This window comes from Cotesia glomerata, linkage group LG1 (assembly GCF_020080835.1).
Source record: "Cotesia glomerata isolate CgM1 linkage group LG1, MPM_Cglom_v2.3, whole genome shotgun sequence".
NCBI lineage: Eukaryota > Metazoa > Arthropoda > Insecta > Hymenoptera > Braconidae > Cotesia > Cotesia glomerata.
This window is the reverse complement of record NC_058158.1, coordinates 3,858,294-4,435,009: the sequence shown is the minus strand read 5'-3', so window position 1 is coordinate 4,435,009 and position 576,716 is coordinate 3,858,294. Positions and strand designations below refer to the sequence as shown.

Genomic DNA, 576,716 nt, shown 5'->3' with positions numbered 1-576,716 from the left:
TTAATAAAAATTCAATTTAAAAAAAAAATACATAAGCTAGGCCACTGATATGAAATACGGACCCAGTTCATCGAATTCTTAAACTAATAAAAAAGGTCCGGTCTTGAAATATCAATTTGTTCGGGAGTAATCGTTGGTACATCCAAAATGGGGTGACATCCGGACGTCCACGTAAAATTTTTTTCAAAACGTTTTTTTTTTTTTCAAAATAGCAACATGAAATGATTTTAGAAAGTAAAAGATGGTTTAATTTAAGTGTTTTTCGGTGTACATCTACTTATATTATTGAATAAGTGTAATATGGTTGTGATAGAGGCATTTAAAGATCACAAAATTGCTTGATCTTGACGAGTAAAGTATAAAGCACAACCTCACGCGCTTCGCGCTATGAGGCGTGCAAAAAAAATTAAACTTTAACATATGAATCTTTTAACAAACTCTCGGGATTTTTAACTTCCCGCTAAGAAAATCGGGAAGTTATTGGTTTTACCCCGTTTTTCGAAAATCGAGTTTTCATCAGATCTCGACGTTTTGAGGTCCTAGGAAGCTTCCCTGACTACTCCCGCGAGGTTGTCACTATGTGTGTGTGTGTGTGTGTGTGTGTGTGTGTGTGTGTGTGTGTGTGTGTGTGTGTGTGTGTGTGTGTGTGTGTGTGTGAAAGTATGTGAACCGCTTATAACTTTTGAACGGCTCATCCGATTTTATCGCGGTTGGTGCCATTTGAAAAGGCTTGACCAAACTTAGATTTTGAGTATAATTTGGATCGATTCGGATCAGTAGATTTTGAGAAATCTTAAAAAAACTAAGAAAAAAAATTTTTTTTAATGTGGTTTTTTTTTTTATTACTTTTAAACGGCTCCACCAATCAATCCCAAAAACTAATCAGCTCTAGACAATAAAAGACCACGTCGATCGCCACCAAGCTGGTCGAAATCGGTTGATTTGTTCGAGAGATATCGTGAACGAAAGAAAACCGAAAAAAGTGTTTTTTCGGAATTACTCCGAAATTTTTGATTCGATCAAAACCTGAAAATAACTTATGGGAATGATAAAACTGCGTCGAATGCCGCCAACCGCGTGAAAATCGGTTGATCCATTCAAAAGTTATTGCGGTTTCAAAATTCCAAATATAGTGTTCGATGAAACTTCTATCAGACTTTTGAGCTGGGAGAGCTCAAATGCATAGAAATATTATCTCTTTGAACTCAGTGAGCTCAAATTATCACATAAATTATATTTTGAGCTAGAAAATCTCAAAAATGTCATAAGTACAATTTTAAGCGCCCAGGTATGAAATTAGCGGGAAGTTGCAGGGATGGCCTTTAGGGTGAACCGTTTTTCTAATTTTTTTATTATTGAGATCCATATTTTATAGTAAATTTTTAAGACTTATTCGTCGTGATTCAAACAATGATATATTATTCGAAAATACTTAAATTTTTTTAATTGAAACTCTTATTTTTAATTTCCCTTCAACTATCGCAATACTTTTTATTGATAGTTAAAAAAAATTGTTAAAAGCGTATAATATCTTGAATCTTTCTAAATTCACAATCTTTATAAATTCACAAACTTTATATAAGATTGAAGTTTGAAATAAGTATCTTATAAATTGTGCGAGTTAAGTAAAAGAAGATTGGTTGAGTTGTATCATAAAAATATTATTTATTCCTTTGTGAATTTTATCTCAACTTCGGAAAAATTTATCAGCATAAATTTTATATTTTAAGAGTTATTTAAAAAAATAAAAATATAATAAAAAATTATATTTAATACAATTTGTGTGAAAATAAAGAAATTCTGTCGATCGTTAACGTGAAAATAGATGCAGAATAATTGAGAGAAATATATTGTAATTAAAATTACAATGTCGATTAATCGACTAGATAAATTTGGGCGTTTAATGAACAAAAGTACAGAATAATAAATAAATGAATACCTGGATACAAATGACATGATAAAACGAATTTCTGAATGAATTCGCGGAAATTAAAAGCTCCACTGATGCCTTGTGTATTTGTATTATAATTATTATTGCTGTAGTATTATTTCGCGTGTAGAGTATTCATGTAAAACGTGATATTGTTAACATTGAAGCTCTCTCAACACTGTTTTATTTCTGTGTACTGATCTTTTTATCTTTTCCACATTAACTCGATACAATTTTGTTCTTTCTCCTCAGTCTTTTTCGCTCTGTTCTTTTAATACCGTAATTTAACTAAAAAGATAACCATCGAAAAATAACAATTATAAAGTTCCGTTACAGAAAAAAATTATTGTTGCTGAAAAAAAATATACAACTAAGATATAAATGTAAATCTAAATGAAAACAAATTTAAAAAAAAAATACAGCTAGAGTAATATTCAGCTTAGGTTGAATGGCCTGACACACGACGGTAGCACCTTTATGATCTCGATGTATTGCAATATGATATTATGCACCACTCGTAGTACTATGACAGGGTATTATCCCCACGCAGTCTAACAACATTTCCATATTGCAGCTAACGTAATATTACGTCGAATCGACCGCGTAATTATGAATTTGTGATTAAACATCTCAGTCACGGTGCCCGGGGATTTCAATTCTTATATATATCTTAATTTAATGATTACTATTAGTTTTTTGTGATCAGAAGTTGGTTTGAGTGAAAATCTTTACTCTAATGACTTTGAAATGTGATTAATCAATTATTTGATTAAGCGCATAAAAAATGTTCGAATGTCCTCAATTGTTAGTATTACGAAAATTCTTTTACAGATATATAAACTGGGTTATCGTTGAAAAATTTACTAGCTGTTGTTAATACTATTAAATAATTTTCAAACTATGAAATCGGAAATCAAATTTCGGTAATACGGAGACAAATTAATTAGTATTGATTGATATAAGGAAAATAATAATCAAAATCAATGTACTTGTGTGTATTAAAGACATATTAAACTATGAAGTAATAATATTGTTGAAGAATACTTAAATAAAAAAAAAAATCAGTCAACTAAAACACCACCTAAGCTTTATATCCTTGAAAAATTATTGAACTGTATAATATAATGATCTGCTCAAGTCAAAAATTTGAATTTACACTGAATTTATACGAACTATTTGACCTAAAATTCAAGTGCTACGGATTTACAAACTTTTATTAAGCATAAGTTTGATGTAAGTTCATTATTTTCACTCTGGTTGAATTTTTTTTTATTTGCAGTGTTGTAAAAATGAATATAACCAAAAGAACATTCCTAAATGTCAAATCAAGATATCGAAGAGGTTATTACATTTTGAATTTAACGCATTGACTCACACAAACTTTTTTACACAATAGATGTGTATAGATTAAAATATTAGAGTGGTTGTATACACATGATCCTGACGCGAAGTATTTCCAGGTCCGCCTGAGACTCGACCAATGTTTTATGAACGGTAACGTGAACGTGGAGAAATTACATTTCGTGGAAAAATTTACTGACAAAGCCTTCGTAGGGCACGTTGTTTACGAGATCTCACTGGGACCGTCAAGCTCACGTAAAAAGAAAAAATAAAAATAGCTGCACTGTTCGTGCGCACCAACAGTGATATGAAATAAAGTAAAGGACGAAAATAAACAAGAGGACGTAACAGGAACGGCTCGGAAAAGGGACAAAGAGAAAATAATAGTATCAGCGAGTGTAAGTAGCCATGGGTACGCTTACTCACCCACTAAGAAATAAAATAGCTGGTTTTGTACAGCAGAGACTATTAAATATGAATATGTGTAAAATTATTATGAGAGGTTTTATGAGAGTCAAGCTGATGTTGGTATTTGAGAAAGGATAATTTTGTGGATGTCGAGAAATTCACCGACGATAAGAGGGGTGCTGATGGATATCTGACATGCCACGGGTATATTGCAAAGAAAAAAAAATAAGATCTCGTTGGTGATAAAAACCGCGTGAATTCGAAATACCTACGCTGTGTTTGTCGTATGAATTACGCTGGCCGTCGGCAGTCGTTTGCTTTTTTTATTTAGTTACCAATTGTGGAAACTATACTAGGCATTTATTACACAAACAGTGAGGTTTGTTCGTTTGTATATATTATTGTTATGCTGGGATATTTTGTGCACAATCTAATGCGGTTCGCAATTGCTCAGTAAATATGCTGCGGGTGTTTTTTTCACAGAAAACATTTTTTATTGTTTGAAAATTTCTAGCTGCTTTGTAATCATTTTTTATAGACACAAATAAGAACGCACGTCAAAGGTTTTTATTAGTTTTTTCATGTAGGTTTACGATAAATATACACATTGACTTCGAAATAATTCTCGGTATGTCCGATAAGATTACAAATAAATCAATGATTTTTTAAACGTACAGCTTGTCTTTTTTTACCAAGAAAATAATGTAGTTATGTAATAAATTATTATGAGCGAAAGCTGTGAAAACATTACTGAAGCGTATTTAAGGGATTATCCGATTATACTTAATTTTGTTGACAAGTCAACAAGGAGAAATTTCTTATGTAAGATTTCTAGTTGAAAATTAGTTTTCATAAAGACAAATTATACAAATGAAAAATATAGAATTTATTTTTTCCAGAAAAAAACTATTAATATTTTAATTAAAAAATAAAAACGTAAAATAATTCAGAGATATTCATTTCACTGAAAATAATGTTTTAAGTATATGCTATTCATTGCTTAAAACTTTTTCATAATTAAAAAATAACGAGCACTAAAACTCTGAGTCTATAGAAAAAAAAATGAATTGTTTTATTGATAAACATCTCATTAGATGGGTATTAAAATTAATGAACAAATTTTGCTAATTCCCTTTTGAAAGTACAATCAATGCAATAAATTTCCTTTACAATTTGAAGTAACACAAACGGGCTAAAATATTCATCTGATCCAAGAAAACTATCTCCAAAAATAAAAGCGTAAAAACCAAGAGAATAAATTTAACCCATCGAGCACACGAGTATATTAAAATATTTTCAGCGGTGTAACATTTGATAAGCATCTATTACGGATGTTTTTCAATAGAAAAATATGCCCGATATTAGGGGTGTAAAAAAGTCCCTAGGGTGTGATTTCTAGTGGGAACGAAAATAATAAAACTGGGCGAGGAAAATAAGTAAAATAAAATAATAAAAAAAGTAATGGTAATGAATAACCCGAGAAACGGGCGGTATGATAAGAAACAAAGTCCGGATTTGGGGCTGGGATCCGAGCAACTTATTTACATAATGCTAACCTTCTCGTTATGCGCCTATTTAACTTTAACATAGCCCCTTCATCAATTTTCCCATTCGAGGGATTTACTCGTAGAAGACCACCGCTGAACTGATTTTAACAGAGAACATAACAAGCCTCAATTCTAATTCTCCTCATTAGCTCCTGTTTCATGTTATAACTAACGGATTAGATATAATTTTCAACATTTATTAATTTTTTCAGTTTTTGGCGTTTTGAATTGTTGTTTGTTGTCAATATTTAATAAAATTTGAACTTAAAATTTAGAAAAATTGGTTTTGAATTGATTAATTGATCTTATAAATAGAATACTAACCTAAAATAAAATTGAGATGAAATGTATGTGGCATTAATTTATTCGTGATGTGATTGGTCGAATATATCATAAGCATGAAAATATATGCAAACTCTACATTCAGGTGCATATTAAATTCTCATGCTTGCGCGCGCATATTAAATTCTAGTTTTATAAAAATCGAAAAAAATTAGAGATCTATTTCAAATAAAAGATTAGTGCTGCTCAGATAAATCAGACATTGTGTTAATATTTAATATGGGGAATTTCAAATAGGCGGTGATGTGAATTGAAGTCGACTAGACATAAAAATCTAAATATTTTAAAAATAGTAACTAGCAAAAAAGTGATATTAATGGGTTCAATTAATACACTTAAACTTTCAATTAAATTATGCAATAACTAGTTTTAATTTCAGAAATATTTATTGTTAAAATTTTGTTAAAGTTATATTATTAATTTTAAACACTATTAAAAAATAAATTGACATAAAATAAAAGTTCGATCATAATTTTGGTAATTATTTTAATTGTATAACTTTCAAATTTAATATTATTTCAAAGTCGTACAACATACTGTACAGTTATATTTTAAATTAATTACTTATATTAACAATCCAGAAATTTAATTTATTTCAAAAGTAAATATATTTTGAGAACTAAATAAATTTGATTATTAATTTGTTTAAAAATTTAAATGATAAACTAACCATTATAATTCATAAAATCATAATAATCCAAATTAAGTTAAATGAGCTTGTCCAACTCCAAGAAAGATTAAACAGAGATTTGTTGAGAATAATCCAAATTAATACCTTTAATAATAATGATTATAAAGCTCTAGACTTTTTCCCAACATAACAGCTAGATTAGTTATATATTCTGACACGATAAATAAACAAAGAACAGTAACCGAATTTAACTATAATTATTTAGCTTCTTGAAGTCTCGTCTGCCTGATAGTCATAATATATAACATATAACGCTATAATACACATTAGTAGTGGTGTAACAATCCAGATAAATGTACACTCAGAAGAATGTGAAAGGAAAAGGAGAATGACTAGTGTCTCTTGAGGAATAAAAGTGCACTAGAGGCCAACAAAGATATCCCTTAAAGGTTTTAGTTTAAGAGCGTCTAGTCGTGAGTCCATCGCCGGTGGATACGAGTCAAAAAAAAAATCGCTGACCAATCTGGCACTTCACCCATCTACGTGACACATTTATCCTCCGGCAATCGTCACACCCATTCATATATAGTTCAACTGCTTTTATATAACTACTGCTACACTACTATACCCTAACTTCGCTTTTACTTCTATACTTTTCCTTATTCTCTTTCTTATACTTATACTTTTACTTCTATTTGTACTAATGCTACTATCACACATGATTCTGGATTTTAGTGTTGGTGGGTCAATGCGGAAAGAGTATACTTATATGAGGAGAGGTGAAGCAATACTCACACGCTCATTTTATCCTTGTGTTGTCGGGCAAAGCAAGAATTAACCACGTACATATAGAATATAGACTGAAAGAGAGGAGCTTCCATAGCTGCATGCTTTGAAGCTCCTGCGAGACCAATTAATACAGGGGTATCTCGTAAATGCCAGCTATCCTCTTTCACCGTTTCCGCCTTGAGTTATCTGGAGTCTAAAATTCTTGTGCAGGGAACTTTTCTATCGAATTTGCTGTTATTTGTGACTTTTTAGGACCAGATACTAAATTGTTTTTATCTGTATTGAATAAATTAACCTTTAGTTTATCAAAAGACGATTTTAATTTTCTTTTACTTTTTTCTTTCATATAACTGTTAAACTTGGAATTACATTAAACGACACTAGTTCTTCAAATGAACTCGGAAATTTTTAATTAACCCAGCGTGAAAATTAACAGCAACATGGTATTAATGTAAATTTTACACACATTTTTAGTATGATTAAATTTGTCATCGTTAAACTTTAAATAATTTTGTATAGTTGTAAGAATTAGTGAAGTTAAAAAAATCTCACATAATAAATCCTTTTTTATTTTACAACATTTTTCAACGGAAGATTTTTGTACTTTATATAAATCTCGTCATGCTTCAAAAAGAGGAAGATTTCTAATATTGAATAGACTTACGGAGAAATAAAAATAAATGATTAGATCAATATGAAAAAGCAAAGTACTCGTATGAATTAAAAAAATCCCAAGTCAAAAAGTAGACATAAACAAAAAATTTATCGAGCAAAATTTTTTTATTTGTGATTTTTATTAAAATATTTGCATGAAGATCGTAAACTTTTTATTAAATATTACCCTAGGCACAAAACATTTCAATTGGGTGTATTTTTCATCGTAAACATCTTTATACAATTGTAATAACCTGCGGACTTGACTAAAATTTCCCACTTGGAAGATAAACGGTACCCGAGGGTCTACTTTTTACAAAAAGAGCTAAAAAATAGTGGTAATTTAGATTGTTAGTAATATTAAAATTTATTCAGCAGATAAGTAGACACGAACAATTGGTGCTGGTTTAAAATAAAAAATTAAACTTTATTTTTGAGTTAAATAAAATAAATTGCTATTAAATTATAATTGTTTAACACGAAATTAGAGTGGAGGTTTTATTAAAGCACTTTTAGTCGAGGGGTGTTAGTTTGAGACGCGTTAAAATAGTGTGTATAGGTAATGCTTTGTACACAGCAGAGTGTGCGGTTAAATGAGTCACTAATTAGTGAATAAGTGAGAGCAATGTTTGGGTGAGGTAGAGAAAACAAGAGAGAATGGAAATGCGAATGGGAAGAGAAAAGACGGGATCGGGTGGCTATGGCAACACAACCGCATCTATCTCGGCCACTTACCCGCACGAATAGACACACTACTCGCGCCGACGCTATCTCTATGTACCACAGTTAACATCACTGTCGCTTGCCCGATCTTGTACACCAGAGTGTCACCCAAGGTTCTCCGGCATTCATATATGTATAATTTAACAGACATTGTAGAAATGTCTCGAAAAAATTGGATACTTTAAAAATTAAATTCTTTTTTTTTTTACCGTTTCAAGTCTGGTTTTGAATGATTTGACATTTCTAAGAGAGATTTTATTGTGTTCAAGAAAAATAAGAAAAATGTTTTTTTCTTCATACATATTCTTTCTCTGACAGTATTGTTTCATCAAAAATTTAATTGGATAATTTTAAATATCATGAAAACTTCATCAATAATTAATGAATTTTTGTTGAAAATAGAAATTGTGGCAATTTCTATAAAAGTTAAATATATTTAAATATTAATTACTAATAATTTATTTATAGGGACAAAATGTATATGATATGTAGAGTTTGTGATTAACTAAATACATAAAAAATTTACTTGGTTTGTTTTAAAATTGTCACGAATGTGAATAAGCGATAAATTTTGGGTAGACAAATTAATTTTTCAACGGAAATGTTACTTTATTTTTCTTTATTTTTAGTTATCAAAGAAATCCCAGTGACAAATAATTAATTTATGTTAATAGAATAAGAATTATTAATAAAATAATATAATCGTGAATATTGGTTGGTGTTGAAATCTCAAAACTCTTTCTTACTATTATTTTATTTTTACTTGTACTTTTTTTGCCTTAAACTCTTGTCAGGCACCCTCATTTATACTTTGCCAACTTCACGGTTTTATTCACTTGGTAGGAATAAAAAAACGAAAAGAAAGGAAAAAAAAAATTAAAGACCCAGCAAGGGTGAGATATCGAGCTCCGATAAAAAGGGATACTCGAACTTTAAAATTCCATAAACCACAGAGACGTGGATGACGGTGACGGTGGATTCGACGAGCGTGTTAACGAGTTTCCACAGATAAAAAAAGAATATGAATAAAATAAATTATAAATAATAATAACAATAAAATTAAAAAAAAAAAATAAAATAAAAGGGTGTATTATGTTTTTTTATTTGCTGTTCCGTTGCGAGGAAAATAGAATTTAAATTCGCCAAGCTCGTGAATTTCACGGTTGCGCGGAAACAACGGTCCAGTACAGCAAAATTTAATTGATGAAACAGATGGTTATCGCGAGGAGGATGCTCCGAAGGCGGGACCAAAAGCTTATGACTATATTGCAACATCGTTTAAATTTTTAATTAATACTTTTAAAATTGTTTTCAACTGTTAAAAAAATAAAACTTTTGCTATTTATCTTATTGTGTGATAGTATGAATTTTTCACTTCTTTTCAGTTTCCAATTAAAGTGACGTAAAAATTTACCGTCTATTCATTTTTTTTTGTTTTTTTAATTAATAAACGAAAAATATATTTCAATCAACTATTCTACATACAAGCGCTATTATTATTGTATTAAAACAATTTTCATACGAATAAGTTTTGTAAACATACTGATTTAAAAGTGATTTATCAAATGAAAAAAAGTAATTACAACTTTGTGCGTATAATTTAATTATTTTTTTGTTAAAATTAAGATAGAATCTAAATCTAAAAAATAATTGCAACAAAAATAGTAGACAAAACTTACTCGCATACTCATCGAACCATTCACTGTAATCAGGAAACTCACCTGAAACATAAAAAAAACATCGAATTAATAAATTGTTTTTTAAGTACTATTTAATCGACAGTACACTGGAAAAGGAATTATTTATTTATAATAATAAATTTATAAAGTATTATTTATTTGAACAGAGGGATTTGATTGATGAGGTAGACAGAAATATTAAAATTAAATTACTGGAATAACCACCGAGTAACTAATTCAGAGACTCGATTAAATATTTATTATAATAACCATAATAATAATGGTAATATTTAATGATAATAACAATAAAATTTATTACCATTTAATAGATTCTGTCTCATAATTATCAAACAGCATTTCAGTTAGGGATGTACAAAGCACGATTGTAATTGCGGCTTGTGCAAGAAAGCAAACTACACCAATAACAGCGATTGCACTAGGCGGCAGACTGCTCGGCGGCCGACGATGATAAATTATTAACCCTACTGACTATTCAAACGGATCACATGGGGAGTATATACATATACACCGCTGTACATAAATATAAATCCACCTGTCTTTAGCGAATTTTCCAAGAAATTCTTCATGGAACCCGCTTCATTGTTATTTTTATACTTGAACTCTATTCAAAATCTTTTAGGACAGATAATGAGAAAATTACATAAACATCTATTTTTAAATACTATGAATTGGATGAAGTAATACTTAATTAGATAAGAAGCTGTACCGGCACAGAGTCATTCTAGAAATCTAAATTAAATTTATAATCTGTAAATTAAAGTGTCAAACCACTCATTCTTAGCAGTGACATGAAATCATTGATCTTAAAATATAGCTTTTATTTAATTTTTTAAGTCTTCAAAGACAAATATTTGACATTTTTTATATAAAAATTTTATTTTAAAATCAAACGAAAAAAATCTGTTCCATTTGTTTCATTCTCCTACAGATAAAAATTCATTTTTAAAAGGCCAATTCTCCTTTCCCTTGTTCGCGCCCTATAATTTTCCCCAAAATAATAATTAATGGTGATTTAATTATTATGATTTGTATATAGCAGCCGTAAAAACAATTATAATCTTAAGGAGAATCGAAATGAAGCTAGTTAAGGAGTAAATATATTTTCTGAAAACCGCCAACGGTTGGCAGGTGGTGCCAGTTTCATATTACGTATCGTTCCTCTTGCCAACTCACGTACGTGAACACTAATACACATTTGTGTCTCATAAGAACACATGACTGCACACGTTTAGCTTAACTCTGGAAACACATACACACCTTTATATCTGTATATATACATATATATCGACTATGCCTAACCAGTTGGCACGGCATGCGTTATGTTAAGAAGCGCAGTTAATTACGAAGATAATTTCAAGTCATGTGTTTGCGTGCTGCACATAACGAGCTTCCGACTTTGGGGGCTTATAACCATGCAAACCAATCGTTTTTAACAGCTGGCCCTATGTACTAGTAATGTATATTTTATCATCAAGATTGAAAAATGATGTATTTTATTAGCTTTCTCGATAATTACGTCAATAATTATCATCCTGTGAAAAACAACCCTGTTAAAACATTTTTAATGATGTTAAATTATATTTTCATTTCAACCAACACCTCGGATCTAGAACACAAAAGCTATTTTCTGTTAACTCTAACTGTAATTAATTATTTAGTTTGACATGTGAATGAAAGTTTTAAAATCTAATGACGATCGATTGATAAATAAATGTAAATTTCTAGAGCTTTTAAGCGATGCACTGTTTGATGTATGTTAGCAAAATAGTTTACAAGCACTCCTCTTTACCCCATCAAGTTCTTGAGGGCCAAGTAATATTCTCTTTCTTTTCACTTAACGTTAAACTTTTGAGTTTTCGAGAAATTACAAGCGAGCCAAGTGAAACATGGTCTCGGCTTTACGTACAACCAACTCATTTTTCATACCACCTACTGCATCTCTAGCCTGTCATATTCCATCGCCGTCCCTCAAACTTATTCCCTCTTCCCTCATCTTCGTATTTTTCTTATTCTGCTACTGCTTCATTTTCTTTTTCAAAAAAATTTCTCTACCATCTATAATATCCAGATATAAAACTCCATCTGCCGTGATCGCAATAATTTTAAAATCATATTTTTTTTACATAATTTTTACCATTATTTTTATACCAAGTACGTCTGTTTATAAACATCATCTATATTATTAAGAGAATAAGAAAAATTTTGTGTCTAGGATAGTCATATGATAAAATCGGTTTTTTTAGTGAAATTTAGTGTCATTGCACAAGTCTTGACTTGAATTTATGCCTTTTCAAGGTTTCATGTCATTCTCATCGATAATCAATTTATTATGATAAATATAAAGATATAAGCTTATCCCGATGTTACACTCATCAAGACCTTTCATTTGAGCACCCACATCAATTTTTCATATATTTATATATATATTATATATGAAAAATATATCAAAATGCATGTGGGTACTCAAATGAAAGCTATTGATGAGTATAACATCGGGATGAGCTTATATCTTTAAAAACGTCAATAGTTAAGAAATTACAGTGCAATTTAACAAAAGTCATTATTTAATAAAGCAAAATTTTATTTATTCGTAGTTCACAAGTTACGGCAGTCACATAGTGACTGCAAGGTTGCTAGTTATTGTATTATCAATGTTATCAAAGATACGTCTAAAAAATATCAAACTTAACAGATATGACAATCATAAAATTTTATTTTATTTTAATACAAACTATTTGATATTAAAATATGAAACATTCACAAACTAAAGTAAAAGACAACCACGATTTCAGTTTTCGACCCGAGAGATTCATAAATAACCTCATCTCCACATGAGTCATTACAACATACTTTAAATTGTTAATATGGGTTATTATATACAATTAGCAATTATAATGGACACATCAATTAGGATTTACTTAATTGTGAGAAGACGGTTAACCACACACGTACACAGCGACAAAACCTATTGATTCCACTCACTATTGCTGATAGGTCTCTCTCTTACTCTAGAATGTGTATGGACCTTTATCGATATTGATTACACATGCAGATAACATAGCAGACTAACAGGCAATAATTATCCCGTTCCACTGGGATCACGACCTCCACAAACAATTGAATCAATGAGCAACTGTCTCATCTGTTAAGCCTTGCACGGAATTCTAAAGTTCATTAACGGTTACTACCTAGTAATATTCAAATTTAGATCAATCCGAATCCGATATCCCCGAGAATATTACACTATTTTCAATCACTCAATCAGCTCATAGTAAAACTTTTTATTCAGCAAAGCAACTCGTCACCTGATAACTCTACGAATATTTATGTTTTGCAAACTATCAATAACGTTCTAACAAAATTTTTTAATAATGCGGCGGTGAAAAAAAAACTAATAAAATAACTGATAAGGATAACAAAATAATATGTTCGAAGATGATGAAAAAATATATCAAAGAAAATAAAAAGCAAGAATGAAAAAACATAGTCGATTTATTCAGTATAAAATTTGAGCTAGAGGCGGTCACGATTTTGTTGCCGCTTTATCATATTTTCTAGCGTACGACGTACAATCGATATCGGAGGAGAGAAAATGATCGCGTACCCGGAAATTGAATATATGTATAGCCTTATCCTCGACACCCTAACCGCAAAATCGAGCCCACTAATCGACTGCTCGCTCCTCTATCATTTTAAAGGAAGATAAACTGTAATGTGTCACATACACAGTCGGTGAATAAATCTCATATACACACACTCTAATTTATACGTCTTTATTTCAATTTATTTTGTTATTTTTTACTACCATTTTCTCTCAGGATACTTATAAATCTTTATGTCGAGATAGTTGACACCAAAAATCGATGAAAAATATGTTAAGCAATAAAAAAAATCCAAGAGAGTGAGTACATTAAAGAACTGGATTATAGAATCAGGCAAAAAAGTATGATGGAAATAAGAAAAAATTAAAATTAAATTTTACTACGATCTACTAAATCCATAAAAAATAAACAAATAAATTTGGCTCAATTGACCTTCTTCGTCTCTATTCATAAGCTAATTTTTCACTGAGGATTTAAATAATAAGACAGGTAAATAAAACGAATAATTTTAACATAAGTCCAATTTAAGACTTCACAATTGAAATAATTTCCGTTTTCTCTCACTGTATCATTTTAATTCGAAATTATTCAACGAATAAACAAATGAAAACGGTTCGTAATTTCTACAAGCTCGCCGCTGGCTAAACTCTGACTATTTATTCGCATACTCTGAAGAAGAGTAAGTAAAACCTTTCGAGTGTAGAGTACCTGAAGGGTTTTATATAGAATTTATGTATGGATTTAAAGTATAGTTATATTAAAGATGTACGCGATGGATAAAAGATATAAGTGAGAGCGACAGAAGAGGAATTGAAAAGAGAAAGAATGAATAGAACGAGTAAAACTGATTGACATGATACGGGTGCAATCCATTCTCATGCCTCCGCGTTATCAACTCTCACTTACTATCCGTTAAATTTAATTAATTTTACAGTGTAGATTTACTGCATCTTGTCGGACATTTTATCACTATCCTATCCTACGACTATCGACTTTATAATCTCGGTGGTTACTGCTGAAATTTTATACCCGGCCGCCTCTAAATTTTTTTATTACTTTGAGGTTATATGTTTTTTAAGATTAAACTTTTCTCAGAAGTCATTTTTTTCTGATTTATTTTTCATTACTATTTATTTAGATTTTATTATTAAGGAATTGAGTTGAAATGGCTGCCACGAATAAAATTATGGAGTAAAAAGTATAACGATATTTCCATTGACAGAAAAATTGTATGCCAGACTGAGATTTAAGTGGAGGAATTTAAATTTGTGTAAAACAGATTTTAAAACCGCTGCGTTACAGCTGCTTTCTTATTATAGTCGTTTTGAATCCGAGTGTTATAACTTTGGTTTATTTTTAGCCGCTTACCATAAATTTTTATTTTTTTATTTTTAATGCACAATTCAATTCTCCTCAAACTATTCAGGAATAGTATTTTTAATTCATTTGAGGAATTACTTTATTCTGATAAGATTTTAAGTTGGGGAAAAAATTAAAATTTATTCTTAAAATATACACTCTTAAAATATACTAGAGCATCAATATGTATTATAACTGACGGAAATTAAACTTATAAATTAACTACTAAAGAAAAAAGGTTTAAAAGCAGTTATTTTTACTTGAGATAAATTATATGAAAATTTAACAAACCTATTTGAACTTCGAGCTGATACTGTAAGGTTAAAGGTCTTATGATTGATATTTTTCTATACTAAATTTGTTATAAGAGTACAAAGAATTAATTTAAAGACAGTCTTACAGCACCAACTGGAAATTTTTTATTCGTTCCCGCAAAAATATATAACCATAAAAATTTGATGAAGTTCATAAAATTATCATTTTTTCGGTTCCTCCTTTTGGTGAATTTTTAAAAGTTTTAATAATTTAAGCCATGAATACTTATTTCAAAAAACACTATAAAAAATATTTTATTAAAAAAAAATGATCAACATAATTATTTATTAATGGAAATAAACTAACAAAAATATTTTCATAAAAACTCATAGAAATGGAAAACAATAGAGTGAAACAATGCTGCTGGAAAATAAAATTTTTATTTTTATGAATTTATATTTTATTGTTACGGATAGTAATTAATAATTATCAACTGTACTCTGACATGAATTTTACTTTTTTGAAAATATATATTTTATGGTATAAAAAATAAAAATAAGCTTAGGTAGTAATTAAATAAAATGCTAATTAAAAATGAGAAAGATGAGGAGTAGTACAATGCTATTTTCCATATAAATGAATATCAAAATGGATAATCCGACAATTGGGTATCATATATGATGTAAAAAAGTATGAAAACTGAAAAGAGCATTGTCTTTTTAAATTTATGGTATGTGGATAATAACTCAAGCACCGAATTAAATATCCACTTGTAAGATTATCCCCGCTAGAAAAGAACATTATAAATTCACAATCGTGAAAATAGTATCGTATGAGTTGATGTCGGTTTTAATCAGCGCGTAACTGTATATAATACGATTATATGCACAATATTGTGTAATTATTCAAACAGAATAGAGTCCTACATTACTGATACTTTAATTATTTATGCATAAGCTTCTCTATGCTACATACATATATTTAGTCATTATTGTCTGCGATTTTACTGAATACATAATGGTAAATGTTTAATCAAGTTCCTACACCAGGGCATGTAACGTCTTGGCAGAAATATGCTTGGCACACTCTCAGTTTAAATTATATTTTTCATTTTCATTTTAATAATACAAAGCACATGTCATGAAAACTGAAGTAATTTTTTTTTTAGCATGAATAGTTTCAAAAATTCAATTGTAAATGATGAAAAAATGTATAAAAAATTAGTTAGTTTTAATTTTAGTATGTTGCAGGAAACAATGTGATATATTTTTCAACACTATTTTATCGGGATTATGGTGAATTATTAAAAAGTTTTTTATTTATCACAAGGTGCTGGAAAACAAAAAAAAATATTCTGAGCAGTACAGCGGTGATAAATTTTATAGTTGTGTTAATTTTTTAGTATCAGAAATTCTGGATAGAATATTGATGTTGGTAATATCTAAAAAGGAAATCACAGGTCAGATAATTTAAGTGTTGTGTTTATTAGGAAAATATGACAGAGGCCTGTCTACAAGGAATAGTTCTCCAGGACTCACTTCTCAGTCCCATTTTCCCAATTATTTTACTTACTACTTGAGCCTCTCACCTCACTCAGTCATACTTGTACACTGCGCAAAAATAACTTAAACCTAAATATGATGTAGATTTGTGTTTCTTTAAAAAGAAATAAAAAAAAATCATTGCAAAAAAAATTCACTTATCAAAGTGTTACAGTTACGTTATATAATGTATAAGATAAATATATTTAGTTAGATCAATATGTCAAGCAGTTAATTCACGGTAAATGTTTTTAAATAGATATTACTTCATTTTGATTTAGTTACAACAACTAAAATTGATAGAACGTTTATTGGAAAGTTAAAAATATATGTGTAGGAATTTATTTTTAAATTTGGTGGACAAGAAGACTACAATGTTCTTTGAATTTGAGCAGTTAATAATAGTCACATTAATGACAGTTGAAAATCTGATACCGAAATAATTGCAGGTTAGTAATGAATGTCGATAAAAGGATTATTCATTAAATATATGGTTTAATATCAAAATTCTATTTTTTACATATAAAAAAAATTTATAACATGAATCCATCAATTATAAATAAATTTATAGCGTAAAAGTATTTATAAAGTAGTTACGCGAGTATTGGCACAGGTTTTCGAGTATATATAATAAGATAAAGATTACTTTCGTTTATTTAAGATCGATAAAATATCCATTTATAAAAGTAAAGTAACAAAAAAACAAAAATCCCAAGAGATTTAAGTGGGAGTGAACTAGATCGCGAAAAAGGAAACAGTTGGGGACACTTTATCTCCAGAATCCGAACAAGAGAACCGAACATTGATTTAATTTCCAATAAATTATTCTGAATAATTGTTTTAAATTTAATGATAAAATAAGATTCATCGTTTGGGATCGAGCGTGCTGAATATTTATACCGTCGAGAAACAGTTACTTAGAAATTGAACTTCAGTTTAACAATATATTTTGAAATTTTTTTATCTATCCTTGTTCAAGTAGTCTTTTGTATAATATAAATAAAAATTCCGATAAAATATCACCACCACTAAAAAATTTACCATGTATGAATCAGCTATTTTTTTAATTTGAAAATTTGTTACAAACCTTTATCGTGTTTTTTTTTTTTTTTAAGCGTATATTAGTTTCCATGTTGTTTATACACATAGAGTGTAATGAGGTTATTCGTCAATTTTGCGGCGGCTGCGTTATTATTACGTGAAAAAATATAATAAAATGTAAACCTAACCGCTGGTCGACGAACAAAGTTATTAGTTGTACGAGAAATACTCTACTATCGATTGAATCGACAGCAGAAACCGCACCGAGTACGTGATTCCAGTTGATATATTCGTGTTATAAAGGTATATCTATAAACATATTATATCAATTCAAGATATATATATATTAGATACAGATATTTATCATATCAGATACTTGTAGCAATGACCAAGTTATTTTCAGCACAAATTAAAGGAATAACTATTAATAGTTAATTATACATTCAATTAGAGAATTTTAATTATTTTAGTTTTTTTTTTTTTTTCGTTCCGCTAATTTAGTCAGTGATTAATTTTAACAATAAACTCCGCTGATTAAGCAATTAAATAATTATAAAATAAAGTTTTGATCAGTAAGCAATTTAAATGAAAATAATGAGGATTAATTGAATCGTAAATTCATCAACTGACGTCGAATCCCCGGCAATATGAGACAACAGATATTGGAAATGGTGAAATTGCCGAGTTAACCGCACCAATATCAACTCGTGTTCGCGTGACCATTTAATCACTAACACTCTAATAACATAATCCTTTTTTGATCACTGTAACTATTATCCGTTTTGGGTGTTTTTATCTATCCATATACTATTATTAATCAAACAATTGTAATTGGTTTGATTTTTGGTTTAAAATTTGTAAAAAAATTTATTAATTAAAAATTTTCTTTATAAATTCATAAATTTTAAATGTAAATGAATATTAAACAATACTATAAATTATATATACTTGAAATGAAATACTGTAATTTAATTTAAAATGAGCTTATTGACTTTTAAAAGTTTCATCGCGAGAAATTCAATGAAAGTGTTACTTAAAATTTGTCAAGTGTGACAGTATAATTTTAAACTCAAGCGTCGCACACTCGTAACTAACGAAATTATGTAGTCTCTTTGTTACTCTATTTTCACCGTTTCAGTGAATCACTTCCTTTAAGACGTACAGAAATTTAATTTAATCTCAGTTAAAACAGATAATAAATGAGTATTGGGATTATACATGTATTTATGTATGGTTGTATAAGAGTTCTAAAAGTAGTATACCTGTTCCGTTGAATTTACGAATTAAAAGAAAAACTATTATCTCAATTAAAGCAGCTATACTTAAGTTATATCTAGGATTCGATTTCTTACACTTCGAGTATTAAGATAGTACCTTCAAATGATATCAGTGACACAATGATGGAAGGAAATATCTTTATTCATTTAATCTTCATCCGAATGATTCTTAAATATTTATTTGTAGCCGTCATGATCTGATAGTAAAAATAACCCTCGTCGACATTGATAAATCTAGTTAGTAGTCTTTAGCATTTCAAAAATAAAATCATTGAATATTGAATATTTGATGAATCTTAGAAAAATTCGATGATTGACGAATGTTTTATTTTATCTGAACTATTTAAAAAAATTTACATCTCCCAAGAACATTTTTACAAAAGATAAATGGCATAAAAGAAAATAAAGAAAACTTTTTCAAAGATGATAAGAAAAATATTAATTGTTTTTTTTTTTAAAGTCAGATCATGAGTTGTTAATCGTCGATAATTAAGATTTTGTTCATTAAATGAAAATATTTATTTGTTATAAATTTATAAATTAGGTTATCCGTCAATAAATAAAAAAATAAATAAATTGTATTTTATTAATTGGGAAAAGTTATTAATCGTAGTGTTCATATAATAAATGTATAAAGTATGACAATAAATTTCTAGCTAGCGTAAATAAATATCAATCGTTATACCTGAACGTACTCAATAAATTTCTCGGAATTGTGTAAGGTACGTATATAAGTTAAGTCAGTATGTCAGAGTGAAGTATTAAAGTAAAGATATCTGTACGGTTAAACTAACATAACCAACGAATACAATACAGCTAAACTAATCATTAATTCTGAACTGAAAACGTCATATTACATTCATAACGATAAATTTCATTAGAAAACTATTTACAACTATGCTAATAACAAAATTCGTGGAAATTTATTTCAAGTGGAACAGGTTGCGGCATAATTGGTGTATTAATATTTCAATTGAGATTCATAATCTGCCCTTCCTATTAAACCAATATTATTTTTCCGCTTTAAAAAAACACTTTCCGAGCCCAAGCCTGTCAACGAATTTAAATGATATTGAATTATAAACAGCTGTCGTCATTAAAATAGTTTATTTATTCACATAAAGTTCAGTTATTTACACGTGTATATTTAACTCAGTTAGTTCAATAAAAATTCAAGAATTAATACCGTAAAATTCAGTTTTTTTTTAATTTTTCAAAATACAAGCAATTTAGTTAAAAAAAATTGAAACTTCTAAAAATAAAAACATGATTATTTTATAAAAACGAATTTATTTTATTGCTCTTCAATAAAACTTGAATCAATACAATTAAATCTAATCATCCTCTTACTACCCGCAGAAACACTGACCGCATTTGGAGATAAATGTACTCGACATCGCGTGAACTCACACTGGGTTTTTTACAATCAAACCTTCGAGGTAACACGAAATGCCTAAAAAATGGAGCAAAAAATTCGTCTAATCTCCTATGATGCTAGAGAATATAATTAATTAGAAATAATGAAAAATTGTTGCAGATTCTTCTTTGATAAAAAAAAAAACATATCGTGGGTCATGATAAAAATCAATAAAAATGAACTTTTTTCCCCATGTAGTCAGTCATGCCCTAGTCTTCCTTTGATATAAAAATATACCTACATGAAGTTAATTTTCATTTCACCTAAAATTAGTTAACAGTTTCAATAATGAATCATTCTTTCTATTTTTTTCTAAACGTACATAATTACATCAATAATAAAATAACCAATAACTGATGTGCAAAATGAATATTTGAACGGAAAAAATCGAATTGATAATTAATAATAATATTAGTTATTTTCAGTGTGTAAATTACCTAATTATGGAATATTTCTATTTTCGTGATGTTAACAAGTTAAATAATTAAGTAATTAACTGAACAGGATGTTTATACTAGAGAAAGATGATTAAACAAGCGCGCTGGTAAATATGTAAATGAATATTAGTCAAGATGCAGTATCTCGAAGCGATAGTAAAATCAATTAATGTACAGGAATTTAAATGAAAAGTCTCTCAGGATTGTAGGAGATTTGTGTATATACACAAGAACCATCAAAAGATATACATTTATAAATTTATATTCATCGTCCTGGCGTATACACGAACTCGCGACCGACCGTTGGATTCTGTTTCCATTTCTATTTTCATCGTCAGCCTCTCTTCTCCATGTAGTAATCCAGTATGCAAAGCCTATTGAATAACCTACCAGTGTACAACTTGATGAGCGGAATAGACTACAATAAAATTATATTTCTGGTTGTTTTGTTATTTGCCGAGGGCATAAACTCGCGATGTTTCGTCGCTTCGAATCCTCGAGGCCACTGAAGCAAAAGTTGTTAATATTTGTAAACTAATAATCAGCTTTCCTCTCCGTTCCGTCATCGTATATAGTATATACTCCATATTCTGGGAAAACAGAGTCGATATCGCGCGACTAAAGAGTCGAGTTCAGTATACTATCGCCGATGGCGGATACACAAACTTTTCGATCCGTAAACCGAGGTAGCGTCCGAGTAATAACTCCTTCCAATCTAATGCGAGCTGTTTATTTATTTTACCACCGTCATCAGCTTTCACACTTATGCACCAATAATTTTATATTAAATTATAAAATCGGTCAGTTGTTAGTCAAGTAATTTCGATAAAAATACCTAAATATCCGATTAAATATTCAACATATTGTGTTATACTATGAAATTTATTGGTAATTTTATTATTTACCGATTATTGAAAATTATTTTTCCATCCGGCATTATTTATAATTTATGATTATAACAAATGAAAAAGTGGCTCAATGATTAGCACCACCTCAATTTAAGCCTGTGAATAATCGATGGAACCTTATATACATGAAAGGAAGTAGGAGCATGAGTTTCGAAATTAACCCCTGTATCCGGAGTTAGTAAACCTAGCGTATCTGACGAGCAAAATCACCGAGTGAGTATACATACTCACTCATACTCTCAATGCAACTAACCCCTTCCAATCCTAAGTCTCCCTACACTGGCTCTTCTCGCTTTGTATAACTACGTGTAATGAAGCTTTCAGTATAGAGAGCAGTGTACACGAGCGTCCGCAACTTCCGAAACAAATTTTGGCCCGTTTACTGAACGACACTCGTGTTACCTAATTAAATCTATGAAATTTTTACTTTTCGCGTCTACGCTAGTTACACTTCTATTTATTTTATTCTATGGTTTTTACTCTTTAAACTTTTGAGCGCTCTTGTAATTAGTAATTAACTCGAGGGCAATACTAATAACAAGTTTATTCGCTCGCCGTCTATTCCATGCATTTGTGTATGTCTATATATACCTACAAATAATGGATACATAAAAGGAGAAATAAAAAATATACGAGTGGAAAAAGTCATTCGATGAACGGGTACAAAAAATTTTTTTTTTAATTTCTTTTTGACAAGTACGCCAGAGAGTATACGGCAAATCAATCGAGATTGGATGATATCGAATTGCGATCGACTGTCGGGAAATTGGTAGAGCATACAGAGAAAGAGTAAGATGAGTGCTCGCGCTTTGGTGCATATGTCGATGAGTGACGAGGAAAAAAAACGGGATCAAAGGGAAGAGAATTGAGAAATATATAATAGGAAAGAGTCATTTGTACCATGAGGCGCGAGGTCGCGATTGCGTGCACGCTCGTGCAACCCTGTCGTTCGCACGCTTATATACCTACTCAGCACACCCTTTAAACTACCGGGGTTTAGTAGATAACTTTTATCCAGCAGACTAACGGGCCAATCTGTGATTGAATCCTCGTCGTTTCCGACGGACTGTTGTCCTGAACAACCAATTGTTTGGGCAATTGCAGCTAAAGCTCTGCTGAGAATGAAAGTGGGAAGGAAAATAGTTGATCAAAAAATAGACCGAAAATATAACTAACAAAAAAAAAAAAAGTAAATAAAAGTCACACAATCTTCATTGTTCCAAAGCGAGTTCGATTGACGAGATTTTTATTCAGCCGGAGGGTTTGCTTTTTTGTGCTCGGAAAATTAAGCTCTGCCTTTTTATACTCAATAGAGTTCGAAGCTTATAAAAATATAAAACAGAGTTATTTATTGTAAATGAATCAAAGGAATTTTTTTATTAATTGAATTTTTAAAAAATGTTTGAGATATTTAGTATTGCTCTAAAATTCGGGTATTATAGATATATATTTCTGAAAGTATTATTACGATGGTGAAGAACAAAATAGCTATCAATATCGGATTTGTGGAAAACTTTCTGTGGAGAATTACTTACAGTCGATGTATTTCATCTTATTTGTACAACACTTTTATCTAGTTTTTAATAAAGACAAGAAAAAGTTGAGTGGCTTATTGGCCGTATGAACTGAACAAAATAACTTAAAGGGCTTCAACAAGCCAACTTACAAACACTTGACTGCTTACACAAGACGGCGTTCAATTAACAAACCTAAACATCAGCTCGGTCAGAAAAGTTTGAGAATTATTATAAAAACAAACTTCTGCAAGCTCGGAGTATTAATTTATAAAGTAAGATGTAATAAAATGAAAAAGTAAATTATTAATTTCATTTGTCGGAAACGCGCTGAATAAATTATCTCGTCAGAAAACTTTTTAAATTAATTTTCATAAAAATTAACATTATTATTATTATTATTATGATTACTTTTTATTTTTTTTATAGAAGTTGAAAATTTTATCGTATTAATAAATGTAAAATTGACAATGTCAGCTCATCCACGCGTATAGTTTGAGAGTATAAATGAGAAGTGCATATGTTACATCGTATACAGTTTCTGCAGAGTGTGCAAGCTGACGTTGAAAGTTCATCTTAACCGTGGCGGGTAGAAATAAATTCGTGGGCACGCGAGTTGCTGGGGATTTCCTCTTCAGCTACTGTGTTACACGGTTTACTAATACCCCTTTGCGTCACCGAGTAATTCGACCCCGGAGACTAAGGGATCGGTTTGTCTGTCGTCTATATACTTTCTACCGACATGTTTCAGAGTTCATCCATCTGTATACGGATACGTGTATATGTATTATATCTATAACATACATTATTTTATGGGTGCATGGATATACGGGGCGTATTAAAACAGTTACCGGAGATCGGAAGCGTATATTATATAATTGCACAACGTTGATCATAAATCAGTTCCACCGGAATCAATATTTACCGGCAGCATCCGGCTGGCATTTATGAAAATTAAAACAGTTTGTCACTGTAAAATCAGTGCCGAGCTTGCAGTACATTTATGTGTACTTAGCTCATTACTTCCTGAACATACGTTCCAATCACCCTGTCAGATATTTCGCATGTATTCCCTAAACACCGTGGTTTAACATTATTAATCAATCACGAAATATGATTGATTAATCCGATGTATAATGTGTACATCTCAAGTTGTGATAAATTTATCATAAATCAGTGTTCCAGATAATAGTCACACTGATAGAAGGATTTATTTGTATTAAATAATATTTGTTAATAGTTAACAAATCATTTATTAGAGACCACTTTTTAGTATTAAACAAATATTTCTTAGTATTTAAAATGATTTGTTTGTATTTAATAATAAATCTGATATTCATTTATTAAATATAAATAAATCTTTTTAAATACTAAGAAATATTTGATAAGAGCTAACAAATGGCTTCTAATAGATGATTTGTTAAATATTAATAAATCTTTTTAACTATAAACAAATCCTTCTGTCAGTGCACTTTTAACTAAATAATTTGAGTACCGGATGAACCTGCTTTTTTTTTCTTTATTTTTTCAGATATATTTAAATATTAAGAATATTTAAATAATTTAACATGAAATTTGAAAGTATCCAAGTTAAACAAAAATAGAAACTAATTAAAAATTCAAATGAACTGATACGCTGAGAGAAAAAATATTATTGAATAATTTTTCTTGACTGAAGAACATACCGCATTAGAGATTAATCAATTTAACTAGTTTATTTAAAAAAATCAAAAAATTTTTGAAATAAGAAAGCCTTTCTTTGACAATAGTTTTTCTTTTTCTCAATGTTCATTATAAATAATGAACATTAATTTTACTCATTACAAACTCATTGAAAATAAATATTTTCTTGAATGACAGCGATGAAAACTTCCATTATTTTATGTCTTTATACAATAAATTTTGTTTTTCTTATGTGTAAAAAATGGGTTTCATTAAATTCAAGAAAAGAAATTATTTTATGAATACATTTTTATGCTAAAAAGTTAAATGAAAGATAGTTTAATTTTAATTACTCGGTAAAAATTTTAATAAATAAATCTTTATTTTGACATAATGTCACACATATCTCCTAAATGGGTATTTAAAATGTTATATTAATAAACAAATCTTCATAGAATTTAATGAAATATATACAAATGTCATTCACCGCAAATGTATAAAAAAAAAAAAAAAATCATAAAAATTGATCCCCAGTGTGTCAACTACCAGGTGAAGCTAGAATAATAATTAAAATAGTGTCAGTAACTCAGCTATTTAAATTTAAACTCTTGCTACGTGACGTTTCGACATAATATAAATCAAAAGTGCTTAGAGGTTGACATACTCTGGAGCATGTAACAGGAATTCCGAAATGCTGTTACACCAAAACAGAGCACGATCTCTCAGCGTCGTAGTCGTGAATATGTCTACCGGTTGGAAGAGTAAGACTGCGAGAAGCTGAAGAGTCGAACAGGTGAGCAGTTGGAGAATGCCGAAACGAAATATCCACCTCGCGAAGCACACGTCACGAAACTGTACAAAGCTTGACTTTAACCAGCTGGTGATTAACATACCAGACAATGTAGCCCCAGTCAGTCTCGGGGTCTTTTATTTAATTGAATAATTAACGGAAGCGGCTTTGAGCTCGCGGGCTAGTGCGCGACACCATGCACACCAGCAGTCCTAAGCCACCACTATCACTTCATTTAGTTACCATGACATAGATATTTTTATTTAAATTCACTCCAGTCAGTCTCCATTTATTTTTAGCCTTTTTATTAATTACTTCACTCTAGTTACTTTACACACTTACTCAAAAATTAAGAGTCGGTATATTTTTAACTTCCCGCTAAGAAAATCGAAAATTTTCAAAAATCGGGAAGTTAGTGTTTTCACCCCGTTTTGCAAAAATCGAGTTTTCATCAGATCTCGACGTTTGAAGGTCATAGGAAGCTTACCTGACTACTCCCGTGAGGTTGTCACTGTGTGTGTGTGTGTGTGTGTGTGTGTGTATGTGTGTGTGTGTGTGTGTGTGTGTGTGTGTGTGTGTGTGTGTGTGTGTGTGTGAAAGTATGTGAACCGCTTATAACTTTTGAACGGCTCATCCGATTTTATCGCGGTTGGTGCCATTTGAAAGGGCTTGGCCAAACTTAGATTTTGAGTATAATTTGGATCGATTCGGATCAGTAGATTTTGAGAAATCTTAAAAAAACTAAGAAAAAAAATTTTTTTAAATGTGGTTTTTTTTTTTGATTACTTTTAAACGGCTCCACCAATCAATCCCAAAAACTAATCAGCTCTAGACAATAAAAAACCACGTCGATCGCCACCAAGCTGGTCGAAATCGGTTAATTCGTTCGAGAGATATCGTGAACGAAAGAAAACCGAAAAAAGTGTTTTTTCGAAATTACTCCGAAATTTTTTGTTCTATGAAACTTCTATCAAACTTTTGAGCTCGAAGAGCTCAAATGCATGGAAATACTATCTCTTTGAGCTCAGCGAGCTAAAAATGTCACATAAATTATATTTTGAGCTCAAAAATCTCAAAAACGTCATAAGTACAATTTTAAGCGCCCAGGTATGGAATTAGCGGGAAGTTGCAGGGATGGCCTTTAGGGTGAACCGTTTTGCTAATTTTTTTTATTTTTATTTTATACTTAACTTGTAAATTACATGAAGATGATGATAAAAAAGTGAAAATAGGGGATGAATAAAAAATTGCCGGTAGAAATGTCAGCAACTGGCAGTGACAAAACCATATACGAATTTAAAGTGTATAATACCAGTGGGCGTGGATATCAGAGTGAAGTTGAGTTGAGAGTAATAGTGAGAGAATTTAAACCGTGTGCAATTCACCCTTGGTAGATTTTCGGGCACATATTATGTGATCAAGTGGAATAAGAACAGGCGAACTTGGCAATGACGCATGAATACACGACAGTTGAAGTAACATCGTCTTCGATGCTTTTGCTTGACTGAAATTCAGATACTCAAGAAGAAGAAGAAGAAGAAGGAGAAGGAGAAGAAGAAGAAGAAGAAGAGACTCACGTACTCATTTCTCATCCTTATGACGAATGGTAAATGGAAACAGTGTACCATTCCTCTGACTCGTAAAGATACACCGAGCCTTGTGTGCCTCGTAATATCCGGTCTTTGCTAGTTTGCTGTGATATAACAAAGGGTATGTATATATCTGTATATTATATAGTATAGTATGAAGCGTAAGTACACTACACGGTAACACAGTGGTACTAGAGTGGGTAAAGGACTAAAGAGCACCTAGAAAGTAAGAAGAGACATCGCTTCAGGCTGATGGCACTTTTACAAACTTTCCTTCACATCTCACCAGTCTCCGATTCTCTCAGTTCATATCTTGTTGTGTAATTACATTTCTTGTACTTGAAGACGTCCAATCAATGACAAACTGGTGTGAAAAATAAAAAGTTTAAAAACGAAATGGTATAAAAAAAAATTACATCACATCGATATTTTTCCTCACCACGTAACCTCATTTTCATCAATCACTCTCGATCCAAGTATTTTAACAACTTCAAACTTTTACTAACTCAATATTTATAGCAAAAAATACACGCCACAACTGCTCTGCACAATAATATTACCCATCAAGTTTTATTTTTGAAAAATGTTTTTTCTTTTTAACAGAATTATTTGAATAAACGATTTGAAAAAAAAAAAAAAATAATAATACTCTATTTGGACAGTGTAAATAGTTAGAAAAGCTAAATAAAACAATTTCTATTGTAGAAATACCTGATGATGAGTGAGAGGGTCCCATTGACGTATAAGTTAGTTATGAATGAATCGTTAGTACCACGATTAACATTCGAGAACCTTAATCTCTCATTGAGATGCTCTGTTAACGGGAGTGTGTTGGTGAAAGGGGTGTGACAATACACACGATCGTGTAAACTAGAGAACCGGTGGGTGGCTTTCATCCCCTTCATCGTGTTGATAACACAATACTACTCCGCACGCATTACTGGCGGCAGCAGTTAGTAGTAGCAGTAGTTGCACAGCAGAAGCACGACAAGCTAAAGTGGCTGCCCGGTTGATTTATTCACCTACCTGTGACAATGAGATGTTATCTGGAACGAGTATAGCCCTCGTGGCACACCACAAACACTGCTGTACTCATACCACCACAGAATACATTCCTGCTCTGACACTCTTATGCCTCTACATTATACGCAGACTTATATCCCACTTGTACACTTCTACTTCTGGGCACTAGGTGACGTCAACACCCACCGAGGAAACAATTCCACTACCAGTACTATCAAAACAAGAACAAGAATCTGTTTACACCACCACACATCTTCCGCTTTGGCTTTAAAGCCGTGTCGGCAACCCTTTACTTATCAAAGCGGACGAACAAGAGGACACACTATAATCTATTATAACAAGACAGTCTTAGATTTGCAGTGAGCTTGTTTATAGGGCCTGAGGACGAAACTAGCTTCATACCAACTTTTATTTTTACAAACACGCTTACATTCCTCCACACTGGCATGACACCACAAGCGACTAAGGAATGCATTACAACGAATAACTCTACTGTCTTTACTAATAAAAGCGCTTCAAACGGTACCCATCAGATAGTGGGGGATTGCTTTTGAACCCTTGAATTTATTTCTTACCAGGATTACAACAAAGGCTATATCAGTTAATTTTATGCTAACAATAAATAGAATTTTGCTCTTAGACTCGCCCGAAATATTAAATGTATTATTAAAAAATCATTTGATTATCAGTATTAGGAATATCATTGTTGTTAAGATCAAACGTCAAAGGACTAAGGCATCCTGCTGATATATATTCAGCGGGTGAATTTGAGCTATTTATACAAAAGCATACCATCAAACTTGTGTTGCTTCTGCCATTTGTCACACAATTTAAAAGAAAATATTTCTGCTTTCATATTTTACAAGCTTTTAAATTTATTAATATATATATAATTTTTTTTTTACAGGGATAGAATATACCGTTGAGATTGTAGTAGCTCTAGTATTGCTTCTGGTAGTAGAGGGTACTGGTACTGCTCAACGGCTGTTAGGGGAGCTTATCAGAGTGCACAAGAGGTTATTTCTCTCGTTCAGGTACGGACGCGTGAGATACAAATTCGAAAAGCTTTTTACCAAAACCCAGAAACGTGAAGTTGAGAAAACGATGCTGCTGGCAAGAGACGGAATGAAAGGAGAAATCGAGAAAGAAGGGATAAAAAGAAAAGAGAGTTTGTCGGATTCAAGCTCGGCGAAAAAGAAGGCCTGTTGGACGCAGATGCAGTTGGCTTTTCATATACCAAGTGCAAGTGAGGATTCTTTTGGTTATATACAATTCGCTTGCTGTGCTATATATGTAGATGTATATATGTATACCTGTAGTTTACCCAGGCTCTCTCTATTCTTTATTTTCTAGCTTCACCTTTACTCTGGTACTTGCATTCTACACTATACTACACTATACACAAAACTCACTATCCTGATTCCAGCGTTGAGAAAAATAAGGAAGCTAAAAAAGCACAGACAACTTTCATAAACTTGTCTTATCATGAGGACATGAGCAAAATGAAAATATAATAATAAAAGAAAAACAATTTTACACGTATCTTTAAGAGACATATTTTTTTAGTGATGAGTATTTATAATAATTCGCGTGTACAAAACTATGAAACGTGAACTATACAAAGTAGGGCTAGATTCTGTTAAATGGCAATCGTCCAGTTGGCCCTCATGCGGTCTATTAATTTGTTTATACATAGATATATAATGTAGTCTTAACCATCTACTCGACAAAACTTGTCTTTTCTACACTTGAAACAGTGAGCTTGTCGACCCTGTTAATACTGGACGCGTCCAGGAGTCTTGAACCACTGTCGTTATACAGCTCTTCCGAGCCTTTAATGACCCACCAACTAGCAAGCGATCGTTATTTTTACGAGCTGTTCTAGTTGCCTGTACATGTGTTCATACTATTTGCTGCTCATTTATTATTTGGTGTGTATACTGTATAGTTAGATGATTATGATGATCAAAGTGTAATAAGGGTTTATACACACTTCTTCGTCAAAGATTCACAAAAAATTAGTAATCGCGTAAGTGCCTCCTAAATCCAGGTAAATAATTATATTCCAATTGTATTTATCAGAGATTATTAGTTGTAATAATAGTTAAATAGCAAATTATTCGTGCAATTTTTTATTTTTAATCGATTTCAATCTTCAAATCGATAATAAGGTAAAGTAATTTTTTTCTCCTCTCAAAGCGAAAAAAAATTATTTAGTAGAGCAATATGTTAAAAGAGTTCTTTATAACTTAACTTATAAATAATTTTTTCTATAAAAAATTTTAATTTTAACTAAGTACATAAAACGTTTGCATTTCCTTATTCTTTTTGACAATAATCAGCTCAGCATATAAAAAGATGCTACAAAAAAATTTCAACAAAAATCAGAGACGCACTATCGAGAAATCTTCTACTTACTTCCTCATGAAACAGTAAAATATGATTGAGTGATCAGAACGGAACTCAAATATTAAAATTCACCATTATCAATATTATCGATATAAAGTTGATAATGGAGTCGTAAATATTTAATTAACCACTCATGTAACTAGCTTTAAAGTTTTAGGTTGAATACCAAAATCGATTGTTAAATACCGAAATCGATAGTCAAATGACGTTGAGAAAATTCTAAGGACTCATGAATAGTATGCAACAGAACATCTATAATAAACATGTAAAAAGATTTATGCATTGGTTCTTAGAGGAGTACATAGTTTTATTTCTTCGCAAGTGTATCGAATGAAATTCCATGAAACGTCAATCGATTCCGAGCTGGCATAACGTGTGTCTAATGTAAAAAGGGAACATACTTGACTTTAAACAAAAGGTCGCGACTAAATGTCTGGGATTAATGCCGTGTGTTTGAGATTATCCTGTGTGTAGGAAAGAATAGAATAGATAAGACTGTGACTGTGCAAAGAAAAGTAGGCATGTGTGTTAGTGTCACAGTGGAATTGGAAGCATCTGTGACGACAGGTGTGTGAAAGCACATCGTGACTGAAAATACTGGGATCGGAGCTATACCGTTTCACTTTATTCGGGTTCTTTCCTTTTAAATCGGCAGCCCCAAAGGGGTTGTTGGTGGACAAGACGGGAGTCAGCCAGCCAGTCGCGCTGCCTATGTGACACCGTCATTCTTTGAAAACGACTAGTTTGCAATATGCGCTCGAGAATATTCAACTGTCCGCTGGTCCAAATGTCCGGATATTCATTTTAGTGGTGCATTATATAAGAAGAGACGTTGAAAATCACAGGGAATATAATATAATGGGTTTCCTAGGACATATAATAGACGAATAGAACAGTAAGACATTTTCTTCCGTTCGTCATTTGAATATTCGAGCTGTTTTCGGTTTATTTAATTTTTTTTTTCGCTGCCGCTACTGCGGCTAAACTTTAGCCTGCTTACGTAAGTTAAATTTGTTTTTAATTTATTTAATTTTTTTTTTTTAGTACCTTTTACATTGCATTTCAAAAAGAGGAAGAACGAGAGAAAAAGAGAACGAGCAGTACCAAGATTCCAAGATTCTAAAAGTTTTGGAAATCTCTCTTGGGGAGAGAGGGCTATCTACCCGGCACAAATTATCAAACTACCGTGACGGTTAAGTAGCTGGAACAAGCTACCTTTGCAAATATGAACATCGTTACGCGTAGCATCTCTTGTACGATCAGCCGCCGGCAAACCAACTTTTGGAACTTGAGAATATTCTTCGGTATATAATATTTTTGCCATCTACTTGTATCGTTGCTTTAGCTTTTGCACTTGCATATTCAAGTTTAAGTATAAATAAAAGTATAAATTATATACATAATACTGAAAAGAAAAAAATTATTTTCCTCGGAAATTAATATATTAGTCTTGAATTACGGCTGACTAATCATGTTCGTCATTCACTGAAGAAAGATAAATGAATGAATGGCGATAAAAATATCCAAATAGAGAGTAAAAAGGATTTTACTGAATTGCGTATTGAAGTGAAGTGAATAGATAGAGGATACACAAGTCCTGAAGAACTTCCGGCAACGAGTCTACTGTCTCCGAGGGCATGAATAGTCTGTCTTTAGCCCGCAGGCAGAATCTTCGTGAAACGAGATTTGCACCCAAGCACCCCTGCACTTCCTCTTTTGCGCAAAACTCTACCTCTTTTTCGCTCTTGATCTTTTTTCCTTCAGCTCGTCCAAGCGACGTTTACAAATTTATGTAAATTGCAAGTTTCAGTGTTTACGAAAACGACGAATATACCTGGGAAATGAGGAAAGAGAAATCACTGAGAAAGTTTACCATAAAAAAAGGATAAAAAGCTTAAGAATAAGGAGGTGAATCCCAGTGTCATGATAACAATGTGGCGACAATTAAATAGTAAAATTGCTCTGAATTGAGATTTTTTAATTTTCTGATTATTTTTAGACTTCTTGTAAAAAATTTTATGTTTATCGACAAAAACTTCGAATATTTAACTTCGAATCGAATAATATAATTAACAATACGTATCAATTAAAAGTAATTGTGAATATTATCCTTCATAAAGCCTGAAGTTTATTAAAATATTTATTTATTTTAGTCATTAAATTTTTTCGACTTCCTACTTCACTAAAGACAATACTTTAGAATTAAATGTTGTACTTGGGAGCATTTCTACGAAGGATTACTTATTCTTTGAGTAAATAAGTTGTGTATACATGGACAGGTTAATGTGTATATGTATAAATGTATATATATATATATATATATATATATATATATATATATATATATATATATATATATATATATATATATATATATATATTATATAAGCTGCTAGAAAAGCAATTCTTTTCCTTGAAAGAATTCCATTGTAAAGAATAGCGAGCTGGCAGCCGAGCAATTAACCTGAAAAATAATTCCGCTCCTCATCATCCAACGTACCCAGCGCACTAGTTAGTATTCTTATAATTTTAATTAATTCCTCACAAGACACATTGTTAAATTGTTAAAATACTTTTGCATATGAATTTTTCATTATTTCTACAATATTATACTTAGGGTAACATTTTTAATTTAATTAGTTAAGCCTTTTTAAAATTTCCTTATTTTATTTCTAAATACTATTATCTATTATCGAGTTATTTTGAAGACACTTTTTAAATATTTAGAAAAGGTCACAGTTGATTTTACTTTATATATATATTTTTAGATACAAGTTATAAAATTTTAATTTTCCATATGATAGTTCATAGATAACGTATTTAGATTAAATATAACTGAACCATCACTAATAATTGATATGAATTAAAAATCACCAGATCGTTACACTCATTATAAATTCATACCGAGTAGTAAAAAATATAAAAACCAAGATGTAAATATATATCCAGTTAAATAAAAGATTATTGAGTGGTAAAAAAAATGAGATGATTGTTTTGTAATAACAAAGGGTTTCACTGTTTTCTCTATGTAACATGATAACCTCAGGCTATAAAGCAATGAATGTAAACAATAGAAAATTTCACAATTGGTAATATCATGATTATAAATACGATTTTAAAACAGCCTGAGGATATTTCTGAATTTTCAGACATTTCACGACTCAGTGGCTTAATCCGAGTTTCAAAACACGGTATAATCCCATATTATGTGACTAATCAACACAAAATGAAAGAAAAATACATTGAGCATTGTCGCGGTAAGAGAATAAAATATTTTTAAATTAACAAATAATATTTTAAAATAAAGTTTTCGCATTACATGTTACATATTATTGTTAGTATTACACTGAAATTACCATATTTTCTGATGTCGCGTTATATATGAATAATAATGAGCAAACAAGCATCGTGGGCAAAAGTTATATGACGGAAGAATTTACCGAGTGACGATGAAACCGGCAGTAGATGGTGTCGACAAAAGAGCAAAAAGAGAGTTAGTAAAAGTGTATATGTGTATATGTGTATAACAAGGTATACACAGCGGTATATAGCCCGTCAACGGGTCTGAAGTTATGTAGACATTTCTACTTCTCTGGTCCTGTGTAAACTAAACGTGAAAACACACACCCACCAAAACACTCGGCATTGACATTCAACAAATTGCATTCCAACGAATAGAGAAATTTTCCTGTGGTCAAAAGTCAAATACATTTCTGAATAACCACCAACGCTTATTCAACTCTCATTTTTTTATTTTTCAACAGAGATAATACAAAAGAAAACATATTTCTTTCAAAGCCCAAATAAATTAGTGATTTAATTTACAAATATAATAAACTTTATTAGGGTTCAACTATTTTAGATTTTATACCCGCAATATTCGTGGAATACACTCATATTGAGAACAATATAGTCTGGTTACAATATCACAATATTCCTTGTTATGTTTTTTTTTTTATATTTCCCAATCATTTCACCAACTGTGTGTATAAAAACTCATGTTGAAACGCAAATTGTGTTTTGAGTATCACGTATGCATAACAAATTTTAGTATACACGTCCGTTTTATTTAACCAATCAAATGTGAAATATGTAAGTCAAAGTGTAACAATTTACATGAAAAGTATTTCTAACAGAGATGATACAAAAAATATATATTTCCCAAAATTCTTGAAAATCATAAAAATCTTACAATTTTGAATGACATTTTTATGATTATTATTTTCACCTGAACTTTTAAAAACTGTTTAATTGGATATAAAATTTTTTAATAATATTAAAAATAAATTGAGTTGTAATACGATAAAATTTATCTACCGCCCTTTTATTGCAATCCCTTTATAAAATCCTCCGAGATAATTGACGCATGATTGTTAAACGGTGGACTATAATCGGTGCTTTTAGTGTGCAAATAGTAGTGTAGAACAAAGTGGACATCCCCAATTATTGGAAATGAATAAATAAAATGTTTAAATATTTATCAGTTTGCCGTACTCTCTATTCTGCCAAACAATTGTTTTCAATGTCCAGGTATTTTTATTTTTACTAGCTGTTTCTTGTTTTGTATATTCAAATGTACTCTCATGTGTATTAACAAATTTATTTTTTCCATTTGTTTGTTTAGATTATACTGAATCAAATGAAAAAAAAGTAGTACAACAAAGTAATTGAATTTTTTTGGATTTATAAGAAAAATTTTTGTTATTTTCATTTTTTATTCATATAACAACTCTCGAAATAAGTCTATTGAATAATGTAAAAATAATAATTAAATAATCCATTTTGTCGACAGCGAGTTAAGTATTGTTGCATTAAACAAAAATATCATTTGAAGAGAAATATTCGTAGTTTACAGAGGGTATAAACACTCAGTGTAAATTTCCGATTTTCTGCATTCACATTATTCCGGAAAATAAACGAGATTTGTACACGTACAATCTCATTCATACCTATACACCTTTATTCGCGCCCACATGCAATACAAGTGGAATTATGACAGTCAGACAGACGAACAGGAATACTGCGAATCGTACACGTACGCTTTGCGGAATTTATTTCCCTACACAGCCTTCTCTCATCTATATTGCACCTCATTATTTCGTCTATCATCACCCTCATATTTATTCGATTTTCCATCTACTCTATACACAGCTAAATTACAAAATTTTATTTATATAGAATATAATTCCTACAGCATCTGAACGTTATTCAACATTTAATAAAATAAAAATAAATATCGAATCAAGTAAATATTTTAATAAAATTTTCTCATGACACTTGTCATTGAATTTAAAACATTATTGTCGGATTTCATTTTTTATTTTTACATTAATTAAATTCACTTTTTCAGTTTGTAGAATATATTCGGTCAACGAAATGAAAAATTCAATTCTGTAATCGTGATATACTTTATTAATTAAATTCTTTATCGACGGGAGTTTAATGAAAGTTTATTGCACTGACATCGAGGTAAAAATAAAAATTCAACGGGCTTGAAATAAATAAAAAAAAACAAAAAAGTTTGACCGATCGTTGACACGTATCACCACGAGGGCAAATATACAATTTTTCTGTTTTGTAGAAGATTGACAGGACCTATTCCTCGGCAACTATTTCTAATAGTCACGATTTGGCTTATACATATGGCAGTACTAACTTTGTAAAAAAGTAATCAGGTTCAATAAAAATAAAAAAATTGTCATAAACTTTCTTTCAGAACGAAAAGGTCATCTTTTTTCCTTCGTAGACTATTCAACGTATTTCCGTTTTCAAAAAGTTGCATTTAAAATTTTTCAAAAGATTATAATTTTCATAATACCGACTTTACATAAACAGATAAGATTAATTTAATATTATTCATTTTGTAAAAAAAAAAAATACAATGTGTTAAGTGTTTTACAGCCAAGCAATAGCAAAAAAAATAATTTATAACGATTGGCGTGGGTTGTAAAAGAATATTCAATATTTAGTAGCAAAGTGTATAGTGTATTGAACTATAAACTCGGAATCGTAAATTATAAAAACAATCCATTATAAATTCAAACGAACGTTAAAATGTTGGAATAATATTTCTCGATTGTAAAAAAAAAGTTTTTTTTAATCTCAATCCAGAGATAACCTCAAAAAAGTTGACGGATTAAATTTAAGATTCAGAGTATGTATAAAGCAATAGGTTATTTTTCAAAAACTTCAAACTTATAAAGCACTCACTTCGGATTAGCTGACGTTTGAGTAGTGGCGTTCAAAGTATTATAAATTTACTATGCAGTTGCACATCACACAAGAAGGTAACTTATAAAAAATACATATTAAAGGTTGTAATGTTGAGATCGATTACTAAATTAAAAATAAACTGCTGATGAAATATTTACGAAAAGTTTATTAGCCATAAATTTTCAATGCAAGTGATGTATAAAATGAAACACGATAGCTGTTGCACTTAAATTATTAACGATCAACGCAATTAAAATCAGTCACTACTGCGATTGAAAATTTATTTCATTTTGTTTGCTCATCATACCGAAATTTTACAGAAATTAAATTTAATAAATATATAATGACATTTAATTACTTTATTGGTTACCGTCTCCTATTTATTGTAACTTTTATTGACGCTCGCATAAATATTACTTTATTAAAGTTTTCAAATTTTATGTTAATGAGGTTCCAAACTTTATTAATTTACTTCTATACTAAATTGACGTCAAGAGTGTGATAAATATATCAATTTAATTATTTTGCTATTATATGATAACGTACACAAAATATAACTAAAAATTTATTACAAATAATTGCTTTTTTTTTCTTGATCATTTATATTGTTTGTCAAAAAGCGTACATTTGTGAATAAAGTTTTTCATCACTTCATTGATTACTTTGAAGTAATCAAAGGGTAAACTAAAAAGGTACTCTCGGGAAATCACATCAAATATACGTTCGCACGAAGCGAGAGACTCTCTGAGAATAAAATAAAAAATACAAAAGGTCAAATTGATGAAGAAAAGAAATAATAAAAATAAATAAAACAAAAACGAAAGCAAACGAAACTAGATGGACATAACACGTTATTTTGAATTTGAAATGAATACCCGAGCTGAAAATAGACTCACTATTACACATAGTGTACCCAAGCAGATGAAAGCGGTCCACTAGCAGAATACCTAAACGAAGGGCTAGCGAGGGGAATATACGACGTATCGGAAAATAACTATCTGAGTAGTATCAAATGTTACGAGAATAAGTACAAGAGAATATGAGGAAAAAAAACAAAAGGTATTGGAATCGATGTTCGGTTTGTCCCAGCGGGTCTCATAAAATTGATCCAATCATGGTTAGCCATCCACGATGGGGCCTTCTTGAGGACCACACGATTTACGTCTACAAGTGACCAAAAAAATTTTTTACCAAATCCTGCTTCAGATAGATAAACTTAAACTGTCGAACCGGAATTGAAATTGAACAGGTATACTCACCGATAATTTTATTATCGTCTCTATCTGTTTTATTAGGTCAATTTATTTTATTGTCGGTTCGACTCAAAACTTATTTTTTCTGAGTACGGGCATTTTAATTTTATTTTTTCATAAATTAGTTATTCATTTTTTCTAGCTATACGTCATAAATTACTTTAAAAAAAGAAAATAAATAACTATTTAGGTTACTTTTTATTGCGTTTTAATATTAAAACAGACTATTAACTGTGCAATAAAATTCACATGAACTATCTGAAAGCCAAAAGCTCGTAAAACTAAAATGATAATTTTTAAAAATGTATTTTTTCAATTTATTCGTAATTCACCATAACGATAAAGTTATTTTGAATGTAATTAATTAAAAAAATTCTTTTTTAGTCTACATAATTATGATTACTTAATTTGTTTACATTTTCTAATTGAAAAACTCAATTAGTACATGCAATTATTTTAGCTTCATGTTTTATTTTTTATTTAAACCAAATGTATGTTTATTAATAAGATAAAAATGTTTGTAGCAGTATTCTGTCATTCAATGTGACTTTGGTTAGTTAGAGGAACATTTTCTGTTTCTGAATAAAAATATTTTGGCCTACCGCGAAAGTAATTTGTTATTTAACATTAAGCAAGGAGTTTAAAGTCTAAAAGTAAGTAATTAGTCAGAGAAATAATTTCTTCTTCTTCTAACAATTCAAATTTTTTTCAATTGTTGGTATTCAGTCACTATTTTCTGATAATTATTCCCAAAAAATACCGTAATAAGTTTATCATGATTGACGATATTTAAAAAACTATTGTATTTGATTTTGTTTGTTAAAAAAATTACTCCGTGGTATTAATTTAAATGGAAACTTTTTTAATAACATGTAAACAATAAATTTGAACAATTATGGTATGTGCTTCGTCAAACATGAATATTATTTGACAGTTAAAATATACGTGGCCAAAATAACGAATCATACACGTATTTTGATCTGAATATCCAATACTTGAATTTGAGTTGATAATAAATAATATTTTCCATACTATATGAATATTACGATTATTTGAATGAAAAATATATCTGTAATCGTAATCGACTGCGGTAATTGTTTGAAATTTAATTTTCATAACAAATAGGAAATAATTATTATTTATACCAAATTAGTGAATTGTGAACAATTACTAGTCTGATGTAATACTAGACGAACCAGTATAGTAATCATTATTCTACATATCGTATTTACTGATATCAATCTTTATGATATTAAAAATAATATATTTTGATTTTTATTTTATTATTATATCTAATCATTGAATTTAATTCGATATTTGAGAATGTTATTAAAGATACTTGATGCATAAGTAGGTACTACTAATTGAACGGAATGAAATAAGTAGTCACGAATTAAAATAAAAAAAAGAGAAAAAAATTTCATGAAAACTACAAGTACATAATTTATCGTAAATATCTTTTTTTATTTTGTTGATCAAGTATTCTTGTATTATTATTTTTTCCCAGTCTTTTAGTCATTCAGTCATTTAAAAATGGAAAAATAGTTCAAATAGATAATAACTCGATACGAACAAATTGCATTGTAACACGAAGACAATGAACGAAAATTGCAATTTCTATTCAGAGCGAATGGAAAACGATTAAATGAGAGTAGCAGAAAAGAACGAGTAGGGTAAGAAGAATGAATCTGTATACTCTGTACTGACTATTTTATGTAAAACTAAAATGTTCAGACGAACTACATAGTTTCAAATACATATACAAGTATATACAACGACAAATAAATAAAAGTACCACAAGTTATTCGAAATAAACTAGATAATTTACCCGAACAATTGGATACTTATAAAATAGAGTCTATACACAGTACAGCTAGACAATGCAAACTAGATCAATTACAGCTAATCACGTAACGGATGAGAGAAAATTATTATTCTGATGGGACTTATTAGTGTAACCACAACCCAGACACAATGCTAATGCAAGTAGTATTGATTAACGAGCAAAATGGCAAGGACAAGAGGGTAAAGGGCATCACACCATTCCAGCACCGTTAACATACACCCATACTAAATTCTTTATATATATATATATATATATATATATATATATATATACGTGTAGATTATTAATTCAACAACAGCTCAGAGTGAAATTAACAAAATTATTAACTGCAAGGAATTTTTATGGTCAATAGTTTGTACGTATACCTCCGTCTCGTCTCTTCTCGTTTCGTCACGTAATTTGCATTGCCCGAGCAACTTCTTTTCCGTCCTCTCTCTGACACCCCTACCAACATACCGGTACACTGCCGGCAACACCATCGTAACAACTACGTGGTGCATTTTTTTTTAATTTTTTTATCACAGCATATTTCGAACGGCTGGATGAATTTTTTTCCATTCCTGCTCTCTGGTTTCATGAACGCTTTTATAAAGCTACAGATACTATATAGTAGATATGTATATATATATATATATATATATATATATATATATATATATATATATATATATATATATATATATATATATATATATATATATAAAATTATACAAGTCAATTGCAATATTTTCATAGAAAATTTCTGACGCAATACGAGCTAGTTAAAATAAAATAAATTTATACAAAAAAGTTATTTTAAAATAAGCAATGTTGTATTTATTAACTTTTTCTTTATTTCGATTAAACATTTCTATTTGCCTGACTTGGGTGTACCAATGAACGATGGTAATTATTTCATTTTTACTTTATTTTCAATCCACTTATAGTTCAAACAAACCGAAACATTTTCATCAAATATTAGCGCTGGGTTATGATGAGAAAAATTATATATTTACTGAATAGAGAAGCAGAAAAAAGTATTATAAGCTTGTGGATAAAAATGATAAAAAAATTTTGGCAAAAAAAATTTGCCAGCTGGTACCCGTAACCCGTACCCGTACCAAGTGAAACCCGAGTCTTTAAATGTTCGGTTGATCGGTCACTCTTAATCGTTGATTAAAACAAAAAATAAAAAGTAACAACAGTTGCACGCTCGATTAAGTAACATGTAGAGTTTGTATTACCATATTAACTCGTCCGCGTCGACACACACGTGTTACACATCAATTTCTCCCGCGTTGCGGCATTCGATTCAACACCGTGCCACTGGCCTAGCCCTAGCCCCCTAACTTTTATTCTGTTGTTATAACATACTGCTTGAGAACAGCTCAACCTCGAAAACGGTTAAATGCCATCGCCGTTACCGCTACGTCCCGGAAGATTTGAATATCCTTGTGTCGACGGTAACCAGCAGTGATATCGATTCCTCGCAGCCTAGCGGTATAGAAGTTACTGAGCAAGCAAAGAGAGAGGAGGACAGGCAGGGGAGAAGCAAAAATGTTGGCACGCGATCGAAACGAAGCACCACCAGGTAACACCGTATACGACCTGCTGTCAAACAGTTCTTCTCCTTGTCACCTACACTCGCACTAAAACACATACACATACACACCTGAATATTTTCATGAGATGGAAATATTTTAAAAAAGTATCATCACGTGTATTACAGACAATACAAGTAAAGCCTCAAGCGCAGTGACTGACTAAAACTCCATAAACTACACAGCCAAAGTAGTTTAGTTTAAAATTCCCTCCTACTATTTTTGCTACTTGTATGTGAACATCACACTTTGAACTGAGCACATATTGCCCCAAGGGGTGGCTGAAAAATTATTGGCAACTATTTCAAAGATATTACTCCTCTATATCCCATCTGTCTCTCCATTTTTCCGTTCACTTTACTCTATTATATTTGACAAACAGAAACGTTCATTTGACAATGATCCAACTAGATTGGATAAAGATACTCGTATCCAGGGAATTCCTATAACAGGTGAAACTATTGCTATTGCTATTACTGTTTTAAATGATAAATTTATCTATACTAAATTTTACCAACACTGTTTAAAATTTTAGTGTAAAAGTGCTCGCAATAAATTTTTAATAAATTTATAAATTTTTATTTATTATCGCTGAGAGGAACTAAATACCAATTCTCCAGATCTAGTTTTCATGATTTTTTCGTTGGATTTATATTCTTTTTTTTTATTATTATTTTTATGCAGTAACTTTAAGAAAAACATTAAAAGTAAGCCAGTAACTAGTCTGAAGTTTGAACAGTCCAAATAGAATGACCGATATATGTATATCTGGATAACTGTATAACTATAAAGTTAAAGGTCTTACTGAAAGCCACTTACAGCTCTTGCAAGTACGAATGCAATTACCGTTGGGTACATTGAAGAATATTATGATCGTTTACAATTCACCAACATTGTATATGTAAATATACAGATATAGATATATTTACTCAGAGGAGCATGCTTGACGAGCATTACGTTTGCCGGCGCGATGGTGAACGACATCAAATCGATTGCAAACATTTTAAAAACTCGGAGACATCGGCTCCTCGCGTGGACCATCTGGTTGATAGCTTTATATACTACTACTCGCTGTTAGATTCTCGCGAATTTATTTTTTGTATGTTATTTATCTATGTTTCCTTCCGTTTTAGTTTAAGTTTTTATTTATTTGTGTTTTTATTTTTTTAGCCCGGGTTCTTTCCAAGTTCGCTCGTGTCAGACTAGTTGAGCAAATAATCGTCGTGCTGGGAATTGCCACTTACTGAAACTTTGCCGCTAACGTTTGCGCGAGTCTAGTGTAAGAGCGATCTCAGCACAACCATTGAGACATTTCCCGCTCCTTTTTTTTTATTTCATCACACGTGTTTTACGTGACGTTAGTAAGTGAAATTGAAAGTTTTCAGATTAAATTTTCATACATACACAGTAAATAGAAATACAAAAAAAATTGATTTTTTTCCTTATCTCAATAAATAATAAATAAATCTCAGCAACTTTAAATTGTGATTATAAATTTTTTTCACTAGAAAAATAATTGTATTGCATTGAAGGATTTTATTTTTATTACATTGCACAGATTATCCGCAATTATTGATTAAAGTTTTTATTGATGTTATTCGTAAAATTTATCCGGATTACTGAAAATAAAACAAAAAATAATTTAATTCTGGGAAATTAAAACTTTACAATGCGTGAAATCATTTAAAAATTAGCGCTACATTCCACCCCGCAAATATTTTATCGTTAGCATCTAAAATGATTGATGATAACCGAAACATGTGGGTCATGATAATATTTCGTATGAATTAATTTCTCCTATACACTTACAAACTCTCGCTTACTCACATGAAGATACTCTCACCTAAAATAAACATACACAGATTGGTAAACTCAGCGCCGTCGTTACGTCATCGTTCATTAACGAAGTTTAAGTATAACCCACGTATCAAACACGAGAGTTAGTCGATACTTTATCGAAACAAGTGAGAACCGAGAAAGTTTCTTGAATCCAATTATACACAACGGATTATTCTATCCAAGTTCAGAGAAGGTGCGACACAATGAAATTGACACAAACTTTGCCTAAACTTTAAAAACAAAAATGATTTATCCAATCCTCATAGGATAATATCACGTACTCCAAAGTTCAATCTAGCGTTTCGGCAATCGAATATACGGTTACCTACTAAAAAATGTATCTTAAATTATCCCACCGGTGAATTTTAAAAATACGAAGTTGAATTGGTGAAAAAGTTCATCTTAAAGTATAAAAAGAAAAAAACCAATTGACTAATCGATTGGACTTATTCACAAACTGCAGCAACAAGCATTTCTGAATGCAATTAACGCAGAACTTAAATTTACCCAAGATTTTTTTTTCACTCAACCGACGAAGAATACGAAATAAAAAAAAAATATTAAAAGTGAAGTACTTCCAAACACGTCTATATTAAACTAAATTAAACTAAATTAATCAGCCAGTCGTTGAGGGAACTTTTTAATTGAGATCTTAACTTTTAAAAAGTATGAATAAAAATAATAATAAAAATTTTCTCAACTCACCGACTAGTTGGGAGCTCGAAGTTACGATGAAGGTTGCGAGCACGACGCCTATTACAAGCCGATGGCACGATCTAAAGACACTTCTCGATAACATTGTTATCACGTAGCTCATGGCCCATTTATGTTCTTCTTCATCCACCAGTTCTTGTACAATCAACTCACCTCGATTCAATAAAATCAACTAACCAACCAGCAATATAAATAACAACAATACCAGCAGCAATAACTTGAACAACAGTAATAATTATTACAACAGCAACAACTGAAGAACCAATGATTCAATTACACAGCAATTATCAGCACCCCTATCCCATTTATCGACTATCGCGCGTGTCGTCCGCGTCACGACTGAAGTTCTAACTTGCTGGAATCCAGCATTATATTAAACTCAACCTCTCGACAATTCTCCCCACTTAGTGGGGCACGCGGCAAGGGTTTCTCAGTTAGACAGCGCGCGCCATCCATCCCCCACTTTCATTCTCCATCGTGTAGTTCATCCCCCTGTGCATTTGTTTTGCCGGTATTTTACATATATCTCTAGTATCTATATACAGAAACAATATGCACTGTAAAATTCATATTGAGATTATAAAATACTGTACTGAAAAAAAATTAACTTGATTCTCAAGAAATATTTTGAATCAAGTTAAATTTACTTAAATCAAGAAAAATATGTGTAAATTCATGTGTTCGAATCAATATCACCTACAAATTGTGATGCAAAATGACCATTCATGAAGATAAAGTAAATTTATGGTTTATTTTATTATCTTTTTACTCTATCGATTTCAAGTGTAAAAATTATTAAATTTATTTATTGTAAAAATAATGAATGACTATTGAAAAATGAGTTCAATTCAAAGTATCTGATTGTAGAGGGTAAAAAAAATAGATGCGATACTAATTTGATCGTTAGACTAGAATTAGACCCCCTTTTTACTGGATAAGTCATTACCATCGTCAGTCACATGGTTCTAGGTTAAGTAGAAAAAGCCTGGAGAATAATATAAGCTGAGCGACAGCGTAGGCTCTACATTTACTCTCCTCGATTTTCTACTTTCTTTTTTTTTATTTCCACCCAGTGGATTGCTAAGAGCACGGCTGACTGAACACGACCTGCATCCCTTATATACACAAGAGGTTGTCGGCATGTATAAGTTGTGTGGAAGGCAACCAGCTTCTTCATGTCACTCTTCTGTAAGCGAGCAGGAGGACGAGGCTTCTCATCGGTATCGTCTCAAGTCGTCACTGAGAGGATCGGGTGGGAAAGATTTATCGCACGTGTCGTGCGAAGGCGTATTCACGCCCGATGACCTCGCCATAAATGACGTTATCACGGTATAATCGAGCAAAAAAAAACTAAAGAAAGAATGAGAGTGGATTGATAGGTATTTCTCGCTTAGGCATTTATAATTTTTATATGAGTTACACTCTGACATTTGCTATCCACAAAAATTACCATGAAATCGATAAGGGTAATTCGAATCGTACTGATAAAGTTTGAAGCTGTTGAATAATTATTTCATTTACAAGTCAGTGGTTAATATGATTGATACTGTAATAGGACATAATTAAACAATTACAAAGAAAATTTGAGTTTTAGTGTAATTATTTTGAAATAATTGACTGGATAATTGAAATGTTTCGGTTAGTTGAAAGGATGAATTTTTAAGCATACTATTTATTAAGAGTAAAACATAAATATTGTATGTATAAAGAAGACACGGTGTTTCGTGATCTTCTGTTGCGGTTTTCGAGTCTTGTAATTAGTTACTTAGCAAGCCAGACAAATGGCAGCTGTCCTGGCGCAGAGACAGGGAAATACGACACATGAGTCGTGTAAAGCAAGAATAAATGAAGCCAGTTAAGTACGAGTGTCGATCGTGTAACCTCAAATCTTCTCCAAACAATGTCAATTAAAGAAACTCAATTGATACTTTTTTCTCTTTTGTTTTTCTTTCTCTTGTCATTTAAAATTAATCTGACCATTATTATTGCCCATTACTTTGAAAAAAGAAACATGACTTGATACTTTTCCGTAAATAGAAAAATAGTTCTTATATCTTATTTTATTTTATTGAGGTTTGAGAAACCGTAAAAAGTTGAATTTTTTTAGATAGTAAAACTTGATAACTAATTCAAGACTACCTTTACTAGACTGATTATTTATCAGTAAGATATAATTTATTGATAACAAAATTTAAAAGTAATATACCCAAATGGATCTCCTTAAATTCTGCATAAATAAACAATGATTGAACTACGGACATTTATTAATAATTTCAAAAAAACAAATCAATACGCAAGTTTATTATTGGACACTGAAACCTATGTATTATTTTTATAGAAATTGTAAGAGAACACTTAAATAAAAAATTATTTTAATATTGAGAATGTAAAATTATGATATAATATAATCCCAGAGCAACGATAAAAATTCTAATTCTTCTCGATGTAACCGAATTAAAGTTTATTGATATAATATTAGAAATATGTATGGTTCAAAATATCTACTCGCTAATAAATCAAATGATGATGATCGTCTTCACCTTTGAATTACTAACTGATTGTAAGTTAAGACCCGCCGAATAAGGATCAGTACCGAAATAAATAGTTAAAATATGAATTATTTATTATAAGATACGATAAAAAAAGAGCTATGCCATTTCAGAAGAGAGTTGAAATTAAGAACAAATTTATTTTATATTATAACTCGTATTGCTTAAAAAATAGGTCCAAGTTCATAAAAATTAAAAAAAAAACTTGTTAATGTAGATCTATAATGTTGAATTTAATTAACCTCAATTTGGATAGAATCACTGTGTTTAAAAATTTCCACGTGTACAAAACTAAAAAAATTAACTAAATACTAAAATAATTTATCCTATGAAAAATACTCGAAAATAATTACAATCATAATATTGTTATTATATTATAATCTGTAGAATACGTAATATCGATTGATTATCACAATAATTAAACTGAAGAACTTGGTGCTAGTACATTAGACACTTTGACTTGCTAAACTCCAGTTTAAATTCCAGTATCGTCCAACTCAATTTGCGAAGACTCACTATCTGGTTAATTTTTTTCTTTTACCATCTTCTTTTCTCACTATCACTCTCACTTTTCTTTCAGTCGCTGTCTTGCTCTAACTTTAATTTTTTTTATTTTTATATTTCATCCTCTTTTACTAAGTACCACCAGAAACCCACTGTACTACCCTCATATTTACACTTCTATATATATGTATAGAGCAGACTTGTACTTTTCGAAGAATAAAACCACGACTAGACTAACCAAACGATGGAAAAGAAAACGACCAATTCTCACGTATTTCTTTATATCACCTAATTAGAAATTGAGACATTATTAACAGCTGATGAGATTCAACTTCATTTAGTTAAAACGATTTTCCCACCCATTTTCAAGCCACCAAATCGACTACTACATAAAATGTGCAGGTGTAAATGAGAATTGTGATTAGAAGCGTCGACAAAACCTTTACCAGTCTGTACTCTCAAGTTCATACAACTAATGTGATTGAACTCTAATGAGCAACGTGTTCTTAATTTACACGTAAAACTATGCACGACATGTGGTAAACTGTACAAGTATGAGATTATAGTTAAGAAAACTTTGTTCCCATCATTCTATTAAACAAGTATTAACTTTTCAAGTATTAATATTAACTTTTATTCAATTACTATCATCACTGAGTTTGAAAATCCGGATTCTCTTTTGTTGTCGTAAATAATAAAGTAATTTAAATATTGATAATAAACATGTTCATCAAAAAGTTTTGAGATTTTCGGATAACCAATAACAAATTTATAAGTGTTGACATTTTTACATTTAATTTTTTAATATCAATGTTGACTAATAATTATTTTTATTATAGAGACACTAACAAATTTTTAATTGAAACATCCGTAGTCCACGTAAAGATGAAATTAATATACATAGAGTGCAATAAATATGTGCTTTTACTGTAAATATTAGATATTTTTATGTAAATAGAGTACATGAAGAGAATTTATCACTCGACTGATGTGAATAAATCCAAACTAGAAAAAAGTGATATCTTTTTAAATATTACACGATCACACGATATGTTATGGAGCCGGCTCAAAGTTATTTTTTCATTAGAAATGAAAGAAACCAGAAAAAAAACGATACGATTTTTACTTTATGTATAATAAAAAGACATTTAAATGTGTATCAATCTGTATTAATACCGAAATTTCGCTCGTCAACCCTAATAATGTATGTGAGTAACAAATAATTAATTAGTTGGAAGCACGTTGAAGTCGAAGTATTATTATTATTTTTAACTATTGAAGTGATATTAAATGATATTAAAATAATTAATCTTTGTAAAGTATGAATTTTTAAGAATTTCCGAATGTTACCCATTTTAACTTTAATTATTCATAATGTTTAATAGTTAGCGGCTCATATCACCGTCAAGTCGACGTATAATTTATACGCTGCATTACTTAAAATAAATATAGAAGATATACATGAATTATAAAAGTAAAAGAATTCAATATAATTTTTAAGTATACTATTAATAATATTGAACTCATTCCTTCAATTTATAAAGATTTAATAATATTGGATATTTTTGTTCAAATAAGTTGATTACATTTCAAAAACTTCAGCAGTTTCCAAGTCGATATATTTTTTTAGAGTATTGTTGATCACGTGTAATGTCTACGACAGGGACCATCGTAAAGTTTATAATAATCTGTAAAAATAAAAGAAAAATAAAAACAATAAATAATAAAACATACAAAGATGAACATAAATAGAGAGATATTTATGAAAACGTAGTATACTCGACGTGAAAATAGAAACTGATAAACGATCGTCATTGCTTACTTGTTCTGTACGCCATCACGTCGTACGTTCCATTATTTTCTTTATTTTCTTTACTGTTAAATTCAGTGCAAGCATTGTGACACAACATATGGCAAATACTTGGGAAAGATCGATCCTCATGGTCACGATCTCGAGCGCAAATAGTGAGAATTCCATCGCCATCGAAATCTTCTTTTAGTAGTAATTGATAGTCCATGGTCGTTTCATCTTCATCGTCCATACCGTCGGTTTCATTTCTATCGTTATTATTATCATCACCATTCTCAGCTAAATTATTTTCTTTGGTATCCAGAAGTTTAGTATCATCATCGCAGTGACTGCAGTGACACAAATTGGATTGTGCGAGCTGTATCAAAGCAAAGATGGCTACAAAGTTTCACATGAATTAAAATATTAAAAGAAAACAAAAAGTTAATTAATGAAGTTTCCTTTGAATAATTATTAACTGAAGATATCTTTACTTACTCAATATCAAAGTGAAGACGAGAATTTCACGGCGTAAATTCATTTATAAATGACGATGAAAACACGAGCAGTGATTACTATTGATGCAAAAGTAGTGAATTGCAAATAGATAAAATAAATTACAAGATACGTCCAGTTTGATATTGATTAAACCACTGGAAGTACTGAGTCACTGAAGAAATCCAAAGAGAGACACAGTGCCGTGTTCACTGGAGTGATTAAATGTTATACCATTTCAAAGGCATGACTAAGACGAAAGTTTATGTCACAAGACCCGAAAGTTAAAACCGAGGAGCATTTAGATTGAATTAAACTTACAACTATTTCAAATAATCAACCTTCAATTCTAAGTACTCTAGGCAAAATATAGATACTTTTCCGCAATACTTTACATTAAGCAATTCAATTACTATGTTGTTGTTTAAAGATGCTGATAATGAGGCTATCAGTATTAACATTATGACCTACCATTATTTTTACTCTATTATCATCAGAATTTTATTATCTTAGAAGATTACTGTCAGAGCAACCTCAATATGTTGGAGTGTAATATTCAAGACTGAAGACATAATCCACAGTAATACATATCTCTCAAAGTGTCTATTAATTCTTCCACACGTGTATATATATTAATACGTACTGTCAGTTACTGTCTTGCAAGTCACGAATCACCAGGTGACAATAGTACGCCCTGAGCACATAACAGCCAACTGCCAACTATGTAGTAATATATAGATATACATATGTAGTTGTAGTTCTAAGTCATAAACCTACCACCATCACCTAACCACTACCAACACCACTCGATTTGCATTTTCATTTACCAAAGTCCATTGTTCATTATTATTGTGCGCAAATGTTACCAACACGTCAACTGGCCCTGAGGCTGTACAACGCCAACGGGGAATAACATTTCCACCATGGAAATACCGTTGATTTATTACCATACCGTAGTGGCGGAAGTTAAGTTGAGCAACCGAACGAGAAAACATGAAACTTGCCAATCTTGAGAAGCAAACTAAGTTTTACCACTTTAGCGCTTTAGCTTACGAAATGCTTACGTGACCGTCCAAACAGAAATAAACCCTGACTCGTAAAATTTATACATACGAATCCATAGCTTATCATAGACATACAAATACATACATACATTTTTATGCATTATTACGCAGGGGAAGATAAATTGTTTTCTTAAAAAAATTCGCATCTGAAAATCGCTTTAAAATAATCGGGAATAAATATTGTTATTGTATTTTTAATCAAACAATCAATTTATGCTTTTAAAAATAAACATCGAATGATTGTTATTTTATTATGATTTACGATCTTACGTAAAAATTGTAATATTTCAATAAATAAATATCTTATTATTCATGTTCATTTCTGAATATTTTATTATTTAATTTTCACTTATTTATTTATCATATAATTATAAACACGGAAATTTATGTCGTGGATATGACACTTTATCAACAGTGCAAATGAAAAATGGGATATACAGGAATTCAATTATAAATTTTATTATATAAAAATAAAATAGTATTCGACTAGAATTATGTGAAATTATGTGAAGTTATTAAATCTCAGTCGAATCGTTCAAGAGAACTTAACATAACTTCACATAATTTCACATAATTTCAGTCGATTCGTTCAAGAGATAACTCCACATAACTTCATATAATTTCACATACTTTCAATCGATTCGTTCAAGAGATAACTTCACATAACTTCACATAATTTCACATAATTTCAGCCAATTCGTTTAAGAGATAACTTCACATAATGATTGCAAGCAGAGGACTGAAATTTGGAGGCAATTAAGTATAACTCCCCCACAAGGATCCCCTCCCAACGACGACGCCAAAAACAGGTTTAAACTTGTCGGATGACGTAAAAACATGATGTAATCGAAAGAGGAGGGTTTAAAAAACGTTAAAATTCACGATGACGACGCTAAAAAACAGGTTCAAACTTGTCGGATGACGTAAAAATATGATGTAATCGAGAGAGGAGGGGCTAAAAAACGTTAAAATTCAAAAAACTCTTACCCCTACATCGATAAAACAGAACATCATTCGGTATCAAACCGACTGTTAACAATACCCTGCAGTAGATAACATAGATCACCAGTTGACATCAAACTATCGACAAAAACTTACCTCAAATCGATAAATAAACTTCAATACCTACACCTCCATTTCATCCCACCAGAGCGGCGTAAGTATCGAACTTTATCGCATATACTTATACCACAAGTCATTTGAATATATACAAAATTCATCATCACATTAAATAAGTGCATATCACATCAACACCAAAGCTGATACACGGCAAAGGTATCAGCTCTGCTGTTGGGTGGTAGCATTTTGACCTCAAACAATCGATCAACAAATCGATGATAATCCCCCAACAGTCGGTAAAAATCGATCACCAAATCAATGATAATCCTCAACAGTCGATAAAAATCGATGCACAATCCCCAACAGCCGGTAAAAAGGAACACAAAAAAAACGACCTTCAATGTCGCAGAAACACCAACAACAACCGTCGATAAGGCAGAAACCCAAATGTCCGTACTGCAGAAATCTATTTTATCGGGGGTCAAACCCTCCTTGCTTAGCTACTAAAAAAAATTGATGCCCGCCCCCGACATTTGCGGCACGAGCGAAGCGAGTGCTGCTGGTCGGGGGGGCAGGCATCAAATACACCTGTCAATAAAGATATTAATTTATAATCTATCATATTACTACTTTCTTTTGAGAAAAGATCTTAATTTAATTTAATAAATTTAAAGTTATAAATATATTATAAATTAACTCTGATTTTAAGAATAGAAAAAAACAAAAAAATGAAATAATGGTAAAATGCATAGAAAAAAAAATCAAGAAAAAAATCTGTTTGTGTATTTTTTTAAATAATTATTTGTTCAATAATGAATTTATTTATTTGAAAATATCTATCAGAATAAAAAATATTTTTTGTTTTTTTTTGTAATTTAAATATTTAATAAGTCTCATTTCATTAATAGTATATTACACATCTAGGGCAGTAAAATAAGAAATGTCTCAGATCACATGTAATTGTTGTCCGAGTCGAAGCCAAGGTCAATAAACATGTGATCTGAGGCTTTCTTATTTATTGCCCGTGGTGTGTATACTATTTTTCTCCTTGACGGAGGCGGAAAGCGGCATTTTCGTTTAGCGCAGCGGGACGAAAGTTGACGCTTTCCGCCCGGAGATGAGAAAAATAAATATTTATTTTCTCTAATTAACTTAGTTTCAATCTAAAATCATCGACACATAACAAGACAGATACATTCATAACAATCACAAGTAAGGTTAGGCTTATAAACATAAATAATAGAGTGAGCGCGACTACCGACTTTCGGACTTTCTGCCGCCTCGTGTCTCGTTGTCAGTGCATGAATACATTATTTCGGCTCCCCGTCGTAGGGCGCATGCACGACTTGATCACGGCATAAAACTGAGGCTTTCTGCCGTGAAATCGCAGCGGGAACCCCGTACTTTCGACCGGTGTAGTAAGAAAAACTAATTTGTTGTTAGAAATTTTAAATTAAAAACTATTATAAGAAATTCAAAAGGTTCAGAAAGGAATATTTTTAAATATTTAACGAAATTTGTTACAATAAAATTTCATCACATCAAATATAGCTTTTATATTTTGAAAACGATAGCAATTAACTAATACAAATTATTCATGAATCAAATGCGAAACTCATCAAGGCCGATATCGACGATTGTTTTGAATATTTCATATAGTGAATCTCAATATATCAGAAGTCATTAATAATACCATAAAATGTATTCATGATCCTTTCAGCAAAAGTTACTTTTAATGTTCTAAATCATAAATGACTTTAATAACTGATAACGAAATTCGATAGCTTAAATAAGAATCTTAAGATACTATTTTAACAGTGGTTATTAATAATTTTTACACAATGAAGTACAATTTAGATATTATAATAAATTCTGAGTAGTTGAAATGTATAAACTATTTCACTCTTTAATGTATATTATTGTGATTTTTAATACTAATGAATTTAGAAAAGGGAAAACAAAGCAATGATAATAAAAAAAAATGCGTATATTCTATCCTGCAAACATCCTGCGTATGCTATTGTAGCGGAAAAGTACATTCATAAAAATAAAAAAAGTAAAAGCGAGCGTGTGTAAATGTCGCATTTCAACCCTCCGATAAAATGTCACCGAGACCGACAAAAAAATAAAAAGAAATGACTATATATTTATCTTATTCTACGTCGTTACGAAATGAAATTTTTAATTTCTCTCGGATGAATATAAAAATAACTAACATTAGTAAATAATAAAAATGATCAATTTTAATACTTTTTAACAGAAATATATTAATATAGTTTGTGTATACCGAATAAATAAATAATTCAATATGTACCATTTTATATTTTTACTATTTACATTGAATTATAATAATTCGTTAGAATGAGCACTGTTTAGTTATGTATCTTAGTTTTTTATGTTATGAAAAAATTGTACTATACTATCAAGTTTACTCATGTTTTTTGAAATATTCGACAGACCTTTAACTAAGACGTAATAAAACTTAAAATTCGGAAATTTATGACAGTCAAACTCAAGTAGTTGCCATTATCAAATAATCCCTTTAATGACTAAGACTAACCTTCGACACAAACGGACAAATTTTACAACCCATCTGTTTATCAGATGGCGACCAGACTTTTTCCAATTTAACAATCTTCTCACACTTAGTTTAAACAACCCTTCTTTAAATAAATAATACCCTCTCCAGAATCCTTTAATTTAACAACAATTCCTCAACTCCAGTTATTTTCCACCAACCAAAAACGGAAATACCCTTCCCAGAAGTGCACTCTCTGACTGACGATACTTTGACTAAAAATCGAACAAAACAATTACTGACAAAACCTCTGACCACGGTCGCCGAGCGCCTTTATACCTGACCTTTACCGACTTTTGTACCGATCAAATTAATGTAAAAGTATAGTCAGTTCTCAATAAAAGAAATCAATATAAAATCGAAATATTTGTGATCTTTTTAATTAAACATCACAAAATTCTTGTTGAATTATTACCAAATTAATTTGCAAGAAAACAAGCACGATTTTCTGGCTTAGCTATAACCATATCAAGCTGATACGCTAAAACCATCAAAAGAAAAAATTGAACCGGAAGTATATTGTGTGTGTTATAGGTGTACATACTCAACAAATATGAACATTCAAATACAAATAACGTGTATAGATGTATACTATTTCAACTGTTCAATTCGTATTGCCATATCCAATCTTCTCTTCTTGTCACACAGAGAGTATTCACCTGTGGGTGTATACGTCACTCACCGAATCTATTGGAATATCTAAAACTGGTTTATTTCGATATCCCACGGGTTCAGAGTGTACACCACTCTCTGAATCAGTTTGAATATAATCTTGGATAGAGTAACGTTCAATAAAAAGAGAGAAAAAACAGTTGTATAAACATACTACTGCTGCTAATACTGCAGTGCTGCTGCTGTAAAATATCAGTATATTCAGAAACTTGAATCTAATTTCTGTTTCATCAATAACGAATCAATAATTCCTTAACAATTTCTGTGACTTTCTACAATTTACAAAACAATCAGATAGAAATATTGTAAAGTGGATGTTGCTAAAATGGTTATTGAATAGTTATTGTTTTGGAAATTCGATATTTTTAATAGCTTTACATAGGTAAGAAGAGTAAAAATAAAAAATGTTCCCAAACTCCAACAATTAAATTGCCAAGTGAATTGAAAGGGTATACGTCATGAGAAGGGATTGCCTACGTAAGACAAGATAGCACGTGTCTCTGATCTGTACCAATGCAGTCACAGTATGCACAAAAATTGACACGTAGGCGTGATTATAAGTCTTATGCTACACTGCATCCTTTACCCTATCGAGGATTTCTTTTCTAAATCTGCAAGTAGCTTTACGTCATTGAACACAGAGAATACGTCTGCTAAATCCCCCCCGTAATACTCGAGTCATATTTACCCACGCATATGCACATCGCGACACGTGTTTGCATAATGACTCAAACGATGAATCGAGTTAAATTTTAGAATTTATCTCTTCAAATTACATTTAGTTCAATGAGAATAAATAATCAATGAAGATAACTATTTTGTTGGTTTAAATATTCAAGTTTAATCTTTAATTATTTAACGATCAAATTAAGAGTTCAATTCTTAGAATTTATCGAATAATGAATTAAAAGATTAAATTACAGTGGATGGAACATTAGAATGTTGAGATTACAGGGAGCGCTAATTAACCAGTTTGCTCGGCAAAATTAATAAGTACGGGAAATTGCTTATAATGGTAATAGCTAACGTAATTTTGATTCTACCAATTTTAAGACAGCTGTCTGATATTTAATTGTCAATATGGCGATTAAAAGCAGTATTATTTATGGTGTTCAAGCTGATATGAAAATAGATTGTAAGCCAATAATTATGCATACAGATCTATAAATAAACCGTCTTGCTGATAAACTATAACTAAAGATAATCCATTTCATGTTCTTAATATACAAATGCAATAGTCTGATGACCTACTCTTAATTCGATATCGTAACTATAATTAAAAATGAAAAGCCCAAAAATACATGCCGACGTAATTGAATAAAGTAAATTTGATATTCCTGACGAAATTGGTAACCGCGATTGTACATGATGTGTAGACATTTAAATTCAATATTTACTACTCCGACAGAAATAAATGACAAAAAATATATAAATTTTCAAGAGTTGTTTATATTCACAAGAATCTCATGACATTTATAGTTCAACAAATAATAATTCAAAGAAACTTTAAAAAATATCGTTTCTTACCGCCGTAAAGAAATGAAAACGTAATAAGGAATCAGAGCAAAGCACACGCCGGTCGTCTCAGTGTCCCTAAGGAAGTATTCAAATTCCAATATTCAAAACTAGGGCAGCCATATAAATTTCGTCCAATATAAATAAAAATCGTATGAGAAAAATAATATGAATAAGCTACGAAAAGGAAATTAAAATTTAACAGAGAACATGTAAGATAATAAACTTAAATAAAGTCATACAAATATATGTGTTTATTCATATATATTTGTATGAGAGAACTGATTTGCGTTTACATATATATAGAGTCTTGTGGGAAACGCAGATGTCAGTTCATCGGCCCAACAAGAATGAAGCACCACGTCAATTCTCATTCTGCTTTTGTACGTCTTCGTGGATAAAGAAAATAAGGGTTGCCCAAATGCACGAAAGCCACCATTAGAGTCACGTTCTACGAAAATTTTCTCTTGGTATTTTTCATTTATATATATATATATATATATATATATATATATATATATATATATATATATATATATATATATTTACCCACATGAATAAATATACACATACAAACTCACAGGTGTATGAATATACATATATTATACTTATATTTATACGTATACATAAACATATCCATGAAGCGAAGTAATTTTGAATGAGTCTAAATCACGACCACGCGATTTCAGATCTAACCAGTGAAGAAAAAGTTGATGAAACTAATTTAACTACTATCGCAATGTAAATCTGCTACAAATGTCTTTTGTGGGCGCAAGGTGTTCAATTTGCCAATGTCTCAGTAGTTCCTGTTTTGACATGTTAAATGGCTTGATAAATTACCCACAACTCATATATATTTCAATATCTAAATTGGTATAGTCGTTAAGTCGTTACCTTTAAGTCGTTGAATATTTCAAGGAACGAGCCAAGAAGGTCGAAAAAATAAGGATCGGCCAAAAAAGTTATGACTAAGTGCTCAAATAAATTACAACGCCCGAATGTTATTAAGTCGCAACAATACAAAGAAATAGTTTAATTTTTAAATTAACCAAAGAAGCAACATCATCGTACTTTCCATCAATCGTTTTATCGTGTTAAAAAGTCAATTAATAGATATAGCGGTGCTGGTGGTTAACTTACAATATTACATAGTGGATTCAAATTGCATCAGCAATTTTATCGTCGGATAGGGGAAGGGGAAGGGGTTCATAATGAAAGAATAGTTGGAGCCCCTAGATTTATGTGTAGATATATAAGAAAATACAAAAATGCAACCACCCATTTGCTTTTAAACGCGATAGGGCTACGGTATATACTTGATTCAACAAAGCAAATCAGAATTCGACACGCGAAAGTAGCATGAGCTATCACGCAAAGTCACTTTTCCTTCCATTTCTTCGTCATCATACCTTTGCACTTAACTTTTACCAATTATCGTTCTTTAAACTTTTTTATCTTGTTTTGCAGTTTAAATTTCTTCATGGTAGTTAGACCAAACTGACTTTGTAATAAATTCTATTGTTCTAATGAAATAAAGCTTTCATAAAAATTAAATATTCAACATACAATCAATTATAAATAAACTTAAATTGTGACAAGCGTTTAAATTAATAAAAATTCTTCATTGTATGGATTTTTTATAATTAAATTGAGTTTTTAAGTTGATAAAAAAAATTATAACTAAATGAGTAAATTTAATTTTAAAACTCATAATTATAATTGAGATGAATGAAAAATCAAAAGTTGTTTAATTAGATATTATTTTATACAATATTTGTTAATATACTTCTCGATTTGTCCTACATATGTTACTCTTCAGTAAATTGATGAAGAAAACGCTATTATCAACAGTAGAAATCCTTAGTATGTTTTTTTTTTTAATTCAAGTAATTGAGTCTTCAATATGAAACCAATCAATAACTTGGAAATGACTCGTAATATTTTTTCAAAATTAAAATGTATTTATAACTATATAATTAAATGTAATTAAATTTGTTTAAGAGGGAATATGCCGACAGACAGTACAAACAAAGCAAAATAAATTTACACGTAGTAAAAGTAACGTAACATATTATGAAACATGTATTGATTAACTTACGTCGTCACTCAGTCTACTATGTCTTCCCGCACCTTATGTTAGTATTATTTATTTAGAACCCAAGTTCACGGGCGGAGTTAGTTACTCAAACTACCTACGATTGTCATGGACAGTAGTTCACACAGCTCATTGCGTATTAAAGTGATTGCAAAACACGTAGTATCAGTATCACAAATAAGTTGACAGTGACGAGTGCAATAAAAACAAAAATGAGTGTTGAAAAACGTAAAATAAATGTCGATAAACGTAAGAAGTTTGTAAACCATCTAGCTGTTTTCAAGCCGAGAACAAAGAAAGACGACAATAATGAATTGTCTGAACGGATTATTATCACTGCGAGGAAAACTGGCGAGCTTAATTTATCTTCAAGGGGATTAGCTACAGGTGAATGCTTTTTACAATCATTTTCAGTAATTTTTATCTAACATTTATTCATTATTTACATAAATAAATTTTTTGTAAACAAGTGCCTAAAAGAGTATGGACGTTAAACGACTTAACAAAAGAAGAGATCGAAGAGCTGCATATGAATTTGGATTTCGATGATGACCGAGATCGTTGGTGGGAACAAGAACTGCTAAAAACATTGAACCTTTGTTCAAATAGTATAACAACCATTGATCCAGAAATTCAAAATTTATCTGATCTTATTGATTTAGACGTAAGTAAATATATTGTATCTAAATTTATAATAAATCCTGTGAATTTACGGTTTTTCAATGTCAGACATTAATTTAACGACTTCAAGGTTTTTTATCATATTTATAGTTACAAATATTATCTCTTTTAAACACGATTATTTTAATTACAGTTTCACGATAATTTGATTGAAGAATTACCTGACGCATTAAAAACTTTATCTAAGCTGAGAAAATTAAATTTATCTCACAATAATTTAAACAAAATAAATACTAATTTATTTACATTGGAGAATTTACGTCACCTGAATTTATCTCACAATAATATTCAAGAGTTAGACCCATCAATTGGCGATCTTGTTATGCTGGAGACATTAGTGAGTTCAAATTTAATTCATCAAAAATAAATAATGGTAATTAGGATAACTGATAAATAATTATTATCGTTACTATTTTAATTAGAATCTGTCATATAATAATATCGCGAAACTACCTGTTGGATTGGGATACCTGGTACGGCTATGTAAACTTGATTTAAGTCACAATCTGTTGATAGAATTACCACCGGATATTATGAGCATGAGAGGTGTGTTTTATTGTTCAGAGTTCAAATACTAACAAACAAGTAGTTATTTAATACACTATAAAAAAAAATTGTGGAACAACTTTATCTTAAAAATTATTTCTTTCTCTACTAACAAAAAAATTATTTGATAGTTTTAAAAAAATTTGATGCAAGTTCTAATCACTTGGAAGTAACTCCTCCTTTGGGTGAAATGAGAAAACTCGAGATTCTTAATCTACAGGATAATCATTTATCTGTCTTTCCTGATGTGATTGGGTGTACTGCTTTACGTGAAATCTACCTTTCTAACAACCAAATCACTGTACGTAAATAAGGGTGCATGTTTTTTTTTTTTCAAATGATTTAAAATATATAAATAATTTAAGGGAATATATAATTTTTGCATGTCGCTGATTTGTCTAGGAATTAAAAATGGAATGTTTAGAAGGTATTGGACAATTAAAATCTCTGGTAATGTCTAATAATAAAATAGAAACAATCCCTGATGACATCATTACCCTACTCAATTTAGAACGACTTGACTTATCCTTCAACAAACTAACTTTGTATGTTTGTCTACTTTACTTTTATTATTTCAATCTAATAATATTTACTCATTATATAATTTGTTTATTGTCACAGCGTATCGAATTCACTATGTGTAATGCCAAATTTGAAGCATCTCATCATTGATGGTAATAAAATTAAAAATGTAAGAAGAGATATTATTCAATGCGGAACACCGAGAATTTTAAGACACTTGAGGCAAGGCTTTGACTCCGAGTCTATTGAATTAAATCGATCATCATCACCATGTCCGGCTATGATTCCTGGCCCTGATAAGTTAGTAATATTAGAGCAATAAATATTCAAAATATGAATTCAAAATAAAATTTTTAATTAAAAAATTTTAGGTACATGATGAAGCACACGAAATTACTGAGTTTGGCAGCTCAGAATCTCGACCAAATACCTGATATCGTTTTGGAAGATGCAAGTGAAGCTAAAGTGACGTGTGTTGATTTAAGTCGCAATCGACTTACACAATTGCCGGATAAATTGAATTTAATAAAGTCTATTGAAGATTTGAAATTATTCTGCAATCAGTTGACGTCATTGCCCGAGTGGATCGGTGAGCTGTGCTGTCGTTTAAGATACTTGGATTTGAGTAAAAATCAATTGACAAATCTACCCGAGAGCATTGGAAAGCTTGAACTTTTACGAGAAATAAATATTTCACATAATAAGTAATTAAATAATTTTTAACTTTTAAATTAAAAAAATATTTGGTCAATTATTATTTATTTTCTGAATATCTTACTACTTCACGGAAAAAAGAAAACTCGAAAAATTACAGTTTCAGATTGTAATTATTACAGATTTTATAAGAATTACATTATAGAATGTAATATTTACATTGAAAGCTTTGAAAATTAAATTAAAAAATTGAACTTAGAAAAATGTTATTTCAAACTGTAATTTTTCTAGTTTTGATTACGACGGGACCGATTTTACATTTTATACTGTAATTATTCCTGTTTTCTTTTTTCTGTGTTGAAAATAATAATTCATTTTTAGGTTTACGGTTGTACCTGAATGTATCTATAAAATAAGTCATTTGGAAATACTAATTATTCACGATAACCGCGTAAAAGAAATAGACGCATCGTCGTTTGCTAAATTAAAACGATTAGCAAAATTAGATCTGTCGAATAATGACATTGGACATATACCTCCCGAACTGGGAAACCAAACAAATATAAGGTAAAAATTGACCAAAAAAAATTTTAATTCTCGCTCATTGTGCATGATTATTGTTCAAATGAAAATCAATTGAATTATTTAAAAAACGCTAATTATTAAATGTCTTACGAATTTTAGACTCGTTTACTTTTAAGTGCGGTATTTTAGTTGTTTATTTGTTAATTCTCCTATATAGTTGATATGTAAGCCATCAGTAATATGAATGTTATGATGTTGGATCCCAAGCATTGCATATCATTGCATGTTGTAATTGTTACGCTCAGTGCAAATCACCATCCCGTTGTCACCTCATCGAGTGTGGTAAAGAATTTTATTGTTCCATAATTGCTATCAGATCATAGCTTTGCATATATTTACTGTATTTAAAACTGCTTGTTTAGATTCTTTCAACGCTTCTAATTATTTTAATTATACAGGGCTCTGCTGCTGTCAGGGAATTGCTTCAAACAACCACGCCAAGCTATATTGGTCAAAGGAACCGATGACATTCTTTCGTATTTACGAAATCAAATACCTTTGTAATGATGTTTCGTGATCAATGCCAAAGATATTGTGCCTATATCCTGAATTGAAAATTGATTTAAAAACAAAGTATTCTAAATGCTATTAAAATTGAGATTTTAATAAACAGATATTATTATTGATAAAAATAATATTACTTTTGATTTAATAAGTATCTAACTGATCTATTTTTTGCTAAGTCTTAAATATACATATTTAATTACAAATTCAAATTTATTAGAAAAAAAAATATCAAAACAACTGACATCTGCTACTAAATTAAACAAATCCTTGATCTCCAAAGACGCAATAAATTATCTGACTGAAAAACAAACAATTATCATTATTATTATTTTAAATTTTTGAATATAAATAATTATCAAATGATCTGTTTTACTTACTTCAAAATTTTTAAGATTTAATTACTCTTAAAATAAAATATAGCAAAAAATTGCTGAGTTTAAATTTTACACACGATGTCAGTCATTTTCATATTTATTTTTCAAACTATAATAATTATAAATTCAATTTTTGTTTTTGCAAATACGCGAATGTATACATTAAAGTTTTTGCAGTAACATATTTATATCACAGAACAATACATAGATATAATTTAATAATGACAAAAATATGTGATGACACTGTCAACATGACAGTAGCACATAACCAGAACAACATGTTGATAAATAGAGTAGAAAGAAATCAAAAGTAGACTTACCAGCCGATGGCTCGCTAATTTGGCGGCAGCAGTGATGATTACGGCCGAGCACACAAGATGGCTGACATTGTTGCTCTTTTCATCCAGCGATTTTGATAAAAATTTGAACACTGGATATTATATTTACACTTGGACATATTAATCGATAATAAACAACTACAAAATACTGACTCACTTACTCACTCACTCACTTACTCTTAAATTATCTGACTACTAAAAAAAATATATTTGACTGACTCACAATTTTACATGCAGATATATGCAATAAAAATGAATTCGATAGCTAGCAAAAAATAAATAAAAATAAATTCAACTAATTTATTTAATACGATACTATAACTAATATTAACTAAGCCGGTGATTAATTTCGGTGTGATGACTCTTTTTATCCGAGAATAATTAATGATACTAAAGTTAGCCGACGTTTTTAATTTTTTGATTTTTTTTTTTTAATAATTAAATTAGAACAAAAAAATATTTTTTTAAAATTGAACTTACAGTTTTTCAAATTTTCAACAAATGACAATTCTTTTTTCTTTTTTTTTTTTTTGTGGTCGTTTTTTCAATAAAAAAATTTTTTTTTGATTTTTAAATGTCGACTAACTTAATTTTTATAAATAATTAATTTAACCTCCGGACACTATGTTTACTCCATGGCAACTTGTGAGAAAATGGTATCACAGCGTTGAGACTCTTCGAGAAGCCGCATACATAAAGCTGAAGCTTGATTGGTCAATACTTTTTCTTTCGACCAATAAGAAAACTGCATTACAAATTCAAATTTTGAATCAACGGAGAGTATAATAAACTAGCCAATCAGCATGCGCGCGGGAGAAAACTAGTGCGCATGATTAACTGCAGGTGACGGGTCAGATGCCAACTACCAGACAAGCCGCTACTACTGCTGGATATTTACTTGAATCTTGTTGTTTTTTTAAACACACCAAATTCGGTTTCATTTAATTATCCAATTGTTCAATGTTATTCAATACTTTAATTAATTTTCGATAAATAAGGAGTGGAAGGATAAATAAAAATGTAATGACTCGTGGTATTTTATTTTGGTAATAAGATTACAGAGAATAAATCAGAATTCGACAGAATCAAGGTCAGTGTATTAATAATTATTTTTGTTGAAAATTTTTTATCCATCATATTTATCTCATGATAATAAATTTAGCAGATATTTAATAATTTTTAAAATTTTCCTTAACAAATAAATTATGGCAAATAAAAAATATAAAATAATTGACGTGTAGAAATTTTAAAAAATTAAAAATGCAATTTTTTAAAAATAATTTTTTGGAGCAAATTTTTTTGTTAAAAAAAATTAAAAAATTTTCTAGTCACTGCTAACTTTAATGTCATTATTTATTAAATTAATTTGATTTATTTTAAATCCCGCTGACTTATTTTTACGTGTTCGCTCGCACCTATTTCAATTTCATATCGGTAATAAAGATCACAACTTTGATCTACGGTCGATTGATCCCCACAATCCCCACAAAAAAACAACAACCTGTTTTTTGCCGGGCAACCCTGTGTTCTATACGACAACAATAAACAAACGCAGCTAATTATTGTTTATTATTCAATAAAATACGAAGTAATAAGTGTTTTTGTGACTAAAATGTTTGGAAAAGAAGCATTAAAACTTATTAGTGAATTAGATCTTTCAGAAGATATAAAACCTTTTAATGTAAGTAAATAACCTTTTGTTACACATGTTTTTTTCTCAAATTATTTATTGTTAATTTACTAATGAACTAGTTATTTAATTATTCATTTAGGAAAATTCGGTTCGTAAAGTCATGGATGAAATGCACTCACTTTACAATGCCAATCTAGAGGATGTGTAAGTTATATTCAATTACATTCACCGTTTTATTTATTGACAATTATTTCAATAATTAATTAATTTTTAATTTATAGAAATATGACGGTATCTGAGTCAGATGATTCAACATCACCTTTCATGTCAGTACAGCTCAGACACGTTGCTTTACACCGCAACAAAAGATGTCTCCTAGCGTACGTCTACAACCGAATGCGAAGACTCAGACAAGCACGTTGGGAATTTGGTAGCATTTTACCACGAGAAATAAGTACTAATATGCTAAGCCTAGAAACTGAGTGGTTCAAAGCTTACAATAAATCTCTGGCCACTTACATGAGGTCCATTGGAGATAACCAAGGTCTTAATCTTACGGTTGATATGGTACCACCCAAATCATTGTTTATTGAGGTTCGTATAAACTATTTATTCTTACCATCAACTTAAAAGAATTTATTCTTTAAGAATTAAAATTTTATTATTTGCTCTGTAAAAATAATTCACAAGTTAATGACGAGACAAATAGTCAAACAATTCAAAAAATATTAATGTACGAAATAAGTATGTTGACTTTTTGAGCAATTCATTAATTCTGGGTCAATAATTATAGGTCAGATGTCTAGTTGATTATGGAAGATTCGAGTTGGATGATGGCCAAGTCATAATGCTTAAAGAAAATACTCATCACTTGCTTCCCAGAGCGCAGTGTGAACCTTTGGTAAGACAAGGAATTTTAGAACACGTTAATTCATGACCTGTAATAATTATAATAAATTTTACTAGGTTTGTATTATATTTATTCATTAATAAAAAATTATTATTAAGTAATTTGTTTAATCTTTTAGAAATTTCTTCATTAGTTTGTCTGACAAAAATATTTTTTACGTAATTATTGCAATGAATAGAATAATTCTTGATGATTGAAATTAAAATTTTTTTTATTTAAAAAAAAACTTTATTTATCAATTCTTTAATACATGAGTAGTTGAGCGTATAAATTATCCTTTAAATGACAAGCTCATACAAATGTTAAACACAGATCTAAATAAATTCTTACAATACATATGGAATAATAAATAACGGAATATGATTGAAAGTAGTAATGAAAATAATACATAGAAGAAATATGAACATAAATCACAAACTATTAAAATTCGTACATTTGTAAAACAATCGTTAGCAATTCAGCTACGTTATTACAATAATATAATGATTAATGAACGTTGCTATGATTATTAATTCGACAATGATCAATAAATGATTACCAATAAAATATGATATTAATAATAATAATAATAATTAAAATACACGTAAAACCGAACACTCGTTAGTATCCAGATTAAAACTATAATACTACAATAAATAATAGTTTCTACTTGTGCAGTCTGTCAAAAACTTTAAGTATAAAAAAAGAAATATAATAGAAAAATTTTTTATCAAAAATATTACACAAATATAATTTTGCCAATTTGTTGACTATAAATAGAAAAATTTATAAACTCTTAATTAATCTGCACATTTAAATATTTACCATCTGGCAAGATTTATCATATATTTAAGATTTATCAATCAAATTAAATAAGTATTTTTTTAAATTTTTGATTCTAATCGCAGGAATATAATTAAATTTATCAATAAACTGTAATTAATAATTAACAAGTGAGAATATCAATTAATTTCGTCTAACTGCTGGATCACAGTATAATAAATTTAGCTCCAACAAAAATAAAATATCAAAACAAAATAATAAATTATTCATTTTAGTATAAATAATTTTTCGGATCTTCCGTGGGCTGTCCGCAAATACCGTGATACAATTTAGTCACGAGGCTTCGACTGCGACAGTTCTCGATCTCCAAGAAACATTCGTTGCTGTATGTCATGTTGTCTGTACCACAGACAGGGTCGTAATAGGGTGGGCAGATTTTTTGGCATCCGCGAAATACAAATCCTTGGACACATCGCTTCATGGGAACGACGTACACGTGTTTTCTATATTAAAAAATAAAATAATAAATATTCTTCACGCGTATCTTTTGTCACGGGTCATGACTCATAAGACCATAAGCGAATATTACAATCTTTATAATTCTTACCCGCAATTGTCTCTCTTCATCTCGCACTCGTTGCGATAAAGCTTGTTGTCAGAACCACAGACAAACTGCCTCTCACCGCTGCATATCTGATTGCATAGGGCTGTCGTACGACAGTGCTGAGCTGGCACGGAAACCACCCTCTGGCCGCAAGTATCCCGTCGTAAATGGCACAGAGATCTAATTAAAATTCAAGATACGTTCAAAAAAACAATTTAATTGTCAATTCGTTTCTCAGATTGTTAATTATAATTATTATATTATGATAATTCATTTCAACGAATTGATATCTTATATTATATAACAAAAGATTAAAATAATAAACAAGGAGTAAATTCTTTTTAATTACACTCTAATCAATAAAAGATCTCAATTTAAATGAGTAATAGCTAATTAAACGATGATTTAACTCTGAGTATACTTAGTGAGCTCATGAATAAAATGATTCAAGCTTATTTAATTTCAAATTTATACTTCTAAGACAATAACAGAATTTAATGAACTGTCAAGTGATGATTGTAAAATAAAGGACCTAGAGATAATCCTGGGTTTTTAATAAATCTTGAATAATACCCGGTACTTACCGGTAAACGTTTCCGTCACTACCACAAACAGGTTCTTCAGGCTCATTGCTACAGTCCTCTGGGCATTGCTCAGTCTCTTTCAAGGTCGTACATTCGCCAACGTGTGCAAGTTGAATTCCTTTCCTGAATACAAAATTTCGTTAACTTAATCTATAAATATATAATAGAGGAAAGGATGCATACATCCACATATGTCTGCTGTTAAGCATACAGTTAAACATACATTTACGCAAGTATGTGCTCTACACAGTTATTATAACATTACGATGTTAAGTGGTATAGTTAGTTGTAGCAAATGTCTAAAACCTGACTTACATACAAATCCCGACATTAAGATGACACTGATTGGGATACGTGTAAGCATCAGTACCACAAACAGGATCAATATCGCCGCTACACTTTTGCATTTGTTTTGAGCACTTCATAAGACGTGCTTTACATTTATCAAAGTCTACTACGGTTATTTTTCGCCTTGATTGACTGGAAACAAAATTTTTAATTAATTTTTGGGTATTAAATCTTAAAAATAAAAAAAAATTGATTAATAACTGTGACTGCATAATTTTTTGATTAATCAATCATATAAATTTTATAACACCAACTGTAAAAAAATAATTACCCGCAATTAAGCATCTTCAATTCGCACTCGTTTCTGTAAATGTTACCATCAGAACCGCAAACTTGGACCTCCGGCTCATCTTTGCAGTCTAACGGGCAAGCGTTGCCGACACTTCCGGAAGTTCTTTCTCGAGATACACAAAAGGACATCGGTACTTCGAACACGTGTTTACTGAAATAATAAAAGCAAAAAAATTACTAAAGTACATGCAGGTTAATAAATAATTTTCTTTATAAAAACGATGTACGTTTTAAATAAAATTTACTTTTGATCGCACTCATTTTAATCGCGATCGGCAGCCGAGTTAACGACCGTCGTTAGCGCTCATGAATTATTCAAGTTCGATTAGACAGAGCAGGAACGAGGGACGGAGAGAATGTTTAAAAAATATATTATTTTTAGAGCGTACAATAAAGGTTATAATCTTATAATTAACGTTTATTCTTTATACTCGAGGGTGATGTGAGTTAAAAGCAAAAAAAAAAATAGGGTAGAATATATAAATATTTAAATATGGTTTGTTTTAGTCTTTGTTAATAATTATTACCCGCAATTTTTCGCTCGCATTTTACACGTGTTGGCGTAGAGAATTCCGTCGCTACCGCAAGCTGGCTTGGCACCCCGCCAGCACGTTTCTCGGCAATGTCTCGTTGTCTGACAGTGCTTTTTGTTTGTCCTTACAACTCCTTGTCTAAAAAATAAAAATATCATATCGTATAAATCATAACTTCACTTTTTTTAATAATAAAATTTTAACAATTTTTTCACTTTTTCTCTCAATAAATAATTTAACAATTGTTTACCTTTACAATCATAATTATGTGAGACAAAATAATTATTCTCTTACAGTTAATTAAAAATTTATATTTTTCTAATAGTTTTTTCTTCTCTATATATAACAATTTTAACTAATTGTAAAATTTGCCATAGAAAATACTAATTGACAGAGCAATAACACTCTACACTAATTATAGTAATTTCCAGTATGAAAATTTTTAATTTGTTTAATTTGAAAAAAAAATAGTTTCTAATGAGCAGCTAATAATTAACAAGTATGATTAATTATAAGTACACTTTTAACAAAAAATTTTCCATGAAATGTCTAATTAAAAAATAAAATCAATAAAAAGAAGTAAATTGATATTATCATAAAATTAAATTATATCAAATCAAGACTGACTTAACGAAACATGTTGGTCTGTCAGTTACAGGATAAATAACTAACCCATCTAATTAAAGGATAATTAAAGTCACATAACCAACGGTATAACTATTTTTTTGCGCTTATATTTATCTAAAATGTCAAGATTAATAGTTAAATTAAAAGTGTATTTCAGTGACACAAATAATCTAAACGACTAATGTAATATACGAGAATATCTACCTGCATGTAAGAATTTTCATTTGACATGTAGACTTGTAGACATTTCCATCACTTCCGCAAACCGGTCCGTCGAGTGGCGCTTGATCACAAGAGACTGGACAGTTTTCGCGGTGGGCAGATATATTATTACACGGCCCAAGATGAGACAGTTCTATTCCAACCCTGCAAATTTCCACCCTCAGCATGCACTTATTTAAATAAGTACGTCCATCAGTACCACAAACAGGATCCTGATCAGCTGGACACCGATGTTCGCACTTGCTGCCCGATGATCGCAAACAAGCTGTTTTATCAGTTGCTACAGTAACTCCTACAATTAAATATTATATATTAGATTATATACATTTTTTTCTCACCAACTAGACAAGGTATTAAGTAATAAATAATAACTACTAATTAAGATAATTCTAATAACAATAATTAATACCTAGTTAGAGTTATTTATTTTTATTACTTGTTCAATTCATAACACCACCGCTGTAATGAGTAGTTATCCATAAATTCTATCTCATCGTAACATAACTATACGCTAGAGTGTGATAATAAAAAAAAAAATTTTATTCATCCATAAATTGAATTTAACATCTAGCTACCGGAAGATCTCTAATATTACAGACGTTGGGATTCTCAGAGCAGACAGTTGAGGGCCATGCAATTATTCTAATTACAAGGTGAATGTTTAAGAGTACCAAGTACTTACTTCATTATTATTACTATTACTACATTAAGCTAGCTTATTACATTTTTTTACAATGTAAAATGTAACAAGTGATCGTTTGTGTCTCTTTTATGTATATACCTTTTCCGCACATCTTCTTCCGCATTTCGCACTGAGAAGCGTATATGACCCCGTCGCTACCGCATACGGGTTCTCCACCGATAGGACATATTCGTGGACACGCACCTCCGACTAATTCTGTAAAAAAAAAAAGTTAAAATAAAAAATTTAAAAATGTATTTAAAAACAAAAAATGAGTATTAAATTATGATGATGATTCTTAAATATTTAATTTTTGGATACATATACAGTTAAAATTATATGGTTAAGTACCAACGTATTATCAATATTTTACCGTTCGTATCGTAATAACGTAAATATAAATAAATGAAATTTATTATTGTAATTAGGACGTTATTGGTTTCAGCTCAGCAATCTTGAAATGCTAAAAATTAATAGCATTTATAAATTAAAAACATGAATAATTTTATTAAAAAATCGATTGTAGAATAAATAAATTAAAAAAAAAATAATTAGAGTAGTCATTTTATAGATACGAGGGATTTTAGATTAAGGATTTAAGATACGAGTTAACAATTATAAAATATCAATAGTGCTTTAATAAAAAGGTAATTGAAATAGTTGGGATTAAAATATATAAATAGAATCTAGGAGTTGTATATAATAGATATAAAAATATAAAATAAAAGAGTAAGAATTTATATAGCGATAGGATAAATAAGAAAATAAATAAAATGAAAACTGTTAAATACAAGGTATAGAAACGCGAGTGCCGTTATAATCGGTATACAAAAAAATATTGCCGGTTGTTCTGATTCATTCACGATCATTAGCAATATACCACTGTCGAATTAACAGTAATTGATTTTTTTATTTCTTTTTTTAATAGACCTAGACCTCAATCACGTATACAAATTAATTAATGATTAATATACTAGTGGTTTGCTCAAGTAAAATAATGAGAATTTTTTAATTAAAAAATGCAACCAGCTATTTTCGCTCAAAACAATATGTGATGTTAATTAATATATTTAAAAAAAAATGATGTATTTTTTTTCTAATGATACTGTTGAACAATTTTAATGATTTAATTACTCGGAATTGTTTAATTAAATCACTTAATAGAATTAATTAATTCACAGATTGGTAGCCGGGTGAGACATATTTTTAAATTAATTTAGAATTAGGTTAATTGGGGTTTTTTGAATACTTAATTGCATTCGTACATCTGCAGTAAATAATTCTTTTTATTTATTCGCAAGATGTTAAAAGCATCACGTTTATACCTTAATAACACTTGTATATTTAAAGAATTTATTTATACATTTGTGTGTGATAAAATTTAAATAAAAGTTCTGATAAATACAGTACGATGCTCGTGACTATTTCAACTGAAGAGTACCAGGATATCTTAATTAAATTCTCAACAAGTATTATCATCATCATCACTGAATTTAACCTTGGATTTTCGCGATACACTCTTCTCTTGTATGTTTACAGCATAAAAATACTATGTTATCTTATGTTATGATTTAAGATGAAATTAATGCTATCGTAAAAATAAGATTTAACTGCATCATACAGTATAAAGGTATAAAATGCTTTAATTTTAGTTTAATGAATTATAAAAGGTTTTATTTATACTTTTGGTCATATAAATTATTTTTAAAACCTTTAAACATAAACCGGTACTCAAGTCATTTTTATTATTTTTTAAACTTATCATTAATTTAAATATATTGCACTCATGACAAGTTTATAATATTTACAGTCAACCATCATAAATTATTTTTATTTCAATAACAAAAATATTTTATAAAATCGGGATAGATTCAAATAAAAAAAAAACTAAAGTAATAAAATTAAATGATATCAATAATCGCGTTTTAATCATCCGTATAAAATAACAGTTAACACATTTCGAATTGAAGTGTTTTAAATTAGTCGTGCAGTAAAATATGATAATAAGTAAAATAAAAAATAAGAGCCATTGAAGTTAAGACAAGAAAAGCTTTGATAAAAAGCGTGAATAAAAAATAAAAAGAAATGAATCAATTATCTGTATAAAAGGCATTACTGTTCGGGTGAGTATCATATCGTGATTTCAGTTACTGCCGGTACGGTTGCCGGTTTAGTTACTGTTGATTCTGATATACGATGCACATGCATACAGACGTATATATATAAATAACAAGTTATACGCCTGGATGCATTTAATCTGAAAAGTTCGGGTCGGTGAACCTCCCACCATTTGGTGGCATGTAACAACCACCAAAGTTTACTTTTTTCCACGAAGACTAATTTTTTTTCTCTGGTCTTGTTTGAGTGTATCGTAGTGTATAATGAGGATGTACGGGAACACACAAAGGATGCATTAAAGAAAGATTCAATCGTACGATACGTAGGTCAGCGAACTTAAATGCTTACTTGTGGTGTTGAGATGCACTTTCCGAGTTACGTATACCCGCGAATAAATGAATAATTATATAAGTAACATTATACCCAAAAGAAGGTGGGTCGGATCCATTACGGACGAAGAGTAAAGAGAAGTGTGTTTCTTCAAGTCCAGCCTCTGTCTCAGATGTCTTTTATTTAGTTCCATCAACATCACGGATCAAGAGTTAAGTACTACACACCATACGGCATATTCAGCTTCAATATATATGTGTATATAGAAGGATCTTGTATATTTGCTGAGAGTTTGTTGATGAATTTAAAAGGGGAGTGTCTGAATGTGAAAATAATCATCGTATAGTTTTTTGTTCGAGACATGAAGAGAAGATTGAACATTAACAGAAATACCCTCAAGGCTTCGTTGATGAAAAATTAAACAAGACCAACCTGAACTAAATAATTATCCGCAAAAAATTTAACTACGCGGCAAAATTAATCTACTGAATGAGAAATATCTAGACATACTTCACGTTAATTCCAAGTTTACGACTTAAGTAAATTTACCGTCTAAATTCGAGAAACTTTACTGATTATGATCTTTGTAAGTTTCAAGTTTAAGCCTCAATTATTGAAATATTTAGTGTCACAGATTGTAATTAATAATACGATCTATGAAAATTTAGACATGATATTTTTTATCATCTAATAATGATAATAAAAGTAATAAAAATAACAACAAAATAATTATGTTATTCCGGGGGCGAGAATGACTCGGTAAATCGACAAATTGCTTACGATGATCAGCTTATTTAAAAGAATAACTGTTTGAATTGTTTGTGTACAAGTAACTGTGTGTATAGCATATATATGTGTCGGTAAAATGAATGAATCTATTAAGTTGAGAGTTATTCTAAAGATGTTTTATTATTAAAAAATTTTTTAACAAGCTCTTTTTAGTTCTAATAGTCATCGGCGTCATCTAACTGACGATGTTAGAATTTTATATGCAAATTTTTTTTATAGTTGTTATTTTTATTAATAGTAACACGACTTACATATTTTTTGATAGTTAAATACTGATAAAGTTCTGAGATAATTAATTATCTTTTGTTTAACAAAGATTTTTTCTGAACTTAGAGCAGACATTTGATAAGACCAATAGTTTGAGAATTCAATTGGCCGTCAAGATAGCAATCTTAATAACCAACTTTAAATTATTATAACGTTAAAAGCTTTTAGCGATTCATTTGACCAGTATGTACTTGAACAAAAACAAAAACTAATGCTTATTTTTATCGAATCATCATGACAATTTCAATTAAACATAAGCAACTCGAGCTCACCCATCCGTATATATTTTAAACTGGTCAACGAAGTGTGATTTCCAGTACTGACTTATCGTCAATACCGATCTCATTTCCTCGTGCTGCGATATTGTCCCGCTATATAATATAAATGACGTACCAAGACCGCAAGATCGCACGAGGTATACTTTCAAATCCTAACACAGCAAAGTATTCTCTTAAATTTTTTAACATTCCAGGTCAACTGACTTTGACATCTCAGAAGTAAGTCCAACATTTCAGTGCCGCTTCTGTACAGTACGTTCTATACGCTATTTGATACTCGAGTTTAATAAAATTCACCCCATTCAATAAAGATAGCCCACTGTCAATTGCCTTTTAGTAAATCAATGGTTGCATAATAATTTATAATTTCTGATTTTTTTTTTTTTTTTTTATATAGTATTACAATTTAAAATGAATAAAATGTATTGTTTATATCGTTTCAGAGAATAACGAGCTTATAAATTTGGGTGTAAATGCTGATACTAATTGTAAGTGGTATGTGTGCCAAGCAGGGCGTTTGCTGGAGCGTAATCAAAGAGAGCGAATGGTAAGTCAACTTTACGAGCTAAGTCCTGTCTCATAAATCGTTGCGATCGGTTAAGTGGCAAGTAGTAAGTGGAGTACTGGGGCGAAAAACTACCTCCCAGACCGACTGCTGTACTCTTGGTGGTCATGCTTATATATATATTTTATAGTATGTATTACACTAGCTTACTGTACGTATGGTCTTTTCCAGCCCAGCTTCCTCAATACAATCTTACGCAGTTAGTTTTACGTAGCAATGCATTATATATATATACATTTATATGTTGTTTGCAAGAGAGTTATACAGTAGGCCCGTTAACTCGGAGAAATTTCAATCGAGTTTCGCATACTCACTTATTTTATTATTTTTTATTTTTTACTATTTTACTACTGGCAGAACTTTTGTTTCTATGGTAATTTCAAATTATTACCATACTACCTTACAAACTCTAATAATTAGTTACAACGTTATCTTCGAACCGTAATAATTAGTAAACTTTAACGAAATCTCCGAGTCATTGTTATGCATATTAATTATTCCATTAACTCCTTTTTAGCCTTTCAAGTCGAAAATGGCTCATTAATATTTATGGAGCAAACATTTTTTTAATTAACAATCATAGTTCCTGAATTTTTTTATTTTTTGAGGATTCGCAACAAAAAATTTTCTATTAAATCAGCTCTTATTCGTTTCACTGAACACCCAGTTATACATTACGACTGTTTGAACACGTATATATGGATATATGTATGTACAGTTATTTAAATTGACGAATGAAGTATACCAGAGACCCACACATTCAGTATATATATATATATATATATATATATATATATATATATATATATATATATAACATATATGTATATTTATACAAACCTGATCTTTTATTTATTTACTTATATATATATTTTTTTTATTTTTCACGTATACGTAATTCCGAACATGGTCAGTCGTGCGATGAATTTTAGCATTTCATATAAATCGTTCGTTGAATTTTAAGTAAAGTACCCACTAAAAATCCATCATATCCTAAAATAGAGTAACATAAGTAATTTTAAAATATCGATAAGCAACAATTTAATCCATTTTGCAGCAGAATAGTTAAAAGTTTATAAAGAAAAAATGTAGTCAATCTACCAAATTACACGAATTATTACTTCTACTACGAAAATTTTCTGATGTAATAAAAATATCTTTGATTCGCGTAATAGTAAATAAAATTTTTAATCATTAGCTACCAGTAGTTTCTGCTAATTATGAAATATAAATATAAAATAAATTAACTTATTACAAGATGAAGCAAAAAAAATGTTAGCATGTTAAGTTATAAAATGCTTAGAACGTCATAAGAAAGTATGCACGTACAAGCGATTGATCGAAGCGTGTACATAGGTATCATTAGCGTACGACCGCTCGGAAACGTGCGAATTAAACGGCATCATTACAATAAGAATAGTCCTAAAGTAAAAGCAAGAGAAAGAAAGAGTACAAGTAAACAAAAAAAAGTTAGAGAAAGCTCAATAATTAATGATAGACTAGAGTTAAAGCGATGATATACGAAACGTCCTTCCGAAGAAATGAATGCCAGTAATAATGAGGATAGGTTTAGCAGTACTAGTACGAGTAAAGAGTAAACACTTGGCAATAGCCTTGACCTTACCTCCATACCTACTTATATTAGTTCGCTCATATAATATAAGAAAGAGACTGCAAACATATATTAATAAGGTTGCTATTGCCCTGCGGCTTATGATTAAATTGAACCGTACATCATATCTTAACTCAAACTAATATTATATTACATTTAGATTATTATTTGCACCGAACCCATGAATCTTCATATGGGTTATTAGGTGCACGACACGATTAATCTAAGTTTTCTCTTCCAAGGCCACTTTTCACCTGGGAAAGCCTTTGATGTCCCTCTTTGTGCATTTACCTCTTGCTCATATCACTACCATCATCTCATCATCATCATCATCATCATCATCATCATCATCATCGTCGTCATTATTATCATCTTCTTCACATTATAATTTTTCTTCTGTATCTTGCTACTTTCTCATCGCATTATATTGCTTCGCATCGCAATTACTGACAACTGGTAGTGGATCATATTTAAAGCATTTTATAGAAAATACAGGGTGTGGGGGAAATTGCACACCCACATTTAAATAATATTATACTTAAATTTCTCTAGTGAAAACACTGTCAATGCAAGTACTTTTCGCATCGATTTACTTGTGTTGATAATTGTTGTCATTGAATTGTGATTAATGTAATATTAATGTCGATTGATATGAAACATCACATGAAATGAAAGAAGGAATAAAATACAAAATACAAGGAAGGTAGAAGAAAGTATACATATGTACATTAATAAATATAATAATAATAGCACCAATAATAATACCGATGATAAAATAAATAAATAAGAATTAAAGGAGAACGTTAACTAGGTCAGTCGTGCATTCTCAATCACTGTAATTTAAACTACGGATTTCCAACCCATTAAACTCACGTGCCTAACAAAACAGAAAACTACAAGACAAAGAGTAAAATAAACAACAACAACAACAACTATGAGCAAAGCTACAAAGAGTTTTGAATAATAATAGTGATCGTATACAAATAAAAGTGCTTGTGATTAAATCATTGTTGAGAAGAAAAAGATTATGACTCCACAACAATGAAGATTTAGGATTAAAAACTTGAATGAGTTGGCGTAAAATCAGTTTTGATTATTCGAAAGCGTGAAAGTAAAGATGAAATGATTTTCGAAAAATTAAAAGTTCAGTAAATTGCTAATTCAACTTGTACCAGTATAAAGTATGATGATGATGATGATGATGATGATGATGATCAATTACACGCATGTATGAATAGTAGTAGTAGTAGTAGTACAGTAGGGTAGTATTGAATGTCCTATCACCTTTATTAGTATGCCATAGAAGAAAGTTTAATATAAGATGAGATGAGAGTATATTCCTGACACAGAATACTGAATGCGGTGAGCATTATTTACTAGGAAAGAAAAAAAAAAAAAAATAAGAGAAGAGAGTAAAATGTATAAATCGCTTTAAGGATCAACTATTACTAAGTTGTATTTAAATTATTGTGTTGATGCCTGAGGCCTAATCCTCATAATGTCTCTGGGGATTCATTTTAAATTGTGAGCTTAAAAAACCGTTGATGAGAAAGAATAAAGAGATTTTTTTCCTATTCCTCATTATATTTATTACAACAATAATAATAATACGAAACACTTGGACTTAAATTTTGAAGATGGTATCGATTTAATGTTGCGGTGAATCCTCGAGCAAAAAAAATATTTAATTGCCTAATTAACTCGGTAGGTTGAACAAAAAAGGACAAGAGAATGAGGATGGAAAAAATAATAAAATAAAATCAACTAAGAGCAGAGTGGTTACATGTCAGTCAATTGAAATTCATGAGGGTATTGCTGACTGGGTCTCCAGGTCAGTGAAGTAAGTCAGATGTTGGTGTTGCCGTGTTTTAAACAACATCTAATAAGTTTTGTCGAAAAGACAAGTCCTAGGCTGTTTTCTTTGTAGTCACAGAATATAACGTGACCATTGTCTATTTGGAAATGATAAAAGTTTTAGGAATGGTTTAATTGAATGACTAAAGCCTGAAGAAATTTATTACAACTTCAAACTCATAACTAGTAACTTATTACTTATAATTGTATGTATTTAATGTACATTTACGTGGGTTGTATTTGTTTGAATAGTATTTATAACAATGTAAAACGTCCCACGCTGTCATTGACTCTCGAGTATTCGAGTCTACTCGCAGAATAAGATGATTGACCGCATCAACACTCTACAAACCACAGATGAAAAGATCATTCTGTTATTGATCGTACCTCGTTTAAGTGCACTTGTATATGTGGGTTGGTGAAAGGAAGACCATGAAAATTTAATTTATCTTGACACTGACGTCATTATCATTCAAAAAATAGCAAAGGTACATCTTTAGTACGAGGAAAAAAAAAAAAAAAAAAAAAAAAAAATGAAAAAAATTTTCCAACCATTTTTCATACTGCTGATTATCTGAAACTAGTGACAACTGCCTTATACTCATCGGATTAAAATGATGATAATATTTCCATGTATAAATGTCACTGGATATTACCGGTATTAATCCCAGTCATTCAACCACGACTTTACAAAGCTATTTGAGTGAATCTTTTATAGCATACCCCATCATATAATAATAATTTAATATAATAATAATAATTTATATTACACATGAATTGAAATTCCAGCGTACCGCGGTTATTACAAAAAAATTAAACATCAGCGACGAGCCGATCAGGAGGCACATTACATTTGTAATCACAACACGTGCATACGCAAGTGCTAAAACGTTAAGCGATTAATCTGGTTTGCTGGTTAAGTGAGGGGAATGAGTAATTTACATTCAAGCATGTTTGTACGTTGTCTCTTCGCTTCTTATGTTAGTCTTCTTCCACTTCTTCTTATTCTTATTCTTATCTTCCGTCTCTTAAGTTTTTTATTTTCTCCTGGTCACCGGAATAATGATAATAATAATAGCGACATGCAAATGTAATAGTATACTGGATAATAAGTACTCTGTACTGTATACTGTAAAACGATTACAGTATCCACGGACTTGAATTGAGTACTTAGTTATCGATACAAGTATTTAAACTGAATATCAAATACTGGTATTACTTTTATTGAATAAACTGTTATGTTATACCAAAACTATTTTTATAATTATCTAAAGGTTCATGTTTCAAGCTTCTGGACTTTCGGCATGGTAGAATCTATAGCTGGCTGACTTAAGCTTTTTAAAGTCCAATAATAATTAATTCATTGAATAATAATTGTTCAATAAACAAAAAATTAATAACTTAAGAAATAGCAGCAACATAAACACAAATGTTGGTGTAAGGTGCACAGTAAAAAAAGTTTAAAAATATCACGAAACATTTCGAGTAATAAGCTTGACGATAAAAGGTAAACCGAGAAATTGAAACCTATTGCCGAGACCACATACGCGTGTTATAATGGATAGAATCTTAATGACCAGCATGCACATCCCAGGCATGACGACCAAGGTGATTATTTTTTTATCTAACAGAGTCGACTAATAAAAGCGTCACGTTGATCACTAAATTTCCCGTGTCATCCTTTTTTTAAATAAAACCAAATAACTTTTTATATAATAATAAAGTTATCGCATCGTTTTATCTAGTAAAAAGTTATTATATTAATGGTTGATTCTATAACTCAATTATCATCAATAATAAATCCTATCGGTTTAATACTTCTACAGTTCACATCCTAATTTTTTAAAACTTTTTATTCAGATTAACTGTTTATGATAATTAATGAAAAAAAAAAAAAACGGTTTAATAACTTAATAGTAAATTGTTAAAGTGTTACAGTTAAGGATTAATTATACCGCATAAATATAATTAATTATCTAATAAAACCCATTGAGAATATTCTCATGATGATTTAATTACGATATCGATCGTCACGGTAATAGTAATGATGATATTCATTTGCAGAAATATAAGTTATAAATCATATTACTTAGATTCTCCATTTATTTAACGGATTATTAACTTGTTACAGCTATTTACATTATCTAACCAGTTTACTGATAATAATGACCGATGGATAAATAAATGAATCAATTTTAAATCGATCGATCAATTTGAACGTCTCAATCAATTTAATTTCCTGCTATTCAATAATTCAATAAAATTTAACTATTTGTATCCATTTTAATGGTCTCGATTAAATAATGTTCGAGCGTCAATTAATTTTTTGGGTCATCAAACTCAATTCTGTTTTATAACTCAACAAACGTCACTGCACATAAACAATGCGGGTGGATAAACAGTACTCGTTAATTTACATCGACAAAATAAATATTTATAATTACTGGGAATTATTAAGTGGAAGGCCAAAAAAAAAAAAAAAAACATAACAGACGGATTATTCGGGGACTTTGATGAGGACCCTTTTATCTCAAGTACCAGAGCATAGTCGACTATAAATGCACGCAAGACTGAACTGTTGAGACATAATTCAAGTGCAATCATATGCCTGAATACACCGATTTGAATTTTGCCAAACGATCTGATGTTTGCTTAAATATTTAACGATTCATTGATAATTCCATATGAATAAATATCCTGATTTATTTCTTAGACATTTTTATGGGTTTACACACGATGAATTTTTTAAAAATTTACTATTTATAAAAATATTTCAAAGATATCGATTACATCAGTATTTAAGAATCATTGAACACGTAGAATTTAAATATTAAATAATAAATTACATATAAAATAAACTATATTGCTTATGAATATTAACGCGACTGTTTAATTATTACACCGAGTATCATGTTTAATCGCTAATTCGTAATACCAAACAAAGTTAAAAATATCTAAAGTTATCACTTTTAAAATCATAAAATAATTTTTAATCATTTATTTTTATCAAAAAAATTTTAAATACCTGTCACGAGTTTTGAATAATTAATTTAATTTTGAACAGTCAAATTTAATTTCTGTCATAATTTCATATAAAAGCTCGCAACTATCGATTGTTTAAAATATTTTAATATCAAATAAATAAAACTTCCGACAAGAAAATCCCCCGAGATTATTCTAATAAGAATTATTTTTTCTCAAGTTGAATTGCCAAAGGATTAGCTCAAGTCTCTGTCGGATTAAAACTTTATAAGATGCGATCGTCATGCGGATCTTTAACTCGGAATATGAATCGACTATTATTATTTTTTATTGAATAATTATAAAATATATCAACACAGTTAAAAATAAATAAATAAAAAATTAGACTGACCTTGAAGACAGCAAGCAAAAAAGACAGCGACGAGTATATAATAGCGCATTTTGTATAAATAGTTCAGACTGTTGAAGAAAAATGTCCCAGGTTGATTCACGTGTTGCTGGTGATGTTCCTGGTGGTGCAAGCAAGATTGCGGAAGCAGTAACAACAGATCGGTTGGCACAGCACCTCGGTTGGTTCTCTCGGTAGCAGAGATCCCACACGGCTTAAGTGTTGAGATAAAAGAAGCGGAGATACAGCAGTAGCCGTCGTAGTCGTGCTCGTGCTCGTGGTCTCGGTCTCGGTCGTGGACTTAGTAGTACTCGACGGTGAGCGTACTGTTCAAGAGCAAGGACGTGGAGAAAGGCGAAGAAGGAGAGGAGGAAACGTGCCCTCTTCGACCTCTGTCGTCCTTCGAGGTTCACAAACGACTGAGACAGTCGGAGCACTGTCGGTCTGGCTATAGCCTCCCCTTCCTACTTTCACAAACGTGCTCCCATTTCCCAAGTCAACTCCTATATACATATAATACAACAACACCATACCATACTCTCCTCGTATAATATTATATCTCCTCCAACTCTGTACTTCCATTCGGGGATAGGGACCAGCGCGAATCATCCAACTACTCCTCCTATCCACTCCGCCTCAACGGGACCACTATTTGCTTTTTCGTTTCGTTTTAAAAATTATCTTTTATTTATTTATACTCATCATGTATCATATCAATTGTTGACAACCTAATTTTACACATTATTTACATTTGTATATGTCAGAAAGGATCAACTGCTAATCGAAGACAAGTAACCAGTCAGCTATTATCATTGCATGTGTAATCATAATCATTTTTACTGACAACAACCGTCAATTAACAGCTTAGAAAATTAATTAAGTGATTGAAGTTGAAGTTAACAAATAAAAAGAAGAAGATGAAGAAGTTAAAGAGTAAAAAGTATTAACTCCAATAGCGATGACTCTTAGCACAAGACACCTCGAGCGTCAATATCTCCCCACACTGAAAAAATATATATGCGCATATATGCTGGCAAAAATACATATACGTCGCACATAAAATATATACGCCACATACTTTTTTTTGCCCCCGTATATGCGGCATATATTTTTTTTCAGTACGGGTCACAATCACTATTAAGTGTTATAGAATAACTACCCTGGTTTCTAGGCCACCTTATATCTTAGCATCAACATTAATATTAACTCACACCCAATTTTATTCTTTGTAAAATTTTTATTACTTTATATTGCTATTATTATTGTTTTGTAACTCTTTCCGGTATGGAGATGGAGATTGATTCCATGAAAGAGATAAGAGTTAACATAATCGGTAATTTATTCCCCGATCAGTTATATTATATTATCCAATTTCTTAAGTTTGATTTTTTATTCTCTTTATGCCCTGTACTGGTTATATTATCCATTTGCGCAGAGTTACGGTCTCTCGGCAATTGGGATCGATTGATGCACGAGGTCCAGCCTCTTTGATATGAAATTTTAAAAAATGATTGCACCGTAACTAATTTCGTGGATCAAATTTACAAGGAAATCAAGTGCCGTTGAAAAATATAAATTACAAGACAACCAATAACATACAATTTTTTTATGATTGACCGGGTTTATTTATTTATGTACGTATTTATTTACATGTTTTTTTTTTAAAACCTGTACTGAGATAAGAGACCCTTATGAAATTTTTGATCGAGGTTAATTATGGCACCGGTTTTACATGCTTGTGAATAGTTTAAAATGTTATTTATTTAGCAAAATAATAATTGATAAACAAGTATATTTACTTTATTTTCTATTTGAAAATATTCACTTAGAGCAATGTAAATGAGAGTTTGATAAATAAACAAATAACGAATGTTTAATATATGTAATATTCATTTACCGGTTTAACAAGGATACATTTATACTCGACAAAAAGTAAAATAATAACAATCGAGGACTCGGTTGGATTGACACGAAAAAAAGCAAGGATTTCACCCGCTACTCAATGAGTTCTACATCCGCGGATGATTTACCAGAGCTCAGCCTCTGCTACACCTTGAGTGAAAAATAGTTACGGCACTTGGGATGCTAAAGTAACTATTACTCTAGACTTAACTCTTGTACTTATGTACTGACTTATATTAGCCCAGTCTAACCAACTAAGAATAAGCACTTGTTGTAAGTCTAAGTCTCTGTAAGCCGTAAGCTACAAGTCTTTGAGGCTCAAGTATAAAGCCTCCAGCACAACAACCAATAAGCAAGTATATCCAAGCTTCCAAACACATTCGTCAGACTGCCTTTCACCTGTTTTTCTTTCGACTATTATAAATGCATCGTTTACCCAGGAATCTATCGTTTACAGAAAAAGACAAATCACTGGCTGCTATTTAGTTATTTCATAGCTCTCTGCTCTCTTGACGTATCTTTACTTGCAAAAAGGTACTATCATCAGTGATGAGAAAGTTTAACTTTAACTAGGCTGCTACTTTACGTTTTTTTATTTACACTGTTATTATCATTATCATTATTTAAATTAGTGCAAAATATCTTATTTAATCAAAATAAAGTCAACTTTCATTTAATTTACCGAAAAATTTGAATTTAAAAATTTTATCATTTATTTTTTGTTAAAACATTATTATTATGACTATTGGTTTGATAAAAATGAAAATAAAATGTACCTTTGGATCTATGAATTCAATCTTATAATTTAGATGAAAATGTATCTTGTAAAAAAACTATTCGTAACGTGATTGGTCAAATATATCATAAGCAGGAAAATATATATAATTCCATACTAACATTCATACGCGTGCTTGCGCGCACAACGTATACTAGTAATAAATATAGTTTCGTAAATAATATAAATACATAAATATATTTATGAATAGCAAATAATATATAATACTTATATAAAATATTAATAACGTACTGAATAAACATTTTCCAGTGTCAAAAGACAAGTTGGTGTGCCGAGTTGTGGTACTACTCCATGTTCGTGACCATATTCAGAGGCTCGTAAAGTATGTGTCCAGACAGGGGTAAGTACGTGTGCTGAGTGTACATACACTGCATAACATATTAAATGTGTGCGGATGTGTGCTTATTCTACACTAGTATGCATATGCATAGAAAATAACTATATGTTTATAAATACATACATAGATAGATACTACGAACATCATTTAAATTACGATCTAGACCTCGATCACCTCTGTTTTCATAGTGTATAATCACCAGGAGGGTGGGATATCGCCGTAGATAAGCATGCCATTAAAAAAAGTGCAAGCGAGCTTTTACAATTGTTAGCTACTCTCGCCCACTGCTGAATCAAAACTTTTCTATACAAAACTAACGCGGAAATGCTAACTGAAAAATTTTTTATTTAAATTTAAATTTAAATTAAAAATAATTAACGCCTATTCGTTTAATCGGTTAAATTCAGCTGAGTTTGCTCCCAAGAATTTATTTTTTATCAGATTTAATTAACGGATTAATCGGAGTAATGAATTTAAAGGAAAAAAAAAAAAAGGGAAAGACGATTAATTGATAAGGAAAACATTTGTTTGTGAAATTGTTGAGAAAACTTTGAAAGTGTTATTTTATAGCTGTAAACAGATTCCGTGAGAGTTTAATGATCAAGTTAAATTGTCGAGATGCCGATGTTCAGCATCCAGCAGGAGAGGAGCCAAGTGATACGCCACAGAATACCATCATCATGATAATAATAATGAGTGGTAGCAACAGTAGCAACATAGGTGGTATGGTATCATATACTTAAATTGATTGATGGGAAAGAAAAACCGGATAATCAAGTGACATTTTATGGTATCGGTAAAAGGGGAGGAGAGATGAAATGAGAATTAATCATCGGTAAGAGCGTGTTAGATATAGTTACCAGACTGTGAATACACTGCAGAATGCATCGTATGGTATTGGGCATGTTATGTCTTTTTCTTGTTAACGTTTCTCAACTTGAACTGTCACATATCGTCACACCCGCAGCGTACTACGTCGTGTGTGATACAAACCATTTCAGTCTGATCTTAACACATAACAATCATTGCTACCGCTTCTTCAACGTATCACGCTGTTGTACACATTACGGCCCAGCTGTCGCATTGACATAATTGACGCTTCTTTGATTTAATGATCAATGAGAAAAATACCGCGGCTAACTACACCAATCTCGTGGGTATGTACCATTCTATCGCGTGATTAAGCCATTACTGTCATTTCAGATATCCTAAATATCAGTTTTTCTATACTTTATCACCAAATACTTTGCATAATCATTTGATACTCGGACAAGCAATTTTATCAAGCTAGCAGTGACAGAGCCCATCTTAGACGGTCATTATTATTGATTTCTCGGAATCTAAACAAGCAATAATATTCTAAATAGAGCAACTAATTAGCAACAAATTTAGTACCACAAATAAATTTTGTTACTTGAATAATAAGTTAATGCCTGATGGATGAGTCCATGCTAGCTTGATAGAGCTCAATTTATGTGGCGTGACGTAAATTTAAAGATTGGTTAATTGCGTTCTATGGTATTCTCTTCTGGTTTCCAATTAAGGATTAGGTTACTGGCCTCACGTGGAGGATCCGGACAGTCGCAAGGAGTCAGTACAAGTTTGAACCTTGTGCGGAGGACCCGGGCGGTCGTATAAGGTCAATCTTCAGAGTCACAGAGAAGTGTTGAGAATCCAATGCCAAATCCGTCGAAATTCGCGATTACACACCTTAGTTCTTGTGGACAATATTGTTTTTAAGAAATTCTTAACTTAAATGTTATTTTTTAACGTAAATCGATAGAATTTTAAAACTCCCCCTAATTTTTCTGTCCTGACTCATTTAGGAGTCCTAGCTGGGGGTTCAACTTCAAAGTATCTTCAACTTGAATATTTTCTCATGGGAACAATACCTATATTTATTAGGAAAAATTTCTATGTAAACATAAAAATTTTGCCTTCGTGAAAATGAGAAAAACTCCTTCTTTTTTCGCCGTGTGATTTATAGATTTTAAAATAGGGATGGGCGATATCCATCGATGTTTCGACTATCGATATTCCGATGTCGATTTTTTTTGCTAACATCGCCCATCGTTATTTTAAAACTATGCAGAATGATACTTAGTTTCAGTGCTTAGGTGGTTTGACTTTACACAGTAAAAAATTTTGCATCATTACATCAAAAAATTTTGTGTTAAAAATTTTTATGTTAATTATTTAACACTTTTTTGTGTTGATTTAACATAATAAATGTTAAATTTACACATGAAAGTGTTAAATATTTAACACTAAGTTTTTTGACGCAAAATTTTTTACTGTGTAGAAAAAGTCACTGCATTTTGTGATTTCTCGATAGATTTATTTATTTAGATATTTCCATAATCAATTTATTTATTTATCACGCTAATTGAATTATAAATATATAAAAGATAATAAGTAAAACTATGATGAATATGAATTAGTTTTATTCTTATAGTATTCTCTTAAATGTAACATGGTAATCATTCCAATGTGAGTACAGCCAAAATCTATCATGATAATGATTACCATTTTACATCAGAAATACACTGATAAAAAAAATTAATCTAATTTAAGAAAATAATCTGAACTTAGAACATAATTTTGAAAAGTTTGATCATCTTGAATCCTGCCGAAAAATTATCGAATTCAGAAAGTATGTTGTTTCAAGTAAATTTTACTGCTGATTGAAAATGATCAATCTCTTCAAAATTATATTCTTCGTTCAAAAATTTTTCTCATGTATCAATTATTTTTATTATTCTTTTTTTTTCCGTGTATGCTATCTTCCTGCATTTTAGGTTTGATGTTTGTTTTGTAATTCAAGGTAAAAAGTTTTTTACAAAGTGTATTTAAAAAAATATGTAAGTACAACAAATACGACACTTTCTAATATGTCGCATCTTAAACAGTTGCGAGAGAAGAGTGATAAAAAATGAGTAAATAAATAAAAAAAAAAGGAACTAAGCGTTCAACTGCATTGAGGTCATGCCGTTGAATGAGTCCAATGGCCCGGTCTGGATACCTTTTGCGAGAAGAGTTGCAGACAGGTCGAAGCTCACGCTGCGGCTATCTCTGATGTCAATGAAGTTACTTTTTCATGTGCGATGTGTGATGAACAAACAGAACCTATAAGACTCGAGTACTTGATAAATTCCCCGAGGTGTCGTACTTGTCAAACGATCGTTAAGTGTAGTTTGTACATTTACGCCTAGGTCTCAGATCGGCTTGCTTGAACGAGTCCGGCAGCCAGGAACTCGGTCGCGACTATCTCTATTGACGCACGACGCGGTGACGCGACACAAGACGCCACCACAAGATCACGTCGTTGTTTGTCGAGACAATCCAACTTTAGAACTCTTCAAGTCCAAGCGGTTTTCTAACTTCAACTTCAACGAACTTACTTCGCTTCTATTTAGTTGTTAACATTGTCATTTTATTCAAAACAACAGCAAATTAATAATGACGTATCAAAGCAGTGCAATTTAACATTTAATTCTCAAGATCTACTAATCCTCTCTCTCTCTCTCTCTTTCTCTGACAAATCATATTTTTTTTTAATTCTTCGATGAAAATGTTTATTTTTCATAGTTTTTAATAAGATCAATTTTCACAAACTGATAAAAAATTAACTTGATTCAAGATAAAAATTCTTAGTCCCTCGGCTGAAAAGGGAAGCCCGTATGCACTTTTAGGTCCTTGGGTTCTGATAGCTGGTATTTACGTATTTTTTGCCGAAGATTACGACAACTAGGTTATTTTTCTCGCCGATGGTAAATTTAATTGTTAATAACAATTTAATCGTTCAAACTGCTATAACGCAGGAACGGCTGATTTGACTATAAAGAAATTAAGTAAAAATCGCCAGGTATGGAACAGCCTCTGTGACCATGGAGGAAATCAATCTTCTTTAGGTCTGAAAATCTTCTGTAGAAGGAACTCCCTAATTTCCATAAGTTTTCTTCCTTAACTTCCAGTTGACATCGAAAAATAAATTCTTAAAAGTCAAATTTCGGCTGTTTCTTCGCGTTCATGGCGTCTTTTGATCGATTATGGGTTTTAAAATTTTCGGTAGAGTGTACTCTTTAATTTTCATGAGTTTTTTTTCCTTAATCACCAGTGGACACGGAGAAATAAATTTTCAAATGCCAACATTTGATCAAATTAGATTAAAATTGCCGATTATGGGGCTGTTTCTCCATTTCCATGGGGTCGATTGAACTCTTATTGATTTTTTTACACTCTAGAATGTGTTCATTAAAGTTACTTATTCCGTTTATCTTTCATTTTTTTGCTGGACCCCGAGCTTCTAATTTTTTATCGTCTTTGTATTTTCTTTTTGCTTGTCGTATATCGATAGAATCCGTGGAATGCGTGCGCGCGACAGAGAGGTCAGACCGCTACTTCTCGATTTTCGCGTTATCTCTGAAAATATTCAGCTTATCAAAAAATTGATAAGACCAATTTTTGTTGGTTGTTAATTATAAACATTTTTTTTTATATAAACTTCCCTGTCAAATCAGCCGTTCCTGAGTTATAGTGGTTTAAACAATTTAATTGTTATTATCAATTAAATTGACCATCGGCGACCAAAATAACCTAGTTTTCCATAATAATTAGTAACAAATACGTAAACCCCAGTTATCAGAAATACGTAAACACCAGTTATCAGAACCTGAGAACCTAAAAGTGCATACGGGCTTCCTCTTCAGCCGAGGGACTATTTTTATATAATCTTACAAAGATAAATCGCAAGTTTATAAGTAAAGTTTATCTATCTTTATAGATTATAAAATCTACTTAAACCAACAATAATTTCTTTGTTCAATAACGTTTCAGCTTAATTCAAGACGAACATATTCTTCATAATGATTACCTCAGTTCAAGATTTTTTCTCTTGACTCAAGTTAATTTTTTTATTAGTTTATCATTGATCTTAATATAAAAGCCGTTTTGATAAATTATTTTCTGCTAATTTCTGCAGTTTACTGATGTAATAAAAATTCATTGATATGTTTCATATTTATTTTCATTATGAGTATATATCTTGTTTGACAAAGCACTCATTTTTCGATAAATATCTCAAGTTTTTTTTGTCGTCCATTAGTCATTTTTTTTTCTATTTCAATGAATTATTGATCACTTTTCCTAAGCTTAGAGATCTTGCTTTATTTACTTGAATATTTTGTTATTAAAATTCATATTTAAATCATTAATAAAAATAACTAAATTAAATTGAAAATTAATAAAATAACTGTAAAAACTTAATTTTTACATTGTTTAAAAATTTTTTTATAAATTTATTAATTATTACAATAATCATTGTAAATTTTATAAATAAAATTTTTTTTTTATATTGATCTATTATATCAACATTAAATTTACCACCGACAGATGTAGTTCCATATTTTTCTCCTAGATGGCAGCTCAAGATCAATGAACTACCCTGAAAGCTGTCTGACGTTTATAAAAACAGTGTTCTGTTTTCGGTAGACGAACACACTTCAATATCTAACAATCATTAATAATTATAATTGTCAATAGAATAACCCAACTTTTAAAAATGTATAAATTTTTTAAATGAATAATAATTTACAAAGATAAATAGTTGATCAAACAATTAAAAAAAATAATATCGATGAATGTCAGTGTCAAGTTACCGCTTCGTACTATTTAGTGTTTATTATTGTTTAATAGCAATTAATATCGCCTAAACAAACCATAAAAACTACAGTGATTTACAGTTTATCCGGGAACAAAAAAAATTATTAGATATTATCTCCTAAAAATGTGGTAAGAAACTAGATGTTTTTAAATGAAATTAATAAAACTTTTGCTGTCAAAATCAAATTAAACTATTAACCTCTAAAGAGAGCGAAAGATTAAATTTATTTTCATAAAATAAAATGAATTAATTTAAATAGCGGCGACGAAATATATTGAATTTAAATGAATGCGCTTTTATAGTAATGAAATGTCACGGTGAATAATGAATAAATTATATATTTATTTATTTATTTTATCATTTATGAATATATATTACTGTTAAATAAATATATTTTTGAATTATTTTTACAGATGAAGATTCTGAGCAATGGCACGATGGTCTACGGTATTGTCAGGAATATTTTTGGCATTGTCCATGGTATTGTCACTGGGTAAACTTTTGATGTTAGCAGCTGGAAATACCAATAATGGAGATTTAACGGAAGCTGATCAGTGGTTAGTTGAAAATGGATTGTCGCAATATCGCCAACTTTTTAAACAAAAAGGTATGAATTTTCATTCATATTAATTCTAATTTTATGATAATAGAAACAGCAGACATTTGATAATTATTCAAGCCATAAATTAACGAATTGATTAACAATTGATAAAAGAACTTTTGGAAATTTATGCGAATCTTTAGAAATACCAAATATTTTATAACACTGAAGTTGGCGGACATTAAAAATTTTTTCAGAATTTTATGGCAATTAAATTATTATAAAAAAAATTTAATTAAAAAATTTCACATGTGAAAATTAATAAAAATTACAAGTGAAAATTTTTTTATTATAATATATTTGTTATAAAAATTTTTAAAATTGACAGCTGACAGCTAACTTCAGTATCATATTTTTAATAATAATTTAAAAAAAAAACTCCATATTTTAAATTTTATCTAAAAATATTACTATGAAAAATTATTATTTTTTTTTGCGCTCCAAAATAAATTATCTGTCACTTGTTCTTTATAGTATCATAATTTTTTTTTATTGTTAGAAAATTGAAAAAAGTTTATTCATTGGAGATTGTATTTGATGATTGAACATATACTAGTTTTTTATCCCCCTAATTTAAGAGCTTTTATAAACGACTATACTTAAATTAATATTCGTCAAGATTGAAACGGGAAGATAGGTAGGGAAACGCTCACCAAAAGGGACGCAAACAAATAAACATGACGAAAAAAAAAATAGACGGGAGCTTCCAAGGCTTCTAAAAAGTGTTTTTTTTTTTTTTTGTGGGGAAAAAAGCGTTATTTCAAAAGAAAACTTGAGCTGCTTCTCCGGTTCGGTCGTCAAGTCTTGACCCTGATTTAGTATGAGGTAGTGCTTAGACTGAAAACAAAAAAAGTATAACAAAAACTGATGATAAGAAGGGTGTGATAGAGTTTTTTGTTGTTTCGATAAAGTTTTTGACACTAAATAAACTATTGAACGAATAAAAATGATGTATTTTTCAGATAGTCGTTGAAAACATTCGTAGCTTTCATAATTAAATCGATGAAAAAGAAATAAATTGCAAAATAGACAATATGAATTTAAACATATCTGTAGTTGCAATACAGTTTCTGTGTAATTTCCTGTGCACTCAGTCATTAAACTAAATGATAAATCTTATCGAATCATTTATATACTGTTTTTTATAATTTGTTACTAGCAAAATCAATTTATTTTTTATTAATTTTCTATTTTTATTGGGACGGTATGAAATAATTGAAAATAAATAAGTGGAAACTTCAAGATTGATAAAAAGCACATTAATATCTGAAAAGAACGACAAAAATACAAAGCAAAATAATCGATTTGTAATTTATATTATAATTTTAACGAAAGCTGTTTTTGAAACATTTTAACAAGAGCAAACTTATAATTTACCATCAAAAAGTTTGGATACAAACGTATTTATCTTTTCCTTTTCTATAAACTTACTCATCGATTACTTGATTTATAATTTCGTGTCATGAATTCAATGTTGAAATTACTTTGATAATCCTAAGACTTCAACAACTTTTCAGAGTTAAACTTTTTCAATATTTCATCTTGATACTTGGGTATTTTTTTTTAAGATATTCTTTGGAATTGCGTTCCATAATTTACCATCAACTTTTGATGCAAAAATTTTTTTCAACCACTAGATATTCAGAAAAACTATCATAGAAAGTGTAGAAGAAATTTCATTAAGAAGAATAAAAAATGACAAACTAAAAAAAAAAAAACTCTTACATAAATGAAATTGATAAAATTAATAGCCTCAAGCTATATTTCTGAGCTACGCTGGATCAAGTGGTGCAGATTTCATGATAAAAAGTAGTTCTTATGTATTTTTTTTTTTTTTTATTTATGATTATTCTTATGAATAGTTAATGAAAAAGTTTTGCAAATATTCGCATACACGCTGATGAAAAAAGTCCGACAATTCATCAAGGATTATACTTAATACATCAACGTTCAACTCCCCTACGCCTTATGAAGTAAAATAGTAAATTACGTGACCATTTGCAGGATAAAAATAAAACACCGTAATTTTGACGAAAATAAATCTTGAGTACAAAAAACCATTTTTGTTTGCACTAGGAGAGTGATAATGATAATACTCTAGAAGACTAATTTTGTTACAAAAGAGTAAAAATAATTCTCGAGCAAAAAAGTATTATTAAGACGTGAGTTAAATACTATCTGCTCCAAGTTCGCTATTGAAACTTCAATCCCTGAATTAGCATTAATTTTAGTTAACTATGGTAATTACCCAGTTCTTAACTTGAAACTTCGTCAATGAAGTTACTACTGTATCAAATTATATTATTATCTAGCGACCCTTTGGATACTTTTCTTTTAAAAAAATATTTTTTATAATAAAAATAGAATTAAAATTTGAAAATCGACTGAAACAATGCACAAAAATTGAGAATACATATCGTAAAAAGTAACTTTTTAGTAATACTATTTTATATTCTTTTATCACTACAACTTTCTGAATATTTTTAATCCATTAACTTCTTCATCGAGATAGTGCATTTTAAAAGTATTATATTCATGAACTTCTAGAATAAACAAAAAATAAAACATAAATTTGATAAACAAAATTTAGAATTCAATATTTGACATTTTTAATTTTATTACATGAATAAATAAAAAAACAATTTATTTTTAAACAAAGTAGCCATTCGGTAGCTTCAAAAAAATTTAACAAATTTTTTACGGCTTAAAATTAAGTATTTCAATTAAAATCAAAAGTTTAAAATATATCAAGTAAAAAATAAACATAATTTACAATATTATCCATAAACTACACAGTAAAAAATTTTTCCTCATTGCATAAAGTGTAAAAACGTTTGTGTAGAATTTAACACTTTAGTATGTTGATTCAACACAATAGAGTGTTGATTCAACACAGATTGTGTAAAAAAAGTCATCAACACAAATTTTTGTGTTAAATTTGACGAAAAATTTTTTACTGTGTAATGGTATAAAAATTTTATCACTTTATTTTATACAGTTTGAAATATTTTATTGCTTTAGATATAAGAGCGCACTTTATATCTGTTGAAAATAATATCAGTAGTGAAACTTGGTTATAAAAAATATAAAGCAAAAAAAACAGATATTATCTTTTTAACTAACGATATCAAATATCCAATAATTATAGATATTTGTAAGTTTAATAATTCCATCATCGTTGTACAGAAATTTCTCTGAAGTAAACTAATATTAATAGAATATTAGATTACTCGTCGAATAATTAATTTAATTTTCTCAGGCTTTACATTGCGTATTAAATTATGCTACGAGAAAAATTCATTAATTTATCAACAAAGTCAAAACATAAATTGAAGACGAAAACATTGATTACGTTTCAACAAATGTCCTCTGTTATTATTTATATTTTTAAAAATTTTACACAGACAAAAGAACTCTTGATTAATTAAAAAACGGGCAAAGTAGTATACACGATGGTACTCAGCTGTTACTCATTGTAAATATTATAAGGATTCAAGTAGTAAAACCTTTGATGATTTCTACTCTGCTTAATCACTTTTGTGTTGACTTTAATTTTATCCCTAATCATCGTTATTACAATAATTTAAAGTAAAATAGTGGTAATAAATGCACATTATTTGTTTCATTATGCATACATTATGCATTATAATAGAATATTTTAAGTATATTTGCATTTTAATTCAAAATATAAAGCTTGGTGACATTAGTTTTACTACTTGTGTTTCCTACAACAATTTCCTTGATCAGCTATAATACATCTTCCGGGTTTTGTTATTCATTTCTATTTTTCCCTCGGGATCGCACCATCGAGGAACGATACAGTATAAAACCAGGTAACAGGGGATGAGTGTATAGATGGTGTGTTATGTATGCAAACACGGCACAGTGACATAGCTGCAGTCGACAAAATGAGCTCTTCATCTCGCCAATACAGCTCACTAAATTTACATCAATATTTGCGCAAGCGCTTATTATATTTATATGAATTTATCTACGTTAACATATTTTCATTTCAAAAAATAGTCAGTAGAAATTTTTTCTTATTTCTAAAATCAAATTATGAAAATTCCCTAAGTTTTAGGGTAAAATTTAAGAACTTTTACAGTTTAAAAGATATTTCAATATTGATAAAAAAATTATTGAAATTGAATTCTGTTTCAATGAATTTTTGTACATTTTGTTAATCATATAATGATTATTTAATAATTTATTCCCATAAAAATATATATTTTATGTTGTAAAAAGATTCGAGTAGTTTCAAACTTTACCAATTACTTACTTAGTAATATATACAATGAATAAATATCATAAAATCAAACTTCGAAAACTAACTCACCTCAACTCATGTAACTCACATCGTCTAAATTACCTCGTTCGCAGTTAAGGTTTCAAGGTACAAAAATCTTTAAATAATTGCTGATATATAGTAATGCTAACTGTACTCGGTCGTCTATAACTACATAATTGGACTTGAAGCTAATTGCCGAAGTAAATTAGAGCTCTTTTAATATAAATAAAACTACTTAGCAAAGTATTTAATCGACATTAGGCCAAGCTAACTATTAACTAAGTGTACTGAGTCTGAAACATTAACTTACACACTCACACACAAAGTCCATAATACAATCGACAACAGAGCACACACAGAAGCCGTTAAAACGAAATCACGAGCAAGACGAATAATTAACCTACTGCCCTGTACCTTTATTTGAGGTATATAGTATTTTGAGCAAAGTGACTACCGTGTGACTAATCTGATTTACTTTGCCTGAGTACACTTTACGAATATACACCTATAACATTCACTCTTGGTGTGACTCTCTTGACTTAACATTTATCCAATAAGCTCTGATATGTATGTCTTGTATTACAAATTTAAATGCTATTGTACTTTTATTGCGGGATCATCTCTAATGCCCTTAAAAAATAAAAACAGACATGATTAAACTAATAGATAAAAAAGTTTGGAGCTTTCTTCCTCATCGGAAATAGTGACACAAACTTTAGACAAAAATTCTTGAAAACAACAATTCAATAAAGTATTTGGCTGAATATTTTTCAAAGCAATAGTTACAATGAAAATTAATTGTTTTTTTCAAAAACAAATTATGAATACTCATCACACTTAAGAGTATGTCTCAAATTATATTAATTTAACAATCTAGTTTCTGAATAATTGATCGCCAACTTACTTGACTGTCACCGTTGTTTCGTAACCGCAGTCTCAAAGGTACAAAACTTTCTTTCCCAACTAAATCTGTTCTCTTTTTCTTATCTTTTAATTTTTTATTGCTGAGTATCAATTTTCCCTCCAAAACCCGCACTTAAGTTTCTTCCACACTGAGAAAAAAAAGTACTACTCTTGAGAAAATTTTCTTGTCACAAGAATATATATTCTTCATAATTTTCAAGAATATATTTTCTCGTCCCAAGAATTGATCGAATTAATCGAATTATTTTTTGTTTAATTCAAGTGAACCTATTTGTTTGTTAATCTATCAAAATTAATGCCAATATTTTATTATCATGATAGATATTGATATTCTTTTGTCAAAAAACAAAAATTTATTTTAAATGATTCTTGAGCCAAGAAATTTTTTTCTGGACAAAGATTTTTTTTTCTCAATGCATTAAGCTTTAATTGTCTCGAAAAAATCCAGCGACCAATCACGTCCAGGCATGAGTATACAAGGACAGTCACATAATTGATATATTACAAAATTCTGTAGTTTTTAAAACTTCAACGTCGCCCTACTTTCGCTTGAATTTAATAAAAACTCTGATAGCTATAAAATATTCAAAATATGCAAATTAATCGTGTATGAATGTTATTGCATTCGCGATTAGATTGGTAACATTATCTTTCAACTGGGAATATGATTGATACCTGGAACAACGCGTGAGGGAGCAGAATGTTCGTTCCCCAGGAGGGAAATCGTGTCTACTATTTGACTCGCAGGATCAAGGCGAAGATAAGAGACATGGGTGAGCGTGAACCATGAAAATGAGAGTGATATAGATAAGGAATTCCACCATACCAAATACATATACATTCATACATATATTTTATCGTCAGCACGTAAACTTTCATATGGAGGATCACGCGCTGTTCTGTACAATATCACGACATAGAAAGAGTTGGTGGCGAAAAAAGAGAGGGTGGCAGAGAAAGAGGTTGAAGATGAGGGTGAAGAGATGTATAGCTGAGTATAGTTAATGTAGTAGTGTAGAGTAAGCGCAAAGTGGTGGCAGCGTTAGTTGGTGGGGACAAGGGTTGCTCCAGCCATGTAATCGTATTGTATGCAGTCGACTAGCGTGACTCCACACGTACAGATCGCGGTATTACCCGCGTGTCTACTGTTTCAAAAAATTATTATTATTTATCATTTCAATTTGTTTATTATTAGAATTAGTCGATAGTCAAAAAATCGTTTTCAAAATTACGTTTTTAATGATTAATAAAAAAATTTTTAAACACACACGGCTTAATACATTACGTGGTTGAAAATGTTTTATTGTAATCGCTCGTATGCTATTAGAGTAAATATAAATTTGTTGGGTAGTTATTTTAAATCAAATAAAAACACGGTGATTATTTCACGTCTTTGACATATTTATTTTGAGCGTTTGTATTGTTTTAACTGTAAAGATAAATTAATGAGTTTATTCTAGCTGGTAGATAAAATTTATTAATAATATTCAATATTAATTGAGAGGCCTTGTTAGATTCAGTAGCGTAGGAGAGAAATTTTTTGAGTTATTGTTTATTATTATATAGTAAATGAGGTGATAAAAGTCCTCTTGTGCCTGCAAAAATCTAAATTTATCATAGTTAAGAAAAAAAATTAACCGTTACATCTTATTGGCTTTATGTTTGCACGGAATTTAAGTCGTTGATAAATAGCTTCATAAAATCGCGGTTGTCATCGCAGACATATTAGTAGTGTAATCTAAAGTATCCGGTGTACAATGAAGGTAAATCATTTTCTCAAGTGATTTCTTGAATAAATCTTTTTTTTTATTCAACTTTATTTAAATTTTTGCATAATTATCATTAATTGCAACCGTTATCATTATCATTGAATTAAAAAATTTAGAAATCAATCATTCTCAATTGATAAATTATGAAGTATCAATTATATCAATATTTAATTGGATCACTAATTAAAATGTTAGTAAATATTTCCCCGGAGAAAAAATTTTCAAATAATAAAAAAGTTTGTAAAATGCAATGTGCTGTTCATCAGGATAAATTTATTATCCAATTTAAGTTATTTTGTTTGATAAGTGATCCGTTAAAAAAATATTTACAGGGCCGAAAATAATTAAATACTCGATAACTGAATTCTAGCGAATGAATAGAGACAAAAAAAACATCAAATAACTGTTCTGTATATCAATATCCGTCTATTTTATATAAATTCGAATCTTAACGAGTTTAATCGCGTATCGATAACATAAATATGCATAAATGCATTGATATTTCCCGGCACTAATGTAATCCAAAATATTATCGAGTTAGCAATTAAATGATATCTGCATACCACAGCACATACATGTTTAATTACCGCTTATCATTCTCATTTCTTATCCTTCCTCTGCTTGGTTTTGGCCTTTACCTTTAGTGCTGTAATTAAAACTGCACAACATATGTATATTCATATCTACGCCAAATTAACCTCTGCTACATTGTTAATTCTTAGACATGAGATCAAATTCTTACGTCATAGTTTCGATCTTTCAAAAGTTAACCCACACTATAATATAATTTACATACGTAATATGACTTGAGTTTATAAGTTACATTGTTGCAAGGCGATCAAGATCTAACTTTTCTCAAGTTTTCATTCAAATTTACATTCGTTCCACGGCAAGTCAGTTGTGTACACACTTGCTCTAATTCTTCTGCATTGCAGATATATCGTGTTATTTATACATAAATAAATTTTCAAGTGCTTGTTCTTGACACTGCTTCTTAACTAAAAAAATATCCAACATTAAGCGCATATTTTTATTACAATTTTCATCACACATAATATTACTTCATTTCCTTACTAGATTTAATCACGACTTTAATTTATACTCTCGCGTTTGTTTATTCATCAATTATTAACTAAATAATTTTTTTTATGAATAAAATATACAACATTTTGTAAATCATAATTCTTATGCTCGACCTATATGAAATTTAAAGCATATACATTGCGTGTATACACCGCCGAAATCGATTTTTGCAAAAGTTGGCCGAGAGTCTTACTCTATATCTATACATACATTTATATAATATATACATTATACATATATCCAAATTCACATATCACTTGAATCCAATCTTTTATGCAGAACGAATTTTTACGCTTTTGATAACTTTTAAAAAAGCCTTTTAACTCTTTTAAATTTTTCAACATTTGTCGAAAACTCGTAGATGTTAAGAGCATCAATTTTTTATTTTAACTTAAAGTTTATTTTTCTTAAAACGTTTAACTTCTCTCGAGTTTTTTTCTCTCAATTACCAGCTCAATTCATAGGGGTTAAATCTGTCATATATATACATTAAAATATGATTTTAAACTCTCAAAATTCGAGCTTTTCACCAGTGAATCCTAAAAAAACTCGACAGACTTTTAAAAAGTTTTAAAGCAACATTATAACTTATTATTAAAGTGTCTATTTAACGAATGAATTGTTAAGCTTTAAGAGCAAAAAAAAAACAAAATTTCTACAATAAAAATTACTTAATCCAAGTTACAATGGAATGCGATGAAAATATCGTTAAAATGTCTCTCATCCGCTTTACTTTTTATATTTTTTTTTCTTTTATCTCTTCGTGCCATTCTATGATTCTAAATTGAATAATATCGATTAATTCTCTGTACAGAGGGCATGTATATAAGGATAGCTGTATGTATATATTTATATAAAATATAAAATATACGTATTTAAACAATAGACAGTGAATAATGCTCTAAATAAAATTCATGTTATGCTCAATAATACTCAAACCCAGAGTGATAAATCAAATGAAACTATATTGGATTATTAATGCCACATATATCAGTCTGTATTAAACATTTATACATCACCCAGCACACCTTTAGCTACACAAAACACCCTACAGAGTCACACTGGCCCTCACAGATAAATTTATTCACACATGTACGCTCAAACAGCCTCACAAATATTTACACTTAGTCCTTGTGTCCACTCGAGTCAGCACTCGAGGACGAAAATTCTCTCGAGATTTCCATTATGTCATAAACATGACATTATTCCGTGTTACATCTCCTGTAACACCGCTTCCACTTTACACTCTCTAAGAAACAATTGCCTATAAATACATCAAAAGCAGCGCTATCATAAATTCAGTCCAGGCTTTTTCACACCTCAAAGTGCAAAACCTCGAGTGTTGTTTATTATCTGAATAGATGTTAAGAGTAATCAATACACCACTTAAATCATCTCTATCTGTTATTGGCATTCCTCTGACGTGTCATTCGAAGTACGTACCCTAGAATCAGTTAACCCAACCCTTTTTTTTTAAATTACTAAATGGAAAAATTTTATTGCAGTACTTTATTACCTCGCCTGCAATCATGATATATCACGAAAGATTTGCGAAATCGACCTGATTTTTAACTTCCCGCTAAGAAAATCGAAGATTTTAAAAAATCGGGAAGTTATTGTTTTCACCCCGTTTTGCAAAAATCGAGTTTTCATCAGATCTCGACGTTTGACGGTCATAGGAAGCTTCCCTGACTATTCTCGCAAGGTTGTCACTATGTCTGTATGTATGTATGTATGTATGTATGTGTGTGTGTGTGTGTGTGTGTGTGTGTGTGTGTGTGTGTGTGTGTGTGTGTGTGTGTGTGTGTGTGTGTGTGTGTGTGTGTGTGTGTGTGTGTGTGTGTGTGTGTGTGTGTGTGTGTGTGTGTGTGTGTGTGTGTGTGTGTGTGTGTGTGTAAGTATGTGAATCGCTTATAACTTTTGAACGGCTAAACCGATCGGAACCTACCAAAAAGCGTTCTAAAGAGTTCCCTCAAACTTAGATTCCCTGTGAATTTGAACCGATTCGGATCGATAGATTTTAAGAAATTTTGAAAAATCTCAAAAAAACTAAGAAAAAAAATTTTTTTTTAAGTGGTTTTTTTGGAATAAATTTTAAATGGCTTTATCGATCAACTTCAAAAACTAATCCACTCTTAACATCCAAAAACCACGTCGGTCGCCACCGATCCGGTCAAAATCGGTTCATTTGTTCGTGAGTCATTGTTGACGAAAAAAAACCGAAAAAAGTGTTTTTTCGGAATTACTCCGAGTTTTCTAGTTTTATCAATTCGAACTTGAAGATTCTCCATGAGGCTGAAAAAACTGCGTTGAATGCTGCCAACCACGTGAAAATTGGTCATTTCATTTAAAAGTGATGGCGGTTTAAAAATTTGAAAAATTGTGTTTTATTAAACTTCTATCAGACTTTTGAGCTCGAAGAGCTCAAAAGCATAGAATAGTTATCGTTTTAAGCTTAGAGAACTCAAAATAACACATAAATTGTTCTTTTGAGCTCAGAAAGCTCTAAAACATCATTAGTGCAATTTTAAGCACCTAGGTATGAAATTAGCGGAAAGTTGCACGGATGGCCTTCAGGGTCTACCATTTTTCTGATTTTTTTTTATTCATTACCTCTGAAACCTATATTAAATATCACTTTATTTCTTCTTTCCTGGTGGGTAAAACTGGTGAGTTAGAAAAATTTGTTAATTAACAGTTTCACGAATAAATTAAGTTTTTCATTGTAAAAAGTTCTCCGGTGTAATGTAAAATTGATCGGTAGAAAAATTTGAAATACTTATGGTGCAGAAATTACACTAAACTGTATTAATTTTATATAGGACATAAATGGAACTTAAACTCTGCTTATTATAAAAGCACGATTAAAAAAAAATACCATAAAGGTTATTCTTAAAAATTTTAGGCCCAAGTTTTTTTTAAAAAAATATATTGAAAACACAAAAAATAGTCGAATGATGTTTTTTAGGAATTTAACTCTTGTAATTATGTCATTTTTATCGTACCTCGCGTTCCTTCGACAGAATTCCAATTCAAAGCTGAAATTGTAAGCATTCACTGCTGAGAATCTTTGAAATGAAAGGTACTAGTAAACATTTTATTAAAAATGATGTACTGGAAAAATTGCACATCAAAGTGTAAATTATATAAAAAATTAAATTATATGAAACATCAAACATTTATTTCTTTCTCGATAGCTTTGTGAAAAATAAACCTTGTTATTTCAAATTTTATATCAAAACTAGCCCTCTGAAGTGTGCATTTTGAAGTTGAATGCTTTGGTTCATTCGGTCTATATTCAAATTTAATTTATTCAAACATTAATCTCTGTTTACCGCCTCATCCTGGTAATCCTGCCAATTTATTTTTTCCCACCATTTATTTCAATTAATTATTAGCCGTCACTTTTATCTTCATCGGTTGGAAAGTTCCTACCCGTAAATCACCGGATTAATCGCATGCTTTTAAAATTCGGCTTAAAAATATTGATAAATCCAGTGAGATATTCTCCGCAAAATCTCACTGGAAAAAGTTGGTTTTAAACCTAACTTGGTATTAAGGGATCAAATCCCAAGCTTTGCGGTTTAGTGTTATGGTTATAACTTGAAACTATATGTACCCTTAAATTTAAAGGCTGAAATTTAATATATATTATATCCACCACAGTAAAGTACAGTGTACAAAGAACATATATAAAATCTAAAAAAAAGCACAGCCAAGATTTTTTAAAATCGATCTTTCTCGTGAACTTTCATACCGCTCGCACCAGTTTAGTTCAACACTATACCCTTATCCATAATCATGAGTATGTGCGACAGAGTGACACACATAAGCCCTACTTTACTCTTTTTGTCTCTTATCTCAGTTTTAGTCTCAGATTTATAGTCGTTACTCATTCTACAGCACCTCAAAATATATTTCTTCTCCTGTCCCTTGACATAAACTCTTCTCAACAGAAAATTTTTTCGCTTCTTATCTGGCGTACAGTAATGTGCATCTAAGTCATTCTTACTGAGTACCAGCCTTTCACCCCTCAACTGCACACATTGTCGAGAAGGATCGTTATTATCTGAGTAATGTCGGTAAAGGATATCTATACGTGAAAGGTCAAGAGTCCACGCGAGGTCACGAGGCCTTTTCTCATCGTTACACATGCACTTTGCCATTACACCTTTCTTGTAATTTTATATTTTATAAATAAAATAAAAGCGAAGTAGCATATTTACATGTATAATGATAATAATATATTTATTTATTTATGAAAGAAGTGGAAGTTGAGATCCCTTTAAGAGGTAAAGAAAGTTTATACTTGAACTTTAAACTCATCTTGCAGTACAACGAGGCTGTACCAGCAGTGTTTAGCATTATTATTATAGTATGCACTTATTAATCACTGCCAATAAGTATCGGCAGCTTAACTTACACCAATTAACGCTTAATAAATTTTGTTTTAAACTCTACGCTGACGTTTAATAATTCATCGACATAATTGCTTACGACTTCAGTTATTTTGTAGTATATTATTGTTATTATTATTGTTAAATATATTAAACTTGTACAATTATTTATTGTTACTATTTTTCATTATTTTGTCAAGAACTGAAATATTTACAATTTATCGTCAGCTTCTTTTATTGGAAAACACACGTCTCTATAAGTAAAACTACACCGGAAGATAAAAAACACGTGAAAGAACAAAAAAAAAAAAACAAAGTAAAGCGTAGAGAACGGCGTGAATAAAGTATAATAAAAATAAAAACTCGTCGCGATTAAATCGAGTTATGCCGGACAAAAATCCGGGGAATCGAAATGGGCAACGAAACAAGAAGTTCTTTGCCGATGAAATATCATCGATTGGCATGTCACTACGACCGAGCGGCAGTTCCTCTTCCGGTGAGTTTTGTATTTCAGTTAAAAGTTTTTTCTTTAAGTTGTTTTTATTATAATGCTGTTAAAAAATGATAATTGTAACTGATATAATACAAGCAGCATAATTATAAAATAAAACTTACACTTTTTATGGAACTCCATTCCATAAATTTACATATTTATCGTAGCTTGTTGACTTTTTAATATATTTAATATTCTTCACTGTATATACTTATTAATATACCACCTTCTGTTATTACATTACCCGCGGTTTACATATTTTACTATTAAAAGACTTTTAGTTTCGTAGCTTAGCAATTAAATGGTGGGATGAGTAAGCTCAGTTTATTAATTAAAAATAAATTAAATTTTTACATTCATTTTTTTACTCATATTGAAGTATGAACAATTAGTATATTGTATGACTAGGGATGAAACAAAACGATTTCAGACCAGAGTGAAGTTGCCTGTCCGAGCGAAGCGAGGGCTGGCATCACTCGGTCTGAAATCGTGTTTCATCCCGCGTCACACATTATATTTTTCATATAAGTTGCATTAAAAATGCTAGTTTCAATGTCTGGAGCTAACCAGAACTCGATAGTTTCAGACTAATAGCGAAAATACCATTTTATTATAAAACTTATAATAAAATAGAAAGTAATGATTTATTTTTCAATAAACATTATTCGTAAATTGAATAGTTTTCTTTTGTCATTCTTATTTATGCTTAGTAACAGAATTATAATGTCAGTACGGTTAACGGTTAGAATGATAATTATAAAGATATAAAATGAACAAAAGATACTCCGATAGGATTGAAAATAAAGCTGCAACTTCATCTCGCGGGCAGAAAATTGTCATTTTCTGTCCGCCGGGAAGGAATGATTGATTCCTGCCCGGCAACAGTCGCATTGGTCTGAAATTGTCTAGTTTTGGTTGACTCAACAGGCATTGAAACTCGCATTTTCAATGCAGGTTATATGAAATAGTATATTACACTACAAGGGCAGAAAGTTGAGATTCCTGCACTGCGCGCCATGTGCCCGAGGCGAAGCCTTACATGTGATCTGAGAAATTTCTTACTTTACTTTCCTAGGTGTGTAATATACTATAAAAATATTATGACCTTCAGAATGTCTTCGGTGACTTTCTTACTACGATAGTTATGCCAATTCTGGAGATCTAGAAAACTGTTGGCAAATAAAATACTAGGGCATATATCCTGAGGTATTTTTGAAGCTGCTGAGCCGTTTGAATACATGAAAATTTTAACGCCTTAAACAGCTTCTCGTGGAAATAAAAGTGAATTTATAACAGAAAAATGCTTGTACCTCTGGTGAAAAAAGAATTTAACAGCCTTTAAAAGGTTCAAACATCAGGGAAAAAAATATTCCAACTTTTGCAATCTCAGTTTCGATAAACATCACAAAAAAATTTGTAATCTTTGAACTAATATTTCTACTTTGATCTTAAATAAGATCCACAGAGATGATGGAATCTCTAAAATTGAAGTATCTTTAGCGTGTAAAGTAATATCTGTCGTAATTAACAAACTTGATGAAGCATTATCGTTAAAAAAAAATTTTTAAAATACGAAATCTTTTCCGTCGTAAAGCAAGCATCAAAGTAAAGGCTTCGTTACACTTCGCTGAACTTGGATCGGAAATTTTAGATTACTTGATTTACTTTTTCATTCATTTGATATCTTCCAATTTCTATTTCAAAGAAACTGGAGGAAACATCCACTTGATTAAATTTGTATTTAGATGTCTTAGGTAGTTTCTGAGCGGTACTTGTTCTTAAATACTTCAAGTACACTTCAATCGAGAAATGAATAGTGTTCGTGGCGTGATTAAAAATTTTAAATAGTTGATAAAAGGCAAGCAGTGAATAGTGAAATAGAAGATACCGAAATCTGTTGAATCTTTCATAAGGCACCGAGGCAATATGAACACTTTGATGTTTTTCCTGCAAGCAAAATTCTTTTCAATTCATACTCGCATCAGTAAATATTTCTCTTTAGATCTCAGTGTATATTTTACTACTGTGCTACGCATTTTAAATCTAATCATTTTTATTAAATTCATAAAATTTTTATCTACTACGGATTTCAATAATCTTATTAACTATCTCTATATATTTAGAATATTATAATTTCAATTGAAAATTTATTATCACATCTCCAATGTAATTAACTTCTTCTGTTTATTGTTTCAATCGATTACAAATAAAAATTCAATTCATTATTTATTGGAAAATAATTTAATTGTAGGTGAATTACTGAATAAATTTTCGGATGTATTATTAACACTAATTGAATAGTAAATGGAAGTTAAATTTGTGCTGGCCAATAATTTGTATCATGAGTTAAAAATAAAGTTACAAAATAATAAAAAAAAAATGTAGAGCAATAAAGTAGAAAAATTTTTAATTTCAAAAGATTTAAGTCCTCAGACACATTTTCCAATCTATTTTTATCCACCAATAAAATTTCTTCTCTCGAAAATTGCGACAAAAAAAGAAATAAAAATAAAGATAAAATTGACACGAAAGCTCATCTTGTTCCGTCCCGATCGATAATCAATTTTCACAAAAATTACGGAGTAGTTTCGGGTATCTGAAACGGGAAAAAATTTCACAGCAAGTTTTAATCAAACAGCAGTTGTTTTACTCGGGAAATTTATACAAGAGTTTAAAACAGTTGTACTACATTACGCGGTATAAATATTCCAGAGCATTAAGATAAAAATTAGAATAAGTATGGAATAAATAAAAAACTAAAAGATAAGCAGGAAAAATTAAATGCATGGTATATATATATAATTATCCTCATATACTTCGTAGAGTAAATTTTAGTGCTTCCACTTGTTCATTAAAAATAATGAGTAAAGCGTAGGTGCAAATGGAGGTAGAATAACACACGAGAGTATTTTTTTACCAGTAGTCTGCAGGCTGTAGCTTTCTATTTCAAATGAGGCATAACCACTAGATAATTGAATTTATATATTTTAATTTTAGATTAAAAATTTTATTTAGTACCGCTGTATCGAGCACTTTACGCTCCATTTATTTTAATCATTTATTGGTTTGATTACTCAATTTATAGAAGCTTTGCGAATTTGAATACAGCCCAATTACTCTTATCTGGAATCTTAGCATCAAAGAAACTCAATATCAGCCGGGATTAAACTGAAAATTTATTCAGGTTTTTAATCCCGATAATTTACCTGATACTTTTGTTATAATTTATAATGATACATATTTATCAAGCGATTCTTTATTATTGCTCCTGCAAATTAATGACTATGTCCTAGTTTAGTTTTAAAATTACTCAATCGAGCCAGATAATGAGTTGTTCTCACGATAATTCATTAACTTTAATGACGATATTGATTATTAATAATGATATCCACTGGAATTTATAACTACCATGTGTAGTACGTATTTTTACTGTGATAAAAAAAATTCATTTTGCATAAAAGCCCTTTAACAACATGGCTTATTGATTACAAGAACTATAAATAACATTATTGTGTTATATTATTAATAAAGTTGAAATTCTGCCGTAAATTATTTATGAGGCAATTACAAACACGCTACAAAATATGTATTAAATTTTGTTGGTTAAAAATTTAAAAGCTGTTTTGGTTTGTTGAAATTATTGTTTGTGATAAGCTTATTACCGGAACTTTTTTTCGTTCACCGACTGGAAACGACATTGAGACTTAAAATATTAGGGCAGGTCAGCGCACACAGCATAGTTTCTGCAAAGTTCCGAGAGGTAGGTCCTAGCGGCCTAGTTTTTCAGTAAATGTGTTTTTTCACTTTATAAACCGCGGGCAGTACCTTAACTTGAAGATTATAATTTTTTACAGTTTTTAATTTTTTATTTTTATTCAATATAAGCCACATAAAAACTAGCTCTTCATGTTTTTAAGACTAAAAGTATCTTCTGACGTAAACAATAAATTTGTTAGAAAGGACATTAAATAAAATCAATATCCAAGTGTTACTTTTATGCTTTCTCCACCACTATGGTCAATCATAAATACTTTCATTGATCTGCACATAAACATTGAACATCAGTTCAGAGTCATTTCACCCTATTGCAGTATATAAAAGAAGTGCAAGCACTAAAATCGACAGTAGTTTACGATACAAAACCAATGTCTGAATCGCCCCGATGGTACCAGCAACATCAAATTATACTCGGGTGTACACACAAAGGTAGTTGTGCCTCATGCTGAATAATATCGCGCTGTAATCAACTCAATCGATCCCATCGCAACCTTGGTCCACCGACAAATGTACTAAATAGTTACTCTATATTCAAAGACAATCTCAATGAGTATTAAATCTAACATTTTGAGTTTGGACTTATAAATACCTGCAACCATCTATAAATTTAAACCACGATACGATATGACGTTTATGATAACTTACATCCTATCTCAATCGATACCTAAGCCCTCATAAATCACTCCAGTATCCTTAGCACATAAATTTGAATTACCGACCGTTTATCCGTTATTAGTTATCAGAAAAGAAATTATTCAAATTTTTATCAGAATCATAACGGTGTCTATTAATAAGTACACAGAAAAAAAAATTAACTTGAGTCAAGAGAAAAATTCTTAAACCAAAAAAATAATTTTGGAAAGTTTAATTTTTTTGAATCAAGTAAAATTTACTTAAACCAAGAAAAATTTCTTAGTTTAAGAATTTTTTTACTTAAATCAAGAAGTTGAAGTTCTTTAAAATTATTTACTTGATTCAATTGAATTTTTTTTCTGTGTAGATGAAATAAACGGTTCATTTTTAATTGGAAGTTTTGGCTGTGAAAAACACCAGAGTTAAATTTTTTGAATACACGTGTCATGGGTATCATCTAAAAAAAATATTTACAACAATGTCGTAAGGACTATTTATAGTTTTAAAGTTCAGAGGTTACCAGTTCAGAGTATAAATAAAAAATAACATACAACACAAAGTGGAGTTTATAAGAGCAGTTTAAACGAGCTTGGCAATCCATTAAAAGTTACCAAAACAATAGGTACTATATATTGTACGATAATGATAATCCTTAATAGGATATATATAGCTATAATTGTAAGTTATAATTTAGTATTTATGATTATGAGATAAACAATGGGTAGTCTACATAATGTAGAGACTATATTGATATTTATTTCATTAATATCGACGTTTGAACGGTTCTAATTAATGTAATGTAATAGCATCGTTAATATCGGATTGTAAGGTAGTAAACACAGAGTTTTAGTTAGATTATAAGGTTATACTATTGACATAATAATATATAAGTTATAATTTGTTAGAAAATGAATTTGTCCTATAGGATATTTTCACTTGTATTATAATTATAATTTTACTTCTGAGGATATATTAGTTTTTGATACGTAAATTGATGTCCGTACATTGTAAGTAATTGAAATGAATAGAATTGTTCTTGAAATGTTAACAAGCTTCTGGTTCCTTTGTCACCGGGTTTAATTATCACGACTATTTGAAGTCGTTGAGTTGAAAGTGGAAGATGAAGTCGAATAATGTGTTCGGACTTATCCGAGTTTTCCAGCTTCCGCCTCATTTAACTTTAATAATTTATAGCGACTTACAACAAATGAGAGGAAAAAAATGACACAATCGTGAATGGCACAATGCCAAAAGGATACTGTCTAATGTCTGAGCCAATTTTTTCAGAAAACTCTTCGTCGTTGTCTCTTTGGAATAATTTATTTCGCGATATCTTGCGCCGGTGGTAGTGTCAACTGCGAACAAAAAAAGTTTTCAGTATAAAAGATGATAGTCCGTGAAGCTTTTGTTAAGAAAATCACTGAAAATTCACAAGGGAAATTAAGTATTTTTCTTTTTTATTTTTGTTTTCAACTTTAGTCTCTTGCGGCATTCAAATCTGATTCAAGTGTAAAACAATGCTCTAATTTCAGACAGCTTAAGTTGGTAATAAGTACTTGTTTTTTGTTAGAGTTCATATAATGTAGCGACACAGTTTATTGCAATTTTTTTTTTAACTCTATTTAAAAATTTTTATTACATAATTTAATAACATATATTTTTATTTTTGAATGTTTCATTTACACTAGTATTGATTTTAAAGCAATAAATAAACTTAAAAACTCTCGGAATTCGTACAATAAAAATATTTATTCAAAAATGTTTTAATCTGTCGGTCAAGATAAAATTTACTTTTTAAATTTAATTTACCTAAGTGTATTCCATGCTCAAATAATAAGTGACTGATAAGTAGCTTATTATAAAAAGAGCTACATTAGTAGCTCATCTTACAACCCGGAAATTTTCGAATAGCCGTTTTTAATAGCTAATTTGTCATTTAACGACAAATTCGGAAAAGGGGGAGAAGAAAGGATAAAAAGCAAGGATGGACCACTTAGTGGGAATCTTTCGGTAAGCGAAGAAATAATTTTGACAGCCATGGACCGGGAATCGAAATCTGATCGCTTGGTTACACGCCAAAATCTCTCCTAGTCAAGCTATCCAGAGTTTGTGCGCAACTCATTCCCAGTCACCTAATAATGGATTGCTTTGAATACTTGAGATGTTGAAGCTCTTCGGTGTATTTATATTCATACTTACAAAATATGAAATGTAAGTTGTGTGAATACTCGTGGAAAGAATATTCCTAAAGTATTATACGAGACTTGAATTTAAATAAAAGCAATTTTACTTACTGGCGAACCATTATATTTTCGAAACACTTCCAGCGCTGACTTTCAACACATCACTATTTTTTAAAATTTTAAACAGCAAAAAAACTTTTTTATAAAAAACGTTTTCATCAAGCCGCTCTGCTAGAGGCTAGAGAAAGTAAAAGATTAAAATGTTAGAGATGACACGGTCACGTTGATTTCCGCAAACTATTCAGAACTTTCATCCATAAAATTGAACTCCTGCTTTTATTTTACTTCTTCAGACGACTGAAGAAAACATTTTCGTTAGCAAAAAAACTTTTTAATTAAGTTTTTTTCCTCTCTTTAGTTTTTAATCTCAAGAACACAACACTAACTCTTGTTCCTCGTTGTTTTTTAGAGTGTCATACCAATTTGTTGAGATTAAATATAAGTTAATCACTCTTTTCAAGTCACGATTTTCTGAAACTTCTCAGAGGACAAGCATGAAATATTGATTAAATTTGAAAAACTTTCATCAGAATTTTAAAACGCAGGACCATTTCGATAAATCTGAATAATAAATAAATTTTATTTATAAAAATGTAACGTATTATTTTTAATCTTTGTTCAGTTAATGTGCCAGAATATCTTGCACATATCTACCAGCTGCTGACGTAATTTCGATAAATTTAAGGATGCATAAAAATTCCGAGAATCACATACTCAGCGTCCTGGTAAAATAGAGGCTGATAGCCCAGCCAACCATATTACAAACTGCATATATAGATATATAAACGCTAACCTGTGTCTATATTTATACGAGAGCCAAGATACAGGATTTAATATTGTCAACAGAATAGCCGAGGAAATTAGGTGAAACGTTAAGATAAATTCTATTATTACGGTCAACTGGAGCATCTCTGAATACTTTAGTCTCATCAAAACAAATAATTTTACGCCTCGCTGTTTCATCAACTTTTATTACTATAATAAAAAATTACTAACAACCTTACAATCACTATGTGACTGCTGAGACTTGTGAACTATAAATAAATAAAATTTTGCTTTATTAAATAATAATTTTTGTTAAATTGCACTGTACTTTTTTAACTATTAGCGTTTTTAAAGATATAAGCTCATCCCGATGTTACACTCATCAAGAGCTTTCATTTGAGTATCCACATGCATTTTGATATAATTTTCATATATACATATATAATATATATATATATATAAAGATATGAAAAATTGATGTGGGTACTCAAATGAAAGGTCTTGATGAGTGTAACATCGGGATGAGCTTATATCTTTAAAAATGTCAAGAGTTCACAAGATACAAGGTCATTTCTTAATTACGTTAAATTGTACTTTACTTTCTTAAATATTGACGTTTTTAAAGATATAAGCCCATTTCGATGCTACACTCATCAAGAGCTTTCATTTGAGTACCCACATGCATTTTGATATATTTTTCATATATACATATATATAATATATATAAATATATGAAAAATTGATGTGGGTACTCAAATGAAAGGTTTTGATGAGTGTACCATCGAGATGAGCTTATATCTTTAAAATTGTCAATATTTCACAAGGTAAAAAGTCATTTCTTAATTATGTATCTAGAGATAGAGCATTTTCGAATGCAGCCTAAATAATTATCATCATAAATTGACTATTGGTGAGAATGATATGAAACCTTGAAAAAGGACAATTCCAGGTCGACCTTTCTAATGATATCAAATTTAACCATAAAAACCCATTTTATCATATAAATACACTGGCCACATAATTTTTCTTATTCTCTTAATAATATAGATTTTTTATAAAGGTTGATATAAAATTTTCCGCAGTAATTTTTAATCTTTCAATGCTATATTATGTAGTTATAAACCTGAATCGTAAATTGAAAAATATATTTCAAAGTTTTCTTCATTTACTGCCGGAGTAAACGATAAAGACTTGAAGTTTTCCATTATATTATCGTCTTTTAATTATTACTTCACTCTTTGTTCTAATTATAAAGTTATGTAATAAACCTGACAATTACAATCGTAAATTTAAAAAAAATAATAAATTATTTTAAGTAATAATTAACTTATCAAGAAAATTGTTGGAGCAAATGAAAATGTTATTTATCTTTTGAACAGGAATATCAAGTCTGGCAAGTTGCGGCGAAGTTGGAGCATTACCGGAGTTGCCAGCCCAAGATGAGGAGCGCTTGCAAAGAGCAGCACGGCTGTTACAACAACGACTAGTATTACGGCAATGGCTCAGTGATCACGGACTCAGTTCTTATTACCAAAAGTAAGTTTTATTTATGTTGCATCACCAGCTCACTATAAATAATTAATTAATAATTATAATATTAAATATTCCAGCGATCGTTATCCTTTCAGTTTTCCGTCACATATATTCAAAGCACGTTAAGTTAACTTAAACTTAATTAATTGTGAATGATTTAGCGACGGGATGATAAAGACGACAAAAACTTGTGTTATTAATTTATTAATGCTCTAACTTGGTTACAGGCTAATGCAGATGGATGTGTTATCCTTGGAAGACGTGTACTGGGTTGAGGATAATGAAGCGCGTAGTACTCTTGGGAAAGATCTCCCAAGGTGGATTCAAGCTCGTCAAACTTTGCCGACATCCAAAGACGATCTTGAGTCACTGAAAGCCGATTTATGGAGCTCAGTTGTTAAAAACAGCCAACATCAAGATGCCTGGACATGGGGTAAATTTTATTTACCATTTTTTTACTAACAATTGATCAAAACTTTTTAGAGTAAAACTGGGATTTACCGCAAACACTTTACAAAAAATAAATTGGTTTCTGTGTAGAGTTTTTTGTTCTGTCAACTTTTAATAAAAACAACAGAAAACAATAAAAATCCCGAAAATAAAGTTTCACAATGACATACTCGATTCTTACTACAACAGAGAATCAATTTTATCTAATATATACATATACTGTACAAATAATAATAGAAAAGCGTGAAATGTTATGGAAAATGTCAGGAAATCATACTATCGACATATTGGAACCAGCCGTGATATTTACGCATCAATACACAAATCATACATGCATGCATTTAAGGGGGGAAATACGTGTAGAAGGCCGTTTTCATTCATTTTTTTAAGGTATAAAAAATTAATATTATTTATTGAAACTATCCGGTTATTTTATACATATATTTATAAGTATTTTTTTGTATTAAACAACAATATAAGTTAACAAATAGCGGAGATATCAGCTGATACACATCGTAAGTTGTCATCCGACTTAGCAGTCTGTGTGCAGTATGGAAGCCACAATTTTTATTTGAAATCAATTGCACAGAAAAATTACTTCATTTATATGTGAAACTTCCATATTAACCTAAATTCTAAAAAAAAAAAAAGTAAAAATTTGCATTTTTTAGAGGGCTATGAAATTAAGTCGTGATTTTTTACCACTTTTTCATACATTGTTTATTAAAAAAAAAATAGTTTAAATAAAAATATCACTTCCGATTGAGGTTCATATTCAAGGTAATTGTATAAAGAAAATTATAAGCCATATCACAAGATGATTGGTTTAAAACTCTTTGAGCTAGACTGCACACAGTTTTGAAAAAACTCGTTTCGAGAAAAACGCGTTTGAAAAAAAAAAGTGACAGAAAAAGTTAATGTAAAATAGTATTGAAGTAATTACTAAATCGATTATAACTTTTTAACGAATAGGAATTTTGACTTGAAATTTTATATCTATATTTTTGAATAGTTTTACAAGCGATTTATAAAAAAAAAAAAATTGAATTTTTTAAGCCTGTACACGTATTTCCCCCCTTAAACTCTTCGATTTCAATTTCGGCTTAAACTTTTTTAGACATCATACCTTTAGCTTACTCAAGTAAAATGGTGTAAAAATACTCCACGGAAAAAAGTAAACTGTAAAATTCACTCGGATTTCGATTAATTTTTATAGTTTAAACAGTACAGCGGATATCGGGGTGGCACAAATGTAAATATTACAGAACTTAAGGGGTTAGGGGTAGTCAGAGACATGAAAAAATGAGAATTTTCAATAATTTTTTTTTTGCCCGTAAATCATTTTACTTTATAAAAGTAATAATATGGCATCATTATATAATGTTTTGACTTGACTTCACGAAAATTTGAAGAAAAAAATTTATAATTTCAAAAGTTATGGGTGTTTGTGTTGATCCAGTCCTAAAAAAAGGTCCTTGCGGTGATCATCCTAAATTTTTGGAGATTCATCGAAAATCAATCGGACAAGAAAAATTAGTTTTGTTAATAGATAATCTTGTGCCTGATCGAAGCTTTTTTGTTTTTTTTTTAAATTAACAAAATGGCGGCCTCAGGAAATTTTTCTCTCAATTTTCGACAAAAAACCAACAGTTAATTGTTTATAAAAAATCAAAATTTTTGAAAAAAAAAAATCCTTCGATCAGGCACGAGTTTTTCATGTATTCTAAAAGCTGTATAAATTTCATTAAATTCTACTGAGCGGTTTTCGAGTTACAGTGATCACCAGTTCAAAAGACATAGTTTTGAGAAAAACGCATTTAAAGTTTTACACTCTCGAGAGCTAGCTGCTCTTTAGCGTTCTGGAGTGCCTGAGCGCCCTTTGTTATTTGTCAAATAACTCGAAAAGTATTTGTCGGATTCACTTCAAATTTTCAGAGAATATTTTTAAAATATTAAACTTAAAGAAAATGTAAAAAAAATCGATTTTTTGAAAATTCTGACTACCCCTAACCCCTTAATGTAAAAAGTGTATAAGCCACAATTTATAATTTAATATCGAAAATGTCATTAGTAGCTGTCACTATAGTAAATAACGACTCTCTCATCTTAAAAAATTACAGTTTCAAACAGTAAAAATTGCCGTTTCAATATATAATCTATACTATGAGAAGAAGGAAAAGATCTCACTCTTGGAGAATTTACCATTTGAAACAGTAAAAATTCTACTCTTAAAATATATATTTTACCAGTCCAAGCAATTAATAATTATAGTTTGATTTTTAGCGTTGCGTTTAAAATTTACCATTTGTACTTTGTAAATATTCACGTTGCTTACACAGAAAATTTAGTAACTGTAGTTTATATTTTTTAAATATCATGCGATCATTTTTTAGGCATGAAATGATAAATATCAAAGTCAAAATTCTTAATTATTATACTTCAACATTTTCGACTTTTACATAGCGAATATTATTGTTTGAAATAGTATTTTCTTCCATGTAAATAATAAATTGTAGCATTTGAATGATAAATATTATAAAGTGATTATTAAAATGACAATTTTACTGTTTGAAATAGTAATTTTTTCCAATTAATCATTACTTATTATAAATCGACTATTATTTATTACAGTCTACTTTTTTCCGTGCAATTTTTCTTCAATAATTTAATTGTATTAGTGAATTCAAAATATATTAATAAAGTATAAAGTAACTTTAAAACATATAATTTATATTTAAATATGTGTACATGTTCTACAAAACTTTGATATTTGCACAAATTAACATACATAATGTACTGATAACGTTTAGTCAATGATAACAATGTTCCGTCGACCGTTCTCGTTTGGAAACAATTGAAAAGTTCATAATTGAATATTTATAGAGTTGATTGACAGAATGATTAATTAAAAAATCTAAAAACGATATTTTAAATAAATTTATTCAATTACAGGAGGGATGCTGGTGGTTTCAGTATCAGTGGCGGGGCTGGTTACCCTTGCGGCGATGACCCAGCCAGCATTGGCACCAGAAGCGAAGCATTCACTCCTTCAGTATGTAACTGGAAAATATTTGCTGCCAAGCAATTGCCGTGTTCATTTCGAGTGGGAGGAACCGCAGTTAGTTGGAGAAACTATGACATTTACTGTTAAAGTACGCTTTTTTTTTTTTTTACTCAATCTCGGAAATTTTTTCACTTTCCTCTTACTAAAATTTATATAAACATTGAATAATAATAAAATATATTTTTTACCTCTTAGTTTTATCAACGTAATGGACAACCCTACCCAATCTGCGACAAAGACAATCTAATAATAGATGTTTCTGAAGGTACCAGACGTGTAGCAACCCTAATAGATTTAGGCGGAACAGATCCGTTAGCGGCTAATACTGCTGTTGTTAAATTTACCGTACGACATGCTGGACAGTATCGTATAGCTGTGTTAATTGGTTCTTGTCATGTACATGGCAGTCCTTTTCTTAAAAATTTTCTTCCTGGTACGTGTAATTTTCTTCTTCTAAATATTAATTTCAACAAAAAAAACATTCGGCAACCGAAATGGAAGTAGATTTCATTTTATTACTTATCAATCAAAATTCCAATTGAATTTTAACCTATGATTTTTATTGTAATTATTACAATAAAAGTTTTTTAATTAAAAAAATAAAATAAAAATTTTATAAAACCTATGCAATAGCAAATTTCATAATTGGCAAAGCGAAATAGAACATAATTTTGGGACTACACATATGATATGGTACTCAAATTGAAGCTTATTTAAAGAGCTTTCAGATGCAATTTACAAAGATTCAATAAGTTATCCCATTCAAAAGTTATTCAAGTAAGAAAGTGAAGAAATATGAATTTTTATGATTTTGAAAATTTTGAAATCCTGACATTTCTAAATTACTTGACCAATTAAGCTCATCTTCGAAATTGACTTCGGTATCTATCTGTAGAATAATTTTGTTGAGTTTGGTAAAGATTCGTTGTAAATTGGAGGACCAATGCAATAGTGAGATTTCTATGAAATCTACTAAAAAATTAAAGCCAAATCGAAAATGTATTATTTGATATCAAAAAAAATTTCTATCATTTTTTAAATAACAGTATCATTTTATAATAGATGATATTTATTAAATTATTAATCGTATTATGAATTATAAACTCATTAATTACAATTATGATTAATAATAAATACTTTTCTATAGACATCAAATTGTTGAAGGTAAATAAATACTGAGTCGTGGTTGTCATATGAAATTGTGGTTTCCTTTGTGCGATTTGATGGCTTAATATTTATTATATATCTATATTATTTATTGTAGTAATTATTATTTTGGTCCTGTAACAGGGCCACCGGATCCCAATAAAACAGTATTTGTACGGCAGAGCTCAACTGTAGTATGCACAGCTGGAATCGCGCATTCCATGACAATAGAACCCAGAGATGAATACGACAATCTGTGTGTATTTAGCTCTACAGATCATCCCACTGACGGCTATAACGTCAATATTACTCAGGCAAGTTGATTGCTTCCATTAAAATATTTTGTTTTTTTTTTTTTTTTTTGTGCTTTTTTTTCTACGGCGGATTATTGGGAATATATTGATTTTGGATACCAGATTGGGTGTACAGAGGAAGGTCAAGCCGTGGTCTGTAATATACAGTTGGAATACGACCAACCGAATCAGAGAATCCGATTAAAAGTTGGATTTCCAAAGGGTGGCTGTTATCACGCAACAGTAAGTCTCGCAGGACTGCAGCTGCACAATGGGGATTTTGATATCATCGTACTTGATAGTATGTTTTTATTTTTATAAATTCTACTTCACTAACTTTATTTATTACGACTTATTAATTATATTAATTTACTTATTAATTTTACTTACTATTTGATTTTAGGTTCTGTAGCAAGAATGGTACATAATAACGTTGCTTCTAAAGACCCAGATATCTGTTATGCTGCTAAATTATTAGGGATGCAAGGTGAAAGATTTTCAAAACCTAAAAAAGTTTTTTGTTTTATATCACCAAAACAATTAACAATAAAAGAATACCTTCTGAAATTTATACCTAAGCGTCTTGTTACATTCAGACTTTGTCCGTCAACTAAGGTAATATTTTTTTTAATATTTTTATTTAATAAATTAATTAAAACTAACAACCTTGCAGTCACTATGTGACTGCCGTGACTTGTAAACTATAAATAAATAAAATTTTGCTTTATTAAATAATGATTTTTGTTAAATTGCACTGTACTTTTGTAACTATTGACCTTTTTTAAGATATAAGCTCATCCCGATGTTACACTCATCAAGAGCTTTCATTTGAGTACCCACATGCATTTTGATATATTTTTCATATATACATATATATAATATATAATTTAAAGATATAAGCTTATTCCGATGTTAAACTCATCAAGAGCTTTCATTTGAGTACCCACATGCATTTTATATATATATATATATATATATATATATATATATATATATATATATATATATATATATATATATATATATATATATATATATATATCAAAATACATGCGTAGTCTTGATTCATTTTTTTTTCTTTCTCTTTCTCATTAGTAATTAAACTACTCTGTTAATTATAATTATAATTATAATAATTGATTAGATATAGAAACTTTAGTTTATATAAAGTCACACTATTATTCAAATTTTCATTCTGTCAAAATCTATATCATTGTAAAATTAAGTAGCCCTGTTATTGGCCCTTTGGGCTGTTGGGCTTATGTAAAGGTAAATAAATAAATAAATAAATATATATAAATATATGAAAAATTGATGTAGGTACTCAAATGAAAAGCTCTTGACGAGTGTAATGTCAGGGTGAGCTTATATTTTTAAAAATGTCAATAGTTCACGAGATACAAGGTTATTTCTTAATTATGTATCTAGAGATACAGCATTTTCGAATACAGTCTAAATAATTATCATCATAAATTGACCATTGGTGAGAATGATATGCAATCATGAAAAGGCACAACTTCAGGTTAAGACTTTTCCAACGATACCAAATTGAACCATAAAAAGCCATTTTATCATATAAATACACTGGCCACAAAATTTTGCTTAATAATATGAATAATTTTCTTATTACAGTTTCATTTTGATAATTCAAATAATGAATATGAAGGCTATGATTCATTTTCAATAGACGACGGTTGCCAGCCACCGGTAGAATTAATATCCCACTATCGTGATGTTATTGCCGCAACATTTACCCTATTCTTACTAAAAAATATCGGCGGTAGTGAAACATTTGTAGATAAACAAGATTTTTTTTACCATGAAGTTAGAAAACATCATCAAAAGCATTATCATGAAAAACTTACTATAAAAGTTCAAAGAGATAAATTATTAGAATCAGTAAGTTTATTCACTAAGTAAATTTTATCAGTTAAAAAATCAAAAAATAAATTAAAAAATTATTTCAGTCAATGAAAGCGACAAAAAGCTTTTCAATAAGCGATTGGTGTCGGAATTTCGAAATCACGTTCCAAGGAGAACAAGGTATTTATTATTAAGCGATAAAATTGTCCATTGAAGTAAAATAATTTATTTTTAAAGGTGTTGACTGGGGTGGAGTAAGGCGTGAATGGTTTGAATTGATATGCGCAGCACTATTTGATCCAGGAAATGGGTTATTTGCATCATTCGGTGAATCACAACAAGCCTTAGTACATCCTAATAACAAAAGACCTCAAAATCTCAAGTGGAAGCATTACGAATTTGCAGGACGTATTGTTGGTAAATGTTTGTACGAATCAGCTCTTGGTGGGTCTTATCGTCAGTTAGTTAGAGCTAGATTCACGCGTTCATTTCTTGCACAAATAATAGGCCTTAGAGTTCATTATAAGGTAAGTAGTGCTTTTTATCACTTATTACAGTAATTATAATATCGTGACCCAAATGCCAAAAGGGCGCATATTAATTTATACGCCCTTTTGGCTTTGCAGTGCCAAAAGGGCGCAAATTTTTTTTTTTTACTAATCGCTTTATTAACACTTTCTTAGCCTAAAAATAAAAAAATAAATTTTTAAAGCCAAAAGGGCGTTAAGTTTTATTTTAGAGTTAAATTTCATATTTCAGAGAAAAATTGAAAGTTTTTTTATACGCCCTTTTGGCTTTAGGCTAAATTTTTCTAAAGCCAAAAGGGCGTATGTTTTAAGATATGCCTTTTTGGCATTAGTACATTGAAAAATTTTTTCTTCAAAAAAAATTTTTATACGCCTTTTTGGCATAAAACTCTATCTAGCTGCTGTAATACGCCCTTTTGGCATTTTGGTCGCGATATAATGATGATAATAATAATAAATAATAACGAATAAAAAATCGAATTTCATTGCAGTATTTTGAGCAAGATGATCCCGATTTATACCTAAGTAAAGTTAAGTATATTTTGGAGAACGATGTTGAAGAAATGGAGTTATTTTTCGTTGAAGAAGAGTACGACAGAGATGGACAGTTGACGAAAGTCGCTGAATTAATACCTGGTGGTAGTAAAGTACGTGTTACAAATGACACTAAATTACGTTATTTAGACGCTCTTGCTCAGCATCGACTTGCAAGTTCTATCAGAAATGAAGTTGACTCATTTTTACGTGGTTTAAATGAACTTATTCCTGATAATTTACTCGGTATATTTGATGAAAATGAATTGGAGGTAATAATTAATATCTACAGAATAAAATTAAGAGATTCAAAGCTTAATTAAATAAAATCATTTATTTATTCTATTTAATTATTACAGCTTTTACTTTGTGGTACTGGCGAGTACAGCGTAGCAGATCTTCGTGCGCATCACGTAGTAAACGGCAGCTCTCCGGAATTTTTACGCGTACTAGACTGGTTTTGGACGGCAATTAGTAATTTTACGCAAGAAGAGATGGCCCGATTGCTCCAATTTACAACTGGCTGTTCCCAATTACCACCCGGAGGCTTCCAACAATTAAGCCCACGATTTCAAATCACCGCTGCTCCAACTTTTGCCAATTTACCCACTGCTCACACTTGGTAGTGTATTCTTATTCTAATTGTTTGATTTTAATGTCCGTATTTTAATTGTTGTTACTTTCATTTTCAGCTTTAACCAACTCTGCCTGCCTGATTATGAATGCTATGATCACTTCGAACGCGCTCTACTGCTGGCCATCAGCGAGGGAACTGAAGGTTTTGGCATGATTTAAACATTTTTTTATTTTAATATCATTCTTACTTGTGTGAGACTTACGCCCGGAACATCTGATGTCTGGCTGTTGTTTTTTTATGAATAATTTTTCTCCTAATCACTGCAGAGCATCCAGTTTTTACTAAACTACATTTTAGCAACGTCAAACTCAGTCGAAAGTTTGAATAATTTTTAATGAAGACATTTAAATTTAAATTATTAATTTCTTTCTTCATTAATCTATTTTAAAAATACCTCTTTTTAGTATTCATACTTTTAAGTATAAAACAACTAAGTATTCTAAGCTACATTCTTTCTTGACTAAATTGATTTTAGTTTTAACAATTAATTAACTAAACGATCAAAAATATACAATCTAGTCGCATTGGCCAATGAATAATACTAGTCACTGAAAAAAATACTCACTTCATATTTTACTATGAATTGTTTAACAATAATTTATTCTAAAAATAATTCTTCCAAAATTTTTTTTTTATTTGAAAATGATCATATTATAATAAAAAAGTATTTTTTTCTTTCGATCTATAAAAAAAAAAAAAATTAGCTTCTTTAATAAGCAAATGTTTACCAGCGATTAAATTTTTTTCTCAGTGTGTAAAAAAAACGGTTGAATGGATTTATATTAATTTTATATTTTAATATTAAAAAGAACAAGTGTTATTAAAATTATGTCTCGTTACAGTATTATTGATTTTTGGTATACTTGTGCTTTTGTGACTGCGTAGTGATAAATGAAAAAAAAAAAATTAAATTTTGTCAATGTGACCGATGATTACTCTGATATTTTTTTACGTTTATCTTCAACGAGCCTTTTGCTCTATTATTATTTAAAAATAATAATAAACAATAGCACTGAATAGTGTATTCGTAGCCTAAAAATTAAATAGCAATCTATAAAATAATTTTGTTAATTAGTATGTACGAGTAGTCTTGAGAAAGTAATTTAATAAATAATAATTAACTAAATACTCATTGAAATGTTGGAAAAATAATTGATACTCATTAAAATTATAAAATAGACGTGACTTTTTACTAAACAATTTCTAATGCTCATTGAATTTAAATCTAATAAAATAATAATCATGATAATATAGATAATATAGATTTCCATGCGCCGTAAATAAAAATAAAATAAAAAATTTATTGGTTAAAAATATTGCAAAATTATAATCATTATTTTAAATAAAATTGTCACAAACTTTTCTAATAGCTTTTTGAGGCTGTATAAATACAATCTGTAAGTAATGTACTGATAGATTAACTTGTACTTAATTAATGATGAATTAGTTAATTGATTGAACAGTAGCTTTATAATCAAATGAAATAGGCTGATTAGGGTGTTTGATAAAATAAAGTAAAATTATATTATTAATATTAATATTAATAATAATAATAATAATAATAATAATAATAATAATAACAGTAATATAATATAATATTAATAATAATTATTATTAATAAAAAATAATGATAATGTATCGTCAAATAATGGCTGTTCAGTACTTGGTACTAATTACCACTATTGGTACTAATCCAATATAGGTAACAGAATAATGAATCAATAAAAACTAAATAATCAATAGTTTATTATTCATAATCATGTTAATTGATAATATTTTTTGAAATAGAATGTTTATAAATTTGTTTAGCTCCACAAATTAATATACAATGTGAAACATAATTGAACAATCGAAAATACTGTAAGCTTATTATGCTTTTTAATGTTCTAATAGATTGGGTTTTTTTTTTTTCAATGACGTACAAAATTACTCTAAATACTATCAATAATTAAAGTAATTAGTGGTAGTAAGTTTATTTATCTTATTTTATTGTCTGTAATTAATACTCTCCATTCGAAATTTTTTAAGATTTCATAGTATTGCGAATAATTAATTTATTATGTTTTTAAAAATAAAATTATATGATTTATTAACTAAAAAAATGTAAATAATTTAATGCAGAGAGTAGTTGTTGGAATTAATAAATGAAATAATTATTTTATATTAAAATAATTATTTTATAGATGAAAAAAAAATAATGAATTGTTATTCTTATTTATATAAATTATGTATATTTCATATTTTTAATTATCTTGTTACATATACACATATATAATGCTAGTATAAAAAAATTAATAATAATTGATGCATTAGTAATTTAACTAGCTTTGATTTCTTTATAAAGCCCAAAAATTTTTTTTTCATGACAAAAAAAAACGTTTCTATTTTAACTCTGACATTGATATATGTGCGAAGATTCTATAGTTTAAATCGATGGTGACTATTTTAAAATCTTGCATTTTGATAATGTTTAATATCAATTCTAATTTGTTGTTTGTCATTAAATAATTTGATTTTTTTTTATTTATATTAAAGTTATATAAAAAAAATTTTTATGGACGCGAAGGAATTCCGCCGAATGCTAAGAATGAAAGAGTACGTAAAATAACTTGCGGTGCTCTTACAACACTTCCTGCTATTTGCAAAACTCTACTACTCCATCCACATACTTGGCTTTGTTTCAGTAATTTTTCTCTTAAGTCATGAATTTCAGTCCTGCGTATTATTTATAAAAATTAATATTATAATTATAAATTTATTAACTATAATTTTTAATTATCACTAATAACAATAATTTATAATAATAATTATTATTATTATTATTGTAAAGTAATAAATATTTATTTAAAGTTTACTCACAGCTGAGATCTATAAACAGATTCAATCTTACGTAACGCAGTTTCGCGATCACTCAACTGTATTTCGAGATTACTTATCCGCAAGCTCAATACTTTTTCGCGATCCTCGCTGACTAATAAAATTTTTTCCGCTTCTATTTTCTTCTTTTCAATACCCTCTAAATTCCTAAAATTGCAATTTATAATCGTTACATCATAAATCATATCTTAAAACTTTGTCATCAATTATTCAAAAAACAAACTTGACAAGTTGTTGCTTTTCTTCTTTCAAACTTTCAACAATAGCTATGTGAATATTTAACTTGTTTGTCAACTCTTCCACATTGTTCTCAGCTCTCTCCATCCGCTCCTCGCGTTCAGTTGAAATTTTTTCATACATCGCAAGCTTTATAAATCAAAAACAAAAACTGATAATTAAATTTTCTTTTCACTAAACTGAGGAAAAAGTTTAATTTATTTATCTCAACTCAACAAGTTAAACTTGTTGATAAAAAAAAGTCCGTCCTCCATAAGAAAGTTTTATATAAAAGGAAAAGACATATCGATTTCTAGTTTGCTTCAGTTATAGCGAAATTGGCATTACGCGAGTTTGAGTCATCAGGCGAATTATTACCGCATGAATCATCCCTTTGCTATGTACTCACGCGTACATTGAACTTAAAGATACATCGCCCTTTTAAGTACACTTTATTTTAATCGCAAAATTAATTACTGTTCTTTATAATTATTAAAAAAATTAATTAAAATATTTTCGTGAAGAATTTTTTGGTAATATATTAAAAAGATATAAAAAAATTTGCTACTAATTATTTAAAAGTAATCAAAAGTTTATAGTTTAAACGATAAATATTTGTGGAAACAATCCTAGATCCTAGAATCGCGAGTGAATCATCAGTTCGTAGAACTCAGAAGCACAAAGTTACCCTACCACCCTTCCACCCACAACCTAGTCACTAAGCCTAGAGTACAATGCGCCCTGGTATCTACCTACCGCCAATATGACTCACCACATTAACACACTTACACAATCTTGGCTATCAATTTCATCGTTAAAAAAATAGGTCGACTTAATGCAACATCAATTCATTCTCAATAGTATTCAATAAAGTACCCAGCACTTGAATACTTATATTATAAAAATGAGACTTCGAATTGTTGTAATACAAAATCCGTATATTTATTATGAGTAATATGCGCATGTTATAATTATTCAGTGATACAGTAATTGATTTCTGTACATTCTTTCAATTATAAATCAAAACAATTATATTTTTGTTAACTTAAAAGTTGACATGTCGAGAATAGCCGATAGATGCTATTTTTTTCACAAAAAAAATTGTACCACCCAATGAAATAGTCTTTTTTAAATAATAAAAAATTTTGAAAATTTGCTTTGCCATTCATAAAAAATGTAATTGAAAAAATTAAATACAAATATTTCTCATTTTTAAATGAACATATTAAATATTCACAATATTATTCAATATTGTTATGAATCTTTGGATATTTCAATAAAACGTTGAAAATTTTTGGTTTGCCTATTGCCACATATTTTATTAGCTCAACTACTACTTCTTTCATAGTATATCTTAAAAACGTTGTCAAAATATAAATATTCAATTATCTGCGTTATCTTGCGCTTCAGTCAATTTAAAATTGTTTATATTTTTATGAAAATCACTAATTTTAACTAATAATTACATCTTTATGCATAAAATAGAGTCACATACGTTTTACTTTGAAACCTGTTCAACTACTCGGTACTTTATCTTACAACTTTTACTAAGTTTGATTCTGACTAAGCTAACTTAATTTTTAATTAAATGAATAATTTTCTTTAAAAATCTGTACCTTGTCCAATAAAATTTGCTTATCATCCCTCAATTTTAATAATTTTTCTCTGTCTTTCATAATCTGCGTATCAACAGCCTTTACCTGATTTTTGGTACTTAATAATTCATTTTTATAGTTTTCAATTGTAATTTTTTGTTCTTCAGTTACTTGATTTAATGAATTCAAATCACTTTTTAATTTTTTATTTTCCTGTAACCAAATTATTTACTTAAATTAAAGATTCCTTAAAAAAATTTAAAACCTTTTTTTTCCAAATTTATTAAAGAAAATTTTATTCTAAAAAAATCAAATATTTTTTAATATTTTACGTAAAAATGTGCAACAAAAGTAAATTTTCTTTGTCAGTAAAATCGAAAGTATTTTATGTTTAATAACAAAATACAACAAAGATTAATGTTGTTTATATAAACACATAAAATTGAATAAAATTTTCTTATTAAAGACCAATATATTCTTTAATATGAAGGTGTCGGTCTTAAACAAAAAATGAAGTTATAAAAACATAAACATAATTTACATTAGTAAGAGTTTCCTTTTCTTTAGTAATACTGTCAAGCTGTATTTTAGCGCGATGAACTTGGGCGCCAAGTTTACCGACCCGGCTATTCTCGGTGTCCAGTAATCGTCTCAATACAACAATCTGCAACTGCAAGTGATCTATTTGCTGACGTAGCTGTTCAATAATCCCATTAAGATCGATTACTTCCTCACGCCTGCGTCTCCATGCATTTATTATCAGCGTATGGCAAACAATGCTCGCGGCTTTCTTCTTCATTATTACTTCCAAATCTTTGCTATTGCTCTCATTGTTATAATTATTGATACTATTAATATTAATATTACCATTACTGGCATCTAGCCAAGTTTTTTTGGACACATCATCTAGGCTACAAATTTTGTCTCTGTCCATGTCAAATACGCTTTTTTCTTCTGGCCTGATACAATAAAATTATCATGAAAATTAATTTAGCAGATATTTGATAATTTTATAAATTTTTTTAACAAATAAATCATGGCAAAAAAAATTAGAAAATTAGAAAAAAATATTGACATGTAGAAATTTTAATAAATTAAAAATGCAGTTTTGTTAAAATAATTTTTCAAAAAAATGTATTTGTTATAAAAAAATTGAAAAATGGTCAAGACTGCTAACTTTAATATCATAAAATTAGCAATAATCAATATTTATTTATTTTAGTCAATAATTCCAAATAAAAAATAAAAAATATTAAATGGTTGTAAAAATGTCAACGATTTTTATTTTTTTACTTTATTAACACCCTCAAGCGATGATATAAAGGAAAGAAAATAAACTTTCACAGTTCACAGCTTGTATTTTCATCTAATCGTTGAGTTTGGTAGTTGAAAGGCAGCCTAAGAAGAATCTTTGAAGTGGTTAAAATAAAACAAAACTAATAAAATACAAGCCTATAGTATATACACATATAATAATTATACAGTACAGCTATACCAGTAAGAAGCATCAAGAGAATACGAGGACACTCTTGTCTCATTTACTGAAACGTATTTAATATTGCTATTTATAAAGCAGTATAAAAGACTAAATAAAATTATACTGCGTTTGCTTTACTTTCTGGTTTAACTGTTGCTGCCTTAACTTTTACTTTTAATTTATTTTAACTTCTCGAGCTTTATTTAGCTTTTATTTTTCTCTTTTTCGCTTGCCGCTACCACGCTCTATGTTAATGTCAATTTTTTTTGTTCCAGAGAGAGATAAAAGTATGAAAAATCGTTGACGTGTGCTAATCATTTACACATGTCACATCTACCACACATTTTTATTTACTCATTTACTTAAGTAAAAAATATTTAAATATTTATAGCTAAATTCATCACCTATCAATTAATCTGGTGTTCATTTTAGCAGGCGACAATTCAATTAACGAAACGCTTTTTCTCGATTCATAGCAAGTGGGTCCACTAACGCACGGCAGTTGAGAATTTTTGACATCTTTTTTTATCGGTCTTGGGACTTTGTTTCCTAAAATCCTAACAGAGGACTTTGAAGGTAATCTTTTAGGACACTTGACAGGTAATTGAGTTCTGCGATTGACACTCTTAACCAATTTTTTTTTAGAATTTATTTTGGTATCATTTTTAATTTTATTTAACTCTGACTGTTGTGGGATGTCGGTATTTTTGGAGTCACTAACTGCTGTCGCTTCTTGTTGCATCCTAGTCACTTTATTTACTTTTTTATTATGTAAAATTGTCGAATGAGCTTTAAAAGTTATTTATTTTTTGTCTTTATATTAGTGTATACATATACTCATATTTTGTCATGACGACAGATTTAATCAACAGTTGAATACTATAACTTTTTTTTTTATTTTAATTCAAATACTTTAAATTTATTTAAATTATTACTATTCTTACAATTTAAATGGATGTTTAGTGATAAGCTTTATCAAATTTTTTTTTTCAAATTAACTTATAAAGAATATAATTAAATAAATTGAAAGATGGGTTTTTTTAATTTGATTTGGATAATTAAAATTTTTGAAATAAAAATAAATTTACAGGGAATTTATTTTTTAATATCAATATAATTGTGTGAATCGTGTTTCTTAAATTACGACATTAAAAAATGACTATATCAATCAACGTGTGAAAACTCTTCTTTAAATTTTTTAAAAATTTAACCCTAGACTGGTCAACAAACGCGACCTAACGACTTTGGTCGAGTGATGAGGGATTTGCCGCAATGCTTTTAGAGCGTACAGTGTTGCCAGTTCATATACGTTTGACAGACAGAGACTAGAGGTGTTTTCGGCAACGCCGCGGACAAAAAACTACTTACGACTCTGGTCAAGCGATGAGGAAAGCCCCGCAAATTTTTTTAAGAAATTTTTTTTCAGCAATTTAAGGTTTTCGAAAACACCATAGCACTCAAACTGCTTTATTATCATTAACTGATGATGTACGTAAAGCCATTGATAATGATGATCTAACCTACCTTATCCTCTTTGATTTTACTAAGGCTTTTGATTACGTAAATCCCAAAGTCTTGTACATTACAATGTATAAAATGGGTTTCTCAATTGAGGTGGTTCATTGGTTTCAATCTTATCTCACTGGTAGGTCGAAATCAACGCTTAACCTGGACAACTCTCCATCCAATTTCATCAATACCAGCTCTGGTGTTCCTCAAGGATCTATCCTAGGACCGATCCTCTTTCTAATTGTTATAAATGGAGTGACTAAACGGCTACAATACTCGAAGCATGGACTCTTTGCTAACGACAAATATGCTTATCTTCATTTTAAGCATTCTCAATTGAATGATGCAGCAAACAAACTTATGTCTGATGGTAATGCGGTAGTTGACTGGGCAAATGAAGTCGGTCTTGAAGTAAATTTTCATAAAACTAAAGTTATGATACTAGGGAGTAATAAAAAACTAAGAAATCTGAACAACTGGGATTTGCCTTAAATTATCATTGACGGTAATATTATACCTTATGTAAATTCAACCAAACATTTGGGCATACACCTAACTAATAATCTCTCTTGGGATATCCATGTGGCTCACATTACTCGTAAGGTCTATGGTACATTAAATTATCTAAAACACAGAAGAAACATACTCTCTACTTCAACACGTAAACTACTAGTCATGACTACCATAATTACCAATTGTTGAATACTGTTCCATAGTTTTGATTGACATATCCAAAAGGCTAGACTACAAACTTCAACGTCTTACAAACAACACCATCAGATTCATCTTTAATTTGAGACGAGATGAGCATATCACTCCCTACAGGCATTCATTAAACTGGCTCAACTACTACTTTTGAACATTCCTTCGTAGTTTCTGCAATCCGAATTTGGAGGGAATTACCATTTGAAGTCACAAATTCACTTAGCTTAAATTCTTTTAAAACTAGTACTTTCGAATTCTTCATGAAACGTGAACGAGATAATGAATCTTAATTTCAAATTTTTAAAGGAGGCAATAAATCCTAATTTTCAAACCTTTGATATTCATTTACACATTTATGTTACATGAGTTTATCGTCTTCTATAATTTGTATAATTTGTACCACTGAGTTTAACTCTTAAATTTTTAATGCTCAATTTTTATACTCAAATTTATTTTTTTTTTTCTTGTATTTGTCATAATTGTATTCCAAAGTAAAGTAAAGAAAAACGATCAATTCTTAATATCTAGTATTTTTGAAATTTTATATTTTCATTAGTCATACGTGTACTTTTATTGTAACTCTTTTTGTATACTTTTGCCATCTGGCTATACTGCCTTGGCATTGAAATTAAATAATAAATAAATAAATAATTAATATAAGTCAAAATAATATATAAAATTCTTTTTTAATACTTATTAAATCGTATTAATTATTTTAATCTTGAAAAAAGGCTTTTATTTTGCAAATCATTCAGAATTAATTGATATATGTTATGAAAATATATGTAATATAAAAGTTTGGAAAATCCAAAAGTGCACGACTCATAATGCTCATTTAATTATGAAATATAAAAAAAAAAAAAAAAACTTAAGTCGTTCAAAATTAATTGCCGAAAAAATAGCTGTAGTAGGAAGGTACTGCACAAGCGCCCCTGGTGGAATAAAATGTACATAATATCTATAGATATAGATATATCACCATCCATGTTAATTTTACATGGATATATATAGATATACAGTCTTGTAGTTTTCGTTTTTTATTAATTGCAATTAAACGACACTGAATTAATTAATCATTCGCATTCAGTGACCTACAATCGTCGATTAGAATTTAAAAAAAAAAAATTTAACTCAAATAATGGATTTTTTCACAAGTTACAGTGTTTCCGGGTTTCACACATGACGGACAGGAACATTTTTTGACCTATTTTGGTGTTTTTTTCCAATTCTATTGCAGTAAATCAATTTTTAAAAAGTATGAAATTAATCTCCATTAAATTATCTCGACAACAGTATGCAAAATATCTTGATTCCGTGAACTAACAAGGCTATAATAATAAAAATAGCCGCCAAAATGAGGCGAAAAAAATTTTTCGATCGTAAAGCACTCTCTGATGCTTCGCATCATGAGTCGTGCAATATTTTACATACTAAAATTATCAGATCTATAAAGTATAATTCTAATAAAAATTATATTTTCTCATAAATAATACCCAAGGCTTTTAATATTATTCTTTTTATTCTTTCTAACAAGCAAATGATAATTATGATTACAATGTGACAAAAATTGTAACAATGGGTAAATCCACGCCATAAATTATGATATAAATATATTTATACTAAAATATATTCGGTAAAAACTGTATTTAAGTTGATAAGTAAATAATTTTTATAATTCAAATACCCCACGTGATTTAAATCCACCTATTAACTAATTTTTACTTATGCAATTTAACATTACAATTCAGAGTTTTTATATTTAATTATATCATAAACTTAAATAATTTATTAAAAAATTTTATTTATCAATAAAAATTATTTATTTACATATAAATTAATAATCGACATAATAAATTAATTGATTACCCATTTTACTCATTTTAATACCAATATGAGACTTATCATTAGTGAATATTAGGGAATTGTGGGAAAAAACGTCAATTGAAACACAATGAAATTTTTGTATCGTCAATATTTTATAATTTTATCGGTTTAATAAATGATTTAAAAATTTACAACATTTATCAATCATAAAAATACACAATAAAGTGTTTTTTAATAAATAAAATCATTTCTTCGAAGGATAAAGAAATGATGGATGTAAAATTCATCATAAATAAGTATTTTATTACTTTGATTTTATTTTCAAAGTCACAAGACAAGAAATAAAAAATTTTCGATAAAAAGTAAGTTATTAAATTCCTTTTAAATAATTAACTTCCGTATCTAATCTTTTAAAATTAATTGACAATAAATCGGTAATTTGTCAACAGATTAGAAAATACAAGTTCAGTTAACTTGTAATATCACTCCAAAAATCGTACTTATTTCTTGGCTGATCCATAAAATAAATCTTGAAAAAATTTACAAGCGCGGGTATAAACAATGACCATCGCAGAGTGAAGAAATTTCTTGTCGAGTGACATTTAAAACTACATAAAATTATAAATTCATTACGCATTTCAGGACCTTTTAATTATTACATTGACGTCAATCTGATGATTGTGAATTTATTTTCTCCCGCCACGGCTTTCTTTTATCTACAACAGAAAAAAAAATTAAAATTCTTAAGTCTAATTTTTGAAATTAATTCAATTTAATTAAATAGAAATATGCAATCAGTTGCCGTGGTAAAACTATTTGTTTATTTTTAATTTTAAAATACCTGTAAGTAATAGCTTTAATTAAGTGTTTTTTATTTTCTCAATTAGTAATTTATCTGCAAAAAAAACCCAAAAATTATACGATAATTGGTGTCGTAAATAAAAAATAAATTTCGTGATAAAACTGAGGCATTAATGTAAAATTTTTTTAATGAATTTACAATAAAGTTTTCCCGCTTAATACTCAACAAAATAAATCTGACCTTGAAACAAATTACGTGTTGTTCCGGCCGACCAATTAGAAACCAAAAAAATATTATTTATCTATTATGCGTATAAATTTGAAAGTATGTAGAATAAAATATTAACTTGAGTTTATTTTATTAAAAAATCGCATTCATTCAAAATTTGACAGATTGAATAATTAAAATAATTTTTTAAAATTGCGTTAAAAAAATCAAGGTTTAATTTAAACTGTACTTACAATTACAATAAAAAAATTTATCAATCATCAGATACATACATATATAAATATATAAATATATTAGTAGTATAAGCCAGCGCTAGAAATAAAGTACAAATGGCGCATGCGTGTGTTTTTTAAACGTGTGCGTCTGTGTAGTTAACATTAGTCAGTAATCAGAAACTACTACATACAATGTAGATCGTTATGTATACAAGTGTGTATTAATGTTTTTTGTATATGTATACAGATACCGTAGTATATTTTATTTCTCGTGGCTCGTGTATCGTGTAATATGGTGCAGTGTTCATTCTCATTCTGGTTCCTACTTGATATTCACCATCTTCACCATCAAGTTTAAATAAATCTATTTTTTAAAAAACAATACACAGTTTTGTGTAAAAATATCTGTTGTAATAAATGAATTATTAAATTATTTAATAGATCAATCAAGATTTCTCATAAGAGTTATTAACTTGGATTGTCAAGTTCAGCATTTGTGTTGGTGTCTAAGTCTAGTGATAATTAACTATTATAAATAACAATAATAAATTTAACGGATATTAAATTATATAAAAAAATGTATTTTAATTATTAGACTCTAAAATTATTTATAAATACGTGGATAATTTTATTGACGGCTGGGAAAGTTACCATTTAATTTAAGAAGTGAAGGGAATGGGACAGTGACTTTGGAGTCACCGATCATCTGTTATTTGTTTGTCTACGTCGTTATTATTAAACAAACCATAATATTTTATAAAATTGACAACTATTGGGAGTAATAACCAACGACAATAAAAGAACTTGATGAATTCGCTATGAGTTTTAAGGCAAGTGCTACGTTTTTTGCATTGTTGTCCTAAGATAGTTTAATAATAGCCATCACCAGGAGTGAGTTTTAAGTTAAGATGAGTAACTCAACATTAACGTTGAGCTGAGAGTTTAACTGAAGAAAAGAGCTGCTAGGTTTAGTTCAGCTCAGCCCAAAATAATTATTCGATCACCAGCTTAAACTCTACTCCATTTCTCTCTTCTTTTTTTAATTTCCCCCTCGTGTTTGTGTTTTTTATTTTTATTTATTTTCTTTATCTCACAAGTACTTAAGATTTACTTGCCCTAATATTTTTTTTTTTTTTTTTCATTTCCTACTTTAATAGTTTATTTATCTGATTGCTCTTTTTTTTCTGTTTACCACAAAACAATGAATTTAAAATTATTTAAATATAAATAAATTAAATCCCAATAAAATTAAAATAAATAAATAATAATTAATAATTTTTTTTTTATGCAGATATTTAAAAAATATATAGTCATCTAACAAGAGGCATGGATCAGTATCATGATATGAATGATAATATTAATATAAGTGATGTCAGTAAGTACTCTTAATAATTTATATCTACAAATTGTTGCATTCTTGAGTATTTTTAAATCAATAATCATAAAAATGAGAATTTTTAAGTGGATACTAAAATATTTTACTACCGATTACTTGGTAGTTAATAAGTAAATTAATTACTTTATTTTTTTATTTATTAATGTTGTTAACTTGGTACTTTAATTGTTTAATAAATAAATTTCAGTTGAAGTGATTCAAACAACGGATCCAGAATTTGTCGAGGAGGCTAGATGTCGAAATCAACATCAACAGCAACATCAACAAAAAACTTTGAATATGTTATCTGGTGGTGGAGTAGAGACGGTAAAACCAGTTCTTGCTGGTAACACATCAAACAGGGTTGGATCATATGTTGAAATAGTAGAACAACCCGCAAGTAAGGCCCTTCGATTTCGATATGAATGTGAAGGTCGATCTGCTGGAAGTATACCAGGTGTTAACAGTATACCTGAAAATAAAACATTTCCTAGTATAAAAGTAAGTAAAAGCTTCTTTTATTTTTAATAATTATTTATCAATTTAATTTTTTTATATCAATTGAATGAGAATGTCTAAACATTTTTTCAAATTTTCTAAAACTTTGCAGTTGATTTTTTGTTAATCTAAGTGTTTAAAAATTTTTATTTCAAATGAATACGTTTATTAGTTTTATAGTTACATTATCGACATACAATTTAATATAATAATAATTAGTTTCATAAATTTATGAGGTTAAAAACAAACCAATTAATCGCTCCAAGAATTTTTTTTATCAAAAAATGTGGTTCCTTTAAAAAAAAAAATTGCGTTAAAATTATTTAAAAAAATATAAAAATTTCTTGATCTATTATATAATAAAATTATTTTATAATAATTGAATAATTATCATTACAGATAGTGGGATATAAAGGACGAGCAGTTGTCGTAGTATCATGTGTAACGAAAGATCCACCGTACAGGCCTCATCCACACAATTTAGTTGGTAAAGAAGCATGCCGACGTGGTGTTTGTACCCTGGAGATATCTTCGGAAAATATGACTGTGACTTTTGCAAACTTGGGGATTCAATGTGTCAAGAAGAAAGACATTGAAGAAGCATTGAGAATCCGGGAAGAAATTCGTGTTGATCCTTTTAGAAGTACGTATTGCTTGTTTTATTAATTTACTAGCTGTTATTCGCCCGCTCCGCTGGGCGCTTTATAGAATTGCATTTTCAGATCTAGACTTGAAATTTAATTAGAGTATTGTTTTGACTTGCACAGATTCCCAATTCTATCGAATTGGCATGCACTTTTTATCCATGTTATTATTCCTAGCTAATATTAATTGTAACTTTCAATGTGCAATCATTATAACATTCCCGTGTCTTTCTTACAAAAATGAATAAGCATTGAAAGTTTCAGTTAAAGAAATTGCAGATCTCATAAGTGAAGAAATCTGCCTAGTATATAAACATAACCAATAGAGTTAATAAATTTATTTTAAACAAATGACAATCGAATAGAATAAATTTAGTACAATAAAAATTCATTATTTCTAAGTCAAAAAAATATTGTTTCGGATAAGTAATCACCAACATATTATATACTAAAACCTTCTCCGAAACATGCTGCATCTTATAGTATAAGTATTATTCCGATTGGTTCAGTAGTTTTCGCAGTATAACCGGACAAAAAAACCGACTCGCCATTTATTAGTACACAGAAAAAAAAATTTACTTGAATCAAGTAAATAATTTTGAAGAACTTCATCTTCTTGATTTGAATAGAAAAATTCTTAAACTAAGAAATTTTTTTTTGGTTTAAGTAAATTTTACTTGATTTAAGAATTTTTTATCTTGATTTAAGACAATGAAACTCTCCAAAATTATTTTCTTGGTTCAAAAATTTTTCTCTTAATTCAAGTTAATTTTTTTTTCCAGTGTATAGATAGAAGATTAACAATTAAATTATTTGTTCCAGCTGGTTTCAGTCATAAAAGACAACCCGCAAGTATTGATTTAAATGCAGTTAGATTATGCTTTCAAGTATTTCTTGAAGGAACTGAGCCAGGAAAGTTCACCGTGCCACTGACTCCGGTCGTATCAGATCCTATTTATGATAAAAGTGAGCTTTTATTTTGTTTAATTCATAAAATTTAAACGATACTATATTTATTTTATTTCTATCATTATAGAGGCAATGTCTGATTTAGTAATATGCAAACTAAGTCACTACAGTGCGCCAGTAGCGGGTGGTATGGAGATGCTATTGTTGTGTGAAAAGGTCGCTAAAGAAGATATTCAAATACGGTTCACTGAAGAACGTGATGGTCAGATTGTTTGGGAAGGATTTGGTGATTTTCAACCATCACATGTTCACAAGCAGGTTAATTTTTTTTTTAATAGTTATCCTTTTGATTAGAAAAATAATTTATTGAAGATTGATTATTGTTCTGCAGGTAGCGATATCATTCAGAACACCGACATATCGCATCCAACAAGTAGAACATCCAGTACAAGTTTACATCCAGCTAAGAAGGCCCTCAGACAGCGCAACTAGTGAAGCATTACCGTTTCAATTTTTACCACTTGGTGCAGGTAGGCCCGCGTTTTGGTCTCTAAGAAAAATTTTAGATAAAAAAAAAGCCGATCCCGAGGTATTTAATAAAATAATTGCCACCGATACGTCCATATTTGGTGGCGTTAATCAACGATTACCAAGAAATTTAGACGAATTTAATAATAACTCAAACAATAATAATAGTAACTTTGATTTAGCAATATCACACGGTAAAATATCAGCACTGCGTGCTCTAAATGAGCTTTACAATAAAAATACCATTGATCGAAATTCAAATAAAAATAATATTGATAAAAAATTAAATAATAATTTTCAACAATCGTCAATTAATTCTCCGTCTATAAATAGTGATATAGGTATTGAAAATATACAAATAATTAACAATTCTCAAGATAAATATTTAAATGACGATAAAATTCCATTTGTGAATGAATCAATGGATACCAAGAAAAAAAGCTATATTCAAAATGAAAATACAAATAATCCGGGCATTGAATTGTTGCCAAAAAATAAAACTGATTGGTTTGACTACTCGGAAGTTGGCAAGTGGGTCCAGCGAAGTAAAGAGGAATCTTTGAATACCGAACCTACAATCAATCTTAATAATAATAACAATAATTTGAATAGCTCAGCTAATGACGATGAAGCAAAATCATTAAATGAATTAATAACACAGGTCGCGGAGCTCGACGAGATCTACGCTGACACGCATACTAAAATAATCCAAAATAGTTTACTAGCTCAGTCAAATACAATCAACGATGATAAATATCAGCAAACATTAATGGATATCGATAATTGCGATAACCAGACGTACACCAGCCTGCAGTTGGCTATGAAAAACCCAATAGATATCCAATCATTTGATGGGATCGATGGAGATAAAGAAGACGATCGCAAGTATGAAGACGTTGCTATACCAAGTCGCGAAGCAAGTCTGCCTCCAGGTCAGCCACCGCCCTTACCGCCTTCCTCGTCATTATTGATCACCAAGAGGGATGTTGGGCACACTTACGACGGAAAAATACCACCTTTGCCGCCGAAACGCTTGCGAAAAATGACAACTTCGATGCCGACGTTACCGCGTTCATCTTCGCAGTGCGCGCAGATGTCGATGATTGACAGCGCGCCTAACAAAAATTTACCGTCACTACCTAACACTCTTACCAAGTCCAAGCAAAGTTTATTCGCAAAATTGTTCAATAAAAAACACACCAGCAGCAATAATAAAAAGGATATTACGCACAATACCAAAGACTTGGAGTTGGTGCGTAATAATTTGATCAGTAATGACGATCAAAGTTGCTTTTGTGAGCAAGATGACAGTATTTCAATGTCAATAAGAGACAGTATTCAAGATATTGCGGGAAAAACGTCAGATTTACCGCGACCTAGTGTCGCCAGTGTAACAGCTGTTAAATCATTTGATATTGATGGCGATGAATCTCCGCCTTATGGAATCGAATTGACTGAAGCTGAGCACTATGCTCTTTACACCGCTATGGCACCACATGCTACCGCTTCCGAGTTTGATGAATTGTCATTTTATTACAGCCCTGTTGAGGGTGGAAAAATTTTAACTGATACCAAAGAAACGTAATACTGTTTTTTTATAATCATAATCAGTTTGTTTTTTAAAAGTTGAGTTATTTTTGGAGCTCAAACTTTATATGCTCAATAATTGAAAAAAAAAATTACAGCTATTTTTATGCTTACTTAATAATTAGGACTGGTGGGGTAAAACGTCGTATTAAATACTTATTTATTTAGATTTTTTTATTATGCACTAAGATATAAATATAGATATAAAATATAACTGAGTTATATATAACTCAATCAATTAATTATTTAATTAAAATTAATCATTTACTTAAAGTGCTTCCATAATTTTTTTTTATTGAACTATTTAATACGACGCTTTAAAAATTTAATTATTTTATTAATTTAATTGTATATTTATTGAATGTTTATCTAGTCGTTAAAAGTACTGGATAAAATTTTTCTAGCATTTGTGATTTGCAAGTTTGTTTTTTCTAGTCAGCAAAGTGCCATAGTTTGTTAAGTTTTATTAATAATAAATATAAATATTATTATTGACCGAACAATATAAATAATAGGTATGAAATATCTCAACAGATTTATGAGTACAAATATAAATTCTTAAATTGTTACTTGTTAGGATCGATAATCAAAGTTTGTTGCTTTTGATTCTGTACAATTGCTCTAGTTTTTCACAGCTTTTATTAGATACTTACACATATTAAGTTGGCGATGGGTTAAACACTAAGTGAATTTTTTATTAAGCAAAATTTATAAATTAAAAAAAAAAATTCATAGATGATCCAGACTATTTTAAACGAAAGAGGAAAAAACTTAATAACAGTCCTAGCTTACTTGTACAACAAGTACAAGCTGAAGTTAATCAACGTGAGTATTTTATTTTGATAGAAATAATTTTTTATGTTAAAAAATCTTAATTCGAATAAATTACTAATTGTTTATAAATATCTTCTGCTTGCCTTTAAATGGGATATATAAGGGATCTATATTTTATACAAGCACTCATTGCATAAAATATGTTTATATTAAAATATATTTTTATTCACATTAGATTTGAAAATCGTGATTTTGTTAGGGTTGATTGTTTTAAAGAAAAATTTTATTTAAAAAAATGATAAATTAAATTTTTAATTATAAATTCACTGTTACGATTTTCAAATCATTCAAATTGTATACTAACAAATAAAAATACACAAAAAGCAATTGCTTTTTATTGTTATATAAATACAATATTTTTTAAGAAATGTTACAGGTTGCAAAAAATTCCCACTTTTTTAATTCTCGGTTTAAGGGTAAAGTTAAAACTAACAAGAAAAAATATGATTATTTTGTAAAAATATTTTTAGCAAACCTGTAACATTAATATATTTTACATGAATTTCATCCTTAAAATTTGAGTACTCAAGTAATAATAAATGTAAATGTATTTTTTATTAAATAAAACTTTTTACATTTATTTTTCCTCCAGACTATCAAAATAAATAATAATTATTGATGGTTGGAAATATTTTACTGAATACAGACTAGTTACCAATAAATGCTTTAATACCTTATAATTACTTGTAAATAAAATCTCGAAACATATTGTTGATTGTTACAACAGTCGGCATTATTTTTCAGCTTGGAAAATATTTAAAACTTCGACTATTGATTACAATTTTGTAAAGATAATATTTACGATGAAAGTACTTGGATACTTTTTTTTTTGTATTTTGTACACTTTTTTAATGAAATGCATTTTATAAAGAAAATACTTGTCAATTTTTGTAATTTGATGGAGACAAATATTTTTACAAAAAAAAAGTGGCCTTTTCATGATATAAATTTATATATTTATATCTATACATAAATCAAGTTGAAACACTTTGAAATTTTATAGAGCGTTGCTCAATTTTTTGAGAAAAAACAAATATTTCATAAAAAAAAAACTTGTATTGTTGCTCGTACTTTTAATACATATTGTGCAATACAAATTTGTCTTTTAAAAACATAAAATTTTTTGCGATACAATTTTAATAGAGCTTTCAAATATATATTGTTATAATTGTATTGATTTGTATTTTAAAAAATATATTAATATTTACAACTTATAAAAAAGTATTTTTAATTATTCAAAAAATTACGCCAGTTTTCAGAATATTTATTTGAATAAATAAAATAAAACAGGTACGGATTTTTTAGTAAATTGTTTTTAGTGTGGCGTGTGAATTAGATTTTTTTAAATTATAAATTACAAGTAGTTAATACATTTAGAGTAGATAAAAATATTTAGCTCTCAATATTTCAACAATGCATCTAATTAATATTCATAATATTCATCACTAATTGCTTCACTGCTTGAACTAATATTCTCTAATTGCATGATGGCTCTTTAATTACTTTGTTATAAATCTTTAGCAGTAAAAAGCTTTGTAGAATTTTTATTTAATCCTCTTATTTCTTAATATATTTATTAATTAAAAAAATTTATAGATGGAGTGGGAATTCATAATCATCAAATGCAATACAACTTTAATCTTATAAAACCAGAACCAATGGACAGTTTGTACCCTTCAATGGCAGGAGGTTCATCTTCACCAATGTATCCAGTTGGTAGTCCAATTTCACCATCTAATTTACATACTTTAAGGTAAAATTAAATTTTCCTTGTAAGTTTAAAATTTTTTTAAATTAAAATGTAAAGTTAAAAAAAAAATAAAAAAAAAATTGTTCTCAAAAAAACAATTATCTTGAAATTTATAATTAAAAAATTATATTTATTAATTTATTATAGTTGATTTGTTTTTTTTTAATTAAAATAAAATTGCAAGTGTCAATAACTAGGCCAGTGTTAATAACTGGGTCTTTTACCTTACAGACAAAAATTTTTGATTTTTTTTTTTATTGCATTAATTTAAATTTCGATATTTATTGTTATTATTATTATTATTATAGAGTTATTTATTTATTTATCTATTTATCAGACAAATAAGATCTCCAAGACGCACACCATCGCCTATGGGCCCTTCCTACTCAATGCAACAGCCACAGACTTTAACTCCGCAGTACCATTCACCATCGGGCCATGCTAGCCCTAATTTACCAGCTCAGTTGATGTATAATCAATCGATATCATTAAGTAGAGTTACACCTGAACCCTCTCAAGATGTTCCAGGAATAAACCATCAAGGATTCCACAATCCCTTGGTTAATGCTGGTAGATAAACTTTTATTTTCAATATTCGGTAGTCGGCTGCATGTTTTTTTTTTTTAGTTCTTCGCCAAATTTCTTAAAACTGAATTTTTTTTAACTTGGCATCTACTTTCATTCTTTTATTAATAAAATGTCTTGATGAATAATAAATTTTATTTTAAACCTAGTGCATGTTTAATTTTTTTTTTTTTTTTTTTTTAATAAACATAAATAAAATTGGCGACGTCCTCAGAAAAAAACTTCCTATTTCCACTTTTAATCTTAAGAGAGTACAAAGCGGTACCAATTAAATAGTATATTATATAAAAAGAAATTATATTTTACAATAACTGATAAGAAAATAGAATTATAAAAAAATAGTAAAAAGTGTAGAGTTGGAAAGATTTATAATGAAGACGTCAAATTATAAATTTTTGAGCGTTAAAATAAACTGACAATTTTGTAAAAAATTAAATGGTCAATAAAAAATTTTTATGAAGTAAAAATCCATACAGTGAAAAAATAATGAAAATATTTTTATTTAATTTATACAAATTTAATTATTTAACAATAATATTTTTTTTATTTAATTATAGAAAATGTTAACAATGTACTTGACCTTGGAATTAATCAATGTAGTTTTGACATAAACCAATTGAGCGGCAGTTTGAACCCCCTCGACTCTGATGACTTGGCAGTGCTGGGAAATGCATTTGCTGAAAGTTTTTCTAGCGGTTTATCATTATCAGATTCCCAAAATAAGGTAATCAAATAAGCCCAATTAAATAGATATTAAAACCCAAGCATGTAAAGAAAAAACGAAAGTTTTATGATGATGATGAAATAAAAAGCCCCGAGATAAAAATAATAACCAATTAATTCTTTTTTAGGCCCAAAAAGTCGAACCAAATGCTGCAGAGGAAGGCTTAAATATGACCGACAGTTTCACCAAATTAACCAATAGCACCATACAAGAACTCTGTACTCTAAATAATCTATACAAACCCATGCAAGAATAATAATACTATTCATAGATATATTATATACGTATAATATAGCAAAAATTTTAATAATTTGATATTACATCAAAATAAAAACAAAATGTACTCATCTTTTATTTTAAAATCTCATTGTGTCAATCTTTAAATAACGAGATTTATAACGATAATTGATATTTTTCATGAGATTAATAATAATAATAATAATAATAATACTAGAGTGTTAAATTAGTTACTAATTTTAACACAAAAAATTAGTCTTCTGTTAAGCTCATGCTCATGACAATTTTATTTATTACTTTGATTTTAAATCAATCAATTATTACCAAAGTAATAATAATTGAGATATATAGAAGTAAAATCTGTCCAAAATTGCATTACAGGGCAGGACCCTTTCAAAATTATCTTATAAAGAAAATAAAAAAAAAAAATTATTCTCGTGAAACAATGCAAGTACAACTAAAAATAATTTTTTAAGCACTAAAATTAAATAAAATAACTACAAACATACATATCAATGTTGTAGTTACTAAAAATAAATAAAAATATACACTGTAATTTTAGTTTTAAATTTATAAATAAAAATTGTACATACTTTATTTTTAATTTCTATCTGCTGTAAAAAAATTTTTATAATTTAGTAATTTTAGTTAAAATTAAATGCTCATTTCATTATAAGTGTAAAAGAATATATATTATTAAATTTTTAATAAATAGTTAAAAAATTAACTTGAGAAGTATTAGCATTGTAAAACTCATTAAAAAAAATATTTATTTTAAAAATCAATTATAACGAATGGAGTAATATTGTAAGAGGATTGGGAACTAAAATTAATAAATTTCCAAGAAACTAAAACCGTAATTTTAAGCGAACAATAGATAGCAAATACTTTAAGTAAGAAAGACATTAAGCAAGGTGCACTCAAATTTCTATAGATGTAACGTATACAATTGTAAATTTAAGGGGAGAGCAATTACAGGAATACTTTGTTTTCATTACCTGACCTCGAGGGCTTCGAGATTTGTCAAGAAAAGTTTGTAGTAAAAATTTAAACCTCATTACTCGTTGGTACAAATTCTATGTAAAGAAAAATCTTATACTTATCTGCGATCTTGAGGCGCTTACTCTGTCCTTACTACTTACCAATTTCTCCAAGTGTTAGTGTTGTATTGGTTTGAATTTTTCTTACAATATACTCAATTTTAAATGCAGTTGAGGGCTAACTTACACTTGTACTTAGCTTCTTCAGTGCTTGCCTAGGAATACTGTCGTAAAGATCACTAAATCGCGCGTTACTCCAAACTGAACTGTAAAAAAAATTTATAGGGTAGTTAAGATTATTTTATTGGACTATAAATTTATAATTTTTTACAGTCGTTAAACTGTGTGTTAAAATAATAATTGTGTTATTTATCAATAGCTATTAAATAAGTGCTATGGTGAATTTTTGTGTTTGAGTTTACTGTGATAAGTGTAATTGTCGGTATAATGAGTACGAAAAAAAATGATGACTGTTATATAGAAATACTTGAACAACCTTGTAGTAAAAGCCGATTTCGGTATCCATGTGAGGCACGTAATAATGGAAGTATCATGGGTGCCACCAATAATTCTGAGCGTAAAACCTGGCCTAAAATTAAGGTAATTGTCTTGTGAATTTTTTATCAATAAATTCTCATAATATTATAGACGATTGTATATTTAGCCTACAGCTAACGTAAATCACTTGGGTTTTTTTCTTTATTTCAGCATGATAATACTAGACGTGATAGTTGATAAAAAAAATTTGAAGAATTTTTTATCTCTGTCTTTTGAATTTTTGGAAAATTTTTCTTTTTGTGTAAAAAATATAATTTATTTTATTCTTTATTAGTAGATTTCATAAAAATTAAGCTAATGCATTTGTTCTAATAACAAAAATTTTGTTATTATCTGACTTAGCTCGTCAAGATAACTTTTGTCAGATCTCCATAAAACGTAGCATCCCAAGCGGCACAAAAATTTTTTTGGTAATATTTTGTTGAATTTAAGTTGCCAATTATTAATTTTTGACTTCTCGCTAAATAAAATTTTCCAAAAAGTCAACAGTTTTTTATGTGACGCTTAGGATGCTCGTTTTTTGGACAATTTCCAAGTTTAAGTTTAAAAATGAGCTAAATCCGTCGGTTAGTTTAAAAATTATAACAATTGAAAATTTTCAAATATTGCGAAAAATTTTAATTTTCACTGTCTCTCCATGCAATATAACTATTGAATGCGATAAATAATTAAATTTCTGTAAAGTCTATCAAAAAGCTCATTAACTAAGATTTAATTTACATAGAAATATATTTTCCTAGATCTATAAATTAAAAAATGACAGCAATTTAAAAATTAAAAAATTTATGAAAATTTTGACATTTTAAAAAAAAAAAAAAAAATTTTATATCATTTTCCTGTTCATATAATGAAATTTTACTCTCCCAAGAGTCACAAATAAAATGTTGACTTTTTGATAGATTTTACTCAGCAAGAAGTTAAAAAATTAATAATCGTCAACTTAAATTCAACAAAACATTAACAAAAAAAAATTTGTGCCGCTTGGGTTTTTAATAGATTTCACTCAACAAGAAGTTAAAAAATTAATAATAGTCAACTTAAATTCAACAAAACATTAACAAAAAAAATTTGTGCCGCTTGCACTATTTTTTAAATTTTATTATACAAATTTATTCATGTATTTTCTCAATTGGTGACTTTAATAATATACTTCTTCCAGATCCATGGTTTTAAAGAAAAAGCAGTAGTAATAGTGTCCTGTGTCACCAAGGATGAACCTCACCGCCCTCACCCTCATGAAATAATCGGGAAAGAAAAATGCAATTTAGGATATTATCATTATAAAACCTACGACGCAGTGGTATCTTTTCAAAATTTGGGAATACAATGTGTCAAAAAAAAAAATATTCTAGAGGCGTTGGAAAAACGCAAAAAAAATAAAATTGATCCGTTCAACAGTAATTATTATTTTTTTCTTTAATATATTGATTCTTTAAGTAAAAAATTAAATATAAAGTACTAATTGACAATTGATGTTTATTTTTCAGCTGGTTTCCAGCATATGGAAGTTCCTGATACGATCGATTTATCCGCTATAAGATTATGTTTCCAAGTATTTCTTAAAGATGATGAAGAGAAGTGTACAATACCTCTAAAACCGGTTGTCTCTGAGCCAATTTATGACAAAAGTAATTTTTATTTTTATTTTTCAAGTTTTAAAAATAATTAAAATTAATTATTAGTAATTAAATGATATATCATTATTTATATTTTCAGAAATCTTAAATGATTTGGTGATTATTAAATTGAGTCATTACAGTGCGCCGGTAACTGGTGGATTACCGATGATTCTTTTATGTGATAAAGTTTCTAAAGACAATATTAATATTGTTTTTTTTGAACAAAAAAATGGGAAAAATGTTTGGGAAGCACCGGCTAAATTTAATCCAAGCGACGTTTTTCGACAGGTAAATTTATAATTTTTTCGATTAGCTAATAAATATGTATTATTTATAAGTATGATGAATACTCATAACAAAAATTAGACGGTTTAATTAATGATTTTTTAAAATTTAGGTATCAATATCCTTTGAAAGTCCAGCTTATAAAGATTTATCTATTAAAGAACCGGTGCAAGTATTTATCCAATTGCGAAAAATGACAGGCAGGATAGACAAAAGTGAACCGTTACCGTTTACTCTTACTCCAGTTGGAGGAGGTAAGAAAACTTTAATTTTTTTATTTTTTAATTTATTGAGTTAAAAATCAAAGAAACTTTATTTAAATAGCAAACATTAGCTGATTAAATAATTATAAAAGAATGACTAATAATAAAATATTATTTACAGATTCTGAAATCACTCTGAAGCGAAAAAGACAAAAATATAATACATCGGGAATAATTGATGTAGATTCCGAAGAATCTAGACCTATAGTGCACTGTCCAAAATGCAATTGTTTCAAAAAACTTCCATTAACTGAAACACGAAAAATTACAGAGAAATTAATGATGATTAGAAAACAAACTATTCAAGAATCATGTAAATATTATTATTATTTCTTTTTTTCTTATATTGATTTATTTATTAATTTTTTTCTATTTTAGCTTTGAATGTGAACCAACCATTAATTGACAAGACTGTGAAAAATGATGCACCTCTTGATTTACATTGCAAAAAAGATTTGGCAAATGGTGGTAATAAAAATAATAATAAATCGAATGTAAAAAAAAAGAAAAATTACCAGCAGCAACAACAAGAACAACTACAATCGAACCATCAACAGTTCCGACAGCACCAAAATCAACAACAACAATTAAATCAAGTACAACAACAACAACAACAATTAAATCAAGTACAACAACAACAACAACAACAACAACAACAACAACAACAACAACAACAACAACAACAACAACAACAACAACAACAACAACAACAACAACAACAACAACAACAACAACAACATTTACATGATCAACTCCAGCAACAAAATCAAAATGGCAATCAACAACAAAATCAATTGGCGGCTCAGCAACATCATCAACAACAACAAATGCTATTGCAACATCTACCACTTCTACAGCAACCACTACCACTTCTACAGCAGCAAGTATGCTCGAAAAGATTACATCCATCACTAGAGCTGCTTCTTCAGCAACATCAACTACCGCAACAACAACTACAACTACAACTACAGCAGCAGCAACAACAACAACAACAGCAGCAACAAGAACAGCAACAACAACAACAATGTCAACAAATATTACCGATACCAACACTCCAGCAATTTCAAGCTTACACATTGTTTCAACAACAGCAACAGCAAAGAAAACAATCACAGCAATTTTCTGTAAATAATCATCAGTTACAACAACAACAACAACAACAACAACAACATCATCAACAACAACATCATCATCAACAACAGCAACAACAACAACAACAACAACAACAACAACAACAACAACAACAACAACAACAACAACAACAACAACAACAACAACAACAGCAGCAACAGCAACAGCAGCAACAAAATGATTATGAATTAGAACAATTTGAACAGCAATTCAGAACACAATTGCCTTTAGCTTTCCAGTTAGAGCAATTATTAGAATTGCAAAATATTCCATCGCAGCAGGAGCAATCACGGCCGTTAATGGATCATTATCAACTACCTCAACAAATGGGTCAACAACAGCAAGAACAACAGCAATATCAAATGGTCGCAAGTGAAAGGTAATTAATAGCTTGTAAATAATAAATTATTAACATAGAAATTTCTTACAATTTTGTATTTTGATTATTAAATATTTTTTGTGAATTTTATTATTACTATTATAGGCCAGTTTATGAACTCAATGATGCGCACTCACAAATGCTGTTGAATGGTTGTCAAAATAAAAAAATTTTTGACTACAATAATCAGCCGCGACAGCAATTATTGCTGATGAATCAGGCTTCTCAGCCACAGCACGCATATCGATCTCAAATTGATGATGATTATAACAGCGGCGAGGATGAGGAAGATGATAACAATAATGGCAATGATGTTTTTGAAGAAGAATTCAGTAGTGATAGTAGCACGTACCACAATAATAATGTTCCCCAGATTATTCCAAATAGGCCAGCGGATTTATTTAGTATTCGTAAAACTCTTAAACCGCAGCAGCAAAATTATATAGGTAATTTTTTAATTAATTTTTTTTTTAATTTTTAAAAGATATTTATAAGTGAATATTTTTTTATTTTAATTATTTGTATTCTAAATTTTAGCAGCATTTGCCAACGGCAATAGCAATATGTATGAAAGAGTTAATATGAGACCGATGAATCAAGATAATGATGAGCTTGATAAAGCAATAAATCAAAAATTGTCAGAAACTTTCAACAATGAAATGTCGCTCATAGACACGGAGGTAATTTAAAATTTACATTGTCTTTTATAATTAGTTTAATTCTTTATAATTAAGTATTACTAGTAATATTATTAGCTAATACAGTATTTTTATTTTTTTTTAGTTTGACATCCAACCATTTGACGAAAGCAATGATAATTCACCGATGGGCAATGGACTTTTCAATTATAATTAATTGTAAATAATTATTTTGTTAGTTAAAAATTATTTTATTTTTTCAAGAAAATGCTGCTTCGGCTATAATTATTTATATGTATATATTATTTCTGTAAAAAAATTGAAAAATATATTACTATTTTTAAAATTAAAAATTTTTATAATTAATTAAAATAAAAATCCAATGATATTTATATTTTTTAAATATATTTCCTTAACAATACAAGTCTTTAAACCTTCTACTTAACAATTACTTGCTAGTAAACATTTTAGTTTTATGTAAGACAGAAATGTACATGAATTTTATCAATAAATAAATAATATAACTAAGTAAGTCCTACAAAATGAAAAACTTAATTTTCGAATCAACTAAATTTTTTTCAATTGTCTTAAAAATTTATTAGTAAATTATGATATAAAAAAGTAGAGTATTTTATAATTTTAAAATAAATAGTAGGGTCAATCATCTCTTGTCTTTTTCAATTTAAAAATTTTTTTAAATTATCATTACTTAAAACAGTATAATGTATAACAGTATTAGTCAATTGACCTTAAGTTGGAAATTATACTTATCTAACGATTTATGTATGCGTTCACACGTCCAAAGATAAGATTTGCTAACATAAAAAAAAAACTATATTGATTTTACAGTCTATTACAAATAAAACTGATATAATTTCATTGATTTTTATTTTATTTTTATAATATTAGATTATCATCATGGATAACTATAAGTTTGTCAAAATTTTCATCTAAAAAAAAAAAAATTTCCCGTATATTCAATAATTAATCTATTCTTATATTAAATTTTTTAATTTGACGAAATATTTTTTAGCTACATCTTGAAAATATTTGTACATTTAAAATGTGTCCAACACCTTACCAAATCGGCGAGTCAACTTATTTTTTAATTAATAATAAATTTAATAATTACCACAGCGAATATACAATAAACATCAGCCTGATATCCTCTTATTTAAACAACAAAACTATCATTAAACTATTTTATAAACTTTAAAATAAGAAGATATCAATACTCATGCAGTGTTACTAATTATTTAAATCATAATGCATGTACATAATACATATTTTAATGAATTAATTCTAAGATAGTCCTAGTGAGGCATTACATTAATTTTTTTCGTTACAACAAGTGGCTTTTATTAAATTTATTTGTACAAATTAAAATGGTGCAAGATAATCTCATGAAAATTAATCATTTATTTTTATAAATAATTAAATATTGTCAACCAGTTAACAATTTAGTAACTAATAAATATTCTAGTAAAAATTAAGGAATTAAATTTAAAAAAAAAAAAACCTAAAAAGATAGTTTGTAAATTTTTTTAGTATTTTATATTTTTTTTTGTTCTTTAATTAATTATTTTTTTATACAATTTAAGTCGTCCATCATTGCAATTATTATACATATAAATGGAAAGAAATAAATGAAAGGTACACAATTATTACAATATAAATGACAGTAGTTTAAATAAAATAAAAACAAATAATAATGAAAAAAAAAAAAAAAACTTGAGTATCCAGGCCTAAATGATAAAATAATTAAGTTATTTAATTTTTAGTTATTGTTTTCATACGTTACATAATATTGTTTTACTAATAAAATGTTTCTTAGTTGATAAACTTTATACATACTATGTATAATTATTATGCAATGAGAATTACACACATTACCCATTCATACTCTTTAGCGCGAGTCATTGCAGTTAATCGTAATGGGTGTTATAAATAATAATTAAATTAAATTAATTTAAAAAAGAAGGATGATGGTGGTGATTTACAATAAGCGCAATCAATTTTTTTTTTTAAATATTAATTAATATAAATAAATGAAGCAAAAGGTATTAGTGATTTACAAAAACAAACAAATATTTAATGATTAAATGATTTTTAAAAGAGTTATAAATATATTTATGTATACAACATATGTAATTGGTTACGATATCATTCAAAACATTTATTCGCATCTAATAATTATGTATTAATTTATTCCATCAATTTTATTAAATGATTAGTTTTTTAATTTAAATATTTAAATCAATCCAGAAAAAAATATTATAAAAAAACGATGATAATTCACACCCTTACGACACTATTATACTATTTTAATTATAAATCAGTTTAAAAAAAAATTTGTAAAAAAAAAATTGTTTTATTTTTAAGTCATTTATTAAAACTCAGTCACGCGCACAGTAATAATATAATAGAGACATTCGTCGACCTACAAACATAATTTGATTTTAAATGTAAAAAAAAAAAATCATCATCATAATCATCATCATCATCCACAAATGTTCATTTTACACTATTTAAATACAATAGAACTTTTCTTGTATATTTTATTTTACTTTACTATTAAATAAGTTTTGTTTTATTTTTTTTTGTTGTTATTTTTATTAATTGTTTTTTTATAAAACTGTCCCGCGAAGAAAGGTGGCGATTATTACAATACCAAGTTATTAATTTAGATACGATAAACAAAATGTTTATTTTTCAAATAAATTTGGATTGAGTGATTCTAATTTATTTATAAGTTGTTGATTAATTCGTTTATCTTTACTATCTTAACTAATAAATAAAGAGTACTGAAATAATAATTACCACACAAAATTGAATACAAATTTACAGAGAAATGAACACTTTGACGTATCGATTGGAATTTTAAAATCGGTTTTAGAGGCTAAAAAATAACAAAATTGCAATAAGCCAAGATCAGTAAATGTATTATTACTACATTTACACAAATATTAGCAAATTACAATTCTGGTAGTTACCTCGACTTATTAATCTTATTCATAATTATTATTATAATTATTCCCTGTTAGTTGTTGACCAGGAGGATTCGACAGAATGATTTGAATTTTTTTCTTTTAAGGCAGAATAGACGTTAACATTTAAATCAATAGTTAAATGGAAATAAAAGTAGTCAAGTGTTAGTAATTTTACAAAAATCATTGATGTTAATATTATTATTTTATATTTTATTGATGATTAACGATTGCGCTATCTGCCTGTGCCTCCTTTACTTACTTAACAGTAACTTATTAATTTTTTTTTTTTTTTTTTTTTTTTTTTTATACTTTTATTATTTAGTAATGTATGTTTTATGCATTATGCATCACCATCATTAGCTACGTCTTCAAGATTCTCGTCTGTAAAATAAAAACCCATCAAGTTAATAATATGGAATTAACAATCTTAATCTTTAGAAAAAAAAAAAAAAAACTGTTAAACTGACCATCATCTTCTGCATCATCATCATCATCATCATCACCATCATCATCTGGAACGTCATCTTCATCAGCTTCATCTTCGTCCTCATCTTCATCTTCATTTTCTTCATTGTCTTCGGTATCTACTTCATTGTCATCGCCATTCTCTTGTCTCTTTGGTTTTTTCGTATCTTCATTTTTCTCCTATTAAACAATGATAAAATTTATTAGTAATCAATCAATTAAAGTCTTAATTATAATTTTATCAGAGATTTAATGTCGATATTCTTTATAATTCACGACTTTATGACAAGAATAGACGATCATATACTAATTATCGATTTTAATCATATAATAAAATTAGCTAATGTCTTTATGTCAAAGAAGAACAGTGGCGTCATTTTTTTACAAGTGGCAAATACTTGAACAACATATTTGATTACGTATCAAACTACTAATCACAAGGTCTATTAAGATAACCTAATGTTTTTTAATCTTATAAACTCTTATGTATATAAATTTATATTGTAAAAATCTATACATTAGTATTAATATTAATATATACATAAGAAAAGTAAATAAGGAATAAACTATTGTAATTTATTAATGAGTTGTATCTATAATTAATTCTATAAATATAAATATAACTTGTAGTGATTAATAAGATGTAAGTGTTTTAAATTAAATGAGAAATAAATTTATCTAATAACTAATTTTTATTTCAGTGTTATAATAAGAAAAATATGAATTTTTAAGTGTAATATTGTAACAAACCTTAAGGTTAAAAAAAATGTAGAGTAATGATAACATAAAAATTAACATGGCGAGATGTAATTTGTTACGTTATTAAATGCAGTATTACGAGTGATTTGTTAAAAGTATTCAAAGTCTAAAATTAAAATCAGCTCGACCTGTTTTTATTTTTCCCGCCATTTATTTGAAAGCTCTAATCTAACTTTCGCGTAGAAACCGACTGAAAATTTAATTTTCGTTTAGGAATTTATTCAATTAATATTATCTTACATAGATGAGTATGAAAACTGTATAAACCGATAGTTATTTCAACTAATTTTTTTAACTAAATTAATCAGAGAATTTGAGTTTAAAAATTAATAATTTTTTATTGAATGAGGTCATTGTGGAAAGAGACAATTTTATGTGAATAATCTTGATGGAACGTGTTGGCGCGTTATTTTTCCCACTCTAAAATATATATCTATAATAATTGTACTAACGTGCTGGTTAGGTAGTCGTTCGGCCCTTTTACGCGAATCGATCGCATAAAATACGATTGAAGAACTTTTCTACTACTACATATTATATATCATCATATATATTACACGAAATTGACGATGTGAGAGTTAAGCAGTGGCATATAATATAATGTATAATAGTATAGGACTCTGGTGTGAATGTGTACAGTTAACACAACTATACTGAAGCGAGAAAGAAGATATAAGATATATGTATAGAGTCGGAGCTTGCTATCGGAGAGACAGAGACAGAGATAGTGAGAGAATCATGTCGTTAGCTAAGGTTGGTTGGAAAAGACGCCTTTTGCCACTACATATACTACAGAATACTACTGTGTAGTACTCAACTACTCTACTCAAGGGATTGTGCGCGCGCGTGCTTTCATTTAACAAACAACACAAGTTAAAACGTGTGTATGTATACAATAGGGTACAAAGTATAGCTTATAATACTAGGAAAATGAGGATGGAGGCATCGAGTAGGTGTAGAGTACATACGGAACAGCTTGGATAGAGATAGAGATAGAGATAGATGTGGAAGAGAAGCCGCATTTGTTCCACGTCAAGTGTCCCAAGTCTGCGACTTTTAAAAGAAGATGGGCAATAAGTCTAAGAGGGGATTTATGAACAAGTACAAGTATCAACTACTCAACAATTCAATCTCTAATTTGCAATGTATTATATTTTAGAAATATTATTTATAATTTTTCTTCTTTTGTAAAAATTATTCATGCGATCAGCGATTCCAATAATTTAAAAATTCCCGCTGATTTTCTTCTCAAAAGTAAATTTTAGTCTTGGTTTGTTGAAGAAGAAAATATTTAATGTTATTGTTGTCATATTTATTATTAGAATAGTATTTATTGAATACATATATAGATATGTAGTGAGTTGTGAGAGAAATAAGCGAAAAAGCGACGCGATGTTTTCTCAAAAGTTCGTAAAGTACGGAGGCCGTGAGAGAAAGAGACCGAGCGAGGGTAAAGTATACGGTAATGCTAATGAAAGAATGAGAGAGAAACAAATAAAATGGCAAGCCGGTGGACGAGGAAGCCAACGCGCGCGAAGCGCCGACTGCCGACATAATAATGTATGGCGTTGCCGCTCGCTGCGTGCTTGTTGCCATTGTAAAATAAATTACTATGTCTCATTACAACTTTCTCTGTAAAATAACTCACTCGGATTTAAATTGATAATTTATAATTCATTTTTTATTTAAATGTTGGGAAGATATTAATATATACTGTTTATTTTTTTTTTTAGAATTTGAAATTATTGATTGCAAAAGTACGCGCGAAAAAAATTAAAACATGGACGTTGTTGTTAACCGACATTATTTTAATTTATATTTAACCGTAGGATTAATTCATTTATGGAAAGTATTGTTAGTAATTGATGGATATGGATGAAAATAAAAAACGCGGGAGAATATGGATGATTTGAACGACGCTGGTGTATATACACGAGGATTTGTGACAGCGGTAAATTAAAATGGCGGATGCACTAGCGTCTAGCGTCAACAAGACTCCAACTACGTGTATTGTACAATTGGAGTAATAGAAAAAAAAAAAAAAAAAAATCAATTAGGTAAAAATAAATATTTTTAATGATAATTGTAATAATATTTTTTTCTTCAGAATATCAATCGAAACTTTGAGAAAAATTGAGAAGAAATTATCGGAGTAATAATTTCAGCAACACATGGTTGAAAAACAAAAAAAAGTAATTCAGAACAATAACTGAGTAATTAATAAATTAAATCTTATACCGCTCGGCGGAGCTACGGGTACGGCTTATCTGCTTTGATATATTCGCCAGTAACATAATATATAAGTACGGGATAGGTAATTATAGACGGCATTGTGACGATGAGCGAACACAACAGGGGTGATCAACCGAAGCCACGCGATTTCATGGCGTCACTTGAATCTAATAGATATTTCTTCTCTAGCTCAACTTTACCTTCCGGACAATATTTTATCATTTATTGGTCATTTACATAATATTTATCTAGCCGCCATTTATGTAATTGTGACTCTACTTTCAGAAAGAGAGACAGAGAGAGAACGAAACTTTCCAGAATGCACCAGAAGTTATTTTATATAGGTATGTGTAGGTGAAGTCCAACAGAAATTATGTTAGAAGGTAAAAAAAAAAAAAAAAAAAAAAAAAATGGAGCCCGGTGGAAAATGCCGGCCGGCATTCACTCCCACATGTCGACATCGTCGTCTTGATATTCGCCGTAGTAGTCGTCGATGTCGGTTACCCGCGTAACTCTCCATTACTACACCATGCGCTCTACTATTTTTTTCCACAATATATATGTATATATATATTTATATATTTCTTTCCAAGCTTTTCTTCTCAAAACTTTAATAAAAACTAAATTACCGCGTGACTTTAACTTTAAAATAATTTAACAAGAAAAAAAATCTAATAATTAAATAAATAAATAACTTACCTCAGCCGCCCTCTTGATCCCTTTGAGTTCGCATTTCGCGTCCTCAGTTGGCTTGTCGTTTTCCGTCTTCTTCTCAACGTTCACTGCCTCTTTATCATTGGTACTCATTTTCGTATTAATTGTTTTTAACGAATAACGTTCAATAAAATAAATAAATAATAATATATTATTATTTATTTATAAATTAATAAATCAATCAGGTGATGAACTCTGTTGGTTAATTATTTTTATATATATAATGTATTATACAAATATATATATATATAGGTATGATATATATGTTATATATTGGTAACGCGAACGTGTGCTAAACAGTGTACGAGAGTAATAATAATGGACGCGTTTATAAAAAAAGAGAGAAGCACGACGAGCTGACTACTGAAGAAAAATGCGTGCGTCCTCACGCGGCGTCGGTTTCCGGCGAAATACCCGAGAGCGCAGCGTCGTCAGGGGAACCCTACCGAGAAACAACGAACGATGACGGTCAGAGAGTGGGAGTTACCGAATGAGTCGAACCTCTGTCGAGATATTATGTTATTAGCGTTGTTTCTATTACTATATATATACCCTACATACACTTTTGCACACTGGGTACATCTACGTGGATGTGTAGTTGTGTAAGAGACAGCGGATTCATCGTAACGAAAGAGTGGGACCATCGGGAGAGGGTGATGGGGAAGAGGACAAGGGGAGAAGAAACGCCGAGCGAAGAAAAAGGACCATCTGCGCAAGAAGTTATGTCGGAGCGAGATGATAATACCAAAAGTGACAGAATGAGGAGCTTTATTAAAGCAAGAGCAAGATGACAATGTTTATAATGTTTTATAGGGGAAGAAGTATGTGATAGATGTATATGTAATCAAAGAAGGGGTAAAAAGACAAGATAGGCCAAAGGCGATATATATGTATACATTCATCGAGGTATATATATTAATATATATGGAAAAAATATTTAAAGATTTATTGAATTGTTACTCATGTTAAAAATGTCTTTTTTTTTATTAAATTTATTTTTTTTTTTAGGTTGAAAAAAATAATTTTTTTTAAGCGGGAAGATTTATAAATTTAAATTGAAGGATTTAATAATAATTATAAAAGGATTTGTTAATAAGAATAAGGAATTGTTTTTAAGATTGTTTGTCATTGTTGGTTGTTAGATATTTGGCTTTGTTTGAAAAATGAAGATGGCGCGCGTTTGAAACTCGATAAATCCCTGATTGGCCATATTTTATTTTAATATTTAATAGGTATGGATCTTTAATTGTTTAGATCTATAATTGTTGTTAATAACGTATTTAATTGATTATTTATTTTACAGGCAAGTCTTGAGTGGTGTGTGACTGTGGTAAATAATATTAATTGTTTAAGCGAGGGGTTCGAGAGTTCGTTGGATGGAAAGAGCGTCTGGTTTGAGACTATCTCGCTGGATTCAAATAATGTCTACGTGTGTGGACTCGTATGTGCGTCCTTACTTTGCCGCTACTTTTATCCCTCTTTCAGCTTTACTTTCAGGAGCTCGTTTCAATTATTAAAATTTTTTTTTATTTTTATTTAAATATTAAGTATTATACATGTAGGCTTTTTGTTTTAGTGTTTTAGTATTATTTAGTTAGTTAGGAATTTTATTTTATTATAATTTTCTAGATGGTATAGATGTCGCGATAGAGCTCCTGTACACGGCGCATATGTGTGAGTGATAAAGGATGATGTTTTCAAAATGTTTAAGAATATTCCCGTAAATTCTCGATGTTACTCGAATAGAAAAAAAAATATGTATCATTACGACAATCACAATCATGTATGTCCTCACGTGTTACCGTTATTAAATCATCGTTTTATTTTATTTAATAATTAATTAAAATACTTTTCATTCATGAAATTTTCACAAATTTACAATTTTTTATTTATTAAATGATTAAATTTTATCTATTGATTTAATAAATTATATATTAATTTTTAAAAAATTATTTAATTAATCAATTCATAAATAATTAAATAAAAAGTTTATTAAATATAGGAAATTTTATTTATTGATATTTGATATTTATTTATAGAATAGGTGTAAAAATTTATAATCGAGCAGGTTATACTATTGACCCATGCGTATTTTGAATTTTTCGCGCTTGCGCCTGAAAGTATTTCAACGACTTACGTATTACTTGTTGTATTTTCTAATTATTCAATTGACTACTTGAAATTTCTGTCGCTCTGTCAGAACGCTCTTTTAAACGGCCCTTCTAAATAAGGAAAGATGGTAAGGATTGTGAATTTACGTTTTATTTTATCAAATCTTATATTATTCCAACCATCTTGATCATGGTAATTCCCATTAATCAACCAAAATTTATCAATGATTCTCCGTTTAATTAATTCCCTGATATTTGTGCAAAAGTTTTTGTTTGAAAAATCTTGAGAAATGTGATCGTATTCCAACCTCAAAATTTCTTGATATTTGTGTAAATACTGAATTTAACAAAACTTAGTTAAACTATTGAAGAAATAAATCTTTCTAATAAATCCTTTGTAAATTTGTATCGATACTTAATTTCATTTTCATGTTTTTAAATTTATGATAAATAATGAATGACAAGATACTGAATTACAGTTCTCTTAACAACCTCTGATATCACTTGAATAATTAGTAACATAACTTATTTCAATATTAATGTTTCTAGGTGAACGTTCCGAAACAAAGGCGCACTTTTTGCAAAAAGTGCAAGGTCCACAAGCCACACAAAGTAACTCAATATAAAAAAAGTAAGGAAAGACATGCTGCCCAGGGTCGACGTCGTTATGACCGTAAACAACAAGGTTTTGGTGGACAAACTAAGCCTATTTTCAGGAAGAAGGTATTTATTATTAAATTATTTATTTGCTTGGTGATATTCTGAATTATTTACTAATTTATTATTGATGTTTAGGCCAAGACTACTAAGAAAATTGTATTGAGGATGGAATGTACTGAATGCAAGTACAGAAAACAAATCCCACTTAAACGTTGCAAGCATTTCGAACTTGGTGGTGACAAAAAGAGGAAGGTGTGTATTCGTGTTTTAAAAAAATTTTGTTTATTTTTAATTTGAACATAAACATAATTTCACTGAATACTTTGTGTTTAAAAGAAAACTTTCATTTTAATATTTTTGAAATTAAATTATCAGTGATATAATATTTTATTTCAATCAAATAATTTTCTAAGTAAAATTGTTAATAATTTATTTTTAAAATTTGTTACAGGGGCAAATGATCCAGTTTTAAGTGCTAACCATCTTTTAAAAATTGGAATAACTACTGTATTTGCTAAGAAAATAAAAAGAAATCATTCTTTAATTATAAATCATTTTATTCATTTAATTACTATATAAAAATATTCGTATAAAGTTATTTATTCATCTAGGAATACATCATTCTGGTGTATCATTGATCTTAGGAATAAGACGTTGAGGGTCACTATAAAATAATTATTATATAAGTAAAGAAATATATAAATTTAATAAAATAGAAAACGATACTCACTCAAGTAGATCTGGATCCAGGCCTTCTTGTTTCATCTTAATCTTAACAGCTGGCTTTGGCACACCGAAGTTCACCATTTTGAAGTACTTTTGGTAAACTGGATGTGAACTAATTTGTTCTAAATTATCTGACACTTCGTGGTTTTGTACTTGACCTTTTGTACTTTCAACATCTGGCTTGGTATCCGCTTCGTCTTGGCCAACTGGATCTTTGGCTTCTGGAGTAGCGGGTGCTGCTTCTACAGGGTTTTTATCAGCAGTCTCGTATTCTTTTTTGTCGCAGTCTTTATTTGGTGATTTAATATCTAACCCTGGCACTGACGCGAGCTGTAATGAGTAAATAAAAATAGTATTCAAGACTCTCAATTTAATGCTAGTATATATGACACTGAAATTAGAAGTCACTAGACAATTTTTTTTACTTTTCTTGAAAAATTGTATTCGTAATTTTTTTGACTGAATTTTTTAAAATAAATTTTGTTGTTATAATTAATTTGTTAAAAAAATTTTAAGAATTATTGGATGTTTTTCAATTTTAGTATCATTATTAAATGAAAATTAATTTAGCATATATTTAATAATTTTGTAACAAGTAAATTATGGAAAAAAAAAACTTAACATGTAGAAATTTAAAGAAATGAAAAATGCAATTTTTTTAGAATAATTTTTTGGAACAAATTTGTTAAAAAAAAATTTTACAAATTATCTAGTGACTGCTAACTTTAATGTTATTATTATTAAATATAAATTTAATTACCCTAGATTCAAGAATAACAACGGCAGCTTCCAATTTTTGTAATTTATTTTCAAAATCATAGAGTTTTTCTTCACATGTCAGTGCAAATTTATTTAAAAATGAAACTGTCGTTACGATAAAATGATTTATAAAAGATATTGTTCTTTTTTGATGGATCGGTGGTACCTGTAAAAAAAAATAAAAATAATTAATTCTTTAATTTTCATTAATTATCTACAAGCTAGAATCATACAATTCTTTTGACTTGGAAAATTTTTTATGATATTAAAATTAGCAGACATTTAACAATTTTTGATTTTTTTGAATCAACAAAAATTATAAATTTATAAAATTTTCTACTTGTTAATTTTTTTTTAATAGAAAAATTTCAAAAATTTTCAAATGTCGGCTAATTTAATTTTCATAAATTTGTCATTTGTTAAAAATTTAACAATTTTTTTCAAGTTATGAATAATTCGATTTTGATTGATTTAAATAATTAATTAAAAAATACCTTAGTGTAATCAATAGTCGGCTCAACAATAGGAATATTATTGTCACCCATCATAAATTTTTAATTATTATCCATCACTTGACATTTTTTATTTTTACTATTATTATTATGATGATTATTTATTTCAAAAATTATTAAAACTAATAATCACAGTTTCAATATAATTAGATTAAACAATTATTTTTATCAGGCCATATAAATATTGTATATTTATTATTAAAAAAGAAGAAAAATAATGTAAATATAATTTTTATATCGAACATGTAAGAGTTATCATATTCATGACAGCAACTTGCTGTTATGATTGTCAAAATTTTCACGTACGACGATTAAAACGCCACCAAGTTGTATGTACGTGTATTATCGTTATTCAAATACATAAAAAGTTAGTTTTTTGTGATATGAAGATTGAAAAAAAATAAAATTACTCTCAATTTTTAAGAAATAGTGCGTAATTATTACATCTATTAGAGTTAAATATTATTATCACATTTTGATGTTAGTAAAAAAAATTGCCAAACGTAAACCTAAAAATATATTGATTGATATTTACATATTTACATATAATATCGGTGATAACATCACCGATATTTGTCAATAGGAAAAACTCCGATATTTTTTTATTAATTAAGATTAATTTAAAATTATATAAATATTTTTTTATCCAGGACGACATTTTGATATGAAGTTATGAAAATAAAGTTAGCTGACATTTAAAAATTTTTAGAGTTTTTTTTTATTTAAAAAATTATTACAAAATAATAAAAAAAAAATTTCATATGTAAACATATTGAAAAATTATAAGTGCAATTTTATAAAAAATATTTTTTAATTATAATTTAATAAATGAAAATCAATCAAAATTGAAAAACGTCGGCTAACTTTATATTAGTTATGAAGTTACTCAACATTTAATAATAATTTTTTGAATTTTTTTTATTGAAAAAATTATCACAAAAAAATAGAAAAAAAAATTTCATCTGTAAAAAAATTGAGAAATTATATGTGCAATTTTTAAAAAATATTTTTTAGTTCAAATTTACTTTAATTTTAAAACTTAGTTTAAAGCTTTAGTTTTAATTTAGTTCTAATGAATAAAAAAAAAGTTAAAAACATTGGTCAACTTTAGTGTTAGGTATTACTTTGATTGATTACTTTGGCTTGCTTTAATAATTAACTTAATCACTATCAGCTTATGAGCGGATATGTTATTATAATCCTGTCAGTGATAAGATATTTTTTTATATATATAATTATTCGCCAGGGGATTTTTTTATACAATATCTGCTACATTAATTATTATTATTATTTCTAATATTATTATCCGTTAAATTTAATCAAATCGTTAATCATTCGCTAGCATGTTTTCAATTATTTACCATCAAATTATATTTAGAACATGATTAAAAAAATAACAATGGCATTTTATAAAATTAATTAATACAACTTAATGCATTTGGATGGAAATAATTATAGACAAGTCGTAGTTGATACTTAATCAAGTAATGAATTATTCATTTTCACGATCATATTAAAAAATTCTTTCATGTAAAATGAATAGTGTAAATAAAAAAAAAATATAAGCATACTTTCAATTGAAAATTCTAGAATAAATATTTGACACAACTCATATGTAGATATTTAAATATCTCAAGTAAAGAAATGAATGATTTTCCTTTAAAATTAAAATTAAATTAAATGTTTCCTTTAAAAAATTACAATCAATACATATAATTTATATTGTAAATAAATTTTTTTGTAGTATCTAAAAAATTTTTATCAATACAATGATTATCTCTCCTCACTCAATTATTAATAACTTTTTATTTAAGAAAGTCTAATTTTTCCATAAACATTTTATACAATTGGTCGAAATCGTCATTAAAAAATAGATAATATACAAATGATATTATAAATATATAATATATATATATATTCATATTAATTGACAAGTTAATTAATTATTTAAAATTACTGATTAGATTCTAACAATTTAATTTCATCTAAAATATCTTTCTTTTTGGCTATTTTGTCAACTATTTCTTTCTCAGGACTTTTCAAATCTCCGCTCTTTATTTTGCTCTCAAGTTGCTCAATTTCTCGTATTTTTTTCCGAAGATTTTTCAGACGTTTCATACTATCACTAAGCAGCGATGTGGTGTCAATACGCGTTGAGTTTGACGGCTGAGAGTTAGTTGTTATCTTATTGCTATTGCTAACTGGTTTTTGTACTGATGTGTCGTTTGTTTTTTTACTGGCGACGTTATTGGAACCGTCAGAAATCGTTGTTTTGGCAAGGTCCTCGGCTAACGCATTTGTACTCTTATTTTTGGACTTCTTTTTCTTTTTTTTAGTTTCAGCTACAATGACCATACCCGGTATCGTTCTTTTTTGCTCAGCTTCAACTTTGGCTTTATGTTCTGCTACATACTCAGCAGACATACCCACTGGATGTGATAATTTATTCTTTTGAAATTGTTTTCCTAAACTTTCGTACCTAAAAATAAATTTTTTATAGTATTATTACTATCACTATCAATTTTTATCAGACAAAATAAATGTTAATTGAAAAAATAGAAGTTAAAAAATTTTACTGTAATAAAAATGAACCAATCTGTGAAATATTAAATTTAATACTTACAGAGGTACTTCTTCTTGAGGAACATATCCGTCTTTAACGCGTCTCGGTTTTCTCCAAGAACCATCGGGACGTTGACTGGCAGGAATAAAAGTTCCACCTTTAAATAAAATTATAAAATCAATTTGATCTTTAATTTAAAAATAATTATAAACAGTAAGATAAAATAATGATAAAAAATTAGGCAACAATATAAATATTATTTAAAAATAAAATTATTGATATAAAAAATGACTCATGTCTGAAAAATTTTATATTTAAAAAGATAAAATTACACATTGTAAATTATAAAAAATTATTTTCAAAAATGTGCATTTATTTCTCATAAAAATTTTTAATTTAATAAATAGTCAAATTGTTTATTAAAAATAAACAATTTTTTAAATAATGATTATTTTCTGTATCACAATAATGATTGTCAAAATAATTCAATTAAGCGCTTTGGAGTACTAACTCCCATTGTTTATACTTCACTGTGCAGGTTATAAATATTATTTAAATTATTTTCAGAAGTAACTTTAGAAGACAAACGAAAAATAAATTACCTTGATCATCCTTGATATACGACGAAGCCATGGTTGTTTAATTAACAGATCTCCAATAAATGTTTAATTGATGTTTTTTGCATCAGTACTTGAAAAATTATTGGAGCTAGTTACTGCGCAAAGCGCACGCTTCTCTTTGCGTTGCTTGAATTTAATTAGGGTAATTATTGTGATGATGGTGATGCCTTGCATGAAGAATGATAGATGATTTTGATGAGACAACAACAACTACTGACGCGCTGTCTGGGGTTGATCATAAAGAACATGGTTGGGAAGAAACGTACAGCGCCCTCAGTAGTTAAATTTATTTGTTGGACAATCGGTAAGGTTGATTACACATGTCATTGTTACTTGAAAGGATGTAATATTTTCATTGAAATTCAAGAAATAAAAGAAAGGTAATGTTGTATGAAAATTCTTGATGAAAGTTAATTTAATTTAACAGATATTTAATAATCCGAGCAAAAACAGTTTCACTGTAAAAAAAATCGCGCCAAGTCCACGTTCATAAGACTAGTAAGAAAAAAAAATTTTATTTCTTCACAAAAAGATATAAAATAAAAAATTAAAAAATCCAAGTAACCGATATGGTTGTATATGATTTTCGGAAATTAAAAAAAATTTTTTTGTAAATTTAAAAATTAAAAGAAACAATTTTGGAACGTATTTAGTGTGCGTGGTTACAAAATATTTCACTTTTTATGAAAGTCCTTAATTCTATGTACTAGGACTTTTAAAAAGAATTAAAGTACACAATCATGCACAGCAAGTACGTTCCAAAATTGGTTTCTTTTAATTTTTAAATTTACAAAAAAATTTTTTTTAATTTCCGAAAATCATATACAACCATATCGGTTACTTGGATTTTTTAATTTTCTATTTTATATCTTTTTGTAAAGAAATAAAATTTTTTTTTCTTAATAGTCTTATGAACGTGGACTTGGCGCGATTGTTTTACAGTGAAACTGTTTTTGCTCGGATTTCAGTATTTTTTGTAATTATAATAAAAATTGACAATTTTAATTTAATACATTTCCGGTGGCAAACTATCCCCTTTAAGTTATAATTCATGTAAAAGTTATTCTTGCACTGCCTGGCGTATGTAATTGTAAACTGTTAAATGTCTTTTTTCACTGTATTTTTTTAATCTATTATAAGATTAGCATGCATTCTTATATTATTTAGTCTCTGGCCATCCGCTTTTTACATAAAAAAAAAAGTTAAAATCTAAAAATCTGGGTCGCTATAGTTTGTGCTAATTATTTTCAATAATTTTAAATAGAAATTATAAAGATAATTGATAATAATCGAGTAATACGTGTAATAAAAAGCATGAACTACTATTATAAAATATCATATAAAAAAAAAATCAAAATAAATTTGAAAAAAAATTTGTAATCTCAAAAAACCGTTCTGCTTACGGTATATACACACTCGGTAGTCTGGCTTGAGAACGGAACTTGGCGCCAGACTCTATCGAGTCTGTTGATTTAAAAAATTTTAATGAAAAATAAATTGAGAAAAAAAAATTGACATGTAGAAATTTTACAAAATTAAAAATGCAATTTTTTGAAAATAATTTTTCGGAACAAATTTGTTTGTTAAAAAAAATTAATTTTTTATATTATTAAGTTAATAAATGTGTATTATAAATTTTGGATTGATTGAAATTTTAGAACTTTGCAATTCCCTAAGCGTTTTATGAAAAATTTTTAACAAAAAAATTTTACATCTAAAAATTAAAAAAAAGTACAAGGGCAAATTTTGACTTCTTGTTGAGTAAAATCTACCAAAAAGTCATCATTTTTTTGTGTCGCTTGGATCATCGTCATCCATAATATTTACTTTCACACTCAAAGTATAATTTACTTTTTTATTTCAAACCAACACATCATTTTAAAATGATAGTGAAGTTAGTTGAGAACTGTCAATTTTTTAAATTCTTGCAAAAAATAAATTAAAATAATAAAAATGCTTTAAAAAATTTCTGCTAATAATTTCTAAAAATTTTTACATGTGAAATTTTTTAATTATATTTTTTTCATAATAATTTCATTACTATAAAACTATAAAAAAAAACTTTCTGTCTGTCAAATTCAGAGTCATAAAATTTCAATTCGTTTATATATAATTTGTATAAAATTCTACACTTCAAATTTATTCATAAATAATCGTTTTATTCATTATTTTCCATTGATCACAGCTGATTAGTATTTATCACAATAATGTGAATTTATAAAACACAATTTATTAAAAAATATCATAGAAAAAATTTATTACGAAGTTGAATAAATTATACTCTAATTATTGATAAAAAAAAAAAAGAAAAAAAAACTATAAATTACCAGAACTTACTTAACATAATACAATTTAAACGAACATAGAATATCGTATTGGTAATAAAAGTTGTACGATTATTATTTATCTAAGTTAAAGCCATGTACCAAAACACTTGCTAATAATTATTATTATAACGCTTAATAATTTTTTAGCATATTAAAAATAATAATTAATTTGCATCATAATAAACATTTTCTGCTTAATCAATAATCAATTTCGGAGTTTTACAAAATAATAAGTAATAATTTTTATAATGTACTTTATATCTTACGATGAAATATAACTAGCTAGTAAATGTAATAATATTATTACTAATAATATAAAAAATATTCATTCAACTGTGGTCAATAAAATTATTAATAAAATATAATAATATTGAAATATAATGTAAAATGTGTCAAATGTAACGAAGTTGTAACTAATTAATAATTAATTCAAGTATTTGTTATTGATTAAAATTACCAAGGCCTCCACATGTGATCCGTGTCATCGATTTTCTCGACATCTATTTCAATCTCTTCATCATCTTCCTCATCATCGGTATTAATTTCTTTTACAATCACAGTCTTATTTATTAAAATATCACGATTTGTATTGTCAATTACTAATTCTGATTTTTGTGAGTGTTCTTTTTCAACTGATGGCTGAGAACTTATTGGTAATTTATCTTTTTTTGTAAAATTATTATTATTATTGCTATTATTGTTATTAATATTAGTATTAGTATTATTATTATTAGATTCATCCCAGTTTTCGGGCAATGAATTTGGCAAAGAGTTAACTGGTGAAGAAGTGTGTCTAGGAGCAATCGAATTCACCGATGATGTTGACGAAGATTCCCACGAAAACTGCGGATCAACTTTACAATTAATAACATCTTGGTTGACAATCGGAAGAGTCGAGTCTGGCGCTTGCAAGATCTAAAAATAAAAATCATGTAGGTATTATTAAAAAGTCAACATCAATTTAGATAAATAATAATAAGTATACATTTAATGATAACTTACGGGAGTACCAATTTTCCGTTTTGAATGGAGTCCTGAGGCCAAATGACGAGCCAGTTTTTCACCAGACTCTCCTGGAAGTGAAGCGAGATATTTGCATGCCTCGGCGGCACATTGTCCAAAACCTGATTGCCAGCGACTCTCTGCTAATGTTTCTTCGGAGGGTGTTGATGTTCCTGACGCTCTGGAAGCTTGGAGCCGCTGGAGGTACCGTACAGTAAGTTCAAGAATGTCTGCTTTTTCCAATTTACTTATATTTTCTCCTTCAGTCTGAAAAATGTTTTTTATTTATTTATTTATTGCATAAGAACGCCGATCGGCAGTGTACATTAATTATAACAATCAATTATTTTAAGTGATATTTTAATTTAATATAAATATAAATATAAGTAATGAGAATGAGGCCAAAATTAAAAGTAAAAATAAAAACAAAATAAAATATAATGGAATAGGTGATATTGTGAATGTATTAATTATTTAATATTGTTTTAATAATTATAAGATAGATAAATAGATAGATATTGGTTTTGTTTGTATCACAATTATGTGTTTTACAAAGAATATAATTTTAAATATATAAAAAAAATTTTAAGCTACGCATTGATAGAAGGATTTGTTTATAGTTAAAAATATTTGTTAATATTTAACAAATCATTTATTAGAGACCACTTTTTAGTCCTTAACAAATATTGCTTAGTATTTAAAAAGATTTATTAATATTTAATAAATGAATATCTGATTTATTAAATACAATCAAATCATTTTAAATACTAAGAAATATTTGTTTGATACTAAAAAATGGTCTCTAATAAATGATTTGTTAACTATTAACAAATATTTTTTTAATACAAATAAATCCTTCTATCAGTGCGTGTTTAAAAAGCTACAGGAGTTTTTAAACTTTAAAGTTTTGTAAGATAATATAAGTGACTTTGATCATTTACACATACTTCGTACATGGTTTTAATTTAATAATTATAATTTAACTTTTTTTTTTCTAAAATCTGGAGTTTGAAAATTTTTATAAAATTATATTATAAAAAAGTTTATAAATTAAAAAAAAAATTTTTTTAAATTTGCGCTCAAAAATTTTCAAGCAATTTATTTAATAATAAAAATTATCTTATGTATCTGCTTTTTTTGTTTAAATTTTTAGTATTAGAAAAACTTTTTACAATTGTCAAATTAAATCTAAAATTATAAATTTTTTATAATAATTAAAATAAACAGTCCATGCATTTTTTAATTCCATGAATGTAATGATTAAACTTTGCATAAAATTTTTAAAAGTTAATCTGAGCAAGAAAAAAATTATTTCATGCACTTGAAAAATTTCATTTTCCTTCAATGAAAAAAAAAAAAAAAAAAAAAAAAAAATACAAACCTCTAAAGCATCAACCATAAGATCTTTCAATTCTTCCAAACATCGATTAATCCGTGCGCGCCTTTTTCGCTCCAACATTGGCTTCGTAATCTACCGAAAATAATTTGAAATAAAAGCAAAAATTTAAAACAAAATCATCACAAATCAAAATTTAATAAATAATAATAAACAAAATGTAATAAATAATAAAAAAAAAAAAATTATATCACTACACATGCGTCAATAAAATTTATCGCATATGCTTAAAAAAAAAAAAAAAAATAAAAAAATAAAAAAAAAAAAAAAAATAAAAAAATAAAAAAAAAAAATAAAACATGAATTAAAAAAAGTATTGAATAATTAGACAGTTACCTTTTTGTACTGATGAGTCCTGGATACTGGATAAGGATAATCGTACGCCATCATTGCAATTTTAATTATTTCGTAGGATAAAAATTGTATTAACAAGTCTCGCGCCGTATTCGCTGTTAAAGTTAGTTGCTTATATTCACTTATCCGAGTAGCTATCAGTGTGTCAATGTCAAGCGCGAATGGTACAATTGACCAAAGTAGAAGACAGTAATTGACATTGAAGAGATATTGAGTGACATTAGACAACAGCGAGTGCTCTCCATGGAGTCTCTACACCAACTGACTCGACGCTCTACACACACTCCGACAGCCATTCCAACGGAACCCTACCCTCGCTTTACTTTTATCCACAGCAAACCTTCAATATATCTATATCTATACCTATACCAAACTTTCTGTGTATACTTCACATATATATTTTATATACATTAACATATATTATTCATCACTAATTTATTTAAAAAAAAAGGATAATAATACCTCTAATAATAACTTACGTGTATACACTGAAAAATTGAAATATCCTCTCCCGCTAAGTCAATTTATTATTCGGTATTATGTCAATTAATCACCAATATTCATATTAATCACTCATTCATTTATATACAGTTGTTTGTTTAATTTGAATTTTTATATATACATGAACACATTTTTGTTTCAACGGAAGTTTTTAAATTTACTTTTAATTAATTACTCGTGTTTAGTTAAATGAAAATTAATCATAGTATTATTAGAAAAACAAATATTTTTAATTTTTATAAAAAAAACTGAAATTTTTAGAGAAAATTTTTTATGAAAAAAATATGAAACCACTTTACTATTTTTTCTAAGGTTTATAATTTTTAATAACCCTCGAGATAAACGTACATAAGAGTGTCTCATCTTGTCCATTAATGATATCGTTATCAGGATTTTTATTAGATGCTATTCCTCTCCGTGATTATTATTAATATTATTGTTATCTTTATTGCAGTTTTCTAAGCCCATTTGATATTTTAATTGCTGCACATAAAATTCGACTATCTAGAAAATGGTCATTTGTATATTTGCATAGTACATATGTTACAAAATGCGTGTCAAATTGTTTACAGATTTAATTACTCCTGAAGTAGTTGTTAAACTTACTTAACTAAAAGCCAGTTTATTGATAAAGTTGGATAAAATCAAAGCCACATGACATTATTATCTTTAGGTTAAATAAATGTTTAATATCTTGACCAATTAAAATTATCATTTTCCTTAAATTGTTTTCATTATCACTTTAATAAACATTTTTTATGCACAAAATTTTCTTCTAATATAAAAAATAATGTCACTTTTAAAATACCCAACTTTGTTACCACAATCTACGAGCATTCGTTTGTTATATCAGCTATACGGTTCTGGCAAGATCTACCTCCTGAAATTACAAATTCTCTTGGTCTAGAATCCTTCAAAACAAAAGTATTTGATTTTCTCATAAATCTCGAAAAATGACAAAATAGTGAGCTGGTTAATAAGTTTAATATGTTTAAAAACATTATGTCCATTTGAACATTATATAAATTCTATATTTTATACTATCATGCAAATTTCATATTTCCATTATGTATATATTAGCTGTACTTATGCGAATTATAATTTTATGTATATCATTTTGCCATTCGGCTTTGTGCCTTGGCATTTACACCAAATAAATAAATAAATAAAATAAAATAAAAAATAATTACCGTAAAATTAAGAAAAATATAATAAATTCTGTAATGAGAGTCCATGAGAATTTTAAAATTAATCTAAATATTTTTTTACTAAGAATGTAAATAAAAAAGCAATATATGTTACGATAAATGAGTTTTTATTTATTGTGACGTCATATATTTGATTGTGTATATCGACTTATAAAATAACAACAAATATAAAAGCGTATTTAATATATGTACAGATATACATATACATTTATCACCTCATCAGAGTAAAAGAGCTTGCACGAGTTAAATAAATATCATTTGTCTTATCACACTTCGCGTTCAATTATGATACAAAAGGAGCGTGCGACTGTTTACATATTATTCGTGGTTCATATATACATACATTTAATCCGTAAATTATTCATAAGTCGCGTCATATAAACATATACTATAAGGTTATTCTTAGCGTCCGACTATGTAATGACGTTTTGCGGCTTTTTAGTCAATGAAATTCCTCCGAGCATGTTGACATACTATTATACTCATATTTATATTTATAAATAGGATCTTTTAGTGAGACTCTGAGCTCTCATAAATCGCGTTATCGGTCACTGAATGTATATACATCATCAGTGTAATACAATCTGATTGTTTTGTCGCGTGAGATAAGTCCTTACTTATTTAATTCGTTATTTTAAGATTTCATTCAACTTTGATTTATATTCATAAACTTCCTCTCTACTCAGTTGTATTTACTCTTTAGTCTCATGGTTACGGAACTTGTAAACCGGATATTAACGGTCCATTCATGCCTTTTCAATTAATCAGTTTTAAATTTTAAATACGATAACAATAAAAAAAATATGTTTTATTTTAGTAATTCATTAAATGCATAATAATAATTTTTAATATATTCGTCAAAAGTAATTTATTAAGTTTTTAAAAATATTTCATATTAATATTTTTATCAAATTTTAGGAATTAATTATTAATTTTTATTAAGCTTCTTTAAAAATTTATGAAACCAGAAATTATAAAAATTTTATTAAAACTTTTCAGATTTAAAAATGTTTGTCTAAATTTTTAAAATAAAATAAGAAAAAATTTTTTAATTTCAAAATTAGTTTTCTCAAATTAAAAAAAAAATGATAAATTTCATATTTAAATAAATATGAAAATTTTTTCGCAATATTATTTATGAATTTTAATAAAAAATTCCCAACAGTGTCAGCAACATTCGTCTCCCTTTTTTGTTTTCATCCATAAATTTTACAACTCTAAAAAAAATTTTCAAACAATTTTTCTCTCACCATTTTTTTCATCGCCTAAAAAAATGACAAATTTTTTTGCCGAACAATTAACACAGATGCGAAACATGAGTTGAGATTGATATAAAAAACGTAACAAAAATGAGTGTTGTTAAATAGCGTATTCGATAGTTAAGTACAGAGTCAGAGTTAGAGATTGTGTCGCGTTTTAAGATGTGACGTGTGCGAGTCGCGTGTGAGGCTCGCGCCTGTGACCCTCTCTCTTGTCCTCGCGTTCGTCTCGCGTGGTTTGCCCAGCATGGGATCCCTTTCCTGTGCGGCACCGCTACCGACAGAGTCCCTCTGCACTAATATACATACACATAAGATATAACATATAATATAAACACACATACACCTAGTGTGGATATATGAATATATACAAGCATAATGTAAGGCCCCGTGCCGGCTGAAGGGCCCGTGTGGGACACGATCCTCGCCTCCGTTCTCACGGTAGCCTCGGAGGCTTGTATCGCTTGATGGTTGATGTGCAGTGCCAGGGCCTCTTTTGCTTTAGCTTCCTCTCTACTCCATTTCTTCTCTGTTGTTGTTCTACGTCTCGTTCAACAACAAAACCTACACACGCACATGTGTGCTTGTATTATTTTTACACAATACTTTTCTCAAGAGCATTTCAGTGTATATAGGTACACACAGAAGATATAATAGTATGGGCATAGAGGATAGAGGGAGGAATAAGCTAAGGCCCCGCACGCGTTGCGCACGGTTAAGCGTGTACAGACACACGAAAGTCCCCTCTTCTTCTTTAAATTTTTTTCATTTTATTTTATTTATTTTTCTTCTTTTTATTCGAGCACATAGATCTAATCGTTCAGTTATGTACCTTTCTATAGATATGTCGCCCATCATTTTTACTCGCTGTTTCTGTAATGCGTACTATAGGTATAGGTATAGGTATAGGGGTGTCTGGGGCTCTCTTCTATGCACGTGTGTGTAAAGTGTGAGGGTATGCTTCATGTGTGATGCTGATGATTCAACCAAGACACGCGCACACCCTCGTGGCTCCTCCTTTCTCCCTTTGGTTCCTCCTCTCTCTTTGAGATTCGTTTTGGTCTAGGTAGCATGGAGGACGAGGGAATAAACGCGGATTGGTCCGATTCTCATTTTCATCCGCTTTACACAATGAAAATAAATTTATAGCGAGTCTGTGGGCAGGAAAGAAATTTTGATGAAATTATGGGGTGAAAATATATCTCTGTGATTGGTTTAAATAAGTTATCGCGGGAAGATATTTTTTTTTTATTGGCCCAAGCTTGATAACAATAGTAAGGAATTAAGCATTCATCATTAAAACTTTTTTTTTAGATTTATAAAATGTAATATTATTGTACACACACGGAGAAAAAAATTTTGCTATAGGAACTCTATAGTAGTTAGTTAGTTGTAAAAAGTTCCAGTAGGTTAACGTATTCTTATAGTAACAATACCGTTTGGCTCCTGCAACTCTACATCGTTGAGCTCTGAGAGCTAAACGTTGTTTACCTCTCACAACTCTACAGGATCGTTCTGAGACTATAACAAATTTTTGGAAGTCTGCTTAATAATTTTTTTTTACGATTTAGCATTGATAATTTAATAAATACATGCAGCAGAATGAATTTATATTGCCAACAATAATTGTATATGACAAATAAAAATAGTATTATAATAGAAATAAAATAATAATAGAACTTATATTACAAATAAAAATTATTTGTACAATAAAAATATGGTCGTCACAAAATTATCTTATTTTCTTAATTATATCAATAAATATTGGACATAAAATCATTATGATTGAAATCATTATCATTGAAATATGTCAGCGCACTCTACTACTGCGCAACGTAGAGCTCTCTCAACTATACCGTTTGGCTCTGAGAACAATCCCGCAGAACTCTGAGAGCTCAACAACATTGAGTTATCAGAACTAAATAACATTTTGTTACTGTAACTCTACAACGAACAGTAAACTGTGTATAGTTGTGGTAACTCTAAAGTTACGTTACCAGAACGAAATTTTTTTTTCCGTGCAGTAAAAAAATTTGCGTCATTGTGTCAAAAAACTTCGTGTTAAAAATTTTTGTGTTAAATATTTAACACTTTTATATGTAAATTTAACATTTATTCTGTTAAATCAAGACGAAAAAGTTTTAAATATTTAACATAAAAATTTTCAGCACAAAATTTTTTGACGGAATGACGCAAAATTTTTTATTGTGTAAAATTTATGAAAAAGTTTAAATTTATATTATTTAGAGTGAATTTGATTTTTTACAAAAAAGTTCCCCAATTATTTTTTGATAATCTGAGTTAGAAAGATGAACCTAGTCCGATTACAAAATAAATAATACAGATCTTTGGAAGTTCATATTTTTGAAAAAATAATTATTTTAAAAACTAGAAAATAATCACTAATTTGTTTATTAAAATTTTGGACCACACATAATTGATTACTCTACAAAAAAAAATTTTTTTAAATAATTAAACTATTCGATAATTTATAAATATAATAACTTCACATTGTTAAGTGGCATTTCACATGAAAATATTTTTTTATCACTAAAAATTCTTCATAAACACTGAAGACCCAAGTTCATAATGTACGTCAAAAAAAAAATCATAACCAGAATTTTCCGGTTTGAACCGGATTTTTCTGGTTTTTGTTTTTATTTGATAACCAAACCGGTGTTTACTAATGAAGCATATCTACAAAAATCAATTTTTAGAATACTTTTGTAATTAGTCAGTATTTTGTCAATTAAAATATTTTTTTTTTTTTAATATTAAAATGTGACAAAACAAAAAAAGTAAATAACAAGTTATTTCTACAGACAAAAAAATGAATCATTTATAACCGATAAAAAAACTGGTGCTAATTTAAAAAATTTATTATTTCCCATCCATTAAATTCAAATTTCCGATATTATTCATTAAAATGCCATTACAAAACATTTTGGCATTAATCACAGTGATTATTATCAATCGAAAAGGGCATTAAAAAACAAAATGTAACATTAATATAATTTTGAATGTTCGTAATTCAAAATTATTGTTTACTACCGCTACTTCAATCCATATGATTATTATTTTGTTTAAAACTCGGCCGTTTCAGCGCCAGTTGCCAGTTGGAGATAATACAAGTCAAAAAATAAAAATAAGTATCGTCCTCACATATTATATATTTATTTTAATTTATATATTATGGATGTGTGTTACAATTGCGCGGTAGTTATTTACCGTAATGAGATATCGTATTGATTATTATTATCAATCGGTAATATGATTGTACCCAGAAGTGTATAATGATGAGTTGAGTCTTGACTCTTGATATATATTATATATAGATATATACATATATACATACTAAAAAATAGGTTGCAGGTGGATGAATTATATTTTTGGAGTGGGTATACATGTACCGTTCGATTCGGTGGTTTTTCGCTTCATCCTCATATCGGCATCTCAACTCGACTCCCCTGGGGCCGCCACATACATATATATATATATCCACATCGGGTTGCTCAATTTTTAACTTTAAAACCACTCATTATTGCGTAAATTACTCCCAAGTTTCGAAATGACATTTTAATGTCCATGAAAAAATGTCCCGACAATTTTTAGTCGACAATAAAAAATCACTGTTTAAATTAAAACAATTTAAATTCATAATTATTTATTTAATGACCGGACTTGATTTCATACGAAATATATCATATCGAGTGTTTGTTAATGTATACTTCTCGTACAAATTTTATGACGGGTCCATTACTGTGAATATCAGACAGAATGATAAATAATAATATAATCCATCATTACCGATATTTATCCGCGAAAGATGCAACGCATGTTCATACGCGAACTCGAAATTTAAATTTCCGGTTCATTAATATCCCGAATGTATAATTCATTTTTTATCAATAAAACATTAAATTGAAACATTTATCCGCAAGCTGCTGCTGTTGCTGGATGATTATTTTATTTGTGTTTATTATTTTGTATTTTTGTGAACTTTAAATGTTTCAGTTGTAAAGAAACAAATTGAAATTAAAAAAACCTAGAATTGGCTTACTCCGGAAATGTAGCTATTCATGAATATAAAATTATAGGAAATCAGTGGGGCAATTGAATGTGAACTGGACAGTTGGTTGCATAATAATAATCATTTTATGAATGGCGAGCGTGAGTTGTATGAATGCTAAGCTTTGCCGATCGACGAAGCCGGAGAACAGAGAACACATGAGTGTATTAAATAAACTGTTCATTAATATATGTACCTACCAATGGACATGTATAGATGTTGATATTTATGATAATGATAAATGTACGTGCAAATCTACACATACGCTTTTAAATTTTTTAGTTGCCGGAATCGACGTTTACCGGAAGCACTATATCTTCAATTTCATCTAAAAATTTAATATAATTACTTGAATGTCTTTACAACATTTCCGCTGTCATAAGGCCGCACTAAGCGCTCGAGATCGTATTGTACGACATTTTGATAAATATATACTTAAATTTATATACTTGTAGTTATGTGCTATTAATTAAATTATTTTCTCACTGTACTTTCAATCCTGCTCCAGTTCTCACAATTTATTTATATTAATTGTATCCTATTTTTCATATTTAATGTTTAGTTTGTTAATAGTATTAACAAAATTTTTTTTGGCAAACTTTTACATCAGCCTGATATTTATTTTCATCTACGCGCCAAAACTTTATGCAAAAAATATATTTTTTTTTCTAGAGAATATTATATGAAAAAAAAAAAAAAAAATAATAATAAATTTTTACATGTAAGGATTTTAAAAACCTTTTTTTTTTTAATCGACAATTTTTATGGTTTAAATACCAAAGTTCAATATCTGAATTATAAGTTATATTATTTAAAGTTGAATAATTACAATTTACAGTGTACACAGAAAAAAAATGTTCTTGAATCAAGTATATAATTTTGAAGAACTTAATATTCTTGATTTCAGTAGAAAAATTCTTGATTTAAGGAAATTTTACTTGATTCAAGAATTTTTCGTATTGATTCAAGACAGTTGCTCTCTCCAAAATTATATTCTTGGTTCAAGAATTTTTCTTTTGAATCAAGTTAATTTTTTTTTTTTTTTCAGTGTACATTTTGATATAATTAGGTTTCACAAACTCTGTAAGAAGTATTAATTAATTTTAATCTTAAAAAAATTAATATTTCAAATTGTATTTTAAAAATTTTATCTGAAACTATAATTTTACAGACTTATAATATATTTCTTACAGAGTTTGTAAACTGTAAAAATTCGACTGTTCTTTTTTCCGTGTTATAATTTTTAACTTATAATGTTTGAATTTTTACAGAAAATTTTTTTTTAAAGCAACAAGTGTCAAATTACCGTACATTCTCTTTCGAAAACCAACACTCGAATGAATGTTTTTTATTATTTACATACCTGTAACTCAGACTTTTTTGTTATTTTTAAAGGAAATCTGTAACAAAACTGTCGACGTATTGAAAACTTTGGGATCTGTGGTTTTCGAGTCGTCAATGCTTCGTCTGTAAATATATAAAGGAGTACGAAAAGTGAGCTGGATTTTGCGGTGTAAGTAATATTAAAAAATATCGAATATAGACAACGATAAAAATAATAATAAAGATAAAGGCAACGATAACAATGATAATAATAAAAAGGTGCCCTGAATTATCGAATTGGTGGTCTCGGCGTATAGCAGAGACTATAACAGACTTCCAGAGAGAGTCGAAAAATCGACCGACAGTACCTACAGACACGTGCTCATACTAACGAATTAACTTTTGAAATCCGTACATCCGGTTATATCAGCGTGTTGTAAGTAAATTGCGCTTGGTTTTAACTCAATGTAGCTGCGTGTTTTCATCCTTTTATTTTTGAGTTATTTGTTCTTTTTCAGAGTACTCTTATTATATTCTCACTTTATTTTTTATCGCGTGAATTGCGGTTTGTTTTGTGTCTACGCCACGAAAGCACGAGATATATACACGCTTGTATGTGTATATATTTAACGCAGAATAGAGCATTACGTGTGAAAAATTTAAAAGCTAAATTGTTATTTATTATGTATTTATTTTTTAAAAAATAAATACATTTTTTTAAACTTCCTGTTTTAATTTTTACTTTGAAAATTTTTTGGTTCTCTTCATAATATATAAATATTTTTTTGTTATTCGATGGCTTTTAAATTTTTAGGCTAAATACAAGTTCAAGATCAATCATTGTACTCATTAATGGTAATGATTAATGATAATTTATGTTGATAAAAAACAAGGATAAAAATTTTGCTTTGAGGCATTATTTTGTGGGTCATTGAAATCCACGTGTCATCTTTATGAAAACAATTAAATTGAAAACTATAAATTACCAAAAATATTTAAGAGTTCTAAATTTATAGACATAATTATCACAGTTTCGACTTGAAATACACGAAAAAAGAATTTACAGTCAACGCTCTTTGTATTTGACTCGCCCGTACAGGACCATTCTCTGTATTTGACTCGTCCTTGTCCATTAGAGCTGTGTAAAATCATCAAATACAGAGGAAGAATGTGGTCAAATACAGAGAGCGGTCAAATACAGAGAGGTCCAATACAGAGAGCGTCGACTGTAATGACAAAAAGTATTTAAATTAAATTAGTATGTACATAAGGCTAATTCACTATTGCACGGAAAAAAAAATTTCGTTCTGGTAACGTAACTTTAGAGTTACCACAACTATACACAGTTTACTGTTCGTTGTAGAGTTACAGTAACAAAATGTTATTTAGTTCTGATAACTCAATGTTGTTGAGCTCTCAGAGCTCTACGAGATTGTTCTCAGAGCCAAACGGTATAGTTGAGAGAGCTCTACGTTGCGCAGTAGTAGAGTGCGCTGACATATTTAATAGCCTTCTAAAATGCCAAACAATTATTTTTTTACTAATCTATATTATTAAAAATATATGAGGACAATTAAGTTCCCAATTTATTTATTTAAAGAAATAGGTTTTTTTTTTTGTCAAATTGAATTTCGTTAGAACAGTTTTGTATTTATGGTTTTTCAAGGTTCATTTGCAGTGACTATTAATTTAATTTATTAGTTGAATATATTGTGATAAGTGATAAGTTATCGGAATACATTAAAAAGACCCAATTTAACACAAAATAAAATTTTTTTTCGTTTATTTATCTTTTCTCGTGCATATACGGTAATGATTTTATGTCCAATATTTATTGATATAATTAAGAAAATAAGATAATTTTGTGACGACCATATTTTTATTTTACAAATAATTTTTATTTTTAATATAAGTTCTATTATTATTTTATTTCTATTATAATACTATTCTTATTTGTCATATACAATTATTGTTGGCAATATAAATTCATTCTGCTGCATGTATTTATTAAATTATCAATGCTAAATCGTAAAAAAAAATTATTAAGCAGACTTCCAAAAATTTGTTATAGTCGCAGAACGATCCTGTAGAGTTGTGAGAGGTAAATAACGTTTAGCTCTCAGAGCTCAACGATGTCGAGTTGCAGGAGCCAAACGGTATTGTTACTATAAGAATACGTTAACCTACTGGAACTTTTTACAACTAACTAACTACTATAGAGTTCCTATAGCAAAATTTTTTTCTCCGTGTGATGTGCCTTTGGTTAACAACTTATGAAATAGTTGACGAAGTAGAGATAAGATTAAAAATAATTAAAAAAAAACTTTCATTGTTAAATAATCTAATAATATATTCCTGCACGTGTCGATATTAGAACACACGTCATACTTTGTTACAATTTTCTACAGAGTGAGATGTAGGTAGTAATTTGAAAGTATTACAATTAATTATAATTATTAACAATTTAAATAATACTTGCTTCATTTAAGCGAAACGCGTTTTGGCTTTTTAATTTTAGGTGCAATTATTTTTAATATTTTTTTTTTATATTTATTAGTCCAGCATTGATGTTCACCGTCGGTTCAATTTACAGACTAGCAGCACTTTCTCGATAACGGACTAACTATTAAAGGCATTGATATTGTAACAAGTGAAATGATTTTATAGAAAAAAAAAAATACTTTTTTCTTTTAATTTTATTAAAGTGTAATTACAAATCTAGTAACTATCGTTTCAATAGTAATTAAATAATTGAATACTTGGAGAAAAATTTAATTTTAGCAGAAATTTACACTTCTCACAATATGCAAATCGAACTTTAAAACTTATTATTAAATATTGGTAATAACAAGCTATTTGAAGTATATTACATGCTACGGTGTTTGTACGAAATAATGAATACGTACACGGAAAAAAATAAATAGTGAATGCAACATGATGCAGTCTTGGTAAATAAACATGATGAAATCATGTTGCATCCACATGATTTATTATGTAACGGTAGCATGAGAAAAATCATGTGGCAGCAACATGATTTTCATGTAGTCTTAATAGTATAAAATTAAGCTACAACAACTAAATGTTTATGCTTCAAAAACATTATTTATTATAAAGTAACTAGATTTTTTAGGATTTATAACATTGCAGATGAAAATAAGAGTAAATTATTGAATTATACAATTTGTGAACGATATCTTTGCTGATTCAAATTATATACAATTCTTATCGCCAATAGCTTTGGTTTGTGATAAAAGTAATTAAATTATTATTGATTGTTATTATTTTCAAATCAAGTGTCTTGTTGCAACATAATTCAAGCCTTCCTTTTTTTATCGATAGACAAGATACAATTGGTGGTAAGAGATTAAGGTTTCTTACACAATTAGCGTGACTATTTATTTATACATTCCACGCATGATAATGACGATCAAATGCTATCGGTGTTATACCATACATAACAAGAAAAACATCGTTCGCTATTGCATAAATTTTGTAAATTTTTCCAAACTGCGGTCTATCACTTTCGTCGATTTGTACCAACACCACTGTGTTTGATTAATACGTATGTCCATTATGCACGACGTGATCTAAAAGTTGAATATCAGATGGTAAAATAAGAGGAAAAAACTTTCTCTTATCTTCGTCATTATTTTTAGATTTCACCTACAATATATTACTATTAAAATCACCAAAAATTGACAAATAAGTAGCTTTTAATTGATCCCTAGTTGCTACAGTAACTAATAAGTTTTTTGAACTAGATGTTGTAACTGCTGGTATTGTCAAGTCTCTATGTCGGATTTACTTCAAACTTTCAGACAATATTTTTAAGATATTACACTTAAAGAAAATGCAAAAAAAATCGATTTTTTGAAAATCCTGACTACCCCTAACCCCTTAAGCAAAAATATCATTACAAATTATTTAATTTAATAATTTACTCTAATTTTCATCTACAATATTATAAATCCGAAAAAATCTAGTTGCTTGATAATAAATAATTTTTCTGAAGCATAAATATTTAGTTGTTGCAGCTTAATTTTATGCTGTTAAGGCTACATGAAAATCATGTTGCTGCCACATGATTTTTCTCATGCTACCGCAACATGGTAAATCATGTTACCGCAACATGACAAATCATGTTTATTTACCAAGACTGCATCATGTTGCATTCACTATTTATTTTTTTCCGTGTATGTATACCGCAGTGTTTTATCGTGACTATTTTTTTTTTAAGTTGTGAGAAATTTATTTTTTGCTAATTGATAATATTTATTTATACTTTTGATTTTTGATTTTTACTCCCCATAACAAATGACTCGCATGCACGTTTACGAAATTATTGTTATGAACTTTCAATTCGCAGAAAAAAGAACAGAATAGCAGTTTATGTAATGTACAATAAAATTCTGAGAAAAAGTGACATCAATTGATAGAGAAAATTAAAGATTGAAATGAAAGGTAATTTTTTAGATTAAATTGGTTCAAGTTTGTCGTAAAAAGGGGGCCAATAAAGGAATTTTTATTATTATATTATTGGAGTGAGCATTATAGACGTATAGAGAAATCGTGGTCATCTGCGCCGATGTGCGATTGACAATAATGTAGAAGGATAAAAATAAACTGTACACATATATGCACACATGTTAAAGGTATAGATCCGAAGTATGGGTTTGTATAATGAAAAAATAATAATAACAGTTCGAGGTTGAGGTATGGGAAAAAATGTTCCCACGCGTTTCCGAGATAGAAGTTACGATTTTGAAACGCAAAGAGCGTGTCCGTCGCGTGGCTGACCGACTGCGGCCAAAAGGAACGAGCCAGGTGGTTCATCCAATTTTTCTGAGGATGCTCTGCAATAATACTGTAGACTATGGTCCCGAGACGGTGGGATTTTTTTCTATTCTTTCTTCTGAGGATCATGATTATATTTGAGACTTCCAAAAAGGTTAAGGGAAAAAGCCAGTGTCATCATCGATTCTTTTTTTCTCTCGATTCAATTTTCAATCATGAATAAAATTCATCATCTGTCATAATAAATTAGTACTTATCTAAATTTTTTTTTTTTAGCTTTTGAAATAAAATTTAGCAAACCCAAATTTTTGTCATTTAATTTTTTGTTATTTAATGTTCATAATTTTTATTTCTTCGCTATTTTTGGTTCTAGAATTTTTTTCCTTCAATCAAGTGAATTTTTCGATCAGTGCATAAAAAATTATTCACATTCGGTTTCGGTGAAAAAATACACAGGAAGAAAAAACTTTTTAGCTCTAATAGAAATAATTTTCTTGACTCAAGAAAATAGTCAAAAAAGAAAAAGAAAAAATTTATCTTGTATAAAGTAAAAATTTCTTAAGCCATAAATTTTTCTTCTCTTAAAAAAATCCTTTTTGCTCCAAAACAAATTTTTTTTTATGCATATAAAATATTTGTGGGTGGATATGACTTTTGTATACATACATATATGAACATATATATTTAACATATATATTTTTCCCGTGGGAGCTAATAATAAAAAAAAATCTCAAATTTTGATTAAAATCCAGGCAACAGAACAAAATAAATTAATTAAATTTCTTAAAAGAATTAATTAATTAATTTAAAATAATTACGACGGTAAAAAAGTTGATAATTTATACACATAGAAGTAAACATAAAGGCTGTAGAGTTTTTCTAAGTAAATGATAATCCAACAAGCAAAGATATCAAATTAAAATTCCCCCTTGGGACTTGTGATTTAATAACGTTATTTATTTACGTTTTTTCATAATCCAAACAAGCAAAACGAAGAAAAAACAGTCAAATCTGTCCGTTAGAAACGGTGGCAAGAGGTTGTGTACTCATCGTTACGTCTACCGAGAGCGTGGGAAGGAAGACGCGGAGTGTGTCGCTGTCGGTTTGTCAAGGGGATAGTTGAAGAAGAGGCCGAAGGGGGAATCAAGACAGAAGTCGCGAATCCTTGTAAGGAACCGTTGTACTTCCTGAAGGAGGTCCTTGTGCACCTGACGTTTTTCACCGTGAGAACACGGGGACGTACCCATATTACTAAATGCACCGTACCCTCCCTCGTTTATTTTTTTTCTTCACCTCTCTATACGGTTATAATAGTGTAACATCACTGCTTTATTTCTCCCGTAACCTATAGTATACCTATATATAATATATACTTGTCTCTTCCTCGGTATCGTCATCAGATTACAACCGTCAGTCCAACCGCCACGCGAACAGCACACTTTTATGCCTCCATGAGATTATGATTTTCTGACTACACTGTCATGCAGTCTGACAGTAATCATCTTCAGTTATCTTCTATTTCTTTTACTTTGTTTATTTTTTTTTCTAATTCATGATGGAATTTTAATTTGTTTTACGATTGTTAGTTGACAATTAAGTCATTTAAAACCTCTTTGAAATCTCATTTTGTTGAATAAAAATTAAGTGGAAGCTTGCATCCTCTTTAGATGATTCTATTTATAATAATGAAATAATAAGTTTTAATAATGTTTTGATCATTTTCCTTAAAATAATTCCAGAAATACTTATTATGATTACATTTTTAATTTGAAAAAAACTCTTGAATAAAAAAAATTATTTTTAAGAGATTCATTGTCTTTAATAAAAAAAAATAAAAATTTTTAAATTAAGTAAAATTTACTTAAACCAAAAAAATTTTCTTTGCTCAAGTTTAATTTTTTTTTATCAGTCTTAATGGTTCATAGTTTTTTCCAATCGTTAAAAATTAAAAAGTATAGGGGAGGGGGGGGGGGGCAAAATGGGGTACCCCCAAAATTTCGTAAAAAAAATTTTTTTTTCCAAAAAGCTCTTTTAGCTTTCCAAAATATATTTTAACGTCATTTCCTACAATTTCAGAGGAAAAAAATTTTTTTAATTAAAAAACATGAAAAAATTTTTTTTTTCTAATTTTTTTTGCATACAGTAAAAAAATTTTCGTCAAATTTAACACAAATATTTGTGTTACTGACTGTTTTTACACAAACTAATGTTAATTCTACATTCTAGTGTGTTAACTCAATACATGAGAATGTAAAATTCTACACACTAGAGTGTAATTTGCTACACAAAAATTTTTACACTTTACACATTGACGGAAAATTTTTTACTGTGCAGTAATTTTTATCGTCATTGTGTATCGTAATAATTTTTTTTTCACATCTAAAATTTTTTTTTCTAAATTTTTAAGTTCTCACTTTACAAATATATAATTTAAAAAAAAAAAAATCGGGAAGTCATTGGTTCCATGCCAGTTTTCGAAAATCAAGTTCTAATCTGATCTCCACATTTTTAAGGTCTTAGGAAGTAGCTCTTAATATTCCTACGAGGATTTCTATCAGGGTGTGTGTGTGTGTGTGTGTGTGTGTGTGTGTGTGTGTGTGTGTGTGTGTGTGTGTGTGTGTAAACCTCTCATAACTTTTGAGCAACTCCACTGATTGGAACGACAATCGCGTCATTCGATAAGGATCAGCGAAACTTAGACTTCCTCATAAATTTAAAATAACTTTTTTCTTTTAACAGCTTTTAAACAGATGTAACGATCAATTCCAAAATCTAAACAGTTCTTTAATTTAAAAAACGACGTTGAATGCTGCAACCGCATCAAAATCGGGTGATGTGTTGAAGAGAAATCGTACATTAATTATTTTAAAAAAGTATGTTTTTCAAATAACATCAAATTTATTCTCGAATTATTTTTGATGACATAATTTAACTATGAATGCTCAGAAAACTGAGTCAGAGACCGCCAATTTCTTCAAAATCATTTGGTGCGCTTGTGAGATATTTAATTTAAAAAGTAAGATCTTCAGGCCTACAAGATTATTCAGCTTGAAAAAATTTTCCTGAATCCCTAAACCAAGAAAGAGAGTGCAAAAAAATTACGAATCTTTTTTTTCATGCTATTATTTTGAATTGCGTGAGAACTATGAGTCTAAAAATTTTTTCACCGGGAGTTCCAAAAACTAGAATTTTCTCGAGAGAACTCTTTTTTTTTATCTTGATATTATTTTTACTCAAGCGAAACCTGTCAAAAATTATTACAAAGTTTTAAAATTTTTTTTACCACCTCAATTCCTGTTAGGAATATATTGCTTCAACTAACAATGTCTCTTTTTTAGGTGATTTGTTCCTCTCTTTGGGTTCTTTCGTAGACTTATCGATAAGAAAATGTTATTTTTTTAACGATATTTCATTTTCGGATGAAGAAATTTTTTTTTTTCACTTTTTCAGGGAGTACCCCATTTTGTCCGCAAAAAAAAAATTTTTTTTTCTACGGCAACTTGAAATTTGATTATTTTTCTTTAATTACGACTGAAAACGAGAAAAATCAGCATATTTAAGTCCTTAAAATCATAACGATTTCTTAAGTACCCCATTTTGCCCCCCCCCTCCCCTATATTATTAAATTATTATATATACTTAACTTTGATATGAATTTTATTAAAAAGATTAAATTTTACTTTAATCACATTAATCTAAAATATAATTTATCTTTTACTACGAATCATAATTACAACTAAAAAAAATGTATAATAATTTTACCAAGCGCGTTTTATTATGAAATTCAACTTGTTATTTAGTCTGTTGCGGTGAAAAGAAGAATAAATCTAATATATATATATATATATATATATTTATATATAAAGAAAAAAAGTAGAACAAGCAATGTGTCAAAAACTAAACAAAAATATATTAGCGGTTCCTTTTAACGATACGCAATATATATAAAAATCAAGACAGTGTGGGAATCTTCTCCCGGATTTAAAACTTGACGGTACACGCATACTCACCGAAAAATGAGTAGACAAATGTGTGCTCGTTTTTGAAGATCTTGTGTAGCTTAATGTCTTTTTTTATGTATCGAACAACTACACTATTCCCGAAGTTACTAATTTATAAAAGTACTGTTTTTATCCCTGTTTATTTTCTAATGAACTTTAATGATTAAATAATCCATGCGGATGAAACTCTCACATATATTTACTTTAAGTTGATGTCAAATAAATGTATTTCCCTAATGATGTTTTGGGAAAATTTTTTACTCCAAACTTGAGATACATAAATTTTATTTAAGTTAAAAGAAGGAATAATTTTTTTGATAAAATTTTATTTATTAGTTGAAGGGTTCAGAACTAAAAATAAAATATTAAACTCTATTAAATTACTTAAAAAAATTTCAATAACTTTTTTTAACAAAAATGGTTTTTAAAAAATTTATCATAAGATATTTTTAATTATTTTTTAGAAATTTATTTTTCTTCTATCTTAAAGTATAACTTTTTTTTGAGTTTAATGTATGCATTTATAATTTAGGTAAAAAAAAAATTCTACGATTTCACGCAAGAATCATTTAAGTTCTTGAAAAATAAAAAATATTTGCAACAGACTTGAGTTGACAACAAAGAACGTTGATGTTTACAAGCAAAAGCAAGATCACGAAACATCATTTATGAATTTTTAGCGTGCTTATTTAAGGTATGACTATTTATATATCCATAAGTATACGTATAATGAGAGCAGCATGTTTGAAACTTATGAAAGAGTGTATATTTATAATACAATAAAATAAAATGGTCGAATGCGATGCATTGAATGAATGATTTGCGTGAAAAAGGTGTAAAGTAAGTTTTACATCTATTTTGAAAAAGACAAGAAGTGATTCACCTCTATACATATAATAACACGTATACATTGTGTGTACGTGTGGTATTGTATAAAAGAAGTTTGTATGCATTTATAAAGAAGGAAGAAAGAAGAAGCAAAAGAAGAAGAAGAAGAAGAAGGTGGAGAAGAAAGAGGAGGAACTGCTATGATTATTACATTGTAACGCGCTAACCACCTGACGCAGCACGCTACTTCTCTCGTATCGTGGGAACTGAAAAACTTTTATTATATATATATAGAGTGTAGTGTGTATTGTGTATGAGTATTAAATGTAAGCCTTTTATGAGTGAGCACAGAAGAGGCACACGTGCATCGCGCATGCCTTTACACATATTCATATCCGTGCATGGATGATACGCGTGGGGGACGCGAAAGAGCTTTAATACTCCACTAAATCTGATTGGCGGACACGTCAACAAGTGAAACGTATGGAGAGTTTGTCGGCAATGAGTTTCATGCACATTACATACATGTTTATATCTGCTAATGTACTAATGTACTAATGTATTAGGGGGAAGCAAAAAATCCATTTAACTTTCAAAGTGTCCGTGATAATTGTCTTTGATAAATCTCTCTGATTTGTCGACTACTTCATTGATGAATCTTTCATCTATTTACTCTTTTTATCTTTTGCTCCCATTCTAATCAATTTTTTTTTTAATGTTATTGGTCATTTTCATAATAATTTGCGTTCAATATTTATATATCTTTTGCTACACAGAAAAAAAGGTTCACTTGAGTCAAGAAAATATTTTTCTTCCTAATTATTTTCTAGAGCGAAAAAAAAATTTTTTTTTGACAAGAAATTTCACTTATTCCAGCAAAATTAATTCTCTTGCTTTAAGAAATACGTATCTTGATCCAAGAAAATTTATTTAAGTCAAGAAAATCTTCTTGTTTTGAGAAAATTCAGCCTCTTGCTCCAAAAAATTTAGTTCTTGATAGAAGTAAATTTTCTTGTCGAGAAAGTTTCTCTCTTGCTCCAAAAAATTAAATATCTCGATAGAAGTAAATTTTTATTAATTTTTTTATTGATTAACATGTTAAATGGGAAGATTAAATAATATTGAATCATTTTTTTTTCATTCAATATGTATAATTGCACGCTAAAATAATATAAAATGGGTATCAAATATTCAAAAGAAAAATTTTCTCAAGGTGAGAAAATTTTTTTCTCAGCTGAAGTAGGTGGCGCTGCTTCCCTGAAGTATCTAAAAATCTTGATCAAATATAAAAATTTATTTTATCAAGTATTTATGATAATTTGAATTAAGAAAAGATTACTTCCACCAAGAATAGAATTTCAAGAAAAATTTTTACTTCGGCCAACACAACTTCGGTCTTCCTTCAGGCACCCTAAAATTTTTTTGAGCCAAGAATTTTGTTCTCCAGTCAATAAATTTTTCTTTCTGTGTGGGTTATGCGTTTAAAATAATAAACAACAATCTTGAATAAAAAAACAATAATTAATTGAAAAAATTTCGATTTTTTAATTAAATTTCGTTAATTTTAGATTTTTTATAAATCTAACTGTGAAACATTTAAGATTTTCTACAATTATTTTTAGAATAATAAAGATAGAAAATTATCAATTTATCAAGTATTTTAGACATTTTGTCCATTTATTTAAAAACAAAATTATGGTCATCAATAAAGTTTTTTTTTTGTATCGTAAATTAGGAAATTAGGAAATAAATTTAACTTGATTCTTATTACATGAAAAAAAATCAGTGTACAGAAAATTTAAGTAGCCCTATAATATTATTTTCTAAAAATAATTAAGTTTTAACTTTAATTATTTGTTCATATTTAATAAATAAATTTGACAATTTAAATATTTTTTAAAAGTCTAAACTGAAAATAATAATTAACATACTAATTAGAGAGTATTAATAGTAAGCTTCCACTTAATTTAATATGAAGTTTATTTAATGAATCGGAGTGAAGTGTAAAATTTAAATGAATTTCTAAGTAAAGTGCATCAATAATGATAAAAAGTCACGTATCTTGTAATTAATTCCTTGTCTTAAAATCACGTTTAACAATATACCGTACATCCTGTGTACAATGTTTTTGAGTACCACGAATGACATATTGACATGCATCGTCGTCTCAATAGAACACTGTGTATACATGCTGTCTCGTCAGACGTCAGTATTACTGATGATGATAATGTAATATCGAATAAGTCTTAACAACATACATACATACATGCATATATAAATCTAATAACAATAATAATAAAAATGTAATAGCAGTGAACAGCGAGCAGCTATGGGAATGGGATGCGTGACAATATTTGCTGTCGTCGGCAGCCTATCTCTCAAACTGAAGAATGTCTTTATAGGTGTAATAAAAAGCTGCCGTTAAATATTTACGTCCACATAAGTACATGTATATGTACATGTACACGTATGTAAGATGTAAGGCGTACGTAATGTACGAGAGAATAAGGAACAAGGAGTTACATACACACGTGATGTTATGTCTCCTTGACAAACGCGTTACACAGTAGTCGATTGTCGATAGTGGGTGTTATTTATTGTCATTCATGGGACATATCTTCCGGAACCGCGAGATCCCGTAATCACACACTACCACATATGTACTGTATATTTTACTTTTTTTTTTTTATTTTTCTGGGTTTTGTATTCAAACTTCTCAATTTTTTCAGAACTATACGTACGTTAAAAATAAAAAAATTAGGAAAACGGTTGACCCTAAAGGCCATCCCTGCAACTTCCCGCTAATTCCGTTAATACCTGGCCGCTTTTTTGAGCTCTTCGAGCTCAAAAGTACAATCTGTGTGTTGTTTTAAGCTCTCCGAGCTCAAAAAGATACCTTTTCTATGCTTTTGAGCTCTTTGAGCTCAAAAGTCTGATAGAAGTTTCATAGAACACTATTTTTTGAATGTTCATACCGCAATAACTTTTGAATGAATGAACCTAAATTACGCGGTTGGCGACATTCTACGTAGTTTTTTAAGCCTTATAAATAATTTCTAAGTTTCAATTGGTCAAACTAGAAATTTCGGAGTAACTCTGAAAAAACACTTTTTTCGGTTTTCTTTCGTTCACGATATCTCTCGAACGAATCAACCGATTTTGACCGGATTGGCGGCGATCGATGTGGTTTTTCAAGGTTGAGAGCTGATTAGTTTTTGGAATCGATCGGTTGAGCCGTTTAAAAGTTATCCCAAAAAAACCACTTCAGAAAAAATTTTTTTTCCTACTTTTTTTTAGATTTCTCCAAATTTCTCAAAATCTATCGGTCCGAATCGGTTCAAATTAACAGGAAATCTAAGTTTGGCGAAGCCCTTTCGAATGGCACCAACCGCGATGAAATCGGTTCAACCGTTCAAAAGTTATAAGAGGTTTACATACTTACACACACACACACATACATACATACAGACATAGTGACACCCTCGCGGGAATAGTCAGGAAAGCTTCCTAGGACCTCAAAACGTCGAGATCTGATGAAAACTCGATTTTCGAAAAACGGGGTAAAACCAATAACTTTCCGATTTTTGAAAATTTTCAATTTTCTTAGCGGGAAGTTAAAAATTACAAGATACAGCGCATCAATTATTAGTTTAAGAGATACAGCTGCATTTCATGTTTCTCATGGATTCTTGTGAACGTGATCAAGGTTCAGTATAATAATGAAAATTCATTTAAAAAGTATCATACATGACATGCAAGCAAAATATTGTTACAATGTAAAGTATTCAACAATAATTTCACAGATATATACCACAAAGTAGCAACAGATGATAATTATTGGGCATTTCTTTTTAAAAATTATAATAATTTAAAAATTTAAAATTGACGGCTATTTAAATACGTGGAAATATAAACTGTAACATTGTCGCTGTCACTTGCATGCTCACAAATAAAAATTTTGACGTAAAGTATTATCTGAGACATGTAAATAAAAAAATAATAAATGTATGTTTGCAAATATTATGACCTCGATTATACTCCTCAAGGCTGTGTGTCAATAAAAAATGATATTTAAATTTAAATTGTTTGAGCCTTGGTGGCGAAGAGGAAAAACGATGTATAAATAAAAATATAAATAAACGGCATGAAATGAATTAGCAGAAAAAAGGAGGGATAAAAAATAAAACTATATATCATGAGCACGAGCTACGAACTACCGGTAGGTATCTGCCGTCGTATTAAGCAAGTTAAACCAGTATAAAAGGACATTTACAGCTTATTATAGTCGTGTATATTGTCGAGTGCAGAGCTACTGGAATTCGGAACGAAACAAAGAATAAAGTAAAAAGGAGCATAACGTATTCAGCGAAATTCCATCTCGTGCCGCCAGGCATCGTATCACAGATTCCAGGGACAGAAGTCGAGAATCGAGGTGACCACCGTATGGTGGACGGTGGATAGTCCACACAAACCCAAGAGAAGAATAAGAATTCGAATTGAATGAATGAAATGAATCAAAAGACCTAACCAGAGATAACAGTGGCTCGTCGACTCTGATCCAGATGTAAACTACAATATAATGCCTCAATGCTGAATGCTGAATGCTGAATGCTGAATGCTGAGGCATCCCGGTACCGGTAAAAAGCCAAAACCAAGCTCAACACTACAAATTACGGGGAATACAACGAATCCGTGTAGAAAAAAAGGACAAATGATGTTAAGAATCAAGGCGCTGCTCGTATCGCGGAAGCGTGGGAACATGCATGCTCGAGACTTCCCAAAACAAAACACCAGACGAAGAGCTGCTAAACTAAACCGGGCACGCGACCCACCTGACCAACAACCTTTGTAGTGTGCTGTTGTGTGTTGTATACCATCAGCAAACCCAGCAGCAGCAAAATGAAGAAGAAGACCAACTTGGGCTGAGAAAAGAAGTTTATATTAGGCCCAGTAGCCGCCCCCGCCTGTGCTCGGTCCGCCACCGCGAGCGACTCGACGTTTATTTTGTTCATTCTTTTTTTCTTATTCTTCACTTGTTCACTTGTTGTACCTCTTTATTCATTGGTCCTCCTTCTCCTCCTCTGTTGGCAATGTGTTTGTCTGCAGTCTCAGTGCTTCTTCCTCGCAAGCACACACGATAAGCATAAAGACTCTCTCTTTCTACCCTGACGAGGACCTGGACTGGGTTCTTCCGCACAAACGGTTTATTAAGTCGTTACCTCGGCTCGAGCACGCCCCCGCTTTAGTCCCCGCTGAATTCTCAACAACGCCGGCACGAGGCTCCAGATTTATTTCAGGCTTTTGTTCTTCATTCTTCGTTGAAGATTCAATTCAATTTCGCTTAATTAATTGAACAATTTTTATCGAAATTTTGCTGATTGACTTTTTTTTTTAAGTAAATTTTTAATTTAGAAAGATATATGATGCACAGAAAGAAAAATTTTTTGGCTGAAGAACAAAATTCTTGGCTCAAAAAAATTTTCGGGTGCCTGAAAGAAGATCTAAGTTGTGTTGGCCGAAGTAAAAATTTTTCTTCAAATTCTATTCTTGGTAGAAGTAATTTTTTCTTAATTCAAATTATCGTAAATACTTGATACAATAAATTTTTATGTTTGATCAAGATTTTTAGATACTTTAGGGAAGCAGCGCCACTTACTTTAGCTGAGAAAAAAATTTTCCCACCTTGAGAAAATTTTTCTCTTGAATATTTGATACCTATTTTATATTATTTTAGAGTGCAATTATACATATTAAATGAAAAAAAAAAAAAAATAATTCAATATTATTTGATCTTCCCATTTGACATGTTAATCAATAAAAAAGTTAATGGAAATTTACTTCTATCTTTATATTTAATTTTTTGGAGCAAGAGAGAAATTTTCTCAAGACAAGAAAATTTACTTCTATCAAGAACTAAATTTTTTGGAGCAAGAGGCTGAATTTTCTCAAAACAAGAAGATTTTCTTGACTTAAATAAATTTTCTTGGATCAAGATACGTATTTCTTAAAGCAAGAGAATTAATTTTGTTGGAATAAGTGAAATTTCTTGGATCAAAAAAAAATTTTTTGTTCGCTCAAGAAAATAATTAGGAAGAAAAATATTTTCTTGGCTCAAGTAGACCTTTTTTTCTGTGTAGAGTTTCATGATATGATGTGATATGAGTAGTTTAGAATGCTATATAGGTAATAAGGATAATAATCTCTTGACTGTTGACTCTTAGAATTTAAGAGGTTGTAATGTAATGTAGCGCAAGTCGGTGGTGTTGTATATATCATAAACTTTAAACGTGAATGAACACGTATGTATATTTAGATTGATGTACACAAAGAAGCGAGTACTGTAGAAGAGAATCGGCGCACGTATGTCACACGTACGAGACTGCAATTTAAATAAGAAAATATGTCTATTATGTTGTTACAATAACGATATCAATTTATTTACTGTATACCGTGCGACTTAACTGGAAGGATTGTCTTCAAACGGCTCTTTACTACTTGATAAGACAACACTAATTTCATTCATGCTCTTACGCTCGACTCGACTCTTTTCTCGCTAACATACTACTAACATTATTATCATTGTTATTGCTTATTACTCACTCTCTTCTCAGGCTCAAGTTACGCCACTTATCCATCTGTAATCTGCACTTTATTTTATCCTAAGAAATTATCCTTAACTGCACGTCAAACTTTTTTACTTCCTTTTACATTTTAAATTATCTTATCCCATATTATTACTTTTATTTTTTTAGTAAGAATAATAAAAATAAAAATTCGTCATTCTCAGAATTTTAATTCGTTTAAATTTGTCGATTTTTCTGTTCAAAATTTATAATTTAAAAAAATGTTTTTCATGTTTCGGTATTAATTTTATGCAACAAAAATAGAATTAATTATTAATTAAATCAAATCTAAGCCGACGGAAGTGAAAAAATCAGTAGCGCTCATTATTAATATTAACGAAATCATATATTGGGTTAACCCTTTATTGCCAGCGTCTGGTGATGCTTATTCACGATAGAGACATCAAATTGTCAGTACACATTTATTAACCCCAGTTGGTTTATGACCGTGAAACCTTGTTGATTATTATATACAATACAGTGTACAGTGCTTTTTAATACTTCAATACATATATTTCATATCATACATAACAGCGTCTGTGGTGATATGAACACAACTGTTACATATGTTTAGAAGTCACTTACTCTTCTGTCTACTCCTTTTTTATCACTTAATAACCTATATGACTATTTAATATTAAATAAATATTAAATTATGTTATCATAACAATGATATAATTATTATTATAGGTATACGTACTATCATTATTGATAGCGCAAATCATATGTAGAACCGATTATTAATATATTTATTGAGCAACAGTTTCGGAGAAATCGCTTTATGCCGTTAATTATTTTTTCAACTTCTCGGTTACCGTAAAAAATTAGCGGTTGTGTTTATTAAAATTTTTTTAACACTTTTTTTTATTAAAACCATATGTTCTTGTCTCAGTAGATCTGTTTTTGAATTTATAGCTGTAACTACTGGTTTATTTTTATTTCGGAAGGCTATTAATTCGAGGATTAAAGGATTAGAAAGTTTTATATGCATTTTTAATTATTTATTTATCAAAGAGTATTTTTTTAAGTACCAAAATATGTACTTGTTTTACAATTCAATTTTTAACTTATACTTTTTACTTATTTTAACATTTTAATAATAATTAAGATAATTATCTTAATTATAATTAATCGACAATTTTCTATCGCACTTTTTTTCTCATCAAAATTAATTTATTTATCTAATATTCAAAATTTTTTATTTTAAAATTCTTCTATCAAAAGTTAATTTATTTATTTATTAAGTTAATGTACTAGTGGGAATAAATAAAATTTTGACAAGAATTAGCGACAGAAAGTTGTCAATAGTTTAAAAATCAAACAAGTTTAAATTATACAATAATTAGAACTAAATTTTGACGTATCAATATTACAATAAATGATTTATCTAAAATTGTTATTATCAATTTTTATTAATTACTGTTCTTATTAAAATTTATTATTCATTAACAGTAATAATAAATGATATTTCGTATTTTACTAATAATCAAGGAAGTAATTTAATTACAATTTAAAATTTATTTCTAAAAAGGCACGAGCTTTTGCTTGTTTGTATTTATTTCTAAAACCCGAAATAAGGGGCTTTGTCATTATATTAATTAATAATAATAGTCATAATGAACACTAATAGAAATGACGTGAAAATTTGTACAAAGTCTTACATGAATCACAAAAGTTCCTTATACGAAAAAATACATCAGTTATTATCAGTGATCGATTTTTTATCAAATTCATTTTATAAGAACTATCTATAGCCATTCAATTTTCAATACAAAAAATTTTTAGAAATTTTTCATGTGATGAATTAGTATAAATAATTAAATTCGTATAATTATAGTTGAGGAGCTGATTTTCAAAAGGGTATCTTTTCATTTTTGATTAATCCAGACAAAAAACTGGTTATCTTCAATTATAAATATTTATTTTGAACTTTTTTTAATTTAGCTATAAAGTGCTATCGGTTATGAAGCTGCAATTCGATTTTCATTTATAAATCTTAATTATTCTCGAAGTAATTAATATTTATAAGTTCAGAAAACTGGTCTTTTAAAATATGAAAAGATACCCTTTTGAAAATCAGCTCCTCAGTTGAAAAAAATAATTAAAAAAATTTTGAATGACTACAAATAGCTATCTCATTAAAAAAAAAAACTTCAAATTGCTTCACTTTCAAGGTGCATCATCTCCCGGCAAAGTTTTTTGAGCAAAGTAATTCCCTCATCTCGATCGTCTTCGTACTTGTTTTCCCAAGCGTCAATTAACATATTATAATACCTCGGCACATCGAATAAATCTAAGTAATGAGACGAATGTTTTGCCGGGAATATTCTTTCGAACTTATCAGTCTGGCTAATTTCGTCTTCATGATGTATCAAACACCTGAGGTCATCCGGTGTCAAATCTTCAAGTATGTCATCCAAGTAATCCTCTCTGTCCAAATTGATGTACAAATTCTGCTTTTGTTTTTCTTCATTCGACAGTACCAACTTGTCAAGTACCGGGAGCTGGCAAACGAGATCCTCATAGTCATACAACGATCTCAATTTTTTAATTTCGCGTTTTGGGAGACTACCTGGCAGTCGATAGCCGATAATATTGAATACATTTTTAATCATCGGGCCCTTTACTGCGATGTCCAGCGCCGACGAAGATTGCAAGGACGGTGATATATTGAACTCTAGCAACCAAGGCTTGTAAGTCTCATCCAGCAAAATGTCCACGCCAAATAGCTCAAAACAGTTATAACGATTCGAGGTATTTATTTTCGTCAATGAGTTTATCGATGACTCCGTCGAGATGATTGTTTTGATCATAATGTCCTTGATGGAGGTCCAAATTTTTCGAGTATTGACGCCTTTCTTCTCCAAATACGACCACAAAGTCTTGATGGTCCACTTATGGCCACTGCAGGAATCGGCGCAATCGTTACTCGTGTAGTTTGAGCTATTTTTATTAATACTGTAGTTTGTTAGATGCATGAGACGATCGCTGAGGTAGTTTATATCATCGCTGTACTTAACAGAGGCAAAACGCACCAGTCCGTCGGGATAAATGTATATCCTCAGAGGATTTAAGCTCGAAATAAGAACATACAAACGTAAGTCAAATTTAGCCCCGTCGATTAGAAGAGGCTTTGACAGATACTGTTGAACAATCAGCGGGCGTTTTTTGGGAATCTGAGACCAGCGATGGACGACACGAATCCCCGTTCCACGCGCTGAAGCCGGTGGTTTTATAATCCACTTTTCCTTGCCACCACTCTTTTCCCAAACCTGACGGAAATTACGCAAGTCCTGGGGCAACACGTAAGTGCGCGGTACAAAGTTGAACTCTTTCTTCCCGTACTTGCTCATGAATCTACTAAGATTGCGCCACAGACGGTCTTTACGCCCGAGCTGGAATGTACCCGGAAAATGATTGAACTTCTGGTGGTCCTTCAGCGACTTAAAGCAATTTGACTTCATCTGTTTCCCCCAAATGGCCACCCAGTCGTCGGTATTTTTCAGCAACCGAAATCCTGAGTTCATCACAGTTTTTTTTACCAGTATCGGCGTTATGCAGCTCAGCTTCCACTTGAGATGCTTCACCAGCGAGGATGGTAGCTCATGTCCAGGAGAATCGAACGCATTAAATATGATATACGGCGGTACGAAGGGAAACAAACTGCGACGCAAGGGAAATTTTCTGATGTCTTCCGTCGACTCGGAATCTGTGATGGTGGGTATCGACTCACTCCTGTCCGGCGTCTCATCCTGAGTGTCCTCATCGTCAAAATCGGGATCGAGGTCTATTTCTTCTTCGAGGTCTAATTCGTCTAGATTATTACTTTCGCTATTGTCGTTGCTAGTACTATTGCTAGTACTATTACTATTGTTATTACTATTAACTAGTACGTGATGATTGTAGCTACGTGATATTACGTCCATGATTGTTATCAATATCGATATCGAGGTATATTCTTTACAAATTAATTTACCAAAGCTTCAACTGTGTCAACTGTGAGCGACTATCAAAACAAATGACGAAGCATACTTGATTAATTTATACTCGCTGTTTTAACTTAAATATATATCGAGGAACTATTGAAAATCTGTTTACCTTTATGAAGTAGCTGGATAAGTCAAGGGTAAGAGCTTGGCATCTTATGATTGTTCAGCTGCTGATAACTGTAACAGATAGAATAACAAAAATGAAAAATAAATTTATTGTTTGTAAAATACATAGTGAATATATAAATTTGTAGTAAATCTTATTATTATACAGTTCAGTGATCTTGAAAATTACAATTGGTAAAAGAAACTATTGTAATTGACAAAAATATTAAGAGTTATTTCTTATCTATATTTGTTTCGATTGATTAAAATATAAGTAAATAATTGGTGAGCAAATACATGTGTATACACGATTGTTAATAAAAGTAAAAATAATTTTGTAATAATGATAATAATGAGTTACATTTATAATAAATTTAAATAAAATAACGTATTGTTAATTAAATGTGGTTTTATGTTTACTTAAATTTAAATGATTATATCATTGCAATGCTGATTTAAGTGCATGTAAATACTTTTGTGCTAATATTATGTGGATATTTATTAATTTTTATTTAGGTGGATGAAGGCCGAGAATTTGGAGTAATTTATGAGAGCATGATAATCGACACACTCTGCTAAAGAAGTCCATTGCATAAAAATATTTCAATAAATAGTTTGATTAATAATATTGTTACGTCCGGAATTTGGACTTTTTTTTGTAAATAATTTAGTATTCGGCCCAAGTCGATTAAGACCTATAGACCGGGAACTCTTGAGACTTAATTTATTGAGAAAGATAGGTTTTGTTTTAATGATTAGATTTGTAGTTTAAATTTAATACATATATTGTTTAAGAATCAAATTATCGCTTAAAAATTACAGTTTATATACAATGTTTAGTTTTGAATCCGTTTAACACAATAAGTAATGTTTTAAAATTATACCTGGTTTGTCGCTTTCAATTAATTTTATAATTTTCACTACAACTGATTTTAATTAACACTTTATTCTTGATTTACGATTTTAATATTTATAGATTGGTGTAATTATTGATTTTATTTTTTTTGTATTTAATTTGAATATTCTTAGGACGATGTTAACACTAGGATGTCCTAGACACGAGAGAGCGATACGACGACAGTTTTCCGGGGCTGAGAGTTTAGGTGGGTCCGATAATTGAAACAGTAGGGGGACAATGTATCCAATTAGCTCTCTAGTTTGGGACTTCCACCCTCTCTCTAAATGTTCCGGGAAACTAGCTGTGCATCGACTATCTTGTGTGTTATCTCTTACAAGGGTATAGGTATATTCCTAAAGTTAGTGGTATATACATCTGTCCATGTATAGGCACATCAATACACACACAAACACATTTATTCTTATGCGCACAATATTTTATGTTCTATTTGAAACTATTTTGTTACATTATTTCCTAAATTTATTCAGTACGTTGATTTTTCAAACATCTTCACTTTATAAAAAAAAAATAATTCATCTTTTAGCTTAAATCCTTTTATTCTTATATAATATATCTTAAATCTCCCTTATTACTTTATTTTACCTTCAGTATTTAATAACTATATTTGTTGAGTTTATTGTTAACTCTCATATTTTTAAAGACTTTCAATCATTCTGAATTAAACAGTCGTATTAAATATTTCTTAAATTATTCGTTGTACTATTAATATTTCTAGTTGATATTCTCTAAAATTATTTTATGTGATACTCAAAAATTCTTTATAATTCCATTCAACGTGGCTCATGCAGGCGACTGTTATCTAAAATCATTGTTTGCATTGCGCCGACCGTAGTTTCAAACACGTTTTGAACTACCTAAATACTCACGTTGAGTCATAAGGAAAATAAATTTTACTGTAATAATATTTAAACGGAAATAAATGAGAGATAAAAATAAAACAAGAAAATATAAAAAATAATGAAAATTAAAAAAATGTCTAGGACATAACAATATATTAACTATATTATTAAGAGAATAAGAAAAATTTTGTGTATAGGATGCACGGAAAGAACAATAACCAACTGCACATACTCGTATAGTATACTCCGTGATATCTATAGTGAAAAAAAATTTCAGACTATAGTCAATATCGTTCAAAGTATACTAAATTATTTTTGGACTGTACTCAGTGAAGTCTCCGATTTAATCGATTAATTTTTCTGGTTATATCGCGTAAAATTTCACGGGATATAATCTGAAAAATTATTTCATGTAAATTAAATTATACTCGGTTGAAATTTGGATTATGCCCACGGTGACTCCGCCAATTTTTTTCCTAGCGCCTGCGCACTTAGCATTATCATATCTATTATCTATTTTAAAAATTAGGTTAGTCAAATATTGTTTTAAATAATTATTACATACATTAAAAACATTTAAGGAGCATTAAAGCACAATTTTTCCGATAATTTGGGGTTAAAAATCTTTTTTTTCTTTTCTTAGACTTTTCGAACTTAAAAATGTTAGGCTAAGAAAAAAATATTTTTACCTATCAAAATATATAAATAGTCACACACTCATATAATTCACTGACTATATTTTAATTAATGTCCAATATGCTGATTGACTATAACTCACAAATTATAAACAGCACTTTACGCGCAGGCGTTAGAAAAAAAAAATGGCGGAGTCACCGTGGGCATAATCCAAATTTCAACCGAGTATAATTTAATTTACACGAAATAATTTTTCAGATTATATCCCGTGAAATTTTACGTGATATAACCAGAAAAATTAATCGATTAAATCGAAGATTTCACTGAGTACAGTCCAAAAATAATTTAGTATATTTTGAAGGATATTGACTATAGTCTGAAATTTTTTTTCACTATAGATATCAAGGAGTATACTATACGAGTATGTGCAGTTGGTTATTGTTCTTTCCGTGTAGTCAAATGATAAAATCGGTTTTTTCGTGAAATTTAGTGTCATTGCACAGAAAAAAAAAATTAACTTGATTCAAGAGAAAAATTCTTGAACCAAGAATGTAATTTTGAAGAGGGTAATTGTCTTGAATCAAGACGAAAATTTCTTGAATTAAGTAAAATTTTCTTAAATCAAGAATTTTTCTACTCAAACCAAGAATATTGAGCTCTTCAAAAATATATACTTGATTTAAGAACATTTTTTTTTCTGTATGCAAAGATATTGATTTGAATTTGTGCCTTTTCAAAGTTTCATATCATTCTCACGGATAGTCAATTTATTATGATAAGTATTTAGACGATTAAAAAATGCTTTATCTCTAAATACATAATTAAGAAATGACCTCGTTTCTTGTTAACTATTGACATTTTTGAAGATATAAGCTCACCCCGACATTACACTCATCAAGACCTTTCATTTGAGTACCCACATCAATTTTTCATATATTTATGTATATATAAAAAATATATCAAAATGCATGTGGGCACTCAAATGAAAGCTCTTGATGAGTGTAACATCAAGATGAGCTTATATTTTTAAAAACGTCAATATTTAAGAAAGTACAGTGCAATTTAACAAAAGTCATTATTCAATAAAGTAAAATTTTATTTATTTATAGTTCACAAGTCACGGCAGTCACATAGTGACTGCAAGGTTGCTAGTTTTATTTTAATAATTTTTTAATTTTAATTCTTGATCATAGAAAAAATAATTTATAAAAAATATAGATGACGGCGACTAAATATTCTAAAGTATTAAAAGATGAGTATATTACTATTAATATAAAATGAATCCACTGCTGCATAAGATATTAATTTATCTAGGCATTAATCACTCAATTGAGTGTGCCAGACGTGGTAATTGACTACCTGTGTTATCATTATTATTAGTATATGTACGTACTACGTAGGTACATTTTAATAGAAATTTATATATTATCATCATTATGAATATAATAGAATACTTAACTGTATACAAGTTATCACTACTTACAACTTACAACTTATGACTAATTAAAGTGCCAAGTGATAAGAATGAGGTTTTAATGATTTGGGAAATTATAAGGATTACTTAAATTCTATAAATAATAAATCAAAAATGGTTATGGTTATATTTAACGATTATTTTATTCAAAAATAATAATCAGTGTTTTTTAAAAATGTGGATTTTTTTTTTATCAAATCAATATATAAATGTGGTAAGGCTAAAAAGCTTCTTAAACATAACAAGTTAACTTCTATAATATTATATTTTAATATTTTATTTTATATGAGAAAATAGTAATCTCAGGTACGAAAAACCCTATCACAGACATTACTTAAAGCTTCATCACCCATACAATATTTTGATATTTTAAAAATCAAAAAAACAATTATTCATAATCAATGAAAGCTAATATCAAAGAAAAATGAAAAAAATTTTAATAAATTTATACTAAAATGAAATAATTAAATCACGAAATTGCAAGAAAATTAATAACAGAATTGGAAGACGTTGATTTGTCGCTTAACAATTAATTTTAAATCTTTATAAAATAAATGTTAATAATTTTAATTATCTTCTTATATTATTTACTATCCCGGATTGGAGCAGCAGTTGTTGTCCGGTTATTTCAAGTTGCAGCGCTTTGCCCGTCAGCCTTATTGGTACCACCAGCGTATCCCAGTCGCAGTAGATCCTTGGTATCATCATGAACTTTATCAGTAACAACAAATTTATTACCGAAATAAATTATTCACCATGGACGCCAGACAGATGTTGATTCACTGGAGTCACCTGAGGAGCTCGCGACGCTCATTGGACTTTGAGGCGGGGTGTAGACGTTCTGTGGTACCTTGGTGATGTCAGTCGTAGTATTTGCAGGAATAATTGCAGGAGGAAGCTGCTGTTGGTGATTGTGTTGATGCTGCTGCTGTTGAACCACTGGAGTGGATTGTTGGTGAACGGCGTTGGGGTTGACAGGTCCTTCCAGCCGACGGAGGCAGCCACCGAGATGGCGAATGAGCTGAGCACCGGCCACTGGGTGAACACTGGTCACTGTTGTTTGCAAAAAAGTAGAAACTTCTTGAGCGCACTGGGTGAATCCTTCGCGAAACTTGTCTGCGTAGGTATTTTCAGGAGTGAGAGTCAATCTTTTGGCGGCTCTCAGCGAGTGAAGGTGGCGAACTGTCAGCTCGAGGATGTCGGCCTTTTCGAGTTTTGCGACGTTCTCACCCTCAGCTTGGAGCGCGTTCACCATCAGGTCCTTGAGCTCGTCCAGGCAGCGGTTGATCCTGGCCCGACGTTTGCGCTCCAACATTGGCTTCATTACTTTCCGGTACTGGTAAGTCCTGGACACCGGCTCTTCGTACTCCATGCCACCAGCAACTGCATAAGCGGTAGTGTGTGGAGACATATTGTTGATTAACGTTGAAAGTTTTTTAAAATTTCAAATAAAAAGATAAAAATCAAATGATTGATTATCACAAACTGACACTCTGATTATCACAATCTCCGAAATAAACAAAGTGGTTGTTTTTTATAACGAGAGATAACTTGCTAGCTCGGAGTGCCGAGTATATCTGAGTGGTTTCTGGCTCAGTGGGGGCCTTATAAGGGTATTTATACCCTCTCCAAGAGTACAGTTCCCCACTAGTCGGGATTTGAATCCCCACTGCTGTTGAGTTAACTGAATTGAAACGGGGCTGCCTTAGTAACGGATGAGTGCATGAGAGAGACAAGAGAGGGGAGTTAAGAATGAGCATGACTGCAAGCTGTGTGTTGGTCGTGTATAATATGTATTGTATGTATTATGTGTATGTGAAGAGGGTCCTGGTTGTGTGGTACCTCAGCACAGCTACCAGCCGGAGGAGCGTATCGTGGGAAGCTCACGGGACGAAATGTTCCCACAGCTCTCGGTCGTCGTTGCCTGCTGGGCCGTGGCGTGCCCAGTGGGGGAATTTAACAGCGATACACACCTGCACCCTTACTTGCTATCTCCATCCTCCTCGTTTGCTCACTGTCACGTTAGTTAGTGTCTTATACAATACACAATACAGGAGTATAACTATGTTATGGATACAGATACAAATACAGATACGGATACAGATTCAGATCCGAGTTGGTAGTAATTTTGTTTGATTGTGTTGAGTTAGTCGCGTATATATTTATAATAATAACAACACAATACGAATACACGACTAAGCAGCAAGCTGAGGTAGTGTGAGTAAGGAGCAAAGGGAAAGATAACTCAGGAGCGAGCACACGCCACGACGCGCGACCAGCACGAGGATGGCGTGCTCTCAGAGCTCTTTTCCTCTCTTCTAACTCTTTGCTTCTTCCTGTTCTGATCCGCGATCCTCTTGCACCTCTTATTCATCTCTGCTGGTCTCGTCTCACATTAGTATTGAGGAGGATGCTGCGTATAGGTAATACTCCGTGATATTATATGGCCTGCGGCTCTTTACGCAGTCTCTTGATCGTTCTCTCTTTTTGCCAACTACTGAGCTGCTGGAGGCTGGAACCTCATCGGCTTAGAGTCCGAGTCCAGTCTTATGGACACTTGTCGGCACCACCGCGATGTATATACTGGTATATATCACACGTGCATACTACTCGCGAGCACCGTAATTGCGATCTCGTGCTACTGTCGACGGCTACTCCTCTTACACTCTGACGATCACTCGAACACTCACGAGACATATTTACCGAGCATTTAAATATGCATTCAAGGCCCACTGTGCATGTTAACTCTCTCTGACACCTACGTATTTTCTTATTATACGTCTAAATATCTTATGAGATTTTGATGAGCTTGATGGGACTGACGCTGTCAAATTTTTGATTGACGAGGATTGCTTTCATTATAATTTATACATTTTTTAGGTAATAACTTTCATTAAAGTGTCTTGGATTAAAAATATACGTAATTTTTTAGGAATTTAAATTATGATTTAAAAAAATTTTTAATATTTTTAATTTTTAAATAATTACATCTATTAATAATTGTTTTCTAATTAAATTTTTATTTGATTTTTCGCATCAATTTGAACTTATTAATAATTAAAAAAAATTTTATTACACTTTAGATAGTAATAAAATAAATACAATAAATTATAAAATGAACTTAAACTGTTTTTAGATATTTAAATTTTCACCTTAATTAATGAGAATGAAATAAAATCGTAAGGTTTAACGAGGAGAGTATTAAATAAACGTTAAGTAAAGTGGGTTATATTTAATGAGTTGTTATGTTTCGGTTTTTAATCTTCGTTGCCTCAGTGCTGGTGGTTATCCCGGCGCTGACAACGGGACTGGTTGCGGTGTGTTTTACTCTAACGAGGTGTTTAGGCCCTCTTTGGAAAAGACACACAATTGAGCCAAGTTCTTGGCGTTTTTCAATAATTTTTTTAAATCGCCGAGTGTAAGCGGTAAGTCTAGAAGAATAGAAGTATAAGTGGAGAGTAAAATAAAAAGATGAGAAAAATGTTGAATTTTTTTTACGACTCCCGAGAGGTACGAGATGCCTCGGATCAGAGAATCGGTCGGCGATGTTTAAGTTGGCTCGCTACCCCGGTGATTCTGTAATGAGACACGACCCAGCGTGCTGCAGGAACTCTATAAACTCGCCGGCTTCGGGACAGGGATAACATATATGTAGATGTGGATATATGAATTTTTATTGCCCTACCGGTATTTGACCTACCTCATATCCTCTGAATCTACTCTCCTTAATAAATAACAACTCCCAGATCCACCGACTCATCCATCAAAATATTTCCAATTATGCCTAAAATACAAAGCCTAATGATAAACACTACACTGAGCAGCCACAGGATGTAGCTTCATAAGTCAATTTTACACTCGCTGTACCATGTCATTAAATCTCCATTATCTCTACTCATATTAACAAGCTTTTTTTCTTTCTTTCAAGCGTACGATAACGTAAAAACTATTATATTAAATACCATTAAATTTTTGTTTCGGAGAATAATTTTATCGATTTCTTTAAAATATTTCTTTTATTGAAAATCAAATGATATTAAATAAAATTTTTTTGATTAATTATTTAGAATTTAATTTATATAATGTAACTAAATAAATTTGGCTGAAATGTTCCTCGAATATACTACATCGATACTTATAAAAAGAAGAATTTCACTAAAATAAACTCAACTCCCAAAAGAATCAAGGTGTCAAAAATTGAAACATTCTTATTCCTCAAATGACAGTGACTTGAAACTTTAAAAAGATTTTCTTTATAAAATCTGATATCTAAGTCCCATCTAAATCTAACACATCAATTTTCACGAAAATCTACTCCTACCAGTTGAACAAGTTTTACAATCAAGTATCAACTCTCAAGAGGAAAAACGGGAGTCCCAAGACACTTGTATTTTTATAAAGTATATAAAAGTTTCATCTCATCCAAAAACATCAACATGAATGTGTATTTTAAATGAAAATCCCAAAAAAACATTAAAACTATCGCCAAATTTGTGTAATAATTATTAATGATGATTACCAAGAAGCGGAGAGTAAGAGCTAGAACACGAACATGTAAATATTATTACAGTATGATCTAATTCGTTACATAACTACTTTTTTTTTCTCACTTGAATTTGAAGCCCTAACAAAAGGATATAATAATTATTTTAATGTTAATTTCATCATAATTATTTACTTTCTAGATTTGCCAACTCACAACAGCAGCAGCAGCAATAACAACAACAACAACAACAACAACATATGAAGAAGATGCTGAGTGTGAGGTATATAAAAACTCCCCAGGAGCTTGATTAGAAGCCACGAGGAATAAGTTAACGGTGCAAACATCGTCGGGGTCCAATGCTAATTCGAAGCGTGCCTCAGCAGGCGCCTTTCTCTCTTTTTAATTTCAAATTTTATTTAAAAACTTTTGTCTTATTCATTTATTTAGCGAGTAGCCATAAAATATAAATAACTCTTTCTCTTTTTGCCTCGGCAAAAAACTCTTCAGTAAGTTCAAAGTCTCAGTCTTGGTCTTAGTTTGTCTAGTGATGTAGAAGGTATTAGTATAGTTAGAAGCATGCGAACAAAGTAAGCAATAGTACCAGAATCTAAGTAGTATACAGGAGTTCAGTTCCCTGTTTCTTCAGCACGAAGTAAAAGATTATTCTAAAATATATTCCTCGTTGGTCTCTCTTTATCTTAACTCAAGTTAGAGTTGTGCGCCGGCTGAAGCTGGTAATGATGACGGTAGATGGTAGTGGCTTCCTCTATAATACTACAACTACTTATACTGTGGGCTCCGAAATTCCATGGGTGTACTGGCTCGTTGGCTCGTGCTACAACAGAACGTGGGAATATTCCCAGGCTTCGTTCCACCCCGATGATGGCTGTGAGGGGCATCGCCAGACACGCATACATTTACACTACCATTCTCTACTTATATATGATATTATATTATACTGTGTAGCATACAATCTACGGAGCCGATTGTGCAGCCAACCATGAGTCCTCTCTCATTTTTACCTAGATTACATCGCTGTTTTGCTTCTCTCTTCACTTGGTTATGTATTTATATTATATTATACACAAAAATGAGCGAAATGAAAGAACTGCCTACATATACACTAGTAGTGTTAGTTTTTGTGGATGTAGTTGTAGATGTGATTTACTAGCAGGCTGATACCTGAGGCTGTGTGTTGAAGAGAGAAGAATACTTGTGTGTATTGGTCCGGGACTGGGGATAATGTAACCTCTACTGAGTGAAGACTATGACGACTGTGACGACGACTATACCCATAATGTCAAGCTATTGTCAGTCGCACGGGCCATATTCTTGGAGAACAAGAATAACAAGTATGACAGTAGCTACCATCTTTGTTGGCAAAGTGAATTACAGCAGTGGTTATCCTAACTTTTCTGTCTCTCAAAATGTCCCTACTTTTACGAGGTACTCACAAAAAATCACTCAGAAAATAAAAAAAAAAAAAAATTCCCGGGTTGATTTTTTCCTTTTATCAATCTTTTATTTATTCGCTGTTTTTTTATTTAGAATTTTAATTTTATATCTTATCTCGATGGCATTTGCATGATCCCAAGTCAAAGAACCGTGTTATCCTTCTCAACATTTTTTCGAATTTCTTGGACTTTGTTTATTATGTTATGTTATTATTACAACTCTGATGGGCTCTCAGAGTATAACTAAAGCTAGCAAGAATATAAAGTATAAGTAGTTTAAAGTTAGCTTACGCTTCCAGCATATTAGTCTGGTATGGCGTTCTCATTATTACTTATTCCACTACACCGTGTATGTTTACGATTCGCCCATTATCCGCACGCTTCCGTTCGGGCTGATGGGATTGCTGTTTGACAAGAGTCCATTACCTTGGGTTAGACTGCTGCTGCTGCTGTTCGTATTCGTATTACTACTATTACCCATACCCATGACCATTTATTACCCATATAATACATACGTGAATATATGTAAAACTATCCGTAGGTTTTTTATGTCGCGACGTAATTACCTGCCCGTTTAATATATACCCTGTTTTTATTTATCTGGCGCTCGCTCTCTAATTTATTTTAATTAAACAGCTAAATAATTATTTACAGTAAATATATTCTTATTTAAGCGGAATGACGGCCGAGCGGACTAAGTCATTATCCCAATAGTTCGTTCGTGCATCATGTCGTGAGGCGAGGGTTCGAGCCCCGACGGTTGTTCGAATAGTTTCAACACCAACCGTCGGGAGTCGCTCCGGTAGCTGAACTGTACTGGTATGGGTTTTCTCTGTGGTTTCCCCATCGCCACTATTCCAACAACCGATAGAAAGGGGTGAGGAATAGGGTAAATGCAGTACAGAAAGCACAAGTCGGTCCACAGCCACATTGGAATGAAATTATATGTGCGAAAATTATATGTTGATAATAAAAAGTGGAGAACATGTTGAGTATAAAAAGAGCGGAGAATATGTTGATTATAAAAAAGGGTTGAAAAAAAACTGAGTTGATAATATAGAGCGGAAAGTAACCTTGTAAGAACCAGAAAACGGTATACAAGTAAAACTCATAATAAAAAAAAAAATATATATTCTTATTTAAATCTTAAATCACAATAAATTTTAGTTTTGCGTACAATAATAATATTTCTTGCCAGCAATGTGATTAATAACCTCGGATTTTTTGGGCATTATTTTAATTAATAATATCTTAATGAAAAAAAAAAAAATATTTATATATACATATAAAGAAAATTATAACTGGTAATTCTGCAGAAGCCGCGTGCCAACGACTCGTGCACGCTTATAAACCAAGGTGATTAATTGGACTCGCGCGAATGGAACCGCTTATTCAACCTTTACTTAGCTGATGTATACAGTGTGTATCACGACGGGAACTTGACTCTGCTCGCGAGATACATTATACGCAAGTTGTATTATATCAGCATATATAATAATATATAGAAAGAAGAGTGTATACATCAGGATATTAATATGTATAAGTAAGGAGGAAGAGCCGAGTTCTATCTGCTATACAATAAGAAAGAAGAGTTTAAATATTATCTTGAGACTTGAGCGGTGTAAATTATTGCACAAGCTGAAGCTCTAGCTAATGTTAATGTTAATGTAATATAAGCAAACAGAAACTAGCGCCTCTAACTTTACTGTATTGGCTTGGATTTGCTCGACGTTAGCGACGGCTTAATCCATCTCGGGTGAAAGTACCACTACTTTTTTATTTTATACATTACATTTACCTATACTCTATACTACCTGTCCTCTTACTCGTGTACGTTCACATCACAAGAGATTAGAAAATGTTCTATTAAATAAAATGTACCGTACAGTTTATCTTATGCTTTTCTTGTATACGGATCAGATCAAATTAGCATTAATAATTATAATTATTAATATAATATCGGACGAGAAAGAGAAAGAGAGAGAGAGAGACTGGTCATGACGGGTTATACAGCTTCCGTCATTGCTGTCGCACACGGAGCGTGCTCAGATCAGCGATAATAATCCCTGCTTATAGCTTCACTTATTCGCTGCTAGACGATGATCGGATGATGGGTATCTTCACGACCAGAATATTAATCGATATCCGAGCGATTCTCTGTGTAATAGCCAGCGCGAGGGCTTTTAATATCTAATAAGAATATTGTAACTTGTAATGTTGTTCCCCCTTTTCTTCTTAATCTACATTATAGATTTTTTTTTCTTGTTTTCAGCCGGTTATTATTCACTCTTTGACGCTTCCTTTCATATAATATACGCGAGCAAAAAATGTTACGGATCGATGGATCGGCTCGATAATAATTCGGTAGCGGATTCGATGCTCCATCATTTCTAATCTGATCAATAAAATTGGTGGTCGGGAGATAGGAGTTTTATAAAGAAAATAAAGAACAAGAAAAAAAGGTTTGTAGTTACTACCGGAGCTGATGAGACTTTGATAACTCGAGCTCGCCGTTTAGGAATGTAGAAAGGATTTTTTCTTTTATTTTTATTGAGTATTGGATTTTGATTTTGATTGATCTTTTTGATCCTCGGATAGAGAATTTAAGAGTCATGAGTCATGATTCGTTAAAATAAATTATATCGATTATTTTTTCAATATGTGTGCTTTGAAATTAGATAAATATTTTATTTATTGGTTTTTAAATTGAGGCCAAGTTAATTATGGGCTACTTTAAGGGTTAATTTTAGTGGGTTGGTAGAAAAAGTAACGCACCGTGACATTACACACTAACGGGTATTTTCGAAAGATCAAATGCCGATCACCTGCTGCTTATTATCCATTAAACGGTCCTATTGTTTTCGATTTATAAGTAATTATTAATTATAACTGTAACAAGAATTTTTTAAATATTTCAAAACAAGATCGTTCCAAACTCCAAAAAAATGGATCACTCTTTGAAGAAACACGTAGGTATGAATCCTCGGTATTATTGTGTAAAATTTATTCTTGTTTCGAAGGATCACTTGAGAGATCAGTTGGATGTTTATGAAACTTTGTCAAGTCTGTCAAGTCTGTTAAGTCAAGAGTGTTGTGCTCGGTGTGTATCTACGGGGGTTTAGAGGCATCTTGAGATTCTCTTGGGATAATCACCCAGAGGACCTATCACTAAATTCGACAGACAGTTGAGTCTCTGATTCTTATTTATATAATCTAAACTCGTATGTCTAACATTCTTTGGAAATTATCTTTGACATTTATTCAACAAGTGTCTCCTGTAATCAATTCTGATATCACATTTCTTTCAATTATATATTTTTCATTTCATCGATTAAAATTATAAACTATTCAGATATTTCATCCTAATTTTTCTGAGAAAAATTGAAAAAATTGGAGCATAATCTCGACCAGAAATCGTGAAACTAACTAAAGTATAAAACCTTCCAACAAAATTTTAGTTTACAAATATAACAACCAAAGAATCTCCTAAAAATTACCAGCATAATTTTGACAGCGACGATTAAGAATCCAAACTATTTTCGCCTTGTAAAAAAACTAAATAAAAGCAACTATTAAATAGAATGGTTATCTCTTTTTATTATCCATCTGTCTCACTGGTTTAAACTGGAATGGAACCCTCGAATCTTTTAACACCCCGCATGAGGCCCAAGGCCAGCTTGCATTCGTTCCTCATGCGTTCTCCCTCCTTCTTATTCGTAATCAACCGTGTCCTTAAACTATATACCTATAGTTGACATACAACTAAACAGTAAGAGCCAGCAATAGCAAGGGAGAGCCAGAGCTGGCAATCAGACCAGAGCAAAAGAAGGATGGATAACTCTTGTAAGGGCAAGATACAAGAGCAAAAGTAAGAAAAGGAGCACAGTACCGCTTACAAAAGTTGTACACACATCTTTTAGGGGTTGGCTGTCGTCATCGTCGCCGTAGCACAGGTGGTATCGCCTCGTGGGAACTCTCGTCCTCGAATCTTCCCGTGTACCTCAAACCTCTATTCCACACACAGCTTTCAAAGTTTACACATTCTACATTCTATATAGTTATAGTTATAGACAGCATCACCATCATCATCAATAGTAGTGTTATTAGTAGAAGGGCCCTAAGGGTATTCAAGGTACGGATCCAATGAAAGAACGTGCAATAAGTGTGACAGCTACCCCAGATTGGCCCATTCTAGTGGGTGTCGGTAAATAGGCGCCTCTATCCCCTATACACACCACCATCAACGTTTTTGGTCTTATTATAATTATTATTACTATTATTGTTATTACTACTCGTTTCCTTATTCTCATCCCTTCTTTGACCGAGTCTTTATTTTTTTATTTCATTTCTTCTATTACTTTTTTTTCCCTTACAAACTTCACGAGAATAAGAAACGTGACCAGAGCGTTGCCTGGCACGTTTCCAACGTGTGCTGATGTGATGCTATTTCTTTTATCTTTTCTCTCTATTCTCTTGTAGGTCGATAGCTGTATTATGTTATACATATCAGCCTATACTCCAATTTAATTCTCGCGGTACTCTTTAAAAGTGAATTAATAAAAAAAAAAAAAAATAATTAATTGATTGATTGGTAATCTATATTATTAAGAGAATAAGCAAAATTTTGTGGCCAGTGTATTTATAAGATAAAATGGGTTTTTATCGTTGGAAAAGTCTTAACCTGGAATTGTGCCTTTTCAAGGTTTCATATCATTCTCACCAATAATAAATTTATGATGATAAGTATTTAGGCTGCATTCGAAAATGCTCTATCTCTAGATACATAATTAAGAAACGACCTTGTATCTCGTGAACTATTGACATTTTTAAAGATATAAGCTCACCCTGACATTACACTCGTCAAGAGCTTTCATTTGAGTACCCACATCAATTTTTCATATATTTATGTATATATCATATATATTTATATATGACAAATATATCAAAATGCATTTGGGTACTCAAATGAAAGCTCTTGATAAGTGTAACATCAGGGTGAGCTTATATCTTTAAAAAAGTCAATATTTAAAAAAGTACAGAGTAATTTAACATAACTAAGAAATGACAACGTATCTTGTGAACTATTGACATTTTTAAAGATATAAGCTCACCCTGACATTACACTCGTCAAGAGCTTTCATTTGAGTACCCACATCAATTTTCATATATTTATGTATATATCATATAGATTTATACATGAAAAATATATCAAAATGCATGTGGGTACTCATATGAAAGCTCTTGATGAGTATAACATCGGGATGAGCTTATATCTTTAAAAATGTCAATAGTTAAGAAAGTATAGTGCAATTTAACAAGAGTTATTTAATAAAGCAAAATTTTATTTATTTATAGTTCACAAATTACGGCAATCACATGGTGACTGCAAGGTTGTTAGTAGTTATTATATTTTTTAAAAATATCAAAAGTATACTACTAGTAATTGATAGTTATCAACTTTTTTTATTAATAAAAATGGTTATATTTAGAACTAATTTACTAAAAGTAAAGCCTATTTATTTAAATTTATCAAATTTTTAGGAGATTGATTTTGCGCGAGTCATGATGCGAAGCATCAGAGAGTGCTTTACGATCGAAAAATTTTTTTCGCCTCATTTCGGCAACTATTTTAAACTACTAATTTTTATGTAATTTTCATACTTATTTATTTCAGTGAGTTAAAATTTTACTAATTTCGTTTTAGTTCTACTCTATTTACATCCATTTTTTTCTAATTTTTATCTAATTAAATCATAATGAGGTTTTAGTGAATCCTAGCGAGCTAGCCAGCAAATATTTTATCCGCCACGCCTCATTGGCTCGCCAACTTCTCAATGGATCCCCTACGGTGGCTGATGTAATTTAGGTGATGTGTTCTGTTCTACAGCAACAGCAGCGGGAGCAGTAACTAACTAGTTTTCTGATCGATTTCGGTTCAGGAGTTAATTGCTTGTACTTAACTTTACTCCGTTACAAACGAGTTATTGTATACCTCCGTATCCACTCGCTTAATTACTTTACGGATTATTGCGTTGAAATATGACACAATACAACGCAAATAGGTATATTCATTATCATTACATGTATAATTTTGTTTGTTGTATGCGTATTAAGTATTTAAGTTTAATTTTTATATTTTATCTAATTTTAATGACAGATATTCGTAATTATGGTAATTTACGGTAGTAAGAACTTTTTTTAAAATTATTATTCTTAATTTTTTCGCATTACCGTTTACGTCAATGTCAGTTTTGTTCTAATCTAGATTTTTAATGAAGGGTTAATGATAGTTAAATTATTAAGTGGAGCCTTAATCACAAGTAACATTTGTAAAAGCTCATTGTTATGTTAGAACGATAAGGATAATTTTTAAATGAGCGATTGTAATGATTATGGATTTTTATTTTGTTTATTGTAAATGTTAAACTTAGACAAATGTATCATAAGTTAAGGTCGATGTAAATAAGGATATATGTTTGCGCATAACTCATTACTCGTGCGAATTATTGAGACTTAAGTAGTCTGTAAAGGCAAGTTCACAGTCCCGTTGAGCGGATGCGCGATAACGTCGCTCACAGCAGTTAACTTCTCTCTTTACTTATGTACTTATATTACTTTAATACCCAAGTGTTATCGAAATGGCTTTTCATTTAAATAGACACACACTCACACTCATACTCGCTGGCGCTGGCGCCATTAAATATTTTAAACGCGTTTATATGTCAATTGCTTTTATTCTTTTATTTATTTTTTAATATCATAATTATTTTGTTATTTTAATATTTTTAGCGCAAAATTTTGTTTTTTATTTTCCAAGTATGACGCAGGTCATGTTTACAAAATAACAATAATAAACATAAATAATAATACGCTGTATTTTTTTGTAATAATATTTTTTTAGTAAATTCTTTCCGTGATTAACGTATAAAATAAAATTAAATAAAAATATGATATAAATTTTAAAAATTGAATCCAGTTTTTTATTTTTATAAAAAATTTCAAGACCCATACTTTTTATTCACAAAAAAATTAATATCGCAAGTGGATACTTTTTCATAAAAAAGCTAATTTATTTTTTTCTTAAAAATTACGGTCATTTTGCACGTACACTTCTCTACCACACGCAATAAGAGAGTTAAGCCTTAAAAATATATACATTTGATATTATATATAGATCCGTTAACTTTATTAGCACGTATTTTTGCGAAACTGAGTGAACTTTTTGGTACATTTAATATCCGTATTGATTTATTCACAACTTATTTCAACCGCAATTGAAAGCACCTGCTATAAAAAAAATAAAATTTATTTACACAAAAAACCGTAGCTCTAAATATTGTAATTTATTTTTATTCATACTTTTTTTTTGCAATCTTCTTTCATATTTTTGAGCACTATTTTTTATACATTTAACCACTAAAAATATCGCTAATAACAAAAATAATAATAATAATTGCTTAAATAATTTTAATTCACGCATCTGAGGTCTGAGCTGTATGTGCGTGCTGCAAGTAAGCCATACATGTAATTTTATTGCTTTAAAAACTATTAAGTGCAGAAAAGCGTGAAGTTCTTTTATAAACTTGTTAGTGAAAAAGTGATAAAATAAATAGTCGTCTTACAAACACAAGTTGCTGGACTATTTTCGCCGTATCGGGATGTTAAAAAAACACATAACAATGCATGTGTCGCGAGCGCGGTATTGTAGATACCGATAAGAGTGAGAGATAAATATTACGTTCTACGTAAATAAAAGTAGATTAGATTGAAACACAGTAATGTAATATGTGAATATAAGAGGGTGTAGCGAGTACATAAGCTGTCAGCAGTTAGAAGATAGAAGCAGTAGCACGAGGTATTGACGAGTCACGTCCACTCCACGTGAGATTGTTTGCCTACGATGATACGATAACCAAGACAGCGACGACAATAACCAAGAAGAATAACCAGAAGGGGACGACAATGTGTACGACGTACGACTCGATAAACCGCTCGTAATCGGCAATGCACAACGTGACACGTCCTCCAACGGCCTCGAGAGAATAACACATGCCTTCACACCGCGAGTTCCCATCGATCCAAGTGATGCCATTGCCCGTGCCCCTTCGTCTCACTCGTTTATGCGCCAACTTCTGATGTGTGCTATAATGTCTATACTCTTTAAACTCCTTACTCTATACTCTTATCGTATCCCTTTTACCTCTACTGTATTACGCTGAGAAAAAAAAACACTTTTATTAAAAAAATTTTTTTGATACAAGAACATATTTTTTTGATAACTTTTGAGAAAATATGCTCTAGTCTCAAAAATTGGTCAAAAGGATCCAAATAGTTTTTGCACTGACAAAAAAATTAATTAGATTACAAAGAGAAAAATTTTTGATCTTAAGATTATCATTTAGAAGAATTTAAACAAAAAATTCTTGAATGAAAAACTTATTCTTGGTTCTAATAAATTTTACTTATTTCAATATCATGAAACTCTTCAAAATAATGCTCTTGAATCGATAATTTTTCTTTAATCAAGTTAATTTTTTTATCAGAGTGCTTAATTCCAATAAAACTATTACTCAAAAAATTAATAAGTTTAAATGGATCCTAATAAGGAAGTTATCGTGGATTACTTTGAATATTATTGTTGGTCGATTTAAAGAAGAAATTTAAATTGGGCACTGTACGCACGCGCTCCAATTCTAAACCAACAAGAAATCAGGGTCCATTTTTTTGATTAGTATCGAGAATTTTGATACTAAACTAAGTTCACTTTAGTCATCAATTTTATATTATATTATAGGATAGTTGAAATATACTTTATAGCAGCATTGTCACGTGCTTTGAATATTTTATAAGGAATTTTATATGTTTATTCGCGTGCAATGCTAACAATTAATTGTTAATTCCAAAGGATAAAACTTTCACGATACCCGGGTTTTAAGAATATATATACAGATATATGAGAGATCGTTATACGCGCACGACTAAGACAACGTTTGAATCCTTAAAATGTTTTTTTCCTTCCTAAATATTTTTTTGACGTAAAAAAATAGCGTGGGATTAAAATTTCTTGTTTGATTTTATTTTAGAGAGAAAAAGAGAGAGGATATATAATTTGTATGAAAAAAGAAACCTTTGGAATTCCCATCGATAAAAAATGTTCAAAGTTTAATCGAGTAAACGAAACACGTTTGAGTTTATATGCCGGAATATGGAGAATCTGAAACGATGAAAAAATTAGAATTTAAGAATATATTTTTCATCTTTTAACCATTTATTTCGGGAGTATATTTTTTTTTCGGTAGTCCTTTTTTGCTGAAATGTTGTGTTAAATGTAAAATACAGAACACGTTTTTGCGATCGCAAGGTAACAAGACGGACGGGATAGGACTGATGATAAAATTTAAAGTTTTGATAAAATAAATATTTAAAAGTTACATGAATATGTTTTTTTAGTTTTTTGAATAACAATGAAACAATAAATAGGATAAAATGGTGAATTGTTGAAAAAACAGTAAAAATAAATAAATAAACAAAGTAAAAAATAAAAAACCAGAGGCAGTGAACTCTGCCTGGCAACGCACGATTTACCTTCCTGTCAAAGCATTAAAACCAACATTGTTTTTGTACTTTAACCAACAACGCCTACGTTTTTTTTTTTTTACAGATACTCAGCCAAGTCATGAATGTGGAAAACACGGTTAGGTACGGTAGGCCCGGGTTCCCACAACACGAGCACCCATTTCTTTATTATAAGACTTGCTATTGCCTTTTCTTATTTACTTTTTTTAGGTATTTACTTTGGTGAATGGACTTTAGATTTCGTTAAATTAATGTTTGATTATCCTTTAAATTGCTAAAATATAAAAAGTTTACTACAATAATAATTAGTAAAAAATATCAAGAGCTTATTTTTTCAACCGGGTGTTAATTTTATGACTTGCCAGTTCTTGAAAGTCAGAAATAAATAATTGAAAAAAAAAAAAAAAAAAAAAAATGTTTCAAAGAATTTGGAAAAAAATTAGTAAAATAAAAAAATGACAGAACCATTAAAAGGAATTAAGAGAAAAAAATAAATAAATGTCATAATAAATGTCTCCAATAAGCATGAAGGTGAATGACAAAAAAGAAATAAAAAGACCGCGCATTTAGAGTTACACGGTGTACGTCGGTATAGTGGTGATTAAAAAAGAGTGAGGACCTTGGCATAATCCTCAGTAATTACGTCAAGTGGAGGTACATACAGAATCACGAGTCAAAGGGTGTCGCCTCGGTTCCGCCTTGGAAGACGCGTTAATGGTTAACTCTTCGTGGTCGAGTTGATGGATGATTCTCAGAATCTTACAATCGTTATATCGACTCGATAAAGCTAAGAAGCAGTAGCAGCAGCATTTATACTGCTAACGAACAAGAAGAACAAGTATTAAAATAATAACAATAATGATAATGATAATAATGAAAAAATAAGAGTAAGAGAGGATGAGTATCGAGAGTGAGAGAAGGGGAAGTTCTTCATGCGGCTAATTGGCATTCCCAAGTCGGCACGTTTGCGAAATTTCGTGAGAGAATAAACCAGAAGCAAACCAGAATTCTCATGAGTGCAAATTTCAAACGGGTTTCAAGCCAAATAAAAGTAAGATAACACTTGCAAGTTTTTTCTTTATTATTAAAAGTAAAAAATTCCTTTTTTAACTTTTTAAATATTGTTATTTTTTTTATCTATCATTTCAAATATTTGCTCAATATTTAGGTTGATACGATAATAAATAGTTTGTACGAGAGTTAAAGAGTTTTAGTTAAACAGTTTGCCAAACAGCTCACGCGAACGGATTCCCGCAGATAGAAGTTGAACGTTAAATTGCGATGCTATCAAAATGCAAAGGAGTTGAAGAAAATATATATTGATCAAGCGTGTTCGCGGTTATTTGTATGTTTCGTGGATACATTTATGTATGGACGGAAGCATTTGAATGTGTGTGGGTATTTGAGGCGTCGATAGTGCGGGTACGGGGAGGAAAAGTAGTACAGAAGGTCGTTTGAGGTTGCAAGGTATACAATCGGTTTGTTTTTGTATGATTGACTACACCTTTGATGGTATTACGCCCTACCTCGATACCACACCGATGGTATGTTGTTTGAATTTATAATAAAATTACGTCGATCCTAATATATTCAGTTATTATGACCAGACAGTATTACTCGTTATGCGTCGTACAGGCTCACATGTAATTTTATACCACGGAAATTTTTATGTACGAGTTTCAATTTTTTTTAATTGAGATCATTTTATTATTATATCTTTATTAATCTTGTAGATTTTTTGGGTGAATACTTCCGAAGATTAACTACAGATTGGTATAAAAATTTTGATTAATTAAAACATCCGATTTATTAAATAAAGGTTTTTTTAAGATTTTTAATTTTGATATTTAGCCCAAAATTATTGTGAAATTTCCGTCTTCTTAATATTTAATAAGAAAATTATTATTTAATAAAAAAATTGATTATTAAAATCCGAATATCTGAAAGTTTTAAAAATAATTGAATCATTAAAGATTAAAAAAAGTCAATTGAAGAGTAACGAATGAAATAAATAATAAATAATTAGGTGTGACAGTTGTCGAATTTCGGGACCGACGAAATTTTTTTTTGGCATTATATTTATGTAGGCAGCTTATAAGTTATTCGATTATACTTATATAGTATATGGCATATATGGTAGATTATATGTATACATATATGTACATATATAAGAACTCGGTAAGTCTTTTTTGTAAACGAATCACGCATCGCCTTTTCACTCAACTTTTAAGATTATTCAGTTGAATAATCAACATCGACACTCGCACCTGTGAGTCGTGTACGTCATTTAGTATGTCACTTCATACTTATTTAACTTTTTTTTATTTTAATTTATGTCATTGGCATTTTCGTAAGTAACATTTACTCTTTAAAGACCTTCAATTTTTTATTTACACAATTTTATTTTATTTTATTCTTTTTCTACTACGCCAACACAAGTTAATTACTTAATTAAAAATTATTTTTTATTTATTGCTGGTATTCAAAAACGCTTTACGTTCACTTAAGCATCAATTTTATTTTCAATAAAACAACAAATTTATTATTTATCATTTATAATATTTTTATTTAGCAGCTCTTTTTCCTCTATACAAGTATAAACGTTTCACGGATTTTAAAACTCACGGTGCAGCGTATACTTAATACTAATTTAAATCTCGGTTCTATTACATACTCTTAGTAATAATAAAGCAGTTGTGTATGTCATCTAACATCGTCGTCGTCGTCGTCGTCGGCATTTATCTACATCACCAACGACCAGTTCCGTCGTCGTTCTACGCTCTGATCATTATTATTTCTTTTGGTATTATACCGCGGCATCTGCACAACGAGTAGATAGAGAAATATCACTAAATAAAATTTCAGCACGTTCTCATCTCTCTTTTTCTTACTGTACATATACATTATTATCATAAATATATACACATATGTCATTATTATTTCTTTTATAATCTCAACTCGGGGTATCAACATTCTTGAGCTTTAATAACTTGATCGGAATCGAGATCAGATACTTGTAAAAATAAATATTTTTCAGTACGTGCGATCGCGCGAGCCAACTTTTCTTGTATATTATACACATTATTATTATGATTATTATTCTTTTTATTTTTATTATCGTTACATATAATGTGTGTTATTGCAAATGACGTGAAAAAGAGAAAACGTTACGGTCCATATGACAAACGTCAACCGTGTTAGCGTGTATTACATAGTAACACTACTTCCTATTATAACAAGTAAGATAAAAATCATTAATTATTATCAGTTCATTGACTGACATACAAGATACAAGCTACAAGACGACTAACTTGTCTTAAAAATAATAAAAGTAATATCAAAGACATAATAATCGAGCGGATAATTCTCAGTAGTTACAACCGCGCTTACGCCAGCCATAATTAAGCAATTACGTAACAAGGTATTTGTCTTATTGTAATTATTAATTTTCATGTCGATATCTATTTATGGTTAAACTATTCTAAAAATTACTGATAATTATTTCCTACAGAGTTTAAACTTGAATAATTACTTAGATATTTACTTATAAGTTATTTAGTTGGATACTCTCTTAAATCGAAATAGTGACTTTCGACTATGAAATAGTGACTATTCACTATTTAGTAGTGAAAAGTATACCACTATTTGAATTAGTGATCTACTCTGCACTGCAAAAATAGTGAATAGTCACTATAGTCACTATTTCGATTTAAGAGAGTACTTTTTGCCGGATTAAAAATAATTACCGATATAAAACAAATATATATTTATATAGCCTAAAAAAGTAAAATTATTAGCGTCCGGTTTATAAATATATGTGTATGCGTATGTGTAATATGTATATTGAAGTCTAATTTTCTAAACGAGTACAAACGGACGCGGGCCTTCCGATCCCCGTGAAGATGAATCGAGTTAACATCACCGGTGATTACTCGCACGCTATTCAAACTAGCGTGTATAGAGGCTACGCTAGTAGGTATAGTACATAATAGGTGTATATTGATACCACGGGCAGGACGCCCTGATGGGTGGGTATGCAAGTCACGCGCTCGCTGTAATATTCATTGATATTATAACCTATCCTACTTCAAGTTCCTGGTCTATATGTTTTGAATTATATATAAGCTAAATGTTGCAAATATGTAATATTTAATAAGTAAAAAAAAACCCATAGGTGAAAATTATATGGTTCATTTTACGTTTTCTTTTTTGGATAGTTCTTTATATATATTTTCAAAATTACAAAAAAATATTTAATTTGTATTTTTTATTATCTAAAAGTACAAAATAATCAAACTTTTGCAGAAATTTAAAATATTTTATAAAAAGTTGACTAAAAAATTTGAACAATGCTTAGTTTAATAAAAATGAATTTTTTTCTAATTAATAAAATCAGACTCAATCATTGTGATTTTTAATTCATTTAATCATTTTTCGGTTTAATTTAAAAAATAAATTAGAACTAAGAAAACTAAAAGAAATAGTATAATGTGCAACAAGTGCGACAATGCGGTGATATATGTGGGTACAAAATTGGGATCCAGGGGCAGAGCCCCCTCAGTCCCAAAAAACAAATATATCAGATAATAAATGCAAAGTATTTAATATTAATTAACAAAAAATAAATTTATACATTGAAACAATCAACATATAAAATTAAATGGCATTAAATTTAGCCGTCACTACAATTTTTTAATTTTCTTTAACAAACGAATTTGTTCCAAAAAATTACTAATAAAAATTGCATTTTTTATGTTATAAAATTCCTACATGGCAATTTAAAAAAAAAATTTTTTTTGTCATAATTTATTTTTCACAAAAATTATTAAAATTATCAAATTTCTGTTAAATTAATTTTCATCACAATTAAACAGCTCAATATTAATTAATTATTTTTATTTTTGTTAAAAATATGAGCTTTGTAATGTCAACCTCACTTCTTTAATATTGACAGTTAGATTGTGTTTTTTTTTGTTATTTATTTTAATTTTAGCAGTTTTCACAGTCAATTACGTGCGACAAGGATAGTTTGAATGCGCCAAGAATAATTTGCGTGCGACAAGTTTACTTGTCGCACTCAAATAACGGTTTCATTTATGAAAAAACTCACGCTTAATTTTAAAATGGGCAAACAGCTCTTTTTCAACCGCAACAGCGAGCGCCAAGATACTACTTTTCCTGCATGAGAAATACAAAAAAATGTACATAATTGTTAAAAATTTTAACATGTAGAATTAAAAAAAAATAGTTAATTTCTCAAAAAAAAATTCTAAAAATAATCAGTTCTAAATTAAAATTAAAAATTTTTACTGAGCATAATAAATAAAAACAAAATTAAAGCAGTATGCGTGTAATAATACAACATGAGATAAATTATCACGTGGCCGAGTTAACCCATTTGATTCTACGAACAAGTCAAGTGACTGTACTCTCATGTCTGTACACGTATGTAGCTTCGATATAATAATAAAGTGAATATGTAGCGAGCTGAGCATTAACTGCATTACGTGTCGTCGTGTCGGGGTTAAGCGGGAAGACTTGGCGAGATGTGCAGAGTGATGAGACTTTGTATTTACAGTGGACAGTGGAGAGTTGATGAGAGTGAGTGTGTGTACTTTTGCGTACCGAGGTAGCCGGTAGCTGATGAGTTGGGATGAATAGATAGGAGAGCGTGTAGAGTGTAGAAATGAAGATGACGAAGGACGAAGAGAATAAACAAGAGGATGAGAATGATGATGAGGAGAAGAGTGGACGAGGAGGGCGCGTGACGTCACGTCCGGCGTGAGGGCTACGAGTGTGGGAACCGGCGGCAGGTGCGTTCGCGAGTCAGTAAGTGATCGTACGGACGGTCTACACTCTACACCACACCACACCATATTGTGTCTATATATAGAGGCGAGCATCGAGAGAGAGAGAAGCTGAGATGAATCAAATGAGTGTTGTGTTGCTTTACTTGTGCTGGATCATTCTCTGCTCTATCTTCTCTCCTTTTTCGAGTAGTATTGTGTTATATAGCACTTCGCTGTGCTGAATTTCAGAGAAGAGATTCACTACACACGATCTCGCTCCTTTTCATCTCTTTCTCCTTGATACCGGCAGAGGCAAGGATGCGAGGGGAGAGGTTGCTCTGTCGTTCTCTGTCCTTTGCATCTACACAATTCTATATACACTGTATATATATAAAAGTATAAAAAGCAAGATAAAGACGGACATAAGCGGACCGAAAGGACCCGATACACTCACGGTAATGGAGAATATAACGCGCAAGGTAGGGGCAAAAAGTTGTACCCGCGCGCTGCACGCTCGTCGCGCACGCCACACGCACGCGTTAGGCGTGTGTATTAGGCGTGCCAAGAGTACTACAAGCTAAAATCCAATAAGCCATTTTTTCACTGATTTTTACGATTATCAATCATCATTAATTTATTTTTTGCAATAAAATTTTTATAAACTTATGTACTTTTTGTAATTATTTGTTGGATTATCATTGAAAGCTTCATTGCTGTCTCACGGGGTTTATTTCAAGCGGCTACTCAATGCGGTCGCAATTGAATGACTACTGTTTTTTTATTTTTATTCATTAAACTTTGTTTTTTTTCAAGTTATTGAATTTTTTGTTGCTTGAACAAATTCGAAATTGGTTTTATTTGGCTTTGATATGAATGTATGTGGATTGTATTATTTTATTATTATTGTATTTTTCATTATTAGATATGTATACTTTAGTAACGGTACACTAAATAACAAAATGCGTTGACTGCTAACACGTGTTGCTCAATGTATGGATAGATCGACTTTTTGGTTAAAAAGAACTTAAAATAATTACTCGGAAAATAAATAGACACATTATTTGCTCAGTAAACTGTAAATTATAAATAGAAAAATTAATAGGCAAGTTTATAAATTTATGTGAGAATCGATTGATAAAAAATTGAGTGGGTTACTGGTGATAAGAAATTTGATGAGACGCAATAACCGGTAAATTAAATAATCCACTTGTTGCGACAAGTCTGTAGTAGAATAATATCAAGGCCGCGTGATTAAATATTTAACGAAAAGTCATCTTACATAAATAAAAATACGTGGATTAAATCATAAAATAATATTGTTTAATAATAAATATATATGTATTTTTTTTTAAACGAAAAATTATTATATAAAACAAATAAGCAACAGAAGGTTTTTAAGACATGTGTATTTAAATTACATACGCTGTCTTGGAGTATGATTTAATGGGTTGGTTATCAAATGCTCAACTTGCGTGACATTAGTGATAATTTTAATATTTTATACAAACGCCTACTACTTTAATTACTTCAACTTTAATAATTAAGATGTATAAATATAAATATAAATCCTGATGATAGTATACATTTATTATATTGTTGTTATTATTATAAGCGCAACGGGTGTGCATATGATAAATAATTCCCGCTGAGATGTTATAAATATTAACTGTTAATAATTAGCCGTGTGACATATCAATTTTTTTAATTGTACTTTATTTCTTGTACTAATTAATTTAACTTCTCTCAGACTTCTTCTGAATTAAAGTTAACATATATGCTTAATGTTTGTTTCGAGTAATTGATTAATTAAATATTTTTATTTTATAAAATCATTTTTTTAGAATATTATTATTTATCAGCTGGATTCTATTTATGGATTATTCCATAAGTGGATACTTGCTACATTAGTAGTAATGAGTGTAATTGAACAATCTTGGTAAGTTTTATGGGTAAAAATCTATTTTTATTTAAATACAGGAATAACATGTAACGAATGAATGAATTAATTTATCAAAAAATAATATGCTCATATTTTTTATTCAAACCAAGAAAACCGATTAGGAAGATAAGAATAGTCTTGATACCAGTAAAATTTTTATTGAAGCAAGAAAATTTATTTCGCCTAAGATAATTATTATTTTTTTTATAAATATTTTCTTGATCAAATTAAGAATATTTTTTTCTCTACTAAGGAATTGATTTTTTCTGTGTAGTAAGTTTGAAGAAACATTTAAAATATTTCAAAATTTGATTAAGAATGGTTTAAATCATGAAAAAAAAAAAACCTAAAAAAATATTTGAGCATGTATAAGCTCTGAAATATTTTCATTTTGGATAAACTTCAATTTTTTTCCAATAGAAAATGCGAATTATTTTTTCGTCAAAAAAAAAAATTATATGTTGTAATGATTTTTTTTTTAAAGATTATTTAATGGTAAAACAGTTATTCAAATACAAATATTTATTATTTGTTTTAAAGATATCAGAAAACTAACATACAAATAAGATAAGTATAGACCTAAGATAAAAAGCCGATATGATCCTTAAGGACTTAGTTCTTGATAACACGATAACTTTGTGTTGACCTGGGAAAATTTTCCTTCATTAATATTTATAAATTCTAGTAAATAAAAATTAAAAAACCAAATGGAACAGGGTTTGTTTCTTTCGAATATTTATCTTTCTGTTCAATCTTAAAATTCAAAAGTTTACAGTTTCATTTAAAGGTTCTTTCTTAAATATCCTGGAATTACACTTCAAAAGAAAAAATATATTGCAATGTGTACTTTGGTGTTCTTATTCAAAACTGAAACTTATACTTTACCAAATGCATAAATAAAAAGGCAATTTCCGAAAAAACATTATGTATCCAAAAAAGAAAACAAAAGAAGGAACAATTGTCAACATAATGTGGATGGGTAGAATGTTTTCGGTTGGACCTCATTAAAAAAATAACCAAGTGAAGTCAAAATTTGATTGACAGCTGCATTGACTGAAAGGTTTTTGAACACCGGATATGAATGAACATGCGCAAATATACCCTTAGCAATCATCGGTGGATAAATGGGTCTGAAGGATGTGCAAAGCTTGGGTTCGCATGAAGTGAAATAAGAAGTAAAGCGTGTATACACTGCGACAGAAATAATGAGAAAAAATAAAAATGTTTATGCCAAGTCAAAAGACGAAAGACGATCAACAGCAACATATTATGGCCATTAGTTTTGTGAGGCCACCCTGCAATCACAAACTTGTTAGCTCTGTGTTATGAAAGCAACTCTAAACCCATTTCTTTTTGCTTTTTATTAACGTGTTATTATTACTTTGAGGTTTTTTCAATGATTTGCTTCCGAAGTACATCAAGAGTATGTCCGCAAAGTCAAACAAACAAAAGATACATTTTTTTTTGCATACAAACGATTTTGGGGTTGAAAATTACGCGTTTGTTTCTTCAAAAAATACACACACGATAGTAATTACAACGAATAGAAATAAGAAGAGATAAAATAATTGAAGCATGAACAAAAAAAGTACATTCTGCAAATCAACTTTCGAAAGTAATTTCATGAAAATCACGGCTGATCATTCGAAGCTATTATTAAGAAATAAGGATACAAAGTAACAAGTAAGCAAAAATATTTTTACAATTTGTAGTAATAAGTAGTAAGTGATAAAACAAGAGAAAATAAATCAAAATTAATGATTGTGTATAAAAATATAATTCAAAACTAGTCAACTTGATTCTCCAGAACGAATTCAAAAGAAATAAAATAAAAAATCGGTGATGTTCAATATTAAGTAAAGTGAGTTTTGACTTTGTTGCTAAGTAATTGGTACTTTATAAATATATATAATGCAAAAATTATAAAGAGAGAGGATAATGATATCGATTTATTATAATGTGTAGTACAAGGATAAGATTTTAGACTTTGTTGCTAAAGTAAGTGGTAATTTTAATACGAAATGAGACTAATAACAAAAAATAAAATAATATTAAATTTATGTTTGTGTTTGATGATAAAACGTGTTGAATAAAATTATTTAAATTGCAGCTTATTTTCTTTTTGAATATATATCATTGAATCTAAATTGGGCAATTGATTTTATTGAGTTGGAATAATAATAAAATTAGGCATAGCAGTGATACGGTGAAACTTAAGTGTGATTCATAAAATTCGATAGCCATATTCATGAATATGTATTTATTTTTATATATTCTGATATTAAATTTCAGGGTGAGATACTGGCGTTCATTAAAGTTTTGTGTATCGGGACCGGACGTCGTTTTTGAGATATTTATACATTTTTTGACAATTTAAATGAAATAAATTTTGCGAAAAGATTAAAATTTTATTCAGCAAGATGGTATTGTTAATCTTTATAGCGATACATCAGGATTTAAATGTATTTTTATTTTCATTATTTATACCTGGTACATCATTCTTGTCATGTTTTATAACTCTTGGAAGACTGTTTTAATAAAATAAATAATTGTCGATTTCTTTGAAAAGAATAAACAATTATTTGTGCATAAATATTGAGTCAGACTGCCGTTGATAATAATTATTATTATTATCATCATGAAAAATACTGCATCGACAGTATGGCGAGAATTATAAAAATAAAAGACAAGAGTATACAGCTACCAATTAAAGTAAATGGCATTTATATTGCCCATGAAGCAGTGATACTTTATTATAAATCCAGTCGTCGGTAAAAATCAAATGAATATTTCTCGATAAAAATAAATAAATTTCAAACAGACCCACACTTTTAATATCTTTTATTCTTGTCCTTAATCCTGGATAAGGATATTCTTTTAATCTTTCAATATATTCAATTAAATATCACATTCATATTGATTTAAAATAATTAATTCAAAATTTTATGTTTAAATAATTAAAAGTTGATTAATTTTTTTTTTATTAAAAATTTTATCGGTTCGATGATAAAATAATTATAATTGTATAAATTTCAAATAAAACCGGATGAGCTTGAGAATCGCTACCAGAGTCGAAATTTAGAGCCTATATAGAACCCTTTAGTCCGAAATAGATCCGACTGAGAGCCCTGTAGTCCCATAGCTCCGATTTTGAACCCTCAAGTCCGTCAATATTAGCCTCTTCATAAATTTTTATTAACTACAATTAAATTATTCATGATAGAAAAAATTAAAAATAAAAAATTTCTTGACTGCACGGAAAAAACAATAACCAACTGCACATACTCGTATAGTATACTCCGTAGAGTATACTCCGTGATATATATAGTGAAAAAAAGTTTCAGACTATAGTCAATATCCTTCAAAGTATACTAAATTATTTTTGGACTGTACTCAGTGAAGTCTTCGATTTAATCGATTAATTTTTCCGGTTATATCGAGTAAAATTTCACGGGATATAATCTGAAAAATTATTTTGTGTAAATTAAATTATACTCGGTTGAAATTTGGATTATGCCCACGGTGACTCCGCCAATTTTTTTTCTAGCGCCTGCGCACTTAGCATTATCATATCTATTATCTATTTTAAATATTAGGTTAGTCAAATATTGTTTTAAATAATTATTACATACATTAAAAACATTTAAGGAGTATTAGAGCACAATTTTTTCGATAATTTGGGCTTAAAAAATTTTTTTTTCTTTTCTTAGACTCTTCGAACTTAAAAATGTTAAGCTAAGAAAAAAATATTTATACATATCAAAATATATAAATAGTCACACACTCATATAATTCACTGATTATATTTTAATTCATGTCCAATATGCTGATTGACTATAACTCACAAATTATAAACAGCACTTTACGCGCAGGCGCTAGAAAAAAAATTGGCGGAGTCACCGTGGGCATAATCCAAATTTCAACAGAGTATAATTTAATTTACACGAAATAATTTTTCAGATTATATCCCATGAAGTTTTACGCGATATAACCAGAAAAATTAATCGATTAAATCGGAGACTTCACTGAGTACAGTTCAAAAATAATTTAGTATACTTTGAAGGATATTGACTATAGTCTGAAATTTTTTTTCACTACAAATACCACGGAGTATACTATACGAGGATGTACAGTGGGTTATTGTTCTTTCCGTGTAAGAGTCAAACAGTCTGAATTTGCGTTAGCTCTACATCTAAAATCAAACAAAAAAAAATGACGCTTAAATATTAATTTTTTTATTATTTCTTATCAAATAGCATGAGGCAGACTTGAAAATTGACTAGGGCACAGTTCTGGTAACCAGGCATGGGCCAGTCGTGGCAACTAAGGGAATTAAAATTAATTAATAAAAAAATAATAATAAAAGAGGACTCAGGAGTTCAAAATCGGATCTAATTTTTATTTTCATCAGGTCCGATTTTGAACCCTAAAGCAAGGAAAACGGAAATTCGTAGCGCTTGTGGGACCAAAACTGGACCTACTTAAACATGGAAACACCCGAGTCGAAATCTCAGGTCTGTTTTCATCGTAAAAGTTTCCAAACCCATTGAAGTCTCATTTACCGCCTAAAACGAGGCCTGTTTTGAGCGTAGATGACGGTGTCGGAAAATAAATACGATCAAACCAGACCTGAGCAGTACCATTTTGATCGTAAAGGTTATTAAAAGATGTACGATTATTATTATTTTTTAACAACTTATTCATTATTATTATTATACCACCGACATCTTGTTTTTCATAGCCGCGAAAATTCAAATTATTTTTGTTATTACTAATATTGTCAATATATACGTGAATAGAAAATAATTGATAATGTTATTTATCTTGGTCTTTGATATTAAAAAAAAAATTCGATTATTATTTCAATTTTCATTGTTTATTTAATGAACAATTTGTTATAAACAAATTAATTATCTCTTGGTATTTTTTTTCTTTTTCTACTTTTGGGAAGTAAGGGCGTTGATTATTTAAGTGAAGTGCACGGAGATATTCTTACAATACTTTATTTAAAGAACTTAAATTTACATGCGTGTACGAGGTTGCTAAAAATGCGGTATGAAGCTTAGGGGTCACTCGGTCAAACTGAATTTCTCAAAGTGTTCTTGTAGCAGACGAGACTCTATCAGTTGTTTGGCATCACCAAGTAAATTATAATCCGGTATAATTTATGGTGATACGACACAACTGAAACTTTTCTAACAAAAGACCTTAATAGCGTTGTAGAAAATCTACAACTTAAATAATAACTATATTAATTAACTATTAATAATGAATAATAATAATAATTAACGAAATAATTATATGATAATAATAATAATGAAATAATATTAATAAACATAAATGATACTAATTAAATAATATAATAACACTAATGATATAATATTAATAATTATAAATAATAATAATTAAATAATTATAAACAATTTAGTAATAATAATAATAAATAATTATAAATAATAATAATTAAATTACCCAGGAGTGGATGGAAGATATGACCCCCACATACTTAAAAAAACAAAAACAACCATGGATTATTTAAAAAAAAAAAATTTATTTATATTTTTTATTGAACTTTCAATTTTCTGTTATCTTTAATTTCACCACTCTGTAGTACCCGTTTTCGAGCATATTTTCAACCCTCTGGGAAAATTGTAAATATTGGTCCTACAATTCCGGGAGTCAAGACTTTTTTTATGAAATTTCCTCCTTTTTTTTAATCTTTTTTCAAATTCGAATTATTCTAAATAGTTTTTGAGATATTGACAAAAAATCAAACCCCTTTTTTTTGTTTACTTAATAGTTTATAACTATTGCAATTTTTGCGAGCGGGCTTAACATTTTCTCAAAAACTATCTACATGCCATTCCGAATCGAATGACACCTCAATCATAATTTTCGGAGAAGGCGAAAAAATTTTGACCTAAAAAGCACTTGTTGACTAGACTAAATAGAAAATTGAAAGTTTAAATAAAAAATATAAGTAATTTTTTTTTTTTAACAATACATGGTTGTTTTTGTTTTTTTAAGTAGAAAAAGAAACAAAATACAAAGAGATAATTCATTTGCTTATAAAAAATTGTTTATTAAATAAACAATGAAAATTTAAATAATAATCGATCTCTTTTAATATCAAAGACCCAGATAAATGATGATTTAAAAAAAAAAAGGTTCCTTAATTTTCATAACAAGTGGTAAAAAAAATTGTTATTTAACAGATGCAGGCTAACTTATAATCCACCTCAAACAAAACATTGATATGTCGGCCATAGCGTAGTGCGTAAGCGATGGTCTGGCGAGCGTTAGGTTGTAGGTTCGAATCTCGGGTAGGGCGAAAATATTTAATAAGTTAAGCGTATGTGTAATATATAACCTAATATGTACCGTGATTATATCTCTACAAAGCGAATAAAAGTCTCTTCTCCTGCCCTTGAACCCACAACATCCTACCTTCATCTACAATCCAGAGTAAAAGAAAAATAAAAATTTTGCTTCTTAATCCTGATTTTGAATCACAAATAACATGATTATTTTTTTTTATATTATGTATTTATCAATATTAATTTTAATGAAGCATTATATAATTATGATTAATACATAATACAACTAATAATAATAATAATAATAATAATTATTATTATTATTATTATTATTATTATTATTATTAGCAATTATGAATAATGTTATGCTATTTAAATGAAAAATTATAAAAAAAAAATATATGACCACAGTGGGATTCGAACCCGAGTCGCTAGGTATTTTTAAAGATATTATTATTATTACTATTATTATTATATTTTACATTATTATTATTTCGGGCCTGGTTTGATCGTAACTGCGTCAGAATGGGGCAAAACTCCCATGATTACGATGAAAACAGACCTGCGCCTATAGAGTAACCAAGAGTTGCAGATCTGTTTTAATCGTAAAAATTTTCTGAAACAGACTTGCCACAAAATACGATTAAAACAGACCTGAAATTTCGACTCGGGCAGGCTCTAGTTTGAGCCCCTAAGTCCGAAATAGATCCGACTTTAGAAGGTTCTAAATGGGCTCTAAATTTCGACTCGGGTCAATATATCACAAGGTTGAAGCAATTTAGACCACGTGTATTTTCTGCTCTCCCGATCAAGGGTCGCGACGCCCGCGCTTTTTCGGCGATGCTTCACTGAAAATAGATCCGACGGCGCACGGTGTCCGTCGACGTCGACGCTTTACAGCCAGCACTCTAGTATGCTACCCTGATGATGGGGGCTGCTCGCAAGCAACCGCTGGGTGCTTCTTCTTATCGAAAGCTCCCCGTTTGTCATCTCAGAAGCTCGACTTTTTCTCGGGCTCTTCTTTTGATCCTCCCACCAGCCCTTTATTCCGAAGAAAAATATTCCGAAAAACTCTTACGTGCACAGGCATGTATAGCACGTTGTACTCCTCATTTATTTCCACTCTCGTTTTTTTAATTAACTTAATGAATCATAACCCGCGATATTTCATCCCTTCCTGATGAATTGCGCCCTCTTCTTTTCTTTGGGCTTTTATACGCCTGATAAATAAATACTCTCTCATAAGTCACACTCACACCAGACACATCGATCTTTTCATATTTCCAACTCACGCACAGCCCGTCTGGGATAGAAAAATATTTCATTTGTTCATTCCCGCGATTTTAAATATCCGTCGTTAATTTTCGTTCGACAATCTGATGCCCTGATACGACGTCGGGACATCCGTCGGCCGACGCCCTGAAAAGCTTCCACTTAACGGACAACAGATTTTATACTTTAAGTAATTAATAATTACTTTTCTTGAAGTAAATTCTAGATTTTAAGCTCAATTTAATTTCCAAAATAAATTTTTTTTTTCAAAGTGACTCAATTTTTTTTCTCGTCAGTTGTGTACAATCATCATTCAACAAACGTCTAACGAAAGACCACACCAACGATATAATTTCCTAATACAAAATTTTTATATGAAACATCAGCACTCAAAGCTTTTGTCACGCGACTGAGCTTTTTTGTTGTTACATAAATATTTAACATGAATTGTTGTAAAAAAAAGCAAACGAATGAAAAATAATAATAACAATAATAATAACAATTACGACGATTGTCGCCGTCATTATCATTATGATGATGATGATCATAATCACCGTGATTTCATGCGATCCTACTTAAAGCCCGAAAGCTTTCGTTTTTCCTTGGTCTATTACAAATAATTCCTACTCTCCTAATCGAGCTTACAAGCTATTCGCACATTTGTACTGTATGATTAATTTGACCATATAAAGACAATCATTATCATTGTAATATAATTTCGAAACCTTCCTCTCAATGTCTCGAAAAATACACACATCTGTTTTATACGCCTTTTTATAATTATTTTTTGTCCCTTCTTGTTCTAGATGGTTTTTTCCTCAGACTGATGCACACAACTCTCGAAGTAATTGTAGAGTCTGGCGATTCACGTATCAAACCATGATCGATTCGAGTTGTCGGATCGGGTACGTAATTAATGAGAGTCGTTGTCTTGAGTTGTACGAGGATGAAAGATGTAGCTGATGTGTGCACAGTGAAGAACAACGACAGCGACAGCGACATATATATTATCTCCTCGGTAGTAAGACAACACCAATGAAGACGACAAGCAATCGTCTGAAGAGAGAAAGCTATCATTTCCGGTCCGGGAGTTCTACTGTACCAGGACGATGGGCATTTAAAATAATGTACGTCAGCATAAATCCCCCATCCGGTCTTTCATTCTCAAATATATAATATATCTATAGAACCTCAAGTATTAATTAACGTCCTCTGATTTAATGTCGTCCGCTTTTGAAATATAATTAAAATAATAATAATAATAATCGTAGCCATGATCGCGACCATCGGTCCAACAGAAATTAATTTCTTAAAATAAGTGTAAGGATATAGTAATTTATTTTAATTTAAAGTGAGTCGTAAGTCGTAAAAGTGTAACCGGAGGTTTCATCAACAAAAGCTCGAAGCTTTATTTGTACAGTTAGTCGGGAAATTACTCTTACTCTTGCATGCTATCCGTGCCCATCGCGCCGACTTTGACGGAATACTGTCATTTCCGTCAGGCGCAGAAGCTTTTCGAGACATAGTATAGAATGTGAGGCTTTCTCGAGTTAATGATAAAAGCTTTGTCTTGCGAAGCTCTGAGCTTGCGTTAGCTTTCAACGTTATCCTGATGCCTTGATAGCAAATTTCGCAAAGGAACGACCGCATTGTTTGGACCTCTGAGAGTGGCAGAGCAAGTTGCGAGACCTCAGTTGCGTCTCAAGCTTTCAAACTCCCGAGTTTTGTGTAAAATCGTTAAAACTGCCCCCAAATTGGCAACTAATTAGAATTTTTTATTAATCTTTATAAATCATTAGACAGAAAAGACTTGAAGAACATGATTTTTTTTAAAAGAATAATAATAATTGATAGATAAAAATGAACCAAGAGAGCTTTCGAGCTTAAGACGGCACTGAAGTTGAATGGAGGTAACGACGCCCAACGTCGCTTGATAAGCGCCTGGTGCGGCGCCAGAGCGTCTCTCGACCTGCAAGTGAGTTCCGCACAGGTGTAGAACCTCTTCTCCTACTCTGGGTCGAGCTTTTGAAGGCTCTCCAACAAGCGTATGTGTTACTTGCTGTCTGAGTAAATTTGACACACAATCCACAAAAGCTAAGGCCAAAGCTCATGTGAGGAAGCACTGGGTACTCGGGTCTGATCAAAACTGGCCATCTGTCGCTCACCCGCTTGTCGCGGCTCGGTCGACGCGGACTTACAGATCCGGGTATCATGTTCTCGGAGAAGCTTTTCAAGGAAATAAAGCTTCTTTAGTAAACATTGTGAGCTTTTACACTCAACTATTCCTGAGTATAGATTAGGGGATTCAGCTTATAAGGGGTCGTCGCGACGCTACTGAGAGAATCGATGGATCAGTTTTAGTGGCGCCAGTCCTCTGCACTTGCTCCCGGGAAACAGGAAAGCACAGCTGCTGAGAAAGCTCTTCGTCGCTTGATGCGTCGACTTTCATCACTTGTCAAACTTTTTTTCGATCATTTTTTATGTTAGAGATGTCTCGCAGTATTGAGTTCAATTTTTTTTTGTGATAAAAAAAAACTGATATTTAGGTAAAAAATATTTGTATGTTGATTGAATAGTGTACCAATTTTTTAGAGGATTCGATGTTTTGTCTTAGAAACTTGAAGAAACAAATTGAAAGAATTCTTTTGACATTTTTGGTTTATTTTTTGATTGAATTGATACGAATGTGAACGTGGGATAAGATGAAATTATTTGAAGTGAAAAGGAGCCCCTGAAGTAGCGTTGCGACGCCCTAGCGCTGCGACATTTTACCCGGGTAGTATACAACCACGTGGAGTACCGCAAGCTCGAACAATGGGAGAGTAGAGGACAGTTTGAGCTGGTAGATGCGAGGGTGCCCGCAGATATAGGGTGTCCTATCGTGTTCTGATGATAACGCGGCTTTGGGGTTGGATGGAAGAGTAAGAAAGACAATAGTCCAAGTGAAAGAGCTAGAGATGTTGGGTTGACGTCTGACAAAGCTGCCCGTCAATTGGAAGACGCCGTCTGACGTACCATGGGCTCAGGATTGCAGCCAAGTGTAGGAGGTTATTCGGCGTCGCGACGCTCTGGGTGCAGTAACTAGGTGGTGGTATGAATGTGAGGGTGCACGAGAGCTTTGGGAAGTTTCCTATAGTGGGAAGCTTCATCAGATCAGTAATGAGCTTTATTTTTACGGGTTATGTTGGTTGGTTTGTGAAAGCACTGGCTGAGAGCATGCGAGTTTGGGAGTCAGGATCAACTTCCATGGCCATAGAACAATAACAAGGGTCGTCACTTTACCGGACGGCAACGTCGACGTCAACGTCTTGACGGAGCCGACGTCAAGCGTCGTTATAACGGAGTTTCGTAGCAGGAGTTTAAAAAAGCGTAGAGGTTTCAAGGCATCGCGACGCTTGCGCTTAAATTATCGCGGGTATAGATTTTTTGTTATACAAGACAACGAGCGAGGGATGAAAATAGATTGCGGCTGCGCTCCTGGCTGGGGGGATTCACGTGGTATTTTTAGCTATATTGGTGTTGTCTTTGGACTTTAAACACGTGTCGTGAAAATGTTCAGTCATTTCGAAGCTTCGGCTTTTTTAACAACAATTTATTAATAAAAATACAATTTGAAAGCTCAAAGTTGATTTAAATTATTGATAATTTTTTTAAAGTATTGAAGTTTTCAAAACAAATTACTTTCAATGCGTAAATAAACATGAATAAAAATATGTAGGCTCTGATAAAATATTAAAACTTGCTAAAAAGTAACTTGTATGAGCTTTTTTCATACTGAGTTTTAGAAAATTTTCTTTTAATCATAAATAATGAAGTAAAAAAAATTACTGTAAATAAAAGAATGTAAAAAAATAATAATGAAATTTTTCATTTTTTACTTATTAATAATGATAAAGCTTTAAGATACAATGTTTTGACATTTGTGTTCCAAGCATCACAAAAGCTTTCATCGTTGCCACTTTTCCAGGAATCGAAGCTTTCCGTAGAAGTTAATGTACTAGGACAACAGAAATGCGAGGAATTCTATTTGATAAAAATATAAATAGTTCTACGAGGGAGAGCTTTCGTCGATCTATATATATCTAGCAGGCGTATGCCCAGCCCTACCCTTAAATACCAGATACTGTATATCTGTTCGTAACTTCTAGCTCCTCATTCAACAGAGATATGATGCTCTCACACCTTTCGTAACAACACATCCGGTTTGTAATAAATAGGGGTCTATCTCACAGAGTTATTAATTTTTCCACGGTTACACATGAGTAACTGATGGACGGAGTTGAGGTAACATGGGTCGGTTCATCCGGAGCTTGATGGTTTGCCAAAGGCCTTCTCTCTTATATCTATAAACTCGAGTACTATAAAGTATACATACATTATACATTTATATATATATATATATATATATATATATATATATATATATATATATATATATATATATATATATATATATCTGAGCTCCTTGCAAGGCTATTAAATTTATCGTCACAAGGCAATGCGAAGCTACAGCGTACATCCTCCACCTGGAATATAATAAAGATTGTCGGGCATGGAGAACCAGCCATTACTCACTTAGGATTATCGCGGGTGTATCGTAACCACTGAAAACTTTCGATGACCTCGTCTACTCTTACTTTTATTATTATTGTTGTTATTTATTTCTCTCTTAAATCTAAGATTATGCTAATTTATTTTTTTCGAGTATTTTATTCTGTCGTCAATTTTTTTAATTATTAATTTTTATCACGTCTGTCTAATTTTAAATTGCCTCAGTATTGTTTTAATAAGAGTGGAAGGACAATATATATATATATATATATATATATATATATATATATATATATATATATATATATATATATTTATATATATATAAAAAGAATAAAAATCAATAGTTATTATTTATTAGAATAAAATGAGGGTGCGATCTACCCTCTGTAAAATATATTACCAAGAGACTATGAAAAAGGCAGAGTAGAGTTTTGTTTTAGTAGGTGGTGACTTTTTCCGCCTGCTGGGTCAACTACACGCATGCTCATAAGTTTGAAAAATAAAAACTTTGAATGTAACTTGACACTTACAGTGTTTGTGTCTCCTCATAGTTTTCTATTTATGACATTTAGATCTCAACTGTACATAAATGTTGAAAATATTTTTATTCTGAGTATTGTTTGTTTATCTATCGCTGACAGAATCGACGGAGGTATGAAATATATTTTTTTTTTTTTTTTCAGAAATTGAAAACATTATTCGTTTTTTAACATTTAGAAAATTTTAAACAGATTTTATGTAAAATGACATAAACAACATTTTTTTATGATCGAGTTTGGAATAGTTGCCTGAAAAAAATTTACAATTTTTGATAGCTGGAATTGAGTTGAAAAAATTAATTTTATCTTTACTATCATCAGTAAAAAAATTTAAATAAATATTGATGAAATAATTATGAGTTAAATAAAAAAAGTTTGATTTTGTACATTCCAAGGGAATTATTTATTCTGTTGACGTTAAAAAATGTAGAGTTAAAAATGTAATAAATTATAAAAAGAATGAAAGTATAAATATTCAATCAGTAAGATCGTTACAGATAAAGAAAAATTGACCGCTTATCAATAAATTTAAAAGTCAATTTTATTTATAGAGGAAATTAATATTCGTATATATTGTGAGTTAAATTGAATAAAAATAGGTAAAAAAGTAAAAGTAAGTGCGTTTCCGTCAGCATGAATTATATACCGAGGATGTATATTATAAACTGCATGAGTATAAACACCGCTCGCAAGTCGAGGTACCGTGATTGTATATACGAGGCGTCGAGTATTTAATATCGGCGTAATTATTAATTGCATATTCGATCCAAGAGCCTGAGAATATAACTCGATGGAACACGTGTGTGGAGTATCCATTAAAAAATGTTTGAGGTGTGTAATCTGAAGCTTGACGTGGCGGTTCGAGAAGCCCGATATTACTCGATAATGGCTCATCTATCTTGTATCTCATGAAGATCATGATCATGCGCAGATCTCCCGCCGTGTTACGTGTACACCGGCTGAATAGTTAAATACCCTCGAATATTTAATGGTAAAGCTCTTGCCTGTCCTCTCATTCTTATAAACATACATAACATACTCTTATGTATGTTTTACATTGGCTATATACATATTTTTAAGTATATGGACACGTGTAGTAATAAATAAAAAAATTCTAATTAGATATTCAGCAGACATTGGGTTTTAATAAAAAGCCTTTCTCTTTTCGTCTGGTTTAAAAAATAAAATAATATTATAATGAATGAATGAATGAAAGGGAGAAGCTCGAAGACTGCTAATGTAAAAAGGTACAATAAAAATATTCGGAAGCAAGTGAAGTTGAAGCAAGTTGTGGATGGCTTGAGGACATATACCGGAGTTGAAGGGTGTAGTTATACCATATGTAATGTACTGAGAAAAAAAATTTAAGGATGAATAAAGCAAGAGAATAAAGAGTAAGGAGCAAGGATTGTATTATGCATGTGTATAAAAAAGATTGCGGATATGCAATAACTTGTTGAGACGCGTGTTACACAGCATGAATACATTTTCTTTTTGTTAATTTATAAGCACAACTTGAACGGCGCTCGGAGGTGAATTTGCATGAGGCTAAAATCGACAGTCAGAAGTCGAGTTTTTTATTCGAGCTAAAAGAACTTTTGAGCTATACACATAAATATATATGTTGTATTTTGTTTATATACGTGTCTTGAGAGAAAGAAGAGAAGAAGGTGAAGATGGTAGGAAGGGGTGATGTCCAGAAAAAATGAGAAGAATTATTTTTGTGGAGCAAAAATAAAAGTCTTTAAAAGATTCAAGGATACAGTTGGGAGCAATTCTTAGAGCAGAGCGATTGCGAAATAAAAATTTAAACTGAGGGTGGCCGCAAGCTGAAGGAGAGAATTAATGATTGAGGCTAAACTTTGATGTAGGAGAAACAAAACAAGGACAAGGTTGTAAAATAAAGCCTAAAAGTTGAGACGGTGGAAGCTGGAGGTTGTTGTTGTTGGAGATTGAAATAAAAAATTTTTGATATAATGGATGAGATGAGTATGAAAAGATCTGCGAGAGCTGACCAATAAAGGAGCTGAGAGTGCTCGAAGGCGTGGTGAAAGAACCACTCACGATTCTCTTGTCGTTTCCAATGGCCAATCGGTGGGTGAGCCTATCTTCTGGGACTGAGAAATCTTCCAATTGCGTTTATCCAACACTGGAAACTCCTTGGATCAATTACTTTTTTTTTAAACGAGAAAATTTATTTTACCTACTTTTTTTATTGTTGGGGTTTGTTAAGTCCAGAGGCTTGTTTATGGTGACGGGTAATATTTATTAGGAGATTATTTTTTTGATGGCTTTAACCGAATATTTTGAGTTTGAATTCGTTACTCTCGGTTGACTTTCTTGTAGATGTACAGTCATCATGATGAGCTTATTTTTTAAAAATAATTAACCGAAATTCCGTGAGATAAAATTTTTTTCAGTATTTTTATAAAAGCACTTGATTAGTTTTTTAAATAAATTTTACTGTTTATTATTAGAATTATTGGGAATAAATCGATCGTTGTTTTGATTGATACCAAATAAAATTTAAATAAATAAAAAAAAATTTCTCAGTTTAAAAATGTATCTACTTAAATCAAGACAATGAAACTCTTTAAAATGATTTTCGTGGTTCGAAAATTTTTCTCAAGTCAAGTTAATTTTTTTTCAGTGCAACTGACTGATTATTAAACTTTTTAATAAATTCGTTTTGTAAGAAAGAGGTAATTTGAAGAAAAAAAAATTCTAATTCATTTTACGAGTCCCAAATCTTTTGTGAACCATTAAAAAAACTCCCCTTCTCACGGCCGTATAATATTCGTGATGTTAAAAATTACTCGGCACGAAAGCTCGTCTCTCATTTAGTGTCACCCCTCGGCTATTGAATTTAATGCTTAGTGTTCAGAGCATTCGACCATCCAATAATCTAAGGAGGAAATAAGGACGGCGCATTAAGAAACCCAGCTAAAAAATAATAATAATAATAAAGAGAAAAAACCATTACGCTAAGAAATGAAAAAGTAAAAAAGTATAATTTCAAGAATATACATATATAACAACACCGAGGATTGAAAAGACAGCATCAGGGGGAGAAGAATCATCACCGTACTCAGTTCCAGTCCAAGTCGACGAATTTACCCATGCCCAACTTTATTCTCCTCTTCTTATTATTATATACACTTTTACACGGATGAATCACACAAAACGAGAGATTTAGTCTCGACTTATTCTCCTGCATTACCCCCTTTTCCTCTTCCGTCCTCCCCTTTACCTTCTCTGGTAAAATCTCACTTTAATGTTTCTGTCCCTCCTCGCATGGCTTTAAACATCAGACATCACGAACTTATATTTATATGTATTATAATATACATATATAGTATATTCACCTGTACACCTGCGCGAGACCATCAAGGGCACAAAATAAATACAATACCACTTGTCCCAACGGTGGGGTAAATTTATACAATGGCATTTATGTATTTAAGTACTCGGGAACTTTATCTAAAGAATTTATATATATTGTAATATATTACGTGTACATGGTCACACTCATAATTTAATATATGTGTACACTGTAAATACTTGAACAGAGATTTTTTAGAGTATTTGTACGCCTCCACTCCCTCTACTCTACTCTAAACTCTCAACTCCTAATTCCCACACCGCATTCACTGGTTCTAATCTACCTCGATTTAACTTTTCATATTTATGTGTATATAAAAAATAAAACCCATATTTGTATACCCATATACTCGACTAATAGGATGCTTTTTATAAATTCTCAAAGCATGAATTTATTTGTAAATAAATAGAGAATCGTGAAACACCGGGAAAATCATGTGGAGGCATTCAAATAATCTATGGATGGAGATTATAATAATATTAAATAAAATGAAATGGTATTTTTAAAAATTTATAGGCGTGTATTGTAATAGAATAGATGAGATGAGATGAGGGTGAATACATACACATTTACAGATATTAGATACTTTATTATATTACGTAGATATACATATAATGAGTGTATGCATACCCATACAAACCTCAATACGAAACATTTAGTACCCGCATATATTCCTATATTGCTATTGCTATTACCAGCCCGTCGTGCTCAGAGATTGTTATTTTATTTTATTGCTTTTATTCACATCAATGTATTTAATGTTATCGGAAAGGATATCAAATAATATATACCACGGTTGACAATTATAGAGTGTGGCTTATTTAATTTGGTATAATTACGTTGATTGTTGTGTTCGATATCGTATTACACGGTTTATTAGCAAATTTAACTTGTTTTTCTCAGATGTAACTAAAAGAAACAACCATATTATTTATACTAATGTTTTATATTTTGCATTTATGTTATTTCAGTGTATTTTAATGGAGGTTGTAATAACTACTTTGGATATTTTTTTAATTGCAAGACATGAGCATGTAAATGTTGTAGTTGTAATGTCACGTATGAAAAGTCACGTTTGAATGAAAGAAAAAATATTAAAATTTTTTGCGACTTTAATTGATATAATATATTGTTCATAGTAATGCAGAAGTACATTTGTAATTAACTTATTAAATCAAATACAAACTTGAAAAAAAATCTTTTGGATCCGGGTTTTGAATAAATGTTTTGATGTTTTGTTGATTGTATTTTTTTTTGTGTAAAAAAATTAACAGAGAAATTTTTTTCTGTCATTTTTACATCTCAGTATCATATCTAATGATAATAATAATGATATTAATAAGAAAAAATAGTATTAATGGAATAAAATAAAATAAAGAGAGAAAAAAAACGCGTGTCTTTTGAGGAGAACTTTGTCAGAGATATCGGGCAAACATGAAACGAAAATATCCAAAAATAAACAAGTGCCCCCCACGGTTCCCCGCGTTCGGGGCTCGGTTGTACACGTGTGCGCGACGCCGTGGCGACGGTGCGGTCGATTGAGAGAAAGAGAGAGAAAGTAACTGAGACTGAGACTGAGAGGTAAAGATAAGCAGAGTAACAGCAAAAGGAAGAAAAGAGTCGAGGATGAGAGAGGGGCAAAGCTTGATCGAGGATGAACGAAGGAAAGATGAGGCGAACGTGAGTCCCGGCGTGGGAACAAGCGGCAGGTGCGCGACGGCGCTACCGGGGAGCCACTTGAACGGGGGGACGTGGACGACGACGTGGGGCCCCCCTTCGTTGCCCCTTCGTTATAACACACTACACGCTACACACTCTGTACCTACTATATACTGTATACATACTCTCTCGGGTGTCCTGCCGCGAATACGCTCATAAAGTAATCAAAAAGTATTGCAGGTGTAAAATCAATCGGGTCGATAACCTTGAATTAACAAAAAATGACAGCCTCTAAATATTCAATTTCACAAAAAAACAAACTCATTTGATGCTTGTTAACCAAGTATTTTAAGTAGTTTCCCCAATTAACAACCAATTTAATTAGTTAATTAATTGCCTTATTGAGTGTAAGGTAATTGATATCCATTTTTAGAGCTATTTTACAGTGCAAAAGATTTTATTTTTAGGAATTTATAATTTAAATTTTAAATAACTTTAATTGAATTGACTGAATAATGAAATAAAATAAAATAAAAATTACTGGGAAGGTTTTGAGAAAATTGATTGACCGGATGGAGCAGGAAGAGGGCAATTTAAGATAAAAATAAAGGGGAGAAAAAGTTAACTTGTACTATGTATCTTTATCTTTATTTTATATAAATATATAGAGGTGTAAATTAACAAATTCTACCTGCATGCCGGTATCAGTACTAAGGGAAAAATTTTGAGTTAGTTTTTAAATTAGAAATTAGTTTAACGGTTCAATTTCTTCAAGTTAATGAAACTAAAAAAAATTACTGTATTCATTGCGGTAAAAAAGAAGCGAGATTTAGTCGAAAATAATAATTTACTCGGTACAATCATCAGCGAGGGAAATTACGTTGATAGCGAGAAAAACGAAAAATTATAGTCTGGATGAATGAATGAATAAATATAAGTTTGAAGTAATTTGGTGAAACGCAATTCAGCTTACACAGCTTCGGAGTGAGCATAATAAACTCATATTCGTATTATATTTATAATATGAAACATTAATGCCCAAATAGACCACGAATCGGCGGTCGGGGATTGAGGAGCGAGTTGGGGATTGTTATTAGAGAAAGGGCCAACCCTCTTTTGCAGCCACAGCATACAAAGCATTTGCGAAGATACACATTTTAGTCCTGAGAGCATAAAACATATAACATAATGTACAGATGAGTGAATAAAAAAAGGCATGAAATGGTGCTGGTAGCGTGCAACCAGACCTTAATTTCATTGCACGTGTTTCATTGGATCGGAGATCTCTGCGCGGGACTCAGGTTTATAGTTGGTACGGATAAATGTAATGATGTTATGTTTGTATGGCGAAAGAAGCAATGAAGGTAAAGGGTTTCATACCGAGGTCAAGGATATCAAGGCAAAGCTAGGGGCGCTTATAATATACACCGTGCCTGAGCTAGTCTGAGTGCGCGTATATATTACATTCAGGATAACTTTTAAATAAATTTAAGTATCAGGTGCAGAACTCGCGCTTATGGTTCCAGATACCAGAGTTATCGGCACCACCGACCACCTCCACAACCACCGGTACCTCCACCACCGAGAACTCTTACAAGGTAGAATTTAATCGTTGCTGTAAATTTGCAACCAAGGACATTGAAATTCGCCTCCAATAATCTTATGATCAACTCTTTTGACACACTGTATTGTATATATATATATATATATATATATATATATATATATATATATATATATATATATACATATATATATATATATATATATATATATAGGCTCCACGAGGTCATAAAAAAAATCCTTCGGCTCGATTTCACATATACGATTTCAACAAGTTGCTGTTTTTTTTAAATCTTTTTTATTCATTCATTTTATTTCAGTTCTCTTTATTTTTATTTTTATTCTTATTCTTTGATATTTTATTCATTCGACTCTCTTTTCTAATTCTAAATTGTAATTAACTCGTTTCGAATTAAGATTCTCGGTATTTAATTACCATACTTTGCCTAAACTTCCCGTGAATTTATTTCTTCGGCAATTTTGCGAAATGGCTTTTAATCATCCCTCTTTAAGTATGATAATTTTTTTTTTTTCTTTTCAACTTCACCAAACTTCTATTTCAGCAAATTTATACAATGAGAAATTTATACAATTAAAAATTTATAGCAGACAGCTTAGCAATTTTTTGCATATGCAACATAATAGTTATTGTTATTAATGATAGGCATTATCTGAAATTAAGAGTTTTTATAATGGACTCTATTATGAGATTGGTAGTTTGACAGTAATTAAATAAATAATGGTAATTTGACGGAGGACATTATTTTATAATTCAATATTGTTAAATTATAGCCTGATAAATTCGAGTAGCTGACTCGTGATTTTTATTTATTTAGTCTATATATCATTCGGTGGATATTTATGCCGGTAAAAAAAAAAAAAGAATATAAATGAAAATAAAAATAAAAAGGCTTAGAGCTTAAAGTGAAGTGAAGTGAAGAGGATACGAGTGATCGCGAGTAATAAAATATAATGTGGGACATGTAGCGAAGACGTAGGATTGTATGTGCTACTATACTAATGTAATATAATGTAATGGTAGTATGCAGAGGTAAGGACTCGGGTGTACCAATATACAAGGGAAGGAGTGTCTACATGAGAGGACGCGGATAGATGTGCGTATACGGCGTGGCCGTTGATTAAACTAATTTATGGCCGGTCTCGTCGTTTGTTCCAACTCTGTTTTCTCGGTTTAAATTCAATGCCAAGAACCAACTCCTCTACTCTATAGAGTATAGTTTATATTCATCTACATATTACGCTTTCAATATATATATGTATATCTTTATGTGGATGTAAGGATCTAGCAGTATATTTATATTTACATTTATATTTATGTGTGTGTCGCTTTGAGACTTTTTATTTCGAGTCATGTATTTACATATATTTTTTTCGGTACATTAGCATGACAACCGCAAGCTAACATGCGTTTTAATTATTCTTAGGCCGTAACCTTTCTTGCTAAAAATTATTATTGTCAAATTTTTTGTTTTAGTATATAAGAATAAAAAAAAATCAATATTTATATTTATGGAGAAAAAAAGGTTCGGAAGTTGAGGTCTTAAGACAGTAGCCGTAAGATTCTATCTGGCATAATTTATCTTAGCTTTCGATCTAGCTGGCTTGGAACATTTACGTCTTATGAAATTAATTATATCTTGATTCAATATGATTTCTCCTATAATTAAGTCATTTATTTTTTTAAGATCGCCATTATTTTATACATAATACGTAGTTTTTATATACCTGCATCATTTATGCTTATCAAAATCTTAATGTTTCGTTTATGATGTTTTTGTTCAAAATTATCCGAGTTAAGTATTTGCATCCAAAAAATTTTAATGTAAATCGATAATAGTTATTTTATTATAAAATAAAACTATAAAAGTTAAAAAAAATTTTAACTTCCCGCCAAAAAAAAAAATAAAAAAAATTAATTTTTCAATAGATATCTCAGTTTTAAAATTCAGTAAAAAACATCTGATGATTTTTTACAGGTATTAAAGAAAGAAAAAAAAAAATATATTATCTTAAAATTGTAAAATCGTGTCCAGAAAAGTAAATCCCGGTTTGACAAGCATTTCAAAGTATCATATACACGGAAAGAACAATAACCAACTGCACATACTCGTATAGTATACTCCGTGATATCTATAGTGAAAAAAAATTTCAGACTATAGTCAATATCCTTCAAAGTATACTAAATTATTTTTGGACTGTACTCAGTGAATTCTTCGATTTAATCGATTAATTTTTCTGGTTATATCGCGTAAAATTTCACGGGATATAATCTGAAAAATTATTTCGTGTAAATTAAATTATACTCGGTTGAAATTTGGATTATGCCCACGGTGACTCCGCCATTTTTTTTTTCTAGCGCCTGCGCGTAAAGTGCTGTTTATAATTTGTGAGTTATAGTCAATCAGCATATTGGACATTAATTAAAATATAATCAGTGAATTATATGAGTGAGTGACTATTTATATATTTTGATATGTAAAAATATTTTTTTCTTAGCCTAACATTTTTAAGTTCGAAAAGTCTAAGAAAAGAAAAAAAAAATTTTTAACCCCAAATTATCGGAAAAATTATGCTTTAATGCTCCTTAAATGTTTTTAATGTATGTAATAATTATTTAAAACAATATTTGACTAACATAATTTTTAAAATAGATAATAGATATGATAATGCTAAGTGCGCAGGCGCTAGGAAAAAAGTTGGCGGAGTCACCGTGGGCATAATCCAAATTTCAACCGAGTATAATTTAATTTACATGAAATAATTTTTCAGATTATATCCCGTGAAATTTTACGCGATATAACCAGAAAAATTAATCGATTAAATCGGAGACTTCACTGAGTACAGTCCAAAAATAATTTAGTATACTTTGAAGGATATTGACTATAGTCTGAAATTTTTTTTCGCTATAGATATCACGGAGTATACTATACGAGTATGTGCAGTTGGTTATTGTTCTTTCCGTGTATATGTATATCTATTTTTTTAAAGTTGATTATTATCATTATTATTATTATTATTGTTGTTATTATCTCATTTCCATTATCTGTAGGTCATTATTTTTTGATGCAGGACTACGAAAAGAGCCGAGTGTTTGTACCGAGGACGCGCGAAGTCTCTCTCGCGGAGGCTGTCGAGGCGAGCGATCTCGTGGGAAAAAGGAGCAGGTGTGACTCGACCGAGAAAAGACTTGGTCGATTCTTTCTTTCTTTCTTTCTTTCTCTTTCTTTCTTTCTTTCTTCTTTTCATGACGTGTATTACCTTAGAACGTTATATATAGAAAAATAAAGAGGGTGTGTGAGGAGCAAAACGAGATGAATAAAGACATAGCTGTACAGTGTACACCAACACACTTTACTAGAATTATTATTCTACTGAGAGAAACTATTCACGCACACGCTTGCACGCGTAAGGAGCGTGTGGAACACGTGGGTAACGCCAAAGTAGGCGTGCTTGTATTTTAGAGGGAAAAAACTCAGGGCTACCCAAAGATGTATAACAACTACTAGATATAGAATATAGATCCAGCCGCGTAGGGTAGATCTTATATTATGAGAAGAAAAGAAAGAGAAGAGGCTAGAGGTTAGACTCACATATACATATATACATAAACTAACTATGAGGGAAAAATATCATACTGGAGATTGAGGTCAAGCCTTATACATTAACAGAGCTTGATTTTTACTCGCCTAGAGAAAAAAAAATAAATAAAAGGGAAAAATAAAAAAAAATGATCTCTGCCCAGTTAGTTGTTCTCTCCATAACAGCAGATCTCACTGCGTTATCGGCTACCCACGATGTGTGTATCCCACTGGAGATTAATCAACAATTTGTCTATCCGAGATTAAAGATTGTAAACTCTATTTTTTTTTAATCTTTTATTTATTTAAAAATATTTTATTCATTAATTATTCACTTAGCCATGTGGCTGTGATTAAACGCCTACGTATTTCGTGTCTCTGGATACCACGCTCTAAATTGCGTCTCGTACTTGTCGCTCAGGGGAATTATACATTTTTATCCTTACCGACGATTCGTTATTATTTTACAGCTAAACAGTTTATTAATAATAATTTTATACTAGTTAATTGTACGTTATCACGCATGACTATTTTTTCAAATTTTATTTTCATTTAAATTATCACAACTGCAATTAATTTTTTTTAATTATTCATAAGGGTTTCAGATTTATTAAATTTATTGGTACATGTAATTTTTAAAACTATAGTATACCTGGTATACCTGTGATAATTACAAGCAAGTGTATAATTTATTTATGAAGACAGTTTTAAATAATGAAATTTTTTAGAATTTTTTTGGGCAAGCTTTTGCGAAAAATGTTAAGGTAAATTGACAATAGAGAGTGTAATGAGAATGATCTGGTGAACGAGTTAATAGTACGTTTTCCAGTTGTTTACTATTTATAGTAAACGCAACAGGTTACCGCCTACGTTCTACGTTTCAGGAACCAGCGAGTGGATGAGTACGGAGCAGAGACTTAATCCAACATCCAGCGCGAGTAATATAAAGGCAAGGGCGTTTATAAGCGAGATCGGTTGGATGATTACGCCAGAGGGGCATGTACACTTATTTTTATTTTTTTCACCAATTATGAATTATACCCTATCATTTTTTATTTCACTGTACGACTGCTGATACTCGTGATAGCTGTAAGTATGCCTTGCACGTGTGAGTTGAGGGCTACGGCTATGGCTAAGGCTACAGGTACCGACCAAGAGGATATAAGTAGGTAGGTTGTCTATCTATGTCTAGTGTAGGTGAACCGACCCAACGCCTCCTCACTTAATATTTTCTGTACACCTCAACCCGTGAATGATGATCATCATCTCCCGCCGGGAATGAACGAGGTGCTCGAGAACCTCTCGCAACAGTGTAATTATCTTAAACAAAATTACGAGACACTTTCGTACAAAAGATATATTTAGATAATTATAAATATATATCGCATTCCCATCTACAATTTTTACTACCGGCTATTAAATTTAATTTTAGCTTTCTGTAATTACCTCTATTTTTTCGCCAATTTATCACTATTACTATCATTAGTTTAAATTTTATTAACTAGATCATTTGAGATCATTGAAATTTTAGAATAAAATTTATTTTATTTTTATACTCACAACGCTCAAACATTTACCCAGTCGATTTTTTTTTTTTTGACAACATTCGACGCAATTTCTTAAACACAAAAAGCATATACAAGGTTTTTTATCGATTGGTTGAAAGAAATCTGACACTCAATTTTTCAAACTCAAACCAAAATCAATAATTTGAATTTTTATTTTTCAAGTTTAGAAATAAATTGGTTTTAATTTAAAAGTTTTGGGGTGAAATAAAATGCCGGGACCAATTGAAACACCGTAAAATTTTTAACTGTCCAGGTCAAAATAAGTCACCTTTTTTGAGACTCAAAAATTCTTATGTTATTAAGAAACATTAACCTAACGGTTCTACTTTATTTTTACCCTGCATGGATTCCTCTAATAAATATGACAGGAGGTTAAAATTTCATGTGACTAATTTGATTTAACGATCTCTAGATCTTATCCTCGACCCCATGAGGATGAACAAGCTATTTAATTTCCAGATATTTATTATTTCAAAACCTACTTTGTCCAATGTATACCTAAGAAATAATTTTTGTAATAAAACAAGGTAATAAATTTGATAATTACATATTGCTTGAAGAAAGAATTAAATCGGTTAGCTTTTTAATCAGTGCTAAAAACGATTGTATGTATTTATCAAGGGTGTACGCGGATGAAAAAGGGGATACAGTAGATCCTTGAGGTTATCCTTCATACATATATTTAAAAGCGCGAATAAAATGTATCTGTTGTTGGTCCCTTTGGGCATAAACACAGTCTTAATTATGCCCTCGCTGAGTAGCGATAAAGAGTCCTGAGATGTATCGAGTGAGATATTAAATAAATGTACAGTAATAAGAATAAAAAAAAAATTAAGGGGGGATATGCATAAATTAAAACGTCATTGACTAAATGCTTGATTTTTTAATTTTTTTAGTTTTAATTTAATATCTTTTCTCTTTATTGTATATTGCCAGGAGAAATTCCTTATGCTAATTGCGTGCCATTTTTCCAGTGCCCTCTAGGTGCAGGATACTCGAGTACGTATATATTATAAGCATATATATTGTATAAATAAGGGACACACCCCGTGGATTATGGAAGGAGACGAACACCTGGTGAAATAAGGAACCGATTTCAGCACGAATTGTAAAACCAGAGACCGGAGACGATTAATGACTCGCGGCAATCAATTTTATTTCCCTTTATATTTTTTTAGACATTCGGTTATTTGTGATGTATGCTATTCAGACACACGTATTTACGTATTTTGTTCAGTATAATGTTACTCGGTTAATTTATGTCCGTTTTTTATATCTTATATGTATATTTTTTTAATACTTCAAAGGGTCCAAAAAGTCACACACTTTCGACCTGTCCACGTGTGTCGAGTTATTTTTCGTGCCCTATTTAAATTGTGGGGTGCCGTTACCCGAAATCATGCTAACAATTCACGGGTGTGTTATTATTAAATCGTTATTAAACATCGTTCTTGTTTTATTTTGACCGATCGGGATCGTCGAAGAACGCAACAATTACATATACAATAAACCGGATGTTTTTTAAATTTCAAATTTTACGTAACAAAATAACAATTTTTATTATTCTTTTAAAAATGTTTTATTCAATAATGAAACGTATGCTTTCTTAACAAATATCCATTTATTATTTTACTGATAACAAATAACAATATTTTTATTGATCTCAAGATAATTTCCTCAATTTACATTTAAATAAAAATATCAATCATCGGACAGCAAAAAGTTGTTCCTCGATTTTGGCAAAATAAATAAAAAGTTTGGAAAATCCAAAAGTGCACGCCTCATGACGCTCATTCATTTTTTAAGAAAAAAATTAATTGTGTAATTGATTAAAAAAAAAAAAATTATAATTAAGTAGTTTCTTACAGAGTATTTTATATTTTTTTTTTTAAATATCGGCGCCCTTTTTTCTTGTCATATGCGCACGCAGTCTAAAAAAATCTAGCTTGATCAAGTGGCGCCATAGTTTCCACGTGAAAAATAAGAAAAGTTCGTTTGGCTTTGTACGGTTGTATCGCGTAGTGATAGTGAATTTTAATAAAAATTCAATTAAAAAAAAAAAATACGTAAACTAGACCACTGATATGAAATACGGACCCAGTTAATCGAATTCTTAAACTAATAAAAAAGGTCCGGTCTTGAAATATCAATTTGTTCGGGAGTAATCGTTGGTACATCCAAAATGGGGTGACATCCGGACGTCCACGTAAAATTTTTTTCAAAACGTTTTTTTTTTTCCAAAATAGCAACATGAAATGATTTTAGAAAGTAAAAGATGGTTTAATTTAAGTGTTTTTCCGGTGTACATCTACTTTTATCATTGTATAAGTGTAATATGATTGGGATAGAGGCATTTAAAGATCACAAAATTGCTTGACCTTGGCTAGTCGAGTATAAAGCACAACCTCACACGCTTCGCGCTATGAGGCGTGCAAAAGTTTTTTTTTAATAATAATTGTTAAATTGAAAACGGCTAAAATTTTTCTTATTAAAGAAATTACCGATGAAGCAATTAATTAAAATATTAAGTCTTATCAATTAGTTAGTGTGTTACAGCGCCACGCTTTGAATTGAGCAAATGTCAAATAATAATACATCCACGAGAAGGTTCCATGAACGAATTGACAAGTGCATTCGCGAATCAACCGTATCGCATATATGTACGTCAACATTTTAGATGAATACAGATAGTATCGTATATATTCTTGGCTCCAAGATCACCAGTTGAATCACGATCTCAACGTATATATAAATTGTAAATCTTCATGAATTGCGTATCCGCTTGCTAACGAGGCCGTTGTCGTCATATATTTTATTTATTATTTATTTAGAATTTTTTACATCAGCTTACAATCTTCCCTTGATACCGGGATACTATTAATTTATCTCAAAACGATTGACACATATTAAAATGAACGATTCAATCGGGCATAAAATTCCGAATCAATCTCCTTCAATTAATTCACTCAATTAATCATACTCAAGCAACTTGATATTTTATTTTCCCTACATTGAATAATTTATAAAGTTATAAAAAATCTTTCTTGATAAATTTATCCAGTGGATTTATTTATTTAATTATATTTTTCTCAAGGAAACATAAATATTGAGTATGCAAATGGGCAAACAAGAACAAGAACATAAGTGCGGGAGTGAAAAAAAGGGTTAGGTGGTACTATACCGAGCAAAGGCTCTCCTGACAAGAGTGTTTTATTAAAAAGTAGTAGCCGACGGTGAATGCGCAACATTGATCGGATCCATGCACAAACAGGATCATCCTTCACTCTACTGTTATCCTGCTGCAATACCCTCGGTGTAACTGCACCAGCAGCATCAACTACAGCAGCACTCTCAATTTATTTATTCCTCGGCCATTATGTATTATGTATTCGCTCCAATTTTCTCCTTGATCGGTAACGCGCCTCAGGTATAACGCACAATTGGACTGGCAGCAGCTCATAAATTCATCTGAAAGCTTGCCTGACACGATTCCTTTTTTATATCATATATATACTTACATATTTATATATGTACACTACCCAGCTTACTCTCTTACTCTCTATTATTTCTCGAGTCAAAAAACATAACAATTTTTTTCACTTCATTTTTTATTTCCATCTTATTTTCGTCAAGTGCCAGCCAAGAAGGGGCAAGACTAAAAACTCGATCTCTTATTCCCACAGAAAAAAATATATGTATATACATATATATGTATAAAAAATAATAAAAGAAATAGCTTAAGATAAAAAGATGAAAAATATCATGGGTGAGAAAAAGAATAAAGAAAAATAAAAAAATAGATACACGTTTCTTGCACACGACCCCCACGCTTCATGCACACTCGAGAAGTAAACACAAGTGCGATAGACATAATATGTATTATTATTATTATTGTATACACATCTATAAACCGGGTAAATAAGGACGGAGAGTATCCTAGGTATAGGCGTGATTACGGGACTTGAATAAACTCTCTTAGGGGTAAAAGGTATCCACACATATAAAGATAAAAAGAGATAGAGATGGACATATATGCACAAGATTTTGTCAAGATGGTTTTAGATTTTAGGAGTGTGAGCGTGTAAGAAAATTAAATGGGCAAGAATGAGAGTGTATGGGTATGTGAGCCGTTTTGAGTAGAGTAGAGTAAAGTAGAGGGTCGCCTCGAGACCGGCACGAGGACAGGTGGCGACGGGGAACCAGGGAACCTCGAAGCCACCGAGTTCTCACGCGCGAAACTCCAGCTGCCAGCATGCGTCGTATACTTGGTAATGCCTATAGACGGATGATGAGTGAGCGAGGGAGGAGAAGGAGGTGGTTGTGCTGGAAGGGGACACCCTTCAGTCCCAGCAAACACACACCCGCACCCTTCCCTCCTGCCCTACCCTTTTTATTTAAGAACTCTATAAGATGCACACACGTGTAACCGTATATATAACTTATAACATGTATGTATAACGCTTCTCTAAAAAAAAATTTTTTTTTTCATTTTTGTTTTATTTTTACTTATTGTTGCTTCGATGCTCCCAATGCAACTTTAAGTTAAGTTAAGACGTATTCTCCGATCTCGATTATTCGCTGGACAGCTTAATGACTATTTATGCACCATCATTTACATTTAAAGAATGAACGTACTCGAGAGTGACTGCACTACTGTAGCATACATTAAAGTTAAATAAAAGTGAGTTAAATATATTCAATGCAAGTATGTACTATGAACTCGCTATGTACAATATATACGAGAGAGAATCGACAGCAGATGTGTTATGTGTGTGGTGGGTCAGGAATTAAATCTAAATATTGTAACTTAACAGAAGCGGTGGTGCTGGACGCGAGCAACCGGACGCTCATTCGAATAAGGACCCGATACGAGTACGAGCCAGTGTATAGTAGTAGCCCGTATGTAGGATGTAGTATGTAGTATGTTGGGTATATACACACATTCTCGTACCCCTTTTTTTGCCATTCATACTTGCACCGGCGTGACTTCGGTGCCCATTCCCTGTACTACTATACCCGGAGCATTGGCCACTTCAATGGGCGCTGGGACGCCGTCCTTATTCCGTACATATTCCGTGGTATGCTCGTTGCGAGGGGTCAGTTATACAACCTAACAATCGCGATACTTTTACGCTGGACACTGTATGTACTGACCGGCTAAGGGTATGATACTTGCTGCATTTATTCACAATTTATTTTTTATTTTATTTTATTTTATTTGCACAGGGATAGGAGCTAGAAGATTACCAACTACGGTGGCTATTGTGCTCGGTTTAGAATAGGGTTGTATGCTAATTTAAATTTACCTCGGATTAGCCGTAGTTATAAGTCCGCTTTATTTATTTATTTCAATGCAAAGGTGATATTAATAATAGGATTTTTTAATTTTACTCAAAAAAACATTTGTTTGCTTTCAAGCTTCGGATGATGCAATTTTGAGGTTTATTCGCCGGCTGTTGTATTTTTTATTTTTTTTTTCTGATCGAATATTTAAATAAATACATTTAATTTGTGTTTTTTGCAAATGTACAATTTGGGTATATTATTATGTCTCCGTGTTGGATGGATGATTATTGTTGTATTGAAAAAAATTGTGTGGTTAATAATAAAAGTGATGTAAGAAAGTTATTTAATGTTATATTGTGTAAATTTCCGATGAATAATCCTTCGATGACGAGTATCAATAAAATCGACGTATAACAAGGGTCTTTAGCTTCGATAGGTGCACGGTGTATCAGAGGTACAGATATAAAAAAAAAATATTTTTATAACGAGAGGGGTAAGGCGGTGGTTCATCATGAATACCCAATTCAACGGCTCGCAGTTACACGAAACCATCCATTGTCATGAATGTTATGTCGTGTATTGTATCAATTGATCGTAAGAATATTTCAATAGCTCTTAATATTATTGTATTTGATAGTAATAATATGTTGAGCAATAAATAACTAGCAGATGATATCGCGGGTTTTCAGTTACCGAATTCCTTGACCTGATTTAATCGTTTTCTTATTCTTAGGCTTTTATTACTTTTTTTTTTTATCGAAAATTGTTGCGAAATTGTCGGATTTTTGAGTCCATAAAGAGTAATAAGTTGGTAATTTGGAGTTTATACACTGAATACACGGAAAAAGATGAATTATAATAATAAATAATAATTTTTTTTTTTTTTTGTATACGAGTGCTTATAGGGTATATCCTTTTTTTCATTCATTTAAATTTTGAAATAATTTTTTTATAAATGTAAAATTTAAGTATGTAAAGTTTTCAAAAAGAAATGAAAGCTGCAGGTGAATTTTGAAGTTGGTAAAAACATCATTTATAGAAAAAGAGAAACGAACAATCGATGTATCTTACAAGTGTTCCACTACAATCCTACCAAAAATGGCCAATCACAACTTCACGAAGCGAAGACGATAAATAAATAAAACGATATAAGTAAAATTGAAAATTAAATTTTACTTGACCGTAGAATCAATAACAGATAAAGTTTTACCTCAACTTCATAAAGTAAATTATAAATAATTAATATTGAATTAAAAAACATAATTATCCAATCAAGTGCAAATACAAATAAGGAGATAAATGCGCGTTGCTATAATTACGAAAGAAAGATAAAAAATTGGAGTAAAGAAAATGAAATTTTAACTTCACGAAGTATGTAATAAGCCCTCTTGAGTAACTTCAACAGGTTTGACTCGGTTCCTCCGTTATTCGTTAAAAGCAGTAAAATACTCTTATCCTTATTACTCAAGATACAAACCCGTAATTGGTATCCTCGTCGGTTTATCCCTGTCCTTTTTTTAAGCCAGACAATTTCCAGTTTAAACCTATATAACTACCTACCTACCTCACTCTACAAGTTAGTTATCTTTATCCTTGTCTCGAGGATCGAGCACACGTGCAAGGTCCTCCCCTTGCCCCTTAACTGCGGGTACGTCACAGGGAATCCGGTTGCTGATGCTGATGCGCTGAAGCTCGAGCCTGGCTCGTTCCGAGCACAAGACCGCGCTCTTTATCATCCTGCTTTGTCTAGCACGCGTTTCCGAACACAGTCGCCGCTGCTTTTTGATATCACGCGCCGCGCATGCGTTAGTTGCTACCGTGCGCAGCTCGTGCTGCGCGTGCGACTTGGCCGCTCCTGACTTTTTCCCCGTGCCTTCCACGTGTGTGTAAGCGTGGCTGCCCAGAGCCTTTACACACTACTTGCTTCATATAAATGGCTTTGTATATAAGTTATGTATACGTACATGAACGCTGATCCATGACACGGATGTGTGTGTTGCAGTTGAACGGCAAAGAAACTCATGGCAGTAAATATAACAAGTTAAAATGTAAATGTGTGGATAAAACTGGCTCTCCCTCTTGCTTGTTACAGGTAGATTGTAATTGTGTAGGTGTTTCTTCAACGGTATACACAGGATCACTGTTAATGCGCATGCGTAAAGATCTAAGGGTATATAAACGATCGCGATACCTTCTCCACCCACATTAAAACAGACACTGGGACTTGAACTCCACGCAGATCAAATCTCTTGGACAGTCACCTCGTGTTTTTAATTTAAACACGTGTATCACGAGTAATACCTATCAAGTCTTCTGTTAATTTTAATCAATTCGATTCACCACAACTGTTATCAAGTATTGATAACCCATCAATATTTATTTTTGCTGAAAGATCATCATCCAAAACAATGATCAAATTAAACAAACTGCTGATCAACGCCGAGCGTTTCACCTCCAAAACAACCAAGTCAACGCTAATTGGCCTGCGAAAATGGTTCAAGAAACGAGCGGAAAATATCAACCAGCAGTCAGACACCATCACCAATAACGCAACATGTCGTTGCAAAATTATTATCAATCAGAATAACTACTCGGCTGCAGAAAAACAAAACTACATCAACGAGCACCGAGTTTTTGATGAACCATTGGCGACCATTATTCCTGAGGAGAACGCTGATAACGAGAACTTAAGAAACGAGTGGAAAGAAATTCTTGATACCCTCAACATGAACAACTAATAATTGTAAATTGGAGAAGCGACGACACTCAACAACAAACTCGACAAGCAGATACATCTGGTAACACAACTTCGTTACACTACGACAACCCAATCAATTGTCACTTCAAGGAGCTCAACAACCCACTGGAAGTCAGAGACTAGCCTACGCACATCAAGCCTACTTCAAGATAGACCTGCCAACAGAAGACAACCAAGAGCGACGTGTCATCGAGTTTGATAGGAGATAAAGACTTTTTTATTTAATAAGGTAACCACTTTGTGATAAGATTTTTTTTTTAATGAGATTTTATGTTTAGTTTTTTTTTTATTTTGATTTTTTTTTGACTTTGTCCTCCTGGTAGGGAGCTTTAATTCGAGTAAGATCCATTGCATCGCGTTAGCTGTTAGTTTTATTTTTGTTTATATTTGTTGCAATTTTAGATACTTATTTTATGATTATTGATCTCATGTACTTTTAATTGATTGCTGAAAATGTGATAATTAGAATTAATTTTTGGTTTGAATTTTTTTTGTTTGCTTTAATTTTAAATATATTCGAACTCTGTTCGATGAATAGGCCGCCCAGTGCATATTACGCATAATATGATTATCTGTGATAATTAGATAATTCTAGTAGATTTAGGTTATTTTTGTGATCTCATAATTGTCTTCCACTTTTTTTTTTTTAAACTGTGATATTAATTTTTAGTTATATGAATTTTGCAATACATGAAAGCTTTACAGAAAAATTATATTATAATGAAAACTAAAATTTATTGAAATATGTCTTCCATTAAACGGGTGCAGTGCAATGTATTAGGTAATGAAAATTTATAAACAAACTGTGATGTTATCGTAAATTTAAGAATAATTACAATAATTTTAGAAATAATATCAATAATAATAGTTAATAAATTTAAGATTTAGATTGGTAATTATAAATAGAGCTCGAGCGATGCATTGTGATAAATAGATCACTGAACGTTAAAATCGACTTGCGTTGATGTAACGTTTTTTAATTGCTAAATTTTTTATGACTCATATATATCTAAATTTTTTAATCCATGTATACTTGTGTGTTTTTTTTTTTACTTATTATGATTATTATATGATTGTCTTCGCACTTTTTGTACTCATGTCACAATGTTTTTGTATTTTTAAAATTATGTTTGGTTTTTTGTGTTTTTTTATGTAATTTTTTACTATACTTGCATGATATTTTATATAATTGTGTGTCTAGTTAATAAGTTTTTTATGTATTCAAAATATTAATAAAATTGTGTGAATTTGAATTCGAAATTTATTTTTTTATAAAAATTTATCCTGATCCTTGATCCTTCAAAATAGATTAATTATTTTTTTAAATTTTATTTTGTTGAAAAATAATCGAAAATATTTTCTGAGTTCGATTGTTTTTTAAACAAATCAATAAAAGTTTATTTTTCCAATAATTTTAGGATAAAAACAAATTTTCCAGAATGGTTGCATGGTAAAAGATTTCTTGAATTTAAATAGAAAGTACAAACACTCATGAATAATTGCTAATTTGCAATTGACTTGGTTCCGGAGGGTATAAAGTAACTGGATATAATTATTTTAAATTACAAAATGGCAAAAAAGTTCCAGGTACCCAGCATCCAGGTGGAGGTGGTCACAAAAAATCCTGAAAGCTTAGCGGGAGTTTAGCGCACCATCTGTTATTTACTTTTTCAACCCTCGCGTCCTTTGACCTTACGAACTTCCACGGTAGAGGGCGACCCTATTTAGGTTTAGACTTCTATGCTCGAGTTTTCTATTTTGATGTAAATAAATTTAGATTTTTAAAGTTGAGATAGAATGAAAAGTACAGAATTATTATTCATTATTAAACAAGTTCAGAAATTATTTTTAAGTAAAAAAAATATGTACACAGTAAAAAATTTTGCGTCATTGCGTCAAAAAACTTAGTGTTAAAAATTTTTATGTTAAATATTTAACACTCTTATGTGTAAATTTAACATTTATTCTGTTAAATCAACACAAAAAAGTGTTAAATATTTAACATAAAAATTTTTAACACAAAATTTTTTTGACGCAATGACGCAAAATTTTTTACTGTGTAATAATATTCGTTTTCATAAAAATAAATTATTTTTATGTTGTTAAAAATTATTTTGAATTTAATAATTATAATTATAGATTATAAATTATCCACCAAATTTTCTATTGATGCTCAGAAATATTTGGTTTACCATCAGATTACCGCATTAAAAATCAAGCAATCGAGGTTGAATCGAACGAAAAGTATTTCATAATAAAAATCGACAGAATTGAATAATTCATACTCTTATTATATTTTTCCATTAAGATTATCGACAAGATCTTGACAAACTCATGTTATATAAAATCCCTTATTATACGATGTATATAATATAAACAGTCGAATGTGACACATAAAATTCCATGGGAGTAATATGACACCACCACTGACAGGCCATAGAGAAACATCTTTAGCCCCAAGAGGATCTTACGCCGCATAAAAGAATTCTCGTTTTTATAAGGGGCGACCTAATCTCGACCTGATGCACTCGCCGTGTATTAAGTTACGTTTTGGAAACTACGGAAAATATTGTCAAATATTTGGTTCTTGTATTTTATTTGTACAAAACCTATCGGTACACCGTACACCTAGTTTTTATACGGGTCGTGGTGAGATTAGATGGAACTTTTTTTGACAATAAAAGAAATAATATAATTATGTGCTTCTTTTTTCTATCGAGTATCAAATTTCCAACTATAAAATTACTTCCAATTAAATTCACAGTTGATAGAGTTATTATTTGAATAAATTTTCATTTTATAAAAAATTAGAAACGATTTACTTTGTCGTAAAAGAATTTTTAAAAATGAAAGCTGAATTTTTTTCTACGAATATATGTTTGAAAATATATTTTCATTGTGAAAAAATTCACGATGTATCAATCGAATTAACACGAGTGAGTACATTTAAAAAGGCAAAGTTTAAAAAAAATATCGTTCGAATGTGCTGATCACGAAAAAATATATAGAGACAAATTTCTTAAAGATGTAGCTTTTGAATAGTTAAAAGGAACAATTATTGTATTATTTGACGCCTTTTAGTGACTATAAGAAAAGCTATTTCGAAGCATAAAGGTATATCCCATGCCTCGAATCACACAGTCAAAAGATTCAGTGGCCGCGGGATAATATTACTGAATAGTTTTCAAATTCAAACGTATGCTTGAAGTTATTCCTCGAGAATATTATTATTGAGTAGTTGAAGATCATAGAAATATTTTTATTTCAATGAATATATATTTTAAGAATAATATTAATCTATTGGAAGTTTTAACTTGATTGGTTTTCTATGTTTATCTTACACATTATTATTATAAATATGTATGTATTTTCTGTCTGACCGAATTGCTTAAACAGATGTCGTATATAATAATATGGCTTATTGGTTTCAATAATAGACATATTAAGTCAATCCTTAACGTCAAATGTATTTTATTGTTATTCGCATACTCGCCAGGTGAGTCAGCTCAGATAGACACAAAATTTTTAGTTTACTATTTAGTTTCTTATACTTTTTTCAGCCTGGGCAAAAAGATTGTTATTATTTATTGTCAGAGGAGCATCCGAGTGTCCTGTCCAACTTGGGATACAAAGAAAACTTTAAAATTGTCCAATTGGACACCAGAATACGCTTTGAAGTAAGTTAAAATAACATTTTAAAATTTCAAGAAAGTCATTGTCAGTTTAAATATAAATGTCAAAAAAATTCTGGGGATTTAAAAAAAATATTTTTTAATTTGTTTAGCTGAATTGACTCTTGCTTTGATTCTATCGGAAAAAATTTTTTTTTAATTTTATAAATTTTATGCATATTAAAATAAAATAATTTGCACTCACCAAAATTAAGAATCAGCAATGAAAAAAAAGTTAACCTACAACAAAAAAATATTATATTCAATATAATTACAACCTTGATTAAGATTGACTATCAATATTTGTTGTGAAAATAAAAATATTATCCATATTATCGTAAACTAATTACCAAAATAAATATTGAGTCATCGCAATTGACGAGGTAATCAAAAATGAATACTATAAAATTTGTTTACATCAGTCAAACATCATTTCAAGTATGTACATCAACAATGATAATAAAAAATTATGTAAAATGACATATCACTCGAGTAATTGAATATTTGATAGTTATAAAAGTATTAAATCAAGTTGGTGCTTATTGTAAATTAAGTGGGAGGGAATGTTAAGAAATATCGTCAGTTTTTGATTGCAAGAAAACAGAAATCTCATAGTCGTATTTGTATTGAAAAGAGAAATAATGTATAATATATAATATAAAAGTATACGTGTGTACATAACAATGAAAAGATTTAAAGAAGCGAACTGCCTATGTCTGTCACAGGCCCTCAAATACGATGGCACTCAATGACTCGAAATTTTATTATATATAAACTAAAGAAAAGCTTTTACATATATACGGGCAATATCTCGGCACTTACGATTCGATTTCTCTTCCATCTATCTTCGTTTTCGAAGCAATTGCTCGACCGTACAAACGACACCGAGCCCTTTTTCATCTTCTTATTCTTTTTTATTCAGTATTATTATTATATTCACCCTATACCATAATTCTAGTCCACCTACAACTCGCCTCGGCCAATTGGTACAATACCCATATAACAGTGGGCTCAGGACGTCTTTGAGTTGCCAGTGATCTTTTGTGAACACGTGCACAAGAAATCGTAAATCTAACTAAAGAATCTCTCGGAATAATGGACCATCGGGGTTTTTATGGCACACCAATGTACATATATATACGCCGAGAAGAGGGTGAGGGGCTCTAAGAAACCTACACTAAGTGGATAATAGTCCACTGGTGTCCATTCGAAAATTTTTACTTCTATTCGCTTCCATTCCTATTCCGAGAGCTTGTATTACAAAACACATATACTTTCAGCACACAGGATAAAAAAAATTTTTTTTGCTCTACACCACTGTCAACGGTACCTGCAAGTTGTTAAAGTCTTGAAAGGAGGATCCTCGGTCAATAGGGGAGAGTATAGAACTATTGTTACAGTTGGCCTTTATATATATCGCTGAATGATAGAAATATTTGTATCTTCGAAGACACGACGCCGAGTCCTTGAAAGGAAACGATAGACAAGATGAGACGTTTTTTATTTTCTGTTTTTTGAGTTTTGAGAGCACTTGGCAAAGAGATTCACTAAATTCACTTACGCCGTGACTAATCTTAAAGACTTTTCAGAGAGTTTTCAAAACGTTACGAATGACGATCGTGTTGCCGATACATTGTTGTTTTCTTTCCATTGTTAAGTTATTCAGTAGTGATCCCAAAACCTAATTTTGTAACGATAGTTTTGTGAGGAGTTATTACTTTAATTGTATTTCAGCTTCGTGAAGTATTTTATAATTTAAACTACTTTAATAACACATCCTTATATTTTGCTCATCAAGGTCAATAGCATTCAAAGGTGTAGTTCTGGTTTAGCAGCAGCTTCGAACCCACACAAGTTGGTAAAATCGCGATTTTTTACGCTATCTTCACCTCACCTATAATTAGCCGTTTGAAGAAGACTCGAGCTATCTAATCGTATTTCATTCTTCAGCAGAGTTATGATTAACAGATGAAGTTTAAAAATTAGTTGTGCTACTAATAGGGTCTTTTGAACTTGCTCCGATCGGTAAAATCGCGATTTTCTACATCAGCTCGGTTATTTTGCTTGTAACTAGCAATTTGAGGAACTTAAGATATCACATCGTGTTATTTTGCACTCAACCAGAACAACAGTATTAAAAAATGGAAAAATTGTTTAGTTGAATTTCTATTTATAAAATTTTTAAAAGACAAATTAGTTTATGTCTTAATTTCTCGTGTGACATAAAAAGGGTATTTATATTTATACTTAACATGTGAGATAAAATACTACCGATATATAATCTTTTTAATAGTGGTAATAATTATTCTCAGAGGATAAAAAGTAATCCATAAAAAAAATATGTTTTATTTTTCACGGAAGTCACAACTTTTTATCATATCAGTAAACTACTGCGTCTGTGACAAAAAACAGCTAGCTCGATAATATTATGGTTTTAATTTAACGAGTGTCATAACTGGTTTAGAAGGCGAGGAAAAGAAGGCATTAAGTATCACTAAAATAAATGAAATGACTGTCGTCTATTTAGAAAATAAATGGGACCCTTAGAGTTTGAGCGGTGGTAAGATTTTCGGGGCCACTTGATATCCAACACCAGCATATGTTTTAAAACTCCCATACACTCTGTTTCTAAATATATAAATCCTGCTAAGACTCACCAGTAGTGAGAATTACCATCAACTGTTCCTGCCTAAAACAACCTGTATGGAAAAAAAATACTGTACTGTATTATATATATCTACAACTACTTCTTTAGTACATACATATTGCTCTCTAAACATGAATTAGTGAAAATTCACTGGAATAAGTGAATATTCACTTTTTCTAAGTGCAAATCGAACCATAGTGGTACGATTGGCACTTCTAAAAAGTGAATATTCACTTATTCCAGTGATTTTTCACTAATTCATGTTTAGAGAGTGGGGTGAAAAAAAATTTCTCAAGAGATTCTTTTCCACTCCTATCTATATCATACCCAAGTGTTCATTCGGAAGACCCACCGTGGTGACAGTATATTTTTTGGAGTACAGGGATGGTAAGTTTCGATTTTCAACCACGTGTAGATCGCATTACATTGAACACGTGACCATGAAAATTACAAAACAGACACAGTGGCATATTCTGGTTGAATTTTCCTCTAAATTAACATGCCTTTTCACTTACAATTGGTTCACCAGCGTACTTGTGGTAAGCATCTTAAAGGTAGAGAGATGTCAGGGCCATCAAGTGGATGATGCTGATTATGAAATACCAATTCCAGTATAATCCACTGTATAGTACTCTTATGGTCCCCAGAAGTGCCCACTTGTGCTTGATGGTATCTGCATAAGGGCTTCGAGTTCGAGATACGATATCTGGTTGAATCACTATTCGATCGAAAAACCATGATTTTTTTTTTTATATTTTTTCAATATAATACTGAGTCTCCTTTCAGGATTAAAACTGGTTTCTATCGATCGTAATTACACATCAGTTGAATTAAGAGAGGGTATTCAGAAAATAAAAAGACCCTTGTCATGTTTAGTGTCTTAACTTTAATTTTTTTGGCTTTGTTTGACATATAAAAGAAAAAGTTACTTTTTGACGTTTTATGATACTTTACACGTTTTTGTCACTCAATATAAAGGAAAAAAATTTTCGTAAAATTAACAAAAAACCCTATGGGTTACGCGCGTGTCTATTAATAGATAATCTCGGTAAATAACGCGCCCTAATCGGCGAAAAAGAATAAAAAAAATTCTAAAAGCTCTCGTGACCTTTTATACGCTGTAAAAAAAGTTCTCCGTATAGTAGGTACAACAGCAATATACATAGTAGTAGTATAGTGGCAAAGCAAAAAAAAATTGAATAAAAAATTATGACCACGTGCAACCGAGCACGTGATGTGTCGTGGGAAATGTAAGAACTCTGATGTATAAAAAAAGAATCAAGAAAAAATGTATACGTTAAAAAAGTAGTAATAAAAAAAAATTAAAAGAAGCCATAGCTTATTAAGGGCGGTGATGTTATTGAGTCTCGTCGAGTCAAAGAATGTCTGAGGATTCACATACTACGTGTTTTTTTATTGCTACACAACCTTTTTTTCAATTTTCAGGTAACGTCACTTTTTTTATCACAAAAAATAATGAGTGAAAAAACACCAAGGATTTACGCACAGGTGAATTTGAGTTATTTAATGCTTTTTTTATTATTTTTCTACGGTCATTCATTCACAAAACCTCAAGCTTAAAAAAGTAATTTGAGGTTTTGTGATACCTTTTTTTTTATTTATTTCAAAGCATTAACTTCAAATAAATACAATGGCTGAATTGATGCATTTTAAAAAAGGGTAAACGATCGATGTACAAGGGTTTCACATGATCATTGTAGAGAAATCGAAATATGATATAGAATTAAAGTAACACAAAGGGTTTCTTTTAATTTAAACTCAATGTGAAACCAAATATTTTTCAATAGCTTATCGAATTTTGATAACTTTTATTAACCTTTGAAAAAAAATTATGGATACTCATTCGTTTTGGTCCTTTTGTAATACTTAAAAATTCAATTATATTACTCATTTATTCTTTTAACATAATCACTAATATCCGATCCGGTAACATAACCATTGGTTACAAACCATGCTTTTTGCGAAATATTATCTACTTATCCATCTGCTACACAAAATTTTTTTTAGCCGTATACATCTTCATTGAGAAAGGAAATATCAAGGAAAGAAACGATAAAACGAGCGACATATCATTGGATTGAATGTGTAGCGTGCTACAACCATTTTGAGATTGCACTCAAATTACAATAAAATTTTTTTGATGTCCTGCCTATAATCCGATAAATCCAGCAGTGAATCTCAGATGGTCAGACAGGAAATACTTACAATAAAGACTTTAATAAAAAACGTTTTTGAGATATTTTTTTACGTGTATGTCCATTTCGTTTCGCTTTACTTTAGTTGCTTATAATGTATATTATTGAGATGGGTCTTAAGAAATCGCGCACATATGATTCGTAATCCGTATATCCGGTTTCATCTTTCAAAATTGAACATTAAACAGTGAAGGAAACCCCCAAGGAAGATATCGACTGTTTAATACCTAACTTTTTTATTTTTTTAACATTTTCAAGTGTCGTCGGTATGTTATTAATGACCGTTTGACAAATGTTCAACTGTGTTATATATGTTAAATGTATATACCAGAGCAGGAAAAACCAGGAAGTTCAAGAGAAGTAACTTTGGAATTTTTGAACATATGCACGGTGCTAATAACTCAGTATTTTCGTTAATTTTCTACAGTGATACGCCACACCCATTAATCATTTATAAATATTTTCGTAATGGTTTAATTATTTCGATAATTTTAGTAACGAGTCGAATTTCAATAATTAGTTTTAAAAAATATTTGGTTTAATAAATAATTAATTGCTTCTGGTAGTCATGTAGACATCCAACTATGACTAATTTTTTTCCGTTACGTAAAAAATGAATTTTTTAGACGGTAAAATTTTCTACGGTCCCAAAAAACTTATTTATAATCTGTAATTTATTTTTAAGAAAAATTTCCAACGGTACGCGTTTATTGCAACTTCAGTGGACCCAGCAGGGTGTCCAGTATCGTGACATTACTGTCGATCGGTTTACCACCCCCTCACAATGCACTTAATAATACCAGAATGAATGGCAATTTTTAAACAGATCTCGATCCAAGTAAAATACATGTCACCGAGTAAAATAGTCGTCAGTAGTAGCTCATGACAATAGATTAGGTTCCAATATTATTTTCAATACAATTTATAACATCATACAACAACAACAAAAGTCTCGAGTCTGGGCTATATTTATAATAATAGTTTTTGAGTTGACAATACATTAGTTTAAAAAGCCGGGAACACATTTAATACAACGAAAGGCGAAAAGCATATCGAGAGGCAAAAGCGGAGGCGGACGGAGGCCAAAACTACTCTACCTCCTATACATTATATATACCGACGCCCATGTTTGGTTGTGTTTGCTCAGACACGCGGAAAATCCATTGGGCTGATACTTCAGCCCCAGGCTCAAAACTATTATAGTTTATCTATGCTCCTAAGGATCTTGTTCATTTTCTCGGGCTTTTTATACTTTTTTATATTCTTCTTCAGTATGACGTGTCGCTCTATTGTGGGACTCCACGGCGTTGTTATGGTTACCCAAAAGACTCCTGGTCTTCACTCTTCCTCAACTCACTTATTTCGCCTCTTCACCCTCATCAACATCATCATCCTCATCATCTGGCCCAAGGAAACTCACGCTGCTGGCTGTTAGTTGCTCGCGGCGACGCTCAGATTCGAATGAATAAAACTGGCTCCCAAAATAACTCAGTCAACTATTAAGAGTCTTTATATTCCTTTAGCGCGTGCTTTTTTTATCCTTCATCTCATCACATCAGTATCGCCAGCGACACATGTGGAAAAAATAAGGAGCCGAACTTTTCTCAAGAATTTACGGAAGGATTCTTGTACTATTATATGGCGTCAACCGTTTTATTTGAACGCATGCGGCCTGTCGCCTCTACTCATATACACACAACATGCGTACGGTCTATAATATATTTTTATTTTATAATTTATGGGCAATTATTACGATTCTCCTAATTAGGAAATATCCGCCGGTAGTGTTATATGTATTGTTAAAAAAATTTATTTTCACGATCAAAGAGGATTTAAATTAACAACAATAAACCCGTACCGAGAGAAATATTACCAATTAGTCTTTTGGGTCAAGAATAATAAAAGAGTGAAACCAGGAAAAAAAAAAACAACGAGTTTTTATTTCAATTCACACAAAATTTCGTTAAATTGGATTTATACGTGTAGACTTGAGTAATTTTAAATTATTGGAGAGTTGGCCTGAATTAAAGTTTATAACTTTATGACACCGTGAATTTTTCGCGCATAAACATGCACGTGCATGCAAGAGAGTGTACATAGCACGAACTGACGTAAATGTTTTTTTTTTTTTTGTACATTGACAAGCACACACTTGTTTGTTGACCTAGAAAAATTAACTCACGATCCTTTAATTAATAATTTATAAAAAGAATATTCATAAAGTAATTTGATAGTCGGATAATGAACTTCCTGGCGAAACGTTTTTTGTTATGGGTATCGTTCTGCTGATGCATCTTCGAGTGTGCAATCTGTAATTATTAATCGCCCGTTTATAGCACGGTGATTGTAAATTTGCACTAAATAAATTACGGGGTAAGGTGTTGGATGACTCGTGTAAGTCAGCCATCATGAGCGAATTTAAATTATCTGTGATATTAAATTACCATTTATCATTCGTCATTTATCATCGTCAAACCCATATTTCTATAATTTTCCGTTCATAACACTTCAATTATTTATTTTTTCTCTAATTGATTTATTGAAAGAGAAACTCATTACGTAGACAATTACAAATAATTTTGATTGCTAAAAAACATAAGAAGAAAAAGAAATAAATATTTATTAATTAAAAAATCGTTTAAATTTTGAATTTTTTACAAATTCCAAGAAGTTAAAAAAATTTATTAATCAAGTATCTAATTTTGACTTCAGTTCCGATTTTTACAACGTAGTGTACAGTATTAAACTTATGTAATTTTATTATTTAACAAATATGATTACCAAAAACACGAACTATTTAAAAGTCAAATAAATTTGTAATATTGAAAGGGTTTTCGTAATAGTCCATATGTTGTCACGACAAAACTGACAACATGATTCTCAGAAAGTAACAAAACTGTATGACATTGCTGCCTACATTGTTACTCTTATTTACAACAATAAAACTTTATTGGATTGTGCTGTAGTATAAATTATGGGTAAGCAAACGTTTCGAAAGTTCCGGTGTATATAAATTTGACAATAAACACAAAGTGTCTTGAGACCTATTCAATCAGTCATATATGGAAAATGATAATAAGAAGAAGAAAAAATAAAAAGTCAGTAATGGTAAGGAAGTGATCCCTGTACTGTGACTTTTGGTTATTGTCGCAGTCGTCGTCACGAAGTACAATGTCTTCTTGTTGAAGATGAATAAAAATATATATCAAGTGTATTATGTACAAAAGTGAAAAGCGATAGTGTTTCCATACATCGTACTGCCCCTGTAGTGAAGAGGACAAACTGCGACACACCTACCCACAGTTTGGCCAGCAGTTGAATGATAAAAAGTAAGCAGCTAACCAACGGAAGATGCTGGACAATACTGACGCATGAAACATCTCACATTAGACTTTTTATTTTGTTGGGTGCTTAAATTGTCATGTGATGCACTAAATTGTCGCATACGTGTCATGAGAATATGAAATTGTCTTTTTGTACTATAAAATGAAGCAACTAAATGTCAGAGAAAATTTTAAACACAAGCCTGAAACTGCGGGATCTCATTTCCTTCCACAGTTTCCTTTTTTTTATCTCTCTACTCTGTAGAAATTTATATGCAGAGAACGTTTTACTTGTTTTGTTTTGTTTGTTATTTCCAGGAGATTATGTTATATTGTGTTGGCGTACACTATGTTACACTGATGGACGTGACAATGAAATAGATCGCGAGCTTAGATCGTGCGATGAAGATGCTGTGGCATGAGGGTGCTTTTAATGCCAAAGTCCCCCTGCAGAGACGAGATTTCTAAGAGCCACAGCGTGGTCTTCTTCACAAAGATGTCCCCGGTGACTAAAATATTTAATAACAATCTGTGTGGTACTGAACTATTTGTGTATATTTGTATGTATAGTGATTTAAATGAAACTGAAAGATGATGGCTGAATTCTTGGGTACACAGTGCTAAATTAGAGCTATTGTTGAGGTGTAAAGATTAATTTTTTTAAAGCATAAATAGAAATGGCTGCAAATGTCGAAAAATGTTTTTATGAAGATAACTTTATGTACAAATATGTATACAGAATAGGAACAGATGTCAAAGATGTTTTTTTTAAAAGAAATTTTGGGTGTAAAATAGAGTAGGGAAATTTGTCACAAATGTTTTTCAATTGATATTTCAAAGCAGACTACTGCATTTTTTTAACTTTTATAAAAAAAATGTTCAAACAATTATTCATTTTAAATTAAATTATAAAATTTAACTAAATGTTGAAAAAAACTTTAATGATTATTTTCTGTTTGCAAATTTTTTCCGAGTAAAAATGATTGAAAAACTTATGTTGGTTTATTATTTTTCTGGTTATTAAAATTAAAACTAATTATTGATGAGTAAAGCAATAAGAAAGACACAATATTTAGTCTTTGGATTAAGTGTTATGAAGACGGGTCAATTCTATTAAGAGGAATGAAAAGAAATGAGCATATATTTGTCCAACAGTTTGTGAGCCCGGATGACCGAAATTTATCCATAAGGTCAGAGAGCCGTTTACGATGGACAATTGGGTAGTCGATCGGTACACAGAGATGTTACGTATTATTCAGAACGTGTCTCCGCCTTGGGTGGTCAAGCTGCCAAGTTTCTTTGTTCGGCTAACTGCCATCCAGTGTTGTCATATGATGACTTCTTTGTTAATTCAGAATTAAATTAGGTGTATTCATCGCTAGCAGCTTGCTTGCCATCTCTTTAGCACACTCAGACAAGATAATTTTCTGATGGTCAAGTATCATCAAAAAGATACACATTACATCGTCTACTCGTTTCACGTTTATAAGTAAATACAAATAAAAATATTTTTTACTAAAATAAATATTAAATTTCTACAAATTTAAAGACGTAGAATGTAAATTGATATTCACAATACAAGCATAAGTTTATAAAAATTTGCTATTTCTGTAATAGCTAATTTAAAGTTTCATCCTACAAATTTTTTTTTAATTATGATCTTTTTTCCAAATTTTGTAAGCTAATAAATTCTTAAATTTTCATTGTTATTTCTAAAATTTTCAATATCATCACAAGGATCAATAAATGAACTGTTAAAAAATGAAAAATAAAAATATCATTTATTTTTTTATCCCGAATCCGAAGAAAATGCCCGGATTTCACGCCTCCAAAATATAAAATACTCTTAAATAAATACAATTAATTTTCTTTTCATCCAACTTTTGGGATTCACGGAAATTAATTTCATCTCTATTTCAAATTTAATAGTGTTTCATCATAGGCCCACTAAAAACGACCGTTTTAACATCGTTACTAATCTAAAAAAAAAATCATATATTCATTAAACCGTCTCTTTGTTATGTAAATAACCAAAAATCTAAAAGCTTCAACACACTGTAAATCATAAATATTAATTGATCAGCTAATAACGATAAAAAAAAGTCTATAAAAAATAATTAACTACAAATTGAAGCGTTCACATTTGTGATATAATACCGTTAGCTTATCAGATGGTTAATAATTCTCAGTCAGATATAAAAAGATCCTTCGTTCCAGATCTGTCAACTTTTGAGCGTCGTGTGACTCAAAGGTATGTGTATATGTATAATACATAAAACCGAGAAATGGTATTATCTTTTACCCGTGATTCGACATCAGAGAATGAAAGCCGCGCGCGAACGTGTCGACCGCTGACACCCTTGACGCGCTTCAAAAAATTCAAAGAATAAAACGAAGCACCAATGGATACTTATACTCATTCTTTTATTTAGAATTCTGTGTACGCTCTATGTATATATATATATATATATATACTAGACGACCCGGTGAACTTCGTATCATCTACATATATTTGTGAAAAGTATACACTGTAAAAAATTTGCGGAGTGAATGAAGAGTGAATGATTTTTAATTGATTCACTCCCAGCGGGAGTGATATTTACTCCAAGAAGGAGTTAATTTTTATTAATAATAAAATTCACTCCGCATTCACTCCCAAAATAAATGAATTTAGAAATAAATAAATTTTTGTAAAGAAAATATTTTTATCAACCCTTTTTATATTTAATTATTAAAAATTTAATTTATTATTTTTAATAATATTTCACTTTAATTATTATTATAATGTTTTTATCTTATATTTTATACTGAATTGTGAATCTAAACGATTCTGGAATCCACCGGAAGACACACAAAAAATTTCATTAAAATCGGTCCAGCCGTTTAGGAGGAGTTCAGTGACAAACACACGCACAGAAGAAATATATGTATAAAGATTAATTTTGAGATTTTTTTTGTAGAACGAAAATTCATCCTTATTTTATTTATTTTAAAAACTCCGAACGCGGATGTTTTTCTGAGTGAAATTCGAAATCACTCTGAAATCACTCCGCAAATAAAAATTCCGGATTCACTCCCTACGCGGAGTGATTAATTACTTCACTTCGGAACTCCGAGTGATGGGAGTCACTCCCGATTCACTCCGGATTTTTTACAGTGTAGTCAAAACTTAAAACAAAATTTTTATTTACATTAAATGCAACATATTTATACACTTAATTAATTTAAAGCTTTCTGATGGACTACATTTTTTATCTTTTCTTGCGGTGCGTAAATATATAAAGATGGTGGTTTTCCGACTCACGAACACGCGACGTATAATTTCCCATGCACGAAACACGGAAACTCCGATTTGATTCCCACATTTGATTAACTTCAACAACCTAAGTCAGGTCGTCTTCTCCTTGGTATTTTGAAACAATAACAATAAAAAATTTCTTGCGCACTGATAAATTGATGATAGATTTTATTAATTGGCTTGAAATTAATTTATTTCTTTTAACAACTAACTGACACTTTTTTTTATTTCTGAAAACAAAACAGACCAAAAAGATCGGACCTCACTTCACAGCTAGGAACGGACCCAAAGAAATCGGACCTCATTACTCAGCTTAGAACATTGTGTATTGGAAAACTAAATTGTCGTTTTTAGTATTTTCTGTTGTTTATTATTTATGTTTTTCACCGTTTAAACCTTCTCTGAACTTCCAAAATTTCCTGTTTCTCTTGAGATTTTATCAAATTTTATATCTTTAGGAACTGATATTTGAAGAATATGAATTTTTTGACAATTAATACCCCCGCACTCTTATGTGGGGGAGGAATTTCGTAAGATCCTATTCGAGATGATTTCTACATTATAAATAAAAGATTCTTACAAAACTTCGAGTCTATAGAAACTATTGTTTGGAAATTATAGTTTTTCATTGCTGACGTCCCCGCAATCTCTTTTGGGGTTAGAATTTGATAAAATCCATTCTTAGCTGAACTTAAAATTATACACGAAGATTCCTACCAAATTTAGAGTCTGTAGAAAGTTACAGTTTGGAGATAGAAATTTAACATTCTAACACCTACCCCCGCAATCTTTATTGGGGGTGGGTTGCTGTAAAATCCGCTCTTAAAACATTTCCGCACCACATATGGAAGACTCCAACTAAATTTGCCGTCTGTAGGATTTTCTAAACATGAATTAGTGAATCTTGAATAAGTGAATATTCACTATTTGCCAATCGTACTACTGATTCGAACCAGTGGTACGATTGGCACTTGGAAATAGTGAATATTCACTTATTCGAGTAAATTTTCACTAATTCATGTTTAGAGAGTATAGTTTGAAAATTAAAAATTTTCATTGTTAATATCTGCCCCCGCAATCCCCTGTGGAGTGAGCTATCGTGAAATTTGTCCATAGATTATTTCTATATCCCTTACAGAAGATTCCTACCAAATTTGGGGTCTATAGGATCCATAGTTTAAAAACGGGAATTATTCATTGTTAACGCCCCCGCAATCCTCTTTGAGGGAGGATTTTTTGAAAATTTTTTTGCATACAAACCTTCTCCTGAAAATTCTGAAGACAACAAAAAAAAACTAGTCCAATCGGTCCAGCCGTTCTCAAGTGATGCGTGGACATACATGCGACATTTTATTTTTATTTATATAGATAGATAGATAGATAGATAGATAGATAGATAGATAGATATGCTATACTATACTAGCTGACCGATGGTCAGAGATCGGAGATTGGCATCACGCCGAAAGTAAAAAGACTCATTCTATCCGACGTGGTTTGTGGCGATGTAAATGCCATTGAGACTAAAAAGAATGAAAGAGGCGTCGGTAGCTCTTAAAGATTACTTCAAAGTCGTTTGTAGTGCCGCTACACGCCGCAGCATCATCAGACTGCTCTACTACTTCTTTTACTACTGTTGAAGACTGCCTAATACTACCATACCGTTACTATAGAGTACAGTTTACAGTAACAGTAACAGTGGGCTTAGACTCATCTGCGATAATGCCTGACACCATCAGCGTCAATTCGACCGGTTCAGCCCAGCCCCTTTAAGCTTTCTTCTGCTTTTACTTAATACTCATCTACTCAGCTCATCAAATAGGTGCTAAACACTGTTCTACTCAGCTCTCCTTTCTCATCCAGCTGATTTTTAGAAAATAATATTCATTGGTGCGATGAGAGTGACAAATAAAAGGTGAGCTGGTTCACTTCTTTCGTAGATTATTACGGGGTACTGAATTCCGATACCCAACACACTGTTAAGTTAAGTTAAGTAAATGATGATGCACATCACACTCTTAACTATACACTAGTTTAGTAAAGTCTCTAACTGCGGCTGGCTGTTGTGTTATTATATAGTTAGCCAAGTGAAAAAAGGGAGGAGAACATTTTATAAAGTAGAGTTTTGGTAATATAACCAAAGTAAAAGAACTTTTGCGCTATCCTGTCTACAGTCTGCAGACTCAGTTTATTCGAGAACCCAATTACTCACTTGGCTGACGAGTAAACGATGATCCTCAGACGCGACACACCTTGCTTCAATCTAAAGTAACATTTTATCATGGATGAAGTGGTGTATGTGTGAATAAAAGTTTGAATGAAAAAGACACTTCACATGGAAAAAGGTCCCGTCAAATTAAACGCTCGGTTTGATTTTTTGAGAGATAAACTTATATGTAATATGTACACATACCCTCTTCATTGTTGACTTAACTCGTTTATATTCTATATTACTTATATTGTGTACTATAAAAGTGAAACTAATTCACAATTATAAATAATTTTCGAGGGAATAAAAGGTTAATTTAGAAAATTCTTTCAAAGAATTCGATTACTGGAAGTTTATTGTGATGGGATTCATTGGGTTCTCGTTTTTAATTTCCTGCTATAAAAATCAATGATTTATAAAAATTACGAAGTTATCCTTTGTTGTTAATGTTATATTTCTTTTCTTACACAACCACTAAAAAATGTATAAAAATTGTATTTTTTATAATTTGGTTTTAAATTTAATTCTGAACCTTTAATAAATATTTGGAATTTAAATAAATTAAGTGAAGGGGATAGGATAATTTAGTTAATTAATTGGCGAGAAATAGTGTGTGATTTTATTGGTTAAAAATGTCGAGAATTTTAGGAGACAATGATTAAAATCGGTGATAATAAATTTATCAATAATTAATGATCAATAAAATGTATCCATTTGAATTATTATTATTTTATTTATTATTCTCACTTATATAATAAACTAGACGACCCGGTGAACTTCGTATCACCTACATATATTTGTGAAAAGTATAGTCAAAACTTAATACAAAATTTTTATTTACATTAAATGCAACATAGTTATACACAATCAATTTAAAGCTTTTTGATGGACTACATTTTTTATCTTTTTTTTTGCGGTGCGTAAATATATAAAGATGATGGTTTTCCGATTCACGAACACAGGACGTATAATTTCCCATGCACGAAACAGGGAAACTCCGATTTGATTCCGTAAATTTTCAACGACTGGCCTGGCGATTTATTTTTTAAAATATCTCCGAACTGGCTGAACCGATCGACCTCAAAAACTAATCAGCTTTTAACCTTGAAAACCCGCATCGATCGCCACTAAAAGCGTCAGAATCGATTGATGCGTTCGTGAGATATCGTCAAAAAAAATCGAAAAAAGTATTTTCTTGTAATAACTCCGAAATGTTTCATCAGATCAATTTTCTCGTCCCAAATTATTTATAGAGCTCAAAAAATTACATCGATCGCCGTCAACAGCGTAAAAATCAGTCGATTCATTCGAAAGTTCAAAAAGTCCTAGTTTATGAACAAAAATATTTGTTTACATTCTACCCACCACTTTGACACAACCTATATATCAATTGAATTATCACGAAATCCGTTTTTAGTTGAAATCTAATCATTGAATAAGAAAAATATTTAAATCGGTTGACCTTGAAGGCCATCCCTGTAATTTCCTGTATCTCTTGAGATTCTTTAAATTTTATATCTGTAGGAACTGTATTTGAAGAATATGAATTTTTCGACAATTAATACCCCCGCACTCTTACCCGTGTAAAAAAAAATCGTCTTAAAATTGTCATTCGTTTAAGATCTTAAACGTGACACAAACTAAGACTATTTTAAGACTCTTTTAAGACCCAAAAAACAAAAATTCCGAGAACAGATTTTTGAAAATTTTGTTCTCGAATTCGTTGTGAAAATTAATTTTTAGACATATTTTAGACGATTTTACGACTTTCTAACCGCAATATTTTTTAGTAAGATATTTTTAAATTGAATTTAAAATTGTTAAAAAATTATTACCTGACAATTTTAAGACTTTTTTAAGACGTTCCGTTCTAATGTTCCGGGGCTCTGTCGCTGTTAGCCCATCTTAAAATAATCTAAATTGTTTTTTAAGATTTTTTTAAGAATAATTTAAGATAATTTTAAGACAATTTAAGACGCTCCATAATAATTTTCTAGAACTGTCACGGTGATGTCATCTTAAAATCGCCTAAAAATTTTTTAATAATTATTTTGATTTTTTTAAGACTATTTTTAGATTTAAGTCTTAAAATAATTTTTAAATAGTCTTAAAAAAATCTTAAAAAAAATATTAAAAAATTTTTAGGCTATTTTCAGATGACATCACAGTGACAGCTCCGGAAAATTATTATGGAGCGTCTTTAAATTGTCTTAAAATTATCTTAAATTAGTCTTAAAAAAAATTTAGACTATTTTAAGATGAGCTAACAGCGACAGAGCCCCGGAACATTAAAACGGAACGTCTTAAAAAAGTCTTAAAATTGTCAGATGATAATTTTTTAACAATTTTAAATTCAATTTAAAAACATCTTACTCAAAAATATTGCGGTTAGAAAGTCGTAAAATCGTCTAAAAAATGTCTAAAAATTAATTTTCACAACAAATTCGAGAACAAAATTTTCAAAAATCTGCTCTCGGAATTTTTTTTTTTGGCGTCTTAAAAGAGTCTTAGTTTGTGTCACGTTTAAGATCTTAAACGAACTACAATTTTAAGACGATTTTTTTTTACACGGGTATATGGGGGAGGAATTTCGTAAGATCCTATTCGAGATGATTTTTATATTATAAAGAAAAGATTCCTACAAAACTTCGACTCCATAGAAACTATCGTTTGGAAATGATAGTTTTTCATAGCTAACGCCCCCGCATTCCCTTTTAGGGTTAGAATTTGATAAAATCCACTCTTAGCTGAACTTAACATCATTCACGAAGATTCCTACTAAATTTTGAGTCTGTAGAAGTTACATTTTGAAAATGAAAAGTTAACATTCTAACACCCACCCCTGCAATCCTTATTGGGGGTGGGTTGGGTAAAATCCGCTCTTAGATCATTTCCGCATCACATATGGACGACTCCACCTAAATTTGCCGTCTGTAGGACCTACAATTTAAAAGTTAAAAATTTTCATTGTTAATATCCACCCCCGCAACCCCCTGTGGAACGAGCTATCGTAAAATTCGTTCATAGATTATTTCTATATCTCTTACAGAAGATTCCTACCAAATTTGGGAACTATAGGAGCTATAGTTCAAAAACGGGAATTATTCATTGTTAACGCCCTCGCAATCACCTTTGGGGGAGGATTTTTTAAAAATTTTTTTACATACAAACCTTCTCCTAACAATTTCGAAGGCAACAAAAAAAATTTTTGCTCAATCGGTCCAGCCGTTCTCAAGTGATGCGTGGACATACATGCGGCATTTTTATTTTTATTTATATAGATAGATAGATAGATTAAAATTTAAACGAGTAAATCTTTGAGATTAAATCTGACAGGCGCTAGTTAATTGACAATGTGGAAGAAAAATATTTAACGTAATTATGGAATTAACGTTTTAGAATAATTGTATTTATCTTAACTGTGGGATTTTTAATTTTAGTTAGTAATTATTCCATCAGAAAATACTGGTTTGGTAAAAAACGATACAGTAATTCGGTGGTTAATTATAACTTTCAAATAAAATAATCCTTTAAAAAGCACCTCGTAAAATTCCATGATTATGTATATTACTAGTCGGAGGTAATATGTTAGGGGATAAGGAAAAAATAAGATAAATAGTTAGAAAAAATGATTATAATCTGTAATGCTGTAATGCTGTAAAAGAAGGCGGGTCGGAAAAGTCACTAAAGAATATAAGAAGAGACGTAGATGAGAGTAAAGGGCGGGCAGTTTTCGGTTCTCAAGCTCATTTACGATAATTCACTAAAATCACACGAGAAACAGTCTACCCAATTAATGACTCGAGAAAATTATTATTATTGGTAAACCTGTTGATTAAGTAAGAGCAGTGATGATGCGGCGATCATCAAAGGCCGTGATGTCTGGATTTCACTGGCTTCCGGCGCAGAGATCTATTGGAAGGCATCAAATTAGTGTACGACGTTTCCTGATCCTCTTTTATTATTATATACTTATACACTTATAGAAAAAAACTATACATTTTAAATGAATAAGATTGAGCAAGACAAGAATAAGAAAATAACCTTAGTAGTGAAAATGTATAAGATAAAAGCTCGTAAATTGGAGCCCTGTAAAAATTTCTTAAGGGCAATTTTTAGAGCTGAGAATTCCTAGAGTAGAGCTAAAAGAAGATTCACGGGTTTGTAGGCGGGTCATGCCCCCGGTTGAATTTACCAAGTGAGTGAGAGATAAATAAAACGAAGTGTAGAATAGAATAATGAAAAAAAATACTTTTATATTGGGTTAGATTCTCTATGCTTTTCTTATTCTCTTTGGATCACTGTTAAATAGAATGAAGCTAACTAGTGTGCCCCAGTGAGAATAATAGGGAGGAGCTTGCAGGTGCAACTCACGTTTATCCCTCGGGTAACAAATATTCTAAAATAACAATAAAAAAAACCCAAGATGAAATTATTAAATAATAAAGAGTGTTCAGATTAATCATAATTTACTTATAGTGTCTCGGCTTTCATATTTATATTTATTGAGACTGCAGGTCTGTAAGTCGAGAAAAAGGTCTCCAAAAAATCACGCATGTTATCGTTATGGAAAAATATACACTTGACGATCACTTTTTTTTTTTTTTTTTTTTTTTTTTTTTTTTTTTTAAATAAATGACTCACACCTCATTCTTTATGCTTCTTTTTTTTTCATCAGTCCATAATTCCAGAATTAAATTTATACAATTTAGGATTTTTTTTTTGAGTGACTTATTGACGGACCCCCTGATGTTTTAGAGGTATAATAAAATGGTTTTTCGATCTATGCATTATAATACATAAATTATTGTTTTTTTACTCATAAAATATTAATAAGAGAGTATACGCCTATAGAAATCACGGAGTAATTTGATATGTATAGAAAATAGCAAACAAAAAAAAGCAATACATAACAAATAAATTCAGTCAATTTATTTTATAAATATATACGGGTATCTTCTTTCTACGTATAATATATAATATGTATCTGTACGTATGATATAATATGTATACATAAGTATCTAGCTTAAATTACATTTACGAAGGGGATTTTATTATTGTCGAAAATCACCGATGCTTTTTTTGCGGTATTCCTTTTTTTGGGTGATGTAATACATAAGAAATGCGAAAGTTTGTTTTGGTTCGCCTTCGAGCATTGGATAGTACGCGATTTAGTGTTTCGCTCTAAATCGGTTCGTTAAATTTATCAAACGGTGTGTGAAATAAGTATTTTCGAATAAAAAAAATCTTTCTCTTCATAACATAACAAATAAATCTCCAGGACGATGTATAGTACACAGACTCAAGAATTTACTGACATTACACGGAAGTTTGGAGGTTGAACGAAGCGTAATACAGACGTTTACAAATTTCGCGGCTAATCTGGCTTGCCGGAGATTATTTTATAGTTCAAGATAATATAATACGATGTAGATAGCGAAGAGAGTGGAGAGATAAAGAGAAAAATAAATAAAATATAGTACAATAACATAATAAATTGAAAAGAAGTGTGTACGACGCCTTGGCTTTAAGAGATCCAAAAACCACACGCATCGATGAACTCCTTTACCTTTTATTGTAAATCCTACAAGCTAAACATCTGTATGTAGTCCATGTATGATGTCTTAAGGATTTTGTGTAACCTACAAACGCGCAAGCACTCCCGGATTAGGATTTTGTGAATTCAATGGGACTTACTCGGTGTTTAACACACCTATCATTGATAACTCTCCGCTATGAAAATCAATGATTGTCGAAAATTGAATGGTTATTAGTTTCAGCAATCATGGGGAATTCGTTAAAGAAATATCATTGACAAAAAAGTTCTAAAAAAGTTTTTTTTACATAATTTCAAGCTTTAAACTTATCTGAAAATTGATCAAAAGTCTCAAGAAAACAAAAAATTTATTTATTTAAGTCGCATCATTGATTTATAATCTTACCAAGCATATAAGATAAAGAAACTTCGAAGCTAAGCCCGGCTAGAAGTTCTAGATGTCACTATTTTTTTTTTCTAGTTTTTGTATTAGATTATTTAATATAATTCATGTAACAATTGACTTTTACGACTTTCTCTCTTCCAAGAATAAGAATAAAGATACTATCACAATGAGAAATTTTTTCATAATATTTCGAAGAAAGATTTTACGATCTCTCAAACTACTCGACCAAATATAATTACTAAACGAAATTGCGTAACTTTCAAATCCCTAATTATTCAACTTTAATTGATAAATGACGAGAGTAAAAAAATAGTTTATTTTACGTTAAAATAAATCAGAGAAATTTCGCAAAATGTATGTTAATAATTATCAAATTAAACTCAATCTCTATAATGTAAAGTATATTCAGTGTTGCGTGTTAAAATAAATAATAATCCGTAATAAAAAAATGTTATCCGTGCAGGTGTTTTTAATCGGATAATGTCAAAGCGCGACTTGTAAAAGATATAATATAATATATAACATATAATACAGAGACTTGAAGTATTATATTTTAAGGTAATAATAATCTTGAATCTCGACACATATTAAGTATTGCATTAAGTTACAGTGTGATGTAAACGATGAGCAGAGTACCGCGAAGAATGATGCGAGTAATATCACCTATAATCCTGGGCTGAAATCCGTGACGATCCCATCGACTGCTCACCTCTAGATATGTCACCTGTACTCGCTGCAAACCAGCGTTTAATTCGAGAGTCCCTTTCCATCCACGGAAAATCAACTCCCAATATACATAGTAACTTACTGAATACATCATCGATTTACAAAATACTACCAACAAATTACATACCTTTAGTTCTAGATCGAAATAATTTTCAACGGCAACATGACACGGTACGCCACGGAATTTCCGCGGTTATTTTTCGCGGCCTATTGTACGACCCCATCATCCTGAGCCTTTACATTGTACGTATATACGTTTTCTTTTATTAACAATTTATATTATTGTTACATTCCGAAGAAACGATTAGATACGGGGCTAAGGATTTAGTATATGTATGGATTGATCCCTTGCACGATCTGTCGCTTTAAAACCAACGACATAGACACATACAGAAGATTGAATATTATATTATATAAAAGTCAAGGTGCTGGTTGTTAAAGTGAATTCACTTTTATTAGATAGAAAATCTCTGGATTTGGACCGCGTCACGCCGATTTCGCGTCCCGACGTATCACTATAGCGTTTATTATAAAAAAGAGGGTCCACAAAAATAGACCACCCGTTCCACCGAATTAGTAGGTACTTTTCATGAAAAATAATGAGACGGGTGTAAGGTATTATATATTTTTAAAGCTAAAGATATTCTTTATATTATATTTATATTCTTTTGAGTGATGTTAGAAAAACCGACACGCCGATTTTCTCCTTCATTTCGACTAACTTTTTATTATACATTTCGTGTGCTGTCTTCTTGCTGCAGTATATTTCTTAAGAATATATGTATGTATTTTTCTTAAAAGTTTTTTTTATATAAAGAAACGGACAAAAAGGAAAAAAAAAATAGCAAAAAGCGGTAGATTGTATGCAAGGAATACCTAACTATAACCAAAAATGCCCTAATATTCCGTGACGACAGATCACTATACTTGTTAAAATATATAGTACTTATTCGGAACCCATATGCCCGACACGTCTTTGTGTGTAAGCGTTTAAAAATACTATTTACAATGAGGAGTGTTGAGTACAAACGACACCGCCCTAGTGTTAACGCAAGCTTTTCATCGTTTTACAACTTAAAAAGAACTTTAAAATTGTTTCTTTTAATATTTTCCGTTTTTCTATTGACAAAAAAATTTTCCATATTCAGGGTTGGAGACACATAATTGTATATGGGATAGATGAGATGAGAATGTTGTGATAAATGAAAATAAGTTGAGTACGGATTGTATGTTACGGTGACTTATGCGTAACTGAACGATTTATATGAGCCGAGTAATCGTCGTGAATTAATTCCACGGTTACATTTTAGTGAGTGATTCACTGTGGATTTATGTAATAATCATATCATTAACAGATTGTTTAAATACACTTGAAATATTTTGAAAGTGAAGGACCGTGTGGTTATTTGTATGTGATTTGTTCAACTTTTTTTATTTATTTTTACAAGTGTTTTATTTGGTTATTAAATTATGATGTTTTATATGAGTATTTTGTTAATAAATAATTTATTTAAATACTGGAGAAATGTTTTATACTATCAAAAATGAAATTGAGTTTAAATCCAAAATTTCTCCACCGTCTTCAATTGTAATAACACACCAGTTGAAATTTGCGGTGTTAAATTCCAACACCGAAAGCGGTGTTAAAATAACACCGCTGCCGGTGTAAATATTTTTTCCGGTGTTAAAATATTTTTTGATGTTGAAGTTATTTTACTCTGTGAATACTTTTATTCACTAAATTACTACTATTGGGCAGTATATTCATTAATTCATAAAACTATTAATTATTGAAATGGTAGGTGTAAAATTGTATAATTTTTAAACAAAGTCTGTATTACATAGGTAACAATTTAAATAACTACAAACCGAAATTAAAATTTGTTCTGGATGATACTCATAGACTTTTTATATTTTTTTTATGTCATACATTTTTTTCTTAACTTTTATAGGCACAATTTTGTTTATTTCAGTAAAAATCATGAAAATCACACCGGCCTACAAAAAAAAAGTGGTCTGTACTTTTGAGCGGACCTACTTATCTTTATGTATTTTGACGTGCTGAATCCGAATCTGAAGTCATTTTTGTCCTCAAAATTATGAGTAAAATGCAAAAAATCCCAAAAAAGGCAAAAAATCCCGAAAAACTTCAGTCATCGTTCCCTTCATTCTACTTATACTTCATTTTTTATAGATTTTAAAATTTTGTGAATATTTAAATTCTAAGATCATATTTCATCCATTAAAATGCACCTGAGTCATTAACAATCGTGATTAATAGATTTTTTCTCATATTTAAAACTGCAATTTTATCGATTTTTTTTTAATTTTAAAACGTCAATAGGGCAAGAAAACTTCAGATTCAAATTCAGTGGAACAAAGTACATAAAAATCATACTCAATCTGAATCCAAAAAATTTTTTTCATCTCGATAATTTCGATTTTTCATGATTTCTTGCCTTTTTTTCGGTTTTTTGCAATTTTTTCAAATTTTGACGGATCAAGGAGCTGCTTAACGTTTAGATTTAGATTCAGTGAATTGACGTACATGAAAATAATACTTGATCTAGGTTCACAAAAATTTATTCATCGCTGTGACTGCAGTTTTTTGCAATTTTTTGAGTTTTTTTTGCATTTTACTCATAATTTTGAGGGTGTACGGGCGAAACTAACTTCAGATTCGGATTTAGCGCGTCAAAATACATAAAGATAGGTCTGGTTAAAAGTACAGACTACTTTTTTTTTGTGGGCCAGTGTAATGAATACTACTTTAATATATTTTCTATTTATTTTTTTAATTTAAAAACTAAATTTTATTATGTTTTATAGATTTTATAATCTTGATATTTTAAATAGAATGGTTACTCCTCTTTTACACTGCTATTACTCCGTTTTACACCGATTTAACACCGGTATTTTAATACCGAAAAAGTTACGCCGGTGTTATTTTATTTTAACACCGCTCTTTTTACAGTGTATCTTTACTTTTAACGAGCACAAAATTTCAATGTTTTTGATTTTTTTACGGATAAAAAAAATTTACAGTCGAAAAATACGATTACATCTTTTACGGATAAGAAAAATCCTTGTAGCCCTTAAAACATTTTGAGATAATTTTTTGGCAATTTTATGGTTGGCGCCTAAAAGATCTATTATCATCAATTATCAATCTTCGACATCTGTGGAAACTCACCAGTTAAATCAAATGCTCTTTTCTACTGGCGCCAACTTTCCACAGATAATATCACTTTTAAGACAAAAAAAGATGGTTATCGTAGATTTTTCTTAATTTTCTCAACAAGTATGCATTACAGAAACCATGATTTCCTATCTTAAGTATTTCAAGATCATGTTAAAAATAGAAAGTAATGATGGCTGAGAAGAAAAATGGGTAAATAATGTTTAATGAAGGGTATAGCATGTTAAATGAACCAAAAAACAAAGTCTTATGTCTACAAAAGCGGAAATTGGTTTAAATTTTTGGCGACGTTACCCACGCTGAGCATTAAGCGGAACACCCAACGAAAATTACATTTGAGATTAGTGAAGCCATCCTCTTGATGTGCGTTACATACTCCAAATCTTTGAGTAAACTAAAAGCATCTTTCCAGGCAGTGAAAATCATCGTACCGTGAAATGAGCCTGCGTTAAAACGCAGGACGTAGCTTTTTTAGACGATGAGATAAAACTCATCATTGCATTTTTTTGATAAGCCATTAGGTTACAAAAAAAAAATTAAATCATTACGTGGGATGTGAATAAAATTCTTTCTAGTTCTTTCTTAAAATTTAATATAGCAAAAAAAAATAATTGTATCTATTGTTGGGTCGTAATCATCCATTTCGTATCGTTCTAGTCATTAAATGAAATAAAAGAAACTATGAAAAGTAGTATATCCTAAAAATGTTTTTTCTACGAACCATTTTGAAAGGACATAAGAATATAGTTTAAGTTTAGTTTACTATTATTGTTCTTTTTCCTTTTGTCTTATTCCTTTGTGATTCTGAAGTACATAATTGTAAAGGGCCCACTAATTTTTCGAAAATACTAGAATCATTAGGTGTGACGATATATAAAATAAGATGGTAGGTGAATAGATGAGGATATGGTTTATGGTTTTTTGTTCTTTTTCACTCCGTTATTCTTTCATGACAGTCTCCTCTCCTCGGAACGAACGCTGATGGGGCACTTGTTACCGCAGTGGATGCACGTGTTCTAATGGATCTTGAGGGTTCCCCTCGAAGAAGATGGATCAAAGATAAAACCAAGAAAAAAAATAAAAGGAACAAAAAATAAAAGAATAACTAAAAAACTTAACAAAATACGATCAATCTCAGAGCTCGGGTCGTGGTCTAGTCCATAGTAATGTAGGTAGTAAAGGTCTAGCTAGAAAATTGGACATAGACAAGGCACGATGATGAGCTGGACCTTTAGGGCGGTTGTAAAAAAAATTGGGATGACGCAAAATTTTTTTCCTCTATAATTTTATTTTTAAGCAACAGGTACTAAGAAAATATTTTTTCTAAAAAATATTATAGTTGTCAACTTTTAAATATATTTGACCAAAAAAATAATCTCACCTCATTAGAAAACATGATTTTGTTGAATATTTTTTACGGTTGAATTAAATTTTTAAATTAGATGTTTGAAAAAAAAAAAAATTTAATAATGAAATTGATTTACTTTAAGATAACATCGTAGCTAATTATGGAAAAAATATTTTTCCCCAATCTTGATCTCGAACAATAAATAAAATTAAAGGAGAAAAAATTTTTCCAAATTAAAATCAAAAATAACAATCTCTTCTTTTATGTTTTATAATTTCATTTTTAATTAAGAAATATTGCCATCAATTAATTGAATATTTACTTAAATCTGATAAAAATGTACCTGATGTTAAAAAAAAATCTAACTTTTTTTTTAATAAAAAAAAAAATTATACAACAAAAAAATATAATAAGCTATTAAAATATATATAAGTACTATTGAAATAAGATAGAGCCACTAATTAATAAAGATTTCGACAGCTTTATGACCCTTATCTCGTCGTAATAAAAAGTAGGAAGACTATTTATACTTGAAACTCATCATCGGGTGCAGCCCTAAAAGTCCGAGGCTCTACATGTGCTATCTGGCAACGTAATCAGTAAAAAAAAATTCCTCCATGTTCCCCTCGTTCTCTCATTCTACATTCGAGCTGAGTAGATCTTTACTTGGATCTCTGACCGTCGGAGTAGTCCGACCAAGACTCTGACTCACCCTTGCACGTGTTCAAGTCCAACGGTCTTGGTTCTTGGCAAAGAAACTGAACCGAGGGAAGAGAATGGAAGATACTGGGGGGTCATTTTTTCTCGGTCTCTCTTACTCCCAAGTTTCAGTGAGGATCTCTTATCCTTAGTTAAACTATTCCAGTCCCTCTATTCCATTCTGCTCATTTCACTTTTACTCTTGTTATGTATAGTACTACGAACTAAACCGTTGTAGAATTAAATATATCCTCGTCTACGTCTATGCCTAGTTCTTTTTGGTTTACCGCTCCGCCCACAAGAGCCTTTGCCGAAGAAAGAAATCGTAAAGCAACAAAATATCTTCCGAGCTCATTTATACCGACTATACGTTATTATATTTTATCCTTAGTTTTCTATTTATTTAAAAAACTTTTCTAGAGTAGTTTCTATTCGGTTTCCCGGTTCGTATATTGCACCGATTTTAAGTTATTGTCGAATATACATGCATTTTTCCCCACGATAATCTCTATGGCCATTATATACTATACACATTATGAACATTTCCTTTGAGCATAAAGTCCGTTGTGAGATGTATATTGGTAGCGATATCCATTTATACATAATAAATGTATCTATAAAGCAAGAATATTGTAAGTGCGAATGGAAGTCAGCTCGAGTAAACGACACGGCTAGAAATTATTGTAGCCTTTGTATCTTTGAGTTTCTGAAATGATGAGGGAGGAGAAAAATATGACAAACTATCCAGCCTTTGGGCGTTCTGCGGGCTCGACACTGTCTTTTCCATCCGAGTAACAAGTTAAATTACCTGACATTTATTTTTATGAAAATTGGGGAGAACAGTCGATGGCAGAAAATACAAAACGCCCGCATTTTCAGAACTTCTTTCTAAACAAAATATTTAAGTCATCATCACTAATCGATTTTTTATTGAGAAAATAAATTGAAGAATTTATTTGAATGTGAATTTAAAGCAATATCGAACAAAAAATTTAACATCAATTACTACTGAAATTTTTTTATTAACAAGATGGCGAAAAAAAAAATGATTTAAACAAAAAAAATTTTTTTTCGGAGCACCGTCTATCAAGTGTAATGAAATTCGAACAGGAAGTAGATCAATGGTCACTGCATTTATTGAAAGAACAGAAAAAATTGATAGAAAAATGTCTGTCGTAATAGCTGAGGTTTTTCTTTGAAAGCATCAACCTCCCTCGCATTCCAATCCATTGATAGGAGCAAAAAATGTAAATGTAAAAAAAATGCGAAATGTAGAAGCTCTTGAAAAGGTTCTCTCTTTTTATTTATAAGTATTCTATGGCTGGTACATTGGAGCAATACATTTATATGGGTCTCAGTGTTCTACGAGGTAAAGAAAGAAGGAGGGAGGAAAGAAGACGAATAGACAGGATACAGCGATGACACGGTCCGACTAATCCCGCGATAGAAATCTCTAAGCTGCTACCGGTCAATGATACGCAGAGACCCGGACTTGGTTCTTTAGTTGGGGTAAAATATACACGTACGTGGGCGACTCTCTTCCCCTCATTTTTCTCTTTCTTTCGGTAGCTAAGAAATGTATAATTTATAACGATAATCCTTTAAGAATAGAGTCGTGGCTTGGAACTGCTGGCTGATTCACGGTGTCGCGGGTTTCAATACAACCTACCCTTACCCTTAAATCTTGTACCATTTTTTTCAAAATTATATATGGGTCTTGAACGAATGAATTTAAGATCGATCCAATGGCTCGACGTGGTCCTCGTTATATTTTTTGGTTTATGTTTATTTAGGTGTGCATTCGTAAGAAAAAAACTGTACGCTTGGTCTTCACAAGATCTTTTTATACATCTTCTGCAGTGGACTAAAGGTGTATATACCACGATATAGGGCTCTAGCTTTAGCTTTGCGTGTTTATTTAGGTTCGAACTATTATATAAAGAAACTTATAATAAAGAAAATGAATAAATATATTTATAAAGACAGATTTCGACGGCAAATGGCATTGAGGAAGTCTCTTTATATCATTTTACCTTGAACAAATTCTTTACGCTTAGCCCTTTTTTAAAACTGGGAACCAAATGCAAACTTTACTTAGATCTTAAAATAGTTTGTTGAGTTATTTGAGAAGCCGTTGTGTGTTATTTGATATTAGGATGATCAGAAAATTTATCAATAAAAATATAGTTTATCGGCAGTGGATTTGTTCGAATGGTTTTTCTTTTCTCAAGAGGAAACTATCTTTATTTTGACGCGGATTTAAAGTTAAGTTTATATTCGTTTAAACTATGTTTGAAGAGTAGTTTACAAAATTTTTCTTGATTCAGGACTCTTTCGACTTTACACTTATTAATACAACACTTTTGAGTAACACTTGTTGATACAACAAATTTTATTTAATTTATTATTAATGTTAAAATTAATCAGAAAACTATTGTACTGTTATTGCAAACCGAAAACATACAAACATTTTTATGGAAAAAAAATATTTTCTGATCAAGTAGAATTACAATTGATTCAAAAAAATTATTCATTTTTTTATTGATTTTTCTACTCAGGAAGTCGTATCGTAAACCATCAACTTTTGTAAAAAAAATTCTTCTTTAGTTTGTTTGTTCTGTGCATTTATCTTGAATTTATAATCATTCCATCAGTACTTTGGATATATTACGATAAAAATAAAAATAAATGCACACAAAACCGTACCTAAATAAACTAAATTAACATTAAAAAATAAATTTAGAATTTGTTCAATTTCTAACTTAAAAAATATTTTGACAGCTTTATCGTGAAATCTAAACACCATTATTTATTGAAATTCTTTTATTATTTGTTAAAAACCAGCTTAAACTTTTTGAAGAAATAATTACGAATAATTTATACAGTGTTTACTGTTTAACATGAAAAAATCCTACATTGTTATTGCCGATAAAAAATGAAAAATATTTTAAATTTTATCCCTCTATTTATTTTGACTATTTGGATAATAAAGCCTATATTTTCAAACTGTATAAATTGTTAAGAATAGATATTCCCGCGAGACTTCCTGTCGACGATGAATTCGGAATACGTGTTCTAGCATAAAAATAAGGTGTTACAAGGACGAACCGTTTCCTTGGCAATTGATTTCGACATCCGCCGTTTTTTTCCGCCCCCGTGACATATGTACAGATCTCTCTATACGTATATATATAAAGAGACGCATATAGATGCAGTTAAATCTAAAAAAAATAAAAGTTGGCATTTGAACACAAAACCCAAGTAGTTTGCATAATGGCATTGTCGAAGAAAGAAATTGTATTGCACGTAACAAGCTCACGAAGCGCGACGACCTGGATGTTATTATATAGAGACTTTATATACCTGCTTTTGCTCAGTAAAAAGATTCTGTGCAAGTTTCAACTTGTTTTCGTCGACTCTTTACTTTTCTTATTGTAAGAAACTCATGCAATCCAAGGGACATATATACATATATATACATGAGCCATATATTATCTAAAAAAATCGTTTTCCTACAGGTCCATGCCTGCGACCAGGTGCAATTTTGATCCGAATAAGAATAAAAAGAAGAAATGATAACAGAGGATTTTTCTCTTTTTTTTGACATAATACCGTCGCAATAAAAATAAATAACATAAGCGGCCTGGCGTCTTAAATCGTGCCAACGATCCGAAAGAAACTTGCTCGTGCTTGCATCATCTACTATACACTTCTAGCACGCGCTTATTGTCCTTGAAAATTCAATCCACTTATATTTAATGATTTTTAAAAAATTCTATATTATTATTTGCTATTTAAAAAACGCAGCATATTTTACCATTAGCAGCTTCTCGTCCTATAAAAAATTATACATCAGCAAAACAACAATTTTTGCATTGAAATTAATTATATGAATTTTAAAAGAATTTTAATTCGAAATACTTTAACTGACGTTTCAATAACAAGTATTGTCTGATAAGAACTCATTCAAAATGTATCATTAGTTTTATTGCACAGTAAAAAAAATAATTATTTGATGAGAGAGTTGGAAAAATTGACGACAAAGAAAAATGAGTAGAACCACGTGCATCTATCGAAAATATTTACTAACAGTCAACCACTAATAATAAGCATCCTGTCATATTCCTTTAACTCTTTGGTCTGGTGACCCAAAACTCAACCCTTTACCTGCGCTCTCACAAGTTGGAATTGACAAATGCGTGACAATTTTCTTTTATTTGGTCTGGACCGACGAATGGGTTAGCGGAAGCAGCCGAACAATGGTTTGACAAAGGATTACCGCGAAAAGGGATTCACCTGTGAAAGGGTTGAATTCTCCGAACAAAAGAAAGCAGAGTAGGACACAAAACAGTACACCACAGTCAGCAAGTGCATATTTTGAAATTTATCTGAAAAATAATAAGAGTTGCGAATTTTTGACTCAATTGGTATAAAAAGCAGGACATCTGGATCCATAATCGAAAAAGGATGTGACATTAAAAAATGTGAAAGAATAGAAAACGACAGCTGCAAAAAAAATTCCGTTTTTCAATAATAATTAATATTTTTTCTTACGATTCGTCAGAACTTAAATTCAACTATTTTTACTTTTTTTTTACTTAAAGTATGCGTTTTAGAGTAGAGTAAAGGTTTTGAATCAAATCAAGCTGGCAGAGTTTGTCCGTTGAGGCAAGGTGGTTTCTTAAAAATACACATAACAATAAATATTATAAAAAAACGTAACCCTTAGATAGATTGAGTATCCCGGAACAAAGTAAACTCCTTTGACTGGTGTGTTGATTGAATACAATCGCAGATCGAAAATAAATCGGATGAGTTGAGTGAAGTTGTATTATATTATGTCGAAAGAGTATAGTAGTATAGTGGTATGTAGGTGAAACAGGATAGCGTGGGTTTAATAGTGCGACGTAGGTAAAAAGCCTTGTATTTGGTATATATATTCCTTTTATGATTACGTCCAATAGAACTTTTGAATCGGTGAATTTCTTTATGATCAGTTGACCCTTTTTACCTGAAATTCACTCGTTCGTTTGAATTTCACCCTACGCCGTCATCGGTCCACCTTGATCAGGTCCAACAACAGCAGCAGCAGCAGCAGCAACAACAACAATAATAATCAGGTACCTTACCAGTGAAATGTCTATTCACTTCATTCCACTCTCAATTATAATACATAACCCTCGTTTTTATACACATAATAATATATTCCAGATATGCATCTACCATCAAACATTCAATAGGAACAAAATAACCAAATTCCACCGGAGATTTTCGTCATTTTGAATAGTAATAGTAATAACAATAATAACAAAACGCCATCCCCCTTTCGATCAACCGGAGAGCTCAAAGGATGAATAAAAAGGGTCCAGTCGGTTTTTTCGACCCTTTTTAGATTTTAACAATAAATATATATCCGTATTCACGATCTTGCCGGACCTGTTGACAATGGAATTAGAGATGGACAAGCGGAAAAAAAATAACTGATTTATGGTTAGAAAAAAAATAATTCTTTTGTAAAAAAGTATTTTTATAAAATTTTAACTCACGTGATGCTAATAAATATATGATTTTTTTTCTTTTTTGTTGATATTTTATGGAAAAATTAAGAACTAAAAAAAAATTACTAAGTAAAAAATTAAATTAGCGACACGATAAAATGTGTAAAGTGAGGTGTTTAAAAGTTATTTGCACCTCAAGCGTAAAGAATCTCACCAACGGGAAATTTTCATATCACAAGATAAAAGCCGAAGGCTCTCAAGAACTTAAGTAACTTGAGAACATCAACCTGAATAACAGCCAAAAAATTCCTGTTGAGAAGCCGCGACGTTAAAAAAATATTTAATAAGTCGTGAAATGAAAAAAAGTAAATAAAAAAATAGCTTGTAATGGGCCTCTGCCCCATTCGACTCTTCGCCCCCTTCGATAAATTTACCTCGTGGGCTAAAAGGGAGAATATGTAAGGAGACGCTCAGTATCGCGAGTAGACGAATATAACCCGGCAGCTCCAAGAAGAATCTCGCGGCTCTGGTCCTCCTTAAAGGAAAAGATGAAATTCCAATTACAAAAGATTGTTATCCTGGCGAAAACCGGTGCTTACCTGCCGTGAGCGATTACAGAGATCATAAAGTAAGAAATGAATATACAGTAGTTGCTGCTCAAACTATTTTTAGTGTCCTCAGACTCAGTCTAAGTATTTAAAATAAAAAAAACTTTTCATTCTCCCGCAGCAAGCTCAGAAAGATATACGGAGAATAATGATAAAAAATAAATAAACATAAATAATATATTATAGGATCGTTTAAAAGTTTTATTCCTTTTATAAATTACCGGCATTTCATCAAACTCATTTATCTTTTCTTTAAAACATCATTTAATACTTTTTCACTCGGTCCGCACAGCTTCTCACTCCGAGACCAAAAGATTATTATTCCCCCATTCACCTCAACTATACGCAACTCAAATCTTTTTCCCAGTCGTCTGGCAGTGAACCACACAAAACCGATAACAGAAAACCGGTAACATTTTTCAGATAAATAAAATAAAATAAAATAATAATACATACCACCGAATGCTGTTTACAACTTTTACGAGCCTAATAAATTTCATTTCTATAAACAGGTAAAAAAAAATCGCTTTCGAATAAAATAATAAAAAAACGCCTTAAATCATTCCCAAAATAATAAAATAAAAAATACAATAATCTTTGACAAAAAAAAGATAAAATTATTTCCCTAATCTCGACAGCCGATCAACAGGTTAAAAAATTATTAGAATTTTTTTAATTTTTTTTTTTTTTTTTTTTAATTGAAACATGATATTTCACTTTTTATCCCTCTATTAATCCCCAACACACAAAAAAATAGTACTACTCTACTAACTCTTGGTATAAGTCTTTAGAACATACATATATCTAATCTAATCTCGTATGATTGAAGCGATTAAAAGTTTTGAGACCACATACGCGAGACGAAGAATATAGTCGCGCTGGTCTTAAAGCCATCATCATCGTAGTCATCATCAAAAGCGTAACCAAATCCCTGGTGGTTGAGACTCACGTACATATCTCGATGATCTTGAAATCGGTACGCGATTACATACATAAGAGCTGGTGGCGTGAAAGGGAATCGTGCTGGATAGGATGAGATTATTCTCTCTTCTCTTTATCTTGCTTTTATTCTTATATTCTTGTATGTAATATATATAACATAATATATAATGGTATATATTCTGGAGCGGGATGTCGAAGACGAGAAAAGATAAAAAGTTAAAGAGAGATGGGACTTGAGAAATATATGTATAAGTATAAAAGTATATAAAAGGGGCGGAGATGACAAGGAGTAGTTGTTTCACGTAAGAAAAGAGTAACATACATGTGTACATATATTAATGAGAGTTAGGTGTGTGCCGATAATATGAGTAAGTGAGTGAAATAATTCGAGTTTTTATTCACTCTACGTGCCAGTGTATGTATTATATTATATATGTGGATGCATGAAAATAAATAAGATAGAAAAAGAAAGAATGAGAGTTACAGGTTGCACCTGCCGCTGACGTCAGACATTTTTTGTTTGGACCTGCGCTTCATTGCAGCCCCGGGGGTCACCACTACTGTTTAAACTTATCCTTCTACTCGGGGCTCGGACCGAGTAAAATACTTTTATTATCCATTCTATTTTACCTTGCATCGCTTTTATTTATATTATTTTTAAATTATTTTCCCCTTAATACATTAAATCTCTTTAATTTTTTTCTCTTATTATCTACACCAATTTATTTCATTTTTCCATCCAGAGATTTCTTTACCCCGAGATGAATTCTTACTCATTTTATGTAAGTCCATGTACGACTCGGTTATACTTAAGCTTCACCAGGACCACGAATTATTTATATGCTAATGAAACTACCCGAAGAAGAACAAGAATAAGAACAAAAACCAAAAGAAAGAGCAAGGACTTGAAAATAAGAACGCCTCTGGCGAAACTAAGGTGCAAAAAAAACCTTTTCAGGTAACAACGTGCTCTGTATAACGTAATCGCGTCGTGATTCCCTTAGGGAACAACAATAATTTAATCGGTTAAAAAATTTACAAATTAGCGAGAAAGGTTTTCTTTACTACTTTGCGGTTTCCAGCGACTCTTTACTTTCTAAAAAAAATTTTTATTATTCTCTTGTACCATATTATTTTTTATATATACATATCCACGCTTATATATCCTTACACGTATTTTGAGATCACGCGATTTTTATTGTGTTATTCTGTTATATTGTTGTAAATTGTTCCTAAATGATCTAAGACATGATTTTCGCATACAATATAACAACGTAACGTAACAATAAATATATCAGCACCTGCCGGTTAATGAGCCAACTTTTTACATTTTATTGTTATTCATATTTTATCAAATTATCCACTTATTTCTCAATCAACTAAGCGCTATTTATCTTTTATTGTTATAAAATCGAGACGATAGAGCCAATTTATGTCTATACATAATTAACTCTAATTTATCAATAAGCCAAAATGTTGCGAAAAATTATCTGACCGTTTAGTTAGTTCAGTTATAGTGCCTGGATATGAATAAAAAAAATGATCTCCAAGTAAATTGCAATTTGAATGTTATAAATAAAGTTAGGTAAACCGGTTGTGATATTCTATTGGGTACTGTGACATGTGTAACGAGATGGTATATATATATGGAGTATCTCTGTAATAATTTTTTTTTTCATAGATAAAACTTCACAAGGGCAAAAAGGGTTGCTGATTGCGAACCGGTTATGGATTAGAAGTCCGTGGTGAAAGAGATGAGCCAGCAGGAAACTATATACAAGTGGTTGAATATAATTGGCAAATGTGGTTACGTTGAAAGGAAACAATGAGACAATTGTGGTGGCTTGAGCTCATCATTCATCAAAAGACATCTTACACATCCAAGCGCGAGTCCTTTTTTAAAAAGTACATATAAGGTATGGATATAAACATTCGACTCACGTTTCTTGTGCGTTTCAACGGATGAGGTTGATACTCAGACTCTGATGGGCAGACTCGTGTACCGACAAGCTTAAGGATCTTCAAGGGTGCCAGAAACCAAAGTACCTGGAACTGTCCAAGGCCGAATAATTCCACTTGCCTCTCGGTATCTGTAATAAAGAACGAAAAATTCACTTAAAATGCTTTACTTCTCCTCGGTTACAACTTCACGTGCCGATAGTTTTATATGTATCATTATTTTTATGCTTAAATATAAGGGTAGAAGAAGGTCAAACCTATTCAAGCAAAGTGTACAAGTCTCACGGATTTTCCGGGTCTTACGAAGTCATAAACTCCTCCACCTGCATTTAGTTTAGGCAAGAGAGAATTTTAGCGAAAATAAATAATCCCATTATGGCAATGGGCATGGCTTCTCTCTTCTCAGTACCTGAGACAGTCTTTTTTTATTCTTATTTTAATTTCGAGTTGTACACTTGTTTGCCTGTACACTTGTAGGGTGCTTAACTAAAGGCAGTGACGAGAGAGGGGAAGGCTACAAGGCTACATGCTTGATGATGTACCTGACATAAACTTTGCAAGGTAGGAATATACTTTGCCCATCTTTACTGCTATAGCCTGTATTACTAGAAATATTAGTGTACAGCCTGAGGTTTTATGAGCTGAAGGGGAACTTCACCTAACGGGATTGGAAGGGAAACAGTGAAACTGGAAAAAAGACCCCCGTACAGGTTGTACACCCATCATTGTAAAATTCTCAGGTGCAGAATTTGTAAATACATTTTAAATTTTGTGCTAATGCCAAACGGACCTGAAGATGCATTTTTAAGCTTATTAACCTGTCAAATTATTATTTTCATTTAAATTTTTAGTTTAACTTGAGTTGTTGGTTGTAAAATTTAAATACTTGATATTTGCGTGGGAAAATTAAGCTGATTTAATTATCATTTAAAGTTTGTTAATAATTATTTTTTTGTTTGAAAATAATTTTTTATGTGTCTTAATTTAGTGAAAATGGATTTTTTCTGCTGAGTAAGGGCTCGTTAGAAGCCAAAGAAAAATGTTAAAGATAAAAAACAGTGGTAATAGCTCGAGAATGTGTGTTTGAAATTACTAACACGTGTGTTTGTCAAGACTACTCTTAAGGATTTTCCACCCCCATATGTCTGTGTCTACAATTTGAATTCTAGAGATTTGTTTCAAGTGTTTTGGCCCCACAGTGAGTTTTAGTTTTAGTCTAAAAAAACACTTTACGAGGAAAAAATGAAATGCTTTGATTGTCTCGGGGGTAGGTACCGTTTTTTTTAGTCCACCACCTACAGTGAATACCATTGAAAAAATATTTGACTTGGCAAAACAACTTTTTTAACATTTTTTTGTCAACTTTCATAAAAAAAAAAAATATAATAAAATAATTTAAAAAAATTAAAACAAACTTTGCCTGTTAACAAGAAAAAATGGAACGTGATTATTAAAAAACTTAATAAGATAATCAGACGATTGAATAATTCATTAATTGAATAAAAAATTCAATTGAAAGTAAATCGTAAGAAAGTCCTCCCGCCGAAACGTGTCGTAACAAGTTCGTGCAAGTTTAGAGATTAAAAAAGGAAAAGAAAAATAAAAAACATTCCCGCCAACCCCTGAATAGTGGAGCGTAGCATATCTCTATCCAATCTCTTAAGAATAAGTATAATATAAGGAAGACCCAATTCGTTTATGTTTCTCGACATACACACAGTAAAAGGGAAAGCAATGCATACACGTAAAGGAAGGAGACGTATACCAGCTATAACATTAAGGACCCCCGGATTGTGAATAAGAAAAGGGAGCGCGGGGGTGGCCGAGGGGGCTCCTCAGATTCTTCTTCTTTGCTCTGGGGTTGGATGGGTTAGGTTAGGGTGTGTGTGGTGTTGTTGTATTGAGTGAAGGCGAGCAGCGGCAGATGGTCGGCGTGGACCTCGACGTGGGAAGCTCCGAATTCTCTGAGTTCCCACAGCCAGAGTGCACCTGCCTTCCCCACTCTGCTCTACCCCCGACCAGCCAACGAGTATATAAGCTCGGGGTAGCTCCACTCACCATCATTCGCTCACTAGCGCACATTTGAGTAAAAGCTACCTTAAAAGCCTATACTTTTCTCCATTTACTTCGTCCACGTTTTCAACAAACGAAATAAATAAATAATTATCAATATAAATATTATCACGTGTTTCGCGGAGTGTTGATTCTCTAAGTTTCATTTAATAATCAATCTTGTGACGTAATCATTTTATACTAAAAATGGCCGCCACCGTAAACCACGTGTTTGAGTACGAGAACGAGTTGAACGACAATCTTTACAACTTGAAGATGTCAGGAAACAACAAAACAAACAGTAGCAGCAGCAACAAAACCAGCCGCAAGGTCAGGAAGTTATTGAAGCCACTGCTGCGCCTACTGAAGAAGAAGAGCTACAGATTCGCCAAGAACCAGAGCCAGAAAGCCGAGCCACAAGCCGAGACATTCACCGAAGAAGTTGACAACCAAAACAACTGCAACGAAGCACTGGAACAACGATTGCTCGCTGATTTGGCAAACGCTGAAGAAGGAGCTGCTATCACAGTGTTCCTCGACGGTCAAATGACAGTTGTGCCTGTGGTTCCCGGACAGTGCTACGTACCAGTTCACTTTGCTCACACATGTGCTGGGGACTTTTACTGGACAACTATTTCACTGGCTGACAGTGATCTCTGCTACAAGGAACGTGTCTTCTCCCAGAACCAATTGCCCGAGATGCAAGTCGCTTGAACGGTATGTACCTCAACTTATATGGCTATAAGTTGCCGTCGATATCTACCTCAACATTTACATCCATGGATGGACTTTGTGGATGGATGGTTATATAAAACAAAAACAACTAATGAAAAACCAACGACATTCAACGCCGCCTGGAATTCTGAGACACCAGAGGTGAGCTGACACACAACCGGTTCACCGATTCATTTTCACAATGAGATTTGGTCTTTATTGAGAGCAAGGCCAGTTCCAGTCTCATTCACCAGCGGTCAACGACACCACCTGTCAACTACAACAACTGATACATTTTTAGCAATAAGAAATTTTTCAATACTGTGATCAATAGAGTTTAGAATATTTTTTTTTTTTTTTTTATTTCAATTGAATTTTGCTCAATTTTATTTCGTGTTTTTTGTGCACGAATTTTGATTAAATTAAATTCATTTATATTATTGTAATTTGATAATATTAATAATTATATTGTGATATCTGTACCTATGATACTATAGATATTTAATTTAAAAAGAAAATTATAATTATAAAACATTTATTTTGTGATAATTGTATCTTCGATTATTTATCGTAATATTTTGATCGATTGTCTTCCATTTTTTTTTTAATAAAAAAAAAAAAATTATTTTTAAATACCTTTTATTATTTAATAATCCTTTCATTAATTTAATTTTATTTAACAATTTATTTATTTTCTTTAATCATATTTCAGCTATTATTAAGTTTAGATTTAAGTTCAACGGTTTAGTATTAAGAAAAAAAAAATCAATACTTTAATTTACAACCGACTTTTCGACAATACATTGGAGCCGTTAAAGAACCGGTGGCGTACCTGAGGGAGACGATGGAATTAAGCAATTGGGGTCCGTCGACTCTCCCTCAGTGAAGTCACTAAATATTTCTCTAACGTTTCAACCAACACTTGGAGGAATTCCCGCCGAAAGTTGCCGAGCATTCGAATAATTTCTTTATTTCGTTGTTTTGTCGTTTTTTTATTTTTCGTCGCCAGCAATTACAATGGAGCTGTTTAATGAGGGTAGTAAGTATGTGAAAAAAATTTTTTAAATGAAATCATCAAACCACTTGTTCGGTCGCAGCTGAGAATAATTGTAAGCTTTCATTAAAATATTTTTTATAGCAAGGGTCGCCGATCACAATTGATGACAATAAGAATGAAGAGTTTACGCGATATTGATAATGAAAATGGTTACAATATAGACACGTGTTGTCCATATGCGGTGAGCACATGTGCATCTATGCAAGGTGAACTGAATAATACTAGGGGGGGTCGAAAAATATGCGAGCCTAGATTATTCGCATGATTTTTCCGTGTTGACTGTGTACTTAAAGCAAGGGATGCGAATCAAACTTCCACACGTCCATCTGTCGAAATAATAATAGTAATAATATAAATTATAATAAAAGATAAACCAATTCACTGACTGTAGCCGCGAATAATAATAGATTTAAACGACTGGGGGTTGGTTTCAGGGGTGATTTAACGATAGGGTTAATTTCGTCATTATGTTTACTTTGCACTTACGTCATGGGAAAATTTTTAATCTTTATTATTATGTAAATGAAAAAAAATTTGTTTATAAAATTTTTTTTTATTTTTTTTTCTAGCTTAAAAATTTAACACGTAATTTTGACAAAAAGATAATTTTTATTAATTTTTTTTTTTGTGAAAAAGAAAAAAAGCAATTGATCGAGCAAAAAAAATTATTTGTTTAAAATAATTAGTTAATATTACTTAAATTTATAAATAATGAATATAATAATGACAACACAACTAGTTATCGCGCCAAAATCTAATGCTTGATTATAAAGTTCAGCTAGTAAAGCCTAGATGTCGCTCGTAGTAAACCTGTATAGTAGAAACCTACAATTTAGAAAAAAAAAAAGTGTCATCCCTTATTACCAACCCCGTTTTAAATAAAATGATTTTGTAACAAACAAATAAAAATAAAAATTTATAACCGTTAAACTAACGATATTGAATTTTACTTGTGAATCAACCGTGACACTTCAATTGAATTTTTTTTTATCTAACTTATGTAATTATTACTCGAATTAAAAATATTTAAATTGTTTTTACGAGTTAAGCTCGACAGGTAATTTTTATTTGAGAGTTCAATTAAAAGTATGTGTAATACTTACGATGGAATGTCATTAACCTTAATTTAAATCGGCTTTTAAATTGAAAGGAAAAATATGACCGGCATTAATAAAAGTGATCAATAATCGATATTACATAAATAATAATAATGAATATGCTAACCAAAATTATTAAAAATACAACCCAATTGACAAGAATCATTCACTTTCTTTAATGAGGAACGATATAAATCAATTAAGTTAATTGATTTGATAAATTTAAAAACTCAATTTGGTGGAAATCATTTATTATTATTAATTAATCTCTGTTGAAATTTTTTTTCTCGTTGCATATGTAAAATGTATAATTAATATAATAACGATATTAATTCTCGTCAACGATTGAATGATTTTCTATCGAGGACATCGAGAAAACATAATCATTTTGGAATCAATAAAATTTGATAGCCCCACAAATTTCAATTAATACTGGACCGATAAATGGTCACCATAATTACGGCTATTATCGGCTTTTGTGATACGATAAACTTTCTTCCATTTGATCGCAAATTTATTCGATCACCGCAGATGTAATTTTTTTTTTGATAAAAATAATGTAAATTCAAATTACAAATAATAAACATGTATACTAAGTTATTCTGTGAATTTCAAATAGTCAAACCGTATTGAAAGTATGTATATCTAAATAATAATTTATAGCGAATGTAAAAAACATTAAATACACATAAAATTAAGATAGCCCACTCGTGTATTCAGTATTCGAGATTGAGTATAACTTAGCCAGTCCTTCAAAAGTTTCATAAAATCGTAAATTAATAGAAATCGAGTTTGACTAAAAAAATATAAAATAAAAAATTTTAAGTCAAATAATTTGGCTTGCTCATTATTTTACAACAACTTCATACCTTAATTAATAACTTTATGGTCTAAAAAAATAAAAAAAAAAAACGGATAAGGCTAACGAGTTCATTGCAGTCATTAAGCAGTAAAAAAAAATTTTTTTAAAAAGCTCTCTTTTCCTGTATTAAAATTTCTCAAACATACAATTAGCTATTTATTTGAGATAAGAAAAACTGCTATTAACTGTTACCAAAAAAGGAAGTAAAAAATCAATGTTTAACGTATGTTAATCTCGAAGCATTTATTTTTAACGCATTTAAATGGTTGTTGTTATTAGCAAGTTGGAAAAGTTTCACTTTTCAATATGACGCCAATCGAGGTCATGCTAATTTTCATTTCAATTTAACTCAATGTAAATTGCACTGAAAACAAAAGTATAAATCATTTAATAACCAGACATTTCGAAGTCACGAAGTAGAAGTCGTGCATTTAAGCCGATTTAAGAAATTTTGAACGAAGATAGAGTGAAAATAAAAAAGCATCACTGTAACCCATACTTGAGAAACGACTTTTCGAGAAGTAAAAGGATCAAGTGGTAAAAAATATTTATGAGCAATGAGTTGGCGTATAAGAGCGTCTCTTGGACACCCACTTGTTATATATTTAGCATTTCTTGTCTTTCTTTTTAATGGGTTTATATATAAACACACACATACACACAATACATATACACAAACGTAATGTTAAGTGTAGTCGGTTGTCGCGTCGCTCGTGCCATTTGCAATATCTACTGTCGCTACGGAACTCATTCCCACGGCCCCGATTCGATACTTGTTACATTACACACATACAATACATGTGTACATATATATTTTTCGAAGTCTTTAAAATTATTATGCATAATAACATTAGCGATAAACTTTTAAGTATGTATAAATTTTAATAAATAAAATACACATGGACAATATGAATAATATAGTAACACATATGAAAGAAATAAAAACATGGACTATAATCGACGTGTGCTGAACGCGTGCTTTTTGACCGATGGTATACACGCATGTTGACTTTCCTTGTACGTAAAACGACACTTTAATCTATTAGGTCTGTTCGTGTACAAACTTGTCCATATACTTCTATAAACCATATAATGGTATCCTACTGCTTAGCTACGAAAAGTCATTTGTTAACATAAAAAAAATCTACGAGCATCACCGTATCGTGTATTGGGCACATGTTCAGTTTTCTAAAGATAAAGTCTCTTCTACGAATTTTTCATGCAACTATATACGTAACAAGACACTGAATATACTTATTGAGTTTTTATGTTGGGCAATTTAAAAAAATTTATTGTTTTCTAAATTGATTTAATTAGATAGGAAATACATGTATATTTAGAGTTTTAAATGTAATTATTTATGGAACACGGGATCTAGGAAATGTTTAAACTGCTGTATTTTATTAGTCAATATTTTACTTTTTATCATGACATTTTTTATGATTTTGAATTTCAGTTACTGTCACATCAATCATACACATCTCGGGTATCTTTCTACGAAAAAAGGTTTATCTATTTACATACGATAAACTCGAGAAAAAATTTGAATTATAGTTCATTCAAGTTACTAAAAAAAAATTAGGAAAACGGTTGACCCTAAAGACCATCCCTGCAACTTCCCACTACCTCCATACCTAAGTGCTCAACAATTTACTTATTTTTTGAGCTCTTTGAGCTTAAAAATATAATTTTTGTGTAATTTTGAGCTCTCCGAGCTCAAATAAATCGCTGTTCTGTGCTTTTGAACTCTTCGAGCTCAAAAGGCTAATGGAAGTTTTATAAAACACTATTTTTTGAATTTTCAAACCGCAATAACTTTTGAATGAATTAATCGATTTTCTCGCAGTTTACGGCATTCAACGCAGTTTTTTGAGTTCTTTGAAAAAATTTTAAGCGTAAATTGGTCAGACTAAAAATTTCATAGAAATTCTGAAAAAAACATTTTTTCAATTTTTTTCGACAACGATATCTCACGAACTAATCAACCGATTTTGACCGGGCTGGTGGCAATCGACGTGGTTTTTCGAGGATGCTGATTAGTTTTTTTAATTGATCGGTTCAGCCGTTTAAAAGATATTTCAAAAAAAAGAATTTTTGAAAATTTTATTTTTGAGATTTCTCAAAATTGATCGACTCAAATTTTGTAAATTATTATCAGAATTCTAGGGGCAAAGAAACTCTTCAGAACGCCGCTTATTTCGATCGAATCGGATAATCCGTTCAAAAGTTATGAGAGATTTACATACACACACACACACACACACACACACACACACACACACACACACACACACACACACACACACGGTGACATCACCGCGGAAATAGTCAGAAAAGCTTCCTAGGACCTCAAAACGTCGAGATCTGATGAAAACTCGATTTTTGAAAAACGGGGTCAAAACAATAACTTCCCGATTTTTGAAAATTTTCAATTTTCTTAGCGGGAAGTTAAAAATATTTAAATTAGTTATACATTTTACAAAAATAAATAAAATTCAGAAGCCATCGGATATGGATTGATACTTATAAGTCAATAATATATATTAAATTTTTTTTTTAATATCGATAATATAAATATTTTTATTTTGCTAATATTAAAATTAAAAATATTTCTGTTTTTATCGGAGCTATAAACCATAAAACTTAATTTCATAAATTACTGATGGAAAATAAATTGAAGAAAATGATAAAATAGTTATAAAAATAGTAATTTCCCGTGTGACGTTGGCTATAAAACGATTTCATGGAACAGAACACTTGCAAGAGTTGTATTGAGTTTTTCAGAGAATGTAAAAGGAAAAGTAAGCTTGAAGTAGCTTCTAAGATGGGTACGGTTAGATGATGATCATCAGGTTGATGATGGTGATGGAGATGATGATAGCATCGAGCTCGCGCCTTGCTCGTGCCTAGCGCGCGTTCATAAAACACATTCAACAATCACGATCACGGAGGCCGTATATACGCGAGTCGAGATCGTGGCCGTTGTCGGCGAATTGAAGCGTGCAGTCGCGTGGACGTGTGTCTCGGCGGTCAGATATTATATAATAACAACAACAACAACAATAATAAAACGTACGATAATTTCCTACCAATACAATTTTATATAAATTTTTTCTCTGAATATAAAAAAATAATAAAATTTATTATCCATCTGAATCGTATTATTTTTTAAATGATAATTTTAAACAGACAATGATAACTATTGAATATTAAATACAATAAGTTAATTATTTTTTGAGAGAATAATAATATCGAGTGGACAAAAAAAATAATTTAAATAATGGAATAATTCAAAAGTCATACGAGTCTTTTAATGAAAGACGAAAGACTTAAAAACTTTTGTGGTTTAAATGTGTCTTCGTTTTTTATTTCGCTCAAACTCTTTTATTATAAATAACAATATACGTTTCTCGAGCGTGTGAATAATAAATATAAAAAAATATACACACATGTATATATTTTATTTTTAAGTAATGAATATTCGTAGGATTTGAATAATATAATACAACACAAAAGACTCAATTACATAAAGATAATAAAAAAAACCCACAATTGTGAGACTCTCATACAAAAGTGTATACTATATACCGAAGTCTTGACTTGTAAATATATACATACGTATCCAGGGTGATAGATAGAGATGATATGAACGACACGCGAACTTTCATTCACCAGCATCTAACCAAACAACCAAAGAAAAAATAATAAAAAAAACAACAACAAATTAAAAATTTTTCATATAAATAACATAAGATAATATAATATACACACGTGTGTATATGACATTGGCCTGACGTCGTTCGCGTGATCAAACCGCTTCTTACCAGCTCGATCTTATAATTTTTTTTACTTCTTCTCCTAACATTTTTTGTTTATTATTTTTTTGTAAAACCACGTTTCTCTATAACATTATAAAGTGGTGAAGCACCGGAAGCTGGATGAACCACAGCAGAAAATAGCTGAAGGCTTGTCCTTGTCCACTGAATTCCTAAGTATTTATTTATTCATTTAAGTATGTATATGTGTGATATGTATTTGTAATTTACTTCGCATTAGGTTATATAATAATCGCGGTTTATCATTTTCCGATGCCTGACTTTCATTAATTCGACGAATTACGATTATTAAAAATACATTTCGTCAACGATAATCAATTTCTACACACCAGAAAGAATTATACTTGTACATTTTTTTTTGTATATTTTTATACGAATATCATCATTATAAATTATAATAGCTTACCAGTGAATTAATATTTACAACTGTATATAAAGTTGATTACATGAAATACTTAATCATTTTGAGTAGTAATTTTAAAATTAAAATTGAAAGAAATGAGAAAAAAATATTATGAATATTTCACAAGTACGAGAGTGTAGATATAGTATAAACAACGAGAAATCTACATCATTTTATTATAAGCGTAGCCGTGTGATTATTAAAACGTGCCAGAAGCGATATAAATCTCAGAGAATTAAAAAAAATAAAATAGCAAGTATATAATGATAATAATAAATAACAGATCTCGCTTTTGGTGTTTATGAGAATGTTTTTTGCATGAGTTCTGATTATTGTAATAAAACGTATCTACATATATTGGAATGAGCCTAGAAAAAAATGATTAATATTAAATTTTTAAATTCAATAGTTCCATTAATTTATTAAGATGTATTATTTAATTCCTTAGCAATAAAAATATTTCAGAGACACATAAGTTACTACATAAATATATAAGAGTTTATAAAAAAATAAATTCGCAATCAAGCGGATAATAAAAAAGTATAACATAAATATGGATATTATGATTAGTTTTAATGAAGCTAGACGAGCGAGAATCGGCAATAAAAATAATTGCGTTGAAATTATTGATTCGAGGAGTATTCTTGGCAAAAAAAAAAAAAAAAAAAAAAAAAAAAAAAATAAGATATACGATGATAGTAAGAATAAATGATAGATAATAAAAAAAAAAAGCAATCTGACAGAGAATCGAGTGGCGAATAAGTTGAAGAACGGTGAAGAATTGGCCGAGCGATAAACGAGTCAACGTGGATTTGCAAGGACAACAAAATACCCAGTTGATAGGCTGGATATATTTTGACACCAAGGCAACTCCTTAAAGGTGCTAGTGGGTGTGCCAGTAATCGGACAAAAATTTATCTTACGTCTTGCCAGTGGCTTCTCCGCGTGGGAACTTGAGACAGATGCGTCGCGCGTGAGAATCTCGGGCAGATGCGGACTTACGCACCTTCTTGAGTGCCACGCACTAACCCTCTATACATATTTGTATAGCTAGCACGTATACCTGTATGTGTATATGTATAACGATGTGATGTCTCACGTGTTCAAAACTGATCGCGATTCAAAATAAACGTGCAGACTATTTTTCATGTCTCCATTCTATCATACTCTTTGATTTTCTTTGTCCTATGTAATATCATATACATTATCCTCTTTCTACACCACACTAGACAACTAAACTACTATAATAGTCTGAAAAAAAAAAAAAAATAGTTTATTATCTGGTAGACACACTTATGAAACGTGGCTGCCGATCGACTAGATCTCCTTCAAATCTTCGATTATTATTACAATAATATGTCAAGGCGTGTATAGGGAACGTGTAAGACGTGTGCCTCTTCATTTTATTATTCTACGATATATATTATAGTATATTTTATACGATACATAATATAATATAACAGATAATCGGTTGTAATATGTGGTACGTCGTAACAGTTATGCATCGATAGCTTTTATAGGGATGAGTTCCTATATTCGTTGTCAATCGAAATTGCCCAGTAAGAGGCTGTCTACTTATGAGACATCAACTCGAATCATCGATCGCATTATACGCTATCAAATACATATTACATCTATAGTATATTATTGAGAGATTGGATATTTTTAATATTTTTTTAGTTTCATATGAGTATTTTTTTTTGTGATTGTGATGATGTGAAACTTGACAGCCCGTCAGAACGATGACATCTTTGATCTGATGTTGTGGAAAAAAAAATAGGGAACCAGAAAAGTTTTTTATTTTGAGATATGATATTATTACGGTATATTATATTTTATATTATATCATATGTAATATGTACATCCTTATTTACGGTTCATTGAAGATATATTAAGAATTTGTCATTCATAATTGGATCATAGATTTTTTCAGAGATGATATTTTAATGCAATCAAAATACATATGAGAATTTTGAATGCTTAGAAGTTTTAAAAAGAAACTTTAAGCTGTGTATTTAAATGTAATAATAAACATCTGTGTTATTAGAGACTTTTTTATGAACTTAAAAATATATTTTTTATTAGGTAGTAAAAAAAAAAAAATAAAGTCATTTAAGATTTTTATTTGTTCACTGTCAGAAAAATTAATAGGACAAAATATTTAGTGACTCAATCCCTGAAGTTCCGGCACAGTTTATGTTACCCCTACGGCGGTGTGGACCAAAGCTACCGGTGTCAGGTGTGTGACCTCATTTGAGGTATTTTGTTTACGCGAGGAGAGCAATCGAGGCATCGATAATGCAGTGAATGGAAAACATCCAATATCATATATTAGGGTCACCAAAAAAACGCCCAATAAATAATCAACAAAAAAAAATAATAATAATAGTAAACAATTGGGGAGCAAGTAACGAAGAGCTGAGTAGGCAGCAAGGCTTTGGCTCCGGTAGGTGGGTATCAAGTGAAACGAGTGTGCGATAATTGTGAACCGACTCAATGAGTGCACATCCGTAGGTGCTACACGTGCAGAGATTACGCTCAGATTGTCGAGTTACAGGCAAGATACCACTACTACACTAAAATCCGTACTCTACACATTCATTGGACACATAATAATCTCGCAGGTGGTCGTTTCTCTCTACTCTGAATCCGTTCTCTGCTCAAACCACTCCAATCAACGTATAATCTCTATAAACGTTGACTTCCTCATCAGCTACACTAGCCAACGCACTCCACCATCTTCTCTCCTTTTACGTATCTTCCTACATTTACATAAAAAATTAAATCAACCCACCCTTCTTCGTCTCATCTCTTTAATCGCTTATTTCAATTCATTTTTTGTATAATTGATTTGCTTGAATTTCGTCTAGACTATTGTAATTAACATCTAGTCCAATTATCGTCCATGTCATTTTTCAAAGAAAAACTATCCTCTTTTTTTTTTTTGACTAATTAATTTCTGTTAATGAATGACTCAACTTATTTACAAAAAAAAAAAAATATATTCTGTCAACTAGTCAAAAAAAAAAAAAAAAAAAAAAATATTGCACAAGCAATTTATCATAACATAGATAATAATCTTTCCCTTTACTTCTGTTTCTTTTCTACGTTTGTAAAAAATATTTTCAACAACTGGTTAAAAATTATCGCGGACATCTCATATTTTGTAACCGTATAGAAAAAAAGTAAAAGAATTTGACACTGAAAAAAAGGTAAAAGAAGATGAATCTAGAGCCACAGAAGCCAATAATGACCCTGTATGAGTAACTCGTGCAGGCCACGAGTAGTCCACGTGAATGCACATGCTCGATATTCCCATGGATTCTTTTTACCTTATGGCGGCCGGTGAGACCTACTCGAGGATGAATCTGGCCTCTCCCTCTTTCCCTCATTCTTTTCGACCCTCACTTTATATACATGTATATTTTTTTATTATACACCGTAAGATTTCCCCTCGGGGCCTGTTCGTGTGCGGACCACGAGTTAGGCGCGAGGGACGCACATGTCCTGAATTCCCACACTTTAGATGCCACCACCTTGCGGGGGACGCAAGCCCTTGTATTTCGAGGATACGTATGTATAAAGGAGAAAAGGGGAATGAAGGGCAAGGGGATTATAAGAACCACGTGTGCTCGCGTGCATCTTTCGCGCGCTTTTTCCACTACGTCATTCTTTCATTCTTATAAGTTTTTTTTTCTTACAAATTGTTATTCTTATTATTTTTTTTAACCTTGAAAGTTTTTATTTTTAATATTTGCTCTATTGAATTGAATAGTAAATGAAGAATAAAAATAATGACAATGACAATGACAGTTATAATAATTCATTAGTATAGTCATTGTTAATCTAAAGTGATGTCACGTGATTAATGTGGGGCACGATTATTCCGAGAGTTTCGGACATCCGGAATAGACAAGAGTCTTATTCTCTGGCTCGACTTAACTCCTTTATATAGTGTGTTTAGTTGTATGAATAAAGAGACAAGTATTACTACTTTAGGAGGTCTGTTGAGAGCGTGGGTGTAAATACGTTTAGTTCTCATCCACTGATTGCAGAGAGTAAGACCGTGTGACTGTGATGCCACGAGGCGGCTCATTCAATCTTTCCCGCGCCCGCATTCACGCTTATTCTTTAGTCTTATATTCGTATTCTTATTCTTCTTCTCTTTTGGTCTGAGTCTGACAACTGAGGCTCTATGTGCATGCATCCTCTTACACCTACTCGTCCTCATTGTCGTGATCATCCTTGTGTATACATATTTATATACGCGCGAGCTGGTGAGTCAATCGAGGATAATGTTCCTGCTGTTAGGTATAATCTCTATGAGAACTAAACGGGTAAACGAGATTATTTTTTAACTACAAAATTATAAATCACTTTTTTTTTTTTAACCGACGTATTTATGATACGTATCTATTGGATTTTTCTCAACGGATACGCTTAATTTTCTTGGGAAATTATAAATTATTATTTTGTTTTTTGTTGAAATAAAATTCAACGTATAATTATTATTCATAAAAATATTTATGTTGAAATAATTTTGAGCTTTAATTAAAGATCCAGGTAAGAATTATTTAGATTTTTTATTTGGGTAAGGAAATAGTTTTTGTAAATAAATTATTATAATTATTTAGTGGGATCAAACGGAAAATTAGATGTTATGAAATAAATGTTTGAGGTAAAATGAGACATTATAAATGTAAAAATAATTTTTTTGTTGAAGATTATTTCTTTGAAATCAAGTGAAAAAAAAGAAGTCTAATTTGAAAAATTTTTTTAACTCAAAATAATTGTGATGACCAATTTTATCCTGAATTTTTATAAAAAATGTTAATTGATATTTAATAAAATTGCAAAACTAATTTCAACTTTGCAAGACTTACTGAGGTCGTAATTATTTCTACCAATAAATTAATAGGAGTATATTAAAAAAAAGTGCGTAATGAAAAATATAAATAAGAACAAAAGTCAAAAAATGATTGAATGGCCACGTGTAAAACCAGGGTCAGTCACACGCAAGACACGCGTTAGCTCAAAATCAAGTTAAGAAAGCTCATAACAAATAAATAGGCAGTAAAAGTAGGTATAGCGTATTATGTACAAAGAAAGGTAAAAAAAAAAAAAAAATAGTAAAATAACGGATGAAAAAAATGATAGGTGAGAAAGCAAAGAAATGGAAGATTATATTTATCCTTAGAGTAGTAATATACCACCCATTGAATTGAGAAGTGACATCTTTAGTTTTATGTTGAAGTTGTTTCGATAAACAGGGGATAGGAGATAAGGGGGATAGAAGAAAAGAAGGTAATCGGTGAGTAGCTGACACTCAAGGAGACAGTCTCGTTTCTCGTAGGACGAACAGATGAACGAGGCCCGTGGGAAAGCACTCGCTCGGTTCCTTCCTTATAGGAAGGCGTAGTAGGATTCGTGGCTGGCTACACACTATACGATATGTCCGGACCTACTATATACATACTACTATTTGGGACCATCTGCCCAAGTCTCTCACGGCTCCGTGCCAGCTGCCGATATCTTCGCGCGCGTATAAGCGTGCATCGACCGGCTCTCCGCGATATCTTCCTTTTGCGTTTGGTTCACGTGTGTAAGTATGCTAGTGGGGCTGCTGCCTTTACTGGCATGCTTATGCTCATGCTCATGATCGTTTTATCTCTGTTCCGTCTCATTCACGTCAATGACGTCGTTATTACACAAGAATATAAAAGAACAATCGACAACGGAACAGAGGAATAAAAAATAAAAATAAGAGGTTAAACAACAGTCTGACTCTTACTTATAGCTACTACTTGTATTGACAGAGTTACGAGTTCACCCCTGGAATCGTGTGCTCGCCGCGTGTACCGCACGAGTTACCCCCAGGGAGTCAATACGACAATTATTTTTTTTCTTGCCTCTTAAGATCCTTATTTGCTTTGATTTCAATTGATTATTATTTTATTATCATTCAATTGGAACAATCTATTGATTTGATCATAAAAATTAATTAAAATAAATTTTTTTAATAGTTATGAAGTCACTGAAATTTATTTAATTAGTTAATAAATAATAAGTCCATGGAAAATAAATCAATAAAATTTTAATATTATTCCAATAACTGATAGCGTCAAAGAAAAAAATAGTAATTCAAAAATATTATGTATGACATTATTGTCACGCGATACAGTGAATACTGTAAGTTGTTCGTCTGATGCCCGCATGAATATATATCAATTAATTAGTTATTCATTACACGATATTAATACTTTTAATGCATGAGTCCGGATACGCTGCTAGCATTAAAATATGTATTTGAAGAGAATTTTTACACTTTGCATGCAATTAATCCTCTTTGTACATCGGCGTTGCAAGTAAAATCTTGCGGATGTACAACTACAAGATGCGTATATGTATATTAATAAAATAAAAAAAAAAAAATAAAAAAAAAATTAACAAACATATTTTCCCGACAGACGAATAAAAGATAAGGAAAATTCATGCATCATAAACAAACACTAGTAGCATTATTAACACGTGAGCGTCACGAGCGACAAGCGATTCCGACTTAGCAGGTACATAACTTCACCTGCTTTACTTGGTGGTATATTCACAAACAAGATAAACACATGTGCAGAAAAATATTTCCCACGGGTTTAAAACCCTCAGTTATGATGGTGATCAAAGAACCTCAAATAATAAATTATTTATTCATCCTTTTGCTCGCTCTGTTGTCCAGCCATCAGCCGGTGCTAGTGTGCGTGCTGCAAATAATCTAATGGGAAATTCTCGATAAATCATCGTAAGCAACTCAAATTTATACATGCATATATACTGTTATTATATTCTTCTGTCGTTGTAGTGGTTACAGAGGATAATAATCTTTTATGTATTTGGTGTGTATATAAAAGAAAGACCGAGAAAAAAAGGGTCAAGCCAAAGTATTTGGGTCTCAGTTCCAACCGATACAATCGGATATTTGTAGGTGTATATCCAAGGGTCAAGTTGTGAACACACCCGGAAATGGATGACTTATTCAAAGAAAATAAAAGAAGCTATAAAGACTACAAAGAAAAAAAAACGGGCGAAAGAATTAGTGGAATTTTGTTGAGCTCGTGCATTGCACGCTTCAACAGAAAAAGTTGCTCAAAAAGGGGCTGAACTTTTGGGCTTGAAGTTTTATTTCAATAGAGATTGAGCGGAGTGAAAAAGCAGATCCTTAGAAATTTAAACACAAGGGTGGTATTTGCGCCTAACTGAGAATAAGAAGTAAGTGGAAAAAATTTTAAAAGTAGTCGTTACCAATAGGGGTTAAATCTTAAGATATATGTACTTCAATAGGGGTGTTTGAGATACCAATAGAGTGTGGGAACGGATATGCGATAATAAGAAACTAGAACACCCGTATGCTTCGGTTACGTTCATGTGTGAGGTCATAATCATCTTCTACTTCATTCCTAACCATACTTATACCGTACTACTGCCTTATATTAGGCTCAAGACTCGCCCCTATACGAGAACCACACACTCGAAAAAAATAACTAGCTGTCGTCTAAGTTCTAAATTTATTTGGAGGATGATAAATAAGAAAAATCTGTGTCTCTAAACATCACTGGGTCGAGGACTAACCATCCTAACATAACTTTGTTGAAGAGCCTGAAGAAAATGAGGCAGTGACAGGAATATATTAAAATAAACGACTCCAAATGTGGCGGTTGTAACAACATAACTTAACATCCTTTACTGTTCTCTCGTAAATAATTTTGAGCAGCATTTGTTTCAACATTTAAATCTTTATGATCTTCGTCACTGGGGTCTTACTCGAGTAAATAGTAATTAATATTACATATTCAGTATTATGAGTTTGGGTAAGGAATTTCCTACACATATTCCGAGAATCAATTGACCGACAAAAATTCGTCAGGGAAATAAAAACTTAATTAAAATGCCTATGGGTTATTTACAGTAGCTGAGAGTAGTAATAAGGAAGTAAGAATATATCGACGTGTATGTAGATGATGTATGAGTGTAAAAGATGTGTGAGAAATAAAAAAAAATCATAAAAAAAGGAACGAGTCATGACAGAGCAATGAACATCGATAAGTTAGTCATATACATATTTCACTGACGGTGTGTATGACAACACCATACTAGGAAGGAAAAAAGAAGTTCCGGAAGCGTGCTAACGAGCCAATGAAAAGACTCTTTGTAAGTCGCCCCCGCGAAACCGGTTATGAAAAGAACCGATAATACGTGGGTTTAACGTTGTAAAAATAATTCTAATAACAACTATGTTCTTATTTATTATTAATGTCTTCCAAGTTGGGAAAAAAATGTATTTATATATTTTATACTGTACTAATGTAAATATATCTTTTTATAAATAAAAATAGTAATATGTGTGGATAGTTGTAGTGAGTTCAGTGGCTCGAAAATAATTTAGATTTGAAATTAGGACAATCAGGTGATTAAATACGAATTAGTTGAAAAACAGTGTTGATCCTACAAATCCGATTTCTAATCCATGAATGGCCAGATCATGCCGCACATCTTGCAAAGACGTATTAGTCACTACGCCTTACGAGACGGCCAATGAATAGAGAGCTACGAGTTGAGAATAAATAGCGCTCTCTAAACTCTCTCAAAAGGAATTATATCGACGTGAGAGAGTTCTGGTATTAAACTCAAGTGTAAGTGTGTATATAGATAGAATCGAGAGTGGAGTAGAATTTTAGATTTTAAGTGTATTTTTAAAGGATAATGTTTGTCATTTTATTATCCAGGGTAATTCCTTGAAGTCTAATTATATTTAAAGATCGTCCTAATCTTAAAAACGTGTTTTTTTTCGACCTGCTGGTACAAATTATCTCGTTAAAAGTTTGCTCAAAAGCTTGTTTTCTGTTTTTCTTTCTGCATAATTGCTCCGACCACTTCAAAAAGAGATTATGAAAAAAAAAAAAAAAAAAAAATATTCATTCGAATTTAGTTTGACAAAATTAAAAAAATAATTGACTACAGGTACTAATTAAGTCTTTAAACTGTGGCATTACTGCATATTTATAAATTTTTTTTCGGTGATGATAATTTTGACTAGATTGACCGGCAAAAATTGATCATCAGCCGGATACCTTGATTGCTCTGGTGGTATTTCGTAATGACGGGCGATGGCAAAAAGTCCAAAAATAAAAATAAAAATATAATAACCCATCAGCGAGAACATAATCACTCTCGGAACGAAAGAAAGATAGTAGTACATAAAGTAGTGAATAAGGCAAAACGATTGGCAAACAGGAAGAACAGCTGTAGCTAAGGAGTTGTAGTATCGAGAAACAAGTCGATTGAAAATCCTCAGGCGAATCTTCTCGACTTGTTCACTTGCCCCTTTATTTAGCCATCGGCAAATCGACGCAAAAATTCCTCATTCCCATTCTCAATCCCAATCCCAATCCAATACTCCTTCTTCATAAAATACACACATCTCGTGACACACACACACACACACACACACACACACACACACACACACACACACACACACACACACACACACACACACACACACATCCACAAATATATACACCTGAGTTAGAGAATCGCAGAAACGATCGCCTTTCAATATTCCCGCGTGTCTGACTCACCCACCTCGTGCCAGCACGTGTTCTCTATACTACCTGCACTCCGCTGCCAATATTATTCTCTATCCTCCTCGGAATCTCAAACATTATGTATACATTTACTTTGTTTTACAGGCGATCACGCCACTATACTGTGGACTATACTGCCGTCTCATTCAATCTCTAACATTTTGAACCAACTAACCTCTCTATAATATACCACTGTCTCATTTACTTTTTTGACTGTTGCTGCTGTCTCACCTACTAAGCTAACTGCTATGTTATACCTCTTTCTTCCTCTTTTATTTTTTTTCTCGTCATTTTGTGGTTCTCCAATACTCTGTACATGTATAGTGTCTCTCGACTTATAGAATAAGTAGTATAGGTACTACCATGAAACATGTAGAGGCTCACACATTCATACATGCATATATCTACTCAGTATATTTATGTATATTTTTTCTTTCTTTGTTGGTCCCCGCTTGCACGTGCAGAGTTACCAGTACACGTCCTCGTCTATCTCATCGGTATTCGAGTGGATCGCGCGAGGCTCGTGGGAAAATGAGGCAGGTGGTAGTTAGAGATCCCGGTATACTCGGGCGAGGCATCGAGAGTAGAGGCACGAACCGGCCGTGAGCCATTCACGTGTACGTATCAAGGAGGATCCTTTATATATATATATATATATATATATATATATATATATATATATATATATATATATATATATATATATATATAATATTGTACACACCTTTTTTACTCGTTTCTATACAGATAAATACTATCTTTGTATTTATCCATATAAATTTAAACTACACATCGGTATGAATATATATATATATATACATCACACGTGTAGGTATATATTATTATCATTATCGCTGTTATTATTCTCTCACTGACGTGAGTAGCTGCTGCTGTTACTTCTGATGCTGATGCTGATCCTGATGCATGGAAGAGACATCATGCACAAGTCTTGGAACGTAAAACGATAAAACCAATTAACTGATACTCTTTAACGAGAGTTTCCGGTTCGATTAAAACAGATAATCACGAGTATGGAATAATTGTCCATGTTTTTTCCCACTTTATCGCATACACACTCTACACGTGGATTCATGAGTCAAGTAAAAAAAGATGGATAATACCAACGAAAATTGTCGCGATATTGGTCATATGAGTCACGTATGTGATATATAATACACGTGTAAATTTTTGCTATCGGCTAATGGCATTGTTTTGAAATAATTAGTTTCGTGATATCATCAGTTTCAGCCATAACCTTCTATTTGTCCATTCTATTCGACTAAGAGATATAAAATTATGTAATACGATACACGAAATGTTGGTTTTTTATCTTTGACAACAAAATATTTTTTTATTGAATTTCAATATTTGTTTTGATTTAAAGATGTATTTAAGTCTTATAGACTATATTTGTTATAAGAATAAATGAATTTGATTAACAATAACACGAATTCATTGAAATGTTTGTCACAAAATTCAAACAATTTATTAAAATTTGTATCTTTTTAATTACAGCAATTATTATTAGTTATAAAGATAATGCTTTTAAAATTGATAATTTTTCACCTTGAGTTTCAACCTGAATAGCAATAATTATGGCAGAATGTGATAACGAAATTCCTATCAACTTTATTGTAAGTAAATTTACTTGGGTTAAAATTTTTTTGGAGAAATATACCATTCAAGTCAATTATTAATAATATAATTAAAAAATCAATTCTACGAAAAAAAAAATGAGTCGATTTCCCTAGAATTCATGGTAGTAATATCCTTAGCTAATTATTTTTTAATTAAAAGTACTCAACATGATGAATTTAATTTTGTGATATCACTTCAGGTAGTAGTTAGCGATACTGTATCTATTTAGCAAAATAAGTATTAACCTTAATGGTGTTAGTATTAAGAAGTAGGTATATAATAAATGGTTGGAGGATTGCCAATTTACGCCGTGCTAGTTAAAATAGCCAATCTATGTCTAACTTTAAATTGGTCTCGCGTCATCATCATCATCATTATCATCATCATCCACGAGTTCACAAGATACATATACGTAGTATGTAATGTAATGTGTATGTATGACACACACGAAACATCCGGGATTAATTATTCCCGATTACGCATCTTTCGTAGAAGGCATAATTTCTTTTTCAGCATATATATTTACACATACGACATACCTATATATTTAATCACTATTACACGTACAGTGTCTATTTGTGTAAAAATAAAAAAAATAAATAATAAAGTAGAATAAGAATACAAGGAGAAAAAAGCAACATTTAAAATTTAGTTGGGACTACAACTCCGCCTTCTCTGGTCAACTCACCAAGAGTAGACCCCTATATACTGCGAATTCCTCAATTTACGATCAGACCTATACTCACTTCGTGGTAATAATCAAGTTTTTCGTATTACATAACCCAAGACAAATTTACTGCGGAAATTATAACCAACTGTGAATTATTTTTTTTCTTTCAACAAAATGATATGGTATATAACTAAGAGTAAGGTTTCAACTTTGGTAAATGTTGCTTGTTATATATATATATATACATAACATGTCAAGAATACTTTTTAAAATCCAAAAATGATGTCATCATATTTACTCGCCATTCAACATAAAAAACGAGTCAAGGTCACATTGCAAGATAATTACGTCTTGAATATATTTACCCTTGTCTGACCCACTGTAAACTAAAAGTTATGGATGAAAGAATATACACACTACTTTACACCATATCTAACATAATATGTATATTCTTGAGTACTGCTTTGCTTCAAAGACTACACTTTTATCTTCTTTGTCTTCTTGTCCCTCACAATTATTTTAACGGCAGTACTTTGCCGTGTACGGTCTACAAACTCGTCCAAGCGAATCGAGTTTTCAGACTTTTAAATGCATTTGGCTGTACACAACAACTGGTAAAAATGTTGGCAGTACTTTGCTGTCTGATGTCTGATTGACTTCTCTAAATATATCTCTCGTTATTTTTTCGTCCTTGTGTTGCTTTTGTATCTGTTGTACGTCTTTTATTCTTATCCTCACCATCGGCAGCTCAGTTCTGGGATTGCGGGAAAACCATCATTAAACATTAATGACTATCGGTCTTTTAAGAACGGCAAAAAATCTCATCAGCAATAAAACTTTGAGAAATAAAAAAGACAAAAAATAAGGGTGAAAATTAAAATTTTATAAGCAGAAACACGAGAGAGAGCCTCGGAACTTAGAACGTGATAAATATTTTGAGGATGAGAGATTGTAGATGCAAGGTACGTAATAAAGAAGCTTAAAAGAGGATAGAACATCTGCTGATACATGAAAAATCACACTGCGATGACTATACTACTAAACTCTCTCTTTATTTTTATTTATAATTTAATATTTTTTTAGCTTTTAGTTTGATATTATACTGTGCGAGGGTACAAGGGTCCAGACTTTCGGAGAATCCGCGTGAGTCAGTGGCTGTGGAATTTAATCGCATGTGTACCTGCCTTCCTCTCATTCTCATGTTATGTGTGGCATATAGGTGGTCTTTTCCTGCGAAGAATAGTGTATGACTTATACACATCACTGAATTAAATATCTTTGAGTTTAATGTAAGTGAGACGCCGACAATGACGATGTCTTATTTACTTCTCAAATTCCACTCAAATCTTCGCGATACCAACAGTATTATACTTTGTCGAAAAATGATTCATCGTTATTACATTAAGAATAAAATTGTTGGAAAAAAACTCTAATGTCATAATTTATAATTAGAGAGATAAATTAGTGAGTGAAGACAAATTGAAGATAATACGGGTGGGAAGTTAAATAAAATCGATTTATTGTAGAATAATTTGTATACGAATGTGAGTAAAAATACATCGGACATATATCGAGGGGGTCGAACAGCAGCCGAAGAACGAAGAATCAGTAGCAGAAGCAGCGTTTAACTACAGTTGTGTGCATTTTCGGGCCTTGTTTTATCTTTCAATTGAGAGAGGACCTCCCTGGGCATGGGTGAGCATCAGCATTTTGCCGCTCGTGCTCGACACAATGGGGCCCGTGGCATGGGTTTACTTCTTTACTTCATCCGACTAACTTCTCTCTGTCCTTCTCGCGCTCTTTACGTATTAAATTTATGCTCCTTCTACGAAGTATACGCACAAATACAAATACAAACATACATACACACACTCACACGTGAAACAAACTAAAAAGAAGTTCGAAGAGCTTGAAGACTGCCGGCTGCGGCCAACTCGTGGGAAAATCGAGCACGTGCGAAACCCGGACGACCAGCAGCAGCAGTAGGAGCAGGAGCAGCCTGTTGTTAGCTGTCTCACCCTAAAATCCCCCTCGAGGGTTTCGGTTTTACTCGTCCGCCCACCAGCTCTTGGTTACCGTCCAAAGAAAAGAAATCTAAGACGCCATCAGCTTTTTTTATCATTATTTTTCTCTCGTGCTTTTTATTTGCCGTAAAGTACTCTTTTTTTTTGTGTCACTTAAACATTTTATCTTGCTTCTTTACACGCTAGACTACCAATTTACGCGGTGCAAGTTTATATCAAACCGGTCAATAATGATGCTACACTAGACTAGTTATTTTCGATGTGGGTCGGCGATACAACCAAGACGATGAGCAGATACGGTTGACGTGACCAACAACAAAAATGTGGAACGAGACTTAAACGTCTACATGTATACACACACATGCGTAAGGCCCCGATTAGGCGTCGAGACAGGGCACACACTGCATAGCAGGGATAAACATAAAATGAAAAAAAAGTAAAATAAAATCTATAAGATTGACGACGATAATGAGCCAATATAATGGGTTCTCGCGTGGGCAATTGCTCCCAGATTTAACGAGTAAACGATCGGTTCGTCTTCTGGGCATACGCGTACCGTCATTTGCATCCGATCCTCTTTAACTCTGTAGATACACATACTTTAAAGCTAAATTGAGATTATATCCTCGGTAATACTTTCGATAGTACCAAACGTCTTATTGCGATTAAGTATAAGGGAGGATTTATCAAGATTTATCATTTATCCTGTCATAAAATTATTTCTTTTTAACAATTTATCTTTATGCATTCGACAATGTATCCTTCATTATCTTTATATATTTATAAAATTAATTATTATTTATGTTTGATGGTTTTATTAGTCAATTAGTGTTAGTTTGGTATATTTTTAAAAATTTTCCAACATATAGGGGAGGAGAGGGGCAAAATGGAGTAGGGGTGGCAAAATGGGGCACCCCCAAAATTTCGTAAGAAAATTTTTTTTTTCCAAAAAGCTCTTTCAGCTTCCTAAAATATATTTTAACGTCATTTCCTACAATTTAAAAGAAAAAAAAATTTTTTAATTAAAAAAACAAAAAAAAATTTTTTTTTCTAACTTTTCTTACAGTAATTTTTATCGTTATTGTGCATCGTAATAATTTTTTTTTCACATCCACGATTACTTTTTCTAAATTTTTAAGTTCTCGCTTTACAAATGAATGATTAAAAAAAAAAAAAAAAATCGGGGAGTCATTGGTTCCATGCCAGTTTTCGAAAATCAAGTTCTAATCTGATCTTCACATTTTTAAGGTCCTAGGAACTAGTTCTTAATATTCCTACGAGGATATCTGTCGGCGTGTGTGTATGTGAGTGTAAACCTCTAATGTGTCGAAGAAAAATCTTACACAGAAAGAAAAATTTCTTGACTGGAGAACAAAATTCTTAGCTCAAGAAAATTTTCAGGTGCCTGAAGAAAGACTAAAGTTGTGTTGCCCGAAATAAAAATTTTTCTTGAAATTCTATTCTTGGTGGAAGTAATTTTTTCTTAATTCAAATTATCATAAATACTTGATGCAATAAATTTTTACATTTGATCAAGATTTTTAGATACTTTAGGGAAGCAGTGCTACCTACTTCAGCTGAGAAAAAAATTTTCTCACCTTGAGAAAATTTTTCTCTTGAATATTTGATACCGATTTTATATTATTTTAGCGTGCAATTATACATATTGAATGGAAAAAAAAATGATTCAACATTATTTGATCTTCCCATTTGATATGTTAATCAATAAAAATATTAATGAAAATTTACTTCTATCTTTATATTTAATTTTTTGGAGCAAGAGACTGAATTTTCTCAAAACAAGAAGATTTTCTTGACTTAAATAAATTTTCTTGGATCAAGATACATATTTCTTAAAACAAGAGAGTTAATTTTGTTGGAATAAGTGAAATTTCTTGTGTCAAAAAGAACATTTTTTTTTCGCTCAAGGAAATAATTAGGAAGAAAAATATTTTCTTGGCTCAAGTGAACCTTTTTTTCTGTGTAAACTAACCATTCTAAAAGAATGTCTTTTTCAAATAACTTCGAAATTTATTCTCGGATAATTTTTTATGTCATAATTTAACTATCAATGCTCAGAAAACTGTGTCAGAGGCCGCCAGATTCTTCAAAATCATTTGGTGGGCTTGTGAGATATTTAATTTAAAAAGTAAGATCTTCAGGCCTACAAGATCATTCAATTTGAAAAAATTTTCCTGAATCCCTAAACCAAGAAAGAGAGTGCAAAAAAATTACGATTGTTTTTTTTTCGTGCTATTGCTTGGAATTACGTGAGAACTATGTCTAAAAAATTTTTCATCGGGAGATCCAAAAATTAGAATCTTCTCAAGGGAACTCTTTTTTTTATCTTGATATTATTTTTACTCAAGCAAAACCCATCAAAAATTACTACAAAATAAAAAAATTTTTTTTGCTAACTCAATTTTTGTTAGGAGTATATTGCGTCAACTATAACAATGTTTCTTTTTTGGGTGATTTGTTCATCTCTCTGGGTTCTTTCGTAGACTTATCAATAAGAAAATGTTATTTTTTTAACGACATTTCATTTTCAGATAATGAAATTTTTTTTCACTTTTTCAGGGGGTACCCCATTTTGCCCGCAAAAAATAGTATTTTTCTTACCTAGGGCAGGAAAATAAGAAATGTCTCAGATTACATGTAATTGTTGACCGAGGCGAAGCCGAGGTCGACAAACATGTGATCTGAGGCTTTCTTATTTCCTGCCTGTGGTGAGAATACTATTTTTCTCCTCGACGGAGGCGGAAAGCGGCATTTTCATTTAGCGCAGCGGGTGGAAAATTGACGCTTTCCGCCCGGAGGGGAGAAAAAAAATTTTTTTTCTACGGCAACTTGAAATTTGATTATTTTCCTTCAATTACGACTGAAAACGAGAAAAATCAACATATTTAAGTCCTTAAAATCATAACGGTTTCTTAAGTACCCCATTTCCCCCCCCCCCCTAACTTTACCGGTATATTTTTACATTGACTTATTGATTGTAAAATTATAAAAAAAACCGATAATAACTAAAATAAAAAATCTAAAATGATCTTGACAGTACACGTGTAAAGTTACTGAGTACTTGAGCACGTGTCAAATAAGCAATTAATTTTAATATGAAATCGGTTGTTGGTGTTGTACATTACTTCTGTTACAATATATACGAGCAACTTTATCGGAACAAGTGTCACCACACGTGACTTATTGTACAGTTAATTCAAAAGTAAGTGAGCGAGCGAGCAAATGAGTAAGATAAAAAAAAAATAATATCAAAAAATAAAACAAACATACACTGGACAAGTTTCGAAAATATATATACGTAACTTGGGCAGTGTACTCCATATTATATCAACTCAGCCCGTGGAATATATTATACTTCGTTTCAGTATGTTATATATAACATACAAACTTAATTCTTTTTTTCTTGATTCAAAATATGTACAAGAGTTGAGACCCAAGACTCACGCAAGTGTACAGTAATATGTAATGTGGTATAGTTCGGAGTACGCGCACGTGCTGATCGAAGGCCAACTTGTCGAAGCTATTTTCTTATCCTCTATATACATACTGAAGCGAATGGGTTTCCAAGATAAAAATAAATAATGAAATTCGTAATCAATAAAAAACAACCGTCACTTGTATTGGGTTATACCGCATTCGGAGAATATCGTCTGTTGTACTTTAGTACATATTTGAACACAATGAATTATTAAAAACGCAAACACTTGCGAGTTGCGTGTTTTCTGATACTTATGATATGTACGTTGCTTATTCATTTTATTTTTATAAATGTATCATGTTTATAAATTACAAGTATTTATTCCTTCGTAGACTAAGAAGGAAATTATTTTATATAAATAATAAATAATAATAAATTTAAGTATAAAGAATAGAATACTTTAAAAAATATAAGATAGATATGTATAATGTTACTGTAGCCGAGTAAAGAGGAGAGTAAAAGTTAATTCATCACTCTAAAAGTTTTATCTAAAGGATCTATTGTTGAGAATTATTTGCCTGCGCTTATAAATAGTATATATCCATTTATTTATACATACGGGTGTATATAGAAGAATATAAGTTGATAGGATCGGTATATAGTATATAAGCACGTGCGGAGAACGAGGCGCCGTACGATTAAAAGCCACATTCAATGTAATACAGTACACAAGTGAGAGTCTCTACATAATGGTGATGATAATGATAATAATAATGATCATAAAACATACATAAATATATATGTATCCAGTACTTGACAGCAACAATATATTAACTTGAGTTATTTTCAAGAAATACTGGAATAGCGCATTGCCAATAATAATACCAATAGGAATATGTGAGTTAACAGTATAACTGTTCAGTTGTCTCTTTTCTCAGCTCATTTTGCACTTACGTCAGGTGAACTCGACTTCGTGAGAAAAACCCGAGTTCTTGTATTATGTTTATATATCTTTTAATCCTGCATATATACATACATACACATATGCAGACAGCTCTCACATACATATAAGTATATTAACAGATGGAGTACATTGTACCGGGTCATTTGAATCTCTTACATTACATTAGTGAAACAGTGATATCTATTACCCATATTTTATTCAACTCTCTTTATATAATATATAATACATACATACATGCTCTAGTCTTTTTCTACCCGAGTCAATTGGTTAAAGTCACACGATACCTAAGAATCAACTAATCAGCGCTTCATTCATTCACATCACACTGCTTACTGCTAAACTCGCTGTGTAATAATGATAACATTATTATTTATATTATTACATTACCAAGAATGCAATTTGCATTCATTTGTAAGTAACGCGTTTCAAATATATTATATATTATATATTGTGTATATTAAATATTGGTTGTCAAGCATTATCAATAAATATATCGGTGATACAAAGTATACGTTGGTATAATAAATAAATTTAAGATAAAAATAAATAAATACGTAAATCGTATGACCCTTGTCCTTTAGCAAATGTCGTCAGGTAACTTGAATTGCATATTAGACCGATACAACAGAGCTCGAGTTTATTGTACAATGTACATTGTTTGAATGTATATTGTTTGTTAAATAAAATAGTTAAATTTTTTTAATATTCGATGTGTGCAATGTAGCCAGTATTATTGTAATGATTATATTATTTATTAAAAGGAGCAATAAAATCCAAGACGATGACAAGTATGAGGGCGGAACAAAAGTAACCTGGATATCCGGTATTTTTAAATCAGTTCTCACGGAAATAACGCACGTGGTTTTGTTTCATTTGCAATCAACATCAGTAATTCCATTTGTAAATGTCATTTGTCTTTTTAGGGTTTGAACATTAAGCCCACCTTGTTTTCCCCTCAACACCCGGTTTGGTTTACATACCGTGTCAACTCGACGATTGTATTGTCTGTTATATATGTATATATATTGCTTAGTAGTCTACTCTCTCTCAAGACCCGCATTATTATTCCTGTATAACTCTTGTAGTGGATAAAGTGACGCGTGCGAACTAATATTACGAGTCAGTACAGGGGAGAATAGAAATAGAAATACTAGCGGTTTATACGTATAATATGATGGTCAGAAAAAATAATAATAGTAATGATAATAATAAAAGTAAGGGGATGATACTAGAGTTGGACTTTTAGAGGGGTAAATTATACAGTTATGGAGATACTATGTTTACAATATAAATGTAATATATGCTTGTGAGCATGTGTATGTATAAGTAAATGGATTTAAAGGGTAGGGGAAAAAGTAAGAATATGCAGGGGGGCTCAAAACGATTTCGTGGCTCGTGCCACGATGTGACATATGTTCTCGGGACAGCTGATGTACTAATAAGGCCCCTCAAGCATGTGCCCGGGTGTGCAATTGAGATCGGCACATGGGAAAGTATTTAATAGACAAAAAAAAAGCGTATATACACATACGGTCGACGGGGATTCAACCAGAAAAGGTATGTGAGAAAATTCGCAGGAATGTCAGCAGCCGACAACACGCTACGGTAATTTACCAAATACTTTAGTTATTAAAAACTAAAATTACAGCCTTTTTTGTGTTCATCGCTGTTAAATTTTAATTTTACACTTGAGTACTTGAAATTTTTTTGGACAAAAAAAAAAGTTTCAATAAATTATATGATAAATCGGGGCAATATTAACAAAATAAAATCTAACGTGATATTGAAATTAGCGTAGACTTGAAACGTAGTTTCTATTTTTTTAATCAAATCCATTCATGAATAATACATAACACGCTTGGGCACTACACCACATACTACACACTAAGTACGTATATAACATGCACGTATACAAGCATTCTTTTCCTCTCTCTCTCACACTTTCTGTCGTATTACACATATTGAACGAGGCCAAGTTGAACCAAGTGTTCTTACTGATAAGCAACACACACGGGTTGAGTTATTTCCTTCCGTCTGATTGTACCACGATGTAATTCACGCCACGTGTTAAACCCACGGCACGTGCTGTCGCGTTTCTTTTTTTTTTATATACATAATACTATATGTGCTCTATACTCTAGACTTGACCAAGGGCTCTATAACGAATACGTGATTTTTCAGCTAAATATATACAGTCCTATATCACGAGCTCTACTCCCTATCCAAGAAAAATTTCAATGTACACGTGTCCTAACATTAACTGGCCCCACGAGAGCTTTTCGGTTCAATATACCTCTTGCAAATTCGACTTGGATTGATCTCTCTCTTTAGTTTTATTTTTTTATTCGTTATTTTTATTATTTATCTATAAAGAATCCTCCCGAGTGATTTCGAATAAGAGCGACGCACGTGCGAGCAAATTGACGCGTAAATTTTTGGACACGTGCGCATCCTCATCCCGCATTTACTATTATTCCACCCATCAGTGTATCATTTTAATGAACTGAATTCTTCTTCGTCAGTACATCATCATTATTGTTATTATCGAATAGGAAATTACGGGAAGATAATCAACGATTATGTTCGGTACATTATAAGACTTTGAGCTTACCATATCATGCGTCGAGGAGGATAATATAAATGCATTTTTTTATTATCAATATACTTTTTTTTTATCCGTGATTTAATCATCTATAAGTATCTTGAATGATCTTCGGTGAAAAAAAGTTGACAATAATGAATGCAGAATCGTAAAAAAAGAATTAAAAAAATAAATAATAATGTATTAAAATTGCGATTTAATATCGTAAATTAAACGCCAGAGGTAAGATAGTAGTAAAATGCAGTAGCAATCAAGCTACTAGACGATCCAGATAAGCGAACGCGAGAGATGCGAGTAGAGTGGAAGTACCAGTAGTGTTTCGCTATAATTATATATTTGCAAACGACTTTTAAATGCCGTGGTGTCGAGGAGAAATAAATGGGAATAGATAGACCAAGACAGAAGTTGATGGTTGAAAAAAGTAAACTAAAAACAAAAAAAAATAAAAAAAACTACATAATGAAAACGACGCGGACGCGGCGAAAAGGAATAAATATTAGGGATGAGGTATAAAAAAAATATAAAAATTAAAAAGATATAAGAGGATGTGTAATTCTCCGGGAAGCTGCCAGTTTAAAAACGATTGCTAAGAATATACATATATGTATGCGTGTGTCTTGAAAGCTAAATACTGGTAGAGAAGAACATTTTAAAAACATCTGAAATGGTTGCCAGTCGTTTCTCAGGACTTAAGATTACTTTATGCACGAAGTTGTAATTTTTAAAACGTTTTTTTACTCATTTTTATACATTCTTCAAGTCTCGCGATGTTTATACGTCTGTGTATGTCTTTTAATTAAAATTTAATGCGAGTATGTATTATAAAATCCAAAAATAATCGTAAAAAATAATTATACAAGATCCGCAGAATTTTTTCAGTTATTAAAATTCATTTAACTAAATACTACTAAACAGATAATAAAAATATATATTATTATTCTTTTTATTGCTTTCAAATTACATTAAATTAGTATAATTTAAAATAAGCAAATTTACTTTTTTCTCAACATATAATAATTATCTTACGACCTAAATAAATCCGCATTTTATACATTATAAATAAACATGTATTGTTATAAAATTAGTAAAATAATTGAAATAATTGACAATAAGGGGTAATTTAATTCCCAAGGATAATCCACGCGTGACTTACAATTGATATCACGCGCAGGCAAATAAAACCTACATCTATATTATAAAAAAAATACATATAATAAGTACATATATATATTATCCACGAGCTGTGCCTCGTGCGGTTTCTTCCTACACCGATACTCGAGCTAGCCAACATACATGTACTGCAATATATAAGTAATAAGAATATGCAACATACATCCACATAAGTATCCACATGCGACTCTTGTACCTCACTCCGGTCTCTGACTTAGTCATTAAGCGACACTCGTCTTGAGATGACTAATCGTACAACGAGTGAATTGCATGGTCACTTATCCTTATCTAGCGCTTACAGTATGTTAAAATGCATTTCAAAGTGCAACTGACCGAGCGAATAACGAACAATCAAGAACGAGCTTGGTGCTGCTCAATATTGCACACTTAATACATTCTGAGTCAAATTCAACCAGGTACAGAAGGATCGAAATCACGAAAGCTCGATACGAAACAAAAAAAACTAATATCCAACAGACAGTTCTTGTAGCACTTACTTATTAGTTATTACCTCATGAAAAAAATAAAAAAAATAAGCATGTGGATGCCTGAGGGATTCATCGCAACTTAGAGTTGAAATTACAAATTGATAAAAAATTTAATGGTCATGATAACTAGATATTAATGTAACATATCACGAACCAAAGGATGTATCTGTAGAAGATAAAAGTTTCCAAGAGGAAGAGAGCCGATGAATTGGTTTTAAATAAAAGATAAAAAGTATAGTTGTCTGAAAATAACTCAAAAGTGTTGAGAATAAAAGTCGTTAAATAAAAATTATGAATAGAGAAACCCGTTCGGAGGTTGGATTGCCGTGGTAGTGCCGGTAAAGGCTTAAGTTTTAACGAGAATGGTCGAAGAGTAGCAACTAAACTCACAATCAGAGATATGGGTTTATATCACGTAGTTGTGAATATAAGCGGCTAGACTGGGAGCGACGTATCCATGACATCACTGAATAAGTTAAAGAAAGAGAAAAAGTTATCCTCAGTGTATGTATTGAGTGCAGTTATCGCAGTGCATTGCGCGTTTAACCAACAGTTAGTATTATATTATACATGTATAGAGAGTAAAGAAGAAGGATACTTAAGTATCAGTAATACTGGAGTAGAGAAAAAGACACTAAAACGGTGACGATGGCTTGGTGTGGGCGCGTGTCTGGCAGCTGCCGCTTACAGGTGGTGTGCTTGCTTGGGAACCAAGCTCCACGGCGCGTTCCCACGGAAGGCTCGTCCCCATCACCAACCCCGATATCTTTCCCCTCTATTCTATCCCTACCAGCGCTCACTTGTGCTCCCGTATATAAGGATCCCTGTTACGTCGTCATCTCCACATTTCTGCTTTGACTCTCGTACGGTGCGCTTCACAAGCAATCTTTACATTTTATATTACCACCGCACGCGGTTTAAAGTCGAAGTCTGTATACATTTATTTTCATTCACTAATAATTACACGTTATTAAGTGTTAACTCGTAATCGCTATTAACTCACTTTAATATTGATTGAGTATTCAGTGAATTGTTGGACACTTGTGTTATTTTGTGTTCAACTCTCAGTGACTAATCAAAGGATTAATTTATTTATCAACAACAACAATAACAACACAAGATGCAGATGCACGAGCAAATGATGATTGTCGATGGGCAAGAACAACCAATCTCCAGAACTTATCAATACAGAAAGGTAAGGATCTTAATCCGTTTAAAAAAAAATTTTTTTTTTTTCAAAAATTAAATTAAATTAAAATTTTTAATTTTTTTTATTAAATTAAAATTTTTAATTTTTTTTATTAAAAAAAAATTTTATTTAATTTTTTTTTCAAACTACAAAATATAATTTAAAAAAAATTCAGTGACTAATGGTGACTATCATTTTTGTTAATCAGGTTATGAAACCAATGCTTGAACGCAAACGACGAGCTCGCATCAATCGTTGCCTCGACGAGCTCAAGGACCTGATGGTGACCGCGCTCGCTGGTGACGGTGAAAACGTAGCGAAACTCGAAAAAGCCGACATCCTCGAACTGACAGTCCGTCACCTCCACAAACTCCAACGTCAACAACGCCTGTCAGCTAACCCCGTGCTCGACTCAGATCGATTCCGCGCTGGATACACTCACTGTGCCAACGAAGTCAGCCGCTGCCTTGCAGAAACACCCGGAGTAGACGTAGCGCTGGGAACCAAGCTGATGACCCACCTCGGTCACAAACTCATCTCAATGGACAAAACCGGACCTCTGACTATTCACGTGTCGACCCCACCACCACCTCAGTCCTCGCCGTCAGTGTGCAGCGAGTCCTCGAATTCATCGGAATACTCGATGCCATTGACACCAGCCTCCAGCCAGCCATCTCCAGTTGGACGATCAGCAGAAGGCGAAACAAATTTCTCGACACAAACTCACCAAGGATTACTAAAAGTCGCGAAACCCAACGAACCTGTCTGGCGACCATGGTAATGAAATTCGTTGAATTCATCAATTCAATTGGGATTAACGACCTTACACTTTACTACGTACTACTGTAATTTTCATTATATAAGTACATGTATCTATATATATTGACTGTGAGAATTGGCCGAATCACTCAGGGCAGACAGCCAACTGTGCAGTGGAATTAAATTCTGCTGTACAAAAAAATACTATTAGGAAGAAAAAGGAGGAGGAGAAAGAGAAGAAAAATAATTATTAAACGACTTCTGCTGAGCTAAAATGTCTATACAATTATTAATGGAGCTGGCGATGATATAGACGACTGGACTGTGATTCAATGGAGGTCCTAATAATTACACGTTGATCTGGGATCAAACAAGAGAAGACGAGAAGAATAACTAAAAGAAGAGACTAATAATCATCGATTCTTCAATCAACGACCACGCATTAGATGGTTATTAAATTTTATTAAAGTATAGTAGATTTAAATAATAAATATAAGACACCTCGAATTGCTCAAATCGATCTGTTGGTATTTTGCGTTATTAAAAAAAAAAAAAAATCAAACAAGTACGACAAAATACAAAGGAAACGATTCTTAAAATAGCAAATCATTTCAATAGAATTTGTTTTAGGAGAGATTAAGACATTCTGATCTCGTTAATTGTCAAGGCCACTTTTAACGTGTGGTTATATTTCAAATGAATATGCCAAGTGGTTAAGCTTTAATTTACTTTTATTGGTTTAGAGTTAGAATATTTTTTTGCTCCAACATTTTTATTGTACTGTTTAATTTCATACTTTTATTGACCAATTGATTTTTTAACTGTTTCGGCGCAAGTAGATTCTTTTATGTAATTGATTAATTATTATTATTATTATTATTATTATGATTATTATTTTTTAAAATATGTAATTGAGCGAGTGCAATGTTGTTAATTAATTATTTAAGCGCCGAAACTTGTGCCTCGCCTCGGTCTGTTATTAAAAAAAAAAAAAAAAAAAAAAAAAAAAAAAAAAATTAAAAAAAATTAAAAAAAAATTGTTTTCGACAAAATATCGATCATCAGATCCTTGAAAATTGTTATCGTCATTTTTTGTAAAAAAAGTTGATAAAAAAAATGACCGAGTAGAGGGTCTTGTGATAGAGAAACGAGTACCTGTGATATTTAAATGTAAAGAGAGATGCAGTTGGTAGTAGATGATACTAGATTTTTTAAGAAAATAAAAATTTAATTAATTTCAATATAAATCACCTTGAATTTTGTTTATTTTAGTTACTATACAACCCTGACCTAGCATATCCTTACTATTCATATATATATATATATATATATATATATATATATATATATATATATATATATATATATATATATATATATATATATATATATACAGTTATAATTTATTTTGTTGTGACATCGGTTCAAGTTTCATGAATCATTTCATTATAGTTGATGCTGTTTTTAACATCTTTGCAACATTGGCTGAAATTTTGTCTTTTATTTTCACTTTTATAGTCACAAATCATTTAATCACTTAGTCAGTATTTTAAAATAACTCATTGTAATATTTTTCAAATTACTCAAAGTAATTTTTATTTTAATTACTAATCGAGAAAATATTTGAATTCATTGCTAATGACATCAGATTTAGACTAATATAATTGTTAAAGTTATGAAAAAAAAATTTTTTAGCTTCTTATTTATGAATAACTTTAAATTTTATTTATAATAGTTCAAATTAAAAAAAAAAAAAAAAAAATTACTGAAAATAATTGATTAATTTCAAATAATTTAGTTGAAAATGTTATTAAAAAAAAATCTTTGATTATTTTAAATTAAAAAAACTCACGTTATCAAAATATACTGACACTTGAACAGAAACTCAGCGTTCAATAATAACAAAGCATAGATATTTCATAAAATGAAGCGAAGAAAAAAACAAGACCAAGTAAACACCATTTTAGATGGATTTAATATCGAAATTACTCCGTAAAACTTTTAAAATACAACCGTAAGATTTTTTAGCAAACCAACTGCGGACATACTAAATTAGGCCACTGAAATAAGTTTGTCACAGTTGGATTGATTAACACAAACTGACATTGAACTAAAAATTATTGTCGAAGCAACAGTGTGTTGTGTGTCATACACGTGCGGTAACGCTAAAAAAATTTGTAAATATGGTTATGACGACCGAGTTCCTCATGATACTCCTCACTGTGCGAGTCTTTATAACACTTGACTGTCATATTTATTGGGGTGATGCATTGGGAAATATAAAACATGAATAATAGTTAAATAAAAATTCTAAATTACTCACTTTTTTCGGCAGTTTATCCGGAGCACAGCTGTACACGTGCTGACAGGACAGAAGCACTACAACGCTATGCGGCCATTTTGTGAAGTCCCAAGCACAACTGTCTATAGTTGGCGCGCTTTTCTGTGGATAAGAAAAAATACTTAGTTATCAACCATTCATTATTTAACTTTTTTTATATAGAATTTTGTATATCGAGCCTTGGTAATACTTGGTAATACTTGCAGCAAACAAAAAAGCGGGAAAAAAATTTACCTATTTATTTTTTAAATTTAATCTTAAGGATAATTAAATTTTTGTTTATAATAAATATTTAGATAAATTTTTTTAGAGAAAATCGTTTTAATTTATTGTTAATCATTTTAACAGCCGAGACCAGTGATTGCAGTTTCAATTTCGTGAAACTAATCGAAACTGCAATTGCTCTGCTGTTGGGAGTGCGACAGAGATAGTTTCGGAGTTCTGTTGAACTCCGTGAGAGCAAAGGGAGAAAAAGATGGTCTCGCCTGTTAAATATATAAGATATTTTTGATATAAGTATTTTTATAATTACATATGAGTAAAAAAAGCAGAATGTTTTTCCTTTGTGTTTTATAAATAAAATTAAGGTTGGCAATAGCCTAATCGGCTTGGTACCTGCATTTCGAAAGAGTGGGACCAGGGTTCGATACCGACGCGCACCAATATTTTTCAATGATTATAAACTAAGAATATGTGCGTTTCATTGCCAGCCTCTGTACTGGTCGGGTTTTCTGTGGTTTTCCCATATAGTTATGGAGGTAAAAAGTCATTATAGAAGTACCTCCATACTATTTAAGACCGTAATGCAAATGCAGGTACTGATTATAACGCGTAAGTCAGCCACAGTCGCAGCACATGTGTGTCGGGTATGAAAGAAAAAATCCCGACATGCAGGGGGGTGGGGACGAAAAAGTGGTTGAGAGTAATAATGACGGGGTTGAGAGATTATATTGCGGAGAAAAAAGTAGAGAGACAATAATTCCCCACCCTCCCTTGTAAAACACTACAGTGATACAAGTAAAACCATCCTCAATTATAACCTCAATAAATAAAATTAATTAGTGATAAAAAAAATCGATTAAATAAAATGAAATGATAATTTAATAAAGCTTACGTGAATCAGTACATCGGTTCAGTATCTAATACCGTCAACTGCAAGGACCCTTAATTTCCAACAAAATTAAATTTATTATATTAACGAACTTAGAAATGACTTTATTAAAAATAAAACGAGCGGCTCTAATAAATAAATTTTTAAAAATATTTATTGATTAGTTCTATAAAAATAAAATGATCGAGTATTTATACGAAAATTTCCTGAAATAATTATTCCCCGACTACTTTGAATGTACGTACTCTGTTTACTATGATTGTTTAAAAAAATTTTTTACTAACGGTCAATGGACATAATTCAACGCATTTAAATTACGTTACTTATACGCGTCACGCAAAAATTTATTCAAATAAAGATACCGACGCCTAACCCCGAATTATTTATGTATTATTTACCGCGAAACAATTAGTAATAATTACAAAAAACAAAATTGAATCATCAGCGGACACACCGGTTGTTGTTACTCGCACGAAGCCGTTGGTATATATAATGGCATCTTTGTCATGCGCAGTGATAAAAGTAGGGGAACCAATACTCCACTCTCATTGGCGGAGAGTTTTTCATGGCTGATTTGTTTGTGCTCTAAATTCAAATCAAATTATATTTTATTTTGATAACTGAATTTTAAAATTTTTATCATGAATAAATATTTTTTACGATTTTACATAAAGGTAAAAAAATTTAATGATTAATTAAATACTAATAGAAGAAAATATTTAATTCTTCAATTTTATATAATTAATAAGTTGTTTTAAAATTTTTGACAGTTGTATTTTTAAAAACATTTTTATAATTTCTTAAATGAAAAATAAAAATCAAAATTTTTTTTTTAATTTATTAATCAAAAAAAAAAAAAAGATAAAATAATAAATAATTAATTTTTTAAGAAAAATTAATGAAAATAAAGTTAGCCGACATCTAAAAATTTTTATGATTTTTTTTATTAAAGAATTATCACAAAAAAATTAAAAAACAAATTTTCATTTATTAAAAACTTCAAAAACTATAAGTGCAATTTTTTAAAAATATTTTTTAGTTCTAATTTAATAAATTAAGCAAAATAAAAAAATAAAAAATGTCAGCTAACTTTATTATTATGAAAAATTATCAAAAGATTTTTAATCTCAGGATCATGACATAAATCAAAAAGAAATTAAAAAATAATTAGGAGTTACACCTACTTAATTTGAATCATGACCTAGAACAATGAAAATTTTCGACGTTGTCATCCCTGAAAATTTAACGGGAGCAGTTTAGCAGTAGCCAGTAGCAGAAGCGCCCTGGTATATGTACTTGTATTACATAAATATTTCAACAGACGGCGCTGTGAAAAGAAAGAAGATACACTCACACATCTCAGCATTCTCAAGCACACAACACACATTAAAAAAAACCATGTATTTTGTGTGTGTGCGTCGGAATCCACCGTCATATAGTCACGACTCAATCCGCCATATTGCCTGGCAAGCGAGCCTATGAAAACAGATTCGTGCTCACGTGAAGTAATTGTAATTATTTTCCTAAATTTATTTAAATAATTACCCAGTGGAGTGTGATACAAATAATTGATATTCGGATACAACCGTCAACAATATAACTCAAAGTATTAATAATTGGTGAGTTATTGAACACTAAAATATATTATACCGGCGTCTATAAATTATCGCCGCCCTCGTGTTACCTCTACAGCTCGCCGCACGGCTTTTCTTCGTTCTGCTTTTTTATTTATTATACAACTCTTTATGTACATGTTAACTAACCATCTCTGTCGTTATTTCACAAACAGATCAACAATCTTTTGGCAATTTATCAGCAAGTCAACTGATAGTCCCGTTTTTCTACAAAAAAAAAGTATGCATGTGTATATATATGTATACATATATTTTCTTTGAAACAACTATACACGTTAAAAATATCTTCCGGCATTTGAGTTGCTCATGGTTGATCATGGCTCATGGTGCATGGTGAGGACAATATGGACGCAGACGAATTCCAAAACTTAATACTGACTTTTAAAATCCATTGCTTTTCTTCAAAAAATTTTCACTTACAAATTCAATACTAAAATTATTTTATTAGTTTATTAATAACAATATCAATATCATCCACACAAAAATTACCTTCATTACTTATTAAAATTTTCTTTGTTAAAAATATTTTATTGGTAATCGAGCAAGTTGTTGTTTTGTTATTAATTTTATTTATGGTTTAATTATGTATGCGATAAGAGCTAGATAATAGTTTAACATATGATTATTCAACAATGTATGTCTAATGTCTGCTAGTTACTGTCTTAATAATTTTGCTTTTTAATGCATCGTTTTATAATTTTACTCAAAGGACAACTGGTACTGTTTTTTTTTTTTTTTTTTTTTTTTTTTATGCAATCACAGTTACAATAGTATTGTTTTAATCTTTTTACGCAGTACAAGTTTTTTGTTTTTTTCATTCATTGTCAGGATAAAATTACTCCACCGTTTTCTTGTTAATGATGACTTTATCACTACATACAAGTACTTGTCTGACAATTATCAAAACATTAGCTGATAGTGTAAACTTCGTTTTATTTTACAATTTTAATCAGTGATATTTATATTTTATATTTTTTTGCTTTAGTTCGCGATGATTAAGTAACTGATTAATAAGTAAAATAATTATTTAATTTTGCTGTAGAAAATACTTACTACTATTATTTAATTATTTATCTAGTTTACTAAATAGGTCGTCGATTTATGTGAAATCTGGTCTAAAATTAATTTTTCTTCTAAATATATAAACTAATGACACATTGATTGATTATCGAGTATCGAAAATAGAAAAATATTATTCGGGTAATTATTGACACAGATGATTTAATAAATCACTGATAACAATTTATATAATTTTATTAATAATTTATTGATTGAGTGACTCTGATAATTTTGTGGTTTTTTTCCAAAAATCAATATTTTTGTATTTTTTAAATTACAAAATATTATTGTTTAATTAATTTAATTAAAATGATTATATAATGGTTTTTGCAAATATTTATATTTCATATGTATTAAATTGCAGAAGTAGAGGCTAGAGTGACGAGAAGTTGCTTACTACATAAATAGCCTTGACAATAACTCCAAGAGTTTATAATACATGTAATATAAGAGAAAGCTTTAAAGTAATTTGTATTTCGACTGACAAAAAAAATTTATTTTTATTATTTTTTTTAGGCTTTATTATTACAAGCACGCGTAGACGTACAGTTTGTTTTTGGAGTTTTGATTTTTTTTGTCATTTACAACTTCTTTGTTGTGATAAAAAACATACTTGTACTTTATAATGTTATTTTTAAGTAATGAGCAGTCATTATTATTCTTTGATCTTCGAATAATTTAAAAGCTAGTTTCAGCTTGTTGATTGTCAATTATTAATTATAAAATAACTTGAATAAAAAAAAATCACAAGAATAATATTTTTAAAGTTACTCAATCATATGAAATATTTTCAACGAGCAAATTATCTTCAATTATCGTCATTTTAAAGTTTTAGTTTACAGATTGGGATAGTTAATTTTTATTATTTGACTATTTGATGTTAAAACTTATGAAAATATAATTTTTACTCTCTGTTGACGGTTTAAACTCACCAGATCATTGTTTTTTATTTAATCTAAATTATAAATTTAAATTAAAATAAAATTTTTGTTCCTTAAAATAATATTAACAATATTATACCGCAAAACTACAATAAAAATTTCAACTTCGATTATATTTGGCTGAACAGGAATTATTTTTATTTTCAGCGTTGATAAATCAACAAACAAATCATAAAAATTCAACTTTTAATTAAACAATACTTATTAACAGTTACAATTTATTTCTTTTGACTTGTAACTATTAATTTTTTTATAACTTTACTGATGGGTTAAAAAATTAAACAAGTTGAATATTTTTTAACTTATTAGTACTAAAAGTTTAGCGTTAAATTATGTAATATTTATTAACAGTTAAATTAAATTCTGTTTCACGGAAAAAAATGTTGGGGAAAAAGTTATCAATAATAACAAACCATAAATACTAAACTAACAGTAATCAAATCAGTAATTAAAAAAAAAAATTAGGAAAACAATTCACTTATTTTTTAAGCTCTTCGAGCTCAAAAATATAATTTATGTGTAATTTTGAGCTCTCCGAGCTCAAATAAATCGCTGTTCTGTGCTTTTGAGCTCTTCAAGCTCAAAAGGCTAATGGAAGTTTTATAGAACACTATTTTTTTAATTTTCAAACCGCAATAACTTTTGAATTAATTAACCGATTTCCTCGCGGTTTACGGCATTCAACGCAGTTTTTCGAGTTCTTTGGAAAATCTTTAAGCGTAGACTGGTCAGGCTAAAAATTTCATAGAAATTCTGAAAAAAACATTTTTTTCAATTTTTTTCGACAACGATATCTCACGAACAAATTAACCGATTTTGACTGGGCTGGTGGCAATCGACGTGGTTTTTTGAGGTTAAGAGCTGATTAGTTTTTTAAATTGAACGGTTCAGCCGTTTAAAAGATATTTAAAAAAAACGAATTTTTGGAAATTTTATTTTAGAGATTTCTCAAAATTGATCGACTCAAATTCTGTAAATTAGTATCAGAATTTTAGGGGCAAAAGAACTCTTCAGAACGCCGCTTATTTCGATCGAATCGGATGATCCGTTCAAAAGTTATGAGATATTTACACACACACACACACACACACACACACACACACACACACACACAGACGCGGTGACATCACCGCGGAAATAGTCAGGAAAGCTTCCTAGAACCTCAAAACGTCGAGATCTGATGAAAACTCGATTTTCGAACAACGGGGTGAAAACAATAATCTTCCCGATTTTTGAAAATTTTCAATTTTCTTAGCGGAAAGTTAAAAAATAACAGTTTAAAAAAATGTGATAAGAAAATAGTTTAAGAAGGGTTTACATTTTTTCTCTCTCTCGCCCTCTATTGGACAAACGAAAGTATCTCTGTCATACTTGTACAACAAATGGAATCTTAAAACGCATTTTATGCATAAATAAATGAAAATTTTCCAAAAAAGCGCTTCGCTCTTCGATAGATAATTTAATTATCTATCGAAGAGCGAAGCGTTTTTTTTTTCTAAATTTTATCACATACATGAGAAAAACACGTTTGACAATCAACTATCAACCGCTCTTAAAAATCACTTATTATCGTCATACAAATGGCGATTATAATTAAATAATTAGTAGTCCAAATGACTCACAATGAGTCACGAAATATATTATCGATTAAATGGCTACTAAAAATTTATCAAAATTCACGATTTTTGGAAAAAAATTTCCCCTTCTCTGAAAACTAGCCATAAATTAAAAAAAAAACTTTCCATGACACTCAAGCCGATTTTCCGACCTAATCCCTCAAAGGAGTATCCCAGATATCTGCTCCAAAAATCCAAAGATTTATTTATATCCAAATATTTATCATTTTCAACTTTTCCTTTTCACGGGCCTGAAACAAGTCTCTAAACCGTTCTCGGTTTTTTAAGTACTATTTATATTTACTATATAGTCTAACTCAAACAGACAAAAATTTATCTTTTGTAAATTATCAAACACACGTGGAGTTTTCGATTGCCTCATCGATTACTATCACGTTGAAAAAAGCTATATCTATTCTATAGATATATTCTCACCGAGTTGAAGTTGTAAGTCGTAAGCATACGTAAGCTAATACAAGTTGACGGACATTCCAAGCACCTATACCTTTACATAGCAAGTCTCACGCTGTTATCTGTACATTGAAATCTATCTAGACAAGTGAACTAGGATCTTTTACATTCTATTCCTTTACTATCACCCTATTATTATTCTTTCACTTTAATCAGCTAGAAATGCAAGGAAAAATAAAGCAATAAAACAATAATCGGTAGATTTAATTTTTTCTGTTGAAATTTTTCTCAAAAACTTTCTCTTTTATTACTAAAAAAAAATTTACATACTTAAAATATTTTATTTTAAAAGCTCTTTTGATAAAACTCAAAAGACTCCAATTTGTTCCGCATAATAAATAAAAGTACGCATCTGTTGGTATATTTGAATATAAAAAACGAAAACTCTTAGCACCAACGTGTAAATGTAAATGTAATTATAATTATAAAAATAAAAATTAAAAGTCATTGAATAATTCAACCAAAAAGGCTATCCAGGGCAATTTAAACTCAGTAAGCTGAGCAATAGTTTTCCTACCTGCAGCAGCTCTTATCAAGTTATTCTCGCCTGATATAAAGTCGAACGGCACGACGACCGCTGCCTGCTGCGTACCTCGAGTATATAGTCGGTGTTGTATTATTATTATACATAAAGACACGTAGTACTCGGCGCGTCTGCGTGCCGCTGTGGGTAGACCAGTTTTCAGTCGCTTTTCTGCTGTAAGACCACGTGCAGGAAGCTTGAGTCGTTGCTCTGTCACAGACCCAATATTATATCGCGATCACCACTACTCGCGGACGCTGTGCAATAATTATTGTGATAACAGATTTATTGTTTTTTTGGTTTTTATTTATCGTAATAATTAATTAATCTATTTATTTATTCATTCTAATTAATTTTATTGTTTGCCGATGAGTATTCTTCAAAATAATTAAATTTGTTGTTTTATTTTATTTGAATCAATATGGATTTTGCTTCGGTAAGTTTGTTATAGTTTTATTTTGATGGTTTTCAACAGGAAGTTTTGTTATTGAGTAAATAATTGGATTTTAAAATTTGAATTATGAATAAATAAATAGTTTATTAAATTTTCTAGTAATTTTTTTCAAAATCATGAAATTAATTTCGGTATAATTATAAATATTTAATTATTTTTTATGTATGTAATTTAATTAAATTAATATAAATTTTTCAATAACCATATGTACCAGTAGGTGTATGCATTGATCATCAAATATAAATTGATTGATTTTAAAAAAGATTAAATAAATATTAAATTTACCGTGATTTTATTTGCTGCAATTAAAATTTTTGACAGTTGTTTATTACTTTGTATGATTTATCGTTTTATTGTTTAAACTAAAATAACAGCAATATAGTATGTAACAGTAGTTATTGATAAAGTTTGATAGTATAAAAAAAAAATAGTTGAATTGTTATTGCTGTTATTATTATTCTCACTGTATGTGGATAGTATGTGTGTTGTATAAAGTTTAGCTGATATTTTACGTCCGCTTGTGCATGTGAATTGGCCATACGACAAAACCGGTCGCCCGCACTTGAGGCAACTTCTTTGAGAAAGTTCAACGAGATTTTTGCTCTCGTATATTACATTCTCTTCGTATCGGTCTTTCAGAGTCTGCCGATTCAAGAACACACGTGGCAAAATTTCGCCACTCAATAGCTGTATTATCAATTGATCGGTTTAGTTTTTAATTAATATTTAAAATTTTAAACTTCTAAAAGTTGTTTTTGTATTCCTTCAAATTAATTGCCACGTAGCTTTAATACAATCAAGTGTACTAATGACAAAGAATCGATGGCTGCTAAAAGTAACTTAAAAACACGCTTTCTTTATCGATAATTTTAATTACTTCGAGCTATAAATTTTATTTTTATTGTATTTTATTGTTATATACAATGTTTTTTTTTTTTTTTTTTTTTTTTTTTTTTTTTTAACTTCAACTTACTGGAAACGGAATTTATTATAACTTTTAAAAGTTAGCAAAATTGTATTATGCAATTTCTGTTACTTTTTAATAAAAACAAAAAACACCTGTTGATGTTAAATCAATTAAAAATAATATTTTAAGTGTAAAACAATTATTTTCGTTTCAGCTTTTAACATCTTTGCACAAAAACGGCTACCGTGGACACCAAACATGTCTGTCAAAAATATCCAGTTAATGAAGTGGAGCTTCCCGGCATTTGCGTTTATCATTGGATTTTTTTGGTACAAACGTCGAGCATTAGATCGAGTTGACCCCGGTGGGATACCCAGGTCAGATAAAAGTTCACCACCGAAAGAATCAGCCACTGATAAATCAAACGGCGACTTAAATACATCTAAAAAGAACGACCTAGACTTGTACGATTCAGGAATTCACGTCGAAAAATCATTAAACTCACTGAGCCTATTGGACCAGACCCCGCCAAAAGAGCAGGTGGTTGCTTTTAGTCCCCGCAAAGTTAGCGAGAGCTTAGATATACCGATGAAGAAATCTGACTCAATGTCAATCAGGTCGCGAAAATCTTCGGGCAACAGCATACCTTGGTACGAGGACGTTGAAGGTTTGCCCGACATGAAGGAAGTTGTTTTGGGTAGTAACCCGAAATCTTCAAGCTTCGACAGAATGATCCGCAAGAAACCTCCAGTTATTCTTGAAAATATTGAAGACAATAACAATACTAATAATAATAAAAATATTGGCGAGGAGCAAGTTTCTGGGAGGGAAGTTGTTGTCAGTAAAGTTGAAGCGAGTGTTGAGCAGGGACAAGTTGATAATAAGGAACAGAATGAGGTGCAAGAGCCGGTTAAAGAGGAAGGCGATAAAGCTGAACCAGAGGAACAAAATGAATTACATCAAACAGTTGTTGCTTCGCCTCAAACCAGATCACGTTCAATTAGCATTGAAACTTGTGAGAAAACAAATGATACTGCTTCCGCTGGAGATGAGACTAAAACGGGTCAGACTTTGTTTGAACGAGATTCTGCAAATCATAGTCCTGTTTCCGGAGTATTAGATGGCAGTGTCAATGATGACATCAGGAGCGAAGGCAGCACTGACAGTGGAAAAGGTATTTTTTTATTATATTTTATTTAGCATTGAAATTATTGTTTTAATTTAAATTCTTTGACAACAGGTGGAAGCATTAATGGAAAAGTACCAAAAAACAATAGCAAAACATTTTATGAATTTTTAATCCCTGAAAAATTCGTCGGAAAACTTATAGGAAAACACGGTGCTTCAATAAAGAGCCTGAACGATCAGGCAAATGTTAATATTACCATTGACTTTCATCCATTAGATGAAGACTTGAGATTATGTATAATTGAAGGGCTGCCGGAAAATATTGCGACAGCGTTGGACCTGATCAGACAAAAATTCCCTAAAAAAGCTTACCCAGGGTTTACACTTGAACAAGTTAATATAACGACATCACCTGAAGAAATAACTTGGGTGCCAGAATTGATGCAGCTGCAATTAGTTGAGAATCTTAATAATGATGTATTGGTGTGTCATATTTTACAACCAAATCGTTTATTCATACAATTACCCACACATCCTACGTATCCTTCATTCAAGCTATTAGATTACAACTTGACACAATTCTATAGCACTGTCGAATCACCTCATGTGCCAGACCAACTTACCCGTAAGTGTCTTCATTCATTTATTCATTCAAAAATCTATCCCTTCAATCTTTTATTTCTTTTTTTTTTCTTTTATTATTGAGAGTAATCTATATTATTAAGAGAATAAGCGAAATTTTGTGACCAGTGACCAATAGTCAATTTATGATGACAAATATTTAGGCTGCATTCGAAAATGATCTATCTCTAGATACATAATTAAGAAATAACCTTGTATCTTGTGAACTATTGATATTTCTAAAGATATAAGCTCATCCCGATGTTACACTCATCAAGACCATTCATTTGAGTACCCACATCAATTTTTTATATATGTATATATATTATATATATATGTATATATGAAAAATATATCAAAATGCATGTGGGTACTCAAATGATAGCTCTTGATGAATGTAACATCGGGATGAGCTTATATCTTTAAAAATGTTAATAATTAAGAAATAACCTTGTATCTTGTGAACTATTGATATTTCTTAAGATATAAGCTCATCCCCATGTTACACTCATCGAGACCTTTCATTTGAGTACCCACATCAATTTTTCATATACTTATATATATTATATATAGGTATATATGAAAAATATATCAAAATGCATGTGGGTACTCAAATGAAAGCTCTTGATGAGTGTAATATCGGGATGAGCTTATATCTTTAAAAATGTCAATAGTTAAAAAAGTACAGTGCAATTTAACAAAAGTCATTATTTAATAAAGCAAAATTTTATTTATTTATATTTCACAAATCACGGCAGTTACATAGTGATTGCAAGTTTTCTAGTTTGTTATTATTTTTGTATACACTAATTTCTTTTTTTTATTTATAGGCGGTATGATTGTCGTCGCACGGTGGTACAATAAATGGGTGAGGGCGTACGTAGAAGAGCCAGATGTTGAAGGTTTACAGCATTTATTACGTTTAGTTGATCATGGAGGTTTCTGGAAATTTAGTAGTGCTGAACTTCGTCAAATTAGATCTGAATTTCTTACATTGCCTTTTCAAACTTTAGAAGTTAATTTAGCTTATGTAAGACCCATTAATGGTAAGTGTACATATTTATTGTTTATGTTTGCCAACGTTCAATTAAAATCCACTTAAAAAAAAAAAATTAATAAAAATTGTTTCGTAATGTTTGTAATATTGAATTTAATTTTTTATTAGGTGAATGGACGCAAGAAGCGTACGATGTAGTATCTCAAATTTGTAGTAATCGTATTAGTCAAGCACAGATTGAAGCATATACTAATACCGAAATTTTCGTCAGTTTATATATTGAATTACCCAAACACGGGGTAAGTTATCGAGATATTTATTTATAATTATAATTAATAATAATTAACTAGAACTAAAAATTAAATTTTTTTATTTTTTAAATATTTCAGGTGATATCCCTCGCAGATGAATTAGTAGCACGTGGTTACGCGGAGTCTGTAAGTTTTGAAGAATTGTTAGCAGAGCATTGTACGCCGTTGGTAGCATAATCTGTGTGATTTTTAAAATAGACTCCGTACCTGCGTAAGTCAGATAGGATTATTACTATTGATAAATAATTATAAATGTGTGATTCAAAGCGTAAATGTATGAATGATTTATATATTTTAATGGCAATAAGTTTATCGTTTCGTTTTAACAACTTTTCATATTTTCTACCGTATTTAAATAAATTTCTAAGTTTCAAGTAAGGTAAAAGCTCCAATAGATGATCATGTACCAGTATATGATCACTCCATGTATTTGTATACCTATATTTGTGAATATAGATATACAAATACATGGAGTGATCATATACTGGTACGTAATCATCTATTGGGGCCTTTACCTTATAGTAAAAAAAAATAAAAAAATAAAAAAATAAAAAAAAAATAAAAATAAAAATATTTCATTCATATTTGCAACAATCATTCGTTTAAAAATTAATATTTATTCTCTCTTATGACATTTCATATTTAACAATGCATGATTACTTGTTTTGTAATATATTTTATCGAAAGTCGATTTAAGATATTAAAGATTAAAAATGCATTTTCTGACTTAATTAAGACTACGTTTACGTAAATCTTAATTTATTTGAAAGATTTAGTGCAACGCGTCTTATAAAGTAAATTAATAAGATAATACTTATTTAATTAGAGAGTATTCAAAAGCCATTGAATACTGATTGTATAGAATGGATATTAATTCAAGTAATCTTTTCTTCGAATAGATTAAGTTGATTGTGGTTTTTTTTTAAATTATTAATTTTTTCTCTTTTTGCATTATGACAATAGCTCTGCATTTAATAATTTGATTAAGAATGAAAAAAAAAATTTAACATTGACGTTTAATTGAATTTTACGACAGATAGAAAAAAAATTCATGAAAAAATATGATTATAAAATCTATAAAGATAACATAACATAAGAATGTAGAGTTGTGCTTTTTACGAGACTTTCAGGCTTATTTTGGTCATCATACATCTTTCTGTAAATATTGTATCATTATATATCAGCTTATTAAATATTTATACTTTATTATATATATCAATTAAGCGCATTGATGAATAAAAATATAAAAAAATTATTTGATAATGATGAATGATGATGATAATACTGATGCGGATTATGAGTTTAGTTGTAAAAGTTAATACGAGTTAACTAAAATGCGTTCTGTTTATTCATTTTTAAAATATTATTAGACAAAACTAGTAACTTTTCTTTGCTCATAACTTTTTTTTCCCTTATTTTTATCGTACGAAATAAAATTTATTACGATAAAGAAGTATAATAATAATAACACTTATACTGAGCGTCAAAAAACTCTCTACATAGAATTAAAATAATAAATCTCGATAGCTGGGAGTTAAAATTTTCAGGATGATTAAAGAACACATAACTGATCATTATTATTCCGATGATAATAATAATGCTATGAATAATTATAACGATAATAATAAAAAAAAATAAGTATCATAGGATAGAAAAATTAATATTACAAAAAAAAAAAAAAGTGACGGAAATAATAAAAGAAGAATATTTTACAATGCCTCAAGTTATTAAAAAATGTTTATATAATTGTTATTCAATATTTTTTCATATAATTTTCATACGTAATTTTTGATATATATCTATCTAATAATTATAATAGTAATAATTATTATTATCTCGTTAATAATCGAGACATACTTTAAATTTTTATACTACAAAATAAAAAAAATAAGAAAATAAAATAAAAAAAAAAACTTAAAAAACTTGGATTGAAGTGACATAAAATAAAAAATTTTTCATTTAAATAAGTTGTGTAAGAGATTTATACGAAAAGTTAAAAATGTAGAATTTAGAGTAGAATTTTTTTATTTTTATCTACCACGAAGCAATGAATATATTTAAGTTTCGCTAATTTTTTGTTGATTATCATTATTATTTTTTTTTTATTCAATAATAATAATTATGCAGCCGATAAGTCTCGTTGAGGGTGCATTTTTTTTATTTTGAATCAATATTTGTAAACTTTTAGAGACTGAATAGGCGCACTAAATTTATCAAACAAAAAATTATAATAATTAATATAAAAATATCTACGCGATTAACAGATATTTGTGCTCAGCTTAACTTCCAAAACAGTTTTTTATGACATGTTGAATGAAATACACAGTGACTGTTGATTTCAGAACTGAAAATTAAAAAAAAATACCAATATTTTTCTAGAAATATTATTACTATTATTATTATTATCACAATTATTATAATTAATATTATTATTACTAAGAAATGGCTGATGAGCGATTGCAACATATTACATAACTAACACGTTATTATCAACGAGATGTTTGTCATTTTTTTATCGGTTTTATTGTTATTTTTTTTTTATTAATCACATAATCGTAGTAGTGAAGACATGATTTTTTTCTTCTATTGGATTGCAAAACAAGTATCGATCAATCTTAATAAAAAATAAAGTATTTAATGGTCTGAATTGATATCCATAATTAACATCGAAAAAAAAAAAAAGGTTTTAAATTTTTTTAAAACTTCTTTAAATTTATGTACATAAAAATATCAATTTATTGACCCAGCTATCAGTTAACTTATCACTACTATTTTACTTATTATTATTATTATTATTATTATTTCTGTCAAAAGAAGTAAAGTTATTTGTACATATACTTCAATGTAGTAATCTTTGGCGTTCTCATAAAAAAATAATTTTTCATTGTTCCTTTACTGGTTTTATAATTTTAAATATTTTGTCATAAATAATAATTTTCGATTATTACAATAAATGATTTTAAAAAATGATATTTATTATTAATACTTATTAATAGCCGTAAAGAGTTTGTTCTGAAGGATAGAATGATCTCAGCATGCGGCATCGTTCGCCATCGATCCACAAACTTTTGCGCTTAACCATTATTTCATGTTGGATTTTTTTGTATGACTTATCAAGTGTTTCTGTTATATTTTTAGTGTTATTTATTTTAGTTGACAATGCACTTACGCCTACTGAGATATCTTTAAGTTCATCGATTAAACTGTTGAATAAAAATTTCATTTAAATCAAATCCCCATGTCAGTGAACAATTTTCAACTTCTTGTTCTATAATTTTGATATTAAAGGGACCCGGTGGTCTAGCGGGCTAAAATTTGAGTTATTTTAAAAATTTTATTTCTATATAAAGGTAATGACTAATGCTTTCAAATTTTTTTTACACTTATTCTATTACTTATTAGCTACACAAAAATGAAAATTAAGACTTTTAAATTAGAATGGCGCTGAAGTCTCTCTTAAAAAAATGGACCTGATGTCAATCTGATCTCCCTCTGAACTGAAATAAAAAAAATGACGGATTTTTAATTAGTATAAGTATAATTATCGTCGGAACTAGAATGAAAAAAAAAAATATTTGACAAAATGGCACGTGCACGGATAGAACAAGATGACACTGTATATTATCCCAGATTATACTCAGTGATATCTGTGGTGATAAAAATTCCAGATAGTAGCTAAAAAAAATCCAGATTATACTGCGTGATATCTGGATTATACTCACTGTAATCTGGAATATATTCATTGAAATCTGGATTATACTAGCTACTATCTGAAGTTTTTTTTCACTCAATATAATTTAGGATAACATCCAGTGTAATCTTGTTCTTTCCGTGCAGTTAAAAAAATTTTTTGAAAACGAGTTTCAGATTCGTACTTTTAACTACGTGCCATTTTGTCAAATATTTTGTTTTTTTCATTCTAGTTCCGACGATAACTATACTTATACTAATTAAAAATTCGTCATTTTTATTTCAGCTCAGAGGGAGAGATCAATTGACACGCACCAGTTAGGTCCATTTTTTTTTTGGAGATGGGAACTTCAGCGCCATTTTTCTAATTAAAAAAAAATTTTTTTATTGTTTTGATTTTCATTTTTGTGTAGTTTATAAGTAATAGAATAAGTGTAAAAAAAATTTGAAAGCATTAGTTATTACCTTCATATTATAGAAATAAAATTTTGAAAATAGCTTAAATTTTAGGCGGCTAAACCACCGGGTTTCCTTAAAGTTAATTGTATAATTTAAATTATTTTTTAAAGTATAAAACCTCAAAATTACTCAATTACTTTAATTGAAATTTTTAATTTTCAACATTGAATATTGCCATCGCTGACTCGAGGGTTAAAATTTTTTTACTGTAAATCTAACTAGAATAAAAAGAAAAAAAAATAGTTAATACCTAAACTGTGGAATATCTCGACAATGCTCAATATTAAGACGTTCTAAACGCATACTTAAACGAGTCTGAGCGCATTTACTTGGCGCGTCTAATTTTCTTATTGCCTTAGATGTATTTACAATAACTTTCTCCGAATCAGCTAAAGATTTTGAACACTAAAAAAAATATTTTATATTGCATATTAAAAATAATTAACTGAAAGAATAAAATAAAAATATAAAGCAATATTTAATACAATCAGAAAACATAAATATGTGCTAAATTTATACAAAAACTTCCATAATAAATAAAATAAATATTCCTTTGTATGTAAGAATATTTATTTTTATTTAATCACTTTATTCGGTCTTAAGTCATAATTATAATGATTAGTGTATAGTAAATATTTACTAGAACATTAAATAATAAAAACAAAAAAAGATTAATAGATTACCTCAAGTAAAGCTTGTTCAAGTCTCCTACAAGCTTGGTCAGTTTCGTTGAATTTATTTGTTAAAGAAATGTCAACTTGACAGGCTTGTAGTAGCAAATCCTTGACAAGTTTATCAATATGGTCTCTAATAGTCGTTTTTAGTACTCGAGATCTGTTGATTGCTATTTGAGCGTATGCTATTGATTCGTCGGTAAATTGTTCATGTCCTAATGGTGTACATTGTCTAATTACGAGTAATTTTAATGATTAATTAATAAAGTATATTACAATAAAAATTGTAAATATAGTTGTTATTTAATTAATTTTAATAATACCCAGCGGGTAACTGTGCACATCCTGGTTTCCATTCCAGGTTTTTAGAAATATTATTTAAAGCAAGGCAACCTGTGTCTATATGGTAAGCATCCTTCTTGCATGACCAATCATATTCGACTCGTTGCTTAGCTTCCTTCAATTCATTTAATTGTTGTTTTACTCTTTCGATACATTTTTTATTCAATTTCAATTTTTCTTTACAAAGTTCTTCCTCCTAAATTTTATTATTATTATTATTATTATTATTATTATTATTATTAGAGAAAAATTGGAGAAAAAAAAATTGTTGTATTAAACTGGATAGCCAATAATCTGAAAATTTTCAATGATTTACGTCAGAAAATATCTTTAAAGTATTAAAACCAGTCTTTAGAAAAATAAATATTAAAATTATTATTTATATAAATAAATTTAAAAATACTTTAAGAATTTCTTCAGTAACTGCATCATGAACTAGATCATGCTCTAATCTCGTATTTCTAAGACACTTCAAGTCTTGAACGATTTTTTTAATCGATTCTATCGCACGATCACTCTTCATCAATTGCTGGATTAAATTTTTAATACTTTCCAGTTCATCAATCACGTCTTTATTAATCAGCTCCAATTCACGCTTCCGGTTAAATAAAGCACGTGCGTTGACTGTTAGATAGTACTTATTGTTCAATTGATTTTCGTCCACTCGGTGGTAAATTTCATTTTGGATTTGCTCCAATGAAAAAGCTTCATTTCTACCCAAAATCAAAATTAAAAAAATAAAAGCCTTAATTTACTGAAGTTAAAATTATTGAATTTAGTTTTCTAACTTGATATCGTTGATCGATTGGAAAGCATTCTGAGCTACAGCTTCATTGTGCAGATACCACTCGCCAGGGCTGAATCGTGAGACGGTAAATTTATCCACTGATGGTCTAGACCCCGTTTGTTGGGCGAGGGTTGCCCATTTATTTAGAGGCAATGAACAGTCAGATGTTCTTACAACCGAGTCTTGGTACAGTTTTTCTTCAGCTGCTTCTTTTTCTAATTCGTCAGCTTGTGGTTCTTGAAATTCCTTTAAAAATTCAGCAGTGTTAAAATTATAGCTATTATTTATGAACAATTTTTATCTGTATTAATCAATAATAATCCTTGCGAGTTTTTTTTTTAGTTTAATTATTTATTTATTTTTAATTAAATTTTTCATTAAGAATTTAAGATTTAATTATTTAAAATCGAGTTATTATAATTATACCTCTTTCTCATTTTCCGATGGAAGAAATGAAACTTTTGGTGGTGTAGAAAATTCTTTTTTATTATTATTATTATCATTCGATACAAATTTTTTATCATTATCATAAACTGTACTATGATCAATACTTTGTCGATAAAATTGTTTGACTGGTTGACATCTTGTTACATTGGACATTTTAAAATGATAATATATCGCTTAAAAAAAGTTATATGATCATATGTTAGTTAGCCTAATAACTGTTGAGTAAATAAATTGATTAGTTGAAAAAAAAAAAAATTGAATATTGATTTTTAAAAGACAAAAGAAAATTTGATTGCAGAATTAAAATAATTAACACTTGAAAAGCAGCCGTAAAAGATAAAAAACTTTTATTACAAGACAATTGTAGAATCGCTAAAAAAGCGAATAGAAATAAGGCAGGCAAAAAGAACAGCGTAAAAATTTAATTCTAAAAGGATTAAAAATTCATTGATATCAGTCGAGCCGTGATATGTAGTCAGGAAATGGTGGTGGCAATGAGGAAGGAGGAAGAGGTGGAGAATTTTATACGTGGCCAGACAATGCTTCTGCTGAGGGATAAAATGAACGTAACAATTGCCCACGATCTCTGTCTATGTAAAGAGTTTTTCTCTTCACCATTATTTCACGTTCCAAGTCACCGCGAGATTTCACCAGACCTGCTTGTGTTTCTTCTGCTTGTCGCAATTGACCAGCCATTGACGTTAAATTTTCTCCGATAATTTTTACTTCTTCAATTAAACTGTCCAAAAAACCAAACATTAAAATTCAAATAAAAATAAAAACAATAAAATTATTTTAAAAATATATTTTACCCATATTGTGGAATGTCGCGGCAATTTTCAACATTTCTACGCTCATGACGAATATCTAATCGAGTCTGGGCAACTTTCATAGCTTCTTCTAGTCCTCTGTTGGCTCCTCTTAATTCTTCGATCAATTTTTCGGTATCTGACAATTGATTCAGGCACTACAAAAAATCAAATAAAACAAAAAATTTTTGGAGTTAATAATTTATTTCTACTGATTAAGTGCTGATTGATAGAAATAATTATGTTATTACATTAACTAATTCCTTTTCCAGAGCTTGACAAACTTGTTCAGTGACATTGACATTGTCCGTTAAGGCCAAGTCGACTTCAGTCGCTTGTTGTCGCAAATCTTTCACAACTTTCAAATAAGTATCATTTAAAGTCGCTCTTAGAGCTATTGATTTTTGTCTAGTATTTTCAGAACTTTCCAAATTAACTTTTGTAAAATTATCGTATCCTTCTGGTGACGATTGTCTATTAAAAAATGATAATTTTTATTCTTATCAATTAAAAAAAAAGTTTTAAGATTAAAATAAAATAATCAAGTAAATATTTTATTAAAATAAAGATTAAATTGCATAAGCTTACTCAGGTGGAACTCTAGTAGCCCCAGGCTTCATCATAATCAGCGGAGAATCATTTGTTAAGCCAATACACGCCGAGTCATTAGCATAAGCATCAACTTTATCTGTTAAATCAAACTCGAGGCGGGTTTTTACCGCTTTTAATTCCAGTAATTGATCTTCTATTGATTCACGAGTTTTATTAAGTATATTTCTTACAACAGAGCATAAAGCTGTTTCCTAAATAAAAATTATTATTATTATTATTATTATTATTATTATTATTATTATTATTATTATTATCATGACTGCCGTGACTTGTGAACTATAAATAAATAAAATTTTGCTTTATTAAATAATGTCTTTTGTTAAATTGCACTGTACTTTTTTAACTATTGACGTTTTTACAGATATAAGCTCATCCCGATATTACAATCATCAAGAACTTTCATTTGAGTACCCACAAGCATTTTTGGCATATTTTTCATATATACATATATATAATATATAAAATATATGAAAAATTGATGTGGGTACTCAAATGAAAGGTCTCGATGAGTGTAACACCGGCATGAGCTGATATCTCTAAAAATGTCAATAGTTCACAAGATACGAGGTCATTTCTTAACTATTGAAATTTTTAAAGATATAAGCTCATCCCGATGTTACACTCATTAAAACCTTTCAATTGAGTACTCACATGCATTTTTGGCATATTTTTCATATATACATATATATAATATATATAAATATATAAAATATATGAAAAATTGATGTGGGTACTCAAGTGAAAGGTCTTAATGAGTGTAACATCGGGATGAGCTTATATCTTTAAAAATTTCAATAGTTCACAAGATATAAAGTCATTTCTTAATTATGTATCTAGAAATAGAGCATTTTCGAATGTAGCCTTAATACTTATCATCATAAATTGACTATTGATGGGAATGATTTGAAACCTTGAAAAGGCACAACTCCAGGTCAAGACCTTTCTAATGATACCAAATTTAACCATAAAAACCCATTTTATCATATAAATACACTAGTCACAAAATTTTTGTTATTCTCTTAATAATATGGATTATTATTGTTATTTTAAAATACCTTGACAAGTTCATCTTCAACTTTATCACGTACAAGATCAGGTTCCATTCTAGTGGAACGAATTTGTAAAAATTCCCCAGCAATTGACTCTGGAATGGTCAATACAGAGAGTGATTGTTTAACGCGTCGGTGTTCAACTTCAAGTAGTTCTATTTCATCAGTGAGTTCAATAATCGCTCGCTCGAGTTCCATTTTCCAATAATGAATTTCTCCAGACCTGCCACTCAGCCGGTCTCTGTTTTCCAGCTGATTTTTATCTGTTTCTCTGTAAGCTCTCGAGTTATGTTCCCTCACATCCTTAGCCAGCGTTCTAGTATTTATCATGAGTCATGAGGAACATTTTACACATTTATAAAAACCAATACTATTAATTAAATATAAAAATAAATACCTAGCGTTGCTAATCATTCGACTAGACTGATCAAAAAATGTTTTATTGTGATTTCGCCACTGAGCTGGAGTGTACCGGGTCATAGAGTAACGATCAACAACAGGTCTTATTCCAGTCATTCCATTAACCGGAGAAAAAACAGGCCTCCCTGTAGCCCAAGGACCCACTGGGCCCATCGGTCCTTCATCAATCGCTGGAACGTTGTCATTTAATTGAGGAAAATACGGCGGAGGTTTTCCGGCCTCAGTTATCCTTTCTCTCAAAGCATTCACTGTTGGACAGTCTCCAGCTTCCTGATTATTAATTAATTAATTAATTTCCTAATTAATAAATAAATAAATGAATAATAAAATTATTTACCGGTTTGTAATTAAAATTTCCAACACCACAAGGCTCAATCTGCGGACTCTGCTGAGCATTTGGATCCGTCGGATGCTCGTCAATACGACATCGTTCATCACGGACCCTTCCGGGGTCATTTGAACTGCATCGCAAGTCCAAGTACTGACGGTTCAGCATCCTGACTAACAAAATTAATCTGAAAAGAGAAAAACCAATCAAAATTATTTTAGGTGCGTGACGTGGAGATAATGATTTATCGTTAATAATCACGAGCTTACTTTATCGTCGGGATGAAGGTAGATTTGTTCCTCGGGTGTGTAGATGTCCGAAATTCAAGCTGGATTTCTGGATTTCTAGAGTACACGCAACGTGTCTGGCCTGTAGTGGGTCTGGACTTAGGTTTATTACGGTGGTGTGCAGGCCGTGGGGTGAAGGGACTTGGGTTACCAAGGTGGCATTGCAACTGGGGAAGTTAAACAACTAAACGCTTCCTATTGATCGGGAAATGTTACTCAGAAGGCAGAAAGGTGAAAATAATATTTATTTTTTTCATTCTTTCAATGTTTCTTTTAAATTACTATTTAATTTATTTATTACGTTCAATTCACAGCATTCTATTGTTTTTTTTTTTTTTTTTTTTTTTTTTTTATTTATTGTGACTAAGTATATATATATTTTATTGAATACCTCTTTTTGCTGAATCAATAAATTAAGGCTCTTGATTCAAAACAATTTTTTTTTTGAACAAATTAATATTTTAGAAAAAATTTTTTTCTTTTTATGAAATTAATAATTTAACTTAATAAAATTTGAAAAAATTGAACAAAAAAAAGACTTGTTAAAATTTTATTAAACTGACCAGAATAAAAAATGAGTTTATTTTCATGCAATAATCGAATTAATTATTGAAATTAAGTAAATCTTAACAGAATTTAAACAAAGTCCACATAGATACATATATAGAGTGAATAAATCAGATTGATGCAAAGCACACAGACAAGACGTAACGATTGAAGTTGAAAATCTGTTTAACCGAGCGGTTGTCGAGCGTAAACCCTCTGGAATCTAAATCCTCGAACGTTGGCCGCGGCGGTTGGCGCGAACCCGAGGCGTGCCTGACAGGGTGGTCAGAAGGCCTCGTACAGTTTATTCAAGCCAACGACGAGGCTCAGCAGAGCACACATTGCTGTTCTACACGAGTTTCCGACACGACCGACAAGAGAATATGTACGTCCATCTATCTATACCCATCAAGATATTCTTCTCGCACCCTCAACCCTCAATCCTTGATCCAAACTCTAATCCAAGTGGCCCGTCGTTCGTCTCGTGCTTATACAACACTTTAGACTCACACTTTAGCCCTCAGTACAGCTCACTTTTTATTATTGTTATTTTAATTCTTATCTTTATTATTATTCAAGTATTCCAAGAAATCGTTGACAAACAATTAAAACAATTCTTTTTTAATTTAATCACTATCAAATAAATTAAAATTTTTTTTTTATGAAAATGTGATAAATTTCATAGAGAACATGTAAAAAAAATCACTTTTCTTACAATATTCTTCAATTTTTTAATACGTGTACTTTTAAGTCTCCTCTATACGAATAAATTTTTTTCAATAGTCCTTACAGTGCTAATTTTTGAAATATTAGCAATTGAAAATCATACATCTAACATGTATTCCCTATCCTGACCGTAGTTAGTGAACATTTTATTGAATAACAACCATACTTTTCTTAGGATTTTTTTGAAAAACTGAGAATATTTAATTGAAGTTATAACAAGTATTTTTTATCAAAAATAACATAAACGAGCGCTATTTATTTTCTTATAAAAAATGTTTGAAGTTAGCGCGACTTTCGATATTTTACGTGAGTGGAAGTAAGTGAGCGATAGCCTGTAAAGAGAGGCAGCACAGGTGCGTGAGAAAGAAACCAATAGCCATAACCTATTGGTGTCTTTATTTGTCGCAGTACCACCTTAAAATTGTTTTGTAATTCGATGAAAAAAAATTTGTTTTACTTTTCATGTATTAAAATTAAGCAAAAAAAAAAAATTAATTTATAAAACTACACAGAAAGAATGGTTCACTTGAACCAAGAAAATATTTTTCTGGCTAATTATTTTCTTGGGCGAAAAAAAAAATTTTTTTGACACAAGAAATTTCACTTATCCCAACAAAATTAACTCTCTTGTTTCAAGAAATACGTATCTTGATCCAAGACAATTTATTTAAATCAAGAAAATTTTCTTATTTTGAGAAAATTTTTCTCTTGCTCCAAAAAATTAAATATCTTGATAATAAATTTTCATTAATATTTTTGTTGACGAACATGTCAAATGGGAAGATCAAATAATATTGAACCATTTTCTTTCATTCAATATGTATAATTGCGTGCTAAAATAATCTAAAATGGGTATCAAATATTCAAGAAAAAATTTTCTCAAGGTGAGAAAATTTTTTTCTCAGCTGAAGTACACTGATAGAAGGATTTGTTTATAGTTAAAAAGATTTGTTAATATTTAACAAATCATTTATTAGAAGCCATTTGTTAGTCCTTTACAAATATTTCTTAGTATTTAAAAAGATTTATTAATATTTAATAAATGAATATCAGATTTATTAAATACAAACAAATCATTTTAAATACTAAGAAATGTTTGTTTAATACTAAAAAGTGGTCTCTAATAGATGATTTGTTAACTATTAACAAATATTATTTAATACAAATAAATCCTTCTACCAGTGTAGGTGGCGCTGCTTCCCTAAAGTATCTAAAAATCTTGATCCAATATAAAAATTTATTGTATCAAGTATTTATGATAATTTGAATTAAGAAAAATTACTTCCACCAAAAATAGAATTTCAAGAAAAATTTTTAATTCGGCCAAGACAACTTCGGTCTTCCTTCGGGCACCCGAAAATTTACTTGAGCCAAGAATTTTATTCTCCAGTCAAGAAATCTTTTTTTCTGTGCAATGATTTAATCTTTTACAAAAAAAATACCAGCTCTAACCCAAAAAATAAGAAATAGACTAAATAAAATTGACCGATTTCATGTATACTATAATAATCCTAAAAAGGTGAAAATGTCTATTTGCCATTTAAAGGGTTTTCAACCCTTGATATTGAAAGCTCTTTTCCCCTCAGCCGACACCGAGCATCCGGCCTATATAAGCCCCGAGGGTAGATATTTTCACCAACGTTACCATCGCGATGCGAATGAAAGAGGATTCGTCGGTGGGACATTGCGCGGCGTACCGAGCCATTAGATCGTGTAAATGCTATTTTATGATCCGTAAAAAGCTTATAACCGCGCATACATATCTACTACTTCCAACAATATTTTAATAATAAATACCTGAACTCTCGATTCATCGCGTTCTGCAATAAAATAAAAAATACTATTTACACTTTTATTCTACAATCGATACATCTCTTTGTGTAATTGTTACATTAACATACTCGTGTTTTGATTATTCCACGTTTTCCATTTAAAATAAAAATACAGATGCAAAATATTGTAATTACACGAATTTGTCCGGAAAATCAACAGAACAGAAAAAAAGAGACACCTTTACATTGCTTAGAACCCAAATGACGTTCATCAAGTTGACACATCTGACAAGCATAGAGTAGTATTATATATATGTATAGAAGAGTAGTATCACCAGCAACAGAAACAGTAGCAGTATCAGTATAAGCATAAATAAAAGCAGAAGCAGCTTTGTTGTGGTTTAAAAAGCCCGTCGATTACGGGGGATGAAAAGGCGATCTGGGCGTGTCTTAATGATCCCCTCGGTGGTCCGCCCACGACCCCCTCGCGAGCGTACCGCGATCGTTATTATTGTGTCGAAGGGTGGAGCCAGCCAATGACATAGTGGTGGCGCAGTCGAGTCAGCTGACAACGTGGCCTTGGAGCCGCCCCCGTGGCTAACTAGCATCAGCATCAGCATCAGCAACCATCCCCTCGAGTCTGTGCGATACCCCGTGACGCAAGGACGAGCCACTCAGCCAGCAAGTCCTAAACCATCTTCAACAGAATCCTCGTTCTTGCTCTTTTGCTCTTGTTTCTGCATCCCGCATCCTGTATCCTACATCCAACATCCAACATCTACATCTACATCTACATCTACATCTACATAACACTGCAGCTAGATTTAATTCACTCTACATACAAATATATGTAGAAACTCTGTTAGCCCCGACCTGGCGGTGAAACCGAGTACAGCATTTATATTTCGCCACGGCCGACAACCGGGAGAATAGAAGGAGGACGATAAAGACAACAAGCACTTCACTTTAGTGGGATAAAAAAAGCCGACAGGACGAACAAACTCACACTCTTATTTAGTGATCAGACGTGTACGTTTATTTACGAGCTCCTTTACAGACGAGAAGAAAAATTAGAGACTGGATAGGAGTATTGTGTAGTGTGTAGAATAGACACCCCGGGCGAGGCCACCGTTAACTCTAACTACCTATGAGTGCTCACACGAGTCCACACGGAGACTTTGGTGGACGGGCAGCCACGTCAAGTCTCTCAGCCACCGAGCCAGGGACAACTAACCGGGACTTTCAGAAACTCTGCGACCTGGTATCAGTTATTCGTCTTGGCTAGATGGTTGGAGGATGCCCACAGGTTAGTTTTTTATTTATTTATTTATTTATTTATTTATTAGAGCCAGTGGTGATTTATTATAAGTGAAATTATCATTAAGTGATTTAATTTATTTTTATTTGATTTTTTTGGAGTATTAATGCTTTATTTTTGGAGTATTAATGCTTTATTGTTAATATTAAAAAAAAAGTGACAGTGAAGATAAAAGTGGAGAAGATTTAAAACAAGTTTAATTCTTGAAAGTATTTATCGGTAGCTCATAAATAAAAAAGTATCACTTAAAAGAATCCGGAAGAAGATAATCCCGAGAGAAGTACGGTTGATCGGGTTAGGCTGGTTTTGCTGCTAAACCAAGGGTGTCTTTTGTGAAGGGGCTGATACACCCTGAGCAGTTGAGTTGGCTTAGACGCGGCTCTGTTTTTCTTGCCGCGGATCATTAGGACGATTAAGGATCCCGTGAAAGGGAGCGAACAGATTAGTCGTCTAAAAAGAATTTCTCCGTTTTCCGGTTTTTTCACCTCTTTTTATTCACTTTTACTTTTTTACTCTTCTATAATTGAAATAAATTTAATCTAATTTAATTTAAGTGAGTAAATATAATAAGAATAATAAAATGATCAAATTGTCTGGCTAGTCTGTGGCTGTTCTACTTGCGGTTGTGGATTAATATTTGTACTACTTGCAGGTGAAAGACTTTTAGACATTGCATGCAACGTCTGTGGAGATCGAAGTTCCGGAAAGCATTATGGCATTTATAGTTGTGACGGTAATATTATTCATTTTTTTATTTATTAGTCAGGTTAAGTTAAGTGAAAAATAATAATAATTGTTTTTGTTTTTATAATAGGCTGCTCGGGATTTTTTAAACGAAGTATTCACAGTAATCGAGATTATTCCTGCAAAGCGCATGGTTCTAAACAAGGCTGCTGTCCAATTGATAAAACTCATCGGAATCAGTGTCGAGCTTGTCGCCTCAAAAAGTGCTTCGAAGCTGGAATGAATAAAGACGGTAAGTAATAGATTATTAATTATTTTATTATTAATAAAGTTGTGACTAAGTTATATCTTTAAAAATAATGAAAAATAATTTATGACAATATTAGGATAAAAAAATTAATTTTGATAAGTTTCATCTTTTGAATCAAACAAAAAAATTCTTTAACTAAGAAAGTGTTCTTAATTTGAGTAAATGTCACTTGATCCAAAATTTTTTCCTTTTTAAAATTTAATTTTTGAATTGGTTATTTAAAAAAAAAAATTATCTCAAAGAAAATAATAATAATAATGGAGGTTTTACTTGTATCACCTGGGCAGTGTTTTACAAGGGAGGGTGGGGTATTATTTCTCACTTCCCTTTGTTACACAACACACTTTTTTCCCAGCTCTACTTTGTATTTACTTCCATCATTATTATCACTTCATTATACTCACTACTTCTTTTGACCCCACCCCCCTGCATGTCGGGATTTTTTCATTCCCAACACACACTTCTTAATGCGGCTGTGGACCGACTTGTGCCTTCTGTACCGCATTCACCCTGGTCCTTACCACTCGGGTATTGGAACAGAAACATGGGGAAACCACAGAGAAAACCCATGTTAGTACAGTCGGAGCTGGGTTAAGTCTACAGTGATTGATAAGAAATTCTTCTTTATCGACCACTGGAGCATTAGGCCCCTATCCTAGTGTGCAGAGATCCCTCGCGCTAGCCAACGCTGACTAGGATGATCACTCATTCAAGTTGTTGCTTAAATGGGTGATCACCCAAGTCAGACGTGTGCCGCCCGGCTATCTCTGCCACCTCCAGAGGCTGGCAACATTAACGCACATATTTTTATTTATAATCACTGAAAAATATTGGTGCGTGTCGGGATCGAACCCGGGTCCCACTCTTTCGAAAAGCGGGCACCGAACCGACCAAGCTATTGCCAGCCTCTCTCAAAGAAAATAATTACACAATAAGAAAATAATCACACCCGAATCATCTGAAAGTTGTTTAGAATTTAGAAGGCGATTGGTTATATACATAGTATATAATATATAATGCTACATAAGTCTATATAGTGGGTGAGAGTCACTTGAAAATCCTATTAATTTAACTGTCTTTCACGCTCGGCTCGTCATTTTCGAGAGGATTATACTTCAACCCTTTGAACAGCGTAAGCGAGGCCACCCAATAGCATTCGATACATAAAGCTCTTTAATTATTTTTAATCTGTAAAAGTAAATAAAAGGCGCATTAATAATATTCCTCTCCAATCTAAAACGATGAATTTTCTTACAAATTCTATTCCCATTTTTCAAAATAAAGTAAGATGTAAGTGGATAATAATAACAATAATCGATATCAAGTAAAAAGTCGCAGTAGGGAAGCTGAAGAGCGGAGCAGAGAAAGAGTCCTTTAATAATTGATCAGAAAATAGAGTTCTCACTCTTAGGAAAATAATGATTTATGTATAGTCATGCAAGCTTGCTATTTTTCCGGATCCTGTCATCTAAATTGTCCATTTAATGCTTTATCACATACACACGCAGGTGTTTCCCTTTTCTTCTTCTATATTTTTTTTTTTATTTATATTTTTCTCTCTACTGGACTATAAATAATATCAGAGAAATAGAAAAATACAATTTGTTTAGTTGGCTACAATTGTAAAGTATAAGAAGTATCATTGTGAAAAGAGATGGATCAACCATTTAAGGAATATGAAAAAGCGAAGAACATGTGGGATAGATTTAGGTAGATAAGATGGAGATAGAGTGGGGTAAAGGATGTAAAGGTAAAAGCAAAAAAGGTTAAGAGGTTCGCGAGAATGAGAGGAGAGGAGTAAAAGGAGCATCAAGTTCCAAGAGCCAAGAGATTGGGACAAGGCGGGGCGGGACCGCTTGTCGTACGATGAGGGTGTTAGGGTGTTTGGGGGTATCGGGGGTGTTTAATGCAGGACGGGTGGTACGGTTCCCAGCAGCGGCCGCGGGGGCTCTAGACGCGAGTAACTGAGGAGATTCAATTAGTGGCAGAGCTTCCTAACGTTAGGGAGTCTACACACGAATCTAAATTTATTCTCTGTTCATCTTTCTCACCTTAAGGCAATCTTTCGTTACATATGTGTGTAGATCGATCTTTCCCATTTCCGCGAATTCATCTGATGGTTTAATTGCGTTATTTATCTTATTGTCTTAACGGGTTTGATTTTTTAAAATTTAGAATTTTTAATAGTACAAATTTTGAAAAAATTTAAATTTATAAGTAATTAAATTTTTTAAAAGAAATTTTATCATATATCAGTAATTTTTATGTAAAAATGTTTATTTAAATTCCAGTATAAAATTCATAAAAAAAAGTCATAAGACAGAAAAATTATTTTTTTTTCCAAAAATGTTTCATCCAAGGATAGGATTTTTTTAAGCGCGTTTATAAAATTTTGCAATTGTAGAATATCGTTTTTATTTGTATCACATAGCGTGTTTTACAAAACTATATCTTATGTCTTAAATTAATTATTTACATTTGCTTATACACTAACTTTGACTTATTTTTTAATATCAATGGTCTAATTAGCAATTGGTCTAACTCCTTTTTTTAAGAGAGTGATTTTTTAATATTTTGATGTAGCAATAGTCCAATTATAAATGATTTGAATGATCCAAACAAAAATATTATGCCTCTATTGAATATTAAATTGTTTTTTAAAGTGATAATAAGTTTTGAACTAATTGCTTTTTCATACAAATAGAAGATCCTCTAAAATGGAGTTAGACAATTTGCTAATTAGAACGTCGGTATATTAGTACACTCTTTATTTTTTTAACTTGTATTACACTTCATCCTTCATTTATCACATTCGCAATACAATAATATTTATAATTTTTCATACTTATATTAACCTAGTATCTATGCAAGTATATCGATGGTAGTCTTTTTCTGACATTCTATATTGTAACACTCATTCTCTTTACACAGTCTTTCAATCTCACCAACTTATATAAGGTAGAAGTACCGTTTGTGGCTATTGTATCGTTTATGGCAATTTATTGTTCAAATAAACGATAGAAATTAATTTATATTAATAAAAACCATTACAAACTCAATTTGTTTTGATATAAATTTTTTAAAACTCAATTAAAATATGGTTATAATATTACGACGTTCTAATTAGTAAATTGTCTAATTCCATTTTAGAGGATCTTCCATTTGTACGAAAAAGTAATTAATTCAAAATTTATTATCACTTTAAAAAACAATTTAATATTTAATAGAGGCATAATATTTTGGTTTGGATCATTCAAATAATTGATAATTGGACTATTGCTACATCAAAATATTAAAAAATTACATAAAAAAAAATTTTTATAAATTAATTCAAATGTTAACTGGCCAAAAACGGTACTTCTACCCTATACACAGTTTCTTATTTATATCCCCTTTTAATATTACAATTAATTTTGCAATTGTATATTCTTTTAAAAAAATTTTTCTCTTTAAAGAAAACTGATACTTAATTTTGTATTTAAAAATTTTTTACACCTTAAAAAATATTGAGAATAAATAAAAAAATTGACAAAATGACGAAAGAGAGGTATAAAAAGTTTCAAATAATAAATCAGAATGGTAAGTTCATCATTGTGTAAGTCTTATAATTGTATATATGTCCAGCTGGATAACGGAAAAGAGAGAGAGACATTAAATGCAAGAGATATCCTGGTGAATTATCCGTAGAGAGTACCCAGTAGCTCTGTACCCATTATTCAGTTAACGTTGCTTTGGCAAGCGCCTGCGGCATGCAATCGTCCTCCGTCGACAAGCCCCCAGAATGCTACTCTCACGTTCATTCCACGAATCCCGAGTTGCTTTAACCAATTCACCTCACCCCTTATCACATTCTGTACTTTTCTCTTTATCTCTGTCTCTCTTTCTCACTCACTCTCTCTCTTTTTCCTTTTTTTAAATTCTATTTTATTTTACTTTTGTATTTTTATTTTATCTGTCTCTTCCTTCCCTTTGCTTCTATTCCGTCATATCATCCTCCACCCCTGGTACTCTGCCTCTCCAGTTGATACTTGGTACACTGTACACGGTACTACCGTACAGGCACTTTACACTTTATACTCTCTGTAACATCGCCGCTATTTCATGAAATATGCTTTCAAATGAGAGTTGAAGATTACCACCCGGCTTATCATTCGGATTTAGATCATGTTATCTTTAATAATCTGTTTTATTATTATTCACTCTAATCTTTTCCTTATTCCTATTTTATTCAAGTATTTATATTAATAATCTTCCTTGAAATTAGCTGACTTATGTTTTAAGGAATTACAAACTTTAAAATCCCTCAGAGTAGACTGAAACTTTTTGAATATTTCAAAATTTATCCAAAAATAATCAACGAGATCCTTTAGAGAAATTTTCTTTTATCACACAGTAAAAAATTTTTCGTCATTGTGTAAAGTGTAAAAATGTTTGTGTAGAATTTAACATTTTAGTGTGTAGAATTTAACATTTTAGTATGTTGATTCAACACAAATTGTGTAAAAAAAGTCATCAACACAAATTTTTGTGTTAAATTTGACGATAAATTTTTTACTGTGCAATTTTTAATAGTTGAACATTTTTTAATTATTAAAGTTAAAATCTTAAGGGGAATAGCCACTGTTACGATCAAAAAAATAGGTGATTTTCGGGAATTTTTTTGACTGGGATGATAAAGGAATTTGGGGATCGGGTTTTTTTTTTGTTTTATAAAGTATACATTAAAGACTATTCTCCTAAATTTTTATGAAAAAATATCATGATGTTATAAAGATACTAGCAGTTCACCCCGGCTTTGCACGGGTATTTAACAAAAATTTGAAAATATAACATAGCCTATGCCACCCGGGGATAGTGTAGCTTCCCAACAGTGAAAGAATTTTTCAAATCGGTTCAGTAGTTTCGGAGTCTATTCAATGCAAACAAACAAACAAACAAACAATCAAATCTTTTATCTTTATAATATCAGTATAGATTAGCATTTTTGTGGAGCACCAAAAAAATTTCCCCCTCCACGGTGCAATCTCTAACTCAAAAACGGATTATCTAAAACAAAAAAACGAAAAAGCGTTGTAATCTGCATGCATGTGGTTATCGTTGCACGTAGGGGATTTTGAAAATTTGGATTTAAAAAAAAATGGCGACATATTAAAAATTTTTTCGTTTTTTTTCCTCATTTTTTTGGATTCAAACAGCCCTAAAAAATCTTAAAAATCAAAATTTCCAAAATCCCCTACGTGCAACGATAGCTACTGAGTAGACGAATACGGAGAGAAAAAAAAAGTTGCAAATCTGTTCATATTTATACAAATTACAGTTCTCATCAGTTCAAAAAAAGTAGTTTCGAGAAAAACGCGTTTTCGTTGGAGTGCCGCGTGTGTAAAGTCATATGACGCCCTGTCACAAAAATGACTATAACTCGGAAAATATTCGGAATTTTCATACAAAACTCTAGATACATATTTTTGAACATATAAACTTTGATTTAATAAAAAAAAAAAAATTATTTTTTTTGAAATTTTACAGTGGTTATCCCCCTTAATAAGTAATTTTTTCTAAAAATTTTTAATCGATAAAAATTTGACGTCTGAAATTCGAAAAAATTTTAAGTAGAAAAAACATAAATGTTTATCTGAATGAAACAGACGTAGGGATAAAAATTTTATTTTTCTATTATTTTTCCTTTTCCAGGTGATAATTAGATACATTGGTTTTGGAAAAAATTTATCTTCACGCTCTGTTAGTCCCCAGGTGTCATAGGGGCGTATAATTATTATCACACTACTCTTATGGCATCTGTAGCATTATATATTTATTTTCCAACAGTTTGTAAACATTCAAACAAATTATTTAGATTGAAAAATATTTTCTTAAATAATGAATAATTATTTAAGATAATTTTTAATAAAAAAAAAAAATATTTATGTTATAATTTTATGGGGATCTAAAATTCTAGCAAAAATAATAATAATAAAAAATGTCTTTGATTCTTTATAAATAACAGTAGCTGTGCGGGTTGTTGGTAGTATATGATGACATCAGAGCAGAATATAAATGAAACGAAGAGAATTACAAAAGAGAGACTTGTACCCGTATCCATGACTAATGTATCCAAAGTAAAGTAAAATAGCATACGTTTTCCGCGGGATTGTAAATGCCCACGAATCTGCTACTTTACATGGCATCACATTTATACTTGTCCTTTTCCTTTCTATTCGTTTAAACTTTAAACTCGTTAGTTTTAGTTTGCGGAGTAGTTACATTCCGCATCACTATCCTACACTTTATTCCTATTACTCAAACTCTTATTCTCATCCTCATTTTCTCATTCTCGTTTTCGCCTATAACTTATTCCATCCCATTATGCCACCGCCGACCTCGTCTACACCAAGCCTTAGGTATTATCGGCATTAGTGGCACCCGCGAGGGATTTCTCAGGAGCTGTACTTTCGCACGTATCGCCGAGCTTACACTTGAGTACCATTACCACAGTCATTTTCCGGATTAATATATTTTTAATGCGCAATACTCACACTCCAAAAAAAAATAATGCTCTACAAATAACATTTAAATACTTAGGACTTGAAATAACCATTTAAAAATCATAAATTGAATCTCTAAAGTCGTCAAATTTTATTAATTTTATCCCTAACTTGTTACTTTAAACAAAAAATACAAAATTTAATATAAATATTACCTGACAGTGTTTTCGACGAGTCAATAAATTTTTAAGCTCGCACAAGCTTTCATTTTATTTTTCTATCAAACTCTTTTTTTATTTTATTTCTTGTTGTTTATTTCGCCGTTGACGATGTATGATAAACATCATTCCTATTGTGTAAACAGTTTCAGATGTATGTTCTAGCTGATCTCCCTTTATACATTTACAAACTAAACTCTAAGTCACGTTTCACGCTCAATTGCTTTTATAACTTTTTAAAATAAAACTTTTTATTTTTTCTACATTTGGCTATCCTCTTCGTTCTGGTAATATTTTTTTTTTATATCATATAATTTTCTTCTGAATAAAATAAATAATTCTTTTAAATAAAAATTTATTAAAATCATACGAGTTGCTAAACAGAAAAATTATGAAATAATTTTTTTCTCTCGAAGCAGTTAATATAAAATTAAATAAGATAAAAAATAACTTTTATGCTCGAATGAAAATTTACAAAGAAAAAAAAAAAAAAAAAATTGGATGCTTATCGAAGTAAGTAAGAGGTAAATGCGATTACATCGCAAGACTCTTGACATTAAATTTAATATGATTTCTTTGCATATAATATGATGTAGTAGTAAAAGACGCTGATACTTTTGAGCTTTGAACTAGAGCAGTCTATATAATATACAACAGCGAAAAAGTTGTTTCAAATAAGACGCAGAGATGGTATATTATGTAGTGAAAAGCATTTAAACGGTATATAGTAACAGTCCAAGGGGTCGAATTATATACATATAACAGTGTATAGTTGATCGCGTGGGAGTGCACAAGTGGTAACGCAGTGAACCGTAGATCTGTACGGCTGTACCTTCAACACACGGTAAGCGACGGACAGCATCTATTCATCCATATAAATGATCAACACGAGTTCTGAATTGAGTAGGGTCCTGGGGTGCAAGCTGGTTCGGGTAATACATGATGCATTTGTATATATGGCGTTTTATAGCTTATGGATCGTCATGCATTCATTTTTCTTTGTTATTTATGTCTACGCGTTACATAATATTTCTCAGTGCTGTATATTAAATAAATATTAATAATATATTTATTTTTATGTCATCTGTCATAATTTCACTCAATTATTTGACGAAATAATTTATAAATATGATTGAAGATGTTTAATAAATTAATAGACAATCAATTGAATAAAAAAAGGATATGTCTATTTTTTTTCATTGTTTTTACAAAAACTGAATTCAAATGTAATGCACAGAAAAAAAAATTTATTTGAATCAAGCAAATAATTTTGAAGAATTTTATCTTCTTGATTTGAGTAGAAAAATTCTTAAACTAAGAAGTTTTTCTTGGCTTAAGTAAATTTTACTTGATTCAAAAATTTTTCATCTTGTTCCAAGACAATGAAACTCTTTAAAATTATTTTTTTGGTTTAAAAATTTTTCTCTTGATTTAAGTTAATTTTTTTTTCTGTATGGATATGATAAACTTGTCAAAATAATATTTTTTCATATTACTGCTCTAATCAGGTCTAAATTCTTCTATAATTAATTTAAATCAGGATGTTGTAGACCAAAATGATGTTATGTTTTTTATTTAATTTATTTTAACGTGCGACGTTTCGTCAGTTTTATTCTAACATCATCAGGCACTTTAAAATTTTACAATATATTTTTAATAAACAAAAAAAATTTTTTATTTTTATATTTAGAGTCCGTAATAAATAAAATGAACCATATACAATTAAATATATTAAAAACCTCGTCAAAAATATGTTTTAAAAAAGTTTTTTCTTCTATTATTTTTTAGTTAATATTGACAAGTAACAAATTGTCAACAATAATCTTCAAATAAACACGAGGTTTCAGTCCTTGCTTTGTGGAAGATACTTTTTTTCTTTCAGAGTAAATATTAAAAAAAAAAAAAAGAACAATTTCTTCTACTAATTCAGTATAACACCCATAAATCCCGTAGCAAAACACTCGACTCGCACTCGATTAGCAACACCATCTCATTACAATAACACTCTGGACACGCGCATAAATTACATTCTCAATTGAATACCCAAAGAGTCCTCGAGAATGAATTACCACCTCAAGCGGTGTTATCATCCGATACTTGTCGCGACTACCCACCGGATAAATCTAATCGTAGGCTTACGGCACGTGTCATCCAATGTTATGCCCATGGAATATAATAGAAAACACAACACTTTATTATCCGGTGTACAAGTGGTATTATATCCATCTCTATTCTCTAGCCCGCGTACATATCCATCAATAATATAACAAGTAGAGGAATGCATATAACAATTGTATTATTTCCATAAATTCATGGGCTGTGCGGGTCGTAGGTGTTAAAGCACAAGCGTAAACATTAAATCCCCATCCCATTCCTGCTCACATTCACATTCACACGAGATCGCGTGACAATGACAGGGGATTGTTGAGTGCGAATCAAGGGATGATGTTAAATTCTCTCTCTTCCTCATTCTCCTCTCTGTTATGCTCCAGTGGATGATGTATCAAACCCCACTCACCCGGGGATTAGCCTTGGAGATCGGTGACTGCTGAAATGTTCACAGATCGGTTTACCGTTTAGCTGTATTATACAGATACACCGTATAGTACAGTATATGTGAGTTTGTCATGATCTATGAGCGAATATCCAGCTCAGCTCGACTCGCATTATCTGTCTCACTTGAATTGCTGTTTTCTGCCTATCGGGGTAAGCCTCAAGGGGTGGAAACGCATGTGGGAACGGGCATTGTCGCTCACACGTGCCACGATCAACCTTTGCTTCCTGTCTCCTCTACATCTACATGCATCTACACAGTACATTTTACAATATAGAGCATAAAATATAAGTTAGAAAGATTCATAAAATTATAAATAGAAAGAAAAAATTGAGCCAGCCAAAGGTAGAATTATGGAAAGGGCACAGGGCGCGGTCCATTCCAGCGCATGCGAACCTAATCCGCAGTAGCAGTATTCACTCAACTCTAGCTCCTGGGTCTTTCAGCTCTCGCGTACCACCCACTTGCTCTCATCCTCTGGTCCAACAATCCGTACATGAACTATATGTACTGTATGGATGCCAAATGACCTTTTGTCATTTTTTGGTCAGGTCACAATAATTCTCTCGTCAATAATAACAATAATAATCTATATTATTAACAGAATAAGAAAAATTTTGTCTCCAGGATAGTCATATGATAAAATCGATTTTTTTAGGTAAATTTAGTGTCATTGCAAAGGTCTTGACTTGAATTTGTGCCTTTTCAAAGTTTCATATCATTCTCACCGATAGTCAATTTATTATGATAGTATTTAGGCTGCATTCGAAAATGCTCTATCTCTATCTCATTTCTAAAGATATAAGCTCACCTTGACATTATACTCATCGAGACTTTTCATTTGAGTACCCATATCAATTTTTCATATATTTTATATATTTATGTATATGTATATATGAAAAATATATGAAAATGCATGTGGATACTCAAATTAAAGCTCTTGATGAGTGTAACATCGGGATGAGCTCATATCTTTAAAAATGCCAATTATTAAGAAATGACCTTGCATCTCGTGAACTATTTACATTTTTAAAGATATACGATCATCCCGACATTGCACTCATCGAGAGCTTTCATTTGAGTACCCACATCAATTTTTTAAATATTTATATATATTATATATATATGTATGTATGAAAAATATATTAAAAATGCATGTGGGTACTCCAATGAAAGCTCTTGATGAATGCAGCGTCGGGATGAGCTTATATCTTTAAAAATGACAATCGTTAAGAAAGTACAGTGCAATCAACAAAAGTCATTATTAAATAAAACAAAATTTTATTTATTTACAGTTCACAAGTCACGGCAGTCACATAGTGGCTGCAAGGTTGCTAGTAATAATAATATGTAATTAAAAAAAAAAAAATTATACTTAAAATTTATTTTGCTAACAAGAACAATAAAATTTATCATGCAAATGTTGAGTGTGTTGGGTAACTTGGACACTTTGAAGTTGTTGTTTCTTGAAAGTTGATCCAGACCCTCTGCTCGGTCTCAACAGTGGTACAGGCGTGAACTTTGTTGCAAGTTGGGTAGAGTCTTTGACCGTTCGTCCGACATCTCGTGTAAAATGTTTTGAGGCGTTTACAGTTTACAGTTGGCCGCCTCTAATTCGATGGAAGCTGTTATATTATAGTATACGTCAACATACACACATTTGAAGCTTATTTTTAGTGCATGTGTGTGTCTGTGTTTGGATTGTAGAAACAATGGGCAAAAATTGATATTTAGAGCGGCCAAAAAGAAATAAAGATAAAGAAAAACAGGATGATCCACGAATGTTTGTACTAATCACGGGAGCTAGGGTACTCGATTAAAGAAAACACCCACAGGGTTTCACATCTCAACATTCGGTTTATAATAGAATAGTTATTTTTATTTATCATGGCAACTATCGTCTAGTAATTGCTTTTTACTTCTTCTATTCTGTCTATATTTTTTCAAGCCTTGTTTGTTTTAGCATCGTATTCAATGTCTTGTTTATTTTTTTTATTTTTCAGATTCTTTGCCTATTTATTAATCAACTATCGAATCGTCTTTGAAATAAATAATACATTTTTTTTATCACTCATTTTTTTATTGAAAAAATCAACTAACTGGACGGAAAAAAAACTAAACTATAATAAATAATAATGGATTTATAACAAATAGTAATCAATTAATAGTAAAAGCTATTTAAAAAAATAAAATTTTAAACAGTAATAAAAGCGATGTAAATGTCGAAAAAGTTTAAGTATAATGATTAATACTTCTAACTTTAATGTTTATCATTTCGCATGTAAAAAATTATCGTATGATATGTCACAAATATCAAGAAAGGTAACTAAATTTTCATAGTAAGAATTTTAGATTTTAATCTAGCCAAAGTCAAAATATAGAAGGTAAACTAGTAAATTTTAAACGCAATAATAAAAACGAAATTATAGTTATTGACTTAGTTCTTTTTACGTTTTGGAAGGATATTTTTTAAAGAGTAGTTATTTACTATAGTAGCCGCTACAAATAAATTTTTTTAATTATTAAATCTACACTAATAAATGGAGAGCCGGTTTTTTTGTCCGGTTATATTGCGAAAACTACTCAACTGATCGGAATAATACTTATACCATAAGATGCAGCGTATTTCGGAGAAGGTTTTAGTGTATGATATGTTGGTGATTACTTATCTGAAACCTATATTTTTTTGACTTAGAAATAATGAATTTTTATTGTAACTAAATTTATTCTATTCGATTGTCATTTGTTTAATAGTATATTACACATCTAGGGCAGTAAAATAAGAAAGCTTCAGATCACATGTTTATTGACCTCGGCTTCGCCTCGGACAACAATTACATGTGATCTGAGACATTTCTTATTTTACTGCCCTAGATGTGTAATATACTATTTAATTCTATTGGTTATGTTTACATATATGTATACGAGGCAGATTTCTTCACTTATGAGACCTGCATTTTCTTTAATTGAAACTTTCAATGGTCATTAAAAATTGTTTTTTGCATATCAATTATTATTGATTTTTGTAAGAAAGACACGGGATTGTTATAATTATTGTACATTGAAAGTTACAATGAATATTAACTAGAATAATCACATGGATAAAAGGTGCATGCCAATTCGATAGAATTGGGAATCTGTGCAAGTCAAAAGAATACTCTAATTAAATTTCAAGTCTAGATTTAAAAATGCAATTCTTTAAAGCACCCAGCGGAGCGGGCGAGTAACAGCTAGTTATAAATATTAGCTTTTATAATTTTTCACATCATATTTTGTTAACTTTAATGTGTTTAATTTGGATCACTAAAAAATAACCAGAATCTTAATAAATTTTACTGTTAAGTATTTTCTGTGAATTCTTACCCAGAAAAAAAATTAAGTTGAATCAAGAGAAAAATTCTTAAACCAAGAAAATAATTTTGAAAAGTTTCATTGTCTTGGATCAAGACGAAAAATTCTTTAATCCAAGTAAAGCTTACTTGGACCAAGAAAAATTTCTTAGTTTAAGAATTTTTCTACTCAAATCAAGAAGATAAAATTTTTCAAAATTATTTACTTGATTCAAGTAAATTTTTTTTTCTCTGTGTATTAGTTGTAATTTATAAAAACAAAATACACATCCCAGCAATGTGGTCAAGCATCAGAGGATTTGAAGATTTTCCTCGTAGAATATCTAGAGCTGAACTCCCGTTTGGAGTGCGAACGTGGGAACAGCCAGGTGTTCACCACTCAGGCTCATTAATGATGATGTGCCAGCTACCCAGTGGTGTACGGCGGTAGAGGATCAGAACCACGAGATAAAGGGAGCTTGAGATAGAGTAAGTCGGCGAATCCCCCTCGAATAGAATACAACTTTGGCCAACACACATCTGACATACCCTCTTGCCTTAGCGAGGCTATGCCCGAAGATCTCGTGATGGTCCGTGCTACTATATAACACTTATTACATCTATAAACTTTATTTTCTATCCCGTAAATTTCTCGCCCGCCTCTTTCCTTCGCCCCTCGATTATCCAAGCACCCCAACATCAATCCACCCACCCACTTATACACACATTTGTCCCTCATGATGTTTTCCAGCTCAGTCAGCTCGTCATTTCTACATCAGTTGATTTCTCTTCTGATCCTAATCCACCTGATGTGACTGATCACGCACACAACATACAATCTATCTTATATACAGTAAATGTCTACATTGTATATATATATATAGAAGTACTTACCCCAATAAATAAAACTATTACGGTTAATTTTCACCAATTGTTATGGTCTGGCTACCACCACATAGTTAATTTATATTTTATTCTATAAATACAATTAATTAAAGACTAGACAATTGTTTGCAGATGGTAAAAATAAATAAATAAATCTATACTACTAATGAAGAGTTTTTTTTTAATCTTTAAAAAAAAATGTATTCTTTTCAATTTTCATTCATTTAGAACTAGCAACCTTGCAGTCACTATGAAACTACCGTGACTTGTGAACTATAAACAAATAAAATTTTGCTTCATTAAATAATGACTTTTGTTAAATTGCACTGTATTTTCTTAACTATTGACGTTTTTAAAGATATAAGCTCATCCCGAAGTTATACTCATCAAGAGCTTTCATTTGAGTGCCCACATGCATTTTATATATTTTTCATATATACATATATATATATTAGGGTGTGACAAAAAAAAAACGATATTTTTTTTTTCTCTTAATCCAAAATATCTTAGAAGATGTGCCAAAAAAGCTTCTGTTAAAAGCGGAGCTCAAAATTCCAATTCTAAGATGTCCTCCATCGAACTTAAAGTTTTTCCGTTTAAATAACATGGGAAACATGATTTTTCATTAGTTTTTTGTCTTGCAAACTATGATGAAATTATTTTTTAAAAAAACGAATGGATGGACCTTGTTTATTATTAAATTTAGTACAAAAAATTCTTTTGAGTCGAATTTCTATCTTTAATATTTGATTTGTTACATAGCTTTGAAATTCAAATTTCCGGTTTTTTGCATTTTTTATCTAAACTGTAAGAGTTAGACAAAAATGTTAAATAGCAAATTTGTAGTACTTTTAATATTCTATAAAAAAGTTCCTGTCAATTTTTTTATATCATCAAAAACAACAAAGTTACAGGCTCATGTATATTTATTTTTTCAAATTTTCGCTTTTACGAACTGAAATATCGATAATTATACAAAAAATTTGGTGCAAATTTGTTAACACATCAAATTTACAACAAAATTTGGTGAATAAGATGTTTCGTAGTATCAAACCATAAAATTTACAGGCTGAGTCAGTCATATTTTTATGATTTTTCAACTATTTTATAAAATATATTGATAAAGGACATAAAATATCATTAAGATATCAAAAGCAAATACAATTCACAATATAATTGCAGTTATTTTTAGTTAATGTTAGCTTAAAATGTGACAATATTTATATTTTATTTTTACCCTTTAACTGATATTTCATGCACCATTTCAATATTTTGAAAATGATTTGTTCTGGTTAAAAATTTTTAATAGAATTAAAAATATATATTTAAATAATATATATATATATATATATATATATATATATATATATATAGCAGCATATATATATATATATATATATATATATATATATTAAAGATATATATATTAAAGATATAAGCTCATCCTGATGTTACACTCTTCAAGAGCTTTCATTTGAGTACCCACATGCATTTTGATATATTTTTCATATATACATATATATAACATATATAAATATATCAAAAATTGATGTGGGTACTCAAATGAAAGGTCTTGATGAGTGTAATGTCGGGATGAGCTTATATCTTTAAAAATGTCAATAGTTCACAAGATACAAGGTCATTTCTTAATTATGTGTCTAAAGATAAAGCATTTTCGAATGCAGCCTAAATACTTATCATAATAAATTGACTATCGGTGAGAATGATATGAAACCTTGAAAAGGCACAAATTCAAATCAAGACCTTTGCAATGACACTAAATTTCACTAAAAAAACCGATTTTATTATATGACTACCCTGGACACAAAATTTTTCTTATTCTCTTAATAATATAGATTAAAAAAAAATCCAATGACTTTTTTCGTTATTTATTTAATGATATTTAATTATTAAATAATTTTTAATTTAACAGCTTTACTTTATCAAACTAAAAATAAGTAAACATTTTAAAGAGTTTTAATAAAAAAATTTATTCTAATTTTTAGATTAAAATTCAAAATGAAATAATTTTATTAATAATTATTAATTGACTAATTTGATATTTTTAAGATTAATATAATTTTGAAGTGAACCAAAAAAATTGTCTTACTAAAAAACATAAACAAATTTAGCGAATCGGGCGATTGTCAGCCAGTAAATAAATAAATAAATAATGAATGAATGAAATAAATAAATGTTTAGCAGTACAACACGAACGAGGACCCAGAAAGCCTAAGCCACATCCGTCAATAATGTCTGACAAACATCATCAGCAATCAGCCATGGTGTCACCTCTGTCATCACATTCTGGGACGCCAGTTCATCATGACGCAAGGGTTGATTTAAACACAGCCCACTTGCTGTCTCATCATAGCTCAGTAGTTAATCCTCTGCAACCAATCGGTGCTGCTGGACATCATGATCGTAATCGACGTGACCGTCCTTCTCATTTATTTCCTATTCATAGGTAATTATTTTATTTTTTTTTATTTTTTTCAGTTACTTATTTTTTGGGCTCCCAGAAAATTTCTCCAAAACAAGACATATTTTCATTTTTATTATTAAAATTTTTGAAGTTATACTTCTTTTGGCGCGTTAGGTAAAAATGATGAGGGTAAATTTTTACGATACGCGACCACGGCGTCACGAAAAACCGACACCCTGAAGTTAGCTACTCAACATTTTAGTTTTTTAAAAAAAAAAATTTACCAACAAAATAAAAATAAGTACATCTACGTACGTTTGCGTGAGAACTGGGTACTGTATTCACGATATTTCATATAAATATATATTTTTAACTTCCCGCTAAGAAAATTGAAAATTTTTATTAATGGGAAGTTATTGATTTCGGTCCGATTTTTCATCGGATGTCCACGTTTTAAGGTCCCAAAAAGCCATTCTGATTATTCCCACCGAGGTGTCCGGCCGTGTGTGTGTGTGTCAATAAATTTTTGTCGTACGGTTTCTCAAAAACGAATCAACCGATTGAGTTCTACGACACGTCATTCGAAAGGGTCTATTAAAACGTAGATCTGATTAGATTTAAGAGTTAATTCATCCAGCCATTCCGAAGAAATTAAAAAAAAAATTTGAATTTTTATGTTTTTTAAAAATAACTTTAAAGCGTACGAAAAAATCATAATGAAACATATAACGTATACATTTTTTTTTGCTTAAAAACTGCGTCCAATACTTTTTTTAAAATGAAAATCGAACGACGCATTTAAAAGTTATAGTTGTTTAGAAATTCACAAAATTTTTTTTTCGGTATTTTTTTAAGATATTTTCCAGTTTCTTCAACCGATCAATAAAAACTTGTACATTTTCTTTTTGTGCTTTAAAAACTACACCGAATGCTTTTTCAAAAAACAAAATCGAACGACGCATTCAAAAGTTACAGTTGTTTAATAAATACATTTGGAGCTCGAGGAGCTCAAAATGTGAAAAACTGCGCTTTGAGCTTGAAAAGCTCAAATATTAATCAAAAAACACATTTTAACGTGCTTGAAATGCAAACTTAGCAGGAAGTTCTAGGGTTGGCCTGCACGGTCAACCGATTTCCAGATTTTTTTGATTATGTAGAAATAATTTTTTTATGATATTTAAATAAACTTTATTTAACTAGACAATGCGTTATAATAAAACTTTCAATGTATTAAATACCTTTTTTTCTATTATTAGTGTCGTTTTTTCTACAAACGTAGGATAACGCGATAGATAAAATATTTAGAAAGATTTTTATCTTGTCACGTCAAAGAAGTATAACTTCTAACGTGCGTACATAAGTACACACACACTTTTTTTTTAATTTAAATTCAATATTAAGAACTTTATTTTTTGGGAACCCAATACTTGAAAAATATTCATATTTATATTGAAATGAAGATTTGTTTTCAGTGACAATCCTCTGAGAAGATTGAGGTACGTCCCGTTTCCACAAGTAGCATCGCTGATGCAAAAACCACCACCACCGAGTGATGCTACATCACCGGTGTCATTTCCTCTGCAACTACCACCACCTAATCCGGGTCTCTATCACTCGGCGACGGTCGCACTGGGACAACAGCCTCCGTTGTTTCAGATACTAATGTCTGCCGAAAAATGCCAGGTATTTGTCAAAAAATTGCTTATTGTTCATTAAAACACGGTGTCTGTGTTGATTATTTATTGATAAAAGGAGTTTGTATGGGACACTCGGTTGCAGCCGGACGAGACACTAGACCGATTGGAGACTGAAGCGAGTCACAGTCCTACAAGACCGCTGCCCAATTTCAGTCCTACTTGGGAAATACTTCAGGTAATTTATTTATTAATTTAATTTATAATAATAAATCTTAATATTTATTTTTCTAAAAACTCGTTTTAATATTTTAAAGATATTTTCTGACGTAAGTCATTGAAAATTTTCAGATTATTGGCTGTCCAGTCTAATACAACAACTTTTTTTCCTCTAATTTTTCATAATATTGTTATGTTAGCCTGTAATTCTCTTCATGAATTGTTTATGCCTGGAGAGAAAATACAGGCTAACAATATTATGAAAAATTAGAGGAAAAAAAATTGTTGTATTAAACAGGATAGCCAATAATCTGAAAATTTTCAATGACTTACGTCAGAAAATATCTATAAATAAATCTTAACTTGAAACAAAATATTTTTGAATTATAGGAAACGACGGCGAGACTATTATTCATGGCAGTAAAATGGGTCCGATGTTTAGTACCCTTTCAAACTTTATTTAAAGATGACCAGCTTGGTCTGCTGCAGCAAACTTGGACGCAGTTGTTTCTTTTACATCTAGCCCAGTGGTCAGTTTCTTGGGATATCACGGCATTACTCGATGATGAACAAGTTCGCAGAAGGCTTCCTGATGAAACTTCAAGACAAGAACTTAATACCATACAAGTAATTTTTTATTACTTTTTATGGTAATTATTTACAAGTGAGGTCAATCCCATTCTAGGCCATGTTTTTATTTTTTTATTTTATTTATTTAAATTAATTTAATGCCAAGGCATTGGCCGAATGGCAAACATATACATGGTAATTTCATTAAAATACCCACACTGAAAAGAAAATTAATTTGATTCAAGAGAAAAATTCTTGAACCAAAAATATAATTTTGAAGAAGGTAATTGTATTGAATCAAGACGAAAAATTCTTAAATCAAGTAAAATTTCCTTGTCAAGAAAAATTTCCTTAAATCAAGAATTTTTCTACTCAAATCAAGAATATTAAGTTCTTCAAAATTATATACTTGATTCAAAAACATTTTTTTTTTTTCTGTGCGTTAGAGATTGAGTATTTAATTTATAGCGTAATTCTAAATTTTATGAGAAGAACAAGGAAAAAGTTATACGTAAAATAATTGTAGTAAGCACTAGCCCTTATTTAATACAAATAGATAATTCGACATTAGAGTACAAATATTTTGAAGAAAATATAAATCAGAATATTAATTATATAAATCGGCTCATATTACAACATTTCCTTATGTAGCAAAATTATAAAATTTTTTTTCTGATAAATTTTTTTTTTTTTTAATTGTTCGTTTTTTATGTACTTTTCAAAAAAAAAAATATATATATATATCATAAACATCAAAAAAAGATAAAAAAGAAATTATATCCAAAAACATGAAAGCCAATATTTTTTCCAACTTTTAAAGGGAAAAAAGCTATCGGAATCTTTATTATTTCCTTTCACGACATTTCTTATAATAAATGCGCCGTAAAACCAAGCGGAATAAAAAAAAATTAAAAAATTTTAATTTTTCACCTAGTTATGGCCCAAAATGGGATTGACTCCACTTTTAAATAATTACCCTTTTTATATATCAACGTATGAAATTAATTTTCAATATTATCTTGCATCAATTTTTAGGACATCATGTCACGGTTTCGTCAATTGTCGCCTGATGGTGGGGAATGCGGTTGCATGAAAGCCATTGTTTTATTCAGGCCAGGTATTAATTTAAAAAAAATTTACAAAATTCAAGTGTAAAGGTTTGAATTATTTGTTTACTTATTTATGGATAATTTTCCACAGAAACAAAAGGACTGACAGACCCGAAGCCTGTTGAAATGCTTCAAGATCAAGCCCAATGTATCCTAAATGACTACATAAGGTCACGTTATCCTCGACAACCGGAGCGTTTCGGTAGATTTCTATTATCTCTACCCATGCTACATGTTGTGAAACCATCGACTGTTGAATTATTGTTTTTCCGCGAGACTATTGGGGAAATACCAATCGCGCGTCTGCTTGGTGACATGTATCAAATGGACCATCATTCAGAAGGTAATTTATTACTTGTAAATTTTTTTAAAATTATAGTAAAGATTAAAAAATTTATTTCTGTTTACATAGAATACAAACAGGACCCGGATTTTAGTATGATGAATCTGCAAAAAGCGACGGATTTAAAAAAGTAAAATAGAAAAATTAAAAATAAAATTTAGCTTCATAAATTTAATTGTCTAGAAAAATTTTAAATTAAATTTATGAGGGTAAAATTTTCTTTTTTAAATGCAATTTGTTTTTTCTTTGTGTATAAAATTAAAAAAAAAAACTTTGAATTGATTAATAATTTATAAAAATCAGAATCTAGTCAGTAAATCTTTGTGATTGCTGTGTAAGTAACATATCTTATTAATAATTTTGTAAGTAGCGCTACTGTAAATTATAAATTAAAATGTAAAATTAATAATATATGTATTTACCAAGATACGTTACTTAAATATAGATGTAATTATAATTACTAATTACCAATTAATTATTTATTATTGTAATATTACTACACACTACCTAGGAATATTATTATTATTATTATTATATTTAAAGCATCATCTGTGATATATCATATCATTTTATTATTAACATAATTTTTTTCATTTAAATTTACACACAATATTTAATAACATCTGTTTTTTAGCAAGTCTGGCTTTGATTGACAAATCAATCATTACATTAATTAATATTTATATAGATGGTATCAAATATAAATTAGGTTGATTATTATTATTAGTTATTATATAGAAAGGAATTAATGTAGATTGCCTCGTTTGTTCACATACAAATACCTATCGATGTAAATGTTAATTACAATAAAGATTAATCTATCACAATAATAATTATAATTTGTAAAGTACATCATGATTTCGGGTTACTAAATTCATTCTACCATATATTTGCACAATATCATACAAACTAAAATCACAATTGATTTAATGTTGATATTAAGTCTACTAAATATTATAATTAAATGCATACTTTTATTGTTGATAATATCATTCACTGGGTAATAACATTCACTGGGTAATTTTTTTTTGTTATACTTAGTTCAAAATATTATGATTATTTATTACACAATTTATAATTGCTTATTTTAATTGTCGAAATTATTAGTTAATAATTTCAACAATTTTTTTTATTTTTATTAATAAAATAATTATCAATGAAAGTAATTAAAAAATGTGGATTTTATATTTTTTTGTTCGTTAAAAAATAAATGTTTGTTACTGGGAATCCCCACTGGTCTGTATCGTTTGACTGATATGGAATAATAATACAATAACGTTTAAAATATTGTATTGCTCATTAAGTAATTTATGTCTATTGATAATTTTGGAAGCACAATATTAAATAACTATTTTACATCGACAATATGTGTTTGTTTGAAAATTATTTCAACACAATTCTAACTTCTAAAAAAGATTCAAAACTTCTCAAACTTATATTTAATATTAGTGTTAATTAATTTGTAAAATAAAAACTTCTAAGTTATTGTGGAAGTTGATTGATTAAAACTTGTAATAAAAATCACAACAATCAATTTTAAAAATATTAAATGCAATTACAATTCATCGTGAGATTGTAAACGCTCAACGACAAAATCATGAAGATCGTCGAGCGTACGAGATCCATTGTACTCATCAATCTTCTGTCCGTTTTTGTACAACAGAAGGGTCGGGAATCCGTCGACTTCTTGATCGTCGCACAATTGCTTGTTGGTCGACAGAGTGCAGTCAACTTTAACGATATGGACATTGGGGTTGTCGATGAATTTTTTTCCCAAATCCTCCCAGGTTGGGGCCAAACGCTTGCAATGTCCACACCAAGGTGCAAAGAACTTGATAAAGGTGACTCCTTTTTCAATTCCGTGCTCAAAAGTCTCACCAGTGAGGTTCAATACCGACTGAATGTTATCATTTACAGCTTCATCGCTCTCGTCAACTTTTTCGGTGCTCTTTTGTAGCATTTTAGCAACGTACTCTTTTAGCTCTTCATGGGTGCGAGCGCCTGAGTATTTGTCTATTTTCTTACCGTTTTCAATCCACAGCAATGTCGGGTATCCTTTGATATCAAACTGCTCGCAAACGGAACGGTACTGCGTGCAATCGACTTTGGCGATATTCACTAATGTGTCATGGCTGTTGCTTTTGGCAAGCTCGTCCCATGTTGGTGCTAGTTTTTGGCAGTGGCCACACCATGGTGCGTAGAATTTAACAAAGTGATACCCTTTAGCTACATGGTCGTTGAATGTTGCATCTGTTAATTCGATCAGACCATTAACAGGGTCTGGGATTGTTGTGTCTAACTCAGCATCCTGTGAATACAAATTAATTATTTGTTTGAAAAGTTATTAGTCTTGTTTTTTTTTGTGCTATCTTCTTTTGAATTTTAAATTGGTAAATTTAAAAAGTGAACTTTTCTTTTTAATAAATTCAATAATTTTACTAGCAACCTTGCAGTTACTATGTAACTTGTGAACTATAAATAAGTAAAATTTTGCTTTATTAAATAATGACTTTTGTTGTTGCACTGTACTGTCTTAACTATTGACCTTTTAAAAGATATAAGCTCATACCAACGTTACACTCATCAAGAGCTTTCATTTGAGTACCCACATTCATTTTGATGTATTTTTCATACATACATATATATAATATATGAAAATATATGAAAAATTGATGTGGGTACTTAAATGAAAGGTCTTGATGAGTGTAACATCGGGATGAGCTTATATCTTTAAAAATGTCAATAGTCCACAAAATACTTGTTAAAATACCTTGTGCTGTCTTAACTATTGACCCTTTTAAAGATATAAGCTCATCCCGATGTCACACTCATCAAGAGCTTTCATTTGAGTACCCACATGCATTTTAATATATTTTTCATATATACATATATATAATATATATAAATATATGAAAAAATGATGTGGGTACTTAAATGAAAGTTCTTGATGAGTGTAACATCTGGATGAGGTTATATCTTTAAAAATGTCAATAGTTCACAAGATACAAAGTCATTTTTTAATTATGTATCTAGAGATAGATCATTATCGAATGCAGCCTAAATAGTTATCATCATTAATTGACTATTGGTGAGAATGATATGAAACCATGAAAAGACAAAACTCCAGGTCAAGAATTTTCCAACGATACCAAATTTAACTATTGTAACGTTCCCGTCAATTTAAAATTTTAAAAAATTACAAATAATTAATTTTAATTTAGTTTAGAGTTCCTAGAATTATCATTTGCTTCGTTGGTGAAGACTTTTAGTTATCATCAGCGAAGTAACGGAATCTCTTTCTGATAAGTGACTCCTCGGGCTCCAGCCTAAACACTTTTTCAGTGTGAGAGCTGGACTCCGACGACGTCTCTAGAATTGGGTAACCTGAGATGCGGCGTTGCAAAATTTATAAATTTTAATTACTGTACTGGATGCAAATCCAGAGCAAGTCAGTCAGCCGACAAACATCTTAGGCCCCGGACGTACGTCCGGAGACCGACTGACTCCACCGAGTTTATTTGAATTTTTATAATATATTTAATTAATTGAAATCTTGCATTTTAATTCAATTGAACCCTGCAATAACTTAAAAATTTAAGAAAGAGTCTAGCAACTGGCCCACCTGGGGTCTATCGACTCCCTAACTAGGATAACCTGGGATTTAAAAATTATTAAAGGTCGTTATCTGGAAGACCCAAAATTCCAGAACGTAACAACCATAAAAACCCATTTTATCATCTAAATACACTGGCCAAAAAATTTTGCTTATTCTCTTAATAATATAGATTTTTAAAACATTAATGAAAGTGTAAATCCAAAAATATTTTTTTCAGAGTTTTTATTATTGATCCAATATTTAATAATTATAATAATTGAAGCCTTCGCGCATGAATTTCTCATGGAAATAAAATCGAAATATTTACTCATGTTATTGCTATTAATTTAGTCTTGGATATACTGATGTAAATATAAGTATACTACAATTCAACTATGGCTATCACTATCAAATAGATAAATCAGATGCTAATCATTTAAAAGAATTTGATTTCTAAAAAAAGATAAAAAATAGAATATAAATTTAATTTTTTGCTTGAAATTTGTTTAGATAATTATCAATCTAATTCTATTAAATTAAATTTAATAATATGATAAAAAACCCAAGTTATATTTAAATACAAAATAATAAAATTATATTACCTTGGGTATGCTTCCTAATTGTTCATTAATAAATGCAGTCAATGATGGTAAATCGCGAGTACCTCGGAACTTGATGCCGTTGTTCTCACCAGCTTTGAAAAATTTCAAACTGAAAAAAGAGTAAAATGAAAATAATGTATTGTATATTGTATGAAAACCAATACTTTGAATAAAAATATAAAACTTACGTTGGATAACCCGTGACATCATGTTCTGAACAAATAGAGCTATCAGTTGTACAATCAACTTTAGCAATTTTAACACGACTATCCTCTTCTTCGTTCAACATTTCAGCTAAGGTTTCCCATGTTGGAGCTAATCTTTGGCAGTGTCCGCACCTGTCAAATTTATCGTAAATATCAATCTATTTTTAAATAAATCTAATCATTACTATCAATATTTAATAGTTTCGACATTAAACTCGATATTTTGAGATAGAAAAATTGTAAAAATAAAATTAAAAAGTGTCTAAATACCATGGAGCGTAGAACATGATAAAGTGATTTTTTTTTGGCACTTCAGTGGGAAAAGTTTCTTCGTTATACTGAACTGTATGGACATCTTCATCGTGGGTTGAGGCCAATTGTATGAGCAATGAAACACAGATCAATATAAAAACACGCATCATTATTCCTTAACTGAGTGAACTTGTTTATAAACAACTGAAATGTCCTGAAATAGTTTCAGAAAATTTAAATGCTATGTGTCATCGTCACCGGTGGTGGTAATGACATGTAAATATAAATTTGGAGTAAATAAAGTAAAACTAACGTACCTTAACTAAAATTTCTTATTTATAAATTAAATTACTGTTGACGACTAGGATGATTATTTAATGAACGCTGTATTATTTATCACAAAATTGAGCGATTTCTAGCGGCTTTATCTGTTTTTTTTTTATCTATGGTTAGAATCCGCCCTCTCAGACTTTCGATGCGTCATCTGCTGGGTAATTTATCAAGTAAAAATTAATAATAATAATTATAATAAAAAACACAAATTCCTATTAAAAAGCTTGTTTGTTTTTTTTTTTAATACTCATTATTATTAATTGAAATTATTTTATTCTTATTATTTAAAGATTTTTTTAAGACACTGCGCATGTATTTCTACACAGAATTTCATGATTGGTCCAGAATCAATAGCGTGGTTTTTTTAAATGGGAAGTTTTCATTGGCTTATTCTGTTGGGCGCCAGTTAGTAGCCAATAGAATGAGACTTTCAGCCAGATAACTTGTGCAACCGTTAAACGTTGTTCGGGTGGACACAAACGTTCCGGATCCCGGCTGCACTAGACCGCTCGCAAGTACTTGCTCTTTTTTAGCTCACATTTCCGGTAATTCCATTAAAAATATTATGATAGTACATTCATCGGGTAAGATTGATCGTAATGAACAAATAGATTAATAAAGTTTTGTTTTTTGTCGCGTATTTATCTAATTACGAGCTAAATAAAAATTACGTTGTCATCGATCGTACAATGTTCTTTTTAACTACACCAGCGGTCATTTGATAAATATTTTTCGAGTAATTATCATTTTTTTTTCTACTTAAATTGCGTTATTTATTATTAACTCGATAATGGAAAAATAAGGAGCTTGATATTTTTTTTTCATTAGTTTTTCCGCGTTTAGCGTTTTGTCAAAATGGCGTTGATTCTTTGCCGGGGAAAGAAAAAAAGGCGGGAAGTCGATCGTATTTTTTAATTAAATAAATTAATATAAGTGTATTGTGAATGTGTAAGTAGTGAAAATTGTGAGTGAAAGTAGTGATTGTAAAAAGTTTTATTCTAATTAAGGTCAGTAAACTCAATGAAACTGTAAATAACTGTGGGCTATAATTTTTCATCTCGACTCGTATCTCTCGTGACTTGCCTCTTCAATCCATAAAGACTGCAGTCGGTAAGTCGAATTTCTCATACATATTTATGAAAATTAATTTAGCAGATTTTTAATAATTTTTAGAACTTTTGTCAACTAATAAATTGTGGAAAAAAATATAAGAAAAAAAAATTGGCATGTAGAAATTTAAAAATATTAAAAATGCAATTTTTTTTCAATAATTTTTTAGAATTAATTTAATTGTTAAATAAAATTCAAAATTTATCAAATGGCACAGCTAACTTTAATGTCATTACATATTTTTATGTTTTTCTTCCATTTATTAATAATATATATTTTTATTTTTTTGGTTATTTATTTAATTGTAAATAAATTAACAGAATAATAATTCTTAAATATTAATCTAATAGGTTTATCCCTACGATGATGTATTATTATTGTTATTTTTATCAATGTTAAAAATTTTTTTACTCGCGGGGTTCCAAGGTTCAGTCTTGAGTCTCACTTCACTCTAGACAGTTGACGCGACAAGTTTGAATAAATTTTATTCCACATTTTATTTTTTTATATTTTTACTTGTTATCAAATAGTGATTGTGTGAATTTTATTATCAATACAAAAAGTTTATTATTAAATATTTTTAGTAAGTATTTGCAAATTATTTATTTTTATTCATACATAGTAAAGTTGCATGATTTGTTGTTACTTTAACGTACTTGTTGATCATATACGTTTGATCACATACAATTTTCAACTATATATTTACTTTTAAATATTTTCACAGGAAATGGATCCAAATTTAAATAAAAAATGTGTAATTTCAATTAATGAAAAAAATATTGAAAGAATAATCGGTTAGTAGAACGTTATTAAATGTATTGCACCATAATATGAAATTGCGATCCTCGAATAATTGCAACTCCCTGATTAAGAAATATGATTTGGAATGATTCGAAAAATTTTAATAATTTCATATTGTATGATATCGCAAAATTATGATTCACAATTATTCAAAATGATTCAAAATTCTTAGTTCTGAATCATTTTGAATCATAATTATATTATTCAAAATTATTCAAAGTTTTTAGTAGTATATGATTTTAAATCATAATTATATTATTTGAAATTATTTAAAATGATTCAAAATTCTTAGCTGTCCATAATTTTGAACCATAACTTTATGACTTAAAATAACTCGAAATGATTTAGAATTGCTCATTTTGAATACTTAAAAATTGCTCATTTTAAATACTTAAAAATTGTAAAATTATGATTTAAATTAATTCAAAATAACTTGAAATTTAATTTCTATTAATTTTAAATTATTTTTTCGACATTATTATTAGAAATAATTTATTGCTTTTATAATCGACATGATCAAGTTTACGTAAAGGTAACAGTAGCTGCAGTAGAAAAATTTGATATTTTTGAACATATATTTGTTATAAAAGAGTGGGAAAATAAATTTACAATTATAGATATAAAAAAAATAGTATCAAAAATGGTATTTATTAGAGTAGAAAATTTATCTTTGATTTCTATGACTGACTATGTATGTCTACAACCCAATAGTTTTGAGGTTCAATAAAAAATAAGATTATACCTATGTAACAATGACAATTCAATCTTTTGTATCCCTATAACGACACCTTCATTACCATTCTATTTATCAAACTAATAACAATTAAATGATTATGATCACTCTGGGATCGAAAATATTAAAAGAAATTTATAAAATTTAAAATTACCCAAACGAGCTTTCAATGTTATTCAGTATTATTTAAGATGATTTGGAAGTTGGAATCATTTCAAATAATATTAAATCATCTGGAAAACCAGAAATTATAATATTATTTCATCATTCAATATTATTCAAAATGATTCGAACGTTTAAATTATGCTAAATAATTTTATATCATCTGAAGAACCAGAAATTTCTATATTATTTTATCATTCAATATTATTCAAAATGATTTGGAAGTTGAAATCATTTCGAATAATATTAAATCATCTGATGAACCAGAATTTTCAATATTATTTTATCATTCAATATTATTTAAAATGATTCGAACGTTTAAATTATGCTAAATAATTTTATATCATCTGAAAAACCAGAAATTTCTATATTATTTTATCATTCAAAATTATTCAAAATGATTTGGAAGTTGAAATCATTTCAAATAATTTTAAATCATCTGAAGAACCAGAATTTTCAATATTATTTTATCATTCAATATTATTCAAAATGATTTGGAAGTTGAAATCATTTCAAATAATTTTAAATCATCTGAAGAACCAGAATTTTCAATATTATTTTATCATTCAATATTATTCAAAATGATTTGGAAGTTGAAATCATTTCAAATAATTTTAAATCATCTAGAAAACCAGAAATTATAATATTATTTTATCATTCAATATTATTCAAAATGATTTGGAAGTTGAAATCATTTCAAATCATTTTAAATCATAAAATAATATTACATTTTTTTATTATTTGATATGATATAAAATGATTCGTTGTAAAATTTATGCTTGAAAGTCAAATCATCCTGACAATTTGGGATGATTTGAAATGATGAAACCCGCGTCTTTTCGAATCATTCCAAATGAGATTTCTTAATCAGGGCTAGGAATTGGTTTATGAATGTTTCAGAATCAAGTGAAGTGGTCGTAATTAATTTTTATGTAAACTGGTGTAGATTCAGTCAACGATTAAAGCCAATTTATGAGGAAGCATGTAAAGAAGTTAGAAAGTTACATCCAGAGCCGTCTAAAGTTGTGATGGGCAGTGTTGACGTGGATACTGAACGTAAATATTTCTTTAAATAATTATAAAATTTATTTTATGATTTTTTTTTTTGGTATTATTTAGATACATTGGGTCTAAAGTTCAATATTTGTGCTTATCCCACCATTAAATTCATTGTAAACGGCCATACAATTAAGCGACAGTATCCAGGCAAAAGAACAGTTGAAGAACTTACACAATTTGTTTCGAAATTAGTCCAAGATCCAGTGATAGAAATTACTCAATTAGAGGAATTTATTGATGTCGACTCTGAAATAATTTGTGGAAAATTTATTGGATATTTCAATGAGAAAGACCAAAAATATGATAGTTACCGAAGAGTAGCAATGAATTTTAAGGAAAACAGTACATTTTATGCTTGTTTTGGGTAAAATGATTGCATAAGTTATAAATAATGAATGGTTTTAAGATATCCTAAATATTTTATTATCAGTGATTCTAGCAAAAATTTACATCCAGGACATTCTACGGTTCCTACGATAATTTTCCATCCTGATAAAAATTCTTTTGATGAACAATCACAGACTTATGGAGGAAATTTATCTTCTTTTGATGAATTATTCAGTTGGATAAAAGATAAAAATTTGTCAGTAGTACATCAAGTAGATACCAAAGAATATTTGGATTATTTATTAGATAATGAAAAATTGCCACTCCTTATTTTATACCATGAAAATAATAGTGATTTGGTAAAAACTTTTAAAAATATTATTTCCACTCAACTTATTGATAAAAAAGGTAAGCAAAATTATCGTTAAACAATTATTTTTTAAAAAATGTATAGACAGAAAATTTTTATGTTTTATTTCAGAAAAACTAATATTTATTGCGATTAATGTATCTGAATCAACATATTTCAAGGATTATCCAAAGCGATATAAGCCTAATTTAGCTATGATTGAAATAAAAAATATTGAAGGTTGTTATGTATTTCCTGATTTTGACGATTTATATAGTCCAGGAAAATTGAATGAATTTATAGACGACTTCTTTTTGGGGAAATTGACAAAATCTCCATTTATGTACAATACCTTTCAATGATTCGTAACGGTCAAGAATTTTACGGAAAATGGAAACATCAAAATTTGGCCAACTCTAAATAAAGAAATCACTAAGAAAAAAATTTATATAAATATTATATTAGAAATAATAAAAAAATTATTTGTCTAAATAAGGATAATTCAAAATTTCGATAACAATAAAGGTAGCAATGTAAAAATTTAGTGACCAAAAAAATTGAAATTATTTTAAAAAAGATAAGCATAAAATTATAAAATTTAAAAATAAGATATCTATGAAATTAGATAAATCATAAAACAAACAAGTGAAATGACAGATATTTAAAAAAATGGAGAAGAATAGTATATTACACTATTAGGGCAGAAAGTTTGAGATTTCTGCACTGCGCGCCATAAAGTCATTTGCGATCGATTGTCTTTTAATTTAAAAAACCCACAGAGATTTTGCTTTTAATCTTGGTAAAAAATATTTACGTAGACCCGAAACTGCCAACAGCTCCTATGACCGCTGCTCCAGGTAGTTGTAGGTTATTTTTGATCGACTGTCTTTTAATTTTAAAAACACAGCAAGATTTTGCTTTTAATCTTGGTGAAAAATAGTTACGTAGACCCGAAACTGCCAACAGCTCCTGTGACCGCTGTTCCAGGAAGTTGTAGGTTATTTTTGATCGACTGTCTTTTAGACAATCTCTTTTAGACAGAGTAAAATCTCTGTCGGTTTTTAAAATTACAGGACAATCGATCGCAAATAACTTGACAACTTCCTAGAGCAGCGGTCACAGGAGCTGTTGGTAGTTTCGGGTCTACATAAATATTTTTTACCAAGATTAAAAGCAAAATCTTGGTGTATTTTTTAGATTACAGGACAATCGAACGCAAATAACTTTACAACTTCTTGGACCAGCGGTCACAGGAGCTGTTGGTAGTTCCGGGTCCTCGAAAATATTTTTTACTAAGATTAAAAGCAAAATCTTGGTGTGTTTTAAAAATAACAGGACAATTGATCGCAAATAACTTTATAACTTCCTGGAGCAGCGGTCACAGGAAAATTAATTAATTTTTAGCTATCTTTTGTATTTTAAATTTCTTAGTACTTATTTTGTATGATTACTATGTTTTTAATCGTCTTTGTTATGAATTGTAAAAATTTATATTTGTAAATATTTAGAGATGTCCAAAATTAAAGATATCTAAATTTACTGGTCTATATTTAGAGATGGCTATTTTTTAAGTTTACGAATAATTAAAACTGTCAATTTTTTTATATTTCTAAATTTTCAATTGTCTTTTTATTGACTTGTCTAAATTTATTCTTCTCCATTTTTTTAAATATCTGTCATTTCACTTGTTTGTTTTATGATTTGTCTAATTTCATAGATTTCTTATTTTTAAATTTTATAATTTTATGCTTATCTTTTTTAAAATAATTCCAATTTTTTTGGTAACTAAATTTTTACATTACTACCTTTATTATTATCGAAATTTTGAATTATCCTTATTTAGACAAATAATTTTTTTATTATTTCTAATATAATATTTATATAAATTTTTTTCTTAGTGATTTCTTTATTTAGAGTTGGCCAAATTTTGATGTTTCCATTTTCCGTAAAATTCTTGACCGGTACGAATCATTGAAAGGCATTGTACCATTAACATTGAAAAAAAAAAAAAAAGATAATTTATTATATATAATTATATCTTTTATACTTGAAAATTCAATGAGTATTACCAAACAAAATACTTGAATAAGAATTTCATATTTTTTTTTAAATAATCAGAAATTTTTATCATCACTTATGAAACAATACTTTCTGAAAGTTTATTTGATGCAATTATCAAAAATACCTTAAAAAGGATTTTGTATTTTAATTTATTAAAAAACAAATTTTTCTTATTTATATTTTATTTATAAAAGTCTCTAATCCCTTGAATCATAATGTGAAACAATTTAAACTTTTAAAACTCTTCTCATCTCGATACTAAGATCGATGTTTAAAACAGTATCGATACATTGATACGTGTAATATCCCTACTCTCAGTTTGACATTCGATATGTATACACCTGCTTACCCACTAACTTCACTTGAGTTGACGCATCTTTGGGTGCCTACTGTCGATGTTGGCATTTTAGTTAAACTTTAAACGTAATTAATTAATGAGTAAAAAATGCCGAATAACCGCTGTTTCTTCCAATTTAAATTTATTATTTTTACAATTTTATCGGTAAGTACACTTTCATTTAATTATCAATACATTCCTAATACCTTTAAACACTTAACTATTAGAATTATTCAACTTGTCACTTGTTCTTGTGACACGTTTTATGAAGCCGACGTTGTACCTGATGTTCAATAGTTTGACAATTTTCTAACATATTTACAGTATTATTTTCATTGATTGGCCACAAATTTCATGATTTTTTTTCCAAAAATTTTTTTTAAATTTATGCAAGTATAACCTTGCAAGTACTTATAACCTATCAAGCTTATCAACGAATTTTTTTATCAACTTTATTGTTGAATTTAATTATCACATTTCTTCGTTTTTGCACTTGTTAAATAAATTTCTCACTAATGAACAAAAAAATTACAACAGTTGGTTTCATTTAATTTATTTTTTATGCTAAACAAAATTTTTTTTTAGGTATTCTTGACACATCATGTCAATGGAGAGGCAGTTCAACTTACTAGTAGCAATTTCGATGAGTTAATGAGTAATTACTTTATTTTAATTATCATAATTATAAAATCTATGACATTATAATACTTGCAATCAATAACAACTATCATTAAATGTTATCGCATAATATTTATGAATTATTTAGATTGAGTAAATAAGTTTGTAATGAAAATATTTTATTATAATTTAAATTTTCTCTAATGTTTTTTTTTTTCAACACTTTGTATGTTTGTGTTAAATATTATTTTTCTATTTAATATTGCCACCAAGTATATAGTAGCTTTTTGTTAGTTTACTTAGTTTAAATGACATTCTTATCAATTATTTCATTTATCAGCAGGTGTCATTAAATTCCTAAACCTTTCTTTGTAATTTAAACCTTCAATCAACGTTAAAATTTATTTTAAATTGATTATGTTCAGTTGAAAAAGAAAAAAATTCATGTTTGTATTTTAAATTTGTTATTAAAGTTAGTTAACTGCAAAAACAAATACTTTTAGTGATAACAGCAGTCTTAATAAACTGAATGCACTGAACATTATCGTTAAAGTTAATGACTGTAATTTAGAATATTAATAATTATTGTGTTTTTCTTCCTGGTTGAAAATTAAAAAAAAAATTCTCGATACTTGTTATGATAAGTTGATTGATTGTAATTATTAGGGTATTTTTAATATTTTAATTTTAAAACTTTACTTATTAAAATTTTTTATTTCCAGAAAATGAATTAGTATTTATTAATTTTTATGCTGAGTGGTGTCGGTTTAGTAATATATTAGCTCCCATATTCGATGAAGCCGCAGATAAACTAAAGGAAGAATTGCCAAGTGGTGCAAGTGTGGTGATGGGAAAAGTAGACTGTGATAAAGAGTGTAAGTTATAATTTATTTTTATATTTATTAGATCTTTGACAAGATTATTATTATTATTATTATTTATTTAATTGGCCATAAAGTCAAAACTCCTTGCGGCGATCCAAAATTGATACAAAAAAATCTTAATATAATATATAATATATAAAGTAGTGTGTTAAACACTCAATCATCACTAAATTCTATCCGATATTAAAAAATATTGATAACAAGCAGTTCGAAACTCCGTAAAGGTCGGTAACGTCATACAATCAGCTGGCAATTGATTCCAGATTTTAATCGAAGATATCAACAATGATTTTTCATACTTCGCTGAATAATAAACCGGTAACTCAAGATAGTCTAAGATATTTATTATATTTTAATTACAGCTTCCATAGCGTCGAGGTTCCAAATAACCAAGTACCCAACTCTGAAGATAATCAAAAATGGTCAGCCGGCCAAGCGAGAGTATCGTGGCCAGCGATCAGCCGAGGCATTTGTTGAATTCATTAAAAAACAATTGGAAGATCCTATCAGAGAATTCAATGATTTGAAAGAATTAACAGATCTAGACGATAAAAAACGTATGGTTATTGGTTACTTTGATAGGAAAGACCTTCCTGAGTATGATACGTTCCGTAAGGTCGCTATCAACTTAAAAGACGACTGTCAGTTTCACGTTGGCTTTGGGTATGTTTAACTAATTATTTTAATTATTAAATACTTAAATTAAAAAAATTAAAATAGGGTTTATTTATCATTAATATTAAATTTAAATGACTAATATAATTTAACAAGCTTATGCTCCAATGAAGCCTGTGAAATAGGACAATATATTGAAATATTGTGAGTAAAACATAACTAATCACTAAGCACTAGCTTGCACTATTTTTTTTATTTCAGTTTCAAGGTCGCAAATAATTTTTTTGTGACTCATCGTTTTAAATCTGATAATATATTATGCATAATGTTATTATTTTTAAAAATATTACATGTTGTTTATTATTATTTATTTATCATGTAATACTTTTCATAATTTTGTCTTTTCAAGTTTTTTTTTTAAACATTAATAATTCTTTACTTATCCAATCAGTGACGCTAGCCGTGCTATGCATCCACCGAACCAACCAATAATTGTATTTAGGCCTGATAAGGCTCTATCAAATGATCAAGACGAAACTTATAAAGGAAGTTTACTTGTTTATGATGAACTAAATATCTGGGCCCAAGAGAAATGTATACCGCTTGTACGAGAAATAACATTTGAAAATGCTGAGGAGTTAACCGAAGAAGGCTTGCCGTTCCTCATTCTATTTCATGCACCTGATGATGTTGAAAATGTTAAGAAGTTTAAAGACATTGTCTCATCGAAATTAACTGATGAAAAACGTAAGTTTCGAGTTAATTGAACTACAGAAACTAAAAAGTTTATAACTATTTTAAGGGGGAACACCACTGTAACGATCGAAAAAAAGAGGTGATTTTCGAGAATTTTTTTGATAGGGAAAATAAAGGAATTTGGGGATCGGATTTTTTTTATTTTATTAAGGGTACATTAAAGATTATTACCATTAATTTTTATTAAAAAATATTTAATTATTACAAAGTTATTAACAATCTCGTCGAGCACTGGAGAAAATTTATCCCCTCCATGGTCGGTTCGATAACTCAAAAACGGATCATCTGAAAATAAAAACCCAAATTGCTTTTTAATCAGTAAGGATGTAGTTATCGTCGCAAGTACGGAATTTTAAAAATTTTAATAAAAAACAAATGGCGATTGATTGAAAATTTTCTCACTATTCTTACTATTTTTTTTTGTTTTAACCCGGCTAAAAAATTCTTTAACATGAGAATTTTTCAAATTCCGTACGTGCGATGGTAACTACATCCTTACTGATTAAAAAGCAATTTGGGTTTTTATTTTCAGATGATCTGTTTTTGAGTTATCGAACCGACCGTGGAGGGGATAAATTTTCTCCAGTGCTCGACGAGATTGTTAATAACTTTGTAATAATTAAATATTTTTTAATAAAAATTAATGGTAATAATCTTTAATGTACCCTTAATAAAATTAAAAAAAAAAAAACCCCCCGATTCCCAAATTTCTTTATTTTGGCTGTCAAAAAAATTCCCGAAAATCACCTCTTTTTTTCGATCGTTACAGTGGTGTTCCCCCTTAAGTTAAATAAAATCTGCTATAAAAATTGTTTATGAATTTATCGATTAAGTGGCTGGTGTGATAAGTAATTGAATGTTATTAAACAGCTAATTAATTGATATTTTATATTTTTTTAAAGAGAATGTAAACAGAATTTTTATTGTAAGAACTAAAAAGTTGATAACTATTTTAAGTTAAATGAAATCTGTTATTAAAATTTTTTATAAATTTATCGATTAAGTGGCTGGTGTGATAAGTAATTGAATGTTAATAAACAGCTAATTAATTGATATTTTACATTTTTTAACAGAGAATGTAAACTTCTTGACGGCTGATGGATTTAAATTCGCTCATCCGCTCCACCATCTAGGCAAAAGTCCATCGGATTTACCATTGATAGCAATTGATAGTTTCCGGCATATGTATCTGTTCCCGAGATTTAAAGATATTGATGAAGAGGGAAAGTTAAAACAATTTTTACGTGACCTTTATTCTGGTAAATTGCATCGTGAATATCACTATGGTCCAGATCCAACAAATGAATTAACTGACGACTCAAGAACACCTACTGTTCCACCGGAATCAACGTTCAAGAAGCTCGCGCCAAGCAAAAACAGATACACGCTACTTAAAGATGAACTGTAGAAACAGACATGTGAATTATTTAAAAAAAAATGAAGAAAAACAAAAAAAAATTGAAAAAAAGAAAACAGCTCAAAATAGTGAGTTAATAATTATTTGAGTTGGTTTTGTAATTATTACTTTATTATAAAATCGTTATGCTTAGCGATTTTATGGAGTGTAAAATTTTTTAAAATGAGTTTTAGTTGTTATATTGTATTTAAAACAATTTAACATTAATATTAAACGGTTAATTAAATAGAAAATGAGTTTTAATCTTATCAATCTTTTGTCAAAGTGCTCTTGATAAGATTAATAATGAATGAATTAAATAATAAATTGTATAATTAAATAATAACTATGTAAATTAATACTTATGATTTATAAAAACGTTAGAATATTTGTATTGATTAATTTTGTTTAACTATCGTTTGGGGCACAGGATTTAATGCTGAGCAATTTATCTCGTTTAATCAAATGAATCAGGGATAATTGAACGGAGTACAATTAAAAGAAAAAAAAGTTAAAAAATAAAATTAATACTAATTATTTTTTTATGTAATTATAAATAGAATTATTGAATATAATTATAATTATGTTTATATTACTCCGTAAATTTATTAATATATTAAATATTTTATTTAAAGAATCTCTGATTTATTAAATAAAAATGGATACAATCAATTTAAAGGCAATAACATAAATAAATCTTAAGATTATTATTATTATTATTATTTTTTTTTTTTTTTCACGTACTTTATTCGGTCGATCTAATCTGCAGGATATGATTTTGTACAATTATTAACAAAGTAACGATGTAACTGTATATATGCATACGAGTTTCATATTTGATAAAAATGAGTCTATTGGTTTAATAATGATACAAGTGTGAGTGTAATTTGAATCTGATGGATGATGAAATATTTAACATAGAAAAAAATCGAATTATTTTCGTGATGAATCTTTTCTTTTTATATCTTACATAGATTTGCTAGTACATTTAATATATTATATACGAGCTATTGAAATCATTCTGATAATGTTCTGCTATTTGTATAGACGACGGTATTAATTTTATTGTTAATAAACATTTGTCTAAGTCATTGATCATTATTATTATTTATTATTAAACTCCAACATTTGTCATTGTTTTAATGACAATGAAATAAATAACTTTTATTTATTTAATAAATTACCTTAAAGAGATGAGAGAAGACTTCCACAAACCTTGGAACCCGTGACAAATTAATATTTTTTTTAAACAAATAATTTATTCCGTCATTTATAATAATTGGGAGAGGGAAAAAAAATTATTGACAATAATTGGTTTGAATGTCCATTATAAAATGGCTGTATTTCATGAATAACGTGATATACATGTATTACATTCCATCAGTACACATCATCACCGTATAACTCATTGTAATTATCAACTATCCTTTTTATATCTTTATATAAGACAGCGTATATTTTGTTTAACACACATAAATATACATATATATTGATAATAATATTAATATGTATATTTAAAACCACACATACAGTTTTATTTATTTATTTTGAATTATTTTAGCAATCTTTTAAAATCACATCTCTAATTATTTTATTTATTACTCTGGCGAAAATCCTAATGAAGCAGACCTTTCACGATATTCTGGATCGTAGAAAATAGAAAGTCAATAAAGTGTATATATATTTTTTTAAATCGATAAATGTGCAATCAATGTTCAAGAAAGTGACTTTGAATTTCAAAAATAATTAGATCAATTCATTGCATTTATTGTTTCTTCATATTTTACGTAAAGTTATTTATTCAATTAAACGTTATTAATATTTATCACCGTCAACATTTTAATCCAGGCACGATTTAACGTCCGTATTTATTTATTTTATTATTTTTATTTAAAATCATTTAAATTATCAAAGCGTTACCTTATCGACTTTCAATTCCAAATATTTCTCCGGCTTATTTTGGCTGATTGTGCTTTTTAGTTTTAGTTTTTTGTTTGTTTCCTTTATGATTCTTTGTTCCCAACATTATTGGAATTCAGTTGTGTTGTGCTTTGAGGTTTTTTTTTAAGTATAAAGTTTCAAAGATAATAAAAAAAAAAAAAAACTTAATACTCAAATTAATCGTACAGAGTGGTTTAGAGATTGAGTGCATCGCTGAGTAGCAAGTTAATGTGCGTATAATCGATCAAAATTTCAAAACGTTTATTAACATTTTTGATTTATCTCTTTCTAAGCTGCTTATAAAATTAGTATTAATTTTGAATTAGCAGCTCGTAAGTCGATAAAACAAAAGTGTTAAACGGCTGCATTTCGAAATTCATTAATCACCATGCCATTAATTTTAAACGTCACGAAAATCAATAATAAAATTCAATATTTGAACTAATTAATATAATTATTCTTTATAAATATTTTTCTATTATTATCCGTGACTTTTAAAATTGAAATTTTTAGTGTTTTATTGTTTGTACGAGTGTACATGTACAACTGTTTTGTTACTAAATTTTTCTTAACCGCGCACGCATGAACTTTAAAAATTTATGCTAGAAAAATAACTTGGTAAATAATCCTTATATAATTATTTAGAAACATTAGTTTTAAATATTTGTTTTAAGTAACAAAAAATAAAAATATTTTACCCTCATTACAGTGGCTCTTTCGTTTTTTTTTTTTTTTTTTTGCGCTTAGTACATTATTATGTGCTCCATATAAGTGTATATATTTATAAATAATGTATTATCATTAATATAATTCTTATATATTTCAATCAAATACACAAGCATATATTTATATAGTCGCGAATAATTTCTTTAAATAATCTATTGAAACATTTTTTTTATCGATAAATTTATAGTGCAAATAATAAACGCACAGTCCAGCTGTTGCACCCCTTTTTATAATGAAATAATTATCATATATTTATTTATTCATATTTATATATATATATATATATATATATATATATATATATATATTTTTTTTTTTTTCTATTATTGAGTTAATAAATTAATGAAAGACTTTTTTTTATTATTATTATATTTATTTAATATTATTATTGTTATTTGTAATTATTATTATAAATTATAATCTCGTTGACTTTTTCGTCAAATTTTTTAACTTTTCAATTTTTATTTTTCGCTATACTGAACAGTAGATTTATTTTTAAACTGCAATTCTTAGGCCAACCATTTTATGATTTTTCTGAAATTGCCCACCAAGAGTTAAATAAATATTTTTATTTTTATCGTGATATTTTTTTTTTAGTAACGTACAGATAATTTTTAACAACAAATTAACATTTTTTTTCAACTATCTGATCAATATTTCTCCATAGTCTTTTATCGTATCAACGCAAGTAAAAGTATTTAATAATAACAATTTAAGAAGCTGCTGATGGTATGCATTATTAAAAATACAAGAGAAAAATTCGACGAATTAAATATTAATAATGATTAATCTTACGCGTATGTAATCAACACAGTATATTTATATTACGAATATTTAAATAATTTCATAACTTGTAACAAAATGCGACACGGAATTTATTTTTACTCCGCAAATATCTTTCTTGTCTTTCGACGCTGCAATGATACTTAGCAGATTATTTAATTGTTTTATATATGATACTAACTGTTTGGGCATCTTCATTTATCAAGGTACAAGAACATATTTTATAATAACTGAATCTAAGACATTAAAAACATTAATACCTACAATAATAAAATTATTAAACACAATAAAAAAAAATGAATTTTAAAATATATATCAATTCAAAACGCATATAATCATAAAGTGACATTGTTATTATTTATGATTGTTATTTAACATCTAAATATTATTATCAAACTAATGGATTTGTCTAGATGGATTTATGTTTGTTTATTTATAATTAAGTATCTAATTTGATTATTTTCGCAATTTCAACACACATATGATATCTTCTAAATTTACTATACATTTAATATATATCAATACAATTTCCCATTTTTTTTACAATGGTGAGATGTCAAAGTAATTTAAAAACGAACTAATTAATAACTTGAATAATTAATGAATTGATTCACGAGAAATTGAACTAAAATTTTCGGTTATTTAATTATTAAGCAATCCATGTATTGAACGATTATTTTACCAAAGTATTTACCTTAAAACTGTATATAACAAAGTTTATGTAATTTAAGAATAATTGATTAGATGTTTGATTTGAATAATTACTTAATCATTTAAATATAAAGAAGGTTCGTTGTAATTATTATAATTATTTCAAACTATAATACATTTTGTAACGACGGTTGCAAATTTATTAAAAACGGTAATTTCATAACGCAGTCAAGAGTAATATAATAGGGAAGACCTTAGCATTAAATAATTTGTGACTTCATAAGCTGCGATAATTGATTCATTGAATTATAATTCATAAATTAATATTTCAGGTATTTTTTTAATACAACCTTAAAAACTTTGTAATTTACTTGAGTTACAAAAATTTTTTGATTAGAGCCAAATAAATTAATCAATTCGAATCATAAATTAATTTGTTACCGAATCATGAAATTCAAGTATTTATTATTTATAAATAATTAGAATAATAATTTCGGATACAGTTAAAACGGCCTATTATTTAACTTGATTAATTTTCGGTAGTTAAATTATCAAAATAAATATATACAACTAATATACTAAATATTTTCGTGTAAATTCAATATCAAACTAAATTATTTCACATATAAAAAAAATATTATTACGTATTTTATCATCAGTAACTGAAGTAATAAAGTGAACACTTTAGCCATTGGAAAATGGCTAATTCAATTATTTAAAGTTTTAAATAAGTAAAATTTTAATTAAAAGCATAAACTTAGGCCGTCCTAGTCGACTAACCATTCGGATAGATATATTTAAATCTGTCACGTATGTATATAATCGTCATTGGGACGTTTTGTATTACTATTTTAATTGTCTCATCATCATTGCCTTCATTATCATGATCATAATAATCTTGTACTTGACATAAGTATGTATATATATATATAAGTGCAAGTTATTTTTACCCTGTCGTAACATAATATTTGTTTCAGTATATATATATATTTTTTTTTCATTGCATTATTACATATTATTTCCGTCTCTCACACATTTAAAGCTCCCTGAAGAGTATTTTTCAAGGTACTGTTGCTTATTTATATTTCGTGAACGCTCTACTTTATTTGTGAATGTCGATCGATCCTTGTCGTATTGCAACGCTAAGTGATAAACGAAAACGTCGATAGTGGCATTCATTTTATTTACTTCATATTTATATATTTATGTGTATATATTTTTTTGTTCAGTTGCATATATAATATATTTTTATTTTTTTTATTATCAGTACCCACATATTTTACCATTTTGATATGCGCCCTCGCAAATTCTCAAGCAGTAGCATTGCAGGTAGTTTAGGGGCGTATGTTTATAGATATATGTACCCACAATATTATGCAATATCGTATGTATAGGTATATATATGTATGTCGTAGTAATTCTATGTATTTTTTTCGGACGTTTTAATTCAACATACAAGTAAATAACCCAATACTTATTGTCAATCTCTTGATAACATAATCGACGTTACCGGTTCTTATTTTCAGCTCATTTATCACACCCCTGCGCAAATATTATTTTGCGCGAAAAAATGATCAAATATTATACTATCATATATGATAATATTTATTAATAAAATATATTCATATCTAATTCTTAAATTTTAACCCGTTAAGAATGAAATAAATTCAAATATAACAATAATAGTAATAATATCAAATGTAACAATAAATATACTAATTATAACGAAGATATAGTCCTATATATTCATATATATGTTTCATGATCACGATCACATACCACCATATATATGTTTATGTATATTTATACGAATATACATAAACGATATGGTTATACATTTATATATGAATGAATATAAACACGCCTGTATATCAATATATTTTGTATACCATTATATTAAACCATATAAAAGTATTTACTGTGAAAAATTATTTGTATACAATCGGATATGAATATAAATTATATAAAAATTTTAATATGATATATGATTATAAAAATAATATATGATAATTTTTTCTCAGCTCAATCTTGCTTATCATTTGATTTTTTTCTTTAGTTAATCAGATGTTTTTTTAGTTTTTTCATAATTTAGGGCACGGGCTTAACACAACATATTCTAAAATAGTTAGATTTTTACTTGTTATAATTTTTTTTAATATCAAACGACAAAAATATTATCTAATAGCCACATCACTTATTGAACTACATTTGATTTCACGCATTGTTTGTCTATTATATGTTGCAATGCCTGAAAAATGTTTAATGTTTAATCTAGTGTCTATTGGATCAATTTTTATTATTTATTATGTTTATTCATTAATTGTATTAATCAATTATTTTGTTAGTTAACTTTTTAATTTTAGATCTTCAAGGATTCTTTGTGTGTATCATTATAAGTGCGTTATTTACTAGCGGGTGTAATGATAGAGAAAAACAGTGACGAAGTTACTGAGTTTACTTAACGTCGAAATATTTATTTTTTTTTATCATTTTATTTTTTATTTTTTAACAGCTACTAGTAATGTTAACGTGTATTTTTTTTAAATAAATTTATTTGAGTTTAAATAAGTAATTACTTAATTAGCTATTTAAAAAACAAGTATGTTAAAAACAAAAATAAAATGGAATCATCTATGTTGTACGGTTTCAGTTCAGTAACGTTGCAACGTTTTAATTTTAATTTTTTTTTTATTATTCCCTTTGAGGATTTATTCAAATAAATTCCAACGCGCGAAAAATAATATACGTTAAAAAAATTATTTTCATTCAAATCCGAACAATATTGGCAATTTTATATTTTTAATTGAGCGAAATTTAACTTATCATAAAGTTGTTTTTGTTTCTTCTTTTTTAATTATCAATATGGCTGTTTGATGTAGCAAATAAACATTTAATTTATATTAAAGACTTTCTTCAATATTTTAAAGCCGTTTTTGTTTTGTTCATTTGTATTAATTAAGTCTGTGAAGTTTAATAATTTTCAAATAGTAATATAGAAACACACATGTATATTTAATATAATGTGTGTTAACCGAAGCTCTCAGTTGATTATTTTTGGATGCAACTTAATAATGTTTGTCGAATTCCCCTTTCAAAAAACTAGTTATTTATTTTTTCATCCTTCTTAATCTACCAACAGATTAACTTTGAATTATAGTATAAATAGTTTTGACGATGCAATTAGCAGCTGTGCAGCGGAGGAGCGTTAGTAATACAGCAACTCGTTGAAGTTGGTGGGAATATTACAGTCGTCTTGAAATTGAAACTTTTTTTAAGGGTTTTTGATAGTCTGAATATTGTTACGAAGAAACTTTTCGTTCATGTTTTTTAGTTTATTTTACATTTCTTTTATGCTTATTACTTTTGTATGACCTCAATACTCTTCATTCGAAGCTTACGTTTTTCGAGATTTCCAGTTTATTCGACTTATCATCTGTATTAACCAACTAAAAATTTTTCATCAGGAGCATAGAAGTTTTTTAAATCCTCTTCTAGAAGTGGTCGAAGTATTTTATCGATTTTCTTTTTTCATCTCTTCTTAAATTTGTCATACAAACTAATTCTTAGACGTCAGGATTGTCACAAACTCTGAAATTAATCATGCGTGAGTCTTCTTATAAAATTTTTCTTTTTACATCAATTACAGAATAAATTACCTTCATAATTGACCATTCCATCACCATTCAAATCAGCCTCTTTGATCATATCATCGACTTCTTCTTCAGATAATTTTTCTCCTAAATTCGTCATTACATGTCGTAATTCCATTGATGAAATTAACCCATCATTGTTTTTATCAAATACTCTGTTAGAAATTAATTCAAAAAATAAATAAAAATCTTCTCACTTAAATTGTTTAAAAAAATTAAAATTACCTAAATGCTTCTCGTAATTCAGCTTCACCGTCAGCTCCCTTCATTTTCTTCGACATCATTTGTAAAAATTCATTGAATTCAATAGTACCATTCCCATCTTGGTCAACTTCATTCACCATATCTCGAAGTTCCGTTTCTGAAAAGCACAATTTTATCATTATAACCATCAAAATAATAATGTGATTATCAGGGCCTGGAAGTTGGGGCCAACAATTGCATGTAAATTAAGCGAGAAAAAAACACGCTTGAATAAAATAATCGAAAAAAAATGACAAACGTAAACAAGTCAAATTGTTTACATGCAAAATATAGCCTCTAACGCGAATGTCAAATAAAAAAAAAAGTTGACAGTAAAACGAGTAAAAAGAATTTAAAATTATAATAAAAAATTAAAATAAATTTTAAAGTGAGAAGGGAATTTTCAAATAAGTAAAATATATGAAAAAATGTTAACTATGAGCGCAGTATTTTTTCTAACTTCCCGCTAAGAAAATTGAAAATTTCTAAAAGTCGGGAAGTTATTAGTTTTACCCCGTTTTTCGAAAATCGAGTTTTCAACGGATGTTGACGTTTTGAGGTCCTAGGAAGCCTCCCCGAATGTTTCCGCGATGATGTCCGTATGTCTGTATATGTGTGTGTGTCTGTGTGTGTGGCCGTATGTAAACCTCTCATAACTTTTGAACGGCTCGACCGATTTCATCGCGGTTGGTGCCACTCGAAAGGGCTTGACTAAACTTAGATTTTGAATATAATTTGGAGCGATTTAAACCGGTATATTTTGAGAAATCTCAAAAAAACCACAAAAAAAATTTCCGGTCTAGCAAAGCCTCGGCTATTTTCCAGTAATATTAAAAACATACTTAAATTAATGACCACGATTGTAATTATATATAACTAGGGCCAGGAATCTGGTTTCGCTAAAAGAGAGAGAAAAAAGATAGTCTGAGCCAAGCTTTCTGATAGGCTGTAAAAAATTTGATATTTTTTGTTTCTCGTAATCAGCTGAAGCTAGTAGCAGAGTGAGGATTAGATTGCTAATCCAAATTCAAGAGTTGATAAAAATTGAAATTTTTATCAAAAATGAAAAAAAAACAACGCTATTTTTAGAATTTAATTCCACATCGAATGAGTGATTTTTCATATTGTTATCAAAATTTTTTAGATTTTTCTCTGCAAATTTACACAGGATTCTCACAAAAATTTCCGTACAATGTAACATAGTAATGGTTACCATTCTACGTAGGAATAACATCAATTCCTTTCTCTCCGTATTCCATTATTTTGTATTGACTTGATTAAATTTTATATTTATTGAGAATTATGGAAAATAAAATTCTCTGCAGAAAAATTCAAAAGTATATTGCCCCAAGTTCAACCCTGGAGAAATAACAGTTGATTACTGGTGGAGAAATAAAATATCAACACCAAATTGAAATTTAATTTGGTTTTAGTTTTTGTCTTAAAATTTTGTATTGAAATTTTTGTCTTAAAATTTTGTCTTGAAATTTTGTATTGAAATTTTTGTCTTGAATTTTTGTCTTAAAATTTTGTCTTGAAATTTTGTCTTAAAATTTTGTATTGAAATTTTTGTCTTGAATTTTTATCTCAAAATTTTGTCTTGAAATTTTGCCTTGAAATTTTGTCTTGAAATTTTGTCTTGAAATTTTGTCTTGAATTTTATCTTAGATTTTGTCTTGAATTTTATCTCAGATTTTGTCTTGAAATTTCTCTTAAATTTTATCTTAGATTTTGTTTTGAATTTTATCTTAGATTTTGTCTTGAATTTTATCTTAGATTTTTTCTTAAATTTCATCCTTAATTTTGTCTTGAGTTTTATCTTGGATTTCACATTTAATGTTGTACTGAATTTTGTCTTGAATTTTATCTCCAATTTAAACAAAATATTTAAAGAGATAGTAAAATAGAAACCGATTTAGATATTCGGCCAGATACACTGAGAAATACATTTTGTAAGATACTGAGCAAAATGTGTACTAAAAAATAATTCTGAAAAAAATAAATTAAAAAAATGGCCGCTGCGCTAAACAAAGTTGCTACATTCTGGCTACATCAAGCAGAAATAGTATATTACACACCGAAGAAAGTAATTTTTGGCCGAAGTCAACAAACATGTGATCTGAGGCTTTCTTATTTACTTCCCGAGGAGTGTATGCTATTTTTTTGCTCGACGAAGGCAGAAAGTGGCAACTTTGTTTATCGCAGCGGGCCGAAAGTTGACGCTTTCTGCCCGTTCAGCAAAAAATAGTATATTACACATCTAGGGCAGTAAAATAAGAAATGTCTCAGATCACATGTAATTGTTGTCCGAGGCGAAGCCGAGGTCAATAAACATGTGATCTGAGGCTTTCTTATTTACTGCCCGTGGTGTGTATACTATTTTTCTCCTCGACGGAGGCGGAAAGCGGCATTTTCGTTTAGCGCAGCGGGAGGAAAATTGACGCTTTCCGCCCGGAGGTGAGAAAAGGCATTTTGTAAGATACCGAGCAAAATGTGTAGCAAAAAATATTTCTGAAAATAATTCTGAAATTTGAGATTTCTCAAAATATACCGGTTCAAATCGCTCCAAATTGTATTCAAAATCTAAGTTTAATCAAGCCCTTTCGAATGGCACCAACCGCGATGAAATCCGTCGAGCCGTTCAAAAGTTATGAGAGGTTTACATACGGCTACACACACACACACACACACACACACACACACACACACACACACACACACACACACACACACACACACACACACTCGGGGCAGAAGAGATACTGCTACCGGGCGCGTCTCCCCGAGCGGATGGGAGAACGCTCGCTGTCCTTGGATGACACTTAATCTCTTAGTTGATGAGGTACAGCGGGTAGGAGCCAAGCAAAATAACCAAACAAAATAAGCTCCCGTGGACAAAACTCCCCTTTAAATGGGTTGGTCACACTAACTGACCTAACAAGACGATCGTTCTCTGCTGTGACCCACTGGGAGTGACCGGAACCTGTATCGTAGTTTCCGACGATGCAGGCCACGGCTGATGTGAGCTTGCTCTGCCGAGGTGTAAGTTGCAGCAGTGGATCAGGAGCCAGCCACTTCGGGCCTTGATCAGGAAGTACGCAGTGAGTGTTAGAGATCGGAATCTTCACCGCTCCGAGCGAGTCCTAGTCCGTACGTGTATTCCGGGACTGGCTAAGTGTCGGCTAGGCCTCAGGGAACTGGGGTAGGAGTACTATCTCCGAGGGTACACCCGTTCTTAGTTATGACAACCCGCTCCACTCCGTACGATGCGCTGGTAAATCAAAAAAGTATGAGTAACCTACAGGAAACAAACAAGAGTGGAAACGGGCTACATGCCCAACAAGCAGCGATTGACGCAAGCGCTGAAATGAAGCGCTCGCAAGCGCTCAAACGCCTTGAAAAGCTGATTAGTGAGCTGAATGATTTCGTCCAACCAAAGGTCAACATTCACAAAGAGATAAAATCCAAGATGACCGGTGTAACTAACGCCCTTCAAAGGTTTGAGAAGCTAGACGAGGAGTGGCGCTCATCATTGCAGCGCATATCCCATGCTACACCGGAGAAGGCCTGTCAGGCTGTCGCCGTGACTGACGAAGCAATGGACACCGGAGCTGAAGGTGACGGTGAATCAGTCGCGGAAGACAAAAGTGAAGCCAGCAGCAAGTCAGGTAAGAGAAAAGACCGACCTTCTCCTGACCCAACAATCAATCGAGTCGTGAAGAAAAAGGATATGAAGAAAAGCCCTCCACAAGGAGAGGCAGTGCAGACCAGAGAACAACCGAAGGCGCTTGATTGGAAAAAAGTACAGTCTAGGAGCGAAAAGAAGAAAGAAAGGAAGAAAGAGCAACTCCTGAAGCAGTTGTCTGAGAAGTCACCACCTGAGCCTAAGCGGAAAAAACCGCTAAAATTCACCAGAGCGGACGCATTAATAATTCGGCCTGTTGAAAGGCGAACTATGCTGAGATACTGCGCCGAATAAAGAAGGAAGTCCCTAATGAGCAAGTCTGCGATACGGTTGATAAGATCCGCAAGACCAGAGACGGAGACATGCTCATCGAGCTCTCTAGAAAGAGCACTGACAAAGGACAAGCTCTGCAAAAGACGATCCAGAGTATCCTGAAAGAGGAGGCCAAAGTCATCAGTAAGGGCCCACAGGAGCAATTAGAAATCCGGGACATCGATGACACAACAACTAAAGATGACCAACGGGCGGCGTTACAGGAAGTAGCTGGAGATAGCTTTGAGATACCGGAAGGAGCTATCAAAATCAGACCAGCCTACAGAGGTACCCAAACTGCGCTAGTAACACTACCAATAACAACAGCGCAGACAGTACTGGGAGAAAGGGGCAAGATCAAGATCGGCTGGTCGAACTGCCGGGTTAGAGTTGTGAAAAGACCACAAGCATGCTTCAAATGCTGGCACTATGGACACGTTGCTGCCCAGTGTAGAAGCGGAATAGATCGATCAAAGCTCTGTCTTAAGTGCGGACAAACTGACCATCTAGTAGCTAAATGCCCTAATGAAGCAAAGTGTATGTTATGTGATGAAAAACCCGGCTCAACAGATACTGCCCACCGGGCTGGTTCTAGTAAATGCCCAGTTTTCCAAGAAGCTCTCAGAAGACAACAAATAAACGAGCATGAAAATATTACAGCTAAACATTAATCATTGTGAGGCTGCACATGACTTGCTTCTGCAGACAGTGCGTGAACTAGGGCCTGACCTTGTACTAATAGCTGAGCCATATAAATGCCTTAAAGGCAAATTATGGGGAAACGGACACGACCACTAGGGCCGTCATTTGGTCCTGTGGCAAGCTCCCATTCAGAGCGTAGTTAATAATTGCAATGCCGGCTTTGTAGCAGTATCAGTAGATGGCGTTCGCTTCTATAGCTGCTACGCACCACCTAGCCTCTCTATTGTTGACTTCACTAACTTTCTGGATCGACTGACAGAGGACGCGAAGCAGCATCATCCAGTCGCGATAGCCGGCGACTTTAACTCCTGGGCAGTAGACTGGGGTAGCAAGCTAACTAACGCACGAGGTAAAGCGTTACTTGAGGCGTTTACTGCATTAGACGTAGTCTTACTCAACAGTGGTGACACACCAACCTACACCAAAGGAGACGCAAGTTCCATCGTAGACCTCACGTTCGTCAGTAGCAGCCTCGCGAGGTAACCTCAACTGGAAGGTGCTGGATATCTACACTGCCAGTGACCACAACGCGATTCTCTGGGAGATATCAAATGACCAGGATACTAGAGGAACTAGTAGGTTACCTAACCACATTCGGTGGAGAGTACAATCTTTCGACGTGGGTACGCTGACGACTGCTTTGGATAATGGCCCGATCACCGCTGGATGCGCAGAAGATCAGACTAAAGAACTTATGAAAAGAGTGACCGAAGCTTGTGACGCCAGTATGCCACGAAAACGAGGCATAAATAGAAGACCCGCGGTGCACTGGTGGAACGATCACATCAGCGCTCTTCGTAAAGAATGCCTCAGGAAAAGAAGAATATCACAGCGTGGCTTCCGTCGACCTAACCTTGCAGAACTGGTGGCAGAGTATAAAAAGGCCCGTCGGGAACTAAACAAAGCCATCAAGGATAATAAAAGACGCTGTTGGAAAGAACTCGTCGAAGAAGTGGAGAAAGGACCCATGGGGCAAACCGTACAAGGTGGTCACGGCCCACCTGAAATACCAGCCAATGCCGTCGCCTACGTGTCCGCGGCTCCTAGAGAGGATTGTTACTGTGCTGTTTCCTCAACAACCGGTATTCACCGGCCAGTTAAGGCAGCTAAACCCTGAAGACATTCCATCTGTCACGGAAGAAGAACTAATGGAGGCTTGTAACCGCGTAGGGAATAACAAAGCGCCGGGACTAGACGGAATCCCTAATATTGCCTTGAAAACAGCCATAAAGGCAGCACCAACGTTATTCTTGAAAGTTTACAATACGTGCCTCAAGGAAGGGACATTTCCTCGGAAATGGAAACAACAACGACTGGTTCTACTCCCTAAAGGAAAAAAGCCACCAGAAGAGCCGTCATCTTACCGTCCACTTTGTATGCTGGATACAGCCGGTAAGATATTCGAACGCATAATTCATCAAAGAATAGAAGCAGTTGCAGATCCACTCCTGGCAAACAACCAGTATGGATTCCGAAAGGACGATCAACCCTGGACGCGATCAATCTGGTTGTTACTACGGCCCAGGAGGCAATTGCAGGAACCAGATGGAAGGGTGGTACGAAGAAGTACTGCCTGGTGGCGACGTTAGACATCAAAAACGCCTTCAACTCTGCTAACTGGGACTGCATTATGCAAGCTCTTCAAAGAGAAGAACGATGCCAGGATACCTAAGTAAAATAGTAGCTAGCTACTTCACGGATAGAGTCCTCAGATATGACACAAAGGACGGTCCGAAAGAGTACGAAATCACCGGAGGTGTACCGCAGGAGACGGTTCTTGGCCCACTGCTGTGGAATATCATGTATGACGGGCTTCTAAGGCTAAAGATCCCAAGAAATATTAAACTTGTAGCGTATGCGGACGACGTGGCCGTAGTGATTGTCGCTAAACACCTGGACGAGATTCACCACATGTTTGATCTAGCATTCCAGCAAGTAAACCAGTGGATGGACACAATGAATCTTCAACTGGCGAAACATAAGACTGAGGCAGTGCTTATTACCAGCAGGAAAGTGTTAGAGACCATCAATCTTAGAGTCGGCGAACAAGAAATCACATCACAACCTTATATCCGATATTTGGGAGTGATGCTTGATGCCGTCTCAACTTTAAACAGCAAGTGGAACACGTCAGTGCCAAAGCGTCAGTAGTAAGGGCAAGCCTCGCACGATTGATGCCTAACGTCGGAGGCCCAAAGCAGAGCAGGAGACTATTGTTGGCAACTGTAGTCACATCAGTGCTTACGTACGGAATATCCATTTGGGCCGATGCGCTAGAATTACAAGAAGCATGGAGAAAGGCTGGACCAGTATATCGCCTGAGTGCCCTAAGAGTAGCTTGCGCCTTCCGCACAATATCTGAGGAAGCAGTGTGCGTAATTTCTGGAACTCTACCTCTCAGAGTCCTAGCTGAAGAAAGAAGGAACCTTTACCAACGAAAGAGGTCAACAACACTGAGCGCAGAAGAACTCAGAACGGAACAAAGACAGCACAGCATCGCACGATGGCAATCTCAGTGGGATGCCGCAGAGAAGGGTAGATGGACGCATCGTCTCATACCAAAGATCGACATTTGGCTGAACCGGAAACACGGAGAGGTCAACTACTACCTAACGCAGATGTTGTCAGGACATGGCTGTTTTCGGGCTTATCTTCACCGCTTTAGGCATGACGATTCTCCGGAGTGCCCGTCCTGCCCTGGAGTCACTGAAGATGCGGAGCACGTCTTTTTCGAGTGCTCGCGTTTTAATCCACAACGTGAGGAGCTGGAGAGGATCTTGAAGAGGAGAAGTCAACCAGAGTCAGTCGTAGAAGCAATGCTGTCTTCAGAAGCTGCCTGGAATGCAACGAACACTTTTGCCACAGAAGTGCTTACAGAGCTGCGTTCCATCGAGAGAAAAAGAGCAAAAGACAGAATCTAGAAGGAAGAAATAACATCTTAGCCACCAGAAGGAAGAGCGGCAGCTAATTCCTACCCCCGCGAAGAAATGCCTTACGGCGGTACCATGGGGGATCAGAGGATAGAAGAGAAAGGGGTTTAGGGTTTAGTGGGTAGGGGCGTTAGCGTCGAGTTTTTAGTATGACGCTGCGTCGAGTCGCCACATATCCAGGCCAAACAACTATGCCTAGAATCCGTAAAAAGGATTCCCCCCCCTAAAAGGGAAAAAAAAACACACACACACACACACACACACACACACACACACACACACACACACACACACACACACACACACACACACACACATATATACAGACATACGGACATCACCGCGGAAACATTCGGGGAGGCTTCCTAGGACCTCAAAACGTCAACATCCGTTGAAAACTCGATTTTCGAAAAACGGGGTAAAACTAATAACTTCCCGACTTTTGGAAATTTTCAATTTTCTTAGTGGGAAGTTAAAAAAAATACTGCGCTCATAGTTAACATTTTTTCATATATTTTACTTATTCGAAAATTCCCTTCTCATTTTAAAATTTATTCTATTTTTTTATTATAATTTTAAATTATTTTTACTCGTTTTACTGTCAACTTTTTTTTTTTTTATTTGACATTTGCGTTAGAGGCTATATTTTGCATGTAAACAATTTAACTTGTTTACGTTTGTCATTTTTTTTCGATTATTTTATTCAAGCGTGTTTTTTTTCGCTTAATTTACGTGCAATTGTTGGCCCCAACTTCCAGGCCCTGGTGATTATGATTATAAAGTGTCGCTTAAAGTGCTCTTGTAAAATAAAATTCGAATGTAATTGTATCGATTTTAAAAGTTACAATACACTGAACAAGTGGTAAGTGCTTGAGAAAATCGTTAAAAAAATATTCGCAGAGATTAAAAGATTTTGAGACAAGTGTTTTTGACGTAGTCAAGCCTGATTGGGGATAAAGATGAAGCTAAAGCTTAAGAGATTGGAAGGTGAAAGGAAATTTAGTGGAGTACATGTTGAATCATCTCGTTCCTCATTACTTGCGCGGAGCTTATACAGACTTAGTACAACAACTACTCGAGTATATGCTATAGAAAATTTTCCAATACTCGACAAATTGCATTCCATTTTCTTAAGCTTATACACACGTATTACATAAATTTTAATCTTCTATTAAAGTTATAATGACTAGTAATTAATTAATCTTTTTTTTTGTAACGACGATAAGTTAATTTTTTTATACTGTCAAGTAATGTATATCGTTAATTATTATCTTAGTAGATAAAATAAATCTGTCAATTCCTTGATTTTAATGTAAAAGTCATAAAAAATTAATAGAAATTAATAAACAATGCATTTATCATCAATAGAAATGTCCAAAATATTGATTGTAAAATTATGTCAGTTGATAGATGTTCCTATTTCGCATACTACATACAATAAATAACCACGGCTAATTAACCGGATATTTAGGTATCCAATTAACTAGTTATTTAACATTTACATTACTAAGGCACACTCTCTAGGGTTTCGCGATGAATTATCAGTCATTGTCATTGGTATCATACAATACCGAATGAGTTCTATAATTATTGATTTATTACGCTCTGTAGATAAATTTATAATATTAATATATTTTATAAATTACAATGAAAGCTTTTTAATTCTAACATAATTACGACATTTTATACTTAAAAAAAAAATATGACTGTTTTATAATCGCTCAATTAGCCATATTGAACTGCTAGATCGGTTATCTTCGGTTTGGCTAATTGTTGCCTCTATAATTATCTAGATTGGGACTACGCTAATGCGGTGTATAGCCAATTAAACGATAAATATCATTGATATTATTATCCATACTTAGTGGATCTTTACACAGAATTTCTTGACATCGTAATATTAATCTAAAAAATTAATATTTTTCTAACTTTTATGGTAAAGTCTCATACTGTTTATATCAATTATGCGTCTAGACACATGATTAATAACATACAACAACCGGTGATTAATCACGGGAGCTTCAAGTCTTTTGTTTAGGTAAAATAATTATTTACCCGATGGTCTTTGCCCCAGTGAGCGCATCACGACCCCCAGCTCGGCCATGGTAATCGTACCGTCTTCATCCTTGTCAAACAGCATAAATGCTTCTTTGAACTCTGTAACAGACCAATAACAATAATAATAAATAATGAGTTGAAATTATGCTGTAAAGATTTACGGTACTATTAATAAGCTAATATCTCGGTCAGAGTAACAATAAAAATTCGCATAATACCTTTTATTATCTAGCAAACATAAATAACATCAGATATAGTGATGCGATTAATAAAAAAAAAAAAGGCTTGGCGACTGTTTGGCGGCAACCGACCAAAGTACATTATTATAAATGTATGTACACGAATTGGATGGTGAAAACGCACAAGCACATAGATGACAAATAAACGATCAGTGAATAAGTTAACTTGCTGGCAGCATTCATATATTATATATCTTTTGGACACTCACTAATGCCGAGAGTTTAGAACACCCCTACACTATCATTCCGTTGACTATTAATCATTTGTTTCGACGGGGATATGTGCTCATGTGTGATATCGGTGTAAAAAATAATATTTGTGTGCGTTGTGTGGTCGCGAAGTGTTTTATACATGAAAATATCCATGTACGAGTAAGAATGCGCTCTGCAAGCTAGTGGGCAGATGGCCAGAATTCTCAACACTGGTCTATATCATACTGTACCACACCTACTCCTCACTTCTCATAACTATCGCTATACAGATACTTGATATTATAAATCTCGATTTTAAAACCCCCAAGTGGGTTCTCGTGTTTCTATCCAGTTTCTATCCAGCACTGTATTTTTAGTCCTCAATACACTTGTAACTGGGAATTATTCTGGGACACACCAATACTCGTATCGATACTTTTTTTTTTTTTACATATTTCATACATGCTCGTAACCATAGCTGTCATATGTGGATAAGTTTTTGTACTTCTATTGTATAAAAGTTGATTTAAAGTAATCGAAAATTAGATTGTACTATACTTTTTATTTCTGCGAATGTGTATTTTTACGTATCCCATTATTCATTATTAGCTTCAGTAGATCTTTTTACCGTGAAAAATTATTTAAAATACCCGTTTAATGGATAAAATTGAATTGCATTTGACTCAAAAAATTTTTTTAAATTTAAAATGACGGAATAAATTTGAATAATTATTCAGTTTAATTTTTCTATTACCTTTTTATTAAAATTTTTTAGTCATAACTTAAAACGATTTTTTCACGTTATTATTATTATTATTTTTAACAGTATGAACAATTGTGACTTTTAATCGTGATATTTTTTATTTTTTAAAATTCTCTTCGTTGTATCTAATCTTATACGGAGCTCAAAGACTCTCTTGAGAATTTATCCAAGCCAGAGAATTACATATATATATATATATATATATATATATATATATATATATATATATATATATATATATATAACCCAATGTATATAACCCAAGAAATACCATTACTCTTACTCCTAACAGTGCAACGGGTGCGAACGATGCGGAAATCCAATGGGAATCGAAATCGAGTCGATCTGGCCTTGCGAATTCTCATGTATAGTTCCTTACAAATTTACGGCCCAGAGTGCACAAGAAAAGTTTAATCAACACTGCACAATATAATAGCACTTATTCAATAAAAAGATATAAATCACATAGATTTCTCTATCTCGAAATATTAATTGTTCTCACATGATTTATTAACTATTTAATTCAACTAACCAACTTTATTCATCGAACATTTCAATTTAATTCAAAATTCTACATACCCTGCATTAAACAGTTTCGATACATTTCATTTATTAATTATTATCATTATTATAATATTTTTTTTTGTACAGTCACGCGAAAGGGAATTTGCGTTCATGCTCCAAATAAAATTCTCAACTGTCCTAGCAATTAAAACTTTTTTAGTAGCTCTACTCACATATTTCTATAAAAAAATACCGAGCACTTTAATAAAATGTAAACTTTGCAGTTCTTCGCATGACCTAGTCAAAGGATCGTATATACATATTTACATATTTACGTATACATATTTACGTATGCAAATGACCTACTAGGTGAGGAGAACACACACACGCACACATTTACAAAATATGTGTATCTAGATTAAATTATGTTCATGATTATCATTATATATCAAAATTCATGTTTACTGTATAACTTTGCGACTAAACAGTTTCCAACTATTACGTTGTACTTAGAAATTATTTCTTGATGACTCAATTCATTAATTAGGCAAAATTTGAAAACAATTGCTTTGTATAACTAAACGAATTATAATCGAGGCACAATATTTCAATTAATTACAAATTTCAGCTTCAAGTTTTTTATCGAGTATAATAGTATTTAATGAATTTAAAGACATCAAATAATCTTACCAGCAACTTGATCCTCCGTGAGGCCATATTCCGACTGAAAAATAGAAACTTTGATTAATTATCTCTGTAAAACAACTTTGCTATAATAATAGTAAATTTTATATGAATTCAAAGACGAAATCATATACTCTTAGTTTGAGGTTGTACAATGAAGGAGCACTTACTACATTAAATTAAGAGTTTGACAATCTATTTGATTAGTAAGCCGGTGTAAATTACGATAGTGATATAAATCGTTTATCCTCGTAATACTGGAGACTATTATCATGTAATCATGCAAACGTTAAGTAAATAGATTTCAGAGTGAAGGCTAAATCTTGTTAATCCGTTTGATAGCAATGTTGGATATCACATTATAGATTGTATGAGTAGAGTAGGATATGGCTTGGTATATGTATAATAGAGAGTAAGCTTAGAGATCAAGAATAAGAGGGAAAGATGTGACAGCAAGTTAAGACGGTGGAGAAGAGTAAGAGGCGAGAGGAAGAGAAGCTTTGGCCGATTGCCGAAAGCTTACGCTCAAAACTTTTCTCGTCTTGTACACGAAAATCCACGTGTTATGTATGTGTAGTGCGGTCAGATGAGAGGTCATTTCCCGTATTATTAGTAATGTATGTCACGGTAGACGACGATCATCACAACCGGTATATACTCTGCTCTATGGTAACGGATGTCCGTCGCCACGTAATTGGCTCGTTAAAAGTTTCTTGCTCGAACTAAAATTCACCCTATGCATGATAACACACTCGCGTTAATTCTTCAAAGTCTTCATTAGTACAATGAACATTCACATATTTAGTGTACGGTTTAAAAAGACTATCCATTTTGGTATGTAAATAGGAATTTTAATTAAAATTTACTTTTCAACCGTTTTGGATTTAAAGGAGTGTAGAGAAATATTTTTTATTTGTACTTTAAAAATAAAATCAGTAGATGGCTTGGTAGTTTGCAACATCGCGAAAACCATTCATTAACACATTCGAGTTTCAAAGCTCGACAATTTTCCAATTTCCGATAAATTATTCGACTGAAATGATGAATGTCTCTAAAAGAAAAAAAAAATTCAAACAAAAGAATAAACGAGCCACAAAAAACTAGGGAAAAAAAATTGTCATTTCTATGTAAATATATAAAGAGGAGTTTGTTGAATTTTATGTGTATGAGCGACATAATCATAACTTTACGACATTAGAGCTGAGGTTTCTTTCTAGTTAGCCTTCAATTTTATTGCCAATACTTAAAAAAATTTTGGTATAGTACGAGCACACGGTTGTAAGCGGATGAAAAGAAAATAAAAACAAAATTGCTAGACAGACGAGCACATGTTCTGCGACTTGGTGTTTATGAACGATGACACAGCTGTATCTAATGTTATCTATTTTGATATTAGTCAGCAATAAAAACTTGAGGTTTTCAGTCGGTATATTCGCGGTTATAACTTATAACTTAATATTTCGAAATTTGCTGATGCAAAGTCGACTGCAAATTGGCTCGTTATTTGTAAATTTTGAAAAACATTTAAACTATTTGTCAAATTGTGTTCCCAACAATTTTTTCTTACTAATGATAAAAAAGGCAAAATTTATTGGAAAAGTTGACTTGGTTTTTTGTCAAATGTTCTGCTGCAAAATGACCCAATTCATCGTTTGAAAAAAAAAAAAAAATTTATTCGTTACTTTCATAGTTTTGAACACAAAAATTAAAAAAAAAACTTCATTCATACATCATAGTCACTGAGCCAGAGATAAATATTTTTGTTTACTCATTTTTAATACACACACGCATTTATATGCACTCGCATGAACGAACTGCTATTTCAATATCCAATTCAACTGAAATTAAAACGCAGTTACAGTTATAATGTTAACTCGAATGTTTATTTTACCATCTACCAATATTTTATTATCACAAGGTAATTTTATTATTCAAAAATAATGATAAAAAACACATAAGTACCAAAGCCATGGGATTTTTTGTTAGTCACACTTGGCACAGTACCAACTATTACAAGCAATGAAAACGTTTTAGCCAATTTTAGAGCTTAATTATCAATGTGTAATGATTAAATTAAATCAATAGACCGAAAACTTACACTGATTTGCCGTATTTGGGGATCTATCGAGCTTGTTAGTCTGCGGAGTCTTCCGTACTCAGATGTATATTTCTTTTCTGTATCAGCCATTGCGTTTAAAAGTCAATTATTCGATTTGTGTATCACTCAATCACAAATAAAAACGTAAACAATACTTATAATGAACTCAACTAGCATAAAACGTAGAGCAGTAGAATAAAAGAACAAATAAATAAGTAGATGTAATAACAATTAAATTTTTATCTAGACTCAGTAATCTCAAAGCAAACACTTGAAATTTAAATATTTAGCTTAACGTTAGCACGTTGTAAAGTTTACTCCAACCCACAAGTAGTTTGATGTTACGAGAAGAGCGCACTCATTGATCAGTAGCCAGTGTATAGAGGAGTTTACTCAACAAATTTGTTAATCTACTAGTATAGTGAGATAAAATGAAATATAGGTGTGTATGTATGTTTATATATGTATATATTTTACAGTTTAACTATGTCGATAGTGAAATTGCTGCGGAATTTAAAGGAAATGGCGTAACGTTATATTACGATAGTTGCCTATAACTAATACTCGTCGACGCGCTTTTACTCGGTATCCTCAACTTCACTTATATTATGTACACTGTGTAGTATAGACAGAAGATAGTCCGCTACATTTATTACTGGCACGTCCCAGCTATACAAGTATATGGTATATATAATAGTGTATAAGCTATAAGCATCAGTATATAGAGCAGTTCTCTGCCAGAATTCCCGGATTCCCCGACTTTACTTATGTTTGTTGGGAACAAACTTTTAGTTTAATTTTTGTCATCATTCTTTGATTCTCACTTGTACACTGCATTAACTAACAATATGTAATCATTAAATAAATTCATAAAGTTAATTAACGTGGTTAATTATAAATAATCGATTGACTCAGCATTATTATTTTGAGTAATTAATAATTATTTAATTTCAAACAATCGGTGTGGATAATATAGCAGAAAATATAGAGCTCAGCTTGTTATAAAATTTTGAAAAAAAAAGATAAAATTTTTCTCGAAGAAACATCGGTTGTTAGTTGTACTCGTGGGTGAATTCGCGATTGTGACTGACTTGAAAGGAACACGATGATATTGTCCTCTTGTCGAGTGTAACCTTCGACCGTTTTTAAACCTCTGTACCTCTGACGATTGGTTGTTGGCTCGTGTCTCTTTTGTGTTGTTGTGTCGCGCCAGTACGCGTTGGTGGACCAATTCTGCCTCTACACTTTATTTTGTTTTTATTTTCTCAGTCTCTTTCTCATACAGGAAATAACACAGTCTGCCAAGATATGTGTTTTGAGACAGAGCTTGCGATCTATCTGTCTATCTATTAAATATATTTCAAGGGCTTAGAAGCTTGTCTACTGCCTACTCGATCCAATGCTGTACTAATATAACATCCAGTTTTATTTGTTCTATTTATTTTTATTTATACTAGATTCAAAAATTTTTAAAGCTACTAAAAAAAGCTTTTACATTCCATGGAAAATACATGGAATTTTTTTACAAAACCAATTGAGTGAAAAAATATTTTATTTTAGAGTGTTTTTGGCCATCAACAATTTTATCTTTATCCAATTTGAATATTACATTAGAATTTTGTTTTAACTCATTTTTTATCAATTATTTTCTTCTATTTAATGTCTAGTATTTCTTTAAAATTAGTTGTTGGGAATAATTACAAGAAGTACAATCCATAAAAGATATAAATTAGGTTTATTAGCCATAGAGATGTTTATTTTACAACGTGGGTACTATGCATGAATAATTAAATTGTTAGAGAGTAGAGTCCCGGTAATTTAGTTATCTGAACTTTAGTTAGCTGTCAAGGTTTAACAGTTACTCAAGTATTTTACGACCCGCATACACTGAACATTAAAATAATATGGACGAGGGCATTTACATGCAGGCGATAACCTAAAGTATTACTAGAATATACACTAAGAATTGGAAATGGTAGAACAGAGAGATTAGATACCGTTGGGTTCCAGGTGCTAAATAACTATTGATTGATCATTCTTGCAGCAGTACAAGTGGGTCACATTCAAACCGTTTTATTCGCTACCAGTACCACTCACTGCTACTGAATAAAAAAAGCTAAAGCTTCTCGTTGAGTCTTTCCTTCTCACGTGTTTTTGTAAGCAGAACATTTCGAATTCAAGTTTAAATTTATCAAGTTATGTAATTTGCAATAAATTATGGTACCTTGTAAATTTTATTTGGTACTCAATATTCCACTTGAATGGAGACTAGTTAGGTTTCGAGGGTATTTTTGTTACGTGCTTCTCCGAATTCTCGCCGTATACATTAAAATGAAGTTTAAAATTTAATAAAAAAATAAAAACAATAATGATAATAATCATAATACTTGAAAAAATATAAAAGCTTTAGACCTCAGTGTAGATGAAGATATTTTAGTTATTTTTTCTTTTTGGTCGACTCAGCTCATGGTTTACATTCACATATTTTTTTTCTTTACCCAATAGCATATATATGCTTACCTTTGATGTTAAAAATGTCATTTAGACCTTGAAATAATTTTTTTAATAGCAAAGTTTTGAATAATTCACTTTTTTCCAATTAAAAAAATTAACAGACGTCTGTATTTTTTCTCAATAATTCAACTATCAGACGGGTAATTTATTAATCGTTTTATAAATAATGGCAATAAATTTTTGGCCTTGACTTATTTTTAAATAATATTTTCGAAAGACACAAATAAAAAAATTATTGACCTCTAATATTTTATAAAATAAATCAAAGACACTTACAATATTTACGCATAAGTATTTTATTTACAAATAAATAAATCTCAGAAAAGTTTACGAGTAGAGATAGTTGAAAAAAATTTTTTTTTACGTCATTAGTGCATGTGAGAAAATTAGTATAATTTTTAAAAGTACAAAAGGCACGTAGTAGCTTGAGGGAAGTTTATTTTTATTTAAAAAACATTCTTTTAATGAATTTCAAACTTCTAAACATGGGTTTAAGCGTTTTAAAATCTTTGAATAAAAAAAAAATAGTGGCGACTTACCAAATTGATGGTGACAATCAAATCGTACTGTTGTCGTTGTCCCTTCTTTTTATTTTTCCCGGTCTTAACACAAGCCGCTTTTGGTGTTACTTTAACTTGTCCCTTTTGTGCGCTTGGTTTCTGAGCCGGCTTACCGGATCCTTTTGCGGCCGCACCTTTCTGTCCTCCAGTTAAGGGTGCTTTTTGCCCACTAGTTCCTTTTTGATTAACGTGTCCGGTTCCGTCAGCTGGTTTATTGCGAGCCTGTAAAATTTAAATGCATTCTTTACTATCCAATTTAAATCCACCTTTCATCTAAGATCAAGAGTTTGTACTCTTTCTTTAAATATTCATAGAAGAATTTGAAATTCTCAAACAAAAACAAAGTGATTAACTCTTGAAATTAAGTAACAAGAATTTTTGTGTTGCAACATTTCGAGCTTTTATTCGGGATCAAGGCAAAGTTGATGGGAGTGAAAAGTTCAGTAAGAAAAGAATGGGAATGTGAAATAAGATTTTGCGAATGCTTTATGTACGGTAGTACTTGTTAGAAGTATACAGAGTTATATATATATATATATATATATATATATATATATACATATATATATATATATATATATATAAATATATAAAACTCTAGAAAAGAGAAGCGACTCTCTGGCGCTTGAGAAGCGTCGGTGAATTCTGAAGAAACTGGGACACCCGACGATCGAAACTTGCAGAGAGCTTACGGGCTTTCCTGAAAGTTACCACCGAACGGAGAATAGGTTGCAAGTCCAAGTACAGTATACTTATAGCGTATCTCTGTATACTATCTTTCTCAGTGAGAGAGCCGAGGAATTTTGAGTGAAGAAACGTTTGTTTGTTTATTTATTTTCTTATATTGTAATGTATTTTCCGATATATCAGGATGAAGCTGTTTGTTCAGCACTCAAAAAGCAGCCCTTTATAAATTCAAAGGCACCGTTATATATTAGGACTAATACTTTATTACCTTGATATTATATTATATACATATTTATATTTACCAGTATTTTATTTTATTTATATTAAATTTAAAACATGACGTTGTAATAAATTTCGTCTCAAGAAAATTACTACAAAGTATACTCATGAATCTTGCTTCCAGTCATAATACTTATACTTGGAAGAGTCTTACTCGTACAAGCATATCCACCAACTCGCAAAAGCTAAAGTAAGGCCAGGCTGAGGATGATTAATCCGATTTACGGGGGATGCAATTTAAAAGCTAGTCATCTTTAGGCGGAGTATTAAAAATGAAAAAAAGCATAATAAGCTTTAAAAGTTACTGTCCTGAAATTTCGTAATCAAAACTTTTGTTAATGCATCATCATATTGTGTCATCTATGTACAAATAGACTATGGGATATTTCATACTAATCAAGATAAAGATTGAAAATTTCAGAAAATATCCAATCAAAGTTTTATAAATTATTGGTAATATCTGTGACAAAAACAAATCTGCTGAAATTTTACCAGTTACATATCATACAGATACCTATATTATACATCAATACGCCAGTATTGACATGCACGTACACATTTGAACAATCTTAAAATTTCCATCTCGTATGTGAAGTTTTAAAAGTTTTAAATTTTATATTTTAAAACTTGGGATCTACTTTTGTGCATTTACTGTATTCACCCTCGGAAATTTGTAATTTTTCATTCAAAGCGTAGTGTGTGACCTAGATGAAAGGTTTTGAGATGAAAAATCGACTTACATCGACCTGAATTCACCCGCGAAATCACACAAATGCCACTCAATTTGATAGAAAAAATAATGGAAGAAAAAAGTCGTTTTAATAATATTTCTTACTGTCATTATTATGATCATTATTATTTTTTATACAAAATGAATGATGAACATATAATAGCTCGGCATTCTATGCTATCAGCATCTAAGAGTGAACAATGAGCAAAATTTTTTTTTCCATTGCTTGTTGGTTTCATTTTACTTTTCCAATATCAATATCAATGTCTTACAAGTTGCCTTCTATTCTAGCTTCATTTATTGTTTCAGTTTATGTTCCAATTTTTTTTTTTCAAAGCATTTTAATAGCTTCAATATGAAAAACTTGTTCAATTCATTTTGTTTTTTTAAATAACTCCATAAAAATTTATTTTAATTTCAATGTTTTGATTTAATGCAACATGAAAGTACATTTCAACAATATTATTATTATTATTATTTATCTTACATCAAAGTGTTGACATTTGGTTTGACGCTATCAATAATAACCTCGAAAATTTCAATAAGCGTAAAAGTTTCATCAGCCGTATTAAAAAATCAATTAAAAAAAAAACCTTCCCATCAAATCCATTTCCACGTTAAAGCTCAATGCTCATTTTTTTAATTAAATTTTAAAAAAAGGTTAATGAAAATCCGATAATAATAACGAGTTACTGAAAAGTTATTCATCAACGTCTTATTACATATTGTGTTATTTTTACGACGTATAATTAGAACTGATATCTAAAACTAAACATAACGCATGGATGAAATTATTTTCTCATCCGTATTTTTTTTGACTTAACGTGGGCGGTATGTGATAATTATCGTGACTATGTGAATCTTATTTGTAGTGCGTGACTTTCTATTTTTATCTCTCATTATAAGAAAATCTTGTACAATTGAAATACCATCATTGTAAATTAAAATTTAATTTTAGAGTTGTAATTATAAAAATAACTTTGAATTCCAGTATTATTTTTATATTTTTAGTTTCATTTGAAATTCATTTCCACAGAGAATTTTCTTGTTAACAATGTTATTTAACAGAAAAATAAGTGAAAGAACAATTCTTTTTATGTTTTTCCAATTAATCTTTCGTGAGTTTATTTTCAACCATTATTCTTCTTCTAGTCATTGATGGGAAAAAAAATTTCTCATTAATGTAATAGCTTTAGAATTTCTAACAAAATAGCATTCATGTATCTGGGTTTACTTAGATTAAAAATATCAATCGATAAAACGAAAATACTCGATAAAAAATGCGATCGATTTACTTATTTTTCATTTTCAATGTAAAAATAAAATTTATCTTCTGTTCTACGAAACTGAGCTTTCTCGAACAGAAAAAAATAACTCTTTTTTTTTTTCGTTGAATTTATTCAAAGTCGAATTCTTTTCTCTCAAAGTTACATACGTGGATTGACTTATCTTTTGTTTTTTTTTCTTATATTAATCTGTGACAACATTTTGATTACATTTAAACATACATATCAGTTTGAATATCTTTTACCATCAAAACATTATTACCGCGTCACATTTTTATCTTATTGTGAAGTTCGGCATTAATCTAAGTTGCTAGTTGTCTAGCCAATGCCGACATTATAGCTCAAATATTGAGTATTTATAATCTTTATGTTCGTGGCCCATCACCTGTTAGAACATTTATTTCCATTTATTTTTTATTTATTTTACTCATTCGCGATCTAACTTTTCATCTTATTCTTATGTCTCTAAATAAATAATAACAAAATTCACAATTGACATTGAGTACTTCCTGTAGTACTTATTCACCTATAGAAGAATTCATTCCTATTGCCGTAGTAACTGAGTCGTTCTTTCAATGTTTAAGTGTCTTTGTACCACTCAAAAGGATTGTATTGTATTACATCTACTCTCCCTCGTCAGAGTGCTTTGAAAAATTTATAGCGCTCTAATTAAACTTAAAATAACCTGTCGTCATTACTTTTCCATCTCCAATAGAATTAATTTACCACGAACTACAATCTAATTCGTCGTTAATAGCCTTTTACTAGTCTTTCGCCCCAAAAATGTCTAAAAAATGAAATAAAAAATAATAGTTAAACCGTTTAAATAAAACTGTAGAACGAAATAAATATTCTGGTCTCAAGTAGTCAGCTGAAGCGTATGACAGAATAGTAGATGTTATACAATATATGAATACGTAATAATGCTACTAATTTATTCTGTGGAGTATATTTTCTGAAAGTCGGCGAGCTAGACGGCAGCAGAATGAGCCAGCTACATGTAGACTCTCCGTGCTCTGGCGTACTTCATCAATGTTACATTAATCAGTCGCGATCTGTTATAAGTATATGAGTACATGCACATATATATACATATATATAAATACCGTGACACTGGTAATTTTAGAGCCCAACGTTTATTATTTTACAAGTAAAGACTTCATAAAATATATTTACGAATAAATTATTAAGACTTTGTTAAGTTTGTGGTGTGCATTGAACAAGTACACATTTGTTCGTTATTAACAGCAGCTCATGAATAGCCAACCAAATAGAATAAAACAAACATTAATATTAACCCGTGACAGGTGTGCATGTTACTCAGAATTATTTGCACAAATATTATATCAATTAATACATTAGACTCCTACCATAAGGTCACGCCCGATAGTTGATTCTTCGGCTTTAGAGACATTATAAACACGAATAAGAGGACCTCGAGGGACCTGATGATACTCTCATTTTACTATGAGATGGTTGCCCCAAGACACTTGATCAATGTTCCATTAATCAGCCTCAGCTGAGATACCAGTTACCAGAGCACATGGCAATTTAATACACACTCCTTCAGCTACTGCTTTTACTCTATACTTATACATTTACAGATTGGTGTATGTGTCCCAGGATCCACTCGTTTTTCTCGTTACTTGCTAGTGTTAGTTGGCACATGTATTTACGTAGGCGGGTGGTCGATGTTTTTCCCGAGAGATAACTACCAACAATTTGCAATGTACTCCCTTGATAATCATTCCTGTTGTCATAATTGTGGAGGAGTTAATGTGTTCGTTTAATTTAATAAAGATTAATTTTTACTTTATTTACCGATATTGTTACGGTTTAATTATTTTATTAATTTTTTCTGTCTGGTGGAAAATTTTTTAAATAAATTACAACGTGTGAGACGAAAATTTGATAGCGAAAGAGAAGAGACTTTGGTTGAAATAAATAAAGTATTTACTCAGACGAATGTAACAAAAAGCAACATAAATAGAGTCGTAACACGTTATAAATTTACACTTTCAATGGTTTTTTATAATGTTTTATTGCGTCGGTGGACATAACTTTTAAAATCTGACGTGTAGTGTCGACAGTGTTAGTTGAGCTTAAACAGCGGAGGAACATAATGCAGCCCGAGAAGATTCCAGTGTGGTTTAAAATAAGCTAAAAGTACTGTATACCGCCCATGAAAGTTATTAGCGTTTCTTTAGTAAACTATAAACACACATATAACACTATTTTCAGTGCATGAGTGGATGTGAAAAAAATACTCATGAGATTTTCACATTTCCGAGACCGAAACGACGGTAAAAATATCTTAACATGTATACGTCTGAATGTAGAAACATAAATACGCAGTGTATACATTTTTTAGTATTGTATGATATTTTTCCGTCCGAGCTATCATACGATGAATTTTTAAACTACCAAACGACCAACTATTTCGTACGTTATTCAGTACGCTTCACCGACATGCGATACACTCTAGTAATAGATGAGAAATATGTAGCATTGCTGTTGGATGAATTTGAATATCTATTATAAAAGCTTGTTGGGAATAAAATTTAAAAGATAAAAATTTAAAAAGTAATTTAGTAGCCGTACCCATGCCAAACAATTTTCACTGCTGCCCAATTTTCACTTCAGAGAAAAAATATAACTGTCGACCATTTTCTAAACCGGAAGTTACGTTATTCTCGGGAAACAGGAACAAAAAAAGGCACAATCTATATACGTGTATAATGATAATAATCGTTGGTATGAAACTGTAGCAATGACATAGAAAATGTTTCAAAAAAAGCTTATTTTAAAATCACTGAAAATTTGAAAAGATGTGTGCTAGAATTCGAAAAATTTTCAAGCTAAGTCGTGATGATCAGCTGAGTAATAAAAGATGAAGAAATAAATTCTGTATAATCCGAGCAATCTGAGATTTAGTTTTTGATAGTGAAACTATAATCTTTTATTCAAACTTTTCGAGTAGAGATAGCCGGGTTATATCGATTTCAAGGAATAAAATATCATCTCAGAGACTGAATAATTTCTGTGAATGCAGTAGAGTTAATCGAAATGATGGTTTAGGATTGACAATGTTTAGTGTACTGTAAAAATTAGTCAATGTAAAAATATTGTAATACTCGGGAGAAAAAGTTGTAGAGCAAACACGTTTTTGGAATTATGTAGTTAATTTTAAGAAATTACTATTTAATTCGAATAGTTACTGCACGATGGTATTATCTCATATTAATATGTGTACACTTATATTTGAGAATACGGGAGGGGGAAGAAGACGAAAGAAGAAGAAGAAAAAGCCATGGAGGTGGAAAAGTATTTCCGGGATAGTTATAAAAGTTATCCTGTGAGTTTTGGCTTCAGTTTGTGTGGGAGACACTCATTGGAAGTTTGCTTGTTAGGATAGACGTGTTTTTCTAGAAATAAGTAAAAAGAAAATGTCCGGAAAAATGGTTAGTTGACAGATTGTTATTTTTTTTTATTGGATTAACGAGTGCTGATTAAATATTTCTTACCGCGAGGAAATTCTTCAATGTTTCTTAATAGATATATTATAAATATTGAATAGTTTATATAAATTAATTCTTATCTCAAGGATTTCAATTATAAAAAAAAATGTGTCAAGAATAATATTTATTAAATTTTCAATCGTACGAAATTGCCTGTAGAAATTTTTTTCTTCTTCATAATACTATTGGCATCTCACCCTGGAGCAAAAATAAAATCAATATTGTATTATAAACCGATAATTGAATTTCTCGGTAAATTAATATTAATATTATTTTGCAAAAGGACACCTCCTGATTTTGTAAGAGATTTTTTTATAATTTTTTCTTCATTCATGGAAATAATTTTTATATTTATAAATATTTTCTTATCTTGTTCATGGTTTTAAATTGAATTCATTCTTCTCTGACGTTATTTTCAGTTTCATTTTTTGTTGAAAAAAACATTATATACTTGAGAGATGTAATAGTATTTACAGAGAAAAACCTTTTAGTCCTTGTTAAAAATTTAAACGCACAAAGTAATCGGCTTAAGCTAGAAAACTTTTTAATTAACAATAATACCGTATCTAAATTTTCAAAAAGAGGATTTTTGGTGACGGTATAACTTTGCATACTATTTAATATTAATAAATAACGATGTTTTAATAATCAAATGAAAGCTGATTAATACCGAAGATTAATCATTTATTAATGCTTCAATGAAAATATATATTTATAGATAAAGCAGTTAGTTAAAGCTATTCAAATAACGAATTAATTAGTATTTATAATTTGCAAACGAGCACATAAAATAAAACACATTAAATAAATTACTCATGACGCTGATAACTCACTTTTTTATCTCTTGTCACATCGCTGCCAAATTTCAATCTTTTGCTCTTCTATTAATCTACGTCAGCCCGTATACGAACCGTAGAATTGTATACATGTGTGTATGAGAATATAAAATCCTGAAAGATAAAAGCCACCTCAATTCAATTTCATTGGGCTCGTTTGTTTTTCATCGATCTAACTGAACATTGATGTTAGTATGTGCCTCAGTTTTTTAATTTCCAATTAAATAACTCTTAGATTTCTTTCAACTGTAAACGTTTCTATCGTTCGATCGGAAACTCTATAACATCCTAACTTATTTTATATTTCTTAATATGTTTCAGGATGATGAACAAGTACAAAGTAAGAACATTTTTTTTCTACGCTTCTGAGTTGAAATAGTGAACTTACATTGAATTCATTGAACTTCAATATAAAAATGATTAAAGATAATAATTTTATATTAAGTGACAATTTGAGCAGTGAAATGTTTTAATTAAACGTCAAATCATCTTCAATTACGAGGATTGAAATCGATTAATAATATTATTTATAACATTCTTAATAAATTTTACATATTCTTAAATTATTGCAGTTTCAATATAAGTTCATTAAATTCTTTAAGCGTACCCAGGTGGAAAAATATTATAATGTCATTATAATGATTTGCCCATTATAATGTCATTATAATGTATTATAATGTCATTATAATGCATGTAAAAAATATTTATTTTTCCAAAATTTCTCAAAAAAATCTAAAAAATACCAAAAACTCTGCTTTAAGATAATTAGGTTTGAGCTGGAAACAGTCAAAACCAGAAAGATATATTATGATAACTTCATAATAAAATTTTAGGAAAGATTGGGACCTCAACACCAAAATTTTTTTTTTAAAATATAATATTTATTAGTCATAAATTAACCAATATTTGTATAAGATGAAATGATAACCTAACATATTAAAGTTAACTTTGTAAAGTTAGTGGTAGAAGCAAGCAAACAAAATCTTGAATTTTTAAAACTTTCCCTTCAATATCATGTACTTGAACAGCTTGAATTTGAAATGAATCTTGTACTGCAATTATATAATCCAATTGAGTTCTTCTGTTGTTTGATAAAGTAACTTCAATATTATTAACAGAGCGCGAAATGAACTGTCTAATGATTGCAAATGATAAATTCCTAAACTTGACAAAAAATTCAATAGTACCAAACGACTGATTGTTATTCCATACTATACAAGAATTGCACCTTTTTTTTTCTCTTAAATATTTTTCCGAATTATAAATAATACCATTAATTTTTGCTTTTGCATAAATAGCATAAGGTTCTCGCTCTAATACATCAACGTCAATCAATGTTTCATTATGTAAAGCTGATATTACTTGTCTTGTAATTAAATTGTTTTTTAAAACGTTCAGCAACGTAATTGTTTCTTCTTTTACATTATTATTTTCAGTAAATTTAGATTCCATAATATTCATAGCATTAGAAAATTCTAAAGTATTAGCAATTTCAACATTAATTTTGTTTGGACCATGGCCGCATTTCAATAATTCTCTGTTACCATCTTCAAACGGATAGGTTGACCAATTTGACATTGGTCCCCATAATTTTACAAATCGTGGTAAATGAATCAGTTGATGGGTAATGAAGAAGGTACATTTGTTGAGTCCATATAGTTGTTCAAATTCAATACAAAAATTTGTGAATTAATTCTTCTGCAAAATCAACTTCTTCTACTTTTATCATTTTTTGTAATAAAATCGACGTAGCTTTTGCTAGAAGTATATAGTTCTGATAGTATTTATCTTTCATGTTTTCGCGCCATAAAATTGGAAAATGAAAAGGCTAAGATTTAAAATTTCTGGAGCTCTTATAGAACGATGCATACTTTAAATTTCTTGGTACTCTATGAATAATGTCTGGAACTCTTATGTCAGATATTTCTTGATTTAATTTTTTTATCGAACCTTTTTCGAGATACTTTTTTGTTTCTTTTGACCACATTCCTATCATAGATTTAAATACGCCGATAAGACCATGCATGTATTCAGGGACAAAACCGATGGAAAGGGTGTCACTATGTCTGTATGTGTGTATGTATGTAACTTTTAAACGGCGCTACCGATCGATTCCAAAAACTTATCAGCTCTCAACTTTGAAAAACCACGTCGATCGCCACCAATCCAGTCAAAATCGGTTGATTCGTTCGAGAGATATCGTGAATGAAAGAAAACCGAAAAGTGTTTTTCGGAGTTACCTGAAATTTCTAGTTTGGCCAATTAAAATTTAGAAATTCTTTATGAGGCTTAAAAACTGCGTAGAATGCCGCCAACCGCGTAAAAATCGGTTCATTCATTCAAAAGATATTGCGGTTTGAAAATTCAAAAAATAGTGTTCTATGAAACTTCTATCAGACTTTTGAGCTAAAAGAGCGCAAAAGCACAGAAAAGATATCTTTTTAAGCTTGGAGAGCTCAAAATAACACCCAAATTGTATTTTTGAGCTCGAAGAGCTTAAAAAAAAGGCCATGTATTATCGGAATTAGCGGGAAGTTGTAGAGATGGCCTTTAAGGTCAACCGTTTTCCTAATTTTTTTGTGAAATTTGTGTAAACCTCTTTTGATTTAATCGTTTAAGTAAAAGCTTATGGAAAAACGTTTTTAGTGCTGAGTTCTGATCCTTCAGAAAATTTTATTTTAAAGTTATCAATTGACCTCTCTCGCTATGACTGTTTCCAGCTCAAACCTAATTATCTTAAAGCAGAGTTTTTGGTATTTTTTAGATTTTTTTTGAGAAATTTTGGAAAAATAAATATTTTTTACACGGATTATAATGACATTATAATACATTATAATGACATTATAATGACATTATAATGGGCAAATCATTATAATGACATTATAATATTTTTCCACCTGGGTAATGTCAATTTATTATTTCGATTTGATATTATTTCAAAATTAACTTTTTTTTTTCTAAACCAAAAATTCATTATTTTTTTTTTTAATTTTTATTATTAACAGTATATTTATTTAAAATTTAAATTAAATCGCTCTTTGTTGTTATTAATACAATTAATCAATTAATTTTAATAAATATGTTAATTCTATACTATCGCATCGTAACTATGTCAACAACTATCATCTGCGATGGGGAGATAATATTCATTGGAATATATATTTAGGTCAGCTGACATATTTATTAATAAATTAAAATAAATATAGCAATAACAATGATGTATATAATAGGTAAATTTTCGATACCGATAATAAATTAATAATTGTAGATATTCACCTTTTATTTATAAACAATCTTTTTTAATCGCTGGAAATTTACTCAATACATATAAACAATAAAATTATTTTAAAGTAGAATATATGTAGGATTATATTAAATTTTTGTGCATTAATTTTAAATAGCATTTCTGCAGATGCCGATTTGGCATAGTTTCCCAATCCTCTCTTAAAAAAATAAATACCAATGAGTGTGAATGTCTATGGATACATTTGGCACTACTGCGATACGGATTTTTCAACACGCGGGGGTTATGAAATTGCCATCTCAAGTATTTTAAAAATTAAATTGCTTTTTTTGTACCAAGAAATAATATTTAATCAATGGAACAAGAATGATATTTGCCAGCACTTAATGCCAATGCTTTGCTTTTTTCTTCTTTGATATTTTTTGCACTTGAGAATAGCGTTTTGCAAGTGAAGTAACCTCATTTATCCTTTCAATCCAATCTCAGTGTTAAAAAGAGCTTTTTCAATGTTCGACTCAACAAAGTCTGGAAAAATCGACAAAGAAAAAGTTAGAACCATTTTGAATACACTGGGTCACACTTTCGATGATCAAGAGCTCGAGTTACTTTTGAAACAAGAAGACGTTGATGGTAAGTTAACTTTTACATCGTGAAGGGATATCACGTAATGTTAATTTAACATCTTTACTTATCTACAATGAGAAACTAAATTGAATTTCATACAATGGAATTACTTAAGAAGTTAAAAAAAAAAAATTAATAAGATCGTGCGTCAAATATTAGAGATACAGAAAAACTGTGAGACTTTTTTTTTTTAGGGATAGTTTAATTTGAATAGAAAAATCATTGTCAGTTTCATTGTATTTCTTATCCTTTAGAAAAAATTTTAATTTTCAATTGAAATTATAAGTATTCACTATTAGTATTCACTATAAGTATTCACTATAAGTATTCACTGTTGCGAGTGAACATATCCACAATCGTATGATAAAAAATTTAATATGAGAAAATTTAACATAATTTAAAATTAAATTCATCGTCTTAAATTTTTATAAATTGTTTTAATGTTAAAAATTTTTCACAGTACTCTCTCAAATCGAAATAGTGACTATAGTGACTATTCACTATTTTTGCAGTGCAGAGTAGATCACTAATTCAAATAGTGGTATACTTTTCACTACTAAATAGTGAATAGTCACTATTTCATAGTCGAAAGTCACTATTTCGATTTAAGAGAGCTATATATACCTACATAAATTTTAAATAGTGATTAGGTCGATTCACACGAATAATATAAAACTCTATTATGTATTTTACTTCTAAGTCGATGTATTGATCTACAATGTACAATAATAGTAAATAATAAAGTGCTTAAATATGATCAGTGATAGCTATAATTACTTTAAATAATTTAGTAGTTTAACAATTGATCAATTTTTCTTTCACATTGAAATCTCAGGTAATAATGATAATAACTCTTAATAGGATCATTAAATTTAATTAAAGACAAATATAATAATCAAATAAAGCCTTGGCTGCCTTATGAAACTTGAATATGCAATATTTAAATAAAATAAATCAATCGTATGTAAAGACAGATGTGCTCTACAACTATGTAATACAAACATCGTTCGTTTGCTGTATATGGTAATAGATTTTGTATCTCAACAACCGGCTGTGCCACTATCTACAACATATATGCAAACACACACACTTGTTCACCTCCCACCTACATACTCACACACCTCAAAAACGTTTACTCGACAAACCTATAAAGCTCTGAAGATTATGCGCAGATTGCAAATACGCTATGCAGCTAAGCTACACTGATACACACAAGTGTGTAAATGAGATAAACTTTACATCCTGGGTAAAATTGCAACCCAGATTGTATAACGATCCCATATATAACGACTCGATATTCTCCATCATGTATCGTATATCCACTCATTATTTCACCCGTCATGAATCAAAATCTATTTCTTTTTCTTTCAAACTCGGATAATGATGTTCTCGATATTAGGTTCCCATTGTAATTACTTTTGTTACTACATAATAATGATGTAAAAAAAGTTTTAACAATCTATTCAGTAATTCTCAAAATAGTTCTCATTATTCTTTTTAAATAGTTATAATAATTTAAATTAATTTTTTTTAAATAAAAAATATCGTATTTTAATTTTTATTCTGGCTAACCGCGGAGATTGTTTCGTTCCCGCGACATACTTCCCGATTAAAAAGCCACCGAGTTAAGCTCTTCGGGGGCATTTTGACACCGCAAAATTTTCATTGTAACTCGTCGCGCGGGATTTTGTTCCACCCGGTGTGTGAACAATATATCACGAATAGAAGAAGAGAGAGGGATTGAAGAGAGAGCGAGAACGATTTTTTAGCAGAATCGGCATGAGGGTTTAGAGGTCGAGGGTCAGGGTAGGTGGCGGGGTAGGAGGTTGATGCTCATACCTAGTTTGGGCAATTTGGAAGACGTGCTCCAATGAATCTGCGACATGGCGTAACGAAGGTGTTGGTGAACGTGTAAGCCTGTGTTACTTGGCCCGGTATACAAATGTCGGTGGATCGGATACTAAGTGAGGGAGAGAATGAGCAATAAAGTTTAGCAGACGAGTGAGAAAACCAAGCAGAGACAAAAGGTAGAGTTTAGCAAGGAAAGCAAACGCGGTGGAGATTCTTGTTAGCCACACGGTGTCGTACATTCTACACAAGAGTGAGCAGACAATGTTGGCGTTTAACTCTCGTGTAATGGCTGAACCTGGCATCACAGTAGACCGTATAGGATACCAGTATATATACGCACACATATATATATTACAGAGCAGTAACACTGCCAGCATCTAAATTAGTCGCCTCTTCCCTGCAGCAGTGTACGAAATAGTGACAATGGTCACCCAACTACACTATATATATATATATATATATATATATATATATATCATTACGTACTATATAGTTTTATTGTTAGAAGGTATATAGGATGTACGTGATACCGCCATGTGTGCGTGCTATCCTGGTGGTCCTTTATCGAGTCGACTACCGACAAGACGTATGAGCCTTAACTTGATATGTATTGTTATTATTGTTATTATTATTGTTTTTGTTATTGTTGTTATTATTCAAAGCACGTAGTTGTTATCAACATTTAATCAATGCAGGTGTAGGAGTTGATTCAGATTTAATCTCTACATAGCATCCAACTTCACACTCAGTGTAGGTATCGACCGTACTATTCTCTGCTTCTCTGCAACTTTCTGTTATAGCTCATTCGCTCGCTCACTCACTTACTCATCAACTTCCCTTCATCAGCCGCGTTTTGAATAGATATCAAACTTCAATAACACCAACGTTGATAAATAGCTTGAGTGATTTAACATCACGGAAATTTTGCCCAAATAAATCTATATCCAATAATTAAACTATCTTACCCAAATTTAAAATTATAAACTATCGATTTATTTACGAATTACTCATTTTTTATAAACAATAAATTCAAGGAGAAATTTGAAAAAAAAATTCTCTATTTATATCATTCAAAAATCTAGTTTTAATTGTTTCTAATTTGCAGGCAATGGAGTGCTTAACTTTGACTCGTTTTATCGCGTGGCGACTCATTTCCAAGAAGATGATGATGAAGCGCTTCAAAAAGAATTAAAAGAAGCATTTCGTCTCTACGACAAAGAGGGCAATGGATATATCCCAACAAGTTCATTGCGTGAAATCCTGGCTGCTTTGGACGATCAAATTACACCGGATCAAATGGACGGAATGATTGGTGAAATTGATACCGATGGATCAGGAACCGTTGACTTTGATGGTAAGCAACCCCCTTTGAACGGACCCCTATTGTTCAGTAATTAATCAACGGGCAAATAAACCAGCGTTGTTTACTTGTGTCTTTATAACATTCTCATTGTTTCGTATATTTCCTTTAATTCTGATTGCTGTTCTCCTATACAAATTTTGTATCAAATGTTCAATTCTATATGATTGGATTTACACAAGTTCCATCACATTTTAAATTACTGTGAGGATTTCATAACACGATTATTACCGTTTTATTATTCATACTCGGTTGTTTAAAGAATGAGCTGGTTAAAGAAACATGTATCCCTATACTTATACTGACTCTAGACTGTGAGAATAACGTTGAATTAAATTTCTTGTGGCAAACAAACCTCCATTACGACAACCGCGAGTTTCCCCTTGGCATAATGAGTAGGTTAAGATTTTAATTGCACTAAAAGCTCAAAGCTTCTATAATTCATTTATTTTTTTCCGTATACACGCTCTGTTATGTAAATATAAATAATTCATTATAATTTTTGCAACGTGTTTTAATAATCCGTGACACAATTTTAATACTGAGATGTTTTTTTTTCGTTTAATAAATAATTTAAAGATTTAAGTAAACGCTCAAGTTATTAAAATATTAAATAAACTCAAGAGCACTTTCATTAAAAATTAAAAATTCTTGTTATCTTAAATAAGATTTAATATGAACCGTCTTAAAAAGTCACTTAAGTTAGCTGACTATGCATCTGAACAATTTTAAGCCGAGTATATCTATAATCTTGGTAGACAATTAAATTTTAAATGTACAATTTTCTTCCCAATTATCTTCATTCCTCAATTATTCTACTACCTCTCGTATTTCTCGCTATTATAGGAAAGTAATAACAATAATAATAATAATAATAATAATAATAATAATAATAATAATAATAATAATAATAATAATAATAATAATAATAATAATAATAATAATAATAATAATAAGAATAAGAATATTAATAATAATAATCATAATAAAATGCAAATTACTAGGGCAAAAAGTAGAAGTTTTATTTTTTTTTCTTTTTTCAGAATTTATGGAAATGATGACTGGAGACTAAAAATATGCAAGTTTCACAATGAAAAACAAAAAGCGTATAATAAAATTATAAATTATACAATACCCAGCCCGTTGAGAAATAGTTTAATACAATATAAAGAAAAAAAAACATTTTTTCTCTTCGTACAGAAGAATTAAACTCATAAATTATTAAAAATAAAAAATAAATACAAAAAGAAGAAAGAAGAATCAAAGCGTGGTTTATAATGAAATAATATAAAATAATATTCATTTAATAAAATCCCATAAATCCTGTGATCCTGACGTAAGTAATTCTCCATAATTATAATTTTTTATTATATCCTCAAGGAATGACTTTCATTTTATTTTAAAGATTATTATGCATACAAATTTCTCCCTTCAAATTTTTTTGTCCTCATTATAAAATTTATGAATTGCGAACGGTAGTTTTTGAGAAAGTGGAGCAAATAATTTTATAAAATATAATAGAAAAGATTAGAAATAGATATAGGCGAAAATTGAAAAGCGGAAGATTTTAATCACGTAGGTAGCTCATTTTGAAAAGGTTTTGTGCAGGTCGTATGCTTTTTCTCATTCTCTTGACGTCGAGATTAATGGATTTTGCACGAAAAGCCAGAGTAAGAGGATGCTTGAGGCGTCTTTTTTTTATTACTAACACTATTATCATGATCATTATTTTTGATTTACTTTATCTTTCATTCATCCCTGCTTAATTTTTTTTTATTTATATATTCATTCAAAATAAAACTAACTAAATCGAATAAACTTTAACGGACTGGAGAAGCGAAAGCTGCCGGCAACGATGTACAAAATTCACTGTCGTTTAAATATTCATAGTTGGTGAACTTGGTAACAGGTAAGAGGGCGAACGGGAGGAGGATGAAAAGGTGCGAGAGATGCATTGCGCTGTCCGCTTGGTAATCTCTCAAGGGTGTTGAAGTACATTCTACTAGAGAAGCTAGATGGAGAGAGAGAGAGCGAGAGATAAAGAGAAATTCAAGCCTCCGGCTGTCCATAAGACTGAGTAGAGGGTTACTGAGCTAATAGTGTGTCAAGATAACGATACACCTTGAAGCTAAATCTAGTCAAAGTCAAAATGTAGATACACGTCTACCCTTCTATGTAATCTAAAGCTAAACCTGAACCGCAATCGTTATTCTATTTGAGTGGGTTGTTGATAATTATTATTATTATCTAAATTAACTAACTCTCTAATCCTATTACAGTAGTTTAGGGAATTTCCGTACGTGAATATTTTCTAAACAATGAACCGTAGGCATTCTGGTCATTGTGTTTTGACAATACAGCTCGTGGATATTATGTCGGTATAGTCGTCGATCGCGAGCTTTTGTTGCCTAATTTCGAGTTATAGCAACGCCAGGACCTATGGTACAAGGATCGTGGGATTGTTATGAAAATTACAGACCCATACTATCTCTATTGTTTATTTAATACTCTATAGATAAGTGGATTTTGAATTTTTCGAATTTTTAATTTAATCAACGATATTTATTTATTTATTTATTTATTCATTTTACGCCAAGCGGCAATATACATTAAAGATATAAAAGATATAATATTAAATTTATTAGATATATTGAATCAAATAATAATTTGTTACATATAACAATCTAAATTTTCCACAAAACACTACGATTGTATTTGACATTGATTACTTACTACTACATTTTAATGAAAACACTATAAACTACAAATTAGGCGATAAATTGATGTAATTCATGAAGCATTAGCTTTACGTCATTGTAAAATTGAACTTGATTGACAATTTGCCACTAAAACTAACGCAGTTCAATTATTGATGAATTAGCGAGTCGTTTGACTAGATTAATTAGATAGAAATTATATGTATATATATATATATATATATATATATATATATATATATTATGTTTTGTCGGAGAAATTATACTTCACGTCGTAGTTATAAACATTTTTGTTCAATCAAGTTGATTTAACAGTTTGGAAACTAATATGATATGAGAAGCCATTGAACGGTTTCATTGAAATTTGATATACACGGATTTTAAAATGTTTAAAAGACAAATATACCCGAGTAAAAACAGAATTCCGCCGCATCACCGCCGCACGGCTTTTTAAGCGCCGCACCACCGCTGCACTACAGCCGTGACAATTTTGATTATAAACTAACCTAGTTTTTTTGGTAATTTGTTTTTAGGATAAAATTATTTTCTATAAAAATAAATTATATAGTATTAAACTTTTGTTTCTGATTCATAATAATTTTCTATTGTAAAATTTTCGACAATAAAACATTATACTCAGCATAATTTCCACATCAGTGGTTAACATTTTACACTGAATTATTTACACATCACTGGAGATTATTAATTTCTTTAAAAGTATTATCTAGGGCAGTTATATAGAGATGCCATTATTATTAATTTAACAAAAATAATAAAACCAAGGGGGAAACTGCTTAACATCTATTAGCCGAATTAAAATTTTTTTATTTATTATTTATAAAACGTCGAGAATATAGAAGCTCCAGCATCAGTAAAAGTTACAGTTCAAGTAGATGTATATAAGGAATTTTAAATTACAGATTCCCCATATTTATTAAATTTGTTTTTAGAGCTTATTAGAGTTTTCAAATTAAATAGTTTAAAAAGCTTATGTAAATTTATGATAAAATATGATCACGATGAAGTTTACCATGTGTTCGATATTAAATCCCTGTATACGTTTACTTTTGAATTTCATTGATGCAAATTTTGTTTTTTATGAAATAAAATAAACGTCATATTTTATAAATATTTGCACTGATTTAATAAATGAAAAAAAAAACATGTTGAAATGAATAAAAAGAACAAATAAATAAATAAATAAAGGTGCATGGACAAACTATCTATAGAGTACAAATAAAAAATTGATGTAATATTATCATCTTCATTGAAGAATGAATGGAAAATAAATTCATACAACCTACGCGCGTTGGATATTTGCCCAAAAATATATTATTGATGTCGTACAATTTACGTGTACACGTTCCGTAGCAATTGGCATACACAACTGTGACTATAACTACGATCAAATAATAGTAAGAATTGTCAATTTTAAATAAATATAGTCTTTAATTTTCTCTCATTGTTTAATTTATTATTTATGAATAGGGGTAATTATACATCGGTACAAGCATTAAAAAATCAGGGTCATAGATTTTAAAAAAAAATTTCATTATAATAATAATTTTTAACTTCAATTTATCAAGTACATTCTCACCGGTAATATAATTTCCAGTTTATTACGCCACAAAGATATAAATTTCTGTCATAGCTAAAGATAAAATAATAATAATAATAATAATAATAATAATGTTTAAGAATTTTATTTTGAAATAAATTCTAATACTATTGTTAATACGCCAATTTTAAAAACTCGCGACCACCATCAAGTCGTAGTAAAATTAAAAATATCTACCCCAGAGAGAGTATCATAAATTCAATTAATATATTGATATGATAACAGTTCGAAAAAGCTCCCGAGATGGTAATTAAATATAGTTACTGTTATAACCAACAAATTTCATTAATTATTGTGATATTCACATAAAACAAAAATGAAATCAATAAAAACATAACTCGCCCCACCTTGCTCTGGATTTAAAAAAATTCACGATATAACACATGTAATATTATTGACAAAATCGACTTTGTTTCGTGTTGAGGTTCACTTTAACATGATGTCGCGTTATGCATGTCAACCACCGTTTCCTACTCATATACGTCCAAGAATTTATCTCAAGGGGACGGTATACAAGCTTGTTGTCACGTGTCTTGTTTCATGAAACCACGCTTTATGTCAGCGCTCAACATTAACGGTGATGTGTTCCCAGACCACAAGATCATCATGCTTCCACTGCACTCTAGGAGAAACGATGCAATTTACTTAAGACAGTAAATAATTGTCTTTTAACGATACTGCTATGGGTTGAGATACTATACACAATACTGGCCATAAACTATAACGAGATTGCTTTGTCGGTGAACAGTTTTATCGTTCATTTTTAATTTTTTTTCTTTTTTTCAATTACTTTGTATGGTATAGGGGATTTATAAAGAATAACATATATTTACATGTAATATCGTAATTTTTAATGGGCGTTTTATCCTCGCATTTACTACCGGGCTTGGAAACTGTTTGAGATCAATAAGAAGCTCACTGTGTGTCCTTGAAAATTTTCATTCTGTTCTACTCTTTCTTTACTACTTCTATCTCTCGTTTCTCTCCAACGTGCTGCGACTTACTTCAGCGCTTTTATCCACAACTCTTAACTTTAAAAATTAGGAAAAAATGCAATAGGATTTAGATTATAAAGATGAAAAATTGGTACGTGTAACGATGATGTATATTTTTTACGGGACCAGTAAAAGCATTCATTTATAAAAAAAAAGTTGTTTTATGGTTAAGCAGATTTTCTCTTTTTATATAAATCGATGTAAAAAACAACGCGTAAATTCCCAAATCCATCTGGTGAGAATTAATGAGCGTGTGATGTGGAATTGATTATTTCCGATCAGGTTTAAAATGTTATCGGTTTAATTTGTCGATGCGCTGAATGAATAATGAGCAATAATTGACTAGCGAAATTTAAATCGGATAGCAGGGTTAAAATTGCTATAAAAGTAAATCGGTATTGTAATTTGAAACAAAAGTTTTACTTCTCAAGATAAAAGATTCCGATCTTAACAGCTTTTAAATTGATTATTTGAAAACTGATAATTTATTTTGTACAATTACTGTCATTTAGAAATTTTATCTACGATTGCCGATAGCTCAGTTTTAATAAGTTTTATCTTCTTGCCAATCAAATAGGTCAAAGTACAATTTCAAAAATCTTGATTTTCTTAAACTTCGATCGACAGTTCATTTTAGAAGTTTACTATCAGAACTAGAATATTGAGTTTTCTCATTCCTATAAGTGCACGTAGACGAGTTTTGAAAGGTTGTTGTAACAATGGCTCGGCAATAAAAATAAACGAAGTCTCATTGAACGGTACCAGGTCAAATTGTTCAAAACTCACTCGCTTGAAAGAAGCAGACTAAGAAATAGATAAAATAAATAAAAATGCGGATGAACCTGATAGTAGATAGCGTACTTTTGTTCAATTTTATAGTCTATGTTGTTTAACATCAGCTATCACAGATGTAACGGATTAAATTTATGTACACAACAAACACAAGAATGTCAGAGAAATTCCAAGGATCCACTTCCGAGTAGTAGAGATTACTATCGAGTCAGGCAGTCGAGTCGGGTTTCTGATGAAAATATTTATCAATAAATTGGAAAATTGTCATAATCAGAATTAAATAAAAGGAAGAAAATTAGAATAAGGTCGGTGATTTTTAGAGCGAAACCATCTTCATGAAAAAAACTTTGATGACGAAAGTTTCATGTCTATACTAAGGAAAAAAAATGTTCTTGCTAAACGAAAAAAGTTTTTGGAAACTTGAAAGTTCAGACGTGAAAAGTAATTTTTGCAACAACAGGGTGTTTATCCGCAAATCCACAACTATGTTAAAAATAATAATAATGTTGAAGTTACATGTGAAAATAGTAAAGTAAAGAACACGTGACTAACCGTGAGTCTATCGATCGTTTCGTCATTTCTACTTCTCGAGCTTCTTTAAGTTGGACCGACCTCGGACCCATGGTCTCATTGCTCTCAGTGCTTTCACGTGATTTAGTTTTTTTAGCTCTTATTTTATCATTTTTTTTTCTCATGATTCTAGATACTTTTATCTAATCCCAACCTATGTACGGTGAAATGATACTTGAACCGACGGATTGCACATCATTGAGCTGTTCATTTCGTCTTTCATACTCATTTTAAAAGAGGATTTACTTTTTTCTCATTATAAATTTTTTCATCTGATGATCCGCGCTCGGGAATAATAATAATAATAATAATAATTTTTGGAGTTTATTTTGTTGAATTGTACCTAACCCGGGAGATTCGTTTTGTATATCTGCGGCTTTGTAGATTGTGAAGGAAGTTCTTTAGAACAGACTTAAAAAGGATTGTCGGTTAGATGTAGTACTCGGAGAAACAAGACATAGTGTAGCCTGGGGCTGGAGATATGGAGTGTAGCGAGTATCTCACTGATTCACTCCAGAGTCATGCAGAGTAGTGAATGTACACCCGGAAGGAACGCGTATATCATTAATATGTCAAGCTTTATACAGCTTGCGATGAAAGATAAATATATATATATGCATTTATATGAATCCACGTGTCTGATGCGACTGTAACGGGAGTTTAAGTGAAATAATAGAAATATCTTGCGGGTGTTTAACTATATTTGCACTATAATCTGTGCTGCCATATGGAATGTTGCTTTGTGTATCATGATATATGTACCAGAATTTTGCTAATTAGTATTTTCGATTTTTTATTCCCATTGTTTTTATTGAGGCCGTAAAAAATAGAATTTTATTGTATTATTAGGAGATATGACTGTACGGGCTTGAAATAATTAAAAAAATAGTATTCCATACTATGTTTGCCTATTATACAAGTTCCGCAGGAGTTTTGTCGAAACGGCTAATTATATATTATATTGATTTTATAGCTATAAGCAGCAACAGAAATCGTGCTTTCAAACTGAAATTCGATTCAGTTATGTCAGGAATTTTGGGAAATACCTCGTATTCATACAACAACACAGTTTAAATTATTTACTTTGCGTCATGTTGAATAACCCCATCTAAAGAATCGGAAACATCATGAATTAAATCGGTAAATAGTAGCCCAAGGCAACTAACTTTTCTGTGGTCAGAAAAAATTTTAATTAATTTTTATTGGAGGAGAAAATATTTAGAGAAAATGGCGGTAAAATGAGAAGAAATTTTTTCGGTAAATAAGTAAGGTGATCATCAGTTCATAATAACAGCAATAGCGATGAAATTATTAACCGTTTTTATTATAAGATGATTGCAATAATTAACTGTTAAGATTCTGTTTAATAAAACAAGCCACTTGAGACTTTAATTAGAAAACTTTGAAGTTATCATTAAAAATTGATGGATAAAGTTACACTGAGAAAAAAGTATTTTGCTACTAAGGATATTTTTTTTGATAATCAGAATACTTGGTATTGTGCTACTAAGAATACGTGGTATTGTGCTACTAAGAATACGTGGTATTTTGATTATCACAATAAGTATACTGATTTTCACAATACCTAGGTATACTGATTATCAGTATACCAATGTTACAGACTATTAGATGTTTATAACCTCACTTTACTGGCACAAATCAATTGACTTATAAAGCTAACAAAACAAATTAAAATTAAAATTAAAAGTGTAATAATAAATTTTTTTCAAGCTAATATAATAAATATTAGTTGAATTCTATTTTTACCCGTGCATAAATCAAATAAACTAACTGTTAGTGGTAAAACGTCGATGGCAGTGACAGCGCATATATTATAGTTTACTGCGCAGAGTATAGGTCTTGAACTGACATATTCTGATAATCACAATACTTTTTTCTCAGTGTATTATTATAAAATTATCGCTCCATATAAATTTTTATTGTACACGGAAAGAAAATTATGGGAACTATTCCTATACCATTATGGGAATGGTTCCCATAATGCTATAGGAATAATTCCTATACTATTATAGAAACTATTCCTATATCATTATGGGAACTAATCCCATAATATTATGGGAAGAATTCCTATGATATTATGGGAATGGTTCCCATAATGCTATAGGAATAATTCCTATACTATTATAGGAATGGTTTCCATAAGAATATAGGAATGGTTCTCAAAACATAAAGGTTTAAATCCTACATGAAAAAAAAAAAATTGGGGCTATAAAAAAATTATAGAGGAATCATTCCTATAATTATAGAAACCATTCCTATACCATTATGGGAACCATTCCCATCATTATGGGAAATTTTCCCATAATTCTGGGAAAATTTCCTATAATTATCGGAACAGTTCCTATAAAATTATGGGAATAGTTCCCATATTGCACGCCTCATAGCGCGAAGCGGGTGAGGTTGTGCTTTATACTCAACTCATCAAGGTCAATCAATTTTGTGATCTTTAAATGCCTCTATCACAACCATATTACATTTATACAATGATATAAGTAGATGTACACCGAAAAAAACACTTAAATTAAACCATCTTTTACTTTCTAAAATCATTTCATGTTGCTATTTTGAAAAAAAAAAAAAACATTTTGAAAAAAATTTTACGTGGACGTCCGGATGTCACCCCATTTTGGATGTACCAATGATTGCTCCCGAACAAATTGATATTTCAAGATCGGACATTTTTTATTAGTTTAAGGATTCGATTAACTGGGTCCGTATTTCATATCAGTGGCCCAGTTTACGTATTTTTTTTTTTAAATTGAATTTTTATTAAAATTCACTACAACCGTACAAAGCCAAACGAATTTTTCTTATTTGTCACGTGAAAACTATGGCGCCACTTGATCAAGCTAGATTTTTTAGACTGCGTGCGCATATGACAAGAAAAAAGGGCGCTGATATTTAAAAAAAAAAAATAAAAAATATGTAAGAAATTACTTAATTATTTTTTTTTAATCAATTACACAATTAATTTTTTTCTTAAAAAATGAATGAGCGTTATGAGGTGTGCACTTTTGGATTTTCCAAACTTTTTTTTTTCCGTGTAATTTTAATTGCTCTCCAAGGTTTTATGATGAGCTGAGACTTGAAAATTAACTTTAAATCTCAAGTCTTTAATTTTTTTTATATATACATATAAAAAAGTACTTAATTTTACAGTGAGTTAAAGCTGCAAAGAAATTTCATAGTATTGAAAGACAAAATAGAAATAATCAAATATATGTCAGTTGATGTCTTGTTCTGTTTAAATATATAAAGTAATGATTATACAAGTAAAATAAATGACCATGCGAAGATATTCGACAATCTTACAAAGTTTACGATCTATTATTTACTGAAAAATTTTGTAAACTTGAACATAAAGATTGCAGACCCATTCGCGTGTCTAAGCATGCGTCATGTTGAATGTTTGCATGTTTGCTAAACGGGAGCATGAGCTTTGAACATGCATAATTTTTTTCGTGCAAAAATTTCAAAGATAAGAGGAAAAAAGAATTGTAACACACTATAATATAAATAAGCTACAGAAAAAGATTAAAAATTCAACCCTCTCTCACGTTTATTTTAAAAAGTCATTTTTATTTCAATAGAGCAAGTACTACAGCTAACAAGAGTACTAGCATGAAATAAAAATAGAAAAAAAAGGTATGATTTTGAGTAAGAGTATGTGAAGAAAGTTTTAAAAAGTAAATATGTCAACTACTGTGATGTAAGACGTAATTAATGCATCGCATTAACTGGACTGTAATGAGTACTTTTCACTAACTGGTTATCGTTTCGAAGATCTATGAAGTATAAATAATAGTTTACTTTGTAAGTGTTTATTAAAAAAATCTTGACAATAATTATTATATCAGGGTTGCAAAAATAATTTTTTTTATTCAACTTTTGAAGTAAACAAGTAATTAAAATTAATTGAAAATTTTATCTATAATTGATTTTTTTAATAGAATCATTTTAATATTTGCAACCCTTAACCATAATAATAATAGTAATGAAATTTAACATTATGCAAAAAACTCATTCTATAAACTACTATAAACTCTTTCTGTCTAATACTAATTATTAACAATAATAATAGTTATAAACTCAACTAATAAAATACTCTAATTTCTATCTATGTTGATCATTTTTTGATCTTATTATGTACCTGGCTCAGGCTTCTAAAGCTACTTGTACTGGCACTGCGAGCCTGTAAACACAAGTACAGTGGTGGTCACCAATCACACTTAACTGCATGATATTGTACGTTTGAGTTATAATACATAATTTATAATTATTAAAAAAAAACTATCTACACACTAAATGTGGTAATAATAATTATTATTAATAAAAATAGTAGATAGACGTGGAGAGAGATATAATAGACAGGTGAAAACATTAATAGCATAGTCAGTGAGAGCTTATAAATCTACATTCACTATTTTATTAAATTCTGTGTTCTCACTACTCATCGAATCTGTGCTAGTTAATCTATTTTATTTTACTCGTTATTGTATGCTTTGACACATTTTTTATTTCTGTTTGAGTTGACAATTAAAGCGTGCGTAACTTTTATTAAAAAAAAAAAAAAAAACACATAGATTATTAGTTGATAAACTTTCTCTAGACAATATAATAGATGATATATAAATAATTAGCAGCACATAATACACATAAAATAATTATTTATATTGATAGAATTATATAGCATGAGCCTAAAAGTTGAGTAAGTATATTTAGTTTGGTTTGTATGTATATAAACTGATAAACTAAATAAATAATAGAGATAAATTTATTTTAGATTGTTTTATGCCGAAGGTTAAACGTTTTCAGAGGAGATTATAATAACTATGAATCTTTGTCGGAGACTATATTTTCATAGAAATTGTTTTTAAATGTAAAATTACGGATAGAGGACGCTCGAACAATACCTGACACAGTATTGTATTAACTGGGATGATAAACTATCTGTATAGTCTATCAGTTGTAAATGTAATCTGAATTCGAGGAATGTAACATGAAACTGGTGAATTTATCTGTCCTCTGGCGTTGCAATCAGCGCTGTCTTTTATTTATGTGATATGTTTGTGAGAGCTGTTGTTACTTTTTTTTGTTTCTTTAATTTTTTTATGTTTTCACAAATCTGAATGTAACACAATTCCACAACTGTCAGTCAGTGAGTGAAACCGGAGTTCGCATATTCTGTATCACTGGCACTGACGTTAAATTTTCGCTATCACTGTCCACATGAGGTTCGTCCTTTTGTTATTCGCGACATGAAAAACTACTGTATATAAATATGTATTTTGCTGCACTGTTCAATATGCGACGGCAAAATATTTATTTAAACTTTTTCAACTTCATTTTGATGTGAGCGACACAAATATTTTAAACGCTAATAAATATTGTTCATTGTTCTATAGCGTAAATAGTAATAATAACGCTAATAAATTTTGTGTGAGATCACAATAATAATAATCTGACAATCATAATGCTAATAATAATGATTATTGTAATAATAATGTGCAGATTATTCTGCAGGATTGTACTTTTGTGAAATAGAGTTTCACTTCTGTACTATTATACGTGATTGTTCTAACTTAAGAGGATCTTGGATTGTCATTTAATGAGATGTCTACATTGTTAGAGTCTTTTAGAAAAAGTCTATTTGTTTATTCATTGAAAAAGTTTTTTTTGTTGTGAAACATTGCTAGGAAAGGCGAGCGAAAATGGAAAGTCAAAGAAATTTTTTTTGTTTTACAAGGAGGTTAAACAAAAAGACAAGAAGTTGAACTTAAATTTGAACTGAATAAAAAAATATAAAAATTTTTGTCCTTACATTTTAAAGAATTACGTTAACAAATGTTGAATTTTTTATGCGAAATATAATATTATTATGCAAGTTCAGGACGTTAAAATAATTTGTGTTCTCATAATTTTTTATTTTTCAAAATTGTAGTAGTCTTAGACAGCCGGTGTGAACTTTTTATTATCACATCAAAAGATTTAATTTTACATTTATTACAACTTTCATACTGTGAGTCTTAAGAGCAAAGCTTCAAAAGTAAAGTTAGTCTTAAAATTTTTACATTAAATCTTTTATGATACTTCAAATACCATAAATTTTTGACAAATTATTATTAAGATATTGATAATAGTCTTCTTAAATTGTTCAAAAAAGTTAAAAGTTAGAGGAACAATATTTTTTTCACTAGAAAATGTATAAGATATATGAAACTAAACATGAGAAATAATTAAATACTTATAACTACAATGAAATAATTAGAATTGAAATTATTTAGCTCAAAGTTCAAACTATTCAAAAAGTTTGTTTTACTTATATTTTGACGAGACATGTTAATTTGTATAATTAATCTCAATTCAAATATTTAAATTAAATTAACAAAGGTGCTCATTATATATACAATAGAAGCAAAAGAATAATGATTTGTTTTAAAACTAGAACATTGGATTTGAAAGTTTTATAATACAATGACCAAGATAAATTGTTCAATAACACAAAGTTAAGTTATAAGTACTTAATAACGTTTGGGCAGTCTAGTTTGAAATAAAAGCTAATTATTGACACCTCAACTTAATAAAGTTAGATGTATAGCGACGTACTACTAACTCACCATAATTTAATTGAGAAAACTTAAAACTCTCAACTCGCCTGTTTAATCAAATTTTATTTCTATTCCACAAACCAGCGGCTAACAATGAAATTCTTTTGATCGGTCATTATTCTTACTTTAAAGTTATTAAAAGCTTAGAAAAACTTATCCGGGATGAAAAAACTCAAAGGAACATCGTTTTTCTCGCTTTCGCAACTTTTTTGAAAGCAAAATGCACTTTAGCGATTTAATACAACTCAATCACTGAAATTCAGTCACTCGACTAATCTTGGATTTCAAATCTCAAAAGAATAAATGAACAAGAATGAAAATAAAAATAATTGAGCTAATACTTATAAAAAAACTAGTCATTTCATTGATTTTTAACAATACATCGGGTTTTACTTTTCAGGGACTAAGTAATGGATTAAAAGAACTTTTGAAAAGTATCTCCGACGTTTCTTTTATTCCTTATCTTTTATTTCAAGTTCAACTTCGGTTTTTTTTTTTCTTTTTTTTTTTTTTTTCAACTTCAAAGCCCAGTAGCAGTTGCAATCAATAATCGAAGAGAATTTGAACCAATGAAAACTTGTTTGTTAAAATAAAATAGAAGAAATGGAACGGAATTGAACAAAAGTGAAGTGAAATTAAAATAAAAAACCAAGTCGGAAAATTTAAAATGAGTTTAATCTTTTAAAGTAAAAATATTAGCAAAGTGTTTCGATAAAAAAGCTTTCTTGAAAAACAGATTGCGGTTTTTATTTTCCGGCTTATAAGGGGAGCGAGTAGTACATGTGGTAGCACGTACATAGTGTGGTAGATATAAGAGAATTTACGCTGAAAAGCATCAAAAGCTTTACTTCGGAAAGAGGCTCGAAGGACAGATAACAGTACAGATGACAAACTCACAAGGCATTACTGATACAATACAATAAAGCTTAGATCACATTTCCGCGATTAATCGATTGCTGATCGTAGGGCTGAAGTTAACTCAGCTGACTTTGTCAAAAAAGCACGATAAGCACCCTAAAAAATTACTTTTTTTTCTTAAAGACTAATCGGCTTTTCTTTTCAATGCTCTTAATAACTATTTCTGTTATAATCTTTTACGATAGTAAAGAAAATCCAATCTCTTAACAAATTGCTCTTATTAGTTTTCGAAAATTTATTTTATAGCTACGTCAAATATTTGCAATTGTTAAATTATAAAATTTAATATAGTTACAGAATTTATAATTAAGGTAATTAGTTAATTTGTTGTTTCAACATTTTAATTAAAATTACCTCGGAAAGTTGTTTACTTTCCTTGAATATAAAATGAGAAGTTCATTTTTTTTATTGATCTGAAATTTCAATACTAATTTATTAAACTGATAAAATTTCTAAGTTGAATGCATATTGTAAAATATTTATATCTCATGGTTTAAAAATTTTCAATCGATCAAAAGTGTCAACAGTGAAATTCTTCACATATTTCAGCATTAATTTGCTACGGTAAATTGATGATCAAAAATTAAATTTTTTGCTGAATATTAAATTATCCACTTGAAAGCTTGCCGGAATTTCACATTAAATGACTCTTGAATGTTTATCTAAATTTTTCGGAAAATTTAGTTTTTTCCATCACAGAGAAAACTGGCGCTCGTATGGACAGTTATAATGACAGATAACCAATCATGTACTAACTTGATCACGTTTACGAAAAATTAAATTTGTTGCATTCAGATTTTCGTATCGGACTTTATCATTTTGTATCAGTTTCTATTCGATACCAGTATTGCAATTGAGACCGACATTATTGGATTCCAAAAAATCCCAGTTGAAATGAATTTAAATTCATAATTCCACTTTTCCAGTCACATAAATCGAATTCAGATCGATTACATTTTTTTTTTTTCAATTCCCTCTATTAAAAAATTTTAATAACACCCATTTCATTGAACACTGACCTACATTTACAGTTAATGAAACGATTTTTTATTTTTTACAATTTTTGATAAAGTTGTTGAAACATTACCTTGCTCCTAGCTCTGGGCGCGAAATCTTCTTTGCTGGCTTTTCGTCGTTTGTCCTTGAGGATCATACGTGCCGCGGCGAAAGCCATCTTGTTTACTTATATTTAATCAAACACTTGACCCTAAATAAAGATCCCTACCCGTGACTTAAAAAATTAGCCCTTGAATTGTAAATATTAATTTTTATCTATCAAATTAAAAATCTATGATATTACTAGCCTGTATACTTAAAATCACGGTAAATATTTAAATACAAGTAATTAATACTTGATATAACCGACTATCAGGTAAACAAATAATTAAATTTTATTATCACTGGAGTAATTATCAATTATTATAATGATTCGCGAATTTAGAATGAGGTTTTGCTGTTACAAATAAGCCGCATAGTTACTTTAATTGAACACTAATGTTACCGCTAACGCCTAAGTAAATATTACACGCATTAACTTGGAATGTCAGCGAGATAACTAAGCATTGTTTGATGGGATTTCCTTGTTAAATTTATTTCAAATTTAAATTCGACGGTACTATCGATATTATTATCACTATTATCATTAATATTATTATTATTTAACTGGATTGCATTAACCGATGTAAAGTGGTCGGTGTTATACAATTTAGTGGTAAATATATTTTTTTGTTTCTCGCTCACTGGAAACATTTGTCACTTATTTTTTTTCGTCGATAAATTATTATATTTATGTATATATTTCAAACGTAAGTACGATTATTTAAATTTTACTACAACTTTTAGTACAACACAACTACATTACTGACGATTGTTGAATTTTCAGCTGCATCCTTAAATAGCCGATTTGATTGGGTATCAATTAACAATTGATCACTATTGGAATGTTGCCATGGATCTAAAATAGTAATTTTAATTTTTTTTTTTTAATCCTATTTAATTATATTTTATTGTAATATAAATCATCTGCAATAGTGTTTTCATTTTAATTAAATATTATATTATATAATATATAAAGTCAAATAGTTGATGAAAAATTAAAAACTAACTGAGAAATTTTTTGCGGCTGACATGAACAAGACTATTTTCCCTTACTCATTCTCGCGCCTTAATAGTGCTCGTTTAAAAGTTTTAATGGCTTACGTTCATGCTCAGTAAGCGACAGTCAACTCGCGGAAATTGTTTAGCGATAAACTTGTTAGCCTACTCTGCACGATAAACATTTTATTGTTTTAACTCACTTTCATGTCCAGTATTTTTGTTATTTGTTAATCTACATAATCTTACGGGAAATAATAAATTATAAACTCTATATTTAGTTATAATTATTAAATTCAATTTAGATGAGAAAAGTATGTTTTTTATGTTTCCAAAGTGACGTTTAAATTATGGAGTAAATGTAAATGAGAAAGGAGAAAATGAGATGAATATCAATGTAAATTGAAACGCAAATTTTATTTATTTTTTCTCTCAATTTTTTTTTTTAATTAAAAAAATATACTTCATAATAAAAGTTGAATTTAAATATCTCGCAAAATTAACATTTGTGTATTTTAAATCGATGCATAGTTCATAAATTATAACAGTAAATAATTATCAATTGTTGTAGAAAAGTCTACGGTACTTGAGAATTTTTTATTCAAATCTCTCTATATCATTTTTTTCGTATAATAAATTGATATTCAACATGATATAAATAAAAAATGCATTAAACATTTTGGTTGATATCCTATTTGATTAAAAAGCAGTGAAAATTAAACTTATACTCAATGCAATTTTTCTTTAAGTAATTGCTTCCGTTGGCTCAGTGCCTTCATTTTTAAAGAAATAGTGACAGTAATAGCAATACCAGAAATCACAAGTGTATTATGTTTTAAACTAAGAATGTCTACGCCTAAATAATTTATAATATACATTCGAGTAATGATATTATCTACGAGCTGTCACGTTAGTACATATCACATTTGCGTAAACTTTATAATTTACTGAATAACCCACATAATTTTTCTCGTGCAATTCTTATACGATTAACGATAGTGATAGCTCAAGTCACGCAATGAAAAAATTTACACATAAATAATGCGCACATAAAATGATACAAATACCAAGTTTAAATAGGTCGAGTTTAAATTATTTTTCATTGAAATTTCCCATTTCTTATTATAAATTGTACAAGTATTTTAGTAAAGAAGTATTTTATTTTTGCAATTAAATTCAAAGTACATCTGAGCCCTCTCTGATACCTTTTTTTTTAAAAGTTATTTAATTTAATTTTAATCTTGTGAAATAGTTTCAATAATGTTGACTCTAACCAAAAGTTACGGTTGTTTTTAATAGAACTTGGTTTACTTTTATCGAATAAAAAAACAAGAGTACCAGAGTAACGTTAATTATAAAACTTTTAGCAATAATCTTGAGGCCGAGCTACTTGATACGTCTTAAATCCTCATGGAGATGGTAACTTTATCTTCGATGGTTCCTTGTTTATAAAAAAAAAAGCTTAATTTCATTCTTTATCTTTTCTATGAAGAATTATAATTATTAAGATTGATATGTAATGAAATTTAAAACGTCCTTGCTCTAAAGCGACTGTAAGTTAAAACAAAGTACAGAGTCAACTTTTTTGGTGTTGAACTTGTATTTTCTACTTGCAAAGACGAAATAACAGCTCAAGTCATCGGTGGTGTTCAAACAAGTTACAGAGCATTTAAATTGTATCACTTCAAAGAATAATGCTAATTTTTTACGGTTTATTTTAAAGAGTGAATTTTTAGAATCAATTAAATTATACTTTTAAATATCTGTGACAAGTTCTGTTGGAATAAAAAATTTTTATCTATTTTTTTTTTTTTTTTCATCAAATTTGCTCTCTAAAATTTTCAATTCTTATGACTCAATGTTTAATTTTATCTTAGAAATGACTTTTGAGGAAATTTAATATTGCAACTCAAAGAACATTTTTTTTTTTTTTTTTTTTTTTTGTTTTTTTTTTTTTTTTTGTTAGTGCGATCAAAGAAACTTTGATAAAGTTCAGAGAGAAGTGTATAGCACTATTAAAGGCAAAATTAATGGTCGGGTGGTAAAAAAAAGGAGTATAATTCTGAGCTTAGCACTGTTACTTTTGAATCGAGATAACTATTGCAAGAACAAAGAGAGAAAAAATAGGTGCGAAGACAACTTGAAAAAAGTCATTAAGCGAGTTTTATACTTCACATAAGTCTTTTGTTCCGAGTTGTCGGGATAATAATTAAAAAAATAAAAAAAGGCTAATCATCACTACTGTCCAAGGTACACTGATAGAAGGATTTCTTAGCATTTAAGAAGATTTCTTTGTATTTAAGAAATCATTTCTTAAACATCATTTCTTAGCATTTAAAAAATATTTCTTAGTATTTAAAAAATATTTCTTTGTATTTAAGATATATTTCTTAGTATTTATATTTCTTAGTATTTAAGAAATATTTCTTAAATACTAAGAAATATTTTTTGAATACTAAGAAATGATGTTTAAGAAATGATTTCTTAAATACAGAGAAATCTTTTTAAATACTAAGAAATCCTTCTATCAGTGTAATGTACAGGCTGATGCAAACTAAAAATAATTTTAATTAAGCCGAATCAATCTACTACTTCATACGTTACGTATAATAATTGTCATGAAGGAATGTATGTCTTCTGAATTTTATTCAAGCGTACATTAAAAGGAAGGATACATATAATAGAAGCTACGACCTTTGTAATACCCTCGGAATTTGTTCCCGACTTGAGTTAGGTACGGCAATATATCAAACATTCTGACAAAATTTTAATACTTTTTCTTTTCTTTCAACCGTTCGTTTCTAAATTCCAATATATATCCTCGTAATAAAAATATCCTTGGATTTTTGATCAAATTTACGAAGCCATGAATTAAACGAATATTAAAATTGAAAATCGGCAAGTATATGATTATTATTTATTGGAAAGTAATTATGATGATGATGATGACGATGATGGTGAGGAGAATATAACAAAATTTTGAAGGATTAAATGATGCGAGAGCACATTAATGCAATTTGATAAAATGCACAGAGGGAACCCATTAGGTGGCAACAATCATCAACGTGATTTGTAGTCCGAGTTATATTTGAATAGTCAAAGTTAGCAGTCACGCATCACTGAGTAGAAAATAATGTTAATGTCAGTTGTTTGTTATGTTTTTTTTTGTTTTTAATCCAACTGACCAACAAACGGGATATATTTAAAGAAATAGAAATGTTTGATTTTTATTTACTTTGAATTCGTTTGATTTGAATTGAAATTTTTGTGACTTAAATGAATCTAATCTATAATAAACTGAAAATAAATATCTATAAAATGATAATATTAAAAATGCGGTAAAAAAGTAGATAATTGATCAGTATTTTATTCTTTATTAGAACTTTTTTAAAAACTTAATAAAGAAGACTACAAAAAATTACAGTTAATCATAGACTTATGTAATATTTCCAGTTTTTGTTAGTTGAAAAAGTTCTTATAAAAAAGTGAAACGTTGGACAGAATTAATAGTAAGGTAAAAGCCCCAATATATGATCATGTACCAGTATATGATCACTCCATGTATTTGTATATCTATATTCACAAATATAGGTATACAAATACATGGAGTGATCATATACTGGTACATGATCCTATATTGGGGATTTTACCTTATAATACAAAATTTTATGAATTATATTTTTTCATGTTTTTCGCATTGAATTTAAGAAAGCCACGAGTTACAATAATATCAATTTGTTCAAATCAAGTTTTTGTTATTTTTTTCGCTCATCTATACTGATATTATAAAGAGGAAAGATTTGATTGTTTGTTTGTTTGTTTGTTTGCATCGAATAGGCTCCGAAACTACTGAACCGATTCGAAAAATTCTTTCACTGTTGGGAAGCTACACTATCCCCGGGTGACATAGGCTATATATAACATCATAATTAATGTTGAAATTTTTGTTAAATAGCCGTGCGAAGCCGGAGCGGACTGCTAGTTATTTATAAGAGTCAAAATTTATCTTTTAAATAAATCGGTTGATTTAATGGACTAGACAAGAATTTGCTATTAAGGATAAATAGATTAGAATTAAAAAAAAAAAAAAAAAAAAAAAAAAAACACTAAAAATGTAACACGTTAGTAATATTAATATAGTCTCTAATGTATTTTGCTGATTCTGCAGGAAACTAAACCCATTAGTCCAAAATATATCTTTGTTTTCTGTTTGCTAAAACAGAAAACTTTCAATAACAACTATGTTATTGAAAGGTATTTTGTTGGTTGCCTATTTATTTTTATGCGTTGAATTTTAAAAATAACAAGTGAACAAAATATTTTTTATTGTTATTGGAAAAAGTTGAAATCATTAATAGAAAGAAATAACGCAGTGAGCAATATATATAAATTTGAAAAATTTAGATTGGTTTCAGATGAAAACGAAACCAATTTATAAATCCAGCATCGTTAAAATGACAAAAAGTTGGAAATAGAAAAAAACACCAGCTGATTGTGCGGTGAAATATGGGTGGACAGAAATGAAGCGTTTTTGAAAAGAAAGAGTTATTGAAAAAAAAAATGTATTCAGATGAAAGAAACACTTTACTTGCAGCAATCGTGACATTAAAAATATTTATCTTTAACAATAGTCGTTCTTATGAGTGGAGAGAAAGTATAAAGACAGATACAAAGACAAAGACAAAGGAAATTTAAATCTCGACATTCCGAGAGTAGCTCGTCGTTGAAAGCTCTGCTGAAAATGAATGTCCTAGCAGTATGACGTTTAAATACAGTAAGTGCAACAACGGTGTTATCCATTATACTAACACTTGAGTTTCTCAACAACATATTGTCAAGTTGATATTTTTGTTTAAGCTCACCGATGCTTACGCTAATAAAATCTAAACAAAAGTTAAATATAAAAGTATTGTTACTTGAATAAAAAAAAATGTAGAATTTTTTTAGCTTAAATGAAAATTACCTCTCATTATGTCTTTGAAAGTTTTTCAAGAAATATTTCACTAATATTTTATAAATTAATATTTTGACGTATATTTCCTTCTATTTAATTTGTTTGATCTAGTACTAATGAGTGATAGCCATTGCAATAGCAAACCTAAAGCACTATCAAGAACAACTGTTTAATTAAAAAAAAAAAAAAAATCAACTATCAATAAAAATAAAGTGAGAACGAAACAAAAAGACGAAGATGTAACGACTTGACATGCAATCCCGCTTAAGCCTTTTCAAAATTCGCGAGTTGCTTTATCTTTGGTACTTCTATGGCGATGTAGAATGTGCACAGGGGGAGTATTGATCACTCCTACGCCGCACCCAACAGTTTCAAGCAGCCTCTCTCACCGAGCAGCTACGACAGCATGCTCCGTTCTATTTCTCTATTCTCTATTCTCTTCAATTTCTCTTCACTTCCACCTCTATATCTACAACAACAACTTATACGACTACTGCTCTACTATTACTATCAGCAGCAGCATCACCGCCGCAGCTACTACACACACTGCCACCATCGCTACTACTACTTCCATCCTATTCACGTTCCACCAATTCACATTTCCATTCTTCGTGAGTTTAGTTTTCGTAGACCGGCGAACGTAGACGGGCTTTGGCTCGTTTTGGCTTCTGCCGGGTTTTATTTCCTGTTTTTTGATTACTCTTCCTCCTCTTACCTTTTCCGATCCGCCAAAGCTTTTGGCGTACTAAAAATTTCTGATCTTTCATGCATCCTGATTAAGTCAGAGAATGTCATTAAAATTCAATTTTTTCAATAGAGAAATCTCATTTTATATTGGCAAATTCAACGGATACATTTATTGTCCGCAGAGCTTTCATTTTCATGATTTTTCTTTGACCGTATTTTCGTATTAAATTTTCATCAAGAAAAATTCGTTGTTTTTTCAAAATAAATAATCTAGTTTTGTAACAGCGAGTAAATTTTTAAACAATACATATTTTTTTAATTTAAAAAAAGTTGATAATCTTGATTGATTACATTTTATACCGTATGCACATTCACCCGTGTCTCTCGAATAGTCGATAGCCGTTTTCACATACATCAGAGTACCACACAATTGTAAAAAAAAAAAACGTATAAAATTGGGAATAAAATAGCTGTGAATAGAAAATGATTCGCTATCAATATCACACCGTAAACCTTTGGGACAATGAATCACGTGTTCTGATTTCATAAAGACAGTATCAAAAAAATAATTAAAATAAATTTATCCTCTGATAATACTATAGAATAGGTTTTTTTTTTTTTTACTGCCTGCCAAAAAAATAAAATGTTGAAATGTATTGCTTTTTAACGATGAGATGATTCTTTAAATAATTTATGTGAAACAATTTTGGTTTATAAAACCACTGAAAAGTACTTGAACTAGTTGAGGTTACATTTTAAGTAATTTAGAAAACTACTCCCGCGGGAACGCAAAATGTAAAAGAGTAAGAGTTTGAAATGTTGCCAAAAATTCAGCTAATTCTTTGGTAATTATGAATGTATGTACTATAAGTGATTAATAGCGATATATAACGATGAATTTATGAAATGTATGTTTCAAATGTACGCGGTAATCTATCCTTTATACTTGGTTGCACTCTGACATGCTTTGATATAGTATAATTATTCAATTCATCATGATTTCTAATTCAATCGGCTGAGAGTGAACATTAATTTTACAAATTTCGCGATATTTATATGCTGACACTCGACAAATGTCATTGAGATTAACGATACTAATGAGACTATTTTAATTATACATTCAACTCGCTAATACTACTTGACGATATTTATTATTTAACGAAAAAAATTTAATGAATGTAAAATAAAATCAACTATTTCAATATAAGCTTTGAAAATAAATTTTTCTCAATTCTTTTATGATTAATCTGAGTAAGATATATTTTCCTGGTATTGTTTTAAAGACTATATTTTTACAACAATTTATAACACATACAAAGTGCATTACAGAAATCTAGGAAAAACAATATATAGACTTCTCGTGAATTATGCTGGTATAGAAATCCGCGGAATCATTTCCGCCGCATCTCGGCACACCGAAGGCAAACTTCCTTATCCTTCCGAGAATTTTCATCCGGGTAAAACGACGGAAGAGGGAATTAGGACAGTCTCTTCCAACTTCAGCGTACCGTCGGTTTAGGAGCAGAGGCTTGATAACAAAAAAAAACAATTCGAAACGCAAAAGAACGATAAATAAAGAGAAGACGAGGGTAAGCAATGAAATGTAGAATGAAAAACTAAAGAGAGAAATCACAGATCTCTGGTAGTTATATGTCATGGAGTATTTGCTGAAGAGTTTAAGCGTGAGGGTGAGCGAACGCGGTTGTATTGAACATTTGTGTAAAGCCCTGGGTATCTACTAGGTTCATGTCCCACTTACGATATTGAACTGCTGACAGCAGAGGTCAAAGTAACCATCCTGTTATCAACTTGCTTCTTTTTTAATTTTTCCGTTTATTTGTATATTCCACTTTCTGTTTGTCGAAATCTTTTGACAATACAACCGGGTTATTGATACCTAAATTGAAGTTTTCAATTTTTTCTATACTCTGTACTGACAACTTACAAAATCGGTTTCGTTTGAAATATGATATATTTTTTAGATATTTTTTATTTTGTTTCAACTCGTTTTTTATTTTCGTAGTTTTATGAAATGTTTGTATTTATTTTATTCAATAAATTTCTGGGTAGCAAGCGAATATTTTTGGATTTGATTTATATAACGGATTATTTTATTTTCATTTTTATTTATGCTCTAAATTTTTAAAGGATTTGAAATAATTCAACACCTAATAAATTGATTGATTTGAGCTCATGAATAATGAAAAACTTTTTCAATTATTCATTGTGATGTATGTCGCAATTTTTTTAATTAAAATATAAATGAAACTAGTATAAATATAAATGAAAAAGATTATAATTTTGATGATATGTAGAACCCCTTATCTATAGCAAAATAAAGTACGAGAATTTATGAATTTCTCATAAAGTATACGATGTGAATGATAACGTAGCAATGTGCATGAATTGCATACATTTCCAACTTTATGTTTGTTTGGCTTTCAAATTCCTTTGTAATGTGTCCTAATAATCCAAAAACTCTGACCTACACTTTAAAAATAAGTTAATTACTTCCTACTGATGAAAAACTACACTATAATAATATTTTATGAGATAATGTTTCGTGGAAGCACGCGACAAAACACCTGCTTGTTACAAACAAAATAAATAAACTATGAAAAAACAGTGAAATCATGAATGCAGGCTCGTAATCACAAAATCGATCGTGTAAAAATAAGTCTTGTGTAGGTTAATGCTCGACACTGATTAAACAATTTTATCAGACTAGTGATAGCCATTTACCAAGTATTGCTTCGATAAAAAAAACAAACCCTTCTTTAAATAGTAATACTGTTTATTTTTAATTCCAAGACTGCGATAATTTAACTTGAGTTTAAAATAAAACCTATAACAAGAACAACAACAACTACTACAATAGTAAGAATAATGAGCAAGTTTTTCACGTGAATATAGGTTGTAATGTAGGTAAGAGAGACATAACAGTAATTATAATTACAAGTAGAATCTCAAATGATCGATACTAAAATCCATACTTATCAAGTTTATTTTCCTTGACACGCAACTCTAGCAAATATATAAACTTTAAATCAACTTTCAAGAAAAATAACTACCTCATAACTGTAATTAAGTCTTTTAGATATGTTTTTTTTTCTTATATAAAGCTTTTAATTTTTTGAAATATTAAACAGGAGCCTATAGCTCCGTATGTAAAGATGTATTATGACAATTAATGGTTACTGTCAAGTGTATACATGAAAACATAATGTAGCGGTGAGTAAATTCGATGACACGAATATCTATTAACGTCAGATATTATAGCGATTACAGAATATGACATAAATGCTTAGTGTTTCAATCTTGTAACTAATAGCAATTACAGCTATGGTAACCGATGTACATATTAATGCTGAGTGATTTATCAATCTTGATGATTTAATTAATGATTTACTAGCCATTAATTAATCTCCACCTGTCTAATAATGATAATAATAATAATACACTATTTGTTTATATTGACAACATGAATAGTTTTTTAATTTTCTTAATTATACCTTTATTTAAACAGTAACTCTCTTATGAACCTCGAATTCATGTCAATGTCAATATCATCTTTAATGAACACTTCAAATGCATTTCTATAGTTTCATTAATTTTCGATATTATTAAACAGTTAATATCAATAAAAATTTTTTTTATTTGGTTATTCAGCTGTCACGATTCCTCAAGAAATAATATATTAGAAATATAAATTCTAGTACAAGAGAAAAATCATCCGTTTCATTTGCGCGCAAGTCCTTTTTCATTGAGCTTTACAACTTTTATCAACTACTGATTCAAATATTACTCTCTTAAGCATTGCAATAATTTTTTGCAACTTATTTGATTATTTATCATATGAAAACACTATTGCACAATTTAAAAACTAATTAAAGCTCTTGAATATCTTTAAAATATTCCTCAACACTCATTACGTCAAATAAATAATTAACTAAACTTTGAAACTGGAAGCAATCGTTTTAATTAATCTACTAAAAAAATTCGTTTATTTTTTAATTACTTTGAATTTTATTATTCACTAACTTAGTGTAAATCTCATCAGATATTTATAAAATTTTGTTTAGTAATTAAAAAATGCCAAAAAATTTTTTATTTAATTTGTTAATTAAACTATTTTTGTCATAACTGAACACACTGCGTGTGACACACGTGTATTTAAACATTGACATTTGCTAGCCATCTCAAGTACGAAGCCTAAGCTATCAATAAACAATACGTAAGCTTATTGTAGTATAAACATTGTAATAATCCTGATAATAATCTTCAATTATCATGTATACAAATTTTCAACTATTAATTACTTTGCAATAAAATTCAGCAGCTAAAAAAAATAATCTAACTCACGTAATTATTTTTAACAAAGACACTAACAATGAAATCATGAATAAAAATTTTAAAAACCAAATTTACTGATTACATAACCACTTTGGCTTCTAAAAATATAAATAAACTTTCATAAAATCGCGAATTTCACAATATATCTAGCATTCACTATTTTCAATAATTAATTCGGCAATAAGATAACTGTAACATAATTTTCTATCAGCGAAGTCGATTGACCCGTTTGAAATTTTAATTTTTTTTTTCATCCATTAATTTTTACGAGTAATCATTACAAAAAGTAACGAGTGAGAATTAAAATAGGCATATTTAATCACGAGTAATTAACGCAAGACGAACATATTTACGAACTTACGTGATTGTTGGTAGGCAGATCAGCCGTGACTGACACCCCAGTAACACCACGCGCCCCTTGCAGATGTACTCATTGCAACCCCCAAATAGTTACGCTACTGCGCAGGTTCGTGCATCCTTCGTAAGTTCCGTCACCGCCTCGTTTCATTTGCTACACGTTTTCTACCTTATATTTATATAAATGTACATGGACGTGTGTGCGCTTATCCTTCTTAACCTAATGTACAGAGTGTCACTGTAGATCTTTGCTAATCGTGAGAGTCACGACTAAGTAAGACTAGCAGCTACGAAATTGCGGTATAAATTTATACCTTTGATTTTAATGATTTAAAATTTCGTAATTGAGTAATTTCTCGAGTTAATTGACGTAGTAATTGGTCGAAAAAAAACGTTACTAGAGATAATTATTTTTAGTAAAAAAAAGCTCGATTAACATTGATCCAAATAATATTTAGTTTATGAATATGCACATGTTCATGAATATTCAAATCATTATTATCGTAGGTATGATTTAACTTTGAACAAAATTATAAGAAGATGTATGGAGAAAGGATAAAACATTTAAGTACATAGTTGAACTGAATTCTTCAAAATATATATATACATAATCAGAGTGAATAGAACTATGAACTAGTACAAGACAAAAATTGCATCCTTGAATATGAGATTGCAGGATTAAAACTCTTTTGTAATCTTACGTTTATCTACTTACCAATTGAATTTTTTAATAATTTTTTTCCACGTTTATTATTTTATTAGGGCAGTAAAACTCTGTTTAAATATCATTTTACTCAACTTTTACTACTTTTTTAACACACCATTTTACACTGGATTCTTTAGTGTCCAGCTATTCCGTATCTTTTTTATTATCTTATGATTTTATTTATTTTTTGACTATTAAAATTATTTTTATTTGTTATTTTCACAGTTAAATTTTCATGGAGTGCATAAAAACTGTCAATATCCCAATTTTATTTGTTTTTTAAAACTTATACGCCACAATTCTTCATCTACTCGGAATAAACTTTATCTTGACACTTAAACTTACTAATAAATTAATTTTTAAAATTGCACTGAGAAAATTTTTTACAAATATTATGAAAATTGCAGTATTATAATTTACGTAATAAATGGCATGAAAAAAAGAGAATAATAACAGCATTAAATTTTTCGCAACAATAATTGAGCTTTCAATATTTGCATAAATGACTTAAGGAAAGCTTGAAAAATAAATAGAGCAGAAATATTGTTTACGAGTAATAATAAAGAAAAATAAAGTGATTTAGTCTCAGCTTATACAAAAAACATCAAAAAAACCTACTGAAGTATTTAATTTGATAAATAGAAAGTAACAAATAATATAACTCTTAAAATAATTATTAAAACTATAGAAATGCGTAGATATTATTGACATCTGTCGGGTGCAAGCGATCTTATTGGTTATTGGCTGTCATGAACAGTGAACTATTTTCTCTGAAATAGTATAAAATATCAAATGAAAGTACAAATGCATTCATCCTTGAAAAGGGATGTAACTATGACACTACAGAATGGATTTATGTAATGTTATTATGTACTACACTTTTATTATATTTTCAATCTTTGATTTTTCCGAGCTCTGTATGGAAGTAGTTAATTATGCTTTGACGTCTCGTTCTCGATGATTACAATTGTAGTAGCGTCAGCTGCTTCCAAATCCACAACATTTAGAGTATTTTAAATTTTATTTCACGAGATTGCCACCCCGCTCCGTGGCGCTCTCCGTTACTTACTTCATATAGTTTCGTTGTGCCCAACGATCAACATCTATGAGTATAAACAACATTACTTAATTAAAAATAATTAAACAAAATCATCTGAACTAGCGGTCCAATATGCCCAAAGAAAAGAAAAAGAAGCGCTCTCGATCTCGATCAGTAGATCGAAAGCGAGAAAAAGAGGAAAATAAAAAGTGGCAGGATGGCATACAACGGCAACTGGATAACCTTCAAAATATTGTGGCGCAAATAGCGCAACACAAACCCGCGGACAATAATTTGGAAGAATTCCAGTCATCCTCATCTTCAGGTAATTTTTTCTTTGTTTTTCTCTTCTCAAAAAAAAAAAAAAAAATTTTTAATAACTTTTTTATAAAAATCTTAAAAAAAAAAAAAAACGAGAGCACATTCCATACGAATGATGCCTGCCTAATAAAGGCAAAGCCTCCGTATAAATATCTATACAGATATTTACATGTTATGTGAACAAATAGTTCATAAAAGTTCCATACGAACTTTAATTTTAATTATCAAACACCTACACGGTTGGTATAATTATAATTTTCAATCCTTTCTGTTTAGAGAGAAACGTCACGCCTGAAGTCGGCGAAGACGGAGAATTAACGGAGAAAAATGACGGTGTAGACACGGAAGACCCTGTCGCTCTCAATCAGACTCCAAAAGAGACTGAAGTAGCCCAACAAGGGCCACTGCTGGACACAGAAATCTTGGAGATTCTAGGAACAGATCCTAATGAAAAAATTGAAGATTCTTTCAAATTCCACCCAGAAATAAAAGGCAGGTGGAAGACATGGATGAAGGAGGGTTTATCTGACGATGTTAGAAAGAGCTTACTTAAAAAATACCCTAGGAAGGGAGAGTTTTACACTGAACCTCCAAAAATAAATTTGGAAATAACTCCGGCGCTCTCTGAAATCACCAAAAAGAGAGATGAGCACTTTGTTGAAACGCAAGAGTGTGTAGGATCGGCAATTATGTCAGTGGGTGCTGCCTTATCACTCCTTCTAGACACTTCTGACAAAGAAGTGGACGAGTTAAAACTCATGGAGTATCTGAGTGATGCCGGTAAACTACTAGCGGAAACCTTTCACCAACACTCAGTGGCCCGAAAATCCTACATTACGCCGGTAATGAAGAAGGGAGTCAAGACTCTGGTCGACTCCATACCTCCAGACCAATGGCTATATGGAGATAAATTGGCGGAGCAACTCAAAGAAGCGAAAGCAATTGAGAATGCTTGCCAGAACTTGAAAGTTCCGGAAAAAGCTACGAAAAAACCGCTCCAGAGGTCACAAGCTTATCAGGGAAACTTGAGGGGCCCGCCTGTCTATCACAGGCAGACGGGCACAAACTACCAGAGAAAGTACTCACGCTTCAAAGCCAGAAGCTCCCCGAACGAGTCAAATACCAAGCCGGGAGAAGACTCAGACCCAGACCAAGGACCCACGAAAGAAATAATCACGGTAAGGAATCCACCAATAGGTGGTAGGCTTCGCTCATTCAAACTTGAATGGGCGAAAATAACAACAGATAAGTTTATTTTATCTTGTCTGAACGGATACTCAATCTCGTTTATAGAAACTCCGTACCAAAAATACATCCCTCAGCAACGATCTTGGTCTAGTAACGAGGAAAGGTTGTTAGAGGCAGAGATTAATAAGCTTTTAAGCAAAAAAGCAATAGAAAAATGTGAATTTTGGTAGACCAGTTCATTTCGCCGTTTTTCTGGTACCGAAACCAGATGGAACGCATAGATTTATCCTAAACCTAACAAATTTAAATAAATTTATCTTGGCACCTCACTTCAAAATGGAAGATATAAGAACAGCCAAAAATCTATTATTGTTAAACGATTTTATGGCTGCTATGGACCTTAAAGACGCGTATCTTCTTGTACCGATAAATAAAAATAGTCGGAAATATTTAAGATTTATCTTTAAAAATGAAATCTACCAATTTACCTGCCTACCATTCGGTCTTAGCTTAAGTCCGTTTATTTTCACTAAAATAATGAAGCCCGTTGTAAATATGCTGAGAGAGAAAGGTTTTTTAGTCGTAATCTATCTGGATGATATATTATTTATTGCAAAGGACTATAATACCTGTCGGGAAAATATTTTATGGTCAAAAAATACTTTAGAAAAGCTCGGATTTATAATTAATGTTAGGAAAAGCGATATGGAGCCGGTGCAAAAATGTAAATTCCTAGGTCTAGTTGTAAATTCAATAGATTACACCATTGAATTAACTGACCATAAAAAAGAACAAATAAAAAGCCTACTGACTGAATTCAGAGCAGGAACCACATACAAAATCAGACAGATAGCAACCTTATTAGGAGTCCTGAATGCAGCTTGCCCCGCAGTTGCTTACGGACTATGTCATTGCAAAAAATTAGAGAGAGAAAAATATGTCGCGTTATTATTAAATGACGGAAATTACGACGGTTATATGACGCTATCCGTTAACGTTGAAGAAGACCTAGCGTGGTGGAGTAAAAACAGCCAAACCGGTAATAACCCGATAAGAACAGGACAATATCAATTAGAAATTGCCTCAGATGCTTCACTATCGGGATGGGGTGCCTTTTGTAATGGTGAAGCGGCGCAGGGCTGGTGGAATAACGAACAAAAGAAACTTTTTATAAATTATTTAGAATTGTTGGCGGCCTTTTATGCTCTTAAGTCTTTTGCATCAAATTTAAACAATTGTGAAATTTTGTTGAGAATAGACAATACAACAGCAATAGCATACGTTAATAAAACGGGAAGTATTCAGTTTCCAAGGTTAAGTAACTTAGCACGACAAATTTGGGACTGGTGTGAAGTTCGAAAGATCTGGATTTTTGCAACTTACATCTCGTCAAAAGATAATTTTCATGCAGACGCAGCGTCTAGAAGCATGAACATTGACACCGAATGGGAGTTATCTGAAAAAGCATTTAACTTGATTGACAAAAAGTTTGGCCCGTTTTCGATAGATCTATTTGCGACATTCGAAAATAGAAAAGTCAAAAAATTCTGCTCCAGATTCCCAAGCCCGGAAGCCTTCAGAGTTGACGCGTTTACAATACCTTGGGAAAACGAAAAAATTTACGCGTTTCCTCCGTTCGCGTTGGTCGCACCTACTCTTAAAAAATTTATCACTGATAAAGCTGAAGGCATTATCGTTGTACCAAACTGGCCTACACAACCTTGGTACCCGTTACTAAAGACGTTGCTCAGGGATTCGCCCGTAGTATTTCAACCTGATAATAAACTTTTAATGTCTCCTTGCAGATCCAAGGTACACCCACTTGCGAGAACACTTTCCCTGGTAGCCGTACGCTTGTCAGGAAAATATATTTAAATAAAGGACTATCTTCAGAAGCTGCGGATATCATGCTAAGCTCTATCACAGAATCTACGCTCAAACAGTATGAAAGTTCACTGAAAGAGTGGTGGGCTTTCGCAAAAGGAAAAAATTACGACATTCATGACGCTGACGAGTTAAAAGTCATAGAATTTTTAACCAAGAGATTCAACAGCGGCTGTAAGTATGGTACCTTAAATTCGGATAGGGCTGCTATTGCCCTCATCGCCCACGAACGCCAAATAGATAACAAATTGATATCACGTTTTATGCGAGGTGTTTTTAAAAAACGACCAACGCGACCAAAGTACGCTACCATGTGGGATACGGATCGGGTTCTTCTATACATAGAGGCTATGCCGGATACCGAAAAGCTGGAAATTAAGAAACTGGCCGAAAAGACAATTACGTTAATGATCTTAGCGACAGCTCATCGTTTACAAACTATGGCTTTGATCAACATAGATAACATCAAAATATCTACTACAGCAATCGAGATTAAAGTTCCTGATCTAATAAAAACGTCAAAACCAGGTACCTTCCAACCTAATTTGGTTCTACCATTCTTTAAGGAAAGAAAAAGTGTGTCCGTAGCAAAAACTCTAACACAATATTTGAAAATAACACAAGCATTAAGAGGTGATACCAAGAACCTCTTTATTTCAACTATTAAACCGCATAAAGCAGTTGGGGCCCAAACCTTAGGTCATTGGGTAAAAGCCTTTTTAAAGAAATCGGGAATAGATACCGACAACTTCAGCGCATATAGTACAAAGCATGCGGCCGTGTCAAAAGCAAAGGTCCGAGGTGTCGACATAGATACAATTAGACGGACAGCGGGATGGTCAAAAAACTCATTAGCATTCGCTAGATTTTATAATAGACCAATACAAGAGTCAAATGAAACATTTGCACGCAAGATATTATCTTAAAAAGTTATGTGTAACATTAAAATAAAATAAATAAATAAATAAAAATTTTGACAAATCGAATTATAATGCAAATATCACTCTAAACAGCTACAATTGTAATCATCGAGAACGAGACGTCAAAGCATAATGTACAGATCAAACGAGCTCGCCGAAGGCGAGCGAAGTTCGATCGGTATTATGCGAAGACGTCTCGTTCGAAGATGATTACATACCCACCCGTAAATCAGTAACCCTTATCTGCCCGTAATCATCTTCTTAAGATAAGCATTATAAGTGAATTTTTAAAAAATTTTAATCATCGATGAGATAAAACTCTAAAATATGAAGTAAGTAACGGAGAGCGCCAAGGAGCGGGGTGGCAATCTCGTGAAATAAAATTTAAAATACTCTAAATGTTGTGGATTTGGAAGCAGCTGACGCTACTACAATTGTAATCATCTTCGAACGAGACGTCTTCGCATAATACCGATCGAACTTCGCTCGCCTTCGGCGAGCTCGTTTTGATCTGTACATTTTCAACGCTCTAGCGCTTTCAATGAAGTTTACTGACAATATCTCGCGTCACTTCGTCCGATATGTTCTTTATTTGATTTATTGCAACAAGAGTAAGCAATGAAGGGCACCTGCCACGCTGTCATTTTGTTTGAAAAATTATTTTTATACCTATATCACTCACTGGTTTTTCGTTTCGGCCACGATTGCGCTTTCAGTAAAAACTTTATGTAGTATGTTATTTCTGTTGGTAAGTCACAACATATTTTTCAAGAATCATGCACAAATTCTTAGTATCGTATTGTTTATCTTACCCAGCTATAAGTTTGTTGGACATTCCTTCTATCGTTTATTTTGTCGCCAGTTCGACTCAGATAAAGTATATAAAAACTGTCATAAGTTAAATAATTTTTTTTATATTGTTCTCTTTATTTAAATAGTAAAAAATAAGTGAAATTCAAAAATAATTAAAATTTTTAAGCTTATGCTTGTAAATGACTGCACAAATAAAGTTTTGACAACAGATAGAATTGATTTAACTATGAACGCAAAGTTATTTTCAACATGATATTAAAATGTCATTTGCAAAATTTCCAACTGTCTTGACAGCAAATATTTTAAGAATTTAGTTTCGTTTTAATAGCAATCCGTACTGCTGTAAATTATTGATAATGATTTTTATAAAAGTATACGTTAGGGTTGATAAATAAACAAGAGTGAGAAAATTCGATTATAAGCTATCATCATTTGTTACTTTATTTACCTTTTTTTTACTTATACTACCATATATATCAGGCAGTAACGTGGGAGGATGATTGTAATAGATGTTTTAGGACTTTCTTTAACTAAAGTGATTTTGTATGTTGATGAATGACTTGTATTGTTCGGCAGCTATTGTAAACTGAAAAAGACTACAAAATAAAATGTATGTTTAGTTTATTAGTCAGATTTATTTCTCCTCGTATATTTATCTCTTTAACGGAAGTATTTTTTACTAGTTTATTGTGTTCGCAACAAAATATTTGTCGGATAAGGTCGTAAATTAAATGGCACAACCGCAAGGAATTTGTGACTACACATTTAGTTTTTATCATTGAATCAACTTTGATTGCGGTCCTTGACCGTTTTGAAATCGTCTAGATCTAGTTCACGTAGTGGAACTTTGAGGGTAGTTTAGTTGTATTACTTGGCCTTCGATCACCAGTTATGATGATGGATAAACATTACACACGTAACACATCTGCTGAAAAAGTCTTTAACATTTAGTTGTTTGAGCTGTTTAACTTAAAAACTGAAAATCTAGTTTAGTAAAAAGATACCGAGTAAAATCGATCGAAAGAAAGAAAATTTTCCTGGAGTAGTAACTTGATGGTCAATGGTAAAGAAAATTTCGAGTATGAAGTAGGTAGTAAGTTTTTATTGAACACAACGCACTGTATCTACTGAGTCGGTAAAGAAGTTATGGCTGACCGGAAAGCTTGGGAGCTTTATTCCACACGATAAGCTCCACTGCAGCTTTCAGTACAAGTGTTCTCTGACTTACCAACTAGCGTGATTACATGTTCAATAAATTTCAAATAGTTTCAGTGATGGTAATAGTAACACAATGTATATATTCAGCTAAAAATTATCAGTAAGAAAAAAATAAATAAAAATTACATTTGTTCTTTAAATTATTGACGTCAAATAAATGATAACTTTTGTTAGAAACTTATCGTCAGATTACAATTAAAGATTTATGTTGACTAAGAATTTATCTTAATACAAATCGCGGCCAATAGATGGATTGAAATGAAAGAATTAGATATCAGATTTTAATCACAATAACTTTTTACTTTCTTTATTTCGTCGAGTTATGTTAAAAAATAATATTATTTTATAAAGTATAAGATTATATCATCAAGATTTTGTGATGGGTAATTATAATAATAAAATTAATCAAGGCTAAAAGTGTCTTTTGTTTATTGATTACGATAATTAGAGCTTATTATTCATCAGAAAAAAACAACCAAAAAAATAAAATTTAATCAATGATTAAATTGTTGATCAACTTAATGAAGCTGATAAATAGCTAATGTAATTTTCATTTTATTTATCAGTATACAATTTATCCATTGGAGTGATAGCGAATTACAAGGAACAACGGCTGTAATGGAAGCAGTGTCTAATCGTCTGTGAAGTGTCAAGGTTGAAGAACGAATAGAATAAAAAATTTTAAATGAGGTTATCGGTATATTTTCATCAGGTAATAAAGAAAATCCATTGAGGATAATGGTTTAGTTCTTCAATATAATTTGTCGGTATCTTGTCGTCGGGTGAATTTTAAAATATCTAAAATTAAAAAAAAAAAAAGAAGAAGAATAAGAAGTAAATTATCATGTGAATAATAGTTTATCAAATAAATAATTTTCCGCGTGAAATACACCTTGGTATTATTCCATATCATTGACTACTGGGGTTTATATGAACACACACGTTCATATAAATTCAATATCGACGTTATGGGTGACGCGTTTGTGCTTGAAAGAAAAAACGGCCGTATATATAATACACGTACGCAGGGTGAATACGTAATGAAAAAATCTTCATTGGACGTTGAAAGCTAAAAGCTTCACAGATACTTTAATCAACCTAGATGCCCACATGAGAGTATAGCAAACTGTTGTCATCAAGATGACTATAATTTCTTATGTGTATGTGTCGTCTGTTGGGATTTACCGGACAAGTGCTCTCTAATAAAATAACGAGACGTTTGTATATTAATGTTTTCATGATACTACGGAAAAAATATTTTTCTTTTATACACACATTAACGTTTGAACTTTGTGACGTCAATAAGTTACTTTATAAATACGCAGACGATTACTTTCATTCATAGATAATCTAAAAAGTTATTTTTTTCATTTATGATAAAAATATTACTGATTATATTGATAAGCTTATTTATTTATTTCTTTTAGTTAGTAGATGTAAAGAGATGAATTAAATAAAAATGGATGAAACAGAGGAATATCACTATCATTAAAAACATTTGAAGAGAAATTTAATCGGATCAGCTTATCTATTATAAATTCTCCAAGAGATATGCGTGGTTGCTGGACCTGAAATTGTAATGGAATAAATTTACGATGGAAATATGTTGAACGGGTTGAAAAGACTGAACAAAATTATTCACGCAAAAAATATTTACTTGAATCAAAAATATTTTATGTATACTTTAACGCTTTTGAATTAGAACTTCAATAAAATAAATTTAAATTTATCACCGACAAAAAGAAAAGTCGATGAATAATGTACTAAATGAAATAGATGAAGTTTGAAGAAGCACGTGTGTAAAACAAGCTGAAGTAAATGAGAGAATAAAAGAAGAGCGTATACGTGTAAAGAAGATTAAATTGGAAATAAATACACAGATCTGTTCAATAGATATTTGCTCTCATGGGAAATTCAATTTGTCTTTACTCAAGAAGAACTATCAACAAATTTTGTCTATTTATTTATTTTTTTATCACTATTATTACTATTTTTATTTTTTTCAACATGTCAAGTAGCTTTTCATGTTGAAATTGACAGGGTTTTAGGCAACCATGCTTCACCATAAAAATTCACGACTCTGTTGGCTTTCAAGTAATCAGATTTTCTCTTCACACGAAATACTTTAAGCTCGCTATACTTTTCACACTGACAACTGCTTTCGCGAATCCGCACCAGCAAGTAGTTATTTCATTTCTGAAATAAAATAAAGTAAATAAAAATTCCGTTTCAATTTAAAGTAACCAACTCACCACCTCAAAGAACTGTATTTTACTGAAAAAATAATTAGTTCATACCACGAGGATGATGAATGGCCAAGTATTTTATTATTAATCAACTCGTTAAATTTTAAGCGTCCTAAACATCAAAATAAAATAATTCTTGCTTTCTCGTTAAAATGAAATTTATTTTCGCAGTTCTCCGTAGCCTTGACCTCACTTTATTTTATGCAACTTTAGTATTAGTAAATATTATAAAGCGGTTATTAGTTATTATAACGATCTAGTGTATTTATATTGGAGGCTAAAAATAAACTATAAGGTCATTACACACACAGACACCTTACTCGATTTTATTCACTAACAAGCTAAATATTTAGTGAGAGCCCTCTTTTCCTTTATTCTATTTTTTTTTCTATTTCCTCAAAATTTAACACACCCTACAAATATTTTCTTTGTTCCCTATATTTACTCAATGACTCACTAGTTTTGCATCCACTCAATTTATTTTCCTGATAAAAAAATAACATTGTCTAAGTCAATCAGGATCTTTAGATAGAGTAACTCAATGAAAAATAAACACATTCTTTTTTTAGTGGAAAAAACATGTGCATGCCCTATTTGATTAGTAACATAAAAAAAAACTAACATAGATAAAACTTTTTGCTGTTCTAATCAATTCGTGGATTTATTTTCAAGTGAAAAAACAAAAACTTAATCCGAAAAGCTGGATCTCTAGAATTATGATATTTTTCTATTTTTTAAAACTCTACTGCTGACTATATTTACACTCGCGAGATGGTAAAGTTACCGTGTATAATTGAATTTTTTTCTAACTTTGGCCAAAAATGACCTTGCTTAGTTGAACTTTCTTTGGATTATTAATTGTATCTTTGTATATACTTGTATAAAAATTTTTTACTCCATAGGAAATATTCGTAAAAATTTTACAGAATACTGACAAATGCATAAATAAATTTTATCAAAATCTCACAGTGTTCAATGGAATAAGAGCCTTGAAGATTTGAATACGTTTTCGTTAGCACTCTACAACAATTCTATGCGTCTTTTCTCAGGCTATGGACCCGCTGCTAAATAAAATCATACATTAGAGAGCAAATTAAATTACCACCCAATTTAGATTCTATAGCCCTAGTTTTATCATACTATCGTTATTATTTGTTATCACATTTGTCGGATACGTTATCAAGAAATACTGTTATTGGCCATCAACTGTCGGATGTAAATAAAGGAAAATAAATAAATACACCCTTTCAGTATTAGGAACACGAAATAGATTGAATAAAATATTTATTAAAAATCTATAGAAAGTTTGCGGCACTAGTACGTGAAAACTAAAAAAAAAAAATTAGAAAAAAAATTGTTACTTGTCAATACGATTAAAAAGTAGAAGGTAATTGTGATGGATGCAGTAAGCCATAAGATTTAATTAAGAGGTGATAAATACAGGTATCTATGAACATTTGATACGTGACCTAAATAAGTCGCTGCATGTATAGAAGAGACAGATAGAGATAGAGATGGAAAATGGACATAGCCAAAGAGTGAAAGTGAAAATAGAATGAGCTTGTGATCGTGAGCAGAGAATAGAAGAAAGGCATCCTGTCTATTTTTCCGTACATCCAACAATCAAGCTCAAGGCTTTACTATTCTTTTAGCTGAGTTGTTTTATTTCCTTCTTTCATCTACTCTAGGGCTTCCGTCTTCTTATTCTTATTTACTCTTTTCCTTTTTCTTTTTATTCATTTTTTATTATTACTCGCTATCTTAAATCGCTCTCATAACTTTCTACCCACGGAAAATAAATATCGAATAATAATGTTTTCTTACTATACAAAACATATATTTATATATTATTGATGTATACAAATATAATTCAGGATAATACAATTTTTCCACTGAATTGGAGGCTCTTCGTCTTGAGGTAGGATAATTTTACTCACTTTTACGACTAAAAAAATTTTTCAATAAAATAATTCGATATTACTTAGATCGAAAAATATTTTATATAAAAAGTTGATCTCAATAGAAAAAGTCTTGAAAGAATTTTTTCTGAGAAAAAACTTGAATATTAAATAAATTAAAGTACCGTAATTTATTTTATGACGTTGACAGTCTTCATACTGTGAATTCCTCAACATCTACTCGATGCTCTACTCTTGTTCGAACGACTTTAGATGGCTGTTCTCACTTGCTCTTCTCGCGTTTCCTGCCCTTTCTCAAAGTGAAGGTGGATAAGAATTTAAAAAAAAAAAAGATGTGACAGGGGTATTAGGTGGGTGAAGTTCCCGTGGTAGGAACAGAACGTGATCGCAAAGTAGAAGCACTCGGTTTCCGTAGCAACGAATAGTAAATTCAAGGGATTCTTCAATATAACAAACAACACACTCGTATTTACACAAACTGTTATCTAACACAGGCAAGTTTAACACCTTTGGAAAGGAAACCTCATTAGCGATAAGAGCGAAATACACTTTACGCATGCACACCTTGTTCTAGGGTTTAATCTTACGTCAACCCCTCTAATGACGTTGCGATGTAATCCCCAATGACTATACTTTACTGTACCGTTAACTACAAGTTTCAGGACAAAACGAGTAGGGTAGAAAGAAAAATAATAAATGTCAACTCTATGTTTTATATATTGAGTGTCATGTGTACACTTACTATAAAAAAAAAAAAAAAAATGAACATAAAAATTACTACGGTAGCGTCATAAATTTAGCTAGTTTATAAAAGTGTTTTTTAATTTTAATTACGCATTAATCCATTTTATTTCAAGTTTTATGGTTAGTTTTATAAATTTTATCCTTTAGTAAAAAAGTAATTTTTAATTTAAAGTTTAAATTTATTTTTATGTAAAATAAATTGTATTACTTTAAATTGGCAAATTTTAAAGTCTGTTTTTAGTTATTTATTACTCTTAAACAATAATTAAAAATGCTCTTTATCAACACGTTATATCTTTCAAGCATGTGTTAAAAAAAATGTTATGCGTAACAATAAAATAAAATTGATACTCCAATCTTCTGAGATCCGTCGAATTATCATTTGAAATGGATTCAGCAATATATTTCTCTTGATTTATTTATATCTAAAAGTGCTTTTATTATGATTTCAAATTAAAATAACATAAATAAATTTTTCTGAAAGATATTTTTATCTAGGTGACATCAAAATTTTATTTATAAAAAAAAATATTACAGTAAATTTAATTGTTCTCATTTATTAACAAACTGCAAATTAAGCATCTTCCACGTAAGCCAATTAAATATCGTGTGCTGTAGGCCTAGCAACAGGTGGGTTGTATTTAAGCTGGTGGATGTTAGTTCACTTAAGAATAAATTGCTGGATTACAAAAATTTTATAATTCATTTTTTAATTAAAAATATTATTAATTTAGTTAACAGAATATTTTATCTAGATGTTACATTGATTTAAAATAATTGCAATAAACCGATCGAATAGTGGAATTGGAACCACTCCGATGACCTAACCGAGTATATTACTGAGCTAAATGGCTCGAGTAATTACGCAAGTAAAGTGTTTATCGAGGAAATTGGCAGATCGAACAACGTGAAAAGCATTAATTACTCGTGTTAATAACCACATTTTTCATCGCAATTGATCTCTGGGGGAATGTAAAAGTGATACTTTTTTTAATGGTCGTCAATTTTTCGCAGCTGGAAGGTGTAATATAATTTATCGCATATTATGAAACCAGTAAAATGATAATATAGTGAAAAAAATAGAACAGAAAATTTTTATAGCTGTTGCATCTACGTCTAAAAAATATAAAACAGTAGATAAGAGAAAATAATAATAGGGTGGTCAGTTTAAGCATCGTGTAAAAATAAAAATTTATTTCAGGAAAACCGTATAGTGCAGTTGTTACATGCTTTGGAGCTATTTCGCGGAAAAAGACCATTACACATGTACACCACTGTTAACAATAAAAGATTATCTTTACCGTAAATTGGTGCTCAGTTTCATTTTCATTAAGGCTTGTTAGGTGAGACAGCGATAAGACAATTATTGTCGGGAATTAATCTTCCGCGTATGTTAGTGATATAGTATTATATACCTTATAATAGACTGTTGCTATTACTCGTTTAATGACTAAAGAATTTATTTCATTTATAGGAATTAAATATGACTGATAAATTTAGGGAATCGTTTTATTACTCTTTTATTACTTCTAAGTGCTCAAATTATTTATTTGTTGTCATCAGCCGATATTCAGTTATGTTTTTGAAGTTATTGTTTTAATTGAATTGTAAGGAGACGCAAGTAAATATATTAATTGAGTTGATCAATTGATTAATACCCCTCGGAGATCGAATGCTTTTTTGAAGCCTTCGTATCCGACTAATGAATAGTGAACAAGAATATAAAAAAGAAAATAGTAGGTGATATTTTCATTAATTTATAAATTACATTCAGGCGTAGCAGGATTTTTTAATTAGGTTAATGAATGATTTCTCTGCAGAAATAGATAACTAAAAAATTATAAATGAATGCAAAAAGAAAAGGAGAGTTGAGTGTTTAATTTCAATAATATGAATAACTCGCTGGAATTATAAATAATTAAATATCTTAATTGAGCTTTATTAAAATCTGTCAGTTGGTAATTCAGCCACAATTTTACTGGATCATATAATATACGTTTTAATATTTTTTTTTAATTTAAATTTTTGGTTCATTGTTGATAGGCAATTGTTAAAAATTTTATTTTTACACTTGTTTCATATTTCTTTATACGTTCATTTTTTTTCGTTCTACGCGAAAAAATAATTGAAAATCGTACCTGTGAAATGCTATTTATTTACTCATCAAATAGAAAAAAACTGTATTTGAAAGTTATAACAAGATTTTTACTTATTTACTTAAAAAAAAAGTAAATAAAAGCGAAAAATCGGGTATAGTATAAATTTAAAAAGTTACGCAAAGCTCGCACTTGGTTTAGATTTAATATTGCAGGTCTATTGTACATGTACTACGAAAACCATAAAATTGACTTTAGGATTTCAGAGTAGACGCAAATAAGCCCGGAAATGCAATTTGTGAGCTATTGTACTGACACGATATATCACTCGATATTCACGATTTCAATTTACATATTTGTAATTTCATAAGGTTCCTATTGCGTTATTTGATTTGTGAAACTGACCGAAAATTTCAAAAACCAATCAATGTCACGCGTATACGTTATCTTTAATATTTTGACGACAGGTAACATGACAATTTAAAGTTTATGACAATGAAGAAAAAATTAACTTGATTCAAAAGATAAAATTAATTTTTTTTTAATGTGATAGTATTTAATATTAGTAAAAACTTTTTAATCTCTTATTATTGTTATTATTATTATCATTGTCATAAAAAAAATGATTCAACGATTATACCAATTTATCCCATTATCTATAGCCATTACACACTGCATTATAAAATAAAAAAATGATGATAATCGCAATCGCATTTTATCCAGGGTCAGAGTTGTTCAAGTTGAACGATCAGTTACATTTTCTTTTACAGGATAATAACTATCAGTTGAATTTTATGGCAATTAGTTTTAAGCGTCGCAAAAATATAAAAGAATATCGACTTTGTAGATTTATCAAAAAATACAATCACGTAATAATCTTTATTACTGATATTTTTACCATAGATATAATCGTAAATTATTTGTCATCTCAAAAAACTGTTTCGAAAATTAGATATAATAATTATTATCGTTATCGAGAGACATTCATCAATTATTCATTAAATCATAAAGTTATATCGTATGAATTTGTAGTAGAAACCCTGTGATATTGTCACATGCGTCATGAAATAAATTATTCATACAGATAGATAACTATAATAGAGTTACATCTGGAGAATATTGCATCCTTGAGTATATACGATTCACTGTGTTGCATATAAAATAACCGACAAATAATCTAAAAAATCTTTTCCTTCATAAATTTCATTATTTTATAATAGAAATCCATCGAGAATTTCTCAACTATTTTATTTTAGGCAGTCGACTTTAAAAAAAAAATAGTTGTGTAATACCATTTTTATATTTTATGAATAAAATTTATTTTACAAATAAATCTCTACAAATGGACAGAATTTTATTTTCCAAGAGAATTTTGTATGTTATTTTCTCAAGTTACAAAGCTAAATAAAGTTGAAATCGAATTTTTGAAAGGTGAAATAAAAAAAAGTAATTATTCGGTCGGTTAATATTTTTTTACAGAGTTTTGTAGTAGAAAGTTCCGTTCAGAAACTTCCTAAATTATATTGTTCATGGTTCTACATGTATCAGTCGTAACATTTAGCGCACAAAATACTTGATTTTGTCACCTTTATACAGGACTGAATGTAATAATTTACATACGCATTCAAATTTTGGTACCTAGATCGATACATACACATATATATTCATAGAATTATCTCGTATTTATGATACACCGGGAGATACACTGACGTAGTAACATCATCAGAATCACAATTATAAGTTGTCCCTAGAAAGCGCTATTATGAAGTTATGAAATTGAGATTTCGACAAAGACAGAGTTACTTAATGTTACCTTGTGGTAATTTTGAAATCTCCAGAGATTTGAATTATATCATAATTGAGAGCACTTAATTAACTAGTTGCTTCAAACAGACATATCATTTCTAATTCACATACAAAGTAGAAAATATTGTCAGTATAGGCTTATTTATTTATTTGTTTTCTTTTTAATAAACAAAATTTACTAGCAAATATTCAAAATAATTTCACCGCTATACTCAAACAAGAACAATAAATAAAGAGAAACATGCAATAATTCAAATGTATGCAAATTTTCAATTTATCTATTGTTACTGATTATAGTTTTGATAAATAGAATTATCATTTGTTTTCAAATATTTGCATCTTACTAAATCAACCCTTTCTACTTTTCGGTTTTATAAATTCAAAAAAAAGTTTAATAATAAATCCGGATTTGGAGATTACTATATTCTGATCACATTAATAATTGAAAATTATTCTCTAATGATGACTTTATCAAAATTATAATCTGCTAAATGATTCAATTAGCATTCATCGTTATTATATATATCGACGAAACACTCTGCTAAAAGTCTACCATTAATTTAATAACCATGCAAACTAACCTTCAGGCACGTTTTGTTTGCGTGTAAATATATATACATCTGAACTAAACCAAATCACGGCTCTTTGTGGCATTAAAGCTATTAATCATAAGCATTACGTTATGCAGTATCGTTATATATGTGTATTGAGCCCTGCATATATAAATTAATGCATATAATGAATTCGAAGGCCTTACTAAATCCTTTACAACGACATCTTCTTAGGAATAATAATCCAAATTCTGATAATAGTGATAATTTAAAGATCTAGTTATTAATGTAAAAAACAAAAGGATAGCTAGATGTAAAAAGTTTTATAAAATATAAAACTACATGACAAGAAATGTCTTCACTAAAAACTTTTTGAGTAAATTGATCAAGAATATTGTGAAAGAACAGAAATTACGCAATTTTTTTTATGTTTATATATTATATGATATATAATACAAGGGAAAGAAAATTTTATGCTTTTTGTTGGGTAAATAAAGTACAAGTGCAAAGAAAACTTTGACAGAAAAGAGGAATCAACTTAAGTTGACCAACTCATCACGGAAAAGTAAGACAAAATGAGTTAACTGTTGAGTTTCTCTGCAGAGGCAGATACTTTCATTCCCCTTTCAATGTAAAAGGCTATTATTTTTGCATTCATACTTTCGTGTCACTGTTAATGTCACTTCTCTTTGTATCTTCACTGTAGTATTGTTTTAATCCGGATATTAATTGTTAACCACAATCTTAACTTACAATACCATAAAAATACTTAATTACTTTTATTATTCTTTTTCTATATAAAAGTAAAACTGAATTTTTAACTTCCCGCTAAGAAAATCGAAGATTTTCGAAAAATCGGGAAGTTATTGGTTTTACATCGTTTTGCAAAAATCGAGGTTTTAACAGATCTCGACGTTTTGAAGCCCTAAGAAGCTTTCCTGACTATTTTTACGATGATGTCCGTACGGCTGTGTGTGTGTGTGTGTGTGTGTGTGTGTGTGTGTGTGTGTGTGTGTGTGTGTGTGTGTGTGTATGTCTGTAAACCTCTTATAATTTCTGAACGGCTTGACCGATTTGATCGCAGTTGGTGTCATTCGAAAGGTCTTCGCCAAACTTAGATTTCCTGTAATTTGGAACCGATTCAAACCAATAGATTTCGAGAAATTGCAAAAAAAGTGAAAAAAAGTTGTTTTTTTTTTTCATTTTTTAAAAATATCTCCGAATTGGCTGAACCGATCGACTTCAAAAACTAATCAGCTCTTAACCTTGAAAACCCACATCGATCGCCACCAAAAGCGTCAGAATCGGTTGATGCGTTCGTGAGAAATCGTTATCGAAAAAAGTGTTTTTTTTGTAATAACTCCGAAATTTTCCATCGGATCAATTTTTTTGTGAAAAATTATTTATAGAGCTCAAAAAACTACATCGATCGCCGTCAACCGCGTGAAATTCGGTTGATTCATTCAAAAGTTACAGCAGTTTGAAAATTAAAAAAATCGTGTTTTATTGAACTTTGATAAGACTTTTGGGCTTGAAGAGCTCAAAAGCATAAGAAAGCTATCTCTTCGAGCTCGGAGAGCTCAAAATAACACATAAATCGTATTTTTGAGCTCGAAGAGCTCAAAAACGTCATAAGTGCAATTTCAAGCGCCTAGGTATGGAATTAGCGGGAAGTTGCAGGGATGGCTTTCAGGGTCAACCGTTTTCCCAATTTTTTTTCTATCTATTTTATTAATAATAAATGGTACATAAGATTCTGCTCAGTGACAAAAAGTAAAATGATTTTATTTTTCAATATCTTTTAAGAATGGATAGTTTCACAAAACTCAATTTAAAAATTTTAATTAAATTACTCGAAAGTTCCTATTATTAAATTCAATAAATGTATAATAAAATAAATGAAACTAGTGCACGGAGAAAAAAATTTTGTTATAGGAACTCTATAGTAGTTAGTTAGTTGTAAAAAGTTCCAGTAGGTTAACGTATTCTTATGGTAACAATACCGTTTGGCTCCTGCAACTCTACATCGTTGAGCTCCGAGAGCTAAACGTTATTTACCTCTCACAACTCCACAGGATCGTTCTGAGACTATAACAAATTTTTGGCAGTCAAAATTATCTTATTTTCTTAATTATATCAATAAATATTGGACATAAAATCACTACCGTATATGCACAAGAAAAGATAAATAAATGAAAACAAATTTTATTTTGTGTTAAATGGGGTCTTTTTAATGTATTCTGATAACTTATTACTTATCACAATCTATTCAACTAATAAATTAAATTAACAGCCACTGCAAATGAACCTTGAAAAACCATAAATACAAAACAGTTCTAACGAAATTTTATTTGACAAAAAAAAAACCTATTTCCTTAAATAAATAAACTGGAAACTTAATTGTCCTCATATATTTTTAATAATATGGATGAGTAATAAAATAATTCTGTTTGTCATTTTAGAAGGTTATAAAATATGTCAGCGCACTCCACTACTGCGCAACGTAGAGCGCTCCCAACTATACCGTTTGGCTCTGAGAACAATCCCGTAGAGCTCTGAGAGCTCAACAACATTGAGTTATCAGAACTAAATAACATTTTGTTACTGTAACTCTACAACGAATAGTAAACTGTGTATAGTTGTGGTAACTCTACAGTTAGGTTACCAGAACGAAACTTTTTTTTTCATGTATAGTAAAATTTACAAGCATTGTTCTCTCATGCAAAATACAATTGATTTCCTGTGACAAACGGAAATAGATTGGTAAAGTAATTGTCTCCGGGTTGATAAGATCGAGACGAGAATTTGCTCAATAATTTCCGCAAGTTCATTATTGTTATTGCTCTTCCGCGATTATAAAATATTGAATTAAATACATTAAAAAAAGCGGACAGAATAAAAAGAGTTAAATAAAAATAAAAGCTCACGTGTTTAAAAAAACTTATCGTCTTCGAGTATGTTTTCTCAAAGACTGATTTTCCGATAAGTTTATTTGACACTCTAAAAGTATTTTTAAAATCCGCGACTCTTCACTTTCATACCCCCTTTTTTTATTACAAAAGAAAATAATTCTTTTGATGTTCATCAAATGCGACTATTATTTTTTTAATTTATTTAACCACAATTAGTGGGTATAATAATAATAATAATAATAATTGTAGAGCTTTTATTTCTAATTTAGACCATTAGGTTAGCTAAGTAAATAATAACGCATGAAATAATCTCCTAAAGTTACCTCTATTTTGACTACACGCCGATTTACTGTCTGCAAATGTTAACACTTGAACTTCTATTACTTTCATATATATATGTACGTATGTATTTTTTATTTCATATCTACTGGTCCACAGTCAACACGGTGTTAAGGAGATTTCACACGAATAAATATAGCTTGAAAAAAAAAAAATCCATTGAAATTTTAACTCGCGTAACAATATAAAACTTGAACTAAATTAGAGGTTCTTTTTATTTTATTTACGACTTTTTTTTTTTTTTTTCAAGTATACTAATATCAGTTCATTTGCAAGTTAAATGAAACTTTGCGGAATGAATTATCAACATCTTTGGAATTATTAAAAATTGCATAACCACGTCAAGTCGGCGATTAATCACTCTTCCTGTCGGGTATTTTATCCATCATAAAATAAATAATAAGATCAAAACCGGGAAATTTGCAGTCAGAAGATGAATTAAAAAATAAAAAAAGTTTTTAAATAAATAATCTTGTCGCTCGGGGGATTATAATCAAAAAAATATGGTGTCTAAAAAAATTTAACTAGCCCGCGAAAAAAAAAAAACTATTAATTATAAATTCTGTCATAACCATAATACGAAAATTGAGTAAAAAATTAATTTTAATTATCTCTTAATTAAATGGTAATTTAAAATTAAAATAATTCGATTATTGTAATTTACTCAGACGGGAATGTCGACAACGGTTTAATTAGTTGAGTAACATGAGCAAATAATACATGAACTCGGTGGTTTAATTATTTGGCGTTTTTTTAAGATTCAAAAGATATTAATTTTAATTCATCATACGAAATTCTCGTTCTACGCTACAACACACTAGAGCTTGTTAATCTCACATACACAGTATGTTTCATAGACTATATTACATCATATCAGGGTGCAACGAGTGCTTGTAAAGCTGCAGACTTCAATATGTTCGCAGGATTATACGTTAACTTTAATTTTATAAGCCTTCATATGCACACGGCACCAACATACTGATTTTTTTTTTTTTTTTCATAAACTTGTAAATAGTAGATCGTCAAAAAGTTTTTACAGAAATACCAACAAATAATAAAAAAAAACCTTAGAAATAAAATAATATACCTGGGCATAATGAATGCGCTGCATAAATCGGAAAGTTTATGCATAAATTTTCGGTCATGTAAATTTATATCATACACTTGTTGTAATTCTATCACATACATTTTTTTTATACCCTGACTTTTATTACCCTAACTTTTTTTTATAACACGAAAAAAAAAGTGTAGAGTGTCTTAATTAAAGTGACATAATAAAAACTTTTCGTTCTATTAAAAACAATGACTTTCTCCTTCTATAATTAAATTCATACAAAATTTTTAATTCAGCGACAGTGTAGTAATATAAAAAAAAAAAAAACTTACCCTCCGCATAACGCGTAACGAGAAGGATGATGTCTTCATATTGACGAATTATTAAGCAAACTTTAAAAGTTATTTGTCTCCTTAAAAATAATTCAAACTAAACCGTTTTTCAGTGACTAAAGTTGACTAAACAAATTGAAGCTCTATCCGGTTTCAGTTTCTCAGCTGGTTCGTCTTTCGACTTTAAATCTTACAAAGACAAATGCAATTGAACTTATAATTTAAACAACCTACTTCCAACTCGAATATTAATGTCAACGATAACGTAATAATAAACTAGTCTTGAATTTTATTAAAAATTACTTTAAGTTGGCTCTGCTCGTACAGGTGGTCGCGAAAAGACTACTCGGTAATAGAGACTCCGGACAAAAAAAAGGAAGTTCACCACGGCGGTATATCAATTTTCGAGTAAAAATATTCGGTTTGAAGCGTCCATTGACCAAGTAGGTGAATGTGAGTGATGTCAATCACTTGAAACGTGATATGATACGAAAGCTCTCGGAGGCTTGAACGACTTTAAGAGTACTTTCGACTGGTACGTGAACGCAGTTCCCGAACGTCTGATCGGGCTGGCCTCGGTTGGTCTCTGTACTATACTAGCATAGTAGAATAGATATATTAAAATCCTCTCTACTCTATTCCACCTTGTAGCCTGCGATGGTACCGCGCAGGCCCATAGAAACCCGTAGCCAGGGGTGCGCCTGCTATACGTTACCTTAAGGCTGTGAAGGTCTGCGACTGGGTCGTATGACATGACACGGAACGACGACTATGACTATCATTACTCCTATGACAGAGATAAGTATCCCAGGCTAGATCACCGAGCACCAACTGACATTAAAAGTGTTGGTCGTGCCCCAGAAGCTCCTCCAGCTCAAGGCCACACAAAGAGTATTCACTAAACTAAATTCATCTAAACACCAATAATGTAACGGTTACTCCAAACCAGATCATTAGTACAGTTTCATCATTAATCATCACCATTAGGCTCTGCTGTGTTGCATGTGAGCTTCATTATATGGATCTCTACATGAAGCTTGCGGTTTTGCTAGGGCTTCTTCATGTATTCGATGTATCGTCTGACTCATGATTGAAATTAATTATTGATGATATATGAATAATGTGAATGCTGATTGCGTCTGTCTGTTGCCAATTTGGAATGTATAGATGAGGTATACTCATTATTTTATTTGTGTGCTTAAAATGTATGATGGTATAGATGAATTCAATACGTGCTTTGTATTGTATGTGAACCAACCATTTTAAAGTGGAATGAGACCCACTCGCTGATACAGAGCCGCCTGTTGCATTGTATACATATATATTGGAAGCCACCAGCCTCCCAGCTCCGCTACTGAAAGAGGCGAGAGTGATGAATATCTATAGATATGCATAATAGTGTATAAAGAGAAGATAAATTACGGAATATTGAGATATTCTGTTCTCCACGCAAATACTTGATCCTGATGAATGAAGTTGGTGGAATTGCGAGTGAAGGAGTTTTGAAACCAAGATTCTGAACTTTAATATGCGGTCAAGTGAAATCAATTGAGAATAATTGTCGGTGATAGGATCAAGGATTACATTACTCGTTATTGGTTTTGATTACTCGTAATTACAGATTCGAGTTGTAATTTCATGGTTGGCTTAGTTATCAAGATACTGTGATAGGTTATTACAGTAGAAGAGGTTGAGATGAAGTATATTATATAAGAGAAGACTATTTTTGTGATTAACTATATATTTTTTAAATTAAAAATTCGATAGTGTTGACAAGTTATAAAGGATAAGAAAAGATTCTGATAAAATTGAAAAAAGCTCTAGTGTTCAAAAGTGATGAGAAATAATTAATTACATACAAGGTTTATTCTTATTCGAAGCAAGTAGTATCAGATAATTTTGATCAGACACTCGTGAAGAAGTAATATTTCCCGTCTCATTTTATTTTAAATGGGAGAATAACTGAATTAAATATTATAATAAGAATGAAAAATGATGTCTGATAGTTTTATAGTCTAAAGAATAGTTTCAATTACTATAAGTTTAACTTTAACAATGGAAACAATATTTTCGTCTAGGAAATCATCAATCATTTTGAGTCACTGGTCTAAATTGGTTTAAGGAAAGATGAAAAACTAACAAGCATATAATCTGGTAAGCGTTGTTTATTGTTGTCACGTTATTTGATTAAAACCAGATTCAACTATATTTCTATGATATCGGCAATGGATAAAAAGCTTTGTGCGTCATTAAAGTCGAGTATGTGATCAACTGATCAGCAACAAATTTTTTTTTACTCTTCACAATACAAAGGTCACAAGTCCAATTGGCTTTTCAAGCTGCTCGATCAATCTAAAAGTTTTTTGCTCGGCCGAACCGACCAGAGACCTGTTCATCGATCAGACTTTAAAACTTTACCTTTTTTCATGTAACCAACCAAAATATTACACTGTGTACTACAAAGCTTCTCACTCGTAAAATTTACATAAAAAAACTCTAAAAAAGTTCTCCCGTCGATAAAAAATAATATAGGAAAACTTTTTACTTGACTTGTTTTTTTATGAAAAAAAGCTAGCTGTAATCTCATTGTTTTAGTGTATTAATATGGGAAAATATTAGTACTTAAGTAAATATTCAACAATAGAAAAAATTAAGCATCTACTTCCGAACTACCATCGCAGAATCTAATCACTTAGCTCTTTCTTGAAATATTAAGCACTGTAATTTAGAATCATGATACAAGCTGCGTTCAGTAACTCTTCATAATAAAAATGGTGAACTTAAATTTTATACATTACTAAATAATCCTGTAGAATGAAGCATAAAAATTAAAATTCACAAAATTTTTAATTTAAATATTTATTTGCAACAAGTTTTATTTTGTTTGATAATATTAAACAAATATTGTTAGAAAAATTTTCACACATATCCGTGCTTTAGTCCATGAGTTCCGACATACAAGACGTGACAAAAATTTCAAGTAAATCTTATTTGAAAAGTTTTTGTCCCTGAATACAGCTAAGACTATAGTGAGAAAAAAGTAACATTAAGTGAGAGTAGGTATGTTGCCTTGACGATCTAGTGGCTAGAACGTGCTCTAAAAACAAGGCTCCTACTCCTATGAGAAAGGTTGGCGGTTTAAAACCATTACTCTTGGGCTAGACTTTCTTCAGAAGTAAACCTTTAAACCTAGCCTTTAACCCCTTTCTGGAAAAATTGGTTCAGTTTTTTTGCCCATGTTGTCGTTCTTCGAAGGGTCATTTTAAAGAAAGTACGTAGTAAGGTACTTTGATAGCTTTCTTGCGTTTACGAGCATTCCACAATACTCGTAAAATATAAAATAGTAATTCTATAAAATTTTATTTCTTTGGATTGTCATCAATCGTATTGAATCTTCGAATGATATATGTTCTACGCTTTTAATCCATTTCGCGACCAAATTCTTCCAATGAAACAATTTTTATTTCTATTATTCTATCACTTTGGGTGGAATTAAAACGCATCACATATGAACAAGCACTTGAAAGAATTAAAAAAAAAAATAATCAACATAGTAAAATTGATTGACCAACGGATTAATCTTTGGTCTGAACTATTAAAACCGATGATAAGCCGTACGGGCGTTGATAAAGTTAGAAATCAATTAACGAGTGGCGATTGGATTGCGCGGTTAACCACAAGCGTTATTGTAGTTTAGTTGCTTCTAAATAACAGACATTGCTCGGAAACTGTTCATTCAATTAAATATTCCCTGTCTGACAACTTGGTAATTCCGACGTCCGAAAATCAAAGTCGCTGCAGACCAATTAATTATAATTATAATTTATAATAAATTAATTAACTAAACCAACACGTAAGTGACTGAATTTTCTTGGATGATTAAAAAATTCCTAATCAAGTAATTGATAAAAAATAAAATTGATAAAAGCAGAACGAAGGCTAGTGAAATTATTTAACAGTTTAAGGAAAGAATGAGAATTTAAATTAGGGCATTAATTAAGTCGAAAGCAATGTGACTGGTGAAAAGTTTGTGGAATCCACTACTAACTTGGAGTGATGTATAGCACTGCAATCATGGAAGCCTTAAAGAAAATATAGCTTCTGGCCTGTATAAACGATGTAGACTTGAGACTTATTTCAGGCTTCCTTCCGTAAACATTATTATTTTCTTTTTTTTTTGTTTTTGTATTTTACTTTTATTATTTGAATAAGCACGTTAATTGTAAATATTAAAACCTCGTTATAGTAGTGCGTGACAGTTGATAATATCTATTATCTACAATCTAAATAAGTAGCATTTAAAATTAATTCGTGTTGTTAGACTCTGAGAAAATCGATTCGTTTTTACTATTGATTCTCGTGAAAATGTAAATTAAATGTCGGGTCAAATGGCGGCGAGCGAACATTCATTTCTTAGAGTAGTTTCACCCTAATCTATTTACTAATATGACCGTCATTTATTTCACAAACTACTGCTACTAAAACCATTACTATTTATTGTTTGAATTTAGTTGGGAACAAAACTTTTTGGCTTAAATATAATATTCACCACATGACAGACGTTTGTTTGCGCGATGGAAGCGAAATCTGAAAATCAAACTTTGAATTTAAATATCTGCTTTATAGAAAAGTTTTATGTATACATGATAGAGTGAAACGCATTTCACGTATTTGAATAGGAACTGAACTTGTTTGTTTTTAAATTTATTTATTTATAAGGTGCAATGAATAAATTGTACTTTAAAATAACACAAACATGTTTGTTTATTATTTATTATTCATTGATTCTTTTTCAAATTTATGGAATATCCTTGTATAGTTCAAGGTCTTGGGAATGATTAGTTGACCGAAAATTAACGTAGAATTGAATTGGATAGCCTTTACTTGTCGGTTTATACCACCTGCGCCATGTTAATAGCAAACATTTAATATCTAAAAACTCTAAGCGGCTTTAAAATATTTTTTCATATCAAAATTAATGCAAAGATTGTCTTTATCTTTTTTAATCTACATCAAAGTTCATACTTGGTGCTTAGGATAATTAGAATAAAATATTTTAATACACTTGAGTTTACAATATTTTTTTTTTTATCAAGTACTCTATTTAATTATAAAATTACTGATTCTAATTACATTCGCAACTGATTATTATCATAATTATACAGGTGTGGTAATAAATTCCTATAAGCTAATTTAAGTGCAATATTCAAATCAATAACAATCTTACTGCTTTGAAGCCTAATAAAAAATTTTTTTCCGTTCTATTTTTTAAATAAAATATTGAGCTATATTCGAGTTTATTCGAATCATTTTAATATTGTATTTAAATGAATTTTTAAAAATAATAGACGAAAGAAAAAGTCGTGGAATTTTTTTATCCAACGGATGTTTTATTATCGCGCTAGCATTGCATCAGTCGGTAATCAAAGAGTCTACTTTTTTAAAGAAAAAATTTTTGATCAACAGATTTATTAAAATATAAACTTTTAATCATTCAAAAAAATTAATTATTTTAATAATATATGAAAATGCTGTATTGTTATTAATACTTTCACAGGTATAAATTACTAAATATCCGGAAAAAGAACTGAAGGAAATTAAGTCGAGTATGTAGATTTTTTTACTCGACTGATAATGACATTTATACGAAGAAATTCTCTGTGTCCTTGTGATAAAAAAAAATTACCCTTTAAATCGTTACTAGCGTACGTCGTGATTGGATTATTAGCAATAGAAAAGATTACTGCAACAACTCAATTTCCAACAATTTCAGTACGCATCCGATAATTGCAATTTATTTGTAAAAAAATTTTCCATTTTCTTCCTTTCTCATGGGTATTTTTACTACAAAATTAATTATAATTTTTAGAAGTGTCGTAAGAAAAATGCACATGTTTCTAATCTCGACTCGGTGCAAAACACACCTTCATTGAATTCAACCAAAGGAATAAAACGAGCAAATGAAATAAAAGTCAATCAAGACGAGACCTTCAATCCGGATAGTGTGTTAATAAAACCTTCAGGTAGAATTCTTCTTCCCGAATTTAATGGAACAGAGAACACGAAATTCATTTCAGCAAAACGGAAAAATTCTTCGAACCAGACTTTAATTAATTTACACAAAGTAAAACCTCTGAAAGTAAATGCAAGTGAACTTCCTGCAGCGAGATTCATTCCAAAATTGCCAGCCCATCAGCAATTGAAAAATATTTCAAAGGTCAACTTACAAACTCGCATGCTGTTTGATCGAAGTGAATTGAAAAATAATACAAAAAATGAATAAATAATCAATTAATGGAATAATAAAAGTATACTTGAATATATTTTTTACTATTATTAAAGATTTATTTCATAATATTACACCAACAACTATTAATGAATTTTTTTTATTTTTTTTCATAATAATAAATCCTTATCGTGTTAAAAATGCGAATAAACACTTATCATTAATATATAATTAATTCATTATGTATATAATATATATATTTATATATTATATATATTATTAATTTATAAGATTGTATAATATATCTATTTTTATATATATATATTTATTTATATTTATTATTATAGCCTAGATATGCGCATTTTGAGAACATTTCTCTTATACCCTCATTTTTACCACGCACTTATTTCTGCGTAATTAGTCCTTAAATTATTATTATTATTTATCTCAATATCATTCACACACATACATTATTTCAAATCTCACAATTTACAATCTCTTTTCGTCCGTTTATTATATTCTCAATGGAATGCTTATCAATAATAATAACGATCAGTTTTTACTTGAAGACTAAAATAAAAATAAAAATTTTCAAAAATGATTACTATAACATAATGATAAATAAACACAAGCATTATTACATTACAACTTCTACTAGTACAAAAAATAACTTGTAATTATTTATAATTAAATTTTATTTCATTTTTATAATTAGTATTATCATTTAAAAACAGTAATTGATAAATTGTTCGTTTGTTTTTTTACTAAAATCACAAAATTATCAGCTGTCTTGTCCTTACAAGTTTTCAATTTAATTAAAAATATAGTAATTATATTACATGTTGATAATAACAAAACAATTAAATAGAGTATGAAAATTTTTAGTTAATAAATTCTGAAAAAATATGATATGATAGTAGATATATATATATATATATATATATATATATATATATATATATATATATATATATATATATAAATTTTTTTTTCTTAATAAAAAGGCAACATTCAAATTATAATTGAATGTGCTAATTACACGATTTGATAGGATTTTTCCCATCAAATTTATCTCCCGGCTTCAATATTTTTTTTCATTTTTCTTTTTTTTTATTATTTTTATTATAGACTATCGTTATATTAAATAATGTACAAGACGTAAGTAGTAAGTACAACTATTGTAGCTTAAAAATGAGAATCTGTTACTGTCGTGCCTCAATAAAATAATAAATATTCATTTATTTAAACTTCAATAAATCACTACACTGCTATTTTACTTTATCGCATATAAAAAAATATTTGTTTTAAATACTCAATTTTCATTTAATGATCGTTAAATACCTTTTTATTTGTAAATTTTTTTTTACTGGCAGTGTGGTTTGGTTCGAACTAATATAAAGGCACCTGACGCGTATTTTCAAAAGTCTGGACAATTGATACTTTATTTTTTGTAAGCAATTTTTTAATGAAACCGTTAAATAATAAAATGATGAGAAAAAATTTACTTTATTCAAATTTGAGGCTACGACATTTGAGGTATTTTATTTAAGAAACGTCACTACGTCAAAAGAAAAATAGTGACATTACTTTCGGAGAATTTATTTAACCGTAGATTTATAATTTGTTTTAGCTTCGAAAGTTATAACAACCAGAAAATTTAATTTTCACTTTATTAGTAAAAGACAAGTTTTATTTTATTACTTTTTAATCAACCATCATCTTTATCATTTATTTTATTTTATTTATTATTTTTATTAATGTATTTGTATTCGTTTTGTACTTGTATTGTTTAGCAAGGCAGCGTGTTGCACTTTGTTACTTTACATTTTAAACGGGCCATACTATGTACGAAAGATCATGACAGTCACTTTCTTTCTTTCTTATTCTCTTTCTCTCTCACATTTATTCTCACTCTGTCTCTCATTGATATATTTATTCACCAAAGTTTTCATTTACGCACTTTAATTTAATTAAATTACTTAAATCACTACATTCCCACCACTTTCATGCAAAATAATAAGTTTACATCATAATTATCAACTAAAGAAAATTACTGTTTTTTTATCGCTCACCCTTTTTTTTTTCAAATATTCTATTTCAGTTTCCTATTTTTTATTTATTTTTTTTTTTTCATTTATCACGAACATGGACGAAAATCATCTATTATATTTTATTGAGTTATTTGAAAGATGTATTTGACAAAAAGAAATGGTAAGCGACAATTGAAAAAAAAAATTACAACATTTTTTGTCAAATCAATGTGTTAATTGTTTTAATTATTCTGTCTTTTATATTTTTAAAATATTTATTTTCAATTAATATTTAATTATCTGGAAAAAATCTTTTTCCATAACCATTACAAACTTTTTTTACGATTTTTATAATTATAAAATAAAAATAAAATACAATAAAATAATATAAGTTTATTAACTAATTATTTTATTAATTATATGATATGAATTTTACGGTAAAGAAATTTATAAAACCAACATAAACTTCAATAACTGTCATATAATTAATAATTAATAATAATAATAATAATATTGATAGCAATAATAGTGATATAACATATTAATACGCAGATAATAATTATAAGCATTTGTCAAGTCCTCATAAACATATTTTAACAATCACTTCGACAACGGACGTATAGCGAAAAAAAATCTAGTGGAGTAACTTAAAAGTTTAAAATAATTATAATAATATTAATATATTTATATGCCTAGATATGTATATATATATATGATTGTATATATACATATGTATATGTACATAAACAAAATAACGTAATACAGAAACTTTACGTTACTTTACGTGTATTATACCGTCGATTAATGAACTAACGTACATTGAATTGCCCTCAGTTGAAAAAATTAATAATAATTATAATAATAAATTTAATTATTATTTAACTGCATAACTATAATACATTCTTAAGATACCTATGCCCGTATGAATGTATTATAAATATACGTATACTCTATTGGAGATTTCAATAAAGTTATTTAAACTGTTTGATAATATATATAATATGTAAGTATTCAATGAGTTATTTTATTAGTTAAAAAATACAATCGTCAACTCTATCAATGTCCACTGCTAGTAAATATGTGATGCGATACATGTACAAAATGCTTATATTATTTAAGTGTTCATAATATTATTATTGTTATGATGATTATAACTGTGATAATTAATAATTAATAGTAGTAATAATTATAATCAAACAATGAGCGTAAGAGTTAAAAAATATAAATAAACATTGCAAAAATAAAATACATAATATAGTACAGGGTTGATGCAATACTTAATTATGCGAAAAAAAAAATAATTCTGTTATTAAATTTATAAAAAAAAGTTCTGCTTTGAAATTTTTTTTACTTGCAAATTTAAAACTTGTTTAAATTAAAAATGTTCTGGGGGAAAAAATTTCAGAGCAAAACTTTTTTTCAGAGCGAATTACAGAGTGAACAAAGGAGAAAAACTTTGAACATAAATATTGATTTTGGACACTCGTTTCAAGTTAAATAAAAAATAATGTGCGTCAATGTTTTTCTATTACGTTATTTTAACAGCTTCGCCATTAGTCAAGTTGTCTAGTGATTTTTTCTTTTCGATTATGATTATCACTATCACATTCACACACTTCTTTATAATCGTCCAAAAATTCGCATATCAATTTCATCTGTTTATCAATTAAATAATTTATTAGAGCGTGTAAACGCCTCAAAGTCTTGAATTTTTAAATTTAGTTTACATTGCACGTTAAATTAATAACTAAATATACATCGAGACAAACATCGTTGATGAATTAATAATTTTCAACCATAACTGCTGTTAAAAATAGCGTAAATATTTTATCATTCCTTTCAATCAATCAAAACAAAAAAAACAAGTTTCAAAACTGAGCCAAAATTAAATTAACAATTTAACAAAAATCTTATAATTATAATTGATTGATTTTTTTCATTCATAATAATCAGGCATAGGTTTATGACGATCATTGAAAGCAGATGTAATAAATTACAAACAATAAATAGAAATAATTATTAATTGCTTAATTATTTCTTTACAATTGCAATAAACGACAAATTTCTTCATGACTCGCAACAATCAATAATAATTTTGTTTGCAATTTTCCCGTCAGATAAATTTAAGAATTTTTTTTTTTTAATTATTTTTTATTTTTTAATTTAACAATTAATTTATACTTAAGGTTTATTAATAATAGTTATGGCACAATATAAATGTTAATATTTAAAGTCTTTTTTGAGACATAATAGAAAATAAATCTAAGTAGTCTTTCTCCTATGTTCGACAACTTTATCATTCTTTAAATTCTCATCAATTTTCACTTTTAGTTTATGATAATTCGAGTGTATATATTTTCTATATATTTTCATACAAGTATGCTCTTTAGTAATAAAAAAAAACTAAAGAGTTCGATGGATAAATTCTGCCATTACTATTTTGTTTTCATTACTGTTATTTTTATTTAAATATTAGCTTGTTTCATTTTTCATTTTTATTTCAGAAATTTTAAATAATTTACAAATTTTTGATGAAAATTTTTATTTAATAATTAATCGAATTTAGCCATAAAAATCATTGGTGTTAATTTTTTAGCGATCTACGATTTAAGAACGATTTCGCAATGTTTCTTTGGTAAAACAATATCACATGATAAAGAGCAAAAAAAAATGAAAAAAAAAAAAAATATATAATAAAAACATCAAAGCCAATTGTCGCAGTCTAATCAGTCACAATTATTATAAATATATAGTATTATTTATATATAATCGATAGTAATAATAATAATTATTATCATTATTATTCCCCATCTAATTAAAGAGAAAAAAAACGAAAATGGAAACAAGTTAAAAAATAAATTCGATAGTATTAGTTAAATATTTTATTAATTCATTCAATTCATCTAATCGTTTATTTATTCAATAAAACTGATATCATCAATTCTTCATTATCTCCTTGCTAAATTATAAAAATCAGCCTTTTTGTTAAAAAATAAATTTACGTAACAAAATAATAACTTTATTTCGTCACAGCGCGATAACAAAATTTCAATAAATTGAGCGCTGCTCTTAGCCGGCTCTAAATATCGAGCAACTAAACAATTAATAACTTTAGCTATCATATCTCGTTCGTTATTAGTCGTTATTATCATTATCATTAATTTAAATAAACAGTCACATTCAATAAGCTTAGATTATCGAAAACCGCTCATCACAGTGGAAGAAAAATTGCCGGAAGTGGAATACATATACTTATTATCATAAATATATATAGGTATATATTTATAATATATACTAAAACAAACTTACTAATTAGAATTTAATTTAATCACTAATTCGGAAGAAAATTCGACAATTAAATAATCTTAATTCACTTTTCAAAATAATTATTTTTAACACCAAAAAATATCCCTGATTTCCGGTCAATTTCATTCCAGATACGTCTGCCGATACTTTATATCAATAAATTATTAAAAATTCTTCTGATAATAATATTAAAAATATCAATTAAATGTATTATTCAACATAAAAGGCGGAATTTATAGTTACTTGTTTAAACGAATAGCAATAAACTTATTCCTACAAGTGGCATCGAAAAATTACTCACAATCAATATCATTTAAACTAAAATACGGACACGTTGTGTTAACGATTATATTCCGGTTTATCAGCAGTGTGAAAGATTTACTCAGAAATTTTCTATCTGATGATAACTGTCTGAAAACTCTACCCCAAATATTTTTACAGAAATGTTTAAGGGATAGAGTTTCTAGAGCAAATTGTCATTGATCGAACAAGTTTCAAGTAGACCCGTCACACTGTCGATTCATCTGCTATTAAAGTATCATTTCTGTATTATTATTTTAACTATTGTATATACACATTATTAAATATATAAATATATTCGTATATATCTACATATTTATATAATGAAAGAGTGGAAATTAATAGTTAAAAATATTTATTTCTGTACTTCTCTTTTTCTGTATTTCTGTAGTTCTCTTTCAGCTACGAGCTCGAAAGACCGAAAATTGTGCAGGTTTAAAGGATCGTTTGTTTAATCAGTGATACATTTTTTTTCGTTTTTCTTTTTCTGATAACTACTGCTACCTTAGTTATGCTTATCAAAGAAGACATGAAGTAATTCCGTTAATTATTTACGAACCCTCAATGTGTTGGCACATTAATTTTTAATTTATAATTTTGAACACCAGTGAAGTGTCTGCGTTTTTGTAAATTAATTTATAAATTTAAATTTTATAAAAAATAAATAACTATAAAAGTAAATAATAGTTATTGCAACTTGATTTTTTTTTTGACAAATAAAATTTTTATAAAAAAATCTTAGGTTTAAAAATTTATGAAAAATGAATACATTTAATATGCAATGTAAATTTTGGCATCGAATAATGAATTTTGAACTCGCTATTAGCAATCAATAATAATTTTTTTTTTTACACTTACAAGATTCCGATAACTGAATTACATTATAATAAATAGTTATCTTTAATTTTCTACACAAGTCAATGACACTATATCTTTACTATCGTAGCGAATAATAAGTTAAATAGATTGTATATTCAAATACATATTTAATTATTATTATCGATTGTAAATTTGCCAATTAAGCAGACGTTTCACTCTGTCAATATTTTAATTTTATTTAGAAATTAAATTATTACGAAATTTCTACTTTGTCTCGATGACTAATTTTACAACATTCAAGATAAATTCGAATCCGTATATCTTTTATTAATTAGTTTATTTTTTTTGTAAATTTTTTTTAACCATTTTTTTCGTTTAGTATACCAACTGAAAAACATCACAGAACTTTCCGATATCATAATCAATTTGTTCTTTATTAATAATAATTATTCTCTCTTTCTCTTGTCCGTTGACGCCACGCTGACTGCCATTATGTGGACTAATTTAAATTCAAATCGACAATGTTTATTTTTAATTAGCTCGTTATTTTAATAACTTTACTCGCCTTCTTTTATCACAGCAACATAGAAGGGTCCAAAAATGACTAGGATAATTTCCATTTACGAGCTTATAAATTATATAATTAAGTCATATCCCAAATAAATAATTTTGGCATTTATAATTTCATCAAATTTTGGCTTAATTATAAAACATTTTTAATGTTTTTTTTTTTCACTCGTCAATCTTGAATCCAAATTATCTACACAGTGGTTAATGAGTACGTCACGGAACAGAGAATAATTTTTATTTAATTTATTTTATCTCATCGACTCTAAAAAAATTTGACACAAATTTATATTCCCTTATCCGGGATTCTTATAATCTAAATCGTATAATTTTTAATGGTATACTTGATGATCGATATGTCTAAAATAATTTTCTTCATTACACTTTAATAATTATAAATTTTAAATCTTAAAAATTCACAAAATTTTATTTTTCGCATTCAATACTACCGAGTCTAATATAGTTGTAGCTGCTCTTTAATAATTATTTGTACTTGCTCATTATTAATGATAATGGCGTTTACATATTTGATAAAACAACTTAACTTTTTTTTTTTTCATTTTTTATTTATTTTTTTTTTTTATTTAAGTGTTTTATCACTGAGTTTAAAACCTGAATATGTTACGATCGTTATTCAAACAACTCTTAGAATTTTGTTTTATCTACTTATCTCTTGTACTGCGTACTTGCTCAGTACTTATTGCAAGAAAATCAACACAGCTCATTACTTGTTTGATGAAAACCAAACCAAAACAATAATTTATTACTTCTAAGTCCAATGACTAGCATTCATTTCCTAGAAACTTCAAAATTTTTATCTCAAAAAAATTTTTTAAAGTCAATTAAAAGTTATAAAAAATCAAACAAGTAACTCCGTAATTTTTTCAGCTATTTAATTACACAAAAACATGGCATCAGGTGATTTTTCTAATACTCAACAACAAAACTAATAAAAAAAAAAAATAATTTTTCGTCGTAGAATAATGAATAGTGTCCGACGCCATGCCAAAATTGCATATGATTTATCTTTATTTATTTAACTTTATTATACCTTGAGAAAATCCAAAGATAGAAATATTATTGTTATTAATATTGTACCAATGTAATATATATATAATATTTATATATATAATAATATGTAATGAATATATGTAAGTATGTATATATGTACACAGTTCAAAATATTACTTTGTAGAGTTAAAAATATAGTCTGATTTTTTTTTTTATTTTTATGTATGATGGACTTTTGTGCAATATATATTTTAAATATATTTATTATGTATTATTTTGAGTCCATTGTCCTTAAAAACATTTTATCTATCTCTTGCCACTGTAGTCTTTAATTAAACTTCTATTAACTTTATTATTTTGTATAAGATTTTATGGAATTTGAGCACATCAGATTTCGTAATTGAATTCCACTTAGGCCTAAGACGTTTAACTGGCTATTATTTAATTTGTCTTTACTTAAATTAAATATATTATTATAATCATAATATTAATATATATATTTATATATTTATCTATATATTTATGTTTCTCATAAATCGCACGTTTAATTTCTTTTTTATTGTAATAATTATTGTATTAATATTAATTATACTAATAAAAATAACTGTAATAATGATATTATTAATAATAATAGTTAAAATGAAAATAATAATATTGTCAATAAAATAATAATAATAATAATAATAAAAATGTAAATATATATTTATATATTCAAATGGACAATAAAATAATAAATATAAACGTGCGAGGGAAAAAATTAGTTTAACATTAAAACGAGCCACGTTTTATTATTAACTAGTCTCTATCTCTCGTAATTGCGGATTGAGACGTCAATATATATATATATGGATATATATTTATCACGCCGTTATCTCTATATCCTGCTTTCGCTATGTCTTACGCTTGCAACGTTTTATTACGCCGTGTATACGCTTAGATTCGCCGCTTTTAGTTAAAAGTTAAAATTAAACAAAACGAAACAAAAAAAAAAAGAATTAATAATAAAACAAAAAGAAGATTAATTTATTTATTTATTATTTAAAATAAAATAATCTTCACTAGATAAAATTTAGTTTGTTGGCATAAAATAAAATTTTTAAATTCTCATTCAATTTAATAGATAATATAATTAAAAATCTAATCCGATTGTTGCTCGATCGGCAATAATAATCAGTCCGTTAATTATTTAAAATAATATTTCAAACTAGATAATAAACAATTTAAATTAAATTTTGCCTCTAAATAATGACTGGAATGTTATTAATTATTTAAAATAAAAAAAAAAAAAATTTAATAAATTTTAAAATATCGTATTACTTTCCCGATTGATTTAATTAAATTTGTTTGGTTAAGCTTAATTACGTTAAGAATTTGTTTTTAATTTTCTCAGTCAATTCGTCGTGATTCTTTGGATTAAACGCAGTCTTGACGAATGTGTTTAAAAACGAAACAATATTAAATAAAAATTATTAAAATAATTTATAATAATTACGAATTAAAACAAACAAAAAAAAATATTTCAAATTTAATTTGAAAGCGAGGCGATACGTAAGAGCCAATTACGTAGTTTTAATTCTCTCATTCTCTTCTTCTCAAGATAAATTACCCTAGACAGTATTCTTTAATCATAATAATTATATTAATAATAATAATAATCATAGTAATAATAATAATAATAATATTAAAATTAATAATGATAAAAATGATATTTATAAAAAATACTGTCTTGAGTAATGGAAAAAATATAATAGAATAGAATAGAATAAAATAAAATAAAGAAAAAAATTAAAGTTAAAACAAATTGATAAAACACAATGACTCCCATTAAATTGATTGTCTTTAAAGCGACGATCAACCGCAAGACGAGTCCGAGATCACAAAAAATAAATTTAAATATTCAATATTACAACGAGAGGTCAATCATTGATCCTGTATTCAACGGCCCAGGATCTAATGAAGTATCTGTCCGATCGCGTTCTCCCCATGGCCAATGATGCTGCTGATAGTTTGTCTGATTTTGTTGATGATAATTATGACTACTGTTGTTACTGTTATGGCGATTTCGATGATTAAATTTAAGATAATAATCACTAGAGTCATCAAAATAATCAGGAGAAGGCTGACGAACGGACCACCACTTTCATTGGGGCAATTGTTGCTGGATCGGTGGGTGATGCTGCGCTGCCAAGACACTCTTCATAGCGGATGTCTTCAGCAGCCTCTTCAACATCCCGCTTGAGCCACGGTGCTGAAGACTTTTGTGCGTCGTCAATGAATTTTTAGTTCGATAACGACGGTTACAAAACTCACACACGTACAAAGTATCTGATTGTTCGTGTTTATCCTGAAAGTGACGTTTTAACGAGTAATAGCAGGAAAAGGTACGGCGGCAGTAGGGGCATTCCTGTGGCTCATTTATACCTCCCGCTGTTGGCGGCGGCATACGGTATATATTTGTGGGAAGCGTCGACGTTGGATGCATCCCATTGCCCGTACCTGCAAATTACATTTTTCATTTAATTTATTTCTTTTTTTTTTGTTTTCATTTTTTTCCACAAAAATGAATATATTTTGGTGATAAATTTTTTATTTAAAAATTTTAGAGTTCATATTTTTCAGTTTATGCATTTTTGTAGGAAAATTTTATATTTATTATCAATATATGTAATATAAAATTGAATATATTTTTTTTAAGATTTAGTAATTAGGGTGTGTAGTGTAGGATGTGGATTACATTATTAAGTTATTACTCATTAAATCATGCTGAGATTTTTTACATGCTCTATGATACTGAGAATAGAATTATCAAAATTAAATTGAAGGAATTAAAGCTGAAAGTGGAGAAAATTTTTTCCAAATTTAACTCCTTCAATTATTTTTATTTATTTGTCCTAATGACTCAAAAATTTTACGGTGTTAAATCTAGCTCCGATAATTCTCAGTAACCACTAAAATATTATAAGAAAAACAATAACTCGTATAGAATATAAGAAAATACTTAGTAATAGTGTTAATCATGCTCTAATAGAATGACAGTTTCATGTTATTAGTACTAATGTAAATGGACATTTACGTCAGTGTCAGGTCATGCAGCAGTTAAACAACTGTAATGAAAATATTATTAAGTACATGCAACATCAAACATTGAAAGCAATGAGTCGTAAAGCATATGGTTAATAAAGTGAAAAATGTAACGAAATAAACAACCAATAAATAATAAATAAATTACATAATAATAAACATAATAAAATATTAATAATAATAAAGTAAGATACGGTGAAGGATTGGTTAGTTGTGAAGAGCCTGAAGCATTTAGTCCGATAGAAAAATAAAAGCCCTGCTTTCCTAGTCAGATAATACCAAGTATTAAATCTGCTTCTCTACCTAATTTTTTTTTTTTTCCCGTATCCATTCATACCCCATTTTATATATTTCTTCAACAATATATGTATAAGTAGAATAGTATTTATTTATTTATTGATTAGAAAGTCCTTTTTCATTCTCCGTCACAAAATTTATGACTTATTAACCCATTCATGCATTAAAAAATCCACTTTTTAGTTAATTAACAAAAGATAGACAAACTGAGGTTCAATAGAATTCCAATAAAATAAAAAAAAAATATTTAAAAGAGATGTTTGACTTGAAAAAAAAAATCTTTATTTTAAAATCGCGAGTGAATAAAGATAACCGAGTGGGTTAGTCGTGCATGCATGTCCTACTAAAATTTACATAATAATAATAATTATAATAAAAAGAAAAACAAGGATTAAGATTAACATTAAAAAAAATTAGGAGAAAGGATTTTTGGCATTATCAAGGATTTAAATATTTTTAATACATAATATGTACATAAACGAAAAAACGAGTAGCCAAAAGAAAAATAAAGAAAAGTTAAGTAAAGTAAAAAAAAAATAATAATAAAAATAAATAAATAAAAGATTAGAGGGAGAACTAAAGACCGAATTGTTAAATTTGGATGGTAGTACGTGGCCCTACCTTATCTAAACCTTCAAAAGAACTTAATGTCAATGTCGCCAGGTCTGCTCTTATGATAGGTATAGATATGAGTCATCAGGGAGTTACGCGAGCAGTATACTCGCTCGCAGATGACACATCGGTACTCCTCTTGTCGTTCAGCGTGCTTGTCGGCAACGTGGCGCTTTAGTGATGCTTTACTGCACAGCACCTTGCCACACAGTTGGCAGGTGAAGAGCTTCTTGGGCGACGGCGTGTTCAGCGAGTTCAAGGTCAGCCCTGGCATCGAGGCGAGCACTGAAACACAACAATGCACCTCATGCAGCACACCCCACACTTACCTACACCAAGTCTAACATCTCTTTATAATCTTTAAAAATCTTTACTTTTACTCTCTTTTTAAAAACTACTCTCTTACTTAAATATCTCTCTCTCTCTCTCTCTCTAACAGTCCCCTCCTCTAACGCATTTAACTAATTAATCCTTATTAATCATTATGATAAAATTTATCAATTATCATTTTTTATTTCTATGCAAAGTAGGTCCTTAGAGAAACATTACAACTTTTTTTTACTCTACTGTAAATAAAAAAAGTTATTAAAATTTAAAACTTTAAACTTTACCCACTTGACAATAATAAAAATAATGACAATAATTTTTCCGAGGAATTTATTTGTTCTTTAAAAACTAAAACTCAAAGGCTTGGAAAAAGTGAAAATGCTCGTTTTGATGAGCTTCACAACGATACGAATTAAATGGCGATAAGTATGAGCGGGTCATTTATTCTTAAAAGTTATTGTTTGATGGGTCTAGTCTAGTCCGGTCGAGGGCTTAAAAACTTCAAGGATTGAAGGATGGCGCTACGCTATCTAACAACTATTATAACTATACTAAAGTTTGTCTCATTCTCTCTTGCATTCTCGTCTCTTTCTTTCACCTCTTTAGATGTTATTATAACAATAATGATAACAATATTATTATTTAACATTTCTGTATTATATTGACTGTTCTAGACCGAGGGATCGAATAGAAGAGAGCTGGGGGCGTTCGGGTGTATAATATAAAATATAAGAAAAGAGAGAGTAAGCACCGCTGAAAGTACTGGATGATGGATATTATATATATATATATATAACCATTAATTTTCATTGAAAATTACTCTTTGTCCAACTTATTCTTACTCGAGTTGTGTCTCGTTAAACTTGAAGCTAAAAAGTCCGCTCTACTTCTGCTATCACAAGGAACTAAGTCAACGAGGGGTTATAAGTATTTATACTTATATACGCTTTTACAATTTACATAAAGACCACTGCGACGTGATATTTATTATGAGGATCTTCAGTTCTGGTGAATAAGGTAAGGAACATTTTTTTTTAACTTAAAAAAATTATGGCTGCTCATAATCACGCCCGAGTCAAAACATAATTAAAGTAAATCACAAGAAATTATATTCATTTAAAGAAAATAATAATAATAAAAAAGATAAAGTAACAAAAAAAATGAACAGAAAAACTTATAACCGGGGGATGCAGAATAAGACGCATATTGTTGAAAATACTTTCAATTCTTTTGATAACAAAAAAAAAAGTCACGGTGTTTTGTTTGAATAAGGGTTAACATATGACACTGAGCATTCTGGAAGACATTTAAAGCATGCAGTTCGCGTTACAATGTAACCCGCAACGTTTTGTCGTATTCTAAAATCTCTTGCATCTCTATTGTTACTTGTTGTATTAATTTACGTAAATTCAAATGTTTTATCTCTATTATAAATACATAAATATCTAGATTTTTATTCTATTGTGTGGATATATAAAAATTAAAAAAAAAAAAAAGAGTGTTTATAACGGGCTATAGAAATATATATTTCATAGAAAATAATAAACGTCTGGATCTGGTGGACTGTTGCATTGAATATAAAAACGAGAATCTTATTGTTAACAAAAAGACATCGCGAGCTGAGAATTGAAATAAGAATTAAGCGTGAGGAGGAGAGCTCAAGTCTTCGCAGTTCAAATAAATCTTTTTCTTCAAATACTCATTAAAAATATTTAAATAGAGCTTTAATTTATATTGTAATTTTGCTCTATACAAATAAAAAATGGCTCAATTTGCACTGCGATTACTTGAATTTATATCAAAACTGTTTCGTTCGAAAAAATAAAGAAAGAAATTTTTTTTTTTTTATTGACTCGTCAGGAATTAATGGCTCAGTATTTTAACAACACATTAACAGTAAACCCTATTGGAAGAATTCAAACTGACTTACCTTGCAGCTGAAATTATTTTACTTAGTTTAAAATCCATGATATAAGCTTAAGTCTATGAAAATATTACAGTTATTTCATTGATATTTTCTAATTAATAAATTATTGATCGTTGATCAATTATTGAGCGTTTTCGATAGGATGTGATAGGTTAAATTATCTTAAAAATAAATAAAGATGTAGAAAAATAAATAAATAAAAAAAAAACAAAATTATTAAATCAAACAGTACATTTTGCATCATACAAAAATGAAAATATATTAAAATGCATCTTATATAGTTCAAATAATTAAAAATAGAAATAATAATATTAAATGATTGTAATAATCGTAATCAATAATAAATATATAACCAAAACACCTCGGAAAATAACAAATAATAAGTATAAGCAAAATAAAGTAACTGTCTTTTCGATTTTTTCTATAATTATCAGTTACACTTAATGAATGCGCGATTATTTTCTAGTTTTAATTTAGCGCACTTTTATTAATATATTAATTTTTTTCGCCACCAAGTCTTAATTTTTTATATAATTTTTTTAAAATTAGTATTTCTTCATTTAAATAAACCTTCACTCGCGCAGGTACTAATGTTTTGTCTGCATTTTATAGAATAAATGATAATATTGAATAAAGTTATTGTTATTATTAATAATAGGATGATTATCAAATTATTTACGTCATACGAATGAAATTGGCGATAACGATATAATATAATAATAATAATAGAATAATAAGTTGTAAATTATTAAGTATAATCTTTAAACGTAGGGCTATAAGCTATTGTGAAAAATTGGCTATTGTATTATTATAAAACCTGTATGGTTATTATTACTATTACATAATTTATTGATTAATTAATAAATGTGGGGGAAACAAAAGCAATGTGTATGTATGTGTATACTTTATAAATCTATTCGTTTATAAATATTTCAATAATAATTACCGTGAAAAATAATCGTAATAATTAGATATTAATTATAATGTTAATAAATGATGATGATGATGATGTTTATAGTGATAATAATAGCAAGCAATCACGTCTATTTTGAATTCAAGTAACTGATTGTTGTTATTGTATTCAATTTTTTTTTTTTTTTTTTTTTTTTTTTTTTTTTTTTGTGACAATGACATAATTATTTGTAATTTATTCAAGTGTTTTATGGCTCGATTATTTTGAATTTTTTGCAGACTCTGTCATTTTTTGTTTATCATATTTTTCTATTTTTTCGTAACTAATTGCACAACTCCACTCCCATTTTTAACTCGGACCCTAACTCCGTTTATTTTAAAACCGCCATTTTAAAACTTAATCATTAGGTACTTTTAATTAGCAAGTTTGGTAACATCAGTCAAATTAGTGAAAAAAATCAGTCCAATAAAATTGACTAATTAAAAAAAAACAACTTATCAATTTATAAATAAATCAATCAAATCAGTCGAATTGCGTCACAGCAAATAACTTGTGACAATCTTTGTGCCAATTTACAGTCCAAGGCAATTAAATTATTGGCGACCCATTTTAAAAATAATTTTTTTTTTTAATTTCAGTCTTTTCAATAACAAAATAGAAGCCATTGTATTTAACTTTCCTTTCTCTCTTTTAAATTAAATATATATTTTTATTTTCTTTAATGTCATATTGTCTAGACAAAGAGTTCATTTATATTTAAAATTAAATGCAAGATTTGCTATTCTTTCGCGCGAGATAATTTAATGGTCGACGATATTAAATGTAACCGAAATTTCGTAACTACAAAATAACAATCTTTTTCTGACGTGTTCGTTTCAGTTATAAACTTATCTCTCGCGTAACAAAAATTAATAATAATAATAATAATAATAATAATAATAATAATAATGGTCATACAAAAAATAATAATAATATTAATAATAAAAATAAAAATCAAATAAAAATCTACAAATATAAATTGTATATATGCAATTAAATATTAAAGAATCAATTTATATTAATTTCATTAATAATTTATTATTTTTATAAGTCTGTCATTCATACACAATGAATGACAAATATCCGCGTATTTGGCAATTTTCTTATATTTTTTACAGTAGTCACAAGTCAATTTATTGAATAAACTACTATTTTTACTTTTAAATTTATCAATTTAAATAATTATCAATATCAGTTCTTTATCATCCGTTTCAACTACTATAAAACGTTTTTTTTTTTTTTTTTAATTTAATTTAAATTAATTTTTTCGACATTATTTACCATTTTCTCTCAATTTAAAGCTTCATCCTCTCGTGACTCCGAATTTACAGTCTCAAACATTCAAATCTGTTTCTTACTAAATTAACTTTATAAATTCATATTTGCACCTGCTGACCAGCACATACTTTCAAGTGCTACAGTGTTATGTCCAAGTCCACTAAATTCTCATTCTTTAATTTATAATTTCCAAAAGTATGTGCTAGTCATAATCCAACATACTCTAAATAATTCTTCCATTATGATAATCGGTAATAATATAAATAAATCTATCATAGCCTACCTATAGATGAAGTGTGTTCGAGCGTGAGAAAGTGTTTGTTATTCGGTAATTATTTATTATTTATTCTGATTATTAATTAACTGTCTGTTTACTTCAATCGGTGTGTTATGAGTAGTTCGATATTGTAGTCTGTAAAATATAATGTAATATGCAATAATTATTAAATATATATTTGAGATAATATACGTAGATTTGTATCATATATACCGAGTAGAGTACAACGTTCTTACGTCAGGCTGTTACACAAATAAAAGTTAAACCATATAACCGAGATACGAATCAAGAGCTGTCGGTTTTTCCGGTACATCAGAGCCTCCCTTATTAACCGTTCAGTACTTATACTAATGATATTGATTTTTAGTGTTTGTATATTTTTACCGAATTTGGTTAAAATAACCGGCGTGAAGAGTCAAATTGCGGCTAGATTTTTTTAAATAATTTACAATGAATTATTTTTTAATTGCAGTGTTAAAAATATCTTGCATAGTTATACTGATTAATTACAGAAGACTCTGGAGTGTCTTATGAAAATCCTACTAAAATATATGTCTATATATGTACTCTATATACGTACTGTAGCTATTATTTATTTAGATGCATATGTTTGTTTTTTTTTTTTTTTGCGTGGACTTAAAATGTGATTTGTTTTATTAGCAATTTTTAGTGTGCAGTATTGTAAACCCGACTATGCTATGCTTATTTTAATAAGTTGAAAAAAAATATTTTCTGAGTAAAAAAAACTGGGTTGAAAAATATTTTTATCACGGAAATGTAAAAAAGTTTTGAGTCAACGATCAGAGAAATAAACATATGAAGTATAATAATTAAAATAGTATTAATAGTAATAATAATAATAATAATAATAATAATAATATATAAAATAGTAACTAAAAATATGAATTATCAAGGTACGGCGTAATAAAACCGGGATCGTTACTAAAAATTAACGCATCTATAAAAGGTACCCCATTTTAAAGCATGTTTTTTGTGTTTGTGTATGGAATGAATATAATATATATATATTAAAATATTTATATATTAATAAAATAAAATATATATATTATAATTAAATAATTAATTAATTAATTCCAATCACTAATCGCGAAGTAATCGCTGATTTATACATAAGTCAGGGACTGTCATTCAATCCGCGAAAATTAAGTCGATGATAATAATAATAATAATAATTTTAAATAAATAAAATTTCTAATCAATCGTAATAAAATTCTGTTTTCTAAATTAAAAAAAAAAAAATAATAAATTTATCTCGAGTCTTGTAAGTCAATTTGTTACTTTTTATCATTTTCATTTTTTTTTTTTTTTTTACAGTCTTTTAATATGTAAATGTCTCTTCCTAAAGTTAGTTGGACGATAAGCGTTAATACTAAACGCTTGTATTTAAATTATTTAGTTTTTTGTTCATTCAATTAAATCCTAACTAACGAGTTCGCATGGGAAATCCGATTTACACCTTCTCTTTCCCCCAACACACACTCAGTCGCGTAATTATAATAATCATTCAATTTACTTTAATAATGCCTATCAACAATAATAATAGACACAAGTATACACGAGTAAAAATAATTAAATACAAATAAATATAGTAATATTTAATCAATAATCATCCAATAAATAATTTCATGCCATTATTTTCATTTTATATACAGCTTGAAACAATTTACATATGAATAATTACAATTATTAATTAATCTTATTATAATAATAATCATCATTATATTTACTGTTATTTATTATCATTATAATTATTACTTTATATTTTCTTTTCATGTATATTCATTTATATATATAATTATTTTTACTCATTAATTTATATATTGCAATTTACCATTTACATTTTCTATCACAAATAAATTTTAACAATAATTATTGACACATTTTATTTTAAATTGGGCAGCTTGTCCATTAGTGCTTCGAATTTCCCGGAACGTTCTCATTCAAAAGCTCTGTACTTTTTTTGGAAGCACTGGACATTATTCCCTTATTTCCTTTTTTTTTTTTTTTTACTAAATTAGTTTTATAAATTTATTTATAAACCGAAAATAAAATAACGATAGAAAAGTAATCGATCTAGAATCTAATAAAAAATATTAGATGAAATTCGGTTGGTTTAGTTATTTATAGTCTCTGTTGATAATAAATAAGTAGACTCGTTTTATTTCTGTCTACGATGGTAGATACTCTTGTGATTATTTAAGCTGTTCAACGTTCTAAACACTTTATTACACATGACGCATAATGCACTGTTGAGTGGCTGAAAGTGCTGCTGTTCTTTATGACGTTTTAATGTTAGCTTTGTTGATAATGTTTTTCCACACACATCACAAGTATAACATATACCTGGTGGTAATAAATTATTGTGTAATGGATGTGATAATCGCATTGCTAATATTGCTGATGGTGGACCTTCGCGTTCATCATCATCATTATCATCATCATCATCATAATTATTGTTAATATTATTATTATTAAAAAATAATTATCATTATTATTAATATTATAAATATCAAAATAAAGCATTCATTTAAATGTAAAGTAAAAAAATTTTTGATAAATTCATAACAAAATGCAAATTATTTGAAGATCATTTAAAGATTAGTATTGATAAAAATTTCCCAATAATTAACGTATAAAAAAAAAATAAATTCAGTTAAATAATAATTATATTTTGTTGCAAATGCATTGAAATAAAAATGATATTTTAAATATATATTGCAAGCAAAAATAGTAAACAAAGTATACAAATATATTTACAGTGAAAATAAAATAAAACCAAGCACCGTTACATTGATCCCAATTTAAAAAAAAAATATATCCGTTACGAACCAATTGACGTGGAGGAGGCGGACACACAGAGAGAGGCCACGTGTGGATGGACCCCCAGCGCATAATCCGTTCATGAAGGTAGTAGTAGGTACACACAGAACAATGACGAACCAGAGCACGTATAGCCGAGCGAGCGGGACCGGGAACAAACAAGAACAAAGATACGACTGCCATTAATATTGTGGACACATTAGTAACGATACTAGTTATTTTTTTATACAGAGGACATTCGTGGGTGCCGGGTGAATAAAAAATAGAAAAAAAAAAAAAAAAACAGAAAAAAAAAAGATTAAATAAATAATTGGGAATAAAGGGGTTAATGAAAGAGTTTTGTGGTAATTTTGCAAGGTAATTGGCTAGTTTTCTCATACTTTTGCTATGATACTTTCTTTTTAAAAATTATTTTTGTTTATTCTCATTTAATTGGGTTTTAGAATTTATTGTAACACTCCTCTGCTATTATTTTTTTACTCGTATAACGACATCGGCTTAGCTGACACTCAGGTGCGGTGGTTGGTAGTGGTAATAATGGTGGTGGTAATCAATCCAAAGTACTGATAGAAACAAGGCTCGGGGCTCTGGTTTGTCATTGATCATGGTAATGTGACTCGTGTCAGCGATAACCAAACACTCTTGGGAGACACGCGCGTGTAATTATTGTTATTGTTTTTTATTTTTAATATTATTGCTATTTTTTTAAATTATTATTATTATTATTACTACTATAGTGGTTATTATAATCATTATTGTAGTTATTATTGGTATGCAAGTGCCCATTTATAGTAATTAATAATTTCTGTTGTATTTCGTCTTTGAAATGAAAATAACAAAAGAGAATAAAATGAGGGTGAGAATACAAATGAATTTTTTTCATGGGGAATTAAAATAAATGAAGTTTTTAAAGGAAAAAGTAAGAATTAGAGACAATTAAATGCCAGTAATTAGACTATTTCTACTGCTATTGCAGTGAGTATAGCAGAGGAAGTAGACTGAAAACTCTAAAGAGAATACAACAGAAAGTTTTTGGGCAATTGCGAATAAGTTAAACTTTCGTTACCGACGGCAAACTTGTAGACAGAAAGCAGAATATTCGAAATGAATAATTAAGTTTTCTTCCAACATACCATTTTCAATGCCTCCCAGGGTGCGGATCAGTCTAATGAGGAAAATTATATTTTGAGGCTTTATTTTAGTACTGGATTATAGATAAATATTTGACTTCTGCCCTATCTGTTTGTCTTTATTTTAAATTAATAACTAAGTATTAATAATTAATTGCAAAAACACCAACGCCCAACTATTGATCGTGGATTTTAATTTTATAATTAAATAAAATACATTTTATTTACAAAAGAAAAGAAATAATCATTTTTGTTTATTTATTTATTTTTTTTTTGTTTTTTGTATAAATAATAACGTATAACGCGAATACAATGGAAATACATTACCCTGGACCCCCAAAAAATTGCGAATTATTTTATTCAATATTTTTATCATTAATAATTATTAGTAATAAAAAATATATTATGTCTTAAAACTCAGGTATACAAATGTTTGTTTGTTTGTTTGTTTCTTTTTTTTTCTTTTTAATATTTATATTTACATTGGCAATTGTTTATTGTATTGCCATTTGCTTAATATCATTTTTTATCTATTTAGTTTGTTGTTTAAAATGTATATATGTTCTAACGATCAGGTATTTACAGTTATTTACTTTAACGACTGCTATTGCGCTATCTATTGCATTTTATTTTATGATAACTATTATTTTTAATCTCACAAGTATTACAGTGGATTTATATTATATTATTATATTATATAATATATTAATCAATGAATTCTCTGTGATTCATTTATTTATTTTAACTAATGAATTATTATCAATTATTATATATGTACTTGAACTTATTTATTTGAACCATTTTTAAGTACTTAACAAACTGAAATGCATATCACATATTTAGATTTTTTAAAATAATAATATTAATTGCAAAGAACAAATATTTATTGAGTTGATTTATCACGTTAATTTTTAAACTCCGATAAATCGATAAAATTATTTATTGTTATTGTTAATAAAATTCAGAATAAAATATATATATTAATTATTTATTTATTTCGCAAGTGCAAAAATATATTTAGAAGAAAAATATAAATTAATAAACTAATTATTTAATTATTAAAGTGAATTTAAAAATAAAGCCATTAAAAAATTGCCTCTAGTGATGACTTAAAACAAAAACTATCATTAATTATTAATTCAAAAAAATATATTAATATTTAATCTTTAACAGTATAAACTATAAATAATTTAGTTTAAAAATAAATTAAGCATCTATTGTTTTAAAAACAAATATAATTAAAATTTATCTTTTCAACGATTAAGAAGTTACGCGTTCTATTAAAAGCCTCGACTTTACTACAATCATACACTGATAAAAATTTTAGCTTGACTCAAGAGCAAAAATCTTGAACCAAGAACACCAATTGGAAGAAAATGAATTTTTTGAGCCAAGAATCTATCTTGACTCAAGAATTTTTCCTCTTGGCTCAAGAAATTCGTTTTCTTCCAATTGGTGTTCTTGGTTCAAGATTTTTGCTCTTGAGTCAAGTTAAAATTTTTATCAGTGTAAAAAAATATTACAAGATCAATAGTGTCCCCCTGAAAATGTCGCCATTTTGCTGAAACTTTCTTCCAAAGATAAGAAGAGAATTTACTGAAATAAAATCACCGGTAAACTAATTTTTAAAAAAATAGTTGAAAGTTCATCCGTAGATTTACAAATTTGACCGATTGAATTGTTAATGATCGTAGTATTTAGGTACATGATATCTTGAATGTTAAATTATTGAAACGACTAAAATTATATGTGAATCATTTTGTAAAATTAGGTTGCAGGTGAACGAAGATTTCAAATCATTTATAATAGATTAAAATATCTTGAAATAACTTTAATTCACATCATGTTGGATTGAATATTGAATAGTATATAAATATTATATTACAATACCAATACCCGTATAAAGATACCTCAACAGTCAACCTATATCTGTCTATTGTAAGCTTGCGAATAAGAAGTAAGTGATCACCCGACATGACAGTTGTTTTATTAAATAATTAAAAATCTCTATCATTTATATTTGAATTATTTCCATTCATACTTTTAATATATATCTATTACTTTGTCATTCTGTTTAGTTATTTCTGTGTGAATCTATTTTGGTAACTTTTTGGATCAATAATAATAATTATAATAATAATATTAATTATTAATTTATACACTGAGATAAGCGATCAGTTATTGTTAACTGTCAATTAATATTCATTTTTAAATAATTAATCATGTTTTACTAAAATAATATCTCAATACTCGCTATCTCTAAAGTAAATGTGATAATTTTTTAACTTAAAAAAGTATAATATCATTAAATTATAAGAAGAAAATAAATTTTTATTTAAATTAAAATTATAAATAAATTGAATGTTTTATTTTGCCCAAATACTGGGACATAGCCAACTACTGAGAACATTTACCTTATTATTTATAAACTAAAAATGTTTGAAAAAAAAAAAAAAAAAAAAAAAAAAAAAAAAAAAAATAATTTATTTACTTAAAAATATTTTTCTAAAAACTAAAATATAAAGTAAGATTTATTAACATTAAATAAACTCTTTTCTCAGTGTACGTTGCGGTTTGTTTTCTTTAACGATGCAAATTAAAAATAAAAAATAAAAAACGATTGCAATCTCCCGATTAACTTCATATTCAACACAACTGCGGAACACAACTCTCGATATTGAATAATAATAATAAAAATAAAATAAAGGTAAAGACTCTCAATCCAAGGCACAAAAATGGTTTTTTTTTTTGCTTTTTTGCATATTTTTTCTGAATAAATCGTTGATTATCTCATTTTCAAAACATCGAACCAAATAAGGACGAAATAAAAATGAAATTATATTAGAGCGTGTTAATCCCGCGTGAATTTAAAGTTTTAGGCGGTCTAATAATAATAATCAGCCCATTCGCGAATGCTGATGCTGAGGCTGCTGATGAGAATAAGATTTCTCTTGGATTTCTCTCTCACGCTGCTGCTGCAACTGCAGCTGTTGCTGTTGGTGCTGATGCTCTTCGTCTTTTCGCTGCTGCTCGATCTTCCCGTGCTGCCTGTGATAGATGCTCTTGTGATTCCTCAGACTGTTGAGACTCGAGTAAACCCGCTTGCAGATGTTACAGATAGGCTCCTTGCTCGGCCGGGTGTGCACGTTCTGTATGTGCCGCTTCAACCGCGTTAGGGAGGTCAGGTTTTTGTTGCAAGGCTCACATCGAAACTCATCGGTCGCGCTGCTGCCAGCCAACAGACCTGGCGGCAGAACCAGACACAGGGTTACTTTTTTTGGTTTCAGTTTGATTTGATTTTGGTTGACTCTATTCTATTTTTTAGCTTATTCATGGCACAATTTTTTAGCGCCAATTTTCGATTTTTACTTTTAGCTTTATTTGATTTATATTAGATTTTATTAGAGGCGCACACTTATCCTCCTCGTCTCAAATGCGTCACATAAAAACATCATCATCCGAGGCTCTATTTATTTAGTTTCTAAATCGTCTGCGCCTCGCGTTTTATTTTTTTTTCTTTAATTTTATTTTACCAGTTTATTGACTCGTGCCTTTCGATTAATAATAGGCCACACCATCACCACGACAAGCCGTGCCAGAATTTTTACACTGCTTTGTATTCTTATTTATTACTTATTATTCTTTTAAGTTGATGCAATCTATGATTAAGTTACAAAATTTTTTTTTCGTTAATTTTATATTGAATAGACTCTATTTTTTGTTCATTATTCACACTATGTTCTCATACAACTGGAATTAATTTTTTTTTTTAGAATAATTAAACTCTAATTTTATGGTAAAATTCAATTCAATAAATACAAAAAATTATCAATTATAATTTACAAAGCAAATGATTCTTTTATTTAACAGTTATAACGGTTTTTGAGAACTATCTTTTCATTTATATTATCAATTAATTATTTAAAAATGGAAAATTTAATGATAAAAAATAGAAAAAAAATTTTTTTTTTAATGGTGAAAATAGATGAGAAAAAATGAAAGACAAAAACCGTTATTAATAAGTGTTAAAAATAAAATAGTTATTAAGAACATAGGCAATAAAAAAATAGAGTCGTTGATTGGGTGATATTTTAGCGCATAGTAGAAGTAAAAGCAATAATAATCCAAGAAGTCCAGCGATCAATTGAGGGCGATGGCGTTAGTGTTTAAAACAACACCCGATGAATTCATTTCCATATTTATTATAATAATAGTAATAGTAATAATAATAATAACAACAATAAATAACTATATCATTACTTGCATTATAATTAAATTACTAATTACTGATGCATATTATTTACAGCAAAAATAGTTCCATAGACTTAACGCAGATACAGATTATTATATAATAATACTCATAATAATAATAATAATATTAACAATAAATAACCATAATAATAATAACATATATATATGTATATACAAGTGCAATTTGTTTTGATGAATTGATGCAATGAAGCGAGTAGTTTGAGGTATGATGTGGATTATATAGCAGTCTTGTGATACTGTCGTACTTTATTATTATCGATATATACTCATATAAATAAAAACCCACCTATCACTCACCCGCGAGTTATCAATATTCATAGCAAAAAAAAAAAAAAACAAACAAACAAACAAACTAATCTCCAAATAATCGCCATATTTTTATAAAGCACGTTCTATTTACTTGATGTAATATATTTTTAACGAAACAAGCCCATAGTTTATTTTAATTATCACTTTATTATTCACATCAACAGCTGAGTATGCAGTTGATACATATTATTGTTTTCCATGTAATGTAAAAATTATTATTTCAGATTTAACTACATAGACATATATTAAACGGTATAATATATTCGACATAACGCAGCAGCAGCAAAAGAACAACATAAACATAGTGTTATAATTAATTATCATTGTTTTCTGTCATTTATAATTATTCATTAAAAATAATAAAAAAACAAGCCTGTCTTCAAATAATACAGGTGCTAGTATTTATATATATATATATATATATATATATATATATATATATATATATATATATATATATATATATAATTTTATCACGTGATAATACTTGTTAGTCTTAAATACTTGAATTAATATTTTTTTTTTTTTTTGGTATTTCATCACTCGTTTAAATTAAATCAACAGTCCTCAGTTTTTTCTTAAATTTTTAAAAATTATTATTATTATTATTATTAATAAGTAGTTTCACGTTCTTTACGTGCATGATACTGGCTTTTATGACTAATGAGACTGTTTCTCGACTTGTAATTTCTGCCACATTGGTCACAAGTAAGTGACTGTGGTACATAAAAATGGGTGTCTGCAAGATGTCTTTGCAATGACCAAGTTCTCGAGAACATTTTACGGCAAAATGTACAGTAAGCACCTGCACTGGTACTTCCGCTTCCACTCGGAGCGATTCCACTGCTGGTACCAGCGCGATGTGAAATTTTCATTTCATTGTCACTCTTGCGACTACCAGTCATCATCGCACTAAAATCTTTTAGCTTTGGCGAACTGACAGATCCTTCTTCCATCAATGTCTCACAAGGAATACTGTCAATATTAAAGGCGTAATCCTGGTGAAAATGGCACGGATTTATGACTGCGGATAGCGGCGATGAACAAGAAGAGTCCTTGTGCGCCAGGTTGTTATCTATTTTGTCCAATAAGTACGAGGGCGAGTTGACGAGCGTCTGAGTCTCATGGCGAATCTTAGGTGACACAGACTCCGTTTTAAATGCCATTTGTGCGTCAATGTCGTCAAGTAGTTCGATAATTGGCAATTCGGTGGCCGTCTGCACGCCTCGATAAGTACTCACCGGCGCTCGGCTCGCGGGCTTCATTTCATCATCATCATCATTATTATCACGATCATCATCATCCCCTTGGCTTTCGCACGTTGCCGTGGCGGACTGCCAGCCCCCGTCCTCCCCGGTAACCTCCCGGTCTGCAACCAAAGAGGAGGGGGGGCTCAGTCCATCCGTATTTTTTTAAATCGCATATTTTTAATGTTTATTTTATTGTTTGTTTGTCTTATAAAAATGATTTGGTATAGGATCATGGATTAAAATGACTGATGTGTATATTTATATATGGCGTGATAATGATTTTATTGAGATAAGTTTTATTTTCATTCAAATTTAAAAAAACATTAATGATGGTTCATAATTTTATTTTTTCTATTTTTGTAAATGAGAAAGAAAAATTTCAATATGTAATACTCAACTCTACTAATAACAGATTTATAATGAACGATACACTTAAATATAGATCACTCGTTAATTATTGTACCGGTTGCAATTTACAGATATCAATTGAAAATATAATTGTAACAATTAAATTTAATTTAATTACCATTAACAAATAGTACAACAGTATTCACGCTTTTTAAAATTCATGCTATTGAAAACAAGACAAATAAATTTATTAATTTACTAACTATATCGTTACCATAATTATTGTTATTATTAGCTTCTTTATTAGCAATTAAACTGTATGCAATTAATTTTAATTAAAATTTATCCGACTCAACTAAATAAATGTATCGTGTATTGAAACAATAAAACAATACGTTATTGTCTGTAACTTTTAACTTATTTAAAAAAAAAAATTATCCATCAGTTAATATTGTAGTTATTAAAATAATTATTTGAAATAGCAATTCAGTACAAACGATTGTTTTAAAAAATCATATGAATTTTAAGCGCAGAATAATAATAAAAATATACTTTAATTATTTAAAAGTTTGCTTGAGACAAGAGAACTAAAGTAAAAGACTATTGTTTTTATTATTTATGTATCTACATATAAGAATGACAGGAGATAAATTCACTGCTCATAAAAGTCTGTGTAACGCCTGTACAGATGGGATGTCAATACAACGGAAACCCTTCGAGCCGGTGGTAGTTCTTTGCGGGATTTAACCCAGCTGGTTACCTTAGCAACGGTCTACCCCGCTAAAACCTTCGCTCTCGCGAGAGCCAACTACACTAGTCTATAGGAGAATAGGGAGTAGTAAAGGGAGAGATCCTGTTGGTAAAGTAAAGAGTGTAGCAGGTGAGGAGACTACGGTTCAGGAGGAATCAAGAGTGTGGGGATAAAAAGAGAAGAGAAGGCACTGAGAATGAGGGTAAAAAGACTGAGACTGAGACTGAGACTGAGGTATTGAGGAGTCTGAGGGGAAATATATGTATATATATAAATAAATACAACTACCACTACGATGCGTATTATTCTTAATAACCCTGGCGTAGCTACGTATTATGACTGATGTTGACTCTCTGAGCGCGGAGCCAGCTTCGCGAGACGATCAATAGGCCAACTCGTTCAACGAGCAAAAATGTATAAGGGGTCGCTATCATAAACTTATACCACTACTATTACTATTACTACAACTACCTAGCTCAGTTATATTATGAACCCTACTACTCTTTCTCTTACTCTTACTGTCTACAGCACAGTAGACCTTCTACCTTCTACCTACCAACCCCCTGCTATACATGGTTTATATACACGTGAGATATATTTCAGATAAAAAGAGTAATACCGTGGAATATAAACGCGATATGAGAGCGTAAGTGTGTAAGAGACGCAGAGAGGAAGAGTCTGGATGATGGAGAAAATTGTAGAGATGAAAAATGAAGTGTAAGCACCTGCTGGCGTTACAATGTCTCGGTTTAACGATAAGCACGTGTCGCTAACTCTATCTCTAGTCGGAAGGGTGCTCATTTTTTATTTTCCGTCATTTGATAATGCCAATTAAAATAATCATCACTGATTATTATTCGTCACAATCCAGAATAAAAGTTACTCAGTAGTTATTATTATTGATTGATTTATTTTTGTTTAGATTATAATCTTTAGAAATTTCTTTTTCAAGCTATTGAGAGATACTTAATTGGCGACATTTACTGTCGAAATATTCTAGGTAATAAATTTAAACTCATTATTTATTATTTATCATTTATTATTAACATTTCAAAGATGACGAAAAGTGATTGTATTAAATTGACCCAATTCAGCGATAGTTAAAATAAATAATAAAATAAAATTGACTTTTGGTCAAAGGATATGTCACTGTAAGAGAATTTTTTTTTATTTTTAATTTCAAGAGATTGGTAATGATGATAATAATAGAGTTTTTTAAATTAAAGTCGTTTAATATTGACAAAGAAGCATAGTTAATCATCGATTGAGATCAGTAGTAGACTGAAATCATAATCGGCAATATGTTTTATTTTAAAAAAAATTATTTATAATGATTAAGGAGGAAAAAATATAACTTTGATAAAATATTAAGGCAATAAAACACTTGAGTTAGATAAGAAAAAATGTATAAATCAGTAGCTTTCTTTGTTGGATGACTTTTTCTATAAATTATGTATTGCTCTTGTTTGCACGTACACTTACTTAAAAATAATCTCCCAGATCGTTTTTTTTTAATTTATTTTTTCTTTTTTTAATAATAATTAATATTGTTATTATATATTGTTTTAAGGTCACCTAAAGTTCATTATCGATAAAAAATGATTGAAAATAAAAACATAAAGCTAGACTTGGGCGTTACTGATAAATGGCTACATACTAGAGATAAAAATTCGGTTGGATTCGCGAATTTGATATCAACACTTTCATTCGACCTTGATAATTTTCGTTCGCCATTTTAATTACGCTAATAAAAAAAATATTAATAAATAAATAAATAAATAAAACATTCAAGGAGCCTAAAACGTTGACGTTTATCTGAATATTCAAGGCAAAAAGAATTAACGCGATAAATTATTTTATGACCTCGTAGAATTAATAATTTCGGCGAAATTATGTGTAATGTGTAATAAAAAATAAATATTAAATTAAGATCGTGCACTTGGGAATAATTTCTATTTAATATGAATATAAATATAAATATGAATGTCTTTATATGGTAAATGTATGCGTTAGCAATAATCAAACATGTTGCACAAGTGTGTCGCGACTTGGCCCTGTGTTGCTAAAAAGTCTGCGGAACATTTCTATTCAAGTGAATACACATTCATACACTTTAAATCACGATTTACTCCGCTAGATGTCGGCATTTAACTCTCTAACAACATTATGGAATCTCGGTCGTGTTTGCAGTGATGGTATTTCCGTTCAACACGCAGCTTGATAAAAATAATTAAAAATAACAGAAAAAAAAAATAATTCACTTACGACATCCCAACAAAAAAAAATCGCGACCTAAATAAATTGATTATGGAATGGCAAACTAAATTTTCGGTTCTCCGAGGTCAGATTCTCTTAAATAATCATTCCAGTCTATCTTTTTATAAACATATATACACATTGTTTTTATTTTATTTTTAAATTTCCTCTATCTGTACTCGTAGTTTAACAGTTTAAAAATTTACATGCCTTTGAAATAATTTTCCGATTCGATGAATAATTAAACTAAATATTTCCGAGCACCCGAAGTTTGAACAGCGATTAATTAATCAGTTGCCAAGTTATTTTTAATTTATTTCAGGAACTAAAATTTTTTAATGACCTCCTGTCTACGTTTTACAAATGACCGGCAGCAGACTAATTAATTGATAAAATTATCGAGGTTTTCACCGTCTTCAATAGACTTTCAATAAATGTATCGATGAATAATAAATTTTTAGAACGTAATTTTACTTTGTGTAAAATGAAGAAAAAAATAAAAAGAAAAATTTCGTAATCGATACAATTACAATTTATGTTATAAAGACAACCTTGGAATATCTTTCACAGTATTGAACACATTTGCGAATATACAGGTGACGTAATTTTAAGTGTAAACACGGATATTTCACTTGAGACATTTAGTGATCGTAACAATACCCAAATATGTCACATTAAAGAGGCTTTAACTATTTAAGACATTGCTGTGACGCAAAAGTTAAATAATTAAATGTAAGCTAAATATAAAATGACTCTCTATTGAATTTTACGTCAATCAAACTTACTAATAATTGATTTTAATAATATTATTTAAATCAAACAAACAAATATACTTTGTTTCATTTATTTTCTTTTAACAAATACAAATTCAGACCATGAGCAGATAAAATTTGTGGTTTTATTCGCTATTAAACTGGTGTTGAATAAATAATTAAAAAAAAAAATAAACATTGTCTTTTTTTGTACATTTTTAGTTGCGACAGTCGCGAAATAAATATTTGTTAAAAATATTGCATCAGGAGATAGCAATGCAGTTCTTTTAAAATATATATACGTAAACATATATTAAGTAGTTCGTTTTAAAAAAAACCACGTGCTATTTTTACTTGACCACGATTTTTTTAAAGCACACAAATGTGAGTATGAGTGTGAGCATTAATACGCAAAAAAATAGAAAAATAAAAAAAGTATAAATTGGCAGTGAACACGCCCCAATCGTTGACGAAAAATAATCTATTAAAGTGACTAGTAACATAATGTTTGAAAACAAACTTTACTAAAATAAAAAAAAAAGTGTCCAAGAGTACGGATCGTTTAATAATTTATACTTAATAAATTTTTTTTTATTTAGTCAGAGTACAAATAATTGCGATTAGTCTCTCATAACTGAGATAACGAATTTTTGACAAAGTAAGCAATAATTAATTAAGTATAATGCGATTAATTAATAAATAAAAAAAAAAAAAAAAAAAAAAAAGTAGGTAAATATTTGATACAGATACTAGACGTTGTTTATTTAAATAAAAATTTAAGTCATTCTTGACCTCAATGCAATCAGAGCAAAAATTTTTTTAGGCCAAACAAATGCCGACACGATGCTTTTTATTGATATTATTAATCGTGATACTAAATTTATTAATATGGTAATTTTGTATGTGTGTTTTTTAATATTTTATAGCTAGTGAACATCGACAATGTAAATGTAAAAAATGGGTTCATCAATGCGTCATACGGCTAACACTAATTTTTCAGTACATATTCCAAGGCTGTCTTAAGTCAACGCCATTGCCATATGCACACAGCCTGTTAATATATTATATAGATGTATATGTATATTTAAAAAAAGTATAAAACGTTTTTAAGATGAAGAATAAGGAGAAGAGGCAAAAATGCTAAACCTATCGAACAAAGAAAAGCGCATCCGGCCTGACACTTTGTAACGAGAGACTTTAGTCTATTTTTTTTTTTATATCGGCGATATTATTTTACATTATTAATTATTATTATTATTATTAATTTAATAATTTAATATAAGAGTTGTCTATTCGCTCTAATTCGTGTCTCCCTCTGTTAAAGTATAATCTTTATCGGTTATATTGGTTTATAAATTTTTTGCGTAACCACATTACGCGTTAAGGATGATAAAAAATGAATATATATTAAATGAATATAATATATAAAGTGGTTGGGCTTATTGAAGAGAAACGCTGCTGTATATAATGAATAGGAGAAAATAAAAAATTAATGTACGGATATATATATTTATATGTACGTATATATTTCACGCCTCAGAAGCATTTATTTCTGTCAGATAACGTCAAAGAGTGTATCGCGCTGAGCCGTGCTCTATTTTTGCAGAGGTTGCAGAGGTTTCGGAGGATTTGAAATGCCAGAGAGCGAATAGATAAATTTCTTTAAGAGCAAGACGTCCTAAGTGTGTGAGCTGTAAGTGGAAAATAAAAAAAATTGCAATGAATCTAAAGACTGAAAAAATTACTTTTAAGTAAAATAATATATGTTTAATTATTCGGAATAATAGATAAAAATCCTAAATATATATATTGCGTGCGCTGTATTTCGATATAATAGACGAGTGTTGGCGAAAAATAATCAAGATAACGAATAGAGAACGACAACCTTTGATATCGCGTTTGAAATTTGCCAAATATCTGACTGATAAAATTTCTTTGTCAATTCTATTAATCACCAAGCTAAAGTCTACAGTTATTATATGTTTATATATTGTTTTTATATCGCCTATATTTATTTAAATATTTAATATTATTTTATTATTTTTTTTTTTGTTTAATGAAATCACCGAATCGTATAATGGACGAATGTTAAAAAAGAATGACGTACCAAGGCCATGGTATTTTTATTTACGGGCCAATGTTTAGTTGGCAACGTTCAATGCAGATATAGACAGACCTTGAATTTCGCGGATAACATCTGCTGTCTTATCAACGCCCCTTGATAACTTTAGCAGTACTAACCTAGCATAAGCCAGGCGTTCAAATATTAATCGACGGGCCAGACCGCACCTGAATTTACACAGTGTCTCGAAATATGACGCTACTTTTTTTATTACTTCGTTTTATTAATAAAATTATCTCAACTTTCTTAACTTCATAGAAAAATTTATTCTTTACTCGGTAAAAAAATTTTTTTTTACTTTAAATTATTATTTTAATAAAAATAATAATAATAATAAATAATTATTATTATTATTTGTTCTTAAATAGATTAAAAGAATAAATTTTTTTCTTTATCATTTAGTAAATGTATATCAGCAAAAAGTGATCTAAAAACCTTGGTCGTAAAATCGCATTAAGAAATGGCGTTATTATGTAAACAGAATAAAGAGAGTATGCACGGTGTCATCTCGTGATTATACCATTTCACCAACAGACTTGTCGTTATCTCGCCTAAATTATCACTCAAGTTACGCGAGACACTCATATCCCACAATAAACGGCCATAAATTAACCACTAAATTCTCTAAATAATTAATCAAACGCTCGAATTCAGTTTCATCATCCAGACTCAGCCTTCTATTTATAGTAATGATAATCATAACAACAATAATAATAATAATAAAAAGATAGCCACAATAGCAATAAAATTAGTAAAAATTTAAAAAGGAAACTTTTTATAAAGGAGTTATTTCACGCATTTAATCTTATCCTTTTTACGATCTTCGTTATCTTAGTTGTGATAATAAATATTATCCAAGTTAAGAAACAATAATAATAACAATAATAATAATAATATTTTTGTTAATAATAATTATTTAAAAAAAAATTAGTGTTTTGCGTAGACACAGTACACGCCATAAAATAAAGATTTAGGGTAATACCCATTAGCATTTTTTAACAGATCAAGTTATAATAATAAATCACTTGAGTAGGTGAAAAATAAAAAAATAACAACATTGTTGATAACTAAGACCTATCACATCCTTTTTACGCTTATAATAAAAAAATATTCCCGGCGGTTTTATCGTAATCATAATAAATAATAAAGACTTAAGACTTATTTTTATATATTTAATTTAACATTTATAAATAACTAAATAATAAAAAGCGTAGCCATTAAATTCCTAACGTTTCAATAAATAAATTTTAATTATAATAATAATAATAATATGTATAAAATATATATACATATATATATATATATATATATATATATATATATATATATATATATATATATATATATATATATATATATATATGTGTGAATTGACTAGTTAAATGCGATTAAACGGCCCTGACTTACCAATTGCGCGAAAGCATTTAAATCTATCACCTTCGGTAAATTAAACAGTAATGACTACAAACATTTATACAAAACTGACATAGTGTGAATGTACAGTACGAATACACGATACGATTGATTAAAAGTCACTGTCATAACTATTGTGCTATTAATTACTAATAGTATATTTTATATAATTAATAATTAATAGCAAATAAAATAATAACTGTTTTGTTTTTTTTAAAAGCGACGATTTTAATTATTATAATATTAATAATAATAATGTTGGATATGTTTGATGTCAATGAGTATGGAATGTCAGCCTACCGTTTAGCTACACGTTTTTTTTTAGTATTATATGAATTTTTATTTATAAAAATACTTTTACTGGATTCATGTTTTCAATTTGTTCTTTCTTTCTTTCTTTTTTTTCCTTCTTTCTTTCTTTCTTTCTTTCTTTCTTTCTCTTTAACGGTCATGTGTCATAGAGGTGACGTTCATAACGGTCAATATATTGTACAGTGATGCCAAACTCTTCATTCATTTGTTCATTTCTTGGTCAATTAACGCCAATTGGTATGATAACGCGAACTTGGTGGTTCAATGTCGATTTGGGGTTTGTATTCGCAACACCCGATAAGATTTTTCCAATAGCTTACATATTTTGTGGATTTGGTTATTATTTATGAATTGTCTTGTTTCGTTATATTACTTAATTTTATTAAATTTAAAAATTTTTTATCAAGTACGTTTAGATTAATTTTTTTTTCTGGGTCTAGATAAATATTTATTCAATTTTTTTTTTGTTTAACGACCTTGATCACGATTTTAAATTTCACTCATTTTTAATTAACACTCGTGAGATAAAAAATTTAATTTCACTGTGATTTTGATAAGCCGAAATATTTATAAGTAATTATTGTTATTTTATATATTTATTAATAGTGATATGTCGTCACGTCACCACCAAGTTAATTTATAATCATATAATCACAATGATAATAATAAGTAATAATAAAATGATTAATTTTGTAATAAATTTTTGTACTATAATAATGAATTTTAATGAAATGCGATGTCATGATACTTGTTAATGAAATAATATTCATATACAAGAATAGAAAAATGATGATATCGATGATTGATTTGGAAACGCATGCCAATTAAGAGAAAATTTAATTTTACAAGCAGACAGTAGTGCTTTATTCACCGCAACCAATTATTAAAAATATAATAATTAAATTAATAATTTAAAAAAAAATTTTGTAGTCGTTTTTATAAAAAAAATTTGTTTTCATATAATATATATATATATATAAAAAAATAATTTATTTTTTAGTTTGATATAACTGCACAAGTCGTAGTGACCATCAGACCGAACCATTAAACAATAATTAATAACGACAGGTGAATTTACTATTTAATTATACTGAATAATTATTACTTTAATCTAACCTGTCGTGCAGTACAGTGGATATCAATTAAGAGAGTAAAATAATTTTTATTTATTTATACTTTAATTTATTAAAAATAGTGTAGCGAGGAGTGCCCTTGGAAAAAATCAAAAGAATGCAACTAACTTTTTTTATTGCTTGATATACTTGTACGTATATATCTGATATTTATATTTATACTGATATTGATACTGATATTTTTGTATACTTTTAATTCATTTATATCATTTATGTAACAATAAACGTTTTTGTTAACCGTCGTAACCTCGATGTGACACACGTAATAACGAGGAGGAAAAGTAATACTAAAATAGTATATATTTTTTCGCTACACCCTTGCTAAATAATATTCTTGTGATTTTATAGGGCAATGAAATAAGATAATTAAATAGGTGGTTCTTACCTTGTGAAGTCCCAGCTAAATCCGGCGTCTGTAATCCATGGCTTAACCCTGAAAATTTAACTGTCGTTAAACGTAGAGACCTTGACTCTTGCTTAGATTTTTAAACAGGGGCCTGTACGCAATTTCGCAATCACAATTAAACTTTATTTTATTTTAAATAATAATTATACTAACACATACGTCAGTCGTGTCAAATGATTCAATTTTTATCTGGAGACACTAATATAATAGATGATAATTTTTTTTTTTCTTCTTTCAGTCGTTATTTATTTATTTTTTAATTATTTACGAGTTTTTATCAATGGCTAGTGGAACTTTTGGAGGAACGCGAGTCCGACTATTATATTATATTAAGAATATCCGCTTACTTAAAAAAATACTCGTTAGAATAAAGAATGGCTTTATTGTATTACTATACTGGTTTACGACGTTATTTATCAAAGCGACACTGTTTAGTTATTTTGTCAATGCTTTTTTTTTTCTACGTCCTCGTCAGTTGCAATGTGATACTACTCGAGTTGTTTAGAATCTAATTTATTTATTTTAACTCTCAAGACTATCAAGGAAAAAATTAAACTGTAATATTCACTCGGATTCCGGTTAATTTTTATAGTTTCAAACAGTAAAGCGGACATCGGGGTGGCAAAAATATAAATATTACAGAACTTAATGTAGAAAGTATAAAAGCCACAATTTATAATTTAATATCCAAAATAAGTGATTAGTAGCTGTCACTATAGTAAATAACGACGCTTTCATCTTAAAAAATTACAGTTTCAAACAGTAAAAATTGCCATTTCAATATATAGTCCATATTATGAGGAGAAGGGGAACTCAGATGAAAGAGAAGGGGGTCTCACTCTGGGAGAATTTAACATTTGAAACAGTAAAAATTATACTTTTAAAATATACATTTTACCAATCCAAGCAAGTCAATAATTACAGTTTGATTTTTAGCGTTGCGTTTAAAATTTACCATTTTACTTTATAAATATTGACGTTGCTTGTATTAGAAATTAACTAACTTTATTTTATACTTTTTACATATCATAAGATCATTTTTTAGGTACGAAATGATAAATATCAAAGTCTGAATTCTTAATTATTATACTTAAACATTTTAGACATTTACATAGCGAATATTACTGTTTGAAATAGTATTTTCTTCCATGTAAAGAGTCAATTGTAACGTTTAAATGGTAAATATTATAAAGTAAATAGTAAAATCACGATTTTACTGTTTATATAAAATGATCATTTTTAGCAGTTGATCATTACTTGTTATAAATCGACTGTTATTTATTACAGTTTACTTTTTTCCGTGCAATTGTACTAAAAATAAAAAATAATAACTCTAAAGTAAAAAATTTTTTCTCGCATTAAAAATAATAAAAAAATTTTTTCCATCATATTAGTAACTCAAAAAATAACAAACAAAAAAAAAATAAAATCATAAATTGGTCTGTGCGTAAAGGCCAAAATAAAAGATACTAAAAAGTAAAATAAACTCACCTGATAGCGGATTGTGATCGGTAGTAAGAGCAGCCATACTGAAATTAAAACTTCCAGGCGTAGATGTGAACAATTTGCTATCGGGTAAATAGTTTGGCGTTGAAGGATGTTCCGGTTCGTGGTCATGTTCATTACTACTCGCAGAAGCTGGTGGCCGGTCAGAGGCCGCGGCTCCGGAGTCTGAAGAGTCCTCGTTGTGGCCACCGGTACCGCCGTTTCCTCCGGTCAATTCCAGGGGCTCGCACTTAATGTTGTCCTCTATGCGGCTGTTTTCGTCATGCAAACCATTGCCCTCGACTTTCGCTGACAAATGGTTCTTTACCATTGAAAAATCCGTGGGCGTCGCGTCGTTGTTGTTGAGCGGTGGTGAAGGTACTCGGGAACGCTTTATAGAGTCATCATGCTCATCAGGTGTACGCCTCTCGTTCCTACGTATTTGTGCGCGTCGCAACAACTGCTGTACTGTTGTTGGTGTCGGGGTGTGTGGAGTTGGTGGAGAACCACCACGTGGGAAACCCTCGTCCGACAACTTATCATGGGGTGGTACATGATTTGTGCGTGCTGCTAATGCACGCACTTGTGATAACTGGATTTAACAGAACAAACAGTCAAAATAATATCCCAAATGAATTTTTTTTTTACTCTACTAATAAATTTTTATTTGTTATTTTATTTTTGTATAAAAAAATTGCATTATATTGAAAAATAAACCAAATTTAATTATTTTTATCACTTTCTGCTTGACCTATGACAATCTCGAGAATTTTAGCGATTAAAGGGGGCAGGATCAAGATAACATACTTTTACCAAATATAATTTAAGCTAATCACTTAATATTGATAATTATTAGACACATATTATTAAAATTTATCAATTTTAAAGTAAAAAAAAAATTAATGGAAAAAAAACATCTATTATTCGGAATTTAAGGGAAGTACAATAAAAAGAACAAGTTAAACTCGCAATTAAATGAATCAAGTTTAAGTAAGCAGCAACATATATGATAGTGTGAGTGTGTACATTAGTTACCTCATCTCGTTCAGTTGAATCGGCTTGTTGTGTAAGACCCGACACCCTCAAAACCTCAGCAGTCTTGAGGAAACTACTGAGAGATCGCTGATGTACATTAACTTCCCCGTGATAAATGAACTCAACTAATGCGTGTAAATCACTAAATGCCACGTCCTGAAGTACTATCACCGGATGTTTGCACGGTGTACTCTGTTATACAAGTGAATAAACACACATACATATAGATTCGATATATTTAATTAATTAATTAAAGAATGAACTAATTAATTGATTGATTGACAGTACAGAAGATAGGAGATCGATTATTGAGTTACAGATTAATAAGTTAATTTTTGTTGTATAATATAATTCCAAATTACAAACCTTGAGCAATTCACGGAAGTAAGGGCTGCATGCTGAGAGCACAACGCGATGAGCTTTGAGACTCTTGCCATCGCAGGCCAATGTGACGTCTACAAAGTCCTCATCGTCGCGTAAATTTTCAAACGCCGACGTTATACTGCTCTGGTAATTATTCCATCGCAGGCAAAAATGTTGCGTATCTACCATCGTTATTTTTGTTCACCTAAAACAGTCAGAAATTTTTATTGTTAAAAATAAAAATTACAAAAGTTATTGTCGGCTCTAAGTATGTACTTGAGTTTTAGAATGAATTTAAAGATTGGGCCCGGAAAAATTTATGTATAAATAATTTCAAAAATTATTTTATTAAACGTGTATTTTTTCCTATAGTAGAAAAAAAAATTGGGTCGTCATTCTGGCGCCGAGCCAGAAAATACGATTAAATGGCTGGTTACTTATAGAACTGCAAGTACAAAATGTCTACTGATAACTATTATCTCGGCGAAATGATAAAAAAAAATCTGAAAATATAAATTCACTGGCTGAACCTTTAGTCGCGAATTTAGATGTCGTATACATTTATATGCTCGCATACATCGTCCTTATTCATAAATTTGCACATCCAACATGGAAATTTACACGCACATTATTATTTCTTTAAAAGTAAATCCTCAAAAACAAATAAATAACATAATCATTATTAAAAATGACAATGAACTTTTTATCAATGAAAATTAAGTTAGCCGACATCTAAAAACTTTCAGAAATTTTTTTATTGAAAAATTATTACAAAGAGAAGAAAATAAAAAATTTTACTTGTAAAAAACTTGAAAAAATACCAGTGCAATTTTTTAAAAATATTTTTTAGTTTTTATTTAATAAATAAAAAATAATTAAAAAATTGAAAATGTCGGCTAACTTTAGTATTATTTTTTATTAAAATATTAAAGAAAAAAAAATATCTTCATTCATAAAACTTAGCGACTGTGAATAAAGTTATTTTGTTTAAAATAAATTTAATTGCGCCTTTAGTCTGTACATAAGTTACTTAAAAGTTTTTAATTGAAGCGATATAAAAATCTTAGAATGCTTGAAGACAAAAAATACAATACCTCAAATACTTGTGCAGTTTGTAAAATAACTACGAAGGCACTTTCACTGCATACAGAATGAATATTAATAAATAACTTTTGGCAAAACTTATTCTTATATTAACGTCTTGACAATTCAATATTGAATTCGATAATAATTACAGTTATTAACAATAAAAAAAAATGCATCCTCGTTACATAGATCTATCACTAATCATTATCACACAATTAATAATATGTAACCTTTACATGTAAGTGATATAGTCGCTCGACTGTCTCTTATTTAAACATTAATCAATTGAGTACACTTCACAGCTCCGGGTTTTTTTTTTAGTTTTTTTTCTATTTTTTAACAGCGCTAATTCAAACAAAAAGAGATCGTTATTTGGTATGGTCAAAAATTCACTTTATTTTATTTTTATTATTTAAATAAAATTACACACAACTGTAAATAAAACTAAAATAAATTTAATTTGAATACGCGATAAATCGTTTTCGCGCCAATGCATAAAATTAAAATTCACAGTCGAGTTTTAAAACGACAAAGTGTGCTATTTCATACTTTTCACGTCTTTTTATTTTATTTTAATATATTTTATTATTAAAAAAAAATAATTATCAAATAAATAAATAAATGAATCGATGAAGAATACTATTAATATTATTCAGCGTAGTATTAATTAAATGCGCGTAAGTATTAATGGTTAACTAGTAGATGTGGACACCGCGAGACGAGTAGTAAGAGTAATAATGAGTAAACCGCGTGGCCGACCAACAGTTTGTATCCTGCTCGCACAACCACCCATGTCTCACATCAGTCACACCGGCAGAACTAACCCCCGAAACTAAACGTCACACAGCCGAAACTACGGCGACGTCTACGTCGACGACGACCTTCCCGCTTATAGCTGAGCATCGAGGATCCCCACGAAAGCGCCCGAAAGACCACGAAATATCGCGAGTGAATCCAATACAACCGCACTTTATAAAATACTACTTACACAGTACAGAAAAATTTTAATGTTCAACATTTAAAGAATTAACCAGATTATGACAATCAATTTTAAAGATTTTAAAAATTAAAACGAACTATTTTTTTAACTAAAACATTTTAACAAAGACAACAATATTATATTGAATAATATTTTTTTAAAAATAATAATCTAGTGTAATGGTAATGAGTAAAAAAATAAAACACGCGGTTAATATGATACGAGCCAAGAAATCGAATGAATGACGAAGATAAGATACAGAATAAAAATACTGTGGGTTGTATATTTTTTATATAAATGTATGTAAGTATGTATGATATTATTTTATTTATTACTAACGCACAATTACATACATATATTTTTTTTTTTTGACCTCAAGCACCTGACGGATTTGCGCGTAATCGCGAGTCTAGTTTGCATTAATCGCTCTCATTTTTTTTTATCTCATCGCGATTACTACTTGTGTTAGATGACTGTCTCTAACCTCCAAATCGCCTTACGTTTAAGTTAATTATTTTTTATCTATGCTATTTTGTTTTGTTCCAAGTGATACGTGTATTAAATTAATATTCCCCGGCGGTCTGTTGAAATTCTAATCACCCGAGAGTAAAAATAAAGCCCGTAGACCACAAGTTGTAATAAGTAATTATAATTTCAATTTATAGTATTAAAACTGAGAGAGAATAAGTGAAAAAAATTAGCACCTGTTTTAAAAACAGATATTGTATGTACTTGAAAAAGATATAATTTAGTCACTTATACCCTCTCAGTTAAAGTCCTTTGAATTATAATTATTGCAAATGCAAGTGAATTTAATTTTATTAAGCAAAGAGCTAATGTAGCCCAACAAAGCGGGATTAACTAAGAGACTAATATTGCGATTTGCGAGCCTCGGGCGTTTTAAATTGCGAGGGTGTCGTTTGGTGTCGTCAGACAGACTAAGACTGGATAGGATAGTTTGGATAAAGTCGAGGTCGAAAAAAAAAAACTATACGAGATTTACGAATAGCTGAGCAGCTGTTTTTCTGGGTAGTGGTACGAAAAAAAGGAATCTCGATACCTCGAAAAAAAATGTGTATATCTTAACGTAGATTGTAGACGACAATGGTTAGTGTAAATAAAAATAAAATGATAACAAATAAAGAAAAAAAAAAGAGGTAAAGGTTCTCCTGAACGAATATGTATGTATATGTAGATGTAGGTACTACTAGTTTGGACAAGAGAAGAGCAGGAGCAGCAGCACGGCGTTACGTTGCGAGAGCTGGTGAACCGAGTTAGGACGAGTACTACTAACACCGGTAACTACGGCTCCAGGTCCACGGTGTGGCGTTATTCTTTATCGGCGCATGAGACATCTGTCGTAATAAGTACGGACTAAAAAATAGTGCGTACGCAGAGAGAGAAAGTAAGTGAGCTAAACGAGAGATAGAAAGTTTTTTTCGAGTGTAGTGAGAGTAGTATAGTATTATATAGAGTATCTACGCCGCTATATTAGTGTAAGAATAATGCTACACACTACGCCCGATACGAGTCGAGACTCAAGTAGACCCCGAGAGAGTAGCACGCTAAGTGAGCGAGCAAACGCTGAAGACAAGGACAGAGCACGAGGGGGCCAAACTCACGGAATACCGCTTTACTATACACATATGTGTGTATATATGTATGTATGTATATGTATGATACTAAGAACTACAGACTATGCATCGGAGAAAGAATATAATAACTGCGCACACCAGATATATTACCCGAGAAAGATAGAACAAGAGTCTCGATGGCTGAGAGGCTAGACTGGGTGTAACGTGGAGGGGAGGAGGTGTAACGTGTGGTGGTAGTATTCGACTCTTTTTTATGTTTCAGCTCAACTTGTCTCTACTCTCTGTCTCTGGTGCACTCTAACACAACAAAGTACAGAAACTCTTGGATGGTCGTTGTATCGCCCGGGAAGGAGATTTAAAACCTCTGCTCACAATTGAGATAAAAATGGCAAAGCTAACGACTTGCAATTAAAAATGTAGTCATCATTTAAATGATCCCAAAGACGAATATAATATAACATGATGTTGCACTGAAGACTCAAGGAGGAGCTGTTTTTCTTACCGTACATCGTATTCGCGGGTACAGTGCAATTGGGAGCATCAAGTAAAGATGTAAGCAAAGAGCGACGTTAAAAGCATTTTATTCTTCTTGAATACGTCGAGATTTAAATGTCTACGTCATCTTTCTTCCGTTCTTTCTTTATTCTCATTTTTCAGTCTTCAGTCTTTACCCAACCGCTTTGCTGGGTCTTTGTTGCTCGAGCTTTAATTTCATACTGGTTATCTCACTCAGACAAAACTTATCTACATTTACTTGTTCATCTACTTTAGCTGGGATTCTCGCAAACTCACAAACCGAGTAAAGGCGTAAGTGAGTATATGCAGTACACATATAAAAGAGCACACTTGACTTGGAGGCTGAAAAAAAAATTTCGTCCCTCTTTATATTCGCGGAAAAACGTATCCATATAAATTTTTACCAACACAGAATACGATCTAATGAGACGAATCAGTCTCTCTGCACCTCTCCTTTTAGTAAGTAAAGGTTACATACATTCATATATACATACATACAACTAAACTGTAGGAGTATAAGCACCAGTAGTTTCTTCTTTTATTCTCTTCTTTCTCGTCTCTCATTTTCCGTCTTCCGTCTCCTATCCCTCGTCTCTTGCTGCGAAACTCTTCTCATTTCTATCTGGCAGTGGCCCTACACTCAGTACTCTTACTTTGTATAGAAGAGCAGGACCGCTTGCGATTATAACTTTCTGTATATTTCCATCCCTCTTTTTTCCTCTCGTTTCTAAGCCTTCCAACCCTTTAATCTTTCTCGCTTCCTCCTGGCACCCTATTACTCTTAAACTCTCTTTCTATTTCATTCTTTCGGTTCTATTCCATAGACTCTCCCTTCTCTCAGGCAACAAGCTCCAGCTACATCGTGACCCCACTCGATTCGCCCCTCAAAAAATCATTACGCCGTTCCGCGGGCTGCGCATGAACGCGGTTTTAATTCGCTACTAGAAGAAAAGTAAAATACAACCGGCGCGGCGAGCAAGTAAAGAGAAAGTTCCCGGCTCTCTGGTGCCCTGCCGCCCGCAGTCGGCCAGAACAAGGACGAAAAGCTCGGGAAAATAAACCGAAAAGGATGAATAAAGCTCGGAGGAAAAAAGAAGGAAAAGGAAAAGGAAAAGGAGTTGAGATAGTAGCTGTACCGTACAGTGGAGGTTGCGACGTTGACTCGGAGTCAGAGAAGCACAACTATGTTCGCTACAGTGTACACAGGACAGGAGTAGTAGGTGGGATTGCTGGGACAGATGGAAAGAAGGGCAAAACCTATACTGCCGGTATGGTATGCTATGCTATAGAGAAACTAAACAGAGAAAGATGAAATAGGGGTGGTGAACTGCCAACGGTAACGGCACGGTGTCTTAGACGCTAGCTAGATACATCCTCCTTTCTTTACTTTTTCCTTTGCTTGTTCTTCTTACTCCTATCCTCTATGTTCCCCACTCTAAGCACGTCGCGGCTTCCATTGTAATATTTATTGATTGGATTCTACAGGGGGTCCATGATGATATAATCGCACCCGTAAGTACACTTTTTCTTCACAATTCTACTCCGGTTCTCTGCTTACATTTTATATTATTTTATTGTTACAACCAGAAATTTATATTTTTATATTTGCCCTGGTTGCCTGCCTTCTCTATTGTGCTTACGATTAGGGTACCGAGAATGAACTTTAGGTCACACCCTTTTATTATTTATTTGAGTTACAGAAGACCTTGACCGATACGCATTCCCTTGCACGGTAATTTAGGGGTTAAATGGGGTTACTAAGCAAAAAATTTGTTTTGGAGAACCTGATTGTAGACCATAAATTTAGTTTTTTTTTGTTGAATTTTTTTAATGGTTTAAATATTAGAGAAAAAAAAAGAGATGCATTTTAGTCAAGTGCAGACAATTAGGATGTTTTCTACGTCGCGTGGGACGTCCGGTGAGTCAACCTAAACTGTCCTTGAAGACGGATAAAACGGAACATGATAATAATGTATATATCTATATGTATGCTGTGTTGTGGTTAATAAAAAAATTTATTTAGTCGCTAGGTAATGAGATAATCGTGTGCAGAATTGTTAAATATACTTGATTTGTCTGTGAGACCGAAACTTGTAATTATAAATTTAAATTTTCCCAGCAAAAAATTGCAATTAAGTATTTTTTAAAATTATGATCAACAGTAATATTTATTTAAATGTAATTTTATACCTGAGTGTGATGAGCGTAAGAGATTATGTTGAATAAAGTAATGATAATCTAGGTTTGAGTAAAATAGAGTAAAGAGTAGTTTGAAAGACAAAGAGGAAACGAGGACATCAGAGAGAGCGTGGTTCTTTGCAAAGCCCTTTTATATTATGGGCGACAACGACGGCGCTTGATGTAGAGCACCGGCAGCGGGCGTCGCTTTTGCTCTTCGAGTTCAAGGCTAACCACCGCTGAGAGAATATATAGAGGGAGAGAACCGTGCCAGGGATTTTCTCGCCTCGCGTGAATCACTCGCACCTGCACCGCGGCTCATTCACACTGGCCCGCTAGCTTTCAATAAACCTACGAGGGCTAAAAAAGATAAAGGGTTTGCTATTTCTAAAAGTGAATTAAACGAACTCTTCTATAATTCTCTTTCATTTGCCTCCATTTAGTTTTATTTTATTATTTATTACTCTACAACAAAAATATCCTTCTCTCCTACTTTTTTTTTTTTAATTTCGTAATTTTTTATCACCGTTTAATATTTTTTGTATCCACACGTAGACTAATATAAATCCGGGAAATACAATCAAACAATATTTTATTCCAATTTATGTAAAAGCGAATAAACGACAATTTATAAAAGCTCTTTGATCATCGAGAGCTTCCAAATACTATGTAATATCGAATTTTATTTCACGTTTTATGTGAGTATAAATTAATGTTAAGCGAAATTTTATTTTATTTTATTTTACTAACACCACTAAAAAATTGTTAGCATAAGAATGGTACTTCTGTCATTTAAACTTTTATATTGTTTTATTAAAATTCTATAAAAACTTACAATTTTAACATTTTAATTTCAAGCTTAAGTAAATATTTTTTTTTACCAAAAAATTTTTTAATTTTATTAAGCAATTTTAATAATTCCTACAGAAAAAAAATAATTGATACATAGTAAAAAATTTTGTGTTAAAAATTTTTATGTTAAATATTTAACACTTTTTTGTGTCAATTTAACACAATAAATGTTAAATTTACATATAAAAGTGTTAAATATTTAACACTAAAATTTTTAACACAAAATTTTTTGTCGCAATGACGCAAAATTTTTTACTGTGTAGTAATAAAATTAAGTGACAAATAGTACATTCGCTAACGATAACTTTAAAAAAAGTACAACCCCAGTGACTTATTAGCCCAGCACACCTGCCAAATAAAGTTCCCGACTGATTTTATAAACCTCGGTAACAAAAAAAGTGTATATACATATACTTTTTGGCCGGTACGCGTACGCCTTGATACCACAGGGTAATATAATACGCTAAAATGCAGCGTACACGCAAATTTTGGAAGAGTTGAGTGCATGTGAGAAGGATATACCACGCTCAGGCTGTGTAACTAAAAAAATAATAAATGAATAAAAAAGTAAAAGAGTGAGGGCGGATCTAAGAGTACGCATCGTACGACATAGAAAGAGGGAATAAAAGAGGAACCAGCGATTGCACCAAGCCAGTGCCCCTAAAAATTTATGCCTCGATGTCTGCCGTCTCGCTTTTTCTTCACCCTTTCGGCTCTCGAGCTCTCTCTCTCACGTTCTTTTCTTTCCTCCTCCCCTCTGCCCCGACCCTCGCAACTATGCTCACATTCGAAAACATTTGGCGGTCGTTGAACCCCGGGCAAACCCACCGACAGTTTGGAACAACAAGCGACTATTCTCTCCATCGTCATAAGCGCTAAACGGACGTCCACAAAAAATTTGCGTGTATATAAAAAAATACTTTTCATTTTTTAAAATTTAAGTCTCAGTGTACGCAGAACCGCTAATATAAGTATAAGTATACGAGTCTAATTATTCTTTTGTAAATTTTCAACAATACCGTTTTCAATATTTTCTTTGTACTTTTCATAATTATTATTATTATTGTAATTTTATTCAGTTGAAAAGAATAAAAATTGTATTTTAAAAAACACTTTTTCTTTTACTTGCTGCGGAAAAATGACAAAGTCCAAGTAGATGTAGACTATTTTAGTCAGACTACTAGACCTTTCACTGTCTGGCTAGATACAGATTGTAACTACTTGTACTTAATGTCTGACATTTAACTCTCATGTCTGTTACATCAAATTAAATCGCTAAAAAAACATCCATTTAGCAAAACCAATTATTCATTTTATTGGATAAATAAATTAAGTGTCTTAAAAAAAAAAAAAAAAAAAAAAAAAAAACAGGGAATAGAATTAAAATAGAGATGGATTTATCGCGGTTATGAATGAAGAATAATAAACTAAATAAAAAAACAATATAACCGTACTATTTTCTGCTGACCGAGATATCCGACAACACGTTTATTAAAAAAATAAAAAATAAAATAGAGATAAAAAAATAGGTGTTTAAATCGAGTAAAGACAAGACACATCGTAACATAGTCTGTTGAAATTATTAGTAGCGTATTATTTTAATCCCCGTCAATTTAAAAATAATGAAAATGGGTCAAAGATATATTTTTAATTGCCGAAGCAGATGAGGGCGCAGACGATGCAGCCAGATTTTAACGTCGTGGTTGCGTCATGGAGATTCTCATGCACTTTCGTCTTTACAGCTCCTTCTCCTTTTCTACTACTAATACTAATACTACTACTACTATTCTTTTTGATTTCTTCTCCTACTCTCTTATTTCTCTGCTCGCAACTCACAGTCTCTATATCCTTACCCACACAATATAATACAAGTACAAGTGTATTTTTATACACACTCACATGTGTACGGTTAAACTGGCATTCGAAATTCACGGACCCGTTTTATATTACTCCTTTTTTCTCACCCAGCTGCCTCTCGACTGCGTTTCGCGGTGGATGGAAGTGACACAGAGAAAGCCACTTGGTGTGGATTAGTTGCGGTATGCTTATGTCTATGTGAATTTAAATCCTGTGTATGTTAGTTCGAGCATATATACATACACGCATCCACGAATTTTTAAACAGTATTAGTTTAAATATGTGAAACAAAGAACGAAACTGCCGAAAAGAAACCGTATGTCCGTTAGCATAAATATACTCGAGAATACTTGACTTGCAATTGTACTATACACTCTACATAATTATTTTTCGCCCGCTATAATTGATACATTTTAATATTCAATAATCATTTTAAATTAAATTGCCAAAATAAAATGATAACTGAGATTTTTAAATAGAATTTAAATTTGAAATATAATCAATTTTTTTAAGTATTTCTCTATTATCATGGTAAATAATGAATTCCGATATTGATTAACCTGTATATAAGAATAAAATAACCAAAATGTATATATAAAAGTAGATGACATGAAGAATTTATTCACCGACAATTGAGGTCACAAGTTTGTCGTTTTTTTTATTTTTATAGTTACAGAGTATTTTATTTTATTTTATTTAGATTTTTTTCTGCCCGTGGTACGTGAAGCCTTCCTTAAACTTTTGACCCCTATAACCCTTGTCTACGCAATATATGTACGTCTTTCGGGGAATTCGGAAGCAAGTGTCTTTGATAGAACAAATGCTTCAGACAAAGTAAGTTAAAAATGTTCGAAAGCATAAACCCTACCGGGAAATATTTGAAGAATTAACTTTGATGACTAAACGATTTAAAAGTTTATGTAATTTATTTTTTTGTATCAAGGTCGAGTTTTTTTTAAAACAATAAAATTTATTGAGTAAACTTGTGTGTTAAATTAATCATGATTTATATATATTGATTTATATGTTGATCAAATGATATGATTAAATACAAAGGTCAGGAATTTAACTTGTATTCATTAAATTTTTTTTTTAATAATTGTTTTTTTTTTTTTTTTCTTAATTTAAAGATATGAATAATTTTGTGGGTTTGATTATCAAAGATTATTTTAATATGTATTATATATTATATATGTATATAATAACTGAGAGTAAAATGGCGGTAATTGTATTAAATTGACGATATTCTTCCGTCAAAATATAATATATATAACATAGTTTCATGTTCACCCAGTCGGAATCTAATTTCAGAGATAACGCTGTCGCGTAATCTAGTTACTAAGCGTTTAATCTAATCAAAAATATTAAAATTATATATTACATTTGACATTCTCCATACGGGTAATAAAATATATAATATTACAATCTAAAGTTATTGAATAAAAGATTTGAATATATGAAAATTCGATGACCTAGTTAAGAAGATATCGACAAAAGTTAAAAACTCGAAATTGCGATTTACTAATTTAAATAAATTTATTTATTATTCACCTATTTCACCATTCAATTAAATATATACCTTTATATATTTATGAATATCTTATATATCCGAGTCATATTTTTATATCTAAAGATAATCAATTTTAAATTTAACAAACTTCATTGTTACACCGTTCAAGTCGAACGACAAGTGAAACACTAAATTGATATTTCCGTTTCATATACTTAATTTATTTTATTGTATCGACAGTAAAATATATTTATACAAATTTAAACTTTCTAAAATCGTCGTCACTAGTTTGTTCATTATTCATAATCATAATAATTATTATTATTTCAATTAATACTGAATAAACTAAATAAAATAAGTATGAACATCAAGTGGATTAAAAAATAAATAAAAAATTATTTCTATCTATAAAAATTGCAGTCGACCGCAAAAAATTTTTTTTTCAACACTTGAAAAAACAAACTTACGTAAAGCCCAAATGTCAATAGATATATCGTATAATATATATATATATATATATATATTAAATTAGTATGAATTTTGCAAATAAAAAATTATTTTCAAAAAAAAATATTACATTACAATCTGATAGATTATCGATAAAATAAATTTCATATGGATGTAATAAAATGAAATAAAATATAATAATTGTCCTTTAATTCTTGAAAAAAGTTATAGACATAGAAAAAAAATATAGATGATCGGATGTATTTTCATGGAGTAAAATCCTTAACGTTATTCTACTTGAAACTCACGTTCAAGGATTCGCTTTGCATACCGCGTTACTGGGAGTCCATCTCAACGCCCCCTCTCTCCTTTCTTTTGCTTACTTCCCGCGTGGCATCTCTTCTCCACGACTATACACAACATGCTTACATCTACAGCCAAAAACTCTCCTACACTTCCAGCACTCACACTCACATGCATACACAACATCCCACGATTACGATAGCTTTGGCTTGACTTTCAAGAGAGTAGAGAGCGCGCTGACAGAGTAAGAGTCTATAACAGAGACATCGTTTGAAGCGGGAAAGAATGAGAACGCGCAATAATTTTTTTTCATTCTAGAAAGAGATAAACTTAAGTACCAGCATACGCGCAAACGGCTCGAGTGTATTATAGATACAGATATACTAAGAACATTCGAGGAGTTGGAACTATTTTTATTTTGCGTCTCGCATAAATTCTCTTGGCACAAATCTCTATTTATAATGCTATGTACATTTTCACGCTGCACCCTGACTATGTCCTCTTCTTCACCCTATTCTCCAAAAGTACATAACATGTGAAACGGGAAATTATAAAGAAACATTCTGATAAAAATATATACACTGCTTTACTCATACTTACATTGCACTGTTGTAAAAAACGAGACGTCCCAGGATGCACCGACTAATCGCGTAAATTATTCGCATCGTTTACTGAATAAAAGCGACAGGAGAAAATATATAATAGAATAAAATAAAAAAAAAAGTATACTTTCAATCTCTGGCTATTTTAAGGACTATACGGATTATAGACATGTTATATTCATATTTATTGTTAACTCTCATTCCTCCTTTTCCCTCTCGATTGCATACTACATGATTCGAGCTTTTCCCCACCGGCACTAATTATCTATTTTCAACTCGATATTCCTCGTTTGCTTGGCTATTGAATAAATCATTCCCCAAATCCTGACCTATTGACAATCGTTTAATAAATTATACTATAATTAGAGAGATAAATTTATTCTTCTTTGTCTATTTTTAGGACTTGGAGCAAATAAATACCACTGGAAAAATAAAACTCTGAACTGATGCGTGAAAAAAATACCGGGTGAGTAACTACAAAAAAATCTTAACCAATTAATTATTTTATTACCCTAATTTGCAACTTATAAATGTATCATTTCGATAAAATTTTTTAATGATACTACTTATTACATAATAAATTAAATTCTTCACGACATACATTATTACTATCTCTAGCAAAAATAGATTACAAGTTAGATTTGTTAGTATCGCAGAATGACACTTGCGAAAAGGTCATTGTGATTTGGCTATAAAATAATAATCGTAGTAATAGTCAGTCTCGATTAAAAAATATATATTATTTTGGTTTTAGCATGAACTACAAATGTTGAAATCCGCGATAATTTATATAACTTCTAAATAATTATTATCACCAATAAAATTATATTTAAATTAAAAAGCTAAGACATAAACTTACAATATTGAAAATAGAAATAAATTTTCTGATAATTTTCATAATTGTGGCTTAATTTAATTACAATTATAAAACCACAATATACAAAGGAAAGATTAAAAAATAAATTTTGGCAAGGACTGTACATTCTCCTCAATTCCCTCAATAATAATATAGTTAGTCTAGAGGCCGTCTACTATTTACACCGGCTTCACGGCTAGCGACAAAAGGATAGATTTGAGCGTTGTATTGGTATGGTTAAGTTTGCGATTACATCATTGAGTAAACGTGCGGCATCACAAGAGAATGTAACATAACATAATACAATATACTGTGTAAGAGCTGTTGGAGATATTGGTGTTAGTATTGTAATAGTATAGAGAAAGAGTAGCGCGTAGAATAGACTAAAGTAGAGTAAAGTAGTGAGTTGTCGGTGTGGTGCGGCAAACCGTAACCGACATATTATTCAGCTCGTCTAGCGTTTGTCTAGACTCTACACATACTAGCCGTGCGTCTCGACACACTACTAACACAGTAAGCCCGCTTCGGGTATACATTTCATCTGTTACAAACGTATATTACATACTTAACCGTTAATAGCAGTATATACTTATACCTCGTACTCTATATAATTTAATACGTAACTCTCATCGCATCGGCATTATTACATCTATTAATTTATGCATGCGTACATCCATTCGCGAAAACATATTATACATATACTTGGCTGAAATATACCAGTTTGTTTGTATCTGAGCAGACTGGTGAGTGTAATATAGTGTAGTATAGTGTAGAGTAAAGTAGAGGCCGAGACCGAGACCGAGTGAGTGAATAGAGAAGGCCAAATGCGATCGTAAACCAGACGCTCCGGTTGAGAGTATACAGATATAAGAGGGAAACGATGACTATACCTATCAATGTATGCACACATATGTGTATACACGAATACTAATACTTTAAAAAATGCTAGACGTCCATACACGCTTAGCCGAAAAAAAAAATAAAATAAAAAACTCAGTAAGGGGCCCGTGAAATAAAACAAACTTTTGTTTTATATAAAACGCATTTTTTATGTGATAAAAGCATTTTTATGTTTTTTATTTATAGATATTTTTAAATTATTTTATATTGAATTGTATATATAAATATTGTATGAGTGAGGGGTATTATATTGAATCGAATAAAATAAAAAATAAATGGTTTAATTTGAAAGTCTACAGGATTTAATGCACTGTCGAATTATTATCGTAGATGGTAGGCATGAGAAAGCTGTCTTGGATAAAAAAAAATAGCCCGTTTATAATAAAATACAGTAATAATACATGGATAAATATAAATATAAGATGTAAAGTAGTCCGGACGTACCTTGATCGTCGTTGTAAAGAAAAGTATTCCTGCGGTGTCCTTGCGAATCGGCGAGCGGTGTTGTAAGGACGACTTAGTTATACTTTTTTTGTCTATGCGGTTGGCGCTGTGTGTGAATGTGTGTGGGGTGGTGTGTGTGCTCTGTTCTATCTCGTGTGCTTTGTAATATTATTTTTAAAAATAATATTATTTTATTATTATATTTTACTATCTTCTGGATGGACGTTGGACGTATCCTCTTGATGTTCCTCCTCCGCCACTAAGGTCCGCCGTTGTCTCAGTCTTCTTCTTTCTCTAATTCGTCGTCGCCGTCACCTTCGTCCTCGTCGCGTGCTGGCTCCTCTTCTCCTCCGTTTTCCTCTCTGCTCTCTAAGCCGACACAAAGTTCCTCGGGATTATAACGTCCAGTAGTATCAAATCACTTACATTTAGATCTGCGTCCATGGCAATTAAAGTATCACTTGCTCCGTATTTTGCATTCATTAAGATATTATTTTTTTTTTTTTTTTTATATCAACAATTTTTTTTTCTTTTTTTTTTTCACTTTTTTACGATTTGGTCTAGGTTAATGTCACAGTCTTGTCACGATAATCAGTCTTGTCTGCACAATAGATCACCACTCACGTTGTTAAATCAGTCCTCGTGTTCAATAAACATACATACAGTATATAGATATATATATATATATATATCGTCTCCGACAGTCCGACACCTTTGACGATAAAAAAACTTATGCACGCGGTTTCCTCTTGATAACACGTACGATTTGTTAAATTATTTTTTATCACCACAAAGTTCTCCTCACCAAGTCTTGCTCAATTACAATAATTAATAAAAATAATAATAATAATATTTAATATAATAATAATAATAATATTAACATGCTTATTATATAGGAAAAAAACTAGACTATTCGATAAAATTTTGGCAAACAGTCTAATAATCACAAAAATTGTATTATTGAGACTCGCGTAATTGGAGCAATAATAATAATCCTCGATATTGATAACGTTTGTGGCACGGTGGTTATCAATTTAACAACTTTCAGGGTGTAATGTCGTGGACGATGAGAGATGATGACACACCAGCAGTCTTTGGACACCGAGACTACCTAGTCGTAGAGTGATTGGGAACGCGACTGGCCAAAGCACTTGATTCGCGCGCGGTTCGGTTTGCTGCGCCTCTCCCATGCACTTTTTTTCGGGTACCGCGTATTCGTGTGTGTCTGTACATTCGGGTCTACACGAGAGTGTGTTGGTATCAGTGTTAAATATAAAAATGTGTAGCTTGTCTGTCTGTCTCTCTACGTCTATACACCGCAGTGTGTCCATGTGCACATAATACGAGTCTCAGTAGTACATATTAGCTGCTGCTGTTGCTGCTGATGTTGTTGATGGTAGTGGTGGTAGTAGAGGAACCGTAATATTATATACAATATGGATGGACGGATGTTGATGTGTGTACGCCCGACGATTGTATACGAAAAATGAGTGAGTTAAATAGCGGGCAACCGGATTGAGTGCGTGTGCGACAGCATGTGCATCAGCACACAATTTTTGTGTATAGTCTATAGTCCTTAGTCGTTGTGTGCGTGTGTGTGTGTTTGTTAGTTGGTTGGTTGGTTGGTTGGTTGGCTGACTGGCTGGCTGGCTGGTTGGTTAGGCGAGGAGGTATAGTTACCGAAATGTTAACCTCGTGGAACCACTTTTTATTGAGTGTCGCAAAATTCATAGGAACCACCGGAGTGAGAGCGAGACAGGCTGATGGTCGAAAAAAATGAAAAAAGAGGACCAAGAGAGCGGTTAAAGTTTATATAGAGGGGAGAGTGCTTTGCTGGCGGAGGGCGCATCAGAACCCGCTGTAGTAGTATTAGTATTAGTTGTAGTACATTACAAGGAGGGAGGAATAGCAAACGGGACATAAGGGGCGACAGTCCCCACCAATTCGCCAAACGGCACCCCTCTGTCCCTGGTCCTCAGTCGAGGCAATTCTTCGGCGCCCCACTCGGCCTCCTGGGCCTCCCCAAACGATCTGGTCCCTCTCTACCTCGCCTCTATTCTACTGACTATACTTTTCCCCATCAAATGTATGATACTCCTGCTGCTGCTGTTGCTGTTGCTGTTGCTGCTGCTGCTGCTGCTGCTGCTGCGAATTCTACTGGCAATACACGCTCACGCTGTTCTACTCTTCCTCCTGACCCCGCGAGCACCCGAAATGCCCGCGAATCACCCCGCGAACTCCTACCACCGGTGATGGTTTAGTTGGTGTGCGTCCCCCGGCCCCTCTGGACCTCACCCCGCCGGGCAAATGGCACCCCTCGGCCCGCTAACCCGCCACTACCACCAACGGCACCACCTCCTACATACACTACCACTCGTCTGTCTTTCTTAGTTTTTTATTCTTCCTCCCGTCTTGCCCCGTAACGTTGCTTCACTTGGCCCGACATTTAGCCCAAGCACAGCCAAAACTTATGTACAGTTAACTCCGCAGAAGAGCAGTCCCGGCCATTTTTCAACTCTCTTTGTATATAATGTATCTATATAGAAGCTCCTCGATGCTGACAAACCAATGCTGAACCGAGCAGTCATCTTCCGTGTCCGTTTTTTGCTTCCCGATTTTTATTACCTTTATCATTTTTTTTCGTTTTATTTAAAACTTTGAGAAGCTCGACGCAAATTATCATTTTTTTCGCTCCGAAGATTGCGTAATGTTTTTTGATAAATTTTTACGAAATTCTTATCTATGCGGTGATAACTTGCGATACTTATGTTCGAGGATTTAAAACGAAATATTGTTAGTTTTTTTTTTTATAGAAAAATTTTTATTTTGATGTCATTTATGGCATGATTAAAAATCAGGATATATCACCGTTTTGATTAGTGTATTAACGTTTATTCATAGACGTTTTTATAAGGCTTCAATTAATTGAATATTGGCTTAGAAAACCCGTTGAACTTTTAAATTATCGGTTCTCATTCATTGATTAATAGTTAAACTCAATACATAATTACTTGATCAATTAATGACATCTACATTGGAATACTCATCTAATATTAACACTAAAATAAAGTATCTTAATATACAAAGTTGAAGTTAATAATTGAAAATTGTATCAGTCAAAAATATACTTCGATTGAATTGAAACACTTTTGTGAACTTTAAACAAGATGAAATTTTGATTATCATAAATAATCAATATTTATTGACGAAAGCCACGTGATTAATGTTGAGTTCAAGCAAAGACATTGCTTGCTAACTCAATTGATGTATTTTGAGTTTTTAAAAATTTAGAACAGTAAATAATAGATCGAAATAATATCCAGTCGCTGAAATAATCTACAAGCCAAAAATTAATTACAATTTTTCTCATAAAAAATGATTTATACTCTCAAATATGCGAGATTGAATACAAATTTACGTAGAGGCGTTGTAACAAATCAGAGGGCAAAAAGATACATCGAAGGACTTTCCAAATAAGAAACGGAATACCGTTATGATGTAGCAAAAGCTTGGTTGGTTGGTCGGTCGGTCGGTTCGTTGCTTACTTGCTTCACTTCAAGCTTCACCGTACCACAATATACAACAGCAACAGCTACTACACAGCATTCAACAGGCTACAGAGTCTTTGAACCAATTACTATCTTTCAGGTCATTTCTGACCGCCCGTTGGTTTGTCCTTAATTAGAAAATATCACTCTGTTACGTGGCATATTCTCGAACAATGTACTTTTTTGTGCACCTCCTGGACTTTAATTAATAATGTGTAAAAAATAATAATGTACAGAAACGATGATAATAATAATATAATTTTGATATTTTTAACTGTGAAATTATCGATTGATAATCTTACTTCCAATCAGTGATAAAAATATATATTGCAATAAAGTGAATTTTTTTTTAATGTAATTTATTATTTTAATTTTAAGTGAAGTATTCATTTTCTGTTAAAATTTGGAACAAATACATTATTTAAGTTGTAATAATTAATTCAAATGTCTGAAAGCTTTTTATTAATAATTTTATCGTTTTAAAGTTATTTTATAATTCATTGATTGAATTTTATGTTAAAAGGTTTAAATTCATAAATATTTTATAATAACTATTAATGTTAAGCATTTTAATAATTGAAAATTTTTTGGAAGTTCATGGTTTAATTTTTAACATAACGTCTAATAAAAAATAGGAAAAATTATTATCATGATTATTAATATTATTAAGCATTTAAATTAAAAAAAAAAAAAAAGGTTAATGTAAAGAATACTCGCTACTACTTTCTATACTTGTACTTATTAACATTCAACCCCAGCGTTAAATCTTCGGCATCGATTCCGTTGTAGTTACCACAAAGGTAAATCGAGACCCGAGTCATTGTCGAACAAGTACACAAATTTAAATGTTTACTGTCCACTATCAGTCTCGAATCATGTCCACATTTCATTTAATGATCAATTTTTTTATTTTTCATTAAAAAAAAACAAAGAAAAAAAACTGAATTAAAAAATTAAATGAGTTTCGCGAAAAAAATATAACGCAATATTATAAATGTAAGATATTTTTTTCTAGTCGTCAAGTGCAACCACACATACCACAAGTTTATTACACACAAGTTCAAACAAGATAAGATTGCACTGTACGCAAAGTTTGAGATATACAACACTACATGTATATAATTATATAAATACATATGTATATATACATACCGTAGTCCGGACTTATTCTTTCGTTCTCTTTACATTAGCTAGACGCGTCCGTGATAAAAATAGAAATGGGAAAGTTTTATTCTCAGTAATATATATGTATTGCACATGCAGAATATGAATCAACGATTAAATATTTTTATTTTCTGGTCACTGAACTATTCTAATCATCCTCGCATTTAAATAATCATTGTCATTATCATTATTTTCATTAATATTTTTAATGCATTTACACAAAAGAATTACATTTACACAAGCAAACTTTAGGAGAAAAAAAAATTATAGTATCTAAAGCATTAAAAACTTCATCTGGAAACATTAAAATTTTTTATAAAAGTATCAATTTTCACAAACGTCCTTGACGACATCCGTTCGCCCTCTTTTCTGACAACGATAACATCATATAGCGAATTCTACTCTCATTAAAATATTTTTATCATGAATAAATTATTTACCATTAATTATTACTATCATTAATGGATAATTTATTCACAAGCTTGAATTTTTTAAATAAATTAAATAAACTATTTCTCGGCATTTTTGAATAGTCAGACACATGCTCACAAAGAATTAGATCCTGTTGAATTTCAGTGACATGAGTAGCGTCAGACACTGAAAAGATCTATTTTACAGTGACGTGGTCTTAGTCCTAACTCATCCTTTTTTATTTTTGACTTGAAATAAAACTGGTTTCATGTCTGTCCTGTGATGCACTTTGTGTCATCATATATATTCAATTAAACGTTATAAATTAAATTTTTCTGCATAATTTTTTTACTCAATCATAGTTCTGATTTCAGCCCATACTTCTCTATATATCAATTTTTTTTTCAATATTCAAATCCTTAGAACCAGTGTTAAACTTAAAATTTCAGAAATTGAATATAATTTAATAAAATAAAATTTAATTTAAAAAATTCAACGATTTTAATAAAAAAAAATTGTATCTATTGCGCAAACTAACGCATATAACAAGCAAACAATGCGAAATGATTAAACAAAAAAAGTGAAGGACGTTTGAGCGTCGAAACTCTTGAAAGGCTTCATCAGAATATGTCGCAGGTGAGACGCGGCGACGGCGATGACAAAACCGGTAGCGAGACTGCTACATGACACGACCCCTTAAAAAGAGTATGAAAATAAAATGATTCTCGATCTACAACTATATCCCCCAAGCGATCCAGTCATCCCATCATAAAATTCTTTGAGCCATCACACGTCTTTTCTCACAATTCTATTTTAATTCTATTAATTTTCTCTATCCCAAATAATATTTAATACTCGACATCAATTATGAACAATATTCTACCAAAAATAACTACCCTTAATTAGATAATTTAACCACTTATAAAATTTAATTTACTTTAATCGAAAGAACACCAATAGATATATAAAATATAAATTATTAATAAAAATAAATAAAAATTGATTAAAAGCTCAATTGTCTTTTATGAGAATGAAATTACTTCTATTCAGAAATAAACGAATAATTTGTTAGCTGGTTGGGTTGCTAGATTAGCTCAACTTTTTCTTCTTCTTCTTCTTCTTCTTCTTCTTCTAAAACATCGACTCTTCTCATGGCCCTGTAGAGTATTAATCCGTGGTCGTGGTCGTCACTGTTTGATTTTTCTTACTGTAGGCATGCTAGCAACCAACCGAGCGAGCAAACCAGCTAAGTTAACCAGCATAGCAGATATTCGGCATCAGGACGCAGCTCTTTTCTGCACACACAACACACAAAACAGCTCTCTCGTGTTCGCGGCTAGTTGTCCGAGGGCCATGAACCCCGAACAGGTTGCCCCCTTGGACGTTCACCTTCTGCATTCCCCTCTTCGGTCCCTCTCCCCACCAACAGAGCGCGACTACACGAAACTCTTCTACCTCAATATAATACTCGAGACGAAAATTCAGCCAAAATTCAGGCGTGCATCAGTTCCCTCTTCTGTTGGTACTCCCTCCATCGGTGTACACCAGTCGAGTCGGCGAACGCTGGATAGGACGGTACTCACTTTACTCGGTGTTCCCTCTTATTCTTCTTGTGGTTCCTCCTTCCTTAACTTGTTCATCTTGTTGTATGCCTACTTCTCGACCACGAAAGCTATGCTAGCCACCCTGGCCCTCGGGCCCTATCCTTAAAACTTTTATCCTCCTCCCGAGTCTCAGTTCAGCCTCTCGCTGTCACTTTTTACCTTCTCGACTCATCCACACTAATGCAATCAAACGAAAACTTGATGATGCTCTTTCATCTTTCTCTCTCTTTAATATTTGTCCTGAAAAGTTATCATCTGTAAGCCTCTCGCTCTAGTCTTCATACTTTTACTCTGCACTCTTTGCTCCGTACTCTTGTCTCTTGTCTTGATACCTTTTTTCCTCCCTTTATATTCTGGGTGTAGTGTATAATACTCGATATCTCAACGCGGGCCCTCGAGTCTGCGATGGCGTGTACACGTTCCACGTCAGTGTTAGATAATCTCTCGCATTAAAAATATTAAAAAAATCTTTGCCCTTCTGGCAATCCTTAAAAATTCCTTTCCACTTTATAGACACGTACAGAACAAAATTTACGTAAAACATTTATTTTTATTATTGATTGGGAATGCATTGCGTTTCTGTAGAACCAAAACTTTATTAAAAATTATTACTGAAATATACTTTTAATATTTTTAATTTTTAATTATTAGAGACATTATACATTGAATTATTTAATATATTTTTGGACTCATCATTTATTCAGATTAATAATATGTAAAATTAAAATACTTTTTAAGTCATATTATACTGATAAATATATACTAATTTTTAATTTAATGCTGAAAAATTTTCATCATTCCAATTTGAATAAATCCAACATCTATTTAAAATGCAAAAATATATATAAATTTCAGAGATATGAATTATTGATCAATAGAAAATTGAAATTTTGCTATAAATAATTGCTTTTTCGAATAAAATTAAAGTAATAAGTAAATTTAATGTATTATTTAAATCAATACATTTTTCGAGTACACCAAATATATATTGCAAAAGTGTAATGACACCCAGTCAGCATAGACGTCAGTGGTAAAAAAAAAAAATGCCACGATTAGCATGTTCTGTTGAGACTAAAGAATCATATTACTTAGAGTGCACTTTTTTATAATACATTTATATATACGTGCAAGCAGATATAATAATAATTTAGTAATCTAGAATGTGTGCTGATGAGTATCTATTCTTCATAGAGCGTCGAGTTAGCTAGTTAGAAAAAAAAATAATACACGTAAGCAACCGTATACTTATATCCTACGTAAATATATATTTTCCTAGAACTTAAATTACGCTGAGTGCATTTTATTGCGACACTGTATCACGTACTAATTCATATTCCTGGAATTTATATTTATCGCATTAGAAATCATTTTACGTATAAAAGTATTAATACTTTTTTATTAGCATATTCATTTTAGTTTTTCATGTGAATTTAATTTTTAGTGAATAAATTCACATTTAGTTAATGAAAATAACTAATTTATAGATATTTAGTTGTAAATATTGACAGATAAATCACCAGTAAACGTATTAATTATGCATTTGCGTTATTTAGGCGGCTGTATTGAGAATAGGTAGCTAAATGTTATTCATCACTGTCACAACCACTTTGTTTTCTTTAGGCTCTGGTATACTAAGACGAGAAGACATCAGTAGAGTCGGATCTTTCGAACCCATGGAGAATCAAAATGTGGACCACCGAGGACAGCTTTTTGTCTGCTAAAAATCATTGAGAATTATGCAAAACATTTTTTTTATTCCATTTTCAATTCTTTATCTCTTTTTATTTTGTATATATAAATACATACAAGTATATACATGCATATAATTTTATTTTATTTTATTTTATTCAACCTCTTATCTCTTGTTCTTTTTTATTGGTAGTTTAAAATTAAACTATTCAGGTCATTGATAAATTATTCAATTGCGTAGAGAGACATGATCATTAAAAATTAACATATTAAAATCTTCAAAATTAACTAAAGTAATGTCGTACATTAAAATTTTAAATTCATCTTGTTCAAATATCGTTATTATATCTTTAAAAGTAATTAACTAAATTTCTCATTGTTAATTAAATTATTACATTGCATTATTAAACTATAAAATCCACATGTAATATATTTCGTATGATCTTATACCTCGACTCTTAAGACAGTTATCTTAAATATTACATAAACCGAGTTCAACGAAATTCATAATTAATTATTCAATAAAATAATTTATAAAATAGCCATTGTTAATTTTTAATCAAACATTTAATTGATAAAATAAAATAAAATGAAATCTTTAACTTTATTTTTTAACCATCAGTGATCACGCAATGTGTCACCCCAATTGCGCTGACCAAAGCATGAGGGTTGAAAAACAAAAATAACGAATTTAACGTATGTATTGCTTTTATACCGGAAGTCTACTTAAAAGTACATATTTCATAGGTATTGTAGTGATAAAAGCCGATATCATGCCTCTGAGTGACGTACTCCAATTACACAAGTGAATAAAAAAGGAACAAAAAATCTGTACATAACACTCTTTTTTTCGCGTTGTGAATTAATCGACGCGGTCGGGCTGCAGTCAGTCAATTTTCCGAGAGTTTGAATACAGATTTTACGTTTTTTTTCTCATTTTATTTTTTTATTTCGTTTTTTCCGATCGACATTTCACGCATACTCCGTCACCCGCACAATTGCCGGGGTGATTTAAACCGATTCACGTTTATTCTCTTTCTCTCTGTTTTTACTATCGTTCTCTACATGCAGTTATATTAGACGCGTATATGTGTATACCACGAAAACTAGTCGAGTATGTTTCAATGTCATTTTTGATAAATTAAATGTTAATACAGATCAATTTAAAAAACCTTACAAATTATTGATCACTACCAAAATACATAAATCTTATAAAAGCCATAAATTATGAAAACAAAGTGTCGGTAGAGGTCGCGATGTAAATTTAGTGAACAAACCGCTAATTTGTAAAACTAATTTAAAGATAATTGAACGATGTTCACCCTCAACCCAACGCCGAGTTATCGGGCTACCTGAAATCTAAAGTTTCAAAAGTCATAACCCTCTTTCGCAGTGTTTCAAATCTCCTCTCTGATAGGCCCTCTCTTCTAATAAATTTGCATTAAGTATACCGAATAGAATCGAATTAACTTTAAGTAAATAGTTTCACTGAAAACAATTAAACTTTTAAATAAGATAATTACATATTATATAAACAGTAGATAAAATTTTTGAGTAACAAAAAATTTAATTTATTTTAAAAATGTATACTTAATTATTTTACAAGAAACTTTGCATGATTCTTCAGGTAAATAAATCTACATTACTTATTGCTCTGTACCCAATAAATGTGTACCCCTAGGCATTTAAATAAACCACCAAAAAATACTATGCACCTAAACAAATGGTGTACAATGTCCATGCGTGTTTACATTCATTAAGTCTTACAATGAGAGTATTGTATAGGTAATAGTGATTTAGTTACAATTTTTATACACCAGAGGTACACTCTGTCTCGCTCACTTGCATTTAATACCCGAAAGCAGGAAAAATTTACGATGTAACATCGTAATGTTTCAAATGGTATTTATTAAGGAAAGCTTTTGTTAAAATTACGATCATAACGTCGTAAAAAACGGAATGTAAGCTTTAAAATAAAATATTGTAAAGGTAACAATAACAAAAATATAGTTCTGGGTTGTATTGCGACGTCGTAATTTTTCTGTGCGTTGTTAATCTTTAAGAATAAATAAATTTTCCGGTTATAAAAAAAATAATCAACGATTCATAACGTCTGAATGTACTTTCAATTTGAAATCTATTCTTACGTATTTTCCGTTTCTGAGTGTAGTAATAGCGTCGTCATTATGATCATCAAGTAGACACGTGGGTGTGTTGTACTCTTTATCCTATTGGGTGGGAATGCACATCATTCATATATAAGCCAGAGCATCAGCATCAGCATCAACATCAGGAATATAGACATAACACACCAATGGCATTATAACAGGAGCACTAAGTACCACACCGTGACAACAAAGTTACTCCTTTGAATTGGATTTTCGCCCTCTCGTTTCATTTAAACCTCCTTCATCCCACTCATGCAGTCATACTCGTCCTCATCGTCATACTGGCATTACATTGCTGGCCCTCTTCTCAGTACACACTGTTGCTAATGTTATATGCTACAATCAACTCGGCTATTCATTGAATAAGTGTAACGTTTATATTGTGTATATCCAACACATTCAGCTCCTAATGATGCAACATCGTTTGTTACGAAATCCTCAAAACATTTACGAGCTTTATATGTACAATAAATACAACAATTTTTTTATTCCTTCGCCGTTATCGTTATCATTATCGTTATTTATTATTATTGTTGGATTTCAATAGAAAGAAATTCTTTTCAATTCTGCTGACGGTTAAAATAGCATTGTATGAATATGTACTATTTAAATAAAAAATGCTGATCATTATCATAATGTAATAATGTACCACAAAAATATATATCTAAATCAATTACATTCAATTACCATATGACCCAGTTATTGTAAGTAATTATAATTTTCTACGAATAAAAAAGCTTGTAAAAAATCATTTTTAAAAGGAAATAAAATAAGATGTTAAACAAATCAATTAAATAATTAACCAATTGTTTGGTGATGTCATAAATGAAATTGTGCAACGGAAAAGAATTTAATTGTTTGCTAAATGACAAATAAAACTATAAGAAAAATATTTATCGATGGAATTCTGTTTGGTAGGATATTATTACGGTTACGTGCAAACACATAATAATAATTTAGCGAATGATGATGTATGCAACCGGACTTTTAGGCGGAAATCATCGGTTAGTCGCAAATATACACTGCCGTGAAAATATATCTGATCAAAACCCTTTCTATACTAGAAGGTATATACAGTGATATAGTCTATACACACGTGGGAATCCCTCTTCCCGGACGTGTAGCTACATAACCATGTAATACACGATTATTATGTGCATCCTTGCAAATTTTCGTCAGTCAAGTTTGTTAATGCGAGGACCGCATGCATTCATGCTCACTCTTTTGCACGCGGCTTGGATTGATACCATATATATTCTGTGTTATACATTATACATTTTATGGATGCGCTAAATTATTAATATAAATGTATACATATGTGCAACAAATGATAAGTAATATGTAATATGTTTGCATGTATGCGAATTTGTATTATACATATTTTTGATTTAATAATAAAAACGTAACGAGTAGATGTAAGATAGTTATAATTAGTCGCATATACAGTACAAGTCTAGCTGTAAGCGAATTACCCATGTGAACTTCCTCCTCGTTTTTTGGCGAACCATGATTAAGATTTTAAGTCACGTTTTGAGTGTATATACCTAACGTCACTTTAAGAGAAACGGTTTCTTTTTGTTAATTAGCATGTGTAATTATTTTACGGGAAAAATCAGTTGCATGCTTGCTAAAATTATAATAACATTTTGGGTTTGAAAAAGGGCTTTGGGATGAATAATTTAAAGTTATGTTGCTGCTTTATTTTTTAAGTGTTCTTTCAAAGTTTATCTTGACAGAAATCTAACAATTTTTCACTATAATATTTATTTTTTTTCAAATATGTAACTAGACTAATTAATTGTATGACCTCGGTGTGTTTTAACACCCACAAGATTACAAGTTGTTTATGTAATATAAGAATACATCGATTACTTTTACTTTGATGGTATAGTTTCTTTTATAGACGTCGAGTGTTCTCAAAGGTTGTATATGCACCTGGCTTTAGTCACGAAAAGTTTATATTGTTTGTAACTTTTCAAAGTTGTCTCAGTCATAATTGTCAGTCATTAGTTCAATCACAATAACGTTATTTTTTAATTAATTTTTATATATTAAAAATAAACAACAAAATGAACAATTTCTTTTTTATACAAATTATAAATGTCATTTATCTTGGAAGCTTACACAGAAAAAAAATGTTCTTGAATCAAGTATATAATTTTGAAGAACTTCATCTTCTTAATTTGAGTAAAAAAATTCTTAAACTTAGAAATTTTTACTTGGTTTAAGTAAATTTTACTTGATTTAAGAATATTTCGTCTTGATTCAAGACAATTACCCTTTTCAAAATTATATTTTCTTAATTCAAGAATTTTTCTCTCGAATCAAGTTAATTTTTTTTTTCAGCGTAGAAATATTTTTATTGTAAAATTTTACCAATTACTAACGTTACTCAGTAAGGATTGTTAAGAATGCAGATTGTAATAAAATTATTGATGATAATTATAATCATAAAATATTCGAGAAATTTTAATTTGACACGAATAAATCGATAGTCAAAATAATTGATACTAAGTTGGAATTTCTCGGTTGTTTACGGAATTTCAGTATTTGTTTTTTTACAAATATTTCGATACATAACTTAGAGTTTTACGTTACTGATAACTGATAACTATTTTTATTTATTGACTTTAATTTATTTCATTGATGCAAAACGAAAGTAGAAGAATAAACTTTAATTAAAAGTAATCTAATTTTTAACGTGACATGAATTATTTTAATCTTTCTTGTGACTGACATAGCTTCATTGTATTATTCAATAATTTTCGATTTCAATGGATAAAAAAACTAGATAACAAAAAAAATCGATTTAAATCATGCCAGAATAATTAGAAAAATCTAAATAAATGCATTTTTTTTACGTCAATCAAGAATTGAAAAAAAAAAAAAAAAAAAAAAAAAAACTCCATTATTAACTTTTTAATTTTCCAATTTACAACAATGTGAAAAAATGTTTTTTTTTTTTTTTTTTATTTCATTAAAAAAAAAGTAAACATATAAAACTGTAAAAATACACATTGGAGGTAAAACGAATGATAATTATTTCACTGCTGATAGAAATTTTACGTAAATGCAGATATTTAATTTTCGCATATTTCAATTAAAACGAGTATATATTAAAGCGAATGACGAAATAATATGAAACACAAAAAATAGATTATTAAATTCAGTATTGTGTACTTCCCATTGCAATATCATGAGATTGTTGGTAATTGTAAATATGGGCAAAAAAAATTCATGTAAATAATTAAACGAACACGATAACGAACATTTCATAATTAAAATCGGGAATACTGCATATCTCTTGTACAAATAGAAAATTTTATTATTTACGTATAGCTGGTACTGCTTTTGTTTGTTAAAATTACGCATTTGGCATCGCAATTATAATACGATTGAGTATTAGTGAATCTGTTATTTCAATATACATATATATTTATGTATGTTTTTATACTATGTGTCTCTCAACGATTGCCACGATTTATATTTATATTTAATATTTTATATACATACATAACTATATACACAAGGTTTACACACTGACAATAGCATCCAGGTGGATTATTAATGCTGCGGCGGGTAGTAAACAAAAATAATAATTAATATTTATCGTCAACAATTTCCGGACGCTGCAGAGTTTAAATTTGAAATATCTAGAAATGGATTTCACTCGACATTATTTTATAATCTCTATATATTCAACGCCGCTGTCAAGTAGACAACTCATGAATTATTGCATATATTTTTTATTATTAACTATTTTGTTATTTCAGTAAATACTTATGCGAGTACGAGAGCTAAGCACTGACTTTACATATTATATAATATATAACACTTTTAAAACACTCTATTGAAAATAGCGACAGCATTAGTTGTGAATTTTATAAAAAATTAATTCGTCAAATCGATGAATAAACTGTTTTTTCACATGCAGTCTCATAATATTAGAAAATATTTTTGATCTTTATAAAATATTACAAAAAATAACTTTAAAAAATACGGAGCTCAAAAAAAATCAATTTTAATTTCATGACTGTCATACCTTCTCTTTATTCTGTTATTAACAATATAAATTAAATATCATCAATAATCAAATTCCAATAAAAGTAAAATTATATTTATAACACTTTTATATATATCAATACCCTTTTCATAAGAATCGATCTTTAAATGTTATTTCTCAGTCATTTTCTATAATTAATGACTGTACTCAGGTCACATTAGTTATTCTCAGATTGACATAACTTAAAAATTGATAGAAACCGTCTCCCACTTGTCATGCTTATTTATAATAAAAGTTCAGAGTTTGTTATCAAATTGTTTTAATAATTGAGAATAGCAAGAATTTCCATTCAGTAATGTAGTATAAATAAATTAACACGCTCAAATATTTATAATTTCATTAGTACTGATGTTCATTACATCACATCAAAAAATGAATATTTTTTTACTGTTATGAAAATGAGGTTTAATTAAAATAAATGAACTTGTGTGTACCAAGAGACAAATGCAAATTCAAGCCGTAGAATTTTTTTACTAGAATACAACAACCAGTCATATTGAGGCCAATGTAGCGAAGATAGGGATCTGTATGTAGTTATATAGTCGAATATATATACATAAACGAAAAGACGCCCTCCGGGAACAGTTCATAGTCGTAGCGTCGTAGTAGTTCTCTCCTCCTCAGATCAAGAGTACTACAGTGTTATTCGGCTGCAACCAAAATGTAGGAGAGAGCATTGCCAGTATATATACACAGTATATATACATATAATATAATACAAACTGATGCCAGGATGCGCCGAAACAATCGCTAAGTTTATAAGCAACTAAAAAATATTCACCGTGCTCCCAGTACCGTAACTAAATTCGCAAAAAGTTTCTTGCCTAATGAAAAACTTGCCTTACTCATAGTGAGACCGATAAAACAAACATAAAAACTAAATATTTATTCACAAACTCGTTACATTTTTTTATTTCAACGTTAAACTTTGAGTCATTTATTTAGATTTTTTAAATTATGGTAAAAAAAAAACAACTAAAACGTTTCATAATACTAAAAAAAAAAAAAAAAAATCAACAAAAAGATTCGTATTTATAAAACTGGTGTCAATGATTTTAAAACTAAAGTTTTTTGCTCCTTGTATCTATATACTCGATAAACTACACTCTATACTCACAGCACGATGCGTTACGTTGCGCTTATTCGCGGATCAAAAAACTTGTAAATTTTTTCATCTGTATACAAACATAGCTTTAAAATAATCTTTATCTCTGTTACAGAGAAATAAATTTTTAAATATCCATCTAAGTATTTAAGGAGATATTGCACTCAAGCTATTTCTTTATTTCTTAATTCTTTTTCAAATAATCAAACAGTCTTAAAATATAATTTTGTGTATCCTGTATGTAGTTACGTAGTAACTCCCTCTTTATAATATACACATATATAAAAATATTCATAAACGTCGAGTTAGCAGCAAGAATGCAAGTACGAGTTCACTGTACTTGAGAACTAATATCGTATCTTTATTATTATTACTATCAATATTACTTATAATAATAATAATTATTATTATTATTAGTGTCATTATCATCAATTCATCCAAATGTTACCAACATACTGTCACTCGATAATTTTTGCATGCATATATAATATAATATAATATAAATATACATGGATGTGTGTATAAAAATATTGGCGAATGTTATAAGCCTCGGCATGCACGCATGCGGTGGTCACGCATGGTGGAAAAAAGTTTGGCCCTAGAGATTGAGGCCATTGCACTGAAGCCCTCGATGGACGACAGGAACAGCGACGATCATCGAGCTTACGATATAATACACATACACCCGATGAACCTTTCGGCGATCTTCACTCGCTCTTGCCGTAGCTGATTTGCCCGGGGCGCTGATGGTTTACCAAACGAGGCTTCACTCAGCGCTGATCGGATGCGGAATCCAGGAAAGATCCTAACCGTTTATTTATATTACGCGTATCGTTTACGGCGCTTACTTTTGTAGGAATTACACCAGAAGAGTTAGTATACACGATCAATAAAACATTTAGTTTGTTTTATTCCAAAAAAATTTCAATTACTTTTTTAAATCGCAAACAATTCTTTATTTTTATATCTCGATTCTTCGGATGCATATGCCTTCGGATCAACAAAAAGTGTTTTTAAAATACATTGAATTCATTACTTCATTTTACTGATATTCTACATAAAAAATTCAAAAGAATAATTCATAATTTACTTGTCCGATTTTCGACTGGTATTTTATGTAATCGTGAGTTATAAATTGATATCGATGTTTTCTGTCATTCCTTTGTGATACTTAAATTTTCTTGAATTTTATAGATTGCGACCTCAATTTGAATTCATTTACTAATTAAATACTCCTGTCATACTAGAGTTCACTATTAATTATTTAAACTTTTGAATTTTTCGAGTTTTTGAGAATAAAATCATTAAAATTTTTTTTATCTCAGGAATGTGGACAAGATAGGATCATAATAACAAATTACATTATTATTTCTGTATTATTTCTGCATTTCGGCAGAAATAATAATGTAATTTGTTATTATGATCCTATCTTGTCCATATTCCTGAGATAAAAAAAATTTATTTATGATAACTATGGACGATAATATTAACTATAATAAAATCATTTGCTGGTAATTTTATTTGATACCCATTTAAAAATTTTCCAGAGGACGAACTAGAGGATATGTCCTCAATAAAAAGCTTTTATTCGATACTCCACACATTATTTTAATAAAAATAATTTTTTAAAATAAAATATTTTAAACAGACCATATCATTTTTTTTAAATATTGAATTGAATATATTTTAATAAATGTCATAAACAGTTAATAAAAAAAATTTGGAAAACGATTGACCCTAACGGCCATCCCGGCAACTTCCCGCTAATTCCATACTTAAGCGCTTAAAATTGCACTTATTACTTTTTGCGCTTTTCGAGCTCATAAATATAATTTTCGTGTCATTTTGAGCTATCCAAGCTCATTCAAAAAATTATTATCGTTAAGACGTGAGTAAAGAAAAAAAAAAACAGGGTGAAAACAATAACTTCCTAATTTTTGAAAATCTTCGATTTTGTTAGTGGGAAGTTAAAAATGTCGCAGTGATTTTAAAAAAACACTTGTTTTTAAATCTTTTATTGACGATATCTTTTGAACTAATTAACCGATTTCTACGTTTTTGGCGGCAATCGACGCGGTTTTTTAAGCTCTATAAATTATGCTATGTCATCAAAAGTGATCCGAGAAGAAATGACGAAGTTATGTGAAAAAACACTTTTCGGTTTTTCGGTTTTCTTTCGTTCACGCTATCTCTCGAACGAATCAACCGATTTTGATCGGGTTGACGCCGATCGGCGTGGTTTTTCAAGCTTAAGGGCGGATTAGTTTTTGAAGTTGATCGATAGAGCCGTTTAAAAGATATTCCAAAAAAACTACTTTCAAAAATGATTTTTTTCTTATTTTTTTTAAGATTTTTCAAGATTTCTTAAAATCTATCGGTCCGAATCGGTTCAAATTCTCAGGAAATCTAAGTTCAGCGTAGCCCTTTCGAATGGCACCAACCGCGATGAAATCGGTTCAACCGTTCAAAAGTTATAAGCGAGTCACATAGTCACATAGTCACACACACACACACACACACACACACACACACACACATACATACATACAGACATAGTGACAACATCGCGGGGGTAGTCAGGGAAGCTTCCTGTGACCTTCAAACGTCGAGATCTGATGAAAACTCGATTTTTGCCAAACGGGGTAAAAACAATAACTTCCCGATTTTTGAAAATCTGAGATTTTTAGCGGGAAGTTAAAAATTGAGCGGTATTTTTAGAGTTCTATTGCAGACCCACTCTAAAAGTTAATAATAATATTTCACGCTTTAATTCCTAAAAATTTTTTTTTCTGGACCTAACAAAAGTCTCTAAGAAAACTAAGAGAAGCAATTTCATTAAAAATGTTATCGCGATTCTAAGATCTCGTGCAAAGTATCGCTGGGAATGAGACTAACGTACTAAATAAGCGTGAAAGTTAAAAATATCAGTGAAGTCAGATCCTAGTAAAGTGCAGTCACAGCACAAAGAATCCTGATGTATACAATACACGTATGGAATCGACTGTTGAACACATGTGTATATATTGGGAATGTGATAGTGGTATGTGTAGTTTCTAAGTGGCTAAGTCAACAGGGGCCAATGCACGCCAGCGAATGACGAAGGTGGGCAGGTGGTCCGGTTGCAGAACTCTTTGCTGAAAGAACTTTATTTCACGGACGTTGATCCTATACTCGGTAAAATAGTGTATATATATTAAATATATATGCATATACGTGGCCATGTATATGTTATGCATGTTTGTAAGTAGGAGCTTATGTATGTGCAGACTAAACGCAAAATGTCCCAAACTTTTACATACACTTCCGCGCATGGACCTGCGTTATATTATAGGTAGTGTGCAGTGTGTAGTATGTAATATGTAGTGTATAGAGTCTGCTGGCGAAAAGAGTCAAAGAATAAGTTCGGCGGATAGCTTTGTACCCAAAAAATAAGTATAGAACGCAAAACACAAACCGAGTAGAGCGTGAATGCACGTTTCGTGTGAAACTCGACGAAAAAGGATGTACCTTCGAGCGGTTATTTGTACTTGGAAACACACGACGTGGACCGTTGAGAATTAGCTGTGCTGAAGGTTCGCATGTTTTAATACATATATGACGGCGGCGGGCCTCACTACACGATCATCCAGAGAAAGACCCTCAGCACAACGTTAAATACTCTCTCTTTTCCTCTTTCCTCTTTTCTATATACACACTACACTCTCATCTCCCTGATGCTCTTTATCTCGCTGCATGCTGCCGTCGATTGGCTTTATAAATTAAATATACATACACATATGTATATCCACATACATATTGCCCTGGTTATATTAAAAAGGCATCCAATGAGCCAATTTCCAAGCATCACATCACGATCACCAAACTCGTACACTCTAATAAAACTTTCTCAAATTTTTTCATTTCAATCCATCTTTTTATATTCATCCGTCCTCCAGCTCTTCTACATATACTCGACCAATAACAATCATAATAATATATGACAAGTGGATACATTTTACGCAAGTACCGTTTTTACTTAGAATTAACCATTTAAATTAATAAAAAAACCATTCGGCAGCCGAAATGGAAGTAGATTTCATAATGAATAGAAAAAAAAACTACTAGGATTGTATACAAAAAAAATTAGGAAAACGGTTGACCCTACAGGCCATCTCTGCAACTTCCCGCTACCTCCATACCTAAGTGCTCAACAATTCACTTATTTTTTAAGCTCTTCGAGCTCAAAAATATAATTTGTGTGTAATTTTGAGCTCTCCGAGCTCAAATAAATTGCTGTTCTGTGCTTTTGAGCTCTTCGAGCTCAAAGGGCTGATGGAAGTTTTATAGAATACTATTTTTTGAATTTTCAAACCGCAATAACTTTTGAATGAATCAACCGATTTTCTCGCGGTTTACGGCATTCAACGCAGTTTTTTTATTTCTTTGAAAAATCTTTAAGCGCGAACTGATCAGACTAAAAATTTCATAGAAATTCTGAAAAAAACATTTTTTTCAATTTTTTTCGACAACGATATCTCACGAATTGATCGGTTTTTGATCACGAACTGATTAGTTTTTGGAATTGATCGGTTTAGCTGTTTAAAAAATATTTCAAAAAAACGAATTTTTGGAAATTTTATTTTTGAGATTTCTCAAAATTGATCGACTCAAATTCTGTAAATTAGTATCAGAATTCTAGGGGCAAAGGAACTCTTCAGAACGCCGCTTATTTCGATCGAATCGGATGATCCGTTCAAAAGTTATGAGAGATTTACATACACACACACACACACACACACACACACACACACACACACACACACACACACACACACACACACACACACACACACACACACACACACACACACACACACACACACACACACACACATACATACACGGTGACATCACCGCGGAAATAGTCAGGAAAGCTTCCTAGGACCTCAAAACGTCGAGATCTGATGAAAACTCGATTTTCGAAAAACGGGGTGAAAACAATAACTTCCCGATTTTTGAAAATTTTCAATTTTCTTAGCGGGAAGTTAAAAAAGATTCATTGAGAATAAGGATAAAAATATAAATAGATTTTTATGAGATATATTGGACAAATACTGCTTTCTCAATCAACAAAATCGAAAGGGTCAGACACAAGTTCTCCAAAATCCTGGCATATAAGTTTGCCAAAAAATACGGATACTCAATCACACCAGATGAAGTTTTAATACGCTACAAGCTTTATACCTTTGAAAAGCAAAGACATATCACCGACTGTACTATCTTTTTCAAACTATTTACAGGATTAATTGAAGCTCCTGACTTAGTAGACAGCTTTGAATTCATCGAAAAGACTCTCAACCTTAGGCAAAATCGACTACTGAAAACAACGAAGTCCAATAAAAATTACGTCATCAATAGTCCAAAAAACAGAATATCAACTCTTGTTAACAGATATCACACTAATATAAATTTTTTTGAAGGCTCCTATAAATCATTCGTAGCAAAATTAAAAGAAACTTTGTAACTCATAATGCTGCAATATTTTTCCTCATGTATAATTAATCTATTTTCTGTCTCTTTTTTTTCTATTAATACTGTTTATATTTAACTTCCCTCAAAACTTTTGTAATACCAATGTGTACAAAGCCGTTTGGCGTTAAAATTATAATAAATAAATAAATACATAAATAAATCTATCGAAAGAACGACTGCAAGAGTAAAATTTCATTGGAAACCTACAGACGAATAGGTTATTTTAAGTTTAGGAGAATGAAATGGTATTAAAGTCAAAGCTCATTTAATGGGCTTTAAAATGCGATTTACAAAAATTCGATAAGTTGTTTTATTCAAAAGTTATGCGCGAAAGAATCTGCCAAAAAATGAATTTTTATGATTTTGAAAATTTTGAAACCCTGTAATTTCTGAACTACTTGACCGAGTAAGCTCATCTTTGAACTTGGCCTTGGTATTCATCTAAAAATTAAGTATGTTGAGTTTGAAAAAGATTCATTTTTATAAATACATACATATATAAACTTTTGAACTAATGGTATTTTCTGAACCAGCTTGACGAACTGAGTCAAAAAATAGCAAAATTTTTCAAAAATTGCGTCATGAGGACAAATGCAATAGTTAGATTTCTATGAAATCTACTAAAAAATAGTAAAAAATTGAAAAATAACAAGCTAGCTTCTGGCTTCTATGAATTTTTTATTGTCTTGCATAATCGAGTGAAGGAGCAAGGATCAAATAACGACAAAGGCGTTGTAGCAAAGCCTTCGGCCTCATCCTGGTCGTCGATCTCGTCGACCTATCGCAAAAGAGCCACATACTTACGTATACGTTAGTGTAGAGCAGAGTCTACAAGAGAGAAGAGAGTATACAGGTTGAGAGGAAATAAAAAATAAATAAGTTTTGGTAGAAGCGAACTAGAGGGGTTTCTTACACGCTGCTGAGGTTCCTATTGCGGGTCTAACATTATATTATATTAACTAGTATAGTCTTGTTGTGATTATTATTATTATTATTTATATTGCTGGGTATACATGTTTATGTAAGCGGAGATGACTGTAAAGGGAAAAAAAGTTGGGCAAGTAAGACGTACGGGGGTGAACTTTAAGAAAAAAATTAACTTAAAAAAAGGCAGTGTTGCTCAAAACTGGCTAGTGCGTATGTTATGTATTAAAAAATATAAAAAGTGGTAAAGTATAGCAAAACACAAGTGTGTGAGAGTAGCAGACGACGACACGTAAAACGAAGAACGGGGTAAGGAAAGCTTAGCGGCTGGACAGTAGAAGCAACAGCAGCCAGCAACAGTACCCGCAGTCCATGCAGCCAGATTATGAGCATACTATATATTGTATAGAAAAGAGTGAAGACTGCTTTAAAAGTATTATATATAGATAATAAGAACAAGAAGTAACTGATGTAATGCAACGCAATACAGGAGTGAGAGAGATAGGACGAGGACGCAGCACCAGAGGCCAAAGAGGCAAAGGGAGAGTCTCTAGAAATTAGGTTGTTGCACCGGGCCTCCAAAGTGGGGGGAAAACCCAAGGCCCCGGCCACTTCTTCAGTTTGCTCGGGAATTTAGGCCGTTGCACTTTTCGACAGCCTGGTGGTGGGGGTCCCAAATAGGCGGATAGAGTGGATGATGGTTAGTTTTATGGTATACGCTCCACGATCCTTGTGTATGTAATGTTAGGGGAAAAAGAGGGGGCCGAACTGAAGCTGAAGCTGAAGGAATAAAGGATGAAGAGCCGAGGGGGGAAAAGTTAACATGAGGAACTTTCGGGGGCTAAGGAGAGATAGTAGTGCATTTTAGGTGCAGCCCAAAGTGGGGGGAGGCGAGACGTTCTACCATCTCTAGTAAAGAGAGACAGGGCCGCCTCATCGACGACCACGAAGTTAAATTTATTTTTTTATGGTGGTACGTTCGATTTTTTTAGTACAATCGTTTTCAAAATTTTTTTACCGAGGATTTATTTTATCGTTAGAAAGTATGCTGATTAATTTTACAAATTAAATTTATCTTTAGAATTACTTCTTCTGGGTCTTGAGTAATTTATTCAGTTTTTAAAGTTATAAAAGCTTTTAAAGTTTGAGTAAGAGCAATTTAATATTTTTCATTAGTAAAAGTCATAAGTTTGACTTCAATAATTAAAATTATCTCGAGGTTATTTCTTTTAAGGGTTAAATATTAAATATATGTATATAAATATAATGTACGTTGTATTTACAATTAAACGTGTTTAAGGATACGTATGCATTTGCATATTTTTAAAAATTAAGTCTCGTGCATAATTGCGGGAAGTAGTAAAATAAAAGCCAAAGCGGCAGCTTCCTTAACTGCAACCTAAAGGGTAAAATGTATGTACATAGAGTGTATAAGTACTATTATTATTATTATAGTTATATAACAAATGTATATGTGTATCGTAGACCTCTGGGTAGTAGAGAAATAAAAGCTTTAAAAGCTGCATAGCACCAGTGATGCGGTAGAGTCCGTAGGTATAATATGAAAAGCATCAGAAATAATACTAACGGCACATTTAACCAGGGGCGATTCATCAACATGGCGCTACGCTCATTATGATGTACTTCCCATATACACAGCGCTAATATTTCAACGACGGACCGCATGGGGGATTAAAGAACCTTATAATGTGAACTCAAAACAAAACAACAGAGACCCGAGCAAGCATCATGATCTTTTCCTCCCAAGTCCATCATGTATTTCTTTTTTCTCCGCTTCTGATATATATGCATTTTTTATTTACATTTTTTCTTCTTCATTTATATAACAACGTTGGTTCCTTTTTAATGATTCACCGGGTCCGTCAAAGAAATTACAAGTGACAAAGAAACTCGCCATTATATCTACCGAATGATGGATGCCAACAAGAAAAAGGTTAACTGCATTCTGATTCTCAGACAAAAAATAATACAATTTTATTTTTGAAAAATAAAACATCTTTTTTTTTTTTAATATTTTTTATAAATATATAAATAGAAAACTGCTCATTAGTAATATTAAATGTGCAATTATATTGCGAAAAAAAAAGGATATTCAATCTACCAGACAAAATATTTTTCTTGGGCTTTCTATATCAAGCGTAACCAATCCACGCAATACGAAGCCGAACGACCAGGAGAGAGTTCTAGGTAAAAAGAAAGAAATTAAAAGGAAAAAAAAATGTTATACGTTTGGTATAGGTGGGTATAGTCTTTTGGCTGCGGGAATAAATTGCATTTAGGACGTTGCACTTGAATATTTTAGAGGTGGGGGGCACAAGGCCCTGGCGAAACTTAAACCCAGAGCAGCGCATGCGCAACTCAAAAGTCTCTTTGTATATATATACGTCTATTGGGGGAAAAAAAGGGGCAAGTGGGCCTAGCAACTAGAGGGGAATAAAACCGCGGAAGTGGAGGGGCGAGGAGATGAAAAAGTGCAGCCAGGCCCGGAAGGGAGATGGAGAGAGAGAGAGTTTTGAGAAAAAGTTTAAAAAGGCTAACAAGAGTAAGAAGAGCCAGAAGAAGCTGAAGAAGAAAAAAATAAAAAGCTGAAAAAATAAAAAGAGAAGCTTGAGTTACACTGGACGGTTAGAGGGGGCTCGGGGATGGGAAACCCGGGCATACCTTACCTGCATTTTGGGACTATTCGGTGGCTGTACTTGGGTTGAGCTCGGTGTACCAAGTGGGGGAGCGTAACATCAGACCCAAAACTATTGACTGCAGATGAGAATGTATGTATAGTATAGAGTGCCATTAGCTTGCTTTTTAGAGGCCCGGCATGCCCTAGCAACGAGAGGAAGACGCCTAGCAACGAGCTGGTGGGAAGGAGAGTCACGATACCACGAGACGGTTCGCGAAGTGCCTGGCCCGGGGAACTAGCATGCATTTTAGGTGCATACAGGTTGTGCCGTTTTGCTTCTCCGATCCAGAGTGTTGCATTTGTGGTAGTGCATACTCGACCACTTTTTTATCTTACATCACTTATACTATGTACGTACTACACACTAGGTATGCTCGATCTTGTACACTTTGGGCACTCACATCGTTACACGGGCCCTCAGCCAAACGAAAGCTGCGACTATGTCCAGTGGTGGGGGGTAAGTAGGGTTCACCAGAGGTTTTCGACTCCGATATTCGGTCGTCGTGACTAGTTTCTTCAGTGGTTCGCAAATTATTTTTATCACTGAAATTTTATCCACAATTTTTCATCAACCATTTGCTCGATTGGTAATTAATAATTTATATGCAGTATTACATATTTTTATTTATTGATTAGTAGAGGAAATTTTAGAAAAATTATTTGCAAAATTACTCTAATAAATTAATTAAAAAAATTTACAATAATAACGATAATAATATGAAAGTAATTTTGTAAATTGATAGAAATATAATGACAATAATGTTAAATGCTAATTTACAAAAAAGTTTTTCGGTTGACGAATTATAATGACATGCTAGGCAATATATTGTAATTCGACATTGGTCTCGGGCATCGTACAGTGTCGACGTTGAGTAGAATACATATATATTTATACTCATCGCGAATAAATTACACATATGCGTGGAGAGTAGTGCATGCAATATAATAAGCTGGTATTTTCTGTATAATATATAATATAATACTCACGCATATTGCGTGAAAGCGCAAGTGTGCACGCAACATAAATGTTATCTGAGATTCGTTGTAAGATAATAATTCACGAATATAAATATATGTACATACATGTCTGAGTGTATGTAATAAGTCTTGTATCATTATACTCGTATAGTTACAACGCCCGTTAAAATAGCTTAGGAATAACACTAGTTTTAAAGAGTGTTTGTGTGAAGTATTGGAGCTGCCCCAGCACTGACAGAACAGACGGCTGTCTTATTTCCCCATCGACGAATAAACGACACCACGAGTCGAGTAAGACGACGTTTTATTGACTTTAAACTTGAGTAGTCATGGACGTGAATCATATCTGTACTCATCTTTCACAATTCGGACTAATCGCCAACTCAATTTCTGTTACAAATAATTATCTATTCGCGGAGGATTTAATGTTCTAATGTTTACAATGGTAGCACGATAGTATCTAGTACGTGGAAAAAAATTATTTAACGTATGATCAGTGATCATTAACTATTAATATTTCAAAAAGTATACAGGGAAAAAATTCTTCGTTAGAGAAACAATTTTCTTGACTCAAGGAAATATTAAGAAAAATGAAAATTTTCTTGGCTGATGTAAAATTTTATTACACAGTAAAAAATTTTGCGTCATTGCGTCAAAAAATTTTGTGTTAAAAATTTTTATGTTAAATATTTAGTACTTTTTTGTATTGATTTAACAGAATAAGTGTTAAATTTACACATAAAAGTGTTAAATATTTAACACAAAAATTTTTAACACTAAGTTTTTTGACGCAATGACGCAAAATTTTTTACTGTGTAAATTAACACTGAAAAAAAATTAATTTGAAATAAGAGAAAAACTTATTAACCAAAAACATCATTTTGAAAAGTTTTATCTTCTTGAATTAAGGCGAAAAATTCTTGAATAAAATAAATTTATTTATAAATCAAGAAAAATTTCTAGCAAATCACTTTGAAGAAGTTCTCTTAAATCACGTCAATTTTTTTGTCAGTGATGAAAAATTTCTTATCTCAAAAACATTTCTTACTTAGATCAATACTGTTTAGTATTTATACTAAATTGATGTATGAAAAATTATATTTCATATAAAATAATTTCACTTTAATTTTTTGATGTTTCATAATAACATTTTTGTCTGAATGTAGTATAAATCATTCAATTTAAAAATTTAAAGAAACAGTTGATGAATGATAAAAATCGAGTGTTAGTTAAATAAAATAAAGGCATTAATGAAAATCGGAAAGGCATCCGGAAATGACGGTTATGCAACTGAAACATGCTCAAGAGGGTTGAAGGTTGTACACTCTGGTACTCTGTGCCAGTTCCGTAAATGCAATCGTGTAATTCTCTTTTTTCTTTCTTTCTTTTTATGCTGCTTATGTATTACCTGTACGACCTTGATGGTTGCGACAATGAACAACAACGAGGAGTGGCTGCGTGCCTCGTGTTCACCGATCGTCGTGACCGGTTGCATGCACGGGGCTCGACTTAACGCGCCGTATCTCTCAGTACACTACACTCTCTGTGTACACATATGAATGTATTTATATTTATATGTTTCAAGTTAGTTATTTCAATGTATAATGATGACAGTACATATAAATATTTGAATAGATGTCCTTTCGTCAACGATCGGTAATCGCTCGTAAGGATTTCAAGTGTCTGGTCGTGTGGGTATGGGTCAATTTTATTTTGATTGCATAAAGCAGATTGTCATCGATAGCTATAAATTATAAATTAGGCTCATTAAAATTTTATTATTGGATTAATGATTTTGGAATTGAATTTTAATAAGATGACTTAGTTAAAGAATTAAACGCAAATCTTTTTTAATAAAAATAAATTGAAAATATTTTTAATTTTTTTACAGCTTAATAAAATAAACTCAATTATAGAAAAAAAAAAAATTAGGAAAACGGTTGACCTTAAAGGCCATCCCTGCAACTTCCCGCTAACTCTCCATACCTAAACGCTCAACATTTCACTTATTTTGTTTTTGAGCTCTTTGAGCTCAAAAGTACAATTTCTGTGTTATTTTGAGATCTCCAAGCTCAAAGAGATAGCTTTTTATGCTTTTGAGCTCTTCGAGCTCAAAAGTCTGATAGAAGTTTGATAAAACACTATTTTTTGAGTTTTCAAACCGCAATAACTTTTGAATGAATGAACCGATTTTTACGCGGTTGGTGGCATTCGACGCAGTTTTTGAAACCTCATAATAGATTTTTAAGTTTAAATGGATCGAACGAGGAATTTCGAAGTAATTCTAAAAAAACACTTTTTTTGAAATTTATCGTTTTCGATAACTCTCGAACGAATCAACCGATTTTGACGGGACTGGTGGCAATCGACGTGGTTTTTCAAGCTTAAGAGCGGAATAGTTTTTAAAATTGATCGGTGCAACCGTTTAGAAGTTATTCCAAAAAAACGATTTTTTGAAAATTTTATTTTTGAGATTTCTCAAAATCTAGCGAACCGAATTGATTCAAATTTTCACGAAATTTAATGGCAATGATACTCTTTGGATCGCCACCTATTTCGATCCGATCAGTCAAGCCGTTCAAAAGTTATAAGAAGTTTACATACACACACACACACACACACATACAGCCGCCCGGACACCATCGCGGGAATAGTCAGGGAAGCTTCTTGTGACCTTAAAACGTCGAGATCTGATAAAAACTCAATTTTCGCAAAACGGGGTGAAACCAATAACTTCCCGAATTTTGAAAATCTTCGATTTTCTTATCGGGAAGTTAAAAATAACCAATATACAAGTGAATTCGTTACAGAAATACAACACAAAAAAATCTCGTCGCATTTTGCTTCGGGTTCCATTACGAGCACATTAATTAATAATAAATATTTTAAATAAAATTGTATTGTTGATTTTTTGGTCATACAATTTTAAAATATTTTTAATGAAAAAAATAAAAAGATATTCATGTTAAAATTTTACAAAAGTTTCAAGTTTTTAATTAACCAATGAGCACTACAACATTGGGTGATCGAACATGTTCCTGCATATGAAATTTATGTGCTGGGTTTATATTTAATTACAATAAGCGCCTGAGGCAACATCCGGACATACATAAAAATTTTCATCTCCTGGTCACATATTCGACCATTTTTATTAATATTCGCAATTAATGAAAAATAAAAAATATTGAAAAACTCATTTGTTCTGATGTAAAATGTGAATTCGCATTGAGTTCACGTTTTCAGCATTTTAAATAAAATAATTTAAAGGATTATTTAGAAAGGTGCAGCTTTTGCGTCATATGACGCAAAACGTGATCAAGTAATTAAAGCTTTTAATTGTTAGAAATTCGCCTATTCATTAATAAATCAATTGTGTGATTATTTATACGTCATAGTACGGTACCGATATACAGTAATGTAGTTTAAGTGGCCAGTATAAACTTGTATGGTCAATAGACTACAATTAAAATTTACGTCCGACGGCCGTAGATCTGCATTCGTTATATTGTTTACTATTTAACGGAAATTACATTGTTACGTCAGAACGCAACTAAAATTAATTATTTTTATCCTAGCCGTTAGGCTAATAGATAAGGATCTGAAGCTTATGGGAATTGGTTAAATTAAATAACAAAAAAAAGAAATAAAATTAGAATTCAAATTATTAGATGTATTCAAAAATTCTAATACATTACTTTTGGACTTACACTATATGTCGATGTCACCGCTTCTTGCCTGTTTCAATAAAAAGAATAAGAAAAAATATAAAAAATAAAAGGAAAGATAAATGTAACTGAATCTACTTTAACTTGACTCGTAACAACGTAAAATTTTACTAATTATAATAGACTGAGGAAAATATTGTGTTACGTTAAACTACTAAACTTGACCTCGTGTTGAGGGTGTAAAAACTAAAACTGGACTACTAGAAAACAAAAAAACTGAAACTGACAAGAATTTTAGGTGGTGACATTTTCCTAATTTCTATGTTTGGGGGAAACTCTAGGCCAATTACAGTAACACCAAGTAGTCACGAGTTTCCCTTTCTTCGAGAGGGGCCCAACGTTTCGGGTAGCGCACTACTCCCTCCACGTTGTCTCAAAGGCCTGTTGTCTCCCTTCTCTTAAATTCTATGTTAACAATCGAAACGTAAATCATTGTTAAATTTTTACTTTGTTAACTAAGTTATTTATTTAACTAAATCTAAATTTACATTACTGTAGTTTATTTGTTTATTCGGGAGATTCTATTAAATTAATTAACCGAGTAATTAATTTATCGTAAGTTAAAATGTTTCGCGAATTATATTTAATTCGAAATAAACCTTATAACATTTATTTCCTTTTTCTAAACTTAAACTATTGTTATTTATTAATGTTATTTAACTATTAATATTTTAAGTATTTTGCTTTATTATTACATACGTTGGTGTTCCTTATTTAAATTATTATACTAAATTATCATTATTGAGGAATATTATTTCTTTCAATATTCAAATTTGTTACTTAGATTATCATTATTTAAAAGATATTATTTTTATATTATTCAAAAATTTGTTTACTTAAAATTATCATTATTTAAAGATATTATTTTTATATTATTCAAAAATTTGTTACTTAAAATTATCATTATTTAAAGATATTATTTTTATATTATTCAAAAATTTGTTACTTAAAATTATCATTATTTACCTTTTTGTATTATTTAAAATACTGTTATCTTTATAATATTTTCTCTTTCTGTACATTTATTTTATTATCACAAAAATTTCTATTCGGATCTAGACAAAGGTTAAAGTCCATTAGACTATTTGTTCAGGCTCGGAGCTCTTGGTCGGCCCAACCAAACGCGGAAAATTCCCAAGATGTAACTAGATAAATAAGACTATTTCCTTGAATGTTCGGGTCATAAAATTATGGTTTACAACCCGACCCATATAAACCGATTACCTGGCGTAAAATAGAAAAATAAAAAATATTCTTTTTGGAAAAATTACTAATGGCAATGTCTAGAGAGGAAAGTTTTAAAACAATAAAATAAATGTATGTAAAAATATGAATTATTAGTGGATAATTTATATCCAATTAATTTAAAATGTCGAACGTTGAGTCCGACATAACAACATCAATGAAATTCAATGAAAATTTATTTTCCTCACTAAGTGTCTGATGTATATATCAATTATCAATAATATTTTACCTTTATATAATCAGATAATAATTCAAAAACTTATCGCTGATTGGATAGCACCCAGTATTATTTTTGATTCAGTTCAAAATATTACAATAGCCTATCAATCAAAATCAATTTACTCTTTCATTCAATTTATAAATTTTCTTGTTAAAATTTTTAAAAGTTACTAAATCAGCTAATGTTAAAACTATAGTGGAATATTAAAAAGAATCACAACCTCACATTTCAATTCAAAATTTTTCCAAAAAAATTCTATCTACCCTCAAAAGATCACAACATACAAAGAGTTTCTTGCTCTGCGCGAATCTTTCATCGCGAAACAAGTATAATAAAAAAAATGTGAGCCGAATCCTCCCTATCCCGAAAAAAAAATCAAGCTTTGCCACGGCACAAGGAGGCCATATTTCACAAGACGGTGGTTCTTTTTCCCTTCTCTCGGAACTAAGTAAAGTCGTTCTTCTCCGTTCATCTTAAGAACCCATCATACATAAATATAGATATAGATATAATAATATCTATATAACCGGCACTACCGCGGGAAACTCTCTCAGAGAGCAAGTATAAGAGCAAATAAGTGAGAGGGCATGATAGATTCTAATAACGCTTGCGCGACTCAAGTTATTCCATCTCGTTTCATCCTACCCTATACTAATACTAATACTAATACTACTACATCTACGACTACACAACTAGACTCCTACTATGACCCTTTAGTACTGCCAGCCGCCAATGTAATGTTTCTTTTATTGATTTTGTGGCGACCCGCGGAAATTACAGCGGTTTTATTATTATGAATATATATAGATGCAATTGCGCGTCGCTGTTTACTTGTGTTGTATTATATCATATTACCTATCTCACTCATTTTTACTACCACTATTACGGCTCTTTCATCACTCCATCTCTTTTTTAATTTGTTCCTTTCTTTATTGCACGTTTTTCGCGCCCTGGCAACTGTGCCGCTCCCAAATTATCCACACACCGCCCTCAACGTTACATTTTAAATATATTTATCCCTGTTTTTTAGCTCGCTTCAATTCCACTTCGCTTATGCTCATAAATATTTCCCTTTAATTGATAACTCTCATCAAACAAATTCCATGTTTTCGACAGTTACATTTTATAAATCATTATATGACAAATTAGTTATCCTTTAAATAAAAATTTATGAAAAAATTGAAATTAGCCATTAATCGAAACTCGCAAAAAACGCGACACGATTGGGTAAAATTAAGGTACGCTATCCAAATTTTTAGAAAAATAATATTACATATATTTATAAACAATACTATATTTTATATATTTAATTTACGTATAAATATCCAAAAGAATATAAGACACAAGGCATTAAAAAAAAAAAAAAAAAAATATGGGGTGCAACGACCTATACACTTGCTTGAGGCGGAGTAGGTGAAAAAGGACATACAAACTTCCGGCGTCAAGAGAGTCAACGTCGATAGGTCAAGGACGTTCCCACGGTACTCCGGGTCAGGTCGACAAATCACCCTTTCGGGTGGAATGCTCGAGGAGAAAAAAAATCCGAGCAAAAAGTTAAAAAAATACACCGTACCAGTAGGAGAGAAAGAGTGTGCGAATGCACCGGAATTAAAGCTGCATCCCATAGATCGGGATATTTAATTTAATAAAAATTCTCTTCATACATCTAGCACTCTCAATACTGCTATAATAACAATTACAATGCTAATTAATGAAATTATTAAATTTCATTCTTTCTTATGAATCGTAATTAACATTTTTTTCTTTAATTAGTGTAATAAATTAAATTTTGTAATTAATTATTATCAGCACAGTTACAATGTTTGGAGTTTCGAGTATCAAAGGTTGGTTATTATCAGCAGCTTGTTTCCTATCTGGATGAACGTATACACTGTATTTTTCATTCCTTTGATAATGTAAATGGCCTGATGGTTTTCCGCGGTGACATATTCACATGTCACGCGTGAGCGTTGTTGTTGTAATCCGCTACTTGGGCGACGTATTTTCACATGGTTGTGGGTCACGTGTAATGTGTAAGTTTTGGTTTCATCTCATGAGTCTAATGGATTTATTTATATATACACATGTGTATAATCAAGTAATATTTGCTGTGACATGTACAGAGTAGATGAATAATGAACGTAAAGCGCAGCGAAGCCAACGTACCGTATAAACTAGAGCTAGTATATGTAGATAAATAGATATATACATAGATAAATAGATGTTCACAGAGTCATACCCACAAGAGTATGTATAGTATATATACGAGTATGTTTATATGTATACTTCCCCGTAGACTCCACGTGCCAATGCGTATAGCACTTGAACCAAGAGCGTAAGTGACTCTCGTTTTCGCCGAGGCCGTACACACCGTGAAAGTGAAAGCTTTACCTACCTACATTTCGCCCATTCACGCAGAGCCAGTGGTTTAAAAAAAATGAAAATAAAAGTGTAAAAAAAAACAAAAAAAAAGCTGAAAAAAACTGTCGGAAAAAATAACAAAAAACGTGAAATGGAAAAAAGAGAAAAGAATGAGAGAAAAAGAGGATAAGAGCGCGTGACCGAGCGAGCTAACGCGCCGGCAACCACCGACCGAGGGTTGCGCTCTCTGTAGTGGGAAAAAAAATAAGCTGACGGAGAGATGGAACGGAAAAGGGTGCGAGAGGAAGCGAGAGAGCAGCTAAAAAAATAGAGAGGATGGTGCAAACAAATCCGTATAAAGGGTAGTAGTTGTAGGTGTATGACGGTAGTAGTTCCTGCCCGTGGTGCCACTGTCGGTGATGCTGAGGCCGGTAATTCTGTAGTTGTAGAGGGGTGGTTTGTATTAGAGGAGCGAATGGAGCTAGCTTCAGAGCACTGTTTTACGTTTGCAAAAAAAGGATACACGATTAGATAGAGTGAGAGGAGCGGATAAAAATGAGTGGGAGTGGGAGAAAAACAGGCAGTAGGAGACCCGGAAAAATAAGAGGGGATAAAATTGCAAAGAGGGCGGATTATACACGAGACAGAGAGCTTGTGTATGATGTATGGATGGATGGATGTATGTGTGTTCATAGAAATCCCACTAATGTTGGAATGGAAGTGTAAGAGTGAAAGGGACTGATATTGTAAAGAGTTTGTATTAAATAAAAGTCTGAGGGAGATAGTAGTCTAGAAAAAATATATATGTATAGATTTATGTATGTGCAAAGGCTTTGCTGATGTGTAGAAAAGGATGTGAA

General features: G+C 30.2%; 30 protein-coding genes and 1 long non-coding RNA gene across 70 annotated transcripts in view; 16 read left to right on the top strand and 15 right to left on the bottom strand.

Moving 5' to 3' along the window:
• The window catches only part of LOC123275413 (neurotrimin-like), a 129,662-nt gene extending 66,801 nt beyond the window's left edge, over positions 1–62,861 (bottom strand). The window contains exons 1-2 of one of the 3 annotated variants that reach the window (XM_044743518.1): positions 62,844–62,861; positions 10,045–10,086 (exon numbers count right to left, since the gene is read on the bottom strand). Coding sequence is in view for 2 of the 3 variants with exons in the window: in XM_044743516.1 (XP_044599451.1) it covers positions 10,045–10,086; positions 44,326–44,437 (154 nt within the window). In the remaining variant the exon portion in view is untranslated. Of the gene's footprint in view, positions 1–10,044; positions 10,087–44,325; positions 44,704–62,843 lie in introns of those variants that run through there. The other 2 variants (XM_044743516.1, XM_044743517.1) reach the window with 2 other exon arrangements.
• Positions 42,333–50,761, bottom strand: LOC123275414. 3 transcript variants are annotated; one of them, XR_006511680.1, is made up of 4 exons: positions 49,675–50,112; positions 49,210–49,575; positions 48,974–49,075; positions 42,333–42,348 (listed from the first exon to the last, which is right to left on the bottom strand). XR_006511680.1 is itself a non-coding variant. In XM_044743521.1 (3 exons), the coding sequence occupies exons 1-3, from the start codon at positions 50,143–50,145 to the stop codon at positions 49,029–49,031; spliced, it is 396 nt and encodes a 131-aa protein (XP_044599456.1). In that variant the 5' UTR covers positions 50,146–50,761; the 3' UTR covers positions 48,918–49,028. The 3 variants fall into 3 exon arrangements, 2 of the variants coding, with proteins under 2 accessions (XP_044599456.1, XP_044599455.1); XM_044743521.1 differs by lacking the exons at positions 42,333–42,348; positions 49,675–50,112 and adding an exon at positions 50,143–50,761 and having other exon boundaries at positions 48,918–49,075; positions 49,210–49,555; XM_044743520.1 differs by lacking the exon at positions 42,333–42,348 and having other exon boundaries at positions 48,918–49,075.
• On the top strand, positions 58,657–62,277 carry LOC123275412 (leucine-rich repeat-containing protein 40-like). 2 transcript variants are annotated; one of them, XR_006511679.1, is made up of 11 exons: positions 58,657–59,041; positions 59,125–59,318; positions 59,469–59,672; positions 59,758–59,881; positions 60,013–60,182; positions 60,284–60,426; positions 60,503–60,703; positions 60,775–61,107; positions 61,439–61,624; positions 61,800–61,924; positions 62,041–62,277. XR_006511679.1 is itself a non-coding variant. In XM_044743515.1 (10 exons), exons 1-10 carry the CDS (start codon positions 58,867–58,869, stop codon positions 62,144–62,146), a joined length of 1,836 nt encoding a protein of 611 aa, XP_044599450.1. In that variant the 5' UTR covers positions 58,658–58,866; the 3' UTR covers positions 62,147–62,277. The 2 variants fall into 2 exon arrangements, 1 of the variants encoding a protein (XP_044599450.1); XM_044743515.1 differs by lacking the exon at positions 61,800–61,924 and having other exon boundaries at positions 58,658–59,041.
• A 1,476-nt stretch (positions 62,862–64,337) lies between the features above and the next one.
• Positions 64,338–65,465, top strand: LOC123275249 (DNA replication complex GINS protein PSF1-like). Its single transcript, XM_044743239.1, has 4 exons — positions 64,338–64,542; positions 64,634–64,698; positions 64,776–65,088; positions 65,288–65,465. The coding sequence occupies exons 1-4, from the start codon at positions 64,474–64,476 to the stop codon at positions 65,429–65,431; spliced, it is 591 nt and encodes a 196-aa protein (XP_044599174.1). The 5' UTR covers positions 64,338–64,473; the 3' UTR covers positions 65,432–65,465.
• Positions 65,466–66,294: 829 nt separating this feature from the next.
• On the bottom strand, positions 66,295–81,675 carry LOC123275248 (agrin). Its single transcript, XM_044743238.1, has 9 exons — positions 81,244–81,675; positions 70,157–70,273; positions 69,358–69,667; positions 68,521–68,664; positions 67,974–68,144; positions 67,670–67,834; positions 67,355–67,477; positions 66,774–66,950; positions 66,295–66,669 (listed from the first exon to the last, which is right to left on the bottom strand). Exons 1-9 carry the CDS (start codon positions 81,290–81,292, stop codon positions 66,438–66,440), a joined length of 1,488 nt encoding a protein of 495 aa, XP_044599173.1. The 5' UTR covers positions 81,293–81,675; the 3' UTR covers positions 66,295–66,437.
• An 8,148-nt stretch (positions 81,676–89,823) lies between these two features.
• Positions 89,824–122,709, top strand: LOC123275246 (apoptosis-resistant E3 ubiquitin protein ligase 1). 8 transcript variants are annotated; one of them, XM_044743230.1, is made up of 15 exons: positions 89,824–90,065; positions 90,351–90,544; positions 112,290–112,446; positions 112,671–112,876; positions 115,846–116,045; positions 116,153–116,390; positions 117,272–117,417; positions 117,520–117,697; positions 117,800–118,011; positions 119,029–119,295; positions 119,364–119,439; positions 119,497–119,786; positions 120,278–120,592; positions 120,680–120,942; positions 121,013–122,709. In XM_044743230.1, exons 2-15 carry the CDS (start codon positions 90,367–90,369, stop codon positions 121,113–121,115), a joined length of 2,829 nt encoding a protein of 942 aa, XP_044599165.1. In that variant the 5' UTR covers positions 89,824–90,065; positions 90,351–90,366; the 3' UTR covers positions 121,116–122,709. The 8 variants fall into 8 exon arrangements, with proteins under 8 accessions (XP_044599165.1, XP_044599164.1, XP_044599169.1 ...); XM_044743229.1 differs by having other exon boundaries at positions 89,826–90,065; positions 117,248–117,417; XM_044743234.1 differs by lacking the exons at positions 89,824–90,065; positions 90,351–90,544 and adding exons at positions 96,940–97,097; positions 103,200–103,495 and having other exon boundaries at positions 117,248–117,417.
• A 490-nt stretch (positions 122,710–123,199) lies between these two features.
• Positions 123,200–127,864, bottom strand: LOC123269508 (nuclear matrix constituent protein 1-like). Its single transcript, XM_044735251.1, has 6 exons — positions 127,527–127,864; positions 126,187–126,604; positions 125,667–125,858; positions 124,058–124,200; positions 123,817–123,981; positions 123,200–123,672 (listed from the first exon to the last, which is right to left on the bottom strand). The coding sequence occupies exons 1-6, from the start codon at positions 127,862–127,864 to the stop codon at positions 123,510–123,512; spliced, it is 1,419 nt and encodes a 472-aa protein (XP_044591186.1). The 3' UTR covers positions 123,200–123,509.
• Positions 127,865–132,973: 5,109 nt separating this feature from the next.
• Positions 132,974–142,264, top strand: LOC123259591 (embryonic polarity protein dorsal-like). 3 transcript variants are annotated; one of them, XM_044720195.1, is made up of 12 exons: positions 133,013–133,235; positions 133,697–133,780; positions 133,989–134,281; positions 134,678–134,921; positions 135,745–135,888; positions 135,959–136,149; positions 136,223–136,361; positions 138,682–138,771; positions 140,377–140,533; positions 140,868–141,100; positions 141,673–141,839; positions 141,967–142,262. In XM_044720195.1, exons 2-12 carry the CDS (start codon positions 133,732–133,734, stop codon positions 142,093–142,095), a joined length of 1,836 nt encoding a protein of 611 aa, XP_044576130.1. In that variant the 5' UTR covers positions 133,013–133,235; positions 133,697–133,731; the 3' UTR covers positions 142,096–142,262. The 3 variants fall into 3 exon arrangements, with proteins under 3 accessions (XP_044576125.1, XP_044576138.1, XP_044576130.1); XM_044720203.1 differs by lacking the exon at positions 138,682–138,771 and having other exon boundaries at positions 133,011–133,235; positions 141,967–142,264; XM_044720190.1 differs by lacking the exons at positions 138,682–138,771; positions 140,377–140,533; positions 140,868–141,100; positions 141,673–141,839; positions 141,967–142,262 and having other exon boundaries at positions 132,974–133,235; positions 136,223–138,157.
• A 1,146-nt stretch (positions 142,265–143,410) lies between these two features.
• LOC123259577 (embryonic polarity protein dorsal-like) lies at positions 143,411–148,255 on the top strand. 2 transcript variants are annotated; one of them, XM_044720177.1, is made up of 11 exons: positions 143,411–143,716; positions 144,834–145,071; positions 145,162–145,302; positions 145,391–145,581; positions 145,691–145,832; positions 145,963–146,154; positions 146,220–146,998; positions 147,125–147,351; positions 147,457–147,797; positions 147,892–148,031; positions 148,135–148,255. In XM_044720177.1, the coding sequence occupies exons 1-11, from the start codon at positions 143,564–143,566 to the stop codon at positions 148,204–148,206; spliced, it is 2,616 nt and encodes an 871-aa protein (XP_044576112.1). In that variant the 5' UTR covers positions 143,411–143,563; the 3' UTR covers positions 148,207–148,255. The 2 variants fall into 2 exon arrangements, with proteins under 2 accessions (XP_044576112.1, XP_044576108.1); XM_044720173.1 differs by having other exon boundaries at positions 147,889–148,031; positions 148,135–148,254.
• Positions 148,256–151,269: 3,014 nt separating this feature from the next.
• LOC123259529 (phosphopantothenoylcysteine decarboxylase subunit VHS3-like) lies at positions 151,270–155,344 on the bottom strand. 4 transcript variants are annotated; one of them, XM_044720091.1, is made up of 3 exons: positions 155,135–155,344; positions 151,447–151,624; positions 151,270–151,360 (listed from the first exon to the last, which is right to left on the bottom strand). In XM_044720091.1, exons 1-3 carry the CDS (start codon positions 155,240–155,242, stop codon positions 151,320–151,322), a joined length of 327 nt encoding a protein of 108 aa, XP_044576026.1. In that variant the 5' UTR covers positions 155,243–155,344; the 3' UTR covers positions 151,270–151,319. The 4 variants fall into 4 exon arrangements, with proteins under 4 accessions (XP_044576026.1, XP_044576036.1, XP_044576045.1 ...); XM_044720101.1 differs by having other exon boundaries at positions 151,270–151,329; positions 151,461–151,624; positions 155,135–155,340; XM_044720110.1 differs by having other exon boundaries at positions 151,270–151,329; positions 151,464–151,624; positions 155,135–155,340.
• Positions 155,345–155,368: 24 nt separating this feature from the next.
• On the top strand, positions 155,369–156,961 carry LOC123259556. Of its 2 annotated transcripts, XR_006508268.1 has the most exons (4): positions 155,369–156,055; positions 156,158–156,381; positions 156,453–156,594; positions 156,779–156,961. It is a non-coding gene; the product is annotated as an uncharacterized LOC123259556 (long non-coding RNA). The 2 variants fall into 2 exon arrangements; XR_006508261.1 differs by lacking the exon at positions 156,779–156,961 and having other exon boundaries at positions 156,453–156,718.
• Positions 156,962–157,236: 275 nt separating this feature from the next.
• Positions 157,237–158,471, top strand: LOC123259547 (60S ribosomal protein L44). The gene is made up of 4 exons (XM_044720132.1): positions 157,237–157,388; positions 157,810–157,983; positions 158,056–158,172; positions 158,372–158,471. The coding sequence occupies exons 1-4, from the start codon at positions 157,386–157,388 to the stop codon at positions 158,390–158,392; spliced, it is 315 nt and encodes a 104-aa protein (XP_044576067.1). The 5' UTR covers positions 157,237–157,385; the 3' UTR covers positions 158,393–158,471.
• On the bottom strand, positions 158,460–160,055 carry LOC123259521 (WASH complex subunit 3). Its single transcript, XM_044720078.1, has 4 exons — positions 159,900–160,055; positions 159,407–159,571; positions 158,651–158,976; positions 158,460–158,584 (listed from the first exon to the last, which is right to left on the bottom strand). Exons 1-4 carry the CDS (start codon positions 159,951–159,953, stop codon positions 158,539–158,541), a joined length of 591 nt encoding a protein of 196 aa, XP_044576013.1. The 5' UTR covers positions 159,954–160,055; the 3' UTR covers positions 158,460–158,538.
• Positions 160,056–161,704: 1,649 nt separating this feature from the next.
• On the bottom strand, positions 161,705–163,309 carry LOC123269753 (partner of Y14 and mago). Its single transcript, XM_044735592.1, has 3 exons — positions 163,083–163,309; positions 162,541–162,637; positions 161,705–162,396 (listed from the first exon to the last, which is right to left on the bottom strand). The coding sequence occupies exons 1-3, from the start codon at positions 163,111–163,113 to the stop codon at positions 161,871–161,873; spliced, it is 654 nt and encodes a 217-aa protein (XP_044591527.1). The 5' UTR covers positions 163,114–163,309; the 3' UTR covers positions 161,705–161,870.
• A 2,470-nt stretch (positions 163,310–165,779) lies between these two features.
• On the bottom strand, positions 165,780–168,588 carry LOC123270389 (enhancer of split mgamma protein-like). The gene is made up of 4 exons (XM_044736421.1): positions 168,162–168,588; positions 167,811–167,900; positions 166,430–166,696; positions 165,780–166,342 (listed from the first exon to the last, which is right to left on the bottom strand). Exons 1-4 carry the CDS (start codon positions 168,213–168,215, stop codon positions 165,881–165,883), a joined length of 873 nt encoding a protein of 290 aa, XP_044592356.1. The 5' UTR covers positions 168,216–168,588; the 3' UTR covers positions 165,780–165,880.
• Positions 168,589–193,774: 25,186 nt separating this feature from the next.
• Positions 193,775–332,905, bottom strand: LOC123275252 (tubulin polyglutamylase TTLL4-like). Of its 4 annotated transcripts, XM_044743242.1 has the most exons (7): positions 332,825–332,905; positions 331,693–331,812; positions 294,753–294,901; positions 260,365–260,399; positions 196,884–196,951; positions 194,890–196,791; positions 193,775–194,626 (listed from the first exon to the last, which is right to left on the bottom strand). In XM_044743242.1, the coding sequence occupies exon 6, from the start codon at positions 196,709–196,711 to the stop codon at positions 194,939–194,941; it is 1,773 nt and encodes a 590-aa protein (XP_044599177.1). In that variant the 5' UTR covers positions 196,712–196,791; positions 196,884–196,951; positions 260,365–260,399; positions 294,753–294,901; positions 331,693–331,812; positions 332,825–332,905; the 3' UTR covers positions 193,775–194,626; positions 194,890–194,938. The 4 variants fall into 4 exon arrangements, with proteins under 4 accessions (XP_044599177.1, XP_044599178.1, XP_044599179.1 ...); XM_044743243.1 differs by having other exon boundaries at positions 194,890–196,951; positions 331,689–331,812; XM_044743244.1 differs by lacking the exons at positions 331,693–331,812; positions 332,825–332,905 and adding an exon at positions 331,222–331,602 and having other exon boundaries at positions 194,890–196,951.
• LOC123275255 (enhancer of split mbeta protein-like) lies at positions 200,871–202,358 on the bottom strand. Its single transcript, XM_044743246.1, has one exon. The coding sequence runs from the start codon at positions 202,156–202,158 to the stop codon at positions 201,499–201,501; it is 660 nt and encodes a 219-aa protein (XP_044599181.1). The 5' UTR covers positions 202,159–202,358; the 3' UTR covers positions 200,871–201,498.
• Positions 296,827–297,827, top strand: LOC123275257 (enhancer of split malpha protein-like). The gene has a single exon (XM_044743249.1). It carries the CDS (start codon positions 297,030–297,032, stop codon positions 297,534–297,536), a length of 507 nt encoding a protein of 168 aa, XP_044599184.1. The 5' UTR covers positions 296,827–297,029; the 3' UTR covers positions 297,537–297,827.
• Positions 328,129–330,616, top strand: LOC123275256 (enhancer of split m7 protein-like). Its single transcript, XM_044743247.1, has 2 exons — positions 328,129–328,616; positions 328,819–330,616. Exons 1-2 carry the CDS (start codon positions 328,542–328,544, stop codon positions 329,389–329,391), a joined length of 648 nt encoding a protein of 215 aa, XP_044599182.1. The 5' UTR covers positions 328,129–328,541; the 3' UTR covers positions 329,392–330,616.
• A 1,361-nt stretch (positions 332,906–334,266) lies between the features above and the next one.
• Positions 334,267–343,868, top strand: LOC123260676 (KH domain-containing protein akap-1). Of its 2 annotated transcripts, none has more exons than XM_044721933.1 (6): positions 334,267–334,440; positions 340,641–341,600; positions 341,667–342,179; positions 343,006–343,221; positions 343,341–343,471; positions 343,562–343,868. In XM_044721933.1, exons 2-6 carry the CDS (start codon positions 340,685–340,687, stop codon positions 343,658–343,660), a joined length of 1,875 nt encoding a protein of 624 aa, XP_044577868.1. In that variant the 5' UTR covers positions 334,267–334,440; positions 340,641–340,684; the 3' UTR covers positions 343,661–343,868. The 2 variants fall into 2 exon arrangements, with proteins under 2 accessions (XP_044577868.1, XP_044577877.1); XM_044721942.1 differs by lacking the exon at positions 334,267–334,440 and adding an exon at positions 339,222–339,501.
• A 2,604-nt stretch (positions 343,869–346,472) lies between these two features.
• On the bottom strand, positions 346,473–350,085 carry LOC123272817 (tektin-4-like). The gene is made up of 7 exons (XM_044739814.1): positions 349,862–350,085; positions 349,437–349,681; positions 349,043–349,361; positions 348,630–348,844; positions 348,316–348,538; positions 347,883–348,037; positions 346,473–346,686 (listed from the first exon to the last, which is right to left on the bottom strand). Exons 1-7 carry the CDS (start codon positions 350,033–350,035, stop codon positions 346,473–346,475), a joined length of 1,545 nt encoding a protein of 514 aa, XP_044595749.1. The 5' UTR covers positions 350,036–350,085.
• Positions 350,086–350,202: 117 nt separating this feature from the next.
• On the bottom strand, positions 350,203–353,676 carry LOC123260690 (tektin-4-like). Its single transcript, XM_044721952.1, has 8 exons — positions 353,370–353,676; positions 353,110–353,287; positions 352,750–353,042; positions 352,359–352,668; positions 351,280–351,494; positions 350,943–351,165; positions 350,695–350,849; positions 350,203–350,621 (listed from the first exon to the last, which is right to left on the bottom strand). Exons 2-8 carry the CDS (start codon positions 353,266–353,268, stop codon positions 350,405–350,407), a joined length of 1,572 nt encoding a protein of 523 aa, XP_044577887.1. The 5' UTR covers positions 353,269–353,287; positions 353,370–353,676; the 3' UTR covers positions 350,203–350,404.
• Positions 353,677–357,046: 3,370 nt separating this feature from the next.
• On the top strand, positions 357,047–378,649 carry LOC123265008 (protein dissatisfaction-like). 3 transcript variants are annotated; one of them, XM_044728585.1, is made up of 10 exons: positions 357,047–357,737; positions 358,402–358,482; positions 358,564–358,725; positions 374,414–374,678; positions 376,097–376,319; positions 376,389–376,508; positions 376,880–377,116; positions 378,095–378,176; positions 378,260–378,511; positions 378,581–378,649. In XM_044728585.1, exons 1-10 carry the CDS (start codon positions 357,728–357,730, stop codon positions 378,643–378,645), a joined length of 1,497 nt encoding a protein of 498 aa, XP_044584520.1. In that variant the 5' UTR covers positions 357,047–357,727; the 3' UTR covers positions 378,646–378,649. The 3 variants fall into 3 exon arrangements, with proteins under 3 accessions (XP_044584520.1, XP_044584534.1, XP_044584529.1); XM_044728599.1 differs by having other exon boundaries at positions 357,050–357,737; positions 376,416–376,508; XM_044728594.1 differs by having other exon boundaries at positions 357,052–357,737; positions 376,109–376,319.
• Positions 378,650–379,061: 412 nt separating this feature from the next.
• LOC123265038 (thioredoxin domain-containing protein 5 homolog) lies at positions 379,062–383,645 on the bottom strand. The gene is made up of 5 exons (XM_044728622.1): positions 383,484–383,645; positions 383,185–383,380; positions 382,897–383,046; positions 382,709–382,817; positions 379,062–380,819 (listed from the first exon to the last, which is right to left on the bottom strand). Exons 2-5 carry the CDS (start codon positions 383,334–383,336, stop codon positions 380,067–380,069), a joined length of 1,164 nt encoding a protein of 387 aa, XP_044584557.1. The 5' UTR covers positions 383,337–383,380; positions 383,484–383,645; the 3' UTR covers positions 379,062–380,066.
• A 1,723-nt stretch (positions 383,646–385,368) lies between these two features.
• LOC123265048 (endoplasmic reticulum resident protein 44-like) lies at positions 385,369–388,510 on the top strand. The gene is made up of 5 exons (XM_044728634.1): positions 385,369–385,403; positions 387,206–387,361; positions 387,425–387,728; positions 387,795–388,099; positions 388,173–388,510. The coding sequence occupies exons 2-5, from the start codon at positions 387,334–387,336 to the stop codon at positions 388,400–388,402; spliced, it is 867 nt and encodes a 288-aa protein (XP_044584569.1). The 5' UTR covers positions 385,369–385,403; positions 387,206–387,333; the 3' UTR covers positions 388,403–388,510.
• Positions 388,511–390,446: 1,936 nt separating this feature from the next.
• Positions 390,447–394,739, top strand: LOC123265026 (endoplasmic reticulum resident protein 44-like). 2 transcript variants are annotated; one of them, XM_044728608.1, is made up of 7 exons: positions 390,447–390,603; positions 391,024–391,093; positions 391,779–391,931; positions 392,303–392,603; positions 392,712–392,759; positions 393,007–393,302; positions 394,385–394,739. In XM_044728608.1, the coding sequence occupies exons 1-7, from the start codon at positions 390,547–390,549 to the stop codon at positions 394,717–394,719; spliced, it is 1,260 nt and encodes a 419-aa protein (XP_044584543.1). In that variant the 5' UTR covers positions 390,447–390,546; the 3' UTR covers positions 394,720–394,739. The 2 variants fall into 2 exon arrangements, with proteins under 2 accessions (XP_044584543.1, XP_044584547.1); XM_044728612.1 differs by lacking the exon at positions 392,712–392,759 and having other exon boundaries at positions 390,449–390,603.
• Positions 394,740–402,338: 7,599 nt separating this feature from the next.
• LOC123265059 (neo-calmodulin-like) lies at positions 402,339–483,719 on the bottom strand. Of its 4 annotated transcripts, XM_044728643.1 has the most exons (9): positions 461,046–461,134; positions 449,684–450,550; positions 445,221–445,262; positions 419,922–420,164; positions 414,777–414,810; positions 412,386–412,487; positions 402,684–402,819; positions 402,465–402,613; positions 402,339–402,396 (listed from the first exon to the last, which is right to left on the bottom strand). In XM_044728643.1, exons 2-9 carry the CDS (start codon positions 449,768–449,770, stop codon positions 402,365–402,367), a joined length of 825 nt encoding a protein of 274 aa, XP_044584578.1. In that variant the 5' UTR covers positions 449,771–450,550; positions 461,046–461,134; the 3' UTR covers positions 402,339–402,364. The 4 variants fall into 4 exon arrangements, with proteins under 4 accessions (XP_044584578.1, XP_044584586.1, XP_044584594.1 ...); XM_044728651.1 differs by lacking the exon at positions 445,221–445,262; XM_044728659.1 differs by lacking the exons at positions 445,221–445,262; positions 449,684–450,550; positions 461,046–461,134 and adding an exon at positions 483,130–483,719.
• On the top strand, positions 415,519–435,523 carry LOC123265088 (troponin C-like). 6 transcript variants are annotated; one of them, XM_044728701.1, is made up of 5 exons: positions 417,162–417,310; positions 427,600–427,618; positions 431,009–431,152; positions 434,103–434,351; positions 435,401–435,523. In XM_044728701.1, coding segments are annotated over exons 2-5 (423 nt in total). In that variant the 5' UTR covers positions 417,162–417,310; positions 427,600–427,617; the 3' UTR covers positions 435,430–435,523. The 6 variants fall into 6 exon arrangements, with proteins under 6 accessions (XP_044584664.1, XP_044584656.1, XP_044584636.1 ...); XM_044728692.1 differs by lacking the exon at positions 417,162–417,310 and adding an exon at positions 424,799–426,385; XM_044728738.1 differs by lacking the exons at positions 417,162–417,310; positions 431,009–431,152 and adding an exon at positions 424,786–426,385.
• Positions 462,847–464,525, top strand: LOC123262625. The gene is made up of 2 exons (XM_044724906.1): positions 462,847–463,111; positions 463,384–464,525. Exons 1-2 carry the CDS (start codon positions 462,919–462,921, stop codon positions 464,523–464,525), a joined length of 1,335 nt encoding a protein of 444 aa, XP_044580841.1. The 5' UTR covers positions 462,847–462,918.
• Positions 483,720–486,806: 3,087 nt separating the features above from the next.
• LOC123265084 lies at positions 486,807–489,452 on the top strand. The gene is made up of 3 exons (XM_044728676.1): positions 486,807–486,982; positions 488,687–488,901; positions 488,999–489,452. The coding sequence occupies exons 2-3, from the start codon at positions 488,764–488,766 to the stop codon at positions 489,410–489,412; spliced, it is 552 nt and encodes a 183-aa protein (XP_044584611.1). The 5' UTR covers positions 486,807–486,982; positions 488,687–488,763; the 3' UTR covers positions 489,413–489,452.
• Positions 489,453–499,117: 9,665 nt separating this feature from the next.
• Positions 499,118–544,161, bottom strand: LOC123264978 (broad-complex core protein isoforms 1/2/3/4/5). 6 transcript variants are annotated; one of them, XM_044728546.1, is made up of 7 exons: positions 531,591–531,666; positions 529,412–529,748; positions 528,321–528,522; positions 527,955–528,146; positions 526,926–527,511; positions 525,414–525,473; positions 515,277–516,060 (listed from the first exon to the last, which is right to left on the bottom strand). In XM_044728546.1, exons 3-7 carry the CDS (start codon positions 528,504–528,506, stop codon positions 515,303–515,305), a joined length of 1,782 nt encoding a protein of 593 aa, XP_044584481.1. In that variant the 5' UTR covers positions 528,507–528,522; positions 529,412–529,748; positions 531,591–531,666; the 3' UTR covers positions 515,277–515,302. The 6 variants fall into 6 exon arrangements, with proteins under 6 accessions (XP_044584499.1, XP_044584506.1, XP_044584495.1 ...); XM_044728564.1 differs by lacking the exons at positions 515,277–516,060; positions 531,591–531,666 and adding an exon at positions 499,118–499,884 and having other exon boundaries at positions 525,414–525,461; positions 529,412–530,308; XM_044728571.1 differs by lacking the exons at positions 515,277–516,060; positions 531,591–531,666 and adding an exon at positions 512,665–513,354 and having other exon boundaries at positions 525,414–525,461; positions 529,412–530,299.
• Between the last annotated feature and the right edge of the window lie 32,555 nt (positions 544,162–576,716).

Bases quoted from the DNA above. Each gene is read 5' to 3' on its own strand.
- LOC123275414 (XM_044743520.1), bottom strand. From the start codon at position 49,717: ATGAATTTACGCCGTGAAATTCTCGTCTTCACTTTGATATTGA. The intron at 49,576-49,674 runs GTAAGTAAAGAT...GAAACTTTGTAG, and splicing joins CGTCTTCACTTTGATATTGA to CCATCTTTGCTTTGATACAG. The intron at 49,076-49,209 runs GTAAGCAATGAC...TTATTTTTACAG, and splicing joins CGTGATGGCGTACAGAACAA to ATTATTATAAACTTTACGAT.
- LOC123275412 (XM_044743515.1), top strand. From the start codon at position 58,867: ATGAGTGTTGAAAAACGTAAAATAAATGTCGATAAACGTAAGAAGTTT. The intron at 59,042-59,124 runs GTGAATGCTTTT...TTTGTAAACAAG, and splicing joins TTCAAGGGGATTAGCTACAG to TGCCTAAAAGAGTATGGACG. The intron at 60,183-60,283 runs GTACGTAAATAA...TGATTTGTCTAG, and splicing joins TTTCTAACAACCAAATCACT to GAATTAAAAATGGAATGTTT.
- LOC123275249 (XM_044743239.1), top strand. From the start codon at position 64,474: ATGTTTGGAAAAGAAGCATTAAAACTTATTAGTGAATTAGATCTTTCA. The intron at 64,699-64,775 runs GTAAGTTATATT...TTTAATTTATAG, and splicing joins AATGCCAATCTAGAGGATGT to AAATATGACGGTATCTGAGT. The intron at 65,089-65,287 runs GTTCGTATAAAC...CAATAATTATAG, and splicing joins CCAAATCATTGTTTATTGAG to GTCAGATGTCTAGTTGATTA.
- LOC123275248 (XM_044743238.1), bottom strand. From the start codon at position 81,292: ATGCGCTATTATATACTCGTCGCTGTCTTTTTTGCTTGCTGTCTTCAA. The intron at 69,668-70,156 runs GTATATACATAA...ATTTAATTGTAG, and splicing joins GAAGAAGATGTGCGGAAAAG to GAGTTACTGTAGCAACTGAT. The intron at 67,835-67,973 runs GTAATTATTTTT...TTTTGTTTCCAG, and splicing joins TTGAAGATGCTTAATTGCGG to TCAATCAAGGCGAAAAATAA.
- LOC123275246 (XM_044743229.1), top strand. From the start codon at position 90,367: ATGGCACGATGGTCTACGGTATTGTCAGGAATATTTTTGGCATTGTCC. The intron at 119,787-120,277 runs GTAAGTAGTGCT...ATTTCATTGCAG, and splicing joins GCCTTAGAGTTCATTATAAG to TATTTTGAGCAAGATGATCC. The intron at 120,943-121,012 runs GTAGTGTATTCT...TTTCATTTTCAG, and splicing joins TTACCCACTGCTCACACTTG to CTTTAACCAACTCTGCCTGC.
- LOC123269508 (XM_044735251.1), bottom strand. From the start codon at position 127,864: ATGCAACAAGAAGCGACAGCAGTTAGTGACTCCAAAAATACCGACATC. The intron at 125,859-126,186 runs GTAAATTATGTT...ATTTGGTTACAG, and splicing joins AAAAGGAAACTCTTACTAAT to GAAAATAAAAAATTAAAAAG. The intron at 124,201-125,666 runs GTACAGATTTTT...TGATTTATAAAG, and splicing joins AGCAAATTTTATTGGACAAG to CTTGCGATGTATGAAAAAAT.
- LOC123259591 (XM_044720190.1), top strand. From the start codon at position 133,732: ATGGATCAGTATCATGATATGAATGATAATATTAATATAAGTGATGTC. The intron at 133,781-133,988 runs GTAAGTACTCTT...AATAAATTTCAG, and splicing joins TATTAATATAAGTGATGTCA to TTGAAGTGATTCAAACAACG. The intron at 134,922-135,744 runs GTACGTATTGCT...TATTTGTTCCAG, and splicing joins TCGTGTTGATCCTTTTAGAA to CTGGTTTCAGTCATAAAAGA.
- LOC123259577 (XM_044720173.1), top strand. From the start codon at position 143,564: ATGAGTACGAAAAAAAATGATGACTGTTATATAGAAATACTTGAACAA. The intron at 146,155-146,219 runs GTAAATATTATT...TTTCTATTTTAG, and splicing joins ACAAACTATTCAAGAATCAT to CTTTGAATGTGAACCAACCA. The intron at 147,352-147,456 runs GTAATTAATAGC...TTACTATTATAG, and splicing joins CAAATGGTCGCAAGTGAAAG to GCCAGTTTATGAACTCAATG.
- LOC123259529 (XM_044720091.1), bottom strand. From the start codon at position 155,242: ATGAGTACCAATGATAAAGAGGCAGTGAACGTTGAGAAGAAGACGGAA. The intron at 151,625-155,134 runs GTAAGTTATTTA...ATTGTTTAATAG, and splicing joins GGATCAAGAGGGCGGCTGAG to GAGAAAAATGAAGATACGAA. The intron at 151,361-151,446 runs GTCAGTTTAACA...TTTATTTTACAG, and splicing joins TGATGATGCAGAAGATGATG to ACGAGAATCTTGAAGACGTA.
- LOC123259547 (XM_044720132.1), top strand. The intron at 157,984-158,055 runs GTATTTATTATT...ATTGATGTTTAG, and splicing joins AGCCTATTTTCAGGAAGAAG to GCCAAGACTACTAAGAAAAT. The intron at 158,173-158,371 runs GTGTGTATTCGT...AATTTGTTACAG, and splicing joins GTGGTGACAAAAAGAGGAAG to GGGCAAATGATCCAGTTTTA.
- LOC123259521 (XM_044720078.1), bottom strand. From the start codon at position 159,953: ATGATGGGTGACAATAATATTCCTATTGTTGAGCCGACTATTGATTAC. The intron at 159,572-159,899 runs GTATTTTTTAAT...TTTTTTTTACAG, and splicing joins CGACTATTGATTACACTAAG to GTACCACCGATCCATCAAAA. The intron at 158,585-158,650 runs GTGAGTATCGTT...ATTATTTTATAG, and splicing joins CTGGATCCAGATCTACTTGA to TGACCCTCAACGTCTTATTC.
- LOC123269753 (XM_044735592.1), bottom strand. From the start codon at position 163,113: ATGGCTTCGTCGTATATCAAGGATGATCAAG. The intron at 162,638-163,082 runs GTAATTTATTTT...TTTTATTTAAAG, and splicing joins GTATATCAAGGATGATCAAG to GTGGAACTTTTATTCCTGCC. The intron at 162,397-162,540 runs GTAAGTATTAAA...ATTTATTTTTAG, and splicing joins CCTCAAGAAGAAGTACCTCT to GTACGAAAGTTTAGGAAAAC.
- LOC123270389 (XM_044736421.1), bottom strand. From the start codon at position 168,215: ATGATGGCGTACGATTATCCTTATCCAGTATCCAGGACTCATCAGTAC. The intron at 166,697-167,810 runs GTTTGTATTTTT...AACATTTTTCAG, and splicing joins TTATGGTTGATGCTTTAGAG to ACTGAAGGAGAAAATATAAG. The intron at 166,343-166,429 runs GTAAGTTATCAT...TTTTATTTTTAG, and splicing joins AACGGAAAATTGGTACTCCC to ATCTTGCAAGCGCCAGACTC.
- LOC123275252 (XM_044743243.1), bottom strand. From the start codon at position 196,711: ATGGACGTAATATCACGTAGCTACAATCATCACGTACTAGTTAATAGT.
- LOC123275255 (XM_044743246.1), bottom strand. From the start codon at position 202,158: ATGTCTCCACACACTACCGCTTATGCAGTTGCTGGTGGCATGGAGTAC.
- LOC123275257 (XM_044743249.1), top strand. From the start codon at position 297,030: ATGGCCGCCACCGTAAACCACGTGTTTGAGTACGAGAACGAGTTGAAC.
- LOC123275256 (XM_044743247.1), top strand. From the start codon at position 328,542: ATGCAGATGCACGAGCAAATGATGATTGTCGATGGGCAAGAACAACCA. The intron at 328,617-328,818 runs GTAAGGATCTTA...TTTGTTAATCAG, and splicing joins GAACTTATCAATACAGAAAG to GTTATGAAACCAATGCTTGA.
- LOC123260676 (XM_044721933.1), top strand. From the start codon at position 340,685: ATGTCTGTCAAAAATATCCAGTTAATGAAGTGGAGCTTCCCGGCATTT. The intron at 341,601-341,666 runs GTATTTTTTTAT...CTTTGACAACAG, and splicing joins CAGCACTGACAGTGGAAAAG to GTGGAAGCATTAATGGAAAA. The intron at 343,222-343,340 runs GTAAGTGTACAT...ATTTTTTATTAG, and splicing joins TTATGTAAGACCCATTAATG to GTGAATGGACGCAAGAAGCG.
- LOC123272817 (XM_044739814.1), bottom strand. From the start codon at position 350,035: ATGTCCAATGTAACAAGATGTCAACCAGTCAAACAATTTTATCGACAA. The intron at 349,682-349,861 runs GTATAATTATAA...GAATTTTTAAAG, and splicing joins CATCGGAAAATGAGAAAGAG to GAATTTCAAGAACCACAAGC. The intron at 349,362-349,436 runs GTTAGAAAACTA...GATTTTGGGTAG, and splicing joins CAATCGATCAACGATATCAA to AAATGAAGCTTTTTCATTGG.
- LOC123260690 (XM_044721952.1), bottom strand. From the start codon at position 353,268: ATGCTGAACCGTCAGTACTTGGACTTGCGATGCAGTTCAAATGACCCC. The intron at 352,669-352,749 runs GTATTTATTTTT...GATAAATACTAG, and splicing joins CGAATGATTAGCAACGCTAG to AACGCTGGCTAAGGATGTGA. The intron at 350,622-350,694 runs GTAAAATATATT...TTTTTTGGACAG, and splicing joins CGCGACATTCCACAATATGG to TTTAATTGAAGAAGTAAAAA.
- LOC123265008 (XM_044728585.1), top strand. The intron at 358,483-358,563 runs GTAATATTATTC...TTTTTATAATAG, and splicing joins TGGCATTTATAGTTGTGACG to GCTGCTCGGGATTTTTTAAA. The intron at 374,679-376,096 runs GTAATTATTTTA...ATTGAAATGAAG, and splicing joins CATTTATTTCCTATTCATAG to ATTTGTTTTCAGTGACAATC.
- LOC123265038 (XM_044728622.1), bottom strand. From the start codon at position 383,336: ATGATGCGTGTTTTTATATTGATCTGTGTTTCATTGCTCATACAATTG. The intron at 383,047-383,184 runs GTATTTAGACAC...TAAATTTGACAG, and splicing joins ATCATGTTCTACGCTCCATG to GTGCGGACACTGCCAAAGAT. The intron at 382,818-382,896 runs GTAAGTTTTATA...CTCTTTTTTCAG, and splicing joins GATGTCACGGGTTATCCAAC to TTTGAAATTTTTCAAAGCTG.
- LOC123265048 (XM_044728634.1), top strand. From the start codon at position 387,334: ATGGGCAGTGTTGACGTGGATACTGAAC. The intron at 387,729-387,794 runs GTAAAATGATTG...TTTTATTATCAG, and splicing joins ACATTTTATGCTTGTTTTGG to TGATTCTAGCAAAAATTTAC. The intron at 388,100-388,172 runs GTAAGCAAAATT...GTTTTATTTCAG, and splicing joins TCAACTTATTGATAAAAAAG to AAAAACTAATATTTATTGCG.
- LOC123265026 (XM_044728608.1), top strand. From the start codon at position 390,547: ATGCCGAATAACCGCTGTTTCTTCCAATTTAAATTTATTATTTTTACA. The intron at 390,604-391,023 runs GTAAGTACACTT...ATTTTTTTTTAG, and splicing joins TTATTTTTACAATTTTATCG to GTATTCTTGACACATCATGT. The intron at 391,094-391,778 runs GTAATTACTTTA...TTTTATTTCCAG, and splicing joins CAATTTCGATGAGTTAATGA to AAAATGAATTAGTATTTATT.
- LOC123265088 (XM_044728692.1), top strand. The intron at 431,153-434,102 runs GTAAGTTAACTT...TCTAATTTGCAG, and splicing joins GAAACAAGAAGACGTTGATG to GCAATGGAGTGCTTAACTTT. The intron at 434,352-435,400 runs GTAAGCAACCCC...TTCTTTTTTCAG, and splicing joins AGGAACCGTTGACTTTGATG to AATTTATGGAAATGATGACT.
- LOC123265059 (XM_044728643.1), bottom strand. From the start codon at position 449,770: ATGGCTTTCGCCGCGGCACGTATGATCCTCAAGGACAAACGACGAAAA. The intron at 420,165-445,220 runs GTACATAATAAG...TAAATTTTACAG, and splicing joins GCTTTAGAAGCCTGAGCCAG to GCTCGCAATAAACCAGCTGA. The intron at 402,397-402,464 runs GTAATTTATTCT...GATTAATTTCAG, and splicing joins TGGAATGGTCAATTATGAAG to AGTTTGTGACAATCCTGACG.
- LOC123262625 (XM_044724906.1), top strand. From the start codon at position 462,919: ATGCCCAAAGAAAAGAAAAAGAAGCGCTCTCGATCTCGATCAGTAGAT. The intron at 463,112-463,383 runs GTAATTTTTTCT...CTTTCTGTTTAG, and splicing joins CCAGTCATCCTCATCTTCAG to AGAGAAACGTCACGCCTGAA.
- LOC123265084 (XM_044728676.1), top strand. From the start codon at position 488,764: ATGACATTTATACGAAGAAATTCTCTGTGTCCTTGTGATAAAAAAAAA. The intron at 488,902-488,998 runs GTACGCATCCGA...TATAATTTTTAG, and splicing joins CTCAATTTCCAACAATTTCA to AAGTGTCGTAAGAAAAATGC.
- LOC123264978 (XM_044728538.1), bottom strand. From the start codon at position 528,506: ATGGTAGATACGCAACATTTTTGCCTGCGATGGAATAATTACCAGAGC. The intron at 528,147-528,320 runs GTTTGTAATTTG...CTTGTATAACAG, and splicing joins ACTTCCGTGAATTGCTCAAG to AGTACACCGTGCAAACATCC. The intron at 525,474-526,925 runs GTGAGTTTATTT...GTTTAACGACAG, and splicing joins CGATCACAATCCGCTATCAG to TTAAATTTTCAGGGTTAAGC.